Source organism: Talpa occidentalis, unplaced genomic scaffold, assembly GCF_014898055.3.
Source record: "Talpa occidentalis isolate TD23 unplaced genomic scaffold, MPIMG_talOcc4v2.1 talOcc4.8, whole genome shotgun sequence".
Taxonomy (NCBI): Eukaryota; Metazoa; Chordata; class Mammalia; order Eulipotyphla; family Talpidae; genus Talpa; species Talpa occidentalis.
The window spans coordinates 13,026,507-13,566,947 of NW_023605194.1; the positions used below are offsets into that span (position 1 = coordinate 13,026,507).

Below are 540,441 nucleotides of genomic sequence, written 5' to 3' on the forward strand. Positions count from 1 at the left end.
AAAATGACTTTTGTCAGAACAATAACATTTGCCTCGCTAATGTTGATTTGCTTACAAATAATTCAGTAGACTATGCATTTTGATTGGACAGCAACTACAAGCAGGGACTGCAAGGTACTAGTTTTAAAGATATATATAGCAGACTCAGAACATAATGGAAGAGCACATCTTATTCATTTTTGAGACATTGCCCCTCACATACCTTGATGTTGACTCAAGCCAAAATGTGGTGCAGATGATTTGCTACAAATACATATTTGTAGAAAATGAAGTCTAATGGTGTAATTATGGTGAAAATCACTACCCAGTAAAATCACTGTTTACCACGCATTCTGAGCAAAATTTTTCTAAAGAAGTATAGTGGTAGATCAGTGTATTTGAAAGATAATATACTTTGAAGTAGCTGAAAGATCCAGGGTGGTTCAGTCCATTGAAAATAGATTTTCTGCAGTAGAGAATATCATTATACCCAGTGGATGTTCCAGGTGACATAAACAAAACAGGAAGAATATAGGATGATGAAATTACTTTGGCCCTATTCAATATATTGTATAATAGGATTCTCAGGCAATTATTAACTCGGTTGGTGAAAGCTAGATAATGTATACAACATTATCAGTATGGAAAATTATCAGTATGAAAATACTAAGCAAATCCAGAAGCTAATTTGAGCCTTTAGAAATGATTAAAGCTATTTTTTTGTTTGAGATTCTTTTGGCTTATTTTGGTAAACTTATGTTACTTTCTTATTTTATAACAATAAGTATTTGTGATGATAATCTGGATTATGATTACTCTTCAATTTGTAACTGGAGCATGGCAGACTAGCAAAGGTACATGGTAGAAAGCCTTATCTCTGGTTGTGATTATGTGACCTTAAATAAGTCACCTTCCTGGTCTCTGTCTCTGCAGCTTCAAAATAAGGGTATTGGAGGTTTTCTATCAGGTGTTTTTAAAGATCTTAAAAAGGCCCATTTTTCACTAATTTTATGGTTAGACAATTATGATAGGCCATACAATGACCTCCGTGAGGATCCAAAAGGGATCCTCATCTATGGAATCTACAAATGCTACCAACCTTATATGGCCCACGGGATGATATCCTGGATTATCTGAATGGGGCCTAACTGTAATCAATAATGTCCTCCTAAGAGAAAGCCAGAGGGATATTTGTCTAGAGAAGAAGAATAGGAAGTGTAATAACAGAAACAGGGGTCATAAGTCAAAGAACTTAGGTAGCTTCCAAAATGGAAAAGGGAACAGATTTTCTACTAGAGCTTACAGATGGGATAAATCCTCCTGGCACCTTGATGTGAGCCCAGTAAAACAGATTTCAGACTTATGACTTCCAGAATTGTAAGAGGATAAATGTGTGTTCCTTAAAGCTCCCATCATTTGTAACAACAATAACAGGAAATTGATAAGAAAAATCAAAAACCTTAAGGCCAACTTGGAGCTATTAATGACTTAATCATGGCCTAGTGATATTTAGTGGATAGAGCCCAGGAATGGTGCCCAATATCCTAGATTGCATAAGCCAGTCACCCACAACAAAGAATTTTCCAATCTAAAATGATGGTGAAAAATTGATTGGTCAATGAGATCATTGTGAACCATCCTCAGTCTATATTACCCAATCACTGGAAACTCTCTGTTGGCTCTTTGTCTCTGCAATGCAAATGAACCATCTTTTTAATGTGGAAGCAAAGTAGCAGAGGTATTAAGCAGTTGTACTATGAGTCAAACATAACTAGATACAGGTCTCAGATCCATCTGTATGTCTTCAGTGAGCTAGTTAATTACTCTATTTTTTTCTCTAATAGTATCTATCTAATAGAACTGTTAACATAGATAAATGAGATAATCCATACAAAGCATTTTGAGTAGAGTCTCTATGTATTAAGTGTCTCCTATTGTTTTTTACAATTACCAATGGCCCTCAGTACATGCCGTGTTCTAAAATGTGCTACTTTTAAACAACCAAATTATTTTGAATGTATATATACGAGCCTTTCTTTGGATATTATGCCTATATTAAAACTTTTTTTTTTTGGCAAATAAACTTTCCAATAATAGATTTAATTTGTAAGTAAAGAATGGAAACAAGAACCTCTTCCATGTCAAGATCTGTCTACATTAGTGTTTTTGTGAGATTGGGTTATTCTAACAAAAAATACCATGAGGCTGGGTGGCTAAAAAACAGAAGTTTCCCAAGGCTCTGGAGACTAGGAAGTCTGAGATCAGTACACCAGCACGGGAAGGGCCCCATCAGGGCCCTCTTCCTGGTTTTCAGATGGCTGCCTTCTTGCGGTATCCTGCCAACAAGGAGAAATGATAAGCTCTCCGGCCCCTTCTTGCAAGGGCTCTAATTCCATAATAGCTTCTCCCCCTTATGATCACAGTTTAAACCTAATTCCATCTCAAAGCCCCCACCACCAGATACCATCACATTGGGAGCTAAAGCTTCCATAGATCAAAAAGGGGGTGGAAGGGATACAATTCTGTCCACAACGTAAGTGACAATGTGACCCAGGTAAAGTCTGTCAGGGAAGGGGAGTGTGAAAGAAGGAGTTGGATACATTACGGTGTAAAGTGGTGGATGGACTTAACTTTGGTGTGATGTGTGAATTAGTCCTCTAGATTTTTCTCAATAGAAGGGAAAATTGTAGAATTGGCAAGGTATTATGAAAAGAGGTTTTAAACTTGTAGACAAACACTGGGGTTTTAATCACCAAATAAATGTAAAGTTGTCTGATCTCTCTGGGCCTCAGTTTCCCACTTACAAATTGAAGAAGTTGCATTAGTTTCTTTCTAAAGTTGCTTTGGCATTACTACAGTAAAATGAATCACAAATAATCTTAGCAAAGTGTTGTTCAACTGAAATTTGCCTCTATATCATTGTTATTCCCTTACTATCATTTTGAATAAATGCAATGCTTTAACTATGCCTCGGAGGCTGACAGGATACATTTTAGGGGGAAAACTTTCTAGGAAATAATTCAAATAGTTCACCCCTAAAAGTCATACTCTGCCCCTTGTGACACCACACCTTAAGGAAAAATGTACCTTTTCCAGTTGAAGACAAGTGCTTTAGACAGACTTCTAGATGTTGCATAAATAACTGGATTTGTTAATAACCTGCTTCACCCTCAGGCAGGTTCAGGTGAGGGCTTTGTCCTTATTTCCATTTGTCTTCTGTTCCTTGTCCACCTCCCCTGGGGTCGCACCCTTTCCTGCTGTTTATTTAAAGAAATCCCTAGGTTCTCTGAAGAGAAACAGCTTTGGCCCAGGCCTTTGTCAATTCCTACTCTTTATAGTGATTTTTTTTTAAACAAGGATTGATGAAATGATACATTCTCATTTTCAAAATTATCAAAAATAAAAAAGGACAAAGAAGCAGAAAAAAAGATCATCCATAATCTTATAACCCAGTAGTAACTGTGGTTAGAGTTTAATATTTTTAAAAATTTTATTCCTTTTTGTCACATATGTGACAGAAAATGTTTTCATTTCAAAATTTAATCTTTTATTTTTCATAGCATTATATCATCACCATATCACCATCCCAATAAAAATTTCTTTACAAACTTTGGTTTAAAAGAAGTAGATTATTCCATTCATGAGTAATATGTTGTTTTAACCAGTCTTGCATAGTTGAACATTTCCTTTCTTTTTACTATTACAAGTAAGTCTGATACAGTTATCTTTGGAAATAAACGTTTGTATTTCTGATTATTTTTTCAAACTATGTTCATATTAAAGTTCAAGCTCTAAATCAAGGGCATTGAGAACTTTTAAGTTTGGTCAAATTGCTTTCCAGATGGTATTAATTCACAACCCCACCAATATGTATGAAAATGTTTAATTTTGTAAGGTATCCTACATCATAAAAATCACTTTCTAAGTAAATATCCAGGTAGAGTTCATATATATGTATAGTTTGTAAATGGGAGAACAGAGATCTATTTCTTTAAAAAAAGATAGCACAATGAAATAAATCTTGCCATTTGCAACAATATGGATACAACTGGAGTGGATTATGTTAAGCAAAATAAATCAGGAGAAAGAAAAATACCAGATGATTTCAATCATACATGGAATATAAAGAAACAAGATAAAGAAACAGACCAAAACTAAAAGAAATCCTTGAAATTTGACTTCAGAACTGAGGTAAGGAAAGTAGGGGATGATAATATAGGGACCCAGTGGACTATCATGGAGGATTATTGAGGCTTAGGTGGTGGGTGTGGTGTGGTAACATACATTTATAGAGATGTGAACCCCTCAAATATATGCGGTGTTGTAAACTAACATGACCTCAATAAACATAAGAACAAGTACAAAATAATAATAATAAAAGGATCATTAGCAACTAACTTGGTGAAGCAAATGCAAATGTTCACCTTACTTATTATGTTACACAACTGAACTGGCAATCAATCAACCATTGACTTCTCTTTCTCCCTAAACAGTCTACCAACTCCTTGTCTAAAGTTTGTTCATTTCAAATCAGGAGTTCATTTTCATGTGGGATTTTCTAAAAGCTGTCTTCAGATTGCTTCATATGCCTGTACTGGGCCAGGAGTAAGCTAAGCTCACAAGTAGAGTTAGCCAGACCAAGCAAAAGGCACTACGTGATAGAACTTACAATTCATAAAGCAGACCTTATTTTTGATTGGTAGTGTCTATAAATTATTCTAGCTCCATTGTCTTTCACGAATTGGCTTATTGCAGATGAATAAAGAGAGTTCCTTGAGGCCATAGAAGTGCTTAATAAACTTTTGGCAAATGGATGCTGATTGCTCATGGAAGTCAGCAAAATGATTTCACTTAGTTTATTTTTGTCAGTTGGAAGATGAAGATGTGAGGGGAGAGGGGAAGGACACAGCAACCTTGAGAGACTGTGGTAGCTAGGAAATCTTTGTCATTTGAATTTACAGAAAAAGTTAGGGACACTTTTATATATATCAGGACACCTGAAGGATGATCCCTGGAGGACAAGATTGAAGAGTGGAAAAGTAGAAGAATTGGAAGAAGAATATCACGGGGGTAAAATGTTAAAGGAGGCAAATTTTAACTATTTTTTTTAAAAAGATTTATTTATTTATTTATTTATTTATACAAGCACTGGGTACAGTCAGAAGCACAGGAGGGTGAGAGAATTCACCAGAGCCAGAGCGGGGAGCAGAGCAGGCAGAAGGACCGAAGTACACTGCTGAGGGGAGCAGCTGGCAGCAGGAGAGGTCTGCACGCCATGTGGGACCCTCCTCTGGTGGCCGGGGAGCAGCCAGGGATCGAACCGGCGCCGCAGGGGCTGCGGGCAGCTTCACAACCCAGCACTCAACTGCTGCACCACCGGGGAGGCCCAAATTTTAACTATTGATTGTGATTTTTTTTGAGAATTTTATTGAGATTATATTCAACCTCCTTCAGAAGAGACAGGATAGCTTCAGATGAAAAGCCTGATACAAGATACATCTCGTGATATTTTAAACCCAAAGTATATCATATGCATTGTTAGGTCACATGACATGAAACAACCCAACCGGTATAATCCCAATAGAACTCTACCACGACCATCGCTGTGCCCACAGCATTTAATGGAACTCACTTTCAACCTCTTTGTGTTTACAGCAAAACATGCCAACCTTAAGGTTAATACCAAATACTCATGGATCTCCTGAGTTCACAGGGGTTTCACATACTGATCTAGTCTATTATTGGGGCTCCGGGGAAAAGGGGCAAATGATATAATTGATCAATATGTTGGTGCTTGTGTAATTAGCTCTTTGCAAACTTACTTGCTATCATTGAAAAATAAAGACGTTGATCCTTACTTCAAAAGTATCATGTGAATGCTCAGTGAGAGGTAATTGGTGCAGTTACTCTCCATTCTAGTTCCCCTTTATTCCCTTTAATGGGATCACTGCACCCATCCCCTGCTGCTCTGCACAGTGTAGATTTAGGGCTCATGTCTGTGCATCTTCTGCAGAGAATTGCACTTTGCTAAAGAGACACTTACCCCCTGGGAGATGAGACTTAGCCCCCACCTGGGGTTGCACAGAGCCAGTGAATTTTGATGGGGAATACAAAAGGCTTTGCCCCTCTAGAGAACATGTCTATGGTGGGGGCTGTGCTCCAGGGCCCACCAACAACACACTTGTCTGTCAGTAGCTCAGGCCAGGACCAACCCTTACTTGAGACTACAGCCTGGCCTAACTATTTCTGTTTCCCTACTTTCTTTTCCTCCTCCCCATGAGATTTTCTTTGGGAGCACCCCAACAGTCAATTACATGACAAACCCGTGTTTTGGGTAGAACAGGAGAAATGATTTTTTTCAAAATTGCCTGAATATCTTTCCGTCCCTGACAATAAAGTACAAAATACTTAAAAGCCAGGTTTATTTCATCCCACCCTCTGGCATTACATTTCCTTCCACATTTTAGGTTCTCAAATATTAAACTAAAATGATGATTGATATTGCAGAAATATGTGAAGAATCAGATTTAAAAGGACCAAATACTCTTATAATAATGAGTTCAGCTGTACTGTGGTCCACCCTTGGATTCATAACATATCCAAAGACTCTATGCCTTTATCTCTTCCACTCTAAACGTTAAATATTTTCGCAGTTCTGGACACATTTTCTTACTCTTCTACCACTACTGCCAACCTCTACTCTGCTCAATCCTGCAATATTTACTCAACTTTTTTTTGAATATTTAATAGATAAATGTACTAGTTAATTTTTTATTGCTGCTCACACAAGTAAAAAAATAACCAACTTGAGCTAGCTTGTGAAAGGATTTTTTTAAAGAAATAATGTCATAGCATTATAAGAATTGTTGGATAATGGATTATCAGAAAGGACAAAACCAGAATATCTCTGGCAACTCTTGGTGCAAGTGTGTAGACTTTCCCTTTTGAGAACCACCATTAATCTGACTTTGTCATCCTCAGTCTCTGGTTCTTATGTCCCTTGGTTAAAATTTCTCAGTATACAGGATCAAATGCACAGTTGATGTTTCACCCCCCCACCTCTACCACCACCAAATAACTAATAAAATGTCACAAATTACCCATGACTGTTCAGTACTCATCCAGGGGAAGTGGGCATTTTTATGACCAGAACTCCCCTGAAGGGGTACTCTCAGAAAAAGCAGCACACTAGACCTTTTAGGTGATTTCAGGATTATTTAATAGAGCGCCTGAGAGGGTTTATAATCTAGCACAAGAGCTGAAATCCATGCTCAAATAGTTACTATCAACTAACCCAAATAAAAATTGACTAATATCATGACCATAAAACAAATGCTTTAGGGGATCAGGCCAAGGCAAAACTATTTTCAGTGAGTATAAGTAGGATTAAAGCAATGAGGAACAGGGGATTTTTTTCCCACTTTATGTTTACTGAGGTGAAGTGGGTTTACTTTATCACTGCGTCTGCTCCAGGGGTTATATGTTCAAAGCTCTACCCTGCCCAGCACCAGTGCCCAGCAGCCCCCCCACCCCACTGTTGGAAGTACCATTGGGCCCCTTCCCTCTCCAACTCCCTCCCCCTGCCCTCCCGCTCTGGTTGCCTCAGTTTTGCAGTCAGATGTTAAGAGTTTTTATTGGTTTGGTTTTGACTGACCCTTTGGTGTGTTTCTCTATATTCCTCCATTATTTGTCTTTCTCCTTCTAACTCATTTCACTTAGCATTATTTAAGAGCCCAAAAAGTACAAGCAAAGGTGTGGATAGGCGTGGTGTGATTGGTTAAGAAGTTTGCTGTCTTTGTGGGTGGCCAGAGAACATTTCAGAGAAGATGTAGTAATCAGGTACAAAATGAGACTTGGGTGGCTGGTGAAGGCGCAAGGACAGGACTTATTAGATAACAGGGGAGGCAAAGGTTTCAGACAAAAGGAACAAGGTGATCAAAACTGTGCTTTTTAAAAGATCAATCGGCTTACACCCACATGCACCAAAAACTGCTGTTAGGAGGAATAAAGTTCCAATTTCCTGTTCTTTCTGGATGTTTGATTATGCGGAGGCGCCAATGTAAGTGATTGTACCACCTTTAGGGAACCCATGTGTGGGAAGATGTTGCATTGCTGAGGCTTCTTGGGTTATGCATGTGTGTGCAGAGGGAAGAATGAGGGCAATTATCCAGAAAATTTTGAGTACAAAGCTCACATTCACTTGATAAATACTGATTGTTAGTAAAAAATGGTTTGTATGTGTGTTCGGTTTTTCATCAGTGGTTCTGTTGGATTTGGAGTGGTTGAATTGAGTCATCTAGATAATTGCTTCATTTTTTCCACCTTTTCTGGTTTCTGTAGTCACGACCCTCACGAAACACAAGGTCTGATTCTTTCTCCCCTTCAAGTTCAGTACTTAATTCACAGTGCTAAGAACTATCTCTGGTTCCCATAACCATATATTTAAGAAATATGTCTGAGTTCTGAGGGGATAGGAAGAACCCCTCACCCCCAATATGTGTCTGGAACTCCCTTCCCAAGCTGGGTCCATTTCTCTGTGTCCCTGTCTGGACTCCATACTTAGGAGAGAAACTTGAAGCAAGTGCTCAGCCTTCTCTCTTTTTCCCTTGGTAGATAGGAAAATTCAATGGCGCCTACTCAATCAGTCAAAACAGGTGCCTTCATAACTTGAAAGTTGCCATCTAAGAAGATGACAATCACTCCACAGGGACTTGGAAATTCAAGGTTGTTTCAAATGTTCTAGGTATGACTTAAAGGGTTAAAAAAAAAAAAAAAAACAGGAAGAGGACCTCCCTGGTGGCACAAGGGGTTAAGCACCACACTATGAAGCAATCCACAGCCTCTGCAGCATGAGTTCCATCCCAGCCAGCCAGGGAGCTACCCACATGGCCAGCAGACCTCTCCTGTCTCACCCGCTGCTCTCCTCAGCAGTGTATTTCAGTCAATCTGCCTGTTCTGTTCCCCACTCTGTCTCTGGTGAGTCCTCTACCCCCTGCATCTCTGGCCTGTACCCCAGCTCTTGTATATGTAAATAAAAAAAATCTTAAAAAAAAAAAAACAGGAAGATACTGGTGATTTCTGCCATTCCATATTTTTAGATGGAGTATTTGTCAAATTAGTAGGTATGAATTTTCTCTCTTCTTTAACCAAAGAACCTTCACGGGGGGATTGCAATTGTATGGGGAATATAAAAATAAAATTTATTAATTAAAATAAATAAATAAATAAATAAATAAATAAATAAAATAAAACCTAGTCTGAGCTCCTATCCATTAGAGTATTCACATAATAGTGAATCTCTGCTTAGTTTTTTGTCTCTACAGAGACCAAAGCCCCAGACCTATCATCCCTTTTCTGGATACCATGTAACCCCTTCAAAATAGTCATGGCCTCATGTTTACAGTGGGTATCAACACAGTACAGGCAGGTGACTCCAGCATGGCCCATATGCTTGGTGTGAGTCTTCATCACAAAGAATCTGCTTCTTGCTTTTGAGAGTTGGCATTTAAAAGTCATCTTCCAAAAATATTTCACATTTATGTCTCATTTGGGAAACTGCTGTTTGGCCCTGGAAATATTCCAATCTGCCATTCCTTTCCTAGTCTCTCTTCCTTGTCTTGCTGAAGGCACCTCATTCCAACTTTAAGTTTGTGTGAATGGGAAAGACTGATCAGATATTTTAGAAATTCAATGTTTAGCTCTCATTGCTAGGGTGAATGATATGATATGGAAAAAAAATAGATTTTATTGTTCTATGGCGAATTCACACAGCCTCGAAAGCTCCAAAAGACTTCGGATGGGTTTTCTTTTGTAGGTGGGTGGAGTGCGAAGGGTCTAAGGCTTTTCTGACTGGTTTACCTTAATATTTTACCATATAATTTTTGGTTGTTATAAACAGCAATAAGTAAAGAACCCAGGCAAAAGTGAGGATAGGAGGAACGTAAGAAAAATACCAGGATTATGTCCCAGATTATCAAGTGTTTCTTATTCTTTCCTGGGCCAGCTGGTGAGCCATTTCTTATTTATTTATTTATTTGTTTATTTATTTTTAAGCATTTTTCTATTTTTTTTAAGATTTATTTATTCATTTATACAAGCACTGGATACAGTCAGAAGCGGGGGAGGGTGAGAGAATTCACCAGAGCCAGAGCGGGAAACAGAACAGGAAGACTGATGAAACACACTACTGAGGGGAGCAGCAGGAGTGGCTGGAGAGATCTGCAAGCCATGTGGGACCCTCGCCTGTGGCCGGGGATCAAACTGGCGCTGCAGAGGCTGTGGGCAGCTTCGCAACCCAGCACTCAACTGCTGCGCCACCAGGGGAGGCCCCTGGTGAGACATTTCTAACTCTTGTTTCAAGATTAGGAATAGAATAGCCCTTCAGGGAGCCAGGCCTTGGGCAAGGGTTCATGACCAGCCTCCTAAGAACAAGAAACTGTTTCTCACTCTCCCCGTCCAAGTTCAGTTCTTAAACCACAGTGTTAAGACATAAATCTGATTCCCATACCCACAGCTTTAGTACCTATTGATACTCAATTTTCTGAATACCTTAAGAATCTCTTTCTCTTGATTTCAAACTTGGCTACATATTCAACCATTATTTTGTTTTGTTGTATCCAGAAATTCCAAGTGTTTGGAAGATTCCTTTATTGTGGGAAATTCATTGATTCCATATACAATTTGTTTATGAACAGGACTATTCAGACTATTTTTTTAGTTATTTTTTCCTTGACAGATTTTATAAATTGTGTTTTTCAAGGAAAATTTCCATTTCATTTACGCTGTTGAATGTATTAGCATGTAGTTGTTGATATTTCCAATTGCTGTCCCATTATCGGTAAGGTCTGTAGTGGTAACCCTATTTCCACTTCTGATATGATAATTTGTGTTTTGCACCACATTTTTTACTCTTGCTAGAGGTTTCCTCAATTTTAAAAGTATTTTCAAGACTAAAAATTTCACTTCATACTCCTTTTTCTTTTATTTTTTCTGCTTATCCACCTCATAGTTTAAGAAAGACCATTTGGTGCATATTCATAACTTTTCTTAGTCCTATCAATAATTAATATTTTAATTTAAAAAGCTGCCAATTTTAAATAAAATGTCTTAGCTGTTTAATTTGCATTTTAGTTACTAATGGAGTTAAAAATTTTTTAAGTTTATTGCTATTGATACTTTTTCTTTTATAATATATAATTTGTTCATTTTTATATTTAGGCATTTATATTATTAAATTTAAATTATTTTGCTATATTAAAGCTTCCAAACATTTATTATAATATTTTGTTGTATATTATATGACATTTATTATAATGTAAAGATCTAATTTGGGAAAAATTTGCTAACTCATTAAATAATGTTTCTCTGTTGAGTAATTTCTTTTCTCCATTGACTTCTGATGCTGGCTTTATAATTGACTAAATCTGATATACTATAAACATTTTCCTTAACTACATGTTTTGTTTCATAGACTTCTTTTATTTTTTAAAGATTTATTTATTTATTTATACAAGAACTGGGGTACAGGCCAGATGTGCGGAAAGGTGGGAGGATTCACCAGACACAGAGTAGGGAGCAGAACAGGCAGACTGATGAAACACACTGCTGAGGGGCCAGCAGGCAGGGCAGGGGAGGTATGCTGTGCCATGTGGGACCCTCACTGGCGGGCCGGGATCGAACCACACTGCAGAGGCTGCAGACAGCTTCACAGCGCAGTGCTCAACTGCCTGTGCCACCTGGGGAGACCCTGTTTCATAGATTTCTTTTAGCACATTTTTGTTCATATTCAGCTCCTTTTAATTGTTAATAGTTTGAAATCCTATTTAATATCTTCTGGATTTTGTCTTCTTTCAATTATTCACCTTTTAAAGGAGAAATAAATATTCTTAAGATACATTTTTCTTTAGCATTCTATAAGAGATCTTAGAACCACTTTTTTTTTTTTTCATTAAAAACTTTAGATTCCTTTAGTTATCACTTTCAATTCTATTTCTCTTTCCTTTAGGCCAGAGACAAAAACCATTGTGACTTTAATAAATGTTCATTTCTTACATTAAAAATAATTTGGCATAAATGTATACAAAATCATAAACTATATATGATATTTTTTAGAATTTTTAAAATTTACATAAATGGTATCACATTGTATATCTCATCTAGATTCTTGACTTATTTATTCACAACTGTAGTTATAACCATCAGAAAACCATATAGATAGTCCATATTGTCTTCTCTAAGAATTTTAAAGGATTTAAAATGTTATTTTTGAAATGTGTCTCTAATTTATTTTTTGTGTTTGCTCAATCATGGAGCTATTTATTTTTCTGGTAGAAAGCCTCTGAGTCTATCTTTATCCTCACTCGTTTTTAACAGAACTACCAATAAATTCTAGATCACATATATATGTATGTATTATAGGTATAATAATGTAATATGCCTATTTTGTTTAGGTATAAATACATTATAACTCTCTCTCTCTCTCTCTCTCTCTCTATATATATATATATATATATAGTTATAGTTATACACACACACACACACACATGTTTGTTTCTGAGTTCTTAGTTTTAGTCCATCGATTTGTCTTCTATTTTTTACCTCAGCTTCTCTCACTTTATAATTATGATGGCATAATAACAACACTTGAAATCTTAAAGGGGCAAAATCCTCCTCCTGTCATTCTTTTAGCTGACAGCTGACATTGTTTTACCTAATTTATTCTTCTGTTTATATGAAATTTAGAAATACCTTTCATATTTTGTATTGCACTGAATTCAAATATTGGGATTAAAGGACATGTTTAGCATGTAGAGTCTTTATCCCAAGTCATAGAAGAAGCTCCCATTTTATTCAAGTTCTTTCCTGTCCTTCAATGAAGTTCAATCAATTTCTCCACAAATTTTCTAATTTTTTAATTAGATTTAGTCATGGCTACCTTATAGATCTTAAATATGATCTTTACTTCTTTTGCATTGAGTTATTGAATTTGGTTATTACTAGTACAATAGAATGCTGATAATTTTAGTTAATTATATTTTGACTATTAAAATAGAAAGTCAAATTGTAATATAGATACATAACAAAATCTTCCTTCTTTATGATCTTATTTTTTCATATTTTTGGAACTCTACTTATAAAAATACTTAAAGAATCTTATTAATTTGAAATTCCTCCAGAGAATATTTACATTCATTTCTACCAGTTGTCTGGGAACAGTATTATTCATGTCCATTTAAAGTAAGTGTCAGGTCATAGATTTTCAGGCTCCAAATGTATGAATTCAGTCTCCAGGCCCCCATGAGGCTGACCATAAGTCTAGATTCTCAAAGTCAACTTTTTCTCCACCTTCAACCAATACTAATGTTGAAACTGAAAATGCTGCATCTTTCCATTTTCAACTGTGGGAGCATGTTTTTAAAAACAGATTTTTCCATTCATCCTTTGTGGTTTCATACTTTATCGACGGAAGAGGGTATCAAGTCTGAATCTTTGTCCTTCACTGCGCCATTTTTTGTGACCTATCTCTCGCTGATGAGACTGTCAAAACTAAAGCTATAAGCCCAACTCTTCTGCCAAGTTCACTCATTTAGCTAAATGGTTCTTTTAAAATTTCATTTTATGTGGCAATTTTAGTTGCTTTGTAAGAGGAAAGTTGCAGACTCTGTGATTGTCATATCTCCAGAATGGAAGCTATTAGCATGAGCTTTCCTGTTCACTGTTGGATCCTAGCACCTAGTACAATGCCTGACATGCAGCCAAGACAATATAACAATTCGTAGAATAAACTTGTTTAAATGGATGATATTGAATATGCAGTTTTTTGCTTCTGGATCATTTCTTCAGGATAAATTGAATTTTTTCATTTCAATGTATGTACAATTTTACTTATTATTATGCACACTGCATATTACTTTTTAGAAAAGATGTTCAATAGACAAATTAGGTTAATGTGTTAGCACACACTGTAGGTATGCTGCAAACTTTTGTTGAATGGTAATAATTTGTTCCCTTTCTGAGGCATGTGCACATCATGATTCAGCCTTTTCTGTGTTATGTGTGCTCCCTAATGACCTCTAAAGCACTGAACAGAATGCCCTTGAGGTCAAAATTTGCTTTGCTGCCAATCCTGAATTTTACACATTCATTTGGCTTTTACTTTGTGATGCAAGAGTCCCAAAGTCAGGTTAATTAGTATGCAAAAGCATAATTTTCCCTCATGAGACATGACTTCATTGCATAGCTAATGTCACATCCTAGTCTCAATTTCTCTTCTACCCAAATCTACATTTATAGAATTTAGATTGAGAATTTAGAGAATTTAGAATTTAGAAAAACACAATCATCCTAATATTCTTAGTAACGATTTTGACCTTGAAAGGTTAAGTACTTTCTTGAGAAACTTGAGCTTATGTAACAAGAATTTGCACACACAATAAACCAAGATCACTATTCTTACCTACACTAATGGGAATGATATTTTCTTAAAGAAGAAATGTTCTCCTGTGTATTAATTAAACTTTGGTACCAACTGATATAGACAAGAATGTCTCCAGGATCTGATGTGTTCTTTATTATATAACTAGAATCTAGAAAGTCAATTTTAGAATAAATACATTCTGAGAATATCTTGTCGGATGTTTTAGAAAAATTAACTGTGGTTTTGAGAACAGAAAGATACGTTGTGTGTATGTGTACAGAGAATATGATACAAGAAAGGGTGCTTACTGCATGTTGCTCAGTGGAATAAAAATAATTTAACATGTAGACACAAGATTCTTTTTCTCTGCTTGGCATATAGGAATCTGATGTTTCATGTTATCTTCCTAAATGTTCCAGGTTTCTTGGGAAAAGGAACTCCTACAACAAAAAGCATCCTTCCCTCATTGCTTTGATGATTCAATAGACCAGACAGCTTAGAATGTTCTACTGTTTTTAGCATGTCCTTAGGGTTAATTCTCATCCAAGAGTCTAGACACAAACTCAATATCAGTCTTATGATTCTTCTTCAAATTTGGGTCATTAATCACAGACAGAATTTGAATTTGAATCCTTTCATATAGTCATTCAGAAGTTGTTTGTCCTAACCTATTGGTTAGGATAACTACCACCAGCTATTAAAATAGTCTCAAAATCTCGGTGGTATAACATAAAAAATTGTTGTAATCCCACTCTAAGCAGACAGCTCTCCTGGATGACTCTCCTTTGAAAGAAAATAGGAAACTAAGTTTCTACCCTTTTTTGGTTATGTCACCCCCTTAGGACTTCCTGGAAGTCCTTCCTGGAGATGGCCCCATTAATTACAATTGCCCACACCCCTTGACCAAAAGGAGTCCCATGGCCTCAACTAAAGTGAAAAATAGGCTCAGATATTAGTATGAATATTCTCTTAGAGGAACTTCAAATCCATGAGATCCTTAAAGAATTTCTATAAAGTGCCAAGAATATGAAATAATAATGATAACAACAACAATAAATCTTACACTAAAGGAAATAGAATTCCAACTGTTGAATACAGCTGTTTAAAATGTTTAAAAAAAGATAATAAAATGCTAATCACTTGGTGAGATGCAAGTTTATTTTAATATTAGAGAATCTACTGAAATCACCAAATTAAGAGATTGAAGAAGAAAGCCCATATACTTATCTAAGTAGGTGCATCCCCCAAAAAAATCCATATCAATTATGCTTAATCATTTTACATCTATGTTGCTTGTATTATAAATATTATAGAATATTTAATAATAAAAACTAAATGCAACAGCCCTACAAAAAAGGAAAGAGCACATAGGAAGGAAAATTGAATGTACAGAAAGACCCTATCTCTTACTTAATATATAGCAGGAAATATAGATGAGTCATTTATTGGAATATTAAGAATATTGCATTCTACGCACGATGTTTGGTGGTTGGTGAGTGGAAAACAGTTGACAGTTGTGGCACCTGACCTCCAATTTGAGGTTTCCAGCAAAGTTTCCTGGAGGAAGTTACATACTAGTTGAGGCTTAGAAGATAAGAGTTTGTATGGCAAATAAAGTAATAAATAATGTGCTAACGGGCAAGATTAATAACGTCTGCAAATTAAATAAATTATGGGGAACTCATAGGCAAATGGGATCCTCCAAGTATTACCATGACCTCAACATAGACGTTTAGGTCAGGAGATCCAAGAGAAGAAGCTGAAGAGATAGACAAGGACAACATAACAAGGAGCCAGATTATTTTTTTTTCTTCATAATTTCAATATTATAAAGAGGAAATCTTCAGACAATAATGGAAATATCCAGAAATTGGAGGAGGATAAATGAGGAGTGGGGTAAATGCTTGACAATATACATGTAAAAGTGATCTTTATGAAGACTGTAGAAAACTGAAAAATATCTTCATGCTTCTGGTGAAAATATCAGAATAAAATCATACTTTACCACTTAAACTGTGATTATAAGTTTATAAAATATGCATGCATGAAGACAAAGACAGGAGGGAAATATACCAAAAAGAACACTGTGTTATGGTAAAATATGGCTGAAATTGAATTTCTCTTTTTCAAAAATGTTTTTTCATATTTTCTCATTGAGAATGACAACAACAAAAAAAAAATTAACAATGGGCAGTATCAGTAACTTCATTGAGAACAAGGATGAAGTTTTGCTCACTATTGACTCTTCAGTGCCTGGCATTTAGAAAAGATCAAATACTTACTGAACAAATGAAACAAGGGTGCATTGTGAGGTTCTAGAAGAATTGTTGATGGTATCCTAACATATTGTCAGATGGGTCCAACTGAACCCTTAATATCAAATCAGAGACAGGGAAAGCAAACTGACTGACCCTCAATATCTTTACAACAAACTGACCTATTTGACCTTATATACCCAAGTGCATCTACCAAAAAAAGAAGGCTGCACTCTCCCAACATAAGGACTGAAAATAAAGGACATTTGGAAGTCAGGTTCGTTTTTCTGTTTTTGAAGACTAGTATGACAGATATTGTTTTAGTTAGTCATATTTTTAAAAATTTGAAATATAATTAAACATAAAATGTTTTTAGGAAATGTATTTAAATAAGGAAAAAAATTACTGAAAGCTATAATAAATGTTATTTTTTTGTGAGTTCTTTTTAAAATTTGTTCACATATATTGTTTTTAATTCAACTTTTCTCACTTATTTTGTTGAATTCCTTTACTATTTTTAACTATAATTTTTTATTTAAAAATTGTATAGTTTTTCTACATTTTGAATCAGTTAACCCTCTGTTCTTTGCTGCCAGTAGTGGTTTTTGTTGTTTGGATTTTTCAAAAAAGAAATCTTTATGTATATGTGCTTTTTTTTCTCCTTTGAATGATTTTCCTGAGATAGATTTTAGGGAAGAAAGAAAGTTGTAGGTAAAAAATTAGAAATGTTGTGACTTGGATATACATCCTTAAATTCTTCTGCAAAAATAAATAGTAGAATGAACTGCCAATGGTGCTGGAATGGAATGGGTTCTCCCAGTCAGGATTCTAGATTGAGGCTGTCCTCAGTATTTTGAACTCTACATTTTATAGATAGAATCTAATGTAACCTTTTAGGCTTGGGTCAAAACAGACAAAAATATAGTGATAAATTCTCCATATTGCTATCTTAGTTGTTTGCCATAAAATATGTTCTGATTATATTATACTTATTATACTCTCTTCAGGGGGTGCTGCAGCTTTTTATGTTATTGATGATTGTTGCTCTGTTCCTCACCACTGTTTCAGCTCCTTATTTTAGATCCCAAAAAAATTGCATTGTTCCTTGTACTTGATCATACTGCCTTGTCTCTGTATTCTGGACCCTTTGTTATGTTTTGTCATTTTGTGACTTTGAATCAGACATGAGTCATAAAAGCTGTAATGATTAGAGTATTCTTTGGCATTTCAGGCCTATTGCTCTGTTTTGAACAATGATATACTTGGTTTTACAGAGTTTCAGTGAATGATTGTATCAACAGATAATGTTGGTGAAGTGAACTGGTAATAATCATTAATTATACTTACATCGTGTGTTTGGAGAGAGCAACGATTTTTAAAATGAAACAGTCTGCTTCTGGCATGATCTAAATTTATATAGCTTTGGATCTATGATTCAGAAAATGTTCCTGATGAAAAGGTTTTTTTATGTATCATTCTACCTGTATTTAAGTTAGCCTTTAACATATTCCAGAAAATAATAGTGAACTGAATATTTGAAGTACTTTCTCTTTCACTTTAGAGATTTAATGTTAAGACTGCCTTTTTACTCAATCATTTTTATCATTTTATTAGTAATTGAGTTGACTGGTTGTTTTTTAAATTCTCTTGTTAAAGTTGAAATTCCAGAAAAAAATGAGCAAACATTCATTCCTGAAATCATTTATTTTGGTCTTATATTTTCTTTATCTAAACTTTAGAAGTTTTTAATTATAATGTATCTGAACTTGGATTTCTTTGGGTTTATCTTGTGTAGTATTCATTTAGCTTCTTGAATCTGTAGGTTCATGTCTCTCACCAAGTTTGGGAAATTTTTGGTTAATAATTCTTCAAATGTTTTTTCAGTTTCGATCTTGATTTACTCTTTTTCTGAGTCTTCAATAACATGAATATTGGATTTGTGTTGTTGTCTTACAGGTCCATGAAACCACATTTGTATTTTTTGCAGTATCTTTTCTCTTTGTTATTTACATTGGGAAATTTCTATTTTATTTCATTAGTTTGCCAGAGCTATTTTATCAAAGTACCACATGATGGATAACTTAAAACAAATCTATTGTTTCACAGTTATTGAAGTTAGAAGTCTGAAATCAAGATGTTGGTAGGGTTGGTTCCTACTGAAGGCTATGGGAGAAGCATCTGTCCCAGGTCTCTCTCTTCTTGGCTTGTTTTCACATCGCATTCTCCCTATATGCGTGTCTCCGTGTTCAGATTTCCCCACTTTATAAGGTCACCAGTTATACTTAGAGCCCACCCTACAGTCTTCTTTTTAACTTGATTACCTCTATAAAAGCTGTATCTAGAGAGTATTACATTCTGAGTTAAAGGGGGTTAGAACATCAACATATGAATGGGGGGCACAATTCAACCTATCATGTTATCTTTAAGTTTGTGGTTCTTTCCTTGGTCATATTCATTCTGCTGTTGATCCTTTTAGTGCATAATTTAACTGAAGTCATTATATTTTTTTCAGTTATATAATTTTCATTTATAGTTCTTGTTCATGTTGTCTTATTTCTTTGATGAGATTTTTCTGTATTTTTCACTTGTCTCAAAAGGAATTTGCATTTGCTTATTGAATCATATTTATACTGACTACTTTAAAATGATTGTCAGATAATTCCAACATATGAATCTTCTTGGTGGTGACATATTTTCTTTTTTCATTCATGTTGTGATTTTTCTGCTGTTGATATGACAAGTGATATTCTATTGCATCTAGTATTCCTTTAAAAAATGTATTCTTTTATCTATATGGATTTTTATTGATAGATAAAATTTGTACATAATACTCATCATTCTGTCTTCCACACCACATTATTCATTGGAAACTGATATTTGAGATCTTTCCTAGTGCACTTTTCCCCCCACACTAAAGTTGTTTAAGAATACACATATTTACATGATGTTTTAAAGGATATTGTTGCTACTGCAGGATATGAGGTGGGGGGCACTTCTGTGAGCATCCAGTTGTCAAATTTTTTGAGACATTGAATGTGGAAATTCTTTTTTTTTTTTTTTTTTTTTATAGAGGCATGTTTTTATTTATTTATTTATTATATTTGTTTGTTTTGTTTATACATGCACTGGGTACAGTCAGAAGCGCGGGAGGGTGAGAGAATTCACCAGAGCCAGAGCGGGGAGCAGAGCAGGCAGAAGGACCGAAGTACACTGCTGAGGGGAGCAGCGGGTGGCAGGAGAGGTCTGCGCACCATGTGGGACCCTCCTCCGGTGGCCGGGGAGCAGCCGGGGATCGAACCGGCGCCGCAGAGGCCGCGGGCAGCTTCGCAACCCAGCGCTCAACCGCTGCGCCACCGGGGAGGCCCTGAAATTCTTAATTAATGGAGGAATTTTGTGAAACAATGGCAGTAAGGACTTCCAAGTATGGATGAGGTAATGTTATATTCTTCTTTAAGGCAGGGATGGAGGCGTATTTTCTCCATTTCTTAATGGTTTTAGTCAAATATACCTACAGCTTTGCTAGTACAAGGGAAAAGTCCTACATCTTTCTCTTCACTTGTTATAAAATGCATTCATCATTTTATTAAAATGTAGAAATTTTTCTTGCTTACCTCATGTTGGTGACAAACCTTTCTTATTATCTTAAAGATGCTTAATTTTGCTAAATCAAGTTAAATTATCAACAAATTTCTGTTTATAATAATCAATGTAAAATGCTTTTTAAGTAACTCCTTGCACGCAAAATAGATATAAAATCTCACCTGGCAGTCCCAACACAAATGACTCTTGTTTTTAATTTCAACATCCTGCGATGGCTTCATCTGTCACTGTTTAGAATCTGATCAGGGAGAAAAGAACTTCAAAGACTGTTATTAAAATCACTTATAAGTTTATGAGATAAGTAGCTACATGGGTTTCATTTGGAAAAGCAGCATGCCACTTCCAAGTGGTAAACTTTAATTAGCATAAATAGAATTTATTGCAAATTAATTAACAAACAAGAGAGTGTCTCTTATATGTCCTGTATTCTGACAGTTTGGGAGTGTGTTTAAGACAGAGATGTCCCATGCTCTCAGCCAGAGTTTGGAGGTAAAGAATATACAGTGTAATAATTAACTAAAAACACAGGACACTAATCATCAGTAAAGAATAATGATGATAAGAGAAGGGAATTCCAAGTAAGTGTGGACTAGAACAGTCAAGAAAGACTTTTGAGAGTGAAAATGTGAGCTGGGATTTGAAAGATGAACTTTGGCATAAGGTAGACAAGAAATATCCCAAGGGAGAGATGAAAGATCAGACCCAGACTTTGATCAGTATTTCCTAAGTGGAGGAGACCAGCATGCTTAGGGAAGAGAGGCAGGATAGATCATCAGAGCAAGACAGATAGGAAACATCCTGATGTCCTAAAACTAATCATGTTTCTCAATGAGCATGTGAGTTGCTTCCAGACAAGAATTGACTTTCTGGTTCTATGTCCTTAGCATCAAAACTCTTGCTAAATAAATTAATAAAGAATGATGGAGATTTTAGCGTAATGACTCTAGCTTAAAGACAGAATGTTCATGGCCCTCTTCCTCCTCTTCCTCCTATTCTCCCTCTTCCTCTTCCTCATCTTTCCTCTATGACTCATTTTCATGTTAACTTTATTTTGTCTCACTATTTTGTCACTAATCTTTGCTCTTAAAACTTGTTTTGAATCATATTTTTTAATAGGTTTACACCAGTTCTAGGTGGTTAAAGCAGGTTAGAGCAGACTAGAAGCTGGTTGGAGATGCGATCCAGTGTGATCCAGTTCAAGCCAGTTAGAACTGGTTAAAGCTTGTTTGATCCATATCAAGTCAGTGTGAGATGATTTGAACTGGAATGAACTGGTTAGATCACATTGGAGTCATTTTGAACTGATTGAATCTGGTTCAAGCCAATTCAAGTGAGACTGAGAAAGTATCAGCTGGTTGGAGCCAGTTGGATTCAGTTTCAGGTGGTTGGTACTTGTTGGGTCCAGTTAGAGCCAATTTGAGCTGGATTGAGCCAGTTGGAACTGGTTGGATCTGTTTGTAGCTAGTTAGAGACAGTTGGAGCCAGTTGGATCAGTTGGAGCCAGTTTGAGCTGGAATGAGTTAGTTGGAACCAGTTGCATCTGGCTGAAATCAGTTGGAGCCAGTTACAGCTGGATTGAGCCTTTTAGAGCTGGTTGAATCTCATTGGAGTCAGTTGGATCTGGTGTGATTCAGTTGGCACAGGTTCAAGTTGTTTAGAGTTGTACTGAGCCAGTTGGATCTTCTTGTAACCATTTGAAGCAGTTTGGAGCCAACTGGTTACAACCAGCGCAAACCAGATCCACCCAACTACAAATGGTTGCAACAACTGTATCTAGCAAGATTCAGCTGGCTTTACCTGGCTCTTTTCACCTCTGACCAGCTTTTTTTAAAAAGATTTATTTATTTATACAAGAACTGGGGCACAATCAGAGGTGCGGGAAGGTGAGAGAATTCACCAGAGACAGAAGGGGGAGTAGAACAGGCAGACAGACCAAAGACACTGCTGAGGGGAGCAGCGGGCGAGGCAGGAAAGGTCTGCTGCACCATGTGGGATTCTCCCCGGCCGGCTGGGAATTGGACGGGAGCTGCAGAGGCTGTGGACAGCTTCACAGCGCAACGCTCAACCTTCTGCCTTCTGCAATCCATTCAATCGAACTCATAGTGGTTCTCAAGTAGAACCAACTTGAACCACTTTAAACCAGTTTCAATAAGTTCCAGCTGTTTCCAACCAGGTGAAACCAGTTCCAACCAGCTCCAACCAGATCCAGCCAGATTCAACTGGCTCTAACAAGTAGCATGGATAAATATTTCTCTAAGGCAAAATCAAATCAAAAGGACTTTGAAGGACTTGTTCTGCACATGCTCATGAATAGAGGAGAGTTCTAGAATATAGTCCCTGTCTTATGAATCTTGTAATCAAGTTAATTCACCCAGGCTTGGAAGCAAGATCAAACATAGAAGGGTATGAAAGCCTAGATCTATTTTCAAAGGCAGCTAGTTGTGTGAGTGGGTGGGGGAGAGGGCAGTGGGGAGGGAGTAGTACCAAAGTTAGGGTTATTTTTAGTAGTATTTAAACATCAAATGGACTTACATCTATGTTGCTTACCTTATATCTGTAAGACAAAAAACTGCAAATTAAATCAGAATTGGAAGTCACATGGTCTGAATTGCACCCCAGTTTACCCTTTGTTAGCTGTGGGAATTTGGACAAGTTAATTAACCTCTAACCTCAATTGCCTCTTTTATAAAGTGGGATATTTCCTAGAATTGTAACAAAATTAAATGAAAATGTTTGCCATAGTGCCCATCCCATTGCATCAGTTCAACCAATCTTAGTGATTACTAGTATCAATTAAGCAGACGATCACATTGTGTGTTGTTCATGGATATTCCATCAACTGTGTATAATAACACTGTCTCATTCTGATCAGAAACTCTGGCTAGTAATTAAAGATGACTTTAATTAAAATGGGGTAATTAAATCATGTCTTAATAAGTGCTGTGTACTTTATGAAATGTGTCAAAACAACATTTACAAAAACGGAAGTGGCAGAAGCAAAAAACGAAAAGGAAGAATGGTGGTTCTTGGTGGTGAGAAGGTTGAGGATTTCCAGGCCAGACTATGACTGCAGTAGAGGGTATGAAGAAGGGAGCAGGAGAGAGCAAGAGAAATGGGTCAGTCATCATGGTCTTCTTGTTCACCATGCTTCTCCCGTCTCTTCTCTCATCCATGATGGCCTTCTTTCAGTTCATCTGACACATCATCTTTTCCCTCTGAGGGCCTTTGCACTTGCTTCCCCCACCAACTTTCTCCCCACTCCTCTTCCTCAAACTAATTCTTCTAATACTTATTCTCTATCCTTATCCTTTACTCTCTTCCAGAAACAACCCCAATACCCTGGACTAGGTCAAGCCCATTGCTAAATTCTGCCTTAGCACTGAGCACTTGCTCTGCCATCCCTATTGTTGCAGCCATTTATTCAACACTTAATATTGCCTCTCTGCTAGAATGTAAGCTCCTTGAGAAGCAAGTCTGCCTTGGATGCCCCATCTGTCTAGCAGAAAGCTTAACACATAATTCTTCACCGAGTCTTTGTCTCAGTACATGTAACAGACCACCCAGGTCCGTTGTCCATCCTTGGCCTGGGCAGTGTAACTGGCCGGGATGATGTCATATGTCACAGAGCCATAGCTGTTACCCCTCATTGTTGGGAAGCCTAAGGCATGGGAGCTACCTCAGCAGTCAACTGTAGATTTGTGAAACCTTTGCCTCTTCAAATCCACTTGTTTGTTTGTTTAAAAGATTTATTTTTTATTTTTATACAAGAACTGGGGTACAGGCCAGAGGCTTGGGAGGGTGAGAGGATTCACCAGAGACAGAGCAGAGAGCAAAACAGGCAGACAGACCGAAGACACTGCTGAGGGGAGCAATGGGCGAGGCAGGAGAGGTCTGCTGCACCATGTGGGAATCTCCCTGGCTGGCTGGGAATGGAACCCGTGCTGCAGAGGCTGCGGACAGCTTCACAGCCCTGTACTCAACCAGCTGCACCACTGGGGAGGCACCTCACTTGGTTTTAATGAGGCTAAAATGAGGTAAATATTTTGAAAAAAGCTTTTTTAAAAAAGTTTGAAGGTCTGGTCATGGTCAGTGGGTATTTTTGCCTGCTGTCAGACTTCTCCTAGTAATGTACCACTATATACAATAAAATATATTAAGATAACCACAATGTCTAGGGAATAATGTGTAAAGAAAAACTTTCCAGTCATTTACCATCATCTTTCCCATAACCAGCCCTCTTGAAAGCCCTGAATACAAGTGGCTAAAGTGATAATTAACTCTCCAAATTCTAGTTGAAACTAATTCTCAACTGTGCATTGTGATCCTAAAACCCCACCACATCATTTGGAACAATGTGATGAGAAGAGGTATATCTGAAATGTGATTTAGTGAATAGAATATATCCTTACATGAGTGAGAATTCAAAGTCTGTGTTGTTAAAAAGATACAGGCACTTTTTCTTTTGTTAATGAAAGATAAAACTCCCCACAAGTAGATAGAGGTAGCTATTATTCTGTTGAGGCAAGTGTTTTAGGGATTGAACTACCTGTTCAGCCAGAGAAATCACCAGAACACATCCTTTACATGGACATTTCAAAGATTTTTTTTCTAAATATCTCATAAAAGCAGAGAAATGGGAGTAATATAGGGCTGTCGGGATGTCAAGGGGTCTTCTTGAATAGCTAAGGTAAACACAATACACAATTTGATAGGCATTCTCACTTTGCTTTTTTGGGCCAAACCTTCTTAAGATTCTAGCATAATAAAGTAGATGAAACCATGTACTAGAAAACCGTGTCAAAATCTCCACGGCCTCTTATCTATGAGACCTCGACCACACGACTGCCTATCAGTGTCTTCCATTTATCTCACAGGAAGTAAGCAAGTCTTTTCTTGTTGTCATGGAATTTGGGATCAGATCCAGAAGCTGGGAAACAAAGGATATAAAATGCTCATGCATATTTATAAATGAAATCTAAGCCACTAAAATATAGAATTTGCTAAGGGGTGATTTTAAAAATCACCGTCAGCTACTTTAAGTATGTTTAAGAGGATGTGCAAGGAAAATAGAGCATTTCCTTGAAAAAGAGGGAAGCAGAAGAGGACGCTTTTCCTGCCTCAAACCCATCTCTTGCAGACGGGGATCTGCTTCCAAAGGACAGGTTAATCCCTCACCCCACCTGGAGGTTGAGCAATTGGGGGTCTCAGTGCCACTAAGAGATTAGTCCTGAATGTGGGGAGAGTCATCATGAGACATCCATCCCCTTGGTGACCTCCCTTGGTGACCTCTTCACTGACCATTCAACATTGCAATTCCCTTTTGCTGTTCCCCATCACCCTGCCCACCTCAATTTCCTCCATAGCTTCCATCATCATCTAATTTATTATATTGTTTATTCATTCTTCAGTTAATTATCTGTCTCAGTCTCCTAGAATGTAAATTCCATGAGGAAGGGTCGTTGCTTGGTTCATTGCTGTAAGCAGGTGCCCTAAACTGTGCCCATCAGTTGGTTCTTAGTGCCTATCAGCCTCTCAAAACCAGTTTCTGTGTCATCACTGGGCCCCCAAGTCAGATTAAAACTGTATCAGTCAAGTAAGACCTCCCTCCCCCCGATAGCTCTTCCTCCTCCAATCCTGGAGGAATGGACACCAGGAAGTGCCCAGGAAGGAAGGGCAACCACCTTCCCACTGTAGATTTCCAAGCTTGAGTGCAATGTACACTCAGAGAGGGAATTTTCAATCTGTTGAGAGGGCCAAAATTTGTCTTGAGAAAACACCCAATTTGTAAAAAGCCTCCCTCAAGTGAGACTCACTATATTTGAAAGTAACAAGAGAAGATGGGAGATCCAGCTGAGAATTTATTGAAGCTCACTTTCAAGGGTCAGGTTGAGAGGACATTTGCACACTGTCGAGTTCACACATCCAATAAACCTAGTGTACGTAAAATAAGTGAGAAAAGTGTGCAAGGCACACTGCTGGGCACATGATAGACCCTTGACTTGTGTGTGTAGGGACCAGATTGTGTGAGTCAGCTGTAGGTAACAGAGCTCCACACCTCAGCTATTCTATCGTATGTCTCCCTCATTCTGCACCCTTTCTGCTGCGTCCTCCATGTCTGGGATTAATGAGACGTTACTCAAGTGTATAAATTCCCCCGGAGAATGAGAATGGTGCTAATGTTGCCACAGACAGCCTCAAGAAAACATCCCCAACTGGGCTTCCAGCCTCTGCCACATTTCCCTAATCAGTTTGCCTATTTCTGTATTTCTTTTTCTCTTTCAGGTAAATTTCTTTGGCATCCCCATTAGTTTACCCAAAGTGGAGATTTCCTTCACAATCTCATGGTTCCTGCTAATAATAATGATGACTTTCAGGATAGCCAAAATTATTTAGCATTTATTAAAACACCAGGCACCCCCCTTAGACTTTGCAAGCACTATTTCATTTATTTCAACCACCACCCTAAGAGGTAATTATAGACTGTGAAAATGAGGCTTTTCAGAGTCAGTGGAACTTGCCTAAAATCGTTCAGCTGGTGTCAGACATGGTGTTTGAACACAGGGCTAAGCAACCAGCAAGGGAACTAGCTGGGAATGCTCCACATCCTTTGAAGTGAGACTCACACATTTTCATGATATACATTCACCCTCCACTGCATGCCTGGTCCAAAGATTCTTTTCCACTGTGAAAGCAGGAGTGTGCAGTTCCCATTGCTTGCATGGAAAGTATATTTTGTAATCTCCTCACATATCTGCAAGATGAAAACCAGCGTTCTCGGTTCAGCAGGTAAAATCAATGCTTCAAATAAAAAGCCTTGAACCTCTATTATTGAAAGCAAGTGTCCAAACAGAAACCCTGGTTGTCCAGACAAAAATATTTTTGTCTGTTTCTAATTAAATCTATCTCCAGATCCTCTGCCTTATTCTTCCCACTTGCATAAATGTTTGCATAATGAATCAGCCAGCAAAATCCAGCTGTTTTTGCTTTCTCTTTAAGTGCTCCATGGTCTTAGGTTCTGAAGCAGACCACGGCTCTGGCCTGATGGCCACCAGGTTGCTAACTCCTGAAAGGGACCAGATTGTGTGAGTCAGCTGTAGGTAACAGAACTCCACACCTCAGCTATTCTATCGTATGTCTCCCTCATTCTGCACCCTCACTGCTGCGTCCTTGGTATCTGGGATTAATGAGACGTTACTCAAGTGTATAAATTCCCCCAGAGAATGAGAAAATACTTCAGGAAAAATATTTCCATGGCTTTAAGTAGGATGCCAGCATTTTCTCGTTTTGGTACAGCTTTCTACCTGGTTGATAAAAGAACATCTGTTATGATTTGGCCAGTTGTGGGTATGTGGATTTTTTTTTAAAGATTTATTTATTTATTTATACAAGCACTGGGTACAGTCAGAAGCATGGGAGGGTGAGAGAATTCACCAGAGCCAGAGCGGGGAGCAGAACAGGCAGACTGACGAAGTACACTGCTCAGGGGAGCAGTGGACGTGGCAGGATAGGTCTATGTGCCATGTGGGACCCTCACCGGCAGCCGGGAATTGAACCAGTGCTGCAGAGGCTGCAAGCAGCTTTGCAGCCCAGCATTTAGCCGCTGCACCACCTGGGAGGCCTGGTATGTGGAATTTTATTAGCTCTTCATGTGTAAGTGATTCCCTGGAACACAGGTGCAGTAGTACATATTAACAGGCTCATCTTCTGGAAGAATATGGAAAATAATTCAGATTTTTATTACTCCTTTTTTCTTTAAAGATTTATTTATGCATTCAAGAACTGGGGTACAGGCCAGGGATGTGGGGGATGAGAGGATTCACCAGAGACAGAGTGGGGAGCACAATAGGCAGATGTACTGAAATACACTGCTGAGGGGAGCAGCAGGAGAGACAGGAGAGGTCTGCAGTGCCATGTGTGTAGCTCCCTGGCCGGGCATCAAACTTGTGCTGCAGTGGCTGCAGATAGCTTCACAGGTTGCATCTTAACTCCTTGAGCCACCAGGGAGACCCCAGATTTTTATTACTTCTTATTCACAGATTCACTCATGTTGTTAGGGAAATGATGGATTGATGTCTGATCTGAAAGTTCCATGGATAGGACTCTACCTTTTTATATCCTTCCTTTGGCCCAAGACATGCAGATTAGATTTGTTTTTATGAGCTACTGCTGTTCATCCCTTCCTGCCTGAAATCATAATACTCATAAGGCTGCAGACAGAGGCCTGGCAATATCTACCCATAGTTTGGGCTACAAAATGGTGATGGGGAGATGCAGCCTTCACTTCCTCTTGGCACTTGTACAGACTGCCATGGGCAGTTGGAAGAGGAAAGCTCTGAAAATAACCTCTGCTGTGTTTCTGACCTCCCACCCCCCAGTAACTGTGTTCAGAATACGGGCACATTTCAGAAAAAGCACATGGGGAATTATCTGGATTTTGGTGAGCACATGTCCCAACTGCTTTGAGAATTTCTTTTGGACCCAGCTGTTCTAAATATTTCATTGTCGTGTATATTTAATGAATTTACCATGCCTTTCTGGCATCATTCTTAATGCAGTCATATTTATTCTGTTATGTAACTCTTGGTTGACCATGTCAGTGGCAAATTCAAGACATGCTGAAGGCTGTATTAGATTTGGCTGATAATGAGACACACAGGTAGGCCCTTCCTCATGTCACATCTGCTCCTTGTCACAGCCATGTCAGGTGTGTATGATCATCCATGATGGACTCAGAAACTGTGATTTTGCAAATGGCTTTAGCAGAGTCATATGCTTGCCATCTGGTAGAGCAAGACTCTAGTACTCCTTTGTCCCTCCAAGTCTCTCACTGTGGAATTATCATCTGTCAGACCTTAGAAAGGGATCTGAAACTCTTGGCCTCACCTTTTCCTTCTGTACAAATGGGAAAATAATAGTTGTGCTTTTTAGTTTTCTGCAATGATATGAAAAGTAATTGAAATAATATGTGAGAAAATGCTTTGTAAGCTCAATATTGGTATATGTTTAATAAATAGGAGGGAGATGACTGCAGTGGAATCGTAAGAGGCATACACGCTCTCCAGGCAGAGTAGACTCCAGAATCTTTATGACTGATCAAGAAGGGCAGGCCAGAAGGGTCACTAATGCTATCTCCTTCTACGTAGAGTCCTGCTTAGATCTTGACTTGAAATAAATCCTTTTTACTTGCCTCTATGTCATGCATCGCATAAGAATTAATGATTTTCAGTTTTATGTTGCTACTTGTATTGGTGACTTTCTCATTGGTTCTCTCCAGTGGTGTTTCTTTCCAAATATACAGAGGTCTTTTAATATTTCATTTGTGCAAATGGACCAATTTCTCCTTGAATTTTTGTAGCAAAAGGTAAAATTCATTGACAGCATCATCCACATCCAGACCACAAGTTATGGATATTTTAATATACCATCACCGCCACCATCCCACGCCAAGAAAAAAGTCAGGAGCTGCTGATGATTTTCAGACTATTATCATTCAGAGGAGCAGTTTCTGCCCATCCCCCACCCCACCAGCATCCATAAAACATGAGCAGGCTGTATAATTCCATGCTTGGCTCCATCACTTCTCTAATCACATTTCTTTTTAACACATTCATCAGGACACTGAGCAGGACTCTCAGTATTACTCTGGCCTTTGGTTTGCACATTAAACTTTCCAATTTTTGATTTTTTTTAAATAAATGGTAATGCTGGGAGATTAAGGAACACTGTCATGGCTTCCCACAGACACTCCTTGTTGGGTTCTGTGTCTGTTTGCTAATGTCAGTAGCCCCTCAAACTTATAACTGGTAACAGCAAATATCCTTAGTGAGAATCTAACATAGGCAAAGGAAGTGGTGTATTTGAGAAGTTGAATGTCCGGGAGGGAATGGGGTTCATCACGGGAACCACTTCCTCCCTCCTGGGTCCTGCTACCTCCAGTCTATGTTGACCTTATAATGTGGCCACAATGTGACTTATCAAGAAAAAATAAATGCTACCTAAAACAAAATACATAATGAAAGGAAGATGTCATTCCAAGATAGGAGAAATTTCAGGATGATAAATTAGAAAACTTATGCCAATACATCTGAAAATTAAGATGAAGCGAGCTATTTTTTAAAGAAATGGATTACCAACTAAGCCAAGAAAAAAAAATAGAAGAGTTGAGTGGAACTATAAATACTAGTAAAATTTATATCAAGGTGACTCTAAAGTCCATCTCCTGCATTTGCATGTAACACCTTATTCAAAGTGCTTGGGCACACAAAACACACAGAGTGACCACTGCTCCCCAGAGAACTGAAACACTGCAGGAGAGAGAGAGAAGATGGTAGCACGTCCTGACATGGAAGCTGCTGTATTCATTGGAACCATCTCCATGTAAACCTGGGAGTGAGCCTCACCAGTAGTTATAGCTGCTGCAGGAAGGACCATTACCATCTCAGTGGAGTCAATTACTCAGCACTAACCATGATGCAGGCACGTTTTGTTTCCCTGGTTATGCACATGGAGCCTATGAAATAGGCAATATTTTCCTTGCTCTGTGGAAGGAGAACTGATTCTAGAAGAGCCTATGGAATTTGCCAAAGGTCATCTTGCTCATGATTGGAACATCTGGATATACACCCAGGCCTACTCCCAACTTGGAGTTGGGGCTGGATGATTTAGGGCAATGTTCTCTTCAAGACACAAGAAAGCTGAGCAGAATACGTAAAAGCTTCAATTTGAGGCAACTGAAAATAAATGCATTGACTTGGCTTTTGTGACAGAGAAATTTTCCTATTAATTCCACTAACAATTGTTAGATATCATATGGCTGTTACACCTGGAATGTAATTATCTTCAAATGTGATTACAGTGGCCTTTTGTACTGGGCTCTGATGAAAATTATATTTTTCCCCTCCCCTCCAATCTGCAATTAATGTAGCCTTTATTGCTTTCCTCTAGGTTCTTGTCACTAGGTTCTCATAATACCTCTTATAATCCAGTACCTGTATTTTATGTCCCAAAGGTTTGAAACAACACATTTTGACTAAATATTTAATTACTCAACTATTACTATGTGTCCCAGAAATATAGGGGGTGTAAACTGCCATCACTGCATCTCACCTGCCTTCCACCAAGGGCAGCACAAGGGAGATCAATGAAAACATGGAATGAATTTTGCAAGGTTGCAATCCTGAGTTTCAGAAGTATGAGTTAGCCTGTCTTGCTATGACTGAAAAAGAACAAAGTCCCAAACACTAAGAAGACATGATTTTTCCCAAAAGGGCTGTCCCTCTGTCTCTGTCCATTGCCTGGTTTGAGTTCTCCAGATACAAAGACATCTAAGAGAGCTCAGACAAGTCCAACCACTGTGATGGAAAGAGTAGAGAAGCTGGCGGGAGCTGACTGCTGAGAGGAAGAGTTTCAACGTTGCCCACAACATGAAGACAAAAGAGGGCAAAAAAATTTTGATCATCTTCAGCATTTCATAGCATTTCTTTATGGTGCTGTTTTCCAATAGATTGTAAACTCCTTAAAAATGGGGTGATAGGGCTGGTGCCTTAAGGACACACTCAGAAAATTTTGTTCAAATGACATGAAAACATCCACTCAACATTTTCTGCCCTGGTCTCTTTGCCATGGTCACATCCCTCAAGCTCTAATTTATTAAGGATTGACTATAATCTACAGGAATTGATTGCAAATATTGAAAGATGGAAATTTTGGATGGCAAAGAAAGTTAAGCCAAATGTTTTTAAACTAAGAGGGTAGGGGAAGTTTCATCAGATAGGTCAAATAAGGATTCCAAGATGATGTCCCTCCTGTATTTTGGAATGAAAATCTACCATGTCATTGAGTCTTCTGCCCTCCTCCTCTGCTCCAGTCTGATTGTCTTCTTCCTTTTTTTCCTCCAGGGCACTATGGAACCTGATGAATTGTTAAACATTGTGAGAGTCTTGGGAAAAAATTCCCAGCATTTTTAAGTGCCTCTTTTTCATTCAAAGAGTATGACAAGATTGTAAATGAGCCTATATGAGCATCAAAATGAGATGCAAAAATAAAATAGGGAGAAAAGATGGAAGGTGGGAAGAACAAAAAGTTAGAAAACCTCTTTTCTGCAGAAGGGTCACTTCTTTGAAACAGAACTGGATGGAAGTGATGAGTAAGAATGGCCATTGTTCAACGGTGCTGAGTTTCTTTCTAGATAGTTTCCTGTTTTCATTCTGTAAAGTACTCTTCCTAGCCACTGAACACCTTTAAAGACCCTATGTACTACAAAGATGACTCTACATAGCGCAGGAAATAGAAAGTTAAGACAATATGAAGTGACAAACACAAAACATAATTTTTCAGAATTTCACTAAATGTACATGTAAGCCAATATTAAGACATCTCTTTTTCTAGCCCTCCTTAATTTTCTTCCTTACTTTTTTTCTTTGGTACTACTGCTTCTCCACGTCCTAAGGCTATGTTCAGTTTACCTACCAGGTGTCTCTCCACTACTCTTTTGTGTTCTTCAACCTACCTTACTCAAGGACTTAACTTAAAAGGTCATCCATACAGATCACATCCTTTCTTTAATTTACCTGTGGGTTCAATTCATTTCTTTAATCTATATTTTATTTCTGTTTCAAAAGACAGATGAACTTGGTGATCTGTAAGTTGGGTTACCACCTTATTTGAAAGAGTTTTTTTTTGGAGCTTCTATAATCTATAATAATTTATAGTCTTCTTGAAACCTATAGACAAAAATAAAAAGATTAAACCCCCTCTTTCCTTCAAGAATCTTTGGAGCACATATAGAATCAACTTCCTTTTCTTGATTCCATGTTCATAGATGTGACTAAAACAGGTGTGGTTTTAGATAAACACCATCTGATGAAGTTCTGTGCCATTAGTAGTAAAATGTGGACCAAGGCTTGTTCTACACTAGTGGATTTTATAATGTTGAAAACTGAATTCTGTCAGCTTCAACAGGATGAGATTGATAGGAAAAAATATGATGCTGGGCCTCCCTGGTATCTTAGGGATTAAGTCTCAGCACTATCACCACTATTGCCTGAGTTCGATCCCTATCAGGGATCTAACCACCATATGATGCAGCAGACCGCTCCTTCTTGTCCGTTGCTCCCCTTAGCAGTATATTTCAGTAAATCTGTCTGTTCCACTCACCAATCTGTTTCTGGTGAATCCTCTCACCCCTCCCACCCCCTGCACCTCTGCCGTACACCCCAGTTCTTTTACACAAAAATAAATAAATAGATAAAAAGAAAAAAAAAAGTAAAATCTAGTCAGTTGAAAAAAATGGTAATTGCTCTACTTCGTCTCCACTGTGACTCAGAGACAGCATTTTCTGAAAGAAAGAAACATTTTGTCATTTTTTTCCCCAAAAGTACCCCCAGCTTCTCAATGTGACTAATGAAGGATAGTTTGTGTGGCTCTATTGCCTGCTGGATGAAAACCCTTTTCACGTCCACTGAAAAATTTAAATGCCATTATGCTTGTACAGGTCCTCTGAGAAGCAGATGTTAAGACAGAATTAAGTGTGTATGGATTTTGTCAGGAGAAATATCTGTGTGAAGGATATCAGCAGGGATCTGGAGAAGGTGAATGAGCTTGGACTATCTAAGGATGACCGAAATGAAGGAACTAGGAAGGGAAGTTTGGATGGAGGGAGGCATCTTATCTTAGACTGTCTGCACTGTAAGGAAAGCTTGGTGAAGCCATTAGGGAGTCCTTTAGCCTCAGTTGGCCAACAAAGAAGCTCCTTATTCCTGAAGGAATGGGTGATGTCTCCACTGTCTTCAGTCTTTGGTGTGGCCTCAACACAATAGTTGAGATGGATTTTAAAGTGAAGCATCTGGGTTGGCCAGGGACTAGACTCTGAGAAGGAGATTTTCTTGGCCTTCCTGAGGGAAGCTCAGACCCCATAACTATTGTTGAACTTGCTACTGCAATTGCCACTCACCGTCTCCTCTGTCCACCTTTTCTAATTGCTCTCATCCTGATCTATTACCTGTCTTTTATAGGGGGAAATAAACAAGGCTAGAAAGGACCAGGTGTGAAGTAGTGGGATGAAGGGTGGCTTGATGGGACAGTTGATAAGAGAATGTTCTTTCCTGAAGTGAGGAGATTTGGAGAAGGGGCTATTAGAACAGCTTATTCTGCTTCTCAATACTCAAGGATAAGCCATGTTTTAAGAACCTGTGGGAAGGAGAAAAACCTGACTAAAATTTGGCTAAGTCAAGGTAACTGGCATTGGATAGTGAGGACAAACAGGCCAGCTAATCATTTATGAAAGGAGAAATGAGGGGTTTTGTTTTGCTTTTTGGTTTGTTTGAGGGGGAGCAAGGGAGGGGGTGTCTACCACTGATCTTCTGATAGATAAACAAGGGGGTCATCCACGAGTCTCAGCGAAGTTGTAGGAAAGGGGACTCTGCAGTCAGCTGTTTTCCGGAACACAAAATGGTAGGGAGTACTTTTCTTAACCATTGCTGTTTCCCAGGAGCACAGGTCTTCAGTGAAGTTCAGCATCGTCACTGTAGTGAAGTCTGACCGTGAGGGAAGGAAGAAGAGAGAGGAGGGAGAGGAAATGTGCTAGACTGCATGGGGCTTCAGGAGGGCTCGACAGAGCCATCGGGAAGTCCTTAAGTCAAAATTAGCCAACAATGAGTCTCTGTGTCTCTAGCAATGGGTCTCTACTCAGATACCACCCCACTCAAAATGCAGTTGTTGGGGTTTTCGATCGTTTACAGCCCCTGTAGCAGTAGGTCTGCCAGGGGCATGTCATGGCTGAGGAACTGGGTACTGATTTGCAAGTCTGACTTTCCTAGGGCTTCATGAGAGGCAACTCATCCTTAATGTGGTCTGATATCTCTGAAGATGGGAAAGTGTGAACTCCTGGTGAGCAGACACAACCTTCCTCCCAGACTGTCCCTCATTGACAGGGCATGATTTGCTACCAATGCAAACTCAATTATAAGCTATTAGAGAACAATGAATTGCCATCAATATAATATACATTAAAAATAAATAATGCTGTGAGGCAGATATCATTTAACTATTGCCCATAGATGATGTACATTTTAAATATACTGCCATTTTTTTTTTGTCAACTACAACTCAATTAAACCAGAAAAATAAAAATTGCACAAAGCCATTGAGACATCTGGTCTACTGTTCTCTCTCTCTCTCTCTCTCTCTCTCTCTCTCTCTCTCTCTCTCTCTCTCTCTCTCTCTCCTTCCCCCTCTCTATCTCATCAAATCCAGCCCTTCATCTATATTTGAAAATAATGATTTATTGCAACACATCTAAACTCGTTTGTTTATGTACAGTTTTTACCCTAGATAGCAAATTGAGTACTTGAGGTAACTACCATAAGGTCTGCCAAGTGTAAAACATTTGCTGTCTGGGCCTTTATAGAAAGCATCTGTCTGTTGTTGCTTTAGAGCAAAGTTAAAGAGACATATAAGGCTTTCTAATATTTCGATCATGCTTTCCTGTCTTCAAAGTGTTTTTGCATATACTACTTGATTCTCGTAATAATTATGAACCACTTTGGCATAACTTGATACTTTTTCATGAATCTTTAATGGTGGTGTTTTATCAAGTCCCACTTGTCTCTCTAGTTCATAGAAACTCTGCAAAGTTTTAAAGTTGCCTCAAGAAATAAACTCAACACTAGTGCTTTAGGGAGTCTCACTGTGTAAAGACCGGGTCAGCAGATTCTAGCTAGGGTTTATTGTCTTCATTTGTTTGTTTTCTTTATTTTGCTATACTTGCTATCTTAATTTTGGTTCCCTCAAAAGCAGGTTCCAGGCATGATTTTGGGCACAGAGTTTATTGGAGAGATGATCCCAGGAAGTGCTGGGAAGGAGTGGGGAAGTGAGTCTGAAAAGGTAATACAACCAATAAAGGCCTTGATAATAATCAGTTACCACATCTGGCCAGGGGGACTCAGGCCTGCTCTCATGACTGACTTCTCAGGACTGACTCATGAGGAAATTAGGGCCTGAGATATGACTCCTTTACAGCCACTTCCTTATCAGTTATAAATGGCTCCCAAGAACTTTAACTCCCTTTTTGACCTTCCATAGGCAGGAAAAGCCTTCAGAAAATCCATCACTCTCTGTGGGAATTATCCCTCAAAGCTCAAGCAGAAATTTGGTGTGAAGCAACAGAAAAAGTACTGCACCAGCTGCTGGCATTTTCATTTAATTTCTTAAGAATCCCTGCTAACTTCTGAGAATCACCCTGTAAAAGAGAAAAATTCATGATGTAGCTTCAGATTGCTTGCCTTTTAAAAATATAGTTTACTTTTTCCAATTGATATTCTCCTTGTAGTCAATGTCCAATTCATTCTAGATGTGTCTTTCTCTGCAGAGCTGTAGAATTATAGGACCATAGAATTTTAAAACTAAAAAGAACTTTCCAGTGTTAACACTTTTTAATTAGCAGGTGAAGTTGACCTAAATTTTTACAGCTAGTCCTTTTGCCACTGAAACCCCCCTTGCAAAGGAAAATAATTTAAAATCCAAAGTACATGTGAGTACAGTTTACTTTTGCAATGCTATTAAACATGTCTGCAGCACATGATAGGTGATAGGTTCTGTTGTGTCTTCCTCTGGGCATTGAGCTGTAAGTCGTTTAGGGCATTTCTCTGTCTCATCAGAAGGAGAAAGTGCATCACTACTCACATTAACATCAGAGAAACAAAAATTTTTGTCCAATATGCTTAGAGATTCCCAGGCATTTCCTCACACTGAGACAAGGAGTCAGATGACCAGTGATGCTTGCAGGTGTGTGGACATAGCTCTCTGGGCTCATGATTTGGAAGAAAGAGACTATACTCTGGTCTGCAAGTCTGACCAGTTGGTCCCTTTGTCCAGGCCCCGCCCCCGCATCCCATAGCTCTGAGTCAGTAGGTTAAGGGAAGCATATGTCCTGGCAAAATCAGTTACCCGATAACTTGAATTATTTTCCAAAGTAGAAAAGGGGATATTTGAATGGTGGATTTTCTTGTCTTGCACATGTTCCCATATCATCAGTGATTTTAGATCCTGAGGACATTGCTGTAGTGTGCAGTCTTGGAAGACTTAAGGCTCAATCTTGCCTCATTTAAGAAGCCCTCAGTCTACCTACCACACGAAATCAATAAAAGTACTCTAGGTTTCAAAGAATTCAGGGACAAGACTTCCAGTTCTGTCTTTAGGAAGTTTTTCTTTTTTATGTGCTTTGAACAACAGAGCACATTTATTTTCCTGGCTGCTGAAATTGAATCCATGTTCCTTTAGATAAGTGGCAATTATTTCTCAGTATTTCTTCCTGCCTGAATTATCATCTACAGCTATGAACACAACCTCTGGATCACCCAGTGACTAAGAGTTGCTATTTAGAATGGGAAGAAGAATTACTAAAGACCCACCACATTTGCTTTTTAGAATCTAATCTGTTATTTCTTTGTAAATTATATGTAGTATGTTGATAATAATAACAAATTATACATCAAAGTGATGACAGACACAGAGATAATAGATAAGTGATTAATAATAGATGATTGGACCTTCCTGGTGGCGCAGCTGGTTGAGTGCAGCGCCGTGAAACTGCCTGCAACCTCTGCAGCATGGGTTCGATTCCTGGACAGCCAGGGAGATACCCACATGGTACAGTAGACCTCTCCTGTCTTGCCCGCTGCTCCCCTCAGCAGTGTACTTTGGTCCTTCTGCCTGTTCTGCTCCCCGCTCTAGCTCTGGTGAATCCTCTCACCCTTCTGTGCTTCTGGCCTGTACCCGAGTTCTTGTATAAATAAATAAATAAATCTTTAAAAATCAAATAATAGATGATTGACAGAGATAGATGATAAACGAGAGAGAGAGAGGGACAGACAGACAGACAGACAAATAGGCAGGCACTCATTTAATTCTCACAAAAATCTTTGGGATAATGGAGCTCCAGGGGCACAGTCAGTTAGCACACAGTACTTACACAAAATCTTCTGGGATACTATTTTGTTCCCAAGTTATTGATGAATAAACTGATACAAGGAACAATAAAGAAATTTGCTTGAGATCATCTGACACTCAGGAGAGGTGCTGGTGACTCAGAGGGGCATCAGGAAGTCTCAAATCTGAGTCTGTGCTTTTAACTTCTGTATGATGCTATCCCATGTCTGTTAAAAAAACATAAAGGCAAGAAGTCTATTACTTATAATCAACATTTACAAGCTACCTTTTATCAAGTCACAGCAGAAATTATCTACATTTATAAATTAGTAAAATAAGAATCCAAATGTCTGACAGGTTTGGGTTTGCTCACCAATTTCCGTTGATTGGGGGTGGCTGCCCTGAGGACTGACAGGGCCCTGCTTTGGATGCAGCAGAAAAGAATGTGAGGGTCCTACCCACAGCCCCATCCCACTCAGTGGGCCATTGCCTGGAGACTTCCACGCACAACACCTTGCTTAGTGACTTTCTGTCATCTCAGGGCTTGGCATTTAATACATGCCAGGTGGCAGGAGGGGCCTGGTCCTAAGGCTCCTGGTGACAGTCAGAGACCAACTAGAGTTGATTTCTGAAAAATACCCTGATGGTGACGATTCTGATTATGTTCTGTGTCCTCTCCCGAAGGTCCTGAGTGGGACCATGTCCACCTGCCCACACAACCGACTTGCTGATTTATTGCTACGGACCGGCTTCTCTCGTCCCGCATCTTGCTTCTCACTCCCATACCGTGGAATCACTCTCAAATCAAGTTCTCGTACTCGAATCTTTATCTCAGAGTCTGTTTCTGAGGGAACCAACCTAAGACAAATACTAGGGTGACGGCTAACGCGGGCACAAAGCCGGGAAATGGCTGCTTGCCTATCAGGTGTTTGGAAGCCCTGAATTAAGTGTCAAGAATAGAACACAATAGAGCACAGGGCATGGCTATGCAACATTATGTTATCAGTAAAAGCAGGTCAAAAACTACCTCACAGGTTTTGGAAAAGATATACGTGAGTCTCTTAATATGCTTTCCTCTCAACAACATCAAATTATGCTTCCAAGTAAAATTGATGAGAAGTTAGATTAATGCATTTGTCCAAAGGTTGGTCTACAGAAAACCGTTCCTCTAATCCTCAAAGATGCAGGGAGGACCCAGTGAATCCTGTGGATCCCAGTCCTTCCACCCACTTAGGGGTGGTTATTAGCATCAGGAGATGTTTAGAAAAAATGAGGGTGGATTGAGTCAGAAGCTGTGTTCCAAGTCATTCTAAATGTAGAAGTACTTTACGGAACTTGAAGACTATAGATAGAATATTATTAGCAAATTGTTCAAGTCTCCTGAATCAGGACGTGACAGGTAGGGAAGCAACATATATACAAAAGGTACAGAGGGATTGGTGAGGGGGTGTCTGGAACCAGAAGGGGAGGTCTGGGTATTTAGCCCCACTCAATCTGTTAGTTCATGTGTAAACCAGAGATATTGGGCTTCCCAAGGTTGTAGTTAAGTGTAATTATTAATGCAGCCAGACACATGGTGTTCACTCAATGCATGCAAGCTGTATTGTTAATATTATTACTATCTGGCTGAAACAACATCAACTAGCTTCATATCATCCACAGGATTATAATATAATTTACATAATTACATTGGTTTGTTTACATGGGCTGCTGTAGTCCTTTAATTATGCTGGGAGTGCTAGAGCTCAACAGTCAGGTCTCCTTGCTCTGAAGTCCCATTAGTTCTGCCTGCAGGATTTACTGTGTAATCATCCAACTGTGTTTCCTCAATAAAGGACTGTTGAAATCTATTCATTTCTTACTGCTGCTGCAAGACAACATGTTTTTGAGAAGAAGATGTGGGGTTCTTTGCAAGGAAGTTGGTGGTTCAAATGCATCCTCAAGAGCTACTGGAAATCAATTAAATATGGGCATCTCTATGACATCTGAGGAGCACCTGTGGTTCACATGGCTGCTTTGGGGAAAGTGGAGAGGCAGATGTTTTTCTCACTGCTCCCTGGAATGTGTTGGCTTAGAATAGTGTCCTTGAAGGAAATAAGATGCAAGATCCTGATGAGAAGACTGGAGGTTTTGATGACCTGCAAAGACCAACATGGCTCCAGTTTCCAGAATAGTATTTGCATGCTCAGGAGATACCCAAGGGCATGTTAAACTTAACATTTAAGTTACTTCCAAAATACTTGTTATTGTAATGACTATGGCAGTGGGGACTCTCCTCTGTGTCACATCTCCCATCTGTTAGGCTTTTTACTTAAGAGAGAGCCCATAAGTTGGATGATAAGAACAGAAAGTATGACTGTTCAGAGAATAAATCCAGAGATTGATCCTGTGAAGGAGGTTGAGAAGCAACCCGGAACGACAATGGTGGCCTGAGGATGTGGAACTCCAGAAGTTAGTTGTGAAGCAGGTCGAGGATGAGGTGGTCAATTTGTGTCAAATAATGCTGCAAGGGGAATGAAATGATGCCCTGTGGCAGACACCAGGGTGAGCAATGATGACTGTGGATTGCCCCAGTTCTACTCTCTAGAAAGGACTGCCTCGGAGGAGATGCCAAATCCTGTAATCTGGTGATGAGTGTTTAATTGCAATATGGGACCATCATGCTGATGGAAAGGAATGTATGGGCATACATACATGCATACACACACCACGCATGCACGCATGAGCCTAATCCAGACTTGGAATACAAAGAGCATGCTAGGCAAAGGAGACAGCATATAGAAAGGTCCTGAGGAGGGGAAATGTGACACATTGGAGATCTGAAGATCAGCTGTCTGGAGCCAGGTAGTGGAGAAAACCATACTAGGCCAGACTGGAGTAGTAACCAAGGTCAGATTGCACACATTCTTACCAATCATATTAAGGAATTTGACCTTTACCTTAGGAAGCCAACATCAGATGTGTATTTTAAAAAGTTGGTTTAGGTCACAGCATGAAGGTAAGTTCAGGAAAGTGTGGTATTTCAGTAGCAATCCTTAAATAACCTTCATGAATTTGGTGGGCACAGAAGTGGCCATATGTGTCTCCTGAGATATCTTCTACAAAGACTGACACTGAAGCCCCTGGTCCTTTAACAATACTATGATGATTGTACAACTGTCATTACTGGGAAGCATGTGAGAGCCGGGTGTGGAGTGATTTCTTCTTGGAGAAAGGTTATACACGGTCACAAGAGTCTCCACTTAACCTCAGATCTACAGCAACCATCACAGCTTCTCATTAGCTATTTACACCACTCATTTTGCAGACTATTTTTTTTTTTCTGTCTCTAAGTTTCCATTTAAGTTCCAGAAATTTGGGAACACAATCTTATGTAAACTTTCTCAATTATAGTTTGCTAATGGCAAGGAAGTGGCCAGGCTGAAATAATGATAAGGAACGTTGGAGACACTGAGGAGATTGATAGAGATGCTTGACAACTTTGACTTCGCAGATTTCTTTTTCCTTAATATTTCACTTTATATTCAGCAAGAGAAAAACCAGCTGAAATATTGGTACTTGAGGTGGAAGAATAGTCAGAACGCTATCTGTTGCAAATAACTCAAGTTGATTTGAACCGAAAGGGAGTGTTATTATTACATAACAGGAAGGTCTGTAAGCAGACAGTCTTCTTCATGTATACTCAGGAACTTGAAGAATGTCACCCTGACTTAGAAAGTCTCTTTCCTACTCTCAACTCTTTTCTCAGGTGCTCTTCCCATGTGTTCTGTGCCACGCTTGGGTCCTAGCAGTTTAGAAACCTGAGCAGAAAGAGCACCTCTTCCCACTTATTATACCTGGCATAACAACATGCACCCAGTTGAGATTACAAACTCATTCACATACCAATCCCCGAGGCCAGAGATGGGTGAAGTGTTCCTCTGTATACAAGGAGGAGTATCTAACCCAACGAAACTATGGGTCTGTGAGAGAAGGGGTTGTTTTCCAAAGAAAAATGACTGGACTGACACTGGGTCAGCAAAACAGATACATGTCCATTGCAAGAGTGATGAAGCCCTTTTTCAGTAATTTCTACAATCTTAGATGACTGTAGAAATCAGTCTTCTGTAGAAATCAGATTTTTTAAAAAAATTATTTATACAAGAACTGGGGTACAGGCCAGATGCACAGGAGGGTGAGAGGATTCACCAGAGACAGAGTGGGGAACAGAACAGGGAAACTGATGAAATACACTGCTGAGGGGAGCAGTGAGCGCGACAGGAGAGGTCTGCTGTGCCATGTGGGACCCTCGCTGGCTGGCTGGGATCGAACCAGCACTGCAGAGGCTGCAGACAGCTTCACAGCACAGCGCTCAACCACCTGCGCCACCAGGGGAGGCCCTGAAGTTGATTTTTTTATCTTACCTTTTGGGTTACATTTTTGCTCTTCCACATGTGCATATATGCCACTCCCCCTTCTTAGGGGAAGATTTATAATCAGCAAGTATGTGTTTGAAACCTGTTCTCCATGCCCCTCCACTTATTTTAAAATCATTCATTCATTCATTCATTCATTCACTGCTTTTACTCCAGAAAGGATTGCAAAGAACGTAGTAGGGCACATTCCACTTGCAAAATAATATGCATTAAAGCTGAAACAAAAGGTAAAAAGAAAGATGAAAGAGAAAAAAGAGGTCTGATGGTACATAAATGTCCCAGAGAGGCTACAAATTTAACTGTATATCTTGGAGATCTAAGGGGAAGATTTGTCAGCTATTCCATTCACCGGGATCATCAGCCAGGAATTTCTCTTGCATGCTGTGGTGACCAGCTCTTTGAAGAGCCAGCATGAAAGACAGCAGTGGCACATTTCACACAGCCATTTTGCATATAGTCGTTGGTACAATTATCTCCTTCCCCTGTATGATGCAGTCAGTTCTAGAGGGACTAATTTTTTAAATAATATTGATTTTTTTAAATGACGAAGTTGCATTGAAGGAGAATTCTTCAGTTGTCCTTGATGAAGGCTAGACTGTTCAAGGTTCAGGGTACAGGTATTACTACTAGTAATGATGATAGCATTAGCAGCAATAACAATTACTCTCAGAGTGATCATTTAGTGGCATTGTACCAAGTGCCAAGTGTTTATATGTATGCATTATTTCACTGATTCCTTAGAAAAATGCTGTAAGTTCATTGCACTTTATCATTACAATGATTTTTCTCTTTATGCAAATTTGAAACAGAAAGCTATAGACTGTGTGCACAAAATTTGAATAATATGAATCCCAATGTGCATGCATACCTAAAGGAAAATTAGCAAATTTTGAATTAAGCAAATTTTAAATTGCAAGATCTCTTTCAGCACACATCCCTAGTATAACATGCTATAGTCTCTGTGAGCTCATATCACAGCTATGGACATTTAGGTTTAATGAAGTCCAATAACTGTCTGATCAATCAAACACTGATCTGGGATTTGAACCCAGCAATATAGAATTGTCCCTTCAGACCTGTGCACCTGGGGACTTTTGCCCAAATTTCCCTTTATAAACCTGTAGCATTCCAACATTTACTATGTATTCGATGATTTTTTAAACTGGACTATTAAACCCTGTTACAATGAAATGTGTGTGTTGTTTTTTCCAGAAATCTACATTTCACACATGATGACAAATGAAACATGTAATGACTCCTGAATTCTCATTTAATCCTGTGTCCAAAATTCTGCCTCCTTCCTATTCAAATTGCCTCTAAAGAGCAGGAAGCTCACCCATGAACCTGCCTCAGATGAGATAAAGGGTAATGATTGCATCTCAGTGCTGCCAATCATCTCTGTCCAACAGAAGGTGATGACCAGGAGCTAAAAATCCTTCCCTGCCTAGAGCCCTAGAGCTACCACTGAAAGAAAAGGAAACCCCTTTATATCTACTCCAGAACAGGTGGAAAGTCTATCTTTGTTGAAACTTTTCTTTTTTTTTTTGCATAGAAGAATTGTGATGTAGGACAGAGGTAGAGGGGGGTGAGAGGATTCACCAGAGACAGAGTGGGAAGCAGAACAGGCAGGTCAATCGAAACACACTGCTGAGGGGAGTAATGGGAGAGACAGGAGAGGCCTGCTGTGCCATGTGGGTAGCTCCCTGGCCAGGGATCAAACTCAGGCCATACCTGTGATTGAGGTGAGACTTAACCCCTAGGCCATCAGGGAGTCCCCTCTTTATTGTAGGTTTGAGCAAGAGAAAAGTAAAATCTTATGAGAGTTGAACAAATGAGTGTGGCTTTCCATTGCAAAGAGGTCGGATAGTGTGAAATTTTGACAACTATCCTCTCAGACTTGTCTCTGGCTCTACTGCTAGTCTTAAAGAACCAAAACTCAGCCCAAGTCAGAGAAGGGAGTGACCTTTGATTTATGCAAGAGCTTAAAACTGTGTGATTTGACTTTGCTGATCCATGAGTGTTTTTTATTAGAAACCTCTCTAGAAAAATCACCAGAGTCCCTAAAAGAAAATTCATTTGTTCGCTGTCCACCACATTCACTGAAACCACATATGTCCACTCACTGCGCACAGAGAACAGAAGGGAATGGGAAATGTCAGTTAAGGACTGATACACTTTGTTTTCGTGTTTTGTTCCTTTTGTCTGTGTGACCAGGTTGGTCATTTTAACCCAATGTATTTCTGCTGCTAGAGTCACTCTTGTTCTGGCAAGTCTGCTGCTACCCAGTAAGAGAACAAATTGAAGGTAATGGAAGAGATGAGAAATCATCATACCCTTGACATTCTAGCTTTTGCCTGATTTTTCTTGGTAATTTATTTGTCTGAGCATTTCATGGCTGGTGTAAGGTAAAATTGTGGCCCAGCTTCTTCCATCCATCTTCAGGGATATCTGCAGGGAAGTCTTAGTTTTTGCTTTGTTCAAGAAATGATTTTGCCATCTTGATGTTTTCTGGCCTTGCAGGGCAATTATTTTAGATGAACTAAGGTCTGCTCAAAGTTTGAATAGAAAAGGATAGCAGGAATTGATTAATGGGTCCAGGAGTATCTCTGCAGCAAAATAAATGTTATGGTCATTTAAAAGCAACAGGCTTGTACCGTTTCTCATTCTTTTTTGGATCCTTGACCAGGACACTGCTTTAATTAATGACTGATCTCCATTTTCCAATCATTTCATGTCACTGAAATATCCTAAGCCAAATATTATGACTCAAAACATAAGAGGACAGCAACCCTGCTCCTTAGCCAGAGTCATGGAGAGACCCATGCACTGCATCATATATTTTTTCTAGTAAATTGACATCAGAGAAAAATGGTAGAGACTGAATTTTGTGGAAGATAGGATGGATGGTTCTAAGTCCACGGGAGTTTGGGCCAGATTGATCTGGGTCCAAATCCCCATTCTGCATGTACCATTAGATACTGAGCAAGCTATTGTCACAATTATCTGTAAAATATTTGTCATCATTTTTTATAGCAACTGGCATAAAATAGCTGCTGCATAAATGATCATTACTTTTATTATGTCTACTCTCATTTATTTATGAAGTGTGAACACACAGTGAAAAGTTTCCAAGTTTCCAAGGTAACACCCGTCCTTTTAATAAGGAAGAATTTCTCTGGTTAGCCTATAAACCCCCCAAGTCATGAATGTAGACTCCCTGGAATTGAATGCTTCCTTCCTAATACCTCCAAAGAGCAGGGATAGAAATGGAAATTTATTCTGCTAGTTTTACCTGGTATTGTACTTTCTTTTCTACTCCCTGGAAATTTCTTGATCAATTAAGAACCTGGCATGCCATGAAACTTGCAAGACAACTGGGAAAGGTCACCAGAATTCTCTGGAATTCCCTGATGATTAGATCAGTCCTCAAGATTTTGACATTCTTCTTTCCCCAAGGTGATGCCCATAGGGGAAGCATTGTGCTCGGGAGGTGCCATCCATTGGTTTTGTTTAAAGTGGGACATCATGTGGGGTCCTCAGGCTCACTGAGCTTAGGAAGATGCATATTGTCTATTTAGAGTCTAATGATGACTCCTGGCTAGTACAAGAAATAATTTATGATTTATTCTCTGCTTTTGTGTCATCTGTGCAATCTGTTCAGTTGAGAACGAGCTGTGGAATGGAAGGGAGGAGACTAACAGGTAGCCCTATTTTCTGATGGGTCCATGACCTTGAGTGGAGCTTTGGTCTTATAGTGACTGTTTCTATATTTCACAGGTAGAGGTGATGCTGGCAACTTCTGCCTCTTACCTGTAACCATGACCCTGGAATAATCATGAATACATTAATCTCCCCAGAAAAACTGCTAGTGTTTTTCTTGGTCATTTTTAGACTCAAAATGTCCATGACACTTTTTTTGGATGGGGTTTTCAAATGTCTTTAGGGTTGCTAAAGATATATGCAGAGTTAAGCTAAAATGAAATAATATGATTAATCAGGACTCGGCTTTCTCCAACCCATTCTCTTTGATCTACTTCAATCATTTCTTAAACAGCATTTTAAACTCTTGAGCATATTTTCTTTCTTCTGGCATGCTATCTCCATTAAGTGCTAAAAAGGTGATTTTGTTGCACAATAAAAAATAGTTTTCATTGCGATGGTAATTTATGTTCATATCTTTAACTTTACCAATAAATTGTTAGCTCCCAGGGAATATTTCCTAGATACCACTAGGTGATTCTGATTCAGTGTACTAAAAAGTCTCATTATTTAAAAATGTGGTTAGAGGCTTTATGTCTTATTTTTTCTTTTTACCGCTTTTATTTTTTCTTCTCATCCAAAGATAAAGTAATGAAAGTTTATATTTTTGTGTTGTTCATTTTGTGTCTCTGACCTTAGACCAGCCTCAAGACACTCAATGACAATTCCTTTGAAAGTTCATAGTCTTTAGAATCAAGACTTGGTGTGAAACCATTTCTGCCATTTTCTTCCTTTGAAATATTGAACAAGTCACTCAACCTCTTGGGAACTAAAAATCCTTCCTCTAAGAGTTGTTCTCGAAAATAAATAAAGCACCAGACATAAAATACACACATCTTGCGAGTGATCCACTGACATTAGTTGGTTGAAAAAATTTTCTTGGGAAAAGTTGAAAACTGTTTGACTGAACTGGTATCTGTAGCCTTTGAGGGATTGATTAAGAAATGAAGATTAAATGATTGCATTTTTTCAGATCAGGATTTCTTCATTCCCAACTTTGTTTTAGAAAGAATTTGTTTTAGGGGGCCTCCCTGGTGGCACAAGGGCTTAAGACGCAACCTATGAAGCTATCAGCAGCCTCTGCAGCACCAGTTCAATCCCAGGCCAGGGAGCTCCCCACACGGTGCAGCAGACCTCTCCTGACTTGCCTGCTGCTCCCCTCAGCAGTGTATTTCAGTTGATCCGCCTGTTCTGCTCCCCACTCTGTCTCTGGTAAATCCTCTCATCTGGTAAATCCCCCACAACTCTGGCCTATATCACAGTTCTTGTATTTAGTTCTCAAAAGTCCAATGATTTAATCACTTAGTCAAGCTATTTGACATTTCCATTTCTAAATAAATGAAATGATAATAAATGATGAGCCAAAAATAAAATGCACCCATTTGAGAGAGCAAGAGGAAATTTGAAGGAAAATGAATGTGAGTTTGAGCGAATGAAAATATTTCCTGTCTCCTTTGATTTTCAGCTCCAAGTAAATGAAAGACTAAAGTATGAGCCAGCAAAGGCAACTTTGGTCAAGTTCCTCCCTGTGGAGTTCTTCACCCACGGTAAAAAGACTACATTTGTTGGGGCATTAAGGGGAGTCTGGGGATTTAAGATGTTAAAGTGACACTGACTGCCTGTGTTAGCTTTGCTTTCTTCCCAAGGATCACCTACTTTACGTCATGCTGCCATTATTTCTTCCTTACATGGTCTGAGAACATGTGCAGAGTAATTGATTGGGACTGATTAAACCAGCTAACAGATGACTATGAACAAAACCTCGTGTATATCAGACCCCAGGTCTGGTAAGGCATAATCTCTGACCCAAAGATAATTGCAGAGTTCAGGATGACAAGTAACATTTAATGGGGAGTACACCACAAATGACAGAAATTAACAGCTGTTACGCGATCTTGCAGAAACCCACTGCAGTGAGGAGAGCAGATGAGCAATCACAAAACCTAGATTTTTATCTGAGTTCTGTCACCAATTAGTTCTATGGGTTTGGATACGTTATCTTCCTCTTTTGTTACTCTCTCACCCAGTCTTGAAAAACAATAGCAGAGTAAAGAGCAACCAGACAATCTACAATTTTTTCCAAGTGTTTTCTATTTGTCTTCTTATCATCTGTATATATTTTTCTTGATGGGAAGAATTCCATAGTAGCCTCAGAGAGCCAGCAAAGTGGGACTGAGCTCTTCAAAGAATAGGCTAACGAGAAGGGATATTGTCCAGGTATTAATTTCTCATGTTGTAGATTTTGATCCTCCCCACAGCAAACAACCACTGCCCTCATAGTTAATGGTACAAATGAAATGGAACTAATGAAGTCACACTCCACTAAAAAGAAACACAATACATTCCAAGTAGTGGATGAACCCACAAAACTCACTCATATACAACATACAATGTGGTAGTATCTGCCCCACCAGTGTCTTCATTTTTCCAAGGCAAACAGGAATTTACCCATAAGTATCATATATTACTTTTAAATTACCTTTTTATTGAAATATAACAAGCATACCAAAGAGGGCAGTGTAGACATCCTCAGTGTAGACATCAATGAATTTTTGAAATTGTGCACATCCATACAACCAATGCTGAGATACAAAAATAAGACACTGACAACACACAAGATTTCCCCAGTCCCTCCAGTCACTTACCTTCACCTACTCTTCAGTCTTCTAATATCAAAGATTAATTTGTCTATTTGAGATGTGTATATAAACAGAATTTTATCCTATGTGCTTTTTATATCTGCCATCCTTGTCTCATTATTATGTTTGTGAAAAGGTATGTTGTTGCATGTAACACTAGGCTGTTGTGGGCCTGTGTATGAGCTTGATTTAAGGGTATATATTGTGTGGAATTGATGGGTCATAGGGCTCAGCTTTAGTAACCACTGACTGCCATCCAGTTTCCCAAGTATTGGCACATATTATATGCAAGAACTAGAAACTTCACACCTTGTAGATATGAGGTCAAGTCTTTGCTCCATGTGGGTTAACCCTTGCTTTTTCCATTTCATATCTTCCAGTGGATATGGAGGGGGGTTGCATTGTGATATTAACTTACATTTCTCCAATTAGAGGAGTGCAGCATGTTTATAGATGCATGTTGACCTTGAGCATCCTCTTTTTTAAAGTATCTAGACTTAACTGTTACCTCTCTCCCCCCATTGGGTTAGCTATATTTTCCTTATTTATCTGTGAGAATTCTTCGTATATTCTCTTCTATAAGTAGCAAACACAAGATGTACTATAACTTTAACTGAGTTTTGCCTGAATTGTGAATGAATTTGACCAACTATCAAGGTGCTAGACACAATGCAACATTAATGCCGGACTAACTAAGATCTTGCTTCACAAATCGAGGTAAGGTGAGAGGTTGCACATTAACACTGATGAACACTGATAATTGGTGCTAAGAATGAGAGAGGAAGCAGATGTACTCTTAACAAAACAAAACTTTTACTGCAATATAATTCTCACACCTTACTATTCACCTATTTGAGTGTCAACTGCATGGTTTTTAGTATATGCAAGGATATGTGCAACTGTCACATAGTCAATTTGAGAAAATTTCATCATCACAAAAGGAAACCTGTACTTTTTACATATCTCCCCCTGTCCATATATCCTATCCCAAAAAACAACTCATCTTTCTGACCCTACAGGTCATTTCTGGACTTTGTGTGAAGGGAGTCATAGAATATATGGACTTGAGTGACGGCTTCTTTTGCTTAGCATAATGTTTTGAAGGTCTACCCAAGTTGTAGCATACATAAGTACTTTGTTCCTTTTTATAACTGCATAGTATTCCATTGTATAGTTATTGTTCAGTTAATTTATCCATTCATCCTTTGCTAGATATTAGGGTGTTTTCACCTTAGACTATTATGTATAAAGCAGCTTAAACATTTTTTGTGCAAGCTTTTGTGTGGTCATATATTTTTTTATTTCTCTGGCAGATATGTCTAGGAGTGGAGTTGCTGGGTCATACAGTTTCTCTCTGTTTAAGTATTTGGGGAACTGTCATCCTGTTTTCCAAAGCAGCTGCATAGTTTACATTCCCAGAAGATTTACTCTTAAACAGATCTCAGAATGCATTTTTTTTTTTTGCAGATATATTTATTTATTTATACAAGCACTGGGTAGTCAGAAGCGTGGGAGGGTGAGAGAATTCACCAGAGCCAGAGCGGGGAGCAGAGCAGGCAGCAGGACCGAAGTACACTGCTGAGGGGAGCAGCAGGCGGCAGGAGAGGTCTGCGCGCCATGTGGGACCCTCCTCCAGTGGCCAGGGAGCAGCCGGGGATTGAACCGGCGCTGCAGAGGCTGCGGGCAGCTTCGCAACCCAGCGCTCAACCGCTGTGCCACCAGGGAGGCCCACAGAATGCATTTTTCTTTCAAAAACCTACAGAAAATACATAACGTACACTGTAGCTAAGATATATGCTGGACCATAGAATAAGCCAATCACTGTTTAAATATTGTACCTATGATGAAAGAGAAGCTGGGAGCTAAAGGGCTTGGATTTTCCAACACAACCTGTCTTAACCGGGGTCTCCTTGTGTGTGTCAATGATGCACTAATCCAAAAAAAAAAAAAAAACTGAAGAAAGCACTCATGGCTGAAATTAAATTAGAATGTTGCAGAACTAATGAATTTTAGGACATGAACCTTCCATTCAGTGGGCCTTAGCATGGGAAATCTAACATCATTTTTGGGGAAATAAGCCTTCCAAATGAACAGAGGCAACTGGACAAAATGCTAGCCCCATGCTAAGATTGCACATAAGCTCAACATTATTTGAACTGTGCTTTGGAAGTATTATTTCTTTTGTGTGTAAAGGAAGTAATTACATTTAAAAAGTGTGCAGTGCAAAGAGCGTCTGATACTGAACATTTACAGCAGGAGGGAACATTAAAACTCAAATTGAGGTTAAAACCCTTTCCAGAATCTCCACTCATTATGTTTGGCTGGGATGAGGGTAGTGTCTTACTTTTTTCCAGGCACAAAAAGAAGGAAGGTTTTTGAGATCAACAGTATTTGCATTGTGCTTGTTTCTCTTTCTGTCCATTCCTTCCCTCCCCCTTGGGTATTTTCATGTCTTACAAGAAGATAAATTAATTATTCTCTTTTCTGGTATAAATCACCATCTCCTGTGATAAGAAAATTGGTTTCCCTCTGCTTTCATGTTTGGGTTAGAGATGTAAATGCAGTAAATTATTCTAGTCTTTTTTCCCTATTGTGTGAAGAGTAAATTATGCCCCCGTTAAATGTCTCTTCACTATTACTTAAGATTGATTAGAAGTGAAATGCTGCAGAGAGATTTACTCTCATCGCTGTATTAAGTATAATTTCACTGTTCTCTAAAGCAATTGTTTCTGTCATATTTTTTTTCAAGAAGCAGGTTGGAAAATGATACTGTAAGAAAGAAGTCTTTTTAGATATTGAAAATTAAGATTTCTTCTACCCATCTGCTAAAAAAAAATTTTAAGGAAATATTTTATCATCATCTAATACCATTTAGTGATTCAATGAAGAAATCTACATCTTCGGACAAGGTTATGCTAGACTTAGGTTTTTTTTTTTTTTTTTAACTGAGACATTTTGATCCCATGCTATCAGCAGGATCCTGGGAGTCAGAGTAAAGGAGGAAACTCAGTTGTCCTGATGTACCCCAGAGTCAGCAGGGATATTTAATGCTTAAGCATATGAAGATGACTTTTCCCCAACCCTCACCTCCTGTGTAAACTCATCCTAGACTCAGAATGTTTAAGCAGTACCTGAAGCATATCAAACAACAAGGATCCTGGCTACAAACAAGTTTAATCTTTCATTATATCTTTGGAAACCTTTATAAAAGTCAGGGATGATCGCTACAATTTATTTAATTTTCAATGTGAATTACATTCTAGGAAAAGAACCTTAATCAATCATTTAAACAGCCCTAAAATATAAATACCTGGATTATCTTCAGTTTCTAGACCATGACACAGATTGCCAAAGGGGTTAGAGAAGTCATGTGACATCACACAGCAATGAATGACAGTGTGAGAACTCTGGATTCTCTGTCTCTAAGTTGCATTTTCTCAGTGATTTTGATATACTATTATTAGACAAGTAGCTGCCACAAAGTTAAATAATCCAGCTCCTTTATTCTATCTGCAAGTCCAGAAAGATCTATATCCAGAAATACAGTCCAGACTTGGAAGGGCAGGAAGGTACAGTGCAAGTTCTCTATGACCCGAACAGACGGGTGAAGGAGGAGTGAGTCCTGGAGCCGTCACTGACTTTTGCAGGCTTTTATTGGGATTTTACTGGGTACACAGCAAGCAGGGGTGCGCCAGCCCCCAGCAAATCTTCACTCTATCTGGACTCTCCGGCGTTCTCTGCTGCTCTCATGGTTCTTCTTCTCTACTCTTGGTTCTCCCGTTCGTTCTGCTGCTGGCGTCCCCGTGATGCCACCCTTACAAGCCCAGTCTTAGCTCAGGTGAATCCCATCTACATATGCCCACACCCTACTCCAGGTGTCACCATCAGGCATGCATTCCGGACCGCAAGGATCCATCATCAATCCTAATGGCGGGAGGGCAGAAAAGCCTGATACTTTACTTACCCTACAAGACTACTCTCAGGACACCAGGGGTATAGAATTGGTGAGGAGCAGGATTCAAACTAGAACTAGATTCTCTGACCCCATGACCCACGCTTTTCCTGCCCACACATGCTTCCTCTTTGGCAATACTTGACATTAATTCTCTCACTTTAAATCTATAATTATTAGGGAGACAACCAACCAGGCCAACACATTGGGGAACTTTTCTTGTTGAGCAATCAACTCTTATTTAAAAAAAAAAAATTCTCTTTGGATTTAATCAGTGAGAAAATGGTAAGTTGATTTCAAGGGCTACTTAGTACAGTGCCGGGGAAAGTTGAGCTTGCTCATTCCCAGCATGGACACCAAGGTCTGATGAATATTTTCTTCAAGCCTCAAGAGTGCAGCCTCTTCACTCGGATTTGGTAATGAAGCAAAAGGAGAGGCAGAACTGAGTGGTAGGGTTGTTTAAGCCAGAGCTTCTGCAGGCAGTGGAGTGAGAAGGGAAATGGGTGGAAATCAGATTGGCTTGTGACTCCCTTACAGCCAGAGCCTATCACCCTCATTAGGGTCATCCTGGCTTTCACAATTAAGGGGCAGTGCAAGAGTTCAGGTGCATTCATCAGGAGCCTTCCAGATGCAAGTGGCAGAAAACACAATACAATTCGGTGAAGATTATATCACCCCAAATATGCCTCTTTGGCAATATTGATTATGTGGGGCTGATAATGAAACAGGGATTAAATGATTACATTGTTTTCAGAACTTAAAAGCACAAAAGAAAAAAAAAATCTAAATTTTTCTCTGAGACCTGCTTTAGAGACACGGCATAGCCTGGAGACTTATCTACTAACACTGAGCTGAGCTTTAACACCAGTTGTAACTGGGAGACACAAATACAGAGGTGAGAGGCCCCCAACAGAAACTCAGAACTGCAGTTATCTAAAGTCTCTTCAAGCTTCATATATAAACTCATCTGCAGCTAGCCAATGAACTTGGGCACGTCCACATTTCTTTGCCCCAAATCACTCCTTAGTTAATAAAATTTAACTTCTTTATTCTCAACCCCTGTCCTCAAAACTTATATAACCTCATTTTCTTTCTTAACCAGGGAGGTAGATGAGTTTATCTCCTTGCCAATCAATTAACAGTAAATCGTTTTTTTTTTCCCCTTAAAACCATATGTCATGGTATCAGTTTTTGAGCATGTTAGGCAGAGAGCCCCATGTTAAGGAACAATTATTTTTGAGAAGCTGAAGGCACAGAGAAAGTTCTGAAAACTCACATAGAATTTAATCTTTTGTAAAAGACATTTACATTTATAATGGAAACCTATCTCTGTACTGTGAAAAGCAGGGTAGCTAAATCTCTAGAAATACATCCATGGGGAAGTCATGGACTTAAAATTATGTCATAACCACACCCTGTTTACTGTGCTTTGCCTGATAACCTACCTTCACTGGCTTCCTCCACTCATAACACTGCCTTTTCTCTTTAGCTGAGAATGGTATTTAAAGTGATATCTTAGGCCATTTTAGGGAATTACTCAGTTGGTTTTCATCATTAAATCTGCTTGAGGTTATAGATTTAAATCTCTACAAATGTGTGTTTTCGCACCATCAGTGCCCCAGGAATCCTCCCCAAATGAGCATTTTTTCATGAGCCTGTGGCCATCTGCATGTCTTCTTTGGAGAAGTGTCTATTTAGTTCTTACCTTGGGCCCAGGATTCTGCATTTTATTAAGCCCCAAAGTGACTGACGAACAAGGTGCAGAGTCACAGCCTTAGACAGTGTCAATGGGAGTCTGTTCTCCTGCTGCATGCGGCTGGCACCCACTTCCTTGCTACTGACAACCCTCCACTAGAACATGTGCCCTAAGCCTCTTTATCTAATCCTTTCACATGTCTTTTAACCAATTATTCTGGATAAAACTAAATCTATTCTTGTCCCAGGCTGTGTCCAGGCAGTATTTATTGCCCTGGTAACAGAGGACTCTTCTCCATGGGTTTCCCTCACTATTTAGGATGGGGGTGTTTACATTTTATGTAGACATATATATATATATATATATATATAATCTCTATATTTTATGTATATTGGTCATCTATTTAGTTATCTATCCTTCACATTTTTTGAAATGAGCTTCCCTTCTGTTCTACTCAGGATCTTGTCCTCTGATGGACACAGGTGGATTTAATGACGAGTGGGTTGACCTTGATCCCAGTTCACAAGGAGCTTCTGCTAGTCCATTGGCAGAGATAACCAAGAAATGAGAACTTTTCACAGCACATGCTTTAAGCACAGTTGAGGAAGTGCTGGAAGAAAAAGCATAGTGGACACTGATAGCAAGCACCATGGGGGGAAGGGAGGAACTTGCACAAGTGCGCACGCACACACACACACACACATACACATACACACACACCCCCACCCCCATTGACTTTGTCTGCTTCAGTGTCTGTGACCATCTCTTTGACCCAAACACTGAATGATGTTAGATTTGGCAGCCGATGAAAAACGTTGTTAGCTACATGTGGTTCTCCTGGGTCCTAAAATATCCCTCAAGTTTTAGGAAAAATTCAGAAGCATGATATTTTTCTCACATTTGATTTCAAAGAACTAACACCCAACAAAAACACTTCCCGACTGCAATAAGATTCTGTAAGACAAAGGAAATATCTTAAAGCTCTGATAAACCAAAAGAAAATTTGATATTTGCTGTCGACTCTGCCTCTCTCACTCTTCTAGAGAAATGACTCAGCGGGCTAGATGAAGTGTATATGTTACATATTGGGGGGGGGGTGGGCCTGGATGTGTGTGCTTATTTCTTTTGGGTATCTCAGTTTCAGGATGGATGATTAATTGAACTCTCTCCTGGAGTTGATGCACTTGCCCCCAATACCCCTAAAAAACTCAAGTTTATATTTTGTGTGGGGTGACTTTGTAATGTTTGAATCTTTTCGATTTGATGATGACAATAATGACGATAGGGGAAAGGTGATGGAGCATGCCTGAGTGCTTCCTTTCATGAACATTTTTACTTTGTCACAGCCGCTGTGCTATGTGTTCCCTGCTGAGCCTTGTGGCTCCAGCCGGGGCTGCAGCAAGAGGACACATGGGCTTCTGTGTTTGTGGCCTGGTCCAGAGCAATGGTCCCTTCTTGTCAGCTGGCTTACTGCCAGCCTCAGCAAGAGAGCGTGCACATTTCCAAATATAATGCTTTGCTGGGGCTGGAATCAAAGCTGTCTGTAGTAAAGAGTTCTTTCATCTTTCTTTTCTCTCTTCTCGTGTCTAAAGTTTGGATTCGTCAGGAAAACATGATCAACAAAAGGCAGAGCCCCTGTGATGTCTTTTAACTTCACAAAAATAATGTTCTAGGCTTAATAGTCTAAAAATGGCATGTGTTTTTTATTTGAAAGCTGGCTTTAGACCTATAAAATAGTCATAAGAACTTGCTTACCAATTTGTTAAGTTTATTGATCGTTTCCTTCCTCTGCAGGATGACACAGTTCATAATCTGAGAGACATGGTTTGGGGATCTAGGAAAATCCCTGGTTTTATTACTAGTAGTTTCTAGAAGTTATTAGGAGGTAGTTTACCAGTGAGGTAAGTATTTTCTGGGTCAGGAATCTTGTTGGTTGAAAGTGATAGCAAACCAATTAATATGACTTAAACCAAAAGATATACTTATGAAAAGTTCAGAAGTTGATAACTCCATCAGGTATGGCTGGATCCAGAAATCCAAGTAGCATCATCAGGGCTTAGCCCTGATCCTTCCATATCTCCACTTTATTTTTTTCTTCTCTATCATCTTTTTTACTGGACAAGTGGCGAAACCTGGCAACTCATGTTTGCACATCCTTACTGCTCTTAGATGCAGCCTTTCAGGGTGTTGAGTTCACTGTGATTGGACTTAGGTAACATCATCACCCAACCAGCCACTGTGGTTGAACAGATGGAATATGTGCATTCTCCAGGCCGGGGTCACATATCTATGTGGTAGAAGGTTAACCGATTAGCGTCACTCAACTTACACTGACAGAAAATTCAGGAGGGACTATTCCCCAAAAGAAATCTATTTCCAAAAGGTAGAAAACTGGACAATGGGCACACAACAAAACGCACTGACCATTACTTGTATCACAGAACATCCAAGAACTCTTCCTTGTAGCACATCTGTCCCTATTCTTGGCCTTGCCAACTGGACTTCAGCCACTATGCCACTGTGCCTTCCTTGAGTGCACTGGGCTTCATTCTGCCAAAATTCTCCCTTGTTCTACATCAGGCATTCCATGTTTCCTGAACAAGACTTCACATTCATGCTCTTCCCTCGCTCTTTTCCATCTTGGTTATAGTTCTCTTCATCTTTCAAAGCCTAGCCCAATCATTGGCCCTGCCTCTTTCTACCTCAAACACTCACTGATTCCTCCTCCTGTTTTCACAAAGGCCCAGTGGAATGACCTTGCCTTGTATTGTAGTCAGATGTTTATGCACTGGTTGACCCAGTCAGTCTGCATGGTCTTTGAGAGTCTGAACTTTGTCTTTTACATCTTTTATAGAGTTTACTGGTAAAATCACATCAAAATAGCACTTTAAGATGTTTTCTTATGACAGTTACTATTTTTACTACTACTTTAATAAGCCCACTTGCAGTAGGTAAATGAGGTAATGATTTACATACCTTTTTTTTTCACTTATCCCTTATACAATCCTGTAAGGTAGGTACTATTTATCATTATTCCATTCTTTAGATTGGGCAACTTAGGCTCACAGAAGTTAAGAAAATTTCCCATGGCTACCCAGCTAATGAATGAATGGTAAATCTGTAATTTGAATCTAGATCTGCTTAATTCCATTGTGTTAACCACAATGCAAACCATCTCTTAGTCTAAGAATGTGTTTGCAAAAGGGGTAGCTAGCTGCCCAGATACTAACAGGTATGCCAGAGCTGCTAGTTTCTTCTTTGCCCCACCTCAGCCTGTCCCCAGTGGCAATAAACTCTGCTTTCTGGATATGCAATGCCCCACAGCAGTTAATTTAGTATTAAGATATCTAATGTAGCAGTTTCTTAAGGAAAGCAGTTCAAAGCAGTTTCTTTGTCCTCTGCTTTGACCCCTGTGCATCCTGTACTAATGGGATAGAATGGTTCTTTCTGTAATAAACATTGACACTAAAGTTGACAGTATTTTTCAAAGTGCATGCCGTTCATTGAGATCATGCTTGCTGTTATGTAAACGAGGCAGTCTGACTTGTATCCAGTAGGTGTTACTAGACCTTCCTCTCCTGGTTTTTACTATGACTGAATATGGAGATAATCTGTTAGCTGCTGCTGAAAGGGACTCCTGGAAAGCTGCATTATTTTCTAAAAGCTAAACCATTCTGGATGGAGCAAGCTTCTCCCCCAGTTTGCACTCATTGTTCCCCCTATTATAAGGCACAGCCGTATAGATCACACACCAGTACTTAAGTGCACGAGCGGTGCTCCGCCAGCCCCAGACATGGCAGTCTCCTTAGACCACCTTTCCAGCTGCTGGCCCGTCACTGTGAGTTACTCAGAGCTGGTGAGGGGAAAATGAAGATACCGATGCATTTCAAGGAATTAGGAAAGAAAATATTTCAGACTCAGAAAATCTGGATTGGGGTGGTGCAATCCAGAGAAAAATTGTGCTTTTCTCTGCACAGCTAGAACTGCTGAGTGCCACAATTGAGGATAATATCTAGCCATTCAACCAAGGCGTCCTAAATCTCTTCTAATAGTCCTAATGATTATAGAAGCTATAAAATATACAAAGATAGAAATAACATGGTTCCTATATTCCAGAAATCTACCCTTATTATTACTTCTAATGAATAATGACACCACTTGATAAACCAGTCCCGGTTGGCCACTTACTAAGGAACTAGTGCTAGAGAGCTTGACTACATGGGCCTGGTCCTTGACCTGATTGAGCTTAAAGCCTAGTAGAGAATACAGATGTCAAACAAATAATAGCTCAGTACTTGCATGAAAAATACTAAAGTAACAAATACTATAGGAACCTATAGCAAGGGTGTTTGGGGAAGAGAGAGTCATGCAAGACCTTCTAGAAGAGATCATTTTAAGGGATGATCCAGTGGTGAGTTGGAATTAAGTGTGGAGAAGGTGGGGGGTGAAAGGAAGATAATCCTGTCAATCAGAAGAGAGAGTCTATAAGCAAGGGCAAAGACTGAATGGGATGAGTTACCTTCAAAGAACTGAAAGTCTGTGGGGCTAGAGCTAGGGATGCAAAGAGAAAAGTGGCAGAAGAAGCTGAAAAGATAGATGGGCAGGACCAGATGATACCAAGCCTTTTAAATGACTTCAAAGAGATAATAATGTATCCCAAACCAGTGGGAAGCCCACTGATGGACATTCCAAAGAACAGTGCCATAATATCATTTGCTCATTTGTTTATTGGTTCAACATTTATTGTATGTCTATATGTTCCCGTGTACTAAGTGCTGGAAGCTAATAGATATATAGACTATAATGAAAAATCAAGAAAGAAATTCTAACTCGGGAAGGAGGAAGAGAGGACAGTCATCTCAGCATCAACAAATCCATTCAAGGAGTGAAAAGTTAGTGGGTCCCCTGGTGTGACTCCAGATGTGTTTGCGGGCCCCGTAGGTTCATTAATTAGACATAGTCATGGTGTACATTAAGACCAGGGTAGGAGGATGCAAGTTGAGATAAGAAAGAAAATTTACAGATGGTAGAAAGACTTGTTCTGGTAGACCTTGAGAGTGGGCTTAGGAAGCAATGTCAAAAAGGACCCAGATACTTTCTTGTTTCCAATTTTACTTTCATGATCCTGTTTTATGAAAACTGACTGTGCACTAAGAGGAACTGGAATCCATGGAGGAAACCAATCGTGGTGCTGACGCAGGAAATGGACAAAGTGGGCCTGGGCCAGCTTTTCAAACCTGAGAGCGAAGAAGCAATCAAAGATAATGGAGTCACATCAAAAAGACACAGGAACCAGTCTGAAGGGCCTCTCACTGAGCAAAGATGGGACAATTTGAACATCAAACAGATGAACTTCAATTGATAAAAACCTCAGTGAATTTATAAAAGTCTATAGGCTTATAGTGCTAGCTTAAAGATATTTTTAAAAAATATTAGCCCTTTCCCCCCCAAATATACAAAAAGCCTTACTGGTCAATATTTGAAGTAATTCCTTACTCTGAAAATTGGTAATTAAGAGAAAATAATTAAGCATTTGTTTTCTCTTTCCTGGATAAGCAGTATTTCATTGAGACCAAGTAATACTATTTGATAAAGAAAAGTACTTCTTTATATAAGAATTCCAGTTTATAAATTTGGAAAGATTGGAGAAATGTCAGAATTAGGAAATCAACATTTTTGCATTTTCTAATAAATATTTGATTTATTAAAGATTGTCAATATAGATATTTTAAGTGTATGGAGAATTTTTGAAATAAAGGGTAAGATTCTTACCACCTGAACTCCTTGATCAATTTAAGCATTTCTTCTGTAAAAAGCCAGAAACTTTACTACCTGAAGCAAGAGGAAATATATAGCACCCCCCAGGAGGTATTTGCAGAAATCAAAGGTCAAACCTGAGTGTAATTGAACGCTTAGAGCTAAAATTTTGTTTATAAGAAATATGGGATACAGAGAAAAAATTAAATGCCACCATAAGGAAACAAGCAGAAAAATTAGGACTGTGAAATTTTCTAAACCATTTTTTTCAGGAAAATAATAGAACAAAAATAATAAAATGATGGGGAAGAAAGACTATGCTAAACTAGAAGATTCGAAGACATAACCAATTGCAAGGAGTACACCTTATTTGGATACTATTTTGAACAAGTCAACTCTAAAGAGAGAGTTTGATATAATCAGGTGGTATTGAATAGGATGGATCATAAAAGAAATGAAAGAAGTATTTTTAAGTTATTTAGGGTTGATAAGGGCATTGCAGTTATATAAGAAAATGTTTATATTTTTTGGAAATGCATTTGAACTATCAAGGGGAAACATGTCATGCGTTCTAAGATTTAGACAAAAACAAAGGAAGTTATATGAAGCTAGTGTGGCAAAATCTAGAATACTATGGAATCTAGGTGTCATTTGAGTGTTCTCTATACTGATCTCTCTTCTTTGGTATGTGTTTTCATAATTGGCTCTTGAAGGAAGATGGATTCCAGCTACTGAGTACATCAAAGATGAGGTATTGGTAGATAGGCCCTGGATTCTGGCTTTTGTCTACCCACAGGAAAATCTCAGACATGCTGGTCAGATACGTGTTTCTACCTGCTCTCAGCTCTGCTCTAAACATGGCTCACCTGAGCCACATTTGAAAATATGAATTTTTTAATATGGGTTAAAAATAAATGTACCTGTTCACATAGAAGCAAATCTGTGGGCAAAAAGTTCTCATGTAAACAGTGTCTGTCATTTTCTTTTCCTGCATAATTCTGAGAGGTTTTTTCCAGGTCAGCAAGGAGGTGGGAGTGCTAACACAACAGAAACATCTGTATCATGACTAGCTCTGTTTTCAGCAAAGTGACATTAACTGGCATTGCTGCCCCCTGCATAATAGACGCCATTAGTGGCTTTCCAAAAGTTAATTCATTCTGTTCAATATAAGTTTTAATTAAAAACAAAGTGGTCTGGAGAAATGAGTTTAGAAAATTCCAGAATTAAGAGAGCATTGAAAGTTGGTGTACTTTTTCTTCTCCAGAAACCTAGGGAGACTGGCTGCAAAACCACCAGGTACTTGTGATTCTGAACTGTAGAGGAATTTCCTAGGCTAGCACCTCAAGAGAGTTTGCACAATGTGCAGTAGACAAAGGAAGACATTCTTGTTTGCTTTGGTTATAAAATTGTCTCTGCATAGCTTGCAAGGAAGTTTGTTAGTATGTGGTTTTATAGACAATGGATGTTATCAATGGAAAATATGTTCACAGGCTGATTTAGTGAAGAAGTTGAAAAAATATCACTCTACTGTTGAATCCTTGAGAAACCATGTTTATCTTGCTTATTATTGTATAACCTGTACCTAACACATTTCCTGGCCCAGAAAGGTAGTCAACTTTTTATTGAATAAATAAATGAAAATGAGTTTTCTTTCCTGGAAAGATGGTCAGAATATTTGCCCTTGCAGGAAGCTGTGAGATGGAATGTTATTGTTCACAAGTTGTACATCACAGGAAGACATGGATTCTTCCATGTGTTATAAATTCATTTGGTCTTTCTCAACTCTTGACAAGTGTGGCTAAAATCTGTGCACGTTCCTCTCATACAACCTCTGAATTCAGTTAATGATGTCCATTGTCCTTTTCTCAAAATCGACCTATTCTTAACCCAGATCCTCACCTGATAAGCATGTGCTTTTGAGATCTCCCCCAATCTTAGCCAACTTCAGATCTTGATGTTTCTAGAGTGTTCTACACACTGCTATGTATATATTTAGCCATTTTCTACCCAACTCCAAATTTCCCCCATTTCCACATTCTCTAAAGATGATTCAGAAATGTCCTGTCTGGAAGGTTCTGCCCCAACAGGACTGGCGGCATTGAAGTTTGAAATTCCAATAAGTTTTGATTACCAGTGTTGGAGACTTTGTCAGCTTCTAGGTAAAGCAGAATTCAGACCCTTAGTCCTATCCTCCTGTGCAGATGAGCAACAACTCTCGTTTTGCTCCAAGGTCTTAAGTAGAGCCTGAACACTTAATCACAGAACCTGAGCTGCTCATCATGCACTGGGTATTATCTGATCTACCAAGCCATAAAGTCGGGTGCATACAGCAACTCCGTGTCAATCCAAGTGGCATACATGTGCAAACCCAGGCAGGTCCTAAAGTCCCAGTAAATCTCAGGCAGGAGTGAGCAAAAAGCCCATGACTCCTACTCCTGCTACCCTCCCTTCTTTCTCCCAGCCTGCACCTGCAGCCTAATGGGAGCCCTCTTAGAGCAGTTGTCAAATTAAGAACACACTTGGGCCTAGTGTATGGATGAGTCTACATGATATGCAAACGCTACCCCAAAGCAGACACCTGCAGGGATGTAGCCCCTCTAGGGACAGCCCTGAAGGACAGTGTGAATGGAGATGCACCCAGGGGGTGCAGAACCTCAAGGACTGTACCAGGTGGTTCACCTGACTGGAGAGTCGCCTTTGTGTGTGCATGTGGCTACAACAGGATACCATACTCAGGGTGGCTTCTAAGCAACAGAAGTCCAAGGTCAAGGCACCAGCACATCCAGCATCCGGTGGTGGTTCACTTCCTGGTATAAACAGCTATTATCTTTTTTAAATATATTTTATTGAAGTAACATTTCCACATGTCTTCTTACAGTGACTGAGGGAGTACTCTGGGGTCTTTCTTATTAGGGTGTTAATCTCACTCATGAGCTTTCCACTTCTGTCACCTAATCAACTCCCAAAGATTCCATTTCCTCACACTATGGCCCTGGGTTTATAATTCCAACATATAAATTTGGGGAGACAAAAAACACTCAGTCTGTAGCAGAAGAAGCTATGTCTAGACATGCATTTATAAACCACTTCATGAGCTGTGGACATGAATGGCTTCCTGTCCCCAAAAATGCAAGTAATACATTTCTGTTGCTTTTAAATCATCCAGCCCTTGGTATCCTGTTACAATAGCCTGAAAGCCTTAAGCTATTACTTCATTTTCTTTTGTATCAAAGACCTCATCTGTAAAATGGACATGATGAGGTCAGGATTCACATCTGCACCACCGTTTAAGACTATGGTGAAGAGTAAATGGGTTCTTGTATTTTTATTGTACAGAATTTGTATTGTATTATTATGGGTAATGTGGTGAGAATAGTGCCTGGAACATAATAAGCCTTTTGTTTGGGATTTTACTATTCTTGTCTCAGAATCTATTCCCTGGACACATTAACTGGATGGTCACTGCTAGGTGAGCTCTGGTGTCCTTCCCAGCTTGGATTCAGATTCCATTTTTTCCTTGATCTCTGCCATGGAGGTGGGTGATAGGTGGAGCATGGGCTTCAGCATGGGCATGTCCACACCAAAAGTTGTCCATCTCCACCAGGCAGGCAGCCATTCGGAACCCTCTGCCCATGCTCACTTCTCTTTCTCAGGTGCTGACTCACCGCATTGATTGAATAGGCGGCTGCAGCCCAGTTCCTTCTGAGGACTCAGTGTCCTGGTGGAAGGCATCCAGGCCCCTTTGTTCTCTGGAGCTACAAGCCGCCCTTTCTCTCTTTCACCAGGAGAACGTTTAATATAAAGTATAATGTGGGTTGTTTATTCTCTCATCAATGCGTGCATTTATTCTAAGATGATGCTCCCTTTGGTTAACTGTCAAAAACCATGATTTTATAGATTATTTTTGACTATGCCTACTTAAAGGAACAGAAAAGCAGCTCTCTATAATTACAATTAAATTCAGAAAAAAATTCTACCTGTATCCTTCTGAGAAGCTGAAAGAAATGAGTACCTTTATTTATGTCCACCTGCTTGGAATGGGTGCTTTAAAAATTGTATTGGTTCATGCTCCGAAACAGTAAAGAGACATGAATATAATGGAACAAAATGGTTCCTCGTGGGCTTATTTCTCTCTCATTGTTATTTTTTTTAGAACATGCAATATAGTTTTGCCTCCGGATGCACTCCCTTTGTTCCACATTATTGCCTCTGCCACCTGCCTGGAAATGGGCCTTCAAGGGTTTTGATAAATCAGTTGCAAAGGTGTCTGGTTTCATTGTAACACATGTAAGTGCCTTTACTGAAGGCTTTTTTCATGCAGCCTAGAGAAATTCACCCTGGTGACTCTTAAGTGAACCCTAAAATCAACTACACTATCTTATGAAGGAAGAGGGAGTTCTTTCTCTCTTAAGACACTGAGGGCATTTCAGAGGAAGGAAAGCAGTTAATGAAAAGGAAATGGTCATTTTGACAGACTTCTGAAAATGCCAGTTTTGGGATACTACAATGTTAAGAAGTTTATTATGACCTTGAGGTCCTAACCTAGCATCAGTCATTCAATTCTGCTGAGATGCTCCCCATTTTCACTTCTACCAGGTGAGTGAGGAGGAGCTACAGGGATTTGCAGGCACTATCCCCTATCCCCACCAGCCTAAGCTTGCATTTCTTACTGTACCAGCTTACCCAGAACCACAGGGTAGAGCTGCAAGATCAATGGCCCCTGGCAAGGTTGGGAAGAATGAAAGGCATTATCTCATCTTATTTTCCAGGGTTCTCAGAGTTTAAAGTGTGTGTGTGTGTGTGTGTGTGTGTGTGTGTGTGTGTGTGTGTCTACACACATACCCCACTTGGTTATCCAAAACAACATATAGATCGTTGGCATACAATAGAGATCCATAGAATGTTCACCAGGTGTCTGGATTATAGCAAATTATCCAGATGTTCAGAAATCAACCAATCCTAGACTGGTCTGCGATTGCCCACTGAATGAGTCCATGAGGGTGAGATTATCCAAAACAGATGGGGTTAGGATTTTCCACTGAAGGAGGTAAAGATCAATTGTGCTGAGAAGATAGTAATTTGGGTCCAGAAAATTAGTCAACTGTTAGAATGGGAAGAAGGGATTTTCTTCTTTCTCAGCCAGGCTTCATAGGTATAAGAAAGCTTGGCACATGGTACAGGCTGAGGGCAGGAGGCACAAGCCAGTTCCCTCCTCTGCGGGAGCAATGGCAGTAGCAGTAGAACCTTGAGTCAATATCAAAAATGATTGCACTTTGACTCCAACTCGATGTTCAATTTCAATAGCAAAAACTGATTGCTGAATTCAATCAAACTCAGCTCCTTGGCAGCTGAGGGTGCACACGGGGATTGCACCCTTAATTTTTACATGGGGATTGCACCCTTAATTTGCACATAGTGGTATAGTAACCAGCATTTGGACTAACCAAAGCTCAGTGATTTGGGATTTTGACTCTGAAGGAGCGGCCAGTGTTTCTGGCAGGTAATTAAGATACTCTACTCCCTAATTCACATACGTCACCACTTTCTGCTCCTTACAGCTTCTACCAACAACACAAATACTGTGGATTGAGTGTGAACCATTCATTGACATTCCTACAGACCCTCAGACTCAGCACATCCTCTCTAACCAAATTCTTGTCTGACTGATTTTTCTGCATTACTACTCTTTGCCAAACTCAAAATGTCAGTTCCACAGTCACCAACTCCCTATATCTCTTGCCTCCCCAACAACTCTTTTCTGGGACCTTAGTCCTTACAAAGGTATTTACTTCCTGGGGTGCCCTCACGGAGGGGCCTGCTGTCAGCCATCTCAGCTCTCACAGACCTTTCACATTTGCCACACGGGTCGTTCTCCCATGGCACAATTTTGAACACATCAGTTCTGTGTTCAGTAATTCCCATTTGTTTGGAGCTAGACCTAAATATACTTGATTCTTGTTAGTCACTATAGGTAGATTTTATAAAGTTACTGTGATTGGGCCTCCCTGCTGGCACAGGGTGTTGAGATGCAACCTATGAAGCTGTCCACAGCCTCTGCAGCACCAAGTTCAATCCCCCGGCTGGCCAGGGAGCAACCCACATGGCGAGCAGACCTCTCCTGTCTCACCCGCTGCCCCCTCAGCAATGTACTTTGGTCCATCTGCCTGTTCTGTTCCCTCTCAACCCCCCTCACCTCTGGCCTGTACCCCAACTCTTATATGCATAAATAAATAAATCTTAAAAAGTTACTATGATCACTAAATTAAAGATCACTAAGTATTGTTCCCAGGGGCATACAGGGTTAGGATCCTAAGAGCCTCTGCTCACTTTTGTCAACCCATCTATACATAGTTGTTTTTAATGTGTTTCTGCTTAAATACTCCTTATTAAATATGTATTATTGATTCATAAATGTTGAACTCATAGCCAACAGTGCTCTAACTCATGCCTGAATGTTTATCTACTAGATAAACATTGCCTACTAGAGACCCAACATCCCTTATATGAACATCTACAAGATAGAAGATTTTTTTCAAAGAAATAAACTTGTCTCTGGGCCTCCCCTGGTGGCGCAGCAGTTGAGCGCTGGGCTGCGAGACTGCCCGCAGCCTCTGCAGCGCCGGTTCGTTCCCCGGCCACCAGCAAGGGGCCCACAAAAAAAAAAAAAATAAAAATAAAAAACACAAACAAACTTGTCTCTGTAGTACAAGCCAGGTTTTTGTTTGTTTTATTTTGTTTTGTTTTGTTTTGTTTTGGTGGGGGGTAATATGTACCACACAAACCACCATTTTCTTTCTAGTTTTGGTTTCCAGAAAATTCAGAAGCAGAATTTAGTCATTAGGCTCACCTATTGTAAAATCTTCCTTCCACAGGGTGCTAAAAGTTGCACCTTCTTTTTCCTCTTCCTTTGTTGCTCTACTTTGAGCAGTGTTTGATTCTTGAAGCTTTCAAATGCTTTTGTAATAGGTGGTAGATAAACTTAAAACCATTGCAGATCTAATTTGCGATCCTTCCTGTATTAATTCAAACTCCTGTCACAATACAAAATCAGGGGTAACGTCTCTGAGTGTTCACTTAAATGCTGTGTAGCACTGAGAAAAGGGAGGAAAGTAATCTATTTTTAACTTTCTTGGAAAGACAGTCAGTAAGGACATTTTTCTGAGCATCAATAACAATTTGATCTTAATTGTGAGGATGTGTTCCAAGTTACATTCCACTCCCAAAGGGTAGGTTTGGGTAATTTGAGCTTCCGATCATTTTGTCATTGGCCATGAAAGTCGTGTGGAAGTAGATAGCCATGTTCAAAGTGATGAGGTGAAGGTGAAGATCCTGAACTTGCATCAAACCTTTGGAGATTGTTCTCGGCTAATGAAAACCAGGTCTATGGAAAGGAACATTGTGTGCCTACTGTTATATTGCTTGCAATTATTTGTGTGACCCATAGTTACACAATAATAATTTAGTGAATAAGGTTAGTCAGTTCTTGTAATTCTAATACAATTTCAAACCTCTTGCCAGTCTCTCCCAGCGTTGAGAAGAAAACCCAAACTTCCAATCATGACCTGGAAGCCTGGCATCATCTAGCTCTGCCTCACTCTCCAGCCTCCTTTCTTTCTACCGTCTTCTGATTCACTCTGCTCCATTCACACTGTGTCCTTTAAGATATAATCTCTGTCCCATCACAGACTCTTCTGTTCTAGTTGTTCCCCATACCTTCCCTTTCTCTCACGGCTAGTTCTTCTAGTCTCAGCTAAAACATTACTTTGAGATGATGCCAGTTATTCTCTATCACAACATTTTCTTTTCTGCTTCCCAGCACTCTTGTTTATCTTGTATTTCCAGTAGACTGTAAGTTCCTTGAAAGCAGTAACTTACATGCAGTTGAATCCTTGTACCTTGCTCAGAGCCTTGTTCCTCTTCATAGATTATTTTGTGGATGGATGCAATTGACAGTATGTCAACTCTCAAATTATATAACAATCTGCCACTCAGAACTACAGCTCCCTTAGTGGTGATTCAGTCCCTCCTTTCACAGGGAGCAGAATTTAAGCCTAGAAGCAGTTTATTAGATGGACTATGGTAAAACTAGATGAGGTCTCTAATCCAAGGCTCTAAATAACTTTCAATAAATGCTCTAGTTTCTCCCTACATGTCACCATAACTCTTCCAACAGGTGGAAATTGGCTGATTTAATATGATGATCAGCTTGTGCTGGTTCCTTGGGACATTCCTGGTATTAGTACTGAAAGTCCCAGGAAACACTTCAGTCCTGGACAAACAGGATGGTTGGTCACCCTAAATGGGAGAGCATAACTTTGTCCCTAATGTCCATCTCCAGCCCTCAATGTGTGTGTTACCACAGGTAACAGAGTGTGGTTAGTGCTTATTTCTTTAAAAGCTATCGCTAGAACTGATCATTGACAAAAACCAACAAACCCAACGGTCACGATAAGCTTTGAATTCAGAAACATTTCCTTTCTTATGAAGACTCTAGAGGCCAAGTGACAAATGACTGCGAACATGTGTGTTAGTCTGCACAGATTGTTATAATAAGATACCATAGCCCTTGTGGCTGAAAAAACAGAAATGTATTTTCCCACAATTCTGGAGGCTGGAAACCAAGATCAGAATGCCAGCCCAAGATTCTCCGCCTGGTTTGAAGACAGCCCCTTTTTAGTGTCCTCATATGGTCTCTCCTCTTGCAGAGAGAGAGAGACATTCTCACTCTCCTCTTCTTATAAAACCTTTCCTCTCAGATAAACAAATTAGGACCCCACCCTTCTCTCCTCATTTAACCTTTACTCCCTCTCTGTATTATACATGATACTGGGGACCAGGGCATCAACATGAACATGAGGTAGGTGTGTATATGGGGGTGGGGGAAGGGGTCACAATTCAGTCCTTAATAGAATGCTACTAGATTCCAAGTGCTGATCACATCAAGTCTACAAACTATGAATTTGCAGCAATGCTAGCAGGTGACTTCTAGTTCCTAGCACTGGGAGTATTCTCTTTCTCTCTTTTTTTTTTTTTCTCCCATGGGGGTGTGTTTGTGTAAGCCTCCTCTCTGACTGTGGAAAGGAACCTGGTTGCCTGGTAAATAATTTCTGGCACTAGGTAGTTCATAGTGGGTAACCTCCTGGTCCCTGATAGCATCAGACTCTTACCAGGCGATCTGTGCTGGTGGGAGTGAGAGGGCAGGAGCTGAAGAGACACCCAAATGTTTCCCCCACATCTCTCTCTTCACTTCCTATGGTGTCTCTGGCAAGAGCAGCATCTCTTCCAGAGTTCTGGATTTGCTCTCATAGAACCCCATTTTTGCACTCTGGGGATACCACCTCCTTCTGTTATGCCTCTGATCCCAAATGTGCTAGCAACTTCCTGTTGTAACTAATCTCTGACTTGCCTCGCTATTCCATTTTTACCCTTTCAGCTCTATTCTGGTATAACCAAGTTCCTAAAACAAATTCCTTATGCTTGAAAATCCTAAAGTTGTTCCTGTTTCCTGGCTGGTGCAATAATCATCTTACCTACTTCATATGTAGAAATTATATGACAGAGAGAGATCAGCATGTATGTGCTCAAAAACAGAAAATTCTTGAAAAAGGCCATCATTAATGAACTCTGTCATTTTGTAATTTTAAAAGTAATGAATTTCATCTATAATATATTATTCAGAAATGGATCCATTAAATATACTTCTATGTATAATTCAACAATAATTCAAACTACCCCTGAAACCATTTTCACAGTTCTGACTCTGGTCTTTTCTAGAAATAGAAGGATCTAATAGAAAGAGTCTCAGACTGGGAGTCCAAAGTCATGGCTCTCCATCAGCTAACTGTGTGATCTTTCTCACTCTCTTCCAGGGGTCTCAGTATTCACATCTGTGAATGGAGGTGGTTCAGTAAGACAATTTGTAAAGCCCCATAGCTCTAACTTACTATGGCTTTTTCATTAGTTTAACTTATTCATCTTTGGGGGATTTTAAAAATAAAACAGCCGTGACTGAGGTCTTAAATGTGTAGCCTAGGAAGAAATGTGGGTTTTTTCCTGGTGTCCTAGTCCTCAAATATTTCTAAGAATGATCTCCATTTTTTAGCATGGTAGCTCAAGCTGGTCCCTGCATTGATTTAGAATAATACTTGGCAGAAAATGGGTGGAGAGACATTCCAGGCAAAGAGGTAGAAAGGAAATCATTGCACCTTCTTCAGATGAGAGGATCCCATCTGCTAGGACCAAAGATAGGTGTGGGTAAGAGTAGAAGTTACCTTTGAATCAGCAATTGAGAAGATTAATTCAGAATTTTGAAGAGAGGAACATCTAGGTCGAAATCTTGCTTGTGTCCCTTATCAGCAAAGGACCTTGGGCTAGTCATTAACTTCTCTAAGCTTCAATCCCTTTAACTGTGAAATCTTTCTAATGCAATGGGTTTAACTGGGTGTGATAATGAAACCTGTCCTTTCTGAGGGCATTTAGCAATGTCTGAAGGCACTTTCTGTTGTCAAGAACTGAGGCTGCTTCATGCATCTGTGGGTGGAAGCCAGGGATACTGCTATCCACCCTACAGTGCACAAGGCAGGTCCTCACAATGAAACACTGTCTAGCCAAAAGATGGCAATTGTCCCAAAGTTAGATCCCAAGCCCTAATATAATGATAGTACCTACTTTTTCATGCATTACAAGGATCAAATCAAATATGAATATAAACTCCAGTGCATCCTATGGCACATGGTAGATCATTTTGGTAATGAACTATTTGGATCCACTGAAAGCTTCTAATACAATGATGAGTTCCTATGGAAGAGGAGGGAAGTCAATGCAGACCCAGTTTTTGAGTTGGAGTTTTGGAGATAGATCGCATTGGTGGGAAAGGTGCAGAGACAGGTTTGGGTCACACTGTGTTTGCAACTCTGTCCTTTGACCCACTGCCCTCAGTGGGTCCTGAAATTTAGAAGTGCGGTTGTCTTCCAGAGTCTTCCAGGAACTTTGCTGAGTTGTCTGAAGGCGACAAAATGACGCCTACTCTGAGGAAATTGGGAAAAGTGGGTGGACCAGAATTGGTTGTGATCAATTCAGTATTAGTTGATGCAAACATACAGGAATCCATTCCCTCCTACTCCCTCTCCCACCCGTGATATGTCCTGATGAATGTTCTAGACCTTTTTCCTTTGAAGAGCACCTCTTTGAAGCACTAGCATTTGAATATAACCCCAGGGAAAAACAAGGAGAGAGAGTTCAGAAGTAACTAGTATCTTCCTCTAGTTTTAGGCCAGATATTAGCCTGAAAAGACTATGTCCTCCCTGCCAATACATTCGAGTCAATCATCTTCTCTCCTCTAAGATTGTTTCAAATGACAGTGACAGTGTAATGGGGTAAAGCGATGGTTACAGCCCATGTCATGAGATTTAAAATATGAACATAATAGGAGATGATTTCTATTAACCAGAGTTTAATCTCCTTTTTCATTTGTACAGCTTACAAAGGGCGATTTGGATTAGCAGTTACGTTTTTGGCATTTCTGAGGGTTTCACATTACTTACTGGAAACAGTCTGCTGAATTCAAACACTGGATTCTAAATTCCTTATTCATCTATGAGCCACTGCTCAATATGGATAATGGAATCGCTGCACCAGTAAGTAACAACTTGGAATGGGAAGTGGATCATTGGAATTCAGAGTGAGTTTTCAGGATTTTGTTAATAGCTTCTTTTGAAAACTTTGGTGGACTTGTCCTGGAACTGAGATGAACTTGGAAGTTTTAGTTTATTTTTCTTTTTCCCTTCTGTTATTATGAATGTGTTTATTTCTGGGGGAAAAAAATGTAGTATATATATTTCTCAAACATTGCCAAGAGCGTGTTTGCTTTTCTAGCTCTGTGTGTGAGCATGTGCATGCAAGTGTGTGCGGAGAGAAACCATTTCAAAATTGCCTCAAGAAGATTCTTAATATCCAGCCAGTAATAACAGAAGAGAGCCAGTTTCTTAATAGGGAAATAGATCATTACGAGCATAGATACAGCACTTTTGGGCTCCATTCACTCAAACTCCCTAGAGAACATATGTTCTTAGAACTCAGGGAGATTTTACCACCCCCCACTCTGCACGCCCTCCACTTAACAGGCTGACTCAGAGAGCTGGGGGAGAATCTTCCTGAAACCACCCTCTCCCTACCTTCCATTTATGATAATGACAGCTTAGACTCATTACTGTGCCACTTCAGACATCTACTCTGAGGGGTGGAGCCTGGGGGTGAGGCCTGAGGGCAGGGGGAGGGGGGCAGGGGGAGCTATCATCGTCCACTGTGAAGAAAGAGAGGAAAGGACATGAAGTTACTCTTTCCCTCCCATTACAAATGGCTTCATTTTCCTGGGGAGGGAGGGGAGACGGTTTCTTACCCTAAAAGATGGTCAGTGCTAGGCCAAGTAGTAACATTGCTGCATATTCTGTCCCTTCTTTCTCCCTTTTCTCCTTTCCTTGTGTTGCTCAGACCACACACCCACTTCACCATTCCCTCCTCCCTCCATCACCAGAGGCTGGCAGGAGTCTGGGTAGCTCAGCTGGGCCAACTGTCAATTCCTAGGGTAGGACTGTCTAGCTGACTTAAAACAGTGAAAATGTACCTTTTTCACACACAACACAGGGTGGACATTGCTCGTATACTGCACACACTCTGCTGAGATGGTGAAGGGTTGTGGAAGATTCCAGTCCACTAGCTAGCTGTGATTCTACCTCATTCTCTCACAAGCATAAAAGAAAATCTAAATGCTGGTGAATTAGAAAGCTATTGTGGGGATAATGTTGAATCTGTTCTAGTTCAAAAATAAAAAAAAAATTGCAAATGTCACCACTTCAAATGTGATTAGTGACAAATTAATTTTTTCCACCTTTGAATAAGTCTGAGGGCTGGTCGTTCTCCCTTTGCCTTTCCAGAACTTCTCTCCACCCTTCCTGGCCTCCTTTGAGACCTGGAGGGTAGCCTTTTGGCTGGTTTCTCCTGTGTAACTTTGCTCCCTTATTGAATCTGGCCAATGAGAGATTCTGTCAGGATATTGGAGGGCAGAAGGAAAAAGAAATCTGTATATTTGTTCTCAGCTCTTTCTTGTTGGCTTTTGGCAACAGAGGGTAAGCTACTTGGATACAAGATAAATATTCTTCAGCGGTACTGTCCACATGTCCCACTTCTTCATAAACTCTGAGGACACATTTCTCTTCCCATATCTTTTCTTCCAGGATACTATCCCTGTGTCTATTTGTTAAAGATCAAATTTACTGCCAAGAATTCATAAGGCCTTTCTTGATCCATTTTTTCCCCTACTTAATCCACTATCTGAGAGTTTCCCATAACCCTCCAGAAAACACACACACGTAAACACATACATACATCTTATAATACTTATAATTTTCACATTCTAAAATTATAGCTATCACTATTTACCAGACACTGGACAGTGATTTCATTCATGTTCTCATTTTGTTTCATGTACGAACTGACAATTTAACAAAGTACTTAAAGGCAAGACATTGACTTTGGAGTCAGATGGACCTGGCTGGAGGCTTAGATCTGTCACTCATGTGCTGTCTATGTATTCCATACCTAGCTTTTCTGCCTCTCACTTGCCTGAAAGGAAAATGGGGATAAAAATATGCCATCAAAATACTTGTGAAAAGTAAATGGGATATTTGTTCTGCTTAAAAAGTGCCTGTTACATAGTCAATGCTCAGTAACTGTGAGCTAAAATATACAAAGAATATATTGTGTTTCTTCCATTAAGCTATGTTTGAAGGTAGAAATCTATCCTCACATCCTGGTGTTCTCAGTGAAATTCAGTGTATACTGAGGGTGGCTGAATGAATGGCGGATAGATAAAAGTGAGTGGGTGAGGAATGGATGGATAAAATTGGCCTCAAAATTTCTAACCAACCTTTGGGTCTGTGGAGATGACTTTCCTTTCTGCTTGCTTCATTCAAAATCACGCACACACTTGTATTCATAGGCTCTTTTTTTCTTTTGCTTTTGCCTTAATAATAGTTAGCAAGGAATGTTAATTCCTCCCTCCGTTTGTACCACCATCATTCTAGCTCTTCTGGAGTTTCAACAGGTATTTGTCCCCTCCAGGATTATTTTGATGTTTCTTTAAAAACAAGGGGTGCAGTTGCTGCCAAAGCTAACAGCAAGAGATGAAGGAGATCATTAGTTGACTAAATATTTCCACAACAAAAGTTGGGAAATTCAGGCCTAGGGTATTGGTATTTCTAACCATTCTCTATGGATCAACAATTAGGTCAAGTTAATCTATCAGTTATGAAACAACCCTGAAAGAATTTGGACTTTTATTTTTGCTAAGTAGAAAACAAATAGGAAAGTATGGAAAATATCACACAAAAACTCAAATTACTTATTTCTATGCCTTACATTTTTTCCCTCTTTGCCAATCAGAAATTATTTAATCTAATTCAATATTTTTTTTTACTAACAAAGTGGTAGACACTCTGTTTATCCATTAAAAGAATTACTTTGAAATGAAATGTAATTTAACCAAAATGCTTCATATGATGGATTTGCATTATTTGGCAAAAGTGATTCCTTTTTTTGCCCAATATGGTCTCCTTTGTGTTGAGTGCATCTACGACAGTGGCTTTCCAAAGCTTGGAGAATGGGCAGAACATGGATTTTGGAGTCACTTTTAATCCTGGCTGCACAGTCAGTTCAGCTCAATGGCTGAACAAGTTCTTTTGTATGTGTGAGCCCCTCTCCTCTACTGAGAAATGGGTGTAGGAATGTCTACTCACTCAGTATGCAGATTTAAGGAGTGAATGCAGAAGTGCCAGTGTCCAATAAATGTCAGTTTCCCTCATATTTTGTGCTTTCATGCAGCTTTCACAGCCTCTGAGACAGGCTGGGATAATAGCATGCACTATGTAGCTGGGGTTTGCTTATTTATTTAATGACTACAACACCAGAAATTTGACCTGATTCATTTTGTGTATCTGTCATCCCTATGGAAGAAGTAACTTGAGGCTTGAGATGAGGTGACTGAAGCTTATCTTCATGATGGGAAGAAAACCCTCGTTTGGACTAGTGAGTGTACATCCCTCTAGGATTAATCATTAGTAAAAGAGAAAAGGCCGCTCTACCACCTTAGGGCTAAGGTTCTAAATATAGAAAATGCTGAAGCTTTTTGTCTTTTTCTTCCAACTGAGGGTACTCTAACATCCTCTTCAGGAGGTGGGGGGATTCTCCTTTTAACAAAGATGCCAGTTTGTGCAGGAGCCAAGGCCCTATTGGTAGATGTTGAAAAGTACATTATTCAGGATACTCTGGTGCTGACTGCAGAAACCAGATAGGCTAACTTAAGCCAGAATTTCCTAGAAAGCTATTGAATAGCTTGTAACATTGAAAACCTGGAAAACTAATTTGAGAAAATGGACAGAGGCCCTCGTGTGCACATCATGTGCTGCCAGCTGGGTACTTTCCACACATTCTCACACCTGACTACTTACCGACCCCATGAGGTAGGTACACTGTTGCTCCCATGTAGTGTGTGGATAGTGAAACTGAGGCACCAAGAGACATTGAGTGGGGTCCTACTGACCTCAATGCCCCTGCCATTATGATTGTGATTATGATTATGATTAGCTTCTTTGATTGAAAGTAACAGACATTTGACTCCTACTATCTTTATTAAATGAAAAAAAAAAAAAAAAGAAAATTACTGGAAGACTTCTTGAACTCACAAATCAAAGAAAGTGTTAAGCAGCCGAACCCCAGGCCCTCTGGTCTCCATAGGAATGATATTCAGGAGCCAAAAGAGCCTGTGGTGTCTAAAGTTACCAGCAGCTTGATTTTACAGGACTGTAAGCCCCGCTCAGGTAGAGGGTTGGCCTCATTTTTTCTACCCTGTAAATTAGATACTAGCACTTCCTCACCTTTGTGTCTCCATGTGACCCAACAAAGTGCCCACCACATGATAATACTCAATGAAAGTGTATTGAGCTAAATTCCAGCACATTGAGAGGGATACTACAAGCAGATATAACTAGCAAAAAAATCAGTATCATCTACATAAACAGTAATATATCTGATTTGGGGGTGCAAATGGAGACCCCGGTAGAAGGAGGTCCTTGAATGGCAGCCCCTTACACTTACACTTCACAACAATACATCAGATGAAGACAACATTCCTAACACAGCTGTATTTTCTTCAATCTGCCACTGGAATCTTCCTCTGCTTCTGGGGGGAGTTGGGAGATAAGACCTGTTCCTCTTAACTCCTGGGGGCACAGGGTCCGCCAGCGTTATTGCATTACAGGAGCTGTCTGCCTCAATTGCACTGACAAGACATGCCAAGACTGAACACACATCCTGATCCTTGTAATCCCTTTAGTTCCATCACCTGGACATTTTATTTAAAATTGATTTTTAAATGTCTGAGTAATTGAGGTTTATATGCAGTTGCCTCCCTTCAACAGAGGTAAGCTGAGGCTGCTTATGTCCTCATTAAATGCTGATTAAAAGTGATTGCATTACTGGAGGCTCAATCAGTGCCATTCCTCAGGCCTCCCATGAGGAAATTTTCCCTACATTGTCAGGCCTGCATGTCTGGGGAGTAGAAATAGTACAGTTGGGCTTTGCATCCCCTGTGCATCTACCATAAATGACCAGCTGCCACAGGAAGCCCTCCTCCAAGCTTCCCACAGGCTCCGTTTCTTGGACACATGCAAACCATCAGGCTCTCGGAAAGGGAAAGTATCCACTGTTCTTCAAGACATGGGATGTTTACTGTTGTCAAACTTCGGACCAAAATCTTGAGGTTGGAAGTCTGATGTCTTTTAGTCCTGATATGTCACCTTGGGCCAGTCTTGGGACCTCTTTCTCTTTTCCCCCAGTGTCCCACTCACTTCTTGTAAGTGTCACCTTGGACTTCTTCTTTATCAAATAAATTGGCCTTCATGTTTAGCACAAGCAAGACCTGCCAGGGAACAAAAGAGACTGATAGGAAGAGTTCCTATAATAAGAGTATCTTTCATCCTCCAAGATCTTGTTAAGAGCTAATCACTATGAGGAAGAATGGAATTTTGAAGTGAGAGGTGATATAGGGAGGCAAACTCTGACCTTAAAGTCAGAAAGAGCTGCGATTGCATCTTGGTCCAACCCATTAAAAGCTGGGTGATCGTGGGTAGGATCCTAACTCTCTCTCCCTCTGTGACATGGAGACATCAAAGTCTATTTCCCAGGGTGAGAGTGAAGAAGGAATAAAATAAGATATAAAATGGTCTGGATAGAAAAGGAGAGCTCAACCAATGTGAGTTTCTTCTTCCTTGAAGGAATTTTAGAGTTCATCTAAAATAAATTACTCCACCAGGCCCTTACTTTTTTTCCCTTTGATCTTGAATTCTCCACTATGGATCATGATAACATCAGCAAAATTCTGAAAGAAAAAAAAAGGCCAAGGAGGCAGGACTTTGAGGCCACCAACCTCCCTTGGAATATACATACTTAAAGCAGTTCTTTTTGTGTTGATATTATATACTGGGATTCTATAACATTTCCATTGAAAAGTTTGTACTACTTTGAAAAGGAAATTAACCACTATTACTCTGTTAGAAAATTCATGGATTACACAGGATAAAGAACTCCTACTTCTTGTCATCTCACAACATCCCCAGCATACCAGAATCTCCTTGGCATGTGTGTAAAGAAACCTCACAGTTTGTCCGGCCTAGTGCACTGCTAAAGCTTTGCAACAGCATCAGGAAGATGCACCCAGATTCAGATAATGAAGAGTTAAGCCATTGAAACTTGAAATTCCTCTCTTCCGTTAAGTCAAAACCAAAAACTACAACTCTCTCTCTCCAACCACACAATATTTCAAACCCTATATTTCATATAAGATTTCTCAAAATGACTTCAAATGATCTGTGTATTATTTATATAGACATCTCATTCTTTCTCTTAATATAAGCAAATATCATTGAAATAAAATTATTTAGGGACATCTCGCTGGCAGGGCCAATGTGAACGAGTATGTATCTGTGGGTGTTGTGGGAACAGGAGGAGATTTGCATTTCTCCTAAGTTGTTATTTTTCTTTGTTTATTGGAATGTGGAATGCACATTAAAATTGTCTTCTGGGGCCTCCCTGGTGGCATAGCAGTTTAAGCGCTGCACTGTGAAGCTGTCCACAGACTCTGCAGCACGGGTTCGATTCCCGGCTGGCCAGGGAGAAACCCACATGGTGTGGACTACCTCTCCTGTCTCTTCCGCTGCTCCCCTCAGCAGTGTATTTCAGTCAGTCTGCCTGTTCTGCTCCCCGCTCTGTCTCTGGTGAATCCTCTCACCCTCCTGCACCTCTGGCCTATACCCCAGTTCTTGTATAAATAAATAAAATCTTTAAAAATAAATAAATAAAATAAAATAAAATTGTCTTCTTCCAGAAAATAAATACTTAAAATAAACAAGAGAAAACGATTCTCCCTCCTCCTTAGCACTTCTTTCTAAGAAAAAGAACACCATAAGCTAAAAAGTGCTAAGACATGCAATATTTTCAGAGAAATTCCCTGTGTGAGCCCAACATAGTATGTTCAGAAATCATTATCTCTGTCTCCATAGACTGAACTCCTAAATTTGAGAAACAAGGCTGCATATTCTACAGGAAATATCAAGAAAAAAATGTTGGGTGAAGAAATCAAAGGCAAGAGAGTGGGATCAGCAGTACACAAGATGCTCCTCAGCATGCCTGTCAGTGCTCACAAGAAGACACAAAGCCATCAAATCCCACTGATCCAAGCCCCCAACACATACGCCCCACTTCTCGAAGGAAGCCCACACTGTCATCTTCAGTGACTCTCATTGAAGTTTCTCATAAAGGTTCAAATCGTCCTCCAAGGTTTCAATGCTTCTGAGACAGGGTCCTACCTCCCTTCCCCTGCTGAGTCATCTCCTCTGTGAAATCTACCCCTCTCAGCCAAGTAACTCAAGCATCAATCACCCCAGGAAGTCCCCTTCTTCTAGATTCTCTGCACTTTGCCTACTTCTGCACTTTTCAGATTGTTCCACTCTTGAAAGAGCTTCTCTCTTCAACTGTCTCCTTGTCCACCTATCAAATTCACATGCATACACCAAGATCTGATATCAAACCTCCTAGAACTTTACATTGAATTTGTCTTATTTTCCCATCTGTTGCCACTAGGTGGTACCCTGCCTTACACATCTTGGGATCTCCTGTAGCATCTTGCACATTTCTCATTACATGAACACTAAAAAGACTCAGAATTGGTTTAGCTGAATTCCAGAGGTCAAGACAACCTCAAAACGGTGGCTGTATAAGAATATTATTGTCCCAAATGTCCATTAATGGGAGAGTGGATAAATAAACAGTGTGAAAATCATATAATAAAATATTATACAGCAGTGAAAATAATTGAGTACAGTTGCATGTGACAATCTGGATAAATCATAGGAATATAATATAAATGAAAAAGTATATCCCAAAGGATTACATACATCATGCCATCCTTTATATAAAATTAAAAACAACTTAAATGAAAGGTATGCTTTCATTTAATTTCATGTTCATGCATGTAATACAACAATATAGAAAGGAAAAGAAAAAGAATGATGATCACAAAATTTGGATGAGAATGAACCAGGCATGAACTAATGAAGAGAGATCATGGGTCATAGATTCTGATTAACCAAATGCATCTGAGGTCTATTTAAACAAAAAATAAAAATAAATGCTTGGTATTTAGGTATCCATGATCACTTGGAGTAGAGGCTCTCCTCTCCAGCTCACTTTGTTACACACAGGCAGTTTCCTGCCTGACTCTCACGTAGCACACTGGCATAATGTCCCCTCACTTATTTCAGATCCATGCACATTTTTACTCCACAGTGGGCAAGAGGTCCCCAGTAAGAGGACTAATTGAGCCACACAGGATTGCATTCGTGCATTTATGCAGTCAACAAATATTTATTCATGTTTCAGGCACAGTGTTGCACACTGCATATTGAATGGTCTTCAGAATCTATGAGAACCTCTCCTTCTAGAGCTTAGAGACTCATGGCAAAGACAAGCCATGCACGCAGACAATTTCCACTTCCCTGATGACATATAATGTGGGAATCTTTTCATATGCCTATTTACCATCTGAATATCTTCTTTGTTGAGGTTTCTATTAAGATTGTTGGTCCATTTTTTAGTCAGCTAGCTTCTTATTGTCGAGTTTACAGACTTCTTTATATACTTGGATAAAAGTTCTATGGCAAATGTGTCTTTTACAAATACATTTTCCCTTCAGTCTATGGCTCATCTTCTAATTCTCCTGACAATATCTTTTGCAGAGCAGAATTTTTAATTTTAATGAAGTCCAGTTTGCCATTATTTCCTCCATGAATCATGTGTTTGGTATTGTACTTAAAAAAATAATTGCCATACCCAAGGTCATCTATGTTTTCTTCTGTGTTATTTTCTGGGAATTTAATAATTTTTCATTGTACGGTTAAATCAACAATGCGTATTGACTTTTTTTTGGTGAAAGCTATAAGGTCTGTGAGCATATTCATTTTTTACATACGAATATCCTGTTGTTCCAGCACTGTTTGTTGAAAAGACTCTTTGCTCTATTGTATTACCTTTGTACTTTGTCAAAGATCTATTGATTATATTTATGGTGTTGCATATCTGGGCTTTCCATTCTGTTCTATTGATATATTTGTCTTCTTTTTCCCCAATACCATACCATCTTGATGGGGATAGCTTTATTTTGAATCTTAGAGTCCAGTGGTTTAGTCATCCAACTTTCTTCTTCAGTATTGTACATCTGGATCTTTTGTCTTTCCTTACAAATGTTAGAATCAATTTGTCAAGATCCACAAAATAACTTGCTGAAATTATGATTGGGATTACAAAACAAGTTGAAAAAAGATCATATCTGGACAATAATGAGACCTTCTATCCATGAACATGGAATATATCTCCCTTTATGTCACTCTTTTTTAGTTTTGTTCATCAGCATCAGAGATTTGTTTCTTCCCTCACATAGATCTTGTATATATTTTGTTAGTTTTATAACTATTTCATGTATTTGGTGCCAATGTAAATTTCATTGTATTAATAATTTCAAATTCCACTGGTTCGTTTCTGGTATACAGTTGACTTTTGTATATTAATCTTATGTCCTGCAACCTTGCTATAATTGTTTTTTTAGTTCTAGTAGGGTTTTTTTTTTCTTTTCTTTCAGATTTTCTTCATAGACTATCATGTCACCTGTGAAGAAAATCTGAAAGAAAAGACAAAAAGTCCTATATCTTCTTTCCAAATCTGTATGCCTTGTTTTGTCTTGTCTAGTCTTTTCTAATTATATTAGAAATGACTTCCAGTATGATATTATAAAGCATTGATAAAAGGAACAAACTTTCCTTATACCAGATCTTAGTGGGAAAGCTTCAAGTTTTTCACCAGTAAGTGTTACATTAGCTCTATATTTTTTATAGATTTTTATTATGTTGGAGAAGTCCCTGTTTATTCCTAGTTTATGAGAGTGTTATAAAGAAAGGATATTAGGATATTGGATTTTGATATTTTTTCTGCATCTATCTCAGATGTACCAAAAGGGATAAAATATAATCTTATTATTTGCCATGATGTCCTTTCTTTCAAAACAAATAATAATATATTCATAGGAATCTAGGATAAGAAACAGTGCAGAGAATCAAACTCCAAGGCAAAGTCCAGATTTTATCCCTACCCTATTCCTAATGCCACCATCTAACTGTTATCTCCCACCCCACAAAAAAAGTTAACCAAGAAACAGATGTGAAAATATTCATACCCCACTAAGGGGCAAGCATGTGTCTTAGAAGAATCATTCATTGCAGGATTCTGAGAGTTTCCATATCCTTCTGAGTAGTTTTTCTCTCTATATTGAGCTTTAATCCAGAGAATCAAATGGTCAGAAGAATCTCAGTAGCAAGCTGCCCTCCCAAAACAATCCAGGCCTATTTTCCAGCCTTCAGAGTTTGAGATGAGCCAAATAATCTGTAAGATAAACATCTGACCTTCCCCCTTGCTGAAGCCAACCTGAATACTTGGTTTTTGAGAGTCACTCACTATCAACCATTTACAATTATGGAACTCTGTACTGACCAGTACTTGGAGACCTGAGCACAGTTCAAATAAACAAAAAGTTCCCACTCTTTCCCTCACATTTCCTCTGCTAATGGAAACCTTTTAAACTGAATTTTGTTTTGGTTATTTGTTACTGTCATTTGCCATTGTCTGTTCCCAAAATGATGGATCTGTCACTAAATCCACTTTTCTCTAAGCCTCGGTGAAAATTGAATTGACATTCATATGCAAACATCCCAGCCACTGGCCACGGTACAATTCCAGCCACCGTTATCCCATGTCCAGATTAATTTAAATCATTTGCTAACAACATAGAAGTGGTAAGGTCAAAGTTAATGAAAAAAGAGGATATTATTGGCATCAGGAATCAGTAATTCCCTGAAGCCACTCCCATATCACCAATGGGAATGAATTTGTCTTCAATGTTTCTTGTGATAGCAAAATGTCATAGAATGACCATCTTTCATATTGCTGTAGGCTATATTATTAACTATATGCTGTGATTGTATTTCTAATGGAATCCCTAAAACATAATTCTCTTTTTGATTTCCAACAAAGAGTAGCCATGAAGAACCTCTAATGAAAAGTACTGAAATGCATTTCACAGTTCTAGAGACATGTAAATGTTTGTCTATCTCTCTACCCATCTATCTTGTTAACAATCATTGACGGTGTCTTGGGAAGCTACATGAACAAAGAACTATGCTCAGTAATCTCAGTGAATTCTAGTGTCAATATGGGGTGGACTTAGAAGTGTCAAAAAGGTTTATAGAAGGAAGATTCATTTATAGTTTTCCATATGGAACTTTCATCACCATCCTTGCTGCAATGTATAGCTTTCTCTCCTCCAATGACTTGCCCTATAGAATCCAGCTCCTTTGGCTACCACGAACTAAGCCCCTTTGCTCAAGGGGACAGCTACATATGCCTGGACTCCAGTTCACTGTATTGAGGTCAGAAAATTGTTCCAGAGGTACAGAAAGCTGGATGATCTTGGGGCTTACCTAAAAGGTTTTCCTTATTTCAGGAATTGTAGTCTTCCATGCCTATTTTCCAATACCTGAAATTGGTTACTTTCTACCTGTTATTCAGTTGCATATATATGTTCCAATGGCAGGAAGGATGGTTTGGTATTAATTGTTCCATCACAGTCAAGTGGAAGAAGTTCCATCGTGCATTTTAAAGCAAAGTAGGCCTAGAGAAGAAATTCCCCAAAAGATTGCTATACATTTGCTTCCTTCTTTTTCAAATCATTTTCATACAAATTCTATAGAAGCATAAGATAGAATGGTCAAAGTGTTCTTATCCCAAGAGAAAAGAGAAAATTGAGAAGCATTTTTCACTTGAATCCTCCTTATAACTGTTTCTGTACTCGCACGCCCTGTCCTCCAGTAAGACAATCTATAAATGTTGCATATAATGTCAACTGTTCTACATATGGCTTTTTTTGTTAGTCTTCTTGGGAAACTTAAATTTTTATCAGTATAAACAGACCATATAAACTATTTTTATAACTTCTTAATTTCAATAGTGTCTTCCATTTTTGGTAGTTCAGGGTCCTCTTCCTGGAGAGGTCAGGGATCCTTCTTAAGCATCGAGTAGAAGGAATGGATAACTGTTTTTTTCTGAATATTTTTTGAATAAGAAATACACATATTCTGAAATTATATTCTCAAGCTATAAGAGTAAGGCAGACACCTTTGACTGGCTGGATTCTGTTGATTTGGTTTTTTTTTTTGTTTGTTTGTTTGATTGTTTGTTTAGTATTATTGGATACATAGCAGGACATTTCCTTTGAGCAGGTTTTGGTCAGGAACTAATTATGCTGACAGCCAGCTACTCATCAGTAGACAGTGAGGGAAAAGCCAGCAAATGATGAGAAACACTGGGTATATTCATCAGGCCAGATGGTCAAACAAGAAGGTTGAGCCACCTGAATACACTGTGTTATTTTATTGTCCATTAAGCAAAGTGAAATTCTGCAGTCATATTTAACAACATGTTTTTTTTCTCCCTCATTTAAAACCACCAGGCCTAAAATGTGTCAAATGAAATTTCAACTCAGAGAGCAGTCTGTGTTCCAGGAAATGTCACTAAGGGTTTGGAAGCAGCTGTCACTGGCATTGCAGAGTTACAAGAATAAGATTGTAGAATTCATAAGGGTTTCCCACATGATCAGATAAATTGGAAACGTGAGATTTCTGTTGTTTGACTATGTTTATACTCTAACATCAAGATAAAGACCATGGAAGTTCCTCTTGAAACTGGCCTAGCTAGAAAGTGATGAAAAGAGAAATTATTCTGGCCTTCATATTACCGAGCACTTAAATTCAACCCATACCTCAGTCCTCCATTTGACCTACCTTTGCTCTTTGTGCATGCACCAGAATTAAAATCTTGGGATTTAAGTTCTGTTTCCCAGATCTCCCCAAATTTTCTCTTTCCCCAGCACAGAGAATACTTTCCTTTTGTTTTTTTAATTGATGATGTTCTCAAAAGGATTGTTCTCAAGAGGATGCTATGACTTGGCTTCAGAACTGCTGTGAGATGTGCAGAGGAGTCCTAGGGCCTGGTGTCATTACTGTTTTTCCTGTCTCTCCAAGTGGCATGTCTTGATCTCTCTTCCAATGTTACTAGTTCTTAGTTGTCCCCTTTCCTCTCTCTGGGACCTCGTGGGTCCTCAGCAGGTTGCTATCTCAGTCATTTTCATCTTCAATATGAATCTTTAGTCACCTTTCAGTGGCTTCTGGTACTAACTTTTGGTGAAGTTCCAATGTGTGTGAAATACTGGTACGTTTCCTTTTATTACACTCCCTTGTTCACTGAGTTGGAAATTTAAAGCTCTACCCAAAGACCAAGGGGCCTCTAGTGTCACATAGTGAGGTGAAAGAACGTGAAGTTTCATAAATTATTTTGCCTAGAAAATGTAATCAGACAGAATTCCTGAGTTTGGAGTCTGGCTAGAGTCCTACCTACAGGAATATGCCATTTCCTGTTACCTCATCCTCATCAGTGGCATTCTGGATCTAGATGTATGAAGAGAAAGGGAACGCTTACAATAATTAGAACATGCCATGGATAAAAGTTTTGATCAGATTTCAAAGTCCTGAGATAATTCATATGAAATAATTAAATGGAAAACTGTCTATGTGCATAGTTCTATATACAGTGTAATTTTAATTGTCTGAAATCCATCTACCTGTATATGCATAGCAAGTATAGAAAGAAATATACAAAGCTATTAAGTGTGTGTATCAATGTAAACAATTATTTCTTCTTGGTACTTTTCTTTATTTTCCAATTTTTTTTTACAATTGCCATATATTCTCCTAAATTTTGAAAAATAACATATGAAGTAAAAAAGAGAATGCCTTAGGGGGCCTCTCTGGTAGTGCAGGGGTTAAAGATGGCGCTATCAAGCTATCTCCAGCCACTGCAGCTGGCCAGGGAGCAATCCACATGGCCATGGCGCAGCAGACCTCTCTTGCCTCACCCTCTGCTCCCCTCAGCAGAGTATTTTAGTAGGTCTCCCTGTTCTACTTCCCACACTCCCTGGTGAATCCTCTCACTCCCCCACCACGTCTGGCTCACACCTGTTCTTTTAAACAAAAATAAATAAATCTTGGGGAAAAAAAGAGAATGCCTTTTAAAAAAAGAAGAAAAGAATGGAATGCCTAGTATTCATTTTGTTCTTTTCTAACCATAGTTAGTTTCTGGTGCAGGCTCAATATCCCTTCCTGTGTCAGCCTGTCAGGGCGTGACGCACCATGGTCACCAAAACCAATAAGAAGGTGGATGCCCTTGTCTGCACAGAGCCCACACTGAATTCATTGAACCCAACAATGAGGCCTAAAACTATGTTTAATGAGTTCTTTTGACTTTACAAGAAATAGCAATCTTCAGACAGGAAAACGCTCTTCTGGACCACCTTATTTTTAGACCTCCAGATGTTCCTTGCCTCCTCACCTCCCTTCTGGAGCTCCAAGGCCCTAGCATGACTTCTGACATCTTTTCCTCAAATGTGAAGTCTTCACTTTTCTAGTTCAATGTCCAGTAGTGAAATGGCTTCCACCACTGTCATTTTACCCACAGTCAACATTGTGCTAACTGACCAGTCTACTCCAGAGGAGGAACTAGCCGCTGCTTTCTTAGAAAATGGAGAACAACAGGGGATGCTTTGAGTCATCTTTGGATTTCTTAGGCTGTGTGACTAAGGAGAGAAATGTAAGAAATATCTATCCAGGCCTGGGTAACCAGATGTTAGTGTTAGGAACTGGGTTGAATGCAGACAGGAATTTCCCATAAAGCTCATGGTGTTTAGTCCTGGGGGCCTCGCCGTCACATGGTCTTGGGAGAAATCCTAGTAATATCCCAGGGTCACTCTCTAGTTTTCTCTGTGTGAAGAGTGACCCCAATTGTATATGTTTCCATTCACACAAAACCTATATATGTTTGCATATGTTTAAAGACAAATCAGTAAAAGATAGTCTCTGTCATAAGGAGTTTAATTTTAGCAAGTGAAAAAATAAAGCTAATATAAATACAATGAAATAAAGAGGCTCCAAATATAAGGGAAACTTTCCATTTTTCCACTGACAATTTTTGGTTGAATTTTGAGCTCTAAATGCAAAGTGATATGGTTGAAATGTTCAATATTTAATTTCTTAATTTACTTACAACAGATATTTAAATCCACATTTCCTAATATAATGATCCAGAAATATGACATTTTCTTACTCAACTGTCACTGGCTAATGTCATTCAAACTTTTCCTGTGCAACTTTGACATCAGTGTCTTAATCATCACTAAAGTCCCTTTTGGAATCATCTAACAGTTTTCCCATCACATTCACTGCAACTAGGTTGTTCCAACTAGAGTCCTGTTTCTATTTTATGCATAATTCTGTCACTGGAAACTTTATCCTGTGCCACTAGAATCCACCAGCATAATATAAAAATGTGCTTTTCATTTATTTCATAGAAGTACATTTGTGATTCCCACATAATAGGCATATATCTTTTTAAAATAACTGAAAATATTTTATAATGATAGCCACCACTTGCAGTTATGAAGACTTTCTCCTGAGAATACTCACTCAATCTCTGTAGAATCCCTTCTTCTGCAGACAAACTTTATAAGCATCAAGTCCAGCAGTAAGGTTGTTCAAGTGTTTCTCAAAGCTAGCTGCATATTGAATCACCTGGAGAGTGTTTTTAAAATAGTATTACCTGGGTCACCTTCCAGATATTCTTATGGAATGGTCTGGGATGCAACCTGGACATTGGAATTATCTAAAGTTCTCTAAATGATCCAAATGTGCAACCAAAGTTGAGGTCCACTTTTTCCCCAAGTAGTCCTTTGCTATTCAAAGTGAAATAACTGAGAGGGGGATGGACTATCTTAACACATAAGATTTCATCGGGACACAATATGAAATAACTGCCTCTTTTCTAAAGTCACAACTTAAATAGAAATGCCACATATAGACAATTATTTGTATATAGTCATAAAAGTACATGTAATATATTTATATATACACATACATGGGAGCCACATTTTTAATATAGATTCTTCTGATTTAAAAAAAAAAGTTACACTTTTTCAACAAAATTTAAGAAAGGTCAGACTATCCATCTCATTTGAGGACTCAAAGACACAAGAGGCTCAAGGATGACTTGAGTTCGGAGAAAATGATATCAGTGGATTTGCCTGGAATAGGATTAAGGATTCAGGAAAACACAATTATTAAGAGGAGGCAGGTGTGCAAGGCAAAGAAAATGAAAATGTAATACCAGAAATCCCCTACCATGTGGTGTCTTGTGATGGCAATGAAAATTTCTTTAAAAAAATAAAAAGACAAATATTTTTCTAAGGAACAAAGTTCTGTGCCCAGAACTAGAGAAGACCAACACTCCAAGATGACTTTTTTGGTTGCTTTCAGCAATGAAAAATAGACTAACATCTGTAAATGATCATCCAATCATTGAGGATGCCATTTACTGCTTTACCATGACGCAAATGGAATTTCCTGCTTGAACAGATTTGAGTTCAATGTCTTCCTTTGACCATTGAGGTATCTGACATTCTTCTCACCTGTCCTTTTGTTTTGGTTTGTAAGACCAGTTGACAATGGATAATTAAAAACATAATAGTTGATCATCCTAAATATTTGGAGTGAGAAAGTCACATCAAGCTTAGTCATTCCTAATATGACAGCAGATGTTTCTGCTTGAACTTCATGGAGAAAGAAGGAAAAAGCAAAAATAAATGCTAAGTAAGATCCATGTGTTGATTTTCCTTGTAAGGCATAGAGACTAGAAAAGAGATAAGGATGAAAGTGGGTGTGGGTCAAGGTGAATCTTGGGTTACAAATTACTTGGTTTAATGGCTAAAAGGAGGTCAGAGAGGCAGAATTCAAGTTTTGAATAGGTGGAGAAAAGAGATAACCTTTATACATTTGTAAAGAACTTTACATTTTTGGGGGCTCCCTGGTGGCACAGCAAGTTGAACGCTGCCCTGTGAAGCTGTCCACAGCCTCCGCAGCACGGGTTTGATTCCTGGCTGGCCAGGGAGTAACCCACATGGCATGGCCAACCTATCCTGCCTTGTCCGCTGCTCCCCTCAGCAGTGTGTTTAGTCCGTCTGCCTGTTCTTCTCCCCTCTCTGTCTCTGGTGAATCCTCTCACCCTCCCATGCCTCTGACCTGTACCCCAGTTCTTGTTTGGGTAGATGAATCTTAAAAAAAAAAAAGAACTTTACATTTTTCAAAGTCTATCCAGTCTTCATTGATAGTCTTGTTAATTTATGAGATGATACATCCAGCATTGTGATTGTCATTAGGAAGAAATAAAAGTCAGAGAAGTTGAATGACATTTCCAAGATCATAGAGCAGCAACAACCTTGAATCTCCCAAGACTCACACCTGTCCTTTTCTTACTACCCATCATAGATCCCTACAGTTTATGTTTTTCTTCTACTTGTAACACTAATTTAATGGAGGCCCAGAAAGGTCACGTGTCAAAATGATAAGAAAATGTAAAACTGGATTTTCAACATACTAAAAGGTTTTTCTTTATTTTAAGAGATTATATAGTTATTAGAGAATTTTCAGAAGACATAGGAGACAAAAACAAATCACTATAGTTCTATTAATAATTCACCTTCACTCTTAACATTTTTTAATATCCCTCAGTCTTTTTTTTTACCTATTTACAATTATTTTTTAATGTGGAATGTTACATTGTTTTACTTTTAGAGTAGCATAAACATTTCTCCTTACTTTTACATAGTCCTCATCAATATTTAATGACTGTAATAGTAGTTCTCATTAGCAATAGCTGCCATATTCCAGGCTATCATCTTGGATACCAAAATAACTTTATTAGGGAAGAGTTTTTTATAACCATTTTACAGAAAAAGTAACATAAATAAGGAAGCAACCCCCCAACAGGCCATATAAACTAGAGGGAGCAGTTGTAGACTTGACCTCCTGCCCCAAACCCTAATCTTGAGTCTGTTAACCGCACTCTGCTACACAATTTATAACATGACTGCCCTCTGCTTTGGTCCATCATTCCCATTGTTGAACACTGAGATTGTTTCTCATATTCCCTATTATAAATAATACCGTTACAAGTAAAGATTTTAGGACCAGAAATACTAACACTAAGCATAAAAAAAGAGATGCTAGATCAAAGAACATCAACAGTTTAATGTGAATTAATTGTCATGATCCTAAGCATTATTTTCCTATAAAAGAAAATAATACCTACACATGCTCCCACTGGGAATAAGAATGCCCATCCCACAGTGCTTTTGCCTACATCAAAATTTAGTTTAATATTTCCTTACTTTTTTCCCTGTGTTAACTTATGGATGAAAATATTAACTTTTTGATAGTTTTATTGAGGTATAATTGATATACATAAAACTGCACATAGTTAATACATATAGTTTGATGAATTTGGATATAGATATATACTCATGAAACCATCACAGTAATCAAAGTAAAGTAATAAATATAGCCATCATCTCCAAAAGTTTGCTTGTGTACCTTTGCTCCCTGTGTGTGTGTGAGAGAGAGAGAGACAAAGAGAAAGAGAGAGAGAGCAAATGGTAGGATTTCATTCTTTTTTATGTCTTAATAATGTATGTACACACCACACTTTATTCATTTATCTGTCAAACAGATATTTGGGTTGTTTCCACATCTTGACTATTATTAAAATTATTATGAAAATCAAATAACCTAATTAAAAAATGGGCAAAGGATTTGAATAGATGTTTCTTAAAATAAGACATGAATATATCTAGCATATAAATGAAAAGGTGCTCAGGTCACTAATGATCAAGGAAATAAGTCGAAACCGTGAGATATGACTTACTACTTGTTAAAGTGACTATTGTAAGGGAGGGGATTTCTTTTCCCTCTCCCCTTCTAAATTCTTTATTGGGACTCCTGTAATAAAAGAGAGCTTAACAGGAGACAAGCAGACACATTTATATAATAATTTTACATGACTTGGCCACCTTCATGAGGAAATGAAGATCTGAAGGAATGGTTAAACCTCAGTGTTTCTCTGCTAGTGTGATGAGAGCTGTGGAAAGGGTTGACAGGATAAAGGTGAGCTAAGTATAGCAAACTTGGGAAAGACCATTCAAATTCCCTTCTGTGGTTTATTTGTTTTTGGAGGTTAGGATTCTCTAAGAGGAGACCCCTCACCTGAAGTTTTTATGACCTGCTTCATGGGAAGGTCAGAAAGCAGTTCCTGCCCAAAATCTTTCAGCTTGAAATATTTAATATGCCAAGTTCCCATACTTTGAGTATGGCCTGAGTCCCAATGCTGTTATAAAAGAAAAGAATAACATGTGTTTGGAAGGAGAAAAGAGAACCTTTGTAGGCTGTTGGTGGGAAAGCAAATTGTTGCACCCACAGTGAAAAAGAGTATGAGAATTTCTCAAAAAAAAAAAATCAAAAATAGAACTACCATATGATGTAGCAATCCCTCTTCTGAATATTAGGTATCTACTTGAAAAGAAAATATTCTGACTCAATTTTGGAAGATTTAAGCTACATTTTCCTTCAGCACCAGCACTTTACTTTTCCTCCCCCATATTATTTTTCTCTCTTTTGCTTATAATTTTCCTCTTTTCTTATCATCATGAACAAAAATCATTCACTAGTGAACTATTTGCAAGTCTTTACATTTGATACAACTTGGGGACAATTCAATATAAGGCAGCCTCCAGTCTAAAGAACTTAATGCTTAGTTGACACAAGGCAAGAAAACACAAAACAATTGCCTCATGAACAACTAGAATTCAGAGAAGGGAAAAATCAAATATTCTCCACTCCCATTTTCCCTCTCATCTCTCTGACAATATTCTTCTGTCCTCCAACCTCCTTCCAAAATGCTGAATCATATTGCTGAATAATTATGAAGTAGATGCAAAGATTCAGCATGTATTTGTATAGAGAGCTAGGTAGGTATGTAGGTAGGTAGATAGACAGACAGACCGACAGACAGATGTAAATATATATGCATTTGTATTTCTTTTGAGTGGGGAGGTAAATGCAGAAGGCTCTGCCCACCATACGTGTAAAGATTCTGGAAAATTCCTCAGTATAATAGACTCTGTTCATTACAAAAGGGTATTTTGCGAAAAGCTCAGTAACTTTCCAAGTGAAGTGTACCCTTAAGAAGTGCAGATTATGCCAAATTCAATGGCAAATTGAAAGTGTCTATTAGACCACAGGAGGAAAAAGGTTGCTGGCAGGAGGGAGTTCCTGACTGCCTTCATTACTGAAAGCAAGGACAGTAAGTGGGGCTATTATGATGATTTAACATCCCGGAGCAGCCTCAGGAAGAGAAGCACCCGGTGCTTTTACAAGGGCATGATCTGTACACAAGAAACTGCAGCTGAAAAAGAAACTCCCTAAATGCAGAGTGATGCCTGCTATTTTGCTGTCATTTGGATGGTGATAGGTGAGGCAGGAGGTGAGTCACCAGGGTAGGAATGGAAAGCAGAGGAGAGCCCCGGATGTGTTGCTGTACTGGATGGGTGAGGGGGCATGTGTGGAGCATGTCAGGAGCAGGGATGATGGCCAGAGGCAAAGAGGGAGAGGACCTGCTGTAGAATTCTAGTCAAAGTGAAGAGTTGAGACAGGAAGGCAAGCATCTTTAAGGGGGGAGCCCCAGTAAGCACACAATGCCTGGCACAGCGTCATGCCCTCCCTAATTCCTGTGCCTCTCATCCCTTGATGTATAGACTTCTGCTACCTCAAGGCTCTGGTTGCATATCTGAAATATCTCTTCCTCAGAGAAGCCTATCCTGACAACCTAAGGGATGGGTTTACTACCCCTCCTCATCCCGTCCTGGTGTTACAGGCCTGGACCAAAAAAATGAGGTCCTTTGCCCTGTAGGGAAAGAATTCACCAAAGAGCAATCGGTAGCGTTGAAGCAGGCAAGGTTTTATTAGAAACTCATGCATGAAGGAATGTGTGCTGGAAAGGAGACTTTAGCCTGGCTCCTTGAAGGGAGTTAGGAGGAGATATTTAAAGGGTAAGTTCATGAGGTGGGTCAAGGAGAGCAGTATCACAGCTTGTTCCAGATTGAGAGCTGCCTGAGCATGCACAGCTGGAGAACATGCCAACTGTGCTTGTGAGCCCTCAGTCTTTGCCCTTTAGGAAATAGTGAGAGAATCATTAGGATCTAATGCTTTTTGCCTATTCCAGTACCTCACGGTCAGTGTGGTGGGCCGATTCATTTGTTCAGTGCTCTTTGGTCCATGACTTAGTCTACCTGTTCAGGTAGGACTGGGGGCAGCTCATCCTACCAGTTCAAGGTTTCTTTTACCTAGACTGGCTCAATGGGCTTCTATATTTCCAGGAAGAACACAGCACATTTCACACAGTATTTTCAGGTTCTCTTTGTCTTTCATTTTCTCTAGATTGGAAGCTCATGAGGGCAACTTTGCACATGGTTGTATCCCCAGGGCTTAACACAGCCTGACAGCTCAGAGCTCAAGAAATATTTGTTGAATAAATAGAGTGGTTTGTGCCACTTGGTAATTCCCTTTCTAATCCATCTTTGTGATCACAGGGCTGTGAACAATGCAAAGGGAAAGTCTTTTGGGACTCATGTCCTCACTCTAACTCCGGGTGTTCTGCCTGGGCACTAGCAGGCACACAGTGATATTGTTGAACCAAACCAAACAGTGGGCATCAGTGCCAGGCCCAGGCACACAGACCAGGCAGATGCAGGCCATAGTTCTGCCTTCTTTTTCCTTTAAAATTTAAATTTTATATTCAAAAACCCATTCTTTTCCAAAGATAGACTAAGAAAGAAAAATCCTAGAGACATTTTCCACCTGGTTTGCTCATTCTAGTGAAGCCTGAAGAAAGGGTATTTAGGGGATAACCCACCAAAAATGTTATAGAATAGACATCTTTATAAAAATACCTTTCCTTCAGCTTAGTTTTGTCATGATAGATTTTTCACAACTCTTCTGTTTTGCGGACAAAAGGTAAAGCTGAGCAATAATACTTTTTTATGTGTGTCCACTCTGACTTACTTGTTTGATTACACAATTGAAAGTCCAATTACTGTGCATCATTTATGGCAAAAGGCTAGATGCTAGTCAGTGATGTGATTGATATGAGATAGACAACCCAGGATAATATGAAAATCTAGTGAAAAGCTACTGTAAGCCAATACATTCACATTACTAAAGAGTTGAAATTTTTAGCATTTTATTTAAAAAGAGAAGAAGCACCTTCCTATATCTTCAGAATTTAATATGCATCAGACCTGAGTTAATGATGTGCACATTAGCCAAGGTCTGAATGTGAGCAAAAACATCTGTTACCCCTTAAAGTAGTTGTATACTCAGACTTGTGCCTAATTAGCTAATGGATTGGTTTCTGGAATTGACATTTCCAAGGCTAGATCCTAAAAAAAGAAATAAAAACTTTGCTTGGAAGGAAGAGTGTGCAATTATACAAGGCAAGAGAAGTACTTAGTCCAAACTCTTTGGAAGTACGAGGGGCAATTGTGCATACTGTATGCTTAGATTTTTACATGTTTGTTTTTAACTAATATATTATTGTAAATCAGGTATACTGGATTTCTGTAGAGTCAAATTAATCAACTTCTGTGTCTAATTTAAAATCTGTTTCATAGGCAGTATTAGCAATATTTGGGGAAATTTCCTAATTTTTATTCCCATTATTTTAAGGAAACTCCAAGACCACTGTGTGAAGAGAGCCCTAATTTACATATCCTACCATCCTTTAAGGTTCCAAATTGTTTCCCTTTAGCACACAGATAAATGACTATCATCCCCCTTTGATTAAAATCACCAGAATTGACCTTGTCTGTGTCATTTCCTTCTATGTCTTAAATTCTGCCATCATTACAACTCTGTGTGGTACCCTGATATCAGCACTGTGTGAGCCCTTCCAGGCACCGTTCCCAGTCCTCTTCTAACTTTGGGCTTATTCTTGAATTTTTCAAAAACTCCCCTACAATATGGCCAAATGGACCTGATGGATGGTTCCGTCCCTGGCCCTCAAGAACCTTTCTTCTCTTCATCTCTCTCTGGACAATGAGCATTCATGTGTATGTGTCTATCAGAGAAATTCATTCTACAATCTGGTAGTGTCATTTATGATATGTCTGGCACCAACATAGAATATTTAGTGAATAACAGAGGCATAAAAGTAGTTGATTTTTTTCTACCATTTTTTCTGCAATTGCTTGTGTTCTAATTGCTTGGTAACTGTAAACAAAACTTGTTTCTGGCACTAGAAACTTCTTGGAAAGACACTCTTGAATTAGGTCCCAAAGAACCTAGCAGATATAGATCAGTATAGAGGGGTCCAATGAGATGTTAATTTTTGAACTAGTTCATCTTCATTATTGTATCTGTCTGGGCTGCAGTACGGATTGGGACACTAATTACCACATGTCTCCTCCCCATATTGAAGCCCGCTCTGTAAATCACTTCCATATAATAAGACACTTAGTCACATACTCTTTTCTCCTCCTCACTTATATTCTGACAGGTCCAAGCCCGCCTAGGGCATTTCCATAGAAAATCTATTTCTATAATCACATCTGGCCCCACCTGGAGTATTGTAATCTCCATCCAAGAGGCCTCCCCACCTCCACTTTTCATCTCTCCAATCCATCATAAACACAGATTCCAACTCAATCTTTTTTTAAAGAAATTTATTGAAGTAACATTGCATTATAACATTATATAAGTTTCAGGTGTATATCATTGAAAATCAACACATCTCACTCTGAGAAGTTTCAAGAATGCCAGTCCATTCCTTAGAACCTAGTGGCTCCCCCCACTATCTACAAATAAACCCAAAATCTTCACAATGACATTTAAAATCCTCTGTGACTTTTCTTACATCTTCACCAAAAGATATTTTTCTATAACCCAACCACATATATAACTGTTCAACTAAGTCCTTATCTTTGCTCATACTAGTCTGTTTGCTAGTGTATCCTTCTTTTATTGTTCCAAGGTCTAATTCAAATACAAGAAAAAAGTTCTGCATTATTTCACTGGAATTTACACCCTCTCTATGTGTGGTAATTGAACTATATTTCTGTTGTATTAAGATGATCACGGTGCCTAGGACATAGGCAAGGCTTTACAAATTCTTTCTGGACTGCTAAAAAATAAGCTGATAGGTCAAGTCTACCTTGGATTGGGGTAATTTCCATTCATAATTTTCCATGCTTATGATCCAGAAAAGTATATAAAAGCCACTTTAAGGTACTGAATACATCAAAAAACAAGTGTTAGTTTTCCTAAAAAATGTTCCTCTGCCTGCATTTGTTTCTTTCTCTTCTCTAGAGTGTTTTCTAGAGTAATATCTTCATATAGAATGCTACATCTTATGTCATTAACATTCTAATTTTTGATAAAGCAGCTATTCACTTGAAGAATTAGTTGCATTTCTTTTCTTTTTGAATTTTAATACTACACAATAAAAGTTCTCAGAACAAGACAGGTATCCTTAACCTACAAGGAGCCACAAAGAGCCTCTTATACTGATTTTTTCAAATGTTATTCTGGGTATTATTCAGAGATGCAGGACAGAAGATGGACAATGCTAGAGCATCACATGACTTTCATTTTCTCCATGCAAGCTGTGTCTTAATCCCAGAGAATCCCAAAGCCACGTGTTTGTGCTGTTAAACACTAATGAGAAGGAAATGGTTAAAGGGGAGTTCTGAGTACATTGCTTTTCTTCAAGTATTTATGAACAAAAAGTCGGAAAGAAATTCACCGCCTAAGTCATTTAGAGAAGGCTAAGAGCAGCAGAAAGCCAGATGACACATACCAGAATGGGAGCCAATCAAGGTTCTATTCAATCATTTCCCCCTACCCTGTGCATCAGAATATTTTCCCCTTTGAAACTTCTTGCACAGTTACACAGGTGTATTGAATTCACACTGATCCACAAAAAAAGCAAGAAAATTGTTCATATGTCAACAGCATTCAGAAATTTCAGCAAATTCTTTAAAATGCTAAGATTAAAAATAATTCACTATGTCCCACTGACAGGACAATGATGGTGTTTCTCAATTCTGAATAATATGTTAATTAACATCAAGTATTTGTTGAGAGAAAAAACTGTGCCTAGCTCTGTGTCAGGTGCTAGAAAAACATATAACTAGAATAAGAATCAGTAAACTTTTCTAAAAAGCTAGGCAGTAAATAGTAGAGATTTGGCAAAATATGCAATTTCTATTGCAACTACTCGACTCTGCTTAGAAAAGCAGCCAGACACTACATAAACAAATAGGCATATCTGTGTTCTAATAAAACTTTATTAACAAAACAGAAACAGGCTATAGCCATAGTTTGTAGGGTTAGACTATACATTCTTTGACTACAATGATCAAATCTTTCTTTGTAACCACTGCACCTCTGGTGTCTAGATTAGGATCAGACACAAAAATTAATTAGTTCATTTAAAAAAAAATCATTTTTCTTGTCCTCAAAGATTTAGATGGAAGACAAAAACAGAAAAATGTAAAATAGGCACAAAAGTTACAGGGATTGTGCATTCCACCATCAATTCCCCTAACTCTAATGAGGTTTTGTATTTAACTGTGTCTATATTTTTAAAATCAATTTTCCCTACTCTTGAGTCTGCTGTAGAGTTAAGGTTAGGTTCTAAAACCAGTGTTCTTAATGGTTTTTCAGGTTGCTTTTGAAGTTCAGTTCATGCCAGAAAGCCAAAAGAAACCACATGAAGTCCATGAGATAAGAGAATGAAGTTGACCACATATCCAAGTTCTCCCTTCTTTAGCCTTTACCTGTCACTGTTGATACCATGTATTTCTTCTCTGCCATGGAAGATGAATCAGACCCCATTTATACCGTCAGCAAGACTCTAGTTAGGGTCCTAAGAGTGACTTAACAAATAGCAATATAGCAAAAATGGAGGCACATTCAGGAAAGACAAACATTACTGGATATGGAATTTTCCCTTAGCCAATACAGGCCATCACGTAGGGTCTATAGCTGCATTTTGGCTTAGGACAAGGGGGTGACTAATGTATCAGTTATAGTACCAAATTAAATTAAATGAAACATTCCAGATTATTCAAGACCTATTTATTTACAAAGGGACTGTTTACAAAGATATGGACAGAGTATAGGGTAACCACAAAGGATGATCTATCACCCCAAAGTTAAAAGAGAGAAAACTCATTACATCTAAACCCAAGGAGACAAGAAGAGGGAGAGTTTTGTGAATCATGAAGAAGTGAATCTTCTGGAGCAATGTTGAGTGACCCAACTAGGTGGAGGTGACCTCACAGGGAAAGAAGCAGAGAAGTAATTCAATATCGTCACGTCTTCTTCTGATATCCTGCTGGGGATCCTGACTGAACTGTATCAGGAGCTCTAGGGCAAGGGATCCTGTTGGAGTAGTCCAGGTCAGCCTCCAGGGACAGAGAGCAGGATGAAGATAATGGAGAATAGATCTGAAGGGTCAAAAAGAAGATGTCCAGCACTACAGAAAGCTCATTACACTGAGCCATCTCTGTGAAGGCTGCCAGATACATCAGGGTGGCATCAGATCGACCACCCACACACTCCCATTTTTCTCCTGAATGAGATTTTCACCACTGTCCATAAGGAAATGAATTAAGCAATTTTCCGTTCCCTGCAGTGTAAGGAGAATCTCTTGCCAACCACTCTCATTTAAGAGATGGTTGGTGTTACCAGGATGTCTTTTTGGCTCCTTCTAAAGCAAATGGTGAAGGAGAGAACTCTGGAATCAGGAGTCCCAGGCCACAGCCCTGGTTCTGCTCTTAAGTGGCCAGACACTATGGGGAAATCACCTCTCTTGGGACTTAGCCTCATTTTCCTGAATTAAAAATAGTCATTGAGTCTGATAATCTGTGATCAGGGTCCTAATCCTAGGATCTCTTGATATTATTTAAAACCTTTAAAAAAATTGTGTTTATGCACATGAGCATTTCTCTATCAAAGTAATAATGGCTGCCACGATCAAACACTTACTACCAGTTAGGCACTTAGGTACTATGCTTAGCTTGTCCTCTGTCTAGAAAGTTTCAATGAATCTTCACAGCTACCTATGACACACATTTATCAACTGATTTGCCCAAGACACGTGATTAGCAAGCAGCAGAACCAGTAACGCCCAGACTCATGTCCCTCCTACTCCTCCACAGTGCCTCAACCTCTAGGGCAGGCTCACGTGACTAATGATGCCAAACATGCATTTTATTAACTGCTCCCCAGGATAGGCCTCAGGGCAATGTCCAGCCCCATTTCTGAGAGGGAGGAGGTTTGGAATGTGGAGTGTTGAGGTCCTCAGAGGATTTAGGGTGTTGAATCTTCAGTACTGGGGAAAGGTTAAGGGAAGACAACTCTGCACTGAAAGCCGAGCACTGGAAGTAAAGGAAACACCTCGCAGATCCACGCTGAAGGCCAAGCCCTGAAGTTCAATAGAAATGCTCTCTCTCCATGTAAGATGGCTTTTCCTGGTAGCCTGTACATTTTACTATACCATCTGAGAAAGGAAGTATTGCCCTTATTCTCTCTACAGTAACCTCCGAGGCTCCAGAGGAGAAGCCTCCATCTGAAAGGAGATCCTGTCAGACTTCGGAGAGCAGAAGCCACAGAAGGCTGAGGGTCTTGGTGCTCCGACCTGGCGTATGTAACTGCTTCAGCCACCAGAGCACTGCCACCATCTGGAAAGCCTCCCCACTAGGTCCTGGCTGCCCTTTGAAAGCCAAGCTGTTGCCAATCCCAAACAGGGCAAAAGTCTAAAAGAATAACTTGAAGGCCAAGATACCCCATCTGCGAAGCTCTCCTGAGACTCAGACCGAGAAGGACTCTTTGGAGCCATTTTCTGATTTCTGGCGTGGGAGAAGTCCTGCTGAGCCAACCTGCAACCCTCCCGCTTGCCTAGTTAGTGGCTGTCATCTACTGTGTGACACTGGGGACATGTTTCCTCTAGGGGAATCCCATGCCAGGCAGAAGAGGAGTTTCTGGCCTCTCTGCAAAAGCAATGTGGACTTTAGAGTTCATCACCCCTGCACCTGGGGATGGGAGACCCTCTGAGATGCAGGGGGGAGGCGAGCCAGGCTTATTTCCTCTATCTGGAGCAGCCAGAGCAATAGAAACCCTGGGGCCCTGTTTGACCTAGATGGCAGATGTGCGATTCTGCATGGCCTGGCAAAGCCACTAGATTCCACTTGTTCTGCCAGAGGCCTTCTCTGCACACCCCATCAGTCCCTGTAATCCCTTCCTTATTGCCTGGCTGCACAGAGGGCTCATATTCCTCTGAGTGCCTGAAGTCTGCAATCTGTTAGCACTGCTGGTGCCAGAAACCCCAACCTGGCACTCAGGGCATCAGAGATTCTCGGACTTTCATCTGGGCACCAGGATGGAAAGGGATCGTTGGCCTTGCTCTTACTGACCTGCAGAAATATGAAGTAGGCAACCCTAACAAATCAGTTGCTGTGATACCCAAACCTGCTCCTGATTTGGCCTGACAGCTTGTGCTGACATGTCAGCAAGAAATCTCTTTTTCCCTCTGCTGGTTTGCTGGTTCCCACAGTTTTCTACCCAGGATGGTGGCTTGGAGATGCCTAGAAGCTTCGTTTCCTCTTTCAACTTTGGCATCTGGCTATTAGAATTGCTTTCAGGGATGGGATTTAGCAGAGAAATAAACTGAGATACAGGACACACAGTGACCTCTTCAAGGTCACAGAGTAGAAGTGGCAGATCCGGGGATCAGAGGAGGAAAGGAGACTGGGTCCCACACACGGGCTGGCTGCTGACCTGAGACGAGGTCTGTGCTCATTCCTTCTCATTCTCCCTTGATGCTTTAGATGGACCTTGGTGCCCTGGTCATCACGTCCACTTCTGAGAACACATGAGCCTGGTCTTCAAGAAATTCTGTCATGACCATACTGATTCGTGTTTCTTCCACCCCTTTTGAAGACCTGCTTCTTCCACCATCCCTTCTTTTTCTGAAAGCTTCATTCTAATTTAGTTTGTATTTTACTGCTTTCTGGAGAGACCAGATTTTTCCAGAAACTCATGAAATTCAACATTAGCCAAGTTTCTTCCAGTTTTCCCCTTAAACCAACTTCTTTCATTCACACTGTGAGAGGTGGCAATGCAGGAGGAGGCCCTCGCCTCTAGAAAGTCATCAAGTAGATAGAAAATAACTCAGAAATTCCACTTCTGCATAAACTCTTGCATGTGGCCACCAGGAAAGTTTAAAAACGTTCAGTGCATCATAGTGAATTTTTTAATTATAACCCAAATGTACATCAATGGCAAAATGGACATGTAAAGTGCCCAGCTGTGACTCACAACTCCAGGCATCAGTGAAGATGAACCCCAAAGCTTATTAAAGTGAAAGAAATGAGTCAGGTGTTCAGGATGTAGGTGTGTAGGGACAGGATGGGCCACCGAGCAGGTTTTCTATGATCCAAACAGACCGGACCAGTAAAGGGGGAGTCCTGGAGCCTTTGGTGGCTTTCTCTGGCTTTTATTGAGCTTTTACATGTAGTGTGGTAAACAGATACATGGCAGGCAGTTGTGCGGGGAGCCAGGAGGCCGGCAGGCCTCCAAGCCCCCAGCAAGTCTTCACTCTGGGCTTCTCTGACTTTCTTTCTCCCCTTTTCTCCCCTGTTCTCTTTCCTGCCTCTGCTTCTCCTGGCGAATATCTCCATACGGAACCTCGGCCCACAGAAGTACACAACACAGCTTACAACAATGTAACAACTGCAAGTGCCCCATCAGGCAGGGCAATCCTGATGGTGCCAGGGCAGAAAAGCCTGAAAACCATTTACCCTACCAGGTGGTAAAACAATAAAGCAAACAGGGACATGGTTAACATACTAGCCAGGACAGTGGGTTCCTTTGGGCTGGGGAGACGCGAGAGGGTGTGATAGAGTGGGGAGACACAGGGCCCTTCCAGGAGAATGCATCTGTCTTTGCGTGAGAGGCAGGTGCCAAATGGCCAGTCTTATTCTTAGTCTTTAAACTGCATGCGAGTTTTTGCAGGCCCTTGTATATGTGTGTATCTGTCTCGCCTCTTAGAGGGTAATCCCGGGGAAGGCAGGGTTTTTGCCTATCTTGTTGATTGCCAGTTTTCAACATCTAGAAGGGGGCATGGTCTATAGCTGATCCCTGAGACAGGTTGAAAAAATGAATGAAATCTTAATATTTTCATGGCAAAAAAAATACTGAATTAATGTTTAAAATAATAAAGGCCCATAGAGAAGAGTACCTCTGCAGTGAGGTTCACAAATGCTGGTGAGAGGCACAGAGGATGGGGATGAGAGAGGAGAGATGGAGGTCACTGTGGTCAGCACCATCGGCGCCATCAGACACTGAGGATCAGAAGGGGAGGAGGAATTTTAGGCTAAAGAGCCGGTGTAATCTTTATTACTGTGAACCAAATTCTTACACTCCATTCCAAGATCGAATTTGATCTCTCACCACCAGTCATTAAGGCAAATACTGTTTGCCTCCCTTATATAGACAAGATCATTCCTTTCATAGAGCTGGCAAGTGGATCCATAGGCCAGTCTTCATGACTGTAGCACACACAGAGGCAGAGAGAGGGGATGTGCAGAGTATTCAGTGGGGGTGTGGGAGGGGCTTCTGCCAGGCTGGGCTTGTCGAGATCAGCTCTGACCCCACTGAGCTCATGGTCCAGCCAGGTCCCAGTGCTCTGTCCTTAGTGCAGACTGTTTGTGGGGCTCATAGCTCTTTTGCAGCAGGAGCAAGTGGGCAGCAGATGATCTGAGGCAAGTTAGCTGCTTCCCCTTTGGTGGTGGCAATGAAAGCACCATTATCTTGGTGAGATCCTAATCCTGCAAAAAGAAAATGCAGGTTGAGGAGCTGGGGTTTTATGGGTTTGATTCCCATTTGATGCCTGCAGACCAGCTGAGGTCAATGGGATTGCACACCAAGTCCCTGATTAGTCACGGTTGTGGAAATTTCTGCTCTTCAATGAGAAATCCTCTTGTGTGATCAGGAAAAATTAATAATAAAAATCAAAGTAATAATGACAGCATTTAACCAGTACCAGGCTCTCAGATGAATGCTTTCTATGCACACTGAATTTTCTTAAGAGAGGCATGAGGTATTTTATATCTCCATCTTACCCAGCAGAGATTTTAATGATTTGTCCAAGGTAATGCAAACTTTACTTGGTGTATACAGACTCAACTCCAGAGACAGACTGCAGCTAAACTCTTACCCACCACCCTCTCCCTGGTCTTGGGCAGGACAATGCAAAGAAAGGATTAAGAAACATTGGGGAAAGTGTCAAGAAAAGACAGGATGGTATTGCCCATTGCAGAGATCTCTGGGTATGTAGCTAGTTGGGTGTTCTTGGACCAGTCTGCCCAGCTCTGTCTCTCTGACTTCATTCCCTTCTTCTGTGCTTCCCAGGACTAGTGAAAACTTAACAGTTTCGGAAAGTTCATCAGATTAGCAGAGAATAGGTTGAAGGCTATGCTTCTCCTTGCAAGATTAACAAGGATGTGTTAAATCCCCGCCCTGGGAGCCCTTTGTGTTTCTCTTTTGCATTAAGTTAAAATTCAGACACATTTTCATCTTCACTTCACCTTGAGCTTCTATTGGCAGTGGTTCTCGCTGCCTTAGATTTCAGTTTTCTACTCTGTTCCACACCACCCAAACTCCCGGAGGGCCTGGGCAAGGAGTTAATGCTCTGAAACAGATAGGCAAGACACCCAGAAGGGGAGTTGGCAACTTTAAAAGATCCTTTCTAAAATTTAGACTGAATGAGGGAGCAAATCAATACTTCCTGATTTTATTTTATTTATGAGCTTAGGTTTTCTTAAATCAGGACTCCTCCTTCTTAAATCAGACTACATCCATGGTATGAGAAAAAATATGATCCTATAATTGGAAAAAAAAGACTATGCAAGCCCATAATGCAACGTTCTGAACCCCTCTCCTGAGTGTACCTTTCAAACCCACAATGCAAAATCCCATTAAATTGCTTCCAATTTATAGATTGGAAACAGAGCTCAGACAGACTCAATTATAATCCTTTCCAAGTCAGAGCTCATCTAGTCTCCATCTTAGCCTCAGGCCAAATTGGGTCTCACAGCCGTGTCCCCCTCATGCACAGAAAAATCACCCCATTTCGTGGATGTGTCACACACATAGGGCATGGGCAACCCCCCGGTTCTGGCAATCATCTTTGAGTGGTTCACCCTTGCCCCGTCATTGCTGGGTGGTGGTACACAAGTGAAAAGAAAACAGGCCACAAGACCTCAGCCTACCTCTCCCCTCGCCACAGAGGGCTCACAAAGCTATTTTCTGGTATCACGTGGCAAGAAAATTGCCAAGACAAGACCTTCAGAAGAGTCTCTGAGAGATTTAACACTGATCAGCTGGAAAGCTATAAAAACTGAAAAATATCAAAAGAGAAGGTCGGACAGTACAAGAGTCTCAAGATGGTGTTAGATGAAGATTTAGAATAGTTGAAGAAGAGTGGTCCATAAAAGAGAGAACATTTTAAAGAAGAGACAAAGTAAAACTATGAACCAGGAGCTTCAGTACAGAGAAGAGAATTGTTCTAGTATCCAAATACTCAGGAGATCTGGTATCTCTTTGATGGTGCAGGATTTTGTAATGGAGTTTCTACCTTTCCCCACCTCTCTCTATACACCACTCTCTCCTACATATATAAAACAAAAGGAGAGTTGACTTTGCCCACTAAGATTTGTCCCTCCCCTTTGATGTCTCTAGAGTTCCCATGTTAGTCATTTGATTTTCAGATACACAGTGGGGTACAATCAGGAATTTGACACTATTACTGCTGCTGTCACCACCTCTAGCACTGCTAGCTACTCCTGCTGCTGCTACAACAATTCCTAGTGATAATAATAGAAACTACAGCTAAGGTTATTTATTGAGTGTTTACAGTGTGCCACGCACTGTTCTAAGTATGTTATAAATATGAATGCATTCATCCTCCTAGCACCTTCCCCATAGGATTAAATGCCCCTCTTACATACCAGTTGAGGCACAGTCTATATATAATAAATCCAAGGTCACAGCTAGTAAGTGACAGCATACAGAAAGCCTGGAGAGAAGATGGGAAGACTTAGGCAACTAGATTAAGCCCATCCATGTGCTATAAACCTGGGGATGGTGAGGGAGGAAGAAAAGAGAAATGGGCTGGGCATTCAGAACAACTTGTGGGGTAACCAGAGCAATGGATTTGGGGTAAAATGAAGAAGTGATAAGGTGTTTTTTCAGAAACATTGCTATAGATTATGAATTGGAACAAATGTAATGTTCTTCAAGGGACACAAGCTAAAATTGAGCTTATTTTTATACTGCTCTGTGTGTTGGGCTGGATTCTCAAGTCACAGCTCTGTAGAGGCTGGGAAATAGAAGGTCCTTGCATTTATGTGGGATCTACATATAAAGTGCTTGATGGTTTCACATATGTCATCTCACCAGTTAAGCACAATAGTCCTATGTTATCCTCATAAAATATAGTGATGATGTGTACATTCGGGGAGAGAGTGGGGTGGAGCAAGTTGCCGCCACATAGCTTAGAAACAAGATGGCACCTCTGATATTAAGACAATGAAATCAACATACAATGTCCTCCTTTGACAAATATGTACTGAGTATCTTCCATGTGGTAGGAACTGTTCTACAAAATGAGACATAGGAGTGAATAAAATAAATATTTTCTGAGGTGTACATTCTTGTAAAAAGAAAAATAAAAATAAATCAATAAATGAGTAAATTAGTTCCCATAATGTCAATTAGTAGCTGCCCCAGTGGTTCTAAGCAAAGATTTGCAGAACCATCCTAGTAAGAGTGGGTATCTATCAGGTCAACAACCTCCATCTTCACGTGTAAGACAGAATTTTATGGGGAGGGAAGAAATTGTGGGTTATAGAAGCACGAAAAAGGGAGAAGTTATAAGAACCTGATATGAACTGAGCCCACAAGAAAATCTGCCAAAGAGACATATTTCAAAGCCAAGTTCTGTCCTGTCCTGACTGTGTGACTTTGGGCCAATTACTTATCCTCTCTGTGCCTCAGTTTCCTTGACTATAATAATACTACCCACATCTTAGGTTTGAGGCACACATTAACAAGGCATTCTACTGTATTGAGTGCCCAGCAAATGTTGCTTACATTCAGTATATTGCAGTGTCCCTACTGACAAAGCTGCTGGCTCTAGAAGTATCAGTGACACTCACTGAGTGGACAATGAAGACTAGATAAAATTCATGGCTGGAGTCTAGATGGTGACAGTGGCACTGACTGTTGACCAGAAGCCCCAAATACTTAGGTTGAGGTCTTCTAAAGAGCTCAGCACAGCTCAAAACTGTCTTTCAGAGGTATTAGACTCAGATGGGCTGTGTATATCTTTATTTTCAAATTCTTCCAATTTAATTTTCTAATTTACAAAAAAAAGAAGCATCAGGAATCATTACCAAGCAATAACTGAATACCAGCACTAAACACAGGGTCTAGAGAATACAAGGAAACATAACAAAAGGCCAAATTTACTTTCCTACCTCAGTGAACTCACCCCCTAGCTAAGGAGTGAAATCAAAAATTCTTAGATCAAAAATCTAAGTCTAGGGCACAGTACCTTGCACCCGAACATCACAGTGTATGGGCCTCTCTGGTGGCCTAGGGGTTAAGTCTCGTGCTATCACTTCTATGCCCTGGGTTCCATCCCCAGCCAGGGTGCTAATGCACATATGGTGCAGCAGACATCTCCTGTCTTACCCTCTGCTCTCCATAACAGTGTACTTCAGTTGACCTGCCTGTTCTGCTCCCCACTCTGTCTCTGGTGAATCCTCTCACCCCAACCCCCTGCACCTCTCTCCTACACCCCAGTTCTATACAAAAAAAAAAAAAAAAAAATGAAAGAATCACAGTGGAAAATAAAAATACTATTTCCTGGAAAGAAAGCTAAGCCCATGAAAGGATGAAGAGAACACACTTTTGTGGAGCCGTCCATCATGCCAGCCATCAAAACACAATTCCCTTAACCCTCCGGTAGGCTCTCTTGGGACAGATTATTAAACCCATCTTAGAGATGAGAAAATTGAGTTTCAAAGAAGTTAAACAACCTTTTTCAAACTCATCCTGCTCTTCAGAGACTGCCCCAGGACACAAATCTATATCTAACCACAAATCCTTTGTCATTTTTTCTACTCCAAGAAGGTAATATAAGGAAACCCTGAGGGCATGAAGGGGCCTGGAAACAGAACTGAGATTTGCATTCATCTAACTGTGAGATATGGGCAAGTTACTTTATCATCTTCTGCCTGTTCTCTCAGGCACAAGATTTGTTTCATGACAATCTCTTTCACACAAGTTGTTGAAAATTAAATGACATAATCCTTGATGATGCCGCTACTTCCTCTCACCATCCACTCTCCTCAGTGCTGCTGCACTAAAACAGCCCTAAAGATCTGAAGACTACAACACTTTGGCAGAAAAGGGACAGAGATTAGGCATTGTGGGTAACACTGGAATAAATGCCTGGGTGCTTCCTGCAGCCAGCAGGTCCCACCTGCCAGCAACCTGGTTGCTCCGGGAGCTGTGCTGCTCAGGATGGGCCCTTTCAGAAACTAATGGTCCCCAAGGCAGAGGCTGTCACTGCCCTACTTGTGTGCACCCCACACCTACCATCACTCAACCTGTGGTGTCTACCAGGGCTCCACCACAGAGCAGGCCTCACTCAAATGGAGGGATTTCCCAACTTCCATGCTTTGTCCCTCAGCCCCCTTGTTTCCTAGAGTCCAGTAAGTTTGAGGCTCTTCTCCAGCATCTCCCGAGGCTCTCTACCATGAGCTCACACAGCAACCTGCTCACTTACTCACGCGTTAGTGGTTTCCGTCCCTGTCCCATGTCACTTCCCCACTTGCCTACTTGTGCTTCACGAGGTCATCCAGATCCTGCTTTCAGGGTCTGTTTCTGGGGGGTACCAACTCTAGCTCAGTGCCCAGGGCACGTTCACCCTTGGGTCCTCTTCTCCCAGGCATTTAAAATGACAGCCTTTTGGCATCTCAGGAAAGCTTATTACTAAGCATCTAGCCCGCTTATAGCAGGATCTGGAACTAAATCAGTATCACCAGCCAATTTACCAGTTTTTCATAAATGCCATCTTCTCCACTGCCCCAGCTCCATCACCCATCCTGACTGCCTGCTAGGTATGTGATTCTTATGCCCTTGGTTACCTTGATGTTTTTCTGAGGGGGGACTTAAGGAAGCAATTTCTGTAATGTCTCTAAAAAGTGTTTGAGCTAAGAGTTGAGAAAAAAGCAAATTTCCTGAATCAGCAAAGAATTATGCTAAATAATTCTTTTATGAAATGACCTGCTGAGAAAGGAGAGCTTCACTGTAGCAGTTTAAGAAAATTCTTGGGGAAGGAGATAAAAGTTATAGTCTTTATCATTAGCTGACCATAAGAACTTAGGGAAGTCTTCCATGTTGTCAACTGCATTCTTAGCAAAGTGCAAAACAGCTCTTTGTAAACTTCTATGATATGACATTGATCCATGTAGAAAATATTTATTGAGCATCTACAGTGTGCCTAGATAGGCACTGGTCTAGAGTATGGGGCTAAAGTAATAAAAACAAATAACAACAATAACACCAGCAAAAACAAAAAAACACAAAGTCTCTGCCCTCATGTAGCTTATGTTCTATATTAGTTTTCTATTGCTCCATAGTAAGTGACACCAAAACTTAGTGGCTTAAACTTGTACTCTAAATTCTGTACTGAGTTAGCAATTAGGTCTGGACTCAGCTGTGCTGTCCTACTTTTCTCACCTGGAACCACTCATGCAACCACAGTCATTTGGAGCTTTGACTGGGCCAGCAAGTTCAGGTGGCCTGACTCCCCTCTGGCAGGTGGTGCTGGCTACCAGCTGGTTGGCCTTGGGGACCCTGCTGGGACAGCTTGTATCAGCTCTTGTGACATTTCTTCCTCCAGTAGGCTAGCCTTGGGTCTACAATGTCATGTCTGCAGTATCCTCTTGGCCAAAGCCAGACACAGGCTGTAAAGAGCACTCCATTTCTTGATGGAGATAGTGCCCAGTGGAATATTCTGTTCCCAGTATTCTTGATGGAAGATACTTCAAAGATACATTGCAAATGGCATGCTCACAGTTTGGGAGGAGAATCTCTGGCCTTTTTTTTTTTTTTTTACAATGCACTGTATCTTCAGCTAGTTGAGACAAATAGTAAAAATATAATGCTTAGTCAGAAGTTCTCAACCCTTGTTCCACATAAGAATTACCTGGAGAGTTAAAAAAAATTCAATTAAATCCACCATCATAGACCAAATAAATCAGAGATTAGAGCTGGTGGATCAACACGATCCTCTCCAAGGGTTCTAATATGCAGCTAGTTTTAGGTATCTCTGGCTGGAGTGCTCCAAAAGAAAAATAAAGCCAGCTCAAGGAAGCTAGAGTGATGAGATGTGAGCATCAAGAAAAGACTCCGGGGTTAAGCACCACACTATGAAGCAGTCCACAGCCTCTGCAGCACAAGTTCGATCCCCAGCTGGAGCAAATTACATGGTGTAGCAGACCTCTCCTGACTCGCCTGCTGCTCCCCTCAGCAGTGTATTTTGTCGGTCTGCCTGTTCTGCTCCCCACTCTGTCTCTGGTGAATCCTCTCACCCCCACATCTCTGGCCTGTACCCCAGTTCTTGTATCATGAATAAATAAATCTTTAAAAAAAAGAAAAGAAAAGAAAAAAGAAAAGACTCTCTGAAGAGGAAATGTCTGAGCTAAGACCTAACTGAAGCAAGAGAGCCTGGAAGCCGTGGTGTCACGGGAAGAGGGGGAGAAAGAGCAGGTGGGAACAGCCTGAGTCCTGAGGCAGCGAGGAGGCTCGGTCTCGGAAGAGGCTGACATAGAGAGACAATGGAGATGGTGCCCAGTGGAATGTTCTGTTCCCAGTGTCAAGGCCTGTAGTTTGATGGCCTTGGTTTGATCAGTTGCTTCACTTGATTTTAATACAAAGTAAGTTGATAAAGAACTGAATGAATAAACCTTCTGTGGAAGGGCACTGTTTTAAAAGTTATTTTTTAAAAGACTCATTAACAGCCATCTCTGGAAAATAGAACACAAAGCTGGAGGGGTGAAGAATGTGCAATAAGAGAAAACAAATAGCAACAATAAGCATTGTTTCAGAGAAGACAAGGGGAAATAAAGGGTCTCGATGTGAGAGCTCACGTGGCGGGGTCTCCATTTTGCAGCAAACAGAGTCCTGAAAATCAAAGTCACTAGTCCCAAGGCTGATGAGGAGCTGAGTGGCTGGGAGGCAGGAATCCAGCCCTGCTGCTCCCTCATCCGCCGTCCTGCCGCCTGCCTCTCAGCCCAGCTGACACTCTCAGGCCTCATTCACGAGCTGCCAGGGGGATCTTCGGCATCACCCCACTCCCATCTCCCTTCTCCCACAACGTTGTTGTAGCTTGGGTTGTAGCTTCCCTGGGAGAAGTCCGCCTCTGAGGGTGCTGTCACCACACCATCTGTGTCCTCCCGGAAGACAGCAGCCTGGCCCCTGGGGGAGGCTCTCAGCACAAGGATGATGCTGATGCGATGTGACCTGTTTCCAGGAATTGTTTCCAAGCTCTGGGAAGAGAAAACTGAGGCACAAACAGGGACGTCCAAACCCACCAGGGGCTGTCCCGAGTGAAAGATGGGCTGGGTGCCCTCCCCAGAAATCATATAGCCAGAGAGTCTACCAACCTCTTTTCTGCTCCTGATGGGACCCCCACCAGCAGGGTGTTGGCGCCTTACCTCATGGCATCAGGATACTTCCCCCTTCCGTGATTGGCTGTGCTCCTTTCGGCCCAGTGCACATGACGACCTCCGGCGCACCAAATAAGGGCATGTGCCCTTCTGGGATTAGCTGTGCTTCTTTCGGCCCAGTGCGCATGACGGCCTCCGGCGCACCAAATAAGGTTATGTGTTTAATCATTGGCTAGGCACTGTTGGCCTGCTTCTTCCGCTTCCAGTCCCCAGCTATAAAGCCCCGCCGAAACCGAGAGTAAAAGAGACCTGCCATAGCTGAACCAAGAGTGCATGTGTCTCCCTCCGTGGTGTACCCCTGTTCTTCAGGTCGCTGCTCTCCCCTCGAGAACCTCGTTGACCAGTCCGCGGGCTCGGGCAGCAGGGAAGGTTTCACTGCACCTCGTAAGAGCTGGCAGCTCCCAGCTCCCCCACCCCAAAGCCCCTATTTCCCACCCCAGCCTGTGCCTCCCTGAAGGCCCAGCCTCAGAATTAAGCAGGAAGAAGATTACTCTTAAATAGGCAGAATCCAGGGTCTTCTCCAGTCCCACCGGGTCAGAACCTATGGGGTTTTGACCTATGTATGATTGCTCATTTTAAGCAAGCTCCCCAGGCAATGCTGTTGCAGGTTAAAAACTACAAGTTTAAATAAAATCTTAAATTCATTTCTCCACTCCCAGCAACCAAGTGAATTTCTCTCACATCAGCCTGCTAGGAAATCCCAGACCCCAAAGCCTTTTTCTAGAACACATTACTGAACAGGAGTCTCCAAAACAAAACCGTTTGCCCCAGCTCTGGCAGAAAGAGAATATTTCCCCAAGGAAGCACTTTTAATAAACTCTGGAAATCGCCTGTAGCTCAGACCGCAGCAGCAGCCACCTAACTCTCCAAGGATCTTACTAAGCCCAATGAGGAGTCCCCCAGGGTCTTCGCCATCATTTCAGCCCCCTCTCAGGATTGCGCCTCTTGCCTGGAAATTCCGGAGCACAGTTCTGGGGGAGGAGAGAAGCAAGCCCCTGGGCTGCTGCATTTCTCACGGGGGAAAAGCGAGGGACTTGCACGGCTGGTTCCCTTGGAGACATGGAGATAGACTAAGACTGGCCTGAGGGTGAGGGAGGCCAGTGGCAGGGGAAGTGGGGGGACGGGGGAGAAGGAGGCCGGTGAGAGGCAGGACCTGCAGGAAGTCATCCGCTCCACCTCTGGGCAGCTGAGCTCATTTGTCCTGTTTCTCTTTCTCTCCCCTTTTCTCCCTCCTACTCCCCTTTTCCTTTGCTCTTCACCTTTTTGTTTTCTCTTCTTTCATTTCTCTTCCCACTTTCTCTTTTCTTTCTCTTCCTCTCTCCCTTCTGGCTCCTCTTTTCCTTTACTTTTCCCTCCTTCAGTCCCTGCCTCCCTTTTCCCTTCTTTTTTTTTTAAAGATTCATTTATTTGTGCATACAAGAGCTGGGGTACAGGCCAGAGATACGGGGTGTGTGTGTGAGAGAGGATTCACCAGAGTCAGAGTGGGGAGCAGAACAAGCAGACTGACTGAAATACACTGCTGAGGGGAGCAGCGGGCCAGTCAGGAGAGGTCTGCTGTGCCATGTGGGTTTCTCTGTGGCCGGGGATCGAACTCGTGCTGCAGAGGCTGCGGATAGTTTCATAGTTTGGTGCTTAACCCCTTGCACCATCAGGGAGGCCCCTCCCTTCTTTTTTGCAGCAGTTGCCAGGTCTCCACTCTGCGCTCAGTCCCCTGGGCAGACACCAATCATAGCTCAAGGAAGTCCCCACACATAGGACCTTTCAGGACCGTTGAGCTGTAAAATAATAAATTCAAGATGGGAAGGGAAGAGCCACCCTTTAATTATATGCAACAATGGGTCATATCCAGTGAGTTGATATAATTCGAAAGAGGTGATAATAAAGGGTAGACGAAAGGACATTAAACTTTGAAATTTTATTTTTGTGTGTCAGATTTTTATTAGGAAGACTTGTGGAGGGGCGGGGCAGGGGAGGAGGGGCGGGGCAGGGGGGGAGGGGGGGCGGGGCAGGGGAGGGGGGCGGGGCAGGGGAGGGGGGGGGGGCGGTGGGGGAGATCTGAAGCACAGAGCATAGCGGAGCAGCAGGCACAGAGAGAAGAGACCTTCTGCTGCACCACATGCGCTCTAGCTCCATGCCCCCTTCTGGGGGCTAACTCCCACGCTCCTTGCGGGTAGCTCCCTGGCCGGGGCTTCGAACTCAGGCCGCAGCGGTGAAGAGCGCTGAGACTAACCCCTAGGCCATCCTGGAGGCCCCGCCAGGGCTTTGCTAAATGGAGCCTTTAACCTTTATTAGGAGGCTTCAGGAGAACTACTGACAGCTGCTTCTCCAGCAAGTCAGAAGAGACTACGGCTGCCCTGCCCTGCCCTGCCCTGCCCTGCCCTGCCCTGCCCTGCCCTGCCCTGCCCTTCCCTTCCCTCGGTGATCATCACTGTCTCCTCCTAGGGCCCCTGGGCGCTGAGGGAAGATGGCTTTCAGCAGCACCTCCATGTCTTCATCGGTGACAAGAGGGGGCAAAGTATGGGGAATTTTCAAGTCTAAAGTATTTTTCATTGATGAATCAGAAGAAAAACCTACACAGTTCAGAAAGTAATCAGGATTGTACTGATCCTGAAAGATTTCTTTGGTGATGATCGTGTGTAAAATCAATATTTAGAAGTTTCTAGAGATTTAAGTATGCAGACTTCTGATGTCCTCATAGAATAATGAATGCTCTTAGCGAGCTGAAGAGACTCAAAAAAACAAAGTAAATAATCCAGTCACAAAATGGGCAGAAGAGCTAAAAAGGAACTTCTCCAAAGAGGAAATGCAAATGGCCAACAGGCATATGAAAAAATGTTCAGCATCACTTGCAATCAGGGAAATGCAAATCAAAACTACCATGAGATACCACCTTACACCAGTGAGAATGGCACATATTAAAAAAACTAGCAACAACAAATGTTGGCGAGGGTGTGGAGAAAAAGGAACTCTCCTGCACTGTTGGTGGGAGTGCAAACTGGTCCAGCCACTATGGAGAGCTGTGTGGAGATTTCTGGACCTACTAAACATAGAGCTTCCATAGGATCCAGCAATTCCACTCCTAGGTATTTACCCAAAGGACACAGAAACATCCATTCCAAAGAACACCTGCACCCCTATGTTTATAACAGCACTATTTACAATAGCTAAGCTTTGGAAACAACCCAAATGCCCAAAAATAGATGACTGGATCAAGAAGATGTGGCACATATGCACCATGGAATATTACTCAGCATTCAAAAAAGACAAACTCATGCCATTTGCAGCAACATGGATGGCGCTGGAAGGGATGATGCTCAGCGAAATAAGCCAGAAAGAAGATGAAAAACACTGGATGGTCTCACTCATAGCAGGAATTTAGAAACCAGCAAAGCACCTGTAGTCCATGACCTTAGTCTATCCTTTGCACTTGTTTTCTTCACGTTGTATAGAAGAAATGGATTAAGTAGAAGAAGCCATACATTTCTGGGCATTAAAGAATAGTTTGTGTGGTTGTTCAGAATCATCTTGGAAGGTGCAGTGATTTCTCTCTCCATATCCTCCAGATATTTCTTAGCTCGTAAGTGTCTTCTAGTACCACCGTCTCTTCTCCCATCAGTATACACTCTGTTTGCCTTCCTTGCTCCTAGAAGCTGCCCAAGGACATATGACAATATTCTAAGATCTTTCCAGGCCCTCCATGAATGGCAGTGGTTTCATATCACGCTTAAACAATCTCCTGAGGTTGTGACCTGAGAGGTCCCGGCTTGGGGGATCGTCCACAGACCACGGCTGTACTCCTTGCTCCGACCTGATGCTCTCCTCAGGATCGGGAACACAATGCCCTAGGGACACCAGGTGACTGCAGGTCTCCAGCATCACATCCCGGTACAGGGTCCTCTGAGCTTCACTCAGGCACTGCCACTCCTCCCAGGTGAAGTTCACAGCCACGTCTTCAAATGACACCGTCCCTTCTGAGGGAACATTTCTCATCTCAGGGCCGGCAGCCAGAGATTCGTCCGTTGTCGCTGCTCTCACAGACGCGCCAGGGCTCGGGAGCGGCGCTGGGGGGCGATGGGGTCCAGCACAGAGGACGGAGGCAGCTGTCAGGGTCCGGGAGTCTCCTGGCCAGAGCCCGCCACACGCTGCCTTGGGGCGCCCCAGCGCTAGCGGAGGCACCAGAACTTCCCAAAACTTTGAAATTTTAAAGGGAAGTTTGTGTGTTTACTATCCATGCCTTGAACACTGACTTTGCCAAGCCCTAGTCTGAGGTGGTAAGGCCGGCTCTCCCCTCCAGGGACAGGGAGAGAATAATTTCCTGTTTTTTAAGGAGATCAATGATTAGACAGAACATTCCTGGATCTTCTACGTGCAGGAAGATGGTGACCTCTCTAATAGGCATCTAGTCCAGGCTGCCATTCCAAGAAGTGATGTGTAGGCAGACCTCTAGATGGTGAATGGCAGCAGACCAGCCAAAATGCTGGAGAGCAGGAGAATGTTCCAGGTTGGTATAAGTTCTCAATTCAAGGGACAACATGGCAGCTCTGAGGGATTGTGAAGATCCAAATCTGCCGTGTCTGGTTGTGCAGGTTGTGTACTGCACAAGGCACTAGGCTGAGGAGTAAGGATCTATAGTAACCCTGGGCATAGACTTTCCCTTTACACAGCATGTCTCCTGTGTTTGGCTCCTGTGTTGACAGCAGTGTCATGCCAGGTTTTCTACTGTTGCATTGGCAAAAGATGGGGTCAGGGCAATAAAGCAGGAACTTAAGTAGAAGCGTCTTCTCTGTTTGCTTGGACATTGCATGACAGCGTGAGGATCCCTTGATTTCACCAGAGATGGGATTCCTTCTCCAACACTTCATCCTCACTGGGTGTGTTCTGTTCTCCTGTCTTCAGATTAGTCTGTCTTTCCTGATGTCATCCATGCCCTTGGGCTGGACTGCATGGAAATATTTTCTTTCCCACTATTTCCAGCCAACATTTGCCTAGTGATGCCTCATTACCATCTAGAGAACAACCTTCACAATGTATATTGGGAGTCATCACTTACTCTTCCTTCAGAAAGATGAGGTGTTTGGATGCATTGCTTTCTTCTTTTCTTTGGCTCCAAATCTGAGCCAAAGGCCCTCTAATCAGTTAGAATCATTTAAGACACCTTTGTATACTTTCCCAGTAATTAAAACTTATTTAAGTGATCAGGCAGATGAATCTCAGCTTGGACAAAGATAACCACACAATATCCTCGCTCTCCTTCAGCTCTGAAGCCACAGGGAACGGTGGCGAGGAGGGGGGTGGGCTTTGCCTTTCCACATCCCTTGCCTTTAAAGTTGCACCTGAAGACTGAACTCTGATTGAAGTAGTATTGACTCAACCTTGCCCATCAAAGTTCTTCAAAATGGGTGTAAAGGCCAGGAACGGGCACAGTGCAGGTTTTCTGATCCCATGCAGACCGGGTAAAGGAGGAGTCAGAGTCCTCAGTGGTTTTGCAGGTCTTTTATTGGGGTTCACAGGCATATGGCAGGCAGGGGTGCAGGCAGGGTGCAAGTCTTCACTCTATCTGGACTCTCTGGCGTTCGTTCTGCTGCTTCTTGGCTTCTGCTTCGGCTTCTACTGCTGCTGCTGCTGCTGGTGTCCCCGTGACGCCGCCCTTAAAAGCACAGTCTTAGCTCAGCTGAATCCCAACTACCTATGCCCACACCCTATTCCAGGTGCCCGCCATCAGGCATGCATTCAGGACAAGGATCCATCATCTATCCTGATGGCGGGAGGACAGAAAAGCCTGGTATTTTCTTTACCCTACAGTCCACCCCCTCAGGGTTTTCTGCCATACAGTCTATACATATATGTACAATTTTCTAAGCAAACAAACAAAGCAGCCATGGCCCACAAAAGCAAATACATCAAATATAACAAAATACAATATAACAAAATACAACAGAACACAAATAAGTCCAGGCAGGGCATCAACCTAGTGCAAAAGACAATTATTGGTACCAGCAGATGAGCCACCAAATCTGCTGCCGAAGGCACTGCTCATACGAGGGAGGGGAATCACTCCCGCATCTACTATAACATACCAGGAGCCGTCAGGCTTCCTGGCCTTCTCTGGCTGTCGTCTCGGCTACAAGGCACAGACAGCATCCACCCCCAGGATGCACTCGCTCTGGGATTGGCAATTTTATTCTGTTGGGGGTAATCGCCAACCCTCAGGGTTTCTGTCTGCAGTCGCTCCAACACTCGGCCTTCACAGCCACCCATGCGACTCGCAGACCCCTGCATTCAGGCCAACCCACTGCACAAGCACATGGGTCGGGGATCCAAACTCTGCATGCGGCTTGGGCTCCACCCAAGCCACGTTCCCCACCCGTCCCCCAAGGACAGGTTCCTCAGCTCCTCACCCTCACTCAAGATGAGCAGGGCATCACCCACAGGTGATTTTACGAGACTCACAGGGCTTCAGCATACCCAGGCTGCTTAACAGCCGCTTAGGGCTTCTCAACTTAGCATCAGTACCAGCTTTTGCCTTCTTAGTTGGCTTTTCTCCTCCACCTGGCTGCTGGGCATGCACAGGCTGCTTTTGGCCATCTAGGCCCACTGGCCACCCCTAGATTCCCATCTCCTGGGGTTTACAAACAAGACTGTTCCACCCCCAGGGTCCCAAAACATATCAACCTGCAAGGTCCTCCGCCTTCTGGCGGGAATGTCAGTCCATCAGTCCATCAGTTCAAGTCCATTGGCCTCTCCCTGCTTCAGCAACGGCCTGCTGCCTCAGGGGTCATTGGCTGGTCCTTTCCAGTGTCGTTGGCTGGTCCTCTCGGGTGTCTCCTCCATGCGAGGTCTCGTCCCACAGCTCCGGACCGTATCCACCTTCTGTGCCGCCATGGCGCCTCCAACGTCGTCACAGGCAAGCAGCCTGTTCTCCTTAGTCCCTCCAGGTCTTCAGAGGGCTCCAATACCCGTCTGCATGGATCCTGCCGACTTACGCCAATTGTAAGGGCAGGACAGGACACAGTGCAGGTTCTCTGATCCCATGCAGACCGGGTAAAGGAGGAGTCAGAGTCCTCAGTGGTTTTGCAGGTCTTTTATTGGGGTTCACCAGGCATATGGCAGGCAGGGATGCTGGCTGGGGGGCTGGGAGGCTGGCAGGACTCCCAGCTCCCAGCAAGTCTTCACTCTATCTGGACTTTCTGGCGTTCGTTCTGCTGCTTCTCGGCTTCTGCTTCGGCTTCTACTGCTGCTGCTGGCATCCCCGTGACGCCACCCTTAAAAAAGCACAGTCCTAGCTCAGCTGAATCCCATCTACCCATGCCCACACCCCATTCCAGGTGCCCGCCATCAGGCATGAATTCAGGACAAGGATTCATCATCTATCCTGATGGCGGGAGGGCAGAAAAGCCTGACATTTTCTTTACCCTACAATGGGGTTCTGAAATATTTGAGAAGATTAATATATATTATTATCTTTCAAGAAGATATTTTGAAAAGTAGACCTCACCTACTTCACATCAAAAAATCTGTTGGTTTGCAAATAGAGTTAAGAAAGGCAGAGTTTTCCCTAGCCTTTGAAATCAATACCATCAGGAAAAGGCAGGGGGACAAATGTGTTTTTGCCCTGCAATGGGGATAACAAGAGATTTGCAGTGGTCTCTTCCCAAGAACGGAGATGTGGCTGGAACACATCGTAGTCCCAGGCATGGCTGAATGTCAGAGACAGAGACCAAGGGAGCTGAAGGATTGTGCTGCCCAACCCTCTCTTCCTGGAGATGAGAAAACTGGGGTGTAGTGAACCCCAGTGACTTTTCCAAGACACATAGCAAATAGCAAAACAGTGGCCTGCCGACATGGCTCCCCAAGATGACCTAGTTCACTGCAAAGAACTTTCTTCAGCACTATGACGCTTGCTGACAAATTGTCTTTATAAGTAACATGGCTCTATGTGGATTCAGAGAAAATAAGTGAATTGGCCCCACCCACAAAGAATCATGATTCTTCTACTCCTAAAATAGTATCCTTACTGTTTTTGAACTAGCCCACTCACCTAGGGAGAACCCTGTAAGATGTGTCTAACATAATGTCTTTCTGTCTATAAAGAAGCTTAATTTGCTGCTCTTTCCTGAGCCTTTGTTAGGATCAAAGGGAGAAAATGGTTTGAAGCACAGGAAACAGAACGTGGTGGAGAGCGAGAGAGATTCTGCTTTCTAGATTAGGCCAGAAAGAGAAGGCAGTAAACTGTGTGTGCGTGTGTGCATGTGTGTGTGTGTGTGCGTGAGTGATGGCGTGAGTGCCTGGGTGATGGTGTGCCTGTGTGCGTGAGATGGTGTGTGTGCATGGGTGTGCACCGGTGACATGTGCATAGGTGTGCACGGGTGATGGTGTTTGTGCATGGTTGTGCATGGGTGATGGTATGTGTGCATGGTTGTGCATGGGTGATGTGTGCATGGGTGTGCATGGGTGATGGTGGTGTGTGCATGGGTGCGCAGGGTGATGGTGTGTGTGATGTTCGACAGAAAGGGCACATGTCTAACATATGTGGGAAAAGCATGCATCTTTACGTCAGTCAGATGGATTGACTCTGATGACACTTACTGTGTGATCTCCGTCAAAGGAGGTAACCTGTCAACTTCAGTTTCCTCTTGTCTGAGTGGAGACAGCCACCTATGGTCACTGACAGGGCGTCTTGGTGTGAAGATAGAAAAGGTAGAAAATGCGGGGCCTCCCCGGTGGCGCAGCGGTTGAGCGCTGGGTTGCGAAGCTGCCAATAGCCTCTGCAGCGCCGATTCGATCCCCAGCTGCTCCCCGGCCACCGGAGGAGGGACCCACATGGCGCGCAGACCTCTCCTGCCACCCGCTGCTCCCCTCAGCAGTGTACTTCGGTCCTTCTGCCTGCTCTGCTCCCCGCTCTGGCTCTGGTGAATTCTCTCACCCTCCCGCGCTTCTGACTGTACCCAGTGCTTGTATAAATAAATCAAAAAATAAATCTTTAAAAAAAAAGAAAGAAAAGGTGGAAAATGCAATGTCCCTGCTCACAGTGGCTAGAGGAGATGTCAGATTCTCTCTTGGGGGCAATTGTGACTAGAGAGAGTGGGAAGAGAGGGACCCTATACTTTCAATTTCCCCACAGTCTCAGTTCTCTGGGATGAAGATGTTTTCCATTGTGAAGCAAAAGGGAGGAGTCAGGAAGGAGACTTTATTAGGATGAAAAATGGCTACAATTTTGAGAGCAGACTTGTTGACAGAATGTGAGTAGTTTTCAGAATAATTAAGAAGAAAACCAGGACTGGGGAAATTAATTGCTATTGGTACGGCTGCCTTCCAAATGGCAACCTTGAGGTGGATGCAGAGTGAGGCCTATTTCCAAGGGGGTCAAGTAAGGCTTCCTCTCATAAGCAACTCGCTGCCCTGGGGGCCTGAGGTGGTTCTGTCCATCATAACTGTATCTCCCGAAAATGGAGATCAATATTTGTTAACCCCCTGCTGAGTACTGAGCCTGTCTCTGCTGCCTTCGCATGTACAAATTTACATATCTTATTAATCTTATAAATTAGGCATAATTACCTCTGTTTTACAGATGAGGAAATTGAGGGCTGAGAACTTAACTTGCCCAAGAACATGTGCTTGGAAATTGAGTCATCTAGAGCTCAAACCTGCCTTACCCCAGAGTTCTTCTACCTCCCCCAGGTGTGCAGTGGATGGACAGCGGAGAGGTCAACTAAGGACTCTGGGCACTTGGGTCTCACTTCATGGATGGCAATTTCATTTGTTCTAGATTTAAGAAGTGCCAGTTAGTAACTCTGATTTTGCTAAGTTCCTTCACCTGTCTGATCGCCACCTCAATTTCCACATCCCTATCCACTTCGTGATTTCAGAGACAGAGAGGCGGGCACCTGCCTGTGCTCAGAAGGCTCCCAGAGCCTGGCCTCATGGGTTAAAAATATGTACAGGAAAGTGTGTGTATGTGTGTCCGTGTGTATGTGTGTGCATTGAACAGGAAAATGTCTACAGTTATGTTGAAACAAAGCCTCAGTCCTCACTGTAGAGTGTAAAGTTTCAGGGAAGAACTGCTAATGCTCTCAAGGCCACACGCCTCACTCATGTACCCCAGATAACCGCTTAGAAGTCTCCTACTGCTGTATCCCTTCTGGGTTGAAAGTGATAATGTTCACCGGCTTTAGGCAATAAATATTCTGTTGCCTAATTGCTTGGGGCTCAGACTTTGGAGAAAGATCTCCTCTGAGGCCGCCAGCATTAATAAAGAACTTCCCTCCTCCCTTCTGAGTGCTGCTTGGTTTCCTGACGGAATTTCTGCCTTCACAGTATTACTCAACCCGTCTTTATTCAGGAACTTTATTCAGGTCTTTATTCAGGAACATAGGATTTAGGCTTCCTCTCATACTGCTCAAATGTCTTTACTTCAATTCTCCAGAGGCTCACTGCAGGAGACAGGGCAGCTGGGAGCCTGGTAACCTGCAGCATGCAGGATTTGGTGAACACTAGTAAGTTTGAGAAAAGATACAACCTGAGTACAGTCCCTGGGGCAAATACCCGGGAAACCCCAAAAGTTAGGGGACAGCCTGTTCTTACTAACAGCAGCCACGGTGGAGTGAAGCAGCCTGAATTTTGGAGACCCTGGGGTCAAACATCAAGTCCAAAATTACTGGGTCAATGGCATAGGCCCGGGTGCTTCTAATGGACAGCCATGCTCAGAGACCCCTCATGGGTCTAACCGAAACTTCCAAGACCCTTTTGCCTTAACCCTCCCTTCTCAGATGTCAGGCCTGCATCATGCTGTGAAGAAGGCTTGTCCTGCCCTTTGCTGCTCCTTCCCTTTTCATCCTTCAGAGCCGTTTTTCCAGCAAATCTCCAGCACTTCGAATCCCAAGTGATACTGCTATTCAGGGGATCTGACTGCCCCAGTGCTACTGCGAGTCATCTGAGAAAGCTTGAGCCTGGCATGAGCAGGACCCAGATGGGAAAGAGGATTTCATCCTGGGTGGGACCTGAGGCATGGCGAGTCCCTGGCACAGAGCAGTGGCCAAATAGCTAGAGATTCCCCGCAGCTACCTGGGAAAGCACCGTGATGGAGGGGAATGCCTTTGCCAGTGTGGCCCTGTAGGCTCTTCAATGATGTGGGGGAATCAGTGCCCACAAGGACAGCAGAGCTGGCCGGACACGAATAAGGTGTGTCCATGGCCTGCAGTGGGATAAAAAGAAACTAAGGGCGCCCGACAGCCAGCTGAGTGTGAGAGTCAGAGGGTTGCTTAGCGGGGAGGAGTTTCTTATCTCCTGTGAAAGAACAGGCAGTGTTCTCTTACAGTTTCTTCTTAGGCTCAGTGAGCTCCCTTCCCCTCTATAATAAGACAGTCCCAAGAGATTTGGACCTGATCGATATATCCCATAGGATGTCAAATGGATGCATCACATCTTAATCCATGACATTCTTTGATCCCATCACATGAGATCCTTATATGAAGAGGAAGAGAGGCCAAGTTCTCTGTCCATCACGTGTGGACACAGCAAGAGAGTTACCAGCATAACCCAACCATGCTGGTGCCCTGATCTTGAACTCCTGCCCTTCAGATCTGTGAACAAAGAAATTTAAGTCACCCAGTTGCTTTTAAGGCAACTTGATCTGACCAATGCAACAGGTAATAATAGATATGACCAAACTGTTTTCTGAAATGTTCCAAATCATCAATTTAAAATGGTTTCAATAGATCCGCATCCTTTCCAACAGTTAGTCTTGTCTTGTTCATTGTATCAATTTTATTGTCATCTAGCAGTGTCTCATTGTGATTTTAGTTTGAATTCCCCTGATTCATAATGAGGTTAGCCATCTTTTTGTAAAGTGCCTGTTCAAGTATCTCGCCTGTTTTTCTATTGGATTTTCTGTCTTTCCATGTTGATTTGCAGGAGTTCTTGACTTATTGCAAATATCTTCTCTTATCCTGGATTATATTTTCCCTTTCTTAATGAAAGCTTTGGTGAAAATGAGTTCTTAGTTTTTATGTAGTCCAATTTATCAATCTTCCTGTTAGGACATTGTGTGTTCTTTTTTTTTTTTAAAGATTTATTTTTTGATTTATTTATACAAGCACTGGGTACAGTCAGAAGCGGGGGCAGGGGTAAGAGAATTCACCAGAGCCAGAGCAGGGAGCAGAACAGGCAGACGGACGAAATACACTGCTGAGGGGAGCAGTGGGCGGCAGGAGAGGTCTGCGCGCCATGTGGGACCCTCGCCGGTGGCCGGGGATCAAACCAGCGCTGCAGAAGCTGCGGGCAGCTTCACAGCCCAGCACTCAACCGCTGCGTCACCAGGGGAGGCCCAGGACATGGTGTGTTCTTTTGAGAAATCTATGCTTACGCTCAAGTTCAAGTCTCATTCTTTATCTTTAACATTTAGAACTACTACCCATTTGGGAAAAAATGTTTGATGTGGAGAAAACAAGATTTAGTTTCTTCCATAGACAGTTCAGTTGGCCCAGAATTACCTCCTTTCCACGGGAGAGTTTTAAACTATCAAGATTTCACAGAAGTTCTGGGAGGAACCAAACAGAATATCTGAAGGTAAAAGTCAATTTCCATGGCCTCCCCGGTGGCTCAACAGGCTACGCACAGCACTGTGAAGCTGTCTGCAGCCTCTGTAGCACGGGCTCAATCCCCGGCCAGCCAGGGAGATACCCACATGGTGTGGCAGACCTCTCCTGCCTCGCCTGCTTCTCCCCTCAGTATTTGTTTTCGGTCTGTCTGCCTGTTCTGCTCCCTGCTCTGTCTCTGGTGAATCCTCTCACCCTCCTGTGCCTCTGGCCTGTGCCCCAGTTCTTGTGTAAATAAAAAATAAATCTTTAAAAAAAATTCATTTCCGTATATTGGAAGAGATGTAAGATCAAACTCTATCTCTCTCACACACACACACACACACACACACACACACACACGCGCGCGCGCGCGCACGCGTGCTTCTATACACAGAAGCTACTGACCTCTGAAGGAGTGGGAAAAGCAGGTGCTTGGAATACATTGTTAATTAATAGAATATGTCATTCTTTCTTGACCTCTATGTTGTCTGGCAAAAATATAACCTCTCTGAGGGCCAGGAAAAACTTTTCTTCCGCACTACTGTAGTCTGATCAATTAACTCCTCCCTTGGTATTTACTCACAAAATTTGAACTACGCTTTAGAAAAAACAAGCCAAAGAAATGAGGTAATTTTAAGAGAAAGTGCCCCTTAGAGAAGCAATAATATAAAAGTAAACCATAACTGCCAAGATGCTTGAGGCTGAAACACTTGAGATGCCGTTGCCTGCCCTCAAGTAGGAATCAAACACTAAAACTTAGCAATTTGTTTATTTTCTATCCCTCCTTTCACTTTCCTCTGTCCCAAAAGAAAGGAAGATGTAAATCTTTTCATGCTAGAGGCCCCTTGGCCTATTAGGCTCCATGTGGTATTGAGTAGATTATTGAAAGAAAGATCCAAAGAGGGACAAGGATAGTGGTTGATGTGAGGGAACTCTAATATTCAAATTAAAGCTATAAATCAACTATGCAAATGAGCCTGTGTCCACGGCAGAATTTTTGCAATCAAATAGCCTGCAGAGGGGAATATAATAAACCCTGCCTGTCCTCGTGAGGAAGCTTCATAGGGGTCCAGGCTTGTGGGAACATGGAGAAGGCGGCTCTGGGCATTCCAGTCACTCTCACAGCAATGATGCTGGGCCCTGGCAGTGTTTTAAAGCTCCAGGAAAGTTTGAGCCATTTGCATCTGTGTCTTCATCAAAAGGCATTAAATATGCATTTGATCAAGTTAATACTTAAGAATATGAAACACCTATGGGGAAAATGGCTTGAAATTATAGCCATATATACATGCTTTCCCTCTGAAATGATATTGGGACTAAAATTCCCACAAGAGAGTTGGTTAGAGAACAGAAGACCATCCAAAGAAGAATGGCTGTCCAAGTTTTGGAGAGGGACAAAAATTAGGGTTTTTACCGAAGATGGGACCCAATTCTACCCATGAAACTTAATTCTACCACTTGTTGATGGCCCTAGAATTGCAGAAGCCAAGTGAATAATACACCCTGGTTTCCCCAAGACAATCCTATTTTAGACCTATTGTTTCAATGTAATTATTCCTAGGACTCCCTGGAGTTTGTTTTTTTTTTTTAATTTTTTTAAAAGATTTATTTATTTATATATACAAGCACTGCGTACAGTCAGAAGCGCGGGAGAATTCACCAGAGCCAGAGCGGGGAGCAGAGCAGGCAGAAGGACAGAAGTACACTGCTGAGGGGAGCAGCGGGCGGCAGGAGAGGTCTGCGCGCCATGTGGGACCCTCCTCTGGTGGCCGGGGAGCAGCCGGGGATCGAACTGGGGAGCAGCCGAGGATCGAACCGGCGCTGCAGAGGCTGCGGACAGCTTCGCAACCCAGCGCTCAACCACTGCGCCACCGGGGAGGCCCTCCCCCTGGCATTCTTAAAAGTGTCCTGGTTAGGGTGACAACTTACAAGGCCATTCTACAGTAAGGGTCTTCAAATCTTTCACCTTTCAGTCAAGCACACAGTCCAGTAGAGCAGACAGCCCCACAGATCAGAGACAACATCTACTTCCATCAGTGCTGAATTTGGGAGATTAGGGGAAGGCGAGGTTCAGGCAGCAAACAACGGTACCTAAGTCTATGACTGTATGGGGTTCCTTCTCACCCTGAGATTCAGCAAGAATCAGAGATTTTTGTCAGAAACACAGAGGAGAAATAATTTCTCAACTTTCTGCAGGAGTTGGCAGCTGAAGAAGGGCCTTGAGCCTGAGCTTCTTCCTTCCTGCACTAGAAGCTGGTCAGGGGAGAAGGGAGGCAGAGGTGTCTGAAGCGAGCCCATCTCAGGTGAAACCTGGCCCCTGGCGCTGGTTTGGCCTATAAGGACAGCAAATTCATGCTGAACGCAGGAATTCCGGTGTATCAGTACCAAGGGGGTTGCCTTAGCCAAGACAGGGCAGAGTTTTTCTGGGGAATGAATATTTTGGTAGCTTTCAATGACAAAGTTGTTTTCTCCGTGCTATCCTTACCATCATGCTGGCTGGAAGCTCTTATTCATGTCAGATTTACTCAGGAACTCCATATTTCCATGGCTACTGAAGCAAGATAAAGGGAACTTGGTGATTCATTCACCAGCTCTGAGAGTTCCCACCTGCTCTGACATTCTTTACTGCTACTCCCATTCACTGGCCATAGGAAGTCACATTCTTGTAGATAAGCCCAATTTCTTAAGGGAAGGGAGGTCCTACCATGTTCATGAAAGGCAGACAAAAAGAGATGTTTGGGGAATAGCACCAAATACTGGTTGATAGAAGACAGTATACAGATGGCATGTCAGAGTACCTGGTGCACAGTAGGAGTCAACCATGTGCCAGCTGCCTCCAGAGCAATGCCCTCCCTCTCCTGGGTGCCCTTCTCTCCCAGCTCTTCTGTCTTTCCTTTGCAGGAGACTCCAGCATCAGAGATTGTACAGCCTGGGAAACTCAGAAAGAGAAGAGACCCAGATGCACTTCTCAAACCGGTCCAGAGTAGCCATATGCATCTTAGGCAAAGACATGCTTGTCCTATACTGGCCTGAGCACATTCTAGAAGTAGCAGTAGCAGAAACAGCAGAACAGCTTGTCTCGAGATGGCACTTACAATGTACCAGACACTGGTTTAAGTGTTTCATCTTCATTTAATCCCCAAAACAGCTATTGAAGATAGATACTATTGATGTGCTCTTTTGTATTTAAGTGGGGACCAAGAACATAGTCCCTCCCCTAACAATTTCACAAAGTTTTCACTAACTCACCATGTGCCAGGCAGTGAGAAGGCAGCCTCAGCTTTCGCCCTTGCTGAGCTCGAGCTAGCAGGAAACTACACTAAGAGTGGCAACGAGAGAAAAAAACAGGGATCTGTTGTTTACGGAGGATTCACGGAGGCCCAGTGTTGAGCTCAATGTCATGCTTGCACATTCCACTCCATCCTGGCAACAAACAGTCCTTCAAGGAAGGCCATTACTGTCACACACACACCACCACCCTACCCCCCAGGTAGAGATGAGAATCCTTCAAGGTACAAGGAGCTCACAGAGGTTCTAGTGCTGGCGAATGGCAGAGCCAGGACCCAAACCCACAACTGTTTTCGTCTTAAAACAGAAGTTTTCCAGGACAACTGAGATGAAATGGCTTTTAATAAGGCAGGGGAGTCAGCAATAAAAGCGTCTAACAGAGAGTCAGCCCAGCAGCCACCCCAGTACTTTGTGGATTGTGAAGCATTAACCAGGGAACTTGTTGGTTCTCATTATTCCTACTGCATTATTTTTAGAGTTGAATCTTCCCCATGGGACATTTGAAGTTGTCTGAGTGCCTTGCAAATGTGTGGGAATTCCATTATCAGAGCGGAGCCAACCACATGCCAGATTCATATGCTCCTAGTGCTCCCCGAGTCCGCCTGTGTGCAGGCCTCTTGGGGGTGGGGGCCTTGTTAGGATGCAGGTTCTTGGTCTGGAGTGACACCCCAGAGTCTGCATTTCTCACCAGTGCCCCTGGTCTGTGCTGCAGGCCCACAGAGCAAGTCAGAAAGCCTTGAGCCCAGGGAGGGGAGATCTTTTCCCCACCTTCCTGTGCAAAGTGACCAGCTCACCTTTAAATCAAGATGTAGCCTGGGCAAGAGGGGCCACCTCCCTCGCCTCCCTGGGAAACAGGCAGGAGGCAAGAGGGCTAGAAGGAGGGAGGAAGAGGCAGGTGGGGAACCTGTGGACCCATCACTCCCCACCAGCAATTAGCCACAGGGAAGCTGGCCTGAGGAGCCATTAACATTTACAAGTTGCTCCAATAACCCTCAGGCATTCACTGGAGGGCACTGTAAAGTGTTTGTTATTGAGGCTAATGAAAAAGCCTGTAAAATGCACAGTTAAATTACACTTACTTAGGGGAGTGGTGGCTGCTTTGAGGATGGGCGGTTCCTCTCCCCTTGGTGGTAGCGTTTGCTTAGTTATTTGAGCAAGGAAGGGGCATCCTCGTGGGGTCATGGCATTTCAGGCGCACTCCTGCCCAGACCATAGATGAGGATGCTGGGCCTCAGATGAGTTAAGTGGAGTGGGTAGTGATTCTGATTCAACCCCAGGTCAGTGGGTTCCAAATTCCAGTGTGGAAATGGCCTGATGGATGTAGGGGATGTGGCATCTGTGACCTGTCTTATACAAGTGGGCAATGTGCTTGTGGCCTTTCTGCGTGTGGAGAAGGTAGCTGAGTTCATCAGGCTACCTAGGGCACCTGCGATTCTCCTGCAGGGTTGCCGCTTGTACAACTGAAAAGAAGCACCTGACCAGAGGCTCAGCAGATGGCCTGTTTTTAATGTCACTTTCCCCCAAACATCTCTTCAAGATATAGCAGGGACTTCAGAGTCCAGAGAACCACAAAAGGTGTGCTGAATCCTGGCCTGCTTTCTGGTGCATTTGTAGACAGTCATCAAATCAGGCTGAACAGGGTTGGAAGAATATTCCAGAGTCGCAATAGGAGGATCAGTGCTGCTAGAACCTGAGGGATCCAGCTTCTAGTCGCCAGCTTAAAGCACCCTGTAAGGGCCAGGACTGGACATGGTGCAGGTTTTCTGATCCCATGCAGACCGGGTAAAGGAGGAGTCAGAGTCCTCAGTAGTTTTGCAGGTTTTTTTATTTGGGGTTCACCAGGCATATGGCAGGCAGGGGTGCTGGCTGGGGGGCTGGGAGGCCTGCCAGCCTCCCAGCCCCCAGCAAGTCTTTACTCTATATCGGCTCTCTGGCGTTCGTTCTGCTGCTTCTCGGCTTCTCTTTCGGCTTCGGCTTCTACTGCTGCTACTGGTGCTGCTTGCTGCTGGCGTCCCCGAGACGCCACCCTTAAAAGCATAGTCTTAGCTCAGCTGAATCCCATCTACCTATGCCCACACCCTATTCCAGGTGTCCGCCATCAGGCATGCATTCAGGACAAGGATCCATCATCTATCCTGATGGTGGAAGGGCAGAAAAGCCTGATATTTTCTTTACCCTACAGTCCACCCCCTCAGGGTTTTCTGCCATACAGTCTATACATATATATACAATTTTCTAAGCAAACAAAGCAGCCATGGCCCACAAAAGCAAATACATCAAATATAACAAAATACAATATAACAAAATACAACAGAACACAAATAAGTCCAGGCAGGGCATCAACCTAGTGCAAAAGACAATTATTGGTACCAGCAGATGAGCCACCAAATCTGCTGCCGAAGGCACTGCTCATACGAGGGAGGGGAATCACTCACGGCATCTACTATATCACACCAGGAGCCGTCAGGCTTCCTGGCCTTCTCTGGCTGTCGTCTCGGCTACAAGGCACACACAGCATCCACCCCCAGGATGCACTCGCTCTGGGATTGGCAATTTTATTCTGTTGGGGGTAATCGCCAACCCTCAGGGTTTCTGTCTGCAGTCGCTCCAACACTCGGCCTTCACAGCCACCCGTGCGACTCGCAGACCCCTGCACTCAGGCCAACCCACTGCACAAGCACATGGGTCGGGGATCCAAACTCTGCATTCGGCTTGGGCTCCACCCCAAGCCACATTCCCCACCCGTCCCCCAAGGATGGGTTCCTCAGCTCCTCACCCTCGCTCAAGATGAGCAGGGCATCACCCACAGGTGATTTTACGAGACTCACAGGGCTTCAGCATACCCAGGCTGCTTAACAGCCGCTTAGGGCTTCTCAACTTAGCATCAGTACCAGCTTTTGCCTTCTTAGTTGGCTTTTCTCCTCCACCTGGCTGCTGGGCATGCACAGGCTGCTTTTGGCCATCTAGGCCCCACTGGCAAGCCCCAGATTCTCAAAAAAAAAAAAAAAAAAAAAACATAACCTGCCAAGGTCCTCCGCCTTCTGGTGGGATTGTCAGTCCAAGTTTATCAGTCCATGTCCATCAGTTGAAGTCCATTGGCCTCTCCTTGCGTCAGCAATGGCCTGCTGCCTCAGAGGTCATTGGTTGGTCCTTTCCGGTGTCGTTGGCTGGTCCTCTCGGGCGTCTCCTCCATGCGAGGTCTCGTCCCACAGATCCGGACCTTATCCACCTTCTGTGCCGCCATGGCGCCTCCAGCGTCATCACAGGCAAACAGTCTGTTCTCCTTAGTCCCTCCAGGTCTTCGGAGGGCTCCAATACCCGTCTGCATGGATCTTGCCGACTTACGCCAACTGTAAAGGCAGGACTGGGCATGGTGCAGGTTTTCTGATCCCATGCAGACCGGGTAAAGGAGGAGTCAGAGTCCTCAGTAGTTTTGCAGGTTTTTTTATTTGGGGTTCACCAGGCATATGGCAGGCAGGGGTGCTGGCTGGGGGGCTGGGAGGCCTGCCAGCCTCCCAGCCCCAGCAAGTCTTTACTCTATATCGGCTCTCTGGCTTTCGTTCTGCTGCTTCTCAGCTTCTCTTTCGGCTTCGGCTTCTACTGCTGCTACTGGTGCTGCTTGCTGCTGGCGTCCCCGAGACGCCACCCTTAAAAGCACGGTCTTAGCTCAGCTGAATCCCATCTACCTAGGCCCACACCCCATTCCAGGTGCCCGCCATCAGGCATGCATTCAGGACAAGGATCCATCATCTATCCTGATGACGGAAGGGCAGAAAAGCCTGACATTTTCTTTACCCTACACACCCCCTTCACAGTGAAATAGGCCTTGATGGAATGGGACTTCCTGGGAGAGGAGACGTGGAGGCAATAATCCCAGACAGCCGTTGCCTCCCTGGAGACCCCATTCAAATGCTGCCTTCTCCATGGAGCACTTCCTCCCTCTCCCTTTGCCCACTATACTCACCTTCCAACAGCTCTTAGAGTGTGGTTAATCCTGCTGTGGAGCTCATGTCCGTTTTGTCTTAGACAGAATGGGCCCAATTCACCCTGGAAAGTTCCTAGGACTAGAAATCCTTGGAGCTAGGTGGAATCTTCGAGAAGGCTAAACCATTCTTCTCACAGATGAGGAAACTGAGGCCCAGAAAGAGGCTGTGACACAACCCACATGTGTCAGGGCAGAGCGTAATTGACAGGAGCCCCTACCCCTGCTCAAACTCAAGCCACAATGCTGTGTGACCACATCAGCTAGCTGAGGACAGAGGCCCTGCCTTCATGGAGGAAGCTGACCTCGGCAGTGGTCAGCTGTGTTTAGAGCCAGCCAGACCTGGGTGCAAAATACAGTTGTGGGCTGTTGGCCAATAACCTCTGTGGACAAGAAGGAACAAGAGCTATGGAAAGACATGTCTGCGTGGGAATCTAAAAATGACTGCTTCTAACACAAAGGTTGGCGAGGATGTGGAGAGAAAGGAACTCTCCTGCACTGTTGGTGGGAGGACAAACTGGTCCAACCACTATAGAAAGCTGTGTGGAGATTCCTCAACCTGCTAAAGATGGAGCTTCCATATAATCCTGCAATTCTACTCCTAGGTATTTACCCAGAGGACACAGAAACATTAATTCAAAAGGGCACCTGCACCCCTATGTTTATAGCAGCACTGTCCCGACCCGCGGGATTCGGAGGCACGGAAAGAGAAGGGCTGAGGATTGAAATGAGGGGCTTGACAACTTGACGCTAGCGTTTGCTTCTTTATTTTTCCTTTACCTTTCTTTTACTTTTCCCTGTCTTTCTACCTTCCCTGACCTTCTCTCTGCTCCTCTCGCAATAACCTCTCTCACAATAACCTCTCGCAATAACCTCCTGACCTTCTCGTGGTTCTCTTCTTATATCCCGGTAGCTCCTCCCATCGTACCTCCCAGTCTCATTTGATTAATAGGAAACACCTGTGGTTTCTCAGCAGGCAAAACAGTAAAGCGAAAACTAATTAATGGCACGTGTGTTGCGCAACACGGCGCATGCTCCAGGCGGCTCCGGACACAGCACTGTTTACAATAGCTAAGCTATGGAAACAACCCAAATGCCCCAAAATAGTTGACTGGCTCTAGAAGATGTGGTATATATACAAAATGGAGTATTATTCAGCAATCAAAAAAGATAAACTCATGCAATTTGCAGCAACATGGATGGAGCTGGAAGGGATCATTCTCAGCGAAATAAGCCAGAAAGAAAAAGAAAAATACCAGATGGTCTCACTCATAGCAGAAATTTAGAAAAACCTAAATAAGGGATCAGTAAAAAAGACTAATTATAATAAAGAAAAAATTAAAATCAACAAGCAACTGTAGACCAGAGGCACACTTTTGGGGAGGTAGGGAAGAGAGAAGGGGTTAGGGTCAAAATAAGGGGGTGGGAATTGTATGGGGAATATAACCAAAATGAAAATGCATACATTGTGCAAAAATGAAAAATGATGTAAGAATTATTTAAAATAAAATAAATAATAAATAAAAATAACTGCTTCTTTTTGTAAAGGCCGCTGTGGGAGGAAAGAGTGGCTATAATTCGGGATCTTCCCGAATTCATTTTGTGGAAAGAGTTAAAGGTAATTTAAATAAGACATTTAACATTTAAACTTCACTCCCCCAACTGACCCAGTTTTTTGGTCAGTTGTAGCCTAGCAGAGGGGCTGGGAGGAGTCCCATTACATGAGCACAGAATCTGTATAAGCGGGGAGCCTCCAGGGATCTGTATATTCAAAATCTCTCATGAGGTGGCAGAGGTCAGTCAATGATTTCCAACAGAAGGTGGCACAATCAGCGAGTCTACTTTTTCATGCTGACTGTGCAAAACTCTCCGGAAATGTCCACTGCAGCTGGACAGCTGTGCACAGAGGAGCGAAGAGGCTGAGCCCAAGCTGGGGTCCATCTCGCAATGGAGCTAGATGTGTCCCTGGGTTGAGCCAGGCCACCAGCTTTAGGTCATCAGACTGCAAGGTGCATGAGAGGCCCCTCCCCTGGGGAGCCTCACCAGCAGTTATAAAGCAGGGTCCTCTCAGGAGCTAATGGAATAAGACACAAAACTGTAATTTATTTTCCAAGCCACACTTTGGGATCAGAGCAAGCAGATTGGTACCTGACACACCCTTCTGTTTCCCAAGCAAAGCTTTCATTGGAATTAAAGAAGCTATAATTAAAGTACCTTCCCTGGGAATGTTGTAATTAGTCACCAATTCAGCATCCATCAAATGTAATCCGAATATAAACACCAGGGCTGCAGGTGCCAATCTCCTGGTGAGTTCTGGGAGCTCAGGAGCCCTGTCTGCCTTTCTCCTAAGGCTTGTCACTCCCAAGTGGCCCACCTGTAGGGCAGACTGACTCCAGACCAGTGAGTGAACCCTGAGACAAATATTTCCCACTTGGGAGTTGGGCTTCCAGGGAGCAGAGTCTGTCTTATCACCAAGTTTCGATCTATGAGAAAACTTGGAATAAAGGCAGCTTCTTCAGTTTACGTTTCAAAGGGGAAAGTGTGATTTCCTGATTAGAGAAGACCTGTGCATTTCCTTCCATCTTCCAAGTCGCAAGAAGTCACCACCCTGTCAGGCTCACAGCTTCTGCTGCTCCTGACCTCCACGCAGGGCCAGAGATCTCCTATAAACCAAACATCGGATCAGGTTGCGGCTCTGGTCTAGACCTTGCAATGGCTCCCATCACACTTGGATCAAGTGTGCAAATCCACTCAAACTTCTTGCCCCAGAGACCTGCTCCTGACCCCCCCCCCAGCCCCAAACCACAGAGACCTCTGCTGCCCCTGGGTCTTTTCACCTGCTGTTGACTCCACCAAGAGCCTCCTCTGCAGATCGTGTTGTGGATGAAAACTTCCTGAACATTGACTTATAAGAGAAAATTTCCTTCACCTAACAAAGCCCAGTCTCCCCCAACATTCTCTACCACATCAGCCTTTTAGATTTTATAGTTCAACCTTGTCTAGCCACCTTCTAATATTTTTAGTATGTCTGTCTCCTTCCTAGCAGCCCCTAAAGGATATTATTTCTCTAGAGCAGAATTTGGCATAGACACTTAATATGTTTGTTAAGTAAACAAATGAATCTTCCAACAATTATCTGTAAAATGAGGATAATCCCACCTAAAAGAAGTCAGGCGACTTGTGGCAGAGTCTCAACTCAGACCTGTCTTTGCTGGTCTTCCCACCCTCACTGTCTTCTGTTTTATTTCTGTCACTGTTTTATTTCCTCATCTCTCCTTCTGCCCCAATAGCTGACACAGTACGGCCTGACATTTCATATTTATGACGAATGCCTGAACGTGACCTTAAGCTTCTGCCTTTTTCTGCGCTGCCTTCTGGCTCACAGCCCGGTCAACATTCCTTACCTTTTATCATCAAGCATCTGGCATTTCTGTCCATTCCGCAGAAAAGAGCTATCCACTACTCTATAGATCAGAATGGGCAGTGAAGCGTCTCTCCTTGAAGAAGATTCAACCAAGCTGTCCCCCCTGGGGCTGGTGGGCCAAGATTTCCAAAATTGAGGTACTATGACAGCCTCAAAATCCAGGACTGGCATAAGTTGGGGTGGGGGTGCCATGCTGGTTGCATGGAGTACTCACAAAGTAGAGGAAGGGTCCACCTGGGGAGGAGGCCCCAGTAGTTCTGCAGTGCAGTAGTGAATGTGTGGCTGGAACGATGGGCAGAGGGGCAAACACCTGCACTGAGCTTTTTCAGGTAGCAGCAGACAGCCCTGCACTGGGAGCCGGGGCGCATGCCTTTGAGCATTGTGGTTTACTTTACAAGTCTCACAACTTCCCCTTCTCTCGGAATCTTCATCTCATAATACTGGGAGTCAGCACCCCAGTCCTGCTCACTTCAGAAATTTTTTAAGGACCATTCCAAAAGAGCAACAGAGTCTGTACAAAAGAAAGCAGTTATTGTCATGGTTCTTATGCTAGTGGAACATTGTCAGGGGGAAGACAGGCAAAAATTGGGATTTTCATCCCAATCTCACCATTTTCCTCATTCAGTCTGTTCCTTCCTCTAACCAAACATAAGCAGGGGGAACAGGCAGTGTGCTGAGAAAGGGGTGCCTTCCACAGCTGGCTGGAACAACCACGTGTCTTGAGAAAACTCCTTGATTTCAGTAAAATGAAATGATTCCAGGGGTTGGGTTTATGGCCAGATGAACTGCATGCTTGCTTGCTGGGTGAACTTGGATTTACCTTGTCTGTGTCTCGGTTCTCTTACCGATGAAACGGTGCTCTGAAAGTGAAATAAGTATACAGAGTACCTAGAACAGAACGTGACCCAAGCAAGTTCTGCTGTGCTTGCTATTTATTTTATCACATATTTACAGATAAGGTGTGCTGTTCTCAACTTGGAAACAAAACTTCCCTGACTATCCTATTTTAGGTTGCCCTCACGTGCAACCTGTTCATTGAGTTCTCAGATAAAATTTAGGGTGCTCGGTTCAATCTGAATTTCACATAACCAGCCATGTTTATTTTAGGTGTATCCCATGGGATATTTGGGGCATACTCCTACTGAAAAGGGTATTCATCCTTCATCTAAACTTCAATTTTAACTGGGTAGTCTGTATTTGAATTTGCTAAATTTAACAACCCCACCACACTGTTACCCTGTTAAAGAATTCCAGGCAGTGAAAAGAGCTATAAAAGTGTCACTTGAGATTTATTCATCATCATGGCTTCCTCACTAGAATGTAAACCCCATGTGAGCAGAATCCTGTCTATCTCATTTCTTTTGTACTCCCAGGCTCAGCAGAGTACTTGCTGTTGAGCATGAGACATTACATTAGAATGACTGAGCAAGAGGATCCTGGGAGAGCAAGCAGAGGCCTGAGATCACCCTTTTTCCTGCTCTTCTGCAGTTTCTCAAGTGTGGCTCAGCCCACCTCCCTAGGTCTGCGTGCCCCGTGTACTGAGTCTGGGCAAATGACCCTGCCCAGAGCTTGACTTGATCCGGCTTCCATGTGGGGTCAGGAAACATGTTCTGTTTTTCCTTTGAACTGTGCACAATCAATTCTCTGCATTCCAATTCTGTCACAGTCCTGGGTGCCACAGACTACAAGAAATGGACTTGCCTTATGCTAATGGCATTTCATTTATCATTATGAAGCCGAATGAGGGGAGACCATTAAGCTGAGCGTGATGTTTTATTAGTGTGTTTTTCTGAGGTCTGTGACTCTGCATAACACAATGAATAAAAATGATCTAAATTTCACTGGGTGAGACAATTTCAGGCTAGACTTGCTCAGCCGCCCGAGCCCGTTGATGAAAGCTTTGGTAAACTACATCAGACTTCATGTCTTCCCTTCTCAAGCATCCATGCAGGCATGGCTTTAATTTCGTTTTAATTTTTTTCATTTGGTAGAAATTATGATTTCCCAGAAAATGAAAATCGCTTGTTTTTTTACATTAAGACAATATAAGCTTTGGGGACTTGTGCACCAGAATGTCCATCCTATGCCTGAAATTGGCAATATTTGCCACAGTGTTAAAAATGGTGTTTCTAAGTGTGATTGAAATTGTTCATAGCCCTTTCTAATGGGATATGTCATATTTGCTGTGTCTGATGTACTGCATTTAAGCAGAAATGGCTCTCTCTTTGCTTTGGAATTGAGCTTTAAATTGAATGAGTGGTTATTCACACAGCGCTGTTGCAGGTAAACCCTGGCTGGAAGGACCGATGCAGAGGGAGGAGATCACCATTCTGTTTCCTGGACGAGGCTTTCTGAGGTCCTAATTATCTTCCAAAAGGTGAGCTCAAATTCCTTTGCCCTAAAACTTTTGAAACACTATTTTTAAAAGAAAAAGAGGAATAATAAAGTAAATGAGCTGGTGGCTAGTTCTCTTCCAAAGGTGATGAGAGCTGAGTCCCAAGGCTGCTTCTTTCTGGGCAGTTTGCATGGGACTGTATTTGGAGGACACAAATATTGCTTCACGGACTCAGTTTCAAAAGCTCTGAGAGCTTTTTCCCCTAAAAGAGTCAATAACCCATGTGAGGAGAAAAACAGACTACATATAAAGATGCTAATTAACATAATCAATGCTAGTAAGAAATTGGAAGCAAGCACGACATACGGCATTCTGGAAATCATTGAGTACATTATGGCGTGTGGATGCTGATGAAAGATAATGCATTCGCTGCAATGATCATTAGGAAGACTTGGTAGATACATGGAACATGTTTAAGCTAAAGTGTCAATGAGTGAAAAAGTACCTAATTACATGTGGGCATCGTGATGGCAAGTATGTTGAGTGAGTGGATACCCACTAGAAGAGGGGGCAAAAGTGAACATACTGCTTCGTAGAATTTGTTGGCTTAAAGGTAATTAATGACTATTTTTAAAAACTATTTTGGAAAGCTAAAAAGTTTCTGTTTAAAATAAAGTTTTTTTAAAAAGAAAACAAGCAAAAGCAAAGAATTGTGATAAGTATAATCTTTGAATCTAGAGTCTACTCCTTAGCTCATCCTGGAACTCATTAATAAGGAAACACCCAACTTGTATAATTGCTTAACCCTACACATACTTACTCAGCAGCACCAAGTGGAAACTATTCCGAAAGAGACTTCCAAAAGGGACACACCGTCACCTAGTTTAGGACATCACCCTGGAGAGGCTCCTACCTTGGGGTGAGGGACCTGGAGCTCAGAAGGAGAGGACATTCAGTCAGACAGTGGCACACACAGGGAAGTCCCCTGTGCCAGACACCCACCCCTGGGTGGGTGAATTGCTAGAAAGTTCATACAACCCACTGAAGAGTTCAGAGAGGGTCCGAGTTCAGCCCCTCATCCCTTCCCACCAGCAACAGACCAGCTTCTCAGCTCTGTCCGCAGCCCTGCCTGGGAGAGGAGGGACAGTGTTCCATTGTCCTTTCTGGTCCCTTCTCTTCCCTGTGCAAGACCCACTGCCTGCCTGTCAGTGCTCTTCTTGACCCTCAGCCAGATCCCTTTAATCAGCCATCTGCTCTGTCCCAGGAAGCTTTGCCTGTTAGCTGACAAAGCACTGTCCTCCTAGCTCTGGGTCCCTGGGCGGAAGGGGCAGGCACTTCTCTCCAGGACAGTCACTCTTCACCATCAGGGAGCTCTGACCTACAGGACGGCTGCCTTGCAGGACAGCCTGGGGGCAGCTTACCTGCTCTATTACTTGGACAAATAAATAATTGACCTCTGAACCTCACTATGATTATCTGGGAACAAAATAGGAGTAACAGTGGCAGCCTCCTGGCTGGGTAACCATGAGGATCTGTATGTGAGGTATGCAGCACAGTGGAGAAGCATGTGCTCTAAGTTAGCTATCCTATTTCTTAACTGTAAACTGGGAGATTTAGCACCTGTCTTCAACACCACACCTAATGGTTGTGAAGGTCAAATGAGTCCGAGGGTGTGTCTGCATAGGCAAGGGGAGCACCATGGTGATGCCAGGTCATCTGGTTAAAGTGGGGTGAGCCCTGCCACAGTGACACAGGCATCAGAGTCTGGGGTCAGGGACTCTGCACCAAGAAGCTCAGGCATTTCCTCACACCTGCACAAGAGGGCTTTTCTCTGCCCTTCAGCAATCAGGTGACCAAGGCTGGTGGGCCAGAGTGTTTAAAGGACTTGACCAAGCCCACCACACTAATCAGTGGCAGGATCTGGTTTAAAAGCAGGTTTGTCCAATTAAAAAGAAGGCTATATTCTTAATCACTATTCTGTAACACCTTTTTTACTATCAGTCAAAAAAAATCAATTCTGCCATATAGTACATGAAAAATATGTCAATTTTACTAAATGTCTATTGAATTTAAGAGGACTAACACAAATTTGTTTTTTACTGCATGGTTTGGGGGGATATTTGTTATGTTTTCCTTATTTGATTTGCTTCTGCCTTACTTCTTTACCCAAAAAGAGGCCATGGGGGCCTGTGAGGCCCTGGGCAGAGTGGGATGGGGGAGGGGTCCTTCCAGATCATAGAAGACCCTGGTCATTTAGACTTGCTGTGACTGATGATTATTGCCTTTAATCAAGACCCCAGGGCCCAGGGAAGCCATGTATCTTCTGAGAGGAAGGGTTTGTATTAAAGGATCCTCATAACCAATGCAAGCCAGTCAAGACCACACTTGATCTTGAACTCTTCTAACCGTAGCCCTGCTTCAGTGAAATGCCATCTTGTTAAATTGTTTTCAGGACCTGTTGGTCACTATGGATTTAGACTGAAAGACCCTATTCATGTGATTTGTATTTTAAGAATTGAAACAGGGACAATAACATATGCTTACATTAAGGGGAGAAAACAACAGCAATTTCACCTATATATTATGGTTGGGTCTCGGATTTGATGAACTCCAGAATGAGACAGAAAATAAACATGCTTCTGAAAACCAAATAATCATGTGGGTTACATTCCACATGATTCTGACTAGAATGGAGGTAAAGAAATAAAATACAAAGATCCGTTGTTCTTAAAGTGTTTCCTGGGCCTGTCACCTCCAAGTGGACTTACCTTTCCACACAATTGCCAATTGAATAGTAGGATAAACAGTGTGACTGCCATACTGAAATATCACACTTTCAGTCAAATTTGGAGAAACATAAATCCAGACTCTCTGCAATATATAGGATGAATCTTCTGTCTTTCCTCCAATAACAAGTAAATTGAATCTGCAAAATTATGTTCAGTATATGATTTTCAACTGTGTAATTATTGTTTAGAGATATATGTCTTGAATTTCTTTTGTTCCCTTTTGAAATCAAGGCCATTTCAAATCATTTGTTAATAAGCTATTTCATTCTCAGAGAATGGCTTCTTTGTGTTGTTGATAATTAAGTGTTATATTTACACAAAGGGAATAGTGAAATACAATCTTCTCAAAAGAACATTCAAAAACATTCCACTGAGTGCAAAAGCTTGACCCTGCAGTGTCAGAATTTCTTCTGGTAATGCCAACAAAAACTCCTTGAGCTATTTTACAAGGAACCAAAAGGAAAGTCAAGTTCCTCTGAATGCTATGTCCCTTTTAGGTATGATACTTGAGGAAATACTAAAACAACCCAACAATCATTGAGAAAATGAAGATCCAGCAACGACAAGTTCATTACTTGATCTTTTGACAGTAGGTCTTGCCACTGCGCCACAAATCTGCAGCCAATAGCTGCAGGGCGAAGGTGTTCTCCATACATCTGACATACTTCGCAGATGTGTGCAGTCTTTGCTCAGGTGATCAAAGAACAAATATGCTTGGGGCACCCCTGACCATGTGCCAGACACTCTGCCACGGGCTGCAGGAAACCACAGTCTGAGTAAGGTGGGGCCCATCCTCACAAAATCCAATCTGATTAGAGAAATAAGAATTTTGATAAACAAAGGAGAGAACATAAAGAATCCAGTGGTGGGCAATGGAGAGGCAGAGGGAGGAGGGGCAAAATCTTGAAGGAAGAAAAATGCATGGCATGTTGGGGAAAAATGAAGTAAAAGAAAACTTGATTATTGTCATCATATATATTATGCCCAAGCAGTGTTAAATGTTATCTGCATTCTGGCATGTAAGTGAGATGGGAGTTTTGTGGGATTTTCCTGGCTTAGCACAGAACAGTACATACAAGGGTGCCTCCCAGTCCTGGACAAACTGGGACTATTGCTCACTCCACGAGCTTTCCTTACAATGGCCTTAGGAGCACTAGCCTGCTGTCATCCTCATTGCACAGGCGAGGAGGAGATGAAGGTCAGAGAGGCTGAGGTCCAACATTGCAAATTTTAAAGATTTATTTATTTATTCATACAAGCACTGGGTACAGTCAGATGCCCGGGAGGGTGAGAGAATTCACCAGAGCCAGAGGGGAGAGCAGAACAGGCAGACTGACGAAGTACACTGCTGAGGGGAGCAGTGGGTGGCAGGAGAGGTCTGCGCGCCTTGTGGGACCTTTGCCAGGTGGCCGGGGATCGAACCAGCACTGCAGAGGCTGCGAGCAGCTTCTCAACCCAGCGTTCAACCGCTGCGCCACTGGGGAGGCCCCAACATTGCAGATTTTAATCCACAAACTGGCACAGGAAACAAAGTATTCTTAACTGTGAGTGCATAAATCATTGGGAATATTTCATGGCACAGTTGTAGGTAATAAGAACAAAATAAGGAAGTTGGTACAAAATCATGGTGGGATCCAAATTCAAGGATTTTTTCCTGTGGGTCCTGAATAGTCACTTAAGGTTTCTGAGCAGAACATGGGGGAAATTTCTTGATTAAGTTAGTATTGATGGCACCAATGCAGTTCATTCAAACAATGATTTATGCAACTACTCTTCCTAGCTCTAGAAATCTTCAACCTCATCTTTCTTAAGGCTCTTTCTCCTAAACTATAAAAAATAAAGTATTTCGAAGATCAAACAAAAGTTCTCTTATCCCCTCCATCCATATTAAGACTTCTTGTCATTTACTTGCTAGTATTCTTCCCACATTTCTGTCTATAGCGGCAGCAAGAAATACTTGGAAGGTTGTAAACAGCTTTGCTTAAACACACTTCTTTTATAGTCTATCATGCCTCGAACCTCATTTCCTTGAAGAAATAACAAGTAGAAGAAATGCTGGGTCTAGGCTTCCCTCCAAGAGATGGTAACAGAACCAGGACGAAAAACTGTTTTTGCATGGCATGATTTAGAGTCTGAGTGTGTGTGTTTGTGTGTGTGTGTGTGTGCGTGCGTGCGCGCGCGCGCATCTTTTGTCATTTTACCAATTTCCTGTGAGTCTGCCTATTCTCTTTCATTGCCTTTTATCCTGAACTCTTTTATGTGGTTTATGTGAGAGTGGAGGCAGCAGGGATCTATACATCATTTCTGTTGAGGGTCTACCATCTGAGATCAGCTTAATTCCACGGTCTTAGCGTCAGACAGTGAAGCAGAAAAAAAGTCCATTCAGAGGGAAGGTGGTAATTTTCATCAAGCTCCTATCCCTGGGAGATTCAAGGAGATACATTATGCAGAAACCTGAAACAGTTTCAGGTTTGTGTTGGAAACATCCCTTCAATTGCATTCCCTCATGCTCCCTGCCAAGTAACCAGGTCCATACATTTCCAAACTCTTGCTTGTTCGAATTGAAATTATTCCCTTTGCCAAAACCACCAATCTTCTCCTGCAAAGTGCCAGTCAGTTGGTCTGAACTCCTTTCCGGGAGTTTATTTGATGAGAAATTAAATCAAGAAATTAAACAGAAACTCCATTAGTAATGTTGACAATATTCCTCCCACACATGAAATATTTAATGAAAATCAGGAGCTAGGGAGTTGGATTTGCACACAAAGAACCTGTGTAATGTGGACGTTCTCTGAATGTAAATGTGAGGCTTGGGTTGTTTTTTGCTTTCTTTTTTTTTTCTGAAGACCTTTGCAAATTCCCAAGAGCTGTCTCTTGTTTTGCTTTTAGTGACAGGGAAACATCCATTTAGTAATTTCCTACCTTAATTGGTTCCACCCAGACTGGAATATCCAGAGGTATTTTGGAGGTCCGGGCACATGTTGGATATGGAAGCAGAAGCGTAAAGCCAGTGCAGATGGTTGGTGCCATCTGTTAAAAAGTCAAAGTATGAATGGCCAAAAGCACTTGTATTTCAATGATTGAGTGGACTTAATCAAATTAAAAAGAGGGTGTTTTTTTGCTAAACACAAGTGTAGATAAAGGAATGTTAAAAGTGGGGACAGTCTGAAATCCTTCTCTGGAGAACCTCTATCTTTTGGACCATTCCACAGAGGTAAATAAGAACATGCTGGTGTAGAGGGTCTCTGCCCTGAATTTGCTACAATCACCTGTGGATTTTTAAAATGACCTGTGTCTGATCACAGCGACCAGTTAAATCAATATTTGGTTGTGGGAGAATCAAGATATATATACACATACTTACATATGTTAGGGTCTTGTCAGGACGTAGAAACCAGAAACAAATAACTTTTATTAATAAAATTTTTTAGTAAGTTAAACAGTTATTGAGGAATGCAGGAAGCAGCATCTATTTTCAAGGTCAGGGGAAGCAGGAATGAAATTAGGGTTGTCACAACTTTAATGTGTAGAGGGGGGCCCGGTGGAGCTGAGACTCTGACCCCTGGGGACATGTTGCCAGTTGTCCCTGAGGCCTGAGCTTAGGGGAGGCCCCTGGGCTGCGTGGGACCCAGACTTCTGAGGAAGAGGCCCTTACTAGCTAGTGCCTGTATCTCAGTAACATGTTTCAGGGACTGCAGCAACTAAAACCAGCTGTTGCCACTGGAACCAACTAAGACCAGGACAACACTAATAGGAAGAGGAAGAAAATAGGGTGGAGAAAATCCCATCTCCATGCTCCATCTTTTTGGTCTCCTCTAGTGCCCCCTATCGGCAGATCCGGTAAAAGAAATGCTGTAGGTGGAATCCCAGCACTAGCATTTAAAAGAGGAATTTAGAAAGGTAGATTCAAAGTAAGAAGTAAGAGTTTAATAACTAGGACTGTCCCCCAGGTGAGTCTATTAGGCCGACGGGGTTGAAAGGTACTGCCTTTGGAAAGCTACGATTTAGTAATCTCCTCAGACCTTCCAGGCTTGTTTTTGTTTTGCTCCAGACCCCAATCAGTTCAAGCTGCCAGTTACCAGCCGCCTCCTTTCAGCTCCATGTTTGCCTTTGGACTCTTGACCCTTGATTTCCCACCGTTATGGCTTCTATTTGTTCCATAGGTTCTCCTTGATTTGAAGAACTCCTGCCCTTCACTTAGTGTTGCTGGCAAGTCCAACAGTTGGCCCCTGCCTTTGGCATTGGTAAGACCCCAATGATGGGAGATGTGTAATCTTGTGAGGTGTGGCTGAAGGAAATCATCATTTTTCATGCCTCTGCTTTTGTTCTCAGGAGATCCTAGCTGTGTTCTTTCTATTACTTGTGGGGTTCACCTCTTATAACCCCCCAACCAATTAGACCAGAAGCGAAATAAAGCTTGTCTTTCCCACCCCAAGTGCCTCCCACATACCTGGAGTTGCCATAAATCCTCATTCAAAGGATTAGTTTTCATCATTCATTTAGTAAATCTTATTCAGTACCTGCTATAACTTATGCAGCGTTCAAGGCACTGAGGGACAGCTGTGGACAAAGCAAAGGTATTATCCTCATGAAGGTTCTTCTTGGATAAATAAGTAAACCAGATGGTATATTAGTTATATATTACTGTATAATAAATTACAAGTTTAGCACCATAAAACAACACAGTCTCTGAGAGTCAGAAGTCTAGGGGCAGGTAGTTTGGGGAGTGCTTCCAAGTTCACTCATGGCGCATTATGAGTAAGGCTTTGTTCTTGCCACCTGGACCGCTCCAGAGATCTTGCAGTTTGGCAGCTTCACCTAGAGTGAGTGATCCAAGAGAAAGCAAGTGGCCAAGATGGAATCCAGGGTATCCTTTATAACCTAACGGTATCATGGAAGTGACACGCCATTGCTTCTTTCGTATTCTGTCGGTACTAACCCCCATAAAATATGAGAGGCAACTACACCAGAGCAGACCACTAGGAGACAGGAGTCTTCGGGCTGCCTTGGAGTCTGGCTGCCAAGCATGGTAGCAGGTGCTCTGGAGGAAACAAAGCAGGGCAGGAGAGAGTGAGGGCAGGTTGTGATGCTCTCTTGATCCAGATGATCAGAGATGCCTTCCCTGGTGCTGAGCAGAGCCTGCAGTCGTGAGGAGCAGATTGGTGGCTCACTTGTAGAAGGATTCAATGTAGGTGTCACTGTTGCCACAAGACTTCCCTCAGTTTCTGCCCTACCCATTGACGTCACCAAAGACCCCTCCTGTGCGATCCCAAAGCACTTGCCCTGCCACTCAGAAAGTTCTCATTAGGTGAGATGTCATGTCTTCTGGCTTTCCACTAGATGGTGAGTTCTTCGATGCCATGGACAATGCTTTATTCATCTTTGTACACCTAGTAAAGATCAGTCACTGTCTAAAGACTGACTGAATGTACTTTCTCTGCAGTTATTTTCTTAGGAATTTAGTTTGAACTCCTTTAACATTTTAGATAGATAGATAGATAGATTTTATCTATATACATGTAGATATCTATATTCACATATATATGTGTGTGTATATATACATAGATATGTATTTTTTAACTAAGCATCAATTATCTTTTGTGTAAAGCAAAAAAGTACCTTGTACATGGATTCAAACAACTTTAAACATCTAATTCCACCCTCTGCTGTCATGTCCAGTGCATTGCCCATAGACACTGTTGATTTATGAAGCACCATATGGAACAAAAAATGTGGCAACTTATTGAATAGGAACATTTTGTGAGAAAAATATTTTTGTTCCCACACAGCCATGTTTCTTTGAAATTGCTTCTAAATTTGTAAAAAGAAAAAAAAAACTGAGAGTGGCAATAGAATACTCTCAGGAGTCTAGAAAGTGTGCAAAACAATGATACTATTTTATAATGAAAAACAGATTTGGGTGATATTATTGCTTCCTATCATCCTGTTTTCTTTCTAAATATGTCTCATGTCCAATAAGTCACGCGCTCTGATTTACCCACAGTCCTGGGACAGAGGAAGCCCCTTAATACAAAAGACAGTTGGTCACTCCCAGAAACAAATGGGCCACATTTCAGTCCTGAGAACCCATGTACATGAGAATGACATAAGGGCTGTTTAATGCAGGCTCCGGTTCAGAAGCCCGGGGGTTCTGATTTGGCATTTCTAATGCACTTCTGGGTGATTCTATGGAGTCGGTTCTCACTTCATGCTTTGAATAGCAAGGTGCTAAACTAAGCTTCGGTGAGTCCAAAGTTTATCTCTCTCTGCCTGCATCTACAGATGGTTTTGAGATTTTTTTTTTTTTAAATCACCCTATTGAGGAAACTCTAACCATCAGGAAATGAATTTATTGATTTGCAAAGTTGTAAAACCATTTATTCTCCATGATAAATTACACATTTCAGATCTCTGTTCCCCCAAAAGTTCAATTTGAAAAACAACATGCTCCACCATGCATTTTTACCTCAACAACCACAGATACTAACCATTTAAGTTCCAAAGCAAACTATGATCACCTCTTACCTCCATGTGAAAGGTTCTGGGTTTCAAGCATTTCCAAATAGGGAGTAAGCGAAGAAAAATATACTTATCAAAAAGAAAACATTATATTGACCATCCCACATCAAATTCCAGTTCAACACCTTTCTTTCTCTTGATCTCCAGCTAGGTAGAAGGAACACAGTGAGTTTACCCATGATTTATTTTATTTTTATATTTAAAGAAATCTTACATTTGATATTATTATTTTAAATTTTATTATGTTGTTATTTTAAAATTATTTTAAGTGAGGCTGGAAGCCACATTTTTGAACCAACAATTGGTGATACTGGTCTGAAAATATTTGTAGCTTACCGCAAACCTATCTTAAAACTCTTGCCTGGCCCAAATTTGCAGACTTCAAAATCAGAAAATATACAATCTGAACCTAATCTGGGTCAGTGAACGCTGCAACAGTGGTTGGAGGGATAACACAGAAATAAATCTAAGAATCTCCCAGTTCCCATTCCTTCCTAGACACCTCTGTATTTTTTTCTGTTTTATTTTTTGGGTGCAAACTTTTTATTAAAGATTTATTTATTTATGTATACAAGAACTGGGGTGCAGGCCAGATGTGGGGAGAGGGTGTGTATGAGGATTCACCAGAGACAGAGTAGGGAGCAGAACAGGCGAATCTGCAATAGACTGCTGAGGGGAGCAGCCTGAGAGACAGGAGAGGTCTGCTGGGCCAAGTGGGTCAGCTCCCTGGCCTGGGATAGAACTCATGCTCCAGTGGCTGTAGATAGCTTCATAGTGCTGAGACTTAACCCGTTGCACCACTAGAGAGGCCCCTGGGTACAAATTTTAAAGTACATCAACTCTTACAATGTAAACAGCTCCAGAAGTCAGGATTCCCATGTTTAACACTAGTTTAGTTGCCATTTATGTCTGGCTACCCTGGGCCACAGCTTAGTTTTTATATTTGGGAAATGAACCCAGAGAGCTATTGTGAGCAGCAAATGAAGGAACAGAGTCTTACTTTGAAAGCAAATGAAGGCAGCTCACTTGCACACCCTTGCTAGGGTGAGTTGTTGGGTAGGGAGCAGGGACGGGTTCTGAGATAGCAATTAAGATGAGGAGGAAACAATCAAGAATCTTCTGTGGCCTAGAGCATGGTGAAACCTGTAGGGAAATCCCCATAAACTTTCCCAAGGATCACCCTGTCCTGGGAAAGTTCTTGATAGTCCTGCAGAGAAATTGAGCCCTTTTCCTGTTCCTCTTTAGGAAAGTTGGCCTCATGCAAAGAAGTGGCATCTTTAGGGAAAGGAAGTGTTAGTGCTCTTAATTTTCAGTTCTTTCCCAGCAAGGCCAATGAGAAGACCATCTTAGAATACACCTCATGGGAATAGGCCAGAGACTGTTTCCTGAACTGATTGCCCGGGAGCAGGCAGAACATCAAAAGCTGACTTCATCTGGATTTAATCTAAAATTCTGAATTTATTTTTTTTAGATATTGATTTAAAGATATGTTAAAAGTTGATGTATAGAAACTTAAGTCATTTCTTTGTTGGGTGTTTAGATTTGTTATTTTGTAAGATAAGGTAATCAGAAACTACTTCAAGAGTCTTTCTTGAGTGTTCACTGTGTGTTAGACACATAGATGTGCTTTGGGAATAATGAATAAACTGTGATCAATGATGCCAGATTCAATGCTCACTGATAGAATAAAAGACTATCTTACACAAGCAATTCAAAATACAATACAATGTATACTTATGAGGAATCTGGATAAAACACTATGGCAGCATTGTTGAATAAATATCTGTTGCAAGATGTATGTAATTTTACATTTTGTAATGGTCTAATTTTTTTTAAGTAAAATAAATAGTTGAAATAAAAAAAAAAGGCTGACTTCAGTGCATTCAGAACTCACTGTAACTGGAACCCCAAAATTTGACTATGAGGAACTTTTTTCTTTTTGTCAGTATAATTTCAACCTGAAGAGGCAGCATTGTGGACTAGAAATAGGCCAAGGAGTCTGGGTTTAATGTCTGATTTAATCCTTACTCTGTCATTTACCAACTAAGTGAATTCAGTTTCCTCATATGTAAAGTGGACATTTATTGGGGTTTGAATAAGGCCATAAATAATGCTATTCTCCCCTCCCAAATAATAATCCTAATCAATTCAATCAAATGGGTAAAGATGGTACAAATTTCCAGTGATGAAATAAATAGGTCATGGGGATATAATATACAGCTTGGTGGCTATGGTTAAAAATACTGAACTGTGTATTTGAAAGTTACTAAAAGAATAACTCTTACAAGTTCTCATCATAACAGCAACAAAAAAAGAATCCAAATCAAATAAGAAATAGAATGAAGTCAAATTGGGGTGTCAAGATGAGTTTAATAACTGGTATATCTGGCTTTGGGAAAGCAGGCTGGATCTGCAGCCAATAATTTCTAATTTTCCTAATATTTCAGCTTTTCTAAGAATAAACCAAATTCCAGCAAAATAACTGGACCGTCCTCTTTCCTCATCTGAAAACTTCCCCTAGAGTGTTCCACTCTGGGAAATGAAGAAAACGGGGGTCAGACAGACCAGCGTCATTCCAACAAGAAGAAGAGATGGAGATTTATGGTTTGAAGTCACCTAGGAAAAGAATAAGGCGACAGGAGTGCAGACTGCCCGTGAGAAACAGCAAGCAGTGGCTCCTGGACGTCAGAACAGGCTGGCCTGGCCTGTGATGGAAGCCTGGAAACCTGAGGACAGACGAAAGGGTTCCCCAATAGGCACCCCTGCTTTGTAGACTTGGTGAGAAACTTGAAGGCGATGTTGTCAGTGGAGCGCTAGCCAGGGGCAGCAAACGTCTAAGGCTGTGCGCTTCCTGCTGTCTTCTCTGTCCCTCGCCTGACTTTAGACAACGAGGAAGACCAGGTCCCTGGCAGCTCACCTGCGACCCTCCCAGGCGACACCCCCTCCCTCATTCTGATGATGTGTCAAGCCAACCCCCACACCCCCAACCCTGTTCTGGAGCCAGTTCCCAGGCCAGGCCGGGCTCGCAGCTGTGGCCCCGTGTCCAGGCCGGCTTAACATTCGCCTGGACAAGGGAGTCCCGCTTGGGTGCTACCTCTTTCTGGCAGAAAAATTTGAAGCGGGGAAGCACCAAACACCCTTCTGTTTCAAATCACTGCTTTTCCAGTGGGTCTTTTTAACAATGGTCAGCATTTCCCAGAGGTGATTCTGTTCTCTTATTTCCTTCTGCTTCTCCACACTGGACAGTCTCACCCACTCGGTTTCTTCAACCACACAAACTCCGGATACATTCGCGCTGATGTCCTGTCACCTGCCACATCTGGTGCTGCCCCTCCTCTGCCTGGATTCCCTTCAGACGTGACAAAGGGGACTCATTTTCTTCTCTTCCCTCAAATTGCTTCTCTATTGTTCTTTTCAGCTCTAGTTCTACTTACTCTCCCTAACTAAAAATCTTAATGTCTTCCATTGCTCTTCTTGCTTACTCCCTGCCTGTAATAGCCGTATCTCTCCTGAGTTCTCCTGTCCTCTGCTCTCTACGCCAGCATCACTGCCCTAGACTACATCTCATCTTTCACCTGCCTCCTTGCAATGGCCTTGCCAGTGATCTGCAAATGTTAGTCTCTCTGACACACATATATAACACAAGACACACCGACCCCTGCACCCAGTGCTCTGAGTCCGAGCCTCTTAAAAGACCCACCGATGCTATAGGGTCCCATCCTCCTTGCCTTGACCCCTCCCTTCACCCCCTCCAAGCCTCAGGACCTCAGGACATTGAATTTTTATCCCTGCTCCCAAGAACCCACACCCTGTAACATTGTTTCTGTCCTGTGCCCTCCACCTTGAATGTCCTCCCCTAGCACACAGGCCTGTTACCTGGATCATAAATACCATTTTCATGGGCCTCCCTGGTGGCACAGGGGTTAAGCACTGCACTACGAGGCAAGCCACAGCCTCTGCAGCATGAGTTCGATCCCCGGGTCGGCCAGGGAGCAACCCACAGGGCACAGCAGACCTCTCCTGTCTCACCCTCTGCTCCCCTCAGCAGTGTATTTCAGTCTGCCTGTTCGGTTCCCCACTCTGTCTCTGGTGAATGCTCTCACCCCCCACACCTCTGGCCTGTACCCCAGCTCTTGTATGCATAAATAAATAAATCTTGAAAAAAATAAATACCGTTTTCTTTTCTTGATAATCTCAGAAGCCCCTGCCGTGGTGAATTCCTCCCTGCTGGTCAGTTACGTCCATTCTGCGTGCTCTCAGTCTTTAACTGCTGGAACAAAGTTCTGCATAATCAAATTCTAGGTAATCCATTGGTGTTTATGATTTTCCCATTATGATGGCAGCTTCTTGAGGACAGAGCGCCATCCTTCTTCACCTCTTTATTTCTGACCTCTACATAGTGACTGTCTCCCAGGTACAATCACTGTGCTGCTGACCGCACACAGAGATAGATGGTGAAGACTGGTTACTCAGCAACCCTGTTCCTATTCCCCATGACCTGGGAGTCAGGAAACAGCTCCAGGCACTGATGTTGCTTCTACTTACCTGGAGGCCTTAGACAAGCCCCCTCCAGGCTGTGCCTTGGCTCTTCAACAGTGGCCAACGCATAACTCAGGAACCTTCCTCATGAATAGAAATAACTACATGGGCCTCCCCTGGTGGCACAGGCAGTTGAGCACAGCGCTATGAAGCTATCGGCAGCCTCTGCAGCGCTGGTTTGATCACGGCCGGCCAGTGAGGGTCCCACATGGCACGCCTGACCTCTCCTGTCTCACCCACTGCTCCCCTCAGCAATGTATTTCGCCACTCTGACTTTTCTGTTCCCCGCTCTGTCTCTGGTGAATCCTCTCACCCTCCTGCACATCTGGTATGTATCCCGGTTCTTGTATAAATAAATAAATAAATATTTTAAAAAATAGTAATAACAACATGAGAAATGACTTGTTTCAAAGTATCTTCATGCCTAACATTTAAGTTGAATATAAAGGAATACATCACTGTTCCTGCCATGAATCAGACTTTATAACTAAAATTTCAGATGACTCATCTCAGATACTTTGCAATAAATGAAAAGATAATAAATACATCGTAGAAGAAAATTGAAAGAATTAAGTGTACCACACTCAATTTATAGTTTTCTTATTAAACCACAAACGTTATCAATTAGTAGTTATTAGCACCCTGCCTTTGTGTCTAGACTTGATTGGATTTTCTCCTTCTCATAAATCTTTACTTTGAAGGAGACCCTTCACAGGATGTGATGTCAAACCAGCTTGTTTTAGAAAGTTTATCCTAAGGTTTTGGGAAAGTAAAGAAAAATTGAGGACCATTTACAGTGCTGTGGTATTAGGACTCAATCTATATAAAAATCTCTCCTGACAGAATAATTCTAAATACAGAAAAATCTTTAAATCCTGGGAGTTCCTCACAATACTTTTTTTCTATAAGAGGGAAAAAAATAGAAAAGAAACAACAAAAAGGCCTAACCAGAGAGTAATGGTTGACTAAAGAGAAGAAAGAGTATTTGTGAAACTAGAGATCCCCCTCGGGACGCCGAGCTTGGCCCCAGAGCACAGCTTGCGGGCAGTGCAAGCAGCAGCAGGTAGTTGGTGGGCATTTTACTGCCAGCCACCAGTCACCCCAGTGGGGCTCGGGCTGCTGGCAGAGGCCAGTTATGATGGTGGATGGCAGCAGTTCCCCTCCCACATCACCTCAGGGCACGCAGCCCCTTGGGGGCGTGGGCGGCCACGGGGCCAGCTCCAACATTATATGTCCTCCAGCTGCAGGCAGTAGAGACACCCAGGGATTTGGTGCCTGGGTCGTGGAATGAACTGATCAGGTGCAAGTCATGAGCTGATTGGTAGATGGTCCAATCAGCCATAGGATTGAAGCCAGGCCAATCAGATTTGCTTGTGGGGGGACCTTAAAAGTGGTGATAATATAGTGCAGAAGCCAGGTTGGGCTTGCTGAGTGTAGGGTAAAGAAAATATCAGGCTTTTCTGCCCTTCCGCCATCAGGATAGATGATGGATCCTAGTCCTGAATGCATGCCTGATGGCGGGCACCTGGAGTAGGGTGTGGGCCTAGGTAGATGGGATTCAGCTGAGATAAGACTGTGCTTTTTAAGGGCGGCGTCACGGGGACGCCAGCTGCACCAGTAGCGGCAGTAGAAGCCGAAGCCGAAAGAGAAGCCGAGAAGCAGCAGAACGAACGCTAGAGAGCCCAGATAGAGTGAAGACTTGCTGGGGGCCTGGGAGGCCTGCCAGCCTCCCAGCCCCCCAGCCAACCCCCCTGCCTGCCATATACCTGGTGAACCCCTAATAAAAAACCTGCAAAACTACTGAGGACTCTGACTCCTCCTTTACCCGGTCTGCATGGGATCAGAAAACCTGCACTGTGCCCGTTCCTGCCCTTACACTGAGGCTCTCACATTCTCTGAGGCTCACACTCAGACTCCTGTGCTCCTGCTGTGCTCCAGCGCTCTGGATAGCGGACAGGACTTGCTTGGGATGCTCTGGACTTGCTCTGACTTGCTCACTCGGACTCACTCACTTGGGCTGGATGCTTGCTTGCTCAGATTCAACACTCTCAGATGCATCAGCAGCAGATCTCCAAAGGAAGAAGAGAAGCCAACAGAGCTTCTCAGAGGCCGAGGCCACCACCTGCCTCAGGCCTGCCTCTAACATGGCCTGAAAGAAGCTTCAAAGGCCCTGGACCTGGTGTCTCAGAGAGCTGTGTTGGTGGTGGGGGGAAACTCACAAAGAGCAGTAATGCTAGTGACTGGCACTACTGGCCAGTGCTATCCAGCACTGCTGATGGGTGACCGACGTACTGAGCCATGTCACCTGAGAGCTGCCTCCATTGCTGTCTAGTCCAGCGTCCAACTCTCAGACTGTGGCTGAGGACTGCGGCATCATCTCAGCGGCTCCACCAGTGAGCTCCTCCAGCTGGGGTGAGTTGGACCCTGACTATAGCACCCCCATAGCCCTGTTTCATTTGTGAGATGGAAAACAGTGCAGTCCTTATGTCTATGGTACAAGAATTTGTTGTCACTTGAGTTTTGACACGTGAAAAAGCAAGTTCAAAAGCACGTGTACAATATGAACACAAATATCTAGGAAATAAGCACTAAACATGAAGGCGTGTGTCTAGATACCCTTCGCTGACTCCTGTCACTTCTCCCCTTGTCATCTTTAAAAAGTGATGAATGAGAAATATTTGACTTCAGGAATGGGATCATCTCTCTGTTTCTTCTTTCCTTCCTTCATTTCTGTCTCCCCTCCCTCTCTCCCAACCTCTCTCCCTGCCTTCATGTTTTTTCTCTTGATTGAAGTAACACTGCATTAGAACGTCAGCTTCAGGTGTGGGTCCTTGAGAATTAACGTGTAGCTACTACATTAAGTTCACCTCACAGCCGGGACTTCTGCCAATGTGCCCACTGGGGAAAAGATTTCAATACTTTCATATCCCCAGTCCTACTTCATGTGTCTGAACTTTTTTTTAATAACTTAAGTTTAATTACCAAAGTAATTTATGTTCACTTGAAAAGCTCCCTTAATTTTCAAGTTCCTTAACCATGTCTGGTTTGAAGGGAAATTGGAAAATGATTGTTCTTTCAGCAACCACAATTTTTGATGGCTTGCCTCCAAACAGTGTGGGATTATGTAACTCTCACTTTAGCAGGAAAACTTGTTTTAAAAGGCTGCCTTCTTTTCTAGAACCCATCATTGCAAAAGAGCAGTTAAGCAGATTGTAAATGAATTTGACCACTGTGGTGATATTCCCGGCATCATATTTAGATGTGTGATGCGGTTTATGGGTTGTTTTTTTTAATGCTTGGTAATGATCAGTGAATTATAGATAAAGGGAGTCTTTTCCTCTCTCCCAAGAGAGCTGTTAGTGCATAAACTACCACCTAGAGGTGACTAAAAAGAGAAGAATAAAGCCCTGTTAAGCAGGAGCTGAGGGCTGGGGGTTGGCCAGCTTCTCAGGGAGTTGGGCCTCTGCAAGATGGGCCGCTGAGATTGAGGCTGCCTGGGGGCTAAGGGCCCCGCCCACCACTGGCACATGTCTAGGGGCCTCTCTCTGGTCTTCAATGGTCTGAAAAAAAATCTCTCCAGAGCTTTCATACCCAAATCAACTGGCATTAACAATTACAAATTCAGAATCCAGGGCCTCATTCCAAATCTACTAAATTGCCTTCTGTGGATTAGGACTCAAGATTCTGCAGGCTAGTAAGACTCATACATCCTTTCCAGGAGAGGAGCTGAGGACCAACATGGCCATGAGACTTGCCTGAGGTCTCGCCACTGTGGGGTGGCGGAGCCTCCAGGTGAGCCCACCTCTACTGGGATGTCAGACCTGAGCTGCACAGACCTGTGTGAGAACAGGGGGCTGACCTGGAGTGCCTCCCGGGCCAGAAACCAACTTGCCACTAATCACTGTGCTACCATCCCCCCAAAGTCTTCCTTAACTCATCAAGGTGTCTCGGAGAGGTTTTCACATGGAACAGAGAAGAAAATTTCCTGAGTGGAGTGTTTCTGCAAGCTTGTTTCTTAGAAAACTTGTCCTTATAAGGTGATCATAAAGAAAGAATTCCACAATCAAAGAAGACACCGGGTCTTTCTTCCTGTCTTGAACAGTCTCGCGGAGTCACTTGTTATGTGGCCTATAATGGCACTGAAAAGCCCCACACGAGGAAGCCCAGGCAGATTTCCTCCCTCCAGCAGGATTCCCACTTACTTACCAAAATGCCTGTGTGTGTGTGTAACATTCTAAGGAACCAGTCAACTAGTATTCTAGAGAAACCATCCACTCATCCAGAAGTTTCTCTTCTCCAATCTGATTAATGAGCACTGAGCTAGCTGCACAGTGGGGAAAGCTCTAACTTGGAATCTGGAGACCTGGAGCAGAGATTCCTTTCTGCAATTTCTAGTTCTGAGACCTTGAGAAAGTCTCTGCCCCCATTTCGGAGGACACTGAAATAAGAGGTACAGGCCTTTGCTGCCCACTCTGTCAGTTGTGGGGGCACAGCATACAGCTGCCCGCAAGGAGCCACCCCCTAAAAGCAGCACCATCCTCCCTCCATCGTCATCTCCTCCTGCTTCTCTGTCTTCTCCTCCTTGCACGTTCATCGTTCAGGAGACCATCTGCCCCTCAGCACTGCATCCCATCTGACACCAGGGCTTGGCAGGATGACTCCAGGAGGACTGGGTTGTGACGCAAAACACCACATCTAAGCTGACAGGCTAAGCCTTGAATCATGGAGACAGTGACATTCACTTGTCATTTGTGACAGACTCTGAAAGCGTCAGCTAGAGAGGGTATTGATTCCGGGGTGGAAGCTTTCACATCAAATTGCAGCTTGGTTATTTGCATAATTAATGTTCTCTCAAGACATAGTGTTGCTAATGCTGTCCCCAGTCAGATGGTGGGAGACAGAGTAGTTCCCCCAGGTCTGTGCTCCAGGGGGTGGGTGTGTGTGTCTGAACACACTCCCGTCACACATGCCCCCACACCCCTGAGAGGGAAAGTCCACTGCAGAGGAAGAGGGTGCTGTTGGGAAGTGAGCATGAGGTGCCACACAAGGTTCCCTTTGGAGAAAGGGCCAGATTGGTCATTGGCTCTGGTGACCTGTCACCAGGCCCTAAGTTGCATCTTCTCCAGGACCTTCACAGTTCTTATACTTTCTAGTACTCAAGAACCATTTCTGAATAAATAACTTGATCCCACAGCACCTCCAGCATTTTTTCTCTGGTTTAATGGGACCTTCATCCATCCTTCTCAACACAGACGACACAGCCTCTCATAACATTTTACAGCTCCATTAGCCCACTCAGCCCACCAGGCGGTGGAGGCCAAGAGATGACAAGAGCATTGCTTGGACTCTTACCCAGCTCACTGCAGGAGGGAAATGAACCAAGTGCAAGGATTCCAGGGTAAGGCTATGGCCACGCGGGTACTCATGTTCTCTCCCCACTAAGTTCTAGTTTCCAGAAGGCAAGAACCACCTCCTCCTTTATAGCACACTTCCTTCCTTCCAGGCACTGTGCCGACCATTTTATAGTCATTTCTACAATATGAAGAGACTGGGACTCTAAAGTATTAATCAGTGCAGAAGTGTCCTAAACGATGGAGCCAAGCCATATGCCAGGCGATCTGACCCCAGAGAACAAATTCTTACCCACATCCCTCCCCTAATACCAGCCTACTCACCTCTACCGCCTCTCGATGTCCCCCACAATTCTCTGTAGAACAAGTGATGACTCTTTGTTAAAAGAATGAGAAGACCAGACTCCAGTCCAAATGACTGGCCCCAGGCTGTTCACATACCTGATAGCTCTGATCTTACAGGAGCCGGAACTTCGCTGTCTGATACCAAATCAGGGTTAATAAAGGAATAGAAGTAGGGTTGACCCCATGAGTGTACCACTGCTAAACCCTGCCCAGCCAGGCAGCTAATAGCACTTTTATTGACAGGAAAATAAAGACTTCAGAGAGAAATATGATTCACTCTCCCCTGTCTAAGTGAAAAACGAGTTGGACCAGAGAAATAACAGATCATTTCCCTTTTTGAAGACGCTTTCTATAGTTTCTCTGCAATAACACAAGCAGCAGGGCCACTGGGTCAACTGCCACCTGGACAGGGAGACAAGAAGCTTGATAAATGGGGGCTACGAGGGAGGGAGCCAGTCTCCCAGGCCATATGGAACACCCGAGCCATGAGGAGGGATGTCCTGTGAGTGCCAGGAAGCTGTGGAGCACTTTCCAAAAGAAATGCAAACAAATATTTTACTCCCAGGAATATTGTACTCCCAGGGGTTGTGTAGGTGTCACAGTAGTCAGCAAATCCTCCTGTCTTATTCGTCCAGAGGACATCTATTAGTCACCTACTCTGCTCAAGCCAGCATTAGAGGCCTTCCGCAAAAAAAAAAAAAATATATATATATATATGTATGTATACACATATATATATACATTTTCTTGTAAAGTAGAAACATCTAATACTGTGACATTTTACATTTTTTTAAATAATAAATTTTATTTTTATATTCCCCATACAATTGCAACCCCCCATTCTGATCCCAATCCCTCCCCTCCCGCCCCCCACCCCCAAAAAGTGTCCTCTGGTTCATAGTTTTTTGTTGATTTTGATTTTCACTTTCTTATAGTTATTCATTTTCCTGGTCCCTTATTTAAGTTTTCTAGATTCCTGCTATGAGTGAGACCATCCGGTATTTTTCTGGAGACATTTTACATTTTTCAATGTGTTTTCAACTTATGCTCATTTCAATTTGGCCCCCAAACAATTCCATGGAACAGTTCACACAGGATTCATTAAGCCTGTTTTGTAGTTGAGGAAACCAGGGTTTAAAGAACAGCTACTAACAGCTAACATTTATTGAGTGCTTAAGGCGTGTGAAGAATGTTGCAAAGAAGTTTGTGGTCATTATTGCATAACAGCCTCATAAGGGAGATATTATCATCTCCATTGGACAGATGAGAAAACAGAGGCTTTGGGCCTCTCTGGTGGTGCAAGGGGTTAAGCATAGCTCTCTGAAGTTATTCCCAGCCTCTGCAGCACTAGTTCTATCCCCGGCCAGTCAGGGAGCCACGCACAGGGAGCAGCAGACCTCTCCTGCCTCACCCACTGCTTCCATCAGCAGTGTATTTCAGTCAGTCTGGCTGTTCTGGCCCCCATTCTGTCTCTGTGAATCCTCCCACCCCCCACACCTCTGGATTACATCCCAGTTCTTGTATGCATAAATATTTAAATCTTTAAAAAAAGAAAACAGAGGCTTTGAGAGATTATGTCCAGTTTCCCAAAGTGGCACACAGGCAGCACAAATGGCATTTCAGCTATACAAGTCTGGTACCCTTGCTCTGAAATTTAAGGCTATTGTGTCTTCAGAGGTTAAATGATTAGCCCAAGATCATGTCACTGCTGCAGCTTCGCTCCACTCAGAGCCCTCTCTCTGTTGTTGCTGCTTGAGGAAGTTTTTCATTAATACTGGAAAGGGCCCTGATTTACTGGCATTTGTCATCTGGTAATGGAAACAAGACAAAACAATACAGAGCTAATACAAAAACAAGGCCGAAGTCTAGTCTTCAGTCAGTTAGTAAGATCTGCAGGCATAAATATTGTTTGTGTTCAGAATGGAAAGAAAATCAATCCTTGCTACTTCCCACTACATGCAAACTCTGCTGGGAATTTACTGTGCACTGTTTTACTTTCATTGAGGCGTCTATTGTCCATAGACCATCTAGATATGTACCACATCCCCTTGCTCCATTGCATTTAGGCTAAGCCATGTGATTAGTTTTGGACAATAGTCTGTCAGTGGAATTGATCTGCATTGTTTCTAGACTAAACCCAGGACACATTTGAACATTCTACATGCTCTTTTTTTCCCCAGAAACATTCTAGGTTGTGGAGCCTTTTTTATCCTGGGTTTTTAAGTTCCTTTTTGGGGAAAAGTCACCTGCTAAACTGCAGTGGGTATGTGTCATGGGAAACATTAAATATGTATGTTAAGTCACTGCAACCTGAGGATAATCTGTTACTGCTGCATAGAGCTTAGCCTATGCTAGCCAACAGTGTCCTGACATCCTCTAAAGGTAGAGTACAAGGAAAGGTCTGGATTTGAACTCCACCTTGACATTCCTGCCATGGTTTGAACATGGAAAGTTGGAGGGACAGTGGAGAGCACAGACAGGCCAGAGCTGTGGTGTGTGTTGAGTCCACTGTTGGCTACAGTTTGATTGACGAGGTGGGAACAGGCCAGAATGGATCCTGAGCACCACACCCAGTGGTGAGCATGATAATGTGGTGAAGCTGGAAAGTACTTTAAAGACTGTTTCCTATTTGATGGAAAGTATCTTAGACATGGGGTTGAATTATCCTCAGTCACACTCCTGGGATTCCATCCTGTAGGCAGAGGGGAACCTGTTGGGTTTTGTGCTAGAGGAAGACTGAGCAAAGATTCCCCTTTAGGTGAATGTGGTTGGTGTTTGGAGAAACTGAAGCCAGGAAGACAAGTAAGGCTATTTCTAAGACAAACTCTAGAAAGTTCATAATACTGAAAGCTGAACTGAACTCCCTGAGAGTTTGCTGATATAAAGACAGGAAGATTTTCTGATCTGAGAAGTTAGTCTGAAGACAGACTACACAAGGTCTGGGTCCTAGTATCGAGGGGAGCCGGGGGGAGATTGTTCCCAAAAGGGGACCCCACTCCCTACATTGGAGTCTGTGCTTTGTCTGGGGCTTGACATGCATTTGTTCTTTGCAACAGCCATTCTGCTGACCTGGAGAGAGCTAGAGAAAAAATAAACCAGATATCAGCCCAAATGTTAGCTTTGCAAAGGAGTTTTCTCCCAAAAACATTGGTCCTCACTTGTAATTATGATTTCATTTACTTGCTAATTTATCAGTCAATCCATTCATTCACAATAAATGTTTATTAAACACCTATTAAGTGTTAGGATCTGTGTTGTCCCAGAAGTAAAATAATGAGATTGACTATGATACCTCCAATTCCCGATGGAGTTTCTGTCTTATAGAAAATATAATAATTTTTGTCAATGTTTAATTGTGATAGGCTTACTAAGCAAGAAGCACAGGGTAGCTCTGAGCCCAGAAGAAAAGGACATGGTCTAGTTATTGGATAAAGAAAGATGTCCCTGAGGAAATGACAATGAAGTGAATACTAAAGATGAAGCTAAACCAAAGCTAGGAGAATGGGGCCTCCCTGGTGGCTCAAGGGGTTAAGTCTCAGCACTATGAAGCTATTGGCAGCCACTGCAACACGAGTTCGATCCCTGGCCAGGGGCTGACCAACATGGCACAGCAGACCTCTTCTGTCTTGCCTGCTGCTCCGCTCAGCAGTGTTTTTCAGTCAGGCTGCCTGTTCAGAATCCTCTCACCTCGCTGCATCTATGGCCTAAACCCCAGCTCTGGTATGCATAAATAAGTAAATCTTCTAAAAAAAAAAAAGCTAGATGAATGCACTTCCTAGGCAGAGCAAAAGTCAGAGTGCAAATGCCATGGAGAAAGACCAAGAGTTCTGAAGTTCAGAGAGTCAAGGAGAGCTTCAGCAAAAATGAGGTTGAGCAGGTTAAATTATTTCAGACTCTTTGTGATGACTTATCATGTTTTGCAGCTGGAGCCCACTGAGAGCTGGCTTGGAGCAGTGACTTAAGAGCAAGGTGCAGAGTAGATATCAAGCCAGCTCACATGTGGGAAATAGACACAAGTGAGGCAAGACACATGGGGCCGAAAGAGGAAGGAGCTACTGCAGGGTGGAGACAGCAATGGCTTGGCTAGGGCAGTGGGAGAAAGGTGGAAAGAAGAGAATGCATTTGAATGATGTACTTAAAATCACAAGTTTTGACAGTAGGTTGGGAATGGAAAGTGAGGGAGAGAAGGGGCCGAGGATGTCTTGCACAGCAGTGTGGTTGGTGGTGATAGTGACCAAAATAGTAGAAACAAGAAAAGAAGTCAGGTTTGGGGGCAGGGAAAGTCATTAGCTTGGTTTGAGCAAGGTTGAGTTCATCAATTTCCCTTCCTTCTTGACATTGATAAGGAGACATGAGGATGTCTGGTTTTCCAGGAGGCAGTACATTCTGTTCTCATTGCCTTCCTGGGGAATGCAGGGCTTTATAACTGACTGGTTCCTTCCTGACCTCTGGGTAAAGGAATCCTGGAATAATGCTGTCATGCTCTCACTCACCATATTTGCGATGAGCTGATTCAAAGTTCAGAGCTACAACACTTGACCCTTGAATCTTCTCTGCTTTAGATATTTCATGCTTATTAAACTCAAGTTTGGCAGCTAACTTAAAATCCATAATAAAAAATTTTTACAGAAATAGACACCCCAAGATCAAACAGATTTGGGAGCTGGGGCACAGCTAATCATTTGGGGTTTTCCACTGTTTAGGGGAGAATCCCAGCCATGTCCCAGGGGAACATAGGATTTCAAGGTTCCAACAAAGGAGTAGCTGCTTCTGGCACAGGACATTAAGGAAATATTTCCTGTGAAACCTGCATTTGAGTTGCTTCTTGGAGGATGGGTATGATCTAGGCAAATGGTGTTTGGGAAGGAAGAAAAGTTTGGGCAAAGGAAAAGCTTGGGCAGCAGGTAGGAAGATAGAAAACCTGTTCGCTCCTCTAGTCACCTTCTAGAATCCTTCACTTTAGTCCCCTTTCCTGAGCACAGAGCTTTTCCAATGCCTGTGATCCTTTCTTGGGGGAGTGATTGCTACTTGGAAAAAGGATTTCAGCTCAACTTGAGTCTGGGACATGACCATACTGGACACATTGGACTAAGAAAGACATGGCTGAAGACAGGAAGGAAAGGGACATAGGACAGATGTTTTATTTTCTACCCACTTTCCTCCATCTTTTATCTTGCTGTTTCCTACCAGAAATGCCCTCCTCCAATCATTTTCTATTCAAATCTTACATGTCCTCATTGATGCAACTCAAGGGCTAGACCACAGTGCTCTTCCCTCCTTCCCCAACCAGCACTGATGGAGCCTCAGCAACTCCCCACTGTGCCTCAAACTTGATGCTTCTTACTTGCCAAATTTATATTGGAAAGTATACTCCGTGAGGCAGGCTTTACGTCTGATGCATCCTCAGAGACTCAGTACACATGGCACATAGTGAGAGCTTCACAAATGTTAAACAGAATGGAGCCTGACCCTAGAACTCCTCAGTCCTCTTTGCAGTTCTCATTCAAAATGTGAAACTGCAGAATACATCTTTGTGCCAGATGTCTTATAGTATATTCCCTATGTTTTCTTTTAAGTGTTTTATGACTTAAGGTCTTATATTCAAATATTTAATTCATTTTAAATTAGTTCTCATGAATAGAGTTAAGCATAGATCTAGGTTCATTTTTTGCCTTTTGTTATCTATTTTTCCAGATATTTTCCTTTCTCCATTGTAAGGTTGTGGAGCATTTCTCCAGATTAACAGTCCATATGTGTATGGATTTGTCTCTGGACATTGTATTCTATTCCCTTGGTCTGTGTTTTGGATTTTTCTCCAGTACCATACTATTTTGATTACTGTTGCTGTGTAGTAGAGTTAAAAGTCATGGAGTGGGGGATAGGTAATGGAAGGAGACTGGGTATTGTGGCACTGGAGGGGAGATTTGGTGGAGAGTGAATGAAGCATGTGCATATAGGGAGGTGTAAAAATATAACTCCAAAGTTATATAGTCTTGTAAAAAACTGACAAATAATATAAAATGCCAAAACAACTGATTCACTTTGAAAAATAAAAAAAAATTGCAAAATATATAGGAGGAATGCAAAGCAAATTATACCCATGAAATACTTTTATTCCATAGCCCGAAATCTTGATAGAAAAACTCTGAGCACCTAGGGGTTTTGTAGCCAAATTTCCTTTTCCTTTGTAGGGCAAATTGCTTCCTGCAAATATATTGGTATCTCCCCTGAGCTCTAATGTGCTCTACTTGGAAGGGAAGGAAAGACAATTGTGGCCAGAAAAGTCTCGTTCCCCTGCCATCCAGGCTGTCCAAGCTGAGGACCAAACCCATGGTGTCCCCTGCTGTGTGTGCCCTGTGTGCACACGTGTACAAGTATGTGTGCAAGTGCATGCCTGTGTGATAATGGACATGTGTGGTGTGGACGTATGTCATGGCTATCTTGGCTCAATCCTCAGTTTTGGAAATTTTTAGGTTTTGGCTCCTTCACAGCCAAAGAGAAGGAGGAACAGGCAGGGAGAGAGATGGAGTCCCTGATGGTGATCATGTTACTGAAAACCCCGAGCACTCAGCATGTTTATCTTATTTATCCAAACCCCAAGCAACCCTCTGCAGCAAATCGCACGTCAGCAGGCCAGATTATTCTGTCTGTAGCATAAACTTCTCGCTGCATCTCTCTCAGGAACAGCCTCTCTAGGTAAATATAAATCTTATTCTAATAGCAACATTTGGAGCAGTAATGTTATTTGCCCTGATTTAGAGAAAATGCAACATAAGCTCTGCACAGCTGATCTTTTCCTTAGAAATCAATCACAGGTACATAATTCAGAGATAATGTAAATGTTCCTCCAGCAGAATGGAGCACTGGGGTATGTGTGTTCTATGATGTGGTATGTATGTGGTATGGTGTGTTTGCATGTGTGTGGTGTGTATGTGACATATGTGGTGTGCATGTATATGTGGTGTGCGGTGTATGGGGAGTGTGTGGGGTGGTGTGGTGTGTAATTATGTGTGTGTGATGTGTATGCATGATGTGGTATATGAGGTGTGTGCATGTGTGTTATGTGGTGTATATGGTGTTTTGTGTATGTGTGAGGGTGTGTGTAATGTGGGTGTGGCATATATGATGCAGTCTGTGTGGTGTGTGATGTGATCTGCGTGGTGTGTGTATGTATGAGCTGATTTGTGTGTATGTAGTGTGGTGTGTGTGTGAGTGTGTGTGTGTGCTGGCAGGGGGTGGGGTCTGGATGATTGATTCCAGTCTTCTAAACCTTCCTGTGGGGAGAGGAGTGAGTTCCTTTTGTTTATTTCTTGTCACGGGAGTGTTTTCCAGAGACCAGTTGAGAGATTCATAAAGAGATGAGAGAGATCATCTGGCTATTTTTCACTCCATAACTGAGAATCTGCACTTTTTTAATTAATATTTTATTTTATATAATTCTTACATCATTTTTCATTTTTGCACACTGTGTGCATTTTCATTTCAGTTATATTCCCCATACAATTGCACCCACCCCTTATTTTGACCTTAGCCTGCACGTTCTACCACAAGAGAACAGGAAAACTCCACCCAGGCTTGCCCTTTCTGCCCGTGCAGGCGCGTCTGGGGGTGTAGCAGGGCAGCAGGCAGTCACCCTCCTGGGGGAGCTGGCCTTGTGCTAACAGTGCAGCGGAGAAGCAGGGCGGGGCCAATGCCACCCTCAGCCCCTTCCCCTGCAGTCCCTGAGGACAGAGAGACAGGGTTTGATGTCAAAGAAAAACGAGGGCGCAGCCTGTTCCAAAGCCCCACTCAGGGCAGCCGAGGCAGTGAGGACTGGCCAGACTCGCCTTGAGCAGATCCCAGCTCTGCAGTCACCAGCTGGGTGGTCTTGGGCCGCTCTCCTCGGCCCTCTAGGGCCGCGGGCTCCTCATTTGTAACCTGACGTGCTAGGGCTAAGTGTGCGATGGACTTGGGCGCCTGAGCGTGACAAGTTAACGATCCCATTATTATCGCTATTTATATCGTTAATTAAACCCTCCTTGTGGTGGGGTAACATCAAACTGCATACTTCTAAGACACAATGCCTGAAGCATTTTACCAAATACGATGCATGGGAGAAAATATGAAGACAACCCCAGTTTGCTCACCTATTTGGTTTTTTAAAATTCATGCCCTGCTTGGGTAATTCTCAACATAGTCCAGCTTGGCTCAATTCACTAATTTAATTTCACAGACGTTTGTTGAGCCATCACTGTGTGTTAGGAACTGCTCCTGCACGGTTCTGAGTATAATCCATGCGGCCTCTCTCCTCACAAAGTGCATTCCAGCATGTCCCCCCATATTTGGTGCAAAGTGTCGTCCTGGCTTCCTGTGCCCTTGGCACATGGCCTATGGGGGCTCTTGAGGGCCCACATTTGAGGAGCTGTGATCTCAGGGGAGACCATGACAAGCCATGGGGACAGGAAGGACTTCCCTAAAGATTATTCTACCAAGTGTGGGCATGGATCTTTCAAAGCTGCACATCAATAACAGATCTAACTCTCTCGCCCTCCTGCAATCGACCACCTAGGTGACAAGCTGGAGGCCAGCTCTTACAAGCTCTCACTGTCACGATGCTGTGTCTATCAGTCAGGAGGCTGTGGCTGCTAATAACCAGAACTCCACCTGCAAACAGCTTGAATGGTAAGTGTCAATTCATGATCTATTCCAGGAGGGACGTATGATGGGCTGGTCCCAAGATGACAAAGTCAGTGTCCCAACATGCTTCAAGAGCCCTTATCCCTTCCCCTATCTTCTGTCTCATCACCCTCAGCATGCTGGCTTGCCCTCTAGGCCACCTCCTTCACAACCCCAAGGAGGCTACTACTGCATTATCAATGCCACTTGCGAGTACCAGGTGGAGGGAGCACGACTTATTTTCTCCATGGGCCTTCTGCCTGCTTGGTTCTCAGACTCCCCAGAAGTGTCTTCCCAGCTCAGCCCAAAACAAGTCACATGATTGGCCTTAAATCATCCCCCTAGCAGGGAGAATGAGATCATCATGACTGACTGGGATATTTCTCCTTACTGGAAGTTGAAATTTGGATTAAGAAGGGGTCAATAAACAAAGAAGAAAAGAGAAATGCCTCCTGGGTAGACCTGGAAGAGGATCTGACACCCTGGCTTCCTTTGAAATGCTGAATTCTAAGATGGCACTACCTGATATTGCATAAAATGAAAGTCCTCTTATACTACTTGCTTCCCATGTGCCAGACAGTCTTTGGTGCCATAAAGCCATTCATTCACACCCTGTAATTTCATCAAAAGCTCTCTCATAACCTGAAATTATTTTGTCTCCCCAGTTGGAATGCAAACTTAGGAGGGCAGCATGCTTGTGTCTCTTGTCCAAGTCCTCACTCCAGCCCCAGGGCCAGAAGCCCTGCCCTTGTGAGGTGACAGCCTTAGATTTAATGCTTCCTCTTCCCAGGGGAGCTTCAAATCCTTTAGCCATTAACAGCATCCATGTTCTCAACCACCTTTGCTCTTGCCCTTTTCCTGGTCTAGAACCTTCTCCACTCCTGTATGCCGAGCACCAACCCCCCCCACACACACACAATCACATTCATACTCAGAATTCAGTTCAGACCTTCCCTTCCACCCTTTTCTGACAAGTCTTCCTTCTCTGCCTCCATCACCCCATCACTCACCTCCAGCTTAACTATTCCACAGACCCAGGCCTGATCTCCCCAGGGAGAACATAAATCCTCAAGGGTGGGGAATGCCCCATGGCCTTGGAAGATAGTATAGAAAAATGGTTAAAACCTCAGATTCTGGGACCAGACTATCTGTATGCAAATCAGCTCCTCCACTTGTGGACTGTGTGATGTTGCACAAGTTCCTACACTTCTTTGCACCTCAGTTTCCTCATCTGTAAAATGGATATAGTGTTGGGTTGTTGTGAAGACTAAGTTAGTAGATGTAAAATGCTTAATTCAGAGCACATAGAGTCAAGTGACTGTCCGCAAGTCCATTTTCCTTTTCTTTCTCCAACAGTGCCAGGAACCTAGAAGGTATTGAAGAAATTCATGCTGACATAAATTCACCAGTTCCCTGGCAACTTCCTTGGCATGTGGTAATTCTCCCCTGCTAGGCTACAAATTCCAAAGACAGGGTTGCCACTCTTGTCTCCTTCCTCTGTACCCCCTCCGGGTCTACCATGGTAGAACAACTCTCCATGTACTTAATTAATCCTTATGGAAATGAACAAACCAAAAAGGCCTCAGGCGTTGGGGAAAATTCTCATTTGAATTTCTTTTCTGCCTTTCCTCTCTCCTTTAATTGTCCATCTTTTTTTTTTTTTTTCTTCCTGAAATCAGATTAAGCCCCATTGAGCCTAAGCCCATAGTGTTTCAAGTCATTTTCTTAATGGATATAAATTGACTGTAATTACTTTGTTTCGTGGCTACAGGCCATTGGTCAGGCAGGTGACTGAGCTGAAGATTTTAATCACTCCCAAAATATGATATCAGCTTACAAAATGTCATCCCTCCACTGCACTGGAGAGTCTTTTATGATTACATAGCAGCCAAGGGAGAAGGCCCCTAAAAATCATAATTGGCCTTTGACTGATTTCTGGAACCAGACCTTCTTTGCAATTTGCTGCACAATGTGTGCAAATCTCTGAAGTAAGCAACTTGGTCATGGAGCACTGCAGAGAGAACAGAGAAAATGGCTCAAGGTCAGATCAGTGCCCCACAGTGAAGGAGGCAGTGACCAGATCCAGCCTCAATTATTTGTCATTGGGAGGACTGTTTTCCTATGAAGATTTGACTTTCAAAGGCCACAGAAGTATGGCCCTTGGAGCCATACTCACATGACCCAGAGAGAAACATGGGTAAGAGGGGAAAACAAGAAGGATGATTCACTCTGGGCAGCAAACTGTGTCCCCAAGAAGGTGAGTCTGAAGTCAAAATAATTAGATGTGAGATCATTTCCGCTGAGGCCACCCCAGGAGGCACAGGGCTCCCTCACACACAGTAGACTTCAGTAACTAGAACGGGTGGCAAATGGGTTTCATTCTGCATGGCATTGCTGATTGGTTATAATGGCTGCCAAGAACACTGTGTTCAGAAGGAGCCTCTGCTGCCTTGCAGCCAGTGAGGGGGAATGCTGGGGCCATTCAGCAGTGCCTGCCGGGGCAGAGGTGGAGGAACTGAACCCCATGTTCCAAGTGCTTGCCACCCTCAACTTGGGATAATGGGGTGAATTCTGTCCAAAATATTGGAATATCTATAAAGTTCTATGGCATTATTTTCAATTACTGTTTTCTATGGCAACTAACAAATACGAATATTCAAAATTTCTAATCAGTAGACTCTCCTATTCTGTGCTTCCTAGTGATGAGAGTCCTTTGACAGTTTGGCCAGAAGGAGAAACAAGTCTCTGTTGAGCAGTCCTCTGGCAAAAAAGGAGAGCGACCTAAATCCCAGTGTGGCTGACTGTCTTGAGGCAAACCCTGTGCAGCTACCCCCTATATCCATGAGTGGGTTCAGGCAGGCCCTAACTTGATCATGCTCCTTCTCACCATTCACTAGGAGAACCAGATGGTGAGTAACGTGACTGTTTCCTGGAGCTTGAGGCCTGTGTCATTGGTTCTGAACAGTCAAAGGGAACCCCAGGGGACACCCAGGAGAAAAGGTCACATCACCAAAGGCAGTGCATGCAGGCTCCCGGCGGATGCCGTCCTGGCTCTCAGCTCTGACAACCATTTGGAAAATCCTCTCTAATGCTATTCATGATGACAGTTGGAGGAGGCTGGAGAAAGCCTCCCTTTCCTGAGGGGAGTCACCACAGCAAGACAACTTCTTTGCATATTTGTTGGGATCCATAGTCCAATGGAAATTAATTCTGAATTGATGTGGTATGTAAACCTGGAATGTCAGAGACTAGGAGTAACCCTGGAATAAGAACAGTGCAGAGATTTCTAGGCCTGACCCTGTAGGTTTCAATGGAAGTCCTGGATGTAAGTGATGTCAGATGGGCTTTACATGATGCCAGTTCCCAGACTTCTTGCTGGCCAATGGACATCTCAACTTTCTTCATGAAGGACATCAATCTAAACTGAACCAGAGGGGAAGTTCTGCAAAGCACCAAAATACACAGTTCCAGGTCGGGGTCAAAAAGAGGCAGTGACCGTCACTGGACAGCACAGCGGTCAGCATGTGGAACTGATAAGTAACCTGGGAACTGGTCTTTGTACAGTTGGGTTCAAAATGAGGAAAACTGCTCCCACGTCACAGATTGTACCCCTAGCCCAACACTCATCTCAGATATGCAATGCCCTAGGTCACAAGAGCACCAGGCAACAGATTGCAAATAGATGGGATTCTGAGAAGAGGCGACAACTCAAAGGATGTCTCCTTCTGAGGGTGGGTCCCAACAGCTCCTAGGATACAAAAATGCATTGTCAGGAAACCTAGACACCAATCATTTACCTTCTTGTTAACACTGTTGTCTTCTCCTCCGAGGCCTTGATTTTCGTAAGATCATATAGATCTGTTCTATTCTGTACAAATATGCCTCATGCAGTGGTGGTCTCAAGGTACTCAACTTCTCTCTGAAAGTATAATCCAACAGTGGGGGCTGGTCAGGTGTTGACAGCATATTTACAATAAGAAGGGCACGTTTATTTTTAACTCAGGATGCGTGAGGATGCAATGAGATGATTAAAAGTTCGCATCAGATGTCTAGACTTTTCTATTGAATAATTTCACAAATGGGTTGAATTCATTCAGCCAAGAACACACACACACACACACACACACACACACAGCATGCCAGGCTTCAGTGAGGTGACAATGACTGTGGTTAAAATCAGCTCTCTCATGTTATGTTAACCCCTATCCATGAAGCTGGGAAATGCTAAATGTCAACTATTTCCAGTTCCGTAAGCCCCATCACATAGAGCTTTTATTTCTCGGAGATAAGACTGAACCGTAGACTTCAGAGAAAGTGCCATTTAAATGTCCCAAGTTGATTTGCCTTTGGGAAGGAGCAGAGAAGGAGGAAGAAGATACCAATTAAACTGAAGACTCGTGCAGAGACATCTTATGACAGCCAGAAGTCGGGAGGAGACTGGTTGGGACCACCTCTATGCCTGGCCGTGTCTCCAGTGACTGCCTACCTTTTAGAACAACCCCCAGGCTAGTGACAGAATGTTATTTCAGTCATTTCAATTGAGACCCCACTATGGGTAACCAAACTTTGGCTTTCTGTAGGGGTTAAATTTAAGACTTGTTCTCCACAGTCATTAACAGAAAAACTCACATTAGCTTAAATACAAGGAAATGCCCTAAGCTGATGAATCTCTAAGGACTAGACACTGGCAGAGTCTACTTGATATTAAGTGGAGTCAAGTCTGCTTGATACAAGGAAAGGCAGGCACCTCGTGGCTTTGCAGTTCTGTTCCATTCTGTACAGATGAGTTGCATACAACGGCGCTCTCAAAGTACTCCGCTTCTTCCTGAAACCAGAATTCATGGAATGACTGGAGGAGGGAGCTCACAGAGAAAAATAAAGACATTTACAAACCATATGGAAAAGTTGGTTCTCACTGCAATCATATATATTTACATTTACATAACAATGAGAAACCACTCTTGCCTCTTGAATTTGAGAAGCTGTATACCAGTGCAGGTAAAGCTGGAGTGTATTAGACATTCTTTTAGTGAGTTAACGAGATTGTCCATGGGTTAGACTGTTTTAGAAAGAAAACCATTCATTTATAACAAAAATCTTTAAAAAGAACACTTTGAATCAATCTTACTACTTCTGAAGAGTACTTGAGGGCAATCCTCCAATACAGTGCATAAACATCTTCAAGCAGAATTATCCACAGCAGAAAAAATAACAAAGTGCTCTATCGCCTCTAGATTGACTGATGTACTTACAAGATGGAATATTATACAATCCTTAAAAATGGTAAATAAAGTACCTTCTTAGAGCACCTTTAAACATGGTAAAATGTAAATATCATCATGTTGCATTTAAAGAAAAGGAACTGTAAACAAAGTATGCTGCCAACTTCTAGGAGAAAAAGCCTGGTAGTAATGTAGGGACAGCTATTTGCAACTGGGTGATCGTATGATGTTTTGGCTCTTATTATTTCACATTTTCCAATTTTCACAATAAGCTTACAGTCTTTCAATAATCAGAAAAAAAAACTACATTTTTAAGCACACATGAAGAGAGCTCAAGGAAAGCAGCCCCTTTGTATCTTTACTTTGAGGACTATAAACTGTAGGAAAACCCACATCATGTTTTAATCCGTATGCAACTAAAAGCCTGGTTTTTATATGCAGATATTAATGAACATGAACAGTCTGGCAGCTGAAACTAGTACTTCAACCTATGCCAATATGCACAGAGCTATTAGAAAGAGGATTTGTGATAATCCTATTGACACAATCCAGAGAACATTACCTATTCCAGAACTCAACTGAAGTACAAACACAGTGCAGAAAGTCAAGCAGCTGGGGTGAGTTAACAATTAAGGGAATTGCAGTAAATGGATTGGGTGCTAGAGGCTTGCCTCCACATCCAAAGTTTCAATAGCAGGTTTCTTTGAGGGTGAGAGACAATAAAACACTGCAAGCTAATGTTTGCATTGAGAAACACCAAGATGGAGAGCATGTCTCTTTTGCCATTTTGGAAAGGTTTGGCAATAAAACGCGACAATGAAATGCTGAGGAATCCCACAGAGCTGCGTGTCTCATAGAAGTGGTCACCTTGGCCATGAAATGATCCTCTGCTGCATGGCCAAGGTGAGATCCACTGACGCAGGAGGCTTGTTTGCACCCAAGCCCAAGAGTCTGCCTATAGCCTATTCAGCAAAGTTCACTTCAGAAGGTGTATATTAAGGAGGCAGTTCTGGTTTCCCTACAAGCATGCAACTGATTCAATCTGCTCCAACATGAAGCTTTTGATGGGGCAGAAAAAAAGAATATATTTTAGGAAGTTGCTAAAAAAAAATACATATAAAGATGCTGTTTTAAAGGCCCAATAAACAAGTAATATGCAATAGCCCTAGGGTTGGAACAGAACTGAGTTTAGGCACTAAAATTTGCACACACCCTGAGTTCCTCACTTTTTCCCTGAAAGACTCAGTTTGCGTAATCGTAAAATGGAGGCAAAGAGTCTGGAAGGCAGGAGTAGGTTTGCATTCAGTGAGCCCTGAGTCAATCACAGGATTAATGTTCACTGATAGTAAAAGGATGAGAAATTTTGCATGGAGTGGGGCGGGGAGCATCCTGCAGAGAATATGCAAACTACACCTTGGCCCTGCCAGCACTTGGAGACACCCCTGATTCTTAAGGTTGATGGTGTTGCAAAATACCATCTGGATGCTAGCGGTTTAAACCACACCCAATACTCAATTGTCAAATTTGAAGCACTTGCCTAAGAACCCAGAATCCATCATGCTGTCTTCCAGCAAACTTCAAGCTGAATGTCACTCAAGGCATCACTGGAGCTCACAGGTGACCGGTCCTCAGCACAGCATGGCCTCGCCTCTCATTCAGCCTGGCATCCTGCGCCTTCTGTGGACAGAAGACAAAGTTGTATCCAAAAGCAGATCCTGCCCTGCCTGCCACCTCTGCCCATGCTGTACTTTAAAAGGCCCCTTGGGTTAAGGACTTGGCCAGTGTATAGATTGCATATTCTCTTTGCTGGATGCTCCCTGCCCCTCCAAGCAAGATTTCTCATCCTCTTAACATCAGCTAACATTAATCCTGTGAAGGACTCAGCACTCACTGAAGGCAAATCTCAGCACTCACTGAAGTGCAAATTTAGTGCTGAAACTCAGCTCTGCTTTTTCTGCATCTCAGAGAACATGTAACTTTGAATACAGTCCCCAGGTAACAAAGAAATAACCTAAAACACAACCTAAAGGTTGTGTTTCCAAGCTATAGGGGTCGGTCAGTATTTTAAGTATATCCCCTGACTACATGGCACTGTAAGAGAAAGTCCTTAAAGTTTGGGAGACACCATATTTATCACTGGAATTCCAACCCGAGCTCTGTCCACACTTGTTAAATCATTCAAGCGAAACTGTTATTTCTCTGGACCTTTCTTTTTTAGAGAGTATTTGGATCTGTTCAGAGGAGCTTTTTTTTTTTTCTTTTTTCAATTTTGTTTGGCTTTAACCTGGCTTCAGGGGTGACATAAACCTCATGAAATTGTGTATCAAAATGTGGGAGTCCGTGCATTTTTTTCTTGCAGGCATGCACAGCTTCCGCCAGGGTCTCAAAGGGATCTATAATCCAAAAGTCAATTAAAAGCCACTTCTTGAAGCAGATCCAAGACGTGTGCTCAGGAAGGTCTGGTGGAAGCCTGCCGGCTGGCAAACAGCTGTCTGGAAGCTGCGTCTGGGCAGCAAACACATTCGTTTTTCTTCCGCCATCTGATATAGATTCATAGGCATGGCAGATTTTTTTCTAAGATGTTTTCCATCAAACTAAGAAAATGCTATTTGCCCATGTTGTTGCTGTGAGTATCTTCTCACCAGTAGTATCACTACCATGGAGGGTGACTTTGGAGACGAAGGAGAAATCGAAACACAGAACTGAATTGACACATTTTGTAGCTGTCTCCTTAGATAGCTATTCACCTCTGTCTCAATCTTATTTAAAAAAAATAAATAGCGGCAGTAACTTCACTAGCCTGCTCCTTAGGGCTGGTGTTGGTGTTAAGAATTAGACACTGAATAAATTAAAAAGGAAGCAAACACTTTGCCAGAGAGGAAAGTTGGATTAAATTTACATCCTCATGATGCTTTCAACAATGACAGTCTGCACTTCAGGCTTGTATGTCAACTCTCCTGGAGGCATGAACATCATCATTGCACAGGAATAATCCACAAGAAAGCACACAAATGCCAGAGAATATTATTTCCAAGTCTCTGTAACGTGGAAGTCAGCCTTAAGACCATTGATAGCACATCATTAAGAGATCTTGTTTCCCCACAGCTTTTCCTGGACAACTGCGTTCAGGAAACTCATTGGGGGAAGGACAATTCTTTCCTTGAAAGCACAAATGTGACAAAAACTATGTTTTAAGTCCTCAGGGACCATTGTTCAGCCATAATGACTTCCTAGGGGAGGTTCTGCGAAGCTCCAGTGGTGTCATTGCATGACAATACACGGACATTCAGAATGACTATTCAAGGTGATCTTCCGATGATTAGCAAGTTGGTGTCCTTCCAATGACCACCCCGAAAGCATAGACCACTGCACTCGCTACACAGTGAAAGATGAATGAAAAGAATCCGAATGCCCAGTGTTAGAAAAATGGCAGCAAGTGATGGTGTGTCCCAAAAGTAATTGTGATGCTGTCAACAAAAACTATGCCCATGAGGAATATCTGAGGACATGAGAAGGAAACATCCAATGTGTTAAATGAATAAATCAGGGTTCAAAACTGCATCTAAATAAAGCATGATCCTAGGCATGCTTAAAAAAAAACATCTCTAACAGGAAAAATACAATATTTGCTGTATCCAGCTTCTTCCTCTATGGGCCTTGTATTTTCTTCTTTGCCATTCTCTGTTTACAAAGACAAGTGACTTAAAAATTAGCACCCTGGAGACTATGGTGGGGGTGTAACAGGGTGGTCCCCAGGAAAGGGGGAGGTTCCCTGCCCCACCCAAGGGAGGGTGGAGCTGAGCAGGAAGAGGAGAAGCTGCAAAAGAGACTGAGGAAGGAAGCAGGATGGAGCCAGGAGACCTGGAGGAGGCGCATGGAGCCTAGAGACACGTGAAGAAACTGCGCTTGTCTTTTGGTCGTGGACTGGGTGACACAGATGTGGGTGAGACCCGTGGGGAGGTGACAATGGCAGCTTTTATCTTGATGTTGATTTTGCTCTTTTCCTTCCGGGCTTGTCTGGTTGTTTCTGGCCCTTTTCTGTGGGTCCCTACTGGAAGATGCTTTAAACTTGTGGCAGGCTTTGGGGCCTTGCTCTGGGCCAGTCCCATTTGGATGGACTTTTACCCACGAGGGGACGGGTAACTTTGGGTGCTTCATTTAGAAACTAGACTCTGCCTTACCTGTATTGTTTCCTAGTTTTATTAAAGTTCCTTCCCCTTAAAGTCTCCTATGTTTTCTGTTGATGCGGCGGATGGCAGAACCCATTTAGAATAGGCAGGTTTGCGGGGTTTGGGCTGCCCCTCTCCCTGTCCTATAACAGGGGGACCATGGGTGAGTTGGTTGGGGGAGAGCCACAGTAACCACACCAGAAAGGAGAAACCCTCTGTCAAAAAATTAACAAGGATGTAACACTACGCTACTTCATTTTTAAAAGTTTTTTTTAAAATAGATAAATACTATGGGGTTCTTCCTGTTAAGGAAAAAAGTACTTTAAAATGCAAACATCTAGAAATAAAAACATCTTCATAAAATAAGGGTAATGTGTCTTTTCTCCCCAGGAAGCTAATACACTGCACTGGATGAACACAAGGGAAGGGCTAGTGTTCATGCCGCGGGGACTTCAGGCCTCTTGCCAGCTGCCTCTGCCTGTTTCTTCCCTCAACTGCCCTGAGTCCCAACACAGAACACAACAGAGCACAACTCCCTGTCCTGTGCTTATTTAATTTTGGCACTATTATGGGGACCCAGAGTCCCCCCACTCGTAACCTCCTATTAATGGTCCCCAGGGTGGAATGCCAGCTGTTGCAGGCCTTGGAAGCCAGCCTGAAGCCGAGATGCATGTTATCAATCTGATAGGAAATATTTTAGAGGCAGGATTCCATTTCTATCATCAATGGCCACTGGGCCTGGCTTTGAGTATTGTGCTGCCAGGATGACATTCTCTGAGTCAGGTTTAGGAGAAAAGGCACAGGCTGAATCCTGGGAGAGTCCTGGCTCTATCTGTTATGAGCTGTATGACTTTAGGTAGATGAGTCAACCTCTCTGTCCCTCAGTGTCCTGGACTATAAAATAATATTGACCCCGAGGCAGTTATTTACTGACTAAATGAGACTAGCTGCACGTAGCGCTGTGGCCAAGGGCATCTGTGTGCTTGAGCATCCGTCATCCATCACATCTGAAGTGACAGCTCAGCCTGCTGATGCTGCTGAGGAAATAGACGAATTCATAAGGCCCCGCATCTAATCATAGTGAGCAAGAAACCCACCGCAGAGACTTGCGGGGGAAGGCACTAGCTTAAGTTAGTCTCCAAATACGGCCTCACATCAGAGTTGCCAATTCCATAAAGAATTCAAACTAGCAAGAGCAAAATAAAGACTGTGGTCATCAGAAATGACCATGGAGGAGGTTACCTTGGAATGGCATTGATGGCTGCTAAGCTCCCTAGAGGTGAAACACTCCCACCAGGTCTATCTTGCAGTCCCAAGTCCAAGATCATCTACAAAATGTGTTTTCAATATCTGTCTTCCCTGCTCCTCTGCTCCATCCCACTCCACTTTTTCACTTTAAGACCATTAGAGTTAATACCTTTGCGGAGCTATGTGAGAAAATAATAAATGACAAAAATCTGTGACCATGGTCTATAAGAATTATTTGGTGGTTCCTCTCAAGATGGCCGATGTTCTTGACAGTCAGGTGGTTTGATGCTAGTCCAAGCATCTATATTTTACTCTGAGATGTATCTGGTTTGGTAGAGGGGTGCCCAGGTGGCATGTTCACCATCACTTCCAGGTCCCTTGCAGAGCTTCAGCACCCCACAAATATCCCCAAGAGAGGAAGAGGCTTCTCTAACCAGCCCCCATAATTCTTAAATTACGTTCCTCATTGGTGTTTTGCTTTTCATCCAAGCAATAACTGCCAGTTGGTGAATACTGGAATATACAGTACACGTTGCTCTGTTCCATGCCTGGGATGTGGTGGTAAATGAGAGGCTAAATCCTTGCCTTTGTAGAGCCACATTCTAGGGAGAAAAACGCACACCCATGTAAACGATACAGAAGATGATTCCAGATGGTGTGATGTGTCCCAAGGAAACAAGGCCAGGCAGTGGAGCTCTAGAGAAGATGATGGTGGAAGTTCTCCCAGACACAATGCTTGGAATAGAAAACTGATGGGGAGATTTTCTCCTTACTTCAGCTATATCCCTCACTCCTTCTGAAGGAATGGTAAGTCCTAGAGAATAACACTCTAGCCTGCTCTGTTTTCTTGCCAGCGAGCATTAATTGAGGACCTTCATAGACTATTTGTAGAAAGGTCATACTACAGCAATGTCTAAATCACAGAATCTGTAAGAGCATTACTTATTACACTGTACAGAGTTTACCCTTTAAAATTTGTCTCCCCAATTCAACAGGGGTACAAATGACAAATGGTTATGGCTGTGTGGAAAAGCAACTAAGGAGCTCTCTGAAGAGATCTGAACGGCTTCTCAGAGCAAGTGACATTTTCACTAGATTATGAAGGAAGAGTTGGAATTCTCTAGAGAGGAGTAGAAGCTTCTGGCAAATAAGAAAAAAGGAAGAAAGCTTAATATGTATAACTAATGTCTTCCTTCCGTCCTCCTGTCCTTCCTTCCTTCTGCCCTCCTCTCCTTATATCTATTTTTTTTAATACCACATTAATGAGCCAATATGCCTGGTTCCCAATTCAGGCTCTCAATTTTCTTTTCAGCACATTTATTTTACAGTTCAAAATGTATGGCTAAGGGATTTTACTCTTTTTCTCAATCCATCCTCTCAAGTTTGGCTGTTACTTAAACAAGTAGGACTACTTTTCCAGAGGAAATTAAATGGATAGACTCTCTCACGTCCTGCAATTTCACCTGCCTTGAATTCCAAGCAACAAAAGCAATGCCATCATTACCACTTTTTAGGGCGTGGAGGGTAAACAAAGAGTTGGTACAACATTGCAGCAACCCGGAGCCTTCAAGAATGAGTATGGTGGCAAATACGACAGGTATCGATTATCTGCCCCCTCCAGATATTACACAACCTGTTAAATTGTCAATTTATTTTCCTCTGAAACCACTTATGAATGCACAGCTAAGACAGGAAGCTGGGGGGCATTTGGATAATTTAAGATAATCTTGCTTCCTCCTTTCTCCTGCCCCCTCTCCCTGCCCCCATGTTCATTTTGCAGATCAAGGCAGCAAAGGTAGAGAACAGCATCACTCATCTGCACCAAACACTTTTACAATCTCTTGTCTTTGGCTGCCTGGGCAACTGGGCAATCTGAGCAGGGAGGAAAAAAAGTCCACAAGAATCCACCCACTAATTAAGCCTTTATCTTCTCTGTATCTCAGAGTCTAGCACAAAGGAAGTGTTTTTGGGTTTTGGTTTTGGCTTTTTATACTGAGAATTTTTTAAATAAAGACAACCTCTTCATGGACAATTGCATATGTATACAGGACGTGAGAGAAAAACTAGGCCAAAGGATTTTAATTATTTTTAGTTATAGGTCATTCCTTCAAAAATATACTAGGAATTTCTGGTAGAGAGGCGTGCGGCTCTGAGTCACAGGTATCCAGCTCCTCTCTCTTCCATGTCTACCTGATGTCCTGTACTTGACCGTGCCAGAGCTCCACTGCCAACGCCAGCCCCCCCACTTCCACCTCTGTCCATCTTTCTCCTCTCACTCTTCAAACAGGCACAAGGTAGATAATCAAGTACACTAAGTAGACTTCTGACAAGGAAATGTGACACACCTGTGTCCCTCCTCTTAGCAGTACCTCCTCATCCGAGGAATGATTGCTTTGGAACACATTCCTCACTCAACTACAACCCTCCCCACCCCGCCCCCCCAGAAGGGAGAAAGGCTGACAGTTTACTAATCCGATGGAGGGAGGAAGGGCAGAAGGAGGAGAGGAAGGAATTAAAAATATAAAATACCCTGGAGTCAGAAATCCTGCCACCACTAATCTGGACAAGTCAAATAGCCCCTCCGAGTCTTGTCTTAGTCATCTGAAAATGGAGCTGGTAAAGAGAACCCACATAACAAAAAGGCACAGATCAGACAGTATCATGAACAAATGCTCAGAAATATTGACTATTACAATATTATTATGGGAGCAGGAAGGAGTAAGCAGGTCTAGTCTGGTTGACTGGAGAGAGTGTCAGGAGCAAAGTGATTTCACAGTAATTCTGCTCAGATAACATATTTTGAAATGCTCAGAAGAAAAAAGCCCCAAAAACTCTGTGTTGTATGTGGGCCTCTGAAGGAAGAAACTTGTAATTGAAATATAAGACTCCAACTGTGCAGCACACTGGCATGCTCCCCAAAAAGGAAAAGCGTAGGATGATACCCACTTCTCCTTTATCAGAGGGACACGTGGAGTTAATTCATTAGGGGCTGGAGGAAAAGAGTGTGGCACTGTGTCTGGCCTGGAGTAAGCACTCCAGAAATAGAGGTTGTGCTGAAATAATTACTATTGGGCTGGCGGCTGCTGCTAGGAACCATTCAATGTCTCTCGACATTGAGGCCACCAAGAATTGTTCACCTCCAGTTCTATCAGAGATCATCCCCTCCTTATTGAATGCCTCCCATCAGCAAAGGTTAGCATGAGAGCAGAAAAAAGTTATTGAAAAATCATATGAGATACTGAGCACAATATAAATCGACTTTTGTGAAAATTTCACCAGCTATAATGTTAAGGAAATGAAAGACTAAACTTGCTCATACTTGGAGAGTTAACGAGAAATCTTGTTTTATTCTGCCCTTGTTAAAATCTTCCTGCTGTTCATCAGCCCAGCTTGTTAACTTTCAAACAAAGCTAAAATCCCTGAAGACCCTGACCATGTCCTGCCTCCAGATGTCTTTCTGACCATCCATCGGTCAGGCATGGAGGAGCAAAACCACCGAGTCTCCTGACCTCCAAACACTCCAGTGGAATTATTTTGACTAATCAATAATCATTTTCTTTCTTGTCACTTGTCTCCTACATATGAAAAATTGAGTGCTAGGAAATGGTTTAGTTCTTTGAATATTCTAATTGATTAAGATTTTATTCCATTTTACTGACTTAAATGAATCCAATGTTAATATAAAAATTACTATTAGCCAAGCTCGACACTATGGCCGAACATTTTTGAGTCCCAAATGGATGTGGATGTGTTAGAAATGGTGCCTGAGTTGCATTTGTTGACTAAATCTTGTCACCTTTATGAGCTATTTTGAATAGTTTCTCTATAATTGAAGATACTGAACTTTTTAATGTAAAAGTTCTCAAACTCACTTAAATCACAGCCCTTGCTTTAATAATCTGATGAAAATTGTGAATTTTCACCCCTGGAAAATGTAGGGGTGTGTGTGTGTGTGTGTGTGTGAGAGAGAGAGAGAGAGAGAGAGAGAGAGAGCCCCCTGCCCTGCCATGTCTAACCACGCTCTCTCTTTATTTTATTTTATATATTTTTCATATCATTTTTCATTTTTACAAAATGTATGCATTTTCATCTTGGTTATATTCCCTATACAACTCCCACCTCCCTTATTTTGACCCTAATCCCTCTTCCTCTCTCACCACCCCACTGCCCCCCACCTCCGTAGTGTGTCTCTGGTTTATAGTTGTTTGTTGATTTTGATTTTTACTTTATTATAATTAGTCTTTTTCCTGGCCCCTTATTCAGGTTTTCTAAATTCCTGCTATGAGTGAGATCATCCAGTATTTTTCTTTTTCTTTCTGGCTTATTTCGCTGAGCATGATTCCTTCCAGATCCATCCATGTTGCTGCAAATTGCATGTGTTTATCTTTTTTGATTGCTGAGTAATATTCCATGGTGTGTATGTGCCACATCTTCTTGATCTAGTCAACTATTTTTGGGCCTTTGGTTTGCTTCCAAGCTTAGCTATTGTAAATAGTGCTGCTATAAACATAGTGGTGCAGGTGCCCTTTTGAATTAATGATTCTGTGTCCTTTGGGAAAATACCTAGGAATGGAATTGCTGGATCATATGGAAGCTCTATCTTTAGTAGGTTGAGGAACCTCCACACAGCTCTCTCCACACATAGTGGTTGGACCAGTTTGCACTCCCACCAGCAGTGCAGGAGAGTTTCTTTTTCTCCACATCCTCACCAACATTTGTTGTAGCTAGTTTTTTTTTTTTTTTTTTTTGCTATGCACCATTCTCACTGGTGTAAGATGGTATCTCAGCAGAAGAGATAAAAAGGAACCTCTCCAAAGAGGAAATGCAAATGGCCAACAGGCATATGGAAAAATGTTCAGCATCCCTTATAATCAGGGAATTGCAAATTAAAACTAGAATGAGCTACCATCCATGCCCTCTTAATGAACTTTGCCCCCCAAGTTCCTCCTCTGGGCTATCCAACTCTTCCAACAGGGAAGAATGAATGGACCTTCTAGAAGTGGCCAGTGGGTCTTAGAGAGAGAAGGGTTAGGTGCGAGCTTAGGTGCAAATGCCTGGAGATCCAGAAAAGCAAGCAAACCTAACGAAACAGCATCAGTGCCAACTTGCAGAGATGCACAGAAAATTCCAGAGCCACAAAAGAGGCACTCTTTGCCATTGTTTTTCTCTATTCCTCCAAATCCCAGCTCTCCTAAAGCATACCCATGGACCCCTACAAGTTTCAGGGACCCCATGTTAATAACATCTGGCTTAGACTTTCTTTTGTTGCTGAATGGTCAAATACTTCATAAAAGCAGTGCTTAAATTGTGTACATATGAAAGAGTTACTCTGAGGTCTACAAGCCTCACATAGAAACTGTTCTTATTGAATTTGGTTAATTGAATTTTTCTAGCGTATTGAATTTTCCTGAGAGGTCACATATTAATTAACCAAAGATAAGCTCTTCCGCATTATAAATGGGGCCACGTTGGAAAACTCCGTCTCCCTCCCTGAAAAGCAGGACACACTGACATCTGTCACCTCTGCCCCTGCTCAGCTGCTCCTCCAGCCCCTGTGGGAAGAAGCTGCCTGGTGTCCTCTGAAGGGAATGTTTCTCATCACAGTCAAATTGAAGCTTCAGAACAGAGAAAAAATCTGATTCCTCAATGGAGAAGCATCAAAACAGAAAAAAAAATTTAAGAATTTGAACATGGAGTCCAGTCATTCAGTTTTGAAAACATTCACATCTAGCTGGATCTTTGTGGTAAAGAAACTTTGTGAGTGAAAGAAATATTTCACTCACTCTTTAATATAATGCTTAATCATTTGGGTCTTAAGAAGTAAATGGGGAGCTTTAAAGCTATGTCTCCTTAGCTAAGCTGCTTCACTTGACCATTTTCCTCTCTAATCTACTTCAAAACTTAGCAAACTGAAAAAGGGGTGATACTGTCTCATTCTCTTTACTTCAAATTTAAGTTCTAGCTCGATGTCAAAGTAATTGGCTATCTCGAGATAATTACATAATTCTAGGTTCCTATTATTTCATTGTTAAAATGGGGACATAAAATACCTTTCTGACATGAAGTTTATAGGCAGTCAGCCAGATTACATTTGTAAGATACCCATCACTTTATTAACCTGTAGTAATAAAGTATCAATTAAAAGTAGCTACTTTAAACCACTAAATGACAACAAAGCATTATAGTTTATCAGTTAATAAAGAAAAAGAACCATTAAAATATTTAGTCAAAAAGAAGAAAGAAAGAGAAAAAAATGAAGAACAGATGGATAAATTGAAAAGAAATGGCAAGATTAAACTTTAAACCTAGCCATAACAACAATCACATTAAATGGAAATACTATGCATATCACACTTAAAAGGTAGAGATTGTCATATTTGTTTAAAAACAAAAACAAGACCTAACTAAATTCTACCTACAGGAAATGCATTTCAAATATAAAAACACAAATAGTTGTGGATAGTACAAAATTGAGACATGATATAACATGCTATCACTAATCAAAAGAATGCTGGCATATCACTTTTAATATCAAAGTAGATTTTAGAGCAAATAATGTTACTAAGGGTAAATATGGTCATTTCATACTGATAAAGAATCAATTGAAATCACAACCATCCTAAATATTGATGCACCTAGTAACAGAGCTTCAAAACACACAAAGTAAAAACTGATAGACTATAAAATGAAATATACAAATCCACAATATTAGTTGGTATAGTTTAAGATAGGGATGTAGTTGAATATCCCTTTCTCAATGATGGGTAGATAAAATCAGGAAATATATAGAAGTTTTGAAATGCTATCTGTTAATTAGAACTGAATTGACATAGAATTTTCCACCCACAACAGTATAATACACATTGTTCTAAAGTGTACAAGGAATATTTACCAAGAGATACCTCTTTAGGGACCACAAAATTTTTTTAATGAAATGTAAAGGATTTAGATCATATTAAATGTCCCCTGAACACAGTGGAATTAAATAAGAAATCAGCACTAGAATGATCACTGAAAAAATCTCCAAATATTCAGAAACTAAATTACACATTTGAAAAAAAAGACTTGTAGACCAAAGGAAATCAAAAGGTAAATTTAAAACATAGTTTAAAATGAAGGAAAATAAAGCAACATATAAAGATGTATTAGATCCTCCTAAAACAGTAATTGGGGGAAATTTATAGCCTTAAATGAGTATATTAGCAAAGAAGAAAGATCTCAAATAAATAATCTCAACTGTCCCCTTAATAAATCATTATAAAGGAGAACAAATTAAAAATGAAAGTTAGTAGAAGAAAGGAAATGCTAATGACAAGAACAGAAACTAATTAAAATTAATCAATGTCTATTGATTCAATGCAATCTTAATCAGAATCAAATCAAGCTTTTCTTGTTTGCAAAAATTGATGAGTTGACTCCAAACTTCATATACAAATTCAAATGATTTAAGATAACCAAAGATTTTGAGAAAGAACAAAATAGCAAACCTTACCTGATTTCAAAAAAACATAAAAATGTAGTAATACTGTCAATCCTCATTATTCTTGGATTTCATATTTGCAAGTTCATCTACTTGGTAAAATTTGCCAAGGTCCATGAGCAAACTTGAGATAAATTTACATTTATCATATTGATTGCAGTGAGAGTTTCAAGAATATGTAAAAAAAAATTTAGCAAATTCTACACCTTTCCAAGAGTCACAAGGAAAATTTTGAGATAAAAGACATATTTATTATATCAATTATGCTGATAGTTTCAGGAAGGTGTACACATGGAAAAATTTATGAAATTCTATAATTTAAATAAGTGCACTTAGCTGTATGTCAAGAAAACTGTTAAAAAATATTTTCACCTACTCTTTACCACACTCAATACAGATTTTTCACACATCCCTTGAGCATTTACTAATTTGCAAGGAATTTAAAAACAAGAAAAAATATGCTGAAGATTCAACTGAACGCAATAAAGTCTTCTATGATATTTCCGGAGGTATGGTGGATTCCATTAATCTCTCCAGCATGGATCTGGATTACCATTTCTTGTGGCTCCAGAAACTTGGAATTAAACTGTGAAAACTTTGTCTTATATTTCCTTTTGAGTACTCAGATATATGCAGGAGGGTAAAAATTCTTTCATACATAAATAATTTAAAATATGAGTGCTATCAAAATCTTTCATCCTCTGAGCTACATTTCTCCCTGTAAGTATAAGATGTTACAAATAAGTAAGGGGTGAAGGAAAGCATGAACTTTCTGGAACTTGATTAATTAGTAGCATATACCTACCTGTACCTTAATATACAAATAGCTATGTACATAAACAATTGTAGATTGTGGCTGCATTACATAAGTTTCCTAGCTCTATCCTTGAGAGGTTATAGAGCAGGGACACCCAGCAGCAAGAAGCACATTTGTGCCCAAATCCTGGTTTTTCTAATACCTTTTTCTAGCAAATGGAGCCAGGTTTCCTTGGCAAAATTACTGATCCTAGAGTTGAAACAGAGAAAAGGATAGGAGCTTGTGAAAGGGACATAGCAGCCAACTTGAAAGAGCTGAAAGAACTGTAATGACTAAAGCTGGAACAACCTAAGCAGCAAAATTAAGAGCATAGTATTGGGTCATAACTTATGTATGAATTAAAGATGCATGAGTCCATGATAATGTAAATAAATAACAGAATATGGAAAGGGAAAAGTAGTAGCTTTATAATGGAGCATTCTGGAAGACACCATCTAAACCACTGGATCAAAATAACCATCATGTGTGATGTCGTATTATTAGTACGTACCCTGAAATGATTTGAGAAGAAGAGCACTTCAGCTCTGTGGTCTTCATTCCCAAAATTCAAAGTCCAATTTATACACAAGGAAAACAATGGAAAAACCAATGAAAAATAGGTGAAATCCAAATAAAGCCTGGAGTTTAGTGCATAACATTGAAATAATTATCTCTTAAATTTGACAAGTAAGCCACAGATTTTATAAGGAATTGCATTAGGGAAATCTGGGTGGTGGGTGCACAGAAACACTCTTTTCTATTTTCTTGGAAGCTTTTCTATAAATCTAAATTTATTCCAAAAGAAAAGCTTATTTTAAAATACTTCCATCATCTTATTAAATTGGTTAAAAGTTTTCAAAGAGTGACAGAAGCTCGTCATCATGAAACTGCTCAACTGGGCGTGCAGAGGAATGCTGAGATTTGATTCTGGCCCGTGGCATGAAGAATCCTATTCTGAGTCAGAGACGGCAATTCAGTTGTTCTTCTTCCATAACCCTAGCAATGCCAAAGACTGAATCTGCTCTTGCAGGGGCCTGGCAACCTCTCAAATCACCCTTTAGAGCAGAGCGACCATGTCCTGATCACGGATGACATGTGTCATTGCCTCTCATGACACAGGGCAGCCAAGAACCAAGCCTTCCTGGTAGGTCCCAGCACAGGGTTCAGATAACCTGGGGTGGGAGGCAGGAGAAGCTGTGAGCACCGGCTATTCAATAATCTTTTCTGCTTAAGCAATCTAAACAGCCCAGTTAGCTTGATATTTTTAATGCAAGGATTTTAGCAAACAAGTTTTAGACATACTCAAATGTGTATCATTCCTCCGAGAGACAGAATCACATGCTTATCCAATTTGCCAGCTGACAATTTAGCCATCTTGCTGCATCTCAAAACCAATTCAAACAGACACATTACTCATCCTGGGTGACGCTGGATGCACTTGTCTGCAGACAGATGCGTTTAGCTGGCTCTCTCTTGGTGGGGTCCTCTGTGTTTTATTTTTTAACATTTTAAGAGAAGAGTCTACCTGCAGAGGATATAAGATGCCCAATCAAATTCAAATGATGTTCTCTGGAAATGTCACCAGTCTCGCACAGCTCCAAGAATTAATTCAAGGCAAGTTTGAAAGGATGCCCAGTACTCATCATTGGAAATCATCCCTGTCCCCATCAGTGGGTTTCTCCGCGAGTCTCTTAAACATCTTTTCTTCATCACAGTGTCCCTCTCCCCATGTAAAAGACCTCCGTGATTCGTGAAATATTTGAACATTTGATTAAATGAGCTGCAGACAAAAACCAACTGCTCTGAGGCTAAATGACAGTTTAGAGAGCCTATCCCTGAGGAGTCATCAGGGTTACTAGCATGGCAAGTTTTATCAAAATCTGACCAAGGATCTGCCTGTTAAACTCCCACTGCTGTCGCCTGCCTGCCTGGATATCTGGGCAAGGCTCTTCCCAGATGCCCTTGCATTGCCTTCCTCTCCCCTACTCACACCACCCTAGATACCTGTTGGGAGTCTGTTGTCCTAAAGGGAGCTGGAGTTTTTGGAGAATACTTGTTTTCTCTCTATTCAGAGATTTAGGGTGTTAGATGTTCTGCAAACAGAACTTCTTTTTTAGAATTGACTCCTATTTTTTGAGGACATATTGGCTTGTGTGCATGTTCCCTACATGTCATACAAACAACTGTAAACCTGGAACTCAAATGATGTTATATACTAATGTTACTTCAAATATTTTTAAAAATATTTTTTAAAAATTTAAAATATTTTTTAAAATATAAGATGATAAATTATTGGTAAATTACGGAAAGGTAAACATGTGGGGCATTAATCATAGATAAGTGCTTTTTAGTAAGGCTGTTTATGTAGATTTTTCTTAATGCCTCCTCATCTCAGGTGATAAGGTTATTCTCTTTCTGGTTCAGGAAAGGGCTGGGGGGGGGAACTTTACAAGGGAATTCACACCCTGCTTTTCAGGCAGATGGACGAGGGCAGAGAGATCATCCATATGTTTATTGCCAATTGCCTTCTGTTCAAAAATGATTCTCATGCCAAAATGCTATATTTTAGGGTGGCATATTTTGATCCCCTACAAATACATCCTGATGAAGTACATTCATCTTAGGAGTGTAAGGTTACTTTAATATTTGAAAGTCAATCAATATAAATCATCATATTAGCATATGAACTTCTCAACAGAGGCAAGAAAGGCATTTGTTAAAATTCAACATCTGCTCAAAATTAAGAGGAAAAAGCTTATCACGAAATATGAACAAGAGAAAATTCTTTAATTTGTGAAAATATGTCTACTTGGAAAGTTAGAAGAAATATTGTCATTATTCAGATATGATATGATTGTGCTTATCAGTAATTCAAAATGGTATGTGTGATACATATATATACACACATATATATGCTTCAAATACATACATACATTTCAAATAATTAGAAAATGAAGTTTAACAGTGTGACTTACAGTAGCATTAAAAACATCAAGTGCAGAGGAATAATGTATCAATAATTTTAAGAGCAAAAGACCTCGAATGAAAATTGAGAAAAAATTTTAAAAGTTCTAACCATGTGGGAAAATATTCCATGCAAATGGATTCAAATTCTCAGTGTGTACTAAAAGATGTCAATTCTCCCCATATTGATATGTAAATTCAGTGCAATCTCAACCAAAAACCCCCTGAGGAGTGTGTACGTGTGTGTGTGTGTGTGTGTGTGTGTGTGTGTAACTGAGATGCTGATTTGAAAATGTTTATGTTGCAATGCAAAGGATATAGAAATCAATCTTGGAGAAAAAAACTGGAAGACTTCCATCACCAAATATTGGGGCTACTATAAAGCTACAATAAAGAAGAAAGCATCATATTGGCAGAAGGCTAGAACAGACTAGAGAGTCCAGAACCAGATCTACATATATACAGTCATCTGACTTAAGGCAGAGGCACCATTGTATTTATACAACTATAATTCCATTGTTCATTGCAAAAACAGAAAAATTAATTTTTGATGATTGAAGTCAGAATAGTGGTTACTTTTGGGGGGAAGGCATGACTTGAAAAGGGCACCAGGGCACCATCTGCATGCTGAAAACATTCTGTCTGCTTGGAGGCAGTTACTGGTTGTGTATGTGCTTAAGAGCTCATGCAGTGCGTGCTTGAGATATGTGCACTTGCTGTGTGAATATTATTCAACAAAAAAATTAAATATTATAATCCATAGATTTTGATGTTTGTTGACTTAAGCCTCACCCCTGACTTAAGCCTCTTTCCCTACTTTCCTACATCTGGGCAAACTGATAACAAAGCCTGGGTGCTCCCTACTTTGGTGCTGATGGGAGGTTCAAATCACTCAAACTCTTGCCTTAGCATGGGAATCCTTGCCTGAGTAGGTAGGTAGGTAGGTAGGTAGGTAGGTAGGAATGTAGAAATGTAGGTAGGCAGGCAGGCAGACAGACAGACAGATACACATATACATACATACATACATACATACATACATACATTCATACATACATACATACATACATACATACATACTTGTAAGGCAGCGTGGGCAGGAATTTGGAGATAAATGCTCAATGTGCTTACACAGAGTCAGAGTCAATTTATGATAAACAATTAGTGAATATTTACTTAAATAACTGGAACAAATATAAAAAGGCAAAACCAGTCTCCTTTTTGGTTCTCTCCAACAACTTTCAGACCTGCTCGGGAGCTTTCCTGCTGTTCCCAGAAAGTCTCTTTATGTGAATAGAAGTCTTTTTATATCCTCTTGGTGTGTGTATGGCATCATCAGTCTCAACATCCAAATTTTAGCTTGGAAATTCCTCTGCAAATGGCCACAACAGAAGGAAAGTGATTTTGCCTTTATCTTTTCTATTTTATTTCCTGCTACACCCTCAGCACTTTCAGCAGCACCTTGCACTTAATGGTTACAATAAATATGTATAAATGGAAAGCTATTGATAAGTACAAGGTTAGATAATAAAATAATTTGAATTGTGGGAGAATCGATGGGAAGATATTGGTAGAAATCGCAACGTACATCTCTAAACCAGAAACAATGAAGACCTCTAAGTCAAGCACATGCCGTAAGCAGCATCAGCCATAGAGGAGCTTCTACGCACAGTAAAATAAACCTACTTAGACTTATGAAAAAAGAAGCCATCTGGTAAATGAATAAGAGTTGCACAAGTTCTGGGATAAAGATGTCAGGAATTTCATTTCTCGTTATGTGGAACAGCCGGCAAATGGGTCTCTATGGAAATGCTCCACTCCCTGGTGAGCACAGTATGACTCTTGTTTGGAAAAAAATGAAAAAGAGAAAGAACCCCGGTGCTGTGCATTCATTCTAATGACCCTATCCATAGGCGTGAGCTCAGTGAGGCTTCATGCTGGAAGCGAACCCAAGAGCATGGGTGTGGCAAGGTGACCAAGACTGTGTTAACAAGAATCTCCTCTGACTGGATTTTAGTTAGAATCGGAAGTCTCCACTGGGCTCCCCATTGTAGCACTAGCAGTCTGGACTCAAGGTTTCTCTGGGGAAATTCTTCCCTGGAGGGTTCCAGAATTCAGAACACAGCCTTCCCTGTATTCCTGGATTTCCTCAGCTCTGAATGGATGCCCAGTGGAGACCCTTTGTCCTGGAAGAGTTTCACCTAGGTGCCAGGTGCATCTCCATGTGATCTGCTGCTGCTGGGCATCAGGGATTGCGCAATCGGCTGGCTGCGAGTAGGGAGTGAGATTCGGGTGTTATCAGCTGGTTTCGTGTCTGGGTCTCTGTCTTTGTACATAAGAAATGAAGCCTGTGCCTATGGAATGAAAATGCTCAAACTCGCTGGGAGGTGCTCTTAAGAAGACAGTAAACGAGTTCCAGGATGACAGCTCACAATAGCCTTATTGGATCAGTAATTTGAGATAAGTAGGGACTCTTTTTCACAGGCAAGAAATTAGAAAATTTTTAGAACCAGAAGACTACAGGTTCCCATCTCAAGCTGAGGGCAAAAGTAGAAAGAACTACTTCAAAACAATGACAGGACCATCCAGGCAGAAGCCCGCCCAGGCTTCCAAAATGCAAGTCACTCTCCTTACAGTTCAACTTTTCACCATTTATGTTTTGGGTGGAACAGAAATCTGCAGATGCCTGCCTTGAAAGTAACTAAGATGAAAATAAAATAGAAAAGAAAGAAACTGAGATGCATGATTTGAGGGAGTTATATAAATTAACATGATTTGAGGGAGTTATATAAAATAACTAAGATGCATGATTTGAAGGGTTATATAAAGTAACACAGGCGATCCCAAAGCTTTGCTTTCTAAAAATAACACAAAAGGTTCTCCTAGGATCTTGTAGATTAATAGCCAGGAATAAATGCTCAGAGCTCTGTGCAAACTACCTTTGCAATGGGACTCCTGAGAGGCAAGGTTATTAGGGCTGCAGAGCTCTTCGAAAGGGTTGCAGTGATCTGAGCTAATGTTTTCCTCATTAGCTCTTAACTACGCCACCAGAAAACAAGGCTAGGGTATTAATTGCTAACATATATGAAGAACTTTGAGATATTTCATCACTCTGTTAAATGTTTCACATGCCTTGCTTTAGCTAAACCCCATCCAATGAGGCAGACATGGGTATAGTTAGATTAAATGACCCCATTAATAAATAAGGCCTGAAGCTGGGATTTGAACATACCATCCACCCTCTTGACCACTGCTTCATTCTGTCTCTGGGGGCAAAATGCATATTGGAATTCAGTTCATAATTACCTGAGCATGGCCATCTGCATTCTGTGTCTCACTGTAACAGCTCACATCACCTTCTTCCAGATATCAGGTAAAGGGCAAGCCTGCTAGGTGTGCCTACACGAGGAGGCCAGTATTGCGGTTGACCCTATGGGCAGAGGTGAGGTTGCTTTCAGGTTTCTGATGCTCAGCCTGAAAACATGCCCTGGGCACATGAGCAACATGTGTTAAGGTTGCAGGCTGAGCTGAAGGTAGCATGTTGATCTAATTCAATCCCCTTGCTCTACAACAATAGAACTGAGGCCCGAAGGGAGAAAATGAACTGTTTAAAGCCATGTAAGTAAGAAGCAGCCAAGCCCAATCAAAGTCCTGTTTTTCTTGATTCTAAATTTACTGCTCTTCCTGTAAAGTCCCACAATCCCTTATAAAACAGGATCCTAACACACCCCAGCCCTGCCACCCTATTTGACAATAATCAATTTGTTAATCAATGTGCTAATACTCACAAAATATCTTTGAAATCTATAAAACCTGGTTTTCTATTAGGTCAATCAGTATCAAGTCAATCCTTACCTATAAGTACATTTTATCTGTTGGAAAGTTTCCTTTGCAAGAGAATTCTATAGTCAAAGCATTTCTTCCAGTAAAACTTCCCAGGTCTTCATAACCACAAAGATGTTTGCTAATTATTCTTACCAAGACGCCATTTTATGGGCACGTAGCACTTAAGTGCCTACTGAGCAATGGCTGTTTAGTGGCCAAAAGTAGTTAATACAGCTTCTCAGGGTGCCTAAAATTACCCCCAGGGATCAGTTTTAACACTAGGAAAATCACCATCACTCACGTAACTGTCTAGCAATTTGAAGAAGGAAGTCCATCAACTCTTCAGGGTACCGAGGCCATTTTTGTAATTTACCATTTGGGGCAGTGATGAGCAGATGAATGGACCAAAGAAATGAGCCTCCCTTGATTGTGTGCCCCATCTCTCACTCCACCATCTTTTACAAACTCAGCTTTGCACAAAGCATTATCCTAATTCAAGCATCCCCAAGAAGAGAACAGACGAACATAAAGAAGAGAGAGACAGATGTACCTTTGGATGAGAATTAGGTGTGGAACTTCACGCCACCAGAAATAAACAGTAATTTTGACACCAAAATTAGTCATTTGGAAGGGCACCCAAGGAATATTCAATGAACTCAAAACTTTCACAGATGTTGGAAGAATTGCTCACATAGAAGTCTTTTTGTTCACAAATTTAGCTTGAATTTGTTATAAATATTAAAAGGCTTTTTTATATGATTTTTTGCTTCACTAGTTGAGTGTCACCAAAAGCCTTATTTTTTTTTTTCAAGGCAAACTTTGATGCCCCAGAGAAGTTAATTTTGGCCTGACCTAAGATCTTGCACACAGTAGTATTCACTATCGTAAATTCACATGGACCCATGTAAGTACACTGAGTACTCACCACCGGTGTTTGCCCAAGGTCTTCTTCATCAATTGCACCTGCTCCTTTTCAAGACTGTCTTCATTTTACAGAGAGCCAACTAAGGTAACTTCCTCCAGATCACAAAGCTGGTAAGTGGGTGAAACCAAGACTCTAAGCCATCCTCTCTGGTTTAAGGGCATCAGAAGCACCATGTTCCATTTTATGAGTTTGATAAGATTAGACATTGCTGTCATTAAATACTTGAGGAAGACATATATAAATTGTGTTCAATCCTGAGATAAGAAGGTTGGAGGTAATGTGGCCAGCGTACAATGTGTTTTAGCTTTGACCTTTGAAATCAGCTTTACAAAGGACTACGATGTTCTTAAAATGTCATTTCTGATCAGTTATTTATGTGTCACATGAGGGCTTGTGCCTCTCACATCACTCTGCCCTTTCGGATTGTTTGCTATTTAGTTTACAAACTGGAAAATGGATGAGCAAAGGGAGGGAAGGGGCATACAGTCAGAGATAAGATTGAAGACAGAGGTTTGGTAAATAGAATTGCTACATTATCTCCACCCTGCAACCACCCAAGCATATCTTGCTATATTATAAGGAGGGAAAGAGCTGAAAACCAGCTTTCTCATCATTAGAATGAAGGAAATGAGAAATACTGGATCTTCCTTATGAAAATTTGTTCCTTATGCAATATCAGCTCATCTCCTACCCTTTGATCTGCCTGCAAATTAATGTATCTGCCTCCTCCTTTGGAACTCAACACCATCCTATCATACTAACATGGGACACATTAAAGCCTCCAAGAAAAATAACACTAGAGATGCAAGACAGATAAAACAATAGAAAAGCTATTAGCCTGACCCAAGAAATTTCTGCCTTTGCAATGAGAGGAAAGCTTCCTATATGCACTGTTTCCTTTTGTTCCAGTGTTTGTTCACTCTCTGCTAGGACTAATTGATCTGGGGAGGTCAAATTGAGGGGAATTCAGCACCACAGCATGGTGGTTCAATTGACTAGCCCCTGCTCAAACCTCCTAAGCTCTACACATATTGGTAGAAGTGGGGTATTCTCTACTTCATCACAGATCCATAGACCAACTGATTTATTATGGAATCATTTTTCTGGCTAGAAACCTTGAAGAAAAGTTCATCAATTTCCCACCCATGCTCATATTGCATTATCTGATGAATATGGTTACCAGGAACTGGAAGGGATAAAATAGAAGCTGTCGAGTCCTCAACGGTCAATTATGTTAACAAAATTTCATGTTCTCTAAATTAATAGGTATCAAGGAAGGAGCACATGATCAACTGAGCCAGAGGCACCTGACCCAAAAGGAGCTCATCCAAATTAACAATGCCATGTTCTCCAAATGCTATTGAGAAACAGGTTGATACCTCTTTTCCAGGGGCACAGAAGGGCTGGCTTTGTCCTCTCTAGAGGACTCTGATGTGGTGTCTGTCCTGCAATAGGAGAAAAAATTATATGTTTGCATTTCAACCCTCTGAGTCCCATCATTGGCGTAAACGATATTCCTTAGTTAAATTTAAGCAGAACACATAGGAGTCCCTTGTGAAGTTCTTGAACTTCTGTTCCCACCCTGAGTGCTATTGGCCAAGATAGGTTTCAAAGTGTGGCTGGAAATGAATACAACTTAAAGGAGTCAATGAATATTTATTCAAGCAGGTGATATGGAACTTCACACTTGCAACATGTTTCCCCAAAAGTACCCAAGCTTCAAAGACACTCATAAGTACTCATTCCAGAATCTCAGCTCCATCCAAAAGCAGTTTTAAGGTGGCATGCACAATAGTCTCCACCGCCACCTTCAGTAAAAACTTTCTTGTCCTCTTCCAACCCTGATCAAGCTTGGGAATGGGTTCAAGGTGGAGATATTCAAATGTATCACACAACTGATAGGAACCCCGGAGATAAATAATACAAAAAGTTGCCACCTCTGTTTGATAACCCTTCAACTTTGTAGAAGAAAGCAAAAGCAGGGCCTCCCCTGGTGGTGCAGTGGTTGAGCGCTGGGCTGCGAAGCTGCCTACAGCCTCTGCAGCACCGGTTCGATCCCTGGCCCCTGGCGAGGGTCCCACATGGTGCGACAGACCTCTCCTGCCGCCCGCTGCTCCCCTCAGCAGTGTGCTTCGGTCCTTCTGCCTGTTCTGCTCCCCGCTCTGGCTCTGGTGAATTCTCTCACCCTCCCATGCTTCTGACTGTACCCAGTGCTTGTATAAATAAATAAATAAATCTTTAAAAAAAAAATGAAAGCAAAAGCATTTGAAAAACTATGACTCTTAGATGAACTGAATAATCTGTTCAAGGGGAGACCCATGGTCCATGCACCCAGACAAGAATGAAGCCACATTTCAAACACAGGGGGATTCCTGGTCTGAACAGTACTGTGAAATGAATTACTGGAATTACTCCATTAGAGAAGCTCAGATCTGCCTCTCAAGTTCTGAGCAGAATTTGCCTTGGTCTCTGCCTTTGGTCTGACAGCAGCTAGATCTCCTTCATACTAGTTCACCAGAATTGAGAGAAATCACCCATTTGATTTAGCATTTTTCCAATTTAGCCTTTTATGTTTTCCTTTTTTGCATAATATCTACATAGATATGAAAAGGATCGGAAACTTTCCTTTGTCTTGGTACCTTGTCCTTGCCTTTCTGCCTTCATCCTTGTTCCACTAGAACATGACCAAGCAAAATTTCCATCTTTCAAGCCTTAGCTAGAAATCAGAAGCAAATGTCATTGGGGGATATCAAATGCCAGGATTAAGCAAAACCCTTCACACATCTGGTCAATTTGTTTTGTGCTGGAAGGACATTTAATCGATATCTGTCTGATTCGCTTACACATGCATCATCCAAAAGTCATTTTGAAAGAACCATTTCACTCCCAGAAAACTTTTATACATCTGTTTCTAGAGATATATATGAGATATTGTAAATTTTCTTGTACCAAGAAAACCATCCTTCAAATCCCCCTCACATCAAAAATTTCAGAAGCAAAAGATTTAGGACTGCTCTAAATGTGTTGTATCACAAAGCATCTCCCATCGCTCCTAGGTGAATAAGTAAAGGTCCCATCTTTTTATTTTTTTTTTATAGCAACAAAGGTAGCTACTTGAAGAAAGTGAGGAACCCGACCAGTCACTACCCAACCAGCTTCCCAAATCCCTGAAGTGTAAAATTTTACATGTTCCCTCATTTGCCCAAGAAGGAACCAGTTCAGACTACAGACAGAAATAATATCATTTTATCTCCCAAGGAAATCATATTTTTTAAAGATTTATTTATTCATACAAGCACTGGGTACAGTCAGAAGTGCAGGAGGGAGAGAGAATTCACCAGAGCCCGAGCAGGAGCAGAACAGGCAGACTGATGAAGTACACTGCTGAGGGGAGCAGCAGGCGGCAGGAGAGGTCTACCCACCATGTGGAACCCCTGCCCGGTGGCTGGGGATAGAGCCAGCGCCGCAGAGGCTGCGGGCAGCCTTGCAACCCAGCGCTCAACCGCTGCGCCACCGGGGAGGCCCGGAAATCATATTTTTAAAACCCTAAAATTTTGGTGCAACATTTGGGTCCCATATTAATCTACAAATGTACATGTATTTAAATAAAAAAGTATTGAATGTATTTAAATAAAGCATTAAATGTATTTAAATAAAAAAGCATTAAAACAGAGCAAGAAAGAGCCTTAGAAATTATTCATTTCACCATTTTTAGCCATTAGTATCCAGCAAAACATTATATTCCTCATAAAAAAAAAACAACTCGCTATATAAGAAATGTTCATCATTGCTTCTAGTAAGGGAGATGGAGGTCAAAATCACAACGAGGTACACCCACGAGGCTGGCACAAATTAAAAAGACCACCACCAACAAGAGCTGGAGAGGATGCAGAGAAAGAGGAACCCGATTCCACTGATGGTGGAACTGCAATATAGCGCAGTCATTTTGGGAAGATGGATCTGGATTTACCTTATTACATAGTAGACTATTCAAGAAAGCAAAATAATCATAAAAACTAGTAGATATGGATAAACAAAGTGAGGCTTCTGCGGTTAAGAGTAAGGGGAGAATGAGAAAGGATCAGAGGAGTCTGATGGGTGGTGGTAAGAAAAAGAAACAAAAAGAAAAAACTAGAACTCAAAAATAGAATGATCATTTAAAAGATTTTAACAGAATCAGTTTTCTATGGCAATGCTAAATCCTGTATTTCATTCAAATTATAAGAACTCAACTCTTGATTATGCGACAGGATAAAGAGAAAAGCAAAATAATAATAATAGCAAACATTCACTAACAGATTTCAACCAATCAGGCACTGTATGCGCAATTACTATCCTTAAGTAATTTTGGCAACCACCTTATATTTCCTATCCAGTCACCACATTTGTTTTACAGAGGAAACTCGGACTTACATTGCTTGCAGTGGCAATGATGCGATTCGAATCTAATCTGTCTGACATCTGACACCAAGGCCTGATTCTTAACACTACTCTGCCTCCAAGGAAAACAGTAACATGAACATTTTTCAAAAACATCAGAAAATAGGAAACAAAAAACAACAAATAAATCTACCCTACCTACAACATTTTGACCATTTGATTATTTTTCTCTGGGAAGCTCTTTCCTCATCTATATGAAAATACTTTGCTTTTTTTTGCAACTAAAATCATATCAATACTTCCCATGTTACTATAGAAATCTCTTGATAGTCATTTTCTTTGTTGGCTGCATAACATTCACTGTATGGGTAGACCATAATCTATTTAACTATGATCTAGCAGTTAGGAGTGTCTTTATGCCATAAATTCCTTCTTAAATACATTTAGAATTGACTCCCAGAAATGGAATCACTGGGTCAAGGAGTGTGGATCTTTAATGGTTTTTGTATTCCTTTCCAAAAATGTATACCCACATCCATGTAAAGCTTTCTCATTATATCCTCGTTAGCATTAGGCATTACCTTTTATGTGTTCTTGTTCTGTTAACTGGTAAAAATGAAAAAATTAAAATTCTCAGTAGTGTATGACATTGTGTTGCTCTGATCACTGATCAACTCAAAAGTTTTTCCACATTCCAATTATTAGATGTATTTCAATACTCTGATTTATCAGGTGAGGACACAGAGGTTCAACATGAATGACACAGTGGACACTAAAATCAGTATTCCCACTCACTATTTCTTGAATAAATGAAAAAATAACAAACATCTCAGTTCAAGTTCCTTCTATTAGCCACACTGCTTTCCCTACACTCCTCTGATTCTCTTAAATTCTAAATTATTCTTCCCAAGGGTGCTCAGTAAAGTCATAATAATGTGAGTTACTCTTTCACTTCAGAAGAGCAGTGTGTCTGATGTCATCAACAGAAGACTACAGTGAAATAACTGAGCAGGCAGGGTCCGATTCTGACTCTGGGTTAAGCTTCATGACATCAGGCAAGGTTTGCAGCCCATTTTTCTCAACTCTGGGAAATGAGCACTTGAGTAAATGATTTTCCAGTTCTTTTTCCACTTCCAACTGATTATGGTGACAAATAGAAACCACACCGGACATCAAAACAGATCATAATTGCCCCTATATCTGAACAACACAAACTTGCACCACAAAATGGTAAGACACAGATACATTTGGGAGCTCGAAAACTTTCCCAGCATGTCATGATGGTGAATTAGAATGTTTTCCTCACATTGTCCATAGGAAAGGAGACATTCTTGACTGCATCAGAGCCTGTATGGCTTCACATAGCAGTGCCTGGATTCATCAACTTTTCTCTGAAAGGAGAGACTAAACCTCAGCAGTTAAGAGCATGAACTGGGGTCAAGCAGCCCTGCATTTGAACCCTGTCTCTATAGATTCCGAGTTGTAAGCTCTGGACAACTTTCCATCCTACCTGAGCCTGCTTCAGGCTCAGAGTGGGCCAAGTCCTAGACACCTGTCACACAGGCATATAAATCGTACCAACTTATGGAGTATTTTCAAGGATCCAAGGCGATACTGCTTATAGAATTCTTGCCACAAGTAATGCTTTGTGAAACATGTTCAATAAATGTTAGCAATCATAACTTTCATCATTCATTTTTATTAATAAGCCAGAAGGTATTTCTCAGAACCACAGAAAATTGTGACAAATGGGTTATTCAGAGGCGACCTTGGTTCCCACTCATTAGGTCCCCTAGGAATAGCTTGCTTTCTCCTGTGGGGAAACTATCTTTGAGAAGCTGAGGGCTCAGTAGAAGTTGAAAGGCTCTGGGGCACATTTCCTGGGGTGAAAAGGGCTGCCAACTCTCTACAACAAACACTCCATGGCACTGATGGAAACATAATCTATATGGCCCTTGGTGCTTAAACTGAGCCCTGAGTAATGGCCCTCGGTCTTGGCTCATTATCCCAGACTCCAGTGAGCTCTTTGAACTCTTATTACCCTGATCCCTCTACTTAAAGTCCATAAAGTATTGAAGGTGTTTTTGGAGGAAAATGCTAGAGGCTGATTCTGGAAGCCCTCAGCATAATTAAACACCAGAGAGTCACTCAGAACCAGATGAGCTCCAGGTCACAAATTGCCACAGCGACTATTGACATGATGTCTCACAAAATATTCATTTCTATTCCGCAGAGGCTTAAGTATCTCTTTGTTAGCAAACATGCCTGCCTTCATCACTTGGCCAAATTATTTCTTTAGATAATTGGGAGACAGAGAATTAGAGAGAAGGACATTGAATGTGCGTGCTGATTAATGATTCGCTACAGAGAACAAAAGGTCTTGGCCTCAGTCACAGAGGGCAAAGGAGGGCTAATGGCCAGGAATGTCCCCTTCATTCTCACTGCCTAATAGGTGACTGCAAGGGGACTTGGCTGCAAGGGGTTTTGCTGTTATGGGATGTTTGGGTTTTATTTAATTAGGTTTTTTTTAAGATTTTTTTTAAAGATTTATTTTTATTTATTTATATAAGCACTGGGCACAGTCAGAAGCGCGGGAGGGTGAGAGAATTCACCAGAGCCAGAGCGGGGAGCAGAGCAGGCAGAAGGACCGAAGCACACTGCTGAGGGGAGCAGCGGGTGGCAGGAGAGGTCTGCGCGCCCTGTGGGACCCTCCTCTGGTGACCGGGGAGCAGCTGGGGATCGAACCGGTGCTGCAGAGGCTGCGGGCAGCTTTGCAACCCAGCACTCAACCGCTGCGCCACCGGGGAGGCCCTTGTTTAATTAGGTTTTGATTAAGGTTTGAGAGCTTGGTTTTGACTTTTTGTTTATATTTTTGCCAATGTGTACAGGGTTGACATTGATTGGTCCCCTCTCCCCTCCCCCCACGCCTTCCTCCTAACATAGACTGAGCACCAATTTGGGGGCCTGTGCCAGGCGCTTACTAATGTGAACTTGAACTTCTCATCCCAGTGGTTAAATGCAATCATAATCCCTCCCTCACAAGGTTGCAGTGAGGTTAGAGTAACATGTAAAAGGGTATGAAATGGAAGAGACAGAGCCAGGATTCAAATCTGCACCTTCTTCCTTCACCCTCTGCACAGTGGATGCCCACATGAGGAGAGCAAAAGAATGAGATTTTTCCAAGCCACATCTAGCCAAGTCTAGAACTTACATATACCTGAGGGCAGGTGAGCAGGCGGCTCTGCAAAGCCCCTGGCCAGAGACTAGATGCAAATGAGAACAAGAAAATACCCTTGAAGTCTAGACAATAAGGGAGGAGTCTCCCATGTGTGTGCTTCATAGCCACGTGGGTGGGATCAGAATAGCCAGCAATGGTTGCCTGAATTCCTGACCTGAGAAGGTTCTGGTGCCTCTGAGTGGCTCAGCGGAAAAGAATTTGGGGATTACTTATTGTATCTTCCATGGAAGACAGGTCAAGGGAGAGCAAATAGAAACAAGCATGTCACAAATTTGTCATCTATGGGAATCACAGGCGTGTTATGTTTCTAAGAAGATCTTGACGCTTCCAGTTATAAAGTAAATAAGTCTCAGGCATGTAATATGCCACACACCAATTAGAGTTAACAATATGGTATTGTTTTGTGCATTTGAAAGCTGCTGAGAGATCTAAAGCGCTCAAGAGTAGATCTTAAAAGTTCTCATCACAAGAAGAAAATATTTATAACCGTATGAGGTGATTATGTCAACTAAACTTGAGGGATTCACTTTGTAATATATACAAATATTAAATCATTATGTCATACAATTTAATACAATGTTCTATACCAGTGATATCTCAAAACAACTGGAAAAAATAAATTATCAACCAAAAATAAGAAGGTCTTGAGATACTATTACAAATGGCAAGACAGGCATTTCCCTCCTTTATCTCTTCACAGGCAACTCTTCTGCCAAATGCTGCCCCATCTTAGCATGTGCCCTGGGCTTATGCCTGCGCCCACCATGCTAGCTTTTCATCAAGTTCCCCAGGACCTCTGTAAAGAGCAATCTTTTCCTTCAATTGGACTCCTAGAATATTATTTGCAAATCAGAGAGCAATCTGGAGAAGTAGGGAAGAAAAAAATTTTTTTTCTCCAAGTGTAATACACAAAATTTTATGTCATGGCTTTTACAGTCTATTGTTAATTTTTTTTAATTATAGAAACTCAATGGAATTTTGCCCCTTATGCCAAAAGTGGATGAATTACATACCTCTGCCCACTCACTGTAGACATGGCACAGCTTCAGCTCTTTCAACATTATCTACTGAACCGCTAGGTGCAGTAGATTGGTCTCAGAACTAAGAATACAAAAATGTATGTTGACAATCTCTTTTCTTAATGTGCTCATGTCTGTGAGGAGGCAAATAGTAAAGAGCAAAACAAATTCAGTAAGTAAATGCTGTAGTAGAATCTGTATAAAGTGTTAATAGAACAGGGAGAAGAAAATCTTCTAGCTACTGTGAAGAGGGAATCCAGGGAGGGTTTTATAGACAAAAAGACCATAAGGCCCAAGGAACTGGGCCTGAAGGAATCATGGAATATTCTAGATGAAGAAGAATGGACATTCAAGAGGAAGAAATGATGAACAGAAGCAGGGAGGGATGAAAAGACAGAGTGAAAAAGAGTTAATTTGGGCTGCAGGACACACTTAAAAGGAATGTGGATGGAGCCAAATTGGACCCATTTGTGCTGGAGTTTTAGCCCATATCCATGGGGGTTCTGATAAGTCCTATACTGCATGTCCACTCATTTTACCCCAAATTGATGTGTCAAAATAGAGAAAGGAAAGTTATTAGGATTCCTCTAAAAGAGAAGTGAAGTTTTCCAGAAGAGATTCCTTGGCAAATTGCTTATGGTTGAAGCTAAGGTTTCGATTGACTCAATGCATGCAGAACTTTGGGTTCCAGGGTATAGGTGGGCTTTTGCATTAGAGGAGAAAGAAGGAGAAAAAATGGGAGAAGTTGTCAGTACAGTACAGATGGACCCTTCCCTTTGCCCATCAATAAGTCTACCAAAAAGTAAAATGAAGATACATAAATCCTTAGATTGAGAAGATTTCTGGGAGTTGGACTTGAGTTCTGTGTTCTGGCAACAGCCCTCAGGTGGAGACAGAGACAAACAGGAGACAGCAGATGCCTCATGAGCCTGTGGACTTCAACAGTTCTGGAAGGCGCAAGAAGCAGCAGCTGCCATCCGAATTGCAAGTCCTGTCCTCTGAAGCATGGAAAATACCAGAAAGAGGAAGATGTTCAGCTGGCATCCCTGCCTCTGCCTGGGGCCTCAGACAAGGGTGACTGCTGTTACTGGCCCTGGGACAGGCATCAACAAAGGCCTTAAGACATCTGTGTGTCTTATGTCACTCCCGCGGCCACACAGCGAGCGCTGAGGATGGCACACATCAGACAAAGAGACGTCCTGTGCAGTGTCACACTGATGTACGTTCCAGGGTCTTGCCCCGTGGGGATTTATACTGCACCTCGTAGATACTGAGCCACGTGTGGCCCCAGCCTCAGAGATACCAGTTTTCTGAACAGAGTTGATAGGACCATTCCCCATCCCCTGTGTTAAATACAAGAACAAGTTCATTGAAAAGCAATGGAACAAACAGCCACAAAAACAGTGGGGACTGAAAAGTCCACAGAGTTGATCTTGTTCCTTGGCTCTGGGACACGCCAAGAAGGAGGCAGAATCTCGAGAGGAAAGAGGACTTTTAAGGCATTTTGCAAATTGCCTCTGATCAAAGTAATTTATTATAATCACTCCCGTTGCCAATTCGGAAATGACAATCTCGAATGACAAAATGTTCTTTAGATGTTTAAAATACTAAAATCACAAGGGGGAGGTGCTTAGCAGAAATTTGCAAGTTGCTTAAAGCCGTGAGTCACATTTAGACTTCGCGTGCTGGACCGTCTCTGGGGTTTTCAGGTTAATCCGACTACCAGAAGCTGTGTGTTTTCCGTTTCCATTTTGCTTCCCTCCTTGCAGCAGGCCTGTAGGATTGCACATTCCCAAGCTCAGAGTCCCCGCTCAGTTGTTCACTCGCAGATATTCTTAATTATAAAACATCTGGCCCAGGGACACTGCTCCCGGCGTCTCCCTCCTTCTTACAGAAGGTCTGAGTAGGGCTAAGAGGAGGACAGGCCAGGTTTGCAGCTCCACAGCCTCTTTTCTGAGCACCCTCAGGGCAGCGTCATCCAGCCTGTTTGAGCCACAGTCCTGTGGTCCCTGGCCTTCAGAAGGGACCCATGAACAGCCCCTGCCTGTCTGTCCTCATGGAGCCACTCTGATGCCAACTGTTGGTCACTCGTTGCCTCCTGCTTGCCCAGTGGCATCAGGATCCCATCTTTGACTTGATGGGATCACCACTTGATCCCATCTTTGACATCCCTTCCCCTCCTCCCACACTGGGCTGTTAATTCACCCCATTCCATGCCCTCTGAGCTCACCCAAGAAGCCCAGTGCGATACCCCTGAAGGGACAACTTCCTGCGAGGAGCCCCGTGCTGTGGGGGAGCATCCTTGAAAGCTGCTTTGACTTGGACAAGAAGGTCCTCGAAGGAACAACCTTGAGGTTCCTTGAGGTCTTCGATGCATCTTCACTTTGTCTTGCTGGACAGAGAGAGATCATAGAGAGCAAGATCTGACTGGTTGGTTGGTAGACTGGATTTACGAGACTCACAGAAGGAAGAAAAAGAGAGAAAGTACTGAGATTGGAGAGACAGGAACTGTGGGAGGGACCGGTGGAAAAGTCTAGAGGGCGTTTACCAAGAGCCTACTCTGCGGTGGGCAATGTGATTCCTCTTCAGTCACCCTCGAATGTTTGTAAATCTTTCGTTTCTCTTTTTATTTATTTATAATTAATAAATTTTATTTTTATATACCCCATACAATTGCAATCCCCTTATTTTGACCCCAATCCCTCCCCTCCCGCCCCCTATCCCCCATAGAGTGTCCTCTGGTTCATAATTTTTTGTTGATTTTGATTTTCACTTTCTTACAGTTATTCATTTTCCTGGTCCCTTATTTAAGTTTTCTAGATTCCTGCTATGAGTGAGACCATCCGGTATTTTTCTTTTTCTTTCTGGCTTATTTCGCTGAGCATGATCCCTTCCAGAAAATTTGTTCAATAAATGGTGCTGGGAAAACTGGGTCGCTACATGCAAAAGAATGAAGCTTGACCACTACCTCACACCATACACAAAAATCAACTCAAAATGGATTAAAGAACTAGACATAAGACCCAAAACCATAAAATACATAGAAGGAAATATAGGCGAAACACTACGTGATTTGCACATCAAAGACATCTTTACAGACACATCACCCAAAGCAGTGATAGTGAAGGCAAAGATAAACAGCTGGGACTACATCAAATCTTTCGTTTCTCACCCACACAGGGGAGGCCAGCACTCCAGAGCTGCTGGCGAGAGAGGAGAGGTTGCCCAGGGAGGAGCCGCCACAGTGGATCACACACTCTATGCGCAGTCATTGAGGTAAAGTCCAAGCTCCTGTGCCTGCCTTTCAGGGCTGACAGGGCAGTTATTTGCCCGGATGCCCAAGGACCCACATTGTAGCTGTGAAACCTGCCCTTGTCTAGCCTCCCGTTGGCTCCTCCTAAGGGACTCCCTCAATCTGACTCCCCACCCTCCACCGTCCCTACTTCATCTTACCCTTCTCTTGCTTCAGATGGCTCCTTTCCTTCTAAGATCAGTCTCTGTACTGTCCCCTGTACGGAGCCCATGTGACAAGCATGTGTGATGACATGCTTTGTCCAGCCCCCTCTTGGCCCCTTTTCTCCCCCAGACACCACTTTGGGCTGCCCCTCTGCAATGAGCTGCCATCATGGGTCACCCCCAGTTTAGTCCCAGCCAGGCCCCAGCTGTGTCCTGCATGTGCTAGGAAGGGGAGTAGACAACCCTACCCTCTCCTCTTCCTTCTTCTCACACACCACACAGTCTACACCCCAGCCACACACTTTTCTTCCAGTTCTGTTCCTTCTATCACGCCAGGAAAAAAAACCAAAACTTTATCTGTCAAAATTCTATTTCTCATCCACAGTACAACATAACCCTGGTCTCCATCACAAGTCATTTCCCAAATACTCTGTGATCAACTTACCAATGCTGACTTCCTAAAAAACGCATTCAAAACTTGTCACTTCCTGTTAAGAGTCGATGGCGTCCAAGCCTGAATTGAAAAGAATGGGTGGATTGTAGGCTCTAGAACCACTGTCTTTTTCCTGAAAAACTGACTTTGTCTCTATACACACATATATATCTGCACATACAAAGTACTGTTTCTATATATTGCATTGTTTATATATATATATAAACAAAATATTTTATTTTATTGTTCATTTTTTATTTTTTTTACAGTGTTTGCTTTCTTTTCTCAGGTGTAGTCCCCATAGAATTCCCACCACCAATTCCCCCGTGCACACTCACCACAGTCCCGTGTGCTCTTCCTGCCCTCATTTTGATCCCTTTCCCACCCCCTCCCCAGTAGAATGTCTCTGATTTATAGTTATCTGTTTATTTTTGGTTTGTTATGTTTTTTTTTTTATTTTTTGTTATTTTTTCCCCCAGATCCTTTATTTGGTTCCCCTATATTCCTGCTATAAGTGAAACCATCTGATATTTTTCGTTTTCTTTCTGACTTATTTCACTGAGCATAATTCCTTCTAGCTCCATCCATGTTGCTGCAAATGGCATGAGTTTATCTGTTTTGATTGTTAAATAGTATTCCATTGTGTGTGTGTGTGTGTGTGTGTGTGTGTATCACATCATTTTGATCCAGTCATCTATTTGGGGGCATTTGGGCTGTTTCCAAGTCTTACCAATTATAAATAGTGCTGCAATAAACATAGGAGTGCAAGTATCCTTTTGAATTAAAGTTTTGTGTCCTTTGGGTAGATCCCTAGGAGTGGAATTGCTGGGTCATATAGAAGCTCCATTTTCAGTAGAATGAGGAACCTCCACACAGCTTTCCATGGTGGCTGGGCCAGTTTTCACTCCCACCTGCAATAGGAGAGTTCCTTTTTCTCCACATCCTCACCAACATTCATCCTTGTTAGTTTTTTTTAATATGTGCCATTCTTCCTTGTGTAAGGTGGTATCTCATTGTGGTTTTGATTGGCATTTTCCTGATTATAAGGGATGTTGAACATTTTTTCATCTGTCTGTTGACCATTTGCATTTCCTCTTTGGAGAAATGTCTTTTAAGTTCTTCTGCCCATTTTTTGACTGGATTGTTTATTTTGTTTTTGTGGAGCCATGTGAGTTCTTTGTATATCTTTGTGATCAATCCCTTATCAATTGTGTGGAGTACAAAAATCTCCCAGTTAGTAGGGTGACTCTTTGTTTGGTTTATGTCTCTTTTGCTGCACAGCTTTTTAGAAAAACTGACTTTGTAAACTAGGAAACTGGGGTGCTGAAGACATTGATATGTATACCAAAAAAAAAATGGTTAGGGTCTCCCCAGTGGCGCAGCGGGTTGAGTGCTGCCCTGTGAAGATGTCCACAGCCTCTGCAATGCATGTTCAATTTCGGGTCGGCCAGGGAGATACCCACATGGAGTGGCAGACCTCTCCTGTCTCGCCCGCTGCTCCCCTCAGCAGTGTTTTCGATCATCTGCCTGTTCTGCTACCCACTCTGTCTCTGGTGAATTTTCTCACCCTCTGGTGCCTCTGGCCTATACCCCAGTTCTTGTATAAATAAATAAATCTTTTTTAAATAAAAAAAAAAGGTTAAATAGGCACCAATCTAGAATTCTAGAATTATATCAAATTTCTATGTGCTTCTTGGGAAGGAAACAAAAAAAAAAAACAATGCTGGTTAGAATAAGGAATTGATTTCCTCTTAAGGCAATGCCTGTTCCTGACATGTTTGGACCAGAACCTAACAGAAAAGAGTTAGCAGAGACATAGTATGGACAGACGCTAGGAAAAATGAAGTTTAGCAAGCAAGGCCCACCTCCCTATACATTTCAGTTGTTTGGGGACATAGTTAAGGGCACCTAGGAGAGGTGGTGAAGGCCTCGAAGACTATAGCAGGAAATGCTGACACCCCAAGGCTGGGAGGCGTTTGGTGATAGCTGTAGGCATGAGGGAGGGTTTACTTGACATGACCCTGTGGCCCTGTATAAGGAACCCCAGCCACTGTCAAGCTGTGGCTGGTAGGAAGGGTGCCAAGGAGAGCAATACTCCACCATTCTTTGTCCCCAACCTTCAATTCTTGCCAATGTTTCTCATCGGTCAACCCAACCAGAAGCCAGACAGCAGGAGAACCTGGGTGACGTCCACAGAGGTCAGCCTCCTGAGACAGGACACTGGACAGTGGAGAGTGATCTGGAGAGACAGAGAACAGAATATCCTGCAAGGACTGGAGTGAGCTAGAATAGAATCCTCTCTAGTCTAGAGAAAACAAGTTCAATTGTCCAGATATCTGAGTGTGCCTGGATAGTTTGAGGGATTGTGCTGAAAGGAAGGAAGTAGAGAGAAATTATTTTTGGAGATTTATAAGATACTTTTGGCTTCGGTAGTTCCTTAAATAACCACTGTACATCACGGTGGCTGACCATTGCTTCCTGGAGTGTTACAGTTGATAGAGACTTTGATTTATTGGAGTGATGCAGCAACACAAACTTACTGCATTGCTTTTCATTTTTAAATCTCCTGCTGCTGCTTGTGGGCATGGCCGTGTGGGAGGTTCATCCCTGGGCCGGGGTCACTCCCTGTGCTCCACTCTCATAGATCAGGAGGGTGGAGGACCCAGAGTGACAGGTGGGCCGCACCAAGTCAGAGAGCTGTTCCCAAACAAGTGAAATGTATAGGGAGGTAGGCCTTGCTTGCTAAACTTCATTTTTCCTGGTTTCTGACCATGCTGTGTCTCTGCTAACTCTTTTCTGTTAGGTTCTGGTCCAGGCACGTCAAGAGTAGGCATTCCCTCAAGAGGAAATCAATTCCTTCCTCTTATTCATATCTTCTGATAACTGCACCTCCTTCCCCATGCATAGTCCCTGTCATTTTGGGTGCGCCCCCATGCTACAAGGACACAGGGGTCAATGAGGTTTAGAATCACCTGGCCACAGAGGTTGGTTCTGTTCCAGGTGTAGACTTTACCCAAGCCAGGCTCATCAGAGTCAAGGGTATCGGGCGTGGTGCTGTAGTGTTGGGGAAGAGGATTCTTTCCACTAGGATTGTTGAGCGGTAAATAGGAACTATCCTAGGACCACCTCATGGGGAGAACATACAGAGAATGAATCAACATGAAAGAAAGTAGATCCAGAGTTAGACAGAGGATAGAGTCTAATAGAGAGACTCAGTGTCTTAAGCCAAATCATCCCCAAACTTCCCACTTAGACTTGTCAAGTCCCCTTTATTGAGTTGTTGAGTGGAGCTGAGTTCTATCCCCGAGCGCTGTTGAGAGGGCAGAGTGCAGGGAGCTAGGACAGAACAGCAGGTAGGAGGCCACGTTATGTTAGGCAGCAAAGGAGGTCTCTGTGAGTTGGTAGCATCCAACTGACTGCAAGAATTGGCGGTGTGTTGCTGCATCACTCCAGTGTTAGAAGGTCTCTCACATTGATCAGGTGCCAGGCAAGTGTTCTGTCATGTCTCTAAGCAATTCCACTTAAGATAAAATTCTGCTTTTCAGTTTGCCTTCTAAGTCAGGCCCTATTCCCTTATACCTGCCAACCTGCTACAACTCAGGCTAATCATGGCTTCTCTGCTGTGACATTTTCAATTCACCAAAAAGGAATAACCTGACTCACACTCTCCCTGGGCCATAAAGTTTATCTGAGTAGACCACCTTTAGGGCCATGAAGCTGTCCTCATACCTGAGTACTTACTTCTAGTTTAAGAATTCTTCAGGAAGCTTGAAAAAAATTTTCAAAATCCTTGAGAAGGACGAAAGAAAGCCAGCCATCCCGGCCTCATTGTTGGCAGAGGAGCACCACGCCTCACCTCTGGGCAGCCTTTCAGAGCTGCTGACATGTGGCAGGAGTTGTTATAACAGATGAGAAGCACCTGAATGTTTGATTTTTATCTACCTATATGCCTCAGGAGCAAAGATGGGTGGTTCTCTCTTGTGTGTCTACACCACCTTCACACACAGACACGCAATATTTTACTCCTCAAGCTTGAGGTTGCGTTCCTTCCCTAGAGACTCTGAGGATGCAGAAAGCAACCAAAAAGCAACATGAAGAGTCTCCTCTGGGCCAGTCAGAGGGAGAGTAGGGAGCTGGGGGGAGGGGGAACATCAGGGGAGGGAGAGGGGACCTCCCTTTGATGGCTTAGCACCTGCAGAATGAAATGCTGCTTTTCCTCTCCTCCTTTATCTACAGGACAGTTAAGGTCCTTCCAGTTCATGGGCCCATACCCTGCCTCCTTTTTTTCCTCATGAGGATCAGCCAAGAAGTTGAGTTGTCACAGGCCAGCTGCCCAAGGCCCACATTCAGCATAGCTGGGAATGACGCTTATTGCACTGCCCCCAGGCTTTGCTCTTAGGAAGACTGGAGGCTCCTCCCTGGCTCACCTCCCTGCAGGCACAGTGTCCAGGCACCAGAGGCATCTGACAGTGATTGATCTCTCAAGGGAAAGATCTGGGAACAAAGGCTGCTTTTAGCAGAAAATTCCTCTCTAAAGTTATTTCTTCTTAGCCAATCAAGTGTCAGTTATGGGCATTGATCTGCATATTTCCAGTGCAGGATTACCCTCCCCAAAGACAAACATTTCCCTGCACAAGTGACCAAGGAATCTAACCAGGTCAGAGGCACACCACCACCGAGTCTATTTCCCAAAACTGCTTTGCTTCAGCAACCCAAAGGAATTTGCTTTTGCTTTCCTCACACAGGCTCTTGATGAGACAGGCCCAGACCCGAACCCCACTCTGGTACTCACTGGCTGAATCCATAGCCAGTCACCCAATTTATCAGAGCTCCAGAGTCTTCCTGTGTAAAATGGGACCAGAAGGACCTGCTTGTGGCTGGCTATGTGAGCTAAATGGCAAACATAAGTGACGTGTCTAAAGGAATCTGGCTGGTGTGGGGTAAGAGCTCAATAAATGACAGTCCCTCCTCTTAGCTCCTTTCCCCAGTGTAGAAACTGACAGGATCCCCTCCACCTCAGAAACTAAGTCGTGTAAACTGTGTGTGCCCCCCTTGAGCACCAAGATCATAAAGGAGGTGAGCAGCAGAGTTATCTCATTTCACACATCTGGTTAACAGTGCCCCCAAAGTCTTTGAAACAACAAACAAAACTGGGGTGAACAGTAACAGCATCAGAAGCGCCAGCTGACTAAACCGTAAGTTAAGGAGACTGCAGCTCCTTGGTCTCCACAAGCCTGAGGTGCATATTTATTTACCAAATTGCTCTTCAGTGAAACAATCAGGAATTCTTTGCCCCACCCCGACCCAGGTCACTTAACACAATCTCCTCATGGGGCCCTGCAGGTGGTGGTGACACAAGGAGGAGCCCAGTAGTCTCTGCTCAGCTTGGCACAAAGGTGCCCTCAGCACCAGCGGCGACCACACCGCCTGACAGAGCCTCTCTCTCCATAAGTGTCTCTCCTCCACCCTCAGTTCTGCTGAGTGAGCCTGCCCTTCCTGCCCTCAGTTCTGGGGTTCTTGAGCCTCACCATGTTTTGGTTTGAGGCTGATCTTTTTTAGTTAGTAAGAGAGATCATCAGCAATTCACAGAAAAACTCCTTGCTACCCTCCCATCTCTCCTTGTGAGGCGTCTGCCCTACCTCGGGGCCTTCACACTGTTCCCTCAACCCAGATCAAGGACTCTTCCTGTGGCTGAACCCATCTGCTTCAAATACAGGCTAAAATATCAGCTCTTCAGAGGGGCCTCCCCAGACAACCCTATTTAAATGGGTCTCACCCTCCTCCATACTCTGCTTATGCTGTTTGTGAGGAATGCAATGTAAGAACTAAAAATAGTTGCCAATCCCATATGGACTACTTGTTAATTTTCTGCCACTTGCTTTAAACCCTAAACTCTCTGAGGGAAGCTGCCATGTCTGTTTTATTCACCAACAAATATTTGTATTTCTAGCACAGTTCCTGCAATTCCTCCCCTTCCACTTAGTGAATGAATGAACGATGAATAAATGAATGCTGGGACCCTCTTCCTGAAAAACTCTTTTCTCAGCTGTGTTGTGTCTAGTTTAAGATTGTCTATTCTCCCTGGACAGAATGCTTGGCTCCCACAAGCAGGCAACCAAACTCTGGAGCATCCTCCCTGATGTGTAGCGCTGGGGTTTTGTGGAGACAGGAGTTTATGAAAGGAATTAAACACACGCACGTGGGGGAGCAGTGAAGGCAGAGAACCGAATAGTTACTAACCCACCCACCAGAAGGAGAACTAGTTGGAGCTAAGAAGGAAGCTCCACTGAGGAGGCCCAGTCACTGAACAGGACCTGACAGAGGGTGGGGGCTGGGGAGCACTTGTGCAGAAGCCTTGGGGCTGCTGCCTTGTGGGTCATTGCCAAGCCCCGGGTGTTGGGCCTGGGGCCACTATTGGTCAGAGAAACAAGTTGGACATAGAGTGGGGGACACAGCCAAGCCAGGACCCACTGGGCACCTGGTGTCCCTCTGTCACCATGGATAACCACAAGCACCTTTTGAAAGGAAAAGCTGCCATTTCACCATCACCCTCCAAATCCACACAATGTCCTTCCAGGTCACTCTGACCCCAACCCCACAGGGAAGGGAATTCTGGAAACAGGACTCCAGCTTCGGTCAGGCTGACTTGATATGGCCTGAAAAACTCCCCTTGTCCGTTCAAAGCCAACTCTTCCCTGACACCTCGCTGAGCAGATCCTGATGGCTCCCTGTTGTTCCTAACGCCACATTGAACAACCTTCTCTGATGTCTGAGAACTGGCTTCCAGTCTCTGTGACCATGTCTCCTGTGCCACCTGGATTTTGCTTGAGTTTGCAGGTAACCCAGTTTTACCCAGTCCCATTAGGAACAATAGGGGCCTAACTTATCCTGGGGATTTGAAGAAAAGAACTTCTTTGCAAAATGCCTCCAGATGGAATGACATCAAGGAAGCTACTGACTCGGGAGATAACAGGGTCTTCCTTTGCTCCCTTATCAGAAAGGGCCTTAACTATACCTGGTGAACAAGGGTTAAACTGACACTTCTACATCAATCAAGGTTCTCTTGGCCCTCATGAACACCCTACATGCCTGCTGATGTCCAGCTGTCCCTTGAAGTCCCACCCTCACAAGCTATGGCAGCTGCCCATGGGGGTGAAGATCAAGAGAAACCAAAACTCAGCTTCTGTCTGGTACCACCACCACCCCCAGACTGACATAACACAGTTGAGCCAAGGATGGAAAGAGGCTTTGCAAGCTATTTTCCAGTTCTCCCCTCTGCTATGGGGCCACACCTCTGCTCTTCCTCTTCCTGCCCAGCCTCCCCAAGGGAACGTGACAGCATCCCAGTGTTCTGGAACAAAGGAGAGCCTCCCAGGCAGCTGCCACGTCCTCTCATCTTCTCCGGAGGTGACGAGCTGTCTGGCTCCTCCTGCCATCCTGCTGCTCCAGAATGTAAATCACAGGAGGTCTCCTGCCTGAGAAAAACAATTAACTCAAAATACCAGGATTACCGTCTGCCACGTCTACAAATCTCTACAGCTCACATTTGTCTCTCCCAACAATTTATGCTTCGCAGTGTCAAGCTGTTCAAATATCCTGCCTTTTCCCTAAATGGACTGACTCGTGGCTCTTGGGGTGGCTTGTATCATTTGTTGTAAAAACCAGTGCTACTGGCGACACTGGTAGCTACTGTGCTACCCCAAGAGAGATCATGCTTGGGGGCGGGGAAGAGTCGGCCTCTCTGTCTTGCCTTGTCCACCTAAGTGAAGACCTGGCTCCTCTTGCCAGTGAAACAAGAACATGAGGTTCAAATATTTTCTCTTTTTTGTTTAACCTTATGCTTTGCACGGACTGCTCCTCCTTTCTGGGCCCCCCAACATGATGAATTCTCCATGGTCCTTGTCATGAAGAGAAGAAAAATCATCACATGGGTGGATGGCAGTAACCCAGTGGTTCTCCACCACAGGGGATTTTATTTTCCTCAAGTGCATTTTGCAACATCTGGAGGAATCTTTGTCACAGCAACAAGGCTGGGAGCAAGGTTCCATCGCATCTGGTGGGTAGAAAGCAAAGAGGCCACTCAACATCCTCTACGGCCAGGACTCCTCCTAGCACCTACAACAAAGCATTACCTTGCACAAAATGTCCAGTGTTGAGTTTGAGAACACTGCAAAGACCTCAGTGCAAGTTGGCTTCTCTCACATTCTGCCTCACGGACCCCAGAGCATTGCTTCAAAGCAAGATGGTTTTTTCAGAGAGGAGGGAGAGAATGCAAGTCAGATGGCTCACCACTTTCTGATCGTGCCACTACCTCCAGGAGACAGAATTGTACCAAAATCAAGGTGTGCACATTTGGACATCCACCCCCTGAAGGTTCAGTTGCTTTATCTGCAAATGAAGCCCTGCCCACAGCTGCCCTGAAGCTGGCTGGCTCCTGAAGCTCCTGCCACACTCAGTGGAGGGGGTGTACTGACAAGCTCCCTGAGCCCAGGGAGAAAAACACCTAAAAGTAGCAGTGAGGAGGCTCCATCTTGGTAATAAATTGAAAAGAAATATTGTCCTAGCAATTGGCACAAGCATTCCTGTTGGAAAGAAAATTCTATTACGTCTCCCTCTTCCTCCTGGTTTTTTGAATTAAAAATAAAAAATAAAAACATTGATGAGTATAGTTAAGGAAGGAAAATCATCCCTAGTTTTAGAGAGCTGTGAAATTGCTCTGCAGAAGTCACCGGGAGAAGTGCCTTTCCTGAGCAGGTAGGCTCAGCCCGAACTAGATGGGGTGAAGAGCCGCATGGATGGGGTCCCTCCTTACCTACGCACCTGAGGGTGTGATGCCAGCTTTTCTATTTGGATTTGTTTGGGGTGATATACTGTGAATCTGCCAACTATTTTAGCCTCAAATTCTCATGAATGCTTTGGGAAAGTGTGAGTGTGTGCGCGCTCTCGCGCGCGCGCGTGTGTGTGTGTGTGTGTGTGTGTGTGTGTGTGTGTGTGTGTGTGTGTGTGTGTGTGTGTGTGTGTGTGTAGGGAATGGCTTACATGCTGATGACTTTTCCTATGTCCATGTTTGAAACTCAGTACCTTCTTTGATTTATACACACACACACACACACACTGATGAAAATCCTGAGTAAAGTCAGAAATTTAAGGAGGAAAAATTTTTGTTTTGGGGGTTTGTTTATGTTTTCTTTTATGTTTTCTTTTCCCACCACCAGCCCTTCTGCCCCCTTTGACGTTTTCTCCCTCTCCCTCCTCTTAATCTCAGAAATCTCACTTGTTTTGTTAGCATTCACTAGTTTTGCTCTTTCAAGTCAACCCCTATGCAGACATCCAATATTTGTCTTTGTCATGCTGACTTGCTTTGCCGCTCAGAAGTTCTTCAAACATCTTCCATTGTTTCCATAAATGGCAATAGTTTGTCTTTACTTATGACAGAATAATAATCCATTGTATGGCTAGACCTCAACATCTTGATCCAATCCTCTGTCAGTGGGTACTCAGGCTGTTTCCATGTCCTGATGATTGTAAATAATGCGGAACAAACATTGTAGAGCATGTAATTTTTTGAATTGATGGTTTCATGCTCTTTGGATAGATGCCCAAGAGCAAGATTACTGGGCCATATGGTATTTCCATTTTTGCTTTTTTTTTAAAGGTAAATCCAGATTGCTTTCTAAAATGACTGCACCAGTTTACATTCCCACCAGAGGTATAATAGAGTTCCTCTTTCTCTGCATCCTCTCCAGCATTTGCTGCTGTGTTGGGAAAAAGAAATTTGAATCATTGCTGTCTTGGTCATAAGAACAGGAAGTCACCTTGCTCACTTCTGGGTATATCTGGGTTAAGTGTGGGTTTTGTTGAGTCCTCAGCTGTTCTGCATTCCCAGTCTTTGCACACATCTCTGGCTTGTGAGCGCCCCACCATCCCAGGTGCTATTGATGGGTCTCTACAGAAATGTTTGTTGCTGGTTACAAAGATATTCAACGCATATCCAATTTAAAGTACCGCATGACTTGTTACCAATGCTGAGAGCCTCTCTCTCTCTGGAAAATGCTGAAACTAAACTTTGCTTTTCTCTCCTACTAACCTTGAATGGATAGACTTGATATTCATGATTTTATCTAAGGAGCCATTCTTGGTGTTACTGGAAGACAGCCAAGATGGCTTTTCCAAAAAAAAAATAGTTTTTAAAAGATCAGCATTCATTAGTTGGGTTCTCCATTAAATGAAGCACACACGGTGAAGGGAATAATTAGTGAAGTTAATTGTGTCTTCACAGGAAACCAAGGGGAATCCAGTAAAATGTCCTGACATTCATGAAAAGCAATATGTTCACTGCTCCTGCAACTAATTGCAATTAGCAAGTGAGAGAACATACATAGAGTCTCCCTGTGTAATTAATTACAGGCCTTTATCACAGCAGACAGGACAGGACAGGAGTCACAGGAGGCACCTGCCTTGTGCTGCGCCTCTGCAATCCTGCTGTGTCATGTACCTTTCTGTGCCTGTGTGTGTCTCTTGTCCACTCTAGTCCTAACTTTCATGGAGCAGCGTGTGCCTGCTAAATTGCAAATCTACCATCTTCCTGGCATAAAGTAGGTGGTCAACAACTATTTGATAAATGAATGAGTAAATGAATGATGAGTGAGTAGGAAAGATCTTCTTGCATTTATGTAACCTTTGGTCAATGAGAATCACAGAAAGGTTGACTCTGAGAATACAAGGTGCAGACAAGGAGACTTCCATTGAATGGGGCTTAGAGGAGGCTTCTTGGTAGTTGCTGGGGTAGCTAGATTAAATGAACAAGATAATTTGTAAAGTGAAGAGAGCCTCTTCTCTCTTTTTCAGGCATCTTCTCCAGCATGACCTTGAATGGTCTAATTCTCATTTTTTTGTCTCTACCATTATAGTCCTCAAGTTATATCTACCAAACTCCCCCCACCAAGAGAAATGTAATCGACTTGTGTAAAATATAGACTCACTTGCTTCTCCACTGATTTTTCAAATCTTAGACTAGTTCTAGAAAAAAGATTGGATCTTCACTATTTGGTGGCTGGAGACCTGAGATGTTTTTGAAGCTTGGAAATAAGTAGAATCCAAGCTATGGAAGCATCCCAGAGTTGAGTGTGGGCCCAGAGTTTGTTCGACTCCTTTGTCTTCAAGAACTTCATATGGTCAACAAAGTCTTCTAAGTTTATGTCATAGCCTTATGAGTTACCTAAGAACCTCCAAAAAAAAAGTCATGACTACTTAATTTGTTATAATAGAAGAGACAGTGAAAAATATCCCCAAATTCAGTGACTTTAAGTACTTGGAAGTTCTTGCTTTCTCATTTGCCAGTCCATCCAGCTGGCCAGCTCTGCTCCATGAAACCATCCATCTGGGGAAGAAGTAAGCAAGAGGCTCTGTCATCCTCCACAAAGCCATGGTTCTTTGGAATTACCTTTCCAGTGAGAGGAAGGGGAAAGTGACAATTAATCACAAGGGATTTCCTTTAAGCAGGGGACACAGAAGTTGCACCCATCATTTTTACTTATATCCCAATAGGGAGAATTCAATGACAGCAAGCTCTGAGGAAGACTAAGACATCCCTTCTGCCTCTGGATATGCCTATTTGTGTCCAGGAAGAAGGGAAGATGGAGTGGGGTAGTGGCAAATGCTAAAAAGAGACAGCTGATCTTAATATAGTTAATAAAAGTAGCTTTATCACCTTTATTTTTGTTAAAAGAGACATATATTAATTGGTATAGAGAATCACCATCCTGTCACACTACCATCAGCTCTTAAAGGCAAGGATCAGTATTGTGTCAAACTCACAGAAAGTGCTAAGTAAGTGTTTGGGATGGAAATGATTGTAATGATGAAGGAATGAGTTATGTCCAAGATCTCAATTTGACTTAAGTCCAACAATTTTGGAGGCTATATTTCCAAAATATGGCACATTTTTCCCTTTCACCCTGCAGTTGTCTCTAAATAAATGAGGCCCTGAGTCTAATAATCTGTCAGTGTTTTGAAGATTCACTTGGAAGATTCTGGACTGCATCCATCATTGAAGTAGTCCCGAAACCCTGATGTCACTAAGGCTACACTCTTTCCTAAGTTCTACTGACAATTGATTTTTACCTGGAAAATCTCATGATAACACAAATCCCAGGAACACTTTAATTATTTAGATCAAAAGAGAATGAAATCAAAGCTAAGCACATTAAGACTTTACATCAAACACAGGGAAGATAAAATGGAAAGGGAGATAATCCTGGATACTAACTCAACTAGGAAAGTGAAAGACCTCAAGATGAATCCTGAGTACCCCGAGATTTCACAACTGATAACTGCCCAAGGAGGTAGTCATTACTGTGTCCAATTTGCAGATGGAAAAATGAAGGCTCAGAGAAGCTAATGACTTTCGTTAGGTCACTTATTATTAAAAGACATGACAAAATTCAAACCCAGAACTACTTTAACAAATCAGTTTAAATACCACTAAAGAAAGGTCCAGCAAACCCAGTGCTCATTTCAGAGCTGACCTGTGTATCTGTAATGACATTTTTTCTTAAGGCTCAAGAAAAAAATTGTCCTTGCAAGAATAACTCTAGCTGATTTTAAAGGGAATTCTAGTGAAAAGATGGAGATCACCACATCATTGTGAGCAGAGTGTCTAAACCAAGGGACGTTGGGGTCTCATCACAGTCCAGAGCATGAGCAAGCCAAAGTGTTCTTGGGTGGTTGACTCAAGAATGACATGTAATGTTTCCTAACGGGGGTGACATCCTTCAGGGAGAATACAGCCTGAGTATTTAAAAGAAAAGTCAGTTCAGGAACCTGAAAAATCTTGTTTCTCTCTTACTTGGACAGAATAACCATGGTATAGTGTAGATGAAAAGATTAAGAAGACATCAAACGAAAGCACATGTGACTAGATAGTTAGAAATAATTCCTGATACTGAAACTTACACATTATCCTCAAATGCAAGGGCAATAGTTCTGAAAACATGCAGAAACAGGGAAACCATGTGTAATTGAGTCCAGATCCCTGTGGCTATAGGGCTTCAGCCAAATGAAACAACATCTCACTAGACTGTCAAGGAGTGTTTCACCCTATACGGCTGGATTAGGGGTGCTGACTATTTGACACACATGCTTCACTCTTATCCCCTTAGCAGACATAATTTATTTGTCATAGCAAAATTAGAGAATTTTTCTCAACATCAGAATCCTTCAACCAGAAGCAATCAGAGTTGGCAAAAAAAAAAAACCACCTAATTGTCACCCCTTGCCTGAACCAACTTCCCATAAAATATCTTTAATTGATGGGGAAGTGTGGGGAGGGATGGGGGCAGAACAACCCTAAAGCTTAGAGGAACCTGAGAACTTGTAATTGAAAGGAAAAGCCACCCACTTGCAGACTGGTCAGCAGTCAGTGGTTGCAAAGCATTCTGGACGATTTGCAAGATTGCAAGTCTCTAAACAAAGTCTCAAAAGGCAGCCCCAAGAATTTCTCCCCAGGCTGTCTAAATTATAAATGACACCAAGGACATGTCCTAAAGCCTTTGAAATTTTGAGGAGAAACCCGAGAGAATTTTCACAATGTTTACATTCCCCTAAAATTGTTTCTAACACAAGTGAGGGAGACCCCTGAAAAACTCCGTCTTGTTCATAGAACTTTCCTTTGCCCCAACACTCTTCTCTTACACATATTTATCTCATTCACAGAGTTCTGGTTTTTAAAAGGCAGCTGTGTCACATTTTGCCGAGGCCCATCAAATAGGCTCATCTTTCAGGAAGCTGACACTATTCACACACCACAGTGAGCAGGGGAAAAAAATAATAGAAATTTTACGGTAATAGCCCTTATAACGAATGACCAAATTTGTGCTAATCCCCTAGAGTCTAACTCTCTTCTTAAAGTGTGATCCATAAATTAGCAGCTTTGGTGTCACCTAGTGCTGGTTATACCTGCAGAATCTCAGGTCTCCCCTAAGCCAACTAAATCGGAATCTGCATTCTTGAGATTCTCAAGGTGTTCTGATGCAAATTAAAATTGTAGAAGCAGTCAACTGGAACAGAGATCATTTTTTCTCAGATGTCTAATTCTTCTGTCTCTGAAGCTTACTGACTGCTGTGTGACACAGTGTTCTAACCAGTTTGCTAAGAAGTTGTCCAGCTCACTGAAGACTGATGGTGCAAATGGTGAAAGAAAAGCAATGGAGCAGGCAACTAGGTTTTCAAATCAAAAGGGAAGTGTCAGAAAGAGCTAGGAACACACACTAGGCACATGTGTGCACAAGCACGCACGCAACTGAATTGCCAGACAGAAATCTATCAAAGCTCCTTATTCACATGCTGAGTCAGGTGCACGTCATCCTTCGGACAAGAATTCATAAGCCCTTACCAATTAAATCAAGAGTATGCCTATGGTCAGCCTCATTTTTTTAAAGATTTATTTATTTATTCAAAGACTGGGGTACAGATCAGAAGCATGGGAGGGTGAGAGAATTCACCTAGACAGAGCAGGGAACAGAGCAGGCAGATGGACCAAAGACACTGCTGAGGATAGCAGCGGGCGAGGCAGGAGAGGTCTACTGTGCCACGTGGGTTTCTCCCTGGCCAGCGAGAATCGAACCAGCACTGCACAGGCTGCGGAAGGCTTCACAGCACAGTGCTCAACCCACTGCGCCACAGGGGAGGCCCAGGTCAGCCTCATTTTTAAGGTGCTAAGGAAGCTATTCTCAATAGCAACAGGGATATCATGACTTATAACTCAATTGTTTGAAACGTGGTAAGTGTGTACTAAATAAATCTTCTAAGTATCTAAAGTTGACTAGTTTATTGGATGATAATTGGGACCTTACTACTAGTAGTAGTAGTACTAATCCACAAACACATATACACACAAGCACAAAACTGAGTAATTAAATCTTTAATTTTAGAACGTGGAAAGTTGTGATTTAACTGGAAAGAAAAGAGAATAACAAGAAAGAAGAGTGATTGAGAAGATAAAAATAAATGACTATAATTAGCTTGTGCCATTACATGGCAATCTAAATTTATGGAAGAAATGATAACCACATTTCTTAAATAGCCACATCCTACAGACCCTCAGGGGATATCCCTCTGTGGTTTCTTCATTTGAGGATTAGGAAGCCTTGTACATTCAACAGATACCCGTTGTTGTGTGTCCACAGGGCCTTGGAAGAGTTTCAAGGTCTCTGTTCTCTGTTGCTGTGATGCAAAGTCTGCAAGACCTATGTCAAGAGCTCAGAGATGCGGCATTCACTCACACTCACTCACAAACACGCACACACCCCTCAATCACTGTGGATGGCTAGTCACCCTGTCTCTTTGAGCATGGCCTTTTGTAAAGAGAAAAGTAGCTTTATCATTTCTTTTCTGTTCTCTGGGGATGCAAAGGCAAAGGAAGCATAGCTCTTGCCTTCAATACAGATGGAACGCTTATACTGGAGTCATGTTCAAGGTCATTTGGGAATACTGAGGAGGCTGTGATTCATTCTTCCTGGGGTGTGGGAACGAAATGGATCAGGGGTTAAGTGACTCTGCCATTTTTAAACCAAACAGACACAATATTTTTTATATACCAGTGTTGAAAAATAACTCACTATCATATAGTCTCAGAAGCTTGTCTTCAACATAATTTCTGCTCCTTTTTTCTCAAAAATAAATTTCCTAAAGCAAGGAAAACCAGAAACATAAATTCAGTTTTTGATGAAACTGCAAGATGCCCGTGTGCCTGAACATAGGGTATGATGGCTGAAAGTTGGGGAGTAGGCTCAGCTGTGACCCCAGCAGAAAACAGTCACACAAAGGGAACCACTGAGGTTATTTAAGGAGCAATTTACAGAGGTGTGCACCAGGAGAAGGGAAGGCCACAGAGACAGGACCGAGGGTGGCAAGGATGGGTGTAGGCTGCCTTGCACCCCAGCCTGAAAGGAGAAGGGAAGGGAACAGTTCTGGAATTGAGAAAGGGAGATAGGAAAGAGAAAGATGCAGAAAGAGACAGGGAGACAGACAGAGTGCTGTACACAGCGGGCTGCCTGACAACAGCTGTGTAGAGAGATGCAGAGACCTGTCAGGGATGGGCCAGGTGAATAAGAGCCCTGACCACCAACCTCTGCCAGGACATCCTACTGACTCAAGGCAACCAGGAGTCAGAGCACAGGAAACCTGTTGATAAATCTTTCAGGAGTTTGACTTTATTGAAAAAAAAATGATAAAATGTTATTATTTTATCATTAACTTATATCAGAATCCTCAGACAGAAATATTGAAGAACTATAACTATAGCTTATGAACATAGATGCAAAAGTCTTGAACTATTAGTGAATCAGTCTTAGAGCTTTGCAAAAATATAAACCATCAGGGTTGAGTGAAATTACAAGATTGGTTCATCACTTATGAATGGATCAGTATAATCAATAATGTAAAGAAAAATGCTGATCATCTCAATAGATGCAGAAAAACATTTGACAAAATTTTAAATGTATTCTTGATAATAACTCTTGGCAAGGTAGGAACAAGAGACAGCATCTTCAGCCCAATAAAGGATATCCACCAAAAAAAAAAAAAAATACAGTCAACATTATACTTGTAATAAGAGGGTAGTGAGGGGACCTCCCTTGTAGCACAGGAGTTAAAGTTTCAGTGCTATCAAGCTATCTCCAGCCACTGTAGCACGAGTTCGGGTCCCAGCCAGGGAGCTACCCACAAGGAACAGCAGACCTCTCCTGACTCGCCCGCTGCTCCCCTCAGCAGTGTATTTCAGTCAGTCTGCCTGTTCTGCTCCCCACTCTGTCTCTGGTGAATCCTCTCCCCCTCACCCTCACCCTCTGGCCTACACCCTAGTTATTGTATGCATAATAAATAAAATAAATATTTTAAAAATATATAAGCAAAAAAATAAGAGGTTGGTGAGCAAGAGGAGAATGAAGTCAGGGCTTTTATTCACCTGGCCCCTCCTTGACAAGTCTCTGTGTCTCTCTACCTGCAGTCACAACTCCTGTCGGGGTTCCTCTGAATGCAGGATGTATCCTCTGGAGCTACAGAGGAGGCAGGGATAAGAGAAGTGAACAGACTGTTGGAGGGGGAAGATGCCAAAGCCTGGAGCCAGTGGAAGGGCAGCTACCCAGAGAGAGGAAAGTAAGCTGTCCCTAGAGCGAGCCCGGGGTAGTGACAGAATCCTGAGAGGACCTGGGGGTGGGGTGGTGGGTGTGGCAGGAAGAGGAGGAAGAAGAAGCTCTCGGAGTCCCGCCATGCTGCAGACACCCTTGCACATGTCCATTGTCCTAAGAGCCACACAGGTGGCGTCACCTGCTCACAAGCACCAGAGCAGCAGCTCCCTGCACCCTGCCCTGGAGTCTGCAGCGGGAGTTCTGATGCTGCTTCTTCCCGCCCAAGGCAGGGGAGGGTGCCTTCCCTCCAGGCACCCTGCGCCAGGAGCCACTCTCTGGGACATCTCCTCCCCTCGCACTCAGAGCGCACCTCAGTGTGACCCTTGCACAGTCTTCCAGATATCAGGCTGTAGAAAGACAGAGACTGTATTCCAGCTGCAGAGAGGTAAATCACGGTAACTTCCAGACAATTAAACCAGAACCCTCAGGCCTCTGGGTCCCAGCTGGATCACATAAGTGACATCGCCCATCCCTTGGCCTCCCCACATGGTCTCTGGCTCCTCCAGCCTCCGTGAGGATGGCACTGAGCGGAAGGAAAAGGTCTTCTCCAGGCTTTTGCAGGGAGCAGACTTCTGTAAAGAGGACAGGCTATTCTTCTACATCTGAAAGCCAACCTCTCTAGGGGTTCTGCTCTGTGCCAGCCCCTGCATCCCTGCTAATGGCCGGAGCTCCATCTACAAGGCAGCTGCAGTTGGGCAACTGTTCATTACAGAGGAGGCCACAGGGTACCATAACAGAGCTCACTGCTGCCCATCGCTGCAATCCAATTTTCCAGTGTTTATTATATTTACATGTATAAAATGTTTCTGTTTAATATTATTATTCTGTGAAAGATGCCCGCCTGCTGGTAGGGCATACAGAGCTAAAGAAGCATGATCCTTACTCATACACAGAGGATTTAGGATGGTTAACACAGAAAATTTATTCATCACATGCTAAGCATCCTATTTGCTATAATTTTAATCTTTCATATGTAAGTATACACATATATATGAATAGATGTATATGATTATACAATTTTATATATAATATGTAATCTCTATACAAACATAGCTTTGTATGATGCATCTCTTACATATAAAATTTGTATTTATGTGCGTATCTGTATCTTCATACATATGTCCATATATATGATGTAACATTTACTATGTTTTTGAAAGGACGATAGCATTTTTTTAAATAACAATTAAGTAATGGGGCCTCTCTGGTGGCTCAGGGGTTAAAGTCTCAGTGCTATCAAGCTATCACCAGCCACTGCAGCATGAGTTCAATCTCCAGCCAGGGAGATACCCAAATGGCTCAGCAGACCTCTCTGGTCTTGCCTGCTGCTCCACTTAGCAATGTATTTCAGTACATAAACCTGTTCTGCTCCCCACTCTGTCTCTGGTGAATCCTCTTACCCTTCGCACCTCTGGCCTGCACCCCAGGTCTTGTATGCATAAATAAATTTTTAAAAATAAATCTTTAACAATAATAATAATAAAAGTAATAGAGGAATGGTTAAGATCACAAGATTTAAAATCAAGCTCCATTTGACCTTGGGCAAGTTGCTTATTTGTCTAAAGAGTCAAGCAAACCCATCACCTAGAAGCAATTTAGTTAATATCTTGCTAAATAAAATTCAAGAGTGCTTTATGTGTTACCCCCAAACAGACACTCACATAATCTGCTTTTACAAACTTGACACCATATTCAGCCTATAGTTGATAGCCCATTTTCCTCCCCAGTGCAGAGTAGACAGCTTTATGACCTAGTACCTGGAAAATACTGTTGTTTTTCTAGTAACTTCATAGTATCTCCTAGTCTTCAATTCATGATATTGTCTCCTCTACTCACTTCATTTCTTTTTCAAATAGAATTGGCATGTCTGGGGGAAAAAACACAATGCCATATAATAGCTACAACAATGAACTCTCTTTTCATGTTTGTGATTTTAATGGGAGTTTTACTACCAAGCATGAGGCCAACCAGGGATTATAAGTGCATGTTTAATGCTATGAATATCCAGTTATTTATATTTTATTGAGAATTTTTGTATGAGGAATGGATATTAATTTTTATCAAATGCTTTTTCAGCATCTCTCAAGATGATTAGTTACTCCATTGTTTTTTCCTTTGCTGTTAATGAAGTTATATTGCTTTCCTACTATTAAATAAGTAATGCAGTCCTAAAATGAACCCTACCTTGTCAGGGTGATTTTTCTCTTCACATACTGCTGGATTCTATTTGCTGTGATGATTACAGTATTACAGATGCCCAAATCCCAAGTACAATACAGTATAAACGCACACGTATAATATAATATGTAATCTTTAGAGTGATTGCTGGTTTTCATTAAAATAATTAGAAATACTTTTTTCTATCTTTATGCTTAAAAGGCTAGGTAGGCTTGTCCCCTGAAGATTGAAAGTATTTGCAAGGAAAATAATCCTTTGACAAATTTCTCAATTTTCAACTCTAGATACTATAGTATTTCAGTTTTCTGCCTCTCCTAGGGTCTTTTTAGTCAATCTTTCCCCATTTGTGGACAAAACAGCCATAAAGCCCAAAAGGCCTCCAGCTCTTTGGTGGAGTCAGTGTATTTTTCTCCACTCGGCCACCTTTGTGTAATAGTTTTTCTTGTTCTTTGTGAAAATGGTTTTCCAACTTCTTAGTACTTGCTGGAACCTCCAAGTCAAGAAATCATTCCCCGGACAATGCCAGCATGGAACCATGTGGCTGCCGAGGGGCTGGATTAGTAACCAGAGCAAAGGGCCTGCAAGGTGCTCCTACCTGGTCCTGCACCCAAAACTGCTGCTTTCGCTGTGCATTGCCAGCACCAGGCCTCCAGTCCTCCACCCTTTAAAGCCAGAGGCCATTTTCTCTCATTGAATGCCCACCTCATGAGGTCTATCAACTCCATTTACAGAGGGAGCTGAAGCAGGAGATTCCTTAAGCAAACTGCGCCCACACAGGTAGTTAGGTGTGCAGCTGCAGAATTCAAACCCACCACCATCACCTTCCAAAGCCCACGGTCCTTCCACTGCCCTTACCCTCTGCCTGGTTTCAGTGGTCCCTGAAGCTCTATTGCAGATTTGGGGGCATATGGCAGTGAGTCAGGGACACTGGTCAGTAAGTGACAGAGTTCAGTTTCTATCACTTGCAACCAAACAGGGCCCAATTGGCAAACGGCTAATATGTATTCCTGCCTTGCTTGACTGCTGGTCCGTTGGATGGTGGGTTGTGCTTCTTCCTTTAAAGTCTACCTGACTCAGAGATTCCCATAAAAATGCAACCAAGAAAATCAAGTTCCAAATAAGTCTGTAACCATTAGATTGATTGATTCTGGTGTCTAACTACAAATCATAGGAAAACTAATTTTAAATCTACAATGTAATTAAATATTAATACATATGATATGCAAATGGAGAAAAATGACACGCCACAGGGGTTGAATCTAGGCGTCCTCCACAGATGCTCTATGGTCAATCCTGGCAAATTGGGTTATCTCTTTGGATTTTAATTTCCACAGTAGTAATATAAATCACTGAGCTTACAGGGTATGAAATGTACGTGAAGCCTTGAAAATTAAGAAGTGCTGATGCAACAAAAAATAAACAGAAGAGAACTTTCCTGGAAACAAACAACCCCAAACCTTCCATCTCCTCAATGACAGCAAAAACTTAAGAAACCGTTTATCGGATGAGAAACCTGACCTTGGGCAAGTTTCTTTGTCAAGTTGTTCTATATGAAAGGGTGTGCCATACACTAACCCAGTCCATGGTGTCAGAGAAGCTGAAAGCTCCAGCAAAGCCCCCCTACTCCTTCTGGCACCCCTCTGGATTGGTCTGGATATGTTAAGAGTATGAAAGATCAGTGCTGAGTGAATACTGACATTTTTCTAGGGTTTTCTCTTACTATGCAGGCAATTTCATGTTTAGGATTCTCTGTCTTTAGAGAAGAGAAATTTACCAGCCAAAAGCATGTTTTTTTTTTCTTTTTTTGCATTTCTCTGTTGCTTATGTTGCTAAACATTGTCATTTCCTTTAATGATATTATTCATAAGAACAGCAATTGCCTTTAAAGTGGCAAAATGCTGTTTTCCAAACAATTTTAACAATAATTCTAATGAAATCTCTGAACAATGGAAGGAGACCCTTCCTCACCAACCTGAGAATCTCCTGAAGCTATTTACCAACTTGAGCTCATTGCTAACTAGAAGTGAACGAATTATTTAACATTGCTGTTTATTAGATTTACTCATTAAAAACATAAAAAATCTGGGGCCTCCCCTGGTGGTGTAGGTGGTTGAGCACCACACTGTGAAGCTGTCCACAGCCTCTGCAGCACCAGTTCAATCCCGGCTGGCCAGCGAGGGTCCCACATGGTGCAGCAGACCTCTCCTGTCTCACCCGCTGCTCCCCTCAGCAGTGTATTTCGTCAGTGTGCCTGTTCTGTTCCCCGCTCTCTTTCTGGTGAGTCCTCTCACCCTCCCACCAATCTGGCCTGTATCCTAGTTCTTGTATAAATAAGTAAATCTTTTAAAAATATATATAAGACCTACTTTTTAAATTGAGCAGCTATTTCTAATTTCTAGCTATATATTTGAAAAAAAATTATCTCCTTGCAATGATAGCTGAGCTCCACTCATCACCTGATGTGCCGGAAATTAATTACGTAGCAAAGGTTTTTGCTGCATCAGTGTTTTCTACAATCCTGAGAAATATATGTTGTCTGTAACTATATAAAGGAAAAGATTAGATGATGAGCTCAGCTTTATTTTGTCGATAACTGCAATGGAAAAAGGAAAAAAGCACTTTTTCTTGAAAAACTATCCGTCTCCAGGGCTAACACTATTCTCTCTGTGCCCAGAATAACAGAGAGGACATTTCTGGGGAAATCAGGAGACCACCTTGGCCTTTTCTTTAAAAAAAAAAAAAAAAAAAAAAAGGAAGGAAAGAAGGAAAATCTCCTCTCAGTACCCTGCTGATAACTTCCTCCGACGTGTGTGTGCGTGCGTGTGTACGTGCGTGCGTGTGTGTGTGTGTGTGTGTTCTCCACCTCCCAATGAGCAGTAAACTCCACTTTCTCAGCTGCAGTTGTGCTGGTGTCTAGCCACCCCCACTTGTTCCCTGAACTGCCCTAAGCCTCTGTTGCTCTCTAAATAAATGGGGAAAATCACAATATCTGCTTCGTGGGGAGAGTGTGAAGATTAAGTGAAATGACATGCTTTAAAAATGCAATTTGCTTTTTTTATCATTCCCACCATTAACATGTCCCCTGCCCCACCTAATGAAGGGTGTAGCTGAGCAACCAGGCAAAGATCTAGGAGGCTTAGAGAGAACACTTGGAGGAGAGGCGTGGAAGGACATGTGTAGAGTCAAGATAAGTAGAAACACTTGGTAGAGACTCGTGGTGAGAGCCCAATGGGGAGGTTGATCATAATCACCTTTATCTTGACATGTACTTTGATTTGGCTCCTTTTGTCCCAGATGTGCCTGGTCCCTTTTACCCCCTTTCTATGTTTCCCTGCTAGATGACTTAGACATGTAGAAAGCTCTTGGACCTCAGTGGCACTGCTCTGGGCCAACCCTGTTTGGTTGAGCATTTACCCCAGAGGGGATGGGTAAGTTTGGATGTTTCATTGGGAAACCACACCCTTTCTTTTCTTCCCACTCATGCACAATCATTCTATTAAAGATCTTATACACTAAGAGTATGCTTTGTCTTTATGTGGCAGATGGCAGAATCCCTTTAGAGCATTCAAGTCTGGGGGTCCTGGGGTACCCCTCAGTCTATCCACTAACATTAATACTATTTTTAGTACTATACTCATAATTATCACCACTTTTTTAGTATGTAATCTTGATTACTCTCTTTTCAGCACTGTCTTGTTGTCTTACCATGGCCTTTTCTGAGAGACCAGTTTCAAAGACGTCTCTCTTCTAAACCTCACATTTGTATTAAATTCCTGCTACAAGCAAAACACTTTGCCTCTTAGAATTCCTTTCGGCTGAAAACTTCCAGACTTTTCAAGTGAAAAGTCTTGATTCCCCATTAAAAATCCCTTACATCCTGCCTTTTCTATAATTTCTATTTTCATGCTGTCTGCATTTAAGGAGTTTACCATAACCGGAAGTTGTAACCACATTCACTCCTAAGACATAGTAAATGATGACTAAACATGTATTGATTGGTTGAAACAAAAGACTAGCATGGGCAGAAATGCACACTGGAAATACAAACGGGCTGGTTTTTCACACCTGTGACCTCTGAGGCCTGGGCACAGGTAGGAAGAAACAGTTCAGGTGCCTTAAGACTTTTTCCTGTTGTCAAGATCCCCAGTTTCCTTCAGAATTTACATCCGTTCTAATGAGGAGTCTCAGAAAAAAAGAGCAAATTTTACAGCATTCCCAGCAGAAGTAGCTCCTGCTTTCTTTATCTCCTCCTCACTCTACCACCAAACACTTTTTTCTTGACTCCAGATACCATAAATGTCCATGAGGAATGAGGAAGCGCCATCCTGCTCAATAGCTTTTAATATACAAACCCCTTCAAGAGTCAGAAGGGCTTTCAATAGGGTGTTTCATTTGCTGTATGAACACGCCCTCCTTTCATGCTCTATTTTCGTCTTACATTTTCAGTATTTCCTACAAAGTGAACTAAGGAAACTCAATTTCTGACTGTCAAACACATCATTTTCTTTGAAAATTACTGGGCTTTCATTACTGAGGAAATAATTATTTTCTTGAAAAGTACTGAGTTCTGTTCTGCCCTCACAGCCCCCCTGATTGTAAAACCCTTGGTGATAGCAGGGGGCTGATATGCCTGCGAGGTTTAACGAGCAACCATCAGGCCCAATTTATTACTTTTTTAATTGAGGTACTGTTGGTTTACAAAGTTGATAGTATTTTGTAAGTATAAGCCCCCCTCCCCCCCGTTCCCCAAGTGGCGTCACCCTAAAGCACCTAACTCCAAAGCGCCCACAGTCCAACAGCACAGCCTCAGGCCTTCTTCCACATTGTGTTCTCACCCCTCTGCCTCACCCCTTTCAACCCCTCAGGATGCCTCAGTTCTCTTTCCTACCCCAGAGAAGCCTATTGTAAGAAAGCCAATTCCTCTCCTACTCCACAACTCTGTGTTTCTTCCCCAATCAGTTCCAGAAATCAGAGTCTGGGAGGAGAGTATTCAATCATGCAGGGCCTGCAGCTATTTACACGATGCATTCCATCAATAAATATCTGTGCCTCTGAAATAGGCTCAATCCATTGTTTTAAATGAGAAAAGCAAGATGCAAATATAAATAGCAGGTTTATGCAGCTGCTCACAACCAAAACCCCTATCTATGTGTTTAAATGTTCCTATGTGACTGTTGAAACTGGGGAAAAGTATAAATGGATAGATAATAAACTGCATCGGCTACTTCAGGGGCAGGACAAGAGGGAGAAGTAGCGGTGTAGAGCTAAAATGATTATATTCTCTTCATCTATTTTGGTGTCTTTTCACTTCTTAGAATAAAACAAGAGATTTTTAAAATAAAGAGCAGAGAAATGTAAATTCATAAAAATATCTCAGTCCTTTCTGTCTCTTGGAGTTGTAACTGCCAGACTCGAAACTCCTTCTGGCAAAAAGGTAAGAAATAGAAACCTCAGAAGAAGGTGGCATGATGTGGAGAAAAGGGCCCTGGGCTAGAAATAAGAACATTAGGTGCAGGGAGACAGGGAATAAGCAAAACAGATTACAGGGTGGCTCCAAAGAAAAATTATTCATTGTTTTGCTCATACCCCTCAGGATTTTTTGATTCTAGTTGTTCGTTGCCTTTGAGCAATTTTACAACTTTGTAAATAATGCATAACTGATAACAAATCAAAAAAATGTCTTTCTATAGACCAGCAATTGAGCCATTTCCAATAGAGAAACAAACCCCACTCCCTCTCCACACCTTCCTGGTCTATCAATATGTCTGCTCTTTGGATTTTTCCTAGAGCTACTTACAACAGCATATCAGCTCCCTCGTGAGTGGTGAGTTAAGTAAAATCTTTAACACACGTTTATTTTTTTATCTGAATAAGAGTCATCATAGTTTTATTTTTTCAATTAACTCTTAGTATGTTATCTCAAAATCTCTGTTATTGCAAAATCTCTCTCTCCCCCCCACCTCCCTCCCTACCCCCTGTCTCCCTCCTCTCTCATTTTTCCTCTCTCTACGATCTATTATGATGTTCCCTAGTTTTTTTTTTTCTGGGTGATCTGGTGATCGGAGGGGATTTGAGGACATTCATAGCCTTTTCACTTGTCTGCATTGTTCCAACCTCTTCTACTGGGCGTCTGCATTTTATAAAACAATGAAGCACTTGCCCGCAGAGAGCTGACACTGTTAGGAATTCATCAAGTGCTTTTTTTTTTTCCCTCTTAATTTTTATCTTTGCTCTCTAAAGAACCAGGCCAGTGAGCAATCTGAGATACTAATAGGGGCCTGTGAACTCTATCAAAGAAGAAATGAAACTATGACTAGAGGCCTGAAGAGTTCCTGAAGGACTGCCTGAGTGCACCCGGAGCTGAGACAGTACTAAGCCCAGCACCCTGTGTTCCTCTGCACTGTTGTCCCAGGAAGGCCTTGTCCACCTTTCCCAGGTAACCAATGGTCTGGGGGGGTCAGGTTTAACTCCCTGGCAGATCCCTCGCTGCCCCATGAAAGCAAACCCATCTATTTCTTTTTTTTTTAAATTTATTCATGCATACAAGATCTGGGGTACTGGCCAGAGATGCGGGGGGATTCACCAGAGACAGAGTGGGGAGCAGAACAGGTGGATTGACTGAAATACACTGCTAAGGGGAGCAGTGGGCATGACAGGAGAGGTCTGCTGCGCCATATGGGTCACCTTCCTGGCCTGGGATGGAACTCGTACTGCAATAGCTGCAGATGGCTTCATAGTGCTGATGCTTAAACACTTGTGCCACCGGGGAGGCCCCAGACCCATCTATTTCTAAGAACATTCACCAAATATACCACTCTGCCAGGTACGTGCTGCCCGCCCAAGCTTACAAAGGACACTTGTAGACATGGTCTCATGTGATCTTCATCTCAGCAAAGTGGGGAGGCACAGCAGATGATAAGGTGCTCCCCTTTACAGATAGAAGGTAGAGAGACAGAAGTTCAGAGGCAGAAATATCAGGAGCGTGACCTTGACATCCTAGAATGACCTCTTGTACACCCATCGGCAAGGTTGTGACTCTGGCTTAATGCGAGGGGGTAAACTTATTCTTCACAGTAACATTTTTAAGCAGTGACTGTTAAAACCCTTAAACCTTCCAATATTTCTATTTAAGATACATAACATCTTGAAAAACTCCTCTTGAAAAATTTTTAAAGTTTAAGAATAAATTTGAGAGAGATCTATATTCTACTCAATGTCTACTTGCTAGCTACAACATACAACTTAAAGAATCACTGCAAAATCACCTCCAAACTCTGAGCTTCCCTGAACCTCAGCTTACTCGGCACCTTCTGAGAATAATTTTGAAGGTTCACCATAAGAATGCTGTAAATGCTAAGAACAGCACTTGACTCCATAAGTTATCTGTTAATTATGATTGAATAAGGTAGATCTCGAAACTGAGCTCACATCATACTAACATTATATTAACAAATTTCTGCATCAATGGTAACTAAGAAGCTTTCTTCTTTCTAGGTCTCCTATTTGCACACATTGTTTGAGGAAGAACATTAGTTTCAAGTCACCATTATTATTATGCTCATTTATCCACACTAATGGAGTTAAACAATGTGTATAGATCATTCAAAAAATATGTGTACAGCAGATTGAGCGAAGTGCTGTGAAGCTCTCTGCAGCCTCTGCAGGGCTGGTTCGATTCCCGGCTGGCCAGGGAGATACCCACATGGCGTGGCAGACCTCTCCTTTCTCGCCCGCTGCTCCCCTCAGTAGTGTATTTTGGTCCTTCTGCCTGTTCTGCTCCCTTCTCTGTCTCTGGTGAATTCTTTCACCCTCCCACACCTCTGACCTGTACCCCAGTGCTTGTATAGATAAATAAATCTTAAAAAAAAAAGTGTAATTGAAAAGCAGTTTACTTGACTTTAGAATACACAGCCTCTTTCCCAGTTCCCGACCTTGACTTGTCCATCTCATTTCTATTTTTTTGATGGAGCTACAGGGTGAATTCTCATTGTTAGAGACTTATGAATTGTGCATGAAAATGGGCAATTTAAAATTTCTGTTCATCCAGAAGAGCGGACTGAGATTATGCATTTACTATAATGTAGTTTTTCTCAGCCTTGGCAGGATTTATATTCTGGGTAGTTGTTTGGTTGGGAGAGATGAATCTGTGTATGTTTTCCTGCTTATTGACATCTAATTAAAATCTAATATTGTGTAAGGTAATGTAGGAAATGTGTTGATTTGATACACTAGTATATTGCAAAATGATAACCACCTTCGCCTTAGTCAACACCTCTGTCATAGCACATAATGACTGTTTCTCTTCTGTGGTGAGGAAATTTAAGATATACTCTCTTCTTGGTGGGTGAAAGCTAGTTTTTGCTTTTGTTTCTTGGGCTTTTGGTGGGCTAGCCAAACAATCATTGCCAAGACCAAGGAAAAGATGCTATTCCTTATGTTTTCTTCTAAGAGTTTTGCAGTGTCATCTCTTATGTGTAAGTCCTCAGTCTATTTCAACTTCATTTTTTAGGTGGTGTGAGGATCCAGTTTTATTCTTTTGCATGTGTTTTTTTTTTTTTTTTTTTTTTTTTTTTCAGTTTTTCCAACATCATTGAGTATTCTTGGTTCTCTTGCCAAATCGTAGCTGACCATAGATGGGTTTCTCTCTCCCTATCAACTCCATTTTATTTCATTGGCCTGTGAGTCTATTTTTATGCTAGTATCATACTGTTTTGATTATTAATGTTTTGTGGTACAAGATCAAGATATGTGATGCCTCCCGCCTTTTCATTTTTCTCAGAATTGTTTTGGCTATTCAAATTTTGTGATTCCATAAAATTTTAGGACTGTTTTTCTCTTTCTGCGAAAAACACCATTGGAATTTAACAGGGACTACATCAAGTCTGTAGATGGTTTGGGGTACTACAAATGTGTTTACAATATTAATTCTTCTGATCCATGAACCTGGGATTTCTTTCCATTTGTCGGTACTTTGTTCTTCCATCAAAGACTTATACCTTTCAGTGTGCAGACCCTTCACCTCCTTGGTTAAACATATTTCTCTGTGTTTCATGCTTTTTGATGCTATTGTGAATGGAATTGTCTTCTTTACTTATTTTTTGCATGTTTTGTTAGTGCAAAGAAATATAATTGGTTTCTGTATATTGACTTTTTACCCTGAAACTCCTCTGCATTCATTTATTAGGTTTACAGATTTTTTGGTAGAGTCCTTGGAATTTTCTATATATATAAGGTAATTATAATTTTAATGTCTTTCCAATTTGATGCCTTATTTTCTTGGTTAGGATTTCCAGTAGTAAGTTGAATAAGAGTGGTGACAGTATGCAGCCTTGTCCTGTTTTTTGATAACTTAGGACTTGTATTAAGATATGTTCCTTCTCAGATCATGCTCAGCGAAATAAGCCAGAAAGAAAAAGAAAAATACCGGATGGTCTCACTCATAGCAGGAATCTAGAAAACTTAAATAAGGGACCAGGAAAATGAATAACTATAAGAAAGTGAAAATCAAAATCAACAAAAAACTATGAACCAGAGACAGTTTTTGGGGAGTGGGGAGCGGGAGGGGAGGGATTGGGGTCAGAATGGGGGGGGTTGCAAATGTATGGGGAGTATAAAAATAAATTTTTTTTAAAAAAATAAAAAAAATTAAAAAGTATAAAAATAAAAAAAGATACGTTCCTTTTCTATTAAATATATTGAGTATTTTTATCATGCTAGGATGTCATAGTCTCTCAAATGCTTTTTCTACATCTTGTTGAGATAATCATATATTATCTTACATTTTATTAATATGTTTCAGTTCTAAAGTGTATTATTTAAATATACATATTTAATATATAGTCATATCCAATGTACATATATTTTAGACTACAGTAATTTAACTTCAGTTACATACAAAAACTCTACATGCTCACTCTTTTGATTTTGATATTGCAATATACATCTTTAATATTATATCATCCATGAACAAAATTTTGTCTCTACAGTTATTTGTAATACTTCTGTCTTTTAATCTTTATATTAGAAATAAGTATTACAGCATTACAGTATTCTGAATCTGACTTTATGCTTGCCTTTACCTGTGTGTTGTATATTTTCATGTGACTAACTAGCATCTTTCATTTCAGCTTCAGTGGTAATAAATTCAGCTTTTGTTTACTAGGGAAACTATCTTGCCTTCATTTCAGAAGGATAACTTAATTTTACTGGGTAGCGTCATATTGGTTGGCAATTTCTTTCTTAGAGCACTTTAAATATTTCATCCTGTTCTCTCCTGGCCTGCAAGATCTCTGCTAAGAAATTTGCTGATAACATGGAGTTTATCCTTCAGGAGAGAATTTTATTTCTTGCCCCTTTAAAAACTCTTTGTCTTTGATTAAAATCAAATTATATATTGTATATTATAATGTGTCTTGTAAAAGACACATTATGTGTTTGGGATTGAAAATCTGGGGGTGACTTAAATTTCCTATCCCCATCCTTTTCTTGTCCTCCTTCTGTCCACAGATGCACACATTATTTCTCTTGATGAAGTCCCACAGAACTTGTTCATTCCTTTTCATGACTTTTTTTCTTTTTGCTCCTCTGAATGGATAATTTCGATTGATCTTCTAGCCCATTGATTCTACTGCTTGGTCAAGTCTGCTGCTGGGATTATTGAATTCATTAGTTCAGTCATTGGATTTTCCACTCCAAAATTTCCATTTGGTCTTTTTGTGTTTTGTAATATTTTGTTGAACTTCTTATTTTTGTCCTTGTATTGTTTTCCTGATAGCATCAAATTGTTTCCTTGCATTCGCATGCAGCTCTGACCATATTGAAAACATTTAAATACATTGTTGGGTTGTGACCCAGGGTCTAGGGGTGCAAGTTGCCAAATGTAGGGGCCTGTGACAGCACCAGGTCTAAGGTGACATGTTTTTTGGCTCAGGCCACTAAAGTCCACAAAACTCATTAACTGTGTGGTTCTTGGCAAGCACTGCAGGGGCTTAGTGGCTACAAGAGTTGTTAGGGTCCCTCAGCAGCTTCCAGCTCCACTGACTAGGGACTAGGACAAGCATCAGGGACAACAGAAGCCAAAGGTGTGAACATACTCGACTGTAGGTACCTACACAGTGGCAGGAGCCCATTGCAGACCACACATAGTACTAAAGAGCATGAGAAGCATCCAGGGCCACAGCCAACTGTGTGCTTACTGGCACCGATGGGGCCCTGGCTGCCATTGTGCTCTCCTATGATTATACCATCTCCCTAACCTCCCACCCCAGCATGCACACTACAGTGGAGGCCAGTGACAGCATCAGCCAGTGTGCACATGTGCACAACTGGATGGGCTAGCCCCAAGTACACACAAGGGTGTGGTCAGCACAGGGGTATAGGTTGGTGTCTTGTCCTTGCACAGCTTAGAGACCTGAGTTGGCCGCTGATACATTTCCAGGAATTCACCAGGGGCAGAGGAAGTGCGAGGGAGCAGGGAGGAACATTCACAGCTGGCATTAATGGGGGCAAATGCTGGTGAAATCTGCAGGGAGTCCACAGCAACTGTGGAGTCTGCCTCTCCATTACATGCCAATAGCACATTCCCCTCCTCCACTGTTCAGTTGTGACAACCAGACATTACCAAATTTCTTCTGGGGGGCAAAATTACCCCGGATTGAGGATCACGGATCTAGTTTATTGTATTGACCTGTTACTCTAACCAACCAACATGCCAAATTCTGGAATTAGAATGTTGCATTCAACACGTGAGGAGACAATCACCTGAGGGTAATCCACTTCAGACCTTGATTATCATTTTAGCTGAAAAAAGTAGGAAGGACCTATGTTCTGCAAGACTCTCCTTGAAGAATGCTGTTCTGATGCAGTTCCACATGGAGCCACATCTGCTGTGCAGCTGGCTATAGCACAAGGGAAGAGCCCTTTATGGCAGCCCGGCATGGCAGCCCTTCGAGGCAATGTCCTTCTACCTTTCTGGGCCCAGCTCAAAGAATTCTTACTGGCCAGAATTAACAAGAGTCAGCCAGCAGTGTTCCTGAAACTTTTTGTCTGATTGGCAAGCCAGACTAGCCACTCTTCTGTTAACCCCCCAAAATCCTCAGTTGATTGAGGAAGCTGAGGAACTGAAAAAAAGTAGGTGCTCATCCAATGAGAACTCCCAGTTCACCTTGATCTCAGGTATCAGCGTGAGGGTTTGAATAGATGAGGGCTCCCAACCCTTCCAGTGTGGAAACCTATATCACCCAGATACCTGACAAAGGGCCACAAAAATGTCCTTTCAAAAATGGCTTTTATTGTGCTATTCTAGATAGCACATACACATGATTTACTTATTCATCTCTTATAGGTTCATGAAAATAAGTTTATTTTTGCTCTGGTTGCCTTTTTCATTAAAAAATTTTATTGAAATTGTTTTCTGATATTACATAAAGAGCCACACAGCCTTGGAAGGAGTGTGGATGACTTTGTTTGGATTTGGCCACGGTAACCTGAAGTATACATATTTACATACATACACAAATAGACTGTGTTGGCCTCTTAATGTTTCTACACTGTTGTATGCATGTTATACTTCAATTGTAAAGTAAAATAATAACCCATGTCAACTATTCTTTCTCCATTTTCAGACTTTCATCATGGTAGCAGGGTGGCGTTCTAAGAATATAAAATCTTGGAAATGCGAGCAGCCAGCACCAAGAAAAAATAGAGATCATCCCTCTCTGAGCTACAGTGCAACTCAACCAACACAAACCACGTAGGTTCATCACCGCTTCAAGCAGCCACATTGGTGTTTTAGCTGTTTTCATGTTCTCCACTGTACTCAGCAGTACTCCGCGTACTCCACACCACGCCACGCCACACCACACCGTCCTCTGCCACCCTGGCCTTCTATGCCCCTTCTCTTGGCTCAGGCACTCCCACCTATGCATGCCCACACCCTACCCCCGGTGTCCGCCATCAGGTATGCATTTAATCTAATGATGGGAGGGCAGAAAAGCCTGATACTTTGTACTTACCCTACATACAGTGAAAGCTCTGCGCTGATTCCCTTCGGCCCACAGCGAGTAGATGCCCATTTCCTACGTCATTCACGGTAGTCCAGGAAGGGCGTGAGGAGTCGATTAGCCAGGTACAAGGGCAGGAATGACACAGTGCAGGCTTTCTATGATCCCATGCATGCAGACCGGGTAAAGGAGGAAAGTCCTGGAGCCCTCAGTGGCTTTTGCAGGCTTTTATTGGGATTTACCAGGCACAAGGCAGGCAAGGGTGCTGGGGGGCCGGGAGGCTGGCAGGCCTCCCAGCAAGTCTTCACTCTGGGCTCTCCAGCCTTCTCTCATGTTCTCTCTTCTTCTCTGCTCCTCTGCTTCTTTCTCAGCTTCTGCTGGCGTCCCCTTGACGCCGCCCTTAAAAGCCCAGTCTTAGCCCAGGTGAATCCCATCCACCTATGCCCACACCCTATTCCAGGTGCCCGCCATCAGGCATGCATTCAGGACCGCAAGGATCCATCATCTATCCTGATGGCGGGAGGGCAGAAAAGCCTGATACTTTTACCTTACCCTACACCAGGCCAGTCAGTGATCACTTAGAGAGCTGGAACCGGAATCAACACCCAGACCTCAGGCACCCAGAGTCAGGGTGGGGAGGCCCCAGGAGGAAAGTGAGCGTGCTCTTGCTTACCACAGGGCAAATGGACTTTTGACAAAAATTTAAAGTGAATAGGAAGATGAAAGACCTCAGCTGCCCTCTCTGCACAGAGGCAAAGCTAACCCCGTGGTCGTTCTCAGGGACTGGCTTGCTAGTCCCGGAGTGGCAGGGAGCAGGGACAATTCCTATATGCAGAAACAATGTTATCTCTTCCTAGGATCTCAGGGTCAGGTGGAAAGTTCCAATAGCAGGTTAGAATTAATTTAAATGCTCTGTTTGTCCATCTCTCTGGCCCCATCTCTGTCCATCTCTCTCCCCCACCTGCTAGCTCTTAGAAACAAAAATGAAAACAGCCTTGGGATGTAAGCAAGCATCTCCAGAAAAGAATGAATATGGAATCAGAGAGTCAGGCAACATGGGTTTTAGTTTTTCTTTTTTAAAAAAATTTGTAATTTGATTTATTTATGCATAGAAGCACTGGGGTGTGGGCCAGAAGAGCAGGGGGTGAGAGGATTCACCAGAGACAGAGTGGGGAGCAGAACAGGCAGATTGACGGAAACACACTGCTGAGGGGAGCAGCGGGTGGGAATGGAGAGGTCTGCTGTGCCATGTGGGTAGCTCCCTAGCTGGCCGAGGATCGAACTCGTGCTGCAGTGGCTGGTGACGGCTTCTTAGTGCTGAGTCTTTAACCCCTGAGCACCACAGAGGCCCCTGGTTTTCATCTCTTTCACATGACTAAACTTCAGTTCCCTCTTGGTAAACTCTGGAAAGTGCTCTGGGTCCTGACTCACTCACAAGAGGAGGTGAAGAGGAAGAAGAGATAGAAAGGATGGCTTCAGTGGAAAGAGTGGAGGATTCTGGGCTTTAAGATCCCAGCAGCCTCAAGATCAGAAACTCTCCCACCCCCACCACACACCATTAAGCAATCCTGTAACGCGGTAGCTGACATCTCCCTAATTTCATCAACAGAACAGCTGGTTAGCACTGTTTCCTTCTCCTCTTCTCCCCAAGTTGACAGGCAAATATTGAAGGCAAATCCTGAATATTTGACCACCAAAATGTTAATTCTGGAAAAGGAGAAGCCCACAAGTCAAGGTGTCTGGTATCCCAACTCTGTGCTTGTGCCGGGTGCAGATGGTGCCAGGAGGTCACAAGGAGGAGGAGGGCAGGAGCACCCAGGTCAGACAGGTGGATGGGAGGAAGCAGAGGGAGCACAGAGAGGACAGGAGCCTCCCTCCAAGCAATGCTCCCTCTGATCCGCCTCGCTCACCCTTCCTGTGGTGACATGTGGGGAGAAAGCAGACATTCAGGAAGGCAGTGGGTGAGCTCCGCTGAGCGAGCAGCTTTCAATGTTTTATATGTCAAGCTTGAACCATGAACCCTAGCAGTTAACACAAGTAACACTTCTTAGATCATTTGCAAATCTATCTCAAGTTATCCCAGGACCCAAAGAGGGTTGCACTTATGTAACAGATGTCTCAAATTAAACACCAAAAACTACGTGACTTAGGTGAGCATTTTCTGGTCATCTCAACTTTACCTGTAAATGCATTTTTACTGTACAGAAAATGACCGCTCGGTGCTGGAGTCTGCTTTAAAAAAAAAGAAGAAGAAGAAGAAGAAAAAGAAGAAGAAGAAGAAGATCAATGACTGATGGGCAGCAGGTCAGAGAGAGGAAGGGACCGGATCTGACCTTACCGTCTCTTATTTCCCAGTAGGAGAATCGCCCTCCTGCAGGAGATGTCCCTTACAACCAGATATAGCTACAAGCTTCTGGCACTTAATTCACGGTCTCAGAGGCGCTACGAGACTAGCCCTAGTGGCTTCTAAAGCAATAATCCATGACCTTCTAACAAAGGCAATTGTGAGAAGTTTTATGAAATGAATAAAATCCGATACACAAGGATGTAAGTGGGGATGTGAGAGGATGAGGAAGAAACGGAAATTTACCCATCACACTAAGTCTGATACAGAGGTGAGTTTTCTCCCTCCATAAGCCCATCTCTCCGTATGCATTAATCTGTCTTCATTTCCAGCACAGAGCTGCTAGAGACTTTTAAATCACAGTCAGGGAGAAGAGCTAAAGTAGAACATGAACCAGAAACTAGACTGAATACACTGATTTGCTAAATCCCACAGCAAATCCAAATATTAACTTTCTAATTGAATTGAAATTTTCTTGAAAGCCGGTCAACCACATCAAAGTAGAACAGAACCTACAGATTTTCTAAAATTACCACATGGAAAAAGAACTACAGAAAAGAAAAGGGGGGAATGTGAGAAGTCTCAGAAATGAAAACATTTGTCCAAAGACTTGCAGGCAAATGTTCATAGCAGCGTTATCCAGATCCATTAACTGATGGAGTAAAAACAAAATGCAGTCTGGAAGGACATGTAGCATATCAATACACTATTGCGTATCAATAATTACACTTATCAGTACATGAGATATATCGTTACGGGACCATTATTCATCAACAAAGAGAAACAAAGTACTAATACATCCTGCAGCATATAGAATCTCAAAGACATTATACTCAATGCAAGAATCCCAACACAAAAGCCCACATCTTGGTTAATCTCACTTCATGAAATATCCAAAATAGGGTCCATCAATACAGACAAATTAGAATTGCAATTGCCTAGGGCTGGGGATTAGGAACAAATGAGTAAAAAAGAGCTTCTGACAAGATGGAAATATTCTAGAATTGCATTGTGGTGATGGCTGCCTAACTATAAATTTACTAAGAATCAATTAATTGCTCATTCTAAAGGGTCTCAGAACCACTGGATAGTGTTTCCTGTTGCATCTTTGTGTTTACAAACAACATGCCTGGAACTGCCGTGACCCCTCAATCTATGCAGGGCAGCGGTGGAAACGTGTTAGAGAGTCTGTTTGAGAGTCTAAGTCGTGACTTAGCTGTTCCTTATACCACCTGGGGGCATTTAATTAATTTTGGGCCTCAGTGATTGGTCCAAGGGTGGGCACAGACTCCAAATCCAGCCAGAGTCTTGCCCTAAGGCATTTGTAATGGGAAGCTGGAAGGTCTCCATTTCCTCTCAGCCCAAAACTTGAAGGTATCCATTCAGAGCTACCTGTGCCATTTTCTCTGCTTGATAGTAAAGTCCATTTGTCACAGAAAATGAAACAATTCACAGAGAACTAGAGACAGGAGAGCCAGAGCGCCAGCGGATGAATGTACCCAACTCCTGGAAGCAAGAAAACCTGCAGGCTTGCTCCAACCTGCCACCTCTGAATTTTGCTTACATTTGCCAAGAAATCCCCCCTTATTTGCTTGAACAAGTTAGAGTTGGGATTCTCACTTGTAAATGAAACCCCAGAGACAGAAGCACAACTCAAGATGGGCTCTCCTGGGCCTCCCTGGTGGCACAAGGGGTTAAGTCTCAGCACTATGAAGCTATCGGCAGCCATTGCAGCACAAGTTTGATCCCCAGCCAGGGAGCAGCCCGCATGCTGCAGCAGCAAACATCTCCTGTCTCACCCACTGCTCCCCTCAACAGTGCATTTCAGTAGACCCATTCTGCTCCCCATTCTGTCTCTGGTTAATCCTCTCAACCCCCAGCACCTCTGGCCTACACCCCAGCTCTTGCATGCTGTAGGGTAAAGAAAATGTCAGGCTTTTCTGCCCTTCCGCCATCAGGATAGATGATGGATCCTTGTCCTGAATGCATGCCTGATGGCGGGCACCTGGAACAGGGTGTGGGCATAGGTAGATGGGATTCAGCTGAGCTAAGACTGTGCTTTTTTTAAGGGCGGCGTCACGGGGGGACGCCAGCAGCACCAGTAGCAGCAGTAGAAGCCAAAGCCGAAGCTGAAAGAAAAGCCAAGAAGCAGCAGAACCAACGCCAGAGAGCCCAAATAGAGTGAAGACTTGCTGGGGGCTGGGAGGCCTGCCAGCCTGCCAGCCCCCCAGCCAGCACCCCTGCCTGTCATATGCCTGGTGAACCCCAAATAAAAAACCTGCAAAACTACTGAGGACTCTGACTCCTCCTTTACCCGGTCTGCATGGGATCAGAAAACCTGCTCTGTATCCAGTCCTGCCTTTACACATGCATAAATAAATAAAAGAAATATTTTTTTTAATAAAAGAAATCTTTAAAAAAAAAAATGGTCTCTCCTACGGAAACTCTTGAGTGATTCTTTCTCCCTAGAAACGCCTCTTCAGCCCCAGTGCATTCAGGGACCAGCCTTCTTGCCGGCTGACCCCACGTCCAGGATCCTGTGCTCACACACTACAGTACAGGCTTGCAAACATTCTTCTATGAGGGTCCAGAGAATGGAAATTTTAGGCTGCGTGGACCATTCAGCCTCCATCACTGCCTCTCACATCTGCCCTGGTAGATGATAAGTAAACAAATGTAGCTGTGTTCCATTAACTTCTTATTGGAAACAGGTGGTGGGTCAAATTTCACCTGGGTCATAATTGGCCAACCCCTGACAGCCTGACGGCGAGGTTTCTACTACTTTATTTATCCCATCTCAGGTTCTGAGAAGTGGAATCATAATCCTTAATTCATTATACAAGATCTCTCCACTGGTCACTGATCACCTTCTTTTACTCCCATGATTGGTTGATATTAACAATTTAATGACTAATCGTGAACCTGCCAATCATTCAAGACCTAGGATATTAACAAAACTGACCTGGATCCAGAGACCAACTGTTCACTGGAAGCTGGGAGTGTTTTCTAGAAAGAAGGCACAGCATAGTGATAATGAAGACAAGTAAGGGCGGCTTGACTGGAATGAACCAAAACAGAAAATCCAGTGCCAGGTAATAAAAGGTTTCCAAACATTGCATGATAGGTTTGATATTCTCACAATTCCTGGAACTATTAAAAGGCCAGCCAGCCAAAAAGTCTTTAGACCCTGGTCTTTCCTAGAAAGGAACCTGAGAATTTAAGAAGCATCTTTTTTTTTTTTAAGATTTATTTATTTATACAAGAATTGGGGTACAGGTCAGATGCATGGGAGGGTGAGAGGATTCACCAGGGACAGAGCGGGGAACAGAATAGACAGACGGACAAATACACTGCTGAGGGGAGCAGCGGGAGAGACAGGAGAGGTCTGCCACGCCATGTGGGACCCTCGCCGGCCAGCCAGGATGGAACCAGAGCTGCGAAGGCTGTGGACAGCTTCACAGCGCAGTGCTCAACCACCTGAGTCACCAGGGGAGGCCCACAAGCATCTTTAAGAAACCGGGAAACAGACATTTTGAGCAGGCAAGTCTATCAGCTATGGGGGCTCCACATCTATGGAAATCTGACCCCTCGTGCCCCCTCTTAAAATCCTTCAGCCTTTCCTGCTGAGGACTCAGACCAGCCATGGAGTGGAGGCCTGGCCAGTCTGTGGCTCTCCCAGGAGTCCTAGTCAGTGCTTCTTTCTCAGCCACTCCTCTTTGACCTGTTCCCTTGGTTATAGGACTTGGGGACACTTAGTACAAAAACACGGCCAGCCCTTATATCCCCCTCCAAAAAAAAAAAAAAACCACAAGCAGTGCATTATTTCAAGTGCTCATTTTAGGTATTAGCTTCTTGCTTTTCCATTTAGACCACAAACATCAGGGCCTGGCATGCAATTGGCACGCGGTAAATCGCACATGCTTTAATTCTAGAGGCAAAGAAGAGCCTTGCCTCTCAAATCTTTTGACAAAAATTTCACCCATACAGGTAAATCATTTTAAGTTCTGGTGTTTAAAAGACTAAGTCCCCACTGGAAAGATTTGGCTAAACACCTTCCCCACAGCTTCTGCACTCATGACATCTTTCTCTGAGGCTGGATGTCCCAGCCAACTGGTTTGTATTCATAAATACCCCCTAAGTCTCTCCCAACTCCTTGCTGCCCACATCTTGAATATTGCTGAGCAAAGCAGCTCTTTCAGCTCAAGTGGAAGAATATTGATTCAGGTGGGAAATGAATTGTGAGAACAGATGTTCTTAAAATCAAATATCTGGGTTCATGCAAACATTGTCAGGAATAGACAATGAGAGAACCACAGAGGAAGTGCAATCGACACATCAACCTTGTTTCTAAAACAAATTTCTAAGCCACCCACAGGCCTGAAGGGAGCCTCCAGGAGTGTGATTCAGAGACAGCCTGAAAAGAAAGCAACAGACTCCCCTGCCTAAATGACACTTTTTTATTTTTTTTAAGATTTATTTATTTATGCATACAAGACCTGGGGTACAGACCAGAGAGGAGGTGGGGTGGGGAGGGGATCAATGAGAGGATTCACCAGAGACAGAGTGGGGAACAGAATAGGCAGACTGACCAAAGTACACTGCTGAGGGGAGCAGCAGGCACGACAGGAGAGGTCTGCTGCGCCATGTGGGTAGCTCCCTGGCCGGCCCGGGTTTGAACTCGTGCTACAGAGCCTGCAGACAGCTTCATAGGTTGCGTCTTAACCCTTTGTGCCACCAGGGAGGCCCGACACTTTTTTAGGAACACCAAAAGTTTCTCCCTGTTCTCTAGGAGTTAGACTACCCTCTCGGGCCAAAGCACTAGAAATTCCACACTTAGAAATTCACTCTTTTGGCTTTATTTTCTCTATGTCTAAAAGATGGGGAGGTGAAGTTATGACTCTTGAGCAAGATAGAGCACTCAGCTAAAATCATGCAAAGTATTAGATGGAGATCATGGTAATGTTTGATGTTGATGCAGCATGTTTAACTCCCCAATTCCTTGGGAAGGAGAGAGACTCAACAATCTTCATCCACATTTTCCAATAAGGGAATGAAAGTTCTAAGAGGCAATATGACCAGTGGAGACAGGCCGAAACAAGAAGTGCGGAGACAGAGTCAGATCTCCCGACTCCTAGCATGATGCATTTGCAGACAGATCCTCAACGACAAGACCAAAGTGGTACATGAGCTGGAGAGCGAGTCTTTAGCTTATCAAACAATATCTTTCAAAGTATCTTTGATGAACATAAAGGTTTTCTTAACCAAAGAAAGAAGCTCATTACACACTGCCACATCGGCACACACACTCCCCCACCTCCAGGCCTTCTCTGCAGAGGTGGGACACTGACGGACCACCATGTCTGATCCATGGGCCCAGAGGGGAAAGGAGAGGACTCAGGTGGGTGCTCATGCCGGGCCGACTTCCCCAGGGTGTGAATAGTTAGGTTTTTCTTCTGTGCCCCATTCACCTGCCTTATGTGATGCTCACAATTGTCCTGTGAGTCAATGTCATTTAGTTCTCTTATTAAAAGGGAAAAAAAAGTAGACTCAAAGAGAGGTGACTTGCCTGACACTGTTCAATATGTGAGTCATATTTGAGCTCAGGCCTTGGGTTTTCCATCCTGGGTCTCAACCAGAAATCTGATTTTTATCACAAGAAATCAAGAAGCCGCTTGATTCCATACCTTCTAGATACAAGTCGAGTCTTTCACACAGTTTGTAAAAGAAACATGGAAGAAAAAAGATTGCAAGCACAGACTGAGCATGGCCCCACACCTGATTAATTTCTTCAGCTACACAGCAGCCACTGGAGACACTTGGCTGCATCTCAGCATTCACCAACTGCTGTTGCAAATACTCAGTCTCTTCCATCCACGGAAACCACGGGGTTTGCAAATCAGCAGAAAAGAGGTGTACAAGCGGTTTCTCCACCCCTCCTCACCGTTTGTATACAGCATCTCAATGCCTCAAGACCCCAGAGTTCCGGTGGACCCCGGATGCTGAGGAGGTTAGCTAGACTCGTAGAGAGTATACATAAGGAGCACATTTAGTGAGTAGAGACACTGACAGCCTTGAGAGACCCATCTTTCCATTTGAACCAGAACTTTATTGAACAGGTGGTAGTTTTTAAGAGCATGAACTTTATTTAACAGGTAGTATTTTTAAGAGCATGAACCACCAAGGACTCTTCCCATAATTTTTCCTACCCAGATCTTAGCCAACCACCTACACTAAACACTAGCCCTTTGCACTCCTTTCATTGAAGACAGGCTGTCTGAGTGGTCGTACTGGAGTCCCTCTCTTGTGACGGAGGTTAATGAGGGAAGCACTCAGCGCAGACCACCCTAAAGAAATCATCCACACAAATGTTCCCCCAAAATCCTGCTCTCAAATAAAATGAAACTTACACAAATCAATACCTGAATATTTGTCAACAAAAACTGAAAATAAACCAAGCATCAACTGGTGAATGCGAAATCAAACTATAGTACCACCTTACCATGGAGTACTACTCAGCAGTGAAAAGGAATGAACTGCAGATAAACATAATGTAGATGACCGTAAGGTGAATTATGCCAAGTGAAAGAGACATGCTCAAAAACACTGTCTGGAAATCTTCTGGACTGGGCTTCATCTGAGAAAACACTGGTTCAGATTGATTCAATACTCCTTGGAGAGTCCAGGGCTCAGCCTTCCAGGAACCAGGCTGTGAGGCTTAAATCTTCAAGAAAAGGCAACATGCAAGATCAGCTGGTGATTCTGGTCAAACAAGCCCGTTCCCCCTTCCACCCAGGGCAATCCTAGGGCAGGATCAGGTGAACAACTCAGGTTGCAGTTCACAGCAGCTACACAGGACAGTCCTCTGCCACTTAACCCTACTCAGACCCTACCCAATTAATTCAACCCATATTGAACTGGATAACCCATATTGTCTAGCTGAAAGGCCAGAACTAAAACTTTGCCTTAACTATAAACTAATTTACCATGGCCAGTAACCAATGGCAAGAAAATCTGCTGAGCAAAGAAATTTCCATTTCACGGCAGCCGCAGCTATTTTTATCAGGGCTAATTTGAATTCAAAGACGGTCGTAGAAAATGGAGAAAGAATGATATCCTTATTACCAATCATATTTTTAAATTTATCAGAAATTATGAGAAGTAAATCCAATGTTTTCAACCAAAATAGGGCTAAGCTAGACTTTGGCTACAGCCCCGGCTCCCAAATACCTACTGTTTTTAATCTGTGTTTTTAAAAGGAAACTTTGTTCTTGGCATCATGGGATTGTGCCAGCCCCTTGACCTTGCCTCAAGGCAGCACTTTCCATGCACTAGATCATCAAATGGAAACTGGCACTAAGCATGTTCTTCTCAGAGCTGCAACCACAGTCAGTCCAGGACAGCCTACACCAAGCATCTCTGTGGGCTAGGGTTGAGTTGGGTGGAGTGGGGGTACAAGCCCTCAAGACCTTTCCATGCTCATTGCCTCATGCATGGGATGCTTGTCTGCAAAGAGAAAATGATGAAAGTTAGTGCAAACCCAAGAACTGGAATGTCCCACCAAGGTAACAACATTGAGTTTAAAACCATGTAATCCCTGGCCTGTCATTCAGAGGCTGCCTAAAAATTCGGTTTCTTAGCCCCCACTCACACAAGTCTGAATCTACATTTTTTTTTTTAAAGAGGCATGTATTTATTATTTATTTATTTGTTTGTTTGTTTATTTATACATGCACTGGGTATAGTCAGAAGCGTGGGAGGGTGAGAGAATTCACCAGAGCCAGAGCGGGGAGCAGAGCAGGCAGAAGGACCGAAGTACACTGCTGAGGGGAGCAGCGGGCGGCAGAAGAGGTCTGCACGCCATGCGGCACCCTCCTCCAGTGTCCCGGGAGCAGCCGGGGATCGAACCAGCGCCGCAGAGGCCGCGGGCAGCTTCGCAACCCAGCGCTCAACCGCTGCGCCACCGGGGAGGCCCTGAAACTACATTTTTTTAAGCCAGCCCTCTGCACTGCCAATAATTCTAATCTAGTGGTCCCAGAAAACATTAACTGGTGCTTCTGCGAGAGTGAGGACCACTGCCAAGAACCATCAGGAAAGGTCCTGCGAAGAGGCTGAGCATATCAGGGCAAGTTAGAAGTGTTTCTCTTAGGGAACCAAATAAAACAAAACAGAGGACCTGACGAAGAGCATAGAGGCAAACACCCCCCTTTCTCATCTCCACCAATTTCAAACATTCACATCTGTGGTCTCATTTCTTTGATGAAGATGGCCTGTGATATGGGAAAGGTCAGCCTCTGAGCCTGCAGCTAAGAAAATATTTGCACTAGGAACACGATGGTCTAGAGAGAGGAGCCCCAAAGGGCAGGTCTGCGGTTAGCAGATGCCACTGTTGGTTTGCTGTTGGGTGGAGCGCCCCTTGGGTTTTGACTCTGGACAAGGCAAGTCCCCAGGAGGCCCATGTAATTGTGGGAACCACAGTGGAAGTTCTCTGCAGGCTCTGAGGGAGGCAACGAGGTTAGAAAGATGCCGGAATGGCTCCCAAGGATGCCAGCAGCCATCTTGTGAGTCTCCATTCACTTGAGGTCTCACCCCTTCCTTTCTTTTGCCCTGGGATTTCTCTGGCAACCGGCAGGAAAATGGTTTCTCAGTGAAAGTTATCCTAAGAGATCCCCATACGTAGGGAAGAAGGGAGAAATGAAGGCAAAAATTCCCGTCAGAGTTGAAACCAAAAGAAGGGAATCTGGTCGTTTCTGTCCAGGTGAAGGGAATTTGTGCAAATGTGGTTTCACTGATGAATGTTTTGGTTTCAGGCATTGTGAATTGTCAGTCAAAAATGAGTAATAATGATCTGTATAAAATGCTTAACACAAAGTCTCAAGCCCAGACTCCATCACTGGAGAATATCATTTAATCAATCTGAGGTGTAGCTGGGCATCACCAAGAATGTCATTGTCTCATTTAGTTCATACAACCCTGCAGGTAAAGTGCCCAAAGCTCCATTTTGCAGGGGAGAAACAATTATCTCAGTGGTTAAGAGAAATGTCCAAAGTTATTCACCTATTACAATATATGAGTAATATAAAAAATACCTTGAACCTGAATCTTCTAACCCCCAAGTATTTATCAGCTTTGGAAATAGCTAAATATCCTTTCGGAGATATTTAGAAAAAAAGCGGGAATTAGGGTTTGGGAAAAATAAAGGCAAGCAACAGGCATAAGGTGTAGAAGTTTTGGCAACAAAGCCTTGAGAGCAACCAACTGGGGTTCGGAGAGGGAAGCCAGAACCCCAGGCAGGCTCCCAGCAGCCTCAGGGAGGGAAGGAGCAGAGCCAATGTCTTCCTACAAACTGTTTTATCTCCTAAATAGCTTTTGAATTCATTTGCTTTGAATTCCAACTCCTTCTGCTTTGGGCCGCCATTTTCTCTTACCTAAATGGCTTGAACGTAGATGTAACCTGCTTTAGCCTACATGTGGTTGCTGGCCACAGAAACCCATATTCATAGCTCAACCTAATAATCTGTCCTTATTAATAAATAGATGGGCAAGAAATGAGCTGGGAAGGTTAGGCAGCATCTGCAACGTTATCAATGTCCGAGGCACCTTCTTGGTGTCTGAATGGGGGGCTTTTCTCCCTACTCACCTGTTGTGGAGAGAAGTTGGTTGCTCTACCTGGAGTCTTAGGTTTGCATTTCACACAGAAAGCAGAAGGGCATGAGGAAGGGACAGGCGGCATCTACTTCAGGAGAGCCAACCCCTGACAAGAAATCTTTAGCAGATTTCAGCACATGTCCCATGAATCAAGATCTGTGTCACACGGGCAGGCCTGTCTGCAAGGGAATCTGAGCAGATGAATATTGCCTTCGCTGCATCTCCACCCTGAGAACAAATCAACCACTGACCCTGAGGTTTGGTTGATGAAGGGGACTGTTTAAAGATGGGTTTCCCCCTTCTGTTTTTGCTTCCTTTTCCCACATAGTAAAAAAGTGACATTTCTAAAACACAAAAGTCCACCCTCAACTGCTCCTGACTGAAATGGTTCAAAGACTCCCCACTGCTTTGGTGTGGAAGCGATGTACTCCAGCACAGTGCACAGGTCCTGATGCAATGGCCGCTGGCTCCCCTCTCCCCCAGCTCTCTGAACCCCATCCCCTGGTCTTCCTTCAATGCTTTGAACTTGCCAAGCGACCTCCAGGCTCCAGGTCTTTGAGCATCTGCTCCTTGAGCATAGAGTGCTCCCAAGCACTGCCTCCTCCACTTTATACCGCAGCGCCAATGTCCCCTTCTTGATTTTATTGGCACCCCTAGAAAGACCCTTATTGTGTGATCTCAGAGCACCTTATGCTTCTGTTCCGTCATTCTTGCCACATTTCACTAATCGATTAGTTGTTTAAGATCTGTTTTTCCTCTTCTAACTTGACTTTCCTGAAGGCAGGATCCTCATGTTTTTCTCTTCACTGTAGCCCTAGTTCAGTGCCTGAGACATGGTAGGTCCTTGCTATGTGGGGGAAGAATTGATGGATGGGTGACTGATTAGATAAATTAAGATGGAAAAAACTACAGCAAAATAACCTTGAGTTTTAGGAATTGTTGAGAAATATAGCTGAGGCAGATACCCAAAGCTTTTTGTGTCAAAATTCCGAGTCACTCTGTCCTCATGGGACCTTGTTGAACTTCAGGAGGAGATTTCTAAGAAGTAGGAATTACTAAATCCAAATAATAAAACCCAAAGGCACTGGACATCCACATGGAAAATAGACTCTTCAAAATCACATTACATGGCTGTTTTCTGCCACAAAGCAAAATAAATTTATAAACATCCTGTCAAAACTCTAAGAGATGAAGATCTTGAGATGTTTCTAATAAACAAGTGATGATGAAGGGAAATGAAATATCCATTCAGGAGATGTAAAACATCATGATATGCTCTTGGCACGCAGCTGTTATCATTGGAATTTAATAAATGTTTTTATAAATGTTTGAGAACATTCTTAATTTCACTCCTGGCTTTGCTCTCACAATTCCCAACTCCCTTCCCCCATTCCCAGGATTTTATGCTCCTAATTTTTTTTTTTTTATTCTACAAACCATGAAGAATTCCATGAACTTAAACCTAAGCATTGGAAAGAACTGTAACATTCTCCCATGGAACTAGATGAGGAATGGTCAACTGATAATTCTACCAAGAGGAGAACCAAGTCAGGAATACTTAGGCAACTTCAAGGATTATTTTCAGTCAGGTTTACTGAGGTACTTCACTTACAATAAAATTCACAATTGTAAATTGTGTAGTTTGATGAGTTTTGTATTGTGTAGTTTGATGAGTTTTGACAATTGACTGGAGGTGGGAAACCACAACCATGATAAGATGTAGAGCAATTCTGTCACTACCAGATGCTTCCTCATAGCCATCTACACAGCTCTCTTCCTAACCCAGGACCCATGTAGCCATGGGACTGCTTTTCTTTGCTATAATTTTGCCTTTTAGAGACATTAATATTAGTAGAATTATGAACTATGTAGTGTTTTTCCTGTATTTTTCACTAATAGTTATACTTTCAAGTTACACATATTCAATATGTGTATTGAATATATCATGTTTTGTTTTGGTTGTTATCATTCTTAAATAGTCTATCACTGTTCACTGTGGACATAGCATGTTCTGTTTATCTATTCACTCATTGATGGATAGGTTGTCAGCTTTTCCAGTTTTTCATAATTATGAATAAAGCCTGTGTCCATTGAGTAAAGGCTTTGTGTGGACATAAGCTATTATTCCTATGTGTGTTATCACACATACAGGTGTGGGATTGTATGGTCAACTGTCTGTTTAAATTTTATGAAAGAAGTACCACACACATTCAAAAAAATGGCTGTGTGGTTAGCAAAGTACAGCAAATGTATGAGAGTTCCAGTTGCTCCAGATCATAGCCAGTACTTTGTATTGTGAGTCTTTCTAAGCTGTAGCCAGCCTAGAGAGTGTATGTAGTATTTCATCATAGATTTAATTTGCCATCCCCCAGCGACTAATGAAGTTGAATAGCCTTTCATGTGCTAGCTGGTCATTCAGATATATTTGGAGGAAGAATATATATGTTCAAATATGTTTCCCATTTTATATAATGCAGTTGTCTTCTTTTTATTATATGTGTGTTTTTCAAATGCTGTCTACCAGGCTGTACTTTGAATTATCACTTTTGTGCTATTCTTTTAAAAATGGTGAGTTTTCAGATCTAATGAAATCAAATGTATCAATTTATTTTATTTTTTTGAGTTTAAATGCATTTTATTTTTAGACAACCTACAAGACATGTTTTTCTTAAAAACAATGCCTCCACTCCAAATAAATCAAGGTCAAAATAAATGAAGAGCTCAAGATGACATCAGTCCCATTTGTCTGTCCTGGTGTGTGTCAATGAAAAGCAGCAGCCAGTTATGATGACAGGTGATAGTTCCAAGTAATTGCCAAATTTGTTAGCATTTTTCCATTTCTAAACATTCCTTAAAGAAAATCATATACGGTGTCACACCATCCTCACGGTAGTCCAGCAGAGCAACCATACCATCTGGATTCATGTTTTCACCGATAAAGAACTGGTAGTTTTTGAAATTAGCAAGGATGTGCTTGATTTGTTCTGCAGCTCCTGTCATAAAAGTTTTACTCTTTCTGGCCTCTTTTCTTCAAGTTTGCCTTTAATTGATTTCATATAATCTTTGATGTACTTCTTGTAGGCTTCTTTTGTGAAGCTGTTTTCCTGCAAGTGATGGTTCATGACAATATCAACACCATTGATTACTGTGCTTTTGGTACCTTCGCCCTCGGGGCCTTCAGCAGAGGCATTTCCACCAATAAGCGAGTCCTCAATGTTACCCTCTGTCCTACTGACCATCTTTCCCTCCACCTCCAGGCACAGCCCGTCTGCGATCTCCCGGATTTTGTAGATGTCGGAGAACATCTCATCATGGCTGATGAGGTCCCGGTAGATAATCATGATGGCAGCTCGAAGGACAAGAGGCAGCGCTAGCTTAGCAGGAGCCTGGAGCCCAGAGCAAGCGCGGTGCAGCCAGAGTGGCACTCGTGGGGAGAGGGGAGCGGGCGAAAAAGTATCAATTTATTTTAGAGTTCATGCCTTTTGTATGTAAGAAAATTTTGCCTAACTCAAATTAATAAAGATTTTGTTATTGACGTTTTATGAATATTTATCTTTCATATTTAGATTTACAATACAGTTTGTGTTCAACTCTGTACAGAGTATGATGTCAGGATCGATGTTCATTTTTTCCAGATAAATATCCAATTGTTTCAGCACCTTTTGCTGAAAGACTATTCTTTCCCCTTTTGAATCTACCTTGGCTCATTTGTCAATTTTGTCTTAAGTCTTTTGACTTATGTTTGGAGTCAGCTACTATATTCTTCTCTGTTCTGTAGATATGTTTGTCTTCCTATTGATTCCACACTGCCTCGATTACTGTAGTTCCACAGAAATCTTAAAATCTGGGAGTATTTATCTTACAGCTATATCTTTTTTCAAAATTATTTTGTCTATTCAAAAGTTTTGAGTTTCCATTCAATTTTAGAATCAGTTATTATCTACACATAAAAAAATCTTGCTGATTTTTTTTGTAATTATATTGGATCAATCTATCAATTTTGTAGACCTGATATCTACAGACCATGTAAGCATGGATGACTTAGAGATTAGCACTTTGGGCTTGAAATAAATTTTTACTTATGCAGGAATAAGTGGTAGCGTTCTTTCAAACATTCGCTAGACTTGTTCAGGCACAATATTGGTACGAGTGTGTACTTAGATACTTAATGCAGACATCCAGAGAGTGACAGCAAATGACCTGTAAATGGTCCATATAATACAAAGTACTTCCTTAAACAACACCCAGAGTGTTTCCTTTGGGACATTTTAGGAAGAACCAATAATTTGTTGTAAAGAACTATACCCACACATCAAGAGACACCAGATGTCTCTGGAGATGCTGCTGAATGCCCACTACTCTTTACTAGCAGAGAACGTAGGTCTTCTTGGGCAAAAGTTAGGATATCTTCTTGCTGGGCTTTCTGGATGACTATGCTACTGTGTTCAAGTGCAATTCCTTCTGGAAGATTTCCTTTTCCTCTCAATCCTTCTTCTCCAGCATCTCACCTCACTGGAAGACTCTAGATGAAAAGACACTCATCCTGGTTCCCTGGGTATATGAGGATTCTTTTGGTCACCATGATATTCATTGCAATTCAATTAAAGCAAAATGGGGGACTGGTTAGTTTCCTTGAGGAACCGAAGGACAGTGAGAAATAGAAGACCAAAGGACAGGGTGCAGCCAAGACCTAAGACAATCCAAAGTAGGATTCAGCTATCCTCATGACATCTCTATTCTGCTTTTCTCTGCTTTTTCCTCTCACACCTGCTTTCTGCCACGATGGAGTACAGGTCAGCTGACAGCACCCAAACTGTTCCTCACACACTTTCACCAGAGACACTGCCCTGTTGCTCTTTCTGGTCTTTTTTTCTTTTTTTAGATTTATTTATTTATTTATACAAGAACCAGGGTACAGGTCAGATGTGCAGGTGGGTGAGAGGATTCACCAGAAACAGAGCAGGGAATAGAACAGGCAGACTGATGAAATACACTGCTTAGGGAAGCATCAGGAGAGACAGGAGAGGTCTGCCGTGCCATGTGGGTTCTCCCTGGCTGGCCAGGATCGAACCCACATTGCAGAGGCTTGGGACAGCTTCACAGTGCGGCACTCAACTACCTGTGCCACCACCTGCGCCACCACTGGCAGGAAGGCCTAGTCTTTCCAGTCTTAACACCAAAAATCTCACGGAAATAAATGTATTGACCTAACTTGGGCTATGTTTCCACCTCTAGGTTAACAAACAGCACACAGGGAGATGCCGGCAGCTAAGAAAATGGCTACTCCTATGGGAGGGAATCAAATAAAATGGCAGAACAGTGGGGGGAGGGGAAGTGCATTGTGGGATGAGAGATCAGTTATCAGAAGTGGGAGTCAAGAGCATTGGCCAATCCCCCTATGTAGGGCCTGGTCATAACATTTTGAGTATAAGCTAAGTATTGATAAACAGCAAATTCATGCAGTGCCCCTAACTCACACACATACACACACACAGGCAGTACCAAATCACACAGTTGTATCAAATCACTAAAGATTTTGGTCACTTTCCCGAGACTGGCCAAGAATTACTAAGCAATCTTCTCAGAAGGCAAATGGGCCTCTGTTTTCATTTCTTCCACTTAAGGAGGCTGGAATGACTGACTCAAGGTCCCTTTGACTTTTGTCTTCTGTCCTCTTCTGAAAGGCTCTCCTGTGGAGAACTAGGCCAGATAACGTTCATTCCAAAATGGACACCTTCCTAAATCCAACATTTGGTATCTTTAAGAGAAAAGAGGCACAATTCTGAGGTCTTCCTCCATCAGGGAATCACCCAACAGAGGGAAACAGACCTCTTCTAAAGAAATAGCTCCCCGCAAACTCATTTGCATATGATTTTACTTCATTAATAGAAACAAATTAAATTCTCTCTCTCCTGAAACTGCAGCACTTCATTGCGACGGAATCCCCAGAGGAGGGCGAAAGGAAATGACATTGATTCCCAGCACTCTCAACTCCAGGAATAGAGTCTGAAGCACCACCAAGACAAAATGGGGAAGTGTGGGCCGACCTTCTGGAGAAGAGACATGCAAGTTCATTTTCTCAAAGTCACAAAGTGGGCCAGAGGATGACCCTCACCCACTCCTGGATAATGAGCCTGTTCTCGGTTCATGTTAGTTGTCCGGACATAAGGTTTATAGTAGCAAACTCTGTTTTTCATTCCAAAATTCCTTTTTCAAAATCATAGAAATTACTGGAATAACCAGAACCATTTGTACTGAACCTCAAGTTCAAGGTCAAACATAGGCAATGGGTGATCCAGAGGTTTGAAGGGTTCAGGCTGAACACCACCAGTAAACATTTATTGACTGAGCTCCTATCATATCTTGAGCCAGCACAGTCTCCTTTATTCTATTCAACAGTCCAGTGGGGTGCTATTAGCACAATTATCATCAAAGGACTATGATGCCCCTGGAGTCAAATTCCTGGCTTCTCTACTTTCCAGCTCTGTGATGTGAGGAGGGTTAGTGAGCTTCTTTGTAGCTTGGTTTTCCTGTTGATAAAATAGACATGTCCAGAACAGCACCTATCTCAAATGTTGAATTATGCTGGTAGAATTATAATTCAATAAACATCAAGAACTTGAGCACCACCCAATACTTGGTGAAGAGCCCCCTGACCACGAGCCATTGTTTACAACTCCACATTGTACATCAAGCTCAAGAATTGGCCCTGAATCACTCAGTTAGTAAACAGCAGAGTAAGGATTCAAATTAACCTCCACTGCCTCTTGCCAGGTTTCATGAAAAATGATACCACACAAAAGCTACGTTTGTTGTTACTGTTATTGTCAACCTTTAAATGCAAACCTAGAAATGCATCTGGTTTTGTGGGTGTGCCGATATTTTAATTGCAAGCCAATTTTTTTTCTTGTTAATGATTGTTATGACTGGGGATGCTCTCCAAGCAGCCTGGAACCGACTGTTCAAACTATGGAGAGAGGTTTCTTTATGAAACTAGATATTTGCCATAGATACCTGCTGTTCTTAACAGATTACTGGAGAGCAGCTTTCCCATTGTTTAGTTTATGTCTGAGTGGATAAATTCAGAAGAGGTTTGAGATGCCATTAAAAGAGGAAAAAGATGCTCAACTTACAGAAAACCGAGGGAAAATAAATGTTCTGTCGAGCAAGTGATTGATGTGAGTGCAAAGCGGAGGACAGCAAAACAAAGCCCGGCTGCTCTTTCCTCCAGCTCTGAAGGAAAATAAGGGGAAATTGATGCAGCCAGAAGAAGAAAGCAAATCTGCTGGAGGACAGGAACGAGTTGGGTCAATCCTGGTTTTGCTGAATCTTAAATGAAGCAAGTAAACAACGATCACCCCCCAAATTATATTTTACTCCCAGGGAATTTTTCCTCCGTGTCTCTGTTTCCTACCAAGCGAAACAAGAAGCAAGAATCTGAAATGCCCTCTAGGGGATATTGCTGTTTCATTCAAAAAAAAAAAAAAAAATCCACAGAAGGCATCTGCTTAAAATTGTTCTGCGACATATTTTGGGCCAAAATTTGGAAATTCTGGCTGCAAATTTGTGTGGTTTCAGCTCCTCCTTCAAAGACCAGCTAACCTGCCATGGTCTCCACCTTTGTTTTATGTTTTCTCACTAGGCAGCCCACTCCCCAAGTCAGAGTACAAATCAGCACCCCCGGGACTTCTATGATGCGAGAAATGCACCCATAGCTCTAGATGATGCTCATCCTCAACCTAGCAGGCTTTAAATCAGATCTCCCTAGTCACTTCTTGCCCAAAACACATCCTATAAGCCTTACCTCATCTCTTATCCATCATGTATTTTAAGATCCATATTTCTTCCTCATCCCTCTCCATCCCTGAGACATTGCAGGTGACAATGAAAGTGAGACATGGCTATGCGCCCCTCAATTTTACAATCAATAACTGTGTTATTACCAAGAAATGTGACATGTATGTCTTCCTCTTTCAACACATTCCTTCTTCGGGGTTATGCGGTGCAAAGATGATCTTTCCAGAATCTCTAAACTTCATGTGAGTCACCACTGTTATGGCATCTTACTGCCACAAGGTGGCACTGTTGGAAACCAGCCCACACAGTCCAGTGCTTACTAAGTCCCCTTGCTGTGATAGCCTTTCCTGTACCAGCTGCCGTGGTCCTTGGAAGGAGGAGAAATCCTCCCTTACTGCTAAACCTGGTCAAGGTTTCCATGTTTGCATTCCAAGGTTGGAGCTCCCACTGCTCAGTTCTGTCAACATCCACACAGACTCAACCAGCCCTAGGAGAGGGTCATAAATGAGCCGCGACAATTCCCCCACACCCAGTAGGGGAGGCTGCAAAGCCACCTGGAGAAAGCTTTAAATACAGGCAGGGGAAAAGCATTAGGACCAGGTGATATAGTCAACCACGGCATGAGAATAAATCTTCACAATGTCCATGTAGAGGGAACTCGAGCTATCCATATGGATCTCCATGATTGGTCGACCCAGCCCTGGGTCTAAATGTGAATTTACATAAGATTTTAAATATTAGGGCCTCCCTGGTGGCGCAGGGGTTAAGCACAGCACTGTGAAGCTATCAGCAGCCTCTGCAGCACGAGTTTTATCCCCTGCCGGCCAGGGAGCTACCCACATGGCACAGCAGACCTCTCCTGACTCGCCCGCTGCTCCCCCTCAGCAGTGTATTTCAGCAGATCTGCCTCTTCTGTTCCCCACTCTGTCTCTGGTTCCTCTCACCCCCCGCACTTCTGGCCTATACCCCAGTTCTTGTATGCATAAATAAATAAATCTTTAAATAAAGATTTTAAATATTAAAAATGAAGCATTCATAACCTTTTTCAATTTCATGTTCCTATTTCTAAAAATGATCTTAAACTATTTATTTTAAAAAATCTCCAACACGGGCCTCCCTGGTGGCGCAGGCAGTTGAGTGCCGCACTGTGACGCTGTCTGCAGCCTCTGTGGCATGGGCTCAATCCCTGCGGCCAGCAAGAATCCCACATGGCAAAGCAGACCTCTCTGGTCTCACCTGCTGCTCCCCTCAGCAGTGTATTTCGTCAGTCTGCCTGTTCTGTTCCCCACTCTGTCTTTGGTGAATCCTCTCGTCCTCCCACACATCTGGCCTGTACCCCAGTTCTTGCATAAATACATAAATCTTTAAAAAAAAAAAAGCTGAAAAAAAACTCCAACACAATAAAAATTGATACAAGAACTCTAAGTAATAAGATAAATAAGGGAATAATTTTTTTTTTAAATCCTATGCTATGGAAAATGCTGCAATGCTTTTGCAATTGAGGCTCCTGACAACCAAGGCAAACAGGGAAACCTTATAGCTATCCATATTTCCCATTATCTCATCTATATTCTCCTACTTCTAAGAGCTGAGAATGTGGATGCAGTAATGATAATTCAGTTCATTAAAGAGAAGTATCTAAAATTTTAAAGGAAAATAAACCACAAGTTTCTAGGCAAGATGACTATGTAATTTGTTATTTAAATCAGCATGCTTTTGGAAGTGAAATGGGATGCTATTAATAATGATGTGGGGACAATTATTCTTATTGGAACTGTTCTATGCAAACTGGGATATATGTTATCCCGGCCATGTGATAGAGCATTAACTTTGGGTTAATACCATTGGATTCAGAAAATCAGCCTATTTCTCTTCAAGAGACATTTTCAAAAACTAGGTGCAAGCACCCAAAGCAAATGCTATATTACCCATGAAAACCTATTACCCATGAAAACCTATTAGGCACTTACCTCTGAACACAGGGAAGTTTGTGTACGTATCAATAGTCTTCTGAAGAATAAAGACATATTTCCAGCATCCTGACCAGTTCAGATGACACTGGATATTCAACCAAGAGTGTATAAATAGCTTCTCTATTTTGATCTAAACAAGGAAATGACTGTATTTTACTCAACTGCCATCTCCTCTCCGACAAATTTTGCTCTACATTTAAAGTCCACTATTAGGACAATTGTCTTCAGTTTTTTGATACAAATGCCCTGCTAATAAGGGCACTTCTGAAAGTGACATAGTGCTCACCCTAAAAAAAGTCCAGACTGCCTTAAGATTTGTATGTTACATTAAAAACTCAGGCTGATATTTCTGCTCTAAGACAGCAAAACTACTTAGATAAATGAAATTGTATCTAATTGAATTACCTAAATTAAATACTTCAATAATAATGCCTAACATTTATTGAACACTTAGTATATCCCAGGCACATTGCCAAATGCTTATGTTTTTCATTTAATTTTACTACAATCCTAGGAGGGATTATTATCCTATGTTACAGATGAGGACACTGGGAATCTGACGAGCCAAGTGTGTATGTATTGTTGTGTGGTTGGTAAGCAGTAAGGTTGAGGTTCAAACCCAAGTCTATCTGATTCTAGAACGTAAACCCTGAACCACTAGATTGCCCAGACAGCTTTCATCCCTTCTGATCCAGTGGGAAATGACTTAGGCAAAGTGTTTAAAAGAGAAGACTCATAAAGGGGGAAATAAAACATGGTATTTGACTATTTTCCTCTGTCTTCCCGAAAGAATCCCCTCAGAATGGTTTCCCAAAGCCCATTGCAACAGGAGATCCCACACCGCCTGCACCACACAGGAGCTCCTGCTGACCCGTGTTCCAGAAAATAATGGCACTTTCCAAGGTCAAGCCTGGACCTGAGCTTAGTAATATTTATTGGGTATGAGGCAAACTACAGAAATGCTTTGGGAGAGCAATGTGGTGAGAGAATTAAATTACAGAATACTGAAAAGGTTGAATTCTTGGGGAAAGGTTTGCCAAGATAATTGGATAATGACATTTTACATAAAACAAGAAAAATCAGAAGATGAAAGGCATTGTGATCGACTAAGTGGCTAACTGCAGAAAACAATCATCTCCTCCTTAGGTGACTGAAACTGCAGTTTGCTTTTCATTTCTGAGGCACACGATTTCAAGCTTTTAAAGTCTGCAGTCTCCAAAGACCACCAGGCCCATCCTGATGGTCCCAGTGGAAGGAGGGGGCTGGAAGTGATGTGTTGAGAGCCTGGAGAGGGATCTGATTAGATCACTGGCATCAGAAGCGAATGTAACGTGGTAACGAGACTGCAGCTCTGCCTGCTGTTGACTGGGGATGCTGGAGCTTCCAGCCTGTAAAATCATGTTGAGGAGAGATGCAGGAAGCTGCAACTGCACGCTCTCACCTTCTTCTCACCGTGTCATTCAAAATAGGATCTTTGACCAAGATGCCGCTTACTGGAACTCACGGCCATTTTCTCTGCAGAATCAGAGGGTAGAATGGTGTCAGAGAAGACGCCCGCTTCTCCCGTCTTGCAATGGTGGAGGATGGGTGTAGAGAGGATTTCTGTGTCCATGAGTGTAATTACCTTAAAACACAGAGATCTCAACTTTTCATTTATTCGCCAGGGAAAGCAAACCAAGGGAAAGATGATGACTATCTATTCAGCTGGTCTCCTGGGGAAACCCCACTTAAACTAGGTTAGGAGATGGGGAAGAGGAACAACTTGCTCACATATTCAGCCTGCAAGAAGAGCAGACTGAAGCGTTATGGGTTGGGATCCTTGCAGAGACCTTTTGTGTCTGCTTGCCCAAGACATTAGCTCCATTCTCGCTTACTGCACGCTGATTCCTTCCACCAGGTGGGAACAATTGCTGCTAATGGATCTTGGCCCTGAATTTTTTCACTGTCAACAATATGGTGGGCTATTTCCAAATAATCCTGCAATAATTCCTTCCATCCTTATACACGACTTCACCATATGATTATGTTTTCGCTGCCATTAAGAGTTGGTGTCTATTTCCCTTTATCATCCATCTGAATCATCGCTGTGATTTACTTTGACAAAGATACAGAACTACTATGTCTGATGTCTAATCTTAGCATCAAGAGAACTTGAGTTTTCTCCTTTTTAGCCCTCATAGAGTACTCCCCAAAAGGAAACCTGGGATAAATTTGTATGAGAAAGATACCCAGAAAATGGACAACACCAAGTGTAAATATAAAGTGAGGCCATCTTGGACCCTCCAGTCACGTTCAAGCTATCAGTTGACTTCAGTAACTTGAAGGAGCATATATTTGAGACCAGCCTAGGAACCCCAGAGAAACCAAAGAATTGTGAAATTTATGCCATTGCTCTAGCAGATCACTATTTTACACAGCTCTAAGTAAGTGGTACTGGTGAAACAGCTATCTTTACACCAATCACTGTGCCCAGAGAGGTGGAATTATCACACAGCACGTCAGGTCCTTTGGGTCACATGTCAGAGTCAGAGACAAGGAAAAGCTGTTTTCCCCAAAGAAGGCTGATCCTGCTTCCTGAGCTAGGCCAGCCACCAACTGTGGCACTTTACAGTTAGTAAATCTCTTGGCTGAATATTCACAATTATCCAATGATGTCACAAGATCAAATATGATTCTAATATTACTAAGGAGGAAACAGGCTCAGAAGGATTTCAAGTCTTCCCCAAGGTCACAGAGCTACTAAGTAGCAAAGCCACAGTCAAATTCAGTACCTTCCCATGGATGCCTTTGGCTCTTCCTCTCATGCAAAGTCCTGGGATGAGGAGGCAATAGTGCAGATTCATAATAGTCATTCTGTCCAGCATGGTCCACTGGCCTCCCTGCCTATGGCCAGAGCACATGGCCAGCATCATGTTCCCTGCCAGCCCAGGGCCTCTGTTTATGGAGGGATCCATCGGCATAATGCATTAATAGATCCGTCACCATTGGTCACACGAAAGAATAAGCAACCAGCAGGACGGCGGAATAATAAATCACAGAAATGGGGAGCTCCATTAGATTAAGGTACAAGACTGTGGCTGCATTGAAAAGAAAAATTATTTCAATTTAGATGGAAAATCGAAGCCCCAACAGTGGGTGTCACAGAGGGAAAATGCATTCTGTGGTATCACCTGGTGCCCCCAGCAGAGCAGAGATGGCTCCAACTCTCACTCACACCCAATGTCTTCACTACAACCAGCCTTCCCATGAGCCAGGCGTGAGAGTTCACACCTCCAGATATACCATGATTGTAATTAATGATTTATTTCTTGAGTTTTTATGCATTAAAGACACATCTGGCTGCAAATTAAACCACCCAATTGGTAGGAGATGAAGTTTTAGCACACAGACTCATTACCATTTCAACCAAAAGCAATGAAAAATTTTAGTTTGCATATTTAGCCACAGTTTGATTTCACAGGTTATTTCTGTTCAACATCTTTTAAATATTGAAGAGAATTGGAGAACTCTAGTAAATATCTTCTATGATTTATAAGGGTCCACACTACTAAAAAGAAGTAATAAATGTGGTAAAAAGAAAAATAGTCAAAAAAGAAAATTAAAAAAAGAAAAAAGAAAAAGAAAAGAAAAAAAGAAAAGAAAAATAGTTAACATGTTTCAATTATCTTAGGTGCACAAGAATGGAGAGAATTATGTATACTCATGTATATGTACAGAGAGTGAAAGTTTTGCTTAACCTTTTCCTCACTGATTTCTATCCCAAACCTAGGGTAGAAAAGATTATACAGTTGTTGTTTATTCAGATAGGCACTCTGTCCACTTCCCGAGAGAATTTAAGGTTGTTTTCAATAAAATAATTCTATATTACAAATTTAAAAAGTGAAATTATCATTCACACACAGATTTGAATACTGATAGAGGAGGTGAAAAAAATTATTAATCAAAAATCAAGGCGAATGTAATTGCTTGAATCAAGTCGTAAATTAACTTCTAGGCTTCTTGGTAGCCAAAGCAAAAGATAATACTTTTATTTCTAAGGAATAAAGTACATCACACCAGTAGGGGAAAAAAGATAACTGCGACAAAAACAGAACCTTTCTGTGTGCTTAATGTTAGTGCATAACTAAAGGAAATTAAATGGCAGCATTCTTCTTTTTGAAGAACTACCCCCTTACTATAGAAAATCTGTAAAAGACTAAAGAAAAGTAAAAACAGATAAAAATATACCCAAGTACCTACTAGCCAGTCACATGCCCCATTGGTTTCCACTCTGGCCTTTTTTTTTTTTTTTTTTTTTGGCCTTTCCCTGCACAAGATGTGTTTTAAACTCAATTTTAATCTGAGTGTTTATAAAATTTTGGTGCTTTTTATTTTTTTGCTTGTTTTTTTTTTTTTACAATTTTTTTAAATTTTTTTATTTAATTAATTTATTTATTTTTAAGGTTTATTTATTTATACAAGCACTGGGCACAGTCAGAAGCGCGGGAGGGTGAGAGAATTCACCAGAGCCAGAGCGGGGAGCAGAGCAGGCAGAAGGACCGAAGTACACTGCTGAGGGGAGCAGCGGGCGGCAGGAGAGGTCTGCGCGCCATGTGGAACCCTCCTCCAGCAGCTGGGGAGCAGCTGGGGATCGAAGCGGCACAGCAGAGGCCGCGGGCAGCCTCGCAACCCAGCGCTCAACCGCTGCGTCACCGGGGAGGCCCTTTTTTTTTGGCTTTATATTACGATTGTTTTACTTTATTAAAATTTGTCAGCTCAATCAGTTTCAAATATTTTTTTAAGATTTTTTTTTATTTATTTATGCAAGAACCGGGGTACAGGCCAGAGGCGCGGGAGGGTGAGAGGATTCACCAGAGACAGAGTGGGGAACAGAACAGGCAGACGGACTGAAATACACTGCTGAGGGGAGCAGTGGGAAAGGCAGGAGAGGTCTGCTGGGCCATGTGGGACCCTCCCCGGCAAACCAGGATCAAACCAGTGCTGCAGAGGCTGTAGACAGCTTCACGGCATTGCCCTCAACCATCAGGGGAGGCCCGCAAATATTTTTTAACTACCTTGTAACTTCAAAATATCTGGGAACCACTGCACTATGTGATCATCCCCTCCAGACCTAATATTTTATTATGTTCTTTCTGTGATCAGATGTATATTTGATGAGTCCACTACAGCTTTTACTTCATTTGTTTCACTAGTGTTTTCTTTTTACAACCAAGCAATCTATCACAGAAGGCTCACCTTGATTTCTACATTTCTCACTAGACAAAGGCCCCCTAGAACCTCAGAACTCTGAGAACCACAGTGTGAGCTGTGGCCATCTTGGCTACGTGTGCAGTGGCCATCTTGGCTACATGAGCAGTCCTAGTTGTTGCAGCAACTCAGTAGCTTTCTAGTTCAGACTGAGTTTTTGAAATGCCGTAAATGCTTTGGTTCAAGACTCAGTGAAACCTTTGACAACGCCTGTCATGTGAGACAAATCTTCTGTCTCATCTTTAGAATTGAGGATAGCATTGGGACAGGAGAAGGATTCAATAAGCAATGGTGACTAAAATGCTTCGAAAAGTGCTTGGTACATAGTAAACTCTCAAATGAAACAAATTAACTTCTGAGACTGTTCTTGGTAAACCTCAACTGTCCATGACTAATGAAGCTATTGATTGCACACTTCAAAGGAACTACAAATGCGCCTTGCTCGCCATTATCTCCTAGGAAGGCTGACTGATACCATTGGTCACAGCTCCACATCTGCTCCACATGCACAAAAACTTGATTGAGTAGCATCTGGTGAATGTTCAACTTAAATAACCCCTTGGAGGAAAGTGGAGAGAGCTGACAGTGCTTAGCAGGTCATTCTTTCTGGAGCCCTAAACAGAGTGCATTTCTTCCTTCCATTTGATCTTTTCCCCAGTCCACAAACCAAGTCAGTGCTTCCCAAGTTCTGGGTGCTGAGATAGGCACTGAAGAGCTAAGGAATGAGACACAGCACTACGCCAGCAGAGGAGACTTCATCATTGCCAACTCCTATGGGAAGGCTATCTGTTCATTCAAGCCCTGGAGGACACGTACCTGGAAGAAAATATGGACGTGATTTTCTTTACCAATCTTCCCTCTGGGCATCACAGAAGGAGATAGGGTATACCCAATTACTGATCATTCACCTTACACCACTTAGCTTTCACAGTATACCTGCATAAGTACCTGGTTTCTCTAATGGAAAGAAATCCAAAGAGGATTTTCACTGCTAGGACAAAAGGTGAAAAGCAAAAAAGTGTTTATTTTGCAGCAGCACCCCGAGTAGCCAGAGTGACCCCACCACACTATGTCTTTCTAACTACTTTACCCAGGTGGTGTGTTTATCTTATTCCTGCTTTCACTATACGCTAGTGTTATTTTAGGTTTTATGTGTTATTTGGTGTGATCTGATAGCTTATTTTCAGAGTCTGGGAACACTCAAAAATGTTTCCATAGGAATTAGTGGTGATTGCATATTCACTTTAGACCATTCTGGCTTACAAAAGCTTTCTTAGGTATGCGCTCCTATACTCTGTGGAAGAAAGCCCTTCTCTCGCTCAGGGGAGCATTAATAGTGGGGTAGCAGAGAGCTGTCTCTGCTCGGCAGAATTCATTATAGCCATGACTCTGTCAAGGTGCAAATGTTTAGGGTTTTCGTTCAGTCTTCCTGCAGTCACATTGCGAGGACCAGATCGCTATTATCCTGCTTGTGCCATCAGGTACTTTTTTTATTTGCAGATACAAGGCAAAGTACATAAAAGGTTTTATAATGGTGGGTTCATGCAGCTTGCAAAACTTGGAGAGGGATCAGAGAAACAAAGTTGGAGAGTGGCTGTTTCAGACAAAAATTACAGCAACAAGGGGACCATTTCCAAGACAGCGAGAACAGGACTGTCGGGGAGGAACAGCCATTACAGGGCAATCATTTCTCTGTTTTCAAGTCAGAGTCAGGCAACAGGAGCTGACCCTTCCTCCCACATTTCTCAAAGGTTGTGTTCATTTCCAGCAGTCTCTAATGGAACCCCCCATGGCAATAGCCAAAATCATGGCTATTGCCTAAAATCAGCTTTTAGGACTCCTCTATGATCCTTGAAAACCTCATTTCAGAAATGCATACTAGGTTTGCCTTATTATTGCTTCCACTGGAAAACATGCCCACTGAGCAGGATGACATGAAAAAACAAAACAAAACAAAACAAAACTATTTTCCCTAAGGACCTTTTTGGGTCCTTTTAAATTTATGAACACATAGAGATTTACACCTACCAGCATCCTTTAGAGAAAGGAAGGCTAAACCATGTCTATGTCTTCTTTTGTTGTTTGTAGCTTCCGGAATGTTGAAAATGAAGAAATCCTAGATCATAGTTACAAAATTGTATTTTATTTTATTTTTTAAATAAATTTTATTTTTATATTCCCCATACAGTTGCAACCCCCTTATTTTGACCCCAATCCCTCCCCTCCCGTCCCCCACCCCCCATAGAGTGTCTCTGGTTCATAGTTGTTTGTTGATTTTGATTTTCACTTTCTTATAGTTATTCATTTTCCTGGTCCCTTATTTAAGTTTTCTAGATTCCTGCTATGAGTGAGACCATCCGATATTTTTCTTTTTCTTTCTGGCTTATTTCGCTGAGCATGATCCCTTCCAGCACCATCCATGTTGCTGCAAACTGCATGTGTTTATCTTTTTTGAATGCTGAGTAATATTCCATGGTGTATATGTACCACATCTTCTTGATCCAGTCATCTATTTTTGGGCATTTGGGTTGTTTCCAAAGCTTAGCTATTGTAAACAGTGCTGCTATAAACATAGGGGTGCAGGTGCTCTTTGGAATTGATGTTTCTCTGTCCTTTGGGTAAACACCTAGGAGTGGAATTGCCGGATCATATGGAAGCTCTATGTTTAGTAGGTCCAGAAATCTCCACACAGCTCTCCATAGTGGCTGGACCAGTTTGCACTCCCACCAACAGTGCAGGAGAGTTCCTTTTTCTCCACACCCTCGCCAACATTTGTTGTTGCTAGTTTTTTTAATATGTGCCATTCTCACTGGTGTAAGATGGTATCTCATGGTAGTTTTGATTTGCATTTCCCTGATGACAAGTGATGTTGAACATTTTTTCATATGCCTGTTGGCCATTTGCATTTCCTCTTCAGAGAAGTTTCTTTTTAGCTCTTCTGCCCATTTACAAAATTTTATTTTAAATGCTTACTTTTCACAATTTGTCATTGATTAAAGGGACACAATTTTAAGATAATATGAGGAATGTTTTCTTTCAGTCTGTTATAGCTCAAGGAGTCCATGTGGCCATGACATCAAAATCTAAACTTGGGGCCCCTGGTGAAGTTGAGGTCCTCCTGGTCCTGTGGTATTAGCCAGGCCTGGAACGGTCTCCCTGAGGCCTGCACTGTTCATTCAATTGAGATGTGTGTCCTTCTCCTCAGGCAACTGTCCCGAGGAGGAACTCAGTGAAACCACGGGTGGGGCTGTGTCTACGGGGCTGTGTCTGCGTTTGCTGTTAAAAAATAGAGATGGGGGCCTCCCCTGGTGGCACAGCAGTTGAGCACTAGGCTGCGAAGCTGCCTGCAGCCTCTGCAGTGCCAGTTCAGTCCCTGGCCGCAGGTGAGGGTCCCACATGGCGCTACAGACCTCTCCTGCCACACCCGCTGCTCCCCTCAGCAGTGTATTCCAGTCAGTCTGCCTGTTCTCTTCCCCACTCTGGCTCTGGTGAATCCTTTCATCCTCCCATGCTTCTGACTGTACTAGTGCTTGCATAAACAAATAAATAAATCTTTAAAAAAAAATAGAGAGACGGAGCTTCCCTAGTGGCACAAGGGGTTAAGCACAGCACTCTGAAGCTATCAGAAGCCTTTGCAGCACGAGTTCAATCCCCAGCCTGCCAGAGAGCAACCCACACAACCAGCAGACCTCTTCTGCTGCGCCCGCTGCTCAGCAGTGTATTTCAGTTAGTTTGCCTGTTCTGTTCCCCACTCTGTCTCTGGTGAAGCCTCTCACCCCTCCCCCCACCTCTGGCCTGGACTCCAGTTCTTGTATGCATAAATAAATAAATCTTTGGGGAAAAAATAAGCTACTACTCTTGCATGTATACATTCATTTAGTGAATGTCAATTGAGCATCTGCTCTGCGCTAGTGCTTGGAGGCACACAGCAGCAGTTTGTGGGACTAGTAGGTGACTAAGGAGATACCATCCTCATCCTGATGACTTAAAGAATGTGAAAGTTTTTTGGAACAGGTATTCCCTAAAAGCGGTATAATTACAAACAGGAATGTGACCCAACATTAGAGGATTTAAAATTTTCCTATCATGCAATTTGAAGTCAGTGGGGGTTCAGATTACTTCTGCATTTTTTAAGGCTGAGGTTGGCACAATGCTTGGCACAGAATACAAGCTTCTCAGCTGAATGTAGGCCAAGTCAGAGGAATGGGACCAACTTCCCCACATGCCTTTGTAAATCAAATGTCTGTTCAATGACAAACTGTCTCATCAGGTAATTCAAGCACCAATCCTTGCTCTGAAAGCCAGGAAGAATATATTTTGTCTACAGGATTTCTAGAAGTTTTAGCAGTAAGGAAAAGCCCAATACACCCAGATGCCCTAAGGAAATGGTTACTTGTTATCAAGCCTAATATGCTGAGAGGCCCCCATTTCCTGCACCAAGAATTCAAAAGAGGATAGTTTCACATCTGGGAATGTGAGATTTTCACCAGCAGTGCTAAAAGTCAGTACATTTAAGAAGGCTATTGAAACAACAGTAAAACAACCAAAAAATTAAATATACAAGGTGAAAGAACACAAATAAATGTTCTAGATTCCTGAAAAAGAAGGTCAGGGTTATGTTCCCCCTTGGACTTCCTTTCTTTGGAGAAAATTCCTTTCTTTTCACCCACACCACTTACTGATCCAGAAAAATCTTTAGTGTCCTGTTTCCTACCTTAACCTGTCCCTCATACCTATATAACAAAGTAATTCCCACCAAATACTCTTTTCACCCAAAGACCCATAGTTTTCATCCCCAAACACTTCATTAATAGAGCCCAAGGCAGCATTATTGTTTTCCTGGTCTTTGTCCACAATAAAACAGGAAGATTCTAGTCTCCATTTAGCTAGCAAATCCCTCTAGACAGCTGTCTCTATCCACCATGAGCCAAGCAAAGGGCTGTGCCCTAACTTCCTCCAGGGAATCCCTTTACTCCAAACTTCTGCCCAAGTCAAACCCTGCAGTTCTTATACCACGTGATGTCTTTTGAGAATGAGGAGTAAGAAACTAAAGGATACAACATTGTTCCAATTATCTGTTGATGCATAATAGACCACATCAAAGTCTAGTGGTATTTTAAAATCATCACAGATTATTGTTATTATATGCCCACAGATTGTGTGAGTCAGACATTCAAAAAAATGCACAGAAGGAAAAGCTCTTCTCGGCACCATGTTGTTAATGCCTTCGGTTTGAATGACTCCAATGGCCAGAGGGTCTGGAACAGCCAAGGCTACAGCAGTTGGAACAGAAGGATCCCCGCCAGGATGGTTTTATCATTCACATGTCTGGATGTCTAGGTCCTGGGCTGGATGGCAGAAGAACTAGATCAACTAGTCTGCTGACCAGAGAACCTACACGTGACCAGCATGGCCACATGTCCCCAGGGAGCTTAATGGCACAGGATGTTTATGACAGTTAGCAAATCCTTCCAGATAGGGAATTACACTTCAGTGTAGTCCGTTTGACATAGCTGTCACAGGCCCACTTAAATTCGGAGGGGACAAAGACAAGACCTCTTGATGGGAGGAGTGACAGACTTTGTAATCTTGTTTTAAAATTGCTGCAGTCTTTGCACTGGCTATAATACATTTGCATTCTTTCCACAGGCAAAATATGTTCAGCCCTTTTCTAACACACCCCCCTCAACCCACAGCGTTTCATCCCTTTAGATTATTGAACACCACTTTCTAAATCAGGGCCACATGAAAATGTGACTCTTCAAGTTCAGGGCTTTGGCTGCAGTTTCTCTTGATATGAAAACCCGTTAACAACAGAGACTGCACCCTCCCACCCTCACGTAATGGTGGACAAGGCACAAGATAATAACGGCAAACACTCCTGTTAAAGGGGGCAGGGAGAGATTTAGAGACACAATAGCAGTCACTGGTCCATGGCAATCCTGCATTCCAGCCAGACACATTTCCTAGGGCTCAATTTTCTCTTTGGGAATGATTTGTCTGAGTTCTTGACTCTGCCCTCTGAGTCATTCTTCCTGCCCATTAAAGTTGCCTTTTGTGTGTAATTGAGTATTTTCTCTACCTGTCTCCTGCCCATAAAATCCTCTTCTCATTTTGTATTTTCGCTTTCCCTTTCATTTTAATCTAGTATAATTCCTTTAAAAATGTTGTGGGTTTCTTATGACTGGTTTAATATCTACTCCATTAGACAGCAGCCAAATCTACACATCTCTTCAAGGTAAACCTTTCTCTTTCCTGATCTCCTTCTAAGCCCACTGTGGGACAAAACCATTCATTTTCCTAGGATCTATGAGGTACATCCATAAGGGCCTTAGATGGTGTCTATGAAGCATCATCTTACACTATTCTGAAGCCTTACCAAAAATAGGAAAGATTTTACAGTCATACTCTTGCCTTCTTCTTCACCCTAAAATCACATTTTCCTGACAGGATCATGGACTTAATTTTTCCCCTGGGGCTCTGTTAGTTTAAAAACATATTTTTATGGGTGTAAAGACTACCCAGGGGCCTTTATGTGTGCCCCAAATTCCATTCAAAAGCTTAACTTACTCTTTAATTCATCTTTTTCCATTCACATTCGATCAGAGGCATACAAAGAGCTAAGTGTCCCTTCTAACACTCTCCTTGGAATTCTCCTTAGTCTTATCTAGTACATCAAGTACATTCTTGATTTCCACATTCCCACAAGTCATGGTGTTAATCGACTTCCCACCATGACAAAATCAGGCTCTCCTTTCCTTCAGCTTCCAAAAACATTGTCCCCATGACCCCCCAGCCCTCACAACAGTCTCCTCAAGGCTATCCGATTTCTTTGATCAGTGTCCTCAAGACCCACATATGTCCACCTAACATTCACTCCTAAAGCCAATACTACTTATTTTAGGGGCTTTTGCAACGGTATCCTAGGTATCATACTTTATTCTAATTATCTATTCTTGGGTAAAAGACCACCCAAAACTTAGTAGTGGAAAACAAAGCTAGATTTTTTATTCTTAGAGAGGCTGTGGGTCAGGAACTGGGAAATGACAGAGCAGGGAAGCCCCTCTCTGTTCCAGCCTCTGAGTCCTTCACTGAGGTGATTCATACACCAGAGCAAAGGGCAAAATCAGTAACTAGAGTTAGGAGAAAAATTGGGTGAGGAGAATTCCATACCAAGAGAACTTCTTTTGGAATTCATGTGACTGGGCTTGGCTGGAATGGTAGAAGGTAGGTCTATCTGGGACCATCTCCGGAAAGGCTATTTGTGGTGTCTCTAGCCAGAAAGTTCCATGATTGATGAATGTTTTCCATGGAAGTTCAGGACTCCAAGAACAAGTGCTCTCAGCAACCTGGTGTCTTGGCTATCATAGAGCTGCACAATAATGTGCTCTGTTGTCCAGTTAGGCACAACATGCCCAGGTTGGTGAAGGAGGGACACAGACCCCTCCCTCAATGAGAGAAGTGCTGAAGAATTTGCGGCCATCTTCTAAAACTTTCAGGGGCATGCATTGCCTAATGTGTAGTCGGCAATAAAAACAAAGAAGTTGGAATGAAGAGGCTACTTGAATAGTTTATGGCAACTGTAAAGTTTATTATCATTCTTTTGAGAAGACATGGGATCAAATCCAAGAAGCCTGAAGGACTGAAACAAATCTTCATCCCACAGAGTCAGACATCAAAAAAGAAATCTTAAGAGGAAAAATCACAAAAGGAAGATTAATTTTCTAAAACATTAAGACTACCTTTTGTCAAAAGATGCCAGGGAGGAGGGAGGAGAGTAATGCAAGAATTACATCTAAGTATTTAATCACCAAATAAAAATCTGATCTTACTTTGTTTGTTGTTGTTGCTGTTTAGGCTTTCATTTTGGGCTTCTGTGTAAAGAGTTCATCCTATAACCCTAGAAGCACACATTAGACAATATTTGCTAAGCCTTAAGTGATTAGTTCAGGCTCAGAGGAACTTCTGAAGCAGGGTGAAGGAGAGTGACTGACGTGTCTCCTCAGGTGAGGAGACAATGAGGTGCTAGACTCTCAGCCCTAGTGGTAACTGGGACTTCACCCTGATAGAGATGAGGACACTGGAGCCCAGAAAGAGGAAGGGCTTAGCTTGAGTTGAGCCTAGGAATCGGTTTCTCAAACTAAGGGCCCATGGAACAGCAACATTCCATGCGTGTACAGAATATCTGAAATCAAATAATAAGAGTCTTCCGGGTCACACATGGTTAAGTTTTTTTTAAGATTTATTTATTTATGTATACAAAAGCTTGGGTACAGGCCAGAGATGCAGGGGGTGAGAGGAGTCACCAGAGACAGAGCCAGGAGCAGAACAGGAAGATTGACTGAAATACACTGCTGAGGGGAGCAGCGGGCAATTCAGGAGAGGTCTGCTGCACCATGTGGGTCAGCAACCTGGCCAGCTAGGGATCGAACTCATGCTGCAGTGGCTGGTGACAGCTTCATAATGCTGAGACTTTAACCCCTGAGGTCTGCTGCACCATGTGGGTCTCCTCCCTGGCCGGGAATCAAACTCACGTTGCAGTGGCTGTGGATAGCTACATAATGCTGCGTCTTAACCCCTTGAGCCACCAGGGAGACCCTCACACAAGATTAAATTAATGTATGATATTTTCTCAATTTAAAAGCTTTATCCCTTTTTTTCCCCTGAAGTCATAAGCATATTTTACTACATTTTTCTAAGAAATCTGATTTATTAAGTTCAGTATGACATAAAGCAATATATTTCATAATGTTACAAAAAGCACCAAGATTTCCAAATAGTTCACTGCTGGACCAAGCTTAAGAATGATCTCAGTACTGATACTGTATTTGAGAGTAGGGTGTATTCTCATTCTTTAATTATTCTAAAAGCAAAATCTGGTACCACACCTCATTAAACGGGCACTAACAAGGGAAAAATAGATGAAAATGATACTTTACATGAAGGCAAGGGACTGTCCTTGGTGACTTTTAAGCGAGCATTTTAAATATCTGTTTTGATTAAAGTTATCTATTTAGTATTTGTAATTGGCATCACCCATCATTCCCACATCGCAAAGCCATAATGAAGATTGTCGGTCCATCCATCCATCCACCTATTTTTCTATCTAGGTATTTTTTTATAGCAGCTTAAATGAAGGAAGATATTTATATCTTAGTCTATGCAGCTGGTATAACAGATATAGCAGAGTGGTTGTTTTAAAACAAACTTTTATTTCTTATAGTTCTGCAGGCTGGGAAGTTCAAGATCAAGGTGTCAGTGGATTCAGTGTCTGGTGAGGACCTTCCTCTGGATTCATGGATGGCTGTCTCTTCACTCTGTTGCTTTGCTTACTGTCCAGTATAATAAAGGCTTATGTTCCCTTCATTTATAGTTTCCTTCCTACAATTTGCTCTACTGTTTGTGCAGCTATCGTCTGGGCCCACGGTGGTGCTGTGGGCATGGGGGCACAGAAATTGGTGAAAATGCAGATACTCAGATACTCAGGCTACTGGTACTTCTGTGAGTAACGAAGTGTCCTCATGGGCCTCCCCCCGTGGCACAGCGGTTGAGCGCTGGGCTGCGAAGCTGCCCGCAGCCTCTGCAGCACCAGTTTGATTCCCGGCCTCTGGCAAGGGTCCCACATGGTGCAACAGACCTCTCCTGCAGCGCCCGCTGCTCCCCTCAGCAGGGTGCTTCGTCAGTCTGCCTGGTTCTGTTCCCCGCTCTGGCTCTGGTGAATTCTCTTGCCCTCCCACACTTCTGACTGTACTCAGTGCTTGTATAAATAAAATAAATAAATCTTTAAAAAAAAAAAAAAAGTATCTTCATGTCCCCTGCCAGACTCCATGAGGTTGTGGTGGGTTAACTTAACCACCTTTCAGATGCTTTCCAATCAGAACTCCAGCATCCAGAATTTGCTGCCAAGGAAAAGTGCTTTGTTGAGCATTCAGGGAAAATTGCTCATGTTTTTATAGCTGTACTTGACATTCCTGTGTAGGAACTTAGCTATGCAAAGGTATTGAGCAAGTCTTCCATTTTAAGAAAAGCATGAAGTACAAGCAAACTGATATGCATAGAAGCATTACTCCTAAATGTAAAAATTTATATACAGCCAAACTCCCTAAATATAGGATCTTGGTGAAATTGTTGTACAGTGATACAATAAAGACTGTGAATCAAATATGATCTGTATCCATAGTTGTGTGTCTGATTACATGGTACAACATTTGTTATAGAGCAACCCCGATATTAAACGGGTTCCTGGCTGTGGGTCCTCACCCGCGGGCTTTAAAGGGGCTTATGAATACTCTACTACAGACACACGCAAAAGGGTTAATAAAAGGTTTATTTACAAGAGAAAAAGAAATAAGGAAAATGTACAACTCAGGGAGAAAATAGGGAAATAAAGTCTTTAATGCGTCCTACCCGATCCGACGACCTGGAAACCCAAAGTCACTCTCAGAGCTAGACGGACGCTGCGAGCTGGCCGAGGGCCCCAAAATGGAGAGAGCCCCAAAGCCCACGTGTCAGCCTTTTGTATCCACCTGGCTGCTTAACCCCACCCTCAGGTCCCAGCCACCTTCCCTTTGGTGGTGATGGGATTTGGAGTTCCCAGTGTCTTTGGCTTTGACCTGGGGTGGGGGTGGAGTCCACAAAGCCTGTATGGAATTTGCTTTGGGACAGCCTTTTCCCCTAACACATTCACAACATGTGAAGTGGGAAAATACAGGTTATAAAACAGAAATGATCCCATTTTAATACCAGGAGGCATGTCCTTATGCAGAAAATAGCTCCAGAAAAATATATACTAAGATATTACTGGCATTTTTTTTAAATAATCTATAGGAGTAATTTGCTAACTTCATTGTGCATCAAATTTACCTGGAAGTTTTATTAAAACCCTGATTGTTTGTTCTTAACCCAAAATTTCTTATTAGACCTTCTGGATGGGCATGGGAAATTTGCACTTCCCTCTTTTCTTTCTTTACTTTTCTTTCATTTTTTTTTTTTACTTTGGTTTAGAACATTGTGTAAGCCTCAGGTAGACAGCTCAGTGGCAAATATTCTGAATAGAAAATTTCACAGCTCTATTTCTCCCTATTGGCTTACCATGTTTGCTCATTTTTCTGTAATGAACATGTATTTCTTGCTCTCAGAGGGAGAAAAAGAACGTGATCAATAACTCTTTTCCTTTAAGCTCTTTTTTTTTTTTAAGTTTGGAAAGCCCCAAAGAAATGACAGGTAACCAGACCAGTCTGAGTAGTGACAGTAGATGAGCGTGGTGAGTCTGCAGCCTGGTGAGCGCATGGGGCTCCCCAGACAGTCTGTTAGGCCTTTTTTGTTTCTTGGTCAAGTGTCATCCAAGCAATCAGGCTGCTTTTGTGACAAGACCCACATGTCTTTCTCTGTTTTTCTTGAAACAACCCTTCAAGATTACCAGGGTTTTAATGTACTCAATAGACAGATGGATGGACATGTAAAGCAATAGCCTCACCCCAGCCCTCACCCTCCTGATCAGCAAAACACATTGTGTACTTACCATGATCCAAAGCAGCCTCTCTGCTAATTGGTCTCACCTATGCATAGATTATTGTCAGTATGCTGCCTTCTGATCCAAAGTACAAGATTCATTTCTTGTCTGTTCAAAAGTCTCCACACTGCCTTACTGATGCATGAGTTCTCCACTGATACAAAGATATGGCTCTCCCAAGGTGTGTATGGTCTCTGTGTCTGGAGGATTTTGGGGATGAGGATCCTAACACCCAGCCAGGATATACTAAACTTCGCCCATATACTAAACATGCAAGTTTGAAGTCCGGCTGTTTTTCATACTGCTTGTAGGTCTGTGGGCAAATCAGGGAGCTACTGGACTTCCTCTTCTATAAAATGAGAATTGCAACACTTTCTGCTTCACAAGTAAATGGGGTCCTGTCAACTCAGTGGCCCCAAGAACAAGAAAATCCCACTTGTACACTTAGGGATGTTTCAAACCCTTTGGAAGGCCTCAGCTTCTCCCCTTCTGAAAGACCCATCACAATGTGGCATCCAATGTACTAAGTCACAGCTACTTCCTGTAACAGCCATGTCCACATGACTAGAAAGAACTATTCACCATGAAAACATGTTGATGGGCATTTTTATAAATTTGCCTTTGAAAACTGGTTACAAGTCATTTACAATTGATGGTTTCTTCATGATTATCATACAGATTCGAGAATTCTTATGGAGTAGAAAAAAACCTAGCCCACAAATTGTTCTCAGATGTAATGAAATTTTTATAAATACTAAACTTAGTAATGAATAAAGTCGCCGTGTTACAATTGGTAGACAATTTTGATTTTACAGCTGTCTTTTCCTATTTGGAGCCAATACAATTTTTTCCTGTCTCGAGTATTTCTATCAGTCCCTGAAAAGCTTTCAGGTCCCAAATGTTCATTTGGTAAAATACAAGGGGTCCCAAAAGCACAGCCAGTTGTGGCTCACCTGGGAGGCTGATAAAAATGCAGATTTTTTCAGGCCTTACCTTACTTGAAATGAACCAGAATTCCTGGAATCTGCCTCTTCAATGAACTATCCAGGGGGTTATTTGCATACCAATGTTTAGGGGCCAGGATTCTGGGTGCAGTACTGGGAAGGAAGGCATAACCAAAAGAAGCTGTCGGAAATCTCCATCACACCCTCGCTCAACAAAACACCCACTCCGCCCTACCCCACCCCACGTAGCAGAGCAACCTGAGCGGTAAGGGAAATCAGGCTGGCGACAGCATATGCACCTTTTATAAACTGAATTCCATTTTATAGAAATAGCAGGAGTGATCCATAGGCTGCATTCAGCCCCCAGATGTTGAGTCGAGTTCCTCTTCTCAACTAGGAATGAATAATTTATAATCCCATTGTGTTAAATCCAAAATAATAAGCCTGTCTGTTGAAGCAGTGCCGAAGTCCACACTTTGAGGACATACTCATAAATCCTTAAGCACTTTTCCAACTAGTTGAAAAAAATTTATGAAGTGGCTTTTGAGATTCATCAAGCTGGGGTTCTGCAAAAGTCTAATCTAGAGCTCATCCACAGCAGAATCATCTAGTACTATGCCCTGCCTCAGACCTCACATGTGAACGAAATGTTAACATGTGGGCCTCAGAAAAGTGCATTTTTAATCAAGGCCCCAGATGGCTCTTCTGCTTCATCAGCTGACAGAATCACCTTCTGGACCCAGATCTGAGCTCATCACTGCCCACAGCCCAGGCTGACTTCCATCCTGCTTTAGCTGTCTTCTTGGTTGAGCCGTGGCCTTCAGCAAGAGTCAAATCTCTTCCCAGGGTTGTAGGCACAACTGCTTCCCTTCCAGAAACCTCTAAAGGTACAAAAACTTCCAGCTAATATCCCAGAGACCAGAAAAATGCCCGTGTTAAATCCAAAATAAAAAGCCTGTCTGTTGAAGCAGTGCACACTTTGAGGACATACTCATAAATCCTTAAGCACTTTTCTAACTACTTGGAAAAAAATGTTATAATATATAAAAATATGTTATTTATAATTTACATTTTAAAAAGTATAGAATCCATCCTTGTTGCCAAAAGCTAGCTCCCAAATCTTTCCAGGAAAAAGGTCACTTCACAAAGGTCTGGTGTCTTCAGATGAGGCCTGGAGACCCAAGAGCTGTGGAGTAGGGGAGGGGCCACTACCTCTTAGCCTCTTGCTTCTGGCCCATTTGTTTGGCTTATACAGCTTGGTTTGGGTCCCCAGTCGAGTCAACTTCATCATGCTTGTCTGGGTCACTTGGCAGGAGTGAAGAAATTTTCACCTCATCTGTCAAGACAATGCTCCTGAAGTGTGAGGCCACAAAGGTGGCCTGAGGGCTTCTACCCTCTCAAGAGTGAGCTTAATGGACCCATAGAGGTGATTTATTTTTAAAGAGTAGGTGCCAGGTTGACAGGCTTGGAGCATGGGAGCACAAAACAGTTGGTTCTGGCAGGGAGAGTGTTTTACTGCGCACCCCAGAGGTGGTTCTCTGGTCCACCAAGTCACCTTCAAGACTAAGGGCTGCATTATTTGGTGCAGGAATGCAGGTGAGGGTTGAGAAGGTCTAGAGGGAGATGAGAGAAGAACCTGCCAGACACATGAAATCATTAGCAGCAAGAAGAGTCTCCTGGGCTGAGGGCCATTTACTCAGGCTCAGTGCTGACTGGGAGACTGAGAGAGATGAAGCAATTCTTTTATTTTTTTAATATATATATATATATATATATATATATATATATATTTACATCATTCTTCCATTTTGTACAGTGCATGATTTCACCCCTGAGGTGAGTCCCCACAAAATTCCCACCATCCATTCACCCGTGTGCCATCACCATAGTCCCTTGTGCTCTCCCCTGCCCTGTTTTGATCCCTCTCCCTCCTGCTCCCCTGCAGGGTGTCTCTGATTAATAGTTGCCTGTTAATTTTGTTTTTTAATTTATTATAATTATTTTTTTCCCTGGTCCCTTATTTGGTGAAATATTTCTTTTAAAAGCTTCCTCCTAGGGAGAATGAAGCCAGAGATCTTTTGGATGGAACTGCCTCTCCACAGTCCACTTGCAAATACAGAAAACTGACTAGTCCAACCAGGTCACCAGGCAGTGACAAACAGCCAAGACCCTCTCCAAGTGCAAGGTCAGCAGGCAAACTTGGATGCCTCAAGACCAGACAGTAATATCCTTCACTTCCTTCCAAAGAAGATACATCCTCGTGAAGCAGTGCCCCCCTCCTATGTTTGATTTTCTTGCCTGTGATAAGGACATGAATACAGAGAAATGTGCCTCTACTGCTTAAAGAAAAAAAAAAAAAAAAACAAAACGAGGTGCGAGCACAGGGCAAAGAGCAATGCCCTTGGCTTGGTACTGGGGGACATGGGGCAGTGACTGGGCGAGCAGGAGCACTCAGGAGCCTATGAAGAGAGAGAGCACCTCCCAAGCTCCACTAGCCTTTGGCAGATGTCCCCAATTTGCAAAAGATACTAAACTATTTGCTAGTGATTTCTCCCAATTTTTAATCATTGGCTGTTTTATTTTTTTAAATATTATAAATAAAACCTGTGTCAATGGCAACCTCTGCCCTAAAGATGAGGGGCTAAAATAGGAAATTTCATGTTCTCTGCAGAGCTCAGGGATGGAAGGAACCAAGGGACTGTCACTCCCTTAGGATTTACTGGGAAGGATGTGAGGGCTGTATCTGCCACCTCATTAATAGCCAGGGTTGATTTAGATGAGAAGCCAGGGCCAGAGTTGGGTTTGAACCAGCTGATGACGCAGAAGATTACTGCTCAAGCAGTTAATGTAGGCAAGATGCCCCTCCTGCGACAGATCCCATCTGTGGAGTGAGGCCTGAGCCCCTGTGACCTCCAGCTGGCTGAGTGGTAATTACCCAGAACAATACCCAATGTGTCTGTCTTCCTTCTTCCTTGTCCTAGTAAATCCTAATCACTCTTTAAGACCCAGCTCAAATGTCACCTCCTCTGGGACACCTTTCCCAGTGCTTACAGTTGAATCAAATCCCTCCCACCTCCCTGTCTCAAACAGTCCACATAGATCCAAACAAACAGAGAGCAAGAAGACAGATGCTATGGCATCTTGGGGACCTCTGTGGGGTTGGGGTGCAGAGCTCCATTGCTGAGCAATTCCTAGGGACCTGGTGTCTCACATCATTGTCTTATTTTTATTTCATGTGCTCACTCCATTCCACAGAGAGAAAAATGAGGCTTGCAATGTCGAAATCTCCTGTCCAAGATCATGCAGCTAGAATAAGAAGGCTGAACTTAAATTCATGCCTGGCTCACCCAGAGCCTGTGATTTTCATACCCAGGGTCTAAACTGGTGCCATAAGTATTTATAATTTAAGGGGGGGAAGAGGAGCTCTATTCTATAAGATGTGTTTTGAAAATGAAATGTAAAGTTCTGAAGTGTGTGTGTGTGTGTGTGTGTGTGTACAAACACGCATGCACGTGTGCATACACATACATGCTCACCTGCCCTCCAGTAGAGCTCTAAGCACAGACACATTGTGGAGAAACCTGCAAAAGGCAGGTATAGAAGGTGGGCAAGGGTGCTGCTCTGTGGAAGGATCAGGCTGTCCTTTGCTTCCCCAAGACAAGGACTTGGGAGCAAGTCGTTTATTTGGAAGAATTCCAAAAAGCCCATCAAAAAAGTGGGAAGTGAGTCCAGGAAGGTGTCAGCTCCTAAAGGTACGTTCACCAGCACCACCCCATGCCAGGACCTGGAATGAAATGCCGCATAGTAGGCTTCTCGATATCTGCTATGTGAATAATTCCAGCAGCAACATGCCCTGTCCCTAGATCAACTTGAAGTCCAAGTAAAGAGATTCAATTTGCTCTGCAAGCCCAGGGGGGAGACAAGACCCCTAATGCCAAACCGGCTTCCCACTTCCAATAGACCACCCACCACCTACTGAATGCACACAGGTGCCTGCACCCACGGACACCCTCCTGTCTCCAGTCACAGCCTCTGCCCTCCAGCTTTTGAAATGCCTATACTGCTGGGTACCTACAGCCAGAGGTCTCTCCGAGGCCTGTCTGTTCTCCCTTCCGTCCTACAGCTCAGAAGATGCACACTCACTCACGGACCAGCCAGCCTGGCACCGACTTGACCAGAGCCTGCTGCCAGCATTAGGCAAGATAAGGTTTGGCCTGAGAGAATGTGTCCCTTCTGGAAACTCAGATTTCCAGAGCCCAACACTTAGAGAAAATGGTAGACCTTAAACTCTTTAAAGAATCAGTTTGACTAAATAAGTACTTAGGGTGAGTCAACATTTGTGATGGTTGTCATCATGCCTAGCAAAGCTCTGAGACTTCTATTCCAAGACTCTGGTAGCCATTCACAAGGAAAAGGTTTGTTCCAATTCCCACAGCAAGACAATGACAAGACCAAGACCAAAGACACTAGTGAAAGAGAATGCTCACTTGACCTTTGACTGTCCCTTGCTTCTTTGACCAGCAGGCTCCCCCCAAGTCAGACTAATCAGGAGAAGCAGAAGTTCCACTGGGGTTTTCCTTTTGACAGTTCACACTCCTGTGCTTCATCTCTTCTGCAAGTATCCGGGGGGTGGGGCCACATCTTATTTGTTGCAAGGGTGTCCCTAGGGCCACTCAGTGGCTGGCAATAGTGGACACTCAACAAGAGGGCTGAATTGAGAGGATCCATCTGACTCAAGTAAGGAGATGCACAGAGGGGCTGGCTCAGTGCAGAGAGCAAGGCCAGGACTTACATGTTGTTGCGTCCAGTCTGTGCATCCCCTGGAGGATAAGCAGCATTCCCTTTGTGCAGATGAGGAAACAGATTCTACAGAAATGATAAGTGATAAGTGAAATGATAAGTGAAGTGGCAAAAGTCACACCCAATGCTGAGTGACACCAAAGAGAATGTTTCCTCCAAATCTCCCTGCATTTAAAAATGCTCAGCTTCTATGGGGCAATGCATTCTACAAGGCACTCTGACCTCAGAGCATCTGGGACTCTATATAACTTGAAATGTTAAAGAATTGGACGTTTTGATGGTTCATCAAACTGTGAGGTCACCAGGACCGAGGAAATGATGGCCAGGTGCCTCACTGCTGCTCGTTTGGCTGACGGATGGCGGTTCCCCCAGCAGGACCCAGAGTGGGAGGCCTTCGTGCGCATTTGCACTTTGAGTAAAGATCTGAGTGCAGTGCTGGACACCCCTCCACATGAATTATAGCTCAGGCAAGAAACACAACAAAGCAATTTGCCTCTGTAACTAATTCCTCTTGTCTACAGCACTGAAGGAGCAATACTTTAGCAGCCAGTGAGTTGGATAATTGGAAATAAGGGCAACTTTCTGAGCTAGCTGAGGAAGGCGGAGGAAGGCTGGTTTTTATCAACCTCAAAGCAATTTTTTATAATCAGTGTCTATGTGCAAAAAATAAAATAAATAAATACAGAAGGAGAATAAGCAAGCCTTCCCCAACCACCAGCACAGGCAAAAACTCTATTAAATAATAGTGAAACTCAAATTCTTGGCTTAGGCAAGAAGCTTGGAGGTAGGTTATCGAACTAACACTTCTGCAGATTGAGCAAAAATTTGCAAGATCAATGTTCTTTCCAATATAGACAGAGAGGCCACAAGGTAGGATTTTTCTATAAGGATTTTTGTCTTCTGATTGCTAAGCAAGATAGATCCAAGCTCCTCTTTGCCTGTGAAGTCACTGGCTGTCTAGAAATGCTGCCAGATCTGTGTGCCCAAGGGCACAAAGGATTGTGGAATGTGCACACACAGACACAAACACACACTCCACCCCTCTGCCCAACAGGCCCCTTCTCCATATTTCTATTTCTCCATATTTCTATCCCATATTTCTATGATAACAACCAATTCATATCTCAAACCAAGCCAACATCCAACCCATGATTTAGAGAGTACCATGGAGATCCAGAATAAGACTCTGCATCTATACCCGAAGGCAATTTCTTATTTCCCATCTCATCAACTCATTTCTAATCTGTGTGGCCACAGACTTTTAAGTGGAATAGCTGTAGGCAAAACAACAGGCTGGCGGCTGCCCTGGGGTAAGGCTGGAGGAAGAGGGTGATAGTGCAGCGGCCTTGCTGTGACTACAGATGTTACAATACAATTCAAGCATAGTCTTTGGTAATGCTTATAATATAAAGGGGAAATGGAGAATACTCCCTTCCCTGATAGCTTAGGGGCAAACAAGGCATCTGTTCTGAAGAATGCCTTGTGGAACTGCTGGGGGTCAAGGGTAAGACTGAGGGTCAAGGTTAAGACTCCAAGAGCAAGCTCCAGACATAAAGGGAATCAAGAAGTCACTCTGCCTAATAAAGGAGTAAGAAATTTGTACTTCCTGGGGGAAATTCTGGAAAAGAGGTAAGAAGGTGAGACTGCCTGGCAGAAAGAGGAAAAACTCCTAGGTAGTGGGGTAACCTGTGAGTAGGTTTGAGGCACAAATGTCGAATGGGGAATTTTCAACACTACCTTGCCAATGCTCTTTAAAAAAAATCAATATTATTACATGGGTCCCCATTCAAAAACACTAGGTGACTTCCACACACATCCAGAATACAATTTGAAAGCCTGGCCTGCCACCCAAGGCCTTCCCAGCCCAGGCTGTACCGCAGCCTCTGAGCCAGTACCCCATCAGTGCTGTAGGACCAGGGCACAGGGGCCCTACCCTTGGGAACCTCTAGGTGCGTGGTTCTGCTCCAGCCAACTGACCTCAGACACACTTTCTCCCCCACACCCCCTGTGGAGACAGAGCTCTTGCCCTGCTTGTCCCACCAGCCTTTACTCTTCTCCTTCACTGCTCCCTAAATCACACTATTACCCACCCCGATGCCTTCCCCTCTTTGCATCCCAGCAGGAGTCACCCTCAACTCAAGAGTCCTCAACAGCCTCTGAGAGCTGCCATGGCGGCGACCACCTGGACCCTGGCTTTCCTCCACTGCCCGCTGCTTTGTCTTACTGCTGGAACCTTCCCCACAGCAGTGCCCTGCTCATCCAGATGCCAAACCCTCTGAAGCTTGAAGCAATGGTATTCTCTCATTACTGCTATTCTGGTATCGCCTAAGAACTGAAAAGTTGAGAGCGCCAAATTAATGTGCAAAAACAAATGGATAAATAACAGTCATGCAAGTGGCTGCTCTCTGCCAGGCGCAGATTTCTTGACTGGGACCCACAAGTTCTCTTTAACTCTGAACTTCCGCTTGCACTTTCCAGCACTCCACCTGCTGGAGAAAAACTTCGTTGCTTTTTCCCTGAGCCTGCTTATCCCAGATCCAGGTATTTACGTGTGTGCATGCCCAGGGAAGGACGGTGCTCCTCCCTAACAAACTATTGACTAGATGGCAGATGAAGGGCAGAGAGTGGGTTCCTGCAGGGGCGGGAATCAGATGCCCGGCCACTTTGAGGGTTACTGTAAACAGGGAGGTCCCATCTACCCTTGCATTTTGGGAAGCCACATTCTGCAGTAGAACATGGGTTCCTTGGGCACAGAACCCTGGTCTCTCTGTCCCATTCACCCCGTGTCCCCGGCACCTGCAAGAAGGCGCAACAGGTGGGCAATTCATGTGTCGGGGGAAGGACTGAACAATTGAATAAACAGCTGTCCACAGCCTTCTCGCCACTGCCCTAGAGGGATGGGGGCTTTTATGGGGCTGTCATCAAACAGTGAACTCCCTCCCCTCAAAGCCAGAGCCACACGTGCCTCCCAGCTTCAGGCATGTGAGGCTGAAGGCCAGAATCTCCAGAAAATTAGCTTATTTTTTCTTTAATTAGAAGGATCTTGTAAACAGAATTTTTTAGGTTCAGCCAATCTCTACCCATTCTGCTTGCCATGGAGGTGGGAGAGTGGCTACTTAGAGAGAGCAAAGTGTGAAGACGTGAGCTATGACTTACAGTTTCAGGTGTCTGTGGTTTTGTCCCCTCTGCCAAAGAAGTTCCTCGGTGAGTGTCAGTGTCTCGCTGAGCCTGAGCACAGAGTGTGAACTTTCACTAGATCCTGCAGGTACATGATTGAAGTTCTAGCAAATCATAGGGTAAGAGTCTAAGAACCCATTTTTTTAAGTTCAGTTCTCTAGTTTTCCCCTAATCTTCTCACCGATGAGATCCCTCCAGCCCCGGGTGTCCCAGTCGGTCATCTGCCCCAAAGTCAAACCTGTGCAGAAAACACTGGGTCAAAATTGTTTCCCTTCCTTTCTCTTTGTCAGAAGGATAAAAAGGTTCAGAGTTTAAAACATCTCCCAAGTTGAGTGATGTGCCATATAAACTCAATACCCAGGGGAAGGTAATTTGTAGATTTAACCATTTTTTATAACCTGTGGGAAAGGAAAAAAAAAAATTGTATTTCACGTCAATTTTATCATGTTGTACTGTGAAAAGCCATGTGCTATTTGTGAGAGGAACTCTGGGGGGGGCTTCTGGGTTCCCCGGAAGAAGACAAAAGCCAAAAAGCCAAAACTGGTGGGTGTTCCTGAACTCTTGTCAGCATTCCCTGTTTCAGGAACAACCAGAACATGGTGTAAAAAAGTACAGGCCCAGGCCTCCCTCATGGTGCAAGGGGTTAAGCACCACACTATGAGGCAATCCGCAGCCTCTGCAGCACGAGTTCGATCCCCGGCCGGCCAGGGAGCAACCCACAAGTTGAGGCAGACCTCTCCTGTTTCACCTTCTACCCCCCTCGGCCGTGTATTTCAGTCAGTCTGCCTGTTCTGTTCCCCACTCTGTCTCTGGTGAATCCTCTCACCCCCGCATCTCCGGCCTGTACCCCAGCTCCTTTTTGCAGAAATAAATACATCTTTAAAAAAAAAAAAAAAAAGTATAGGTCCTTGGATTTCTTTGGGAAATGATGTTTTACAGAATGTCTTACAGCTGATCTGGGATGATGACGTGTGGGCTTTTTCATTAGGGGGTTGATCATTTAGGAAGGTGGATGCTCCCTGCAGTGCTTCCTGGCCCCACTCTGCTGGGACAGGGCTCTGAGGGCTTCACAAATGGAGCTGATTCAACTTCTCGCCAGAGGGCAGGACCTTCATTCAGCACTAAAGACCAGCTCTCTCACCTCTGGAAATATGCTCTGTTGTACTGGGCCAGAAGCTTTGAAAAATGAACTCCTGCTGCGCATGCAGGCTGGTTTCTACGGCAACGGTCATCAAGGCTGGTGCCAAGGTTATCAAACATCGGGAGGCCCTACAGGAACTAAAGACAACTCCCTGCCTCGTGGCTTCCCAAGGACTTTCCTCTTCCTTGACCCGGCTTCTGGTAGTCACCCGCAACTCAGTATAACACGCAAGCTTCTGCTTCCCAAATCCTGGAGCTGTTTTTCTGCCTCCAAAAAGAATGCATCACAATGTAGCAAGCTGCGAGACGGCAGGTTATCTAACTCATGGCTTGCTTGCAGTGGGGACTATTTACCCGTTATTGTCACTAACCACCATCTAGTGGGTACCTACGACCTGCTGGGCACTGTCCTCAGCACTTAACATCCATGATTCACTCTTCAAAACTGTCCCATGAAATCAGGGTTATAACCCCATTTCCTAGTTGTTGAAACCGAGGGGCACTGACCAAGAAGCTGACCAGATTCTCCAATTATAGGAGATGAATCCAAGCCGGGAACTCAGTTCTTCATTCCACCAAACCTAGGACAGTTGGCTCCTTAGATCTTCCTTCTCAGAAGACGGTAACTTTCCAAAAGGTTGATGTTGTTTCCAAGCTTCCCCCCTGTGCTTTAACTATCATCTCTCTTTTAAACATGCCTGTTGAATCATCTGTCCAGTTCCCTCTCTGCCACCCATTTTAGAACTATCTTAACTTTTCTACCTTTCTCAGAAAGCCCTAAATGGGTACTACTGTCTCAATAAGACTAATCACAGATTTCAAATGTATGTTTTTCAAAGTCACAACATGCCCAAATCAGGGCCTTTGGGGTGCCTCGTGCAGAGTTCTTGGATAATATTTGCCCTCACAATTATCTTTTGGGTTTTCAGTCATCTGAAGGAAGCAGTGGTTGTGGAAGACTGAAGAAAGATGGGCAAGAGAACAGAGATAAATTGTCTGGCATAATTAAACAATCTGATCTATCAGCATGTAGTAGAAATAATAGGACTCCATTCTAAGAAGTGCTGTGATGCAATGGATGAAGAATGCTCACTGAATATCCTAATTCAGTGCCAATCTATCATCTGAGATGAAGGCTGGCACTTTTACCCGCTTGCAAAATTTCCCCAAATGCCAGCATCCCAAGCCAATCACAGCAAATAGCCTGCTCTCTAAGTAAATTTTGCATCTGCAAACTCGATTATTGCATTTTTCAAGCATTAACGTACAAAGAGGCTGAGAATATTGCAGCCATCTCTCAGTGCTGTGGTTCTGGTGACAAGGTTAGAGCTGGTTTCAGGGTTTTCTCCTTTTTCAAATGCTTTTACAGCCTTTCTCTTTTTCTAGATTGTAGGCTTATTTATCGGTCCATCCTCTTTATTAGGTTTTTGGTTTTGATGTTTGCTTACAGCTTGGCGGCCATTTACTGGGACTTATCATGGAGGGTCCCCCAGAGAAACAAATATACTACTGATCACAAAATCAGGAACACAGAAAATATCCAGAGGCATGGGACACTCGCACCCTTCTACCAGGACCTACTCTACAATTCATTATAGCCAAGGATTGACACCAAATCAGTAGCCAGTTAGACCTCGCAACCATTATTGCCTTGTCAATCATTCAACTCTTATAAGCAGAAAGTAAAATTCAGATTCCTACTCTGCTATCTGGGCTTGGAACTTGCTAACCCCAACCCCCAAGTCTTCTCTCCATGCCACAGGAAAGATGTGCTCTAGCACTAATCTATTTGAATGATAACTACTATTTATTGAACCATTACCACCAGCCACCCACTTATGAAGTCATTTTCATGGATTCTGTCAAACCACATCCAGTTGCAGGTAAGAAAACTAAGACACAGGAGGCTCCTCCAGCAGCATCACACAACTTCTTAGTGTGGAGTCAGATTTTGAAACATGCAAAGTCGACCAGTAGAGCTTCACTGTGAAATCACTCTGCCTCTCAGACCAGGACAGGCCGACCTTTTCCCTCCAGCCACCTGGATTCTTATTGATCTTCAACTCCACTATTTCACAAAACCATCTGTGACTACTACAAAGTCACCGTAAATTCTGTGTCTGGATCCTCAACCACATGCTGGCACCACGGTGAGCCCTGCTGCTGTCAGCCCTACCTAGTGGACGAGACTGGGAAAAGATGTATTTGAATCACAGACTTGGATTCCAAATCCAGCTTGAATGCTTTGTAACTACGTGACTGCCCACATCCATCCAGCAAGTAGGCATTAGGCATCTAATGTGTGATTGACTCTGCAATCTCAGCCATAAGCACGTCACAGACCTGTTCCCCACCCCCTTAGAACTTACAAGCATCTTACACAAGTGACCTCATCCCTTTGGGCTTTGGTTTCATCATCTGTAGAATGGAAATACTATTACCATGTTCATGTGCTCAGCTCATAGTAGCCAAAAAGAATAAAAGTACCCTGCAGAGTGTCTGGCACATAATACGTGCTCAGCAAGTGGCATCTATTGTAATAATTATCATTATAACTATTAAGTTTCCTTAGTCTCAGTCTTATTTCTCCAACAAGACTATAAATACCATTGTGTTCAGGAATCATTACTCACAGACCTAGAATCAAGTCACACACAAGCACTTGACCATAATCTGTCTCTCTCTCTCTCGCTCTCTTTTCTTATGGGTGCCTAAGCTGTTTATACACTTTAATTCAACTCATACAACAGTTGACAACTGAATGACCAATGACTATGTCCAAGTGGTTAAGGTTTCACATAGTAAGACCAGCAAGAGAGAGCTTTCTAGGCTTTCCTTACTGGACAAATGAATGCCCACTTTTAAGGCCAGTTTTCAGGATTGGAAGTAATAGAAAAGAGAAAGAAAATTCTCACCAAAGTAAACAAATACCAACTGCAAAAAAGGCAAGAGCTAAGAAAGGGATATAAAGATAATAGTGAGAGCCTGGAGAATTCCATCCAAGTAGCCAGGCAGCTCGCTCTCTCGGTTGAGTTAGTGAAAGTATAATTTACGTGCCCAGACTTCATCATCCTGAATTATTTTAAAGGTGATAAGTTGTTTTAATCAACCTGGCTTGTTCCTTTTTTCCCCATGTCTGATACAGTCGTAAGCTAGAAGGCAGTTTCGTGCAATTCCTTCTTCTATTTGGTTGATATATTATGCTCTCTTCCAAGTTCTCCTCTTGAGAACATCTCTCCTTTATTACTTTTCTTCTCAGTTCTTATAATGAAAGTTTTGCAAAGCGTGACTCCTGTTTTTATTCCTGATCTAAAAGGGAGATGATAAAAAAAATGAAAAAGAATATGAGTACAGCTGGGATAATAGTTGAGCAAAACGTTGTGCTCTTCATAGATGAACTTCACGCAAATCATAGAATCTGGGAGTCCAGGGGGTTAAGGTTTGCAGTTGGGGCACAGACCCATCCATTCTGAGAAGGTCCTAAAGAGAAACCAAATGAAACCTGGGGTTAACTTGTCCTTCCTCGCTTAGGTGATCTGTCATCTCCTGCTGCTTTATAGATTACTGTCTATATACATAAAGTCTGCATCCCCATCAACGTTTGACATCATGCTAGTTGCAGTGTCAGCACACGATAAAGTTTCATCTTGATTAATGGTAATAATCATGCAAGGTGAGAAAGTTTCAAACCATTTCCCGCAGCTTTATTTACCAATCCCTTTGTACCTTTCCTGAAGCCACTGAAAGGCTTTTTTTTGCCTCAACCAGCCCACTTTTTCTACCTGACAGATGGATTTCACAGGAATTCCAGGCAGAGGCACCTATGTAAAGCACTTTCTTAACTCCGCTGCATGTCCTTAAGCAAGTCACAGGGTCTCCAAGATGGCTTTGCTTTCTCACCTGCAATGGTTGGGGTCCCTCCTCTCATTGTCTGCCATAGCAGATAGCACTGCCTTGCTACCAATTGCACTGAACAATGACATAATGCTGCCCTTTATGATCTTCCAAAGAGTTTCTTGCATTGGCCTTCTTGCAGGAAAGAGGCTTAAAAATAACACTGGCCATATATGCTGATTGAATAACTGAACAAACTAACTGATGATCTATGGTATTACTATTCATAAAGGCTCAACCCAATAGTTGTATCTTCCATGAAACCTTTCTCATAGGACTACCCTGTCTTACACACATATACTGCCTCTCTCCTAGAATGGAAAGCAATTTATTCCAAGAGAGCTGTGACTTATATATTGAGATATTTTAGGAGCCAAAATCAAAAGATTAGCAATAAAACAAAAACATATCAAAATGGTAGATACTTGTATCTCAATAATCATCTTCAGTGTAAATGACTTGAATTTATCAGTCAAAAGAGAATGGTGGCTGAATAGATTTCAAAACAAAGCCCAACCTTCTGCTGTTTACAAGAAACTCACCTTACCAACAAAGACTAGTACAGGCTTAGAATTAAATGTTGGAAGATAGTTATACAAGCAAAATGTCAACAAAAAAAATCAGAAACAGTTATGTTCACATCTGATAAAACAGACTTTTGGTTAAAAAAGGTAAAAAAAGGGCCTCCCTCATGGTGCAGGCGGTTGAGCGCAGCACTGTGAAGCTGTCCGCACCCTCTGCAGCACCGGTTCGATCCCAGCCAGCTGGTGAGGGTGCTACAGGGCATGGCAGACCTCTCCTGTCACACCCGCTGCTCCCCTCAGCAGAGTATTTCATCAGTCTGCCTGCTCTGTTCCCCACTCTGTCTCTGGTGAGCCCTCTCACCCTTCCGCACATCTGGCCTGTACCCCAGTTCTTGTATAAATAAATAAATAAATCTTTAAAAAAAAAGGTAAAAAGAGATCAAAGAGAATACTGTATCATGAAAGATCTAATAGAATAAGAAGAAATAACACCTATTAATATATTTGCACCAAATGATGGTGCACCAAGATCATAAGACAATTAACAACTGAACTTAAAAGACATATGATAACAACGCAATAATATTAGGGAACCTTAATACCCTGTTTACAACAATGAACAGATCCACAAAACAAAGTATAATTAAAGAAGCAACATCTCTAAATGAGGAACTAGCGCAAATAAGTCTAACAGACATTGTACAATAGAACACCTCACCTCAAATTCAGTAACTTTGATAACTGGATAAGTTTCTAGATCAACACAATCTATCAAGACTAACCCAGGAAGAAACAGATGAACTGAGAAAACTGATCACAAACATGGAAATTGAAACAGTAATTAAAAAATCTTCCAAATGGCAAACCCCAGGACTAGATGGCTTCACAAATGAATTTTATCAAACTTGTAAAGAAGGACCGATGTCCATTTTATTCAAATTGCTTTTAAAGATACAAGCAGCAGGAATCTTCCCTGATACATTTTATGATGCCAATATTTCCTTAATACCAAAACCAGACAAAAGAGCACAAGAAAAGGAAAGGATAGACCAATATCCTTGATGAATGTACAAAATGATGTATGTGCAAAAATATTTATTGGGGCATTTTTGTAATAACAAGAGATTAGAAACAAGACCAGTCAACTAGGGGCTTGTTGAATAAACAATGAAACTTCCATTTGATGGAGGATGGAGTAATACAAAAAAAAAGGCTATAGAACACGCTCCTGGTTATATCCTTCAGTAGCAGCGGTTGCAGGACGATCTTTAGAGTCTGTGACTTGAAAAGGCAGGGGGTATGGTGGGATAACCATAGCTTTTAAAGGCAGATATGAATCTTTGACACTCCTTTAACCAAGAATTAGAAACTGCTTTCCTTTCTCTTGAATTTGGGCTGGGCTACAACTGCTTTAAAATATTATGTAAATGACACTCGATCTCTCAAAGTTTAGCCTTTGAAATGACTAACTTTACTCTCTTAGAAATCTGAGCCACCAGATAAGCATTCCTACTAGCATGCTAGTGAGACTAACTCAAAAGGTATTAGAAGAAATGACAATCCAATAGTAATTGCACCACAAGCAACGATCTTGATTGTGTTTTCTAAAGACCTACAAAAAGCACCAGGTCTCCTCATGGAAATGACTGATTTTGAGTCTATGGCTGGAAATACACAGGATAAGCCTGAGATATCTTATCATGCAAAGAAGACAAGGAACCTATCAAAGACATAGGATCTCACCAGAAGGTCACAGGGGCCAAGATCACCCACTCCCCTGCATAGAGATTTAAGATGTTAATGAGACATAGTAGCTTAAGATGATAAAGTGAGAAAAAAAAATGACTACAATGTATTGAAAGACATATAAAAATTGATAAATCCATAATACTAAAAAGTCTTATTCATCACCATTGGAGATTGCTAAGGCACCAACTTAATACTCCAAAATTTGATAAGTGAAAAAGCAAACATTTACTCTGCTTTTCCCATATAGATTCTATTTCAAAGTCATGAAAATATTGTTTTTTAATGAAAATATTGTTGAGGAAAAGTTCCTCTTTATAGAAAAGTCCATGGTAATAAAAGAAGAATAAAGGAATTCAAATATTACCATTTGGCAACCCGAATGAAATACTATTATAGATTTAGGCAGTGACTATGAGTAGATGCTAAAATTCATCACCCAAAAGACTGATGGGGACATCAAAGCTGATGGAAAGATTCCATCTTCATGGAATTATTTAAGCTGACTCCACAAACCCATCTTTGTGACACTAAACATTTAAGGACCGCACATCACATGCTTCAACACAAAACATGTCCACCCATGAACCTATAAAATACTCCCATCTAAGAAAACAACAAATGTAATATGCTCAGTCTCCAGATGTAACTGCAAGAAAGCAGGAAATACCAGGACTAGAGTAACAAGCTAAATAACATAATGTGAAAGCAGCCAATCAAATACAGAATGTGGAAGATTCTGAGAGCAAATTTGTGCTGATAGTGTCAACAAAAAGGAGGAGAGAGACTAAAAGATAAAAGTCAAATGTAATATGTGGACCTTTTCAGAATCTAACTGTACAACTAACTTTACAACTAACTGTAAAACCATTTGGGGAAGAAAAAAAGTCTTTGAGTTTATCAGTTTTCTTAGTTAACAAGGTAAAAGTTAAATATTTACTTACCCTATGACCCAGAAATTCCACCCTTGGTTATTTACCCAAGAGAAATGATAACATATACCCACAAAAGACTTGTACAAAAGATCATTGTCATTTTATTCATAATAGTCAAAAAGTGGGGGAAAGGGTATGAGAGGATTTTCTAAGGTAATGGAAATGTTCCATATCTTGGTGGGGATGTGGATTACAAAAAGGTATGCATTTGTCAAAACATATTTAATGTCCACTTAAAATTTGCCCATCTAGTAAATTATACCTGAAAAAAGATCTATAAACAAACACTGAACTCTCGCCAACAGGTGTTCTTTTCACAGTGGTGTGGATTAATAACTCTGAAATAAGTTCCTGTGTTTTCTAGCTCTGAGCAAGTGCGTCGATACGTTGAGCACAATGCGGGCCAGACCTCTCACATGGAGGATGGAGACAGGTGTGGAAAAGGGAACATCTAGAATGCATTGATTGGGTATGGAGGCATCAACATTAATTAATGGTTCTTAATACTTTATACATAAAAGTAAATGTGTCTCTACATGTATTTCCTATCTGTTCAATGAGGAAGCATAGTGGCAGAGATACAAAGAATAGTGGTAAGCCTAGCACACCTAGCACCCAGATCTTGGGTGCTAAAATACTATTCTCTGCTAAAAACAGTAAGAACTCTTTGAAAAAGCTGATCCCAGAGGTGGAACATGGAAGACACCAGGGATCCTAAAATACCCTATTGCACCAGAAATTAAGAAAGGGTTAAATCAACAATGGGGACATATTAAAAGGACACAGGCTGACTTTGAAGAGCTCCTACTGGCCAAATGTGGGACCATTTGACCATCAAAAATAAGTTGATTGTAGCACAATGAGTAAAATAAAAAACCAAGTCCACACTCCCATCAATGACTGGGCGAGTAAATGTGGAATAGCCTCGCTGAAACAAACCACAAGCTGGTAGGAAACAGCCTGTCCTCTGCAATGTTCTGTTTGAACAGGTGAGCAGATCCACAGATGACAGATTACTGTCTCACATCTTGTTGTTGTTGTTTTTAAAGATTTATTTATTCATGCATACAAGAGCTGGGGTACAGGCCAGAGGTGTGGGAGGTGAGAGGGTTCACCAGAAACTGAGTGGGGAACAGAACAGGCAGATTGACTGAAATACACTGCTGAGGGGAGCAGCGGGCGAGACAGGAGAGGTCTGCTGCGCCATGTGGGTTGCTCCCTGGCCAGCCTGGGGATCAAACTCATGCTGCAGTGGTTGCAGACAGCTTCATAGGTTGCATCTTAACCCCTTGTGCCACCAGGGAGGCTCCTAACATCTTGTTTAAACAACTTGGTCTACCAGATTGATCAAAGGCGCCATACCTAGAAAAAAATGCTCTATCCTGAGTAATGATTGTTTTGCAATTTCCTGGAGCATGGATGACCAAAAGTTGAGCATGTGCACTTAGTAAAAAATTCTTGACCTAGAGTGACCAGTGGTTCATTAGCATCCCAGAATGCATGCCCCCTGGGTGGAGATTTAAAATGCTAATTAGACAGGTGACATATAAAGGAGCATGTAACCCACAGGTGCATGCCCCAGTTGAGCCCAACCCAGAACACCCTGGACACTGCTCCCTTCTGCCTGACAGACCATCCTGATAGACCTACTCCCCAAAACATCCTCTCACTCCCTTGGAGAGTCAGGCGAGAAATTACCTCTTCCAGTATGACCCCTGCTTCTTGTGCACAAGCTTAATAAAACCTTGTCGTGTTCCCTTGTCATTTGTCTTACCTTCCTGTCAGATTCTTTTATAAGGAGCTAGAATCTCTGAAAGAAGCCCCAGGTCAGTAACAGAATCAAGACAAAGCACTGTTTAGTAGCAGCATATGAACTACTTAATACAGCCAATACAGTCAGAAAAATCACAATGGATGTTAGAACTCTGAGTGAATGTCTTTATGAAAACCAGGATATTTACAGAGTCTCAAATTGCTCCCCACTAATTACTGGTTATTTAGCTGTACAATGGACAAACCCGGAGACATTCTCTCAGCCAAATGATAAAAGTCAATATCACCCAAGATCAACTCCTGATAGGGGGCACTGAGAACCATACATCACAGGCTCGGTGTTACTGTCAAAAAGGCAGGACATATCTCATCGTGAGGAAACTTGAGTCAGTCTCCAAAATAACTCGCCTGTACCCTTCAAAACACGACAAAGTCAAAAAGACAAAGAAAGATCATGCAACTAAATGAGTGATGTTAGGTTGGTTCTGGACTGGGGAAAAAGAATTAACTAGAAAAAAACTACTGGGAAAATTGCCAAATTTTGAGTGTGGACTGAGGATAAATAATAGTATTATATCAGTGTAAATTTCTGGTTCTTGCTAATTCTTCTTATGTTATGGTTTTATAAGAAAATGGCTTAGCCTTTAGGAAGTACACCCTGGAGTATTTACAGAGTAAAGGGATATGATCTCTACTGTACACTTACATAATTCTGACAAATAGTAAATCAAATAGAGTGAAATGTAAATAGTTGGCAAATTTAGGCAAAGGGCTGTGAAAATTTCTTGGACTCTTGCTACAATTATTTTATCAGTTTTAAATTATACTTTTTAAGTAACAAAAAATAATTCTTTGATAAATCAGGGAAATGAATACGGACAGAGCTAGATGTTATTAAGCAAGTCCTGCTAATTCTGAGAGGTGGGATAATGATACAGTGATTATGTTTGTTTTTTAGTCTTTGCTAGTCAGAGATACATACTGAACTGTGGGCAATAAGACACGATGTTTGCAATTTGCTTTAAAATTTTCCAGTAAAAGCAAAAGGCTAGAAATAGATAAAAGAATAATTGAAGTTTGATAACTGATAAATCTGGGTGATGGACACAGGACACTTAATATGTACTTTCTTCTCTTTCTTGTTACATGTAATTGACATTTGCTTTAAAAAAAAAAAAAAAAAGAAAGAAAGAAAGAAAGAAAAAGAGCTGGGCAACTATATGAGCAAAGAATTCACCAAGTAATGGAGAGGAGATCTCGTCCCTCGGTGCCAATTCCACTCTGCAGTGGCCTCAGCAGGAAGCTGCGCAAGGCCATGTCCATCTGGTCATCTCAGCCCCATCATAAGTAAAAGGGGGTCAACTGCCTCTAGTCTCACTGGTCCAGGTTGTGGGTGCAGCCGGAGAATGAGTCACAGTCTCGCAGGCAGTGCCACATGTGAGAGGGCGGAGTTTTTCTCAACTGATCCAACAGAGCCTAGCTGCCCCCTGCCCTGCAGTTCGGTCTAGCCAAGTGGCTTCTGCCACAACTGGCAGCAGAGCCCACAGTCCCCACAGTGCCCTGCAGGGGGGTGTATCCACAGATGCATCTTTTGTTTTTCCAAATCCTTTGGCAGCAGCAAACACAAGGGTGGAAAGCAGGATGGGGAGCTGCTCTAAGCTCGCCTTCATTGTGGAGGAAATAAATATATCAAGAGAGATTTTTCTCTCTCAGGAAGAAATTAATTTCTAAATGAAATAATGAGTTTCCTGATAGTCATTTGCAAGGCTTGGGACCTCCTTGGAGCCGGTCCCTCTCCGTCTCTACTCACCCGCCCTCCGCAGGCTGATCAGCTTGCTCTGCCATGTCTGTGGATGAATGCATCGTTCCCTGGCACAGCTCACCCTGGCATGAGGGAGCCCTTCTTGGTGTGAGGAATGAGATAATAAGCTGTCCAATTAAGGTGAGGTTCAGTGAGTGCCAGCTAAGGAAAAACAGCCCTGCTTGCAAGAAAGGTGCTTTGGCTGTCATTGGACCAAGAATAGATCGCTTTGGGGACCACTGTCCTTTGGTGTGCTTGAATGGGCCATTCTCATCACAGTTCTGGACACCTGAGCTTGAAGCCAACAAAATGTGCCTCCTTGGCCTCTGACAAGTGAGGCGGTAGGCTATTCAAAATTCATAAAAGCCATTCTGCATGAGGCTGGTTCAATTTCATTGAAAACTGTCTGAGGGAACAATCTGTGTGTGGACTGAAGCAGTCACAGAAGGCTTCCTGGAGGAGAGAGACATTCAATTCACCCATGAGAGCTAGTAGAATTAAAACAGGAAGAAAGAAGAAAAATTTCAAGTGATGAACAGAGCAAAGATGCACTTAGTACTTCCTCCTCTGGCACTAAGTGACTTTCTGATTTTCTTCTCTCTTAAGATAAAACCTCTGCTAATGGGAACTTTTTTATGGAACAGCACTCTACAAGAGTGCTGGGCAAAAGAGTGAGCTTCCAAAAGTTGTTGCTTTGTCTCACTTGCTTTGTCACCTTTGTCACCAAGGTTAATATCAGTGTTTCTGGCTAATTAGTGGATGGGAGCTGAGTTCCAAGGAAGGATGCAATGACAGAAGAGAATGTTCATAACAGAATCTTTATTTTTTACATTTCCTAAATTGTAATAGAATATTCTACCATCAAACTTACTGTCTTATCCATTTTTAAGTGAACTGTTCAGTGATATTAGTAAACTCACAATATTGTATAACCATTTATCCACCAGTCATCTCTAGAATATTTTTATCTTCTGAAGTGTTTCCCCTTTTAAAGCTGAATAGTATTCCATTGTACATATTATATTATTTTCTTTATCCGTTCATCAACTGACGAACATTTGGGTTGCTTTCACCTTTTGGCTAGTGTGAATAATGCTGCTGTGAACATAGGTATACAAAAATCTGTTCTAATACCTGCTTTTAATTCTTTTGGGTAAATGCCCAGAAGTGGAATTATTGGATCAGAGGACAACTCAACATTTAGGATTCTCCATATTGTTGTCCATAGTGGCTGCACCATGTTACTTCCCTGCTAGTAAAAGGGCTCCAATTTCAGCATGTCCCAGTTATTTTCTGATGTTGGTTTTTTTTAATATACAGTGTCCTTTTATACCCAAAATTTGTTTTTAATACCACATTTTTATTTGTTATTTTTTTAAAGTTTGATCACTTTTTATTTTGAGCTATAGAATAACATAGCAAAACAAGTAAAAACAAAACCAAAAAATTCTATTTAACACTTATTTCATGAAAAAAACCTTATGTTGAAAACCCTGAGCCAATTTGACCTTTCATGGTTGTCAGATTCTTTGTTTTTTTATTGAAAAACAATTGGCGTATATCACTGTATAATTTTAAAGCACACAGTATAATGGTTCGTTTACACATATGGTGAAATGATTACCATAATAGGCTTAGCTAATATTCGTCTTCTTCTATAGATATAAAAGAAGAAAAAAATCTAAAATTTCTCCTTGTGATGAGATCTCCAAGAATTTTCTCTCAACCACTTTCCTGTACATCACACACAGTGTCAGCCACACTCACCTTGCTGGACATTATATACCTAACACTTATTCTCTTATACCTGGAAGGCTGTACCTCTGGTACCTCTGGTAATCACAAGTCTGACCTTTTTTTTTTATCTTTATGAGTTTGAGGTTTTTTCCAATACCACATTTAAGTGAGATCATACACTGTTTGTCTTTCTCTGACTTACTTCACTTAGCCAAATATCTTCAAGGTGAAGATCTATTTATTTATGCATACAAGAACTGGGGTCCAGGCCAGAGGTGTGGCAGGTAAGAGGATTCACCGGAGACAAATTGTGGACCAGAACAGGCAGACTGACTGAAATACACCACTGAGGGGAGCAGCGGGTGAAACAGGAGAGGTCTGCTGTGCCATGTGGGTCACCTCCCTGGCTGGGGATGGAACTCATGCTGCAGAGGCTGTGGATAGCTTCACAGTGCTGTGCTTAACCCCTTGTGCCACCAGGGAGGCCCACAAATATTTTTCCTTCTGATGAGAACTTTTAAGATCTGCTCTCTTAACAACTTTCAAAGATACAATACAGCATCACTAACTATAGTGACCATGCTGTGCATTTCATCCCAGGACTAATTTGTTTATTTTGATCACTTTCACTCATTTTGCCCACCCCACCCCTACCTCTGGCAACCAAAATCTCTTCTCTGTATCTACGAGTTTGTTTGCTTTAGATTCTACATGTAAGTGACATCAGGCACCACTGTCTTTTTCTGTTTGACTTATTTTGCTTAGCATTATGCCCTCAAGATCCATGTTGTCACGAATGTTAGGATTTCCTTCTTTCTCAGGGCTGAATAATATTTCACTATATACAGTATAACATATTTCTTATTTTAATATTTTATATATACAATCATATTTGAACTGTCAGAAAGTTCAACCAAAATGCAGCAATGCCCAAACAGTCCCCATCACATGCACGGAGTGGTGGTCAGTTGAAAAAAGCTTATGAAGTTCCCAGCATTGCCTACAACAGTCCATGTTCTGCATTCATAAAGCTAGTAGAAACAAAGTACATTATCCATAATCAGTGTCTAATAATAAAACAATAAGATTATACCTGTTGCTGATATGTCTACAACTGGGAGACAGCATGACAAGGGCAGACAATTAAATCAGGATATGCAGTAAGTTAATCCTGGGAGACTCTGGAAGGATGAAACGTGCCTAATCCATGACTGTCCCCAGGAGCCTGTGAGTCATCCAAAGCACCTCTAGCTGCAGCAGCCTTGGGAGGTGGCCTGTAGGCAGGGCTGCCCCTTCACACTGTCTCCTGTGAGCTGTGTCCGCTTTGCTCCCCTCATGCCTTTGCAATGATTCCTTCCCACACGGGCACACTCACCTCCTGCCAGCCACTGTGCTGCACACTCGCTGTCCTCTGGTTCACATCTGCAGCAAAGACCCTGGAGCTTGGGACTACCCACCCTCCGTCAGAGGGTTCACCCTGCAAGCACAGGGGCGAGGTGGAGGGGATCAGGGAAAGATGGGTACACTCTGCACCTTCCTCTCAACTCTTCTGTGAACCTAAAACTACTCTGAAACAATAGTCTGACAAGAAAAACAGGAAAGCATTTTACACGAGTGTAAACAGTAGGCGACCTAGGATTTAAAATAAGGCTCAGACTCAACAACTTGCCTCTGAACATTGTGTGGGTCACAAGGAGGCTGACTTGTCTCTCACTACAATAAAGGTGAAAGTCCACTCCCCTGGGCCCCCAGCACCGACACATCCTGCCACAGGCAGCTCAGTCTTCAGTCCCTGCTGTCCTCATTGCACCAGCCGCCCCTTTATCTCTCAACCCTCCGTGCAGGGACCAGGACTCAGCATGAGCATCATGGAGCGGGTGCTTCACTGCGGGTTTGTTAACTAGAGAGAAGGAGGTGGGGATGCTCCACTTGAGGCTGTGGACAGTCTAGAAGCCATCAATGCTCCCTGCCCCTCATGGGGCTAGAGAACCAGAGTCTCTTCCCGGCAAAATCTAGGAATTTGCAGGCTGAGTTTAGGGAATGGCTTGGTGATCTCCAGATCCTGTGGTGAGATAAAATTTCAATATCTTGTTCATCATAATGTCTGTCCTTAATTTAACTACTGGAAAAAACTATTGCTTAAAATACTGTGTCTCTTGATTTTTGAGCAACCTGACATTTCCCTCCCGAGGCAAGGGTCTGGTCTCTCTTCACAGCTGCAGCAAAAGTCACACTCGGGACACAGCACTCTCCTGAGATGGGTGGCGAGCTCTGAACTCACAGCCACAGAGCTCTGTCCAGAACATTCCGCCTCCGTGTCCCTTTGTAGTGCAGATGCGTTTGCTGGCATCCCCTCACCAGATTTGAACGATGTTTCAGTGTTTAATTAAATTCCAAGAACACCTGTTTCATCAGCTTATAAATTCCAACTGAATCTGAAGAGGCTTCTACTTGGCACGCAGCGTTTTTATTTTCTAGGCTGTAACCACAGCAACATTTTTTCCTTGAGGATCAGTCCTTAGCTCCTGGCACACACACCACACCCATGTCACCCCCGGCAAGGCCCAGGCAAGGCCACGGCTCTTCCCAGCTGCCATCCAGACTTGGCAGTCAACGCTTCATGCTGTTGTTTTCTCTTGTCAGCTCACCCAAAGACTGGTTATCTGTCCGAGGTGTACAGTGCTATAAACTGAAATTCCTTCACTGCCTAAAATCTAGAAGCTAAAGCCGCTGGCCCAGTTTCCAGTATCTCTAGCACCTGGGCCAAGCCCAGCCGTCTGCCCCAGCCCCTTGGCTCCCTGGGCACAGCAATGCCCACCATGCTCTGTTCCGGAGGTCACGGCCCTAAGGACTAGGTCACTATCCTCGAAGTCCCAGGCTAGCAAAATAATAGGGGTTGGAAGGTCCTTCAGCCTCAAATTGCCCCCAAACTTGTAGTTCTAGAACCCCAAAGTGAGGACAGAGCAATGAACAAATATCCAAAATGGCGGAGGAGATGGTGGAAACATTGAGAATGCCGTCCCCCGTGTGATGGGGGTCCTGCAGGGTGCTGCAACCATCCCCTCTGAGCTAAGAGTGTGCCAGGACATGAGGATGGGTTCTGTGGCAGCAATGACCTTGGGGTCTACAGTCAAGTGCAGGCTACACTGACTGGCCTAACTTCTCTGTGTCTCAGTTTCCTCTTTTAGCAAATGAGGGTAAAAGTTTCTAACTCACAGGTTTAATGCATGAGTGAGAAGAATCAATTAGTATAAAATGTTCGATTCCAGCCTGATAGACAGTAGGAGCACAGGAAGGGTTAAATATTATACTATTAATGCTGCTGGCGCCCCCAAGAGTCTCCACCATAATAATAAATCCCCTCCAAGGTAAGACTCCAACACCGCCAGTGCGTGCAGCCCTCACTCGCCCCAGCAGGTACTTTCCTCTTGCCTTTTCTCATGCTCTCAGGCCCCCTGGCATGCCTGCCCCTAAGCTTTCAAGAGCATCTTTGAGGCTGTCATCTCTGTCACCTGCTCTGACCTCCCCGGTCCTCAGTGACCTTCTCTTTTTCACTGTGACCCCCACTTGCTGCTCATTTTCCCATTCACGTAACCCATGCCAAGCCCTCCTCGCCTTGTCTGCCCCGTGGCAGGAGACAGACAGTATCCCAGGGCCTGTGCCCATGTCCCCAGCCCAGCCCTACTGAGACTGCCACACGTTCATTCCTGCCCTCCCCAAGGATCTCTGTCGTGCTTTGTGCTAGACGCAGATGCACAAATTGTTCTCATGGAGGGCCTCCCTGGTGGCACAAGAGGTTAAGCACTGTGAAGCTATCTGCAGCACAAGTTTGATCCCAGGTCAGCCAAGGAGCTACCCACATGGCGCAGCAGACCTCCCCTGTCTCACCCGCTGCTCCCCTCAGCAGTGTACTTCAGTCAATCCGCCTGTTCTGTTCCCTACTCTGTCTCTGGTAAATCCTCTCACCCCACCCCTGTGCCCCAGTTCTTAGATGCATAAATAAATAAAAATCTTTTAAAAAAAATTGTACTCATAGAGTTAAGAGCCCAATGAAGGTGATGATACACAGGCTATTGCAGAACTATCTCGATGATTATGAATTGTGATCAGTGCATTGAAGAAAATGAACAGTAAAAGAATTCCCTGGGGACGAAAGAGCATCCTGACCCCAAAACTCAAAACAGAGACCCCTTCACAACCGGACCCCTCGTCCTACAGAGCACTTTACTGGGCACGTCATAAGCCGTGGTCTCTAAGCACAAAATCTTCAAATCATCAAAGCAAGAAAAGACCAGGTAGCCTTCCCCATTGTTCTTTTCCTTGGCCAAGGGGCTGCATGTTCCGTCCTGGGCCCTGGCTCGGAGGCTCTCTCAGCTGGGGACCAGCCTCTGCTTTGCAACTTTGCCTCAGGAGCGCACTGGCAATGCTAGCTGGGCCCCAGAGAGAGAGCAGCACTCAGACTCCATCCAGCTCTTCTTTTCCTAACAGACACAGTGGCTGGCTCTTTAAAAAGCACCCAAATTCGAGAGTGGTGAAAATAAGATGCTGCAGCAGAAAATGACAGCTCGGGCCCACGCGGGGGTGCGACCTTGGCAGCATCCTCCAGCTGTTGGTGCTCGATGGGAATAGAGTTTTCTAGGTGCATTCAGGGGATCGTGAGCTTTTATTTCTCTATTCTAATCATAGTGCTCCCTAAAAGGGTTGTTGGATAATCTTGGCAAGTCTCCCCGCCTGTCTGGAATAGAAGGCAGCCCACTTCTCTCCCCTTTGCTCCCTCATCTAACGTGCAATCCGCTAACGCATCCTGGTTGCTTTTCTCGGGCCTGTGATGGCTTGGAGAGAGGGGGACACGGCTGTCGCTGTGACAGAGCAGCCCGCAGCTGCTAGAGAGTACCCATTCTCAGTGATCCCCGCCCCGTCAGGGCTTCCTGAAGGCCCCTGGCCTCTCTGCAGCCCCCTTCCCTCCCTGGGAAGTGAAGGGGCCAAGAAAACCCTGAGCCTCAGCCTTTCCTGCTCCTGAATGTTGTCCTTGCTGCCTCTTCCAACCCCCTGCACTGCAGACGCATGTACTTGCTGCTGTCCTGGCCTTATCTGACTGTCCTTCATCTGCTGTGTCTGCAGGATGCTGTGCCACATGCTAGGGAGATCAACCTCCACGGGGTGTACCTCAGAGGAGCTGGACTCTGACATCAGACAGCCAGGGTTCCACCCTCCAGCCACCCCATTACCAACGGCCTCCATTTTGGCCATAAAGCTAGAAAATAGAAAAAAAATAATGTATTTTACAGACTGAAGATGTCCCTAAGTTATCCTACATATGGCAGCTCCTCAAAAAACGGTCCTTTCTTGATAAGGCTGATGAGGAAGCAATCACTTTCCAAGAAACAATGTTCACGTGGAGTTTGCACGTTCTCCCCATGTCCAAGTGAGTTTCTGCAGTTACTCCAGATTCCTCCAACACCCGGAAAATGTGCACGTTGAGGTTCACAGGAGTCTCCACTGTCTCGGTGGGAGAGTGTGGTGTGGGCTCTGCCTTGCACGCTGAGCTCCAGGACTGGCTCCTGCCACCCAAGATGCTATAATAGAATGAGCAATGAGTGCAGAATATTGCTTAACATTAGAAGCACTGGGGTCTTTATGTAGAAGTTTCGTGATGTCGGGCCTCCCGGGTGGCACAGTGGGTTGAGCACAGCACTATGAAGCTGTCCGCAGCCTCTGCAGCACAAGTTCGATTCTCAGCCAGCCGGGGAGCAACCCACATGGCTAGCAGACCTCTCCTGTCATGCCCGCTGCTCCCCTCAGCAGTGTATTATGGTTGTCTGCCTGTTCTGTTCCCTGCTCTGTCTCTGGTGAATCCTCTCGCCCTTCCACACCTCTGGCCTGCACCCCAGCTCCTGTATAAAAATAAATAAATCTGGGCCTCCCCTGGCGGCGCAGGTGGTTGAGCGCGGCACTGTGAAGCTGTCCGCAGCCTCTGCAGCGCAGGTTCAATTCCCAGCCGGCCAGGGTGCAACCCACATGGCGTGGCAGACCTCTCCTGTCGCGCCCGCTGCTCCCCACAGCAATGTTTTTGGTCTGTCTGCCTGTTCTGCTCCCCACTCTGTCTCTGGTGAATCCTCTCACCCTTCTGTGTATCTGGCCTATACCCCAGCTCTTATATAAGTAAATCTTTATAAATAAATAAATAAATAAACAAACAAATAAATAAATCTTTGAAAAAAAAAGTTTTGTGGTGTTTTTGTGACCAGAAACAGTCACAAAATGTGAGAGCTTAACTCTTGTTTATATCAATTAGTCTGCAAGAACAATTGGTCTCATTATATGTCACTTCACTTAAAGTCACAGTGCCCTGGAGCCTAACTACAACATGAAGTGAGGGTTTACTGCATTCACCTGGATTTGCAGACTTGCCTTGTAGACACACTGGTTTAGCCTAAGTATTCAAGGGGTTAACACTGCAAAGCATCTGAACTCCTATTGGTCCCTAAGAAAAAACTCAATAAATCTCTGGTGTCACCCTCTCTAGCCCAAACTGGTACTTTTCCTACCTACAACATTATAACCTGCTATATCACATGCCTTCTAGCCCCACGCTTGATGGTATTAATCACAATATTCTCCATCTTTCTACACAGCTGTCGATCCAAATCATCCCCTTGCTTTGGGAGAAACGCAACCAGGAATGGCTGTTATCATTTCACCTTGTCTTTTAAAGTCCCATGGAGCTCGGGATTTTTACAAAAATGTGTTTGGCAGTTGCTAAAATTAAGAAGTCAAGATGCTTATTTCATAGAAGCCCAAAGTTCTGGCAACAACCTATACCTTGTCTATTAGGAGAAATGAGTGGGTCTATATATGACTTGGAGCCTCTGCGGAGGTTTTTTTCTAACTACACAAAAAGGCACATTTTCCAAGTCCAAGAATTTATTAGCATTACCTACATCTGCAAACCTGTCATTTATGTATGCTGTATATTACTTTGAAAAAATAATAACTCCGCTTTGTAACTAGAATTTTCCTTTTACTTGATTGTAGCTGTGGGTGAATTAATGTGACAAAGAGGGTTGTTAGATTACCCTTTATAAAGGTGTGATAATAATTGCTTTCCAGAGGAAGTAACTAACTACACTCTGGTCTTGTTAAAAAATAGACATCTGATGAAATATACATGTGATTTCAATGGAAGAAACTTGCTTAGGTTTCTAAACAACAAATACAATTTAGTTCAGCCTCCTCCCCCCTTTACCAAGCCATAATAAAAAGCTCATAGACTATTTCAGTGTCTTGCATCCCAAAGAAAAGATGAATATACATCTGTGCATAAGTTTGTCTCTATGCGCATGCACTGCCCACACTGTTCCATTTTAAACCTCCACTTTCCTTTCCTTGGGAACAAGATAAACCACCAGGTGATGGCTCCTAGGCACAGGGGTGGGATAAATTCCAAGATAAATACATGGTATTTATTTCGTAACCATCAATACATTCCTAAGAAGCAGCCTTGCAGGTAAGTGTCAGAAACACTTTTCCCATCACCCCGTAAGTCAAACTTTCTCATGGCAAAACAGCAAAGACCACACAATTCTACCCCCAGCACCCTAGCCAAAGTTCTACAACTAGCTTCCACCAGGGAGAACTGCTCACATCAGTGCTTCCCAAAAGCGTTGATCGCAGAACCCTCTTTGATGAATCATCTCCATAGATTAATATCTTGTGAATTACAATTTGGGAATCTTTACTTCAGCAAGCGTGTTTTGGCTAAGAGGACAATTTAGAAGATAAAAAGAGTCCTCCCAATATAGTCTTCCTCTTGTCGTTCAGCAGTGCTGAGAGACTCCAGGTTTATGACAGAGGGCAGAGACAGAGATGTTAAAGGCATTGTTAGGCAAGCTCTCTTAGGGAATTCAAAATCTCTAGCAAATAGCCCCAAGATCAAATGGTCTCTCTGAGAGGTATAGGCTGGGATATTCCCTTATTTGGGGCCCCTGCAGCCAGGATGTACTACTACACAGCCATGCCCAGGTACATGTTAGATTCCTTAAGAGCAGATAATTAAATATAAAAGGAGCCCCATCAACCATCTTTCCCCTTACAATGAGACTCAAACAGTACTTATCTCCAGGCCTGAAGCTTAAATACTAGTTTTCAGTTGCCCAAAGGTGACCTGGGGCAGGCAAGAGGAACCACTAAACCTGCACTGACCATTGCTGGAGGGACAGCTTATCAGCCTCACACCTTTCTTGCCTTTGGAGAATTAAATGATAAAGTACTAAATGGAAGTTTGTTTTCCACAGGGTTCTCCTAGACCAGCTATTCTCTGCTTTTATTCTGCTGACTTGCATACCAAGCCTCAGGTTATTTTAGAATTCTGATCCCACACCTCCCTTAGCCCAAATCTCTAGGAACAGCCCCAGAAGGTTAGCAGACCTCCCAAGGCAGATACCAGCTGAATCATTCATCACCGCTGGCCCCTGCAGACCCTTGAGCAGTGATCAAAGTGGAGATTAAGGGATTGGCATTCAACTAAAAGCTATTTGAATTGTTATAACTGGCTGGTCCAACCAGATAAAACTAGCTGGGTTAACAAAGGCAATTAACAAAAAATGTTTGCCAATTTGAAACCTAGAAAAAAAAGTCTCTGTTAAATTGGTGGTGAGATTTAAAAGACAAGAAAAAACACCAACATAAAGAATAAAAGAGACTGAAAGCAGCTACATCAATAAACTGGAACAGCTAAGTCATTTTTTTCTCTGTGAAACTAACTTCATCCAGGACATGGCCATTTAAGTAAAAATTACAAAACAACAATATTAAAGACTTAATTTCTCTAGGCTAAGCACTCTGCAAAGCCTTCTGTATATGGACTAGTTTATTTCATTCTCGCAAGGGATCCATGACCACTACAGGATTTTCTCTTGTTCTTCAGATAAAATACTGAGATTAAAAATCCTGCCCAAGGTCACCCAGCTACGAAATAATGAAACTGGGATGTGAATCCCAATAGCTTTGAATCCAGAGTCCAATCTCCCAGCACAGCCCAAAGTCATAGGTTATCACTTCTGCCTGGGCTGAGGCACTTAGGGGGGACAACCCCAAATTTCAGTTCTCCTTTTCACATGGCTAGCAATTATTCTCTGCCAAGCTTCAAGAGCAACTCAGGTGCCCCATACTCATTATCGTTGAATCTTTACATGCTTTGATGTAAGTCAGACCTTCATTTTCTATGCAGCTAACTGCTCAGAGAGGTTAGGTGTCCCGTGTCACCCTGTTAGATGCGGTAAATCCAGGGCTCCAACTGCCAATGGTTCTCAGTCCAAAGCCCATAGCCTTCACCTCCAGGCTACCAAGCTCCTTACCAGCAATTTCCATTTACAGATTTGGAGAAACTTGAGATGTGTGGAACTATCAGAATACATTGAGAATTATACAAACATCCCTCTGCAAATTTCCAGAATCATCTTTCAGGATCCGAAAATTTTGAATGCCAAGCAGCTGGTCCCAAGCAACCAGCATCCACTTATCATGTAGTCCCTGACGCTGACATTTTTCAAGAGAACACGGGTGGCAAATGTCCCAAAAGTTGCAAAAATTCCCACTAACAGTGTCACAGAACACAGAGGATTCTGTGTGTATCTGGGCCTCCCTCCAGGTCTTCCTGGGGTTCCTCCTTGCACTTTCGCTTAAGAATTGCCAGTTTCCAGAGCAGAGTGAGGGGACCCCTGCAGAGAGTTGTGAGATCAGGGGCCAGTTGTCTTAGCAACTAACAGATGTGTGTCCTCCCCACTTCCCACTCCTCACACTCAATGCACCCCTCTCTCCAGTTCCCACTCTAAATAGCGCAGGGAGCTCAGGATGCCATGCAAAAACCTTGGCCAGTTTTGGGAAAATTTCTACACCTTCACTCCCAGGCTGGCTTCAGCCACCTGCTGGGGAAGCCTCAGCAGCTCTCACCACAGCACTGGGTTCATCTCCAAAGACAAATTTGCCATAAAGTTGATCCAGCCCCTTACCAGTCGTGCATCTGCCATCATCACATAGTCAAGTGGAACAAATGAAGGACTTTGATTTCCCTTGAACATAAAGTCTGAGAGAAATCCAGCCACTAGGGCCTGCGAACTTAAAGGAAATGGTCTGGTCTTTGAGAACATGACTTCCCATCCTCCGAAATAGTTCCATTTCTCATGCCCACCTAAAAGGATAATAATATCTTCACCATTACTATGCCAGCAAGAAAAATGTTTCTTTCCCCTGGAGGCAGAAACACATTTTCTGACTGAACCTAAAAGACAAAATGTTAAAATTTGAATTGACTTTCTTAGAATATCTTTAAAATATCTGGGATCTGTTCCTGCATTCTGTGCAGTCAGCGGTTTCCCCAATAAGCTCATTTATTTTTCATGCTGGCTAGAACTAGAGCTGGATTTTCCCCAGTCCCATTTCCAAATTCCCTGGAAGCTTCCAGAAGACAATGCTGATATCTAGGAGAAGATTAGCTTGGAAGAGAAGGACAGAAGGTCTAGCCCACAGTGGTTTCCAGAGGAAAGCAACTTTGGAGAACCCATCTCAGTGATTTTTCTCCATTTCCTTTCCAGAAGTTCCCTGGATAGAGCAAGTCCCTGAGAGGGTCTTGGGAAGAGAGTTCTGAGCACCTGCTTGTCATACTTCATCAGCCCCCGTCCACAACCGTACCAGGAAGAAAACACGGGGTGCCAAATAGGGCCGACACACATTCTGTAGTCCAGAGCAGGGACTTGCTGTCAAAGGGAACAAAAAGAGAGCCAAGATGCAGGGCTAAAGCCTACCCTTCAAAAGTATGAAATATTAAAGTCCTGCAGCAAAAGGATTCTCAGGAGACGAGCCCTAAGGCAAGAAGGAATCATTCCCCATTCTCTGTTACCTGAGCCCCAAAGCACCCATCTAAAAGGCTGAGGCTACCGTCACTCAAGCTCTGAGAGCTCTGAAAGGACGAGGATGCAGCCTATTTGAGGATGAGCATCCACTCCTCCCTTTAGTCCCATCCTCCAGTCCGCCCTCCTGGCATTAAGCCCAAACGGTCAGTAAAACCTGACTGCTCTCAGATTTTAGAAAAGAAGGCCGCAGTGGCTACAAGGACCAAGGTGTGAGAGCTGTCCCTGGTGCTGCCCTCATGGCTGCTGCAGCCAGGCTCCAGGAAAGTCTTGCCTATTGATCTCTCCATTGCTCCTGCCATGTCCAACTCCATATCTCTGCTCTTCCATTTACACAGTGCCACTTTACGCCTTTACAGCCACATTCTTCCTTAATCTCCACCTATTCCACAACATCCGCATAACTCAGGGGACTGAACTCCATCTACTGATTGAGATGCTCTGCCCACAGGCCAGCCCTCTGCTACCTCAGAACTCTGAACGTAAACATATTTGGACTTCATCCTGAGAGCAATCTGGGCCCATGAAGGGTGTTGAGTAGAGTAATTCCAATACATTTGACCTTTATAAAGATCTCAGTGACCTCATTGCAAGAAGGGAACTAGTTAAACACTGATGCATTAACTTAGGCATAAACTAGATAAGGATAGTGATTGTGGAAGTAGAAAGAAGATAGTGTTTGAGAAATATTTAGGCGCTAGGATAAGCAAGATGTAGCTGACAAGATATAACTATGTGGAGAAAAAGGAAGTGAGTGTCAAAGATGACTCCAAACTTTCTGCAAAAAAAAAAAAAAAAAAAAGATGGTGTTAGACCTCCCTGGTGGTGCAAGGGGTGAAGACACAACCTATGAAGCAATCCGCAGCCACTGCAGCATGAGTTCAATCTCCGGCCGGCCAGGGAGCAACCCACATGGCGAGACAGACCTCTCCTGTCTCGCCCGCTACTCCCCTCAGCAGTGTATTTCAGTCAGTCTGCCTGTTCTGCTCCCCACTCTGTCTCTGGTGAATCCTCTCACCCCACATACCTCTGGCCTGTACCTTGGCTCTTGTATGCATAAAAAATAAATCTTCAAAAAAAAAAAGATGGTATTGCAAACTTTGAGTTGGGAACACTAAAGAAGAAGCAAAGTCTTAGGAGAAGATGTAAAATTAAATTTTATATGTATAGAGTTTGGGGAATTTATAGTACAGCCAACAGAAAATGCTAAGTGGACAGTTGAATACCGAATGTTGATCAGTTGAATATAGACACATCTGAACTCAGCTTGGAGTTGTTAGACACCAGTGATCAAAGGCATGTAGCTGAGTATAAATATCCCAAGTCAGAAAGACCAAAGGAAAGGACCCTGATGAACCCAATACTTGATAGATAGGAACAAAGTTCTTCAAAGTAGTTAACAAGTAGTGGGAAGACACAGAGGAGGCACACACAGAAGACCAGGTGCCAGGATGACCACACAAGAGAATGTTTCTCTAAAGTGTGGGCCATGTGTCTCAACACAGAGATCACGCAAGATCCATCAGATCTACTGAAGAAGAGAGCTCAGATGACCTGCCTCTGGCTGGTCCTTCACAGCAGAGTGGGTGAGAGTGAATCAGTGGGGAGTGGGTTGAGGAGAGACTAGAAGGTGAGGAATTGAAAGAGTGAAAGAGTTTACAACTCTTTTGGAAGTTTGGCTGTGACGGGGAAGGAAAAGCCAGCAGAGTGGGTGGGCTGAGGACACCACGGAGAGTTTTATTTTTGTTTCTAAGAAGGGAAAACACGTGTGTGTGTGTGTGTGTGTGTGTGTGTGTGTACACACTTAAATAGGACCACAATGAGCCAATGGAGGAGCAGTTAATGATGAGAAAGGAGATAACTCGCAGATAGACCTTCTTGAGGAAGTAGGGGGAGGGAGCTGGGATCCGAGATATGAGCATTCCCTGAGGTCCAGAGAGGTCCAGAGAGGTCCAGAGGTCAGGACTCAAGGCTCTCTATGTGGGCCTACCAAGTTACTGGAAGCTAAGGAGTCACTGCCAAGCCCTCACCACATGCCAACAATAATACACGCTTGTCCCATCGCTTTGTCATCCAAAAGAAGAAATAGATTTGTTCTATCAGAAAAACTGGAACATATTGGTGGGTGTTAGGAGGAGGCAGATTTTGATTCAAGAGAAGGAAAAAATCTTCTAACAACTAGAGCTGTCCAGCGACACAATGGCAGCGGTAGGGAGCAGACAGTCAGGCAGCATTCAAGTTGAGATCAGGATGTTCTGGCCTTTCTGGACAATCTCAATTATTCTTTCACTAGAAATAAACTTGAGCTAGATAGTGCCTGAAAACCTTTGCAACTAAAAACTACTTCTGCTTTCAAGGTAATATCAGAAGTCTTCCCCAGGAATCCTGGGGCTACAGCTTTGTCCATGAGGGAGTCCGGGGGGAGCCTTGGGCCAGCAGTGGTGGGGCTGCCATTTGAAGAAGTGTCCCTAGAGCATGTTAGGAGAAAAACTTGGCCCTTGAGTACCTGCCCCACAGGTTATCACTTTACTAGTGGGAACTTTTTTCTGTGGTGACTTTCTTGCCCTTAAGAATTCTCTAGAAGATGGGACCTCCCTGGTGTTGCAAGGGGTTAAGCACCACATTACAAAGCAATCCGCAGCCTCTGCAGCCCAAGTTCAATCCCCAGCTGGCCAGGGAGCTACCCACATGGCGCAGCAGACCTCTCCTGTCTCGCCCGCTGCTGCCTTCAGCAGTGTATTTCAGTCAGTCTGCCTGTTCTGTTCCCCACTCTGTCTCAGGTGAATCCTCTCACCCCCCACATCTCTGGTCTGTACCCCAGCTCTTGTATGCATAAATAAATAAATCCTTAAAAAAAATTCTCTAGAAGATATGTATATGTCTATGGTGGTTTCCATTAGACATTGGTATCAGCCAACACCTGGAAGCAAACCTCATGGGAATGGCAGTACATGCCATGAGTGAGAGCTGGATTCTGGCACCACAGTGCCAGTCTCCATGCAACTCCACCAGGGTCCACTGGGTAGAACATTTGTGAGTTACTTAGTCTCTTGAAGCCTATTATGTAGAATCAAAAATCTAATACTTAGAAAAGTATCCATGGTGATCCCTCAATAAATATCCATCAAATACATGAATGGGGCAACAATGCCAGGAATGGGACAGAAGATAATCATGGTCGATGGGGAAAATCTTAAAAGAAGTGACATTTACTTCATTCTCCATCAAAATTTATCATTTGAGATTTTCCTAAATCCCAGCATTTTCAAAGATCATCTTTTAATATTATAATTATTTTTTTAAGATTTCTTTATTTATACAAGCACTGGGTACAGTCAGAAGCGTGGGAGGGTGAGAGAATTCACCAGAGCCAGAGCAGGGAACAGAACAGACAGACTGATGAAATGCACTGCTGAGGGGAGCAGCGGGTGGCAGGAGAGGTCTGTCGCGCCATGCGGGACCCTTGCCAGCGGCCGGGGATTGAACCAACGCTGCAGAGGCTGCGGCCAGCTTCGCAGCCCAGTGCTCAAACACTGCACCACCAGGGGAGGCCCTTAATATTATAATTATTAACTGGCCAGGAAATACACATGTATTTGTGTTTCCAATGAAAAATTCTCTGAACTGTAAAGATTGAACAAGAAATTAGGTTCAGGTCACTCTTCATTATGTCCTGTGGGGACCATCCTCAGTTCTACTGAGGATGCTACATGAACTTCCACCTAAATCATATTGGTAACTGACATTTAGTACCCACTATGAGTCAGGCTGCTTAACTGCATATATTATCTGTAATACTCAAAAAAAAAAAAAAAAAACCTGCAGGCCAGGGTTCAGTCCTGTTTCACAAATGAAGAACTTTAATTTGGAGAAGTTTTAGCAGCTTATCCAAGGAGCCCTTTCCAGCTAGTAATTAGCAGGTTAGGATTTCAACTCAGGTCTGACTGACCACCAAGCCCCCACTTGCTACTGTGCCCCTACTTCTTCTATATTAAAGACCCTCTCGGATGGTAAGTTTCTTGCAGGCAGAGTAACATCTCTGTATGGCCTGCATTGCCTAGCTGAGTCACACAGAGGGCTTAGTAAAGGATTCTTAAACTCCTAAGCGTCCAATAGGAGCTTGATGGCTTCTAGGCAGCAGTGTCCTATGCCTTAGCTGACTTGCAACAACAGACCACTAATGAACTTGAATTTCCAAGTCTCCTAACTTCCATCCCTAAAAAATAAACCCCAAACACCCCAGAGTTCTCAGGAAGCCATTCCCCTGCTTTCTCTTTAAACTTGTCGGAGAATACACACTTCCCAGAGTCTGTGGTAACCAGCACTGGAAATTTGCCTAATATTTGGTATAAAGTGGAATCAAGGAAAGCCAAGACTGGAGGGATGCAGAACAAAAACCAAGTCTCCAGTGTGGCTAAGTCAGTTCAAAGATCCTGTGCTTTGGGCTGAGAAACCACCACGTTCTAAGCTCTTCGTCACCCAGACTTTCCTGCTCTGTACCTCTACCCACCCACCAGGATGCTTCCCCACATGCATTCCCTCCTCTGCGGTGTGATGTATAGCACTTCTTTCATCTTGCCTCTTTTTTTAGCATGCCTCTTCCCACACTTTGCCAATTGGTACTCATGCTTCAAAGACCACCTCCAGGAAGTCTTCCCTGACTACCCTAAATTTTGCCTCTCCATTTCTAACCCAAAGCATAAACATAATGACAGGTAGTCACCACAAGTGGACTGCAAAGGAACATCCCTTGCAAGTAAGAACACTGCTTGCCATTCTTCCTGCCCCCTCGCAGTTCCCAAGACATTGCTCAAAGACACGGATCTCCACAAACCTCGTTTCTCATGCTGCAACACCGAGAGTGCTCCACCCTGGCCAGCATGAGAAGTGCCCTTTCCAGCAAACCCAAGAGTCCTCCTCATCCCATTGGTTTTGCTAAATTACCTCTAACCAGATTACCCTTCTCCCAAGGAACACAGAATCCTCCAAGGAGGCCCGGATGGATACTGGCCCCAGCGCTCCAACTAATTGCTGTCATCCTCTTCCGATACAAGTAAGAAATTACTCCCCCACTTCCCCCTCCCCTCCCGCCAAGCAGCACAGTCCTGGCAAGATGTTAGTGGTGACTCATGCAGGGTGGGGGTGGGGACACCAGAGGAACAGGAGAAAGAAGAGATAGAGTGTGCTGGCTAGTTATGGAGCCACCGAATGAGGCACATTAACCAATTTAGCCAATTATGCAGCTGAAGCAATTAAATGACCTCACGATGGTGAGAGGAAGTGTAAACAGAATCCACAACACCACCGGGCGGCCAGCAGGAAACAAGCTTGCAAGCTTGGCTGCTGTGGTGGAAAATCGTTGCTTTCAACCCTCCAGCATCGCTGTCCCCCTTCACATCTGATCCTGGAGCCCCTCAGGAGACCTACTCCTGCTTTTGGGGTAGGAATTACCTTTAGGTGAGGTGGGCAATGTAGAGCAGGTCCTAAGAACAACGCTGATCACAAAATTATAATCCTGAATGAAATTATTTTATTTGAGGGCCTGCTTTCATTATAGTCATTTCACTTAAAGCCACAGCTTCAAAGAATGTATTGACGACATTAAGTGAGAATGAGTTGAGGGTGCCATTCCCCAACCTCTGTAGAATGGGCAGCACCTAGGCAGAGTTGATCAGAATCCTGCTTGAGAGTTGAAATAGAGATGCCGGGAGGTGTCAGTTCCTCCTGCTTTTTGGATTGTGAACTTTGAAGACGCTGGCTTAGGACTGCCCGTGGCTGTCTTTCCTTCCAAATGGAGAAAGACAGCCTGAGAAGAAAGGCGCTATGTGAGGTTGCAGAGCCAAGAGTGGAGAGACAGTGGAGCACTGAGGCATCATTTGAGCCCTAGATCCAGCCATGCCTGAAGCCTGTCAACTTACTACTTACAAAAACCAAAAATCTTCCCTTTTCTCTCAAACTAGTTGGATATAGATTTCAGGGACGGGGACTGTTTCACTTTTGTTTTGTTTTGTTTTTTTGTGAAACAAAGACCCAACTGATGCAGACACTGAGACAGGGAACAGATAATCTCAGGGAAAGATGCCAAGCATCAGAGGAGAGAGAGAAAGATCTACAAATCAGGATCTCTCCCAAATTTCACTGAAGCTGCATATTGGCAGGACATTCAGGCTCCTGCACAGAAGACACCTACCAACTGTACTGAAACCCAGAGGAAAGCGCCCCACGTGTGAGGCTCGGGCGGGGGGGGGAATGCTGCAACAGGAATTAAGTTCCACCTTCCCCTAAAACCTAGTCTGATCTTAGCTTCGGGGTGGCTAGAATTGCAATCCTGACTTGACAAGAGGCCACCACTAGTCTGCATTCCATCCCCGAGCACCCTCGGTCACGCCCTCCACCAGAGTTAGTTTTTCTAAGTCCCTACTTGGATGCTGAGAATCCCCACAACCTTCCAAAAATACGGGTCACAGATGCCACACTCCCACCAGCCTCCCCATGTGTCACCCTTCCTTCATGCCCCAGGTATGCCAGTGAGGCAGTCTCAGCATCCTGGAGGGTAGAGAAGCAAGTCATTAAAGGAAAGAGCTGTACCCTCTGTGATTTACATATGGACCCAAGTCTTCGCACGGTGGAGACTCGGAGACACTCGCTCTAGTAGAAGCTCTCTGGGCACAGCTGGCCTAGAAGAAAAGCCGCGCCAGCCTGCTCCACCACCTTGCATGCGCCCCATCCTTGAAAGAAGGTTGCTGGATCTACTAAAGATGAAGCTTCCATATGACCGAGCCATTCCACTCCTAGGTATTTACCCAAAGGACACAGAAACATCCATTCCAAAGAGCACCTGCACCCCTATGTTTATTGCAGCACTGTTTACAATAGCTAAGCTTTGGAAACAGCCCAAATGCCCAAAAATAGATGACTGGATCAAGAAGATGTGGTACATATATACCATGGAATATTACTCAGCATTCAAAAAAGATAAACACATGCAGTTTGCAGCAACATGGATGGCGCTGGAAGGGATCATGCTCAGCGAAATAAGCCAGAAAGAAAAAGAAAAATACCGGATGGTCTCACTCATAGCAGGAATCTAGAAAACTGAAATAAGGGACCAGGAAAATGAATAACTATAAGAAAGAAAAAAAGCAAAGTCAACAAACAACTATGAACCAGAGACACACTATGGGAGGGGCGGGGAGGGGAGGGATTGGGGTCAAAATAAGGGGGTTGCAATTATATGGGGAATATAAAAATAAAATTAAAAAAAAGAAGAAGAAAGAAGGTTGCTGGGCACACTCTATCCCAGGAGTTGCCAACACACAGTGGTGCCAGGATGGTGATCCCGGGGGGGACTCTGTGGTGGAGTCAGAAGGGAACATGAGAGAGACAAAAGGACAAGCCATTTTCTCTGGGAGCCGATAATTGGCACTCAGCCTGGGGCCTTGCACTCTCTTTCATGACTGTGACGAGAGCCATGACACGGGTCCCAGACACACGTTACAATCATGGTTTCCAAGAATCAGAATTGGTTGAAGCCTGAACCCCACCTACACCAAAAATCAGAATTTTCAGAGGAATCACCCCAGGCAGGATTGAGAACCACGGAGCTACGAAGGCCCCTTCTTCCATCCACTTCCTGTCACCGCCAAGGCACCCTCAGTGCCAGTGGCCACAGGTGACATCAGGTCTCCCTCCGTCCTCCTGCTGCTTCTTCAAGACACTCAAGTTTCCAACAGGCATTAGGCGGGACTTCACCAGGGCCTGAGAGACCCAGAAACCAGAAGCAAAGGCAGCAGTGAAAAGAAAACAGACTAGACCCCAGCTGGCTGGTGGCTCTTCCAGATCCTTCTTCAGGAGACTGGTGAACGCCCTCCTACGGAGACTCGGGTGGGGCAGAAGCGCTGACTGCGGGGGGACTGGGCTTAGGGCTCAGTGCGCACACCCCAGCCTTGGGCGGCCAGTGGGCGTGGACCTGTCTGACTCTGTCCCCTGGACCGGAACCCGGCCCTCGTGACCCATCTCAGCCAGGGCTCCGAACGCGGACACACTGGCCCTGTGCAGAGAGGATCGTGCTGTGGAGAGAGAAGAAGGAATAAGCCCCTGCGGGGGAAGCTGCTCCATCTCTTGGTGCCCTGCAGGCCCCCACCCCAGGCCGCAGGAATCCCAGCAGCATCACTTCTGTGGGCTCCAAGAAGCCCCCAGTGGTTTCTGTGGGTTTCTATCATACACCCGATAGACACGTGAGCAAGGCACCCGAGCTCGCCTCTCCCTGCCCTCCTCGCCCCGGGAGCCTTGTGGCCAGAAGAGAATCTGGCTCCAGAGTCCAGAGCAGGGTTGCCATGAGACACCTCAGGCTTTCCTTGACTTTCCTGGGCCTGATTTTTCTCATCCATGAAATAAGGGGGACTGGTGAGCATTAGGGGTTGGCAGGTGTCACAGTGTCCAAAGCGCAGCTGCCATTTTCGCTCTGAAAGAGATGCCAGTAAAAGCCACATGCTCCTCCGCTCCAGGGGCAGGTGCTCTTCGCTTCCGGTGGCAGAAAGGAAGGTGCATTGCCCAATAGCCTGGGGCCAAGGGTGCCCGCTTCCCTGAGTCCATGGCGCTGTTTTGCAGTGTGTGGTTGTGGGATTCACAGCAATAGCTCAGCGTCTAGAGTAGAACTGTGTAAGTTATGATCCTGACCCCCAGGAGCTGGCCTCCTAGCTGGGGATGTCAGATATGCATGAGAAAAGAAAACAAAGTAAATGCCCACAGGTAAGTGGCCAGTACCAAGGGGACTGGATGCAGCATGGTCACCAGAAACATCAGGGCCGATGGGGCTGGCCACGGAGGCTTCAGAGAGCTTGAGCCGCCATACTCCACCACACTCCACACCAGTCCTCCTGCGAGAAGCTGGAAATGGCAGCAAAAGGTATTTTCCACGGTCTAAAGACTTCTAATGATCCCATTCCCATGGAGGGCCCATCAAAGCCTATTTTCAGATGAAAAGATTTGGGTTTGTAGTTAATCAGGAAACGGTGTCCTCTTTGCTGCTGGAGGGAACAGCTGGGGCGCGCTCAGCACCTGCTCCAAGGCTGCCCACAGATGGTCTCTGCCCGGCTCTGCTGGGACCTTGTTTCCCCAGGCTGGGGGGATCTGCGTGTCTGGGGTCAACCTCACCAGTGTAACTCTCACCCAGTGAAGGAGAGCGGTTCACAGGAAGCCTCCATTCCTCCTCCTCAGACTGAAGGGCAATTCTGAGGTGGGTTCCCCATAACTTCTCAGCCTCTAGTCTGCTGGTATCTAGCAGCCCTCCGTGGTGCCTACACATTAGCCCACCTGTTTGGGTTTCCTCCATCCCCTGACCCACTGTGCCTGCTCCTGCATGGGGGTTCCTGAGATCACCTTCAGAGTGAGAGGCCTACACCAAATCTCAGGGTCTACTTTTGGAGGACCCCAAATGGACCAGGGAGGGAGCAAACCCTAACAGGCTGGCAAGATGTGGGTCACTGGGAAAACATCCCTCAACTACCCTGGGGCCTGCTTCTCCAGGTATAGCCTGGATCTCATGCTCCGTCCGCTCCAAGGGAACAGCGGATCCCATTTGCTCCTGCTCTCTGCTAATCACCACGCTGGCCGGCAGGTCTCCACTCCTGCAAGAGAATTAATGATATTTCCTGGGTGTTTTTCTAATAAGCATCTTTATGGGGGTTTCCTGATGCTCAGCAGCTACACTTGAACCAAATGAGCTCTTGGATGTGGAGAAGGTGAGTCAGCCAAACCCCTGCAGAGGCCCCCGCCTGCTCCGCTCAGGAATTCATCGGGGCAAACACTACTTTTTTGCAGAGCACAGAGCAGAGGACAGGACTTTCCCGAGCGCCCTGAGAAGATCTGCTTAGACACCGGCAACTTCCTGCACTGCAAGAATCTGCAGGCACTGATGTTCCAAAGCAGTGACTTACACAATCAGAAAATGAAGTATGGATGATGACATCAAGGGAGGCCGGCACCAGGGAAGCTGGCCTGGCTTAGCGAGGCGAGGCAAGCAGCCCAGCCTGTGGCGGCAGATGGTCTGGGCATGACCATGAGTGAGAACATCGTATTTTTGACATGCATCACTTTCCTTTGTCATGTTGCATTCTGGGGACGAGGGGATAGCACCGTCGCCATCCGCCATGCTACAGGACAGTCCTCTACTCAGTAATTGCTTAGCAGGATTGTGCTGATTGAGTCAACAGGAGCATGGAAATCAGTGTGAATATGCTTGACTTAAAAATAACTTAAGTGTTGTTTGGTCTCCTGGGCATTCCCTGAACAACTCCTGCCAAGAAAAGGCTCTGCTCCTCGGGGGCCAAAATTCCTAAGAGAAGACCCAATTTCATACAGCAAAAAAACTATTTCTGCAGAAGTTTTACTTTTTATGACATGGTGAACCACAAGTGAATAGCCCAGCTTTGAAAAAAGTTCTTCATAGAGACAGCATGCAAACAGGGACCTGCAGAAGCTGCAAATTAGGTTTCAGAGCGAAGTAGGACTTTGCATAAAAACAATGTGCAAGGTTTGTCCAGATCCATCCGGTGCATGCCCATGAGTTACTCCTGCCAACTCTGCAGAGACCATCAGCTGCTCAGGCTTGTGAATTTCTGAAAGGGTCGCCCAGGGGACTCTCTCACCCCCTCACCCTCCACCAGTCACCTTCTCTTCTCTGGACCTCAGAAAGACAAGCCCCTCTCAGAACTGCAGCCGGCCGTGGACATGTTCACAGGTAGAAACTCACCAGCAAGCACTCAACATACAGAAAGTCTCCAGGAATATGCTGAGGTCTGGCCCCACCATCATCACCCACTACCTGGGCACATGGAATGACTGTGTGGCTAGGCTGTGTGGTCATTCTCCATTTGTCTCCTCAGCTCCCTTCTCTACCTTTCTCTGCCCCCAGAGATGGCAACACCAGAGCTGCTTGCTTTGCTGTCCCCCAATAGAGGAACTGCTCAAGATGACAGAGTGGAAGGAGAGCAGGGGTACCTTTCTGCTGCCCCCTCCCTGCTTTGGTCTCACTGCTGGCCCAGGCTGCCTCCCTCTAAACTTCAGCCAGTGCCAATGGCCACGTCTGCACACACCTCTCAGCAGGTCACAGTAACATTTTCCCCTCGATTCTCCGAGCATTATCACGCTGGTCTCTGGCAGCTCAGCACCTCTTGTTGATTCTTATAATCCTGCCTTTTCCTCTATCAGGCTCCTCACCGAACCATCCAAGACGCACTGTGTTTCCCTGCAGGGCTCTGGCTGGTGCAGAGGTGCCACACACAGCGCGGTAATCTCAGATTAAGGGAAGCTGAATCCTTGATGCCTCTCTGCTTCTGACCTTGAGCAAATAATCACTTCACCGCTCCAGACTGCATCTACCTACCTCATGGCCAGAGCAGGGGGCTGGGTACTGGATCCCACAAGAGAAACACACACTAGACATTGGGCCTCCCTCTTTCTCACACAAAGGCCAGCAGCCCCAGGGCTTCCCTGCAGAACCCTGGGGCCCCAAAGGGCAGTGTTTGAAAGCTGGAAGACTATTGGTTATCCTACTTCTCTTAGTGGCTTTGATAGTTGGTATTTGGAGATCAGAGGACTGTTGGAGAATTAACACAATAATTGGGAAGGCAACTGACTTAAAAGGAGCTATGTGGGGTTCAAGAGACACCCTGGAAGGTATACCAGGTGCCAATTATTCTGCAGGCTGCCCATCCTCAGGACGTGGCCTTCTCTCCTGTGCCCTTATGGCATCGATCTGTGGGGGCTCATGGAGGTGGTGACCCTTCTTCCAGGCAGGTCTCAGAAAGGTTCTCAGCTGGTGGGGGGTCTGGGGGGACATGCACAGGGTTCACTGCATCAGCCTCTGGTTTCCATAGCACCGTATGGTTTCCCATAAATCACCCCACTTCATCCTGGCAGCCTCCCTGGGAGGCCAGCAGGGCAAGACCATTTGAGAATTAACTTTAACAAATAATAAACAAATATGATGGTGGTAACTGAGTCAGAGAGGCATTTCTCAAAGTCACACAGCTGGAGGGGGCCAAGGGGGAACACGACTAATTCCAGTTCTTAAGTGTCTTTTCCAGAACATATATTCAATTTATGTGATGATTAAACTAAATTGCTGGCTCTAAGGACTCTGCATTTGGAATGAGGCCGATTTCTGCATGTTTCTATTCATGATTGAAAGCATGTGTCCTGGCTGGTCTCCATAATGGTCACAGGTTCACCGGGAACTAAAGACAACTCTCTGGGAACCTTGTTCACTTATCTGAACTTTCCCACGTGCCCCGTGAATGTTATCTCACACAGGTGGGGCTGTCCGCCCAAGGTCACGCAGCTTCAAGTTGGCTCTAAAGCTCATGTCCTTTGATTCTCAATCTAATGCTCTTTCTGCTCCCTTATGATTTTTCAGTCATTCAACAAATGAACTCTGAGCCCTACCATGAGCAGGCCTGTGCTGGGAGCTGAGTGAGAGAACAGTGGTGAATAAGGTCCAGCCTTCAGGGACCCAAACAGAGGAGCAGGGTGAGAGCCGAGGCCTCAGGGTCTGTAGAGGAGCAGGCATCCACTGAGCTGAGGTGCAGCATCTCAGAGGTCTAAAGGAGCTACATAGGCAAAGGCCTGAGTGAGCATGGCACAGTAGGCAGCTCAGGAGGCGGAAGCTTCGCGTGTGAGAGGCATGCCATGACAAACTGGGACAGGACTTGCTTCTCTCTCCAGCTTGAAAACTTCTAGGTGGCTCAGAAACAACCCTTCCCAGAAGTGGTCCATGTCCCACTGAGGCAGAAAAGGAGAATGTTCCTCGCAGACACCCCACAGACTACAGCAGGCTGCTGTTCTTGAAGGGCTCTGAGCAGAGGCAGCCGGCAGCAAGGGAGACTTGCAATTTTCCAGAATCACTGAAATGGATGACAAGTGTGAGTAACAGCCATCAGGACCAGGCAGAAAGGCCAAGATGGTTCATTCGACGAAGGAATAGATGAAAGGAAGGTGCCTCTCTCAAGGGGTAAACATGAGCAAGGAATATCATCGGGTCCGGGACATTCAGACGGGAAAGCTAGCATCTTTTCCTGGTCTCCACTGAGACTTCATGAGGTTACATGGTTAGTTTTTAGACTTGTCTTTATCTGACCTTCAGTTTGGTTTCTCTGTATTTCCACTTAGAAGTGAAGCATATATGGGGCGTGGGGGAAGGAGTAAGAACTAAGAGGGAAGGAAGCGCAATGGACAATGGTGGGGGGGGCGCTATTCATTGGTGGGTGCACTACAGTGGTGATACCTGATGGGGGGATCCTAATATTATCCCAATTTAAAAAATTGGTGTATACACACACACACAGACACACACACACACAGACACACACACACACAGATATGTAGCAAGAATATATGTATCGGAATTCATATCCTCTTCCCAGCAATACCATTCCAAAGATTTTTTTCTGAAAGAAACCAATGAGCTAAAACAAAAAATATTACATGAAAAAATTACGTTAATTATAGTATTACCTAGGATTACCTGAAACTGGAAATGGAAGCTAGTTAGTCATAGTGGTTTGTATTTGCATTACAGACTATTATCTAGCCATAAAAGTGACACTTATGGAGATTACAGAGAAATATTAAATAAAGCTCATGATGTAATTTAAAGTAAAAAATGGCTTCCATATATTGAACTCTTACTAATAATAGAGCTCAGTATTCTATTATTCAATTTACATGCATTACCTCTTCATGCTCACAGAACCCCAAAGGGTGCTGTTACTATCTTCATTTACAAATGAGAAAATTAAGACAAAGTTTTCAGTGTTTTCCCCAAATTTACACAATTAGTAAAACCAGGATTCAAACATAAACTAATTGATATCAACATTGTTTTTCCTTATCCTACATGCCATAAAAGCTTTACACCAATAGAATACCAGAGAATAATATAAGAGAAGGTAAAAAATTATATACATGTGTGAGATATATATATATATATATATATATAGAGAGAGAGAGAGAGAGAGAGAGAGAATGAATCAGAATTGAGCAACAATGTTATAGTCTTAAAATAATTGTTACTTTAGTATCCTTTCAATAAGAGTTACAAATGCAGGTTCAAGTAAGTAAATAATAAAATATGCATGGTTTAACCTCAATGGTCTCCTGCAAACCTGACATTCCTAACCCTTCCATGTTCCATTTTAGAGACAATAAAGCTGAAGTACTGCAAGACTGAGAACTTTACCACAAGCAAACAATTCACTGACGGCTGCACTAGGATTAAATCCAACACACTTTCTGTCCCTAAGTTCCAGGATACTTTGCAGTATGTTCCACTGCCCTACCCAGTTTCAAGACTACCCTAGAATCCTCTTAACAAGGTAACCTGCCATCAAGGTGGCAGAGAACAGACAGACCAGGACCAAAAATAATGACAGTTGTCAATATTCTAATGAATCATGACTCATGAGTCATCATCACAGTAGCTCGTGATCAACATCATCAGATCAACAGAGGTCAACGATGAAATGGGGGACAAGGAGCAGGCAGAGGAGGAGCCACGGGAGAAGAAGGAAGAGGACTCTGCCAAAAAGAAATTGTGACATTCTTTTTACTTTAAATTTCTCTAAAGGGTAACCATCTAAAACAATAATAAGCATTATATGTTAATAAATGTTAGATTAAAACATCAATGACTCAGATAATAAGATCTGATAGTTATGCCACTTGAAGTGGTAGGCTAGGTGAATTTAAGGTGTGAAGAGTTAAAAATGCCTATCTTAAATCTATAAAAAAAAAGTAGAAATTAAATCTTAAAACTATAACTAATATCAGGGCCTCCCTGGTGGCACAAAGAGTTAAGCACAGCACTATGAAGCAATCCGCAGCCTCTGCAGCACGAGTTCGATCCCCAGCCAGGGAACAACCCATATGGTGCAGCAGACCTCTCCTGATGCGTCTGCTGCTCCCCTCAGCAGTGAGTTTCAGTCAGTCTGCCTGTTCTGTTCCCCGCTCTGTCGCTGGTGAATCCTCTCTTACACACACACACACACACACACACACACACACACACACACACCCCTCTGACCTGTACCCCAGGTCTTGCATGCATAAATAAATAAATCTTTAAAAAAAACTGTAATATCCAAAAGCATGGATAAAATAGAATCATAAAAATAGTGAATCTAGTAGAATGCAGACAGAAATGAAAATAGGAGAAATAACAGATGGGACAAATAGAAAATAGCAATGTGGTAGATTTAAATTCAGTCACCTCGACAATAGTATTAAATGGAAATAGTCTAAATAGACCAAGTATACAGCGGAGATTGTCAAACTAGATAAAAATAAGTAAGCTCTGACTATAAATTGAGGGTATCATTTTTTTAAAAAAAGGCAAACAGAGGAAGGATAGCAAAAAGATAAACCAGCAAACACTACTGAAAAGAAACTAGGATGTTATGCTAACATCAGACAGAGTTGACCTCAAAATTATGTGTAGTAAAGAGGACCATCACACAGTAATAGTCATTTCATCAAGAAAACATAACAATCCCAAATACAAATATCTTTAATAACAGAGCTTCAAACTATATAAGCAAAGACAAGCAAACTAAAAGGGGAAATAGACAACTCTATAATTATAGTTAGAGCTCTAAACATGTTTCTACTTGTAATTTATTAAAAAGGTAGCAGAAAATCATGAGGCTATTCGCGACTTGAGCAATAGTCCCAACCAACTTGACCTAAGTGATAGCTATGTAAGTCTGTCCTCAGCAGCAGAACACATTCTTTAGAGAGCTTGTGGAACATCATCAAGATTCATACCCTGGACCATAGACCCAAGGTTAAACATATATGAAAGGATTTAAATTATACAACGTATGTCGATTTTTACCACAATGAAATTACTAGAAATAAACAAAAAAAAACCTGGAAATTCTCCAAATATTTAAAAATTTAGCAATACACTTCCAAATAACCCATCAGGCAAAGAAGACATCACAAGGAGAATTGCAATTAGAAAATATTTCATGGAAAATGAAAATGAAGACATAAAAAAGCTTATAAAGTATCATTAAAATAGTGCTTAGAAAGAAATTTGTAGTATCAGTTGTATTGATTCAGAAGGAATTTTCATAAGGGAAACTCCAACCCCAAGTGGCTTCATTGGTGAAGTCTATCAAACATTTAAGGAAAAATATAAGCAATTTTACACAAACATTTCCAGAAAACAGACTGGAAGGTAATACTTTCTAAGTCATTCCATGAAACTTGCATTGTCCTGATTCTAAAATATGACAAAGAAAGTACCAAAAAAAAAAATAAATTACAGACCAATATTCCTTGTAAATATAGGCACAAAATTCTTTTTTAAATGTTGGCAAATCTAATACAGCAAAATATAAATATGATAACACATTATGACCAAGCTGGTATTATTTCAGAAGCACAATATTTGTTCAAGTGTTAGAAATTAATATTATTCACTGCATAAACAATACTAAAAGAGACAGATCACCTCAAAAGGTGGGAGAAAAGCATTTCACAAATTTCAATATCTATTCATGATGAAAGAAAAAGGAACTTTCTTACCCTAACATAAACATCTATGAAAAACATACTGCTTACATTATCCATACTGATGAGAAATTGGGTGCTTTCTACTTAAGATTGACAAGACTAGAATGTCTGCTCTTACTAGTTCTAACCTGACATTATGCTGTAAGTCCTATCCAGTGCAATAAGGCAAGAAAAAGAAACAAAAGGCTCACAAGGAATAAGTAAAATTGTTTCAGTTTCAGATGGCAACATGGGATATATAGGAAATTCTAAGGAATCCACTATACAAAATAGCTACTAGAATTAGCAAGTGAATTTTAGCAAGGCTGCGGGACACAGGTCAATAGACAAAATATACAAAATCAAGTTTATTTCTACATATTCACAGCAAGCAACCAGAAATTGAAATTTAAAATACCATTACAATAGCATCAAATAAAACAAAGTATTTAGGAATAAATCTAGCAAAATATTTGCAATGTCTGTATACTGAGAGCTATAAACTCTAGTAAGATAACGTGAAAAAGATCTAAATAAATCAAGAGAAATACCATTTACAAAGATGTCACTTCTCAACAAATTAACTTATCAATTAAATGTTATTCCAGTTCCAGTAGAACTTTTGTAGAAATTGACAAGCTGATTCTAAAATTTATATGAAAATGCAAGGGACTTAGAATAGCTAAAATAATTTTTAATATAAATAACCAAATGGGAGGACACATATGAACAGATTTCAAGACTTAGTCTAGAGACACATAAATCAAAACAGTGTGGCAAAGGCATAAGAATAAACACAAAGATGAATAAAACAAAGAGAGGACAATTGATTTTCAACAAAGATTCCCAGATAATCTAATAAAGAAAGGCAAGTCTTTTCAAGAAACAGTGATGGAGTACTTGCCATCTATAGACAGAGATAGATAGATAGATAGAGAGAGAGAGAGAGAGAGAGAGAGAGAGAGAGAGAGAGAAGAGAGAGAGAGAGACAGAGATAGGACAGAGAGGCAGCGAGAAGGAAAAAAAGATTTCTAACCCTTATCTCACACCATCTACATAAACAATACAAAACTTCTTTAAGAAAGCAAGACAAACTGTTAAAACTGGGATTAATTGTGATTTTCTCAATAGGACACAAAAAGCATGAACAATAACAAAGAAACTAAAGACTAATATTTAAAAGGGAGAAAAGAAAAAGGATTTAAAACAACTTAGTGGGAACTGAACCATGAGATAATGCTAACAGAGAAGAAATGGACTGTTCTGCAGCTGTCCTCACTCTGCCTCCCTCAGCTCTCCCTGCCTGAGAAGACCCACCATCAGCAGTGTCCTGTTGGGCATGATGGTGATGGTGATGAGGATGAAACAGCAGCAGTGCTAGCCTGGTACCCCCGAAGCACTCTGTAAGCTTAGCTAAGCTACACGTTTGATACACATTCTCATTCAGACCACAAGACGACTGAGCTAGCATTTAAGTTAATGCACTTTGCAAAGGAAAAAACCAAGCACAGAAATATTAGGTAACTTGCTAGAGTTAGCACAGTCCCCAAGCCGCAGAACCTTTTTTTACTCTCAGACAGCCACCACTGTGGCATTGCTCTTCTAAACTCTCCACGAGCCCTTGGTCAGTGAGTCCATACTCCTGCTGTTTGGACCTTAAATCCTCCCAACCCACTCAGTTCTGCAAAGCATTGGGTTGACAGATCCCTGACCATTATTTTCTGGGCTTTGAGGAGTCTCACCTTGATGCTGTGCAACAGACTAATGGGGACTCAAGCACTTTCTGAAACTTTCTCTGCATAGTTCTCTCCTCCTTGGAATTTTGCTCCCACCAAGTCCAGCTGTCTCAGCCTACTCAAATTCAGATCTCTGTATCCTCAGCCCAGCAAGATTGCCAAGCTTCTAGGGGTCCTCCTCCCTGTCTGCAGTCTGGAAAGTTCCTCCTTCACTCAAGAGCTAGGGCAAAAACAGGGCTTAGGTTGGTTTTATGTTTTCAGACACTACAGTTCTTCAGTGTCTGTTATTCAATATTTGGAAACCATTGTTTGTCTTTTTTCCAGTGATCTCCATTTTTACAAGCAGCATGTGAATTTCCAGTTATATAATTGAGGCACAGCATTTATTCTTAAGCGTTTAAGACCTACTGTGTCTAGATTTTGTATCTGCTTTGCTTGCTTCATTCACTTGTTTCAAAACACTTTTTCTCATCATTTTTTTAAAGATTTATTTATTTATGCATACAAGAGCTGGGGTACAGGCCAGAGGTGCGGGTGCAGTGACAGGATTCACCAGAGACACAGCAGGGAGCAGAACAGCCAGATCTACTGAAATACACTGCTGAGGGGAGCAGCAGGCGAGTCAGGAGAGGTCTGCTGTGCCATGCGGGTCAGCAACCTGGCGGGGATCGAACTCATGCTGCAGTGGCCAGGGACAGCTTCATAGCGCTGCAGCTTAACCCCTTGCACCATCAGGGAGGCCCACTTTTCTCATCATTAAAAAAACTTCTTAGAATCATTGTTTTAATGCCTATCATTCTGTTGTGCAGGCTTGTATATTTTGACTAAAGTACAAAGGCAGGGATGGATGGGGGCTGGCCTGGGTCTTGACGAGGCCTTGGCACATGGAGGAAGAAGGGAACATGGGGCCGTGGGATGTAGGAAATGGCGCCACGTGCTGTCCTCCTCTGTGCATGCCTGTCATCCATCCTCTCAAGTCATGTCCTGGCTGCGTTTTGTGGAATAAACATTTCTGTCTATGGACTAAGTATCTTGCTGTCCAGGCAGCTGGAAACGTGGGGAGAGCAGGCCCTTTAGAAGACAGACAGTTTAGCCATGAGGCTCAGCTCCCCTCCTCAATGGTGACGTGCTCTGGGAAGGTCTTGCTCACTCTCCCAAGCCTCTGGAGAGGACCAGCCTCTGTACATGACACACAAGACTCTTGTCAGGTCTAATTGAGACAGCAGTCTCGAGAGAACAGGGTATAACATCTGACACATGCAGGACTTCCGCCAGCTGGCTGGAGGATTTCTTTACAAAATCCAGGGTAAAACTATGGGTTGTCTTGTCCAGGCCCAAGGTAAGCTGTAGGGAACTGGTCCTGCATGACTGTCTGCATTTCTGGTCTCTCCTTGCTCAGACCAGAAAAAGAAGCCGGGCACGTGGTGTCCACCAAGGGTGTCATCAATTCACAGTTGTGAGAGTCGAGTGAGTCTACCAGGTGAGGCTTGTCTTTATCTGACAGTATTCCAGACCCAGTGTCCCGGCAACACTTCCTGCCCTCACCTACCCGGCAAGCAGCTGTCCAGGCTTTCCACAAGGATCGCCAGCAGCACGACCTGGAGGGGCTGTGGGGGCCGCCACGCTTACGCCAATGGATTCACCAGTAGTCTGTGTGTGGGACAGAGGCAACGAGGGGTGAGGCTTTTACAAATGAACATTCATTCACCCCGTCCTGGAAACTTCCTCTTCTTTCCTGATCTTTTGACCAGTTTTCTCCCTGACTCTCTTGTCAGGCCTGCTGTTCCGTGGGTGCCGGCTTCCCCCCTCCTGGAGCGCCTGTCTCTCTACCCTTCGGCTGCCTGACTCACCCATCACAACGTGGTGCCATTTCCTCCTTCCCACTAGTGCTCACCCCAGCTCTTGTGCTGCTGTTTCGTCACCCCTGTGTGTGCACAGGCTCTGACTGGCACGAGCAGGTCCTATTTTTTGACTAGCTGAGGAATAAGGAAGGGAAGATGGTGAGTTCTTTCATCCGAATGGGATAACAATGGTCAGGGGGGTGCTACCACCTGCTCAGTGCCCACTGCCATATGGGAGAGAATTGGCAGAAGGGCGCTCTGGCCCATTAGGATCATCAGCTTTGAGGTTCCTCTGACAGTGGCAGCATGAGGTGCTGAAGGACTCCAAAATGGACTTGAGGCTCAGTCAAGTACTCATTTGCTTCTTTGTTCCTTCATTCACTCAATGTTTGTTGACCTGCTGTGCCATCTGGCTGTTTCAGATGCTAGAACAATGATGAGGGAACAAAAGAGAAGGAAAATCCCTGTCTTCAAGGTGCTTACACTTCAGGGGTCAGCAGATAAAGAATGAAAGTGTCTGACAACCCAGGTGGTGATAAGCATGATGAAGAGAGACGAGGCAACCGCGGGAGTAGAGAGGTGGGGGTGGGGGGCTGCATTCACTGGAATGATCTGGGAAACTTTCTCGTGAGACACTTGAACAGAGACTTGGATGACGTGAGGGGCCAGTTCTGGGAAGAGTCAGACCACATCTAGGCAGAAGGGAGCGCATTGGGAAGGCCCTGGGGTGGGAGACTTGACAGCATTAATCACTGTATTTTTCTTAGTGATAAAATGACCCCAGAACTTTCATTTTGGATTGTATCCTTTGGCATTACAGCTCCCATAGGATAAACTAAACGATGTTGTAGGTCCGCCATATTACATGCAGTGTGCCTATTCCTGGAAATGTGTGCATGTCTACGTAAATTTAATTTCTGTAATTGAATTCTATCTTAAAGACACACAACAAACTCATCATTTTAAGGTACCTCCTGGCTAATCCTCTTAACAGAGTAATTAAACAGTCTTAGAGGACCCCTGGGGTGCTTCTCAGTCTAAAATCCTTTGTTGTTTTTTGTTTGTTTGTTTTCTATAGAAACTGAACTTTCACATATTTTCCATGAAGGTGGGGAGAACACAGAGCCTAGTACCTCTAAATGGCAGCCAGCAATTAGTGAGGCAAGTGAAACTTCACTGGAAGAGGTCAGTTCTTTTCCTGAAATATAAGATTTATCAAACAACTTCACATCCCTGTCTTATTTCCCATGTTACGCAAAGATGGTAAATTTCAGCATAAAGAAAATAGAAACAAGAGAACTGATGACTAGGGAGAGTAAGACAATAAAAGAGTTGTTTCCTAAATCTCCATTTAGAAAGGCAACCAACATTTCTTTCCTTAAGGCAAGTAACTCTTTGCTTTTCCAATTTCAGTTTGCAGGGGCTGCGTTAGTAAGAATTGTCCAGGCCCAAGTATTCTTTGTCTTCTTCCAGTTTTCCAGTTTCATCTTGATTATGTAAACAAATGAACAAATTAACTGATACATAAAATCAATCGTGTGTGTGTGTGTGTGTGTGTGTGTGTGTGTGTGTGTGTGTAGGTTGGGAATGACATGTGAATGTGTTCCCACGTAAAGCCTCTGCTTTGGGGAGGGCTGACCTCAGGTCACACAGCTCTGACTGGAGATATTTTTGGTGAATGGTTTTTCCTTCGGAGCCCAGCTAGTAGATAGCATTGCAACTTCGTCTGCCTTTTAAAATATTAATTTAAAATAATTTATTAGCTACTAAAACCGAAAGAGAGCAAAATAAAGCAAGGAGCAATTATCTATTATTCAAGAACAGAGTAATTTTCTATTTCGATCAAGGAGCCAGTCCTCAAAAATGTCAATTAAGAAGGTTCATACTCCCACCATTCCTGGATTTCCTGGGCTGCTGTCCCCACCCCTGCTCGCTGGCGCAGCCCGGACGCCATCTGCAGCCTGTTGGGCTGTCCCAGGTGGGAGGGAAGCTCTTTTCTTTTGGCCTCCACCACCATCGGTGAGCCGAGGGGAATGTTAGGTCTGAAGATGGTTCCTCTGCCTCATCCATTTCCCAGCTCTTGGCAAGGGGAGTAGCTTTGTCCTGATTTGTTGTAACATTTGGACCTTAGGAGGGCAGTTCCACTCTCAGGCGCTGAAAGGGACCTAGGGCTTATAATGCTGAGGGTCATGCCCAGGCTCAAAGCTTTCTTATAGAAGAGTGTTCCCCATGAGGTCACCCTCACCACTGTCCTGTAGGTATCATGCCCATCCCCGCCCTCAGTCAGACAAGGGGACAAAGGAAGGTCTATCTTAAATTCAGTGCCCATTGGTAAAACTCTTAGCCTCACTCTCCTTAAACAACTTCAAAATTTTTCTCTCCTGAGCTGATATCACTCTCATCTGGCACATGCATCTGTTGCTCCTCACATCAAATTTTGAAGGGGATTTGTCCACATCTGTGTTATCTTCAACTGGTTGGTAAGCCCTTTAGAATCACCACTCACTCGTTCACGCTGTGCGTGGGTACCCTCTAGGCCAAGCACCGTTCCTGTGTCTACTGTGAAGTCACATGGTCACAGCAGTGCTTGTTCCTGACTTAGAGTCTATTTACAACTGGAACTTCACAGGTGGACACTGAACCACCTACAGTGCCTGCATCACTAGTGTTAATTCTGGCAGGAACACAGAAGCCTTTGGCTCAGTAGACGTGCAGTGAATGTTGAGGGTGATGATGCAGATGGGCTGAACATCAAGGATTGTGACTCCATTGTGGAGCCAGAGAAAGACATAGAGTTACTTAATCCACTTTTATCCATTTCTTCTCATATCCTCAAGGTTAAGGTCTTTCTCTCTCTTTCCCTTCTGTTGGATAGTTTGGCCAAGAGCACTCATACTTTCAACTGTGGTAAAGAATTTTTAGAGCAGGGCTAATTTAAAAGCAAACTAAACAAAACATAAGTGTTTAAAAGTATTTTTCTCAATCTCTTGTTGATGAACTACGTATTTTGTAAAAGATTAAAGCAAAATGATCACTGACTGGACCTCATGGCAAGTACTTGGAAGGCTGTATGTAAACCCAAATTTTATAAGTTCTATTTTAAAGTCATCTGAAGAGTTGTTATTTATGGAAATCATGTTTAAAAGAATCACCAGATCCCCCTGAAGGTTAAGAGTTGGTGGGAGCAGCAGGCCTTTTTTAAGGAGGGTGGGAACATGACTCTTCCAGCCATGCTGGTTTACCCCCAGGCTGGTGGGAACTGGGGAACACAGTGTTATTCTTAGGGAACTTTGGGAATAGTAAGAGAAGAGAAAGTGGGTTAAAAGTTCTATAGAGAAAAGACAATGGCTTCATTTCTCTCCACTGGGGAAAAGGATCCCCCCTGGGAAAGGATTCAGAGAAATGGTCTCAGAGCATTCTGAAAGGGTTGGAAGGAGGATGAGGACATGCTCTGGGTGCACAGTACCCAATCATGGACAGAGATGATTTCCCAGGGGTCCGGAGAGGCAACACTACAGGGAAAGGGGAGTTTCCACTCCTGTGGGGAAAAGTTCCTAGGAATGTGTTTGTAATATTTTATTTGGAAAAGAGGCAAGATCATCTGTTTGAACATCTGGATTGGCCACAGGAATCCCATCATTTGCATTTATGAGGGCATTTTGTGGGTTGTTATCTTGAGAAGGAACACAGAAAAATTTGGTTCCAGATCCAACATTCCATAAGGAAATGGAAATTTCACCGCTCCTTTCTGACATAAAAGGTCATCTTGTTGTTTATCTTCAAAGCCAGGGGACACTGACTGTTGAGTATTTTGCATTTGGAAATGCTGGCCTTAATTCAAAGTCTGATGCTTCCTCCACTCCCTGGCCTGCTTTTCTTTTAAAGCTGATGGACTCACGGATCATTGGGCAAAAGCTTGAAATACAACTCCTCTGCGCCAGAAGATGAATGTTCTAGCTCAAAAAAGGAAACCTAAAGTCAAGGATGCCTCAGAACTCCTAAGTAGACATGGGGAATGTAGCGGCTACGCTGCTTTTGGTCGCTGGGTTACAGGATACTCTGGACTCTCGTGCTTGATAAAATCACTAAAAATCTTTGGCAAGATAGAATTCTCAGGCCCACCCTGAAGTTGATTAGAGAGTCTTAAAATAGTCATGATCCAAGCAGAGTGGTGACATAATTGGCATGATCCAGTGCAAAATGACAATGGGGGGCCCCTTTTATAAAGTACAGCTAAAGGTGTTAAAACATAAATCTTTTCCTTTAAAAATATTTAATTACTGGGCCTCCCCGGTGGCGCAGCGTGTGAGCGCTGGGTTGCGAAGCTGCCCACAGCCTCTGCAGCGCCGGTTCAATGCCCGGCTGCTCCCAGGCCACCAGAGGAGGGTCCCACATGGCACGCAGACCCCTCCTGCCGCCCGCTGCTCCCCTCAGCAGTGTACTTCGGTCCTTCTGCCTGCTCTGCTCCCCGCTCTGGCTCTGGTGAATTCTCTCACCCTCCCGCGCTTCTGACTGTACCCAGTGCTTATATAAATAATTAATAAATTAATTAATAAAATAATAAAATAAATCTATAAAAAATATTTAATTACATATAAAACTTTTTTTTCCAAAAGAAATCAATTTTTACTGAAATATTTAAGATGTTTACATTGTGATATGACAGCAATGTATTTACTAATGCTTTTTTTTTAATAATAAATTTTATTTTCATATTCCCCATACGATTTCAACCCCCCCAATTTTGACCCCAATCCCTCCCCTCCCTCCACCCACCCCCCCTAAAGTGTCTCTGGTTCATAGATTTTTGTTGATTTTGATTTTCACTTTCTTATAGTTATTCATTTTCCTGGTCCCTTATTTAAGTTTTCTAGATTCCTGCTATGAGTGAGACCATCCGATATTTTTCTTTTTCTTTCTGGCTTATTTCGCTGAGCATGATCCCTTCCAGCGCCATCCATGTTGCTGCAAATTGCATGTGTTTATCTTTTTTGAATGCTGAGTGATATTCCATGGTGTATATGTACCATATCTTCTTGATCCAGTCATCTATTTTTGGGCATTTGGACTGTTTCCAAAGCTTAGCTATTGTAAATAGTGCTGCTATAAACATAGGGGTGCAGGTGCTCTTTGGAATTGATGTTTCTGTGTCCTTTGGGTAAATACCTAGGAGTGGAATTGCTGGATCCTATGGAAGCTCTATGTTTAGTAGGTCCAGAAATCTCCACACAGCTCTCCATAGTGATTGGACCAGTTTGCACTCCCACCAACAGTGCAGGAGAGTTCCTTTTTCTCCACACCCTCGCCAACATTTGTTGTTGCTAGTTTTTTTAATATGTGCCATTCTCACTGGTGTAAGATGGTATCTCATGGTAGTTTTGATTTGCATTTCCCTGATGACAAGTGATGTTGAACATTTTTTCATATGCCTGTTGGCCATTTGCATTTCCTCTTCAGAGAAGTTTCTTTTTAACTCTTCTGCCCATTTTTTGACTGGATTATTTTCTTTGTTGTTGTTGAGTCTCATCAGCTCTTTGCAGATTTTGTGATCAATCCTTTATCATTAGTGTTGTGTGCAAAAATGCTCTCCCAGTTGGTGGGGTTTCTCTTTGTTTTTGTTATTGTCTCTTTTGCTGTGCAGAAGCTCTTTAATTTGATGTAGTCCCAGCTGTTTATCTTTGCCTTCACTATCACTGCTTTGGGTGATGTGTCTGTAAAGATGTCTTTGATGTGCAAATCACGTAGTGTTTCGCCTATATTTCCTTCTATGTATTTTATGGTTTCAGGTTTTATGTCTAGTTCTTTAATCCATTTTGAGTTGGTTTTTGTGTATGGTGTGAGGTAGTAGTCAAGCTTCATTCTTTTGCATGTAGCGGCCCAGTTTTCCCAGCACCATTTATTGAACAGACTTTCTTTGCTCCAATGCATAGTCTTTGCTCCTTTGTCAAATATTAGTTGACCATAAATCTGTGGGTTTATTTCTGGATTTTCTATTCGATTCCATTGGTCTGTGTGTCTGTTCTTGTTCCAATACTATGCAGTTTTGATGATTATGGCTTTGTAGTATAGCCTGAAATCTGGGAGTGTGATGCCTCCATTCCCTTCTTTTTTTTTCAGGAGAGCTTTGGCTATTCGGGGTTTTTGGTGATTCCATATGAATTTCATCAATAATTGTTCTATTTCTTTGAAGAATAACATTGAAATTTTGATTGGAATAGCATTAAATAGGTATATTACTTTTGGTAGGATGGCCATTTTAATAATGTTTATTCTTCCAATCCATGAGCAGGGGATGTCTTTCCATTTCTTTGTATCTTCTTCTATTTCTTTTAACAGTTTTATAGTTTTCTTTGTAAAGGTCCTTTACCTCTTTTGTTAGATTTATTCCCAAGTATTTGATTTTTTTTGTTTCGATAATAAAGGGGATGGTTTTTTTCATTTCTTCTTCATTTCATTTCTTCTTCTTCAGATTTATTGTTAGTGTATAGAAAGGCTTCTGACTTTTGCATGTTGATTTTGTATCCTGCCACTTTGCTGAACTGATTGATGAGTTCAATTAGTTTTTCTATGGAGTTTTTGGGGTTCTCTATGTATATTATCATATCATCTGCAAATAGTGATAGTTTGACTTCTTCTTTTCCTATTTGGATTCCTTGGATGTCTTTCTCTTGTCTTATTGCTCTGGCTAGGACTTCCAGTATTATATTGAAAAGCAGCGGTGAGAGTGGACATCCTTGTCTTGTTCCAGATCTTAATGGAAATGCTTTCAGCTTTTCACCATTGAGAATGATACTGGCTGTTGGCTTGTCGTATATGGCCTTTATGATGCTGAGGTATGTTCCTTGTATCCAAAGAATTTCAAGGGCTTTTATCATGAATGGGTGTTGCACTTTGTCGAAAGCTTTCTCGGCATCTATTTATATTATCATATGGTTTTTATATTTCTTTTTGTTGATGTGTTGGATAACGTTGATTGATTTTCGGATGTTGAACCATCCTTGTGTCCCTGGAATGAATCCTACTTGGTCGTGGTGAATTGCCTTATGGATACACTGTTGGATTCTGATAGCTAAAATTTTATTGAGGATTTTTGCATCAGTGTTCATTAGGGAGATTGACCTATAGTTTTCTTTTTTTGTGTTGTCCTTGTTCGGTTTTGGTATTAGTGTAATGTTGGCTTCATAGAACGTGTTAGGTATTATACCTTCCTTCTCAATTTTTTGGAAGAGTTTGTGAAGGATAGGCACCAATTCGTCTCTGAATGTTTGGTAGAATTCATTTGTAAATCCATCAGGTCCTGGGCTTTTGTTTTTGGGGAGGTTTTTGATTACCATTTCAATTTCGCTAATTGTAATTGGTCTGTTTAGGTGTTCTATTTCTTCTTTATCTAGCTTTGGGTGATTGTAGAGTTGTAGGAATTTGTCCATCTCCTCTAGATTGTTGAACTTGTTTCCATATAACTGTTCATAGTAGTTATTAATTATTCTTTTGATTTCTGCTGTGTCCGTTGTGATTTCTCCTCTTTCATTTATTATCCTATTTATTTGTGCTTTCTCCCTTTTTGCCCTTGTGAGCCTGGCTAGGGGTTTATCTATTTTGTTTATTTTTTCAAAGAACCAGCTCTTGGTTTCATTGATCTTTTGGATTGTGTTTTTAGTTTCAATTTCATTTATTTCTGCTTTGGTTTTTATTATTTCTTTTCTTCTACTGGTTTTGGGGTTTTTTTGTTGTTCTTTTTCTAGATCTTTGAGCTTCGAGATTAGGTTGTTTCTTTGAGTTCTTTCTTGTTTCTTGATGTGAGCATCTATTGCTATATATTTTCCTCTTATTACTGCTTTTGCTGCATCCCATACATTTAGGAAATTGGTGTCCTCCTTGTCATTCAATTCAAAGAATTTTTTAATTCCTTCTTTTATCTCCTCTTTAGTCCAGTGGACTTCCAGTAGTGTGGGTTTCAATCTCCACGACATAGGAGAGTACCTTGCCTTCTTTTTATGGTTTATTTCTAGTTTGATGCCTTCATGGTCAGAAAAGATGGTTGGTATGATTTAAATCTTGGTGTATCTGTTGATGTTTGTCTTGTGCCCCAGTATATGATCGATCCTAGAGAATGATCCGTGTGCGCTTGAGAAAAATGTATACTCAGATTTTTTTGGGTTTAGTGTTCTATATATGTCTGTTAAGCCCAAGCACTCTAGATCCTTATTTAGAGCTTTAGTGTCTTTACTTATTTTTTGTCTTGTTGATCTATCCATTGTTGATAGTGGTGTGTTGAAGTCTCCCACTACGTATGTGTTTTCTCTGATGTCTGTTTTCAGAGATGCCAATAGTTGTCTGATATATTTTGGTGCTCCTTCGTTTGGTGAATATATGTTAATGAGTGTTATTTCTTCTTGAAGTATTGTCCCCTTTATCATAATGTAATGACCACTGGGGTCTCTTTTTATCTTTTTAAGTTTGAAATCTGTTTTATCAGATATGAGTAGAGCTGTTCCTGCCTTCTTTTTTGGTCCATTTGCTTGTAGAATTGTTTTCCATCCTTTAACTTTGAGTCTATTTTTATCTTTTGCAGCTAAATGTGTTTCCTGGAGACAGCAAAAGGTTGGGTTTTGTTTCTTAATCCAGCCTGCAACTCTGTGTCTTTTTATTGAAGAGTTTAGTCCATTTACATTTAGAGTTAGTATTGATATGTTAGCATCTGTATTTGCCATTGTGTTTGTCTTTCCTTTGATTTTATTTATTTATTCTTTTAATAACTTTCTTTGGCCTTCTTTTGTTGTTATTCGTCCCTCTGAGGTTCTGGCTTTAGGACTCCTTGTAGTATTTTTTGGAGTGGGGGTTTAGTCGTATTAAAATTCCAGAGTTTCTGTTTGTCTGGGAAGGTCCTCATTCTTTCTTCAAAGAGGAAGGAGAGCTTTGTGGGATAGAGTATTCTTGGTTGGCATCTGTTTTCTTGGAGTCTGTTGACTATGTCCCTCTACTCTCTCCTTGCCCGTAGTGTTTCTTCAGAGAAGTCTGATGTCAGTCTGATTGGTTTTCCTTTGAATGTTATCTGTTTCTTCCCTCTTGTTAGTTTCATTATTTTTTCCTTGTCTTGGATTCTTGGGAGCTTTACTATTATGTGTCTTGCTGTATTTTTCCTTTCGTCATGGAAGTTTGGTGTTCTTCTTGCTTCTTGTATATCAATTTTCAGCTCCTTCTTCGCGTTTGGGAAGTTCTCTTCAATTATATCCATGAATATTTTCTCTGTTCCTACATCTCTCTCCTCCCCTTCTGGGATTCCTATAACTCTTATATTTCCTTTCCTCATGGAGTCAGATAGTTCCCGAAGTCTTTCTTTGGTCTTTTTCCTTCGTACTTCTCCTTCCTTTTCTGTTTTAGTTCTTTTTATTTCTGTGTCTTCAAGAGTACTTATTCGTTCTTCCATTTCATCTATTCTGCTTTCATTGCTTTTCCCAGAGTTCTTTAGCGTCTCCATTAATTCTTTGATCTCCTGCATTTCTTTTACTTCCCTCTTTAGGGACTCAATTTCATTCTTCTGGTCATTAATTATTTTCCCCTTATCATTGTTTTCCTTTATGACTTCTCTCAGTTTTTTAATCACAGCAATTTTAAATTCTCTATCTGGAAGGCTCAGAAGTTCTTCCAAGTTACTGTCGTTGCAATCTGGTAGATGGTTTTCTTTTTGCGGTGTGCTTTTTTGCTGAGGAGTTGCTGGGTTGCATGTGGTTTTTCTACTCCCTACTGCCTGTTTTCTAATTTGCCGTATTCCTTGTGACACTGTGTTGCTGGTACTGGCCGGCATCTTGGGCGACCTTCCCAGCTCACCACTGGCTCCTCTGGGGAACTTCTGCTGGGTTCACAAGTCTCCAGCAAAGAAAGGTCCCTGCTGCAAAATGGCGATGAGGGAACGTGCTCCCCTGCACGCCCAGTCTGCCCCAGTGGTGGGTGCTGCTCCCCTCTGGGCTGGAACTGCAGGCTAGAAGGCACCCGGCATGGGCAAGCCTCCCAGCTTACCTCTGGCTCCTCGGTGAGCCTTCTGCTGGGTTCACACAGTCTCCAGCAAGTAGGTCCCTGCTGCAAAATGCCGGTGCCGGGGACGCGCTCCCCTGCATGCCCGGTCTGCCCCAGCGGTGGGTGCTGCTCCCCTCTGGGCTGGAACTGCAGGCTAGAAGGCGCCCAGCATGGGCAAGCCTCCCAGCTTACCTCTGTCTCCTCGGTGAGCCTTCTGCTGGGTTCACACAGTCTCCAGCAAGAAAGGTCCCTGCTGCAAAATGGCGATGCGGGAACGCGCTCCCCTGCACGCCCGGTCTGCCCCAGCGGTGGGTGCTGCTCCTACATATAAAACTTAATGGTATGATTGTGATACACAAGGTAGCAGCAATCATAAATAGTAAAAAAATGTTGTCATAATTTCATATACTACGTAAAAAGCAATACTTTCCCAATGTGATAGCTTGATTGGCCATAAGATATTTCTATCTTTTCTGCAAATTCAATGATCACATTATCAAAATTTATCCTTTTAGCAATTTCATTTCAATCAATGTGACTGAAAGTGATGTCAGTTATTCTTTGCAAGTACAAGATCGCATATAATATTTGGTTTTGAGAAGGATCTTTTTGCTGATGCAATGGTTACTGAAATAGTATTAAAGTAGCTTATTGGCTGTAATAGCAGTAGGATAAATCTCTAAAAACTTATTTTGAAATACAAATTTCAGTATATCTAGACCTGATATGCCTAGCCATTTTTCCAAAACGATTTAAGTCTTCATACATATCGTTTTGTGTAATTTTGAATCTAATTTTATTTTTTTAAGATTTATTTAATTATTTATTTATACAAGATTGATTGATTGATTGATTGATTTATACATGCACTGGGTACAGTCAGAAGCGTGGGAGGGTGAGAGAATTCACCAGAGCCAGAGCGGGGAGCAGAGCAGGCAGAAGGACCGAAGTACACTGCTGAGGGGAGCAGCGGGTGGCAGGAGAGGTCTGCGCGCCATGTGGGACCCTCCTCCGGTGGCTGGGGAGCAGCCGGGGATCGAACCGGAACTGCAGAGGCTGCGGGCAGCTTCGCAACCCAGCGCTCAACCGCTGCGCCACCGGGGAGGCCCTTGAATCTAATTTTAAATGTAAATTTATATCATGGCATTTTACTATTTTCTCTAACATTTCCTATAACATATAAAGATTTGCAAACTATCAAGAATGACTTCACAATTTGCATAATAAGTCAAAGTGCTTGTTGTGTGGCCTACTATGTCCACACAAGGAAAAATTAATTTCAAAACTGTCCATATTCACATTGGTTCACTTAAAATTTCATATGAAAATAGTGTTCTTTACTGTTGACTGTGACACCTTAAAATTTAATGTCTATTTCAAAGTTGGTGAATATTTGCTTTGCAATGTCAAAAGCAGCTGTTTTCAAAACTGGACATTTTAGGCTCTTTGAAGAATGCTAGTAACTCCTGCTTTGATTTATTACAATGTCCACATGTACGTTTTTATTTTGTAATGATTTGCTGGACATTTACTGCCTGACCACTGGCCATTCCTGCCTGGCCCCCAGGACAGAGAGCTCACATTTATGCAGATCCACAGGGATGAATTTCTACCTCCTACACCGTGGCTGTGGCTGTACTTTCTGCTGCTGTGACTGCCATTGCTACTGCCCATCTGGCCTCAATTTCCATGATTATAGCAGCCTTATTCATAACACTCCAAAATTCAAATAATCTAAATGTCAATGAATAGCAAGCTGGGTATTCATAAACATATAAAATGCTAAGAACGATCAAACTACAAATACATCCAATAACACAAGTGAATCTTATAAACATAATGTCATACCAAATAAACCAGAAACACATAAAAATATGATTCCATTTATATAAAGTTCAAAAACAGTCAGAGCTGACCTATGGCATTAGAAGTCAGGATAGTGGACATCCTGGGAGGTCGGGATTGGTAGGACACAGATATTGAAGTGAAGTGCATGAGGGAAGCTTCTGGGGTACTGATAATATTCTGTGTTTTGATTTGGGTGCTGATTAGACAGGTGTGCTGTTGTGAATATTCATCGAGTGATATATTTATGATCCTTGTGCCTTTCTAAGTGCATGCTGTGCCTAATAATAAGTTTACATGTCTCTGAAAGGAACTCTGAAAGGAACTTAAGGAGTGTTGGAGGAGACAGGTTAACAAGAAATATGTGGGCCCCTGATAAGCACATTTTGCTTACCAAATGCAGCCCAGAGTTGTGAATAGGGCCAGCCAGTAGGAAAAAGCTGATAAGAAATAAAACTTGGACGAAAACTCTGGTTTGATATAGGCAGGCAGACCTTGCTCAATTGTCCCATTTTTCCCATCAATTTTCCTCTTTCTCTCTTACTCCCCTGCACAAAAGGATTGAAGAGAGGGCTGGCATGGATGCTCCATTCTGCACTGTTTCCCCACCATCTCGCCAAGTGAGGATGCCAAGCTCTAATGGGAAGCTTTACAGTGAAAGGCAGCACCACAGACCATTCTAGAGGCCAGAGAAAGTGGATGCAGGTCACCCGCCCATCCACTAGATCCCTTCTTGGGACAAATGGATGTGAAGACATTGGGAAAACAGAGTTCTTGGTGTCAGCAAAACCCTGAAGCTCTGTCCTTCACCTGCTATCAATCAAAGCAACTTGATGATTTCATCTCCAGATAAATACTCACTCTGATGACACTTGTGTCCTGCCTCTGGATCATAAAGTCAAGATTTAGGAAGGATGTGCTACAGGAAGCTTGGGGATTAATTGATATCGTCTGGAACTCATCCTTAGATCACCAACTAAGTCCTGATTTAATGTCAAGTTCTTTCAAGGGTGGGGAACATGCGGAGTCACGTGATTGGTCTGTAGAAAACTTGGGCTGACCCTGTGTGCCTCCCTGAGACCATCTGTCTTTACAATGTCCTCTCACTGTCTGGCCTCCAGTGGCATCTCATGAGCCAGAATGTCCCAGGGTCTGAGTTGCTTCTCAAGTTACAGCTACCCTGGTGACTGCATTGAATCTTCATTTGCTTATACAGCAACCAGGTCATGGCGCCAAGTATCCCTCCAGACCCAGATCAGGATTCCCTCTCAACAACGCCCACCCAACCCCACACCCCGACACGAGTGTGGCTCTTGCCACATGGCACCCACACCCACTGTGCGCTATTCCCACTACTATTATTAAGGCTCAGGTGGTGGTGGAATTAATTCCTTCAGTGGCTTTCTCTCCTACTGACCTTGACCTTTGCAAGGGTGGGGACAATCACCTACACATCATGTTACCCACAGCTCCCCTCACATATCTTTACCGTGCATTCTGATCAGGCATGTGATACAAAGCAAGAAAAAGGTCAAATTTATAGAAATATAGTGCAGGCAATGAAAGCTCCCCCAGAATCTCTCTGCTGTCACAAGATAAACACTGCCAGTGTGATATCTATTCTGCCAATAATTTGTTATCAAAAATAGAGATTATTAATATTATAATTTTTCCCAAAGATGAAATCACTGTCTACATGCTCTTTTGCAAATTGCTTCCACCAGTAAGCAACACAAGATAGGAGGCATGTCCTTGATGAAGCACATGCTCTATCATGTTCACTTTAACAGCTCTGTAGAATTTCATTGCAGGGAGGCACCAAAGTGTGCCTCCCCACTCCCCTACAGGAAGATCTTTGCATTCTCTCCATTTTCCTTACTATACAAATAATACTATGATGAACTTTGTGCATTTCTCTTCATGCCCACAAGGGATTATTTTTCTAGCTTAAATTCTAGAAGTTGAAATACAGTATCCAGAAAGCTTCCTTTACCTCTGCAGAGAATGGGTGCAATGTCTGTAACCAGCTGTGCCCCAGAGTGACTACTGACTGACCAAACAAGAGGAAATAATGTGTTTTTTTAATTTTTTAAACGTTTTATTTTTATTTAGTTATGCATACAAGAACTGGGGTGTAGGCCAAAGGTGAGGGAGTTGAGAGGATTCACCGGAGACAGAGAAGAAAGCAGAACAGGTGGATTTACTGAAATACACTGCTGAGGGGAGCAGTGGGTGAGACAGGGGAGGCGCTGTGCTGTTAAGTGGGATAGCTCCCTGGCCGAGGATCAAACTCATGCTGCAGTGGCTGGTAATAGCTTGATAAATGCTGAAACTTTAACCCTTGCGCCACCAGGGAGGCCCAAGAAGTTTGTTGTTTTTTTTTTAATAATGTTTTCTTTGGTGAAGTAGCTTTTGGAAAATAGCTTTTTGTATTATACTCAGTCCCGTATGTAAAGACTCACAAAATAAATTTCTCACCACTAGACTGAAGGCAAGGATCACTCCTTATTTCTGTTTGTTCAATTCATCAAATGTTTTCTGAGTCTATTCTAACAATTTCTGGTAAAAAGTTGATGACTCCTGATGAATACCAAGCATCCTTTATTAACTAATTTCCCTTTATTCCTTGCCTGTCTGGAAATTCAACAGCCAGTACTGATAAGGACTCTTTCTGGCATCAGATTTATCTTTCTCGGTATTCCATTGTATACTTTGTTACATTTTTTTATCCCTATTTCTACAATTATAGGTGTATGCATCTTATCTCAAACTACCTCAAATTCATATTAAGAGTAATAACAATGACTAATTTCTTTATATAAAGAACTTACACATTATTTTATTTAACCCTATTTTAAAGTTGTAATGAGGGTAGGACAGGGATGATTATTATCATCTCAAATTGTCAGTAAGCTTAGGATCAGGTGCATCAAGAGTCCCACCAAGATAACATAGCCAGGAAAACACAGATTGGAGAATCTAAGTAGAGTCTCATGATTTAATAACTGAAAAAAGTAAATGAAACATAAAATAACTTGGGCACTGAGTCATAGGAACACCTATCCTCCCTTCCCCTTCACAGTCGAGTGTGCTGCCCTTTTCTCCCCTGGGCACCCACGTTCTCCCAATAAACTAATAAGAAGTTCTTGGTAAGGACCTGGAAGCAAAGCCTTTTTTCTCCATGTCAGGGTATCAGGAGACGAACATTGCCGCCCCCACCCCCACACGTCACTCCTCTACCTTGGTTTTTATTTTGCACCACGACACAGTTATTTCTCTAATATCTCTGTGACTCCCACCAAATTCTTCCAGAATCTTCCAGAAATGTTAAATCGTGTGGCAGGTGGAGTGAAGAAAGTTGGGGGAGTCAGGGGATGGTGATTATGGGACAGAGGACGGAGAGCGTGAGGAAGGAAGGGAGACACAGAGAGACTGTGAATGAAAATGGGACTGTTGGATGAATTCAAGCAATGAAAGACCCTTCCCAGTGTCCAAATAAGAGCCCTGTCTTTTTCTTCCTAGATTTTCTTGGCTTTTGTTTTCCTCTTGATGGGGTTGGGAGGACTGAGCTTTTTTGCACTGTTGCAAAACAACTGAACAATGAACTACATGTCACAAGTGATGTAGTGACTTCCTGTCATTCTGGAGTTCTACTGGCGCTCCAGTGGTTTCCTCCCTGGGGAGATCCTCTTGGCCCAGTCCTGGGCACTTCACAGGCTGCTCTCGTCCCCACCAGCCTTTCTGAATACCTGGCTCAGGGCTTTCCCAGCTCAACCCTGGTCTGGCTCACCCTCCTCAGTGCTCCCTGACTCCCCAGGGACTGCTAGAACCCAGGGTGTTGCTGTGGCAGAGCCCTCCAGCGGCACTGGTGCTGCCCATTCTCTATCTGGTGACCAGCCTGCTGCTGCTGTCCCAGCTCTGTGGACACTAGTATCCAGCACGCTGGCTGCTTTTCTCTCTCTCCCCTCGCTCTCCCCTCCCTTGTTCTCCTTAACCTGAGACGTCCATCTTCTGCTCTCAGTACTCCTGGGTTTTCAGACTGAAACCAGGAATAAATCATTGGTCCTCAGATTCTCAGGCCTTCAGACCCTGAGTTACATCTTTCTGGATCTCCAGTCTACAGAGAGCAGACTGTGGGACTTCTCAGCCTCCATAATAACTGTGCAAGTCAGTTCCTATAGTAAATCTCCTCGTAGACATCGGTATACCTAGATCTAGATAGACTCTATTAGTTCTGGTTCTCTGGGAACCCCGACTAATACACTGACTGAGCAAAGGAGCTATGGGCAAAGAACAAGACCACCGTCTTGAAAGGCTTCCAGACACCCGTCGTTGAAAGTTAAAGCTGGCATCTGGCACTTTTGCAATCCCATCCTTGCAAGGGTTGCAAGGGAAAAGCTGTGAAACCTTCAACCCCAATCACAACACTTGAAGTGGTAATTTAAGTCAGAAACACTTCAAGTCAAGAACAAAACATGTGCTAGCAAATGGTGAAGTTTCACAAGTATGTGCCTCTGGGCCGGATCTTTCTTGGGAGGCCCAGTCCTCAGATCCCTGCCTTTCTGATGAGCCCACTTGGTCGACTGACTGGAGGCTGCTTCAACTTCCTAAGCTCAAAGTTGAAATGACCACGTTCTCCACCTCCAACCCTCATCCAGTCTCCTGAGTTTAGAAAATGCACTTCTGGGTGTTCAAAGAGGAAATGCCAGGCCCATCCTGACCCCTTCTTCTCCCTCAGCATCAAGTCATCTCCCAATTCTCTCTTGAATATATTCATAACTCCCCAACCTCACCACCATCACCCCTTTCAAACTCCCATGATCTCATCACTGGCTATTTCTGTGGTTTCCTAGCTGAACTGCCTGCTCCTCCTCTTGACTCCTTTCAATCAGATTCAAATGCGGGTGAGGGGTTAAGAATACAAATACTTGGGCCTCCCCGGTGGCGCAGCAGTTGAGCGCTGGGTTGCGAAGCTGCCCACAGCCTCTGCAGTGCCAGTTCGATCCCCGGCTGCTCCCCGGCCACCGGAGGAGGGTCCCACATGGCGCGCAGACCTCTCCTGCCGCCCGCTGCTCCCCTCAGCAGTGTCCTTCGGTCCTTCTGCCTGCTCTGCTCCCCGCTCTGGCTCTGGTGAATTCTCTCACCCTCCCGCGCTTCTGACTGTACCTAGTGCTTGTATAAATAAAATAAATAAATCTTTAAAAAAAAAAAAAAGAATACAAATACTTGCACAAGCACTCCAGGGGGGTGTCATTCACATTGACTTTGTAAGGATCCTGGCCTGGGGTAGTGGAGCAACTGAAACTATCCACTGCAAAGTAAGCACTTATGAACACAAGGAGAGATACATGAAAGGCAAACAGATAAAACCCTAACTCTGCTGAGAAGGTCCCCCTAAATTAAAATTAACAGGTGGTCCTGATAAGATGCCTCCGAAAAGTAGCATAAATACAGGCAATGTGAGATGTTTTTGGACATCTCCCTTCAGTCCTGAAGCCTTCTCCAGATTTTAGACACAACCACAGAGACTCGAGCTCTGAGAAGTGGTGGTCCGCTTCCTGCAGACAGACAGCTGCTAAGGGCTCTCTGGACCTAGCCCCAACCAACCAACTCTATCAAGAAGTGCCACTTTTTTTGGTTGTCATTTCAACTGCTCTATTATTGTAGCATGGATGCCCCCTTGTAGTCTCATATCGTGGTTATATGCATTTGACTTGAATCATAAATGAAACATTCCCACTCCTTGGATGTTAGCACTCTAAAAATCTTGAACCTGATAAAACAATTTCCCACTGCTTTTGCATATAAGTACACAGATTTTGCTTAGGCTGACAGGGTCTAACCCCTGCAAATATCTCCAATCTTACCTCTCAACATTCCATACCATATCTTTATTTGGGTTGCTCAAATGCACTCCGACCTTCCCTGCCCCAGAGCCTTTGCACATGCTGCTTATATGTTACTGTATGGAAGTTCGCCCCAACTCATCTTCATCCAGCCAACTCCTCTTCATCCCTTAGGTCTTCATTTAAATGCCACCTTCTCAAGGAAGACTCCCCGACTCTGTGTAATGAACTCCTACAGTGTCTTGTATTTTTTTTTCATAGTATTTAGGACAACAGTAATTCTTTCTGTAATTATTTATCAAATGCCTATCTCCCCCTCCCTTACCTCAATCCTCAAATTGCAGGTTCAGTGAAGGCCGAGACTATAAACCAGGTGCTTTCCTACATTTTGAGCATTCAATTGTGAATATCATGGACCCAAATTAAAAACTCAGTAAATATGGAAGAACAATGGAAAATGAAGGGCAGGATAGGAGGGGAGCACAGTTAGCTGGTTGCTTTTTTTTTAAATAATAAATTTTATTTTTATATTCCCCATACAATTGCACCCCCCCCATTCTGACCCCAATCCCTCCCCTCCCACCCCCCACCCCCCACACCCCAAAAAGTGTCTCTGGTTCATAGTTTTTTTATTGATTTTGATTTTCACTTTCTTATAGTTTTTCATCTTCCTGGTCCCTTATTTAAGTTTTCTAGATTCCTGCTATGAGAGAGACCATCCAGTATTTTTCTTTTTCTTTCTGGCTTATTTCGCTGAGCATGATCCCTTCCAGCTCCATCCGTGTTGCTGCAAATTGCATGTGTTTATCTTTTTTGAATGCTGAGTAATATTCCATGGTGTATATGTACCACATCTTCTTGATCCAGTCATCTATTTTTGGGCATTTGGGCTGTTTCCAAAGCTTAGCTATTGTAAACAGTGCTGCTATAAACATAGGGGTGCAGGTGCTCTTTGGAATGGATGTTTCTGTGTCCTTGGGGTAAATACCTAGGAGTGGAATTGCTGGATCCTATGGAAGCTCTATGTTTAGTAGGTCCAGAAATCTCCACACAGCTCTCCATAGTGGTTGGACCAGTTTGCACTCCCACCAGCAGTGCAGGAGAGTTCCTTTTTCTCCACACCCTCGCCAACATTTGTTGTTGCTAGTTTTTTTAATATGTGCCATTCTCACTGGTGTAAGATGGTATCTCATGGTAGTTTTGATTTGCATTTCCCTGATGACAAGTGATGTTGAACATTTTTTCATATGCCTGTTGGCCATTTGCATTTCCTCTTCAGAGAAGTTTCTTTTTAGCTCTTCTGCCCATTTTTTGACTGGATTATTTTCTTTGTTGTTGTTGAGTCTCATCTAGCTGGTTGCTTTTTGACCTAATTTCTACTTTGTGTTTGGAATACAGGAAACAATAGTTTCCTAAATGACTCGAAGGAAAACTAATTTTGACAAGACTGAAAAAATATGTGCATATTACATTTTTTTTCTTTCTTCCTCATTATTTTAGTAAGGGAACTCCAGAAAATCCACACTTGGGCTTATGCATAAAACTTGATAAAAATGGTACCATCTAAAGATAAAATGCCAGATATAAATATGGACTGTATACAGAAAATTCAACTTACTATTGCAAACCACCATTCTCTTGGATTCCAAATCACTGAAGAGCAAAGATCACCCCTACTGTTCATTTCACTTTCTGTGTAATAATATTCTTGTCATAATCTTTTATCCTTCTTTGGAAAATTTGCACAGGTCCCTTGGGGATATTAAGGAGTTTCAAAACCTTGAGCAGAATCAGTGTAGCCCTAGAATCCAGTGTTCCAGAGCACCATCAAATCTGTCAACTGACAGTGGAAAATGTCTCAACCCAGTTGCAATCTGAAAAGTCTGTGCAGTGGGGCTCAGCGGGAGCACTCCTCCCACAAGTCCAGTGCCCCCTGGGCTGGAGCTGCTATAGCGCCTGAGCCCACATAACAAATATGCCCCAAAACACTGGTTTCACAGGCAGTCACTAGACTGCCTAAACTCTTCTAGGAGTCTCTAGACACTGTCACTAGACACTGACTCCTAGTACAAGGCTGTTGCTCAACCCACGTATGTATCCTAATCTCACTAAGAATGAGGGCTTGGGAGTTTTTAAAAGATGTCTGGGGTCAAGCAGGGTGATAACCAGGAGATGAAGCTGAGTCACACCATTTTTTAAATTTTCATAATATGTGGACATAGAAAGTCTGGGACCTCATTTGGTTTTTCAATAGGCACAGCCCAAGAGGAATCTATCCGTAGGGATGTCCTGAAAACCCATCTTGAGCTGTTGTAAGAAAACTGCCCTGCTGTTTTCCAGGACAGAGAGGGAGGCAGATTTCCCACCCCAGGTCACAGGGTTAGTGGAGCTCAAAAAATACAGACTTCAGAGTCCCATCGTGAGTCAATGATCTCGCACAGAGCTCGTCTCTTCCTAACACTTACATGGAGACTGGATCCACTTTGTTGATAGGAAACATCCAGAACTATAAGAATTATGTTCCCAAGGACTTGTGCAAGGCAGTTCGCAAATTCTCAATCTCAAATGCCAATGTCTCCCCCACCACTTTGTTCTCCTCATTGCATTCCTCAAGCCCAAGGGGTGCTAGGTTTCTGGTACAGATCCATCATCTCTGAAATTCAAAGACATTGCAAGGAAAATCAATCTCATCCTGAAAACCAGTAATCCAAAGGAGACCTCCTGGTGCTAAGAGGAAGTGGGTGACAGCCAGGAAAGCAAATCCCCGAGCCACGTCTCAACACTTCAAAGTGACTGAGCACACAGCCCCGTTCTCACCAGGAGAATTCTGTTGGGCTCAGAGGAATTAAGTGATTCCCAAAATGGATGCTGGAAGAATCTGAAAAGTCATTAGGGAGCAAGCAAAATATGACTTTGAGTAAACTGTCCCCTGACACAGACTGACAGCTCAGCCTCCACAGCCATTCATCGTGTTCCAGGAAGGGAAGCTTCATGTCAGAAGTCTTTTGCTGCCAGAAGAACAGGGCAGCGATGATTGTGGCTGAAGAGACAAGACAGGCTGGAAAAAGCCACTCCCTGACACCAGAGCAGCTAGAGGGTGGTATGATGGGGACGGGGCCACACATCCAGCAGCCTCTGCAGAGCAATCAAGCCCAGTCTCAAGACCACAATCAGCAGGCGAGGGGCACAGTGACAGCCTGGGAAAACCTGGGGGGGAGAGTGGTCCCAACCAAGAGAGCAAAACATTGCGGCCCAGCCGTGGTGTAGGTTTATGATAAAAATAATTGGATTCTACATAGGGGACGGCGGCCAGATGCAGAGAGGGTGAAAGAGGCAGAGCCGCCAGCCCCTCCTCTCCTGCTCCAGGGAGCTGGATCCCAGCCCTCCAGGTAAATTGCTGGCTGTGGCTTCTCTAATCAGAGACAAGGCAATCGCCAGGATCACAAGATTTTCAGCATTCATGGGTCTGGTACAAATGTCAGTCTATGGCTATATGCACAGCTCATCGTCCTGTCCCAAAACACAGAACATTCAACGCAGACCTGACTCACAGGGTGGCATCACCAATACCATGCCAGACAGAGGGGTGTCAGCCCCACATATAAATTATCCTCCAGCCAAAGGTCATTCAAACATGTGATATTTAAATTAGCCTTGTTAATTCCTGCTGGGAATTACAACTGGGGGGAGGAGATGACCATCCAGGAGAGGACGATAGAAATAAGCTTTTCCATTGCAAAGGAGCAAGAAGTAGGACTCGTGTCTTCTGCAATGAAGTTGGAAAGAGGCAGGGCTAGGGCAATTTTTCATTTTAGTTTTTAGACACAGAAGGATGTCATTAGCATATGACTGAAATGGAGACATCTGTCTGGGGCTGCCTGAGAGCGCCCACCCCAGAGTGCTTTTTAATAAAGCCATGGGGTGAGTATGTAAATATGCATCCATGCCCAAAAACTGAAGGGGGCCACTGGCTCCTTCCACTGTCCTCCCACTCGCTGGTCCCCCACACCTACCCCCTACCACCGGAGAGCAGACATTGCTCTCTCCAGCAGATGAGAACCATGGCCTGCCTGCAGCCAGACTTCATCTAAATGCCTGGCAGCTGGAGGAGGCTTCTAGAAAGAAGAAAAAGTCTGTCAAGTTTAAGGTCTCCCCCAAACTGCCCTGGTCAGGGGATTCCCAAAGCTGCTATCACTACTACACACCAAGGGCCTGGAACAAGTGTGTACCTGGTCATTGAGCAGGGGTGATCAAGCACCTGATTCGCGCCAGGCCCTTTGCTAGAAGCTAAAGAGACAAAACACGGGGACATGGAAGTTACGTGCAAGGGGAAAGGGAGGAGAAGCAGGCACGCAGAAGGGCCGGGTGCGGGCGGAACAGGTTCAGGGCCACAAGGAAGGTAGCAGGGTGGTATAAGAGGGGGTCCGTGGGGTGGGCACCTGCTACAATGGAGCAGAAGGGTCACTACTCCCAGGATGAGACACTTGGGCCAAAACATGGAGATGATGAAGGAGGCAGCTTCTAGTAAGTTCCCGGAGTCACTGCCTGGTGACCTCTCCCAGCTGTGCAAGGTAAAAGAGAGGCATACAGCATACAGATGTGAGGCACACGCACGGGCACTTCTGCTGAACCCTCACTGCCGGCACACGTGCACCATTCTCTGTGTGCTTGTATGTAAGATGCCCCATGTGCCTCTGTCTGGCTTTCTTGAGCAAGCCCAAGGGAGACCCAGAGCACGGAACAAATGCCGACATAGCACAGCAATCCAGCCTGGAGCCTGGGCTGGAAAACCACTGCACTGACGTCAGGGCTTCCTGCCCTTCACGGTGAGCGGACAACACTTCTGCTCCCTGGGTCCTGAGGGAAACCTTCCATCACCCCGGGGGTTTGTTGTGGGGGACACACCTTGCTTTCCAAATGGTCTGGAGCAGACAGAGCTCCCTCAAGTCTCACAGTGAGCTGGGATTTCTGCCTGGTCATGGTGCCCATTAAGGTTGCCATGGTTACGCCAGGCCTGCATTACCTGGACTTTTGATGTGCAGGACACAGGGGCAACAGCTGCTTTGCTTCTGTAATTTGCCAGGAAAGTGGCAGAGAGGCTCAGAAAGCAGAAATGCTGGGCAAGACCCCAGGGATTAGGGAGACCCCAGGTGGGAATAGCATACCAGCCACCACTGAAAAAGTAAGGCTCTTTGTTAAACCCACTAGTCCATGAGCTCCACCAGTAGGGACACAGACTGAGAAATCTAAGCCTCCCAGCACCTAGAAAAGGGCCAGTCACATGACAAACTTTCAATAAATGAGACTGATTAATTTTCTGGCAAGGAAAAGAATAACATAGATTCAAACAAAGAATACATGTTGGTGGGGGGACCTCCCTGGTGGTGCAGGGGTTAAAGTCTCAGCATTATCAAGCTATCACCAGCCACTGTGGTACGAGTTCGATCCCCAGTCAGGGAGCTAATCACATGGGGCAGCAGACCTCTCCTGTCCCACCCCCTGCTCCCCTCAGCAGTGTATTTCAGTAGATCCGCCTGTTCTACTCCCCACTCTGTTTCTGGTGAATCTTCTCACCCCCCACACCTCTGACCTATGCCCTAGTTCTTGTATGCATAAATAAATAAGTTTTTTTTTTTAAAAAAAAAAGAATATATGTTGGGCCCTACCTTCTTTAGAAGTCAAGGAGAATAGCAATTACAAGGAATCGCATTGCCTGTTCCATCATAAACTGGAGATCATAATGAAATTTCTAGATGAGGTGAAGGGTCTGAATGGGGGGGGTGGTCAGTGTCCCTCCACCAAAAAGGAGTCATCAAATCAGCATTAGATATGCGAGACATTGGGGAAAATACCTGTAAAGGAGAAAAGGGGAGGGAGAGGAAGGAGGAAGGATGAGCCTTTTGGCCACACTGCATCTGAACACTCAAAAGAGAAAGAATAAAGGGTAGGGGCAGCCTCAGAACCAAGGCAGCTCTGGACAAATCTTAGGTATCTCGGACATCAGAGAGAACTGCGTCAAGTTAGTGTCATTTGCATCCTAAGTAACTACGCCCAGGAAGATGATATGAAGATCAAGCGATGATGCCATAAAATCATTGAGCACCACTTGGGGCCAAGTAAGTGCTCAATAAAGACCAGTTGTCCTTTGCAGGTTCCACGGGAATGATGCACCTAGAGTACTTCCCCAGTTGTTCACACAGGGTAAGAACATATTCAAAGTGTGGTAGCTGTTACTTCTCCGTGCAGCTGCCTTGAACACCAATTCATTCATCCAGCAGCCCAACCAGCCAGGAGACTCACAGAAGCATATTGCCAAAACTCCAGAGATGACAAGCTAAAAAAACAAAATAACTGTCTTTTTTTTTTTTTTTGTAAGTGGCACAGTTTGTTGTAATCACTACTGAGCTCTGTGTGGTGTCTTGACCCTCAGCAGAGCTCTTCAAAAGGGTAAATCCCTTTGGTACTGGTCAAGTCAGGACAAACTGAAAAGTAATGGTAGGTTGCTGCAGAAAGTTGAACATTTTCAAAAGGAAAAAAAGGGTCAAGGAAAATATTCATCATGTTTCTAAAATCCAGATTTAGATGCTGACAAGAGTTATGCATGACACACAACTCTACTACATCTGATGACAAGGAAGATTTAATAATTACTTTTTTAAAGGTTGATGTACTTAACCATTTTTCCAAAAATACCAATGAAGAGGGGAGGAGGGGAAGGGGGAACAGATGGAAAGTGACAAGATGCATCAATTGCCCACATCATTTCACAACACCAGCAGTCAGAAGACACTCAGCCAGCAAGTCATCAAGCTGCCATCTTGGGAGCCAGCTCCCATTGGCAGATCTCATCTTTAACTGCTGCAAACACATCCCATCCTTAAAAGATAAAAAGAGAGGGCCTCCCTGGTGCCACAAGGGGTTACGCACAGCACTATGAAGTTATCCACAGCCCCTGCAGCATGAGTTAGATCCCGGGCCAGCCAGAGAGCTGCCCACATGGCGCAGCAGACCTCTCCTGTCTTGCCCACTGCTCCCCTCAGCAGTGTATTTCAGTCGATCTGCCTGTTCTGTTCCCCACTGTCTCTGGTGAATCCTCTCATCCCTGTACGTCTGGCCTGTACCCCAGTTCTTGTATGCATAAATAATAAATCTTTTTAAAAAATCAAAAAAGAAAAACATTACAGAATGGATCTTGCTGGATAAACACCTTATGAGTGATCTCTTGATGGATCATGGAAAACGAAGGTTCAAGTCATGGCCATGCAAGTTATGACACAGATTCATCTTGTTGGGTAAGGACAGGAGAGAGGTACGAAATTAACATTTATTCAGTAACTACGGTGTCAGTCCTCTCCTTTATCTTCACCCTCTCGTCCATGAAATAGGTAATTAGTAAACCCATTGTATAGATTTGGAGTTCGAAATGGTTGAACAATTTCCTTTAGGTCACACTAGAAATGACAAGGACACATCTGTCAGATCTAAAACCTGTATGTCCAATACCATCTCCACCCTACGAATGTTTATCTCCCTCCCTCCATTCTTTGTCTCTTCCTTTACTCCTTCTCTATAAGAATTGGTGCTCAGGATGAAGGAGGTCTATCCTGCTCAAAAACTATTTGAGTAAAAACATAGAAAAGCAGAAAGGAAATTCAGACTAGCCAGGCCATTGGTCCTCAAAAGGAGCTTAAACCCTGGATGGATATTCTGATAACCTTTATGGATGCTCCTTGACTCACGATGGGGTTGCATTCTGATTAACCCATTGTAAGTTGAAAATACTGTAAGTTAAAAATGCATTTAATAGGCTCAAGGGGTTAAGCGCCACACAATGAAGCAATCCGCAGCCTCTGCAGCACAATGTCAATTCCTGGCCGGCAAGGGAGAAACCACATGGCACAGCAGACCTCTCCTATCTCACCCGCTGCTCCCCTCAGCAGTGTATTTCAGTCAGTCTTCCTGTTCTGTTCCCCGCTCTCTCTGGTGAATCCTCTCACCACCACCCCCAACATTTCTGACCTGTACCCCAGCTCTTGTATGCATAAATAAATAAATCTTCTTTAAAAAATTGCATTTAGGGCCTCCCTGGTGGTGGAGGCGGTTGAAAGCCGCACTGTGAAGCTGTCCGCAGCCTCTGCAGCGTGGGTTCAATCACGGCCAGCCGGCAAAAATCCCACATGGCACGGAGGACCTCTCCTGTCTCGCCCGCTGCTCCCTTCAGCAGTGTCTTCAGTCCATCTGCGTGTTCTGTTCCCCGCTCTGTCTCTGGTGAATCCTCTTACCCTCCCACACATCTGGCCTGTACCCTGGTTCTTGTATAAAAATAATTTTTTTTAAAAAATGCATTTAATACAGCTAATCTACTGAACATCATAGCTTAGCCTAGTCAACTTAAATTAGCTCAGAATATTTACAGTAGCCTACAGTGAAGCAAAATCTCATCTCACACAAAGTCAATTTTATAATAAAGTAACGTGTTGAAGACTGCACTGGAAGTGAAAAACAGTCACTAGACCATGGGTAATTTACTCCGTGATCCCTGATTGGGAGCTGGGGCTCGCTGTCCTGTTCAAAATCACAAGTACCCTAAAGCATATCACTAGCTCAAGAGAAAATCAAAATCCAAAATTTGAAATACAGTTTCTACTGAATGTCTCTCATTTTCACACCATTGTAAAGTTGAGAATTAGTATATCAGGGGCCATTTGTATTTGAATGGCTTCTCTGTTTTCTTTCTTTCAACCCTTTGGGATCTATGAGGAATCCATGCAGATTACAACTTTGAAAACAAACAAAATCTAAGAAATAGAATGAGATTGAAATTATGATAATAATTCCCCATATTTTTTTTTACCTGATATGCTTAGGCACATTCCTAATCATTTCATTTATAGTCACTCCAAGAATTTCCAATAGCAAGGGTGTGAGGTAGGGACTACTGCCATCTGCCCTCTGGGTCTTTATACAAGACCCAGAGAAGTAAAGTCACGTGACCAGGAAGACACAAGCCAAAGCAGCTGGTTCTGGAGTCCTGGCTCAAATCCACCACATTAGTCCCCTGCTGCACCTCCCCCTGCAGTGACCCTCAGGGCTAATGGCTGTTGCCATGGTCCCTGAGGTCCGGCGTGGGCAAGGAACCATGGGCGCAGGGGGAGAACAGCAAACTCCCTAAGATGCGGAGAAGCCGAATGCCTGCCAAGAGATAACGACCACCAGAAGCTGCCACAAAGATGATTAAAAGAAATGCTGACCACCTGGAGCCTTATCTCGCTTTCTCAAGGCCCATAAACTTTATTCTGCTACAACTGTCTCTCTAAAATCTTTCCTTTTTCTGGTCATTGATTGCTAATTAAAAAGCATATGTAATTTAATAATTAGGCTAATGCAAATGAAACATTACTAAACACTGTGTTATAATAGAATTGTAGTTTAATAATCTTTCTATTATGTGCTTAACTTTAGTACCTTTGATATTAACTGCATTATAATATAAATTTACCTATGACAATTAATTATGAGTAAACATAAGTAAGTAATAGTAGTAGTAGTTAGTACAAAAATATAGAAAGAGTTAATAACCTGTCCAATTAGGAATAAGACTAGGTCCAGGTGTAACTTCGGACATAAATCACTGCCCTGTCAATTAAGCTAAGCCTATGAGCAAACTGATCTCTTTGATGTTCACTGTTCCTATGCCTTTAGAAAAAACATATATATACTGACCACTAACAAAAATAAAGTTACACTCAGATTTACACTCTCTCTTGAAGTGTGTCTGTTTGTCATTTCTTTAACCGAATCCCTGACCACCCTGCGCAGTCTCTCAACCCTGAGACTGCTGTGCTGGTCCGCGGCAGTCCCCAGCGGATAAACAGATTCAGGAACTTCTAAACAAGAGGACTTTGCCTGAAGAATCAAAGAATCTGGGAAAGCACAAGAGAGTGGAGTTGCTCAAGTCTAAACAATGAATAAGCCAGCATCGGGATGGGGACGAGGCTGCACATACAGCTACCCATCAAACCATCCTCCAGCCCAGTCTCCAAAGGTTCGTGTGAACCTTAGCGATGGAGGGTAAAATAATAGAGCTGTTAAACTGGAAATTGCTGGAACCCTAGGAAGTCTTGGCCGCTATAGGAGACGGCACTGCCCTCCACCTCTCAGGAGTTGCTCACAGGGTACTAATGTCAGAAGCAGGAGCAGCAGCAGAACTGGAGGCAGAGATGCCACTGTTGGTTCTCCCTGAAAAGGGAAACCCCAGGCTGGGGAGAAAGAGACAGCAACTGCCTCGGGTTGCCAAGAGAAAAGCAGACGTGTTCACACAAGTCCTTTCAGGAGGGTGGTGTTCCCATAGGACACGGGAGAAAAGACAAGAGAAATCTGTATATGTCTCTATCATCAGACCCTTCCTTTACCCTTGGCTGGTGTAATCTGGAAAGTTCCATAATCTTTATCCAGGAAAAAAAAAAATCAATCAAACTCCAGTCAGGTGTACATGCACATGTGCACCCAAGGGGATGCACGTGTGCATGTGGATAGACGCATGTGTGCTTCACTTATGATTTTAACAATTGTGTATATTTCCTGCTCCCCTGTGGCTCTGAGTTGCTTAAAAAACTAGAGAAGAAACTGTTAACCTTTGTGGTGATTTCTTCTGCTTAAATATCAAAAATTCTTCTTAGAATTCTTTAGGAGAGAGCCACATGGAGCAAACTCCAACTAATAAAATGCATCTGGCTTGCTTTTAAGATCCTGCAGCAACAGCACCTCCCCATTTCTATAGTCCTCATTCCCACCCACACATGCTGTTCCTTCTGTCCTCGGGGGTTACCTGCTTCACCTCCCCAAGCTGCTTGTGAATCCAGCAACACATTTACTTACTTATTTCCCTCCTCGCCTAGTGCCCAGCCAACAGTGGTAAATCCTGCAAACCTTCACTCAACGTGGGGTAGCTGAGACCCTTGGTCAGCTCTCCCCCTGCCATCCTGTCCTTGCCATCTTGCCTGCTTGCCCACAATCTCCAAATCTGGAATGATCTGTGGAGGTGAAGAGAGCAGAAAAATGCACCAAGGCAGAGAATCATTACTGCAAGGCACCATGGAGGTCTCTTCCATCATTCATTCGGCAAATGTTAATTGACCTCATCCAGAATGCCAAGCAATTCTTAAACCCCAGTGGAAGGTCAAGCAATGAGATAAGCTTATTTCTTTGGTTGTCAATTTATTCTCTTTTTGTGAAGCTCTAAATCATTATAAATTTCAGTCACATATTGAATCAAAACCTTCCTCCCCATAATTTAGCTCTTTTCATTTGGATCTTAGTTTTAACTTCACTGTAATTAAACCATGAGGACTTAAATATAAAAAAAGAAGAAAGAAAAAAACCTAGAATGTTTGGGGCAGGGGAATATAGGTAAACATGAGGGGCTTTTTTATAATAACCTAAAACTTTAGGTCATAAGAGATTTTTTTTCTAGATATGACACCTAAGGAAAAATTAAATTTTGATGGATTTAGCCATATAAAAATCTGAAATAGGTATATAGTAAATCAAAGGCAAGAAGCAAACAGAAAAGAAATATTTGCAACCTAGACAGCAGACAATAAGCTAATAGTCTAATATTGAAATCTTTTAGTCAATAAGAAAAAAGATAATACCAGCAGGGGGAAAAAATGAACAATACACAAACAGGCATTTCATAAGAAAAGATTAAATATGTCAAATAGGAAAGAAAAATGCTTAACCTCACTAACCATACAAAGCATATATATGAAAACAAGATACCACATTCACTTTTCAATCTGGCAAGATATTTTACAATCATAATCCCAGGTGCTAGGGAGTGTGGGGGGCCGGTGGGGGGTAGGGGTAGGCACAGATACTAACACACACTGATGGGGCACCCTTGGAAACAGTTTGGTCATTCGTATCAAAAAACTTAAAAACTTCAAAGCATTCCTAACCCTTGGAATCTTAGAAGCTCTGCTTCTAGGAGTTTAAGAAAACACTCAAGAGTGTGTACAAAAGTTTATTTCCAAGGCTGGTGAACCCAGCCTTCATTAAGATCAAGAAAACTGGAGAAGAAAATGCACAAAATAGAATTTTATAAATAAACTATGGCAAATTCCTGAAAGAGAATACAACACTTAGAGATGATGTTGCAGAAAAGCATTTAGTGATTTGAAAAGATGTTTATGACATTTAGTTATAAAAAAGTCAATTTGCAAATGTCTAAAATTGAACTACACTATACATACCATGTGCATTTGCTTGGTGGGGAAAGATTTTAATAATTTCCAAATAATTTGGAAATTTGAATTGTTTCTCTCTCTTTGTTTCTCATCTGTAATTTTCTAAATTTTTGCAACATGAATTTCTAATTGTAAAATTTTGTCTTGTCTTAAAAGCAAAGATTGCATGCAATGTGTTAAGACACTCTAATGCACAATTACTATATGTTAAGTCTTTCATAAAAAATAAAGCCCAGGGACATTTTTCCCCTGATCTTATATTGTCGACTTTTTGAACCTAAATGCTAGTTTTTGCACTTAATCCCGCAGAATGTCATCATTTTGGCTCTAAATTTCAGTCTTCAATTCCTGTTTCTTCCACGGACTCCTTAGCTTCCTGGAGCTGCACCTTTGAGAAATTTAATAAACATGCCTTCTCTTCCCTCCTCCATTCCCTGTGGGTATGGAATTGGGGTCCACTGTGGGGCGATGTCCCCTATGCAGTGGGAAACAGATCTGAGAAGTGACAGGCAGTTCACCATGTCAACCCTCAGGGCCCGAGGGGAGCGGGGTGGAGGAGGGGGCTGGCATAGACACAGAGAGGTTATGTGCAGGAGCCACAGAAAAACATTCTCCCTCCAATCTGATTACAGAGCTGAAGAAATAAAACCTCTAGGGCCGGCTCTCCTGGCTGCCTGCCTCGCCCGCAGACCCAGGCACTGTGGGTGACCCACTCGACATCACTCACTTAAATGGCAACGACATCTGACAGGCAGAGCACTGAGCCTCGGCCCCGGGTTTCCATAATGTGGTTAGAGTTGGAGAAATTATTCATCAGAGAATATTCTAAAGCATTTAGTGTCCCTGGATGCATTAGGGGCAGGTTCTGTCAGCCTCCATGATGCACCTCTGTGTATTTATCCTGAAAACCCCTGCGCTGGCTCCACACCGGTGCCCTCATTACTCATCCCCAGAAGCACAGCCGGTCTCCATGACGCACAGCCACACACCCTCATCACGGCCCCTTCTCTCCCTCATTCCCTTCTGGGACTCTTCTGGGCGGCTTGCCCCCTCATCCCTAGGAGCTACAGTCCCCAGCCAAGATCCAAAAGTTTCCTACTGTTGTCCTTACCCTCATCCTATGCCCAACTGTTCCTGGCTCCCAGAATCTCTGCCTGTCCCTCCTGTCCTTCAGGGCCTGGTTCAGGCAACCCACTCCTGCAGGCTTTTCAGCTCTCATTAGAATACTGCCTGCTCTGGGGTCCTCACAGAGCACTTGCCTTGATTTCTCCCTGTACTTCTCAGGCAAGAGGCTAAGGTAGGAGAGGGGCAGGTGGGTGGTGACCACTATGGAGGAGAGACCACCACCCACTCTCTCAGACATAAAGCCAAGTGCATCAGCTGTGTGCCCTGGCTGGAGTTTCCTACGCTCGGATTTCCTTTGCAGAGAAGAGAGGGTTTCACCATCACTCCCAGCAACCATCATTATATAAACATTTACCTACCTTAATAATCTGAAGTCTGAGAATTGGAAAAAATCTCCACTTACAAAAGAAACTCATCATAATTATCATCATTGTTGTTCATAGCCTTCATTTACTATGCAGCTGCTATGAACCAAGCATGTCCTGTGTATACTGTTTCTAATCACCACAATAATACCAAAGTACTGTTTCCTTGTTAGAAATGGGAAGGTGAAGTCACAGAAAGCTTCTGCGATTTGCCCAAGGACTCACATTTGCTAAGTCAGGACTTCAGCCTGAGCTCTCACACCAGTCTTGTTCTCTGGGTAGACTTTAAGACTCTTCTGCAGGTTATTCTGAGATTTACTGAGCTGTACTTAGGTGTTTTTGTTGGGGGAGGACCAGGGTTCTGGGTTAAGAGTAGGGTTCTCACTTCAATGTAAGACTGGAAACCATGAAAGACATAGAAGAAAACACAGGCAATACACTGTTTGCATCAATCTTAATAATATCTTTGTGGATTCCTCTCCAATAGCTAGAGAAACAAAAGAGAATATAAACAAACGGCGCTACATCAAACTAAAAAGCTTCTGCACAGCAAAAAAAGCTATCATTAAAATGAAAAGATAGACTAATGAATGGGAGCAGATATTTACAAACCATATATCAATCAAGGGGTTAATATCCAAAATAAATAAACAACAGATAAACTCAACAACAACAAAAAGACCTAGAACTTGATTAAGAAATGGGTAAAGAATCTAAATAATCATTTCACCAATAAAGACATTTCACCAACAGACACATGAAAAGATGTTCTATGCTGCTTGTCATCAAGGAAATGCAGATCAAAACCACAATGGCTAGAATGGCTCTCATCAAAGAGTAAAAATAATAAGTGTTGGGAAGGATGTGCACTTTTGGTGGGAATGTAAATTGATGGAACCACTATGGAAGACAGTGTGGACAGTCCTCAAAAAATTAAGAATAGAACTACCATCTATGATCTAGTAATCCTACTTCTGGGTATTTACCTGAGAATATGAAAACACTAATTCAAAAAGATACATGCGCCCCAAGTTTATTGCAACACTATTCCCAATAACCAAGATATGGAAAAAACCTAAGCACCTGATGATAGAAAAACAGATTAAGAAAATGTGGTCTGATGCAAAAGAATGAAGCTTGACTACTACCTCACACCATGCACAAAAACCAATTCAAAATGGATTAAAAAACTAGACATAAGACCTGAAACCATAAAATACATAGAAGGAAATATAGGCGAAACACTCCATGATATGCACCTCAAAGACATCTTTACAGACACATCACCCAAAGCAGTGATAGTGAAGGCAAAGATAAAAGCTGGGACTACATCAAATTAAAGAGCTTCTGCACAGCAAAAGAGACAATAACCAAAACAAAGAGAAACCCCACCAACTGGGAGAACATTTTTGCACCCAACACTAATGATAAAGGACTGATCACAAAAATCTGCAAAGAGCTGATGAGACTCAACAAAAACAAAGAAAATAATCCAGTCAAAAAATGGGCAGAAGAGCTAAAAAGAAACTTCTCTGAAGAGGAAATGCAAATGGCCAACAGGCATATGAAAAAATGTTCAACATCACTTGTAATCAGGGAAATGCAAATCAAAACTACCACGAGATACCATCTTACAACAGTGAGAATGGCACATATTAAAAAAACTAGCAACAACAAATGTTGGCGAGGATGTGGAGAAAAAGGAACTCTCCTGCACTGTTGGTGGGAGTGCAAACTGGTCCAACCACTATGGAGAGCTGTGTGAAGATTTCTTGACCTACTAAACATAGAGCTTCCATAGGATCCCACAATTCCACTCCTAGGTATTTACCCAAAGGACACAGAAACATAATCAAAAAGGGCACCTGCACCCCTATGTTTATAGCAGCACTATTTACAATAGCTAAGTATGGAAGCAACCCAAATGCCCAAAAATAGATGACTGGATCAAGAAGATGTGGTACATATATACCATGGAATATTACTCAGCATTCAAAAAAGATAAACACATGCAATTTGCAGCAACATGGATGGCGCTGGAAGGGATCATGCTCAGCGAAATAAGCCAGAAAGAAAAAGAAAAATACTGGATGGTCCCACTCATAGCAGGAATCTAGAAAACTTAAATAAGGGACCAGGAAAAAGAATAATTATAAGAAAGAAAATATCAAAATAAACAAACAACTATGAATCAGAGACACTCTATGGGGGTGGGGGGCAGGGAAAGGAGGGATTGGGGTCAAAATAAGGGGGTTGTAATTGTATGGGGAATATAAAAATAAAATTTAAATTAAAAAAAGAAAATGTGGTCTGTACACACAATGGAATATTACATAGCCATAAAAAGATGGAATCCTGACATTTGCAACAAAATGGATGGATCTTGAAGGGATTATGTAAGTGAATTAAGTCAGAAGTGTCCTCATCTGTGAAATGGCAAACTGATTCACTGAAGTCCCAGCAACTTCAGTCCTATGTACCATACACATCCTGGCAATGAGCTCACCCATTCCTCAGAACATAATCGACTTGGCAAGGTGGCTTGTGAAATAAAGAGCTAGTAAGTGTTTCAAAGCCACCACAACTTGAAAGATCCCTCAGAAATATTTTTAAAATCTTAAAGTATCATACAGATAATTTAGAAGTCATTGTATGGTTTATAGAGTGCTTGTGATGAGCACATTTCAGAAACAAGCAGTTTACCAGTTGTCCTGGCAAACTGGGAAGGTTTGTTAGAACCTGGGGAGCAGAAAGGAGCCCTACATTTTTAGTATCTCATTTAAAACCTTTCCTTCAACAGGTACTTAATATGAATAGGTAAAAGTCCAAACACCTGAGCTGGCCCAGATGAATCATAACCAGTTAGTCTCAGGACAAACTGCCAGTCTTATCACCTTGCACAGTTATCTTCCATTTCTGTACATTGCAGGCTTCGACTCTTCCTTCAATACCCAGCTTTCATGTCCTCTACTCAGCAGAGCCTTCACTGATTCCTGTGGGTAGAGGTAATTGTTTCTCCAACCCTGTTCCCACAGTCCTTTTACACACTTTTCTACTATAGCGCTTCTTACACTGTATGCTATTTAAAGGTTTTGGAGCATGCCTCCACTGTTAGTCAAGGAGAGTGAGCTGGACAAGAGTCATGGTCATGTTCTGGTTATCTTTGTATCCTGCATACCTAGCACATATCAAGTACCAAGTAAATATTTTTAGTACGCACAACAATTAATAGCTTCCTATATTGGTGAAAATAATCACTGCAATTCAATTAGATTTTGCTTGAGCTTAATAAATTAATCCTTCATCAATTGTCAAGATCCCAGTAATACAGCCTGTGTAACTGAGAAAACTTGAGCGCCTCCTTCTATGGAGGATTATCTTGCATTATTCTCCTAGATAATCAATTACAATCAAAAGACTTTCTTAGAGGGCTCAGTATCACTTCCTCGCTCATACAATCAGTCTTCTAGCCATGATATTGCAAAAGCACAAGCATCATTCAAAGGTTGATTTATTGCTCTTGTAAGAACATGAAAGCTTATGCCACTGGGATGGCACCCAGTTGACACCCTGGTCAATATCTGCAGCATGATGAATATTACAGTGTGAATCAGGTTTCCTGTGGTGCCATCTGGGAAAAAAACAGTCCACACAACTCTAACTCAGCCTCCACAGTTGTGAAGGAATGAGTGGTGTTACAAGGAAAAAAGTGAGAAGACCCAAGTTTAAGTCCTAGCTCTGCCACCTATCAACTGAGTCACTTCGGGCAAATCACTATCTGGAAAAGTGATTTCCTCACCTGTAAAAATGAGATAACTCCCCTTGCCTTGTTGTGAGGACTCCACAAAATTACCCTGATAGGGTGGTCAGTGAACATATAAAGGCTATGAACATAAATCTGTGTCTTTGCTAGGCTTTCTTTCTGTACCTCAGTCTTGGGGCCCAGAATCTTATTAGTATGCATCCCAACAGCATCTAGAACAAGAAGATGAGGGGAGAATAGAAAACAGAACTAGAGGATTGACTCCTTGGCAGAAAGAGCACCTTATCCAACAGGACTACCAGTGGGACTGATAGAAAGTATCTGGGGAAACAATCACACAGATTCTTTCATATTCACATACATAATACACACACACACACATGCTGAGTATGATATTAGGGACAAGTTAAGAGAAAAAGTCCATTTGTTTTGGCCATAAAAAAATTGACAAAGTATTCTCCTTTATGGGAACCCCTTACTATCTGTGCCCAATTTTACGCCACAAACAGTTTTAAATTCATGTTGGTTTTACTTGGCTATATATGTCAATACACATGTTGTATCTATTTTTAAAAATTAAAACATATATTGGCTTCTGTTCTTGTTCACCAGAAAAGAGCAATGTAAAAAAACATATATGGACACACCCATTATTATGACTATTACTTACCTTAAAAAAATGAAAAATAATAAGTGTTAGTAAAGATACAGAGAAATTCGGAATTCTTATACACTACTGGTGGGACTTTAAAATGGTGCAGCCAGTTTGGAAAAGAGTATGTGGCTTCTCAAAAAGTTAAACATAGATATACCATATTATACAGCAATTCCACTCCTGGATATACACCCCAAAGAATTAAAAGTGGGGACTGAAACAGATACTTGCACAACAATATTATTAGGAGCATTGTTCATAACAGCCAAAAGGGAATGTTACAGGGCAGAGAGAGGGGTACCCCAGAACCCCCAAACCTGTCTACTCTAAATAGGTTCTGACATCCACCACATCAAGACAAAACATACCCTAGTACATAAGACCTTTAATGGAAAGGAACTTTAACACACTAATAGTTAGTGTGCAACAAAGACAAAGAATAAAGATTCCCAATCAAGCACCCAAAGTTACCCATCCCCTTGTGGGTAAATGCCCAGCCAAACAGGGTTGGCCCAAAGCAGGGCCAATGAGGCCTGAAAGCCTGCTCAAGTCTAAGGCACCTTCTGGTGGGGACCCATAGGAAAGGGGCAGAAGGGGCAGACAAATTTGGAAGGAAAAGAGTAAAAATCAAAATCAAGATAAAAGCTGCCATTGTTAACCTCCCACGGGTCTCTCACCCACATCTGTGTCACCCAGTCCAGGACCAAGAAGCAAGTGCAGCTTTTCCCCATGTCTCTCTGCTCCACATGCCTCCTCCAGGTCTCCTTCTGGCTTCCCATCCTCCTTCCTTCACCCAGTCTCTTCTCTAGCTTCTCCTCCCTGCTCATCTCTACTCTCCCTTGAGTGGGGCAGGGAACCTGGAACCTCCCCTTTCCCTGGGGACCACCCTGTTATAGGAGCTACCCAGCATGTTTATGAAAAGGTGAATGGATAAGCAAAATATGGTATATCCACAAAGCAGAATATTATTCCACCTGAAAAAGGAAGGAAATATTCTACAGCCTGGATCAGCCTTGAACATATCATGCTAAGTCAGACATGAGAGGACAAATATTGCATGATTCTACTTGTAGAAGTAACAGACGAGGCTAATTCATTGATACAGAAAGTAGAATGGTGATCACCACAAGTTGGGGAAGGGGTAACAGCTGTGGGATGATGCAAAAGTTCCAGAGAGGGATAGTGGCTGTGATTGTCCAGCACTGTGAATGCACCATACTGAATTCGTCAATGTTGTTAAAAGGGTAGATTTTATGCTATGCATATCTTTTCACAATTTTTAAAAGCTTTAAGAATATATATATGGAACACTTTTCTGTGAGGCAGAGATTGAGATGGTTCTCAATTTCTCCTGAATTGTTTCAGTATAATAGCTGGCAAGCTGTCAATGGGAGAAAGTTTCCAAGCTGGCCAGCTCAGCTCCTTTCTGGAGCCCTGCATTTGGAAGGTTCCTGAAGGGACACAAATTTCAATTCCTCTTCTTGAGCATCCAAAACCCTGCCAACAGCACTGGCAAAATATCGAACTAGGTCATTCCCCTTCCGGAGCCCGGGACTCCCCTGGCAGGTCCCTGACTGAAAACAACTCTGCCCCATAGTCCTGTCCTGAGCTTCTATATCCGGTCACCAAAATCACCTGCTGGGGCTCCAGCGAGGCAATCAGAACTAACTCAACCAACTGGTGGTGTGGACTTAATAGCTTAATAGGCTGCCGCTCCCAGAAAACATATTTGCATTTTTACTGAGTTTTCTGGAAACAACAGTTTAAATAAAAGGAGTAAATACAAATCTATTCTCTCAACAAGAATTCTTTTAAAAAAAAATACTTATTTATGCATACAAGAGCTGAGGTACAGGCCAGAGGTGTGGGGGAGTGAGAGGATCCACCAGAGACAGAGCAGGGAACAAAACAGGTGGATTGACTGAAGTCACTGCTGAGGGGAGCAGCGGCCAAGACAGGAGATGTCTGCTGCACCATGTGGGTCTCTCCCTGGCCAGCCGGGGATGGAACTCATGCTGCAGAGGCTGCGTATTTCTTCATAGTGTGTTGCTTAACCCCTTGCGCCACCAGGGAGGCCCTCACCAAGCATTCTTGCTTCTGGAACACACCACTGCAGAATCCTTTTTCTGCCATGGGTGTACAGGTCATATGCTGCAGGTAAGGCCTGAGTTGACCTGCCCCATGGAAAGAATAGAATGCAGGGCAGCTGCAGACAGCTAAGGGCACCTTTCTGAGCTTGGACCCCAGGCTTAGAAAGGACACACTAGCTGTATTTTCTCTCTCTCAAGTTTCCCCTCTACTTGCAAAGCTTGTGCTGCTCTATGAACTGGCCAGCTCAGCTGCAGCCGCACAAGCCTCTCAGGTTACTCACCTAAACCACATTTCAAACAGAGGGATTGGTAAATAAATAACACCACCTTCCCACCCAGGAAATCCCATAGGTTGCCTGAACAAAGGCAAGGCCAAAGCAGCTTTCATCCTCAGTGTTTGTAGTTATTGGATTAACCCCACCCAAGTCCCCAGCTAAGTTTCCTTAACTCAAAGCTCGAGTGTTTTGTTTTTTTTTTTTTAATTTTTATTAAGGTAACATTGGTTTAAAACACTGTATGTAATTAATTCAGGGGCTTAAGATTTGTAAAACACATTGAAACTTGTTCCCAAATGAGCTGGGACAGGCCTCAAGAGGCACCTTATTTTCACTGGCTGAAAGTAGGTCATTTGAGTGCCCCAAAACAGCTCTTGATCCAGGAGCAATCACAGTTTAAGGTCCTTGAAGGAGGCAGGAAAGAATAGGGGTTCCATGAGCATGAACTCATCACTCAGGACATCTCACCCCCAACTGGCCATTCTAGCACAAAGGGGTGAAGGTTCTCTGGTGCAAGCATGGAAGGAAGGACTGAGCAGGCACCTTGGGATCAAGGCAAGATTCTCATTGCCCCTCAGTTGAAGTTCTCGCTCCTCCCAAGAGCCTAAGAGCAGCTATTAAGCATTTGCAACGCATCCGGCACGCACTGCACACCGTTGGGTGTGACCTCACTTAATTTTCAAGTAAAACTAAATCTATCACCCCCTCTTTATAAATGATGGGACTGAGGCTCAAGGAATTGACTCTGCAGGAAAGCAAATTTGTAGCTCCCTGTGGCTCCCCTCAAAAATAGAGTTTCAATTTTCTAAGATATAAAAGCTCTGGAGTTTGGTTGCATTACCACATAAATCAACTTAACACTGCTGAACTATACACTTGAAAATCGTTAAGAAGGCAAATTTCATGTCATGTATATTTTACCACAATTTAGATGTCAGTTAAACAAGAGTACACATAGGTAAAATAGACAAATTAAAAAAACCGGGAAACAGCTCCATGGTACAGTATTTGGGTTAGGATAGTAAGCTTGGGGGCCATTCCCCATGCACGCAAGATTTGTGCATGATTTTATAACACTCTTTTTTAAAAAACAAAAAACAAAAACTTTTGAGAACATATTGTTCTAGCTACCCATAAAATCCAAAGCTTAAAGTAATCATCATCATCATCATCATATTTTTTAAAGGTTCAGGGGTGCATTCTTCCATGAAGGATCCTTGTTTTTCCCAACTGGAGGTAGATGTCTCTCCACCATCCTGGATGAGTACTGGCCCCTTGCTCCCCCTTTGAGGACAGATTTCAGTGACACCTGAAGGCCTTCTGGAAGGGAAGTCTACTGGGGGTGAGATTCATGCCTTGTCCGTCCTGAACCCCAACTGAGCTGAGCCCAGGGCATGAACTGAATGGGGATGACACATGGAGGAAACCATAACGACTTGGTGTGCTTTCTGGGTGCCTCCTTCCCAGGGATGCTGTCACTGAGAGACCAACAGAGACACCCAGCCCCCATCCTCTGGAATCAGGGCTGACCCTTGCCTAGTGTCAGAAACTAACACCACTGTATAAGCCCGTGTATTTTCTTAGTCTCATACATTTACTTGCCTTGAAAATATCCAACAGCTGTGCATTCCACAGTTGACTGTACATTAATCATGCATCACAGGGGAAAGTGCCATTACTTCCAAATCTTCTGCTGACACACAGACGGGCACCCACTTCCGAGCTGCTAGGGGAGTGGAGACAGGTCTCCAAATTCCAGCTGGCCCCTTTCTGAATGCCATAAAGCCTCAGACATCTGGCTGGAGAGATTGGCAAGTGCGTGGTCCCTTGGCCATGGACTGCCTGATTACATAAGGGTTTGAGGCCATTTGACAAAGCTGCGCTCACTCTCTCCAGTCCTGCTAAGGTCTAGGGGCAGCCCCCTCAGCTCGCTGCTCCTATTCCTGCCTCTATTTTCTTTCAGTCTCTATTTCTCCCAAGTCTCTCGCTATCACTGGCTTGCTCTCACCCTTGCTATCTATCTCTCTCCTTCCATAAATTTAGGACAGTTCACAATAAGATTTAGACTCACAACATTAATTTTTTAAAGCCCAGCAGTTCCAACTTGCTGATGACCTACTATGTGCCAGGGACTTTGCAGGCACTACTCTAAGCCTCAAAAACACCCTGCCTCCACATCTGACAATGAAGATACAGAAGCATATGTGAGTCATGTGACTGTCCCAAGTCACACAGCTGGGAAGAGCCAGGATTCAAACCCTGATCTGGCCTTTGCTCTCCAGATACTTTTTCCTTTCCACAATCCTTTCGGGGCCTCTTGCAATGGCTGTTACCTGGGCCACGATCCTGAAGCTGGGAAATGAAAAGTGATTCACCAGAGAGGTCAGGCCAAATGAGGGCGGAGCAGGGGCCCGGACTGATGGATCAATCGGGAAGAGGAAGGAGGAGGGCTACCCGTGCAGAAGAAACCAGAAGAAGGTTATGCAGAAGGAAACTGTTTGTTGTGAAATATTTAATTATTGCACTTGGGAGTAATTTATTATTGGGAAAATTAAGTGATTCCATTAGCCTCCTGTCGCTTTCCAAAATAAATCTGTCAGATGGGGTGAGGGGAAAAAGGAGATGAGAGCGCCTCTGTTTTAATTTGTTTTTCTGCTGATTGCCAAATGGCGGTCCAGACTCCATTTATCTATGCGAGGGGAGTTGGCCAGGGTCCTGCATGAGCCTCTCCTACATTCAGCCCCTCAGCAGTAGCATTTCCATATCAGAACAAAATGAGTCCAGCTTGCGGAAATGGGGGAAGTGCTCAGCCCATCCAGAGAGAAGCAGGGACCTGGGAGCCTGGGACTGAGCCTGAGCCCCAGCCCAGCTGGCCCCAGGCCCCAGGCAACTCACTCCCCAGCTCATAAATGAGATTCTCAAATGGCAATGCCCTTCACCTCCACATCCCCTAAGCAGCCACTGATTCAAACTCCCTGCAATCATTGCGCCTCAGCACAGCATTTAGCTTATGATAAGTGCTCAATCAGACACCACACACTCCTTCCAAACTCACCACCAGGTACTATTGCTATCTGCCTCTAACAGATGTGGCTTCAGGGGAGCAAACGCTGGGGGCCAGAACAGGAACCCGGATCTGAGCCCTCAGCCAGTGCTTTAAGCCACTGCCTTGCACTGTCACATCCCTCCCTGAGTGTCCTGAGAAGCTCTGCACGCCCCTCCATGGCCTGCATCCCCGCAACATGAAGTCCTGCCCCCTGGGTGGTGAGCAATTGAAGACCAGACACTGTGGTTTCCTTCTTTATCTCTGAACTGGCCCAGAGCCTAAGCAAATGCAAAATGCCTTATTACTTTCTGCATCCCCATGGCTTGGCACTCAACAGGTACCCAAATGATTTTGTTGATTATTATATTATCACATTTTTATAGAGAAAAATATTTGATTGTACATTTATAGATATAATCATTTTATTTGTATTATATGATTAATATATTATTAAATATTAATTGATCACTGTAATATGAAATTTCTCACTTAGCTGAATGGATAACCAGATCTTAATCAAGGGAGAGTGAAAAATCTAAATATCTGAAGAGAGAGGAGCTGAGGACAGTCCAATTATCCTATTGGGGAGAAGCCAAATTATGTCCTTCTGCCCAACGGCTGCAATTTCCTCAGCAATAGCTCTGTGGCTCCATGGAGATAAATGCCACCAACTGATAAGGGTGCCAGGGACCATGGCCACAAGAATCTGCCTCTCCCAGATGCCCGGCCCTGGCCATGTCTCCAAGGAGTGGTACTCATTCTCCTGGCACATCTTCCTGGCTGTCCCATCCATCTCTCACGAGATAGCAGAGCAGCATGGCTCAGCCCCTGAAGATGGGGCCAGCAGCTACAATAAGACTCGTTCTTGGCCACTGGCAGAACCGGAAGCACATGCTCTTCCAGAGGGTTCCAAGCCAGGGCATCAGGCTCTCAGGGATAGCAGTGCTGCTGGTGTGCACACCACAACTTCAGCAGCAATGTACTCCACTCTCTGAGACTCAATCTCCTCTGCAAAATGGGGCTACTAGTCTGTTGGAGATTAAACACCATTATACTTGTGTTGTGCCCAGCAAAGTCTGGCATTAATGGACTTTGTTATTGCAATAACAAGGAGTTTCTCCTCCCTGTACTGCCTCACCTTTCTAACTGACCCCTGAGCAGATGGTTCTAGAACTTCTTGACCCCTCTGAGAACTTAATGCAATAGAAGACTCTCTACCAGTCAGGAGGTGTTAGACTGTGCTGTGGTTACAATTTTAAAACCTCTACCACTGAACATAACTGCACTTTACTGCCAACTCCTGCTCCATGCCCAGCGTGACTAGCGGGCTCCTCATTCAGAGGCCCAGGCTGCTGGAGGCTCCATCTCAATCAACCAGTCCACGAGTATCACTGTGGAAGGAAGGAAGCTGGTACATCACACATCACCCTTAGAGGGCCTGCCCGGAAGAGACACAAGTCACTCGACTTGGCTGCAGAGGCCACGGCAGCAGGAGCTAGCTGACATCTTGGATTTTTGAGTTTTCTTCAGGAGCCCTGACTTGGTAACTATTGCACACACACACATTTCACTTCTCTTTGAGCAAACTGTAAGCACCTGGAGGGCAGGTGCCCCTGGGGGCACGCTCCCGGGTGCCTAGCAGAGCTAGTACTCCAAAACAGTGTGATTGACTGGGGCAGAGACAGCAAACTGGGAAAGGGTGACGTTTCCATCAGTGCTGGGGCCCTGGATGACAGGGATGGGCTCACGGCTTGCTCATCTCTGCATCTCCCATTCTCTGACAAGGTCTGGAGCTGACCCAGGGCTCAGTGAATACTCAGACTCATCTGGGATTGGTGATCTTGACCAGCTGACTTGACTGCCCTTCTGTGTCCTTATCTCTAAGCCAGGGTGAGTGAATTCCTTCCCCACTGTGTCTGTGGAGATCAAATGACTCATGAGAGAGTCCCCACATAATATATACGGTTGAATGGATCCCTGGTCAACAGAACTTGTCATTTCCCAGTGGACGCCACACCCAACGGAGAAGGATGTGAACCAGAGAGTGGACTGAAGTATCCTGCTTTCTACCAAAACAGGCCAGTCCAAAGCAAAGAACGAAAGGGTCATGTTTCAGGAAGGAATGTCTGTGCTTCTAAGACGTGTCTTCTCACCCATCACGTCCAGTAACAATTCTGCTGCCCTCTGATCCTTTCTCCTGGCCTTGTGGGGACAGCGAGGGGACACTGGGTCCCCAGTCTACCTTATTTCCTTTTCAGGAGCGCCTTGCTCAAATTGGCTTGCCTGCCTGAGCTCTGCTCAGATTCCTGCACATCCTATACATCAGGGGAGAGCCTGGGCCCTGAGGAGCAGCAGGAAAAATCAGAAAGTCTATCTTATGCACAGACAAGAGGTTCTGAGCAGTGGATGGCACAGGCCTGGGGTCCAACACCATTCCCAGCACCCACACAACCAGTAACACCCACAGGAAGACCATCCTGAGTGGACTCCCAGCTCGGCCAAGCACGAGCCGTGTGATCTCGGGGAAGTCCCTCCGTCCTTCAAGCTTCAGTTTCCTCCCAGCACCTGCTTACATAAGGTTGTTGTAAGAACATGTGGAGATTATGTCTGTAGAGCATGTAATCCAGGACCTGGACTTGTGATTGGCTTCTGAAGGGGGTGGGGCAAAACTGAGCCCCCGGCCTGAGGGATCTGAAGCTATTTCCAGGTAGATAGTGTCAGAATCCAGATAGTAAGACACCCGGCTGGTGTTACAGCACTGCTTGGTGTGGGGAAACCCTCACCCCTCTGGGGTCAGAAGTGGGGTAGTCCTGTGAGAGAAAAGGAGAAACACAGGAGGGGAGCTGTGTTTTTCTCCTCAGGTGTTAAGAGCACAGGCCTGCAGTTAATTCCCAGATCTAATCCCAATCTGACCCCTCACTTGCTAAGCAACTTTGGTAAGGGGAGTTGTTATCCTGCTTCAGTGTCCTCCTCTATGAAATTGGGGGTTAACGGTGTTGACTTCAAAGGGGTATTGTGAGAAGAAAAGAGAAAATGAACAGAAGGAATTGTGGAGTAGAGTTCAAGGTCAATAAAAGCCCTTGGCTACTCCCACACACATGGAGAGCACCACTTCCAAAAGCGAAGCCAGCTGTGTGGACAGAGTTACCATCCACACCAGCCAGGCCAGGAATCTGTGCCTCCACCCTTTAGTCAGAGGCCAAGAGGCTACAGTCACAAACGCACACGACCACTCCCCAGCTTACTTTTATCGGCGGCTCTGCCTGGGAATGGTCTCCAGCACGCAGAGCTGGCATTCAGGCCCAGCCGTCCCAGGCCTCTCCTGAGGGACACTTGGCACGTTGCAAGCTTAGTCACCACACATCAGACGATTGATTCAGATTTCTTCAATTCCATTACCAAGCCCTTTGGGAGCCAAATGGGAAAAAGAATCAGTGTATGTGCTGGTCAGAGAAGCAGCGGCGTCCACACAGCCTTCCTACCCCAGTATGTTCGACAGCCACACTGCAGGGCTCTACGGGGAGCACTGTGCACGCCAGCTGAGACAACTGCCCGGTCCCTCTGTGCCTGTCCCTGCCCCAGGGCCCTCTGGACCATGCCACAGTCCAGTAACGAAAGGGTAAATGCCCAGCACAGCAGGGACTTGGTTCTGCCCAACATCCAGTCCAGAATTTGTGGGGTGTTTTGGATACCCCCCATACCCTGCCCCTGGTGATCACTGGTGCCCCCCACACATAGCTGAGAGGTCCCAACTTGCTGAGTACGCCCCCTGGAGCTGGGTGTACAAGGGAAACTATTGTTTCCCAAAATTCAGCCAGCAGCCAGAACAAGTCCCCCAACAGCTGCTGAGTCCATGTTTTGCCAACCAGGACATCAGCATTCCTTCTGGAGTGTTCCACATCCCCCCACACCCCCCAGAGAGAAGAGGCTTCCTGACCCAGGGGACCAGATAGTCAGAGAAGAGGTCCGCTCTGGCTCCATGTACCTTATACCACCATCTCCTGCCCCCCAGCCTGGGAGCCTGGAAGGGAAGCAGGATGAGGGAGGCAGGACAAGGCTGGGCTGAGAATATCTGGGCCCAACCCCTGAGGTTGGGGAGCTAGACCATCTAGGGAGACAAGTCACCTCAACTGGAGAGGAACAGTCTTCTTATCATCAAAGGGGGACCTGCATGGAGCCTCCCAAGGGTGAGGACAGACCTAGAAGTCAGGCAATTAGTCCTGACTTCAAATCCTGGCTCTGGGGCTCACTGCCTGTGAGGTGATTGTACCTCTGGGAACCTCCCTTTCTTTATCTGTGAAATGGGAATGAGAATAATAACAATGTCTGCCCTGAAGGGGTTGGGTGAGGTTAAAGGAGATGAAAGTACAAAGAACAAGTAGCCTGACCCTTGGCTTGTGTGCTCAACAGATGGGGTTACCACCTCATTAGCAACACCCTGCCCCCAGGCCTGGCACAGAGCACTCGGACTAAATGTGCTTCAAAGTGAACCAAGTTGGAGTCCTCAGGAATACTCCCTGGCTCCCAGGTTTGCCTTCAAGCAGATTCCAGGGGTGGATAAAGCTGTCAGTCTCCCAGTAGCCCTCACCTGTGTCAGCAGGACCCAAAGCCCCAGAGACAGGCCTCCCCCTAGGCTCCTCCAGGGCAGACAAGAACTCAGCAGTGTTCGGGAGCCCAAGACTCCTGCAGCTGAAGCCGCTTCCACATCCCGCCTCCCTGGGGGTGGATGAATCGCCCCAGCAGGCCTCCTCCATCTCCATCAGACCCAAACAGCTTTGGCCTCAGCATTCTGTCCTCTCGCTCCCTGATCCTCCACCACCACCCTCAAGGAAAGGCCCCTTGCAGTGAATGGAGAAGGGAGTTAAACCCACACCTGTTACATCTGACCCCAACAGGCTCCACCTGATCAACCCATTGAGACAGGCCTGTGGGCCACGGTGGCCTTGCACCTGCTCACCCCAGCTGGCCCGGGCTCCCAGCACTGGGCCTGTGCAGACAATTTGGTTAACAGCGTTGCCTGTGTCTTGCTCTTCCGCGTGGGGCACCCAGTGGGTAGAGGTGGACAGGGAGGGAGTAGGGTAGGGATAAAGGATGCCCACGCCAATGCCCATGTCTGATGCACCCATGGGGAGGGCCCCAGGGGCCTCTCACAGATGCAATGCAGATCCCGGGGTTTCTGGGAATGTGTCCTTGGGGACACAGCATGAGAACAGGTCCATGCAAGAGGTACTTACGGTCCAGTGAGTCCCCCAGGTGAGGCTGAAGAGAACACGGGTCATCCCAGAGAGGTGGGCCCCAGAAAAACAGAGATGAGACCCAGAAGAGGACGCTTGAGCTCCTGGCATTAGGATCTGATATTCACACATCAAATGGTGTGGGGAGAAACACTGACTTGCAGAGGGACACTTGCCTGCAGGGGTCAAGGGGAGGTGTTAGAGGAGAGAGCACTGGAAGCCACTCTCAGCTCACGCTGCCCCTTCCAAGAAGCGGGGGTGAGCTCAGACCTTGGAGACCTCAGGAAATCCAGGTTCCCACCCTTCTCCCTGGATGCTAAAGCAGTGTCTGGAGAGGCCAACCCCCAAAGGTGGGTCTGATCTCTCTCAACCAATCGTAGTTGTCCTTTGGGTCTGGACGTGTTATTCTGGCCAATCAGATGCCAACCTGCTGGAGGATGAAAGCGCAATGAGGGGCTCCAGGCCCCGGGAGCCCCCGGTGGCCACCAGGTGGCGACCATGTGGATGTGACACCTGAAGAATCTATGTCCCCTAGTGACCAGGAGGGGCTGAGAGCGCCTCAGGTGGGGCTCAGGGAACCTCCCTGATCTAGACTCTAAGGGCAACTGTAAATGTCCTTACTAGGGGCCTCCCTGGTGGCGCAAGGTCGTGTTAAGTCCTAGAAGGCCTTCTACCTGGGACGCTGGCAGGCCTGGTGCTAGGCAAAGTGCCAGGGACACAGCAGGGGGCGTTCAGAGCCCATAAGAGCAGGGGTGATGTTGGAATAGCCACTTCCCTATAGTTCTTCACATGGCAGGATCTGGGCCCATTTTCATCACACATCTCCACTTAGCAAGAGGATGCAGAATCAGGTGTGCTGACGGTAGGAAGCCACCTACAAACCCTGACAACTGTTGCATGACTGAGTGGGTTTAGACTCCCCCACAGCTTCCCCTACAGGGCTGTTGGGAGGGCTCATGATACGCCACAGGAATACTTGCAATGCTGTTGTATCACTGTTCCTGTTACTATGCCCTTCTCTCTCCTCTGTAGTCCAAGAGTCTCTCTACACAGGGGAGAGGAATGAGAAGAGGAGGAAGAGGAAACAGGGGAATTGTTGGCTGGGCTTCAGAAAGTCAGGTGTAGATTTGGTGACTCCAGCCAACAGCACTCCCTTGGCCCAGGTGCTGTGTGTTGAGTCTCCAGACACAGGGGCTTAAGGAGGCCCTCCCACTGGTGGAAAGAGCCCACCCAGGCCCCACTCCTAAACTCAAGGCCGCACCTGAGCTGCCTTCTTCCCTCATGTCATCAAGATATGGCTATTTTGATGTGGGCACACACTCTTGGAGACATTATAGTGATGAATCTATTAATAATAACATCAGATATAATCATTTCATTGTAGTTGGTACATAGTAAATGAAATAAATGTTAGCTGAGTTCTTCATGTGACTATTCTCATAATACAAAGCCTTATGAAATATACAATGGGGAAAATGAAGCTTTAAAAATTAAAGAATTTGCCCAGACTCATAAAGTCAATGGCAATCACTGGATTATAAAATACCTCTAATCACTGGATTATAAAATACCAATGAGACTGAGGCAGGGAGGTGCAGAAGGAGACAATCTGATTCTAAAGTTCAAATAGAAAAATAAACCGAAATATCTCTGGAAACTCAGAAAAAGAAGAGCTATTAGAAAGCACAGGCTATACATGCCCAATAATTAAATCAGTGTGTTGCAGCCTATGCCCAGGCAGATATCCCAATAGAACAGAGTGAAAATGTGAGAAAAAGACCCAGCTACATATGGAATTGAGTATGTGATAATGTGATATCTCAGATCAGTAAGAGAAATATGAAAGAATCAATAAATGGTTTGGGACCCACTGGGTGGCCATCTGGAGAAAAATTAAGTCAGTTCTGTGCCCAAAACCATCAATTCCAAATAGATCAAAGAGATAAAGCTAAAGAAACTGCGAAACTATAGGGGCCTCCCTGGTGGCTCAGGGGTTAAAGGTATAGCACTATCAAGCTATCTGCAGTTACTGCAACACAAGTTCAATGCCCTGCCAGGGAGATGACCCACATGGCACAGCAGACCTCTCCTGTCTCGTCCACTGCTCCCCTCAGCAGTGCATTTCAGTAGCTCTGCCTGTTCTGCTTCCCACTCTGTCTCTGGTGAATCCTCTAACTCCCCACACCTCTGGCCTGCACCCCAGTTCTTGTATGCATAAATAAATAAATCTTTTTTAAAAAGAAACTATGAAACTATAAAAGGAAAGGAAGAAAACAGCAGAATTTCTCTATTGCCACAGATAGATATCATTAACCACAGCTCAAATTCCAGAAGTCATGAAAGACTGATCAATTGGACTAATAAAAATTTGAACTTCTCCATGGAAAAAAATGATAAGCAATGAAAATCTGGGAGGAGATATTTGTAACCCATATCACAGATTGAGAGCTGATCTCTCTAGAATGTACAAACTCTTACAAATTGCTGGAACAGGACTGTGATACAAATGGACATTGAGTAGACAGTACATTTAAAAGGAAGCACAGGGGGTGCTTAAATATATAAGAAAAGGTACTTGACTTTATTCATAAGAAGAAAAATGTTACTGAAAAAGACACTGAGATAATATTGTTTATCTAGCAAGTTAGCCAAAAGTCAAAAAGCTTGACTGTTGGACTCACAGGAGAAACAAGCCCCTTTGTATGTGACTTGTGGGAGACCCCTATGGAGACAACTCAGGCACTATCTGTGAAAAGTGCAAGTGTCGTATCCCTACACCCACCGACCCCACTTCCAGGAACTTATCTTCAGATAGACTTGCAAAAACATGTGAAGTGACATAGTTACAACGTTATTTATGGCAGCAAAATTTATCATAGCAGAAGATGGGGAACAGCCAAATGTTTGCCAATGGGGACTGGCTAAATAAATTACAGAATTATGGTAGGTCCACCCCGCGAGGTAACATGCAGCTGTTGGAAAAAACACAAGACAAATGAGGAAGTCCTTTCTGTTCTGCCACACAAAGAACCGCAGGATTTATCAAGATCGGGGGTGGGGGAGAAGGTGTTTATAAAACAATAATTTGCGTGTAAAAAACTGGGGGAGGTTTTTTTCTTGGCTTGTATCATCAAAAGAAACCAAAACTTATCAAAGAGACAAAAAAGGGTGTGCGGTGAGGAAGGAGGCAGAATAGGCCTGGCTGAGGTGGGGTGAGGGAGGTGCGGAGGGAGGGAGAGTGTTCACTCTCCAGCTTTTCTTTTTTTTTTAACCTTGTGACTATATTACTTATTCAAAGAATTAAATTTAAAAGCTTTAATTTAAAAAAAAAAGACTTTAGCTTTTCTTTCCTGCTCTCCCACGAACTGTAAGAGAACAGACGTCCTCCTGCTTCTCCCAGCTTCTTCCCTTCCCAGACCCTGGTGTGAGGATCAGAGAACAATGAAGTTAAAAAAAAAAAAATGAGGGTAGAGGGTCACTATTGGGGTTGACACCAGGAAGTGAAAACCAGGGACTTTGCATTTTGATGGGACTGGATCAGAAAGCCCCACTTCCTGTCAGACATACTGGAAACTGCAGAGGAACCAAGTGCAGAACTCAAAGCCCCCTGCAGGGGGTGCTCTGCCTCAGCCTGGCTGTAGCTTACAATCACCTGGGAAGTTTTTGTGGTGCATGTACACATGGAATACTACACAGCAATCAAAAAGATGAACTCTCATGTCATTTGCAGCAACATGGATGGAGCTAGAAGGGATTATGTTCAGTGAAATAAGTCAGAAGGAAAAGGAAAAATATTGGATGGTCTCACTCCTAGGAGGAATATAGGGGAACCAAACAAGGCATCAGGAAAAGATATAAAAGGACAAAACTAGCAGGTAAACTATAAATTGGAGACATACAGCATGGGGAGGGGAAGGAAGAGCACAAGAACTACGGTGACGGTTCACCGGTGTCTTGGTGGTGGGAATTTTAGGGGATTACACCTGAGAGGAGAAATCAAACATTGTACAAAATGAACAATGGTACCTCATTGCCAGTGGGGACTGGCTAAATAAATTACAGAATTATGGTACATCATATGGTACATCATATGTACCATAATATGATACATCATTATATATGTCATATATTATATCATTATATATCATATTATATGTAACATATTTATATAAATAAATAAATAAATAAATAAATAAATAAATAAACAAAAGCAGCGCTGTTATAGAGCAGCCCCGATATTGAACAGGTTCCTGGCTGTGGGTCCTCACCCGCACACTTAAAAGGGACTTATGAATACTCCACTACAAGCACACACAAAAGGGTTAATCAAAGGTTTATTTACAAGGGAAAAGGAAATAAGGAAAATGTACAACTCAGGGAGAAAATAGGGAAATAAAGTCTTTAATGCGTCCTACCCGATCCGCCGACCTGGAAACCCAAAGTCACTCTCAGAGCTGGCCAGATGCTGCGAGCTGGCGGAGAGCCAAAATGGGGGACCCCCCCCAAAGCCCACGTGTCTGCCTTTATATCCACCTGGCTGCTTAACCCCACCCTCAGGCCCCAGCCACCTTCCCTTTGGTGGTGATGGGATGTGGAGTTCCCCGTGTCTTTGGCTTTGGCCTGGGGTGGGGGTGGAGTCCACAAAGCCTGTATGGAATTAGCTTTAGGACAGCCTTTTCCCCCTAACAGTACCAGTACCGGACCCCACAGGCTGGCCCTCCCTGAGAGGCACCATGCTTTTATCCAGGCCCTGGTCACAGCTGTGTTTGTGCCTTTGTGCATGTGGCAACTTGATGGTCCTGAAGCACTTGGACAGAAGATTCAGGGCTGCAGGATCTGCATTCCCCTTCCCTCCTGGCTGCAGCCATGCCTGGTTCTGAGGTGGGACGGGAGGCGGCTCCCTGCCCTCCATGGAGTCAGAGAGGAGCGAGAGGATGAGGCAGGGCCAGCGCCCACTCTTAGGGAAACTTTCAGCATCTCTAAGAGATGTCACCGGACAGACGCACAGATGAAGTCAGCCAGCCCTCGCCCCCCCCCCCCCCGGGGGGAAGAGAAACCAGTAGGCCAGTGAACTGACATGTTGTTTCCCCACCCCTGGCTCCTCGGGGCCCCTCCGCAGCCCCACTGCCCCCCGGGGATAGCTCGGACCCCTTCCCTCCCCTCCCCAGCCCACCCCTGGGGTTAGAAGCACAGGCCGGGAGAAGCAGCTCGGCCAAGGCACGAAATGCATGAAACAGGCACTGGTTTATCTCAACCCTCCCTTTTTTATCCCAAAGGAGAAATGGTTTTATCAAGAGCTTTTTATCACCGCTCTTCCTCCTCTGCGCTCATTACACGGGGCGCTGTAAGCTGCGTCCCTGGCCGGCTGGCGTGGTCTCGCCACGCCACCACCTGCAGGCCTTTCATGATTCATCCCGCGCCTTCACCAGCCCTTCTGGGAGCTTTTGGCTTGTTGGGAATTTGGGGGGCCGGCGTTGCATGGTTTGGGGCAGTGGAGGAGAGTTTGAAGACCACTGGGTCCTCCCTGACCCCCTCTCAATTCAGCAAGAGTTAATTGTTACAAGTTTTCTAGTTACTTGCCAGCCTGGGGCAACCACATCCTCTGATCAGCCCTATTGTACGTGCCAGGGCAGCACCCGGCAGTCCCGGGATCCGGAGGCTGCTGCTGGGGCTCCCTGGAAGGCCCTCCACAGAAAGCCAGGATGTCCCTTCCCAGGGGAGGCAGGGCCTCTGCGTCTTGAGCCCAGGGACAGAGAGGGAAGCAGGGAGGCATCGGGCATGTGATTCACCCACCAAGATGCCCAGCCCGACCTGGCCCATGTTAGGGTGTGGGTATTGGGCAGAGGTGGGAGTGGGGTGTATTTGGCAAATGTTGTGGAAAGTCCCCTAGTGGATGCCCAACTGCTGGGGCCCACTGATCACCCAACGATTCAGGTGGCCCTGGAGGTAGGGTGCCGGCACTGACCCAGAGGCCCAGCCCCATCCTGCAAGGTGTGCTTGTCATTTTGCCTTGACCTTGAGCTGAGGTGCTGACACAGCTCTGCTCCTCCACATGCAAAACTTCACCTGTTACTTCTCAGCAACCTCCCACCACCTGCAAGGGTGAGCATTGGCTCCAGGCCTCCTGGCCTCCCCACAGCCAAAGAAGTTGAACTGCTGGGTGTTCTACACCCCAAGAGGATTGACCAGCAGGGTGTTAGGTCCTTTCACCAGGACACAGGAGACAGCTGACCCTGAGATGACATCCAGCATGGGCTAACCCTACTGGGGCAGGTCCCAGCCAGGTGGTTCCTGCTGCACTTGCTTTTTAATTCTCCCAACAAGCCTGCAAAGTCCACTTTATGGAGGGAGACACCGAGGCCCAGGTAAAGGCCTCCACCAGGAGCTGGCTGAGCTCCCTGCCCTGGTCTGGAAGTGGCCTCCAGAGACTTCTACGCTGAAGCTGTGCCCTGCTGTGGGGTCCCAGTGTTTGCAGCCCTCTACTCCTCTGAGGGTCAGGGAACTTCAGAACCCACAGATGTGGCTGATTTTAAGTGTGGGGAGCTGGGTCCCCAAGCCCAGCCAGGTGATGAACCCTTAGCCTGGAGGGGCCAGCGGAGACTCTGCACACTGGGGAGACGGGGAAGCCAAGACAAACGTATGTGCAGTGCCCGGGGAGGGAAGGGGTGTCCCCAGGGCACGGACTGGGACCCTGCCTCACGGCAGGCTGTTCTACAGCTGAGGATTTACTGGGGATGCGGGGAGGGCAAAGAGGGAGGAACCCTAAAGGCCTGTATGGCTTTCCTTCTGCTACGTGGGGTAGGGCTGAGGAGACTTGAGAAGGAAAGGCAGGCTCTGGGCAAGGGTCAAGCACAGAAAAGGGAGGCTCTAAAGTTCAGTGTGGTATTTGCTTGTCCCCTTCGCCTGCCAAGGCCACAGGGAAGCTGACTGGCAACCGGAGCACAAAGCCAGGATCTTCTGAGGAATCTGAACCCTGTTGTTCTGGAATTCTCTACCAGGAAAGGGCAGAGGGAGTGGTGAGATGGATTCTCACCCAGGAAGATGCCTCTTCCTGGGCAGAGGCATCAACCAGCCCTCTGGGACCAGAGAAGGACTCTAGCTGACCTGCCCCAACTTGACCATCTCTTGTTTACATTCGGCTTTGCAACTCTCCTCCTGCAGACAAACGCGGAAATTGGAAGGCAAAGCCTGTGGCAGCAAGGCCTTGAAAATTGCTCGTAATTTCCAAGTGTGTGGTGCAGAGACTGACAGGTTTATGATGATTACTGTGTGATTCTGCCGCTTCGTAGGAAAGTTCAACCCAACATATTTTTTTTAATGGTCCTTTCTCAAGCTTGTGAACTTGATTTTTCTCCACCAGCACCTTGTCTTTCTCCCGAATGCCACTTCTTGTCAACTTTTGCATTAAAATGCCCTAACTGATGCTAGTTTGTTTGCACTCAAATCCAACGTTAGGCTTTATTCCTCTGGGCCAAGAATGGTAAACAAGCCTCATTTCCTGTGCCAGCGCAGCTAAATGGTGGTGGCTATGTGGAGCCAAGCCAGACTCGGCAGGAACCAGAGCTGGGATTGCATAGCCGTGCCTGCCTTGGGCAGAGGAGATAGGAGCAGCGGCACCTGCCCTAGGTTTTAGTGAATTATGCTCGACACCTCCTCCCTTGCCTTATCCAGTCTGTAGTCATGAGACCTTTAATATAATACGTCAGCCCCTTTATACATCGGTGGGCATAGCACCTACACACTCCAGAGTGGTCTGGACTCTATGCAACCACCAGGCTGAACTTCCTACAAAATAGAAACTGTCCGCCCCCTGTTACTAAAGCAACACACATGGCCCTACAAAATCTGGAACCAGGGCCTCCCTGTGGCGCAAGGAGTTAAGTCTTAGCACCATGAAGCTATCAGCAGCCTCTGCAGCCTGAGTTCGATCCCCGGCCAGGGAGCTGACCCACATGGCACAGCAGACCTCTCCTGTCTCTCCCGCCGCTCCCCTCAGCAGTGTGTTTTAGTAGATCTGCCTGTTCTGCTCCCCACTGTCTCTCACCTCTGTACCTCTGACCTAAACCCCAATTCTTGTAGGCATAAATAGAACTTTTTAAAAAATCTTTAAAAAAAATCTGGAACCAACTTTTCTCATGGTTTCATCAATGATAGTCCAGCACATGCATCTTATGGGAGAGCACATGGCACTTCGCACCCTGTCCTGAGTTCCCCACGCTCCTTTACACGGGACTCAACACCGAGCTTGTTTTTCTACATGTGCACGTGCTGTGCCCTTTGCCTGGACCATCTCTCCCTTTCTTCTTACCCTTTAAGACTAGCATGTCACTTCCTTTGTAAAGACTTGCCCGACTCACCCATCACCTGTTCTCCCAAGCGTTTGCTCCGAGTAGCAGATTTATCAACAGACAACCGAGGAGAAGCACAGTGTAATGTGCAAAGGGCTGTGACGGCCAAGAGTCCTCTGCCCTTCCTGCTGAACTGAAGTGAATTCCTCCAAAAGCAGGAGTCACCCTTCTTTGTTCCCCAGGACCTGGAAGGCACCCGCTCCCCCTTTTCTCCTTGGAAACATTTTCTGAAATAAGCCAGCTCAGTGGGGGGGGCCCAGCCCCCTCGAACCCTCAGTCCTAATGTTCCTTCACTCCCGTGCGCCCCCTTAGTGTTCAGAGCAGTCACATGCTAACGCGTGAAGCCAGGTTACGCGGGCCCCAACGTGATTTTTCCCATGTGAACAAGTGACACAAGATATGAAAATAGAAATGGGCAGATGAACTCCACCCTACTGCTATTTGGTCTCGCTGAGCTAAAAAGGAAAACAGGGTTTTAAGACCCAGGCAAAATCAACAATGAATTGGCTTGTGGGGAGGAAAAGAGATGGCATTTTCTTGAGCTAAAGGGACTAAAAATAGTGTGAGGTTTTCCAAGAGGCTGTGGTGGTACTTCAGGATGTGGCTAGAAGACGTTTATTTCAACGTTTTTGAGCTATTCACACTCAAAGCCAAAGCCATTCACTGTGAGGCCTGCCCTCCCAGCACCCAGAGGCTGAGGAGAGCTGCACCCTATCCCTGCCAGGCCTCTGTGCCTGTGGGCTCCTGCCTTCCCCCCTACGCTGAGCCAAGTACCCTCATGTCCCTAATTCTAGTCATGCCTCTGATTAGCATTTCTCAAACCTTTCACCAAGGCACCCCCAACAGCAAAGGAGAAATTGCATCTGGCAGAGGGAGAGCTCTGAGGTGCTGGCCACGCATGGAATTGCCTCCAAATCTCAGTTTTATCCCAAGAATTCACCAAGATACCTCACTCCACTTCAAAAAAAAAAGAGAACTTTTTTAAATCCCACATTTGTGTTAGCGTTTAAAAGTCGCTTTGTTCCCGTTTCTCACAGTTCTCTCTTCCCTCCAGAAAGAACAGTTTTGTCCTGTGATGTCAAGAGCCCCCGGCTCCGCCCCGCCTGTGTGTGGTGCGCCACGTGAGGAGACAAGCATCTTCGCTGGGGACTTCAGCCTCAGAGTTGCTCTGGCCTTTGAGGTAAATGATCCATTCATTCATTATTCATCCCACAGGTATCCATGGAGCTCCTTTTAAATGCCCAGAAGTAGCGAGAAGCAAGGAGAGGCCCAGCCCGCTGGGCACTGGGTGCACTGGAGGACGCAGACAGGGGACCAGGCAGTGCAGGCTCCGTGACAAGTGCTCACACTGGGAATAACCAGGGAGGCCCTGGGGGCAGGGAGGTGGGGCCAGGCCAGGCTGTGCTCCAGCCTGTTTAGATCCTTGTGCCTTCTTATGTACAAAATGGGCATTACCGCTTCCTGCAGTTCTCACGGGCATCCCACGAGCTACCCGGCAAAACCCTCATACTGAGTGGTCAATAAATATTCTGTGTTAAGCTCAGACCTGAGGAATGGATGGAATTGGGATGCAGGGGCGGGTGGATACCAGGAGGGCGCAGGAGAAGAGCATGTTCCAGACAGAGGGAGCAACACTTTTCAATAAATATTGGTTGAACAAATAAATTCTTTAAGGGAAGTGAGAGTAACGCAATCTCGATAAGCCACACATTTATCTATTGTTCCCTGGTGCCTGTGTGGAGGTGGCATGGAGCGGCACTTGTGCCAGGGAGCCACAGGCAAGCTCGCTTTTTTCTAACCAGACTGTCAAATTCTCAAGGGCAGAGATTGATTTGTTCTCTCTTGGGATCCCTCAGCTCTGAGCTGAGGGTGACCCGTTCTCCGCTGCTCTGTCTTTCTGCTTTGGCCAAGATTATTGGAAAGAGCCAGGTGTCCTACCTCCTGGAGTGACCTAAGAAATGCAGGTGCAAGAGGGGGCAAATCCTCAACCATGCAACGAGGGGCTCTGGATTCAAGTCCTGGCTCTGGCACCTGGCAGCCCTCGAGCTTGACTGAGTGACCTGGCCTAGTCGTCCAGTTTGCACCCTGACTCCTATGAGGAGCAGGTTTGGGGTGACTAACCATCTAGTTATCCCCAGACTGAGATGACTCTCAGACTTTCAGTGCCCAAACCAGGAATGTTCCAGGCTAACAGAGAGGAGGAAGTAACCCAAAAGGTGACCACTGGGAAATAATCCTGCTTGTGGCCTTACTTGTCCTCCACCAGCCCTGCTTCCTGTCAGCCCAGAGGCCTCCAGCTGCACAGCTGAGCAGGGACCGCAGAAGGGAGGAGGAAGAGGAAGAACAAGCCTTTGGTGTCGTCGCTATGATGTGTCCACCCTGGAACTTGGCATCAATCACTGAGGTGAGAGGACCAGGCCAGTATTCCAAGATTCCACGTAGGGTCAAAACCAGGCTAGCTGGGGTGTCCACGATGCCGGGACCAGGGGTCAGGGGATGCTGGTCTATGCTACTCCCCAAAGGGTTGTGTTAAGAGAATGTGTGTCCCTGGTGGCATCAAGCTCACCACGCCTCCCCACAGAGCCAACTGGTCAACCTGATGCTGCCCACTAGCCAGAAAAGAGGCAAGAGCCCGCCGGGGCCTGCCACCCACCCACACCGGCAAATCCAGGAGCGCCACGGGGCCCTCTGCGATCTCCACGGCAGGCTCCCTGCCATCCCATCGGAGAGACATCTTGTGTTTTCAATTACCAGTCCCCATTTACATCCTGGTTCGGGCTTGAATGCCAGGCTATATTAGGTCATGCCGAGCCAGGCCTTTTGTGCTTGCTCATTAGCCGCATCACATCATATTTTTAGGGACGGCCAAGACTGAGACAATGCCAGAGGGCTGGTTCTCTTCCTGAGTCGGAGCCCCCAACCACCACCTCCATAAAAATATCGCGCTCGAAGGTCCAAGGGCTCCCACAGTTCCTGCTGCCTCTTGGAAAGGAACCAGCTCGCAGACGGAGAAATCAGACATGCGGGAGGTGGTCGGTCCCACTGCTGCTTTTACATCCACTTCGGCCACCTCCACGCAGCAGGCAGAGGCCCCGCTGAGCTGCTGGTTTCTGTGGCTCAGGACACAGACACGGTAGGGATGGAGACTTGGTAGGGACGGACCTGCCTTCTCGAGGGCAGCCACTGCCATCGGCCCTGCTGTCCCTCTGCAGCCCCGCAGCCCCGGCCCGGGTTCCCTCCTGGGCCCGTGCACTGATGCTGTTAGCAAAGAGGTTACCGTTTGCTAAGTGCAGCCCACCCCAGTCTCCCTGGCCCTGCCTGAGGAGGTGGGTATCCATCCCGCAGACGAGGACTGACAGTTTCTTTTATGGTGAATAAATCCTTTTATTTTATAAATTTTATAAATCCTTTTATTTTAATTTTTTAAATACATTGACCGTGTCCATCTTGTCCAACCACAGTCTTCATCTCTTTGAGGAAAACACAGCTCTTTGGCAAACAGGTGCCTTTATTGTGTCTCCTTTTCTTCAAGGACTTTTAAATCTTTGCTACAATAACTATGGGGGCTCACAGCAAAACGCTCAGATGCCCGCAGGAAAGCTCCACGGAAACCAGCGCCCGCGGGAACTCCCCACCCAGAGGTAAATACTGAGCGTTTATAAATTAACCTGTTTATAAATTAACCTGTGCTGTGGCGATGGCAAACTATTAACGGGGGTAAATGTTGCAGAGTTAAGCAACCCCCTGCTGCTGGTCAGAGCTGTCTCGGCTTCTCCCGGCTGCTCCTGCGCACCCCAGAGCTACAGCGGTGGTTACTGACCCCCGATCCCTGAGGCTCTCTTAGCACCTAGCCGGGGGCCCAACTCAGAAAAAGAGTCAAATAAATACAGTACCGAGCAGTTGCTTTGTTCCCCACATTGTTTGAAGCACCTGGCGCTGAAACGTCCTACCCCGCAGGGGAAACAGTCTTACAGGCGAGGAAACCAGAGTGCGGAGCGCCACGGCCTCGTGTAGTCCTGCCCGCCGCCCTGTCCTCTCCTGGGCCAGGACAGGCTGGTGGGCACGTGAACTGGAATGTGGATCCCAAGGTCACGCCCCACAGAGGGTCAGGGGTGTCAGAGGGCATGTCAGAGCCCCCGAGGAGAGATGGGGGCAGAGCGGGACCTGCAGTTTCCACCTGCTCCAGGGAAGCAGCCTGGCGGCGCTGGCTCTGCTGCTGCCGAAATGCTGAATTGTTGCTGCCAATGCATTGCCTCGTTGGATTCACCACAGCCCCACGCGATGGGTCATCTTTGATCTGTTTTTCAGGTGAGGACACTTCTGAAGCCCTGGAAATGAAACCACTTGTCCGAGCGCCAGAGAAGGAGCCGCTGAGCCAGCCGGCGTCCCTGGGCGCTGGGAGCTTGGGAGCCTGTGCAGGCTGGGGGCGGCTGAAAAGGGAGAAATCTTTTTAAAAGCAAAACATTTGCATTCTCACATTTTCCTCTCGTCTAAAGTCTCAGCCTCATCTGCCCTAAGAGTCTCGACCAAGTGGGTCTGTAGAGTAGAGTTGGTGAAGGCCCCAGGGCCCCACCCAGGCGCTGGGCCAAGAAGACTGGTGAAAGACCCCTCCCTCGCAGCCCGGGGGTGGGCTGGGGGGACACGAGCCCCCAGCAGGCCCTTCTTAGCAGCTAGGGGGAAGGGGACCTCACTGCATGGCCCCTTGGGCTTTTGCCTCCTGCGGAGAGAGGGAGAGAAGTTGAAGGGCATCAGATTCAAGATTGCAGCCCTGGAGCAACTGATGTCAAGCCCCAGAGACTTCCCACCACCGCAGTGAAAAGGCGTGGTGATAGCTGGGCTTTCAGGCTTGCTGGGATTTTGCTCGGCTGCAGGGGAAGGAAAATGTGGGTTCCATGCAGTGGAGCAGCTCCAACAGAAAAGCAAGGACATGCGAATCAGGGGACAGGAAACCAGCGAAGAGCCCCAACCTGGGACTCAGGAAACTCCCGCTTCGGGGCTGCTTCGCTGGAACGCACTGTGGGTCTCGAGGGGCTTGTGTGGGCCGCAGCTAGTCAGTCCCACCGCCGCCTCTCCTGAACGGCACAGGGGTTTTCTTTCATCAGACCCGACAGAGAGAACGCTCAGAACCACATGGATCAAATCCCTGTCACAAATCACCCTCACCCACCCACTCTAAGGGCAAGGTGCCAGCCCCACGCTAATGAACACCCCAGCCAGACCCGGCCAGAGCAGCCTCTTGAGCAAAAGGAGGCCGCCCGCTCCCAGGCTGCAGCAGAGGAGGCTGGCACTCCTGAGTCTCTGCCCTCAGCCACGCACTGGCCTGGCCCGCCCACCAGCTGGTAGGAGCCATAATCTCCAAGTTACAGGAGGGGACCTGAGGCTTGGTCAGCTGTTCCAGGTTAAGATGGAGCCAACGTAGTGATCAGACTCCAGCCTTGACTTCAAAATGCCCCTCTCACGTCTATCAGCCATTTACTACCTCCATGCCCTTGACACCCTCCATGCACCTTCCCGGCAGGTAGCTCCCTCCCAGGTAAGCAAGTGTGGAAAGTGTATGGAGCGCTGGGAGTTGGCTGCTGAGAGGCGGGCAGAGCAGAAGGCGTCAAGTCAGTTTCCCCACAATCCTTGCAAACAGGGTTTTCTCCTCAAGGGCCCTGAGCAAGCCTGGTTTGAGCACGGGCCTTATCAGATCTTCTGACCCCATGCAGAAGCCTCAGGCTGCCGAAAGCCTGGCTGCAAGCTCTGTTCGCCCTCCCTACTCAACTTGCTCCACAGAGTGCCCGGCCTGCTTGTTTGCTGCGGTCCCCTCAGGCCTCTCTCACCGGTTGCATCAATGAGGCGGCTGAGGCTGGGAACAGACTGACCAGGTACTGCAGACAGGTAGGTCTATGGACCACCAAGGCCACTGACTTACCTTGCCAAGGGGCTGTTTGCCTGTGACCATGGACAGAAGCCCTGAGCCCAGGAAGTGTTACAGAGCAGCCCCGATATTGAACGGGTTCCTGGCTGTGGGTCCTCACCCGCGCGCTTAAAAGGGACTTACTAATACTCCACTGCAGGCACACACAAAAGGTTCATAAAAGGTTTATTTACAAGGGAAAAGGAAATGAGGAAAATGTACAACTCAGGGAGAAAATAGGGAAATAAAGTCTTTAATGCGTCCTACCCGATCCGCCGACCTGGAAACCCAAAGTCACTCTCAGAGCTGGCCGGACACTGCGAGCTGGCGGAGAGCCAAAATGGGGATCCCCCAAAGCCCACATGTCTGCCTTTATATCAACCTGGCTGCTTAACCCCACCCTCAGGTCCCAGCCACCTTCCCTTTGGTGGTGATGGGATTTGGAGTTCCCAGTGTCTTTGGCTTTGGCCTGGGGTGGGGGTGGAGTCCACAAAGCCTGTATGGAATTAGCTTTGGGACAGCCTTTTCCCCCTAACAGAAGCACTCTCAATAGACAGAGGTTCACAGAGTGGGGAGGCAGAGGGGTGCAGGGCACCTCTGAAATCCCAGTGCCAGCTCTACATGGAGACTGGCACTGCATTCAGGTGACACTGGAGGAGTCAGGGGCCCTGGGCATCCCCAGTGTCATGTCAGCACCCCCATTGTCTTTCCTAGGTCTGGTGACTGCAGCCAACACACTCGCTCCTCCTCCACCCTCAGCTCCATCCAGCAGCCGGATGATTGACTCAAACAGTGTGCCTAAAATCCCTCCGGTGGCTTAATTGGCCTCAAGAAAAATCTTCCCACGGCTGCACAATCTACCTGCCTCTCCAGCCACTCTGCTCTCCTTCGGCCTCTCATACCATCGGGTTGATCAAAGAGGACTTGGTTTACCCTTCACATCCAATGCTGCCCTTTGCCAGCCTTGCTCCCCACCACCCTCGGCTGTCAGGAGGCTGCCGTTTCTCTAGCCACACTGGCTTGCCTTAGCCCAGGCTGGACTCCCCCCAGGAAGTCCCTGTCACTCCAGATCCACCCTCATCAGCCAGTTTGCGCCTCCTGATGCCCACTTAATGTCTGTCTCCCCACACGAGGCGAAGCTCTGCAGCATGAAGATCCTAACTACCATGTTCAGACTCGACCCCATCATGGAGTTCAATAGAGCCATATTAGCGGTAGAAGTTTGGGAAAAGCTCCAAAAAGTCCTTGTGGGAGGGAAGGAGAAAGAGGCAGGAGGCACAGAGGAAGCGGGGAGAGAGAGGGGGAGAGAAGTAGGGAGAGGGAGAGGGTGAGAATAAATAAATCTATCATTCATTAAAACTCTCAGTGCCTCCCCTGTGGCCAAGGCACAAAAAATCCTTAAGGTGTATCTGCTGAGAAGGAAGACTAGGGGTACCCATGGGTGCTGAGTAAGGAGCAGCAGAATCCCTCCTGTAGCCCAGGGACAGGTGTGCTCGCTCACCTGGGATGGCTGCCATCCCTACGCCTCACCCAGGCCCTCATGGGGTGTCACTGCCAGGCAGTTGCTTCTTGGCTGCCTGAGCTGGGGCGAGCCACTGATATGAGGCCTAGAAAACTTGGGCCAAGAGCCAGCCACATGGTTGCCTGAGAGGGGCTCGGCCCTCCCCAGCTGGCAGGGAGGATGGTGTGTGTGTGTGTGTGTGTGTGTGTGTGTGTGTGTGGTGTGTAGCCTGCCAGACACATAATGACCACATCACAAACCCTCACATCCAGAGTCCAGGAAGCAGGATGTTTTCTTCCACAGCTGCCCAGTGGCCATACAACTGGTCTGTGCACAAACTGAAGGAATTACGCAGCTGCCCTGCAGGCCCCTGGGGTTACAGCCTCTGCCCCTGGTGCCTGCTCTGAGCCCTGGCAGCTGCTCCCAGAGCTGCCCCTCACTCTTGGACCCCACAGTGCTGAGTCCTGGTTCAGGGCAGAGGCCAGCAGCTATGTCCCTGGTGCAGGAGTGTGAGTGGAGAGGGGGCTGATTCTCTGGGTTCTGTCCCTGCCCAGGCCAGGGTTAGCGATGGTCCCAGCAGCCCTCTGCCACCAGACCCCCCCAGGTCCTTCCCCACAGCAACATTTCCCAGCTTGGAGTGACAGCTCCCTCCCCTCACCCCTGCAGGCCAGGGTATAACAGCCCCACTCACCACGTATGGCCCTTGTGAGTCTCCTGTCACCCTACCCACACCTACCTGCACCTTGTGAAGTCTCTCTCCATTCAGCCTTCTCAGAACACTGTCTTTTTTCTCAGATAAAGATTTAAAGAGACCCCAAGTTCCCTCTTGAGCAGATTGGAGCAAGACTTAAAGGCCAGAGGGGTTCTCCATCCCCTCCTGAATTTCCTCAGGTGAAGTAAACTCCCCATCCACGGAAGAGTGGGCTGTTAATGAAGCCTGCTGGAAAGCCAGGTTGGCCTCCTGGCCTGACTCACCTGGCTCAGCTGGGCTCTTACCCTGGTAGGGGAGTGGGGTTCCACCTGGAGGGCTGGGAAGGGGTCAACTCACAAGCAGCAGAGGGGTTCACTGTAATTTGAATCAGTGACACGGGCCTCCCCTGGTGGCGCAGGGGTTGAGCGCTGGGCTGTGAAGCTGCCCACAGCCTTTGCAGCGCCAGTTCAATCCCCGGCTGCTCCCCGGCCACCTGAGGAGGGTCCCACATACACGCAGACCTCTCCTGCCGCCCGCTGCTCCCCTCAGCAGTGTACTTCGGTCCTTCTGCCTGCTCTGCTCCCTGCTCTGGCTCTGGTGAATTCTCTCACCCTCCCGCGCCTCTGACTGTACCCAGTGCTTGTATAAATAAATAAATCTTTAAAAAATAATAAAAAATAAAATGTAAAAAAAAAAAGAATCAGTGATACAATGAGACTGTCCCTGTGTGCCCTCTGCACCCTGTACCCACCCATCAACCCTCTGGTCCTCTTCTGCTTCCCTTCAGGTGCTCGTGAGTGAAATACCCACTTGAAACAGGCTGTTCCTGGGCCTCCCCGGTGGCGCAGTAGTTGAGCTCTGGAGGTCCTTCCGCCTGCTCTGCTCCCCGCTCTGGCTCTGGTGAATTCTCTCACCCTCCTGCGCTTCTGACTGTACCCAGTGCTTGTATAAACAAACAAACAAACAAATAAAGCATGCCTCTATAAAAGAAACAGGCTGTTCCTGTTCTCACACACAGACACATGCACACACACATTCACACACATGTTCACACGCACGTTCACACCCCCATATACACTTCTCCTCATGCACTCACTGACACGAACGCCTGGCCCACATCTGAAATACACCAAGTGTCACGTCAGGGCAGGAGGGGATGTGGGGGGCGGGGCTCCCTGCAGCCGGGACCCTGCAGGTCAGCTGTGCTGAGGAGAACAGGGCGGGAGCAGAAGAGCAGGGCTGGCATTTCCTAGACCCAACACTGATCAGCAACGAGACCCCCTCACCCGGGGTGGCCAGCAAGTGTCCCAGCAAACACGCTTCACCGAGGTGCTCTGTGAGAAATGAGGTTCTGCTGTCCGCCTCCAGAGTGCGGGGCAGACCCCCATCTCCGCTAACGCCTCAGGGACAAGTGCTGGGCTGTGCAGGGCACCTGCCTGGGAGGAAGAGTCTGCCCCAGGTGCCCTCCCTTCCGGGGGGCCGACACACAGTGGGCACAGAAGGACCTCCCAGGGGCACCAGCAACTCCCCACATCCCCCAGCGAAAGGGAATCCGTGCTGGACAGCTATGGCATCAGACGCAGTCATGGGGAGCAGTGGACACGAGGGATGCCAGGCTGCCCGCCACCAGATGGCTTTTCAGGGGCTCCGGGCCCTCGGGCCCTCGACAGCGCAGCGTGGGAGGTGAGGATGTGCAGACGCTTCTGGTATAAACGCCGCCTTGAGTGTCGCCTCACAGAGAAGGGCAAGTCTGGGCCACTTTGCTCACGCTCGCCTCCAGCCCTTTAGCACAGCAGAAACTGCACCGAGCCTCATGGGGAGGAGCTTTCCTTGCGCTGCGTGTCCAACGACGGCATCTCCCAAGCCCCAGCTCAGGCAACTGGCGGGAGTGGATGTGGCAAGGCACACTTCCCACCCAAAGCCACTGGCTTTTGATACCCCAGCTGGAGATTCAGTCCCAAGGCAGATGCTCCTGACCCGGATAACTGGATCAGATGTAGCAGGAAGCCGTGGGGCGACTGTCTCCTCTGGGCTTCAGGCTGAGACCCTGTGCAGGTCATTGCGCTTCTCCAAACCTCCTCCCCTTTGCCGAGTCCTTGCAAGAAGCAGTGACTTCCTACTGGGAGCTCAGGACCCAGCATCCCAGCGGGCTCCCGCCTGCTCTCCCCCACTCTCCTAAGGCCCTACCCATTTTTCAGGCTTTGCCACTGCTGCAGTCTTGGAGGGTGGAGGGTGGGGACTATTCCCCAGGGCTGCCACTGCCCACACTCACCTCTTTCCCAAGGCGCGGGGGCTCTGGGAATGAGGCAAAGCAAACGTGTCCCCAGCAGGCAGAGCGGACCGGAGTCAACAGCCAGTGAGCTGCTGTGTTTGCGTCTCCCCTACGTCTGGGACGTCTGGGACACACACAGCCCAGTTCCTGGGGGCCTGCCAGGCTGGCCTATTGTCTGGCACTGTTTGCCTTTGGCCTGATGGGTGCCCTGGAGTGTGGAAGCAGAGAGAGGCTGGGGTGGAGGTGGGGAGCAGGTTACAGCACCAACCAGGCAGCCAGCCTGGTGCCAAATGCCAGGGCAATTGTCGCTGGAGCTGAGGACAGCCCAGCCGCCTGCCTGCAGGCTCAGTGACTTAGTGATCGTAGAAACTCCTTCCCACCTCTGGCAGAAACCCCTCAGGGCCATGACCCTCCCTCCCCAGGGCCCTCAAAGGCCAGAGATAGTGCTCAGTCCTCTCTGCCCTCTGCCCACCGAAGAGCTGGGGACGATAAGGAGATACTGCAAGTGCTGCCAAAGTGTGGTGGAACCCCTCAAGGAGAGTTGAGGACCTGCTTGCGGGCACAAGCAGAGCTGACGTGCACGGGTGTTCCAGGTGGCTGGCCTGGCCCAATGTCATCTCCCCAAACCACGACCTGTCACTTCTGTTTACCTGGCTAAGGCAACAGAGTAGTGGGAGCGTGGGCGAGTCACTTCCTCTTGAGTTCTGTCTCCAGAGCCATTAGATGAGCTGTTGGATTCCTACACCACTAAGTGCCCTTCCAGCTTCCCAGTGTCATTACTGTGGACTGAGGCTTGAGAGTCCTACAAGACAGCAGAGAGGAACTTGCTGTCACAGACATGCAACAGGGAGGATTCAGGCCCCTGGCTAGAGATGACTCAAGCCACCGAGTGGTATCTGGCTCAACTTAGGTGTTGGTACACACTTTGTGCCCATGCCACAGCACGGCTTGCTACCACAGGTGCACATTATCACACTGTAAGGTGCGATGCACATTTTGGAGAATATTCCACACTTTGTGCATATACATCCTGTGGGGCAAAATACACACGTCGAGGCATATACACCGTAGGGCATGTGGACACTTGGGCATGCACACCCTGCATGTATCCACGCACTTGGGATAGCCAAACTCTGTGTGCACAGCACATTCTAGGTAGACGCCTCACTGCTGGCAGTAGTCTGCAAAGTGGTGCTGATGTAACTCGGCCACCAATTCTGGGGTTAGAGAGTACAGACCCTGGAGCCAGGTAAAGCTGGATGCAAAGCATTGCCACCACTTGGTAAATCTGAGCAATCACTTGCCCTTCACTAGTTTCTTTGCGTCCAAAATGGGGATGATAATAACTACCTTGAAGCATTTAAGGGAAGATTAAGTAAAGCAGAACCCACCTGGGCTTAGACAGCAGGCATTTAAGAAACACTAGGTAAATGGTAACTTGCTACTGCTGCACTTTCAAATATTAGTGTTTTATAATGTACAAGCATTTTTGTACTAAAAATACTAGAGGGGCCTCCCTGGTGGTGCAAGGGGTTAAGCACTGCACTATGAAGCCATCCGCAGCCTCTGAGGCACAAGTTGGATCCCCAGCCAGCCAGGGAGCAACCCACGTGGCACAGCAGACCTCTTCTGACTCCCCCGCTGCTCCCCTCAGCAGTGTACTTTGGTCAATCTGCCTGTTCTGTTCCCCCACTTTGCCTCTGGTGAGTCCTCTCACCCCCCAAACCACTGGCCTGTATCCCAGCTCTTGTATGCATAAATAAATAAATAAATAAATAAATAAATAAAATACTAGAAAGCTATATAATCAGGTGTTCCCAGAGTCTTACAGTTCTTGGAAACACAGATAACAGACAGGACCATTTAATTCATATTTATTTCACATTTGATCTGTAAACGTTTTATTTTAAAAATCCACTGTCATTAGCAACATGTGCTGACATTAGTTTTTCTTTCGTGAAATAAGAGTGCAGGCCTGGCAGGCCTTAAAGAGTCTCCGTCTAAACCATGTAGAAACTCAGATGTAAACACGAGGTCTCCGCCCTCCGCCCTTGACTTCAGGAGCTCATCAGTGGCACAATCTCCACCAGAAAAGCAGGGATTAAAAAGGGGCAACCCTGATACCTCACAGCTCTGGGAGCAGAAACTTGAGTTTGGCAGGCTCATTTGTCTTTTCAAACTGTTTACCTTGGGCAAATTGTATCAGGTTTGCTTCTTCCACTTAATTTCCACTCCTCTGGGTCTAAACATAGCAGTTCAGAGTTTTCCCCTAGTCAGCACTTTGAGGGGGGAGGGGCCCAAATACATACCAAACAGAAACAAAACATACCCTTCAAGCAGGGGCCCTGCAGGGAGGCAGAGGACTTGGGACAGGGATGGTTTTTAAGTCAGTTACTGGGACAAGGTGCATCAGAGGATAATGGCTTTGTACACAAGGCTGATGCAAGGCAGAAAGGTTCATTTACTTCTGTCTTGGCCCATCACTGTAATATTTACATAGGAAAAGGCGCTCACTTGTGCTGTTGGGCACAGGGGGGGAAATGGGCAGACATCTCCCCCCACCCCAAGAAATCTCAAAGCAGGTCTAGGCCCAAGGGACAGTCACCAGTTGCTGGTGAAAAGGTCCAGAGAGAGGTAAAGACATTAAAATGTGGTTTGCAAGGCGAAGGGGCTTGCCTGAAGTAGAGACAAAAGCCTCCGCCTCCAGGACATCTCCAACAGCCAGGATTTCAACAACAAAAGCCAAGCACGGTTGGGGAATCTCCCTCCCCCGCCCTTACTATCAAAAATAGTGTATATTTACAGTGGGGGATGCAGAGGGCAGGCAGGGCCGCCCAGCCTTTGTTTAAAAATTGAGCCAAGTGGGGGTGGGGTGGGGTGGGGTGGGGGGCGCAATGAGCCAGGTCTGTGTAAGCCCCATCCATTTAACCCTTTGCGAGCCATGCCCTTTGGGAGCCTGTGCTTGCTGGGAACTGTGACAGCTGCTGCGCTCAGGGGGGTGTGAAAACACCTTTAGGAAACAATACTGATTTGGGGAGGCCCAGCACCCAAGAGGGTTGAGCTGGGTCTACGGGGGTCCTAACAACCATTGGGGGGGGGGCATGTGGCGCTCCCACACAGTACTTTTTCTGGAAGGAAGGTCAGGTGCTGGCAAGAGGCCTGGAGCAACCCCTGGGGGCGCGTGAAAAGCGAGTTCTGCCGGCCCCGGGCGCGCCCCTCCACCAGCCCTGCTCGCGGCCGACTCCGGTCTATTCTCCGGCGCGGGCCTCGGTCACACGATCCGCTTCCTGTCGCCGCGGCAGAGGATCTTCTTGAAGGCGCGGCGAAAGTCGTGGTTGAAGATGGTGTAGATGACGGGGTTCAGCGAGCTGTTGCAGTAGCCGAACCAGAAGAAGAATTTGAAGAGCATCCGCGGCACGGAGCAGCCGACCGCGGTGAGCGTGTAGGTGAAGAAGAAGGGGAACCAGCACACCACGAACACGCCGATGACCACGGTCAGCACGAACGTGAAGCGCTTCTCGCGGTTCTGCCGCCCGCGCCACCGCGACGCCCGGGCGCCCCCGGCGCGCTCCTCCGCGGCCCCGGCCCCCAGCGCCCCGGGCCCGGGCGCCCCGGGCGCGCGCCGCGGCAGGCTGTCCCCGGGCTTCACCTGGCCCGGCCGGGCTTTGCACTTGGCGCGCGCGCCTCGCTCGGGCCCGCGGGGCCCCGGGGGCCGCTCGGCGTGCTCGGACGACGAGCTCTCCTCCAGGTCCAGCGCGTCGGCGTCGCGCGGCCCCGGGGGCGCCGGCTCCCCGGGCGCACCGTTGAGCTGCGCGGGCAGCGGCTCCGCCTCGGCGCCCAGGGCGCCCGCGCCTCGGTCCGGGCCCAGGCCGTTGGGCCTGCGCTCGGCTCCCCCCGGCGGCGCGGCCGCGGCGTCGGGGCCCGGGCGCTTGGGAGGCACGCGGGTTCGGCGCTTGGCGATCTGGTAGATGCGCACGTAGACCAGGATCATGATGAGGCAGGGCGCGAAGAAGGAGCCGATGCACGACGAGATGACGTACCACTTCTGGTCGTTGATGTCGCAGAGGGGCGCGGCCGGCTGCGCGCCCCCGCCGCTGCCCTTCTTCTCGATGGAGATGAGCGGCGGGAAGGAGATGACGGCCGAGATGACCCACACGGTGACGATGATGGCCTTGATGCGGCGCGGCGTGCGCTTCAGGTTGTACTCGATGGCCTGGGTGATGGACCAGTAGCGGTCCAGGCTGATGGCGCACAGGTGCACGATGGACGAGGTGCAGAAGAGCACGTCGAGCGCCAGGTAGATCTCACACCAGACTTTGCCGAAGTACCAGTAGCCCATGACCTCGTTGGCCAGCGAGAACGGGATGACCAGCGTGGCCACCAGGATGTCGGCCGAGGCCAGGGACACCAGAAACAGGTTCTGGGGCGCCTTGAGCGCGCGGCTGGTGAACACCGCAATGATGACCAGCACGTTGCCAAACACGGTGAGCAGCATGAGCAGGCCGGCGAGACACACCAGCGTCAGCGTCACCTGCAGGGAGTAGGGGGTGCCCTGAGCGCCGCCCCCCGGCGCCTCCGTCCCGTTCCAGCTCGCGTTGCCCGCGTCCGGCTGCAGGGAGCCCATGGGCGCGAAGCTGCCCTCGGCCAGCGGCTGCTCCTGGCGGAACATGAACGCGGGTGCTGCACGCTCGCCTGGGCCTGCTGCCAGCCGCCTTCCGGCCCGGCGCCCGCGGGTCCTCCTCTTCCTCCCGCGCCCGGCTCGCCCCGCCGCGCCTCACATGGGGAGGGGGCGCAGGGAGGCCGGGCCCGCCCGCCGGGCAGCTAGCGGCCCATGGGCCCGGCTCCCGCGAACGGCGTCCGGCCCGCGCTCCGGGCGCTCCGGGGGGCCGCCTTCTCGCTCCCAAACACTGCAAGTTTTGTGGCTCAGCGGCGGAAGAGAGCGGGTCGCGCCGATGGGCAAAGGGATGTGTTCTTCAAGGAGAGAAAACAAAAGTCATGGGGAACCTGGCGACTTGGAAGGACGATCAAAAAAAAGGAAATCGATTTATCTAAATCAGTCTTGACTCGCGCCCGAGGAAAGCGAGAGGGCTTACCGTGCGCGGGGCCCGCCCCCACCCCGGGAGGCGGCCGCGGGTGCTGATGCGGGCCGGGGTCCTAGGCGCGTCTGTCTTCACATCCCCGGAGCGATTCCCGACTCTCTCCCTTCGCCCGGGCGCGGCGGAGCCCGCGGGGCCCGGCCTGGGGCCGGGGTGCAGACTCTGCTGCTGCCTCTCGGAGCGCCGCGGGACTTCCAAAGTTGTGCGCCCTGCTGGGGCGGGGGCACCGCGCGCGGGGCTCGGGGGTGCAGGCTGAGGGATGTGGGGGCCGCATGAAGGCGCCCCCGTCCTTAGGCGGGCCGCGGCGGGTGGGTGACCGGCCGGCCGGCAGCTGGGCTCCGGGCTGAGGGCGTCCGGGGCGTTGGCCCGCCGCGGGGAGGGTGCCGAGGGCCGCCGGACGGGCCCGGGCCCCAGGGCAGCGGGAGTTGGGGCGGGAGCGCGGCGCTCGCGGGCAGGTGCTGGGGCGGCGGGGCGGCGGCCGCTGGGCGTCTGCACAGAGGCGGGAGCCGCTGCTGCTCCGCGGCGCTCAGCGTGGACTGGTTTTATAGCCCCAAGATCTCGCCTGCGTTGCCGAGCAGCCGGCGTCAGCCCCCACGTGGGAAGCCGACCCTCCCCCGCCCCTGGCGCCTCCCCTCTGCGGGGCTGGAGCCAGCGCGGGTGCCCCGCCACGGACCCTCGGGAGCGCGTCCCTCTGGGGGGGCCGGCCCCCCGGAGCGGGGAGTACCTTGAGCGAGGGCTGGAAAGAGCGCGTTCCGAGCGTGGGGAGCGGCCCCTGCGGGGACTTGGCCGAGAAGTTCGGGGCTGTCCCAGCGGAAAGCAGCGGGCACCGGGGAGCGCCCCGGAGGAGCCGGATCCCGGGGAGGAAATGGTGCTGGGGACCTCAGGCCCGCTCGGGAAGCAGCGGCCGGGAGCGCGGGTGGCGTCCAGAGCAGCCCGGCCTCGCGCCAGGCCGCCGCGGTGCGGGCGCAGCTGGTGCCCGGGGTAAGTAGGGGTCCGGCCGCGGGAGCGGGCGAAGGTGCGGACTGGACCCTTGGGGAGAAGGGGAAGCACCCACCCAGGAGCAAGCCCAGCCGGAGTCCAGACCTCCGGCCCGGGGACACGGGCCACGAGTGATCCCCGCCGTAGCGCAGTCCACCGGACCCGACCCCGAGGTCTGGACCGCTCCCCAACCTTGGGCCGCGGTGGGGAGGGGTCCTGGCGGCGGCGACCAGGCGCCGTGACAGAGCGAGGGCGCACTGACACCTGCTGGCCACTCGTGGTCATGGCTGGGAAGGTACCCGCGGGCGCGGGCATCTTCCTCCCGCCCCTGCAGCTCGAGCCTGCTGTCTTCCAGCGAGGGACGAGTTTGGGTCCAAGTGCCAAGAAGAAGAACCCAGATTTTAAATTGCACCTTGTCATATTGCGTACAGCTTCCCACAGTCTTGTGTGTCTAACCCTGGCGGGAGTGGGGCTTTCTGACAGTTAATTTAACAAGAATTTAGCAGGCACTGGAGCCCAGGCCTGGCATCCCGCCCTAGACCCGCACAGCCCACCCTCGGGAAGACTCCAGAAACCCAATCCTGTGTAGATGGTTGCCCACCTCTGGCGTGCTGTGAACCTCTGTGTCTCTGTCAAAGCAAGAAATCTAGGCTCATCCCCTCTCCCACCCCACTCCCATTTCAGATGCACACACCCTCTTTCGGGTCACTGGAAGAGAGGCTGTTCTTTGTGACAGGAATAGCATGAGTGCATGTGCATGGCTGGATTTTCTCTGCGTGCTAGGTGGCCTACAACAGATTTGGTTGCTAGAGTATCAGTTCCTATTGTGGCCTCTGCACTTTTCAAATAATCAGTAGTTTTAGGGGAAGGCCCAAGAGGATGGGAACTGTCAGCAGAAGAGAGATCAGCCCTAACGAAAGCTGGTCTTATTTAAGGACCCACTGAACTAAATTCCCTTGGTAGTGACCTAAGCTGGAATACCCAAGACTTGACTAGATCATGACCTCTCTGCCCAGTGGGTTGCAGACTCGGGCTCAGGGCTGCTGGGGACTCAGAAAAATTAAGGATGTCAAGTATCACCTTCAACCCCAGCTGGTCTCCATCCCATCGGTGATGCAGGCAAGGTCCTCAGTGATTGACACTGCTCCTCTCCATGCAGATAATCACGTCTGTATTTTTCGGTCCTTCCCCAAGGTCTCTTTTAGCTTCAGTGCCTTTATCTCCCTACCATCGCCCTAGGGGATGGCCTGCCTTCCAGTCTCAGTTCTGAAGAGCCTCTCTGAGTCCCTTTTCTAAAGAATCTAAGAAAGCCGAGAAGGCAGAATTTCCTTCCTCTGTCAGTCCATCTTCCACTCAAATCTCAGCTGCGTCTATTGGCAGGAGGCAGAGACAAGGACCTGGTTACATTCATTTTTGCACAGGAACCCCAAACCTCCAGTATGAATTCAAAGAGAGACAAAAGTCAAAGCCCACAGCAGCCTGAGGCCCACAACACGGGGACCAAGTGTAGGGGGGCCAGAGGTCTCCGTTCCAGCTGCTGACCTGCTGCTCTCCATCTCCTTGCAGAAGGGGAATGAAACCAGAGGCAGCAAGACCACCTTCGTTGGAACCTCTGCTCTCAGATGACACCTCTTGTCACACTTTCTAGATGATTCCCAAATAGCCAGTCAGCTTTTTTATTCCTGAGTTTGGAGTCTTTCTCCTAAAGTGGAAACAGGCCTTTCATGGAGCCCTGAGGCCACAGCAGGAGAGTGGCTGCCTCCCTGGGTACTGGTGCCCCTGGGCGGAGCTGTCCAGAGAGCCTGTTAGATGCAGGTGCAGAGTTCTCTGTCCCATGTGCCAAGGCTCTACTTCCTCAGCTTGGCACACAAAGCAGTGTCTCTGAGCTTCAAAATGCTACATGTGAACCATCGTGTTTTGCTGGACTTACTGCTGTGACAGCTGAGTGACACAGTGTTGAGTTGAGACATGGACGAAGAGCAGTCCTTTAGATCCGTGTTGCTGGGAAGGTAAAGTACACTTACCAGTGCTGCCCCAGGGAAATCAGGGTTCACAGAGTCTGTGGGGGGAGGCAGGATGATCATTTTAGCAGAGCTTCTTGGGAGATACAGTTATGTACTGCTTCAGCCTCCCTGGCGTACGCAGTAAATCTCAGTGGCAGCAGCCGTGATGAACAAGTGCTTTTGGGAGGGAGGCAGGGAGAAGGTGGGGGTGGTTGGTGACCTGGGGACTTTTACCTGAGTGACCAAGAATGGGCCCCAGATTGAGACTCACTGCCTTGATGGGCCTGTGAGCAGGGGCCTGGGGCAGCCAGGTCCCCTCCAGCCTCCAGCCAGGACTACCCCTCTAGGGAGCTGGGTCAGGATAAGCAGTTGTGAGCCACTGTGGATATGGAAGTTGACGTTCATGGCTGGAGGAAGAGACACTTCTGGGCACATGTGGGGGGTCCAATATTAACAAAAATAAATACTATTTGTTGTCACTGACTCATGCCAGGTACAGTGCTGAGCAGTTTATGTGCTATGTGTAATTTCATATAATTCCCAAATAACCCTATAATGTAGAACCTAGTATGTGCCTTTGTAGATGGAAAAAGCAAGGCCCAGAGGGCTGAAAAGGTCATCTACTAGAGATTCCCAGGATCACATCTGGACCGTGTCTCTGGATGATAAGCCCAGCCTGCTTTCCCACCCCTTCCCGTGCTGCCTGCCCTCCACGCTGACCATGGGATACCAGCAAGAAGGTCGCCAGAAGCGAGAGTCCCCTGAGTCAGCAGATTCCCCTCTAGCTCAGTCCTCCCGGCCCGTGTGCAGCTCCTAGAGCAGGACAGAACAGGCATTGTCGTCCACTCGAGCCTGACGCCCCCTGCATTGGAGCAAGCAGCCGGCACACTACACAAGACTGAACATTTCCTGCTGACCAAGCTGATGCATGGAGAGCAAGCCCCATGCCAAATGGTGTGTGCCCCTGAAATTGCGGCCTCCTCTGGCGGGAGCAGCTGTGCCCTCTCAAGGATGCCCATGCACCTCTACCACAGCCTGGTGAACCTCTCTGCACGAGCTTGCACTTGTACATGGTCCAGAAGGGAAAAGGACTGCCCTGTTCACCTTTGTGTTCCCAGAGCATACCCAAAACAGCCTTTTTAAAAAGGAAATTTCTGGAACCTACCTCTTGGAAATTCAATAGGATTAGGGTAAAACCTAAACACTTACTTGTATTTTTAACAAACATATCTGAGCAATTCAATAAATACCAAAACATAAGCTGCACTGGCATAGATAATTGATAAAGGTTTGTGTGATGAATAAATGAACAAATGGATACTACTTATAATTAACCAGCCAAGAAGAGATGGGAGTAAGGGGAATGGTGAGATAGCTAGCATTTCACCCCAAAGTCAGGATGGGTTAAGGGAGATAGGTATAGAATTGTCCCTTTACACACACACACACACACACACACACACACACACAACCACACGCAATATTCCTAAAAGGAACAGGCAAGCAATGGAAGATATTTTATTTATAACTTTCAGTTAGGCAATTTACCAATAAATGACAGCTGCTTACACTGAGTAATATGTTTGACCTGGACTCACATCTCTAAGTAAAGTGCCAGGCAACACCATCTGACTTCGGAGGTGACATCATCTAAAGGGAATGAGCAAACTAGGTAGAGGTGATATTAACAGGTTATTATTATTTTTTTTTTAAGGTTTCACTGTCTAAGAAATATCCTACATAGCCCATGAACTAGGACTCCCAAGTCGCGCTGGAACCCTGGCAAATAGAAGTTGGGACACATTGGCACACAAGCCACACGCCCACGAGCACAGCACTACTTAAACACATATTCTCACTGGTCCAACATGATGAGCAGGTGGGAAACAGAATGTTCCCACTGCCTCCCGTGCCATGTGCACAGCTGGAACCAGATGCCCCAGTGAACAACATCTGTCAAGTCTCTGTATCTCAGCACTGGGCAGGGGGTGAGGACAGCGACTAGAAAAACCTTCCCTCCCTCAGAGCTGTTATTTCATTCCTCCACTTTCTTGCAGCTGTGCAGGAGCCCTTGGGGGTCACATCCTCGCTGGAGGCAAATGGAAGCGTCAGCAACAAGAGGGATGAGGAGCTGCGTCCTTGCCGCCCTCCTGCTTTCCCGCCACTGACTGCCAGCTCAGTCCCGCTCCACTCCCAAAACAAGTGTGTGGGCCCGCCACCCTTCACCTCTTTCTCTAAAATGCTAACCCCTGCCTGGAAAATTAAACCAGGTCTTTTCTGCCTCTGCAAGCGCCCCTGGCCAAGATCACAACGACAGCAGCTATGCGAGAACCAACTCTACTTTCAGGGTGCCAAGAAAAGTTGGGGTCCCATCTGGCTCTCTGCTGCTGCCCAGCCCTGTGATATGTTTGTGTTTCCACTAAAATGTGACTGTCCATGTACACACGTGGACCTACCTTGGTTCCCTCCCTCTTCCAGGTCAGGCCTCACCAGTAAGTGCCCAGGTGAAGTGTCTTCCCTGTTTTGTCCAGAAACCTAAGGCAAAGCAAAGCCTGAATCAGTTACAGTGAGTGAGAGCTCTTTGTTGTCAGGTTTAACAGGTGAGCTAGAGCCGCCGGCCCTTGGCTGTCAAGGTGGTATCTGTCACCACCATTAATAAGGCTTAAGCTAACATTCACTAATCTAATTAGGTGGGGTGACTCATCACCTTTACTCAAAGAAACCATGGAGACTCGGTACCTGAAACATCACGTGTGGTGTTTTACACACGTACATGCGCGCATACACGCACCATTGAAGAGATGGTGTCTGGCTGTCATTGCTCCCCGGAAATGATTTCGTTTTTCCATGCTCCCTGGTTAATGATAGAGCACAAGTCCCTCCCTCCAGAAGGGACCCCTGCCTGTCAGGTCCTGGGAGGTGTGAGAGTGAAGTCGTTAGGAATTCAGACTTTGGAGTAAGACAAGCCTGGATTCTGGCCCTGCTTCTGCCACTTAATAACGATATTAATTTCTCAACTTTCTGGGCCTCAGTTTCCTCCCATGGAAATGGAAGCAAGCTCTACACACCTCGTGCGTCCTCTGGAACGAAGATTAAATGAATACAGGGAAGAGACATAAAATAAAATAAAAGTGCTTAGTGTTTTACAGGTGCTTGACATACATGAGATAATTTGTCTGTTTATTTGATATCCTTTCTCTTTTATTAATCTCATTCTTGCTCAGACAGATGCACATAGGTCCTTTGATCTGTACATACTGAAGGTTGATAGTTAATTAATAAATTAACTTGAGAAATAAGAACTAAAACTAACATGAGTGTGGAAAAACCCATGTTTATTCCATTTTTGTGAAAGGCAAGGGAAGGGGTGGAAGTCTGTAGTTTTGAGCTGTTCGTAATATATAAGGAAGACACACGTGCAGTGACTTACGGTATTAGCCTCCAAAGAAGAAACACAAATGGCAATGAAGTTGATAGAACCAAAAAGAAAAAAGAACTCCAGAAGGAAAAGCTCCCAACAGGGTTATTAAGCACTAAAATGCTTCGGAGATGAAAACTGGAAACTGCCTTCTTTGGAAATTTTCAAAGCAGGATTCACGGCCATCGGCTAATTTTGAGTCACTGGGGATCAGACTGGAGGTGTAGGAAGGGCCTAGAGAAAGAGAAGAGAGTCACAGATTCTCCAAGCTGATGGAAATTTAGATGAACAGGATCAATAAAGGCAACGCTGTTTCGGGTACTTTCTTTTGTAATAGAAAGCCTGCCCTAAACTGGCTCAGTAGAACAGAAAATGGATTGATTCAAATAAATGAAATTCCATCAAGGGGCAGGCTTTGGGCAACAGTTCAACATTCTCACTAACAATCCTGTTTCTTTCCCTCTCTCTCTCCCTTTGGAGAAAGAAAGAAGAGGAAGCAAATGCACAGAGAATAATAGATGCAGGCCCTATGTAGTTCTCCGAATTGTGCGTGAGAAAGAAGTAGCCTTGCTTTTTCCCTGAGCTCCGATTTCCAGATTTCATTGCCACGAGGCAGAGAAAGGCAGACCTTTTGCTTTTGTTCTTGGATTCCATGGGATTCCAGACCCCACAGGACTACCCCTTTCTTAGTTCAGTCTAGTTGAGTTGGTTTAATTCTGGACAAACAGAATGAATGCGGGAGCTTTAATTTTACAAAATTAGTATTGATCATCTTCAAAGAACCAGAGTCAGTGCTAGATACCGATGCTAATAATTATCAACAAGACATAATTCCCAAGTTCACTGACCGGGAAGTCTCAGAGAGGAATGTTTTCCTTTGACCTACATATATTCAAAAGACTTAAAGTAACTGAGATTTTTTTTTTAAGTGCCAAAAATGTGATGATGGCACGGTAAGTTCATGCGTTAAAGCATCCTTTTGTGCAAGCATATACAAATGAAAGAGAAATTAAAAAAGACATACCCAACATCATACAAGAAAGGATGTCTCTCTCTCCCTCTCCCCTCCCCCCACGTTTATTACCAATAAAACATTGGACAAGATACAGAAAGTATTAAAGTAACTACTTGAAAAGTAAACAGTACCAGATTGATTGGAGAGGGGCAACAAAAATTGAGAAAAATAAACCCACAGGGGGGTGATTTCCTCTCTGTTTTTATCTTGTGTTTTATCTCCCAACTTTGACCCTAGGAAGGCCTCAATTGTGGAACTGAGCAATAGGTGTGAATGACTGAGACAGAGCTTCTACTCCATCTTTCTTTTTTTTTCAGACTTTTATTTTACCGATGTTGTGCTCCTCACCACTTTGTTCTCTCTCCGTCCCTCTCTTGTAGCCTCAGTTCTTCAGTCAGATTTCTAGGGTCTGTTTCTTGTTTAAGCCATTTAAGAGATGAAATTATTTTTAAAAATTTTGTATTAGGGAATATGGAAAAAGAACCACGAACATCCCTACTCCCCTCAAAAAAATGCCTTTGGAATTTGGGCATACGCTTCATTTGTATGACATTTGCTAACTTATTTTTTAAAAATCTGCTTTAGAAAATGCTTCACTGACAAGAAAAACTTACCTAGTTACTACTCAGTATTTTAATCTGTATACCTGGATGTTGATGGATCTTCTATAGGTCTTATGTAGCCAGGATGTAGAAGACTACTCGGCCTTTTAGTGGCATTTTAAATGGAAACAAAACAAAACAATCATCAAGTGAGTTCTTTAGGTGCTTTTATAGTCAATGCCTTTTAGGCAAATAGTACTTTCCTAAAATAGTTCAGATATATTTTTTAAAGGGCCAAGTATAAGCACAAGTGTAAAATCTTTGCTTCTATTTCAAGTAATGGTCGTGCTCCATGTTAGGTATTTCAGCAAAATAATCTATCCTCCCTCCAAAAAAAAAAAAAAAAAACAAAAAACCAACAAAAACTGTCTAAACTTACATATAGAACCAGTGTGCAAGGCTTGCTTTATGAGGTATTGTTGAGAAGTAAATGACAGTAATATGAGGACTCAGAAGGCACAGCAGGGGTGGTCATGCCAAAGAATATGTTGCTAATTAAGAGCTACTTCTATGTTCAGACACTGTGTATTCCACTTCATATTCCATACTTCTTAAAAAATGGACTAAATGATTTCTTGAGGATACTTTTACCAATACCTGATAAAGAACCAGTTATTGAACTGTAGCTCCCAATAGCAAGGTATCTGAGAAAATTCCAGGGTGTCAAACATGTAATTTTGGACACTTGTAATACTCTATTTTCTCATCTGTAAATAAAGGCACCTAAATATAGGGGTTTTGAGAGTTAAGGAAATGATAAACAGCAAAACAATAGACACTCAAGTCATTTGTAAACCTTATGCCATGCAAATCACAGCCAGCAAATATTCTTGAATGAAGTCACTAACAACGAATGATTATTAAATTTAACTGCAAACATATACCTGTATTACTTCAGATTACTGGATTTGTAAGGTGACTGACATTTACTCATTCCCTTTAAAGGTCATTTATTTTGTGATACAAACATCTAGTTAACGCTACAAAACACTACTCATTTTTTGTGGTCTTGGTTTTCCAGGAGTGTTCATCAAGTGCTTGTTAAAAAAAAGGGGGGGGGTGACAAATTCTGATCCTTTTGGCTTAGACCAGATCCAAGACTGTTTTTTTAAAAAATAATCCTACAAGCATCCCTATGTAGATGGTGTGAATACCACATTTTGAGACGTCTGGAAGAAAATATTCAAACTTTTGGCCTTTTTCTTCCATGTGTTCTATCTTCTGGTCACAACGGCCAATTTCCTCAAGTAGAATATTTGGGACTGAGATTGAATCCAAAATTTCCATGGGTTAAGAAGAAAAATTTCACCATTTACTATTGAATCAAAAAATAACTCACTATTCACCTTAAGGTTTGTAAAAAACACCTGGTTGCTGGGTTGAAATAATTCTTCCAATGTACCACTTATGTGTTAAGCATATGGTTCAATCCCTAAAATAGTCACATTTTTTTTAAATGCTACTTACACCATAATCTCAATCACTAGAATTATAAATCCTATAACTGCTCATAATTAAATGCAAGACACAGCTTAGATACTATATATGTAACAGCCCCATTTATACAAAAATGTTTATAAATATAAGAAAATATAATAATTTTTTAAAAGACAGCAGCTTTCAGTTCTTCAAAGAAGTATAACTGAAACTTGGTAACTGAAGCAATGGGTATATTCATAACCAGCTTAATGAGGATGTTGCCCACTGCCTAACATCTGTAGGACAGTTGGGGTATTTCTGCAAAGCATTCATAATTTGCTACTCCATCTTTTTGGCCAGAGAATTGTGAACTGGGAAATGTGGAGAGAGTCTCTGGCAATTTTCTTTCTTTTTTCTCTTTTATATTGACATGGCCCTGACACTACAAAGAATATACTACATTCTGTTTATCCATTCATCAGTTGTAGTTTACTTGAATATTTCTACTTTTTAGCTGCTGTAACTAATGCTTTGTGAATATCGAGGTATAAGGATTTGTGTAGACAAATATTTTCATCTCTCTTGGGTCTATATCTAGGAATGAAATCGTTGGGTCTTATAGTGCCTATGTTTAACATTTTGAAGAATTCTTTTTCCAAAGTGAATTACCATATCATGTTGCCACCAATAGTTTATGAGGGTCTGATTTCTTCACATGTGATTTATTGATTGTATTTTTGATGATCGCCATCCTGGTGAGTGCCAAGCAGCATCTCATCGTGGTGTTGGCCTGCAGCCTCCCCTTTTATGGATTACATATTAGCCGTCTACACTCATTCCATTCTTGTTTTAATCTTAGCTCTACAATTAAATATACAGAATGCTCGTAAATATAAAGCACTAAATATACAGGATGCTTGTCTTCTCAGACATTCTTTGACTGAATAATATTTGCCATCTGGTGGAACCCTCATGAAGAGTGCATATTTTGTTTAACCTGAGATCTGGAACATCCAGACTGTAACTGGGGGCTGAAGCCAGACTGGTAGAGGTGGCGCCCCCTGGAGGAGAAGCTGCAGAGGAGGCTGGAGAAGGAAGGTGGATCGAGAGCCAGAAGAGCTGGAGGAGGCACATGGAGCAGAGAGACAAGTGAAGAAGCTGCACTTGCTTGTAAGCCAAGCACTGAATCGAAGGGACTGGGGGACTGAAGCCAAGCACTGTTACAGGTGGTGCCCAGCTCCAAGTCTTCACCTTCCCCTCCAGGCTGTAACACAGCAAAGCTGGGAACAGTGTCAGTGGCTCAGCTACCTGAAAATCCTCTGAACTTTCCTGCTTTGAGGCTGGCTGCTAGAAGCCGTTCCACAACCTTCAGAGGCCGGCAACAGCCTTCTGGAAGATCAGCATGGTGGGGGCAAAAATGGCTGATCCCGTAATTGCTTAAGGTCCAAAAATGCTGCAATCAACACAGAATCTCAGGGCCTGCTTCTGCAGTCCTTATGTTTCTTATCAGAATCCACCCCACAGATACTTTGTATTTCACCTGTGGCTCTCCATCCTCACCAGCATCCCCCTCCAGGGGGCACCACCTTTAACAGTCTGACTTCAGCCCCCAGTTTCGGAACTACTTATGGCCTTGATACTTAAAGATTAGATTTGAGGGACAGAATAATCTTAGTTCACACTGTTTCCTGGAAAGGATGGTTCCCTTTTGCTGTGGTTTGCATGTTGATTTTGAAGTCTGGTGTTTCACCAGTCTCTTGTCTTTGTAAGATTATCTTTGCTTGCTTGGAGGATTTTTTGTTTGTTTGTTTAACAGTTTTGCCATACTAGGTCTCTGAGTCAATTGCTTTGACCAGTTCTCCCAGGTAACCAAGCGGGCCCTTTCAATGTATACTTCAGTTCTTTTGTTCGGAAAGTCATCTTCCCTGCAGCCAATATGATGAACTACCAAGTCCCAATGACACTGTGTGAGCTGTTAATTTAGCCCTTGAACCACCACAGGTTTTTGTTCCATGAAGCCGTAGGAAGGAATTCACAGACTTTTTAGATAAACAAGCCGAGAGAAGCAAACTTTATTCAAGAAAAGAAAGAACAGTTTATTTAAAGGAAGAAAGCAAGGACTCCCACGCTGCACCTGGGAGAGGCAAAGAATCCGCTGTGGACCCACGTCTAGTGGCATTTAAACTTTTTTTTTTCTCTATTCTAAAGCCTCATCATCCTACTTTGTGATGGGCTCGCTCCCAGTGGTCATACTCCTCCAGGCTGATGTGCCCATTTTCCCAGCTCTTATCTTAGTTTCTCCTTTTACCTCCCCTGTCCAAGGTCTTATTCTCTCAAGTGTTACTATCCTTGTTTATTTAGTCCTCCTGGACTCTCTGACTTCATCTCTGGAGTATGTTTTGGTTAGCACCTCTTAGCATTTATGCCCTTATCTCAGAAGCCTCTTTAACTCTCCTAGAAGCCCCTGCCTGAAGTCCCTGCCTGAAGCTGCCTACTTAACCCTAACTTGCCCTGGGACTCACTAACCTATATTGTTTGTTGGCATTTAACCTTGAACTTTGTTTAGAGTGAACTTCGAAGCCTCCCATTCCCTATTCTCCACACCCACAGGCTTGGAGCAACAGCTGGTGGTAGAAATTCCTTTACAATTTCTTTTCTGGCTTCTAGTTAGGCTGAAGGTATGGACCATGTGTAACCCGGTTTTATTTGGTCTTTTTGTTCACTTTGAAAGGCCGGGGTGGCAAAGCTGAGTCACAGGATTGGTGGGGAAATAAAATCAAGGAGCTTCCTTGTTCTCTATACCTGGAAGTTCTCGACCAAGCTGAAATGAAGTCTGGGGCAGGCCCAGGCTAAAATACAGAAGCAAATCAGACACCATCAAATACTGTATAGTAAGTAAACTCAGTAGATAAAATACTGGGCTATTTTCTGCTTTATTCAAAGACCTCATTTTAGGTTAAGTTTTGGCTGCAAATAGGCCTGGGTTTTGCAATACTGTAACATATTTTGTGAGAGCAGAAAGCTCTTTCAAGAAACAAGGATTGGTTAAACAAAGATAGTAAACCCTGTTCACTATCCTGGCTGACTTTGTTTCCAGGTATAGAGGAAGAGGAAGATACTGACATGATACTGGAATCTCTGATTGGGGGAATGAAGAAATGAATTGAGGTAAAGTCAGAGCTGCAGCAAATACTGTTGAATTTACTCTATAGGTAACAGAATGTTCTTTATTTTAATAATCTCCACATAACATATCTGCATTGATTCTCTAAGGTTATGCACAACAATCTTCATATTCATCTTTTACACACACACACACACACACACACACTGGCTTACAGACAAATGTTCTAAATGCAATCCTCTGCAGGCCATTTTTCAATTTCTAAATCAAAACTAGACATTTATTTTAGGACATTCTCAGCACTTTTGAGACAAACAGACCTACATTTGAGTCGGCTTCCTCTGTTTTCTTACTCTGTGCTCATACAGATGTTACTCAGCCAGTTTCATCATCTGTAAAATGAGAATAATAAAATAATAGAACTTACCTCCTGTGGTATTATATTACATGATAGATATCAGCTGCTTACTATAGTATCTACTATGTAGCAATGGCTCATTAATAATACATGTCACTATTAATCATTGCTATTCACTTCCCTCCCTCTTATACATACATGGTCAGCAAGAAGTAAAAAGGAAGTAAAGGCCACACAGCACAAGTGATACCATAAAATAGAATGAGCACACCCACACCACCAAAAATAAAAAAGACATTTTATAAAATATGGGGTAGTGATGACATATAATTGTAACAGGGTAATACCCAGGGAAAGGGAGGTTCCAGGTTCCCTGCCCCACCCTGAGGAAGGATGGAGCTGGACAGAGAGGTGAAGCTGGAAAAGACTGGGAAGACTGGAAAGAGGAAGAAGCAGCAGGGAAAAAAGAAGAAAGAAGAGACAGGAAGAAGACCTGGAGGAAGCACGTGGAGCAGAGACGTGTGAAAAAGAGGTCACACTTACTTCTTGGTCTTGGACCTGTGCCAGAACTTGGGTACATGGAAGGAGATATTTGAAAGAGACAGAGATGTGGGTGAGATACTCCTGGGGAGGCTGACAATGGCAGCCTTTATCTTAAGTTGGATTTTGCTTTTGCTTTTTCCCTTCCAAGCTTGCCTGGCCCCATCTGTCCCTTTACTCTGGGTCCCCACCAGAAGGTGCCTTAGCCCTGTGGCAGGCTTTCAGGCCTCAGTGGGCCTATTACTGGCCAACCCTGTTTGGCTGGGCATTTACCCACAAAGGGGTAACTGGTTGTTTCATGGGGAAACTTCTATAGTCTTTCTCTTCTTTTTATTGCACACATTATATTCAAGTTAACTCCTATTGAAGATCTCACACACTGGACTGTTTTGTCTTGACGTGGCTGATGGCAGAACCCCTTTAGAGTGTGCAGGTTTGCAGGTTCTCGGGTACCCCTCATGCTGCCCTGTAACATTTTTAGTGACACTGCTTCCTAAAACTTGAGGGGAGCCTGTGAAACAGTCCTTACTTCTCCCAGCATGGATCTTAGCACGAGTCCATTATGCTAGGGAGCACTACTCACAAGCATTGGCAGACCAGACTGAGAATGATTAGGCCGCTACCCCTAGTGCCTGGCCAAATAGACCTCAGATAACATTCCTCTGGTTCATCCAGACAGCTGAAGGAAAACCAGGTTGGTATACCAATCTGGACAGCCTGGCTGTCTTCACCAACACCTCAGTGTCCCCTCAAGCTCATCGTGAAACTTTAGTGTGTATTTTCTATGTTACACAATCACCTGGATACTTATTTCCTGTTTTTATCAATATTAGAATATAATGAGTCAGAAGGCTATTAGTTACAAGGAAAATGAGTGGACATTTTAAAACAGGAAAGTCATACCAAAAAATGCAGCTCTACGGTGGCAATACCCGAGGGAAGATGAAGAACCAGTACTCCCTTAATACCAACCGTAATGCAAGACAGTGTTACTGCAATTAAAAATAGGATGGTCTCATAAAAAAATAAAAATTAAATGCAATTAAAAAAAAGAGAAATGTCATTTTAAGATTAAATTTTGGTGAAGGCAATTAACAAACTTTTAACATTATCCAAACCAAAAAAAAAAAAAATGTTAAAAATGTAGCATGATTTTGACAATACTGATTGTAAAATATAGGTTTTTTTTAGTTTGCTACATAGAAGTAGACCATGCTCACTACTGGCATTCCTCGCACAGAAACTTAGGATGTTAGCATGTTGCCAGGGGTGCGTAATAATGGAATGTAAGTGCTTATAAATCATATTTAGAAGCAGGGTTAAAATGCAAGATGATAAATTATACTTTGAGGCTGCTTATTACATCTTGGGGCACTGAAGTACTGCCACAATAATTTCTTGGAGAAGGCACAGCAGTTGCTTTATCCCCAAAATAGACAATTTCCAGAGAATCTGAGAAAGATGGCCTCTCAAAAACGTGAAAGGTTTATTATAAATATATCAGAATGACTAAAAAAAAAAAAATACAACACTGTATGTCAGGCAAAATAAGGAGTTTTGGAGATTCTTAAACAGATGCTGCTAAATTAACTATATATTAATTCTAACACTCTAGAAAATTATATAGTAGTATTTATTAAAACGGAACATAGTATATTCTATAACTAATAATTTCATTGTTAGATATATAACCAACAGAAATGCATACATGTTTATCAAGAGACACTAAAATATTTATAAAAGCTCAAAACTGTACACTATTCATACATCCATCCACAGTAGAATGATTAAGTAAATTGTGGTATATTCATATGCTGCAATACTATATAACAATGCAAATCACCAAACTACAACTGTATATAACACAATGACTCTCAGTTTAAATTTGTGCATTCCCTCGTATCCCTGGATTCCTCCTGCTCCTCCTTTCATTTTTAAACTTAATTTTTTAGAGTTTTTGGTTTGAACACTGATTAGAGAACACAGGAGTTCCCATACAGCCATCACCCACAAGCACACAAACTTTCAGACCATCAACATACTGCACTAAGGAGGTACATTTGTTACAATGATAAATCAGCATTAATACTTATTGTCACCTGAAGTCCATAGTCTACATTTGGGTTCACTCTTTGGTATTCTAAAATCTATGAGATTTGACATGTACATAGTATCCTACAAAACATCATAGAACAGTCGCATGTCCTAAAAATCTCCAGTGCTCTGCTTATTCATTCCCACAAGGTCTTGGCAAATGTTGACTATTTTGCTGTCTCAAAAAATTTTGCCTTTTCCAGAGTGTCATACAGTTGAAATCATACAATATTGTAGCCTTTTTAGAAGGACTTCACTTAATAATATGCACTTAGGATTCCTCCATGTCTTTTTGTGGCCTGATGGTTTATTTTAAGTGCAGAATATTTTATTTACTACAGTGTATCTATCCATTCACCTACTGAAGGATGAAGCAAATGTGGTTGCTTCCGAGTTTGGGCAATTATGAATAAAAATGCTGTAAACATCGGAGTGCAAATTTTTGTGTGGGCATGTTTTCAGCTCACTTGGGTAAATATCTAGGAGCTAGATCATATGGTAAGAAAATGTTTCATTTTGTAAGAAACTGCCAAATTGTCTTCCACAGTGACTGTGCCATTTTGCACTCCCTCCATAATGACTGAGAGTTCCTCTTACTCCTCATTCTAACAGTTGGCATTACCAGTTTTGGGTTTTAGATATTCTTATAAGTATGCCATGGTATCTCATTGTTTTATATTTGCAATTCCCTAATGATGTATGTTAAGCATCTTTTAATGTTTGCCATCTGTATCTCTTAGGTGAGGTGTCTGATCACACCATTTAAACATTTTTTTAATCGAGCTGTTTTCTTATTAGCATTTTACTTCTGTATTTTGGGTAACAGTTATTTGTCAGATGTTTTGCAAATAATTTCCCCCAGTCTATGGCTTGTCATCTCATCCTGCTAGTGTCTATCACAGAGCAGAACATTTAAATTTTAGTGAAGTCCTTAGCAACTATATCTTTTATTGTTAATGCTTTTGGAATTGTATCTAAAAAGTCACTACTAGACCCAAGGTCATCAAGATTTTCTCCTATTACCTTTTTGGAGTTTTATAGTTTTGCCTTTTATATTTAGGTGCACGGTTCATTGAATTAATTTCTGGGAGAGGCTTAAGATCTAAATTCACTTTTTTGCATGTGGATATTCAGCACCATTTGCTTAAGACTATCCTTTCTCCACGGAGTTGCCTTTACTCCTTTGTCAAAGATCAGATAGACCCTTGGGTGGGTCTATTTCTCAGGTCTGTAGTCAGCTCCAACTGTAGTCAGTTAATTTGTGTGTTCTTTCACCAATACCACTGTCTTGATTATGGTAGCTTTATATATATCAAGTAGTATAGTCCTCCAGCGTTCACTCTCTTCTTCAGTATTTTTGCCTATTTTGAGTCTTTTACCTTTGCATATAAACTTTAGGATTGGTTGGTCAAATATCCACAACGTAACTTTCTGGGGTTTTTGACTGAGATTGTGTTGAATCTAAGATCAAGTTAGAAGCCAATCTGTATATTGAATTGGGAAGAACTGACCTCTTGACAATATTGCCTTCCTATTCATGAGTATGGAAAAATCTCATTTATTAGTTCTTTGATTTTTCTCTAATTTTTTAATTTTTACTTATACTGAAGTATGTATTTTGGAGGTAATCATGCAAATGTATTTTTTCATTTCAAATTCCAATTATTCATTGCTGGTGGCTTTTGTACATAGACCTTGAGTCTTACAAACTTGCTATAATCATTAATTCCAGTTTGGTTTATTTTGCCAGCTGCTTTAGATTTTCCACATAGCTGATCAGGTCATCTGAAAAGTTTTATTTCTTCTTTCAATAGATATGCTTTTATTTAAGAAATGTCTCACTTCTGGTTCAATGTTAAAAAGAGTGATGAGCAATGGAATATTACTCAGCAATCAAAAAAGATAAACACATACAGTTTGCAGCAACATGGATGGAGCTAGAAGGGATCGTGCTCAGCGAAATAAGTCAGAAAGAAAAAGAAAAATACCAGATTGTCTCACTCATAGCAGGAATTTAGAAAACCTAAATAAGAGACCAGGAAAAAGACTAATCAATGCAAAGTAATAATCAAAATCAACAAGCAACTATAAACCAGAGACACACTATGGGGGTGGGGGGTTTAGGGAGGGGCAGGGAGAAGAACAACTAGAGTCAAAATAAGGGGAGGGGTGCAATTGTATGGGGAACATAACCAAAATGAAAATGCATACATCGTACAAAGACGAAAAATGATGTAAGAATTATATAAAATATTAAAAAAAGAAAAGTGACGAGAACATCCTTGCCTTGTTCCTAATCTTAAGGGAAAAGCTGCTTTTCTTACCATAAAGTAGTAACGTTAGTTGTATGGTTGGTTTACGGTTTTTTGTAAATATGCTTTAACAAGTCGAGGAAATTCTCTATTCCTAGTTTGCTACGTTGCTATCATGACTAGGTACTGAATTTCGACAGATGCTTTTTCTGCATCTAATATGATCATGTGATTCTTCATTAGTCTGTTATGTGATAAATTACCTTATCTTTACAAAGTAAAGAGTAAAATAGCAAAAATGAAAGGAGAAAGACCATCATAAACCAGTTGATTAAATGAGAATAAGAAAAAGAGCAAGCAATAAGAGCTTACATGAAGAAAAATGGGTTAAATCTTTAGGTGACATTTCTAGTGAGATTTAGGGGAATAAAATTTAAATAAAATAAAATATTTTTAAATTATTTATTATACAAGCACTGGGTACAGTCAGAAGCGCGGGAGGGTGAGAGAAATTCACCAGAGCCAGAGCGGAGAGCAGAAGAGGCAGACTGACAAAGTACACTGCTAAGGGGAGCAGCGGGCGGCAGGAGAGGTCTGCGCGCCATGTGGGACCCTCGCTGGTGGCCAGGGATAGAACCGGAGCTGCAAAGGCTGCTGGCAGCTTTGCAACCCAGCACTCAATGGCTGCACCACTGGGGAGGCCCAATAAAGGATATTATTATGTAAGATTAGACCATGAAAAGTTGCCCTTAACTTTGGCACCCTCCAGAGTTATTTGGAGAGATAAAATTGCACACAGGCCAAACCTGGGGAACATGCACTTAGAGAAATCTCTATCTCAACTTCAAGGCTGAAAACTAATTTTGGAGAGAGTGGTTATAAACTAAAATCACTGTCCAATAGAACTTTTTGTGATGATAGAGATGTGCTGTATCTGCAGTAATACCGTAGCCACCAACTGCATGGGGTTATCGAGAACTTGAAATGTGACTAGCATGACTGAGAAATAAAAGTTAAAAATTACCTAACCTTCATCCAAATGGCCACATGTGGTTGGTTAGGGGAAGCCAGTTTGGACAATTTGCAGAGTTCTAGAAAAATAGGACTTGAAAGTGAGACTGAAACACAATACACTGAGAGTTTAGAAACACTGAACTTTAATGCAACTGGCTATTCTATTTCTAAACACAATATTCCTCATTGCTTTCCCACTTCAACTGTAGCTATTTTTCAATTTCTGCAGGTTCCTCCTTATCAATACAAAAGCTGAATGTTGGAATTCATCGGGTTTCCATCCTAGAGGATTCCACCTTCATTCCACTCCACATGTTCTCCCTAGAAAGTCCTTGCTTCAACTATCTATATGCTCGATCCTGTTTCCAGAATTCATCTTCTAAGCACTGAATTTAAATATCCATTTGCTTACTTGACATCTCCACTTAACATCCAACAAGTAGTAGAACACATTTCTCTTTCTTCCTCCCAAATGAAAAGAACCCGTTTTCCTGCAAAGTTCCATGGTTGAATAAATACACCCATATGCTTAAGGCATAATCCTGGGAATAATGTTTGCTTTTCTCATTGTTTCATATCAATCATGGTCTCACTAATACATAGTTCTATGACTTCATTAAATGATTCTTTGCATCCCCACTGCTACAATCCCAAAGTCATTGTCACCTTGCACCTGAATTACTTTAATAGCTTCCACTTGCCTGCTTAGCCTCTAGTTGTGATTCTCTCCAATCCATTCTTCTCAAGATTATTGGAGTGATTTTTTTGCAAAATACTATCACAGAATGTTAAGAGGAAATATAAACATCAATCGGGTTTTGATTAGAACTACTTACTATTTGTTACATTCCTTGATAAGTTTTCTTCAGCCAATTAAATAGTCCCCATTTGGTCAGGTTTCCTTTCCCATTAGAGTTTTTGTTCTCAAGGAACATTAAAAACACAACCTAAAAAAAAGTTCTTTTCAAACGAGTATCACTTTTTCTAGGAATCATGAACTCAGTTTCCACCTTTATTTACCAAGACATCTTAAACATCTGAACAGACTTCCTCAAAAGTTTACAAAACAAGCATTTTCTTTATGGCACACGGAGAACATGACAAAAATAAGACTAAGGCTCACAGAATGGGGGAGGAATTACCTCTAATAATTCAATGTCTCCATTATAGAACAATCTTTACTGTAGGATATATTCATTATATACTATAATAGTGGGAAAAAAGTTTTTTGGGGGAGAGGTGTAAATAGTAGATAAAAATATAAATAACTGTATTGAAGGGCATTATTGACCATACAAAATACTTTGTTGAATCTCTCGGTGCATCTATGCATGTATACCTTATGCAGACAATTTGGCATTTTAGTTTTCCAAAAGATCAAACAGTAGTGAAAGTCATTTCTCTCAGTTCCACAATTTTGTGGTAGGATGATACTGCAAACTGATTTGATGTCCAACCTCAGTTATTTGTAGCACTGGAAAATTTTCAGAAGACTCAATGGCAAAACATTTACAAATACATTATTTACATGAATACCTTAATAAATGACTTTTTAAAAGGTAAAATGATTTTTATATAGGCAAAATAATCCACAATATGATTCAGGTTAAAAGTACATTTTCTGAAGGCCATTTATACCTTTTTCCCTTGAATCATAATTTACACAGCACAAGCCCTATTAACTATCAGTGGAAACTTGGGATCTTAAGTAAAAACAAAGTCAATACTGATTAAGTATGTTTTCAGAAACTATCAACTTTTGTAGTGTTCTATTTATAACACCTTATACTACATACTGCACAAACTATCATATATCTAATTAAAAACAAGTTCTGATGTACAGATTAAAATATATATAATTATATAATTTTAAAATAAATACAATTAAAAGACACTACTAATACAAAATTCCTTGTTACATTCTTATTTAACAATTATAACTTTCTGATTTATGAGTTTTGCGGTGAGAAATAAACACTAAAATAAAGGAAAATTATATATTAGTATACTTTCCCATTAAAGACAAATATTAAAATAAACTATTTGAATCATATACATAACAATCTTCTAGTAGTGAATACCAGGTTTTAAGTGCTAGCTAGATGGACATATTCAATAACAGGTTCTACAAAATCATGAAAATGGTATAATACAAATGCTATTTGTATATTAAGCCTGAACAGACTAATGGAAGGTTAAATTTTCCATATAATACCAGTAATGATGAAAGGTAAATTAAGATAAAATGAGTTCTAAATAATAACGGTCACTAATAAAGCATCCTTAAGACTCTAGATTTTCCAAGCAAGATATCTTTTGTAGTACCTATGACTTAAAAATGCTTATAATGTTATTTGAAATATTATTGAATCACCATTAGAATTGCTAGGATGAAGACCTAGTAATTTGCATAAAGATTGCATCTCCCTCTTACCCAACCATCTTCATTGTGCAAATGAAGAAAAAAATGCTCCTTCCTCAAAACTTCTTACTTCCATCTATCAGAAATTTGACATTCTATACTGCTTTTGATGGAATATGGTACTTTACTGCCACCTGTTGAAAAACTGATAATAAACAGATCTACAATGTGAATAAATCCCAAGATACTATTATACACTGACACAACCTGCAGAACTGGTACATGATAGCCCGACACATACTACTGTCAATAATGGACACTCATCCTCCTATTACCAAAGTTTAAAAAGGTCTCCGATCTGAAACATTTCAACTATCAAGTTGAAGTCTTGTTCACTAAAGCCATTTATGTTCAAACCAGTTTATATGTATAATGTGAGTGGAATAATTCATAAGGGTGTAAAAATAAAGTTTTTTAGGGGAATTAACAACCAACTTTAGTTTTGAACGTTTAAAAAAAACCACAACTCCCATCCTTATTTATATTTTAACTTATATGTTAATGTTAAAAGTAAACGTTTGGACTGTAAGACCAGTTAGTGATTTCCAGAAGGAAAGGGGGAGAGGGGTGGGTAAATTAGGAAAATGGGGGAAATGGCCTGGTGAGGGATGGATTTGGACTTTTAGTGGTGGACTTAATGTGGTTATATGCACATGCTGATTCCCATGATGCAGACCTGAAACGTGTTACAATGCAATATTACTTCAATTAAAAAATATTTTTAAAAAACCCACAATCGTTTCTTTAGAATTCTGCAAGCTGAAATCTGGACTCAATAATCATGAATTAGAAGTAACTGAGATGGATGAAAAGCAAAAATTTTAACAAAAATTATCAGACAGACATAAATTGAGATATACTAGTACTGTAACAGTTCATCCAATTTTAAATGATTTGGGTTTTTCCACTGCGATAAATTAGAAATATGCAATTAAAATTTTGGGGCACATTCCAATTGCATCATCACTTTTAATATAAGTACAAGCGAAGGTTTTGTATATTTTTCCAACAGTTTCTGTTGCCTGTTGTTTTCATTTGTACCCTTCAAAGTCATAAATTACTTAGCATCTTCCCCTTCATTCTGTATGAAATAATCATCTGGGGCTTTAAAAGTATTAAACAAGTACAAAGGAAGGGGGCGTCCCTTGTCATCCAGGGGCTAAGTCTCAGCGCTATCACCTTTACAACCAGAGTAAGATCCCAGCCAGGGAGCAGACCCACATATGGCATAGCAGACCTCTTCTGTCTCACCTACTGCTCTCCTTAGCAGTGCATTTCAATAAATCTGCCTGTTCTGCTCCCCACTCTGCATCTGGTGAATCCTCTCATGTTTCTCACCCGCCCCCACCCCACCCCACCCGAGCATATCTGGCCTACACCTCAGTTCTTCTACACAAAAATAAATCAATCTTTTAAAAAAATTAAAAAAAAAAACACAGGAAGGACTGTTTGACACTGTCATTTTGCTACTATATATTAACAAAAAGAAAGTCTAAGCAATGATTTTATAATGTACCACTCTTTGACTTTTTTTAATTATTTACTTTGCCCCATGAAGAAACTAAAGCTAATTTCTTTAAAAGAAAGAGAACTTTTCAATGTGCCAATCAGTCCCAAGGTAGTCCAGGAGAAGTATTAGCTCATATGTAGTTATTCAACAATATGTCTTATTATATTCAAACTCAGTATCAAATACCTTTATTTAACAATATCCCAATCAGAGTCTATTTAAGTTTCTTGTTGGAAGAAGTGATGGATGAAATTCATGGTCTCTTACAAGGTGACAACCATATATAAGACACATGTTTTATGCTTCTTAGAACAAATTCTAACTCCTCAGCTATATATGGTTTGTGTGTAATATCCCTGCTACATGTAGACTATGATGAGTCAGCACTTTCATTATAGACTAACATAAATGAAGGTAGGGGAACCAAAATATTTTAAAAACCGTATCTATTTTCATTTTAAGAAACAACAGCCATATTATTTTTCAAGAAAAGATACTAGGTTACTGACTTTAAAGTTCAAGTTTCATCATCTTAATATATAAACACACTTGGATATGAGATTTTAAAAAACCACACATACACACAAGCTCTAGGTAGAGCTATAATAAACAAATTCCTTTTATAAACAAAACTTTAACTGAAAAGCCACAGTAGATGGAAAAAAAGAAGAAAGGATATTACTTGGTAAAATCCAGTGACATCTACAATAGTTTTACAGCACATTTAAGCATTCTACGGTTTTATATCTTTACCTGTCTTCCATTTCTTAGTTGCTCCTTAAAAAATTGCCAATTACAAATAAAGGTTTGACCTCAAGCTTAGCCCTGAATTTGAGTGCCAGGAAAAGCAAAACAACACTTCAAATTTCTATCTTAATATTATAGCCTTAATTCAAAATTGGTTTATTTAAAACACAATGCACATCTAAATGGAGGAAAATTAAACCAAGCAGCAATACATAATTACACATAATAGGTTTCCTTATATGGGAAGTGTTTTTTTTTAGGATGATATCTAGAATGCACTTGCTCTGTGAGACTTTTCAATAATTAAAATTGACTTCGATCAACACTACCAAGGTAAGAGTACTGTATAAGGGGCACACATTTACAATACTGCTAGCCTTCAAAGCAGTAAAGCAAAAGAAAACATATCAAATAGCACATGCACATCTTACAGAACTCCACTGAACTATCAATGATTTCTATGCAATGTGCCTCTTTTTCCATCATTGTATTAACAACCACCAAGAAAGGAAAGATGAGATTAAAATGAATGGTACTGAACTGAGTTGTTTGAAGCCAGTGCCCCACATGTGGGGAAAAGTGCATTTAGTTCAGCAGCAAAACAGCACAGTGTGAAGATATTGTGCTTAGACGCAGATATTCCAGAATTGAAAGATGTGCAAGGCAAGTCAAGATATAAAACCATAGTACACTGTTAAATAACCTTGAAACATACATATATTGCAGTGTTCAAAGGAAAACATTCATTTCATTGTATAAGGATAGGGAGAAATCCTTAAAGTTACCTATTGTTGTTTATGATATTATAAATACATATCTATATAGCATTGTATATACACATATAGAATGTGTGTGTTTATGCATATTTTTCCCAAAATTATTATTTTTGTGGATCTGCAACTTTCAGGAATGAAAACTCATTTGCACTGTAAGCTTCTGTTCCCCCAAACTTAAGATAGTTTTACCAGGAAATGTGCCCAAGCCCTCCCCGCCAACCCAAAACTCACTTCAGATATTCTGCTTTGTAAGTGAACCAAGAAACACGATGAAAGGAATTCTAGAATTTTTGACTGTATTTTTTCACTTTGCCAGTTGTTTCAACAAGCAAATATCTTTAAAAGAGCTGATGCAAATTGGTAAGCAGAGTATATAAACTCTAGATGTGAATGATTAAAACAGAGCAAATCAAAACAATTAAAAAAATCCAGTGATTTACTCTGACTGTAAACAATATATAAAATTTAAATCTCAAATTTCAAAATAAGTTAAAAGAAAAATTCTAACTTCAGGGCCTATAATACTATAAAGATCTGACAATTGGTAAGGGGAAAATGTATATGAAGAGTTGTAACAAAATTTGCTTGCCAATTATTTTTGCTAAGAAAAAGTATATCTAACCATACTACCTCTGTCCCTTAAATTTATTAACTTCACAATCTGTTGGCAAATGTTTTAAGCAAACTGGCGTTATCATATTACACAACAGAAAAATGTCTTTCAGTTCAGCAAAGAAAACTTACACAAGCTTTTTGTACAGAATTAAAAAAAAATCTAAATGGCTATGATTCCTCTATTAGCATAAACACATAATGCAGTCTTTATAAATCTGCCAAATATATCGATATCTACATAAATAGATACAGATATAGATATGAAACATCGATGGCAGTCTATTTTTGAACAGTGTGTGGGACCAGCAGATTTGTATCAGACCATGGCACGATATGGACCCTGCATCTTTAGGAACTGAATGATGAAGGAAGGACCCCCAGCAACAATCTGAGGCGGAAGGTGACTGAGTGGACAGTTCTCAATACTCATGATTGAAAGCTTGCTGCAAAGAGCCAGCTCAAAGGGAAGGCTATGCAGGTTGGGGTTGTCATTCAAATACAGTTCTTCTAGGTTCTCCAGTGTACCTGTTTAAAAAAAAAATCAAATCAATTATTTTTTTAATAAATTAGTTAATATTAAATACACTCAACTGTCATGATGCTATCCTGGACATTATACATACTGAATATATATTTCCTCTTATTTTCTTCTCTTACTTTTAAAACTCTCTGCAATTGTGGTTCTAAAATTTTGCTGCATATTCAGATCAACTGGGGGGATTTTTAAAACTATAATGTCCAAGTCATACTCCATACCAATTAAGTCAGAATCTCTTCCTGGATGGTTCATTTTCAACCTTGGGCAGTGCGTTGGAGAAAAAAACAAACAAAACATGCTACATGCTGTTTGGGATAGCTTGGCATTCATATATGTTTTTTTCAAGACTCAAGAGGTAAATTTACAGTCAATGCCTATAGTTACTTTCTGTTATAAATAATGTGATAATCTCTCTTATTAATAAACTCTTGTGCAAAGTTTTTTGCTACCTGGTATAAATCTTTCACTAAGAGAATTATCACATTTTTGATAGTAAGCCAAAAATCAATCTATGTAATCTTTCAAAAATTTTTATTAGACTGTCTTAGGATCCTAACTCTCACTTTCTAGGCAAATGTCTCAACCAATTGCACGAGGCAGTTAAATATATAGATTAGGAATAAAAGTGTAAAGTTGATTCATATGTTTCTATTTTAAACTTCAAAATCTATAATATTTGATAATGATACATAGAAAACAAATAAAAAATAACAGCTAGCAGGTAATGAATTTGTTTATATTTAAGATTTTATTCTTCAGAGCAACCCTATGAGAAGATACTGTATCATCCTTCTTTTAATGGAAAGAAGGAAGCTTAGGAAATTTATGTAGTTTATGTACTTTATCTAAAGTCAAAAAAACCAGTAAGGGGCAGAGCCAGATTTTGAACTATCTTACTCCAAAATTATTCCCCAGCAATAACCTATAGTGCCTCTGGAACAGCACAGTATATATGGGAGCATATGATACATGGAATCACTAAGTGAAGAAGTAGCTTGTAAACTGGGGTTACAACCTGTACTGCCTAAAATGCAAGGTAGTCATACTGATTATATTAAATAATGGACATGAAAATTCTAAAGTACCTAAAATCTCATAAGGAAATATTCTTTTGAATACACTTCACTAATTTAAGTCTTTGTAACTTTTTGAATTTAGAATAAATATAAAAGAACTTCGAAATTAAGGTCAAACCTACTGGAAATGCAAGTTTGCAAAAACACTGTCAAACATAGTGTTAATACTAACACTCAATGAGGAAACCCATCAAAACCAACCAACCAACCAACTACTGGTACCCTATAAAAGAAATCTTAAGTCTGATTTAACTTCAGTTGACAAAACACAGTTGATTTTTCATTTATCTGAAATAGTACTTGAACAAATAAGAGCAAACTATCAGTACAGAGTCAAGCATCCAAAGGGTTCATACCAATTTCCTCAGGAAGATGAGTAAGCAGGTTCTCTCCTAGGCCTAGATGTGTGAGATTGGTAAGATGGCCAATGCCTCTGGGGAGAGTGGTCAACTGGTTGTTTGTCAGAACTAATTTCTAGAAGATTAACAGGACAAAAGATGATTAAATATATAAACTTCATATTACTGATGTAAATTTAAAATAATACATTGACTAAAAAAAGGAGATAAATTAACAGGGAAATTAGCTTTGTTAGGATGAGAATCACTTTATTGTTTTCCTCTAAAAAAACACACTTTTTAGGAAGAAAAAACAGATTAAAGGAATATAAAATTTAGCCCTAATACTCTAACAGGAAAAATCTCTCTGTTCTAAGAATTAGATGAAATTCTTAAGAAAAACATGCAATTTGGAATGTATCCTCATAATCATACAACATAAAATCAGCATAAAGTTTTACCTGTAAATCCTTAAGATAAGCAATTTCATTTGGCAAGGATTCTAATTTGTTCTCCTCTAGATCCAACTCTCTTAACTTCCTAAGGTTTCCAAGACCATGGGGAAGCTTCTTTAGAAGATTGTTTGATAATATTAAAACCTAAAGATAAATTATTGATAGTGTTTGACCATTCGGAATTATATATTACCACTGCATGACTTAAAATTTTATATTAATTTTATACCAACTTGCTAAGTAGCAAATATTAAAGGTAGTAACATAATAACTTACTATTCTAAAAAACAATTACGTATTTAGATAGATGTTTAGAAATAAAAAAGATTTTATCAGATTAAGTCAAAACTAATTAAAGCAAATGGAAAGAATTTAATTAAATTACCAAAAAAGAAAATTATTAACTACTTGTTTTAAGGTACTTTTAGCTAATGATATTTTGATAATGAATAGTTACAAACATATATCTAATAGAAAACCAATTATTTATTCAAAACCCTTTATAAGCCCATTATTTAAGGTTAAGGTAATAAGTGATTTCTAAACTGCCTATATCAGCCCACAACAATTATTATTTGTAATATAATGCAAATTTATACAAATACAAATTGTAATTTGAAGAGGGCAAAAAAAGGTTGAGAAAAGCAGTCCTTGTTCTCAGAGAAGTTACAATCTAGAAGGGGGTGGGGGGGGAAGGAGACAACATTAGGCATGGGAATAGTAAAAAGAACATTGGCTCCAAAGATCTATTGATACATAAAGATTTGGTTAGTATTTTATACCCACTTATTTCTCCAAAGGTTATACCACCCATGATATAATAAACATACACAATAAGACCAAAAAAATAATAATAGCAGTTACTACTGAGTTTATTATTTACAGGACACTGTACCTAATGTATTATATGTGCTGTTGTATTTAATCCTAACCACAACCTTAGGAAGAAATACCAATATCCTGATTTCAATTTTAAATGCTCTTTTATTACTCACTTCAAGAGAAACGAGACCAGACACATCCTCAGGGATCTTTGTAAGCTGATTGGTGGCTAAATTCAATTCTACCATACTAGTCCAAGTTCCAAAATCCAAGGGAAGTGATGTCAACTGATTGTCCTGGCAAAGACAAAAAGATGCTTGCATCCAAAGAACCACCACAAAAGTAAAACCCCTTATGTAACCCCCAATGCAAGAGCTTTCTTAATTAAACAGAAAACTTTATTTCCTTAGTTGATATCCAAACAAAAAGGGAAAAAAAGCAACAAAAACTATATGCCTTGGAAGTTTTTCACACAGCAACTAAGTTTTCACTTGGAGGCTAAACTGCAAGTTTGTTTCTCATGTGATTATCTATATTAGGTATAGAAAAATATAACACATATAACAACAATTTAGATTTCAAAGGTCCCAATGATAAATAGGATATTTTCCCCATTCCACAGTAATTTACAGAAATGTATTGAACACACTGAATTAGATATTGAAAGAATATCTAATTACAGTTCACAAGAAAACAGATAAGCTCAGCATTTCTAGAGATGCTGAGCAATAAAGGACAGGGGGAAAGTCTAAAGACACATTTTCGATCAATACCAACTTTCAACACACTGTTGTGTGACTATTAATATTGAAAGGGAAACCATCAGTACCTAACCCTGCCCCAGTTAGGTACCAATAATACATGCCAACATGTTAATAGGGATGTTGCCTCTCACTGGTGGGAGGGCTTATTTTATGTCCTCCTTGTTCACCTGTATTTTTTATTTTTTCTGCAATGTACATGGACCACTTTTCTCATTTTATATAAAATCCCCATAAGAGAAATTTCATGAGGCAAATATTTATTTACTTGCTTTATATCCTGCCACTTTACTGTACTCATTATTTCTGTAAGTTGTTTTGTAGAATCCTTCAGTTTCTCTAAGTAAATGAGCATGTTATCTGTGAACAGTGTCAGTTTCACTTCTCCTTTCCCAGTTTGAATTCCTTGTATTATTATTATTATTATTATTATTATTATTATTATTAACTTGCCTAATGTTTCAGTTAGGACTTCTAACTAAAACTATGCTGAATATCAATGGTGATAGTGGACATCTCTGTATTGTTTCTTTTTTTTAAGATTTATTTATTTATTTATTTATTTATACGAGCACTGGGTAGAGTCAGTAGCGCGCGAGGGTGAGAGAATTCACCAGAGCCAGAGGGGAGAGCAGAGCAGGCAGTACACTGCTGAGGGGAGCAGTGGGCGGCAGGAGAGGTCTGCGCACCATGTGGGGCCCTCACCTGGCAGCAAGGGATCAAACCAGCGCTGCAGAGGCTGCCCGCAGCTTCGCAACCCAGCGCTCAACCGCTGCGCCACCGGGGAGGCCCTCTGTCTTGTTTCTGATTTTAGTGGAAATGTTTCTCACTATTATGATGTTGTCTTTGGGTTGCCATATATGGCTTTTGTAATATCTAGATAGGTTCCATTTATTCCTATTTTTTGGAGAGTTTTTATCATAAATGGATGTTGGATCTTGTTGAATGCTTTTTTGGCACCTATTGAGATGATCATGTGATTTTTGTCTTCCTTTTTATAATCTGATGGATGACAGTGATTGATTTGCATAGGCTGAACCAGTCTTGCATCCTTAGGGTGAAGCTTACGTGATTGTGGTGAATGTATCCGTTCGCCTGGATTTTGTTGAGTAATTTTGTATCTGCATTCATCAGAGATACTGGTCTATATTTCCTTTTTGGTACTATCTTTGCTTGGTTTTGGGATCAGGATAATGCTGGCCTCATAGAATGTGTTGAGGAGTTTTCCTCCCTCTTTGATTTTTTTGAAGAGTTTGAGTAGGCTAGGCATTAAATTTTCTTTCCAAATTTGGTAAAATTTACTGGAGAAGCCATCTGGTTCTGGGCTTTTTTCTGGGGGAAAATTTCTATTACTTTTTCATAATTTCAGTACTTGTACCTGCACTACTTTTTTTTAAAGATTTATTTATTTATTCATACAAGAGCTGGAGCACAGGCCAGAGATTCAGGGAGTGAGAGGATTCACCAGAGGCAGAATGGGGAACAGAACAGGCAGACTGACCAAAGTACATTGCTGAGGGGAGCAGTGGGCGAGTCAGGAGAGGTCTGCTGCACCATGTGGGTTGCTCCCTGGCAGGCCAGGGATCGAACTCATGCTGCAGAGGCTGCAGATTGCTTCATAGTTCAGTGCTTAACCCCTTGCACCACCAGGGAGGCCCCTGTACCTGGACTATTAAGCTTTCTATTTCATCCTGGTTCAATCTTGAGAGACTGTGTGAATCTAAGAATTTGTTCTAGGTTGTTCAATTTGTTTGCATGAGCTTCTGTGTAGTTCTGCAGTATTTGTTGTAATTTCACCTCTTTCCTTCCTGATTCTATTGATTTGGGTTTTCTCTCTCTTCTCTTAGTAAGTATAGCTGATGGGCTGTCAATTTTATTTATTTTTTCAAATAACCAACTCTTGGTTTCACTGATCTTTTTGTCTTTTATTTCATTTATTTTTACTCTAATTTTTTTTATTTCTCTCCTACTGGTTTCAGGGTGCTTTTCCTAGTTTCTTCAACTGCCATATTAGATTGTTACCTTGACATCTTTCTTTTTTTTATGTGGGCCACTATTGCTATAAACTTCCCATGTAGTACTGCTTTTAAAGCATCCCATGGCAAATATTTATTTGAAAACTGAGTTCATCTTTTATTATATTTAAACTAATTATCTAGCTGTGTCTAAACTACTGGTAGTTATAGTATGATAAGATACTATCATTATAAAAATTTGCTACTGGTGCTTACATGAAGAGGAAATGCCAGGTTTCATTTTGACTTCTTTCAAGAAAAAAAAAAATTTTTTTTTTTTTAAATAGAGGCAAGTTTTATTTATTTATTTGTTTGTTTGTTTTGTTTATACATGCACTGGGCACAGTCAGAAGCGCAGGAGGGTGAGAGAATTCACCAGAGCCAGAGCAGGGAGAAGAGCAGGCAGAAGGACCGAAGTACACTGCTGAGGGGAACAGCGGGCGGCAGGAGAGGTCCGCGCGCCATGTGGGACCCTCCTCCAGTGGCCGGGGAGCAGCCAGGGATCGAACCGGCGCCGCAGAGGCTGCGGGCAGCCTCGCAACCCAGCGTTCAACCGCTGCGCCACCAGGGAGGCCCGAAAAAGTTTTTTTTTAAATATTTGTCATGATTTTGAAGAAAATTTAAGGCAAAACTCTAGCCAAAGTTTTATTCCTTGAAAACAGTAAGCCTTCCCAAACTAACACATTACAATGACATCAGTTTAGCAAAAATGTGTAACCGAATGCAAAAACTAATCTACATCTGGACTGCTGTGTTCCTATAAATGGAAATTCAGAATTAATGCCTTTACCTACTAAATCTCAAATTGCCAATAATGATTAACAATAAATTTTATACTTAATATTATAATTATCTCCAATTTCCATGCATTCACTTATTACATACTTCCAAATAATTGTAAATGATACATGCATTATCATTTACAGATAGAATCAGGTATAGCTAGAATCAAGAAATTACATGTTTAGACTGTGGTTCAAAGAACCACAATTATGTTGAAATGGCACAAAGACGAAAGGATGTACTATAACACAATAGAAAAAAAACTACAGCTATAAGCAGAAAATAAAGATTTCCTAGATTCCCACCTCAATCATGAATTAGCTATATGCCAATTTACTTATCACATCTGGGGCTAAGGTTTTTTCACTACAAATTAAGTCACTGGAAAATAATCACTTTTCATTTCTTTCCTCCTTTGGAAACAGATTCCTCCCCATACACCCCTCCCCTTTACAACAATGTAAAAGTCATTCACTATAAAGGATATATATATATAGACAAGAAGAAATTAAAGATTACTCATAAATAATTCTTACACATTTTGGTAAATACTGCTTATATGTATGATATAAGTCTATAGACATTTAATATATAATTAAGCACATTAAAAACAACTTTAAAAGATATATTGAAAAAGAGTTTTACATGCTTTAACTTTTTTCTACTTAGTAAGTTGAAAATATGTCAGCTAGTATTTAACATTCTTTAGACTACTGTTTTCAATAGCTCCATAATATTCCAATAAGATAAATTACTTTTAAAAAAAGGGAAATGTCTATTAATAACTTGGTATCAACTAAGTAGAAAGCTCTACAATAACTATCCCTACAGCTATGCTTTTATGGACATTCAAGATAATTTCCTTAGGACAAATCGCTAAAGGTAAGCACAGTCCTAAGAGCTTTGTTATCTAAAACAAATTGCCCTGAAGTACTCTTATTATCAGATTAGACCCCATTAGCACAAAACAAGTACCCATTCACACAGTGATAGAGAAAACATAAGTATTTGCACATGTTCTATTAATAACAGCTTTTACCCAGACTCCCCATCACAGAGACTTACCTTCATATTCAGCTTACTTAATACTTTTGCTCTGGAGAAAATTCCAAATGGGATTTTATTGATTCGATTGTGTTCCATGTTCAGGGAATAGATGGTAGAAAACTGAGATGGACCACCTACTGGATATAACTGGAAGCAATTTCTAGCTAAGGTCAAACTATTCAGTTTCACAAGACTTGATAAAAGACTCTGTAAAAAAATGAAACAAGCATAAGAACTATAACAAGACTTATTCTGTACAGAGCAGCAGTCCCAAACACAAATGTCTCAAAGGGCCCTGAAGGGAACAAACATTAGAGGCTGGGTTGGACAGATCTGTAATGCCTCACCCAGAGTGACAGTCTCTCGCCTCAGCTCTAGTCATTGGTTGCCTTTCAACATAGGTTTGTGGAGCCAATGAAGTCATCTCTACATTTTACAAAAAACCAAAAAATTCACTAATTTGATATCTCCTGATTTTTATTCTTTGATTTTAATTTATTTAAAGCACTCAGTAAATGTAAAGAAAATATGTCTGCAGGAAGAGTTGTCTTATCGTAAGTGGCCAGTTGGACTCAGTCTACACAGCAGTAACTATCAGTTAGTCCTGGGTGTGAGTCCTGACTCTGACACTTGCTATGTGGCCAATACTATCTAGGTGTTAGTTAAGTACCAATCTCTAAATTATTTTTAAGATAAATATAATGCCTGGCACAAAGTAATTTAATGCTTTCGTTTAGGAATATTAAATTCAAAAAATGATAGTACATCCTGACATTGTATGATACATTGCTCTTCTATGTGGTAAAACTTCTAAGGGAATATGCATCTACCAAACAAGTGTATCACCCTATCTCCCCTTATTTCAGTCTCTTACCATGTAACCACAGTACTAGGTATTAAGGTATTATAATAGAAATCTTTGTCATTAAGAAAAATAAACCCTATTTAGAGAAATAAACCATTCAGGAAAAAAACAGGAAATGGTATATAACTGCACATAATCAATAATAAATTATATAGACTAGGCTCTCACTATTTAATGTCTGGTATCAGCATCCCCTGAGAGCTTATTAAATTGCAGACTCTAAGGCTCCACACCTACAGAATCATAGTATGACTCTCAACAATATTCCCAGGTGATTTATTACATGCTCATACATATGTTTGAGAAATACTGGTATAGGCCATCAAACAGTTTTGAAACCTGGCTCTATAAGTAGCTTGTGACTTTTGGCAAGTTATTCTTCTTAGTTTATCCATTTGCAAAATAACACATTATTTTATCGGTCATAATGAAGAGTTTAAAAGAGATGACATATAAGTGATGAAGCTGTAAATTCCTTTTCTATTTAAATTCAAAGAAAACAAGAAATAGTGGAATAACAAGAAAAGCAGCTCTAGCTCTAGACAGATAGGTCTTGAAAGATGAAAAAAATTTAAATAGTCAGATAAATAGAAGAAAACCTTGTAGACTGAAGTAAAAGCCCAAGGAGAAAACAATCAGTGGAGGTGTCTCTGTGCGTGTGTGTTTTAAATAATGTTCATATTTCAACTATTTTCCATAAGGAAATTGAAGACTTAGTATCTGGAGATATCAGCTGATTTGCAAGGCCAACTGAAGAAAATATGTAACTATATAACTGAAGGTGCACTTTTATGGTGAAATGAAACTTGCTCTTTATACTAAACATTAAAGAAGTGTCTCCACTAGTATAAACAGATAAAAAGTAGACAAAGAGTGCTGTTGAGAAAATTGCATGGCAGTAATTTAGGAAAAATATCTACATCTTTCTTTACCTAAAACAAATGAGTTTTATTGCGTCTCACGGTTAAAACAATATTCTTACAACTGATTACTTTATTGAACGGATATTCTTCAATGATAAAATGTTAATATCTAAGGCTATTTGAAAAGGGGTAACAAGGAAACTCTCTAGCCTCATTCTTAGATTACACTGTGAAGCTTTGAGATTGCTTATCATTGTTTTAGAGTCAGTCACTTCTGATTCCTATCTTACTTAGATCCTCTGCTAACCAGTTTTTGTGACCTTTGGTAAACTAGATAATCAATATCATTTTCACCATATTCCCAGAAAAATATTTAAGGCAACAAACGTGGCCAAGAAAATAACTTCTCTTATTTTCCTATTTGATGAGATTACTCCAATAACTAGTAGGATTACAGTAAAAATTTAAATGGGAAAGAAATCACATATAGCGTTCCCAGTCTTTGCTTTGAGCATACATGTTTAAATGTCTTAAATTGCTTGATCTTATGTTTACATTGAATATAGTCCATTTTCAGACATCAAATGGAACAGTAGAGTCATTTTGCAGGCTGTAATTTCAGCAATATAGAGAACCCCAATTGAAAATCACTTTCCTGATTTTTCTTGTCGAACTCAGCTTGAATGTCTAGTAAGTGCTGTTTAATGGATTTTATTGTTTTCCTTATTGTGCTTATTAAAAATGCAGATAATTACACATTGGCTTTAGGCATATGTTGCTTTCAAAGCACAAACTACTTTCAAATATGACTTACTGCTTTGCCATATTTGGACAAGGCCAATCAAGGGTCTTCTTCTCTATTTGAAAATGGGCTGGTTTAAACATACACCCATGTGCGCACATACACACTCACAAGCATAAACACACATACCTTCCAGAGCCAAACTTAAAGAGAGCTGTCCTCACTAAAGTTCTCTAATCAAAAGTAAATCCTGGGGGGCCTCCCTGGTGGTGCAAGGGGTTAATCCTACACTATGAAGCAATCCGCAGCCTCTGCAGCACGAGTTTGATCCCCGACCGGCCAGGGAGCAACCCACATGGTGAGGCAGACCTCTCCTGACTCGCCCGCTGCTCCCCTCAGTGGTGTGTTTCAGTCAGTCTGCCTGTTCTGTTCCCCACTCTGTCTCTGGTGGATCCTCTCACCCCCAGCATCTCTGGCCTGTGCCCCAGCTCTTGTATGCATAAATAAATAAATCTTTAAAAAAAGAAAAAGTAAATCCTGGTGGCACAAGGGGTTAAGACGCAACACAATGAAACTATCCACAGCCACTGCAGCACAAATTCGATCCCCGGCCAGGGAGCTGACCCACATGGTGCAGCAGACCTCTCCTGTCTCGCATGCTCCTCCCCTTAGCAGTGTATTTCAATCAGCCTGTTCAGTTCCCCACTGTCTCTGGTGAATCCTCTCACCGCCCCCCGCACCTCTGGCTTGTACCCCAGTTCTTGTATGCATAAATCTTTTTTAGAAAAGTAAATCCTCACTTTTTTGAGTCACAAAATAAATATGAAAGTACTTAACACAATATCTGTATCTTAAGAGGTATCCAATAATTACTGCTTTGCCATATTTGGACAAGGCCAATCAAGGGTCTTCTCTATTTGAAAATGGGCCAGTTTAAACATACACCCATGTGCCAATGATCTGGGTATTGCTGACAATCTGTTATATCTCAGACCAAGACTGGATATATATAAAATAAATTTTGAATTTCTCATTTTGTGAAATTTGACACTCTTTAGATTTAGGCATACTGACACTATAAAGGGGTCAGTGTTAAACTCATAAATCAAACCTAAAAGGAACCCATCAAATTATAATTACTACAAATCTGTAACTTCATCTACCCAATTGTTCTTTATAAATCAAAACATAAATTTGAAAATTTTTATCCAAAACACCCTTATTTTTAACTCTCTTTCTCTCTCTCTCACATACACACACGAAAAACCAGTAACAGTCTAAACATAACAGTTACTTACAGAAGATATTTTGAATTGTTAGAAAAAAACTTTGCAAAGCTTATAAATCCACAAATTCACATTTCCAGCTTTTTGTTAGATTACAATAAGATTTGCTTATTAAATAACCACAAGCAGATATATAATTCATTGGGTATGCTAAAATAATAGGTAGCAAAATAGAAAAAGCAAAAGTGATAAAATAATAAACACTGAGGAAAACAGTCTATAGAAAGTATAGAAAGAGTACTATATCTTTCCCAGTTGACATCTAAGCAAAGTAAGTGAAAATCTTTTTCTAATAGAAAAATCAAATTAAAAATAATTTATTTGAAAAAAAAAATAACAGATTCTGGTGATAGAGACATATGCTAAATAGGCTCTAATATTATATAAGCAAAATAATAATTTGGGTAATAGGAGTACTGTAGGTAATATTAATCTTTATAATAGTGTGTTGTATGTAGTTCTTTCTTTTCATTTATCATCCATCTACACTACTTTTTCTTTTTTTAATAACTGAACAAGGTGCGGTAGTTAAGTTTTGAATCCAGTCTGATACCCTTTCCTTAATTGTTATCACCACTTCCCAAAATGACATCAGAAAATGTATGTGGTGCTAAAGAAGAATGCAGCACACTGATTTTCCACCTTGGCTTTTTCCTTCCGCACAAAAGAAAGAAAAAAATATCATTTTTTTAAATGTTCCTATAATCAGACATATTCTTCCTTCTTTGGAATTTTTACCATGGTGGTAGCTAGTTGTTCATAGCATACTCACAATCATAAAATTATTTACCCTGTTGTAAAAATTTAGTTTCTCCTGTCATTATTTTGCAGATTTGTTTCTAGTTCTTACCTCTGGTAAAGTAGAGATGTTATTATTCTCTAAATTTAATTCTTCAAGTGCACTGCATTTTGCCAATGATCTGGGTATTGCTGACAATCTGTTATATCTCAGACCAAGACGACTTAAGCTGGACAGGTTTCCTGTGAAGACAAAAAAGGAAATTAATACTTTCATTTTTAAATCTAGTGAGTCTCTCACTGTCTCAGGCTATCAACCAAATATTTATGAATTACTCTGAAGTACTATTTTAGCAAGATCCTTAACTTCTATTACCAAGGAACTACATTTTGTCAATTAGTATGAAAATGAAATACTTTTGTGTCTACTTGTCTTAGAGAAATAACGAAATGCACAGCATTTGTAAGTCTACAAATATTTGCAATAATTTTTCTCAGATACTCAACTTCTAAGCAGCCTATTTTTAGATATCACAGAGGAAAAAGAGAACAAGTACAACTCTGTCTTCCCCCTACCTCACCAAATAATTTTTTTAAATTACAAAATACATGAATACATTTTTCTCTCCTCCCTAGATAACTACAGTTTATAATCTAACATGCAATTAATGAGATCTATCTCTCAGCACTTTTTGTGTGTAGAAAAACTGGGTTATAGAGCAGAGGTAGGGGGAGGTAAGAGGGTTCACCAGAGACAGAGTGGGGAGCACAAGAGGCAGATTTACTGAAATACACTGCTAAGGGGAGCAGTGGGTGAGACAGGAGAGTCTGCTGTACCACATATGGCTTAGCTCCCTGGCCGTGGATATGTAACATATTACCTCTTCCGTGTAACAGGTCATAGAAATATTTTCTTATGAGTAAATATACATAGAACTCATTTTATTTAACCATTAAATTTTTTAAGATTAAATGATTTTGTTTGAAAAGAGTATTCTGAAAATATCATACATAATTTTTCACCTACACATAAGAAAACCAGACAGTATGTGATAAAATCAGTAATGAAAGAAAGACTGGAAAGAGCGAGGATTATTCACAACAATCTCAAGCCTCAATCATAAACTTTGTCAGAAGTAGAACCAGAAGGAGTATACCATCCCACTCCATTTAGCCTGTCTGTATTGCCTCTGAAAGGAAAGAAAGTATTAGAGCTAAAATAAACTTCACTGAATTTATCAACACATTCCTTCTTCTGGGCCTTAGTAAGTATCTCAAGTTCTTCCTCAAATACCTTCCATTTTTTCAAATCTTAATCCTCACCAATAGCTCCAGTAACATATTGATGAATGGCATTGATGATTCGCTCTAGTTTCAAACTTCAATGAAATCACTGTGGATAATGTCTGAATTATCAGGAGTTTGCTTTAACTCCCGCAGGATGTACGCAGTGTATCCTAAACTACTGTCCAGCTCCAGTGCCAGTAACCTGAGTATTCTTGCATAACACAAGGAGTTACACTGAGTATACTTAAAAGCTGTGGTGCCTACAATAAGGCCTCAGACTGTGGATTCCAGCAAATCTTTGTTTTTTGATAACAACATTGCTAAGTAATGACTTGTCAATGACACCATTATTTCTCTTCTCACTTAAAGACCAAAGAAAGTGCAAACTTCATTTTCATCTTGTTGTAAGACTGGTCCATCTAAAGAACACAGTAGCTCCCATTTTTCGTTTTAGAAAGTATTTGTAAAGCTAGCTCTTCAAATCCTGATGCAACAATACCATCAGATAACTCTGGGGATAATTTTGGCAGTAGGGCTATCACAAACATTAGAAACTGCAATAAAGTCACCAAATGAAGACATCCTATCAGCCCCTCTTGCTCTTGCATATGCAGTTGGTATGGGTATAAGGGTTTGATATGGACTATAGACCATGCGGATTTTTGCCATCATCTTCACTGAGTGCAGTACCTGCTGGTCTGGCATGTTTGAAAGAGACAGAGGATAGAACAGCTAAAGTTTGAGTTCCTTCACCAATTGTCAACATTCAAAGTATCATACAAGTTTATAAATCCATTTAAAATTGCAATGGGAAACTTGGGATTCAGTATGTACAAAAAGGGCATCTGAGATACTCCTTTACTTAGTATTTCCTGAAGTAATCTGAAATTGCTTTATCCTACTGTACCATATGGGTATCATACTATGCCTTCAAAACTAACTGGCATCTAGGCTCCAAGGAGACATCTTCATTGTTGGAGCTCTGTATCTCCATGGAGACAGTCACCTAGTAAGCTGGTTCACACATGACTGTCACACAAGCATCGTTTTTGGTAGCTACTCTCAGTAGCAGCCTGTATCAGCCTGTTCAACAGCCTCTCCAACAGTTATAGCTGGAGAAGCCACTGTCTGCACAAAGGGATAGAGATTATAAATGGCATCTCTTACGAGACAGAAATCAAGTCTGGCCAAGTCAGTACTACCTCTTGGTATATTACGAGCCAACATTCCGCATGAACTGCAGGATGCACACACCATACCATACCCTGCTCCCAACATTTCAGGAATCCCATCAGGTGAGGGACATCTTTGATAGCCAGACAACCATCCCTGAGAACTTTCGCAGTCCCTCCAGAAGCAACCAGATTCAAAACCCATGGAAATTAGACTTCTGGCAAATCCCACAAGGTCAGTTTTGCCAGGGATACTACTGACACTAGGTGCCATGCCTGAAGGTGGTGGGGTTCAAAGGCATGTGGGGGCAGCCTTGTCAATGCCAAGTGTGGAGGATAACCACCGTATTCTTTGATGTGTGTGTACCATTATCTATTTAATCATTCCCCAATTGATGGTGTTTGTTTCTAATATTTAAAAAAGAATTCTTTAATAAACATCCTTAATACATATGTCCTTGTGTATGTGTGACAAGTCACAAATTTCATCTCCACCAAAAGTGAAGGCTAGTGCCCTCTGGTCACATCCTTTCAAAATGGGGAGAGCAGGGGAAGGTATCAATGTTTTCCCTTGCCTATTCCATGCTCTTGGCCCCTACAGCTATAGCAAGATTTGCAAAGGTAAAATTTTTTTGTAAGTAGTGATAATGTCTGACTGTGAAGAACTTTTTAAGATCTTCTGATAAAACTTTAATTTGCTAATACAGTTGAAGATAAAAGGCAAACGCTTGTGAGAACTGGAAGTAGAAAAGACCATCTTTCTCCTTACTCTGACCACCACAGCCCTATGGAAGAAAGCTGTTCCACTGTAATAAAATGGCTGAAGCATTCACTAAGGGGACTATGAAATCTGCTGGAAGAGGAAAGGGCTTTTTAAGTAGAAATTCCTCAGAAATTTTCTTCATCAACAGGCATGCCTCATTCAATCACTGTTTACAGTAGAATAGTAGATGAATATAGTACCTATCCATTTTTTTTTTTTTAATTCTCACTGAAACCTAAAAGCGTCCTGTGGTAACAGATTAGTATGGTAACCAAATTCAATTCAGAAGTACAGTCAATAGAACAAGATTCCAAGAACTTCTCTTCCAAAAGCAAAATAACTCTAAGTTTCTCACTTTTAACATCAGAATAGGTTTCCAGAATTTGAAAATTATAAAATAAAAATGGTGTAGTGAAATTACCACACACTAGTGCTTATTTTAACAAATTTAGTGCTTATTTAAACCAAATGGCACTTCCAATTTTCCTAATTTTTCCCTCCTTCCAATCCCTCATTTTTGTGGGTATAAAAGAGGTTGAACTTAAAAAAAAATGTACTCCATGAGAATATGCTATTCTGACAAGGAATCCCACATTTGTAAATGCCTTATCATTTCTTGAGAGCATGGTATTATAAAACAGTCATCCATACTTTACCAAAACCCATTGTTATAAGCAAAATAAAAGATGAGAAAAATAAGGATGAAATATCCAAATTCTCTTATGCCAGAAGAAAAAAAACTGACCTCAGAAGTCTGGTATTTACTGTGATTCACCCTCTGCAGTGGTTTCAACTCTAACCTCTTTTAATGAGCAATGAGAAGTTTTAACCACAAACTAAACAGCAGTCTAGAAATCAAGTCAGAGCTTGCTTGAACCACTGAACCACTGAAGCTATGAAATAAAACAATGTTGCTGGGCTTCTGCCTATAAATGCAGTTATCATTACTAATCACCTGCAGCTTGCATTTAAGTGCTTAACTTTTACAAATAATTGTTGTATGTTTTGCTTTTACAGGTTTGCTTTCTTGTGCTGTCAATTTTTTTAAATATAGCAAATTTTTTAAATATAGCCTATGAATTAAAGTAAGATGCTTTCAATTTCTGCAATTATGATCAGCATCTGTAGGTTAATTCAGTGTAACTTTTGAGTAAGACTAATTCAAATAGCCTTAATCTTATTTTAATAAAGTAGCAGAAAATCAGCAGGAAGACATATAGTTCTAATAATGAAACAAAGTCAAAAATACATTTTTTCACAAACACTACATTGAAAAACTGAAAGCAAACAGAAACACAAAATAAAAATTCTTAAATGTCAAAAACCACAAAAAACACCACCTTTAAAAAGAAAACTAGTAAAGTTTTATATGTAAGTTATACTGTAATTACCTAAAACCTATTTACTAAAACTCTACTTGTTGGTATAACCATAGTTAATGTAACAGTTCTTCAGAGCCCAGTGTAACAAAAAGACCTCTGTGAATTGTTCTGTGCTCCAGCCTTGAAGGCAAGGTCTTGCTGCATATTTCTCTCTTTATCTCATTTTGAGAAGAAACAGAAAATATAATGTTTGTTCTACTTCAAATTCCCTACCTTCTTTGTCATAAAACCCTTAAATTATCTCAAAAGGCTTTACAGTATCAGGTTCACAGTTTGAAACAAAATTATTTATATTGAAGCTTAGTAATTCCTGAGTCCATAGGTAATTCTTGAATTTAAATTTTTTTACACAAAATGTATTTTTTATTCATTAATAGAGCAGGCTAAGGGTTAAATCAGAGAAACCATAAATATCTCTTGAAGCACTCTCTCACTAAACTGCAACCAGCTTTACCTCTCACCATTTCTTTCTCCCTCTTTTCCATATTTTATGAGCTGTCAGTTATCTTGGCCTAGAAGTAAATGACAGTGATTATCACGAAGGAATTATCAGTAGTCTAGAAGTACTCACGTTAAAGGGGCCTAGTTATGGGCGGCGGGGTGGTGGGAGAGGAGGGGGGGTGTGTGTGCGAAGAAATTAAGTGATTTTTAGAAGATTTTATTCTCAGTTGTAAGTTTAAGGCAAGATTCTACAGTCTAAGGTATAGAGTAGGGCAGCTACTTATTGCAGGGCTAGCATCAACTCTCTAAAACAGAGTGGGGAGCAGAACAGGCAGACTGACTGAAATACACTGCTGAGGGGAGCAGCAGGTGAGGCAGGAGAGGTCTGCTGTGCCATGTGGGTCACCTCCCTGGCCGGGGATCAGGGATGGGGCTTGTGCTGCAGCAGCTGCGGATTGCGTCACAGTGCTGACCTTAACCCCTTGTGCCACCAGGGAGGCTCCTGTTTGCTTTTCATTTTAATTTATACTTTTCAAGAACTAGACAAGTAATACAGAGAAGTATCAGAATTATATTCCAATTAAGTAAGCTGTTCTTCTCCAACAAATGAGAGGAAGAATCTCAAAGGTCAATTAAGACTGTTAAGATTTATAACAGTTCAAAACTCAAATCTCCAAATTTCTCACTATACCTCAACCTTCTGATATACAATCAAAATAATATAGATACAGGGCTGGAGAAAGGGAATACAATTATTTTCTTTTGTTTTAAAGATTTATTTATTTATTTATACAAGTACTGGGTACAGTGAGAAGCGCGGAAGGGTGAGAGAATTCACCAGAGCCAGAGCGGGGAACAGAACAGGCAGGCTGATGAAGAAATACACTGCTGAGGGGAGCAGCAGGCACGGCAGGAGAGGTCTGTCGTGCCAAGTGGGACACTCGCTGGTGGCCAGGGATCGAACCAGCGCTGCAGAGGCTGCGGGCAGGTTCGCAGCCCTGCGTTCAACCGCTGCACCACCAGGGGAGGCCCCAATTATTTTTTTTTAAAGATTTATTTATTCATGCATACAAGAACTGGGGTACAGGCCAGAGGCACGGGGGGGCGAGAGGATTCACCAGAGACAGAGCGGGGAAAAAAACAGGCAGACTGACCAAAATACACTGTGAGGGGAGCAGCAGATGAGATAGGAAAGGTCTGCCATGCCATGTGGGAATCTCCCTGCCCAGCCGGGATTGAACCCATGCTGCAGAGGCTGTGGACAGCTTTACAGCACTGTGCTCAACCCAGAACAAGCTATGATGCTGTTCTCCTCCATCCCAGCTCATGGGCCTGACCTTTAATATCTTCTCCTAACTCCTTTCAAGGGTCAGGCTGTAAGTCTCCTTTGCAGCACTGGTTCCCTCATACACGAGTCTCTAATGAAGCTTTGCCTGGTTCAACTACACCTAGCAATCCCTGGTAAATTTTTTTTTCCTGGAAGGTAAAGGATCCACTCCTTTGGGTTGGGGCCTATAACATAACCAAACAGATTAAGAAAAAAAGAGAAGACACAAGTTCTTTGGTATTAAGAATTAGAGATGTGGCACTGCTATAGACTATAAATTAAATTTTTTTTTTATTATTAACAATTTTATGCCTAGTAAATGTGACAAGTGAAATGAATATGTTCTATAAGACACATGATAAGGGTTTTACAAGGAAAGTAATAATCTAAATATCCCTGTACCTATTAAAGTTAAAATTAATTTTAAAAAGATTCCCACGTTGAAAACTCTAACCCAGATGGCTTCACCAGTGTATTTACCAAATACTAAAATAAGAATAATGACAATTTGATATAATCTCTTTCAAAAATTAAAGAAAACACCTCCCAATTTATGTGGCCAGCATTAATTGAAACTAAGAAAATATAAGTTTTACATTATTATAAATGAATATATTGTTTTTTCAAACCAATTTAGTAAATCTAATTTTCAAAATTTGTACTAGAATGTATCCTTTTCCATTATTTCTTCTTGGCAAACAATTTCAATCTTATTATCTGGGATCTTACCTAGTTCAGAGAAATATAACATTATACTGTGTCAGTTGCTACATTATATTACTTCTATGCTCTTTCTAGAACTTTTAGTCCCTGTCTCCCATGACTTTTCTTCACTTATTTTGCATCTGTGCTTTTTGTTCTAGAACTTAGGGGACTTCAACTTTATTCTACACATCTCTTCTGTTTTGGTCTTTGGATGTATTAATATTATACAGCATTTTCTATTACATCTTATTTGGCAAAGATTTTTAAGAAGTATATTCTTTGATTTCTTTTGTCACAGAATCTGATAGTTAATTAAAAGTTTACTTTAAAATTCTTTAAAAATTGTTTCTGTTTCACTACATGACATGCACCTCAAAAATATCTTTACAGACACATCACCCAAAGCAGTGATAGTGAAGGCAAAGATAAACAGCTGGGACTACATCAAATTAAAGAGCTTCTGCACAGCAAGAGACAATAACCAAAACAAAGAGAACCCCCACCAACTGGGAGAAAATTTTTGCACACAACATTAATGATAAAGGACTGATCACAAAAATTTACAAACTGCTGATGAAACTCAACAAAAACAAAGAAAATAATCCAGTCAAAAAATGGGCAGAAGAGCTAAAAAGAAACTTCTCCAAAGATGAAATGCAAATGGCCAACAGGCATATGAAAAAATGTTCAACATCACTTGTAATCAGGGAAATGCAAATCAAAACTACAATGAGATACCATCTTACACCAGTGAGAATGGCACATATTAAAAAAACTAGCAACAACAAATGTTGGCCAGGATGTGGAGAAAAAGGAACTCTCCTGCACTGCTGGTGGGAGTGCAAACTGGCCCAACCACTATGGAAAGCTGTGTGAGATTCCTAAGTTTACTAAAGACAGAGCTTCCATATGATCCAGCAATTCCACTCCTAGGTATTTACCCAAAGGACAGAATCATTAATTCCAAAGGGCACCCGCACCCCTATGTTTATAGCAGCACTATTTATAATAGCTAAGCTATGGAAACAACCCAAATGCCCAAAAATAGATGACTAGATCAAGATGATGTGATACATATACACAATGGAATATTACTCAGCAATCAAAAAAGATAAATTCATGCAATTTGCAGCAACATGGATGGAGCTGGAAGGGATCATGCTCAGCGAAATAGACCAGAAAGAAAAAGAAAAATACCAGATGGTCTCACTCATAGCAGGAATTTAGAAAACCTAAATAAGAGACCAGGAAGAAGAATAATAAAGAAAAAATCAAAATCAACAAGCAACTATGAACCAGGGATACACTATGGGATGGGGGGCGGGGAGAGGAGGGATTAGGGTCAAAATAGAGGGGGTTCAATTATATAGGGAATATAACCAAAATGAAAATGCATGCATTGTGCAAAAATGAAAAATGATGTAAGGATTATATAAAATAAAATATATTAACCATTAAAAAATTAAAATAAAACACTGACACTATCGCTACAGATATATTAAAAAAAAATTGTTTCTGTTTCAAGTAATGGTAGACTAGGTAATTCAAGCAAGCATTCCCATTGAAAACAACTAAAACAAAATAAGGGGGTTGCAACTGTATGGGGAATATAAAAGTAAAATTCATATATATATATATATAAAGAAAACAACTAAAAATACTTCTAAAATAAAAATTAACAAGTAATGACTAATTACCAGGCCAGAGATAAGCTGGTAGCCCAGAGAAAAACAAAACATGGGAGAACATTTTGTCTTGAGAACACCTCCTTAACTAGAAGACAAAGCTGAAAGGCTAAGGTATATTTCTGCCAAGAGTAAAACTCTAGGGTCAAGAGTATAGTCTAGGGGCCTCCCCGGTGGCGCACATGGCGCGCAGACCTCTCCTGCCGCCCACTGCTCCCCTCAGCAGTGTACTTCGGTCCTTCTGCCTGCTCTGTTCCCCGCTCTGGCTCTGGTGAATTCTCTCACCCTCCCGCGCTTCTGACTGTACCCAGTGCATGTATAAAAGCAAAAACAAACAAACAAACAAACAAACAAATAAATAAATAAAACATGCCTCTATTAAAAAAAAAAAAGGGTATAGTCTAGTAATCAAATAATCTGGAACCCTACACTACAGCACCTAGTACTAAAGGTGAACTGGAAGTAAAATGGCTCCAATTCATCTGTAGTCTGCTTCTGAACCACCTGGTAAACCATAAAAATCTCAAGTCTGAAAAAACAATGACAGATTGAAATGGTCCCTTAGGTACTTGACAGAAAAAGCCTCTGGATAAAGATAACCTCATTATAGGCCTTGAATGATTTAGTAAGTCATTGAGTGATTCACTGCCAAACTATGTAAGTATAGATGTAATTTTTCCAAATGAATCTTATAATATCCTTATACCATAACAATAACTAAAAACAAGTCCAAAATTAAAAAAATATATATTCTGAACTGTTTATACATGAGCAGGCATTTAGAAAAATAAACAAGACAAACTGTACATATTACAGTAAGTTCAATTCAACGTTTTACAGTTTGGCTAAGTCTTTGAAACACATCTTGCACTTCAAAACACAACACCAGATAGACCTTCTTTTAGTCCCTATATTAGAAATGAATAACCTTTAAACTATTCTTGCAAGTTAAACTAGTCTGATAGTGTTTTTAAAACACAAGAGCAATGAATGTTGTTTTGTTTTCTAAGTGGTTTACTTTAGCGAAGAAGGGACCGCACCCTATGCAATAGCATGCAACATTCTATAATAAGCAAAAACAGAAGATGAACTCTGTGCAATTTAAGCAGAGTTATAGTAGAAAATATTCATGTGACTCAATATTCCATAATCTTTATAATACAATTGAGCTTATTTTCTAAATCCTAAGTATTTTCTTTGCCAAGAAATGGAAAGAGTAATTTTAAAATACTATCTTTTAGAAGTTTTACTACTTTGATAAAGTTGAGTTTTAATCTTTTAATTTTTATTCTCAAATGAATCAAAATTTTTCTTTTTAGTGTTAAAGCAGATAGAAGCAACTTTGTCTTCTTTTTATTCTCATACCTATAGTATCTGGGAGGTCTAGCAGTTCATTGTGCTGCAAGTCAAGGTTGGTTATCTGTGTACAGTTTCCAATCTCCTTTGGAAGGTGTTCAAGTTGATTGTGAGCTACATCCAGCGTAATGAGGTTACATAATTCACCTGTAAATTGACCAACATAAAAATTAATAAGGATTATTTAAAAATATACTAAATACTGAAAGAAAAATTCACTTTTTATATCAGAAGTATACTTTTTTCCAGAAAAGGTAAAAGTTGAACACAAAATCTGAAATCACCTTTTCAAGGTGACATCTGATAAAATGTGGCATGTAATTACCAAACAATGTTACATATTCTGCATTTTATGACTTACAAATTCCATACCTTATTTTTTAATTTTAAATTAACATGGACATCATTCATTCATTCATTCTACAAATATTTATTAAGTATTTACCACATGTGATACACTATCCTCGGGCTGAGGATACAATATGGAAAAAAGACAAAATTCCTGTTTTCATAGAACTTACATTTCATAAGTGGAAAAAAATCAGCAAATTAAAACATAATCAATGTGAGGAAGTATTAAAAAATGTAAAGGAATTAGCAGGATAAAAGTAAAAATGTGTAACGGAGGAAGGAGAGAGCAGAGGTGTTGATGCTAAGTATGCAGGGAAGTCTGTTTTGAGCAAGTCGCATTTGAGAGTAGACCTGAACAATGGGAGAAGGAAGAAGAAATGGAGAGTATCTTAAGTGAAGGATGCTCCATGCTGGTGACCAACAAGCGCAAAGATTCTGAGGGAAGACAATAGTTCAAAACACAACAGAATGCTGGTAGAAGAAAGAGGGAGGAGGTGAAGTAGCCACGAGTCAAACCATTCATGACCCTATATGCCAAGGTACGGGCTTCGGTGACAATGGTAAAGAGAGTGAGGTTTTGTGTGTATATCTAGAGCAGTTTTAGGCTCACAGAAAATTGCATAAAAAAGTTCAGAGTTGCAAAGATCATCTTCCCCATACAGTTTCCTCTATTATTAATATCCAGCATTAAATGTTACATTTGTTACAGTTGGTGAACTAACATTGACACATTATTAACTAAAGTCCATAGTTTACATTAGCATTCACTTTGTTTTTTCCAGTTCTATGAATCTTGATAGATGCATAACATCATGTATCTGTCATTACCATATCATACTGAATAGCTTTACTGCCCTAAATATCTCCTTTTTAGTGTTAAAGCAAATAGTAAATAGTGCATCACCTATTTATTCCTCTCCCTACCTATTTCCCTCTCTCTCTGCCAGAGTCCTTGGTTCCTGATTTTTTACTTTTGCCTTATCCAAAATATTATATAGCTGGAAATATAGAAACATATGCTATGCAACTTTTTCACTGGGCTTCACTCACTTAGCAATACACAGCTCAAGTCTTTCCATGGGTGTTTTGTTATTGGTGGCTTGAGAGTTTATTTCTCTTTTTCAGTATTCCATTATATTGGGTGTACCACAGCTTGCTTGCCCATTCATTTATGAAGGACATCTTGGTTACTTCAAATTATTAGCAATTATAACTAAATCTGCTGAAAACATTTTGAGTGTCATTTGCTGTGTGGACATAGTTTTCAACTCATTTTGGTAAATAACTAGGAGTATGATTGCTGAAATGCATGATAAGACTATGCTTAGCTTTGTAAGAAAATGCCAACTATCTTCCAAAGTGACATTTTTACTTTTCCACTAGAATGACTGAGAGTTTATGCCAGTGTTTGATATTGTCAATGTTTTTGGATTTCAGCCTTTCTGATAGGTATGTTGTGGTGGTGGTGGTGGTTGTATTTCAAAAATATAGCTTACAAGTTATGAGGCAGCTTTATGGAAAACCAGTAACAACAACGTTTGCCTCAGAAAACTTAAAATCTTAAAAAAAAAAAAAAGAAAACTTAAAATCTATTATGGAAAGTGATGGGTAACTAGAGAAGGGAGATTCTGGCTTGGTAGACTGGGGAAAGCTACATTTTAAAAGAAGTCAGGAATTACATAAATATTCCAAGAAAAAGAAATAATCTGAGGAAATTAAGAGAGAAAAATTCATCAGCTCAGCTATCCCTTTATTAGATATATATTCAATAGAAATGAGTCAATATGTTTACCAGAAGACAAGCATTAGTATAATATAGTAGCATTGTTTTTATTAGCCCCAAATTAAAAACGACCAGACAACAGGAGAATAGATAAATCAATTGTGCCATGTTCACACTATGGAATATTATGTAGGCGAACAATCTCTAAACACATCCACCAATATGATGAATAATTCAAAGTCAAAGAAGTCAGACACAAAATCATATATGATTCCATGTATATAAAAATAAGGAAAATTAATGTAATGTAAGAAGTCAGGATACTAGAGTCCCTAAATGGGAGTAGTGATTGAAAGGGATTTTCTGGTTGGCTTGGTGTTATCTTTTAAGTGTATACTGATCATACACTTTGCAAGTAACCTTTAAGTGCATAAACATTTATGTTAAGGAAATAAAATGCTGAAAAAACAAGCTCTGGCTCAAGCCCCTAGTGTGGACATGGCTTAATCCAAGCTATGGTAGAAAAACAGAAAAAGGCATTTCTTAAATTTGTATTAGATGTGTAATCTCCAACATATTCTAGTAAAATGTTGTGGTTTATCCCTATGGAAGTTCTGTAAAGTCTAAAGAACTCTGACCATGAATGGCATTAAAGATATAAAAGACTGTTTTTTTAATGGTGAAATCTCATAAGCAGGCCCTTATTAGGGTTCCATCAAATAATGTAAAACTCTTGCACTATTTAAGTTTCATAAGAACAAGCATTTAGTGTGGTATAATGCCTGATAAAGAAAAAGCACACATAAGAATTTTTTGACTGACTGAATTAATAATTTATTTTCTTTTATGTTTCAGGAAAAATATGTGTTTTATATGGTAATGTTCCTTTGTTACTGGTTAAACTCCACACTTGGTTTTGTCATGTATTTAACCACATTTTCATGAAGTTTCTATTCTGAACAGTCATATATAAAATATTTTAACATAATTAATAAAAGTCAAAACATTAAAAAATGAAAAAAAAAAAAAACTAGGAAAGCGCCAAATAATCCCCAGGAATTTGTTATTTAAGCATTTTAATGACTTGTAGTCTCTAACAGGGAGAAAAACCATTTTTCCTCCTAAAATTGCTCTTCTGTTTGCAGGATGATTAGTTTTACATCCCTAATAACTTATCTGGATATCAGAGTATCAGGGACCACAAGTCCCAATGCTTTTTGCATGTAAAACACCACCTTCTGTATCACAAAATGAAATTACTCTATTAGAGTAACCTGGGAAACCGTGTTGCTTAGATAAACAGCAGAAAGAATCCCAACATATGTCTAGTCAGTTTGACAGTTTGAGAAGGGACAATAGGCAGTATACTTCATTGTCTGGATAAAGGGTAATGTCATGCTTTAAAAGTCTTGGATAGAGGGCCTCCCTGGTGGCGCAAGGGGTTACGATGCAACCTATGAAGCTGTCCGAAGCCCCAGCATGAGTTTGATTCCTCAGCCGGCCAGGGAGCAACCCACATGGTATAGCAGACCTCTCCTGACTCGCCCGCTGCTCCCCTCAACAGGGTACTTTGGTCAATCTGCCTGTTCTGTTCCCCACTGTCTCAGGTGAGTCCTCTTACCCCCCCCACACCTCTGGCCTGTACCCCAGCTTTTGTATACATAAATAAATAAATCTTTAAAAAAAAAAAAGTCTTGGATAGAGTCTGCAATCTTTGATTCCTCTAAAGAGAGGACAAAAGAAAAATAATTTACGTTTTTCAAAGTGGAATTTTCCCCGAGTTTAAGGACATAACCAAATAGAAGCACCCTAAAAGAGTTAAATCCATGACTCTACAGGTTCAAGGTAAGTCAACAGTAATTCAATTGTCTAGAATAGAACTTAAAGCTTTTTCAGAGGATAATAACAGATTCCAAAATCATTACTTGTTTACATATATACAATATCATTCACTTTTACTACACCACGGAGTTTTTACAATGACTTCCATTTCTGGCCATCATGTAATGAGAAAATGTACAAATTATATGAGAAAAAAATGGTTTGTAGACAGTAGACAACAGCCACATATGACTATGATCCCTAATATAAAGGAAAGAAACTTAAAATGAGCACTATTTTTTGCCACAGGTTATTGCCTAGAGGCACGGTCTAGGCCATTTAAAAATAAAGCAAGGAAAAAAGGCCAACAAGTTTAACTGAGTTGTGGCAAAAAACAAACAACAACAACAACAAAAAACCCCACTGCATTTAGAAAGCTTGGGATGGGAGAATTTGGGGGGCAGAATTTGAGATTAGAAAGAAGTAGAGAGTTCTGTGCAATCTGCCAAAATGTCCCTTTTAGTATTTGGATAAGAGCCAATCCATGTTATTTGAAAAGAAATTATTAAAGGCAAGCAAAGAAGCAGTAGAAAGCAGTAGCTGAAACAGTTTCCAACAATCACACAGGACTAGAATAGCTTGAGGTCACACCAGTCAGAAAGAAAGACCTCATAATATACAGTGCCATCAGTGTTTGCAGAAATGTACAGCCTTAGCAAGGGGGATAAATTAGATCTCAACTAAAGGCTATTCTGAAACCACCAAGACATAGCTTAAAATCCAACTACAAAAGGAATTAATTGACTCCAAATAACTGCATGTCAGAACAAAGTCCAGCACTCTTTAAAGGAATACAACAAAATCTACACTCAAGAATGTAAAAATTTTAATGCTGGACATTCAATCAAATATTATCAAAGCATGTAAAGAAACAGGAAAATACCAACCACACACAGGAGTAAAGTCTTTCCATAGGCTAGAAGTAGAAATAAAAAGATTATGGAAATAGAAAACAAAGACACCGAAAATTTATTAAAAATAAACTCCCTATGCCCAAGGCAAAAAAAAAACAAAAACAAAAACAAAAAACCTTGAAAATCACACCCAAATCAAATGCATAGAGTTAAAAATACAACATCTAAAATTAAAATTTCATTGCATGGGATTAACAATAGAATTAAACACTGAAGAAAAAATTATAGCAATAAAAAAATAGCAATAGAAATTAAACACACGTACAAAATGAATAGAACATCAATGACCTAAAAGACAATAGAAAGATATCTAATATACATGTAATTAGAGACCCAGAGAACAGAAAAAGAAAGCAGGAGAACCCCCCCAACCCTGCCCAGCTCAAAAAAAAAGAAAAAAGGGAAAAAATGACAAATAAATAATTGCAAAAATATTTCCATCTTTGATAAAACCATGAACCCTGAGATCCAAGGATGCTCATAAACTTCAATCTAAATAAACATGAAGAAAAGCAATAGAGGGACACCAGTCATAAACAGCTGGAAAGTAGGTACAAAGAGAAAAATATTTAATATACAGAGAAAATAAAGCTTTACAAACACAGAAATAAAGGTAAGAAGAACAATAAAACTCTTGTCAGAAAGTAGGCAAGCCAGAAAAAACTGGAAAGCTAGGAAAAATATCTTTAAAATGCTGAAAAAGAAAACAAGCAAACCAGAATTCTATACCAGGAAAAAAAAAGCTTTCAAAAATGATACAAAATAAAGGTTCTCAGAAAAACAAAAACAAATGACTACTCATTATGAGCAGAAATACATATTTAAAAGAAATTCTGCACTAAAATACATATTAAAAGAAATTCTTCGCGCAAAACGAAAATATCAGAAATCAACATCATATATAGGGTGCCATAATCACCTCTGTAGTATTCTTGCCAGAAAAGCATATCCTCAAGCTAGTAATGAGAAAATATCATACAGAAAAAAACATATGCACACATATATGTGTACAGATATCCACACAGACACATACATGAGTGATATGCTACATATCTGTACAGTACTCTTCAAAAGTATCACTATCATGGGGAGAAAAAGATCTGTCTTCTAGCCTGTTCCACATTTTAGAGACTATAGACATATAACTATTAAATGCAATGTGATTCTGGAACAGATAAAGACCATTAATGGGAAAAAAATCAGAATTCTTTAACTTCTAACTTGCTGGTTTTAATTATTGTACAATAGGCATGTAAAGATATTAAAATTAGAAGCTACATAAAAAGAATATGAGAATTCTCTGTACTGCTTCTCCAACTTTTCTGTTCAAAAAACTTCACGAATTATTTAATCTTTCTATATTTCCAGCTCCTTCTTCAGTGTTAACAGGAAGAAGGGTGGAGAGGGCAAGAGAAGATTTATTTCACTGGGTTACTTAAAGGAAATAGTAAGACAATGTACTGAAGTATACTGGTATAGAACAGTGTATGGTATATGCCATACTATGCTCAAAGAATAGCTCTTCTTAATATTATAATGATATTATTTTTACTAGACTTTTATTTTCTCATTTCCTCTAAGAAAACAGATAATGCAGACCTGCAATGTTTGCCCCAAATCCATGCATCGAAGTTGAAGTTTACAAATCTTAACTCCTCATATGAAATATTTATGTTTATTCAGAAGAGTAGTTATTTTCTGATGCCCTGCTTGGAATAAAATCAATTAACATTTATGAAATTACTTTTTCAGAAATTATAAGAACACAAATTTTAATAATGTTACTAATGGTGGGAAGGTGCTCATTAAAAAACAAATTCAATGGTTATTTTTAAAGTTACAAACAGGAATGAAAGTCAAAAAATTAGGCCATTACAAATATCAACAATTTAATAAAATCACTTTTAATAAAAATGATATTATCTATATGCTCAATAATGAACTACAATAAGTTTAAAATCCTGTGAAATAATTTCTTGCTTAAATAATGTATAGTCTTAATTCCCAAGTAATCTGATAATATCTCCATGAGAAAAAAATCTTTAAAGAATGACTCTCCCATAAAGCAAACTTTGCAGATGGGATATTAATACATACACAAAACAATAAGAACAAAGACAACAAATAACATTTTATACTCCTACGTAAAAATACAACATTTCTTTCTCAAACAGCCTATACCTCTACTCCACAATGGACTATATACACAGGTCTTAATTCACCTATTTTATTTAGAATTTGCCTTTCACACAAAAAGAAAAGTTTCCGGGCCTCCCTGGTGGCACAAGGGGTTAAGTCTCAGCACTATGAAGCTATCAGCAACCACTGCAGCGTAAATTCGATAATGCACATGGCGCAGAAGACCTCTCCTATCTATCATGCTGCTCCCCTCAGCAGTGGATTTCAGTCAATCCGCCTTTTCTGCTCCCCACTCTGTCTCTGGTGAATCCTCTCATTCCCACCCCAACCCCCCGCACCTCATTTAAAACAGTGCAAAATACAGAAAAGTAAGCACTTTCGAAATGAAACAGAATATCAAATTTCTTATGACACTGCTCTTCTCATTGCCGATCCCTTTAGGAAATTAGGTAGAAAAGTGATAAAAATTTAAACAAACATTTTTCAGGTAAAAAAAAGGGAACATGAATGTTATAATGGGAAAATGTAGCCTTAGTACATTGAATGTAATTACATAAGTCAATACTTTAAAAATAGACAGCGACAACTTCAAAATTAGGAGAACATCTTTTTTCTTGCTTCAAATTCACTTATGCTCCAATGAAAATGAGAACTGAGTAGATCTGCGTGAAAAAGGGTCTGTTACAGCTATGTTCCAACTCACTCTCAGGTCTATAAGCTCAAACATGTAACATTAATATTGATAAAATTTAATAAAGTAAGCCATAGTGAAAACAGAATTTAGAAACCAGCTATTTCTAGGCAAGTATCAGATATTTTCTGACATGAAAAAGCACTCAACAAAATTATTAAGCATTACAAATACCACACACACACAAAGTAACCCAAAGCCTCTTACCAATTTCAGCAGGTAGTTGTTTGATTTTGTTCTCTCGAATGCTGAGCATGCTGAGTTTTGACAGGTTTTTGATGTCCTTTTCCACAGTAGTTATACGATTGAAGCGAAGGTAGAGAGTGGTGAGAGAATCTAGCCTGTACACCACTGAAGGAATTTCTCTCAGTTTATTATGCCGTAAATCAAGCATCCGCAGCTTCTTCAAGTTATCAAGAGAGTCAGGCAAACTGGTAAGTGAATTTTCACTCAGAGCCAGTGTCATGAGATTTACTAGACAGCCCACCTCAGCAGGAAGGGACTGCAATTTGTTGCTATATAAATAAAGTTCTGTTAATTGAGTCAATTCTTTGATTGACGGTGGCAATATGTGTATAGACCTTTTGGATAAGTCCAAACGCATTGAATTCTCTTCTCGGCATTTGTTGAGCTCTTTTATCACCTCTGCATTACTAGATTTTTTCCTAGTCCCAGGTGCTGGATTTGGTCTTTTGATCGTATTGTCAACTGAAAAAGCCACCCCTGGCTGGGCAGTGCTGGGGTCTTTCTTCCCGTCTTTGGCATCTTTCCCTTTGGTCTTAGGTTCTTTTTCTTTGCTGTCTTTCCCAAAACCTCCAGAGGCTTTTGCCTCCTTTTCTCTTTCCTTGGCTGATGGTACTTTGGGATCTTTCTCTTTAGAGTCTTTTTCTTTTCCTAAACTACTACTCATGGTTACTCAACCTCGGACAAAAACTACATGAACTCCTTTTATCTTATTTGCCAACAAAAGTAATTGAAATTCGAAGATGAAGAGACAAAGATCCTACACAATCAGAAAAGGTGCTGGCTTGAAAAAGTAATCACCATGGAGTAACAGCCATCTGTTACATGTTGTCGTTAAAAGCACTATGCCCATTTCTGGCAATTCATTCCAAGTGGTAAATGGTGCTGGTCAATCAATGATTCATTAGGATTTCTGAAATACAACAGAGAGAGAGTATTAAATTACTTTAGAGCATAATTTACGTAAAACAAATGACCTCTGAAAAAAATCTTATTGGCAATTTTACTATTTTCCTCTGACTTGATAATGTAAATATGCAAATTCCATCAAAAACTATAAACATTGGGGCGTTCCTGGCAGCATAAGGGGTTAAGACGCAACCTATGAAGCTGTCCACAGCCACGGCAGCACCAGTTCGATCCCCAGCCAGCCAGGGAGCAACACACATGGTGCAGCAGACCTCTCCTGTCTCACCTGGTGTTCCCCTCAGCAGTGTATTTCAGTCAATCTGCCTGTTCTGCTCCCCACTCAGTCTCTGATGAATCCTCTCACCATCCACACCTCTGGCCTATACCCCAGTTCTTATATGCATAAATAAATAAATCTTTAAAAAAAACTATAAACACTAATAAGGCAGGCCCTGTCTTCAAGGAATTTACAATCTAATTGAAAAAGGTAAATATATAAATTTGCTACAGTAAAAAATTTTATAAAAGTGGGAGAGATCACAGCAGCTGGTAATGTTTGAATATTTTCTGTGTATAGACACTGTTATGTAATTACCAGATAGGTTTAAGAAAGGATTTCAAAGGTGATGACAGAATGGAAAGCAGTCTGACAAAAGAATAAAATGAGCAAACAAATATGTAGTGAAATATGAAGAATGGCACATAGTTCAGGAAAAGGGGCATTAAAAACCTGCAGTTCAATAAACACTAAGTGATTCTTATATGAAGGTAGATTTGGAAGCACCTTAAAAAAAAAAAAGGCAAAGAGAAATTTCCAAAAACACCTATATTCTAGAGGTGGAAAAGTGAAAACATTTTTTTTAAAGATTTATTTATTTATGCATATAAGAGCTGGGGTACAGGCCAGAGATGTGGGGCATGAGAGGATTCACCAGAGATAGAGTAGGGAACAGAACAGGCAGACTGACTGAAACACACTGCTGAGAGGAGCAGCGGGCGAGTCAGAAGAGGTCTGCTGCCCCATGTGGGTTTCTCTCTGGCGGGCCGGGGATCGAACTCGTGCTGCAGAGGCTGCAGACTGCTTCATCGTGTGGTTCTTCTTAACCCCTTGCGCCACCAGGGAGGCCCATGAAAAATATTTTTAAGAGATCTTAAAAGCAGAAAAAGTTCACTGATAAAATGACTGACCAAAAGGTGTCCACACAAAGGCTGAAAAATGAGAAGAATATTTGTAGGGTCCCAAAGTTTTTCAAAATTTAAAATTATTTTTATGGGCCTCCCCTGGTGGTGCAGCGGTTGAGCGCCAGGCTGCAAAGCTGCCTGCAGCCTCTGCAGCGCCAGTTCGATCCCCGGCCACTGGCGAGGGTCCCACATGGCGCACAGACCTCTCCTGCCGCGCCCACTGGTCCCCTCAGCAGTGTATTTTGTCAGTCTGTCTGTTCTGCTCCCCACTCTGGCTCTGGTGAATTCTCTCACCCTCCTGTGCTTCTGACTGTACCCAGTGCTTGTATAAATAAATAATCCTTAAAAAAATAATAATAATTTTTATTTTGTAACTATTATTAATTTTGTAACTTTGGTACTAGGGCCATAAGATTAAAGACAAAATAATATTTTACCTAATTAGCTTAAGAGGTTTAACAAAATTTTATCAAACCATCAAAAGTATTTGATAGTCTAACTGCACAGGAGTGTAGTAAGGATTTCTATGTAGGCACTGTGAAGCTATCCGCAGCCTCTGCAGCAAGGGTTTGATACCCGGCCGGCCAGGAAGCTACCCACATGGTGCAGCAGTCTCCCATGCTGCTCCCCTCAGCAGTGTATTTCAGTTAATCCACCTGTTCTGTTCCCCACTCTGTCTCTGGCGAATCCTCTTACTCCCAACCCCCCCCCAGCCTGTACCCCAGTTCTTGTATGCATAAATCTTCTTTTAAGAACTGGTTGGAGGGCCTCCCTGGTGGCGCAAGGTGTTAAGACGCAACCTGTGGGGCTGTCCGCAGCCACTGCAGCATCAGTTCGATCCCTGGCCAGAGAGCTACCCACATGGTGCAGCAGACCTCTCCTATCTCGCCCGCTGCTCCCCTCGGCAGTGTATTTCAGTCAATCGCCTGTTCTGTTCCCCACTCTGTTTCTGGTAAATCCTCTCACCCCCCACGCCCTGGCCTGAACCCTAGTTCTTGTATGCATAAATAAATCTTTAAAAAACAAAACTGATTGGGAAAAAAGTTAGATAAGACAGATCTATGATAAAACTCAGATGGTCTATTTCTTGGTTTAAGGAGATTCTATTTTTCCTGAAGCCCTTTCAACACTGTCAGTTAACATACTCAGGTTATCACATATAGGAGTTTGTTTAGCACTTACTGGGTCTACACCCATTAAAAAAGCTTTTAAAAAACCTGTACTGCTTACAAATAAATTATTAGCATCAATATCAGTGCTTGGGGTATAGCTGATGCTCAGTAAGTACTGATTAAATGAATAAATCAAATGGAGATTTCATTCTATATAGCCTGTATTAAAAGAACATCAGACATTTAAATTTTAATCTCAAAGACAAAAGTGCTTTAAAAATCCATTGCACTAAAGGCGATTTACTATCCTTCTAATTTAATGCTGACATTAATATTTTCTTATCACATGAGAATAGTAGTCTTTAGATTACTTATTTGCTATAGTCCTGCCACCTAAACCATATCACTCCACCTACTCAATGTTGAAAAAAATCAGCCAAATTACATCATTGTATTATTAATTCAAATATCTACTCCAGGACAATGCCTTTCAATGAAGAAAAACTTTTAAAGATATTATAAATACTAAATTAGAATAAACATATAATTATACATAAAAAACATCAGGGATCAAAGGAAGGACCTGAATTCTCCTCCTCCACAGACACAATAAATCTACACTATACAACTAGATATGGCGTAAACTCAGAAAAATGCCTGAAAACTGTATGAATAGAGCCTACCCAACAAAGAATAAAAGGCAGCACCAAGACTGGTAGAAGAGACAGAGTTTCATTCTTGCCAAAGAAGAAATCCTACCCTAGCACAACAATTTGTGGCAGTAGGCAGAGAGATCTTAAAGCTACAGAACATGTCCCTCGCGGGTAGGGAAAAGTGATGTACACTGCATCGGGCACACCAATCCTTCAATACTGTGCAGTGGAGATAAGTAGCTGAAACACGAGACATTGAGGGCTGAGGAAAATATGCCCAGGAAAACCAAAGAACTATAGGGAACAGAGAAGATGACCTCACAAGGCCCAAGCACAGACTCACTGACACCAGGACCCAAAGCATTAACACCACTCAGAAAAGTCCCTGGAACTAAGTGAAGGAACCCAACTTACTATTCATACAGCATCTGTCTGAAAAGCAGGAAACTTTAGAGATGATCCCCAGGGTTAAAAACACAAGCCAGTACCATTTTGGCAAATTCACAACCTTGCTAATACTAGCTCCACTGGGCACCATTTTGGAATCCTCCCTCCAGTTTGCAAGAGCTGGTGAACAAGCACCATTGAAGGTTCCACCCACCCTACATGACTGAAAATTACAGTCCTGTGCTGAAACCACGATCCACTGCCAGGCCAGGCTGGCAGCCATGCCCACACAGTTTGCTGCAGCCTAGCCATGGCAGGCAGGACATGCAGTCCACACTGAGGATGCACCTTGAGCACTGAGCTCTGGCAGCCAATGGAAACTGAACTAGGCCAATAATTCAAGACTGGGAGAGGTAGATCTGCTAAATACATAGAAACAAACAGAGAATTAAGCAAAATGGAGAGACTGAAGAATATGCCCCAAATGAAAGAACAAGAATTAATGCCAAAAAATGCCTTGAAGAAACAGATAAGCAAACTACCCTGAGGAAGAATTCAAAGTAATGGTTACAAAGATTCTAAGTGAAATGGAAAGAAGAATGGATTAACACAGTGAGAATTTTACACAAAAAGAAAATTTAAGAAAGATCAAACAGAAGTTACAGAGCTGCAGAATAAGATAGGAGAACTGAAAAGACAGCAAAGGGTTTCAACAACAGACTGAATGAAGCAGAAGAATGGCTAAGTGAGCTGGAAGACAAAGCAACAAAACTCACCAAGAGAGCAAATGAAACAAGAACTAAAAAGAAAAAGTGCCCTAAGAGACCTCTGGGACAACATCAAGAGGAATAATATTTGCATTACAAGGGTATAAAAAAAAAAAAAAAAAAAAAAAAAAAGATGATGAAGGGCCAGAAAAAAATATTTGAGGAACTGATCGTTGCAAACTTACAATTTGAGGAAAGCAGCAGCCACAATGGCATAAGATGCCCAAAGAGTTCTAAAAAAGAGGAACCCAGAATCCCACACCAAGATACAGTATAATTAATAAGGTAAAAATTAAAGACAAAATGAGGATGTTAAGGGCATCAAGAAAAAGAAAGTAGCATGTCAACAGAAGTGAAACAACATAAGGCTAGCAGCAGACTTTTCAGAAGAAACCTTGTGTGCCCGAAGTGAGTGGCATGACATGTTCATAGTGCTGAAAAGAAAATTTTCAAATAAGATTTCAATACTCAGCAAAAATTCTATTCAGATTTAAAGAAGAGATCAATAGCTTTCCAGACAAGCAAAAGCTAAAGGAGTTCACTAAATCAGCACTGCAAGGAATGCTAAAAGGATGCATCTAAACTGAAATTAAAAAGGTACTAAATAAAAGCAAGAATGCATACAAAAGAAGAAAATCTAACTGAAAAATATACTCACAGTAGCAGATCAACCACCCAGGAAACAGATTAAAAGATAAGAGCAGTAAAATTAACTAAATTATGGCAATTAATCAAGGAAATTATATAACAAAAAGATCTGAGACATTACAATTTTTAAACATGAGGGAGATAAAAATGCAGTTTTGGAGTGCTCAAGTGTAAACGGCAACAAACTCAATACAGATCAATACATATATCCTATTACATCAATCAAATGGAAATAATCTCTGGAAAACCTAACCAAATAGTGAATGACCTTAGGTAAAACCTACTTGACACACAATGAGTGCAAAATACTGACATTCATCGCTGTTTTTATGTTAGGGGAAATAACTTGCACGAATGGACCACCCTCAGACTTACGTTGCTAACTAGACCCTAATCATAAGTAACTGGCTTCATGTTTGCCTACCCCCAAGTTTTCACCTTTTATTAAGATTATATCAAATGTCTATTGTTCATTATTTTATAGCACTATAGGCCAAAATAACATTAGTAAACACAGCCTTTTCTCATACCATTCTCAAGTCACTAAAATTTGCAACAGCTCTCCGACCTATTCACTAGAGTTCTGTACTGTGTTCTTACTCAGTAGGCTCAGTCATCTTCACATCTGTCCTGACAGCACAAGACTTTCACTTCAGAACTGCCAATCAATCTCCTCTTGTAGCTGTTATACTTCTAGTGACAAGTCCTACTGGGCTTGCTGATAAATTATCATTTTAATTAATCCCACCATTTCTTAGGTCAATAATCTCTTTATAAACTTAATTTCAAACCCTAAACAACAATCCAATCTCTATAAGCCTTCGTTTTTTTCTATTTTTTTTTCCTCTGGCTTCCTCAAATGACTAGTTTACAAGCCTCCTGAACTTGTTAGTTTTTATTGTGGCCAATACCCACAATCCTTATTAAATTCTTGAGTGTCAATAGGCTATTATATAAGGTACCAAATTCATCTCCTTGATTCTAGTCTCTAAACAACCTTCTGCATCTGATACCAGATGATATAAGCATCTTTAAGCTAAATCATCGGTTTGAAATAAATCCTCTACTAATACATACAACTATGTACACATACATGTACACAAATACAAATGTACAAACATATTCGGTTTCTCCACAATCAGGTTTCAATCTGTCTTTTCCAGATTTGTCAGTTGTATCCGAAGTACACTCATCATTCCTGTCTTACACTATTTACACAGCATGTGGAAAGGAACTTTCACATAACCATACATTTGCTTAGCTTGCTCCCTTTGCTTAATGATTTCTACCTCCTTCTCACCTCTATACTAGTCTCCTTGGCTACACCCTTTATATACTACCCTAATTATTGTTATCAGTATCCTTAATATATGGTACTCTTTCCTGACTCCATGTTCATAATCTTGCTGTTTCCTTCTCTGCCAGTAGGCATTCCCTAATACCTCCTTTACACTTCTTCCCTTTCCCATTGAACACATACACACATCTTTTAAGAATTCAAGAGTAAGCTTTTCCAGAAAGTCTTTCCTTTATTTATATTGGGAATTAAAATAAAAGTCAATCTTTAAATTCAAATTCTAGTTAACTTTCACAATAGTAGTTTAGATTCTGATATGTAATCAGATTTTTCTGCAAGGATCTGTATTTCATTTCTTTAGTAAAACTATAGCCATATTTTTGCATAGCAAAAAAATTAAACACATTTATCCCCTATCTGAACAATTCAAGATTAAAACAATTGAGTGTGGCAGAGCTATGTAGGAATCCACCCCAGTGATGGCGGGAGGTGAAAAGTCAAAATGTCCTATGTCAAATTGTCCTCAGGGTGAATCCAAGAAGATTCAAAGAGAATGTGAGTAATAGAATGACATATTGAATGTCAGAGCCTGAATGAGGTAAGACAACTCACATAGGGGGGCAGCTCAGTGAGGAAGAGTGGTATTCATAACAGGAAGAGATGGACATCAACAAAAGCTAGCAACCCACAAGAAATTTCAAAGGCCAAGTGGAGGTATGGATGGATATTCTCACATTTTAAAAGAATGTTTTTAAATTTCTTAGTTTTAATTTCTAATATAATAAATATGGATAAATGTAATTCCTATGTGCAAGCTCTTTGAGGTTCTAAATAATTTCTTAAGACTATAAAGTTGTCTGAGCCCAAAAAGAGAACTGCTGCACTAATCAAGGGTAATGGGGAATTAGACAGATAACTTACTAACAATTAATTTGGGGTAAAGAAGTTTCTTAGTGCCCTTTCTTAGTGCACTTTTGTGATCATTTAACACTATTTTTAAAGGGCAAACATGAACAACTTTTTAAAAAACATACCAAAGACTAGGACTAGATCTTTGTAACCTGTACTTCTAAATTAAGGCTTGTGTTTAGAAAGTTCAAAGAAACCTAGAAAACTGTTTAGACAAAAACTGACTAAAAAGAGAAATACTGCATGCAAGTCATAGAAAAAAATCCTTGGGTTGCCAATAAATACAGTTTCAATCTCCCTTATTAATAAGGGGAATAAGAAGTAATGTTATTGCCATCAGGTTAGCAAGTGAAAAAGTCTGATAAAACCAAATGTTGTTATGAGTATGAAGCCAGAAGAATTCACATTTGGCTGGTATAAAAGTATAAATTGTTAAAAAGCAGACTGGAAGACAATTTGACAAAAATCTGGTGAATTTTTTTAATAGTTTCATCATTCTTGAAGTTTTACTATATCCACCCATTAGATCCATCAATTCTACTTTTAGGTTATGAAAACACACTTGCACAATGAGCCGCTGAGGCAAGGTATTACTACACAGTAAAAGCCAATCACTACACCCACAGGAAGCAATATGTACAAATCTCAGAAACAATGGTGAACAACAACCACCCTCCCCCCAAAAACAAGAAGAAACATAAAAGTTGCAGAGTGATATACAAAGAGTGCTCCCATTTGTATAAAGATTTAAAGCATATAAAACAATCCATTTGTTTGTGGATACATATCTAAAAGTTAAGCACACATAAAGGATTAAGAAACATCAAGTTTAAGGCAGTGGTTTCTCAACTATAGTTAAGGGTAGAGACAAGGTAAGTTAATATGCTAACCCAATGTTTCATAAATTAATTGCAGTGGGTCCAAAGTTACACAGAAAATGTTCAAATTAACTGAGTTCCCTTCTCCTGGCCTTTTCAAAGCTCTAGAAAGACAGCATTAGTAATTAGAAGAATGTTTGCTTTAAAATGCAATGAAAAATGTTATACCTATAAAATTGATGAAAATATAAAAAAGAACAGTGTTGGTAAGACAGTGGAAAAAGGGACAGGGAACAAACCAAATGTTTGTTTGGAATGAATCAGGGAATGAATTAATTATGCCCATTTATTTTGTAGAATATTATGAAGCCATCAAAAAGAATGAGAAGGATTTTTTTTTTAAGATTTATTTATTTATGCATACAAGAACTGGGTACAGGCCAGAGGTGTGGGGGATGAGAGGATTCACCAGAGACAGAATGGGAAACAGAAGAGGTGGACTGACTGAAATACATTGCTGAGGGGAGCAGTGGGTGAGACAGGAGAGGTTTGCTGTGCCATGTGGGTAGCTCCCTGGCTGGCTGGGGATCGAATTTGTGCTGCAGTGGCTGCGGATGGCTTCACAGGTTGTGTCTTAACCCCTTGCAGTGGCTGCGGATGACTTCTTAGTGCTGTCCTTAACCCCTTGTGCCACCAGAGAGGCCCTGAATGAGGGCCTCTTTTTTAAATCTTTTATTTAAAAAAAGATTTAAAGATTTAAAGCACTATTTTTGCCTTTCTACTCAAGTATATAGTCAATCTATATAAAGAATATGTGAATTATTTTTCAGGATTCCCAACCATTTTCAAAAACATATTACCAATTACCCAAGTAGCCAGGCTGAGTGAGTGCTACTGATTTCCTTAATATGTTCAAGGGAAAATCTGAACTAACTGAAGGCAATAGAAAATCATTAAATAACTAAGAGTAAAAGGAATTGATAAAATCATCACAGCAAAGAAACAAGAATACATCAGTCTTCAAAATTTTGCTATATTTAAGCAACATCTGCATATAGGTTATGCATATAGGTTATAGAGGTTATGAATATAACCTCTATAAAATTACAACTCTATAAAGCATAGTATTCACATTAGTTATGTTATACTGCAAAAAATCACATATAATGTATATGCAAAACCATATCTACTATACTTTACATGCATTTACAGACTGAAGGGACATTTTTATTATACACTATTTTCACTATATGTGCTGACTTTTGGACCTAATTCCTAAAATGCAACTTCTTTATAATATGATTTGAGAGTTTTGTGTTTAATGAAAAATATAAATGTGAGTTACATTACTATATAAGAGCACAAAGGACAAAGAACATATCCCAAAGTGTTTGCTTAAATGCTTACCTGTAACCTCTCTCTGGAAAAGACATGGGTGTTGGTGTGACAAGAGAGACAAATGGCAGAGAACAAGGTAAACAAGTAGAGGTTGAGATGAAAGCATAAAGGGCCATAGTTAAGAAACTAAGAGAAACTGAACTCTGCCACAGGTTCATCATCTAGGATCTTATGAGCACTACGGGGTAGACATTCTGAGTCTAACTGGCCAGAAATGGAAGTGCCACATATGTCACAGTCTCGTGGTACTGAAGACAGACGTGTCTTTAAACCATTTCTACTCCCTCTGCTTTTACCTGCCCAGTCATAATGGTATAAGACTTGTTATCTTCAGTTCAGCCCAAGAAGTATTATTCTCATTCTCACTTAACAGATGAGTTCATCAAAATTATGGAAGTTAATTTGTTCAATAGCACCATGTAAACCTGAAATAATACCACTAGCAGCAGTAGATGATACTTATTGAGCACTTATTACATTCCAGGCACTATGCTAAGTGTTTTTAACTCTTATTAAGCCCTTACAATAAATGTAAGGCAAATTAATTCCCACTTACCAGTAAAGAAACTGAGACTGCGAGATATCAAATGTCATGTCAAAGATCACACATACTATAACTGGCAAATTTGCAAGAATAAAATATTTGACTCCAAAATCCACTATATGCATTTGCAGGATACATTAAGTTGACATAATCTTGTACACAATCAGGATTACATTTTTATACTGTACTGATTTACACCTTTAAGTTCTACAAGACTTTAATTCTTGTAGTTCCATTTATCTCTTGATCCCTAAGCTATGAAAGGTGAGTAAATAAGCAAAATGTTGTAACAAATATAGATAAGCTAAATACACTCATTAAAAGAAAAAGTCTCATATTAGACTAAAAACATTAGACCACAAAGCATCTCATATCAACTGACTTTTAGGTTATGTCTATCACAGTCCATTGAAACTAATCCATGACAGCCCAAGAAGAAATAAGAATACCCAGCACTTCAGATTAGAACACAGTACATTGATATTCAAAAGTGTGTCAAGTGATCTGATTCACATTAAACTTATAAGTTTTTTTGAATCAAAATCAACAGGCAACCATAGGCCAGAGACATTCTATAGGGGAGGAGGAGGGAGAGGGGTCGGACAGGGGTGGGAAGAGCACAAGGGATATGGTGATGGTGCACTGGTGAACTGGTGGGGGGAATTTCATGGGGAAATCATACATTGTACAAAAATGAAGGATGATGTAATAAATATACTAAAAGTTTTTTAGATATCAGCATTTCTGAAAAATATTTTTTCTCCAATTATATTTAAATTTTATAGATGTTAAAACTATATTTTCATTGAGTCAATATTTATTTTACATATATCAAGTATCATGTATGGTGCAAGATGCTAAGTATGCAACAATATTAAGGCAAAGCACTTGCCTAAAAATTTATGAACAAGTGGAACTGGCAAGAACACAGCTTAGTAGGAGCTGCTGAAACATAAAAAGCCAGCACTAAATTCAACCTTAGAGGTTGGGGAAAAAGTTTCTTAAAAGAAATATCTAAGAATAAATCAATTAAAAACAGTGAGAGGGGTTCAGGAATCCTAAAATCATCCTGATTCCTTCACCCCTCTAACTCCCACTTCCTAACAATAATCAAACTCTATTTATTCATCTCCCAAAATCTCTCCTACCCTATCAACTTCTCTACATTGTCACTGCCACTACCCTGCTTCAGGGTATACTGAATCACTCCTCCCTCTAATACTTTTCTAACTGGTCTCACTTTCCCATTCTGTTCCTAACCTAGTCACTATAATTAGAGTGATCTTTCAAAGGTTGAAGTCTAAGGAGGTTAGTGTTCAATTTAAAACAGGGAGAGAGGGGTCTTCCTGGGAGTGCAAGGGGTTAAGATGCAGCACTATGAAGCAACCCACAGCCACTGCAGTATGAGTTTGATTCCTGGCCAGGGAGGTGACCCACATGGCACGGCAGACCTCTCCTGACTTGCCCGCTGCTCCCCTCAGCAGTGTATTTCAGTCAATCCACCTGTTCTGTTCCCCACTCTGTCTCTGATGAATCCTCTCATGCCCCTGCCCTATACCTCTGGCCTGCACCCCAGTTCTTGTGTGCATAAATAAATCTTAAAAAAAAATTTAAAAAAAGAAAACAGGGGGAGAGTGGGTAGGCCACACAAACCCAGCATCAGGACAAAATCCAAAATTCTTAAAGTAATCACCAAGCCTGTCAAGATATGGACGCTACTTACTTCTCCTCTTCACAACTCTAGCATCTCCCACCTTGCACTCTGGTCACATGAAGTTCTTTTAGAGCCAATAGCAGGCCCTTCTACCTTTTGTCCCTAGGACTTTGCACAGGCTATTTCCTTCTGCCAGAGACACCAGTTTACAGCAACCTGAGCTAACTCCTATGTATTCTTCAGATTTCAGCTCAGAGGTCTGGAAAGCCTTTCATGATTACTCGTCTTTCTGAATACCCCCCTCCATGCTCCCATTTAAAATTTCTTGTATCAAAACATTTATGATGCTCTACTACACTTGCCAGTAAGTTGTCTGATTCCCTTATTTAAAGTAACGGGAAAACAAATACACTTTAGTCTTTTTCACAATTATATCCTAGTACTTAGAAGCAATACTTAGCCTATACAACAGTTATATTTACTGAAAGAATTATAAATATTTATTAACTTGGCTTTATCTACCCTACTAGATGGCAGGCTCCTAACACAAAGAAACAATTATGTTGTAAAGTGTACTGCAACTTCAAGGACAATTATGAACTACAGAAATGAGGCTACCAGAAGGGGAAGGTGGGGAGTGGGGAGTAGGCCCAACAGATCTGGTGCTTTGGTAGTGAGTACAGAAACATATAACTGAAGAGGTGTGACCCTGTAGCTCTCTATCATATACCATGCTGTAAAACAATGCTGCCTCAAAGATACCAACTATTTACTGAGCACACAGTAAGTGCTCAAAGAAAATATCTGCTGAAAGAAGATAGTGAAACAATAAACAAAGACAAAAAAAACTGTCTTATGCCAATCTCCGTATATTCTATTCAAAATTAACTCTAGAGCACTCAGATTTTGATATAAATTCCTGAAAGTGCAGAATTTCATGGTATTTTCACTTGTTTATAAAGGTCTGAAATGTTCCTTATCCTTTTAGTTAGTTTAAAAGACAAACTGTGCTCTGCTTCAAACCACATAAAGTCATATATTTTTGTGGCTCAAGAGTTAAAAGGAATCCTCAAAATAGAAGACCAAAGATAAAATAAACACCCAAAATAAATTCAAAGGAATGTTATTATTCAGATAGAAAAGGAAAAACACATCCTTGAGCAGCACGAGTAAATCTGAGGTAATAAGAGCTTTCATAAAGGCTAAAGGAATAGAAGTCCATGAAAAATAAAACACAATGCTCCACACTAGTTCATGCTAATTAGAATTAATTGGTCCATGATTAGTTGCGCACAAGAAAGTACAATTCACAGCAACTTCACTTCATCCACACAACTTCGCCCCTCCCTTTTGGAGAGGAGGCAAGATGAAGTAGTTCTGACTAATAAGTATACAGGATTAACTTATTTTCTATAGTAGCAAATACATGAGAGTTTTTCAGGAAATCTGCACTCCTTAAGGGAAAGCAGGAGACTTACTATGTAACTTTGCTTGTGGGCAAACAAAAGTTTTAAACAGTATCAAAGCCATAATATAAGCCAATTGGGGTTACAGTTCCTTTGTAAAACACTTCAAATCATTATATAGACACAAGTTGTATGATTTTCCAGCAAAGTCTCAAAATAAAAGGCAGAAGTAGGGTAGAATGTCCCAATATAACTAAGCTACAGCAATAAACATCCAAAATATTCTTATGCTGCACACTTTTCCAAAAAAGATTTACCTACGCATATTTGCTTAAACTGCCTTTCTTGCCAAAGACTCAAAATATGTCATACACAGCCTAAATATTCCCAAGAGTGACTTTACTCGTCACTCCCATGGGCAAGTTGGCAATAAATCAAAGTTGGCTGCCTAATTATCAATGTAAAGCAAAAGATAAAATGTAATTGCCATCTTAGGTTATATGCACTAAAATGACAAGAGTGGTCAATAAAGCTTAAAAATGATTTCCAGTATTTTTAAGTTAAAAATGAATTACATTTAACTGCTTCACTTTTTGTATATATAAACCCACACATTTCTTCACTACATCTTATCTGATTGTAAATCCATTCCATTACTCATTCTATAAACTATCAGAAACTTAGAAAAAAAAACAAAAATAAATGTACTATACATAGCAAGGTTAGCTGAGTGTGTGGTCTCAAGTTCAGAGTCTTACATTCAAGAATCAGTATTTAGAGGTAGTGGGTACTAGGCCAAACTTCTGAGAAGTTTATAATATTCTACTCTTTTAGCTGCTTAGTTGGTTACTCTGGTTTATTGACTTAGTTAAAGTTCACAAGTGGTAGATATACTTATAATTTGTTGTAATATTTTATATGTATGTACAATAAACTTGAAAAAGTTTATTTGACATAAAGTTTATCGTTGTCAGTCAGTCAGTCAGAGTGCTGGCAGTTTACAGGCAACTAACTGCCTAATTAACATTTTGATTTTACTTGATTTTTTTTAAAAAAAATCAGTATTTAGGGCCTCCCCGGTGGCGCAGCGGTTGAGCACTGGGCTGTGAAGCTGCCAGCAGCCTCTGCAGCGCCGGTTCGATCCCCAGCCACTAGCGAGGGTCCCACACGGCGTGCAGACCTCTCCTGCTGCGCCCGCTGCTCCCCTCAGCAGTGTACTTCATCAGTCTGCCTGTTCTGTTCCCCGCTCTGGCTCTGGTGAATTCTGTCACCCTCCTGCTCTTCTGACTGTACCCAGTGCTTGTATAAATAAATAAATCTTTTAAAAAAAAAAATCAGTATTTAGTAAGTTGCCATTATTATAAAACCAATAGTTGTTATCATGTCTATATAGTTTATTTTAAAGATAATTTGACAAATACTTATGTTCAAGTAATTATTCTATTTATCTACTTATCCTGACAGAAAAGTAAGTTTTGTATAACATATTATGGGCTTCAAAATGTAATTACATTTTTTTCTGCATATTTTTAATCCAAAGTGAAAATCTTCCTCATAAAAGATCAAAAGAAATAAAAGTGGTCAGTCAGGCCCAGTTTAACTTAAGGTTAATAAAAATTCTTCCCATTAGAATAGCTACTCAAAAATATTGGAAGGCAGTCCTTGTTTATATTTTTGAATACACATAAAGACATTTTCTGTGTATTAAACCAATTTAATGTATGAAACCAAACCAGCTCCCAATTGGTTATGTACTATCTGCTATCTTGTAACTATAATCCCAAAATATGATTCCCACATAGTTTACAGAAGCTTTGATGTAAAAAATTCTCACACCACAAAGATGTAAATCATTTAGTAATTTGCAGTTAGCAAGTGGTATATTATTTAAATCATGCCAGAAAGAAAAAAACATTATTTGGCAATACTTAATTTTAATTACTTGCCTAAGCAACTCAAAAATTATCAAATTGTTAGTTATAAAAATTGGATAATGGTATGGTCAGGAAAGAAATGTGGTAATCAACAAATTATTTTTATTTTAAGCACTTGACTACCATTTACAGAGTGTCAATTTTCAAAGAATTTGAATATAAGACAGCAAAAACTTCAATTATATTCAACTTAATTTTAACTTTCTTCAGTGAAATAAAGATCTTCAAAATTTTGCCACAGGGTCATTATTGTTACATTGATTATAACAAGAAATTATACATATGTGTGTGTATGAGAGAGAGAGAGAGAGGCACATATAAATGAGTTACTGTTAAGAAAAGGACAGATAAAATTTGTATATTTTTGTATGCAGACAATTAGTCATGCATTAAAGCATTATTCACAGTGCTAATCTACAAAAATTACATAGCTGACTTTTAAAATAAATTTATTAAGACCTTCCTTTCATATCATAAAAATCTTTAAATTAAAACATTTAATTAACATCCATTTGAATTCTACAATTAGTGCAGATCAACTCAAACTCTTGTAATTAATAAACTGGCAAAAAGTATATTTCATCAAATGTCTTTGTAATCATACTTTCCTGAAACTAGGAACTTTCATTCTTTTAGTTTGTAGTTAGTTCTAATCAGTTTCAGTATCTGGGTCTCACAGCTGACACAACGGAGTGCTTGGGTTGCAAAACACTCTGGGGGAAATGTTTAAAATTATTTCAAGTACATAAGCATCATAAAAATGTTTATATCAGAGTTATCTAATGTTTCAAATAAGAATTTTCATAAATACCCTAAATTTAAATTTTTTTGCTCTTCAAAAATTTATTTTGCTTTTTTATTTTTAAAAAGTAATTTTTTCTCCAGCCCCAAAACATTTCTTTTTTTTCATGCTTTATTTGCAACCAGTGAGTATTTACTTCAAATACTCACTGACCATTAGCAAATTTGATAATCTTTAGATCCTCAGTGCACTAAACTAACACAGTATCACATATTTGGGGACTTCAATACACTTTATTTTTGTCCCAAATACTCATGTTCTACGTGCACTACTATAAGCTGTTATGTAACAGGAGGTGGGAAAATTAAAAAATACTGCAGCACTACAAGCCGCTTAGCATGCTGACTTCCCACAGCTGCTTAGTGGGTGTTCTGAAACTAGGCCATATTTCTAGTATTAAGAATTTCAAATCACTACTTCCAAAGTACAGAAATAAATGTCTTCAGATTAAATCATAAAACCTTACTATTTTAAGTTGCTAGTATATAAGCATCCAAAGTCTCTGAGTTTAAAACTGTAATTAACACATGGGAGATAAACCAATATTTATTTTAGCAACAAAATAAAAAATAACCAGCTTTTCTATGTATATTTATATAGTCATAGCAGCCAGTAGATGACAATATTAAGATAAAATGCAATTTATTTTAATCAGAATTAAAGCCCTTTAGTGAAATCTTTGAATTCTTTGTCCCAGAAGACATACAAACAAAACTGAATTAAACATAAGCTATGGTTACCCAATCTGTTAAACTCCACATACTTCTAGCAAAGTAATTATGACCTCCGATCTAATTTTCCAGTCTAGGTTACCAGGCAGTGCAAAAGAATAAAGTTTATTCTTTTTTTAAAAAAAAAAAGTTGCAGAAATACTTATGTCATTTTGTCCTATCATTGTAACAGGTATTTTTCATTCAAAACTGATGAAGAAAAATATGTCATTACTAAATTTGACATTTATCTTAGCTAAGTAAATAAATACATGGTAGGTATAAAATCCACTTCTAAAAACTATAAAGTAATAATATTATACTGTACCGATTTAGTACTCTAAGTATTTGCTTCAAAAATTGTACTCAGCACCTACTGTTGCCTGCTGTTTCACTCATTAAGTAAATCCTTACAATTACAAACACTTAACACATTAAGTTTTAAATTGTATCATTTCAGATGAAAACTTTTCTGAAATACACCATCCTGTGATATCTTCAGCAAAACTTAATAACCGATGAATCTATTTTTTGTGCTTTTATAATTAGTTACACTGTTTTACATACAGTGTCTTTAAAAAGTCCAAATATATTTATAACATTAAGCGGCCGTAAACTATTTTTTAAAAAGTCTTGTATCTGCTTTTTAATTGCTTCATTTAGTCTTATTTTCACCTATTTTATGGTTTATAGGAGTATCCCAGACTTTCTACATTTGGCTATCAAAACTTTCAAAAAGTGTACCTTATGTGAGAATTTAAAAGTCAATTGAATTAAGACCTTCAATGGTTCTAAGAACAGGAAATGTGTTTAAGATAAGAGCACATCTATGATCTCTTTGACTTTTGTGTGTGTGTGACCTGTTTGTTTGGGAGCTCTAGACTATGAAACTAATTTTCTATTAGGAATCTACAAGGCCTATGCATTGTATACTGGAGAAAAGGTGGGTAGACATACACTATGCTCCTCACGCAGCTTAGAGTCTAGCAAAAAGGACATTAAACACAGTATTACAAAAATGACGAGTGTTATGAAAGAGAAAGTATAGATGCTAAGAGACCTTAAAACAGTAAAACAGGAGAATTTAGGGATCAGAGAAGATCTCTCGAAGGATTTAACAGGGAGGTCTGATGGGCAAATTAGGAGGTTAGCCAAGTGAAGATGACATGGGATTATATTCAAGGAGATGATACCAGAAAGCTATTAAGATGTTAAAATGTTAAGGTAACTGTTAAAATGTTAAGATGTTAAATGTTAAGGTAATTGCTAAAATGCAGGGGTGGGGGGATATTAAAAATAATTTCTTAAATAGGGATTAAAACCAAAGAAAACAAGAATGTTTTAAAATGAGAGACTATGGCAACTTCAGGGGGAATGATATTTGGGATGGCAAAAGAATACCGTATTATGCCCTCAAAGCAGGCTTAAATTATACGGCATGAAAAATTACTTAATATTCAGAGAACTTTCAAATCATGTAAGACCATACAAAGACTTGTACGGAGGTAACTGTTGATCATGAAGTCCAACTTATCCACGTGAAACAGTGGCACACAGAAATAAGTATAAAAAAGTTTTTTAATGAGCTCAGAAGAGTGAATTTTGAATATTTATAATAAAAAAACTTATTATGAGTTCCAAGGGATAGACTGTTATTCTTAATTAGATACATAAGTGCTGAGAAAAAGATTTAAATATGATTTTGAGGCATATCATTATCCAAGTTCTAAGTCTTGGAATTATTGCATAGCAGGTTGATAATGTTCTCGTGTTTAATTAAAATATTAACAAAACATATACATAGTTAAAAGATGTAAATAATTTGGGACAGTTCATTAAATTAAATTAGGCACACAAAAAATAAAAATCTAAAAATGCAGGCTTTAATGAAAACCTAATATTTTAGGTCACACAGAGAATTCAAATTCTATTCACTTGTATTTCTCCAATGGACCCAAACAGCTCTAACCTTTGAGCTTTTTCTACCCTCTCCCTATCCTACTAGTTAGTTATTCCTTGTTATTTCTAGCTATTCCTAGTTATTTCTAGTTATTCCTAGAAAGTTAGTTCAGGTCCTATCATCCAGTAATCACTGCTAGATACACACGCAGTCTGAGTTCTTCAATGTATATGGCTATCAAAGCACTTGTCACCTTGTAAAGCAATTAACTATTGATTTGTACAGTCAAATCAACAAACTGTGAACTTACTAAAAGTAGGGAACACAGTTCTCAGATTCTGGAACATACATGGCACTCAGCAGAAGGCCTATGACATTCGTGTATATGAAACTGTAGTTAGGAAGAAACATCCATAGAACAAAATTTTAAAGTTAACCTGAAGACTATCTGTGAAAATCTTCAATGCAGGAAGGAGTGCTGTACAAAACTAGAAACTGAGAAAGCCCAAATTTAACTGATGGAATTTACTACAAATTCTAAAAACCATCAGTCATTTCCACTTTTCCTCGAAGACATCAGAAAACTAAAACAAAAAGATTTATCTTTGTCAACAGTGAAATTACTTAATTAAAACTATAGGATTTATAATTAGTACGTGAGTGCAAATAAAGTGCTTAAATTGTGAGTGCTCACAATGCTATAAATAATCAGAAGACAGACATGCCAAGATACTTCATGAAAGTCTTTCAGCCTCATTTCACATAGGGACCAATTATACACTCTCTTAAGGGTTCCTGTAATATTTTAATTTCAAGCAATATATTCCTTCTTTCTGGTTAAAGAACCCTTACCTTTTACTGCATACACTACTTTTTGCAGTTCCAATCTTTAGGGAAGTTGGAATGAGATATATGGTGTGAAATCTAATTAGTTCTTTTCAATCTTGATAATGGGAACTTCATACTCTCTCAAAAAGCACATATGTTACTAACATTTCAAAAGCTGAAAAGCCCTTTGCAATGAGAATACTCTTTTCATGTGTTAGTACTTTGATTTGCTGAATTACAGATACTGTGTTAAAAAGTTGGGAACCGGGGGAAAAAAACAAAGAATAAACATTACTTTACCATAAAAAATACAATCACATATTTCAGAACATAAATTTCTCAGACTTATGCATATTCCTTTCAAGCTGCAGTAACTGACGATTACATTTCAGAATCCTCTAAAACATATCAAGTTCAAGCACATCATAGGTCACCTACAACTTGTAAATTTTTCAGATTTTAAAAGTTTGGACAGGATAAGAAAACACGAAATTTTAATCACTTCACTAACACAGATGAGAAAAAATATTTCCAGAAAGATTTATAAGGTATAACTTTGATTCAGTATAACAAGCAGACAAAAAACTCAGAAGTCCAATCAAGCAATTAAAATAGGGGATACAAGGATAGCAAATTATATTCATATATTATATATACACATATATTTTACTTATTATATTCATATATTATATATACACATATATTTTACTTAAAACACAACAGATTATTTTCATATTTACCTTCTGACTAGAAAAAAATCTAAAAATTAAAATATTTTAATATTTTTGTATGGCAAAAATATTAAATTACACAACAGACACTGATAACCCAGCATATTTTTAAAACAAATATGACTGCAATTTAACTGCCCGGGTAACAAAGAATTCCAATTTTATTCACCTTTTCCCCACAACCCATATTGGTAAGTCAAGGCAAAATAGATACCAGTAACTATTTGGAAGCCATGTTGGGGAGTATTCCACATAGAACTCCAGTTTATAGCTCTTGGAATGTGGGACAAATTGTGACTGTCCCAGCCACTGAAAAAACAGCAATACTTGAAAAGGATAATTCCATCAAGAACAAAAGAATTTATAATTTTGATGTCTCTCTTGAAAAATGCTGGTTTGTAGTACCGACCGGTTTGTAGTTCACAAGTGGTTGTATGACCCTTACTTGCTACAATTATCAAAACATAGCTCTCATCAGCTTTGCGAATATGATGGCTAAAACAACAGCAGCAAAAAAAAAAAATCCAGCTGTTCGCTGCCACTAATTTTTCTCATAATATCACTCCTTAACCCATAAAAACGATAACAATTTTAAAAATGCATTTGACAATGACAGGTCTGAATACAAATGCCAACGTAGGATAAATGCAGTTGTTTTTTCAAAAACTCAACAAAAAACTTGGGAAGTAGTATCCTCAGAAGACAGGTCAGGTCCATACTTCAAAATCGGCATTTCAAGGATATAGTTTTCTATCTTAGCTTGATGTTACAATTAAGTCATTAGAATCCTACAAACCTTTTAGACAAAGCCTTTGTCTGGGGTCTATGTCGCAAATGTGTATTTATAAGAAAAGTTGTAGGGCACCTTATGTTCAAGCAAGTATTTAAAAGACATCACATGCAGTCTAAGTTCCATACGTATACACGGTCATTTACATACTTTAGTCCTAAAAATTCTGGTCACTGTCACTTAGAAAAACATCAACACTTGAAACAAAAAATGTTGCAGACTGTACCCAACATCTAAGTCTCTTCAAATACATAGTAACAACCCGCAATCAGGGCTAACGCATAGAAAGGCGAGGGCAGACAATAACACGCTAATACACAGGTCCTTCAAATGAAAACATTTTTTTCAGCGCTGATGCTACATTTAGATACAAAAATATCCAGTTCCACAAATGCACCCGGGAAAGCTGAAAAACGTCAGGAGTAAGTTTAACAAACACTCATCCCTACGAGCAGCTACCACCGCCGTCTGGGAAGACAGGGAACAAAACTGCACAGGTGGAGGCTGAGCTCCAGCCTGGCGGTAGAGGGGCTGGGAGCAGCAGCCACACCGTCCACATCTGCAACCCAATTTGGCTTCAGCATCCCCAGAGACTCCGAAAACATTTCTTTGGGTAGGTTGCAAAACAGCGCTTCCTCTTTTATTCTCATCACCCCCATTAGGCTCCAAAGCAACAGAGACCCCCAAAAAAAAAAAAAAAATCCGATCAACTCCACGGTCAGCACGTCCCACTCCTGACAGTCCCTCCACCTGTTTGGAAACCCACGCGACCCCGGCCCAGGCGCCGCGCGCATTTTCGCCGGCGGTCCAGGGTCTGGAGTCTCCGGCTCCCACCTAGGCAGGGCGGGGGAGGGGACGGCGCAAAACAATGGACACGGAGGGGCCGGGGGAAAATCCTCCGTCCCGGCGCCCGAGCGCGCGGAGCTGGGGGAGCGGGGAGGGCGGGGGGTCTCCTCCTCCATCCCGCGGCGCGACCGCGGCGGGCGGCCCCCCAGGGTGTCCGGGGCAGCCCCGCGCCCGACACCCGCCCCGCCGGGCACCCCGCGCCGGCGCGCGCCCCCCGAGGGGCGCCGGGAGAGGTGGGCTCCGCGCGGGGCGGCGGGACCCGCCCGCGTCACCGCCGCCGCGCCTAGGCCGCGGCCGGCGGTCACACGCCCCCCGACGCCCCGCTCCGGGCGCCCCGCGGCCCGGCCCGGCGCCCCCGGGGGCGGAGGGGGCCGGACGGGGCGCCCGACGCCCCCGGCTCGCCCTCGCGCGGACGCTGCCCGGCGCCGCCGCCGCAGGCCCCGGCCGGCCGTTGTCAGAGCCGCGCCGGCCCGCGGCCCCCGGAGCGGGCACCGCGCGAAAGCCGGCCCCGGGCCCCGCCGGGCGAGGCGCCCCGGAGAGCGGCGGCCCGGCGCCTCCCAGCCCCCCGGCCCCTCGGGCCTCGCCCGGGCCCCGCCGGCGCGCGCTGTCAGGGCGCGGGGCCTCCCCCGCCGGCTCCCGGCCCGGCCGCCCGACGGGCAGGAAGGCGCGCAGGAAGCGCCGCCGACACACGCCCTCCCGCGCGGCGGCCCCCGGTTACCGTCGGGAGCCCGGAGCCCACCATCCTCCTCGCTCGCCCGCCTTCCTCCTCCTCCTCCTCCTCCTCAGCAGCGACGCTGCCCAACCGCCGCCCCCCGCCCGCCCCTCCCCCACTCGCCCCGCCCCGCCCCGCCCGCCCCTCCACACACTCCCGTTTCTGCCGCCCCGCCCCTCCCCTCCGGCGCCGGCCCGTCACTCGCTGGGGAAGAGAAACGGGCGGAGCCGGGGCCGCCGACGCGACCCAATCAGGGCGAGGCCCCGGCTGCCCAATCAGAGGGAAGCAGAGGTGCCAGCTTCCCCCTCTCCGCCCTCGCCCTATCCGCGGCTCTTCTGCGGCCTTTCTCCCGCCCACCGGGCGCCGCCGGCTAGCCCCGCCGCAGAGTCAGCCTGCGGCTCGGGAGAGTGACAGCTCCCAATCGGAAGTGACTGTGGAAGCTAAGGCGGCCATAACTGATGATGGCAAGGGGAGTTTCCGCGCCTCCCGTCTCCAGCGTGACGTCGTTTTTCCGTCGCCCAGATCTCACCGTTGCCCTGGGCAACAGCGGAGCCGTCAGCGGAGCGCTGCCTCTGTAAGTAGGCCCGAAAAGGACCCCAAAGTGACCAGACACCCCGCTCTAGACGAGTTCACTCATCGTCCGGACTACCTGCCCGGGTTGGGGACAGAAGGGGGTTTCCTGGCCGTTATTTTGTAGGCCGTCTGGTCACTTACCAAGGTGAACAAGAGTTTAGGGCTCCGAAAATCCCTGTCCTGCCCGGAAGTTGCATATGGCACTTCCGAATAGAGGTATGGCGGAAGGGTGGGAGTCTCCTGCGCCCCCTGCACCCCAGGAAGTGCCCATTCTCGACCGGAGCGACGAGGTGAAGCGAGCGTCCCTCGGCCCCGAGCGGAGGGGCAGGCCCCGGTGGTCAGGCCCCAGGGCGGCGGAGCGCCGAGCAGCCGAATGGGTCTCGGAGCCGCTTCCGCTGGAAGAAGGTTTTCTTTCCGGGCTGGCCGGGCGGCGGCCCGCCCTCCTCCGCCCCTCTGAGGCTTCCTGTGGGGCGAGGCCGCCCCACCGGCTCTCCGCGCCCGGCTGCAGCCTGCAGGGACTGGTGGGGTCTGGGCGCGGGCGGCCGGGCGGAGTCCTCCACGCCCGCTGGATGGAGCGCCGGACCACGCCCCCTCAAATTCCTCTTAAGTACTTTCACCCCCTGACCTCTGAGGACAAAGACTGGGGAGCTTGAGAAAATAATTTTCCACTCCCTGTTATAGGGGGGAAAGATGGTCTCCCACCTCCACGGCGAGAGCTTGAAGCCTTATTTCCCCGCCTCCTGTTTTCACGTTCTAATTTTTCTCCCTTTGTTTCTCCTCTCCTGGGGGTTTGTAAGTTCTGGATGACTTATAACCTGACCTAATGCTTCATGTCTGCTGTTTATTAAACAAGTTAATGCTTGTGGATATTCGTAAAAATGCCGTATTATTTTTATATGGCTCTTTATGAGAGTTGTCACACATTATCTCATGTAGTTCCTTCTGTAGGCTTGAGTCAAGAGTTGTCTGTCATCTTGGTGATAACTGGATGGAGGCCTAAATGCTGTGGGGGGCAAGACCTCAAGAACTTTCAGGTAAATTGAAATTTTTTTCTACTCAACCGGCCAGCAAGAATAGTGCAAACTTGCTGTCTTTACTTAATGTCTTTCTACTTCCTTAATATTCATGCTCCAGCGGAAATAAACTAGTCCTGTGTATTCCAAGGTTAATCACCAAGCGCTAACCTTTTGCAACTTCGTATCCATGCCCTAGTTATTCTTGAGGATGTGCTTCTAGATTCTCCCCAGAAGGAAGTATTGTAATTTTCTCTTGAGCTTCCCTACCACTTTTTGTACCGTTTATGACAACCACTATTTCATATATTATAACTTTTTATGTGCTTGACTTCACTACTTATTATGTTTATACCTAGACAGAATGATTTGTGCCGGGTTCATCTGCCTACCATTCTACCCTGCATGTGGTAGTATTCTGGTAAATACTTAACTGAAAAACTGGTGTCTCCTCAATGCTACTCAACTTTTTTTTAGGTTTCCCTCTGAAAATTTTCCAACATGATTGCCTGTTCCAAATTTGTATTTAAAAAATATAGATAAAAAGGGGCCTCCCTGGTGGCCAGGGGGACAAGATGCAGCCACTGCAGCTATGAGTTCGATCCCCAGCCAGGGAGCTACCCATATGGCGCAGCAGACCTCTCCTGCCTGGTCTGCTGCTCCCCTCAGCAGTGTATTTCAGTCAGTCTGCCTGTTCTGTTCCCCACTCTGTCTCTGGTGAATCCTCTCACCCCCCACATCTCTGGCCTGTACCTCAGCTCTTGTATGCATAAATAAATAAATCTTTAAAAAATATATAGGGGCCTCCCCAGTGGCACAGCGGTTGAGCGCGCTGGGTTGCGAAGCTGCCCGCGTCCTCTGAGGCGCCGGTTCGATCCCCGGCTGCTCCCCCGCCACCGGAGGAGGGTCCCGCATGGTGCGCAGACCTCTCCTGCCGCCCGCTGCTCCCGGCAGCAGTGTGCTTCGGTCCTTCTGCCTGCTCTGCTCCCCGCTCTGGCGCTGGTGAATTCTCTCACCCTCCCGCGCTTCTGATTGTACCCAGTGCTTGTATAAAGAAATAAATCTTAAAAATAAAATTTAAAAAAAAAATCCAAAAAAAAATATATAGAAAAAAAGTTGAAATAACAATAAACACTTATGTATTCATTACTTATATCCAATAGTTGTGGCAATAACATTTTGCCACATTTATTTCATCTCCACTCATACTTTTTTCATTGTCATTGAATCACCTGGAAATATGTTGCTGACACCTATCATTAAGTAGACACCCTTGACATTTCCTGTATTTCCAAAGAATTAACAAAGTTCTGAAAAAGTCACAGTTAAGGAAATTAATAATTTTGTACTGTTTAAAGTCCATTGACTTAAGAATTTCTTTTATACTTTTCCCTGCCTTCCCACAACCCCAAAAATCAGAGTCTAATTAGGGTTTATATATTATATTTGTAACTCTTTAGCCCAAATCTGACCAGTCCTCTTACTGTTTTTTTTCCTTTGTGATATTGGCAATTTGAAGAATTCAGACCAGGGGTCTTTTTGAATGTCTCTTTTATTCTCATTTCTTATAAATCAGAAGTTGGTCTAGAGATTTGATTAGTTTCAGTTTAACATTTTTTGCAAGAATGCTTCTCAGTAGTCAGACTTTTCCAATCATGATTAAACCCTGTAGGATGTAGTTACCTGTATTCATACCATGAGTTACTAATTAAATCCCTCCAACTTCTCAGCAGACATACCCTTCTATGGTGTCCTACAAAGAAGAGTTTATCATTTAATCCTCCTGTCTGTAGAAAGTATGTGTGAGTGCCTTGTAGTGACAACATAGACTGTCTATCTTTAATAAAGTGTTGCTGCTACTTTGCCTACACTTGAAGCTGATGCAATGTAATCTGCAGCAAAGTGTACTGATGTCAGCATAGTTTCATGAGTTTCAACTCTGGCACCCTAAGAACTGTTGATGAAAGATGTGTGGGCCCTGCAATTCAAATACAGATGAATCTTGATATCATCAAAGCAGATAACCAAGGCAACTGCTGGCCATCTGGCCACATTCCAATTTAGGTGCTGTTATTTTTCTTCATGAAATTCTCTTGCACGCCCTAATTGGTCCTGGTGTTTTGTGATATTTTTTTTGTTCACATTGATCAGAGCCTATTAAAAATTGCAAAAATCAAGATTATACTGAACGCTTAGTACATTCTCTGCGGACAGAAAAGTGTTTGCAGAATTTACTTCATATCACACGATGAAAACTCCTAAGACTGCCAAGCTCGTACTCCTCCCTATCCTAGACTTACATTTGATCATGAAAGGTAAGTGAATGGAAGAAGATGCACTTAAGGGAGCAAAAGAAAATGCTCTGAGAGGCCTGAAACTCCTAGATAGATAATGTTTTTAGCTGTCGGACTGAAAGTTAAGTAATGTACTCCATTAGTCACCTTCTTTGTGTAGAAGTGGGACTATGAAACAACTGACTCCAGATTCAAATAATGCAAAATAATATATTAATTAAGACCACAGATTTTAGAATCAGTCCTAGGTTTCAGGAACAGGACCATTCACTCGCTGGTCACTTTGGGCAATTTACTTTCTCTAGAGCCATTAAACTGCTTTGGATTTTTGAACAGAATGATGTCAAATACATATAAAGTGCTTTACCTTGATGTACATAGCACATGATATGTATCAATGTGTGGTTATTATTAATAACTTCTAAAGCAATCCAGTTTGGTCACACAGTAGACATTAGCTATTAAGTGAGTGAAATGAATTTAAGACTGTGGTTCTTCAAGTTTAACCTTAAATTCTTTAAGTAGGAACTTAATGAGAAATTAGAGATTCTGCTTTAGTTAGTCTGGGGAGGGCTCCAGAAAAATCTTTATTTTTTTTAAAGATTTATTTATGCATACAAGAACTGGGGTGTAGGCCAGAGGTATGGGGTGGGGTGGGGGGGCAGTGAGAGAATTCACCAGAGACAGAGTAGAGAGCAGAACAGGCAGATGTACTGAAATACACTGCTGAGGGGAGCAGTGGGTGAGACAGGAGAGGTCTGCTGAGCCATATGGGTCATCTCCCTGGGGGGGGGGGGAATCAAACTCATGCCACAGTGGCTGGCGATAGCTTGATAGTACTGAGACTTAACTCCTTGTGCCACCAGCGGGGTCCAGAAATTATTATTATTTTTAAAAATTATTATTTTTAATAATTTTCCAGGGGATTTAGGTGCAGGTGATCTGAGGATCAGGCTTTGAGAAACACCAAGTAAAGTATCAAACAATTCTTTATTTCCCGTTCCTTGCATACTATTGAAGTAGCCAAATATCTCAGCTGCTAAGAATGTAAAACTCTTCACATTTTCAAAAGGTTAACAATATTTTTAGGACAGTTTCTAATACTGAGTTTTGAAATAACAAAAAAATTATTAGAAAAGGGCATTTTGCATGAGTAGGATGTTATTTTTCTACTGACATAATAGTAGTGTTTGCTGCTGGAATATACCAGAATCCAAATTCACCCCAGAAAAACAGTTCCTGTTCTTAGGCCTAGGCATACATTTCAGAAGCTAGACACCACACATTTTACTCACATGAGTCTGAATTAATTAGTCAAATTAAACATGTTGCAACATTTTTCTACCAGCAGATGCCAGAGAGCAAAACAGAATAGAATCTACTATAGTTTCCAACTACTTGACATATGATGTTATTTGGCATCTCTGGATGAACATTATCAATCCAAATTAAGCACTTTGCTAGCATGTGGGCAGCCACTTGAGTGAGAGTGAATATAACTATGTGTCTGCTGAAAGACACCTTTTTTATGGGCCCCATTTATGCATCCCCAAGTCTTAGTTAAGACAAAAAAATAAGTGTTTTTCCCCCCCTACCATTCCTGCAACCCTGTCTACAACTTGTACTATGCAGATTGAATTTAATTAAAAAGAACTAAATAAACATTCACTAGAGAACATACCTTTATAGTCCTTTATATAAACAGGATTGCTTGTGGTGCCTTCCTCAGTTCCCAAATATTATATTTTTGTTTCTTAATTTCCATTAATGATAAAATAAGACAGCTTGGCATACAGTGTTGTAGTGGCTCTGTTTTATTGAAGTAGAAAAGTCAAGTGACTGCAGTGACTGAGCAGGTAAAGAAATAATGGGCAGCAGTGGCGATCGGAGAACTCCCTGTGCTCATCCAAATGCAGCATCACCTCCTGGCCCTAGCCAAATTTTGCCATGTGGGAGTATGGACCTCATGTTGCCAGATTTGTCAAGAGGAGCTGAAATTTGGACTTTATGTGAAATCTCCTGATTTTTAAACAGTGGTTCGAATACTTTTTAAACAGCTAGCATGCCAGTAAAACATTTAACTAGACAGGACCAAGGGACACCAGTTTATGACCTCTGTTTCCTACATGAAAGTATGATTGGTACTTTGGTTGAGAATCTCAGAATGCTTTAGAAATGCTTTTTTGCCATTTTCCAGGTGCATTTACTTCTGTAAGTTAGGGATCCATGGATTGTCACCATCCAAAATATAAATTCTTACAGACTTCAAGCTTCTATTCCCTTGATTACTGCCTACTTTAAATTTTGTCCACATTTTCTCAACTTACCTCTTCTCTGGTGGTCTAGTGGTTAGGATTTGGAAAACTCACATTTTCTTGACTTTAATTATATTATGAAATAGAATAACAATTATATTTTTTAAACATACTTAAGAACAATTTGACAGCATATGCTGCTTTAAAAGTAAATCAAGTTTTTAAAGGAAAACATCTTCAAATAGATGAAGGTATCTTATAGTTACCGTGGTATTGATGAGAATTTAAAGGAATTTTAGAGTAAGAAAGCCCCTTAATGGGAAATCTAAAACAAGTCCTTTATTGTAACAATAGGAAAATTAGACCTAGGCTAATAAATGTCACACTGTATTTCTAAGTACTTTCACATCCACTTTTCATTTGAACCTTGCAATCCAGCACAAATACTAAACATGTTTTTTTTTATGAGAAAATCCAACCTTTGATTACTTAAGAAATGTATTCAAGCTCACATACTAGTTAGCAGTAGAACAAAGTACAATTTTCTACCCCATTTAAAGATGATATGTGAAATAGATTGATCATGAAAAAATGTAAAAAAATTCCACAGTAAGTTTCTGTTTTAAAATTCTTACTGAACTTATCTGTCATAGCTAGTTTAAAATACTGGGATCCCGGACCTCCCCGGTGGCGCAGTGGTTGAGAGCTGGGTCGCGAAGCTGCCCACAGCCTCTGCAGCGCCCTTTCGATCCCCGGCCGCCAGGCGGGTCCCACATGGTGCACAGACCTTTCCTGCCGCCCACTGCTCCCTTCAGCAGTGTACTTCGGTCCTTCTGCCTGCTCTGCTCCCAGCTCTGACTCTGGTGAATTCTCTCACCCTCCCGCGCTTCTGAGTGTACCCAGTGCTTGTATAAATAAATAAATAAATCTTTAAAAAAAAAAAAAACTGGGATCCCTAGAATACTCTGAAACATTAAATATCAAGCTTTTTAAGTGGGGTTCTTTATAATTAGGATAAGCTGATATGTTTAGCTAAATTAATGAAGAAAAATTATGCTGTGATGAATTATGATGAGCTAATGACAGGTTAGGAGTGGTAAGCTCATTTATGGATAACCACATTGACCCAAAAATGACTCCACGGAACTGCTAGCAAAGATCAGATATTGGACTAAGGAGGCTTGAGTATGACCTGGGAGGACAGATTTAAAAACACCCAGTTCCTGTCCTGTGCATTATTTAGAAACCAAGTCTTGACGTTAGCATCAACAGTATGTTATCATCTTGATATTTGATCTGGATGAATGTACTTTGAGTTACCGGAGAAGGAATTTTGATTTTAGTAATTTATTCCTCTTCTCACTCTGCCCCTGTATTTTCCAGGTAGCTTGATGAAAATAGGTTGCAACCTAAAGCTAATAATCCTGATCAGCTATTTCACCCATGATCTTGGTCTCAATATGTCCTCATTTAGTTAATCTAAAAAAAATTACAAATTTTGTAAGTTTTTAAAGTGCAGATTTTTTAAGTGTTGCATATTTCTAATCATGCTATAAAAAGATTCACAGACAAAAAGCAGTTTTTTTTCCTGTTAGTGTAAGAATATTACTTCTGACAGCCTTTATCATTTTAAAATCTGCCATAGTAGTCCATTGTATAGCTGTTCCATAATGTAATCTTTGACATATTGAACACTGATTCATCTATTACTGAAAATTTTGCTATTCACTGCATTGCTTTAATGAACATGCTTATGTTCACATTTTTATACACTTGTGCTTTTATTTCATGAGGGCTCATTACTAGAGGTAAAATGTTTGGGTCATTACAAAATATTAATGGATACTACAAGATATTAAGATACTACAAAATATGCCTCTAAAAGAGCAATATCAACAAACACCCACCAAGAGTTTTCCCATTTCCTTATGCCTTCCTTAATTGTGGATATTCCCTAATTGTGGACCCTAACTGTCAGACTTCTGACTTTATTGCAATTTCAAAAGACATAACACATCAAAATGATGCCACAATGATTTTCACCTTCTTAATGAGACCATAGTGATTTTTCTATTCAAATTGCAGTATCTACCCCCACAGCAGTCCTAAACCCCTGTAGACTATTTTATTTTCTATACCACTTGCTGTCTTCTAGCAGTCTATTGTTTCTCTCCCTTTAAGCTATACTTGTAAACTCCAGAAGGCCAAAGGTTTTGCTTGTGGTTTCTTTGTTCACTAATGAACACTGCGTGCATGGTAGGCACTCACGTATTTACTAAATTGAATGACATGGCACTTGTGCAATACACATGAATTTCAGCCATAGCTGGTATGTTTCTTTTTTGGCCCATCTGCCCCTGGGCTTTCATACATCTGACCTTACCAGTAAGAAAATTCCTTTAGTAGCAGCCACATTTCCTTAGAGCACTTTACACCAGAACACTCACATTGGCTTATTAGCAGGCCACCTGGAGAAGGAAATAAATGTTCCCATTCTGGACTCCTGGGCAGTTGATTATCATGACAATGTAGCCTTGCCAGTGCAGGCCATCCAGCCACTACCTTGGCTTATTTTATCCCTTCCCTTCCGGTTTCTCTCTTGCCAATGCCTAGGGGGGCCTAGGAACAAGAACCAGCCCTAGGAAAGCAGACACTCTGCCTCCCAAGTGAAGGCACTAATCTTCCCCACACCAGGCCCAACCAGCTCTCTACCAGGCCCTTGGCCCCACGCCCTTTGCAGTAACAGTGGCAGCTTAGTCAAACACAGAACTGAGGTTTGGTTGATGACCAAGTTTCATTATTTTCCTCAGGCCAGATTTTGGATGAGAGTTACACATACGAGAGTAAAGGATAGTGATTGAATTCTGAGTAGCTGGTACTGCTTCTCTAATAAACGGCTAAGTTTAAGTATTCACCCAACATTTTAGGACTTTGGTGATATAAAAACTCTTAGTTGCTATTTATTTTCTTCACATATATCAATATCTATAATATCTAGCCTTTGAGACGCTTTTCATGTCAGATTTGCACCAAATAAGAGTCTAAGGAATATTTTCATTGTGATGTCTTAATGAAAAGGTGGTTTATTCTAGCTATAGTCAGGCTAAACAGAGATCTATGATGTTGTTAACCTCAACATAACTTGGGAAAAAAAGGAAATGGTCATGAGGTGCCACTGGCAGGACTAAGTAACAAAGAGAAAAGAGTGTGGCAGAAGGCGCTATGCTTTCTAAGGAAACTGCGTATTACATTTACCTCAGATTCTAGTTAATAGTGAGTTGCTCTATTCCTGGTCCACTTAGTCCTTCACTTCCAGAGCAGTGTAAGGGTAAATTTTAATCACAAAGTCCTGGAAAGTGTATAGAGGTTCCTCAGGAACCTATTTAGATGTTCAGGGAGAAGGAAAGAGGCTTGGCATAGAGAGTAATAGAGAGTTAAGAAGCTTTTACTAGGAATGTTAAAGTTGTAGTAGGTTGGGAATAACTTAAGACCAGATACAGCTTCACTTCATTATTACTAATTTGCAGTGGGTGGTGAAAGCAGGCACCAAGCCAGCATCACCACTTTATAAATAATAAATCTTTCTTCTGCAGTGGTGGTGATGTAAAAAAAAAAACACATGGTAAGGTTGCATCAGTATGATGAAATCTCACAAAATGGGTGGGACTGTCTGAAGAAGCATCTGTGTTTGGAATGGGATTTTGCTACAAATTAGTGCAGAACACCTTGAATATACAGCATAGCAATACCAGGGTCATAACACTGAGAACAAATACCATCAGCAAGAAGTGCCGTATATGCCTAGAATATTCATAACAAAGTATTCCTATGACAGAATTCACTGGCATATTAGCGTATCTCTTGTAGTAAAGAAAAACAGTAAACTGAAAGCATATCACTTCTGTACAAGGATTAACGTACCTGTTTTTGTTGCTTTTTAAAAAGTGGCAGTTGTGTACAGCCAGTAACTGGTCCTTAGAATGCTTATCATTGTAACAAAGGGATTACAAAAAAAAAAAAAAAAACAGCTATTGGCTATGGAGAAAAGTGGAACTGTTAGGAAATGTTTACTTACCACCACCTCCTTTCCCTGCCTGCCTGCCTTACTCCACCTCCCAAATGGTCATACTTTTTTTTTTTTTTCCACTTCATCCACCATTCAGAAGAGATGCTTTTACTAACCAAAATGGCTGCACATAAATGCTTTTTCCTCAGCTGTTACCTATTCGCTATTTGTCTAAACAATCAAGCCCTGCCAATTTCTCACTCAGATGGGAAAAATTTAGAACACCAGCTTTCCTATTAACACCACTATTGGTTAATGAAAGTTTTCAAGATCTAGATATTAGCATGAACAATCTCAGCTTATTTCAATGAAGACTCAGTAAACTTATGGAAGGACAGGGTAGCTCATTTTCTGTGGGAATTGGTGCTTTTACTTCTTAAGCTACAATGAAAATGACTCAAGCAATATGCTGTGGAAATTCATTCTTGAATAATTGATTTCTCATTGAAGGAAAGAACTTGTGTCCAGATTCAGCTATGGCGGAAGTGAAGTCAATGTTCCGAGAAGTTCTTCCAAAACAAGGTAACTAAATCCAAAATACTTAGGCCATAGAATATGATAGGGACCTACAAAGTTAACAGGCAATTTACATAGCAGCATCTGTAGCTGAACATCTGAAACTGCTTTGTGTTCTATATGCCACATTTACTGTCCACTTTTACTATGCTGCTTTCATGAGTAGGTTGTGAAGGAGTAATCATCACATTTTCTTCCTTGTAAAATGATGACAAATGATGCAGTTTCTTAAACTTAGTTGTTACACCCAACTGTAAATTACAATATGAAATTTTCAATTAAAATAAATTTCAATTAAAATTATAATTCATATTAAATAAGGTAATTTAAATGCTTGTTAAATACCATATTTTGTATTTTTATGCAATATATATTTCTCCCAAATATTTTTTTTTTAATAAATTTTATTTTTATATTCCCCATACAATTGCAGCCCCCCCATTCTGACCCCAATCCCTCCCCTCCCGCCCCTGCCCCCCTAAAAGTGTCTCTGGTTCATAGTTTTTTGTTGATTTTGATTTTCACTTTCTTATAGTTATTCATTTTCCTGGTCCCTTATTTCAGTTTTCTAGATTCCTGCTATGAGTGAGACCATCCGGTATTTTTTTCTTTTTGGCTTATTTCGCTGAGCATGATCCCTTCCAGCGCCATCCATGTTGCTGCAAATTGCATGTGTTTGTCTTTTTTGAATGCTGAGTAATATTCCATGGTATATATGTACCACATCTTCTTGATCCAGTCATCTATTTTTGGGCATTTCTCCCAAATATTTTCAAATTGAAAATTTGACCCCACAAGTTTGCTCATGCTAGCTTAAAATCTTAGAAAGCTCAAAACTTACCTTCCTCATGAACTCCCTAGCATTCAAGTGTTGCTTTCATACATTACTTTATATTGCAGAACTACTGCAGGGTAACATGAGAACATGGGATTTTCAGACAGTGAATTAAGTTTTTAAGACTTTAATTCTAGCTGCAAATCCAGACCACCAAACAACTGGGCTATCTCATGCAAACTAATTCTTTCTTCTTTTTAAACTTAGGGCAGTTGTCTGTGGAGGATATAAGCACAATGGTGCTGTGTAAGCCCAAACTTTTACCCTTAAAATCTGTGACTCTGGAAAAACTGGAGAAAATGCAGCAAGCAGCACAGGATACGATTCGTCAGCAAGAAATGGCAGAAAAGGAACAGCAAATAACTCACTGAGTAACTTACCACTTCTGTAGGACACCTATCTGCTGCTGATTAATAGCTAGAAAATAATCTGCATCTGTAGCTGAAAGTATGTGTGTAATAAAACTGAGTGTTCATATAAATAATGTAAGAATGCCCAACACTAATAAAATTTGTATTGTAAAATTTGTATTGTAAATTTAAACATTCTGGTTTGTAAATTTAAACAATTTAAAAACTTTGAACACTCTTTTTTTTTAAACCCATTTTTAGAATTGCAAATTATTGCTCATTATTATGCCCAAATGACTAAATGCAACTTTTATATTCAGAGATGACATACTTAATAAAAATTGAATTCAAAGATACACATTCTAAGCTTATGTTGTGTAAGATTTTTAAAACTTTTTCCTGAATTTTGTGTCATGTCACTTTTAAGGCTATCTTGCCTGACCAATTGATCACAATGTTTAAAGACAAAACTCTATTAAATTTTAAGAAAGTTTCACCCATCCAATAGTCCCCTGAGCTTTTAATTATACTGATTTTAAGGATTTAGGAATTAATACCTTCTTCAGGTCTCAAGCAAACCCTGAAAATATTAATATGAACTTGAAAGAATCCATGAGGTAAAATATGAACATTAAATTTGGAGTTTTGGTTATAAAAAACTGTACCTAAATGTGTATAGATATATTACTAAGTATACCTTTGTAAATTCTGAATGTTTCTTGCTTGGTTTGCTGCAGTCAATAAGCAACAATTTAAATTAGCATAAATCTTGAGGGCCTGCTGACTAATTGGGGTCTGCATGCAAAACAGGTTAGAAATGTGATCATTTAGATGTTATATTGGTAGCTACTTCTTTCTCAGACACTGGATAATGTAAGACTTGAGTCTTTGAAGAATAATCTTTTTATAACACTGTTACAGAATTTAAGGATTATGAAGGTGTTACTGTGTTTTAGAAATTAAGCTCTACATAAGATCAAAAAACAAAGTGTACATGCATTTTACTTAGTATAATATTAAAAGAACTTACAACTGTACTTTTGATTTAAAAGTTTACAAGGGACAAAGCTTAAATTCACTAAGTTCTAATATGATTTAAAATGTGCTAGGTAGAAAAAGTTTAAGTGATCTGAAATAAACAAACTCCCAATAAAGAATCAACACTGCTTCACATGTTTTATTTTTGTCATACATTCTTCCAGAACCAGGTTCACTTTTCCAGTTTGTAGAAAAATAGATGTTCCAGCCACCATTTACTTAACTGTCTAGTCTTTAAGACTAATCAGTATGTTCCCTGGAAAGATAAGTTTCATGACTAACTCGTTTTCTTAAAATTCTTTAAGACAAAGAAATACTTTTTTTTTTTTACTCCCAAAGCACAGTATTTCAACAGCAGCAGCCAACATGGGGTTTTAGCAGCTTAACTTTACCCCCTAAATAAAGCTTTGTATAAACCAGTGATTTTACTACAAAAACACTGTCCTTGAAAGAAGGGTGGCAGTCAGACACTGATGCAAAACTTGGAATGATTAGGTCATAAACATGGCACTTACAAAAGTTAGCTTATGAGAATATTCCACTTAAGAAGTGGTTACTTTTCTATTCCCCCATCCTTTACTCAAAAAAAAAAGAAAAAAGAAAAAAAAGAAAAGAAAGAAAACAAAAAAATTTTGCTTTAAAAATTTCCCTTAAATGTAAGTTTATAAAATTTCAGAAATGCCTTGTACTGAAAACAAGTGCTTTAATTAAAAAAAAAAAAAAAAAACCTGTGCTAACAACTCTTACAATTCAGATATATATAATTTTATAGTATCTAAGACTGCAAGAGTTCTTATATTCAGTAGCTCTCTGGTTTAAGACGACCTCCATCTCCTTCACTTACAAAACGTTTTCTGCCCCTGTAAATGAAAAAAATACAAACATGAAAACAGATAAAAATTTTGACTATATGTAAATAAAAAAAACTAAACAGTAGTTTTTGATTACTTATATTAAGTTTTGAAGGATTTTATTGTCATTTAAGGACAGAGGTCCCTAATGCTTTTTTTTTTAAAAAAAGATTTATTTATACAAGCACTGGGGTACAGGCCAGAGGCGCGGGAGGGTGAGAGAATTCACCAGAGACAGAGAGAGGAGCAGAACAGGCAGAAGAACCAAAGTACACTGCTGAGGGGAGCAGCCTGCAAGACAGGAGAGGTCTGCCTCGCCATGTGGCAATCTTCCTGGCTGGCCAGGAATCGAACTGGTGCTGCAGAGACTGTGAACACCTTCACAGCGCTGTGCTTAACCTGCTGCACCACTGATGCCTCTAATGCTTTTAAAAGTACTTTTTCCCTGCTACATATCCTCGGTTATAAATGCAAATGATGCCTTTATGAGCAGTTTTTAGTTAAATGAAAGCTCAATTACTGAAATAAGTCCACTGTCCAAATGGAGTAATCTAAAAAAAAAGTTAAATTATTATTAAGGCAAACATTGTGCTAGTTAGAAATTTAATACAACACTGTTATTTGAAAGCTAAACAGTGAGCCAAGTTAGGAAATACCAACATGATTTCAAATTTTGCAAACTAGCTATTGAACCTATCAAATTAGCTATGTTTAAGATTTTTTCCCCCTCAGATGTAGAAAAGCCATAACCTTAATATAGAAAAATAAATCAGAATCCAATTAAGTCAAGTCTACACCCCATTTTGGGATTCCTGCTATTTCAAACGCAGAAGACCTTCTATAATATAACCACACTCTACCTACATGTAGTAGCAACAGCCCAGGGAGAAGAGCTGACCAGCAGCCTAACATATTTGGAAAACAGAACTTGGGCAGGATTAGCGCTTATTCTCTAACCTGAGACCAATATGCACAGGCATTCAAAGCCATACATAAATGGGCACTTCACCCAAGTAAGCACAAGGATAGAGGATAAAAAGTCAAAGTTCTATGGTACACACAGAAAGTTTAGGTATCACCTCAAATAATCCTTGAGAATAACATCACAATAGAAATAACCAGTTATGCTTTTGAACAGCAGTGGAAAATTCTTAAAGTCAATACCAATGTGTTACCACCACTTTTCATACTAAGTCTAAATGGAATCCAGCTACATGAAGGATTCAGACTATAATATTAGGAGACCAAGATGGGGAACAAAGCAGCCTTGCTTAATGAAGTTGACGGTTTTTACTGACGTCAGTATATAAGGTGCCATTAACAAGTAGTTTATTTTATTAGTCATTAAACTATATTTTCTACCATTTTCTTTTTCTATCTCTTGATGGTTTCTAAAGTTTGTAGAGCAAAGGACACTACGAGGAATATTTTTCTGAGATTTAATTCTCACAATGCACTTGTAAAAATATGCAAAACAGAATTTTCAGATAAAAATCACAAACTTTAAAAATGTACATAAAACAGACTCCTCAAGTCTAGCTTTTGTAACTGTTTCATTATGTGCTTTATTTTAAAAATAAAAAACTCCTAAAGAGGTAGATTCCTAATATCACAAATATACGTCCAGAGAAACACACACACCCACTTTCTAGAGCGAGAAGACTCAACTAGCCCTGATTCTCCAGTCTATGAAGGAGCAAAGGAAGCTACATAGAATACAAGCATGAGTCTAGATTTCCGAAGCCAAAGAAAGTCTGAGTTCATTCTTGGCTTCAGAAAAAGAACATTACGCTTCTCTAAATCCCAATTTTCTCATCTTATTGGTGAATTTCTATACCGAAGTAACATTTAAGCTATTTAGAACACAGTCTGGTACACAGAACTATTCCAGGAAATTAATTTCCTTCCAGTGAACTAGGATTTCATGGGGGACAGATTTACAAAGGGGTAAACTTTATAAACTTCACCCTTGTTTCTCCATAAACTCAGAACAGAAGATTTTCACTCTTGAGTTACTTCAAGGAAGACAGTGTTTTATTCTGACAGGGTTAGAATGATAGAAAATTAGCTTAACCTTCGTAAGCATCTTAGCTGGTATTTTATGTTTAGAAAGTAATAAAGTACCTTGAAGGACAAAGATCTCTAAGTTGTTTGGAAATTATTCCAGCTTGAAAACATTCCTCTACAAATCGCTCAAGCACAGAGTAAGAATGTGGAACATCTAGATTAATGTCCGGAATTTCATTGTAAATTCTCTCATAACCCTAAAATAATGAAATTAGATAAGGAATTTATTGCCCATATAAAATACATAATACCATTACTTTTATCAAGTTACATTAGATGCCAAAGGTCCATAATAAGTAGAAGTCAGATCTGAACCTTGAAAAGTATAGGTAGCAGAGTGTTTTCTTTAAAATTATTCTCCTGAAACAGCTTCAGGCAGATATCAGACATTGGATACATTTCTTCACATCATTTCTCTAGATACTTAAAATGATTTTTTTTAATTTTACTAATGCAAACAAATTAAAATAGAAATTAAGCATATAATTTGTTAAAAGTTCATGTTTCTCTCTAGATATAAAATACAAATTATCCTATCTCAGAGATAGAATCCATGAGGAAGAACATATAACCACATATTTTAAAATACAGGTAAAAAAGTAATTGAAGTGTTACTTTCTAAGAAATAGCTACAAGAGATTCAAACATAAACATTACCATAAAAAAAAAGCTACACACATAACACTACTAATAGGTACTGTTATTATAACTAAAAACTATCATTTATAATTCATAATCTTTATTATCAAATATTTAAAACAGAAGCCTAAAAAGTATTCAAAATAACATTACTTACTCTCTTCATTTGGTCTAAAGTAATGGCAGAAGACTTCCAGAGGCATTTTAATAAATGCAAAATCATCTTAAATGTACTTTCTCCAGTTGACTCTAAAACCATTACAATGGCCTAAAAATGGAATGAATGAATTTTGGGTCATTAATTCATATAAGAAACTGCTCCTTAATAAATTTTTAAAAGGAAAAAGCTGTATATTATTAAAGAATCATTAGGTCACTGTGTGCAAAAAAGAAAATTTAGCAATTCTCTTTGGAATGTCAAAGTAATCTTACTTCATATACAAGCTCATGGTGAAAATGAGGTACTTCCAGTTCCTTAAGGCAATGTTCAGCTTCAGCTATGTCTCCAGAGAGTAAATACTCTTTCAGCAGCATATCAATCTATTTGATTTAAAATTGAGATGTGTTAGAATTTCTGATTTTTTAAAAAGTACTTTGCCTAAAGCACAGGATAAAATTGCAGGTCACATCATCTGTATAAGAACATATGTCTGGCATGGCATGTCACTATCATAACACAATCTTTTTGTAATCAAAAAGTAAATCCACATACTTAAAAAATAAATGGTGAGTGGTTTGTTGTGTCCTAATATTATCACTGAGATCTATGAGTAGATTTCAGATCTACATGGCCTGAGTTGTAACCATGTTCTTCAGAGCGCACTGTAAAATAATGGATCTTAAATACCACTAGAGGGCACTAACTGAAAGTCTCAAAATGGATTTTTAACATGGCACAAACTGCATGGAAAACCAAAAAACAAGAATAATGACTATAGGGCTTTACTAGACAGGGCAAAGACTTCCATATAGTTTCTCTCTTCTCTACACCTGAATTTGAAACCCATTATCTAAAATGTCCATGAGTAATAGAGCTTCCTGTTACAGTAAGAGACAAATCTTGTCTTTTCTTGTTCAAATTTACACAATAACACCTACGGCTCCAGAGAAAAAGTGAAAAACAATTTCAGCACAAAAACTTCAACTACGTACGTTCTTTCTATACACCACTTGTTAAAAATCATCTTTGTACCTAGTAGACACTCAATGGATGTTGGATGACTGGACAAAATAACGTTACTTATCTTCTACTTTCAATTTCTTTTCTTTTTTTTAAGATTTATTTATTTATGCAAGAACTGGGGTACAGGTCAGAGGTGTGGGAGGGTGAGAGAATTCACCAGAGACAGAGTGGGAAGCATAACAGGCAGACAAACCAAAGACACTGCTGAGGGGAGCAGCGGGCGAGGCAGGAGAGGTCTGCCTCACCATGTGGGTTTCTCCCTGGCCAGCCGGGAATCAAACCAGCGCTGCAGAGGCTGCGGACAGCTTCACAGCGTGGCGCTCAATCCACTGCTCCACGGGGGAGGCCCCTACTTCCAATTTCTAGAAAGTATTTTCATAAAAGATACAGTGAAATTTGATAAATAGATTACATCATGGTGAATAATTCCTATTATCATCATTTAATAATGTAAATGTTTTAAAGTATGGCATTTGACTTTTTTCACTTTATAAATTAATATATTTATTAAATTATATCCCTCAGTTTAACAGTAACTTATAAGTATTTATATTTGAGTGAAATAAGCCAGAATAAAAGGAAAAATATCGGATGGTTTCATTTACAGGAGGAATATAGGGGAACCAAATAAGGGATCAGGAAAAAAAAAAAAAACAATAAAAATTAAAAAAAAAAATTAGAGACAACCATAAATCAGAGACATTCTGTGAGGGAAGAGGAGGAAGAGGGGTCAAAACAGGGGAGAGAAGCACACAAGGGACTATGGTGATGGTTCATAGGTGAACTGGTATTGGGAGTTTTACGGGGAATACACCTAAAAGGAGAAAGTATACAAGCATACATTGTTCAAAAATGAACAATGATGTAAAAAAATATATATATATATAATATAAATAATTTTTAAAGTATTTAAATATTTTCCACTAAGGTTTCACACATTTTTGAGAGTCAAAAATTGTAAAAACAGGTACACATTCCTAAAGGTGCTCTTTGTCCACCTTATCTATGTGAAAGCAAATGAGTATCCAAATAATGTCAATCTCAATATTTACCTTGACCATTTTTTGGTTGAGATAACTCACATACCATAATACAGTCTGGTAGTTTCTCAAAATAATTTTAGGAGTATTACCATCTTAAAAATAATGCCTCATAAACATGCACATCTTTTTATTTATTTAGGTCTTCAATTTTTCAATGTCTTCAGAGGTTTCAATGTACAAGACTTAAATTTCTTTTGTGAAGTATGTCCCTAAGTATTTTGCTATTGTAAATACAACCGTTAATTTCATTTCAGGTTATTCATGGCTGGTGTATAGTATTAGAATTAAATTTGGTATATTGACCTTGTATCCTGCAACTGTGTTGAATTCTTTTATTAGCTAATCGTTTCAGTTTTTGTTTTCGGGGCTTGTTTTTTCTTTGTGGATTCATTCAGATGTTCTGTATACAGATCACATAATATGGGAAAACATTACTATTTCTTTTCCAACGTAAGGCCCTTTTATTTCTTTTTCTTAACTATTTTTATACCCTAATGTTTATAATAACTTTATAACTTTTTAAAAAACAGGTCCTGCAATCAGGGCATTACAAACACTAACTCATCTATCTTAACAGATATAAAAGCAAAAAACATGGAAGCTCTGTAACTACATTTTAAACCCCTTATTATTCAAACTAAGTATACATATTATTAAAACATTAAATGTCAAAACTATAGTCACATAAAAATTATACTCAAAATTCAACAGCACATGAACCATAAACCTTCCAATTTGCTTAAAGATACACAAAATAGGGAGAGTAAATACATTTTTTTGTTCCTTATTATAGAATATCACTTTAATAAGAGAAAAAAATCTACTAACGCAATCTATTTGTTTTCATAATTCATAATCTCAGGCTACACAGTTTCAAATTGCTCATCTAAAAACGGATATTTATTGAAAAACTGCAAAACAGACTTACTTCAATGGCATTTAAAAATTTTTAAATATCAGGCCTCCCTGGTGGTTAAAGGCACAGGGGTTAAAGACATAGCACTTTCAAGCTATCCCCAGCCACTGCAGCAGTTCGACCCCAAGCTGGCCAGAGAGCGGACCCATATGGCATAGCAGACTGCTCCAGTCTTGCCTGTTGCTCCCCTCAACAGTGTATTTCAGTAGATCTGCCTGTTCTGCCCCCCACTCTGTCTCTGATGAATTCTCTCACGCCCTGCTGCATCTCTGGCCTATACAGCAGTTCTTGTATATACAAATAAATAAATCTTTTTAAAAGTTAAAATAAAAAATTAAATACCAAGCTAACACTTCAGGCATTCCTTTGCAGTTCATACCTTCTTGTGTATGATAACAATTATGTAATTATTTCATAATTTATAGCAAAGGGGTATAAAGCCAAATATAAAATATACATAGATGATTCAATTTTCCACTTGTAGTTATGACTGAACTTAATTTCTGTCCACAAAAATATCAGTTAGAAGGAATAGTTTATTTCTCTTAGAAAACATCCAATAGTTACCTCTTTGACAAGGTGATTAACAGACCGCTGTCCACCTCCAGAGCCCCATACACTATCCTTGCGCTTTCCTCCTTTTGACATGCTCAGGAGCACAGTCGCCTTGTCTAGAGCAGCTCTAAAAAAATTAAAAATTAATTTTGCCAGGCATGTTTAAGGTTGACCAAATTATGGATAAAATTGGGAGAAAAAAGCCCATATGTACCAAAAGTGGTCATGTATCATAAAAGTAACCTAAAATTACAAAGTCTCTTAAACAACTATTTTGAAAATTTAAAAATTGGGAGCTAAAAATGTTGCTTTTTATGTTACTTTAACTAGAAAACTACAAAAACTCACACAGTATAACTCCCAAATATCACATTTCTTTATAATTAATTATACCAAAGAATAAGAATGAAAACCATTATTTCCTAGCCACAATTTCCATAACAAATATAAAACCATAAATGCAGTTCTTTTGTTAATATTGTCAATCTTACTAGAATATTAAATAACTACAGAATTGTAAAACCTGAAGGGACCTCAAAAAAACATCTAAGTTCTCCTTTCCTTTTATAAATGAGGAGCCTCAGGGTGCCTTGGTGGAGGTTGTGATGTGGTGATGTGCATGTGATCCTTTGCCTTTGGTTTACAGTGTGGTAAACCAATGTTACCTTGACAAAAAAAATTTTAAAACATTAAAAAAGACACTATATGGGAAACTCCAGGAAAAAAAAAAAACATAATCAAAAAATAAATGAAAAATAAATAAGAAAATTGAGTCCCAAAGTACAGCTTAACATGAGTTAACTAATTGTTTAGCTACAACCCAAAACTTCTGCATTATAGTACTGTCCTCTTCCTGGTATATCACGCCAACAATCTCTCAATTTTGTTTTAACGGTAGTGAATAAACACCAATGACCAATGGATGTCTACAGTGTCTAATTAATGTGTCACTTCAATAGAATGCTGTGAATTTTTCTCTATCATGAATTCTAAGTAGGAAAATTAATTTACTTACCTAGCCTGTATACAATCTACAGTTCCTTTGTAACTATCAATATAGGTATTACATAAAATTCCATCTCCAACAGCTCTAGCAATAAACTGGCCCACCAACTATAATAAGAAAAAAAAAACTATATAAAATAATCTAAAACAAACTTTTACAGGACACAATTTCTACACAAATGATGAAGACTGGCTGAACTACACAATTAACACCAAAAACATGCTGGAATATTTCTTAAAAACATCTACTTAGCACCTACTCCAACATCTTAGCATTCAAATTAAGAGCCGGCAGAGGGAGGAGGCCACCTCTATTTTGCTCATGACTGAGTCCCCAGTACTTGAATACTGCTTGAAACACAGTATATGATCAAAAACACTTAGTAAATCAATTACTTAAAGTCAAGAGAAACCTCTTGTCTAGAAAAAATATATGTTTTTCCAAAAAAACTGATTATAGGAATTTATTTTGTGACAAAAACATGTACAAATATTTATTTGAAAGCAAGTTCATAGCACTATTTCTTATTAAAACTGGAAACAACTTTAGTTTCTAATAACAAAGGTGTGGTTAAATGGTACATAAAACTCCACTACATGGAAATATGTTTACCACATTTTGTGGTGTAAGAAAAAAACAAGTTTCCAAATTATCACATACAATATTCCATTTTTTTATTAAAACATAAAATGTAAGTATATATAAAAACCATACATTGAAATATACCCACAGAAAACAGAATGGAAGATTTAACACCAAAATTTTTATAGTTTATTTATTCTTACTGACCTTTCTTCCTTCTGGTTTTCACTTTTAAAAAATTCTATAATGAATATGAACTTACAGTCATTTTTCTAAGTATGTGTATTGGTGTAAACAGGCAAAAAAAAGAGTCCATGTTTGAATACCAGCCCAAAATCTTACCAAACTGTCTATCATAGGTAAATATAATACAAATAGCATTTAAGGATTAACCTACCTATACACTATCCCTAAATTAACGTTAAATAAAGCATTCCTACCTTAATTAAAAACTTTGGTCAAGTGAAGAGCAAAGATTTCACATTTTCAATGTCAAACTAGAGAGTAATAGTGTCAGCAGGTATTAAATCTATTAAAATGGTAAGTCTTTGAGGACAATCTACCTGGAAGCTTAACTAGTGAATTTTCTAATTATTTCCCCACAAACTACAAAAGGAAATAGTCTTATTATTATGTTTATAATAAACATTAGTCAAGCAAATTGAGTGCTCAATTCTAACAATCTACATTTTTTAAAATTCTACCTTATAAAATAGCTTTCTTACATATAACAGAGAACACACAATGGCAAAAAAGTATGACCTAAAAAGTTAACAGAACAGGGGGGTAAAGCAGCATATAAGTTATAGTATGATAAAAATTACGTCTGGGGAAAAAAATGAAGAATTAGAGAAAAATACACTAACGTAAAATGTTAGAGAGCTATTTTTGTGTTGTAGAAAATATGAGCCATCTTTTCTTCCTCATGCACTAAAATTTCCTGAGAGCATGCATATTGTTTCTATAATTGGAAGTGTAATGGGGAGAATAAACAAAAATTTTGAAGAATCATACGAACCTGTGGTGCTCTGGGAGTATCCAACGCTAATTCAGGTAGATCTTTCAACAATTTATCAAATGATTTTTCCACATCATTTGTGCTCATTACTGTCCCACAAAGGTCAGAAAGGAGCTTAGATGTCATTTCTCTATGACTGGCCTTTCCCTCCAATGCCAAGGACACTGCCAGTACTGGTACTCCACTCTTCATTTCACCAAGATTTAAATCTCTCAGCATTTCCTATTTTAAAAAAGCATGTCACTTTCTATAATTCAATATAATTTTATTTTTGAAAAATCAAGATTTTATCCATATTATCGCTACCTCTCCCCATCTGGAAGCAATCAAAGAAGCAGTGTTTTTTGTGGGACAGGATAAATACATGTCTTGCTGCATATAAATTAGATATTGAGCAACTATGTCAAGCTTAACTATTTGAACATCACTAAACTCAAGAATGTGAATTTTACCTAACACAGTTTATTAAACATAATAGTGCTAATTTGGTGTTAGGAGTTAACTAATCCTCTTTAATTATTTCTAGGAATGCTTTATGAGCACTTTTGGAGTGACTCAGTTAACATTATCATAGCTATTTACACTCAACTTCTCTTCAAACCTTTCTCTTCACACAAAAACTTAATTTATACTTTAACATAAAGTTTAAAATGAGACCTTAAACCATTATTTTTAAGTGGAATTATTATAAATACAGGGATAAAGTTAAAATTCCCTACTGAAAATACAACAGCAGCATCTAGTACTGATCACTTATAATGTTATCAGATGTTATATCAATTTATTTTATATTATCTTATTTAATATTTACAACAACGCTTTGAGTGAGGTAGCACCATCATACTCATCAGACCTAGAGCACAGAAAAATTAAGTGTTTGCTAAGGGAATACAGCTGGAATGGCCAAACAGGAAGCGGAATACAGGCAGCTATGTGTGATCCTAGAGGCTAAATTCTACCTCTGTTACTTATAGTATCTGCCTTTTACCGAAAGTTTTCTCAGAATATTTAAATCATGCCATATTCTACTGAGGTGCCAAAACTATTTTTATAGCCATCTAACAGGTATCCTCTTCCCATGTCATTTCATCCTCCTGTGCTTAAAACAATTAACTCACTGCCGTTAAACATGATACTCCTCCTTTCTGACAAATCTCCTCAACCATCTTACCCTGACCAACTCCTAGCCATCCTTAGATGTCTCAGTCATTATTTCTATGACTTTCTATTTCATACTTCCATAAAACTCTGTTCACAGTACTACTTAATTGATAAACTTGAAAGTATACCATTGGTAGGTACTGTGCTAAGCGGACAGGAGGATTTCAACAATCCTGCCTCACTAGACATAAATTCTTCTTCTGTAATAAAATGTTTCACATCGTATTTTGAGAGTCTGTTTGCTTATCATTTCCCTCACATGACTAAGACTCAAAAGAGTAGGAATCCTCCACATGGTATGCAGTAAACAAATGCAACAAACAGGGATGTTTTATATTAACATCCTACAAATCCAAAGATACCAAATCTCAAAAGTATAGAGTAAAGAAAACTCAGTCTGTATTTAAAAAATCTAAATCATGAAAGTCTTCTAAAGAGTTGCAATTTTATTATTTAAATTAGTGATCCTAAGTCAGTCAATAATTTTATTTTAGATTTACTTTATGAGGAATTCAAAATGCAGTTAATATGTTCCCATGCAAATTATGCTTCAAAAATGTGCTTGTTCTCTTGGTTTCTGTATATATTCTTTTTCAAATATTTGTAACTATTTTTTTTGACAGAGTACAAAGATAAATTTTTCCTAATCCTAAGGATTGAAATATGTGTCCAAAAAAAGAGAATTAAGTCAGGCATTTCTTAAGTGAAATTCCTAAGAGATGCCAGAAGTCCTTAAGTGACTCGAAATTGTTAGTCACATTTTATAAGCTATCAATTATAAAAATATTCTGTTGTGCCATTTTTTTAGTGAAATAATTGGCACATAGCCTGCTTCAGATGCCAAATAGATAAGAACAGGCCTGAAATAATGAAATTTTGCTTCGTTTCTTTAGAAATTCATTTATGCAAAAGAAAATACTTAAACATATTCAATGTCCTGAGTTCATTCTAGATGTTTTGCTTTTCATAAATCACAATAGCAACTTCAAACCTACCGCTACTTCATTAGTATCTCCATGCTCAAAATATTCCTGTATGATTGGTGTTAAAGTCTTCTCAAATGCCCTTTCATCCAAAGGCAAAACTACAGTTTCATAAACACAGTTCTCCTGGGAGGGGAAGGAAGAGAAAGAGTTACAAATTATTAGAAAAGCATCCAGATAAAGTGAGTTGTTTTAGAATTTTACATTCTGGCTGGTTTGTAATTCCCATTCAGGCCAAGATAGAGACATACTACTGTCTTTGATCACTCATATAAAAATAGAGTCAGTGTCACTGTTCTTTTACAAAATCTGAATACAATAAATCAATACAGATTAGGACCCTTAACCACAGCAAACATGACTTACTCCCAGCCCCCATATCTTCTATTAATTGTTTGCATCTCGTAAAACCAGACCCTCAGTGACAAAAAGTTTTAAGGTGGCTATCGTACCTACTATTTCATTAAATTTTCACTTTTTTAAAAAATGAAGTAGAAACCAAAGCTTTTATGATTAGTATTATCATGACAAAAGTGCCTACAACAAAAATCAGCATTGTAATGACCAAAACATATCTAAAGAAAAGTACTGTTTCACGAAAATTTCAAAAAGAAGATTAAGGCTTGTATTCTTCTGTGTCCCTTCTCTGAAAAAAAAAAAAAAAAATGCCCTGAAATGTTCATACGCAACTTGGGGCAGGCTTCAGTCTAACAACATACACTTGAAAGACTATATATTAAAATTGATTACTTAGTAAAGACATTATAGTATTTGAATTTTACTTGCTCTAAAATCTATTTTTTCATATTCTCTTAGAAATATTTCCAAGTCCAACAATTATTTAAAATATACAAAACATATACACAAACAATACGCAATAAAAACAATTTAACAGAGACCATAATAACTTCCTTTCCTATCTAAAATTTTCATCATTTCTTTTCTTATGCAAAGACAATATGCCAAAATATCTGAGATTTGCTTCAAAATAATCGAGAACACCAGGGGAATAAGGGCTGGAGGGAGAAAAGATCAAAATGGGAAGAGCACTGGATGAAACAAGATCAGCCATGAGCTATCAATTATTGACAGTGAAAGCTGAGAGATGAGTACCAGCGGTACCATTATCCTATTCTACTTTTGCCTAAGTTAGAAATTTTCCATTAAAAAGATAAATATAAAGGGCCTCCCTGGTGGCACAGGAGTTCAATCTCAGTGCTATCACTACGACGGCCTGAGCTCGAGCCCCAGCCAGGAGGCGCAGCAGACCTCTCCTGTGTTGGCCACTGCTCCCCTTAGCAGTGTATTTCAGTATATTCACCTGTTCTGCACCCCACTCTGTCTCTGGTGAATCCTCTCACCCCCTGCACCCCTGCACCATCGGCTAACCCCCAGCTCTTCTTCATAAATAAAATCTTAAAAAAAAAGATACACAAATTCATTATAAAATCGATTGAAAATTTATGATCTCAGCATTATCTCTAGAAAAAAGATGTACATGTTCCAAAAATAAAAGTTACCTCACAATTACCATACTAAAAAGTAATTACTTAAGAGGAATTTTATATCTATATTTTATGATGTTTAAAAGAATATGTATATTTTCCATTAACATTATCATAGAAAGAAACACACATTAATTCGATAGAGTTCATTAAAAAATGGTGAACTTGATCACCTTAAGTAAATTTGTAAAGACCTACTTTTTACTTCAGAAGCCAAATAAAAATTATGCATGCATTACTATCAGTTAACTTTGTTTCCTCATCCAAAAGTAACCTAACAGTCTAAAAGCACTGAAAATATGCATTAGATACACACACTAGTATGTATGAAAACACATACAGATAATACATATACACCATATATATGATTTCACAAGTACAGAATATATGTTTTCACAGATGTATGAACATACTGTAAATATAAGGTCAAATAGTTTATAAGCATTTTAACTATACTTAAAAAAAGTAAAACACTGGTACCTGGTCATCATCATAGTTAGGATCTTTCACATCCACTTCCTCCACATCATATACCTGTCCAGGTGTACCCCATACACCTTTGCCTCCAGCACCACCTAAAAAAGTTTAGAATTGATAGAGGAATGAATACAAAGTTCATAGTTAGTAAATTTTAATTGAAATCTGAAATATTTCTAGATGTTCAAAGATTGAATAAGTTAGAAACTGCATTTTAATTTCCATGCTAGTTTTTTTTCCAGTTGAGCCATATTTTAAGCCTCATTTTATTTAGATCACTGCCTTTTCAATGATTACATTTTATAAGTAGTTTCTAAAGCATCAAGTTGAAATAGTTTATAAAGTTAAAACTTAAAAGGCAGATGCTTTAAAATAAAAACAACAAAAAAAGAAATTTAAAAAATAGTATGTGTCTCCCCAGTGGCGCAGCAGGTTGAGCACAGTGCTGTGAAGCTGTCCGCAGCCTCTGCAGCACAGGTTCGATTCCCAGCCAGCCAGGAAGATTCCCACATGGTGCTGCAGACCTCCCGTCGCAGTGTATTTCAGTCATTCTGCCTTTTCTCTTCCCCGCTCTGTCTCTAGTGAATCCTCTCACCCTCCTGCACCTATGGCCTGCACCCCAGCTCTTGTATAAAAATAAATAAATCTTTAAAAAAAAATAGTTATATCAGAGGCCTAAGGAAGGTGACACTACCACTGAATTCCAAATTTTATTTGACGTTTCTTAGAACAACAAAAAACCACAGAAATAATGTTGAACCAGTATGATGTAGCATAGAAAATTCAAACAAGGGAGATATTATTTAATAAAGAAACACAGTGGCCACCATCAAATGTTTTAAAATCAAATACTCCATTTAGATAGAAAAGCATGTAGTAAACCATACTTTGCAATTAGCAATATGTTACAAATAACTAATTGCTATTTAATCATTAACCTTACTGATACTTTTCCCTACTCTCTACAAACCAACCAACAGAAGCTTAAGATTCTAACTTTCAAAGTTTATGGTACATTACCAGTATTTTTTGGAAGTTTTCTTTTATACCTAGAGCATAATCCTCGCTACCAGAACAGAACCAAATCTGATAACTTGGTTTAATTTTGATCCAGCCAATGGCTGTAGAGACATTCAACAGGAATAACAACTTTTGACAATTCACAAAAACATTTTGCAAAAATCCTAGGCTATAAATTAAAGCTCCCACCATTCAGAAGTGGGTGAAATCTCCAAAGTGTATCAAAGTTCTACTACAAACAGAAGCTGATACACTCCTTGCTCAACAAATATTTAAATATCAACATTGCTAGTCACTTCTCTGGGAACTAGAGATAGAGCAGCAAAATAGAGCAATCCACTGCAGTAACTGAAATAAAGAGCTAAAGTGAACTCAGAAACAGATCTATAAAATCTTTAAAATTCTGATGCAGCTATTTGCCAGTCAAATGTATTATTTACCGTGTATTGTTTTTTAATTTTTAAAGGACTTTTTTTGGAGGGGAGAAACACATGGTGGGTTTTTTTTGTTATCTTTTGTTATTTTTTACAACACTGTTCATTTTTAAACAATATTTGCTTCCCCCCACCCCCTCAGGTGTAGTCCCCATAGAGTTTCCTTCCCCAGTGCACCCGGGCACCATCACCTCAGTTCCCTGTGCTCCTCCCTCCCTCCCTCTGATCCCTCTCCCTCCTCCTCCCCTGCAGGATGTCTCTGTTTATAATTGTCCATTTTTGCTTTGCTGTGTTTTGTATGATTACTTTTTTACACTGATGTCTTATTTGGTTCCCCTACATTCCTGCTATAAGTGAAACCATCCAATATTTTTCTTTTTCCTTCTGACTTATTTCTCTGAGCATAATTCCTTCTAGCTCCATCCACATTGCTGTGAATGGCATGAGTTTATCTTTTTTGATTGCAGAATAATATTCCATTGTGTATATATACCACATCTTCTTGATCCAGTCATCTATTTTTGGGCATTTGGGTTGTTTCCAGGTTGTACCTATTGTAAACAGTTCTGCAATAAACATAGGTGTACAGGTGTTCTTTTGAATCAATGTTTTTGTGTCCTTTGGGTAGATCCCTAGGAGTGGAATTGCCGGGTCATATGGTGGCTCCATTTTTAGTAGACTAAGGAAATTCTAGACAGCTTTCTATAGTGGTTGGACCAGTTTGCACTCCCACCAGCAATGTAGGAGAGTTCCTTTTTCACCACATCCTCACCAACATTTGTTGTTGCTAGATTTTTTGATATGTGCCATTCTTACTGGTGTAAGGTGGTATCTCAATGTGGTTTTGATTTGCACTTCCCTGATTATAAGGGATATTGAACATTTTTTTCATATGCCTGTTGCCCATTTGCATTTCTTCTTTGGAGAAGTGTCTTTGAAGTTCTTCTGCCCATTTCTTAACTGTATTGTTTACTTTGTTTTTGCTGAGTTGTGTGAGTTCTTTGTATATCTTTGTGATCATTAAAGGACTTTTTAAAAAAGATTTATTTATGCATAAAAGAGCTGGGGTGAGGCCAGAGGTGCAGGGGGGTGAGGGAGAGTGAATGAGAGGATTCAACAGAGACAGAGTGGGGAGCAGAACAGGCAGACTGAGTGAAATCCACTGCTGAGGGGAACAGTGGGCAAGACAGGAGAGGTCTGCTGTGCCCTGTGGATCAGCTCCTAGGCCAGGGATCGAACTCGTGCTGCAGTGGCTGGTGATAGCCTGATAGCGCTGAGACCTCCCTGGTAGATCTGACTCTTTTTTTCTACCAAAGTTAGATGCACAATTTATAACTACGAAAAATATTAGTACATATTTTGCTGGAAATCAGAGATAAGAGTCCTGCTCAAGAAAACTAAAGATAAATAAGAAAAAAGGCTCAACTTAAAAAGTGGGATGGTCCTCAGACTGTTACAATGTAGAAATAATATGCAAACCATAAAATCTTACATTATTATTGTTTGAACTTCTCTCACCCCTGAAACACAGAAATTGTAGTATAAGAACCAGATAATATTTATTTCTATTTGTGTGTTTGGATACAGTAGATATACCAACCTTTCTTTGGCAGCCCCCTTCCTTTCCCAGATCTGGATCGCCTATCCAGCAACCTTCCCTTGGGACTGGTTGGTACAGTTACTCCACTTCTAATGGCTTCACTCCCATTATCACTAACTGAATCCCCTCTTCCAGAGTCCCGGGATGAGTTTTTCCGTAGTCGCCTCTTTGCCTTGGCATTAATTCTAGCTTCGTTAATGGAGGATGCTGAAATCCAATTTCCATTTATTTCATTCTTTATTTCCTCAGTCCCAGCATTTTCTTCATCGCCAGAAAAGAGAGAGTCACTTAAATTATCAGGATCTTAAAGAGGAAAATAAAGAAAGAAAATTCTATGTAAGTATTTAAACTATGTAAGTATTAAACCATCTACTGGTAGATCAGCTACAGTCATATTACATCATATGAAACTGCTATTTTTGTACATCAGTAACAAGTTACATTTTGGTGATTTATTGGTTCAATCTAATAAATGACTATGAAATGGGATTACTTTTCAAATTTTCATGGAAAGTAAACTTGAATTTTAATGACCTTTATGAAAACACATTATCTCACATATTTAAATCATAAAATCTATGTTAATATAAACACATGTATTTAAATCATAAAATCTATATAAACACAAACACAACATTAGATTTTTGTGACCTAAGAGAGATAAGCAATTAGAAATAATAAGAAAAGACTATGGATCTTAAGAGAAGGTAATAAACTAATATTTACAGAACATCTACTACTATTTATCAGACACACTTTGTCATTTACCCACAAGCCTGAGAGCTATTTGTTACATCATTTCAACAGATATGGAAAATAAGGCTGATAGTGCTCAGATAATTTATCCAATATCTCATGATTAATTATAAATTCTCAGGAATCATTACTAATCCAACAAGCATGAAAGGCTGTTGGCAAATAAGTTAACACATGATTACTGAACTACTACTGATGTTCTACTGCTTATGCTCAAAGATAAAGCTTATGCTCAAAGCCATGATCTCAATGTCCTAGTTCACCTCTCCAACTTGACTCTGAAAATGTTCTGGCCTATGTAAGATTTGCACATTCTCCCCTGAGAGACAGCAATGTATTTGGAGTTTCCAATTGTACCCTGTTTATTAGCATGTCTTCCTCACTGCTCTTTTCAGTTATCAAAATCCTTTAGAGTTAAGTACTACTCCCTTCACTAAAACTTTCCTAACAAGGTAACCACAATAACATGCATACTCACACACCACTCATTTGCCACATCAAGGAGATCACTTTATTTCTTCTTACACAGCAGCCTTACTTTTCCAACTAAGTTAAAAGCATCAAGAGGATCATAGAGTCTCACTTAACAGTATTGATTGGTTCTTGGAAACTTTAAGCAAAATAACATACACTAAAGCAGGTCCAAACTCACACTGTTCCTTCAGTGCCAACCTGGGATGTTTTGCTTTGTTTTTCAAACCAGTGTCATAACAAAATGGCATTAAAAGACCTGCTGTACTGTTCTTTGTAACCTCAGCACATAGCAGAGGATCTTACACACTATCAATTCAAAGGATCATGGAGATCACAGGGAGACATTTTGGCATTGCTCTGAAAACTTTACAAGTCAGAAAACTACTGAGTTAGTTATTCCTGAGCCAAAGTTTTGTTCATTACAGCTAACTCAAGTCACTGAATCCTTCATACAGTTTTATTAAATATCCCTAAATGTACTTAGGATGTGTTAAGTCTCTGTGCATGGGTTTAATATATGCTGAAGCTAATTTTTAAATAGACCTATAAAAAAGATATATTAAAATCTTTATAATCCTTGACCAAAAGAATAAAAATGAAGAACATTGTAGTGATCAAAAAATAAAAACATTAAAGTCAAATGACTTCATTAAGCTCATAGTATCTCTGGCTTCAGTCTTCAAGCCATTCTCCAAATTGCAAGGAGACTGATTATCTAAAACAAACCCCCCACTGAAAACTCTTTAATGGTATTCCCTTAGGTCAAAAAAAATGTTAACTTATTACCTTGTAACTTACAGTCCCTTCATTATCTTGGTGCTGCTTAAATTATCAGAATTGCTGAGCACTCCCACATTCAGAAGGTTACAGAGCTTAGATGTGATATCATAGGTAGGTGACGGGGAGATTCAATTGGCAGAGGAATACAGAATATGTTTAAAAGATAAGAGAAAGTGTAAAGTGGAAGATTAAGAAAATTATGCAGCAATTCAGTCATAAGCTAACTGGAAAGGGCAAGGATAGTAATTTGGGGATAAATAAGAAAGCGACAAATAAAGGGCTTTTAAACAGAGTAAAGAATGAAATGTCTTAGAAGTTTTTAGACTAGAAAAGGAAGCCAGATTAGCAAGGTGAATTTGGTGTATCATCATAACTAAACTACTAATAACTTCGAGTAGTTGTCATCATCAGAGTATATTGTCCCCTTAGTAGTACTTTTTTGTTATCATTACCATGATTGTTACCTACTAGATAACAGGTTCTTTGCTAGGCACTTTATATATATATTAGGTCTCTAATCCTTACAACGCTTTATCATCCTCATTTTACAGACAGAAGATGTTTCATAGAGAAGTTACATATCTAAAAAGTATTGTAGCCAGAATTCAACCCCACATTTTAATTTCATATGACTGTAACTACAGAAAATACAAAGTTAGACTACAGCAAAGTTCCTGACAGGATAAATAAGGAAGTGAATGCAAAGAGATAAGCAGAAGATTAAAAAAGGAGAAAGACCAGAAATCAAAAATTAAGATCAAGTTTCAAGCAAGGGAGGCAGATGGGGAAAGAGGGGAGCTTACAGAAACAGTAAACATTGATCTGTAATATGTTGCTTTTGCTATTCTACAATTAAGGTTAACAACCAAATTCACCCAGAAGCTAAAGAACTTAAAAGTAAAATAAAATGCTTTAAGTCTACCTTGGAGTAAGAAAGCATTTAATCTAAAGAAATTTTCCACGTTTCTTTCTTCATTCATTGAAGCAATCATTAACTCACATGAAAATATTAATAAGCAAGTTCACTCTTCTCCTTTCTGTACTACATTTATCACGCACAGTGGAAAACAAGGATATATGTAATGTGAAAGAATAGGCAAAAAAATAAGGACATATGGGAATTTCCATAAAAATAAGAATCACAAGTTTGATTTTTAAAAATATGACCTATTTTCTTAGATCATGAATGAGATAGTTTTTAAGTAAATATATCACATTTTTATAAAATTTGGTGTGGCCTGAAACTCATTCACAATACAGTGGAAGTTCAAGATATTAAAATTAAAATATGTATTACTTACCTGTGGGATTTACATTCAGTATCTGCTCATTTTCTACGTCCATTGTTTCTTAATTTCACTTGCACTGATTAAATTATCAAATGGAATGCTTCTGTTAGGAATTATTCCTTTAAAAAAGAAAAAAAATATTTTAGCATTTCCAAAATGACATAATCAAGGCAAATTCAATTACACTGCAAAAAAAATCACAAAATTCTATTTTTAAAAAAGATTTCACTTTGCTTTCAAAGATAGCTTACTATAATTAATATAGAGTTTCAATCTTCTAGACACGCTTAGCAGTGTCCCCAAAAAAATCTTATTTCTGGATGTGCCAAAATACCTCCTTTAACTTAGAATTAAAATACGTATTTGCTATACATGTTTATCTCAAGTTAAAGGAATACACACACACTGCAAAAATTTTTAGGAAAAACAGACCTTATGAGTAACCTTATATACATAAATACTGACTAGTTCCTTACCAATGAACTATGGGAATTAAAAACTACATATGAACAACATAGTTTTGGTTAGTCAAGAATATCATATGATTGGGTCATTTTTCACACTATATATCTAAAGGCAGATATATCAGCCATTTTATCACCTCGGTATCTATAGTTACAAAAGCTGATTTTTTTGTTACAAGTCTATTATCTTTACAGTTTGGAAAACCCATTTTTTTAAAAAATCTTGACTATTTCAGAAAGGAATAAGTATAATGATATTACATCTTAATATTTTAGACCTTGATTTCAAAGTGGCTTAAAAATTATTAATGCTGTAAGATTCTGATGAAATTTGTTACCTTTTATTTAGATAATTAATGGTATAAATCCAATGTTATCTGAAAGGTTATCAAAGTATGTTTTCATACTTTCAAACTATTACCAAAAAGATGGGATCAAATATGATATCAGAATACCTCTGTAAATATTTTTAAATAGTGGTTTAGAGTATTTGAGTATTAATTCAGACAGGTTAGATATAATTACTGTCAGTTACAATCATTTCACTCGCAGTGTGATTCTTTTTAAGATATAAAATGTATAAATTAATTAAAATACCTAGTAAATAAACTACAGAAAAGTATTTCTTTTTCATATAACATAACAGATGTCATTTTAGATAGAGATATGATGCCTCCTGGGCTTAAAGGTGAAACTGACTTTTTATATATTATATAATATATACTGTTAAACATTTTATAAGTTTATGTAGCTATTTTATAAAACAAAAACAAACACATCTCATGCTAAAATTACAAACCTAAAAATGGTATATTCCTTAAACTTGAGGTGCTATCATATGTGAGATCACTCTCTTATTCTATTCAGAATAAACAGATATATGAGTCTACATAAATTATCTTTCAATATCATAATTTCCACCAACTTTGGATTGGGGGGAAAGTATCTTAAAAATTTCTGCATAAAGATATAGCTATATAAACAAAAATAATCTGCAACCGTAAGTATTTAATGTCTTCCATGTGAAAATGCCCTGTTTCATTTCAGTACACAGATTACACACTGAAGTGACAATGTCACTGTCTCGCATGAGTTTTTTCAGTTACATTAAAAAGTTTTTCCGTTCTTGATGAAAGTATAACCTGGGAGAGAATACTTTCTGCAGAAGCTAGTTAATAAAGGAAATAAAATGCTTATAACTGATGTTCATAAAGCCCTTTGTAGTTCAAAAAACGTGTACATATGCACATTCCAGGTACCTCTCAGAACACCTTGAAGGCGGCACACCACTTTGTGCACAGCAAAACAAAATCAGAGAAGACAGGTGATCTACGGAGAGACACTTGCTGGGTGGAAGAATTAGGACTAGAATCCAGAATTTGTTTGCACAAATTCAATGTAAGATTTAAATATATCACAGGAAGATTTTTGTTCTAGTAGTAACAGCATCTTATTAAAAGACTCCTTTAAATAAGGTATTTGTTCATCAAATTTTTAAACACTGCTTTCCAAACACTAAAAATTATTTACAACTGTCACACTGAGGACATTCAGTTAGGGCAAGGAAATTACCAGTTAATGACTATCATCTTTAACTTACCAAGTTTATTTTTATTAATAAAAAAGTGCTGTGTGTCTTTAGACAACACCACCACAATCATGAACTCAGTCACACTTGAGAACAACACAGACATTTTACCAGGGCTTACTCTTTCCAAACCAGTGGGGGGCTTTTACCCTCAGTTCTCTTAACAATCCTCAAGCCATTCCCCCCCAAACTTAAAAGTAAAAAAAAAAAAAAATCTAACCACACATCTTTAATACTGAACGGCATATCAACTTTCAGTAAGAAAAACCATACATGTAAGTTAGACAAAATAAGGCTGAAACGACACCGTGTTTGCATTTCTCCACAATCAGAAGCATTTCCCGGCCAAGACAGTCCTCACTAGACAGAGTCGCTTTCTCCCTCCCTGATCCCCTCCTCCAGTCTGGTTCCCGAAAAGGTAGCGCCCTAAACCACTGACATTTTCGGGAGTCAAGATTGGGCCAGAAGTCAACGAAAAAATGATTCGCCTCCGTCCCAGGGTTACAACTGCAGCTAATTAGCAACTTGCAATGAGCGCGACGCGTCCCAGCACCGGGACCACACAGAGACCGGCTGGGCGCACTGACCCGCGCGCGCCCCGCGATTCTTTCTCCACAGGAAAACCGAAGCCTGTAACCCAAGGGTGCCGCCGAGACCCGCAGGCATCTCACGAGCCTGCCGTGAAGTGGGTGCCGGGGGCGCCAGCTCCCGGGGCGCCCCGCGCGCCCCAGCCCTCACAGCCCGCAGCGGTTTCCTGGGGAGCCCCCCGGGGACCGAACGCCGGGTTCCACAGGAGGGAAAACCCACATTTCCAGTGGACGCCGCGTGTTCAGTCCCCGTGTCCGACCGTGCGCGGAGGCCCCCCGGCCGCGGCCCCCGGGTCAGCCCCCCGCGGACAGTTGGGGGGCGCCCGCAGAAGCACCCCCAGGCCGGCGCGGACGTGGCAGCGCACGGACAACCGCGCCCCCAGAGCGGGCCCCCCCCCAGGCTTTGTCCTCTCCGGCCCGTCTCACCTTCCGAAAACCACAGGGGACCCCGCGCCGGGGTTGGGGGGCGCCGCCAAGTGGGCGCAGGTCTGGGCCGCGGACGAGCGTCCGCCCCCCGCGCCCCCGCCGCGCCCCGGGGCCCCAGCCCGGGCCGGGCCCGGCGCGGGAGAGGCCGGGGGCGCCCTTCCAGGGGGTCCCCCGAGGCGGGGGCGGCAGGCGGGGGCGCCGGCCCCCCTCACAGGATTCCCGCGCTGCCAGAGGCCCGCCTCTCGCACCCGCCCCTAACAAGGAAGGAAATTTGGGCGTCCGCGGGGAGCAGCCCCCCGCCGGCGAGCGCCCCGCGCGCCCCGCGAGCCGAGGGGGGCCCCGGGAGCGGCGGCCCGCGCCGCCTCGCTCCGGGCCGGGCCCAGGGGCGGCGCCCGCGCGCCGCGGCTCCGGGCGTTGGGGCCGGCGGGGCCCGCGGAGGCTGAGGGACCCCGGGCCGCCGCCCGCCGCGGCCTCCACGCCCCCTCCCCCCCCCAACGTGCGGTACCTCGGGGGAGAGACGGGCCGGAGCGGGCGCGGCCTCCCAGCGTGCGGGCCGCCCCGCCGGTACTGACCCCTCGGCCGCCGCGCTGCCCAGGCGCCGTCCGCCGGCCCAGCCCCGCTCCTCAGCCCCGGCCGCCGCCTCCGAGCGCCTCTGGCCCCGCTCGCTCTGTTTGTTTTTGTTTTGTTCTACCCAGTAACACGGGGGCGAGAGCGCCGCGCTCATTGGCCGAGGCGGGCGGGCCGGCTGGCCAATCGCGGCGGCGGAGCGGGACCGCGGAGGGGAAGGCAGAGGAGAGAAACGTGGAGAGCCGGGCCGGGGCGCCGCAGGGCGCATGCGCCTCGGCTCCCGGGCCGGCTGCGGTGGGAGCGGGGCGGGAAGCTGGAGGGGTTGGGGCGGTGCGGGGGGCTGGGAGTGTGGGGGAAGAGCCCAGGCGCTGGGTGGGGTCTAGGCTGAAGCTGACCTGACCGGTTCACCCATTTCCCCTGACCGGGTGGTCTGCGAACCCAGCTGAAGCGAAGGCTTGGTGTTCCCCGAGGGTCCCTACCTCCATTTCTGGACCCTCGTGGGAGCTCTACCCCGTGGGCGCTCCAGCTCCGCCCCCTGCGCACACCTGGGCGCCCACTGTGTGCAGAGCCCGTTCTCAGAACTTCACCTCAATGAATGCTCTCGACACTGAGATAGAAATCACTCCTCTCACAAGTGAGGAAACAGACTCAAGAGCTCTTTGAAGTCCCTTTCCTAATCATAACTAGCCAGGCCACTGGGGTTCAATCCAGCACATTCCTGACTCCAAGGCTGGGGTTCTCAATCATGTCTTTAATTTCTTTACTTTGAAACGTCGGCCTCCCGTGGCTGATCCTTTGCTTCTTGCTGCCTGCTCTTTGGCTGTCTTTTCCTCTCGTTCTTCCTAAGCTGCCATTTCCTGAGGTAATGACCAGAAACTTCTGCTGTCTCGGTGCTCTCAGACGAGTATTCAGCCTCTCCTGTCTCTGGCTGGATTGCCTGATAAGCAACGCCTGAACGGGTTGGTCAGTCTAGGCTCTCCAGCAGGCAACTGCTTCTTCCCTCCTCTGTCTGCTGCTTCCCCTGACTTACCCCTTTACTGTCCAGTCACTCTGCTGGGGAATCATTTATAGTGCTTTTCATTTCTCTACGTAGCAAACAAAACTCCACTAGCTTGCCATTGCCTTCCTGGAGCACCAGTACCTCAGCCAGGCAAGTAAAGCCCCCAGAGTGTGGGGCCTTGTGTCTTCACACCCCTCTGGACATCCAGTCTATACATCCCCTTGACTGGATATGACTTGCTCCATATGCTTCCCCCACCTCCTACTGGTTCTTTATATCACTCCTTTCTGTTTCCTGTCTCTGTCTAGTGCAGCCCTGGCCATGCCTCCTGGCTCTACCACATCGCTCTTCTTGAGCCTCATGACTTAATATGACCTGATTCCTCACACTATTGAACTGTACTTGTGGAGATACTGATCACATTCTACCCACCATTATGTTGTCTGAGTCCCTGTCCTAACCCTCCCTCTCCCCTTTGACTGTCACCTTATTGAGGGTAAGACCTGCCTCTTGCGCATCTGTTATTGTTGTAGCGTACCTGTGCAGTAAATACACCTTCTCCTGAGTTCACAGAGGTTCTCAGCAGTCGGTGCTCATCCCCACCTCTTGAGCAGGAGCCATTTGGCACCACCAGCAGCTGAATAAATCTCATGAGTCACTTTCACTTTTTAAAAGCTTTCTCTTCACTCACTTTTGCTTTTTGTTTTTTTCCATCACCTGTAGCTGTCTCCCCCCACTTCTCTGCCAGGGCTCCACCATGCACTGATCAGAGACTCCTGGCTCCTTTTAAAAAAAAAAAAAAACTTCTTTCTCCTCCCCAATTTTCCTTTTCTCACTCCTTTTCTTTCTTCGTCTCTGGTACCAGCCTCCTCTGACTCCTGCTAGGTTCTTCCATTTACTCACTCATTAATCACATCTGTTAAGCACTAAGGCACACCCAGGCTGCAATGAGCAGGCACCCCAAGATCTAGGAGATAACAGAAGAGTAGGATATGATTACCTGTTTTTAAAACAGGTTGCATCTAAAGCAACCTCTATCTTCTAGCAAATTATTCCAAAAGGCCTCATTATGGAGTAAAATATTCACATCCTTTTTACCATTCATCTCAAATACCACCTATGATGCCTGACATCCCAGGATCCCCTTTAGGGAATGCCCCTTAAATTGTGTGACCTGTTTGGATCAGACAGTCAGGAAAAATGGGGTTCTAGGCCTAGCTCCCCCATTAACTACTAAGAACTTAAGGACCTCTGTTTTTTCACCAATAAAATTCAAAAAGTTGACTACTAGTCCCCAAGGTATTTTCCAAAGAACATGAATTTTGTGAAACTTTAACGGCTATCATGAAAAAAAAAAAAAAAAAAGGAGGAGGAGGACTTGTTACAAAATCAAATCAACTTGGAAATTGTTTTAATAGAGTTAAAAAAAAATTTTTTACTGCAACTCTTCTCAGTATTTTTAATAAACTAATGTGCCTTGATAATCTTGGGGAACTCAATAACATTTTCTGAACTTAAACACGTATGTTCTCTTCTCAAGATACCCCATAATCACTATCACTTTGAAATCATTTTAGAAAATACAGATGCCAGCCACTGTTACCACCATTCCTTCCAAAAGTAGTAAACACTGGCCACCTGTGACTTTGCTAAGCATTTTAAAAGAATAAGCTGAAAAATGGGAAAAAATCCACATGCTTGGTATTTTTGCCCACCAAATCAATCCACAAATATTTATTGTGTGCTTATTCTGTGAAAAACTCAGAGCTGGTCCAGCTGTGCTCTTGGCAAAAGACACAGTTCTACATTCTGGTAGGTAATGTCAGAAACATAGAGCTGACCAGGCTTCTGGGCCACAAAGCACAGTTTTTGTTTCAGACTGTAATTACTCACAAAATGACTTTCTTTCTCTAAATTCCCCACCGCTGTGCCTTTGGGCTTATGTTAATTTAGCTTATGGATGAGAGAATAGGAGAGAATCCTCCTTAACTCATTCTATCCAGAGTGATGGAACTATAACTTCCATTTTCCTCCATAATAACCCATTCAGGAGCTTAGGATAGAAAGGACCCCACCGTAGTCTGGGATGAGACAGCTGTTCAGAGGTGGCAACAGAAGTGATCAGGTGGACTTTATGTATCTCACCGTCCCTGTACCCCTCAGATTTAAGCACTAATGAAATGTCAGTTGGGGCACAAAGAGTGTTCAGTTGTTAGGAGGGATAAGGGAGGGGTGTTTTGTTCCTCTTCAGACAAGTTATTGACTATGTCCCTAAGTAGCTGTGTTGCTTTGGGAGTTTCACTTCCCCTTTGTGGATGGATTGAATGCCTCAGTCTCTCGCGTTGTAAAAGGAATTGGCATTTTCAGAGGCCATTCCAGATCTGACACCCCATGTCACTGGGCAGGGCATTGAGATGGCCTCACCAGAGTCCTGGGAGTAGGGGACAAGAAATAAGAGGATTTGCCACAAGTAGCATGGAAGAATTTCATCAGGTGTGGACAGAGGGACTATAATGCTCAACCCAGGGGCTCTCACTGAATGCAAAGCTCAGATAATATCACCTCCCTCTCTCCCAAAGGCAAGAGCAAGGGCAGGTGTGGGGTCGGGGGTGCTAATGAGTTAATGTGGGTAAATTGCTTGGAAATGCAAAGATGCAAGGTAAAAGATAAGTGACTCAAATTACTATTATTCCCCTTGCAACTCTTCAAGGCCTTTTCATTCTTTGGGCAAAGCTCCATTTGAGAACACAAATTTCTTAGTAAGCACTATTCACACCCATGAATGTGATCAAGAAGATGCCATCTTTCTCTGGGTACTGAGGGAAGTCTTAACCCACTTCCTTCCCGAGAACTCTTAGATGCTGCAGTTATTTACAACAATTTCATCTACCTGAACTAACATCCTGCCTTCTATTTTATCAAACTGAATATTAGGAATTCCTGTAAGGCACTGAATTTCTCTTTAGCATACATAAAAACAATAAGAAATATGTTCTAAAGCAGGAGCTGCACAGAGAATTCTATTATTTATGATGACAGATGACATTTGTGCTGTTTTAAGGTTGAGCATTTTCTCGCCTTCCCTATAAAGTGGTCAAGTAGATATCACTCTTCTGGCTTTAGAGATAAGGAATGTGAGGTTGGAGCAGGTCACTGGTAATCATGGCATTTTTATGTTAAAAGAAAAGTTGAGGGGCCTCCCCAGTGGCGGCGCAGCGGTTGAGCACTGGGTTGCAAAGCTGCCTGCAGCCTCTGCAGCGCCAGTTCGATCCCTGGCTGTTCCCCGGCCATCGGAGGAGGGTCCCACATGGCGCGCAGACCTCTCCTGCCACCCGCTGCTCCCCTCAGCAGTGTACTTCGGTCCTTCTGCCTGCTCTGCTCCCCACTCTGGCTCTGGTGAATTCTCTCACTCTCCCACACTTCTGACTGTACCCAGTGCTTGTATAAATAAATAAATAAATAAATCTTAAAAAAAAATCTTTAAAAAAAAAAAAAAAGTTGAGGATCCTTAGTCTAAGCCCTTCATGTTACAAAAGGAAAAACAGAACCAGAGAAAGTTGAGTTTTACCTAAAACCACACAGCTAGTTAGTAGCAGAACCATAGTACAAGTGAGATCTCAGTGCTCCAGCCGTGCACAGACCAGGAAACAAGTTGACAGGGGGTGTCCAGACCTCCTGGCACCCAGGCCTGGCCTGGATTCTCCCTGCTGCACACCTTTGAGCCCCCTGAATAAAAGTTAAGTATTTGAGCCTTTTTCTGGCCTCCAGATCCTCTTGCTATCAGTTGAGTCCATTTTAAGGTCCTGGAAGTGAGAAAGGAGTGGGAGGGGAGTATGGGGAGCTCTGTGTGATGTTTGGAAGCTGCTGGTGGGGGCATTTTCAAAAATGTCTTTCCTAGAGCAAAAAGCATAGAAACATGAAGCATAGCACAAAGAAATAGATGCAGTGTTTTAAAATAGCATGTACCAAGAGATATTGAAAGATTAATAAGGTTTTACTTCCCCAATTCAGATTTTGAGGGGTTTTCTTGGTGCAGTTGTCTTGGGAGGGGGGGAATTTCCCCACTATATCACTCCTGCTGGATTTAGAAACAAGTTCACTTAGGATTGAGGAACTCCCGCAGGACATCTTTTCCCAAAGAGTCCATACATTTGAACACAACTCCTACACCTAGCCTGAATTCTAAGACTATGAAAAGAATTTTGCAATCACTGGAGCAGGCAGCCCATGCTTACAGTGCCTAGTACAACCACCACACCCTGCAGCTAACCATGTTGGTCTGGGTAGAGAACTCCTCCACTCTCCAGTGGTCTCTCTGCCTTTATTTGCATTCTTCTGGAACACTGGGTCTTTGGCTAGATGTCACACTTGGCCAATGAGCCCTGGGAACACATAAGTCGCCATTATACTCACCTCCCCCATAGGCACTGCTTTTGTTTGCTTCCCAAAGGAGGAAGCAGAGGCCAAGCAGCCTGGACAGGAGGGATTCTTCACGCTGGAAAAAAAGACGAAAAGTGGTCATGGGCTATGATTAAGAAAACCAGACCCGAAAAAAAAGAAAGAGCGCCAGATCTGTAAGGAAACAGAAGCAGAGAAGAATGCAGAGGGAGAGAGGGCAGCTTTCAAGAGCTTAATCAGAGCTGGGTAGAGGGAAGTACACCAAGAAAAGGCCGTTAATGAAGGGAACGAATCCAACTTCTATTTTGAGCAAAAGGAAATAAAAGTAGTGGAAAATGAGAACAGGAGAAAGCCAAGAGAGATGTTGCTTCTTTTTATGAAATGTTTATAATAAAAATGAAGTTAGGCCCATGGAGAATCGGAGACAGAAATTATTTCTGGGAAATGGCCTGATGGGGCCAACAAGCTCAGAACACAGATGAAAACACTGAAGCCCAGGGGGTGGGAAGGGCCTGGCACCAAGCAAGTTACAACCATAGTCCTCTGCCCACCGCATGCTACCAAAGATTCAAAAAAAAGCAAAGAAAAACCCCACACTCCGGAGGGAGCCGCGTAAAATGGCACCACCTTTTGCACATTGAGTATGTGCATCCTTGTGTGTGTGTTTTGTTTTTAGAATGTTCTCTTTGAGGGCAGTGCATCTAGGTCTGTGATTTATTGATGATCTTCAAAGGAATAAGAGCATACCATGCAAATTTTACTGTGAACATGCATTCTCTGGCACAAGAGGTCTACACCTATTTTTTCCACAAGACCCCCAAAAAGAGTGATACCCTAAATAAATTAAGAACTTCTGAAATGCAGCACATCTTTAAGCTTGGGCATGTGTTCCTAGGGTATGTCCCACCAGGGAATGCCATCAGATGTCCTCTGTAAATATCAAACCAGGTGCAGAATCAAAGTGCCTTCAAAGTCACCACTACAGGGAGACAAAACAAAATGAAATTGGGTTGTAAGATGACAGTAATCCTAAGGAGATATGAGGTGCCATCTTGGGACACCCTAGTAGGTATTCCAGTCAGGTGCGGCAGCTACTTTTTATTATGGACCAGAAATACAAGCTGAACCTCCCAACATTTCCTAAACAAAGGGCATACCTCCATCACCGTGAATTTATCTTTTTAAAAACCTCTTGAAATCATTTTATTTTTTTAAAGATTTATTTATTTATGCATACGAGAACTAGGGTATAGGCCGCAGTATGGGGGGGAGTGAGAGGATGCACCAGAGAGAGTGGGGAGCAGAACAGGCAGATCTACTGAAATACACTGCTGAGGGGAGCAGCGGGCAAGTAAGGAGAGGTCTGCTGCACCATGTGGGTGAGCTCCCTGGTCTGGCATGGAACCCAGTGCTGCAGTGGTTGGGATAGCTTGACAGCACTATGTCTTTAACCCCTGCACCTCCAGGGAAGCCCCCTTGAAATCACTTTAGAGAGGAAATGCACCCCACCAATGTTCCAACGCAGGTTCCTAGGATGGAGTAAATTGGGGGAAACACTGTATCTCCCCTCATAACTTCATAGTAAACAGTGGTGTCTTAAAGGCTCTGAGAAATCCTATCAAAACTAAACCCATTCAATGTTCTTCAACCTGATATTTGCTGAACTGAACTTGCTTGACCATGGCACTCTTGTCGACATAATAGCTATTAACATCTTATGGAATACATATTGAAAAGGACTGACATAATGGAATGGCACCTGGCCTAGCAGTCAAGGGCAGAATTCCAATCTTAGTTCTGCTACTAATTGGATATGTGACCTTAGGCCTTTCACTCCTCTGAAGGTGCAGGGCTGAAAAGGTCTCTCAAATTCTTCCTGAGATTGTGGTATCCAATATGATCACTGTGTTGGCTAATGGTCTAAGAGTCTTTTAAAGTCATTTTCTATGATTAGTCATGTTTTCATCCTGGAGACTGTGATAGTACCTGTTTCTCTTATGAGCTACATTCTCTTAAGAACCCTTTGGAGAGATAAGGCAAATGTCTAGACACTAGAACAGAATGGACCCAGCACTGCCCAGTTGGCTCAGCTCTGTTCACTGTGGTGAGTACATGTAGTAGGACCCAGACTTTCTCAAACACAAAGGCAGCTGAGTAATGGCCATGTGTGTTTGATGGAGCCGGTTTTTGGAAACTGCACACCTCTTTGAAGCCAGCAAAGTTTGACCAAGCCTGATCATGTGACATTAAGAGCAAATGCTTCTTTTGAAAGTTATTCCCACAGGCATTATTAACCGCTGGAGAATCCCCTATCTCAGAGAGCAGGAGTGCTGACTCTAGCTCCTTTTCAAAGGTGCTTGAGTCAGTAACAGCCCTGATGGCAAGCTTTCCCAGGCAATGCCAGAGGCCTGGGAACACTTTAAATACCACCTGTGAAGGGCCTGCACTCTTGCACAATCCTGGAGAAGTAGCCTAGGGTGACGCATTAAGACTGCCTATGCTTTCTGCATCCTGCGCACAGGAAGCTCTATAAAATTTTGCAGGCACAACATCTGGAAGATGTCATAAAAAGCAAAGGCCCATGGCTCTAGGCAACAGGGCCAGAGATACGTTGGAACTTGTTTGCTGGAAGGGCTTTCCCAGCCACTACTGTGGCTATACACGTTTCCTTGTATTCAGGTGAGACCAAGCATCTGGCAGCTGTGCTGTGTACAGCCTCTTACCTCCTATAGGAATCTTAAAAAATGCCAATCTATATGATCACTCCTTTGCTCCTTGGTGGTCCATGAAATTAATCAGTTTAGCAAAGCATAACCACATCTTCTCAGCTGGAAATACCCAACCTGTGTTTCAAAGGCTAGACTCAAAAAATGGAGAACCATACAGAATAGGGAGAAGGTCTCTATATACTGCAGTGGAAAATTCTCTTACATATCTAATTAATATTAATAATCCTTTGGATGCCATCGATATTATTTTGACTTAATGAATTCTGACTGATTCCTCAGACTCAGGTAAAACACCACCTCCTCTGAGAAGCTTCCCCTGGTCCAAGGCAGAGTGAAGTGTTTCTCCATCATCCCCAAGATATGCCTTTCTAGTCTCCTGCTGGTCTCCCAGTCTCTGTTCTTTGTTTTCACATTGGCTCCCTGCTGGACTGTGCACTCCTGAAAGGCAGTAACTCTGCCCCTGCATCCGGCACACAGTAGGTGTTTGTCAGTGTATTTTGGGTAAAAGAATAAAGGAACTAGTACAATTTCGATTCTGTGCATAAGTCCATGGATGCCAGTGCTCCCACTGGCCTGTTTCACTTCTCAATTCAGCCCTGTGGATGCCTGCCTGTTGCTCAGGAGAATAAGCTGCACTTACAGCCAGAGCCTGGCTTTGCTTAGAACGTGGCAGGGAGGGGCCTGTAACCGTTTGCAGGGGGCCTCCAGGAACAGCCAGAAGCTGGAGCTCTCCAGGGCCCCAGCCGTGGTGATCCCAGGCAGAACGTGCAGGCAAACACGCCAGCTGTCTCAGGAACACGCTGGCCCCATGGGCTGAGGCAGGATTGATGTCAGGGCCCAACAGCCCCTGAACTGTTTCTACTCTTACCAAGCCTGTTTGCTGGGGTCAGGACCGGTTCAGAGGAAAAGCTGACAAAAATAAAACCAGAATGATGAAGAGCTGAGCAGGAAGTTGCAGGTCTAGAGCACAATATGGGTATTTGGGTATCACACCGCAAAAAAACAAAAAACATAAAACCTACCTGAATATGGAACTGTAAAACAAAACCTGGACTTCATTTGCATTTGGGGATTTCTGCTTTCAGGAGCCAAGTAGACAATACCTGCTGTTTTCAGGCAGGTCTGCCTCTCAGTCCGTCCCTGCCACTCACCCGGTGGTTGAGCTTAGACAAATGAACCTCATTTTCTCTGAGCCTCATTTTCTTGATCTGAGAGTCTTTGGGCAACAAGCAAAAACCAAGTGTGCACTAGCAGATCCAGTATTTACCTAATAAATGTGTTTCTTTCCTTTACTACTGAGCACTATTGATGGTGAAAGACGAGGCCTGCAGGGAAGAGGTGACTTTTTACTATAGTAATAACACACACACCAACATACCATCCACAACGCCATCCAGACAGAGACACAACCACACACACACTACACTTGTGTACATGTACTATGTACACATACGCCACACACAAGTACACACTACATACACATCTACACACCCATAAAACACACCTACACACACACCACACACAGACACATGCTCAGTTTAAAATGTGTATGAATCAACAGCTCTGTGGGCTGCTCCCTAATTGGAAACAGATTGTCTTCTCCCCACCCTCCAAGCTGTTCCTGGGGCAGAGTTCCTCTAAGCGTGGGTCTGCTCGTAGTGATTTTGTTTCCTTTTTCTCAGCCAACAATCATTCAACATCATTGCCTGGTACTCTCTTTTATTAGTTCATAAATCTGGGAGCTGAGGGCATGTTTACAAAAATTCACACTTGGCCATTCATTGAGTGACCACTGGGCACTGCACACACTCCATGGAGTCTGGCCCTCGCCATATCCAGCAAGATATTCCTACCACCTCACACAACAGATGAGAAATTGAGGCTCAGAAAGGCTCCAAAATTACCCAAGACCTCACAAGCACTAAGGGGCAGAATTTGAACCTAAGTGACCTCTTAGCCCAAACTGTTCTCACTGCCCGATGCAGCCTGGCAACACAAAACTCGATTTGGGCTCTTGAGGAGTTCCTAATCCACCACCCTCAGTACCACCCAAGCTGTTTCTCTCCCGAGTTTCTACTCGGGTTCCTCTTGTTCACACTGCTTCTACTCCCCTCTCCCCTCTGCCCTCTTGGGAGCTGCAGGCCTTGCCCTCTTGGAGCCTCGCCCCACTGGCTGCAGGCTACAGGCCTCTGCTTCCCTTGCCCCCACCAGCATGGCCAACACAAACTTCTCACTGGAAAACACTGTGCCCGCTGGACAAAGGCTCTGTGTGAAGTTATACTACCTGCCTGACAGGTCTTCTGTGGAAAGGCTCAGCTGAGGTAGCTGGACTGCCAGGCCTGGGACAAGCAGAGTTTGTAAACAGCTTTTCCAGCCTCAAAGCTCAGATTGGACTGGAACCAGGTGTTGCCTGCTTCAGAGTCTGGACCCTTCTTGACCTTGCTCAGCCGGAGCCATTTTCTGGAAAACCAACAGATTTTCAGGGCCTGAGTCTGTGGGCCCCTTCACGATAGAACATGGGTTTCAATTCTAGCTCCACCCATCTTTTACCTGTCTGGCTTAAGGAAAGTGGCCTCTGCTGGCCTAACCATGGCTCTCTTAGCTATACATGGTATGAATACCATGAACTGTCCCTAGCCCAGTGCTTGGGCCTCTGTCTCCTTCTCTCTGAAATGCAAGAATTGGGTCACATGACCTTGAGGTTTCTATCTAAAGTACTCGTTAGAGCAGGCTGGGGGAAGGTGTTCTTCCTGCTAGGGTACAGTGGGGGAAATGGGTGTATTGTTATTTCCCTCAGGGTAAACTCAGCCCTGTTAGAGAGTTCCTGGCTTAATTCAACGAATTTTATTGAGCACCCCGCACATCCTGTACCATTTTGAGAGTCATGGTACAAAGATAAGCATAGGCCCTGCCCTTAGGGGCTCATAGACTAGAACGGTAGGAATGATAAGGCCCATAAAAATAAGTGTAAAATAAGGGGAAAGTGATAAGTGTACTAGGAGGGGTACAGATAAAAGACTGGGAATGTTCTAGCAGAGAGAGGAGGAGCCTAGCTAAGCTGGGATGGGGGGAGCTGTGGCCAGTGCATGAGGGGTCCTGAATAGTGGCTTAGGCTGTGTGGGTCCAGACTCCCGGCAATGGGAGAACTTGGGACTGGGGGGGGAGTCTCTTGTTAGTCTTCTACCATCTGGAGCAACCACACTGTAGAATATCTAAAAGGAAAATATTCAAGCTCCACCATTTTCACCAGGGCTTTGTTCCCTGAATGAAACCATTCATCACCTAAAAGGTGCAGTAGTCAAAAGCTGCTCTTGTTCCTGGTCCTAAGTGTTCTGCAGCCCTGATGTTCACTCTCTGCTCTGTGTCTGCTCACCAGGCCATCTTTGTGTAGGAGAGACATGGGACTCAGGCAACGCAGCGAGAGGCAGCCCCCAGCTCAGGGATACCATCCTGGCTCAACAGACGCAGTCCCCTGGGGCCCTTGCTGCCCAACAAGCTTGCCTTAGCTCGGCTCACAGTCTTCTGGAAAGAAGTCAGCCTGCTGAGGAAAGAATGTGTCAGTAGGTTGCACTTAGCTTACACTGCTTCAGGTGTGTGTGTGTGTGTGTGAGTGTGTGTGTGTGTGTGTGTGTGTGTGTACGCGCGTGCATGTGCACGTGTACATGTGTACGTGTGTTTTCAGGCTAGGTGTTTTGCAGCTGATTTCAATCTGGGTCAGAACTGTGCAGCCCTCAGCACATCACTATTTGGAGAAGATAAGCTTGAACAATCCTCTCCAGGACTGAGCAGAGATAAACTAGCTCTCTGGATATAAACACAGCTGTTTGCTAAGCTTTAATTTCTAGAGAGGAAGGGGCCTGCTTTGTTAGGCAGGTGGATCATGGGTTTGTTTGGTTAAACCTCCCAGAGGGGCGAGGGTCTGCAGCTGGCTCACTTTTCTGGTAGAAAACACAGGAGAGCTAATGGATAGTACATTTCCAGCTAAGTTCTTGCCACGTGGCTCATGGAAGAAAGCATGAAAAAGCCAGGGAGTTGGGGAAGACACCCAGGTTAAGGTGCTTGTTTGTCCACTCCCTTACCATATGACCGTGACTAAGACACCTTGTGGCATGCCCATCTGTTTTCTCATATGTAAAATGCGATCAATGCTCTCATCAATGTGAAAATCCCAAAAGACCTCTGAGGAATCAAAAGAAGTTGCTCCACCTATCTGCCTGGCTCACATCCTCGCTCAGAGCACAGCCCCTCATCACTTCTTCCCTTGGAGCCCGTGTGCTCTTAGTTTACATGTAATGAGAATAAGTTTGGTTTTTGGCTTCCTGGGCTGCCACAGATGACAAACAATTGATTAGCAGGGTGTTGGTCTGCTAGATATAGGCATTGTGATGACTGATGGAACAACAAAAGGCAACCAAGAGAGCAAGGAAGGAGAAAGAAAAACTGCAGGGCAGAAACAATATCCTTAAAGACAGCCCAGCCCAGTGAGTACTTGCAGAAACTTGTTTCCATGTATCAATAGCTCCGAAGGCCACCATGCCTAGGAGCCTGCTATGATTGCTGCTGCTTACAAAGACTCGCCAAGGAAATGTCAAAGATTGTGCTCTGCATCTACTGTTTAGCCAGGCAAATCTTTACAGAATATTATTTTAGAAAAGTTCCTTCCCAATATTTCAAATAAAGTTTCGGTGCTTAAAAGGAAACTCCAATATCCTGAACATTGGGATCTGGTGACACACCACTCTGGAGAGCACAGCCTTGCCTGCTACCTGAACTTGTGTTTGACTCTATCACTTTGCAATGCAGAAGCTACTGGAAAGGTATAAAATACTATACAGGTTAACCTCTGGGATTGTGAGGAGTAATCCCTTGGTCTCCAATTGTTCCTGAGGAATCACTATTTAGGGATGATCCTACCAAACTTGCATGTTGATGAGTTGATCTGGAATGTAAATTTGTCTTGCCCTTATTCAGATTTATTGAGCTTTTCCCAATACTAATGGCATAACCATTGTAGGAAGGAACTGGGAACTGGGAAATAAAATGTCCAGTAAGAAACCTTTTCAATAAGTGCAGATATTGTCTTTAAGCCTATCTGAACACTGTGTGCTCATAGGGAAATTTAGGCATTTAAGCCACACAGTCCTGCTGCTGGTCAGGGCCTGTGTCAGGTGTATGGGAGGGAGGGGGCACCCAATAAAACATGGGGCTGCCCTCAGAAAGCTTACAATCCAATTGCTTTTTAAGAACAGGGCCTTGGTCAATATGAGGTATTGGGTAGACAGTACTTTTTCTGAAAATTTTTTTGTTTACATACCTCTCAATGAACAAGTTAGAGTTATTTGTGTGGAAAACCAAGAAAATACAGATGAGCGAACAATTAAAAGCATCTGTAATTCATCACACAAAAATAACAAGTATTAACATTTATGTTAATAATTGACATTAGCAAAAAAAAATAATTGACATTAGCAAGTTGTAGAATTATTCCTGTAAATGAGTACATTAATAAGTTCACACCATACACTGACAATTTTTACTTAAAAATTGTGGATCCCCTAATGTGTGTTCACAGAAGAAAACATCAGAAACACAACATCTATGGTGGGAACATAAATTCCTTATCTATACCAAATAGAAATTCCTAAAATAGTAAAGCTATAAATATAAATAAATGAAGCCATGTAAGTATGATTTAAAAAAAAAAACAGCAAACTAGTAATGTAACATCAAGATATTACAGGCAAGACAGGAAACCTCGAAGCCATAAAGAAAAAAAATAACAGTCTGAACACTAAAATACTTAAAACTCCTACGTGTTGAGGGACAGTATAAAGTTTCCAAGCAAACAGTAGACTTGGGTAACATGTTGCTAAACAACATTAGAGATTAATATGTTAATTCACTCTCAAACCTCAGGACCTGCTTCAGATTCCCTACACCCACCCCTAAGCATTCCAAAATAGTGTCCTTTTCTTTAACACCAAAAATACGTCCATAAAGTATAGAGTAGCCACAAGTAAGAACAACTCAAACATGCAAATAGAAAAACAGGCAAGAAATAAAAAGAGTTTACAGAAGAAAGGCAGTCAACACACATAAGATGTTCAACTTCACAGTTGTCAGGGAAATGTAAAAATTAATAAAATCCAGTGCTGCCAGGGATATCTAGAAATGAGTACTCACATATACTACAAATGCAATTGCAAATTGGCACAACTTTAGGAGGATGGTGATTTGGTAGAATCTAACATGTATACTTTAAATATCTATGCATTGTGACCCAGTAATTCTAATTTCATGACTCCCTTCTATAGAAATAATAAACATGTATGACCACTGCCACAAGATTTGTAATGGGGGAGGGGGCCTCCCTGGTGGCACAGGGGTTAAGTCTAAGCTCTATCATGTTATCACTGTTGTGGCCTAAGTTTGATCCCCCACCAGAGAGCTAACCCAGTATGGTGCAGCAGACCTCTCCTGTCTCGCCCGCTGCATAAATACACCTTAGCAGTGTGTTTCAGTAGATCTGCCTGGTCTGCTCCCCACTCTGTCTCTAGGGAATCCTCTCATCCCCCCATACCCCTGGCCTAAATCCCAGTTCTTCTGTGCATAAATAAATAAATCTAAAAAAAAAAAAAGATTTGTAAAGGGAAAACACACCTATCTAAAACTCCATCAGTAGCTTACATTAACTATAATAGATCCATATCATGGAATACTATACAGATGGTAAAAAGACTGATTTTTTTTTTTTTATGATTTTTTTTTTAATTGTTTAGTAGTAGGGTGTAGGCCAATGGTGCGGGGAGTGAGAGGACTCACCAGAGACAGAGTGGGGAGCCAAGCAGGTCGATCTGCTGAAACACACTGCTGAGGGGTGCAGTGGGCTAGACAGGAGAGGTCTGCTGCACCACATGGGTAAACTCCCTGGCCGGGGATCGAACTCATGCTGCAGCGGCTGGTGATAGCTTGATAGTGCTGAGACTTTAACCCCTGCACCACCAGGGCGGCCCAAAAGAGTAATATTTTTTCTGTAAGGACTTGAAATGATGTGTATGATAGATTGTTAAGTAGAAAAAGAAGAAAACAAGTTGCAGACCAATATGTGTAGTAATTTGATTTGTAAAAAGATGCATGTGTTTACATACATGTCTGTGTCAATATAATGCTAGAGGAAAGTCTAGAAATATTTGAATCTTTTTGATTGATGAAAAAGAGAATTTTTGCTTTGCTCTTTACATATCTCTTAAATAGGTATAATTATTTTCACTTTACACAAGTTTTTTTTTTTTTAGGCTTATAGATGTTGTCTTATGTTGTCACTTGCCAAGGTCAAATGACAGAGCTGCTACTGAGTGACAGAATGAGGACTCCAGATGAAATCCATGTGGCCCTAGGACCAGGCTGCTCCTAAGCTGTGGGGTAGCAAAAAGAACTTGCAGGTTTCTACCTGGTTTTAAAGGGCCTAGGCAAGCAGCATTAAGTCAGTGACTAGCCTTGGAGCCATTTCTTGGGTGGGGGAGTAGAGAGGAGGGTGGAGCAGTTGATGGCAGGAGGCAAGGCATTCTGCTTCTCACACACACCCTGCTCCTGGAGCCTCAGAATTCCATGGCAGGTTCTGGAGGGTGGGCTTTAGGGACCCAAAGCATCTCCAGGATGCTTTTCTCTTTGAGAAAAGAATTCTACACTCTAGACAAGGTTTTGCTGCTCGCCGATCTGAAAGAACAGCAAACCGCCCACTGATGCTGCCTCAAACTCCAGGCGTCAGCCCCCTGGACACCGCGGTTTCCCCTGTGAGTGCCCCCGAGGGCACCACAGCCATAAGAAAAGAGAAATTGCGGATCTGAAGGAGGAACGAAGTCTGTGAGTTGCTCAGTGGCACACAGTGCCCTTGCTGTGCTCAGGAGCCCTGAGTCACAGAGGCCAAGGCAGCTCTTAGCCAGAAGGGAAAAGAGCAGCAGCTGGATGTAAAAGAATGCTGAGACACCAGCTTTGCTCCCGGAAGCCGCTCACCTCCTTGTTTTCCTCAGCTGGTGCTACTTTGGGCTGGCTCTCTGGCCTCTTGCCTGAACCAACAGGACAGAGCAGCCCTCTCCTGGCTGACATTCTTGGATTTGGATTCTCTCCTGCTGGTCTCAGTGCTCACCTGATCCTGCCTTCACTATATGTCCTGGGGGAACTTGTCAACAGAGTGCTCTGGGCAATCACGCCCTGACAAAGGAGGCCCAACTTGACAGACAGACATTTTGAAAACTCCAAAGCTCTCAGGGGTCACTTTGCCTCATCATCCTATAGGTACTCAGAGTGGTGAATTTCCAATGACCTAACTCTGAATTGTAAGCTCCTTGAGGGCAGGGACCATGCATTTTCTGTGCCAATCCATAGGAGGCTCCCAGACTGGGTGAATCTACTTACACTCCCTTCTCCTGCCATATATGTAGCTTAAGTAATTCCAATATGGCAGATAATCCATTTAGGTGGGAAGCTGCAAACTTTTTCTGTAACAGGTCAGTGTAGGGTAAGGAAAAAGTATCAGGCTTTTCTGATACCTCCCACCATTAGGATAAATGAGGGAACCCTGTGGTCCTGAATGCATGCCTGATGGCGGGCACCTGAAGTGGGTGCACCTGGGCTGAGAGACTGAGTTTATAAGGGCAGGGTCGCGGGGGTGCCAGCAGAAGCCAAGAACGAACAGAAGCCAAGAGAAGAAGAGAAGCAGAGAGAAGGCCAGAGAGCCCTCCCGGCCCCCCAGCACCCCTGCCTGCCATATGCCTGGTAGATCTAAATGCTCCGTTTCCATTCCTGACCCTACAGTCAGAGAATAAATATTTTAGAACTTGCAAACCAGAGGCAAAATTGAGGTTATTATGTAAAACATATACACACCTACATGTTACACAGGCACTCAAAAAGCAAAAGAGGAAACACAAATTTCTGTGAGAATTTTATGGATGAAATGAAAAAATAAATAATAATAATTATAGTTTTTGATAACAGGTCCAATGAGAAGAATAACTTTCTTTTTTTGAGGAATAGGATTTTGCTTAATTAGGATCCAAAGCTGGTGTCCTCTGTCATCAGAATCTCTTACAAATATTCATCTGGGAATGCTTATTTGTAATGAGATTTTCTATATTTCATCTTTGAAAGTGAAAATTGAATTGCATCTCATTTTCACATGCCATAAAGGATTAGTCTTTTCAGCATTTTGTTATTTTTTGGTCAATGAAGCTCAACTCATAGCCAGTACAAAAGCAGACCGTGGGCTGGATTTGATCTCAGGCACAGTTTATTGACTCCTTCACTTGAGGATAATAGAAAATAGGATATTCTCATTCTCTCACCTCAATCCCCCAAATTCTAGCTTTCTGAAACCTCAAGTTTCCAAGGCATTTTCACCCTCTCAGTGCCCTTTCCTTCTCAAAGAAAGGACACATGGGGGCCTCCCTGGTGGTGCAGGGGCTAAAGACTCAGCGCTATCAAGCTGTCATCAGCCACTGAAGCATGAGTTTGATCCCGGGCCAGCCCAGGAGCAACCCACATGGCGCAGCAGACCTCTCCTGTCTCACCCGCTGCTCCCCTCAGCAGTGTATTTCAGTAGATCTACCTGTTCTGCTCCTCATTCTCTGATGAATCCTCTCACCGCCAGCACCTCTGTTCTACACCCCAGTTCTTGTGTGTATAAATAAATCTTAAAAAAAAAAAAGAAAAGAAAAGAAGAAGGACACACAGTCTGAGCCCATTAATTCCCGAGGAGGGGGTCCAGGCATTTCGTTATTGCCTAAGTACCCGGCAATGGCCGTGTGGAGTCAGAACTGCTAAAGGCTTTCTTTCCCAAGGCTGGTGTTAGCTCTTTGCCAACCACATGAAAACCACTGGGAAGGGCTTACATGTGCTTCTTCTCCCGTCCAAACCACAGAGAAGGGAGGCTTCAGAGAGGCTGGGCTAATGGGAAACAGTGGTGTGTGCCCAGCCTGTGCATGGAGGGGACACATTTAAATGCCTACAATCTCACTGCATCCTGAAAAAATATATCATTTGGAAAAGACAGTAACCACAGCACAGAATTCAATACTGGCCAAAAATGGCAGAAATACTGCACTAAAGGAACTTTACTTTTTGTAAATATAGAGAACACTAAGGAGATCAGGGACTCGTGAACACATCCGTCATTCACTGAGTCATAAGTTTATTCAACAAATATTTTTCAAAGATCTATCCTGTGCTTGGCACAGACACAGTTTCTGCTCTCATGGAGTTTACAGAACTGTTCAGTGGCATTTACTTAAGTCCAGTATTTCTTGAATTTCCTAAGCACGTCACTGAATATTCCTTGAATTAAAATGATTGTATGGGGGCCTCCCTGGTGGCGCAAGGGGTTAAGTCTGAGCACTATCAAGTTATTGTAGTCACTGCAGGATGAGATTGATCCCCAGCCAGGGAGCTACCCACATGTCTCAGCAGAACCTCTCTTGTCTCTCCGCTGCTCCCCTCAGCAGTGTATCTCAGTAGATCCACCTGTTCTGCTCACCGTATTCTCTGGTGAATCCTCTCACCCCTTACACCTCTGGTCTACACCAAAGCTCTTGTATGCAAAAATAAATAAAATAAATCTTTAAAAAATTTTTAAAAAATGATTGTATGATAAAACAATTGGGAAAAGCAGGGATTAATTCAAGTCAGCCATGTTAGTTTATTGGAAGACCTCAAAATCTTTAGTATACGATTTCTATTGCGAATCTCCAAGAGGGGCATAGATAGACTGCAGCCTTCCCAAACTTAATTAATTATGGCATCCATTTTGTGAGTTGCATCTTATGGCAGCATAGTCACATGAAATACAGTTTGGGGAGCACAGCTCTGGGTGAAGTTAGCTACACACTGAGCAACCTGAGTGGACACTCACATAGTCTATCACATTCACAGTGCCTGCAGTTCTATGCCCGGTGGACCTGATTTCTGTAATTACAAGGGGAAATATGGGCAGCATCTGCCTGATTTCACCTGGTTGTCACTTGCATACTTGCTCTTGGCTTCTTCCCACAGAGCAGGCCGAGAGACAGGTGCTTAACAACTGGGGAAAGTGACTTTGCTGCAGAACTAGCCTTAGAGAAAGAGGTCAAGAGGGCAAAGCAAAATGTTCATGTGAGTGTCCATGCAGAATGAAGCCAGCATAATGAGTTTAATAATAATAAAAAAGACCACACTGAGGTGCAATATAGCAAGATATAAAACTCTGAAGAAATAAAGAAGCTTCAAAGAATAAAAAATAAAAAAATCAGGTCATATGGAAAGGAACAGTAATAAAAATGGCATGAGAGTTCTCAATAAAGCAACTTTGGAACAGAGAAGACAATGCACCACATGCTTTCCTATATTCCAAATGAAAGTGATTTTCAACCCAGAAATTTCTACCTGGCCGAACTCTCAATCAATTGTGAGAGTAAAGGAAAGGCACTTCAAGAGCGGCAAAGTCTCACAAATGTTCTCTCTCATGCTTTTCAGGAACTATTTGAATATGTGCTTGACCAAAAACAAAAGTAAGTAAATAAAGAAAGAGAAAAGTCTGGGCTCCAGAAAATAGAAGAAGTTGCCCAGGAGAGCTCGAAACGGCACTTAATGGCAGCAATGACAGCTCCCATGGAACTGGACAGCTGTGTGCTAGTGAGAGCCCCTGATTCGCCAGGAACCGCATGAAGCAGCAGAAATGGGGAAAGAGTCCTGGAGAGAAACTCCAGGCAAACAACAACATATGCACACAAACACACACACACACCCACACACACACACAAGAGAATATCAGACCTTGTGGAAAATTCTGTTTACCGAACTGGGAAGATAGCTGTAGGTTCAAAGGAAACGAACAAGAAAAGGTAATCATTAACTAAAAAATGTATAAGAAAGGCAGTGTGATCACAGTTTGCTACTCTACTTGGGAGTGACTCATCTATTTAACAACAACAAATATAGGAACATGGGTTTAGAATGGGAGGAGGGGAGGGTCGAGAAGGGAAGTGTCAGCAAGAAGAACTTCTTGTCTACCGTGCTAGGTCAGTAGATAAATGTGCTACAAGCATGTGGTCTAGAATCATGGAGGCAACTATCAGAAGGAGCTGAAACAATGGGGAATAAAGTGCAGGGAATGGCCATTCTTGTAATAAACCTTTTAGCACTATTCAACTTTTTATGTCAAATACGTACATAGTTGTTGTTTTTTTTTTTAAATGGAGATGACAGAGTATTAAGCCAATTGTCACTGGATAAGTGGTTCCTACCATTTGCCAGTTTCAAAGCTTGTCCAGTTGAAGTGCGTGGATTAATAAAGGACAAATCACTGTGTGTTCTGGACCTAGGGACTCCTAGAGGAGAGTACAAACTGAATGTCAAACCTGAGAGTGGGGGTTCACTATCTCACCAATGCAGGTGCTATCCATGAACTAGAAGTTTTGGCATCTCCTGGGAACTTGTTAAAAGTGAACCATCTCAGATAACATCCCTGACCTATTGCAATTTATTTTTTTTTTTAATAGAGGCATGTTTTATTTATTTATTTATTTGTTCGTTTGTTTGGTTTTGTTTATACATGCACTGGGTACAGTCAGAAGCGCGGGAGGGTGAGAGAATTCACCAGAGCCAGAGCGGGGAGCAGAGCAGGCAGAGGGACTGAAGTACACTGCTGAGGGGAGCAGCGGGCGGCAGGCGAGGTCTGCGCGCCATGTGGGACCCTCCTCCGGTGGCCGGGGAGCAGCCGGGGATCGAACCGGCGCCGCAGAGGCCGCGGGCAGCTTCGCAACCCAGCGCTCAACCACTGCACTACTGGGGAGGCCCTGACCTATTGCATTTTAAAAGAACCCTAGGTGATGCCAGCATGGTGAGTCTGTGGTAGGATCAGGAAAGGTGGCAAGGTGGATGTGGGGGTGGGGGGACCTTGTTACAGATGATATTGTCCACAGCCCATGATAAGTCAATGGGTGATAAATCATGAGGCTAACCCAGAGACATTTTAAGTGTCCTGGGGATTTAGAAGTCCTAATCCCTATTATAATAACCCCACATTAAAATAAAATGTAGGACCTCCCTGGTGGCGCAAGGGGTTAAGCACCACACTATGATGCAATCTGCAGCCTCTACAGCAGGAGTTCGATCCCTGGCTGACCAGTGAGCTATCTACATGGCACAGCAGACCTCTCCTGTCTCGCCCACTGCTCCCCTCACCAGCGTATTTTGGTCAATCTGCCTGTTCTGTTCCCCACTCTGTCTCTGGTGAATCTTCTCACCCTCCCTGCACCTCTGGCCTGTATCCCAGTTCTTGTATGCATATATAAATAAATAAATCTTTTAAAAAATAATAATAAAATAAAATAAAATGTATATATCTGATTATGAGTTGAGTTGCATTGCAGGAGACTAGTAGACATATATCACATTTAAATGTGTAGGCATTTAAAAATTAAACATCTATGAATTAAAATCGACAGAAAGTACAATGTCCAAAGGGTATCCCGTTTAGGTAGGAGGACATAAAGCCCTGGGCCACCCACCAGGGAGATGAAGCCATTGGTCAGCACCCTTGGGTGCAAGTGATAGAACTCACTTCTATTGATTGAGAAAAAGAAAATAGTTTACTGCCTTTCATAACTGGAAAGTTTTCCATATTGTTGCAGGAATACTACACACCTGAATCTGGCCCAAATATTTATATATATCTGAACACTGAAACTCTCTGCTTCCCTTTTATATAGGTTCTTGCCACATCATCAGAAAACAACAGCTGGTTGCCCAAGCTGAAGACCTATTGTTCTCTAATAACGCTTCAGAAGAATTGAGGGCTCCAGAGAACTTTTGTTTATGTGTATTGTTGCTTTCAATACTTAGCCAGAGATTTTAAAAAACGTGTATTAAGTAAAATAATAACAGTAAACCTATTACATATTAACATAAACAACACATATAGTACTTTCTGTGATATTACTTTCCACTATTACAAAGACATGTATGCAAGGTCAGGGACTAGTGGGGGTTAATAGAATAAACAATTTTTACTGTTTGATCACCAGATTTCTTTAGGGAAACTGGCTTTCTGTCCCTGTTAGCGTGTGGCCATCAGGAGCACAATGCACAGTTTTGTGCCACTGCCTGATTCATGCCAAGGGCCAGTCATTTTACTAACCACAGCCTTTGTGCAAATGTCAGCACAGTGGAAAGGCACCTAAAATCTCAACAGTTTTGACCTCCTGGGTCCCTTCAATGCAGCTCAGATACCCCCAGGAATCTGAAAACTGCATTTGGAGAACAGCTGATGCACAGCCAGGAGGTCCGGAATTAAAGTGCATCTTTTTTGATGGTAAAAGGCATGGAGCAGGGTTTGAGAGGCCCGTTTGGGGCGTGTTCCTCTTCCCGGATCAACCTCTGTGCAGAGGAGGAGGAAGGTGCTGGGTCATGGAAATGCCTCTCCGAGAGAGGAGAGCACAGAGCAGCTGGTCCAAATCACCATGAATGGGTCCCCACAGGAAGAGGACAGGACGGATACTGCACAGCAAAACCCACCCATGTACCCTTCAGTAGGGAAGAGTAGCCAGGAATACCAATCTGGGCTGAGGGACAAGGCCTGTTCCTGAGGAAGCCTGGGACCAGCATCTGTCAGGAGACTGGGTCAGAGCAGAGGAGGAAGCTCGCAGGCAGGATTCTGGAAGCTCTGAGAGTACCAGGCCCTGCAGCTCATTGGCAGTGGGCAGGGCCAGACCCCAGTGGGGGTGGAACTATGTGTGTTTGCAGAGAGGGTCCCCCTCTGCAGCTCCTTCTACAATGGAGGAGCTGTAACTATTTGGCTGTGTCCTATGGTGGTCGGGCTGAGCTGAGGAATTAGAAGCCTGCGGGCCTTCAGGGGTGGGGGCTCAGGTTTAAAGCAGAAGAGAGAAGCTTGGGATATATAGACTATCCCTGAGTCAGTGGCAATTCACTCCCGCATAAGGCATGGCATCTTTAAAATGGCTTTTGCTCAAGTGAAATTCTTGTCCACGTGTTTTCACATTTAGCATTTAACACTCAGCATCTTCCGCCTGTTTATCCTCAGAATAACCAAAGCACTCCACTAATAAAACTCTATCAGGACATTGAGACTCTGGTGACTATGACTCTACCCTCTTGAAATATTTTCTCTCGGTCTGTCCTCCATGTCAGGTTTCCTTCCAATTCTCTGGCTGCTGTTACTCAGACTTCTTTGCAGCTCCCTTCAGTGATGTTCATCTTTAGGGCTCTGCCACAGAACCTCCTTTTTTTCTCTGTGGGCAACCTGATCTGTCCCTGATCTCTACCGCTACCACATTTCTATCTTAAAACTGCTACAAAACCGGACCTCCCTGGTGACGCAAGGGGTTGAAGTCTCAGCGCAATGAAGCTCTCGGCAGCCACTGCAGCATTGTTCAATGCCCAGCCAAAGAGCTAACCCACATGGCGCAGCAGACCTCTCCTGATTCGCCCACTGTACCCCTCAGCAGTGTATTTCAGTGAATCTTCCTGTACTGCTCCCCACTCAGTATATGGTGAATCCTTTCACCCGCCCCCGCCGCCCCAACACCTCTGGCCTATACCCCAGTTCTTGAATGCATAAAAAAAAAAATTAAAAAAAAAAACTGCTACAAAACCTCCCTCCTCCCTTCAGCATGTTCCAACACATTTCATGTATGCTCAGCCCCCCTCTGTACTTCCCGAAGAGCCTGAGATAATCAGTGATTGGCCTGTGGCTGGCACCAAAGCCAGCATAAGCCCACGCACACACGGGGGCACCGAAACCAGGTCATCTGGTCCTCCAGCTGTCCACTGTGAGTGTGGGTGAGTGTGCAGGCAGTGTGTAACTGTCTGTCCATTTTTCAGATTATCACTGAAGTAAAAAAATGTGTAGGTGTTTAGAGAGGACCTGACTGCAGCCCCTTGAGAACATGAGAGCACCACAAAATGTAATTGAGCAAATAGGAGCCTGTGATGTGCCAGGTGCAGGTAGTGGGTTGCAAAAGGTACAAGAGGGAAGAAGTCCATGTCCCCCTTGGGATCGGTTGGGCTATGTGGGACTTACATACACAACTGTAGTCAGAGTAAATTTAAGAGCCCAGCAGCATGTTCAGACTCAGCATGTTGTGCATTTTAATGGGTCTAAAGTAAAAGTTCTATATTCATATATTTTAATACATGCAATTACTCACATCATTACGTGCCTGAAGACGGGTTGCATGCGATAAATAATATGATAAAAATACAGGGTGTCAGGAGCTAATTAGTTTTTCTTTGCTAGTTGAACACAAAATTAAAATGAAATTTATAATCAAAGCTGTCTTAGATTAAGTAAAAAATATTATTTGGGTCTCTCAAAGAACATTAAGTGAGATCAAATTTGTAATCCATAGCAGTCTATCCTTAAATCCCTGCTTCCATTTCTTTTGGCTTCCAACTCTGCAAAACCCTATAGTTGCTCAGAAACCTCTCTCTCCCTCCCCAACTCTCCTCTGTCCACCAAAATGCAACAGAATCTCCTGACATCTTCCCCAAAGAGCATTTTCTTTCTTCCTCTCCCTCTTGCCCTGCCTCCTCCCCTTTCCTCCTCTCTTTGGGATTCAACCTCAGCCACCCCCCACCCCTCTGGTTGCCCAACCCTGCAGAATGACCTGCTTGCTCTACTTGCTAAGAAAGAAAGAAGGGGGAAATGCTTGGCAGTTAAAATTTCCTTAGCAAGAAAAGGGAAGGGAAAGAATCTTTGAATAATCACACAGGAATAATTCTCAGGCCCAGAGGAGAGAACAAGGGTGAAATGAGTATGTATCTATATGGGGCATCCTGGGAAGGCTCAGTTTTTAAAACCCCAACTGTGAATACTTCTCTCCAGAAATTGCACACACGCACTTGCAGGCACACACACTTACGCATATGCATGCACACAAGCAAGCTTTAAAGAACAGGTCAAGGCCTTTCTGTCCTACCTCTTACAGCACCAGGAGGGAGGGAGCTGGGCCCTAATAATGGCCTCTTTTCCAGGAGGAGGAGGCCCTGGGAGGGACTTAGGTTAACTAGCTTGAGACCAGGGTATCACGGCAGGACTCTCACCCAAATGAAAACTAACCACAAAGGCTGGACACAAAGGCTCCTAAATAAGCAGCCTTCACTAGGTGGAAAAGGCCTCTTAGCTCTATGGAGATGTGGAGCTGGAGGGAGGAGAGGAGATGGAACGATCCCTCTAGGGAGGAGTTCATGCTTTCTTAGTGCTTTAGACCAAGTAAGGAAAATTCTAGACGGATGAGTCTGTTGAGGAATGAGGGAGCCCCACGTTGGCAACCTAGCTGAATCCTTGGGTCCTCAATTTCCAAGTGGTCCAGCAGCCCTTTAAGACTTGGCATTCATGTGGCTGGAAAAGAACCCTCAGGTGAACTTAGGGCACCCCTGATGACGGGGGTAGAATGCAGCCTGGCTGACCAGCTGAGTGTCCTCTCACACCAGGGTCAGGCAGGCAACTGGTACTGGGCAAGCGTGCTGCCCCCTGCAGAGCCTGGGCAATGGGATGGACAGGCCCAAAGTAAGGGGGAGGAGGTGCTGCCTGGCACTGCTCCAAGGATGCACCCTGCTCCTACAGCCAGATGCTGGCTGGGAAGAATACTGGGCTCAGACCTCTTGATTGGTCCCAGGGATGGGGAAGAGGCTGCCTAGTAACAAGAGAGGGGCGAAGCCAGCTCTGGGGAGACTCACGGCATAGTTGAGGGAAGAGAGTCAACACAGGTGGGGCCAAAGTCCAATCTGATCTGCAAACCTCAACCCAGGGCAGAGCCACCAAGCCTGGCTGCACCCTAAGAATTGCCTGAGGCCTGCTCAGAGCCGTGGGAAAAGTCCAGAAAAGCTTTATTAGGAGGTGGACTTGTTGGACCTTGCGTAGGTAGGAAGGAGGAACCCTGAGACTTTTAAGAGGCCTAATTCCCAGGGGACTTTGAGAGCAGGGCTCATGCTGAGTGTCTGGGCCTCCTTCACAGCCTCTGCTCTCTGGTGAGTCCTGGCTGCAGGGTGTGTGTGTGGCTGGGAACAGGTCTGGTTTAATTATTAATCATCTGGCCAAACTAATCAATCTAGACCAAGGCCTCTTTCCAGACTCTGAAACCCCTAGTCATGCATCCACAAGTGCTGATTGCTTTCTAGACACCAGGAGAGGAGGTGCAGGAGCTGCCATATCACCTGGGTGTGTGCGGGAGGCATTGATTAGGTGTGGGCTCCAGGCGGGAGTGGTTTCTAAGGTACAGGGTGAACCTAGGTCATCCAGCCAGTGTTGCTGCAACTGTCATGAACTGTGCTTTGTTCCCAGCTCCGCCTGGGAAGGTCCCCGAGAACTAGGTTGGCCTGGGTACAGCGAGGACAGATTGGTTTGGAGAGAGGATGCCCCTGGGGACGCAGAGAGATGAGGCAGCATAGGAAACCCAGCTCTGTGGCTGCAGAAGAATCCAACTGCTATAAAGCTGAGTTTTAGGCAACACCAGCAGTGCTTGTGTCACCAACTGTCAGAGCCAACCTCTGGACCTGGGAGGGAGGCAACTGGGGAGGGATGGATGGACAGGCCCAAAGTAAGGGGGAGGAGGTGCTGCCTGGCACTGCT

The 540,441-nt window shown here is 42.2% G+C and overlaps 4 protein-coding genes, 1 long non-coding RNA gene and 2 pseudogenes across 11 annotated transcripts; 1 reads left to right on the top strand and 6 right to left on the bottom strand.

Moving 5' to 3' along the window:
- Positions 1–117,254: 117,254 nt before the first annotated feature.
- Positions 117,255–375,056, bottom strand: LOC119233579 (uncharacterized). 2 transcript variants are annotated; one of them, XR_008550107.1, is made up of 5 exons: positions 374,762–375,056; positions 372,773–372,932; positions 169,453–169,530; positions 168,503–168,624; positions 117,255–118,165 (listed from the first exon to the last, which is right to left on the bottom strand). It is a non-coding gene; the product is annotated as an uncharacterized LOC119233579 (long non-coding RNA). The 2 variants fall into 2 exon arrangements; XR_005122422.2 differs by lacking the exon at positions 117,255–118,165 and adding an exon at positions 166,044–166,716.
- LOC119234361 (translationally-controlled tumor protein-like) lies at positions 250,836–251,557 on the bottom strand (annotated as a pseudogene).
- Positions 375,057–395,307: 20,251 nt separating the features above from the next.
- ADRA2A (adrenoceptor alpha 2A) lies at positions 395,308–398,184 on the bottom strand. Its single transcript, XM_037495859.2, has one exon. It carries the CDS (start codon positions 398,139–398,141, stop codon positions 396,744–396,746), a length of 1,398 nt encoding a protein of 465 aa, XP_037351756.1. The 5' UTR covers positions 398,142–398,184; the 3' UTR covers positions 395,308–396,743.
- A 22,984-nt stretch (positions 398,185–421,168) lies between these two features.
- SHOC2 (SHOC2 leucine rich repeat scaffold protein) lies at positions 421,169–477,678 on the bottom strand. 2 transcript variants are annotated; one of them, XM_037496880.2, is made up of 9 exons: positions 477,496–477,678; positions 453,809–454,757; positions 445,912–446,049; positions 435,897–436,027; positions 431,309–431,497; positions 426,858–426,980; positions 425,869–426,006; positions 425,426–425,543; positions 421,169–423,980 (listed from the first exon to the last, which is right to left on the bottom strand). In XM_037496880.2, exons 2-9 carry the CDS (start codon positions 454,509–454,511, stop codon positions 423,772–423,774), a joined length of 1,749 nt encoding a protein of 582 aa, XP_037352777.1. In that variant the 5' UTR covers positions 454,512–454,757; positions 477,496–477,678; the 3' UTR covers positions 421,169–423,771. The 2 variants fall into 2 exon arrangements, with proteins under 2 accessions (XP_037352777.1, XP_037352776.1); XM_037496879.2 differs by lacking the exon at positions 477,496–477,678 and adding an exon at positions 476,788–476,848.
- Positions 436,762–439,307, bottom strand: LOC119234119 (bifunctional purine biosynthesis protein ATIC-like; annotated as a pseudogene).
- Positions 477,173–489,850, top strand: BBIP1 (BBSome interacting protein 1). 3 transcript variants are annotated; one of them, XM_037496885.2, is made up of 4 exons: positions 477,173–477,355; positions 478,291–478,388; positions 487,433–487,504; positions 488,541–489,850. In XM_037496885.2, the coding sequence occupies exons 2-4, from the start codon at positions 478,355–478,357 to the stop codon at positions 488,702–488,704; spliced, it is 270 nt and encodes an 89-aa protein (XP_037352782.1). In that variant the 5' UTR covers positions 477,173–477,355; positions 478,291–478,354; the 3' UTR covers positions 488,705–489,850. The 3 variants fall into 3 exon arrangements, with proteins under 3 accessions (XP_037352782.1, XP_037352787.1, XP_037352783.1); XM_037496890.2 differs by having other exon boundaries at positions 478,303–478,388; XM_037496886.2 differs by lacking the exon at positions 477,173–477,355 and adding an exon at positions 477,362–477,499.
- PDCD4 (programmed cell death 4) lies at positions 489,846–513,744 on the bottom strand. Of its 3 annotated transcripts, none has more exons than XM_037496882.2 (12): positions 513,698–513,744; positions 510,073–510,179; positions 506,762–507,064; positions 503,711–503,805; positions 501,738–501,851; positions 499,582–499,803; positions 497,991–498,088; positions 496,988–497,102; positions 493,711–493,818; positions 493,436–493,546; positions 492,697–492,836; positions 489,846–490,581 (listed from the first exon to the last, which is right to left on the bottom strand). In XM_037496882.2, the coding sequence occupies exons 2-12, from the start codon at positions 510,113–510,115 to the stop codon at positions 490,521–490,523; spliced, it is 1,410 nt and encodes a 469-aa protein (XP_037352779.1). In that variant the 5' UTR covers positions 510,116–510,179; positions 513,698–513,744; the 3' UTR covers positions 489,846–490,520. The 3 variants fall into 3 exon arrangements, with proteins under 3 accessions (XP_037352779.1, XP_037352778.1, XP_037352780.1); XM_037496881.1 differs by lacking the exon at positions 513,698–513,744 and adding an exon at positions 513,631–513,691; XM_037496883.1 differs by lacking the exon at positions 513,698–513,744 and adding an exon at positions 513,126–513,148.
- Positions 513,745–540,441: the final 26,697 nt, after the last annotated feature.

Coding starts and splice junctions, on each gene's coding strand:
- BBIP1 (XM_037496885.2), top strand. CDS start 478,355: ATGCTGTGGGGGGCAAGACCTCAAGAACTTTCAG. Junction 478,389..487,432: donor AAGACCTCAAGAACTTTCAG/GTAAATTGAAAT, acceptor TTCTCATTGAAG/GAAAGAACTTGTGTCCAGAT. Junction 487,505..488,540: donor AGAAGTTCTTCCAAAACAAG/GTAACTAAATCC, acceptor TTTTAAACTTAG/GGCAGTTGTCTGTGGAGGAT.
- SHOC2 (XM_037496880.2), bottom strand. CDS start 454,511: ATGAGTAGTAGTTTAGGAAAAGAAAAAGACTCTAAAGAGAAAGATCCC. Junction 426,981..431,308: donor TAAGTAAGCTGAATATGAAG/GTAAGTCTCTGT, acceptor TGTCTTTGCCAG/GACAATCAGTTGACATCACT. Junction 423,981..425,425: donor TCATCTTCCTGAGGAAATTG/GTATGAACCCTT, acceptor TTTTTTAAACAG/GTACACTGGAGAACCTAGAA.
- PDCD4 (XM_037496882.2), bottom strand. CDS start 510,115: ATGGACGTAGAAAATGAGCAGATACTGAATGTAAATCCCACAG. Junction 507,065..510,072: donor ACTGAATGTAAATCCCACAG/GTAAGTAATACA, acceptor TTCCTCTTTAAG/ATCCTGATAATTTAAGTGAC. Junction 501,852..503,710: donor CTAACTATGATGATGACCAG/GTACCAGTGTTT, acceptor TTCCCCTCCCAG/GAGAACTGTGTTTATGAAAC.
- ADRA2A (XM_037495859.2), bottom strand. CDS start 398,141: ATGTTCCGCCAGGAGCAGCCGCTGGCCGAGGGCAGCTTCGCGCCCATG.